Source organism: Ranitomeya variabilis, chromosome 7, assembly GCF_051348905.1.
Source record: "Ranitomeya variabilis isolate aRanVar5 chromosome 7, aRanVar5.hap1, whole genome shotgun sequence".
Taxonomy (NCBI): Eukaryota; Metazoa; Chordata; class Amphibia; order Anura; family Dendrobatidae; genus Ranitomeya; species Ranitomeya variabilis.
In genome coordinates this window covers 191,439,646-191,962,915 of record NC_135238.1, presented here as the reverse complement: position 1 = coordinate 191,962,915, position 523,270 = coordinate 191,439,646, and the positions used below count along the sequence as shown (strand labels likewise).

At 42.7% G+C, this 523,270-nt stretch overlaps 2 protein-coding genes across 3 annotated transcripts; one reads left to right on the top strand and one right to left on the bottom strand.

Annotated features, from left to right (window-relative positions):
- The first annotated feature begins 5,488 nt into the window (after positions 1-5,488).
- Positions 5,489-85,152, top strand: PPP1R1C (protein phosphatase 1 regulatory inhibitor subunit 1C). Its single transcript, XM_077272587.1, has 6 exons — positions 5,489-5,935; positions 9,479-9,539; positions 70,986-71,023; positions 72,365-72,419; positions 76,300-76,431; positions 84,722-85,152. Exons 1-6 carry the CDS (start codon positions 5,855-5,857, stop codon positions 84,805-84,807), a joined length of 453 nt encoding a protein of 150 aa, XP_077128702.1. The 5' UTR covers positions 5,489-5,854; the 3' UTR covers positions 84,808-85,152.
- A 4,484-nt stretch (positions 85,153-89,636) lies between these two features.
- On the bottom strand, positions 89,637-425,698 carry PDE1A (phosphodiesterase 1A). Of its 2 annotated transcripts, none has more exons than XM_077272585.1 (14): positions 425,345-425,698; positions 160,834-160,947; positions 157,909-158,091; positions 155,883-155,949; positions 155,588-155,704; positions 150,718-150,858; positions 118,402-118,502; positions 117,834-117,959; positions 117,391-117,492; positions 116,724-116,844; positions 112,443-112,524; positions 111,509-111,629; positions 109,711-109,898; positions 89,637-90,116 (listed from the first exon to the last, which is right to left on the bottom strand). In XM_077272585.1, the coding sequence occupies exons 1-14, from the start codon at positions 425,443-425,445 to the stop codon at positions 90,064-90,066; spliced, it is 1,617 nt and encodes a 538-aa protein (XP_077128700.1). In that variant the 5' UTR covers positions 425,446-425,698; the 3' UTR covers positions 89,637-90,063. The 2 variants fall into 2 exon arrangements, with proteins under 2 accessions (XP_077128700.1, XP_077128701.1); XM_077272586.1 differs by lacking the exon at positions 425,345-425,698 and adding an exon at positions 284,634-284,829.
- Between the last annotated feature and the right edge of the window lie 97,572 nt (positions 425,699-523,270).

Genomic DNA, 523,270 nt, shown 5'->3' with positions numbered 1-523,270 from the left:
CCAGGAAGCACTTTTTTCGGGCCTCCCAGTCTCAGCCCTCCCAGGTTAAGGCTAAAGGGAAATCTGGTAGATGGAGCTATGCCAAGGAGAAACCCAAAAATATCCTTATTCCCCAGCAACCACAGCAAGAAAAACAATGACTCTGATCCGGTGGGGCGGGGAAGGCTTTCGAACTTTGTTCACAGTTGGCGGAATATCTCCAACAGCCCTTGGGTTGTAATTGTTATCCAGCAGGGTCTTATAGAGTTCGAGGTGCCTTCTCCCAGGATCCTAAGAGTCACCTCCCCGTTATCTCTGGAGACTCAAAAATTGATGTCAGGATTACAAGATCTGATGACCTCGAGAGCAATTTCTATGGTCCCAGTAAACGAACAGGGAAAGGGGCATTATTCACGTATATTCATGGTAAAAAAGCCTTCCGGACAAGCCCGGATCATAATAAATTTATAAGCTCTCAATCAATACATCACTTACCGCAATTTCAAAATGGAGTCAGTAAAATCAGCCATCTCTCTGATAGCTCCTCATTCATATATGGCAACAATAGATCTCAAGGATGCCTATTTTCATATCCCGATACATCATTGTCACAGGAAGTATCTGAGATTTGCAGTTCAGTTGAATCACAAGATTCTACATTTCCAGTACAATGTTCTTCCCTTCGGGATCTCCTCGGCCCCAAGGGTTTTCTCCAGAGTCATGGCGGAAGCTGGATCTCATATCAGAAACCAAGACGTCGCCATAGTACCTTACCTGTATGACCTTCTAATCATTGGTCCTTCTGCCGAAATTCTCAATCAGAGGGTTGCCAGAACTCTGAAACTCTTGGGTTGGATACCCAATCTAAAGAAGTCTCATCTGTTGCCATCAAAAGTGATAACAAATTTTGGGGGTCCTGTTGGACTCGGAAAATTAAAAAATCTTTCCTACCAGAAGATCACCGGAAGAACTTGACACCCAAAGTCCTAGACTTCAAAAAACAAAGGTCCCCTACTCTGCGGACAGCGATGTCTCTTCTGGGGTTGATGACGGCCTGCATACAGTCAGTCAAGTGGGCTCAGGCCCATTCCAGAGTTCTGCAGGCATACATTCTGGAAAACTGGAATGGAAATCCAAACTTCCTAAACAGAAGAGTATAACCGTCATGGACAAAAATTTTGAGAATGAGACAAATATTAATTTTTCCAAAGTCTACTGCTTCATTTTTTCTAATGGCAATTTGCATATACTCCTGAATGTCAGAGTGATCAGCTTAACAGCAATTACTGTACTTGCAAAGTCAATATTTGCCCAGAAAATGAACTTTAACCCCCAAAACACATTTCAACATCATTGCAGTCCTGCCTTAAAAGGAGCAGCTAACATCGTTTTAGTGATTGATCCATTAACACAGGTGTGGGTGTTGATGAGGACAGGGCTGGCGATCAATCAGTCATGATTAAGTAAGAATGACATCACTGGACACTTTAAAAGGAGGCTGGTGCTGGGTATCATTGTTTCTCTTCAGTTAACCATGGTTATCTCTAAAGAAACATGTGCAGCCATCATTGCACTGCACAAAAATGGCCTAACAGGGAAGAGTATCACAGCTACAAAGATTGCACCTCAGTCAACAATCTATCGCATCATCAAGAACTTCAAGGAGAGAGCTTCCATTGTTGTCAAAAAGGCTCCAGGGCGCCCAAGAAAGACCAGCAAGCACCAGGACCGTATCTTAAAACTGTTTCAGCTTCGGGATCGGACTACCAGCAGTGCTGAGCTTGCTCAGGAATGGCAGCAGGCTGGTGTGAGTGCTTCTGCACGCACTGTGAGGCGGAGACACTTTGAGCAAGGCCTGGTTTCAAGGAGGGCAGCAAAGAAGCCACTTCTCTCCAGAAAAAACATCAGGGACCGACTGATATTCTGCAACAGGTACAGGGAGTGGACTGCTGAGGACTGGGGCAAAGTCATTTTCTCTGATGAATCCCCTTTTCGATTGTTTGGGACATCTGGAAAACTGCTTATTCGGAGAAGAGGTGAGCGCTACCACCAGTCTTGTCTCATGCCAACTGTAAAGCATCCTGAAACCATTCATGTGTGGGGTTGCTTCTCAGCCAAGGGAATCGGCTCACTCACAGTCTTGCCTAAAAACACAGCCATGAATAAAGAATGGTACCAGAATGACCTCCAAGAGCAACTTCTCCCAACCGTCCAAGAGCAGTTTGGCGCCCAACAATGCCTTTTCCAGCATGATGGAGCACCTTGCCATAAAGCAAAGGTGATAACTAAATGGCCCATGGAACAAAACATAGAGATTTTGGGTCCATGGCCTGGAAACTCCCCAGATCTTAATCCCATTGAGAACTTGTGGTCAATCATCAAGAGACGGGTGGACAAACAAAAACCAACAAATTCTGGCAAAATGCAAGCATTGATTATGCAAGAATGGTCTTCTAGCAGTCAGGATTTGGTCCAGAAGTTGATTGAGAGCATGCCAGGGAGAATTGCAGAGGTCTTGAAGAAGGGTCAACACTGCAAATATTGACTTGCTGCATTAACTCATTCTGTCCATATAACCTATTGGTACTCATAATATGATTGCAATTATATTTCTGTATGTGACATAAACATCAGACAAACACTAATAAAAACCAGAGGGCAGCAGATCATGTGAAAATATAATTTTGATGTCATTCTCAAAACTTTTGGCCATGACTGTACACTCCAGGGAAGGTAAAAGCCTCCTTAACCTGGTGGGTGATCCAAACAAACCTTCTCAAAGGTGTGGACTGGATACAAAATCCACTGGTGACGGTAACAACAGATGCCAGTCGAAAAGGCTGGGGTGCTGTTGTATCGCAACTCCCATTTCAGGGTCACTGGAATCAGAAAGAAAGCTCCAATTCTTCCAACCTCAGAGAATTGATGGCAGTGGAGAAGGCCCTTCTAGCCGCCAACAGTCTAATCGTAGGTCAACATGTCAGAGTGTACTCGGACAATATAACGACTGTAGCGCATCTCAAACACCAAGGGAGTCCAAAATTCAACTACCTGAGAGTTGTATCAAGCAGAAGTTTTTGCTGGGCAGAGAAACATCTCTTATTATCAGCAATACACCTCAAAGGGTCAGTAAATGTTCAAGCAGATCTCCTAAGTCGTCACGACTTACAACCAGGAGAATGGAGCCTGAAGACGGACGTTTTCAGGATGTTGATGAACAGGTGGGGCCTTCCCGACATAGATCAGAATCAGTGATCTCCTCTTTACAAAAGTCCAGACAACCTGTCACTAACGCTACATATAGCAAAATTTGGAAAAGGTTCTCCTCGTGGTGTCACCCTTATAATCCTGACCCCTTCCACCCTAATATCTCACAAATATTAGACTTTTTACAAAAAGGGCTGGAATTGGGGTTAAAACAGAGTACATTAAAAGTTCAAGTATCGGCCTTGAGTTCTGTCTTTGACCAAGACCTGGCGGGTCATCGTTGGATAAAAAGGTTTATCATCTCAGCATCAAGACATCATCCAAAACAACAAATTTTTTGTGCCATCATGGGACTTGAACATAGTCCTAAAGGGCCTTACAGCTCCTCCATTTGAGCCGCTATCCTCCTGCTCCTCACAGCTGCTATCTTGCAAAACTGCCTTCTTAGTTGCCATGTCTACTGCAAGACAAGTAGGGGAAATACAAGCCCTTTCAATCAGGGAACCTTATCTCAGCATAAGGGACGATTCCATTGTGTTCCGACCTGATCCATGTTTTCTTCCAAAGGTGGTGTCAGAGTTTCAACGATCACATGATATAGTCCTTCCATCGCTCTGTCACAATCCTACAAATCCGGAAGAACATAGATTCCATACTTTGGATGTACGTCTTATAGTTTTACACTATTTAGAACAAACTAAATGTTTCAGAATTGACCAAAATCTCTTCGTTCATTTATCTGGGCGAAACAAAGGCAAGAAGGTAGCGAAGAGTACCATTGCCAACTGGATAAAAAAGGCCATAACTGAAGCATATCTAGCTCAGAATGTCGCGGTACCTACAGGCCTAAAGGCTCATTCCACCAGATCTACTTTCGTCTCCTGGGCTGAAAGGGCTGGTGCATCCATGGAGCAGATTTGCAGGACTGCAACATGGTCTTCTCTACACACATTCACTAAACATTATAGATTGGACTTCTGGTCCAACCGTGATCTAGTCTTTGACCGGAAAGTTCTCCAGGCTGTGGTCCCTCCCTAAATACAGAATTGGTTGGCATTCCTCCTGGGCTGTCGTGGAAGGCAACTAGAGAAAATAGAATTATTCTTACCGTTAATTCGGTTTCTAAGAGCCTTCCACGACAGCATTAATTCCCTCCCGACATTCTTGGATATTTTTCTGAGAACCTAAAAGGTAACCTGTGCTATGGGTTCAGTTATAAGTCACTGGTTAATGGGAGGTGGGAGGGGTTTTTAACCTCTTGTCCCCCATTAGGGTATGGAGACAACCTCCTGGGCTGTCGTGGAAGGCTCCTAGAAACCGAATTAACGGTAAGAATAATTCTATTTTTGCAAGTACGGATTTTTCAGAAAAGGGGGTCCCAATATTCAATTAAAAATGACAATGACATGATTTCCTATTTTGAAAACATTCATTTTACAAACACAACACAAAAAATTGGACCTAATTATAAAAATTATAAAATCTTAGTTGCTAGAAACTAAAGATTAGGCGTCCCAAAAAAAAGACATTGATAGATAATGGGTTTAAAGGGTATTCCCATTTCCAAGATCCTGTCCCAAAATAGATTAGGTGTAATAGTAGTAATAATAATTGCAATTACCTCCAATTAGAAATGTATTGTTTTTCTGATTCTTTGTCTTGCCTTATGTGCAGGCATTGCAGGACCTGAGGTATCCATGGTTACGACTACTGATATAGTGACAGCTAGTCTCTAGTGGTCGTAACCATGGATACCTAAGGTCCTGCAATGCCTGAACATGAGGAAAGAGACATAATGAATCAGAAAAACTATACTACATTTCTAATTGAAGTTATTTACTATTATACCTACTACATATTGGGATAGGATCTTGGAAATGGGAATACCCATTCATGGGAGAGAAAAAAAGATGAAAGCCTAAAAACAGAAAATTGCTCTCGAAGGGGGTTAATCAATTTCAGATTTGCTTAAAATATAAAAGGAAAAAAAAAATTGGCCTAAACAGTTGTGGCTTTCTGCGACACCTCTAAATTGACCTTAACTAATTACTTGACTGACGTTCTGAATTTTCTCCTGACAATTAATATCAATTTGTTTGCCTTGTACAAAAGATGATAAACCTTTTTGTCTAAACATCGGGACATGCTAAAAGTGGTGGCCTGGATCCATGGCACTGCTGCCTTCCTCACGTTCTGATTTGTCACGATCAAATATTAATGGTCCATCAGCAATACGCGGAGGGAGCTTAGATTGCATTTCTGAGCAGACTGTTAGTAATGTACAGTGGATCTATCCACTTTTCCAAATCCCAGGGCTCTCGGCCGTTCAGGGCTAGCACTGCATTTTCAATTAAGCTCTGAGTGAATCCCTGGCATGTGCAGAAGCAGAACTGCCGCACAATTAGCTTATTGTTCCTTCATCTTTGTGTGGAGAGGATCTAAAGGACTGAAGGGGAAAAAAAAGCCAGCCAGTTACAAGAACGGCTATTGATGTGGAATAAGGGAGTTACTCTTTTCATGCAGCAGCACTTGATAAGACTGAAAATACAGCTATCTCCAAACTGCATTGAGAGTCATCTTAAAAGCGTCTGCCAGAGGCTACATACTTGGACTACTCGGCTTTATCGGGGGAGTCAATTTTTTTTCCATCATCCACCATCTGTACAAAATGGAACCCAACAGTCCTAAAAAGATACAGTTCGCTGTGCCGTTATTTCAGAGTCCATTGGATCCGGAAGCCTCAGAACAGGTAACATAATTATATTTAAAAAAAAATAATAATAAAAAAAATATATATTTATATTTATGCCTTTATTACCTTTTTGGGCATTTATTTTTTTAGCGATGCGTAAATAGTAAATTTATTCATTTAAATTATCAGGAACCGAGCATTCATGTGCATGGTGCTCCTATGTAAATTAGTAGTTCTTTTTAAATGCCATCAAACTAAGTATTTACTAAATAAGACCTTGTATACATGGACCTTTTTTTTTCCATTTCTGGGAGGGAAAAAAAGGGAAAGAATGAGATAGTGTAAAAATATTTTCCTTCCTATCCTTGCTAAGAACCAATCCCGTTTTGTTTTGTTTTTGTCTAAGATCATGGACCACCAATACAGCCATGTAGAGTAGCCTGTAGGACATCTTGTGGTCTAGTTATCGCAACATGGAAAATATTGTTTTCCATAGTGATGAGCGAACGTGCCTCGATAAGGTGTTATTCGGAGGTGCTCACAAACAGGCAATCCCTGCATGTGTTGCAACTGTCGACCAGCCATGAGACATGCAGGCGCGGAGACTTGAATATATATATGTTCGAGCAAGCTGAAGACTTGGCACCCGAGCATGCCGTAGAACATCTGATCTCAGCACGTCCGCTCATCACTAGTTTCCTAGAAAGACAAAAATATTGTGAATGGTGTGTAAAATCGGATTATAATACAACGTGGGGTAGTGGCATCAGTTTACCTAGAACACTGTGTTTATTAGAGCTCTCACAAATGGAAATTTCCATTAGCGCTAACCTAGTTCAATTGTCTGGTGGTGGTACGGACGCCCCCCGCTCTTCTCGTTTGCGCAAGTATGCTTACATTCCCAACAGTACAATACTTTCTCAGTTACCAAAAACCAATTCCCATGTCTTGTTCACTGCTTTTAAAATTTGTTTTCCCAAAAGCACAAACTATATTACACAGTTATGTTCAGTTTTCTACAAAAAAAAATTATATATAATGTAATCTGTTTATTTTTCTAATATTTTCTTTTTCTATAAATATATTTTTATATAGAAAATGTTGCGAAAATATAAAAAATTGGAAATATGTATTTTTTAAAACCTTTTTGTAATCTTTTTTCGAAAAGTAGACAAACAAAAATATGTTTTGAATAAAAAATGAGAAATTATTTATTCTAATTTGGTATAAAGAAAACAAATCTATAATTTCCTCTGCATATATTCATAAAGAATATATTTTGGTTTTTATTTTTTATATTCAGCTTTTATCTAAAAGATACAGTACATAAATATATATTTAGATAAATATGAAAAATATAATGAACAGAAAAATAAATATACATTTTTGTTTTCGCACTTCTTTTAGTAAATTTTTTAATATGCAGAATGTGAAAAATATGAAAAAAAGCTGAAACTATGTATACAGTATATAAATATATTTTTTTAGAAAACCAAACATAGCCTGTTTTTTTTTTGTTTTTTTTAATTTATTTAAAGAGTTGCTGTTTCAGAAAATAAAGCTACTTTGTGCATTTAAAAAAAAAAAATCTGCAGTTGCTTGCAGTTTTTAAAATCTGTGTAGTGGATTTTTTTTGGTCACCTGCCTCAGTCGCCTGACCTTTGTGTCAGTTATTTTGAAAGTTATTTTGTTTTGGTGTTCATTTATAGAAAAAAAAAATTAAAATCTCTTCTTGCTGTTATTATATAGTAAACAATCTGTCCTGATGGATGCAAAGTTACACATCCTTACAAGGCAGAACGTATTTTTGCAAATTGTTAAACTACACTGCTCAAAAAAAAAAATAAAGGGAACACTAAAATACCACATCCTAGATATCCCTGAATGAAATATTCCAGTTGTAAATCTTTATTCATTACATAGTGGAATGTGTTCAGAACCATAAAACATAACAGTTATCAATGTAAATCAAAATGAATATCATAGGGCGGTCTGGATTTGGAATGATACTCAAAATCAAAGTGGAAAATCAAATTACAGGCTGCTCAAACTTCAGTGGAAATGCCTCATGACAAGGAAAAGATGCTCAGTATTGTGTGTGGCCTCCACGAGCCTGTATGACCTCCCTACAACACCTGGGCATGCTCCTGATGAGACGGCGGATGGTCTCCTGAGGGATCTCCTCCTAGACCTGGACTAAAGCATCTGCCAACTCCTGGACAGTCTGTGGTGCAACGTGACATTGGTGGATGGTGCGAGACATGATGTCCCAGATGTGTTCAATTGGATTCTGGTCTGGGGAATGGGCGGGCCAGTCTATAGCTTCAATGCCTTCATCTTGCAGGAACTGCTGACACACCCCAGCCACATGAGGTCTGCCATTGTCCTGCATTAGGAGGAACCCAGGGCCAACTGCACCAGCATACGGTCTCACAAGGGGTCTGAGAATCTCATCTCGGTACCTAATGGCAATCAGGCTACCTCTGGTGAGCACATGGAGGGCTGTGCGGTCCTCCAAAGAAATGTCACCCTACACCATTACTGACCCACTGCCAAACCGGTCATGCTGAAGGATGTTTCAGGCAGCTGGTTGCTCTCCATGGCGTCTCCAGACTCTGTCACATGTGCTCAGTGTGAACCTGCTTTCATCTGTGAAGAGCACAGGGCGCCAGTGGCGAATTTGCCAATCCTGGTGTTCTGTGGCAAATGCCAAGCATCCTGCACGGTGTTGGGCTGTGAGCACAATGCCAGCTGTGGACGTTGGTCACTCAGACCATCCCCATGGAGTCGGTTTCTAACCGTTTGTGCAGACACATGCACATTTGTGGCCTGCTGGAGGTCATTTTGCAGGGCTCTGGCAGTGCTCCACCTGTTCTTCCTTGCACAAAGGCTGAGGGTGGTGGTCCTGCTGCTGGGTTGTTGCCCTCCTACTGCCCCCTCCACGTCTCCTGGTGTACTGGCCTGTCTCCTGGTAGCGCCTCTGGACACTACGCTGACAGACATAGCAAACCTTGCCACAGCTCGCATTGATGTGCCATCCTGGATGAGCTGCACTACCTGAGCAACTTGTGTGGGTTGTAGAGTCCGTCTCATGCTACCACGGGTGTGAAAGCACAGCCAACATTCAAAAGTGACCAAACCATCAGCCAGAAAGCATTGGTACTGAGATGTGGTCTGTGGTCCCCACCTGCAGAACCAATCCTTTATTGTGTCTTGATAATTGCCAATAATTTCCATCCGTTGTCTATTCCATTTGCACAACAGCATGTGAAATTGATTGTCAAACAGTGTTGCTTCCTAAGTGGACAGTTTGGTTTCACAGAAGTTTGATTTACTTGGAGTTATATTCTGTTGTTTCAGTGTTCCCTTTATTTTTTTGAGCAGTGTATATAGAAAAAATATACAAAATATTAGTAGTTTTAAGAAAACAATAACTTACCATGAAAACATTAATTATGATGTAACTTTAGACATCGGTAAGGGGTTAATTTAAAGGGGCCATCGTTTTGGTCGGTTATTTATGGTGATAGTTGATGGTCCAGGCGAAGGGCCGCACTTTTCTAGGACATTGCTCACATTCAGTGTCTATGTTTTAAACAGATCAGAAAAAGAAGACCGACACCAGCGTCTCTGGTTATTATAAATGAGCCATCACCGCCAGGTAAATGTCCTGTTGTGTATAACACAAGGAGTCTTCTAATTTGCGCAGATCTGATCGCTCCATCGGGGTCCGAGGATCCCTCTTCCCAATGCTGTCAGTTGGATTGAAATGGCGCTTAGGACGTGCATTTGCTTGTTGCTTATAATATGGAGGGTGTTTTAATTGTCTGATACTTGTGAAAAACAGATCTCGGATAATGAGAATGAAAGATTAGGTAACTGTCCGTCTCTGTGCATATGAGGCATACATAGCCAATGCTTATCTAAAATATTTGTCATATATCTTTCTGCTTATGCTGTTTTGATCTGATGAGGCTGGAGTACTTTGAAAATCCACTTAAAGGGGTTGTCCTGCACCTTTACATTGATGGCCTATCCTTATGATTAGGGATGAGCGGACCCATAGAAGTTCGGTTCGGACACCAGAACTGTACCCAAGCTTTGGAGCAGAAAAATATTTTCTCTCCTTTCCCAGATTTGCTCCGGAACTCTGAACATTTAAACGGACTTCCGGGACAAATTCGGAGTTTACCACCAGACACTATCTGCCGGAATGAACCCCAAACTTTTACGTTTGGGTTTGCTCATCTCTGCTTATGATAGGTCATCAATATCTTGTTGGTGTTGGTGCGACACCCTTCACTCCTGCTGATCGGCTGCTGCCGGTGCTGGGGGAGGCCAGAAGTGCTCAATTGTGGAGCTATATAGCACAGCGCCATCCTTGATATAGTGGCCACGGTCAGGTACTACACATCCGCCTCCTGTTAGAATCAACTGCAGCTGAGCACTCCCGCTGATTCGTGGAGGTGCCGGGTATCGCACCCCACCAAATCAGATTTTGATGACCCATCCGAAGGATAGGTCATCAATGTAAAAGTCACAGACAACCCTATTTAAATATTACCCCCCAAAAAACAAATTATCCTCTACTGACAATGAATGTTTAGCAGAGTCTCCTCCAGTACATCCAAGATGGGGGCTGCAGAGCACTGATTTCTAGATTACTGGGCACCCGGCAGCCAGACCCTCAGTGATCAGCAAATTGTGCAGTATACTTTAGACATAAGATAGCTAGGGTTTTTTATTTTTTAGAATAACCCTATAAGAATAGGTGTGTTATTCTATTTTAAAGTTGTCCTCCCAGCTAGTGAAACAGAGTCCAACTACAGCTAGATCTAGACTCAAAATTCTCATTTTAATATACGGATTAACCAGCCATATTTATATAGATTTTCAAAGTAAGTAAACCGGCCTCATCAGGTCTCTGAGATCTATTAAATTATGTATGTAGTTTGTATGGTGAAATCTGGAGACAGATTCACTTTTACAAGCAAGTTAGTTGCTGTTGACAGATCTTATCAATTTTAAGGTTTCATTCAGACATTGGCGATTTTTCTTGTACACCAATAAACAACTGATTTTTATCCATGCTTTGAATAGTATTTTCCTAAATGTTTGGTCATGGAGTTTTTTTGTTTTTTTTTACCCATTAGTGTTTCATTAGTGATTTTCTTGCATGCAAAAAGAAAAAATGGGGGAAAGCTGCTCCCAAAAAAACTGGCTTGCACACAGATGGCATCCATGTGCTGGTAATAATTTTCACAGACCCATAAAGTTGAATGGGAGATTTTGATCCGTCACTTGGATCAAAAATGGACCTCCAGAAAGCGCCTTATCTGAGCACGTTCACTCATCACTAGTCATTAATATAAGAAAGTCTATTCTGCATCGGTCACACATCAATGCACAATACATAAACTAGTTTTTCACATGTTAATGAGTCAGTTTGTCATAAATATTCACCTGGGAAAGCGTCTGACCACAGATGACATTATAGTGCTGAAAGGTTATTCTCAAGGTTTTTAATGGATACAATTGGAAAGTGCTGGCTGAAACATGCAGTTTTGCAATTTACTACTTTTTAAAGATCCTCTATTCTCAAGAACAGAGGAATGTTTTAATTAATTCACTATTAATTGCCTAGGTTACTGCCACCTCTGCCGTCTATCAGCAGTGGGCGATCTCCTAGCGCAGTGCTTACAAACTCTTTGCTATAGAGCTTGAAGATGGTGCTGATCTGGCCGGATTCTGTGCCCCTACACTCCCCTGATGCTGCAGGGGCGTAACTATATTAGGTGTAGGGGTTGGAATAGCACCTGGGCCCTGGAGCCTAAGGGACCCAAAACATCCCTTTCTCCTATCCAAAAAGACCAATATTATTTAAGACTTTCAATAATTGAGGGCCCCATTGGAGTTTTTGCATTAGAGCCCATGAGCTTCATGCTACACCACTACACAGAGGTAAAACTTCCTGTGCTGCAGCTTTGTATAGAGCTCACAATTAGGACCAGTGCTGCAGCCAAGCCACTAGCCCAAATTGTCCGTCAGGAGCACATCGCCCCCTGACAAACATGAAACTGGGAGACGGGGAGCCGTGCAATCTTCACAACACATGATGATAATACCCCTTTAATGGGCACTCACAGTAGTAAATAGAAGCACAAAAATGCAATAATTAGGGTTGTTAATACAAATACTCTACTTGTTGACTGTTTTCAGGGAAAAACAAAATACCAATATACAAGTAGGCAGAAGAGTCATTCAGCATTGAGAACTCTTACGTCCTGTTAAAGTTGTAATTGTAGCAAAATAGGTTATCAGAAATAAAGGACATGAAGGGGTTAAAAGACTAATTATTGCTTTAATTTTTATTATAGAACTGAATATTATCCATGAAAATTATAATTTTATACCATATATCATCAGGGCAATCTCCTCCTGGACTGATTTTTCACGCTCTATTAATAAGTAAAATCCGTATGCAGTGAAGTCAAATTTTCCCATTTCCGAGATAGAAGATGGCAGTTAGTGCTCATAAAGTTCAATGGAGGAGAAGGGGCATAAGGCAGTAACAACTCATAGAACTTCATGAGCACCAACTGTCATCTCCTATCTCAGTAATGGGAAAATCTGTAATCACTGAAGACAGATTTTACCTATGAATTGAGAATGAAAGATGAGTTCAGAAGGATAAAGAGGCAAAGATATATATACCAAGCCTTATTTCCATGGGAACGACTGATTTATATACACATACAATCTATATATATAATTGTCTAAGGGTTTTTCTGTCTGTCTGTCCTGGAAATCCCGCGTCTCTGATTGGTCGAGGCCGCCAGGCCTCGACCAATCAGCGACGGGCACAGCATGGCGACGATGATGTCATAAAGGTTGCCTAGACCAATCAGCGACGGGCACAGTCTGCCGCGAATTCGCCTCGACCAATCAGCGACAGGCACAGTATCGACGTACATGTCATAATGGTTGCCATGGCAACGATGATGTCATAAAGGTTGCCTCAACCAATCAGCGACGGGCACAGTCTGCCGCGAATTCTGGAATCATCATTGTCCATATACTACGGGGACATGCATATTCTAGAATACCCGATGCGTTAGAATCGGGCCACAATCTAGTATATATATATATATATATATATATATATATATATATATATATATATATATATACAGTACAGACCAAAAGTTTGGACACACCTTCTCATTTAAAGATTTTTCTGTATTTTCATGACTATGAAAATTGTACATTCACACTGAAGGCATCAAAACTATGAATTAACACATGTGGAATTATATACTTAACAAAAAAGTGTGAAACAACTGAAATTATGTCTTATATTCTAGGTTCTTCAAAGTAGCCACCTTCTGCTTTGATGACTGCTTTGCACACTCTTGGCATTCTCTTGATGAGCTTCAAGAGGTAGTCACCGGGAATGGTTTTCACTTCACAGGTGTGCCCTGTCAGGTTTAATAAGTGGGATTTCTTGCCATATAAATGGTGTTGGGACCATCAGTTGTGTTGTGCAGAAGTCTGGTGGATACACAGCTGATAGTCCTACTGAATAGACCGTTAGAATTTGTATTATGGCAAGAAAAAAGCAGCTAAGTAAAGAAAAACAAGTGGCCATCATTACTTTAAGAAATGAAGGTCAGTCAGTCTGAAAAATTGGGAAAACTTTGAAAGTGTCCCCAAGTGCAATGGCAAAAACCATCAAGCGCTACAAAGAAACTGGCTCACATGAGGACCGCCCCAGGAAAGGAAGACCAAGAGTCACCTCTGCTTCTGAGGATAAGTTTATCCGAGTCACCAGCCTCAGAAATCGCAGGTTAACATTAGCTCAGATTAGAGACCAGGTCAATGCCACACAGAGTTCTAGCAGCAGACACATCTCTACAACAACTGTTAAGAGAAGACTTTGTGCAGCAGGCTTTCATGGTAAAATAGCTGCTAGGAAACCACTGCTAAGGACAGGCAACAAGCAGAAGAGACTTTTTTGGGCTAAAGAACACAAGGAATGGACATTAGACCAGTGGGAATCTGTGCTTTGGTCTGATGAGTCCAAATTTGAGATTTTTGGTTCCAACCACCGTGTCTTTGTGTGACGCAGAAAAAGTGAACGGATGGACTCTACATGCCTGGTTCCCACCGTGAAGCATGGAGGAGGAGGTGTGATGGTGTGGGGGGCTTTGCTGGTGACACTGTTGGGGATTTATTCAAAATTGAAGGCATACTGAACCAGCATGGCTACAACAGCATCTTGCAGCGGCATGCTATTCCATCCGGTTTGCGTTTAGTTGGACCATCATTTGTTTTTCAACAGGACAATGACCCCAAACACACCTCCAGGCTGTGTAAGGGCTATTTGACCAAGAAGGAGAGTGATGGGGTGCTATGCCAGATGACCTGGCCTCCACAGTCACCAGACCTGAACCCAATCGAGATGGTTTGGGGTGAGCTGGACCGCAGAGTGAAGGCAAAAGGGCCAACAAGTGCTAAGCATCTCTGGGAACTCCTTCAAGATTGCTGCAAGACCATTCCCGGTGACTACCTCTTGAAGCTCATCAAGAGAATGCCAAGAGTGTGCAAAGCAGTCATCAAAGCAAAAGGTGGCTAATTTGAAGAACCTAGAATATGACATATTTTCAGTTGTTTCACACTTTTTTGTTAAGAATATAATTCCACATGTGTTAATTCATAGTTTTGATGCATTCAGTGTGAATTTACAATTTTCATAGTCATGAAGATACAGAAAAATAATTAAATGAGAAGGTGTGTCCAAACTTTTGGTCTGCACTATATATATATATATATATATATATATATATATATATATATATATATATATATATATATATATATATATATATATATATATATATATATATATATATATATTACACATTAAAGAGTAACCATTTTTTTCTTACTGTTTATATAATTACCATAGTTGGAAATGGCATAAATCTGCCTATCAGAAAAACGGACTGATATTTAGAATAAGGAAAAAACAATAATTAATCCCAGTTTATCAATATTAAACCAGACAGGCCCAGTGTAATGTATTCATATTTACCTAAACATTATTTAATATATTCTTAGGCAAAAATCAGCTAACACAATCAGTGGTGGTAAACTGCATGCTCAACTTGTTACCTTATAAGACATGTTTCAACCCCCATTGCTGACTGAAACGATGGACTTAAAGCGAGTCTGTTAGCACAGAATGACTGTTCAAACCACGCTCGGTGCATCATGGCGGGGCCAATCACATACACATACACCTTCCCACCTGCTTGTTTTCCATGTCTCTCTGCCTTTCACTGGCCCTATAAAGCCAGAACTATTAATCTTATTAGAGGGGGATGGACATAAATGGAAAACAAGCCGGTGGGAAGGTGTATGTAAATGATTGGCCCCGCCGTGGTGCTCCCAAGTGCCTGTACTTGGTTTGAACAGTCATTCTGAGCTGACTTTAAAGGGTTATTCCCATCTCAGCCTTTCAAGGCTAAAACATGTCGCTCCATCCAGTCCTGACCACTGGGGTTGCAGCACAACTATCCAAACCAATTCCATCAACTACATGGCTTCAAGAGGTGACACCAAACTCCAGCATCCTAAAGATTGATCCCAGCCAATCAGGGTCGAGAAGCCTAAATTGATGGATTTCCCTCCAGGACTATGAATATTATATACTAGATTGTGGCCCGATTCTAACGCATCGGGTATTCTAGAATATGCATGTCCCCGTAGTATATGGACAATGATGATTCCAGAATTCGCGGCAGACTGTGCCCGTCGCTGATTGGTCGAGGCAACCTTTATGACATCATCGTCGCCATGGCAACCATTATGACATCTACGTCGATACTGTGCCCGTCGCTGATTGGTCGAGGCGAATTCGCGGCAGACTGTGCCCGGCGCTGATTGGTCGAGGCAACCTTTATGACATCATCGTCGCCATGCTGTGCCCGTCGCTGATTGGTCGAGGCCTGGCGGCCTCGACCAATCAGAGACGCGGGATTTCCAGGACAGACAGACAGACAGACAGAAAAACCCTTAGACAATTATATATATAGATGTTCTTAACTCCGGTGCTGAGTCATGTGTTATCTGTGATAGACCAGCGTAAGCATGACATGGCAAATCACATTGCAGTGATACCCGGAGACGATGATGTTGTAATGTGTTTTAATCTCCTACGCTGTCATGTTTAGTAATTTCACTGACTCTTCGTATCCATAAGGTGTTTTGTAGCCTGTTCACACAGTCTGGAAAAGTCTGCTCAGAATAATGAACATGGTGCAGATTTGAAAATCCATGGCATGTTCAGTGTTTTTATACTTTTACTTTTAAAAAAGCCACAGATTAGCTCTATTCCAATGGCATCAAGCCAATAAGAGTCTGGATTCTCTGACCACAGAATTGTTTTCCAAGTTTTGAAAATCCATCTAACTGGAACATATATCATAAGGGGATATAGATGTCTTTCTTTGCCTCTAGACCTTTTCTAGTAAATGTGTCCTCTAAACATAAACCGATCGATTGATATCTATTGAAATTCATTACCAAATTTCACAAAGATTCCTGATCCACCGTGTATCGTGCCACACGTGAGATCTACTCTGTGCCAGAAGATCCGAAGACCAGATGGGGCGAGTGGAGGACTGGGTTGGCTGTTTAATTATTTTTTTTAATCTCTTCCAATCCCTCCTTTTATTATACGCTTGGTCTGGAGAGACGTCAGAACATAATAAAGCTTTTTTTTTTTTTCTTTTTTTTTTGAGAGCTGGGGGGTGAGTTTTGATTCAAACTAAATTGAATTTTCTAACAGATCCAAGAGACTCTAGCTGAAATAGATTTTGTGACATCCATTGATCTCTAGTGCCAATTCTTTTCTCATTACAAGGAATAATGACACATTCTGTTTTAGACATATTTTTAGTTTTTCATCTCAGCAAGGAGATGTGATTTAAGATGCAACAAATTTGCTCCAAAGCAGCCTGCATATAGTAAATGCCTTCAGCTTGTGGCTAAGAAATGTTTAGTATAATTGGTACACCTGCAAGATGGCTTCCAGCCAATTGCCGGGCGTCAACCTGTATATAAGACTCCCTTTCCCTTAGGGAGTCGCCAAGCAACAAGTTGAGTCATTAGGTCAGTGATGGGCAACCTTTTGAGCTCGGTGTGTCAAAATTCGCCAAAAAACCGAGCATAACTTGGGTGGTGTGTCACCTTGATAAAAAAACATAATTTTGCGACATGTATAGTTTAAATAACAAATATGTATAATTAGAATTAACTTACCTGCTTAGTGACTTCTTTGTTCATCTGTCAGTTGGTTTCTTTTGTTGGTCTTGCTATTATTTAACTTGTGTGGGGTGCCGTGAACTAAGATAAGTGAGGGGGAGGGGGAATTCTTCCAGTGATGGCGAACCTGTGGCACTCCAGCTGTTGCAAAACTACAATTCCCATCATGTCTTCACAGCCAAAGCCTTTGCTTTGAATGGCCAGCCATGATGGGAATTGTAGTTTTGCAACAGCTGGACTGCCACAGGTTCGCCATCACTGATGCCTCCCTCTCACTTATCTCAGTAATGGCCAATGACACCCCACAGTTCACTGGATGATGGTTGCTGTAGTAGTCACAGGGCCTCCAGACAGCAATCACAGGGCCTCCAGACAGCAATCACAGGGCCTCCAGACAGCTATCACAGGGCCTCCAGACAGCTATCTCCTCAGGCCTCAGAAGTGCAGCCTGGGACTTCTGGTCGGTGCAGCCTGGGACTTCTGGTCGGCGCAGCAGCGAGCAGCGCAATGTCGCCCAAACAACACAGATCCGACGCAGAGGCCTGGGACTTCCGGGAGCTGCGCCTGGCCTACCGGAAGTCCCAGGCCTAGACGCTCTGCACCGGAGCTCTGTTGTTTGGACCCACAGACCTCCTGCATGGCATCCGATCCGATAAAAAATCGGATCGGATGCCATTGTTTAGCATTCCGATACCGCAAGTATCGGGTATCGGCCGATATTTGCTGTATCGGAATTCCGATACCGAGATCCGATACTTTTGTGGTATCGGGTATCGGTATCGAAACAACATTAATGTGTAAAATAAAGAATTAAAATAAAAAATATAGCTATACTCACCTCTCCGACGCAGCCTGGACCTCACCGAGGGAACCGGCAGCGTTGTTTGCTTAAAAATCGCGCTTTTCCTTCCTTACGTGAAGTCCCGGCTTGTGATTGGTCGCTTGCCGCCCATGTGGCCGCGACGCGACCAATCACAGCAAGCCGTGACGTAATTTTAGGTCCTTCAGGATTTTAAAATCACGTTCTGGCTTGTGATTGGTCGCGTCGCGGTCACATGGGCGACGCGACCAATCACAAGCCGGGACGTCACGGGAGGCAGGACAAGCGCGCATTTTAAAATGCGCGCGTGTCCAGCCTCCGGTGACGTCACGGCTTGTGATTGGTCGCGTCGCCCATGTGACCGCGACGCGACCAATCACAAGCCAGAACGTGATTTTAAAATCCTGAAGGACCTAAAATTACGTCACGGCTTGCTGTGATTGGTCGCGTCGCGGCCACATGGGCGGCAAGCGACCAATCACAAGCCGGGACTTCACGTAAGGAAGGAAAAGCGCGATTTTTAAGCAAACAACGCTGCCGGTTCCCTCGGTGAGGTCCAGGCTGCGTCGGAGAGGTGAGTATAGCTATATTTTTTATTTTAATTCTTTATTTTACACATTAATATGGTTCCCAGGGCCTGAAGGAGAGTTTCCTCTTCTTCAGACCCTGGGAAAGAAGCAATTTCTATGGGGCCGCGGCCGGCGTGTCACTGAAAATGACTACGCGTGTCAGCACTGACACGCGTGTCATAGGTTCGCCATCACTGCATTAGGTAGTTGGTGCTCTATGAGTGAGGTTCCCTGGTCGCGATACGACCTGCATCATGAACCCAAATCCCTGGTCCCAGTGCAACTAGTGTCCTGAACCCAAATGCCTGGTCCCGATGCGGCCAGTGCATGAACGTTGTCCCCTGGTCCTGGTGCGGCCAGTCCTGTTCCCAAAGTCCCCTGATCTCGGTGCTGCCAGTTCTGTTCCCAAAGTCCCCTGTTCCCAATGCCTGAGCATTGTCCCCTGGTCTGTGTGAGGCCAGTCTCTGATCCAGTATATTAGTCTGGTGTGTCTGAACATAGCTTAGTCCATGTCAGTGAACCTGAGCACTGATGTCAGCAGCTGCATTACTGGGATTTGCCTAATAATGGTACCTGGTGGCTAACTGCAGTCCAGTCTGTCTCCACCATCAGGAGCTTCAGTGAACACCTGGTAGCCACTTACCTACGCCTCTTCCTAGGCAGGCCTGGTCCTGTGGCACCCTAGGTCCACAAATCCACATGCGCCACCATTAGCCGTAACCATCACAAACCTTGGATGTGATTGACGGCTTCTCTAGTGTCCGCATAATCTCATAACCACTGTAAGTTCCATTTTTAGATACAGCAATAGGTTTCTGGAGCACAATAGTGGCATAAGGCCCCTCCACCAACTGTATCCGCATCCTGCTCATGTAATGTAACCTAAATGTTTGTGTGATTTTTACAATGTTAGCATTTGGGGCCCCACTTTACATTTTTGCCTAGGGCCCCACTTTGTCTAAAACCGGCCCTGCCTGTCAGTGTGTTCTTACCATTGATAATAACGTAATTCCTGAAACGTGATCTGTATCATGAGACTTGATAGTCAGAGTAGCAAGATTTTATGACCTTTTTTCTTTTAATATGAAAACTTTATGGCAACACTGAAATATCCGCTATTAGTTATTCTGACTCTATATGAAACTACTCTAGAAAGTAGGCATATTTTATACTCTAAGAACAGTCAGTCTCCTTTTCAATAGCTCTTTTGTTAACAATCAAACACAAAAACTGTTCTGCATAATGTAGGCAGATGGATAAATATGTCTTAGAGTATGTGTCATGTACTGTGGGTGCACAGCCTCCAATGTATGTGAAGATAAATGTTTTCTGAATAATAATCTTTGGTCTATAAAGACTCGAGGTCTGTTTATTAAGATCAAACGACCTGCTGCACGCTATGATCGCCGATCAGTAAACTTTTACCGATTTTGCAATCATTTGAGTGCCTGCTTGAACAAATAGACCAAAGCAAATGAAGCTCACTGAACCATCTGTACTACATTGCTCAGTGTGCATTGGCTGCCATTGTTCTCGGCAGTGAGAGTCCTGTTTACACCCGACGATGACCCATCGGGAACGATGATCTCTTATGCTGCAAAAAAAATTATTTCACTCTATGGACAAGCATGCTCGTTTATCTGGCGATAGGAAGTCTGTTTAGATTACAATATACCGGTAAAACTAATGTTTTTTAGTAAGGCTTGTTCATGGTTATCTTGCAGTGTAAATGCCCCTGAAATCACTAGATAAAAATATGCATTGCAATTAGAAGATTATCTTCTTTATACAAACCCAACAATAAGTCAAAGGTTGTCTTGTCGGGAAGATTGAATGTTTTACTTCAAAAACTTAACTTTCCGTTCCAAGCATACTGCAATAGTAAATGTACAACAGACTTCCTTTGCAGTATTGTAGCTTCAGGGTGTTATGGTATCATACAATATGTGTGATGTCATTCTGAGATTAGCTGAAGACGGGCACTACTTCTTTAGATATAAGGATGACATGAAGCCATGGTTGGATTTCACTCGTTCATGACTTTAAAAAATATATATATTCTACTTCTACGAAAACTACACTTATGTTACATTCTTGGCAGAATACAGACTTGTCTGGTGCAGTTGTTCAGTCCACCACTAAAGATGTGCATCTGTTTAAATTATTTCTTAGGACCCACTCAAGGTATATGTGGCATTTAGACAACAGGATGACTGTCGGACCCATGCCGTCATGAATTTAACAGCACCCCCTAAATCCAAGTCAAAGGCCCTTTCAATCATATACATACAAGTGCTCCTCACAAAATTAGAATATCATCAAAAAGTTAATTTATTTCAGTTCTTCAATACAAAAAAAGTGAAGCTCATATATTATATAGTCATAACAGAGTGATCTATTTCAAGTGTTTATATCTGTTAATGTTGATGATTATGGCTTACAGCCAATGAAAACCCAAAGTCAATATCTCAGTAAATTAGAATAATTAACAAAAAACACCTGCGAAGGCATCTTAAGCGTTTAAAAAGGTCCCTTTGTCTGTTTCAGTAGCTCCACAATCATGGGGAAGACTGCTGACTTGACAGATGTCCAGAAGGCAGTCATTGGCACACTCCATAAGGACGGTAAGCCACAAAAGGTCATTGATAAAGAAGCTGGCTGTTCAGAGTGCTGTATCCAAGCATATTAATGGAAAGTTGAGTGGAAGGAAAAAGTGTGGTAGAAAAAGGTGCAAAAGCAACCGGGATAACCGCAGCTTTAAAGGATTAAGAAAAGGCCATTCAAAAATTTGGTTGAGATTCAGAAGGAGTGGACTGCTGCTGGATTCATTGCTTCAAGAGCCACCAAACACAGACGTATCCAAGACATGGGCTACAAGTGTCACATTCCTTGTGTCAAGCCACTCCTGACCAATAGACAATGCCAGAAGCATCTTACCTGGGCCAAGAAGAAAAAGAACTGGACTGTTGCTCAATGGTCCAAGGTGTTGTTTTTAGATGAAAGTAAATTTTGCATTTCATTTGGAAATCAAGGTCCCAGAGTCTGGAGGAAGAGTGGAGAGGCCACAATCCAAGCAGCTTGAGGTCTAGTGTGAAGTTTGCACAATTAGTGATGGTTTGGGAAGCCATATCATCTGAGAATCTATGGGGTATTGTCAAGAGGAAGGTAAAAGACACCAGACCCAATAAGGCAGATGAGCTGAAAGCTGCTATCAAAGCAACCTGGGCTTCCATAACACCTTAGCAGTGCCACAGGCTGATTGCCTCCATGCCACGCCGCATTGATGCAGTAATTGATGCAAAAGGAGCCCCGACCAAGTATTGAGTGCATTTACAGAACATACATTTCAGTAGGCCAACATCTCTGATTTTAAAATCATTTTTCAAGCTGGTGTTATAAAGTATTCTAATTTACTGAGATAATGACGTTTGGGTTTTCATTGGCTGTAAGCCATAATCATCAACATTAACACAAACACTTGAAATAGAATATCATCAAAAAGTTAAATTATTTCAGTTCTTCAATACAGAAAGTGAAACTCATATTTTATAGAGTCATTACAGAGTGATCTAATTTTGTGAGAAGCACCTGTACGTGATGCGTCAACACACTGCGAATAATAAATTCATGAACTCCAATATTGCTGTAAACGTTAAACTAAAGGTACTTAGCATTTTGTTTTTTGATCAAACAGCATAAATGCCATACAACTACGTCAAGGTGTACCTAAATATGGATGTTCCCTAAACACTAATGTCCTACTTCTCCATGTGCCAAACCCTTCAATTAAAAACTTGTACTCAACACACCTATTGACACATCTTTTCAACACAAGATTTTATTTCTGAGCTATGCCTGGTCTACTTTCACTCCTCATTCGGATGGGACTGGTTTGGCACATGGGGAGTTCAGACAGTAGTGCTAGGGATCATCCATATTTAGGTACACCTTGACGTGGATGGATGGCTTTTGGGCTGTTTGATGAAAAACACTAAGCATCTCATGTTTTTAACGTTTTTAGCAGTATTGGAGTCCATGTACTCATTAGTCGCAGTGTGCTGAAGCACTGTGTATGTATGTCTGTATATTGGCCATATAACGTATTAGTGCACCAGTACATTAACCCCTTAGTGACAGAGCCAATTTGGTACTTAATGAGCGAGCCAATTTTTACAATTCTGACCACTGTCACTTTATGAGGTTATAACTCTGGAACGCTTTAACGGATCCTGCTGATTCTGAGATTGTTTTTTCGTGACATGTTGTACTTCATGCTAGTGATAACATTTCTTCGATATTACTTGCGATTATTTATGAAAAAAATGGAAATATGGTGAAAATTTTTAAAATTTTGCAATTTTCAAATTTTGTATTTTTATGCCCTTAAATCAGAGAGATATGTCACACAAAATAGTTAATAAATAACATTTCCGACATGTCTACTTTACATCAGCACAATTTTGGAAACAAAATTTTTTTTGTTAGGGAGTTATAAGGGTTAAAATTTGACCAGCAATTTCTCATTTTTACAACACCATTTTTTTTTAGGGACCACATCACATTTGAAGTCATTTTGAGGGGTCTATATGATAGAAAATAACCAAGTGTGACACCATTCTAAAAACTGCATCCCTCAAGGTACTTAAAACCACATTCAAGAAGTTTATTAACCCTTTATGTGCTTCACAGGAACTCAAACAATGTGGTAGGAAAAAATGAACATTTAACTTTTTTTGCAAACACTTTAATTCAGAACCATATTTTTTTATTTTCACAAGTGTAAAAACAGGAATTTAACCATACATTTTGTTGTGCAATTTCTCCTGAATACGCTGATACCCCATATGTGGGGATAAACCACTGTTTGGGCGCACCGCAGAGCTTGGAAGAGAAGGAGCGCCGTTTGACTTTTTCAATGCAGAATTGGCTGGAATTGAGATCGGATGCCATGTCACGTTTGGAGAGCCCCTGATGTGCCTAAACAGTGGAAACGCTCCACAAGTGACACCATTTTGGAAACTAGACCCCTTAAGGAACTTAACTAGATGTGTGGTGAGCACTTTGAGCCCCCAAGTGCTTCACAGAAGTTTATAACGTAGAGCCGTGAAAATAAAAAATCGCATTTGTTTACACAAAAATGATATTTTCACCCACAAATTCTTATTTTCACAAGGATAACAGGAGAAATTAGACCACAAAAGTTGTTGTGCAATTTCTCCTGAGTACGTCGATACCCCATATGTGGGGGTAAACCACTGTTTGGGCGCACCGCAGAGCTTGGAAGAGAAGGAGTGCCGTTTTACTTTTTCAATGTAGAATTGGCTGGAATTGAGATCGGATGCCATGTCGCGTTTGGAGAGCCCCTGATGTGCCTAAACAGTGGAAACCCCCCACAAGTGACACCATTTTGGAAACTAGACCCCATAAGGAACTTAACTAGATGTGTGGTGAGCACTTTGATCCCCCAGGTGCTTCACTGAAGTTTATAACGTAGAGCCGTGAAAATAAAAAATCACATTTTTTCTACAAAAAATGATATTTTGGCCCCAAAATTTTTATTTTCCCAAGGGTAACAGGAGAAATTAGACCACAAAAGTTGTTGTGCAATTTCTCCTGAGTACGTTGATACCCCATATGTGGGGGTAAACCACTGTTTGGGCTCACTGCAGAGCTTGGAAGAGAAGGAGCGCCGTTTTACTTTTTCAATGTAGAATTAGCTGGAATTGAGATCGGATGCCATGTCGCATTTGGAGAGCCACTGATGTGCCTAAACAGTTTAAACCCCCCACAAATGACACCATTTTGGAAACTAGACCCCTTAAGGAACTTATCTAGATGTGTGGTGAGCACTTTAAACCCCCAGGTGCTTCCCGGAAGTTTATAACGTAGAGCCGTGAAAATAAAAAAGTCACATTTTTTCTACAAAAATTATCTTTTTGCCCCCAAATTTTTATTTTCACAAGGGTAACAGGAGAAATTAGACAACAAATGTTGTTGTGCAACCTCTCCTGAGTACGTCGATACCCCATATGTGGGGGTAAACCACTGTTTGGGCGCACTGCAGAGCTTGGAAGAGAAGGAGTGCCGTTTTACTTTTTCAATGTAGAATTGGCTGGAATTGAGATCGGATGCCATGTTGCGTTTGGAGAGCCCCTGATGTGCCTGAACAGTGGAAACCCCCCACAAATGACACCATTTTGGAAACTAGACCCCTTAAGGAACTTATCTAGATGTGTGGTGAGTAGGGTTGAGCGAAACGGATCGTTCATTTTCATAAGTCGCCGACTTTTGGCAAAGTCGGCGTCTCATGAAACCGAGCCGATCCCTGTGTGGGGTCTGCCATGCGGTACGAGACTTTCGCGCCAAAGTCGCGTTTCAATGACGCTAAAAGCGCCATTTCTCAGCCAATGAAGGTGGATGCAGAGTGTGGGCAGCGTGATGACATAGATCTCAGTCCCCACCATCTTAGAGAAGGGCATTGCAGTGATTGGCTTGCTTTCTGCGGCGTCACAGGGGCTATAAAGGGGCATTCCCGCCGACCGCCATCTTACTGCTGCTGATCTGAGCGTAGGGAGAGGTTGCTGCCGCTTCTTCAGAAGCAGGGATAGTGATAGGCAGGGGACATAAAGCAACAAACCGCTTGTGCTGTAGCGATTTCCACTGTCCAAGACCACCTTTTGATTGCAGGGACAGAGGAAGCTACATTTTTTTTTCCTCAGCGCTGTCGCTCATTGGGCTGCCCTAGAAGGCTCCCTGACCCTGATAGCTGCGTTGCTGTGCCTGTGTGTGTACGCCGCTGTGCAAACCAACTGCTTTTTTCAAAGCACAAATCCTGTTTTTCCTTCCTTTCTGCACAGCTATCTTGTGTGTTTATCCACACTTTTGTGTGCAGCAGTCCTTTTTATAGCTGCCTGCCATACTTTTCTGAGATAACTGCAAGGAGATAAATATTGGCAAGTCTGCCTCTGTGCCAGTGCTGTGTGTGGCATCTGTCTCTCATTGTGTGGCACCGAAAACACTGTGTAATACTTGGCCATTTTTTTTTTTTTGGGGGGGTACATTCTCCCTTTTCCCAAAAAAAAATTAGTGGGAGATAAATATTGGCAAGTCTGCCTCCGTGCCATTGCTGTGTGTGGCATCTGTCTCTCATTGTGTGGCACCGAAAACACTGTGTAATACTTGGCCATTTTTTGGGGGGGGGGTACATTCTCCCTTTTCAAAAAAAAAAGTTAGTGGGAGATAAATATTGGCAAGTCTGCCTCCGTGCCAGTCCTGTGTGTGGCATCTGTCTCTCATTGTGTGCCACCGAAAACACTGTGTAATACTTGGCCATTTTTTTTGGGGGGGTACATTCTCCCTTTTCAAAAAAAAAAGTTAGTGGGAGATAAATATTGGCAAGTCTGCCTCCGTGCCATTGCTGTGTGTGGCATCTGTCTCTCATTGTGTCCCACCGAAAACACTGTGTAATACTTGGCCATTTTTTTTTTTTTTTTGGGGTACATTCTCCCTTTTCCAAAAAAAAAAATTAGTGGGAGATAAATATTGGCAAGTCTGCCTCCGTGCCATTGCTGTGTGTGGCATCTGTCTCTCATTGTGTGGCACCGAAAACGCTGTGTAATACTTGGCCATTTTTTTTTTTTTGGGTACATTCTCCCTTTTCAAAAAAAAAACAGTTAGTGGGAGATAAATATTGGCAAGTCTGCCTCCGTGCCATTGCTGTGTGTGGCATCTGTCTCTCATTGTGTGCCACCGAAAACACTGTGTAATACTTGGCCATTTTTTTTGGGGGGGTACATTCTCCCTTTTCAAAAAAAAAAGTTAGTGGGAGATAAATATTGGCAAGTCTGCCTCCGTGCCATTGCTGTGTGTGGCATCTGTCTCTCATTGTGTGCCACCGAAAACACTGTGTAATACTTGGCTATTTTTTTTGGGGGGGGTACATTCTCCCTTTTCAAAAAAAAAAAGTTAGTGGGAGATAAATATTGGCAAGTCTGCATCCGTGCCATTGCTGTGTATGGCATCTGTCTCTCATTGTGTGCCACCGAAAACACTGTGTAATACTTGGCCATTTTTTTTTGGGGGGGTACATTCTCCCTTTTCAAAAAAAAAAGTTAGTGGGAGATAAATATTGGCAAGTCTGCCTCCGTGCCATTGCTGTGTGTGGCATCTGTCTCTCATTGTGTGGCACAGAAAACACTAAATTGAAACTTATAAAGCTAGTCACCATGGTAACACATAATAAAACGACCATCCGTACCAAGAAGTGACAAATGACCTTTAGGGCCTATCATCAAATACATATACCAAAAGAGAAAACGATGAAATAACGGTCCAACTCAAAATAGACACAAATAGAAATTTTTATTAATGCTTAATATGACCAAAGTGCAAGGAGGGAAAAAAATTGACACTAACAGAAAAACACTGGAAACAGCAGGAGGCGCGTACCCAGGACCATGTCTACAAAGTAAGAATTTACCTAAAACATAGGTCCTTGCTACAAAAAACCAAGCAGAAGGTACAAAATAAGTGATAAAAAATTATGAAAAAATAACGCAAAAACCAAGTACTTATTGGTGCATATATATTGCGGCAATGAGGCCAATAATCTACAACAATGAATAGGCCATTATTGCCACAGCGATACACAGAAACGGCTAGGATTAGTATGGTCATTACAAAATAATAAAGAAATCACTGAGGGTGATAAGAAAATGACACAACCTAAGCTCATAGACAGTGCTAAATCAAACAGTCATTGCTTTCAACATGCCAACTACTGGGATCGCTGTAATAACTCACCGCACAAATGAGACAATGGTGCCTGGGGCCGCGCCTCCGCCCCAACGCGCGTTTCGGTGGGAACACCTTCGTCAGGGGGTCAGTATTAAACACTGTGTAATACTTGGCCATTTTTTTTTTTGGGGGGGGTACATTCTCCCTTTAAAAAAAAAAAAATAATAGTGGGAGATTAAGATTGGCATTTCTGCTTGAGTGCTGGTCCTGTGTGTGCCATCTGTCTCAAATTATTGGGCCACAGAAAACCTAGTGTGTAACATTGGGCCTGATTTTCATTTCAGTGTCAGGCACCTATAAAGGTATATATAAATCCTACAGAAGTTTGAGTTCACCTTATAAGTTGTTTTACAGTAACAAATAGCGTTACTTTGGTTACGTTTTGCAAACAATGAGGAAGTCTAGTGGAAGAGGTCGTGGCCGTGGGCGGTCATTGTCAGCTGGTAATGATGGTAGTGGTGGTGGAGCATCAGGTGGTCGTGGTAAAAGCAGTACAGCACCTAAGTCTCGAGTTGTTGAGCCAGGTTCGTTGTCTGGCTACACAAGGCCTCGAACGCTCTCTTTTCTGGGAGTAGGAAAACCACTTTTGAAGCCGGAGCAGGAGGAACAAGTATTGGCTTTCATTGCTGACTCTGCCTCTAGCTCTTTCGCAGTGCATCGTCAGTGGATGCTCCCGGTCAGGAACAAGTCGCTTCCTTGTGTCCTTCACTAAAAACAACAGTTAAGGATGCGTCAGTCGACACAACAGGTTACTCCATGGAGCTCTTTACACATACCGTTCCTGGGTTAGACAGTGAAACAGTTAACAGGCCATGCCCATTAGAAGTTGAATCGGACATGGAGTGCACAGATGCACAGCCACAGCCAGATTACTATGCTGTTCCTTTGACTCAGACCAGAACATTGCCCTCGCAGTGTACTGAGGCAGAATCAAACCCAGCGGAGACTATGGTGCCCTGTCACGAACGCTATACCACCGGCTTACACAGTGACACAGACGAAATTGCACACGACATAGAAGAGGAGGTCATAGATGACCCAGTTGTGGACCCCGATTGGCAGCCATTGGGGGAACAGGGTGCAGGCGGCAGTAGTTCTGAAGCGGAGGAGGAGGAGCCGCAGCAGGCATCACCATCACAACAGGTTCCATCTACCGGGCCCGTATCTGGCCAAAAACGCGTGGCAAAAACAAAACCAGTTGGAGGACAGCGTGGCCATCCGGTTAAAGAAGCTCAGTCTGCAATGCCTGAAAAGGTATCCGATAGTAGAAAGAGTGCAGTCTGGCATTTTTTTAAACAACATCCAAATGATCAGCGCAAAGTCATCTGTCAAAAATGTTCAACAACCTTAAGCAGAGGTCAGAATCTTAAAAGTCTAAATAGAAGTTGCATGCATAGACATTTCTCCACCATGCATTTGCAAGCCTGGACTAACTACCAAATGTCCCTAAAGGTTGCAGCACCCTCGGCCAATGAAGCTAGTCAGCAACGCTACATCCCTTCCCTCCCTGTAAGCCGACCATTTCCCACACCACCTGCAGTATCTGTGCAGCTTTCGTCGCCAGGCCAAAGCAGTCAGGGAATCACCAGGTTAGTAGTAGGAAACACTGCATGTAGGGCACCGGCAGGAATACCATCTCCAACCCTCTCTCAGTCACCCATGTCCACCGGCACCACCGCTAGTTCCACGATCTCCAGCTCTCCAGTCCAGCTCACCCTACATGAGACTCTTGTTAGGAAAAGGAAGTACTCATCCTCGCATCCGAGTACACAGGGTTTGAACGCCCACATTGCTAGACTAATCTCATTAGAGATGATGCCCTACCGGTTAGTTGAAAGCGAAGCTTTCAAAGCGCTGATGGACTATGCTGTACCACGCTACGAGCTACCCAGTCGACACTTCTTTTCTAGAAAAGCCATCCCAGCCCTCCAACAGCATGTTAAAGACCGCATCGTCCATGCACTCAGGCAGTCTGTGACTACAAAGGTGCACCTGACAACAGATGTATGGACCAGTAGGCATGGCCAGGGACGTTACGTGTCCATCACGGCACACTGGGTGAATGTGGTGGATGCAGGGTCCACAGGGGACAGCAATATTGGGACAGTTCTGCCTAGCCCACGGTCAAGGAAAGAGTTGGCTGTAGGCGTTCGCCCCCCCTCCTCCTCTTCCTCCTCCTCATGCAGAAGCGAGAGCTCATCCACAGACCGCAGTCGCACATCCACTCCATCCGCAGCTGCCACTGTTGCACACCAGGTGTGCCATTATGGGACAGCTAGTGGCAAGCGTCAGCAGGCTGTATTGGCAATGAAGTGTTTGGGTGACAACAGACACACCGCGGAAGTTCTGTCCGAGTTCTTGCAGAATGAAACTCAGTCATGGCTGGGCACTGTACATCTTGAGGCAGGCAAGGTAGGGAGTGATAACGGAAGGAATTTCATGGCTGTCATAGCCCTTTCCCAACTGAAACACATTCCTTGCCTGGCTCACACCTTAAACCTGGTGGTGCAGTGCTTCCTGAAAAGTTACCCGGGGCTACCCGACCTGCTCCTCAAAGTGCGCAGACTTTGCTCGCATATCCGCCCGTACACTCCAGCCGTATGCAGAACTATCAGCGGTCTTTGAACCTTCCCCAGCATCGCCTAATCATCGACGTTGCAACAAGGTGGAACTCCACACTGCACATGCTTCAGAGACTGTGCGAACAGAGGCGTGCTGTTATGTTTTTGTGGGAGGATACACATACACGGGCAGGCAGTTGGATGGCAGACATGGAGTTGTCAGGTGTGCAGTGGTCGAAGCTACAAGACCTGTGTCAAGTCCTTCAGTGTTTTGAGGAATGCACACGGCTGGTTAGTGCAGACAACGCCATAATAAGCATGAGCATCCCCCTAATGCGTCTGCTGATGCAAAGTTTGACGCACATAAAGGAGCAGGCGTCTGCAGCCGAGGAAGAGGAAAGCCTTGATGACAGTCAGCCATTGTCTGGTCAGAGCCGTGTAGAGGACGCTGTAGCGGGCGAAGAGAAGGAGGAGGACGAGGAGGATGATGGGGATGAGTACTTTTTGAATGAGGAAGCTTCTCCTGGGCCAACAGAAATTAGTGGCGTTGCAAGGCCGGGTTCTGTTTTTTTAAGGGAGACAAGTGACGTAGATTTGCCTGTAACTGCCCCTCCAACAAGCACAACCGCAGATTTGACAACTGGAACTTTGGCCCACATGGCGGATTATGCCTTACGTATCCTCAAAAGGGACACACGCATTATTAAAATGATGAGCGATGACGATTACTGGTTGGCCTGCATCCTTGACCCTCGCTATAAAGGCAAATTGCAAAATATTATGCCACATGAGAACCTCGAACAAATCTTAGCAACCAAACAAGCTACTCTTGTAGACCGTTTGATTCAGGCATTCCCATCACACAGCGCCGGTGATGGTTCTCACACAAGCTGCAGGGGGCTACATGGCAGAGGTGTTAGAGGTGCACAGATCAGAAGTGGCGTTGGACAGAGGGGTTTTCTGACCAGGTTGTGGAGTGATTTCGCAATGACCGCAGACAGGACAGGTACTGCAGCATCTATTCAAAGTGACAGGAGACAACATTTGTCCAGTATGGTTACTAACTATTTTTCAGCCCTTATTGATGTTCTCCCTCAACCGTCATTCCCATTTGATTACTGGGCATCCAAATTAGACACCTGGCCTGAATTGGCAGAATATGCGTTGCAGGAGCTTGCTTGCCCAGCAGCTAGTGTGCTATCAGAAAGAGTGTTCAGTGCTGCTGGTTCAATATTAACCGAAAAAAGGACTCGTCTGGCTACCCAAAATGTGGATGATCTCACCTTCATTAAAATGAACCACTCCTGGATTTCAAATTATTTTGCCCCACCTTTCCCGGCTGACACCTAGCTTTCCTATAAAAAGGTCTTGCTTGTGGAGTGGTCTTACTGAGTGTTCAAATCTCTTAATTTGCAGCAGCTGTTTGAACAGCATACGACATGTTTACACATCCCCCAATGGGAAAACTCCCCCCACGGGGCCGTTGTCTCACTCTCGACACTTGGCGCAAGCACCCGTTAGTTACAGTGCTGTTTATCAGAAGAGGTGGGTGTGTTCGCTTTTGGTCGACGGCACTGCCACTGGGTCCCTCATAGTACAATGTAGTGTCTCTGGCGGTGGTGGTGCGCACCCAACGTCAGACACACCATTGTAACATGAGGGGCCCTGGGGCGGTACCGCCGGCCACAAGAGAGTTCCCCCCCCAGCTCAAACTGTGCTCTACCACGTGCAAAATTATCTCGCACAGCTCCACCAATGTTTAGTCTATGCGCTGACATCATTCAATGCCTGGCACTGACAAACAATAACAATTTGTTGACATCTATGATGCTAGTTAAAGTAGTCTGGGTCAGTGTCCTATATTGACACCAGTGAATACTAATTTACTGCCAAATTACTTTGTCATAAACTCTGCAAATGAGCCCACCCCTGTACCTAAGCATGCCACCCTTTTTTTATGTATAGTTGTTTTGCGAGACATTAACATCTATTTATTTTTTGGGAGTACTAACTGTGTCAGACACTTCTTGCAATACTCCTCCACTGACCACAATGCTGCCTGCCTGTGTATCCATGTAACCGATGTAAAACTGCCATGAGCCTATTGTTTGTTATTTTAGGCCTTTGATAGCCTGTCTGCGGCCCCTACTTGCAATACTCCTCCACTGACCACACTGCTGCCTGGAGTGCCTGCCTGTGTATCCATGTAACCGATTTAAAACTGCCATGAGCCTATTGTTTGTTATTTTAGGCCTTTGATAGCCTGTCTGCGGCCCCTACTTGCAATACTCCTCCACTGACCACACTGCTGCCTGGAGTGCCTGCCTGTGTATCCATGTAACCGATTTAAAACTGCCATGAGCCTATTGTTTGTTATTTTAGGCCTTTGATACTTGCAATACTCCTCCACTGACCACACTGCTGCCTGGAGTGCCTGCCTGTGTATCCATGTAACTGATTTAAAACTGCCATGAGCCTATTGTTTGTTATTTTAGGCCCTTGATAGCCTGTCTGCGGCCCCTACTTGCAATACTCCTCCACTGACCACACCAATGCTGCCTGTGTACCCCTGGAACCTATTTAAAAGTTCATAGAGCCTAGTTATATATTTTATTTACTATTAATAAGGCCATGATGGACTACGCTGTACCATGCTACAAGCTAACCAGTCGACACTTCTTTTGCGAGAAAAGCCATCCCAACCCTCCACCAGCATGTAAAAGACCGCATTGTCCATGCACTCTGGCAATCTGTGAGTACAAAGGTGCACCTGACAACAGACGCATGGACCTGTAGGCATGGCCACGGAAGATTACGTGTCCATTACGGCGCAATGGGTTAATGTGGTGGATGCATGGTCCACAGGGGACAGCCTACTAAGTCTGTCTGCAGTCCCTAATTCAAATTGTCCTCCACTGTCTAAATCGGAGCTTCAACCTTCTGGCTTTCGGCCTATAGTATCAGAAATTAAACTGCATTTGGCCTTCAACTTTGGTTACGGCCTACTAACGGTGTCTGCCGCTCCCTGGTGTTTGTCCTCAACTGAATAAAGCTGAGCTTCAACCTTCTGGCTCTCATTAAGTGCTGTTTTTTAAAAAACTTGGTGGTTACAGCCTACTAACGGTGTCTGCCCCTCCCTGGTGTTTGCCCTCAACTGAATAAAGCTGAGCTTCCACCTTCTGGCTTTCAGCCTATAGTATCAGATATTAAACTGCATTTGGCCTTCAACTTTGGTTACGGCCTACTAACGGTGTCTGCCCCTCCCTGGTGTTTGTCCTCAACTGAATAAAGCTGAGCTTCAACCTTCTGGCTCTCATTAAGTGCTGTTTTTTAAAAAACTTGGTGGTTACAGCCTACTAACGGTGTCTGCCCCTCCCTGGTGTTTGCCCTCAACTGAATAAAGCTGAGCTTCCACCTTCTGGCTTTCGGCCTATAGTATCAGATATTAAACTGCATTTGGCCTTCAACTTTGGTTACGGCCTACTAACGGTGTCTGCCCCTCCCTGGTGTTGTCCTCCACTGTATAAAGCTGAGCTTCAGTCTTTAGGCTTTTGGCCTAAAGTATCAGATATTAAACTGCATTTGGCCTATTAGTGTGTTTGGGCCCTTAAAACAGTGTCTGCTGCTCCTGGGTTTGCTACTCCACTGAACAAAGCAATGCCGCCTGTTTAGTCCTGTTACCAATTTTGAACTGCATTTAGCCTACTTTATTCTTTGGCCCTATATCTGTTTCCTCCTCATCCTGCCCATTGCCCAGCCACTGCTAGATGAGTCTGCTGGTACATTGACCTAGACCACTACATTCCCCTTGCACTCTACACAGCCAGAATCTGACCCTGCTGAAAGTAAGGTTCCCCTTCCCGCATGTTATACCACCTTACACAGGGACAAAGAGGAAGGTGCAGATGAAAGTGCAGGTTCCTTCATCAGGTGGGGGGGGCATACTCGTTGGCGACGTCACTGGCACAGGGCCCCTCAGAGTATGCAAAAGTGTCGCTGCTGGTGGGAGGCGCCCCCGCCGTGCAAACACACCGCTGTACTTTGAGGGGTCCTGTGCCAGTGCCAATGCGAACGAGTGGGCCCCCCCTGCTTGCTCAGGATCACAGCACTTGCAACGTTGAAATACTTACCTCTCCCTGCTCCACCACCGTGACGTAGTCCACGATTCCTGGGCCCACTAAAACCTTGAACCAGCCCTACCCCCCACAACTTTTGCCAAATGACCCCCAAGTTCCAATGAACAACTATTATTATAAAGTTAATTAAGATTGACAAGCTTCAGAAACAAGAATGGATGTTTTTGGCATTAAAGTGGGCACTGTAGGTGTTTTCCTGGCCTCCACTCACTGCCGACTATGCTTCCCCATTGACTTGCATTGGGTTTCGTGTTTCGGTCGATCCCCGACTTTTAGCGATAATCGGCCGACTGCCCTCGACTCGACTCTGGACAAAGTCGGGTTTCACAAAACCCGACTCGATCTTTAAAAAATGAAAGTCGCTCAACCCTAGTGGTGAGCACTTTAAACCCCCAGGTGCTTCCCGGAAGTTTATAACGTAGAGCCGTGAAAATAAAAAATCCTTTTTTTTCACTCAAAAATGATTTTTTAGCCTGCAATTTTTTATTTTATCAAGGGTAACAGGAGACATTGGACCACAAAATCTGTTGACCAGTTTGTCCTGAGTACGCTGATACCCCATATGTGGGGGGAGGGCACTGTTTGGGCACCCATCAGGGCTCGGAAGGGAAGGAGCGCCGCTTGGAATGCAGACTTTGATGGGATGGTCTGCAGGTGTCATGTTGCATTTGCAGAGATCCTGATGTACCTAAACAGTAGAAACCCCCCACAAGTGACTCCATTTTGGAAACTAGACCCCCCAAAGAGCTTATCTAGATGTGTGGTGAGCACTAGGAACCCCCAACTGCTTCACAGAAGTTTATAATGTAGAGCCATGAAAATAAAAAAAATCATATTTTTTCCACAAAAATGATCTTTTCACCCCCAAATTTTTACTTTCACAAGGGTAACAGGAGAAATTGGACCCCAAAATGTATTGTGCAATTTATGCTGAGTAGGCTGATACCCCAATGTGGGGGATAAACCACTGTTTGGGTGCATGGCAGAGCTTGGAAGGGAAGGAGCGCTGTTTTGGAATGCAGACTTTGATAGAATGGTCTGCAGGCATTATGTTGCGTTTGCAGAGCCCCCGATGTACCTAAACAGTAGAAACCCCCCACAAGTGACCTCATTTTGGAAACTAGACCCCCCAAGGAACTTATCTAGATGTGTTGTGAGAACTTTGAATGCCCAAGTGCTTCACAGAAGTTTATAATGCAGAGTCGTGAAAACAAAAAAAAATATTTTTTTCACAAAAAAGATTTTTTTAGCCCCCCAATTTTTATTTTCACAAAGGTAACAAGAGAAATTGGACCCCAAAAGTTGTTGTCCAATTTGTCCTGAGTACACTGATACCCCATGTGTGGGGGGAACCACTGTTTAGGTGCATGGCTGAGCTCGGAAGGGAAGGAGTGCCGTTTTGGAATGCAGACTTTGATAGAATGGTCTGCGGGCGTTATGTTGCATTTGCAGAGCCCCAGATATACCTAAACAGTAGAGACCGCCCAGAAGTGACCCCATTTTGGAAACTAGACCCCCCAAGGAACTTATCTAGATGTGTGGTGAGAACTTTGAATGCCCAAGTGCTTCACACAAGTTTATAATGCAGAGTCGTGAAAATAAAAAATATTTTTTTTTCCACAAAAAAAGATTTTTTAGCCCCCAAGTTTTTATTTTCACAAGGGTATCAGGAGAAATTGGACCCCAAAAGTTGTCCAATTTATCCCGAGTACGCTGATGCCCCATATGTGGGGGTAAACCACTGTTTGGGCGCACGGCAGAGCTCAGAAGGTAGGGAGCACCATTTTACTTTTTGAGCACAAAATTGGCTGTGGCGTTTAGAGACCCCCTGATGTACCTAAACAGTGGAAACCCCCCAATTCTAACTCCAACCCTAACCCCAACACACCCCTAAACCTAATCCCAACCCGATCCATAATCCTAATCACAACCCTAACCCCCAAAACACCCCTAACCCTAATCCCAAAGCTAACCATAACCCTAATCAAAACCCTAAACCCAACACCCCCCTAATCCTAATCTCAACCCTAACCTCAAAACCTAACCCAAATCCCAATACACCCCTATCCTTAATCCCAACCCTAGCCTTAACCCTAATCCCAAACCTAACCCTAATCCCAAATGTAACCCTAATGCCAACCCTAATCCAAATCTTAATCCCAACTCTAACCCTAACTTTAGCCCCAACCCTAGCCCTAACCCTAACTTTAGCCCAAACCCTAACTTTAGCCCTAAACCTAGCCCCAACCCTAACCCTAACTTTAGCCCCAACCCTATCCCTAACCCTAGCTCTAACCCTAATCCTAGCTCTAACCCAAGCCCTAACCCTAACCCTAAGGCTATGTGCACATGTTGCGGATTTTGCTGCGGATCCGCAACATTTCCGCAGCTGTGGGTCCGCAGCAGTTTCCCATGAGTTTACAGTACAATGTAAACCTATGGGAAACATAAAACGCTGTGCCCATGCTGCGGAAAAAACCACACGGAAACGCAGCGGTTTACATTCCGCAGCATGTCAATTCTTTCTGCTGATTCCGCAGCGGTTTTACACCTGCTCCATAATAGAAAACCGCAGGTGTAAAACCGCAGTGGAATACGCACAAAAACCGCGGTACATCCGCGATAAATCCGCAGGAAAAACGTAGCGTTTTGGTCCTGCGGATTTATCAAATCCGCTGCGGAAAAATCCGCAGAGAACCATTCTATGTGTGCACATATCCTAACCCTACCCCTAACCCTAACCCTACCCCTAACCCTACCCCTAACCCAAGCCCTAACCCTAACCCTACCCCTAACCCTACCCCTAACCCTACCCCTAACCCTAACCCTATTTGGAAAATAGAAATTCATACATTTTTTTTATTTTATTATTTTTTTCTTACTAAGGGGGTGATAAAGGGGGGGGTTATTTACTATTTTTTTATTTTGATCACTGTGATAGGATCTCACAGTGACCAAAAGAAAAAAAGAGGAAGAATTTTCTTCTGCCGGCCGGCAGATCTTAGCGGGCGCACTGCGCATGCGCCCGCCATTTTCTTACCGGAGCAAGAAGCCGGCGGCCAGCAGAAGAAGCAGGAGGACCCAGGGACACCGGTAAGTATAACAGGGTCCCCGAATCCCCCTATTTCTCTGTCCTCTGATGTGCGATCACATCAGAGGACAGAGAATGACATCGCTTTTTTTTTTTTTTTTTGCGGTCGCCGGTAAACAGTTAATTACCGGCGATCGCAAAACAGGGGTTGGTAAAAACCGACCCCGATCATGTTCTTTGGGGTCTCGGCTACCCCCGGCAGCCGAGACCCCAAAGAACATCCGGGTGCCGGGCGGCGGGCGTACTGCGCATGCGCCCGCCATTATTTCCCCGGAAAAAGATGGCGGCGCCCATCGGGAGCCACGAGGAGCACCGGGGGAGGTAGGTGAGTATTGGGGGGCTATCGGGGACCACATTTCTCTGTCCTCAGAGAAATTAAATGGCAAATCTCGTTTTTTTTTTTTTTTTTGTTGCGACCGCCGGTAAACGGTTAATTACCGGCGATCGCAACTCGGGGGTCGGTAAAAACCCCCAGAATCATGTTCTCTGGGGTCTTGGCTACCCCCGGCAACCGAGACCCCAGAGAAAATCCGACTCTGGGGGGCGCTATTCACTTTTTCCACAGCGCTGTTAATTAACGGCGCTGTGGTTTAAGTACCCTTAGCGGCCACCGTTAAAAGGCGTATCGGCGGTCGTTAAGGGGTTAATTTGATGCTAAAGGTGTGTGGGTCCTATGTTTTCTTCTTTTTTTTAATGGCCTCTCAATCAGTCGTTTAACCAGTATCCTGCTTTGCACTGGTGAGTCGAACATCCCGAGGCAGCTGTCTTAAGATGGGTACTCCTTTCTTTTTGTAGGAGTCTCTGGTTTGGCTGATATCCTTACATATGCTGCATGACTTGTCAAAGGGTTATTCCATTGACCCATTGGATAGGGGATAACTTACTGATCACTGGGGGGTCCGACTGCTTAGACCCCACCCCCCCCAGCAATCCCAAGAATGAGGCTCTGGAACAAGCATGATTTTCCTTTAAGAATGTTAATAGAACTGTAAAATGGACATTATAGCCAGCTATTTATTGTTACCATCATCTAGGATACATTTTAGTAGCACTGGAGATTTATAAGAATGGAAAATGTGGTGAGCCAGTTGTTTTCCAGTTAAGGCCACATGCGTCCCGACATAATGTTTCCATTGGAATATCACTATGTTCCACCAATATATAATGCAGAACACTACAAAATTATTTTTTGCTGATTTACAGAAAGCTGAAGTCAAGTTAAGTTTAGCGATATTTTACAGTATGAGAATAAAATAACCTTAAACCTCGCAGTCAATGTTAGCATGCTCCCTGAAGACCATGGTCGAGCCTTTTATTGTGTGAATTGGCCATGTGCCAATCTCTGAGCTTTTATCCTTGGTGTTCTGCTTCCTCTTAATATTTTATGGCTGACAGTCGATTCTGATATCTTACTGTAACTCAAAGGAAGTTGACTTCTTAGAAGCAGATGAAAAAAATACAGCTCTCTACATGTTTTGTTTTGCTATTTTCCCCACTTTTAATTCTTCAGTTGTTTAAGTTTAGCATTTATAGATATTTTTCTTCTTAGCATCTCCCAACTTGGTTTTTTACATTTCAAAAGTATTATATTTTGAGTGTTTTTTGAGATATTTCTATTTTATTTACCCTGTTTTGGCAGCCATCTGCTGATCTGTAGCTGTGTCCACCCTTCTTATGCTTTATACTTGTAGATTTGGAAGTAGTGATGAGCGAACGTGTTGGGATAAGGAGTTATCTGTGTAAGCTCGGGTGCTAATCGAATGACTTTGGCATGCTCGAATAATATAATTGAGCCCCCATGCCTGCATGTTTCGCGGCTCTTCGACACCCACAACACATGCAGAGATTGCCTACTCTACATGTGTTGTGGATGTCGAACTGCTGTGAGACATGCATCCGCGGGGACTTGAACATATTTTTCGAGCATGCTCGGATAACGTTCGCTCATCACTATTTGAAAGCTAACATTGTAGACCACAAATTAATTTCCATTAGTGTCCAGTCTGACACTGGAATTATTCTTGACCGTGGCTAAATTAAAATGAATTCCCGCTAAAATAGCTCAATATCAATCTACCGATGCCAATTTTTTTGTGAGCTCCTTTTAATGGTGTAAAAAAAAAGTCCTTGTTCCCCCATAATTTCTATTCACTTCTTTTGATTGGTACCCCTTAACCAACTATGAATATAGACTACCCATAACTTTATTGTACTTTCTTTAAGCCGCTACAAAGGAAAGTGCCAAGGATGCGTCATTCATACCGGGTAAAAACTCTTTCATGTCGGAATTATTTTAGTGAAGGGACTTTGGTGCCTTGATTGTTAAAGATGGCTTATATTCTGAAAAAACACAACTATTAATTAATTTACCTAACTGGTACAGCTATGTGTGAGCATGGAAATGTCATAAAAGGTGGCAGAAATTTCTAACTGAATAGTACATACCTTCATTTAGTGATCAATAAAATTATTGATTACCAAATCTCACTGACCAAATTTTGCCAGCAGTGGCCCAAGTGTTTGGTCCATGGCTCGTATAGTATTGAGGGAGATGTTTTGATTTGCTTGTTTTTCAGGACAACCTCAAGTATGGTAGATGTAAAAAGTCTACACACCCATGTCCGGCCTGGCAATCTGTCCTACCTTCCAGATACCTGCTGGACTACTAGTACGCTGGGCCACTTGGGCTGTTCATGTATAGACCAAGTATAGTCCCACGGGCTGAATACAACTCGACAAGGGGTCTACTGTGGCCCACAGAGCTGTCCACGAGATGAGATTCCTTCTTCCTTTATTCAAATGTATTTTCATCTTTCAGACACAAGTACATTTAAACACTGTGGCACCAGGAGGGCGCATCAGCTCTTATCAGCATCTGCCCCCACATGCAGCATTGTGATGATGCTAGAGGCAGTGTGTGTGTGGAATGGAATTTTGCAGAAGGGCAGTGTGTGTGTGTGTGTGTGTGTGTGTGTGTGTAGGATATTTTTCAGAGGGACAGTGTATGTGTGTGTGGGGATATTTTGCAGAGGGGCAGAGTGTGTGTGGGGGGGATATTTTGCAGAGGGACAATGTGTGGGGAGATATCTTGCAGAGAGGCAGTGTGTGTTTGGAGGAATATTTTGCTGAGGGGCTGTGTAGGGGGAATATTTTGTGCCGGTGGCACAGCAATTCTTTATTCAGGGGAGCAGCATGGGATATATTTATATTTATTGGGCAGTATAATGTTTTTATTTTTAAGAGCACCGTGTCAGGATGTGCTGCTGAAGACTGAGAAGAGGGCAGCTGGCGGGACAAGCTCTGGGCATGAAATCTCAATTTGGCGTCTGTGCCATATGAAGATAAAAGTGATGGGAATGACTTCAGTCAGAGAAGATGTTACTTATAAAGTACCTGGATGTAAATGTTTGTGTGATCCTGCCTGAATCTGATCAGTACTGTGGTTCCTGTATGGTCTGCAGTCTGATGATGACTGGTAACAGGAACTCAAAGCATCTCTGTACCATTATTAAAGACATGTTCGGCGTTGTAGGTTGATGTGATGCAATTGTACAATTGCAATTGATGGCTGGGCTAAGCTTGGCGATTTATTCATGTACTTATAGTGAATCTGATGCTGCATTCATCTACTGACAGTGGTTTAGGAGCTGCATTCAAGTATTGACGGTGGTTCAGGCATTGCATTTATCTGCTGATGGTGGGTCTGTTGCATTCATGTACTGATGGAGGGTCTGTCTCCACATTCATACACTCATGGTGGGTCTGTCTCCACATTCATACACTCTTGGTGGGTCTGTCTCCACATTCATACACTCATGGTGGGTCTGTCTCCACATTCATGTACTGACAGTGTTTCTGGCATTGCATTCATGTGCTGATGGTGGTTCTGGCACTGCATTCATGTGCTGATGATGTTTCTGATATTGTACACATGTAGCAATCCAAAATGTGCTTAATGGCTATGTTAAAATTAAAAAATCCTCGAAACTTAGTTTTCACATCATTGTTGTGGCAAAAATGAACTGTGTTGCCACGATTTTCAAAAATGGCAGCACAAAACAGTGCAATGTGTGAACACAGACTATAAAGGTTGCTCAATTCTGCATCAAGAGTAGTGTTGAGCGATACTTTCCGATATCGGAAAGTATCGGTATCGGAAAGTATCGGCCGATACCGTCACAGTATCGGAATCCAATCCGATACCGATACCCGATCCCAATGCAAGTCAATGGGACGAAAATATCGGAATTAAAATAAACCCTTTATACACTTGTAGGTTCATTCTACATGAAGGAAAACAACTAAAAATATTGTAGGATGTATTGGGGGACGTGGCGGAGATATTAAAGGGACAGAGGTTTAGCCCAATGTAATAGAATAGCAGGATTTTTTTTTTTTTTTTATGAAGTTCGGCGTTAGAAAGAATTTGACTATGTTTTTTTTTTTTTTTTTATGTCAGATATTGATGTTTCACTACTTCCACGCCCTTCACCTTCTTTTTTACTTCTCCCACGCTTTCTTCTTAATTATCCTCATCATCAGCTTCTTTGACATCAACTTCTTCACCTTATTCATCTTCTTCTTCATCTTCTACCTATTATTTTTTGGGTTACATTGTTCATATTCTTTTTATTTTACTATTATCTTCATCATATTCTACTTCTTCATCATATTCTTATTTGTGACAGGCATTCCCGTAGTTGTTATCTATAAAAGTTTGAAGATTACACCTTCCGTTCTGCCTGTCACAAAACAGTTACATTTGTCCGCGTTCAGTTTGGCCTGCAGCATCAGGCTTTATCCAGGGGCACCACGAGGAGGAACGGACTCACCCCCATACACTGCTTAGTCTTCTTCTGCTTATAATTTACATAATATTTTTTGCTCTGATATTTTGTGTTATGCTTAATGTCCTTCTGCTCTTTGTTCTGCAGCCTCTTGTTCTTCTGCTTCTCGGTCTTCCAGGTCGTCGTCGTCTCCAGGGTCGTCGTCTCCGGGGTCGTCGTCATCGGGGTGGTCTTCAGGGTCGTCGTCTCCAGGGTCGTCGTCATCGGGGTGGTCTTCGGGGTCATCGTCTCCAGGGTCGTCGTCATCACGGTGGTTGTCGTCTCTGGTGTCGTCGTCATCTTAGGGGTGGTCTTCTGGGTCATTGTGTTTAGTCTCTTGAACTTGGAAATGTAGCAGAAGGTACAAGAAGGCTGAGAAAATGCCGAGAACCAGCTGATGGAACTGGAACTCGGATGGCTACCCGAAGGTCCAAGAGCCAATGGAACTACCGAGGACCAGCTGACGTTACTGGAACCCGGTTACTAAGCAGGAGGTACCTGTGCTGAAAGCACTACCAAGGACCACCTGACGTTGGTGGAACTCGGATACCCAGAGGGAGGCACCTAAGCCAAAGGCTCTGCCCGGAACCAGCTGACGGTACTGGAACCAGGATGGGGAGCAGAAGGTACAAGAGCAAAAGACACTGCCGAGAACCAGCTGACGGTGCTGGAACCCGGATGGGTAGCCGAAGGTCCAAGAGCCAATGGAACTACCGAGGACCAGCTGACGTTACTGGAACCCGGTTACTAAGCAGGAGGTACCCGTGCCTGAAAGCACTACCAAGGACCACCTGACGTTGGTGGAACTCGGATACCAAAGGGAGGCACCTAAGCCAAAGGCTCTGCCCGGAACCAGCTGACGGTACTGGAACCAGGATGGGGAGCAGAAGGTACAAGAGCAAGTGTCTGCGTGGCTTTTGCAGGACACGATGCCGGCTGCACAGCAGGGGAACAGCTGGCGGTGCTGGACCCCACTGACACATTGGCGAGGTGTTTTTCTCTGTGCAGCTAGCACATCTGGGCCCCAACTGGCGGTGTGTTAGAGCCCAGGGTCAGCAGGAGGAGGAGCAGGAGGAGGAGGAGCAGGGGGAGGGGAGTGTAGGCCGAAGCCTGCACTGGCGGCAGCTTTGGGTCTGTTGTGTCTGCGTGGCTTTTGCAGGACACGTTGCCGGCTACACAGCAGGGGAACAGCTGGCGGTGCTGGACCCCACTGACACATTGGCGAGGTGTTTGGCTCTGTGCAGCCAGCACTTCCGGACAGCAACTAGCGTTGTTGGAGCCCGGGCTCTGCAGGTGGAGCAGAGTGTAGGCCGAAGCCTAATTGAACCGATTTCAAAAGTCACCTTTAACCCCCCCTCAGGGGTTACAAAGTAGAAGAGCCACAGCTTATGCAGCAGCAGTGCTGCGCAAGTCAAAGGTTGCTCTTGTAATTTTTCTCCTTGCACACGCTGAATGGAACACGTATAACATTCAGCCCTTTATACAGTCAAACTGTGTAATGGAGGCGCGAGTTCCCTTTGTAATGAGACGCAGCACAGGTGTCAAGAATCCCACCTTGGTGCTGGGTGCAGCCTCCCGAGCGTTGTTATTTGCTGTACAGGAGTCTGCGCTGTCGTGTTATCCCCTGGCCTAGCGCCGTTAGCGCTGCCCATCTTCTGGCATCATGTAATGTCGGCCGGTGCGGTTCGCGATGACCATGAATCCCAGCCCCGCAGTGTCTTAACATTGTTAAAACACTGCGGGGCTGGGATTCAGGGCCTGGCGCAGCACATATGTTGGCCTCTCACACTCGGGTCCTTACACCCGCTTCAGACTGTGCGGCGTCATCTGATCCCTTATCGCATGCCACGGCCATGAAGCCGCACAGTCCGAAGAAGGCGGAAGGAGAGGAGGGACAGGCGAACTGATGCACTGATCCTGCCCATGAATCACACCCTCGCAGTCCCAATAAATAAGACACCGAGGGGCGTTGTGTGGGTCAGGGCGGCCGCAGAGGCGCAGCCAGCCAAACAATGATGCCAGAAGACGGGCAGCGCTACCAAGGGGGTTGCAGCGTGTCATTACAAAGGAAAGTCACACCACCGGGACGGTTAACTGGTCACACAGAGGACACATTTCAGACGTGTTTTCAGTTCCACATGTGCGAGGAGAATACGTTTCTGAGCCACCTTGCACACATGCAGCATTACCGCTGTACAAGGTGGCTGGATAACGTAAAAACGCCTGGGGGAGGGGGGACAGGTTCCCTTCAATTTCAGTTCTTGTGTCTGCGTGGCTTTTGCAGGACACGTTGCCGGCTGCACAGCAGGGGAACAGCTGGCGGTGCTGGACCCCACTGACACATTGGCGAGGTGTTTTTCTCTGTGCAGCTAGCACATCTGGGCCCCAACTGGCGGTGTGTTAGAGCCCAGGGACAGCAGGAGGAGGAGCAGGAGGAGGAGGAGCAGGGGGAGGGGAGTGTAGGCCGAAGCCTGCACTGGCGGCAGCTTTGGGTCTGTTGTGTCTGCGTGGCTTTTGCAGGACACGTTGCCGGCTACACAGCAGGGGAACAGCTGGCGGTGCTGGACCCCACTGACACATTGGCGAGGTGTTTTTCTCTGTGCAGCTAGCACATCTGGGCCCCAACTGGCGGTGTGTTAGAGCCCAGGGACAGCAGGAGGAGCAGGGGGAGCGGAGTGTAGGCCGAAGCCTGCACTGGAGCAAGTTGAAAGGAAACCTTTAACCCCCCCCCCCAGGCGTTTGTAGCTGGAAGAGCCATCGTGTACAGCACTAATGCTGGAAAAGGTAAACTTAGCTCTTTTAATTATGGTCCTTGCAGATGCTGAACCTAACACTTATGAAATGTGTCCCCTCACAGCGTTCAACCGTCCGGTCGGTGGAACTTTCCTTTGTCATGTGACGCAGCACAGCCGTCATTTTTACCCCCTTGTCGCCGTGCGCCGCCTCCTCAGCGTTGTTTGAATCTGTCCCGGAGCCTGCGCTGTTAGGTTACCCCTTGGCCATGCACACATTTTGCGCTGCCCGTCTTCTGACATCATTTGCTGTCAGGCTGGCTGCGCCTGTGCGGGTGCGCTGTCCGAGATTCAGCCTCGCGGTGTCGTCTAATGTAATCCCACCGCGGGCCTGGGATCCGTGTCCATGCGCAGTGCATATCCTCGCCTCTCACTCCCCTCCCTACGGCTTCTAAAGACTGTGCGGTGTCACGGCCGTGGCATGCTATTAGGGACCAGCTGACACCGAACAGTCATTAGAAGCCGTAGGGAGGGGAGTGAGAGGCGAGGATATGCACTGCGCATGGACACGGATCCCAGGCCCGCGGTGGGATTACATTAGACGACACCGCGAGGCTGAATCTCGGACAGCGCACCCGCACAGGCGCAGCCAGCCTGACAGCAAATGATGTCAGAAGACGGGCAGCGCAAAATGTGTGCATGGCCAAGGGGTAACCTAACAGCGCAGGCTCCGGGACAGATTCAAACAACGCTGAGGAGGCGGCGCACGGCGACAAGGGGGTAAAAATGACGGCTGTGCTGCGTCACATGACAAAGGAAAGTTCCACCTACCGGACGGTTGAACGCTGTGAGGGGACACATTTCATAAGTGTTAGGTTCAGCATATGCAAGGAGCACCACGAAAAGAGGCACTTTTTCCCTTTGCATCATTACTGCTGCACAAGGTGGCTCCTTCAGTAACAAACGCATGGGGGGGGGGGGACAGGTTCCCTTAAATTTAACTTGTTGTGCCTGCGTGGTGGTCGCAGTACACGTTGCCGTATACACAGCAGGGGAACAGCTGGCGGTGCTGAACCCCACTAACACATAGGCGAGGTGTTTGGCTCTGTGCGTACAGCACTTCTGGACGGCAACTGGCGGTGTTGGAGCCCAGGGACAGGTGGAGGAGGAGGAGGTTGGAGGAGGTAGGAGGGATTGCCACACACACAGCAGGGGAACAGCTGACGTTACTGAACCCCAATAACAGAGGAGGGACTGTTGACTGTGCGTACAGCACTTCTGGACGGCAACTGGCGGTGTTGGAGCCCAGGGACAGGTGGAGGAGGAGGAGGTTGGAGGAGGTTGGAGGAGGTAGGAGGGATTGCCACACACACAGCAGGGGAACAGCTGACGTTACTGAACCCCAATAACAGAGGAGGGACTGTTGACTGTGCGTACAGCACTTCTGGACGGCAACTGGCGGTGTTGGAGCCCAGGGACAGGTGGAGGAGGAGGTGGTTGGAGGAGGTTGGAGGAGGTAGGAGGGATTGCCACACACACAGCAGGGGAACAGCTGACGTTACTGAACCCCAATAACAGAGGAGGGACTGTTGACTGTGCGTACAGCACTTCTGGACGGCAACTGGCGGTGTTGGAGCCCAGGGACAGGTGGAGGAGGAGGAGGTTGGAGGAGGTTGGAGGAGGTAGGAGGGATTGCCACACACACAGCAGGGGAACAGCTGACGTTACTGAACCCCAATAACAGAGGAGGGACTGTTGACTGTGCGTACAGCACTTCTGGACGGCAACTGGCGGTGTTGGAGCCCAGGGACAGGTGGAGGAGGAGGAGGTTGGAGGAGGTTGGAGGAGGTAGGAGGGATTGCCACACACACAGCAGGGGAACAGCTGACGTTACTGAACCCCAATAACAGAGGAGGGACTGTTGACTGTGCGTACAGCACTTCTGGACGGCAACTGGCGGTGTTGGAGCCCAGGGACAGGTGGAGGAGGAGGAGGTTGGAGGAGGTTGGAGGAGGTAGGAGGGATTGCCACACACACAGCAGGGGAACAGCTGACGTTACTGAACCCCAATAACAGAGGAGGGACTGTTGACTGTGCGTACAGCACTTCTGGACGGCAACTGGCGGTGTTGGAGCCCAGGGACAGGTGGAGGAGGAGGAGGTTGGAGGAGGTTGGAGGGATTGCCACACACACAGCAGGGGAACAGCTGACGTTACTGAACCCCAATAACAGAGGAGGGACTGTTGACTGTGCGTACAGCACTTCTGGACGGCAACTGGCGGTGTTGGAGCCCAGGGACAGGTGGAGGAGGAGGAGGTTGGAGGAGGTTGGAGGGATTGCCACACACACAGCAGGGGAACAGCTGACGTTACTGAACCCCAATAACAGAGGAGGGACTGTTGACTGTGCGTACAGCACTTCTGGACGGCAACTGGCGGTGTTGGAGCCCAGGGACAGGTGGAGGAGGAGGAGGTTGGAGGAGGTTGGAGGAGGTAGGAGGGATTTCCACACACACAGCAGGGGAACAGCTGACGTTACTGAACCCCAATAACAGAGGAGGGACTGTTGACTGTGCGTACAGCACTTCTGGACGGCAACTGGCGGTGTTGGAGCCCAGGGACAGGTGGAGGAGGAGGAGGTTGGAGGAGGTAGGAGGGATTGCCACACACACAGCAGGGGAACAGCTGACGTTACTGAACCCCAATAACAGAGGAGGGACTGTTGACTGTGCGTACAGCACTTCTGGACGGCAACTGGCGGTGTTGGAGCCCAGGGACAGGTGGAGGAGGAGGAGGTTGGAGGAGGTTGGAGGAGGTAGGAGGGATTGCCACACACACAGCAGGGGAACAGCTGACGTTACTGAACCCCAATAACAGAGGAGGGACTGTTGACTGTGCGTACAGCACTTCTGGACGGCAACTGGCGGTGTTGGAGCCCAGGGACAGGTGGAGGTTGGAGGAGGTTGGAGGAGGTAGGAGGGATTGCCACACACACAGCAGGGGAACAGCTGACGTTACTGAACCCCAATAACAGAGGAGGGACTGTTGACTGTGCGTACAGCACTTCTGGACGGCAACTGGCGGTGTTGGAGCCCAGGGACAGGTGGAGGAGGAGGAGGTTGGAGGAGGTAGGAGGGATTGCCACACACACAGCAGGGGAACAGCTGACGTTACTGAACCCCAATAACAGAGGAGCGACTGTTGACTGTGCGTACAGCACTTCTGGACGGCAACTAGCGGTGTTGGAGCCCAGGGGCAGGTGGAAAAGCAGAGGAACACAATGTAGGCCGAAGCCTGAGAAAGTCGAAAGGGAACCTTTAACCCCCCCCAAGGCGTTTGTAGCTGAAAGAGCCAGCTTGTGCAGCACAAAAGATGCAAAAGGAAAAGGTGGCTCTTTTCATCATGCTCCTTGCAAACACAGAACTAAACACTTATAAAATGTGTCCCCTGAAGCCGTGAAACCGTCCCGGAGGTGGGACTTTCCTTCGTAATATGACGCAGCACAGCCATCATTACTACCCCCCCGCCGCCGTGCCCCGGCTCCTCAGCGTTGTTTGATTCCGTCCCGGAGCCTGCGCTGTTATGTTATCCCGTGGCCAGGCACACTTAGCGCTGCCCATCTTCTGACATCATTTGGTGTCAGGCTGGCTGCGCCTGTGCGGCCGCGCTGGCCGAGAGCCCGCCTCGCAGTGTCTTCTGATGTAATCCCACTGGGGGCCTGGGATCCATGGCCATGCGCAGTGCATATCCTCGCCTCTCACTCCCCTCCCTACGGCTTCTTTTTCAGACTGTGCGGTGTCACGGCCGTGGCATGCTATTAGGGACCAGCTGACACCGAACAGTCTGAAGAAGCCATAGGGAGATGAGTGAGAGGTGGAGGTTCAGATATGCACTGCGCATGTCCATAGATCCCAGGCCCCCAGTGGGATTAAATCAGAAGACACTGCGAGGCGGGCTCTCGGCCAGCGTGGCCGCACAGGCGCAGCCAGCCTGACACCAAATGATGCCAGAAGACGGGCAGCGCTAAGTGTGCCTGGCCACGGGATAACATAACAGCGCAGGCTCCGGGACGGAATCAAACAACGCTGAGGAGCCGGGGCGCGGCGCCGGGGGGGTAGGAATGACGGCTGTGCTGCGTCCTATTACGAAGGAAAGTCCCACCTCCGGGACGGTTTTACGGTATCAGTGGACACATTTTATAAGTGTTAAGTTTTGCGTGTGCAAGGAGCAAAACCAAAATAGCTACCTTTTTCCTTGTGCAGCATTACTGCTGCACAAGGTGGCTCTTTCAGTAACAAACGCCTTGGGGGGGGGGGGGACAGATTCCCTTACATTTCAGTTGTTGTGTCAGCGTGGCGGTCGCATGACACATTGCCGGCTACACAGCTGGGGATCAGCTGACGTTACTGAAACCCAATAACACTGGGTCGTATGTTTTGACTGTGCAGACGGCACGTCTGAGCCTCAACTGGCGGTGTTGGAGCCCAGGAATTTAAGTTCAGGTGGTAGAAAGATGAACACAACAGGAGACCTGGATAACGTATACAGTGACCTAATTATTTAATCAGGAGGAGGAGTGGCAAATTCCTGCGAGATCCAGGCCTTGTTCATTTTCAGAAAAGTAAGCCGGTCAACGTTATCGGAGGATAGTCGCATGCGACGGTCAGTTAGTACACCACCTGCAGCACTAAAGACACGTTCCGATAATACACTGGCCGCAGGGCAAGACAGCACCTCCAATGCATACTGGCTTAGCTCTGGCCATGTATCCAGCTTTGAGACCCAAAACTTGAAAGGGGAAGAGCCGTCTGGGAGTACAGCAAGAGGGCAAGACATGTAGTCTGTCACCATCTGACGGAACCGTTGCCTCCTGCTGACTGGAGCCGTCTGTGATGGTGTAGACTTTTGTGGGGGGCACACAAAACTGTGCCACAGTTGGGCCATACTGGTCTTGCCTTGGGCAGAGGCACTGCTTCTGCTCCCTCTTTGTGCAGAGCCTCCACCACTGCCTGGACGCACTGAGCTGCTTTGGAATGCAGTAGCAGCACTTCTCTCAGTTGGAATGGAGAAGATGATGGAACTGACCAGTGTGTCTTGGTACTCCCGCATTTTTCGCTCCCGGTTCAACGGTGTGATGAGGCTTTCTACGTTGTCCCGGTAGCGAGGATCGAGGAGGGTGAACACCCAATAATCAGACATGTTGAGAATGTGGGCGATGCGGCGGTCGTTTCTCAGGCACTGCAGCATGTAATCCACCATGTGCTGCAGACTGCCAACTGCCCAAGAAACGCTGTCCCCAGCTGGAGGCGTGATCTCTGCCCGCTCGTCATCACCCCACCCTCGCTGTACACACTGAGTACTGGACAATTGTGTAACTCCCTCCTCTGGACGGATGTCTTCCTCCTCCATTGACTCCTCCTCATCCTCCTCACAAACTGTCCCCTGCCTACGCGTTTGTGAGGAACTACGTGGCGCTGACTGTCCAGAAGATGATGGAAGTGGTGAATCCTCATCCTCCACCTCTTCCACAACATCATCCCTTAGCGCTTGCAGTGATTTTTCAAGCAGGCAGATAAGGGGGACAGTCATGCTGACTAGTGCATCATCTGCACTCGCCATCCGCGTGGAATAATCAAAGGGACGCAAAACCTGGCAGACATCCTTCATAGTGGCCCACTCTGTGGTTGTGAAGTCTGTACGGCGCTGACTGCGACTTTTTTGCGCCTGATACAGCTGGTACTCCATTACAGCTTGCTGCTGCTCACACAACCGCTCCAACATATGTAACGTGGAATTCCACCTGGTAGGTAGGTCACATATGATGCGATGTTCCGGCAGGCGGTGTCGGCGCTGCAGAGCCGCAATGCGCGCTTTTGCCGTGCTGGAACGCCGCAAGTGAGCACACTCTAGGCGGACCTTGTGCAGCAGTGCATCAAGATCCGGATAGTCCCTCAAAAAACTCTGCACGACCAAATTGAGCACATGTGCCAGACATGGGATGTGAGTGAGGTTGCCGAGGCCCAGGGCTGCCACCAGATTTCGGCCATTATCACACACTACCATGCCTGGCTGGAGATTCGCTGGCTCAAACCACACATCGCTCTCCTGCTTGATGGCATTCCAGAGCTCCTGCGCTGTGTGGCTACGATTCCCCAAAAAAATTAATTTCAAGACGGCCTGTTGACGTTTGGCCACGGCTGTGCTCATGTCGGTCGTAACAGGTACACGTTCATCACGGGTCCATGTGGAGGTGGACTGTGACGGCTCCTGCAGCGATGATTCTGAGGAACTGGTGTAAGAGGAGGAGTCAATGCGTACAGAATGGATTCCTGCAATCCTTGGAGTGGGCAGGACACGTCCTGCGCCACTCGCACGGTCTGTACCCGGCTCAACTACATTAACCCAATGGGCAGTGAGGGAAAGGTATCGCCCCTGTCCATGTTGACTGGTCCACGCATCGGTGGTGAGGTGGACCTTGCTACTGACGGCGTTCAGTAGCGCGTGTTTTATGTGTCCCTCCACATGCTTGTGCAGGGCAGGGACGGCTTGCCTGCTGAAGTAAAAGCGGCTGGGCACATTGTACTGTGGGACTGCCAATGACATCAAGTCACGGAAGCTGTCAGTCTCCACCAGCCTGAATGACAGCATTTCCAGTGACAGAAGTTTGGCAATGCCTGCAGTCAGAGCCTGTGCTCGTGGGTGGTTTGACGAGAAAGGCCGCCTTTTCTCCCATGCCTCTACTACCGATGGCTGTAGACTGGGCTGGGAGTGTGTGGATGACTGGGAAAGTGGTGCTGCGGGTGGAATGACAGCGGGTCTCTGGACAACAGGGCCAGAGGTTCTTCCACGGCGATCCTGGGAGGAAGCCGAACCAGCTGCGTGTGAGCTAGAGGAAGAGGCAACACGAGCTGAAGAGGTGGTAGCTGCCGCTGTTGGTTGGCCTAGCTCTTCAGTGTGTTTGTCTAACTCCGCCGGGTGCCTGTTGCGCACATGTTTCCACATGTTGGAGGTATTGAGGTTGGCGACTTTTTGACCTCTTTTGATTTTTTGATGACACACCTTGCATCTGACATAGCAAATGTCATCTGCAACTGGGTCAAAAAAGGACCAGGCACTGCAAGTCTTGGGAGCCCCCCTTTTGACTTTTGGAAGAGACATGCTCCTTACGGGTGCCAAAGCGGAGGCTGCAGGATCCGCAGTCTTCCCCCTCCCTCTCCCTCTTTGGGCCGTACGGGGAATCTCTTCCTCAGAGCTGCTCCCACCACCTTCCTGTCCCTGACGCCAAGATGGGTCAAGGACCTCATCATCTACACTACCCTCTGCCCCCAACTGCTCCTCCTGGGTAGTCTCAGCAGCAGAGCACGCACCAGTAAGTGGCACCTGAGTGTCATCATCAGCTGATGCGGCCTGCGAGGTGGTGACCGGAGCCACTGGCCCACCCGCCTCTTCAGAGGAAGACAGAAAAAGCGGTTGGGCATCACTGCACCCTGCCTCTTCTTCCATTTCTCCAATGCTGCTTGGCTGGCCCCCTGTTTCCAAGCCAAGAGATGATTCAGAGAACAGAAGTAGAGACTGCTCCTGTCCTGGGATCTCTGTCTGCCTGGGCAATTTTGCAGGTGGTGAAGAGACAGATGGCTGCTCTCCAGTGCTCTGTGTCTGAGAGGATGTGGCACTAATGGAAGTTGATGCATTAGCTGCCATCCATCCCACAACGGCTTCAATTTGGTCTTGACGCAGCAGCGGTGTACGGCGCTCGGCGACAAAGCTGCGCATGAACGACTGTTCCCTTGTGAAAGTGGGTGCTGATGACTCACCGGTGCCCGCAGCAGGCACAGAATCCCCACGTCCCCTCCCTGCTCCGCGCCCACGCCCACGCCCACGTGCCTTACTCACTGCCTTCTTCATCTTGGTTGACTGATAAAGATAAGCAGAAAAGTACTAACGGCTTTGTGTGCTTATTCCTGAGCAACTCCTCCTAACAGGTATAAGACACACTAATTTTCTAAAGTGTGGACTAGACTTGAATATGAGCTAATGTGGCCTACACAAATGTAAAGTGGTGTAACTGGTGTGTTTGGTGAACTTTATTATTTATTTTTTTGGGGCTGAACTGACAACGGATAGAGCTGCAGTCACACGGAGACCGTGCAGACAGACGTAAACGGCGCTGCAAGGCCCAAAAACCCTCCTCTACTTTATCCTATGTAGTGTTTTTCCACAAATTAGCTGGAGACGGGTAGAAAGACACTAATAGGATTTTTTTAAATTAATTAGCAGCAGACTACACTACTTGAAAACAAAATGAAAATTGATTTGGCGGTATGACGCAGTGAACAACCCTGAGCTGGAGACAACCAAGCTACGGCTGCTCACAGACTACAGGGCGAGCTGCAGTCACACGGAGACCGTGCAGACAGCCGTAAACGGCGCTGCAAGGCCCAAAAACCCTCCTCTACTTTATCCTATGTAGTGTTTTTCCACAAATTAGCTGGAGACGGGTGGAAAGACACTAATAGGATTTTTTTAAATTAATTAGCAGCAGACTACACTACTTGAAAACAAAATGAAAATTGATTTGGCGGTATGACGCAGTGAACAACCCTGAGCTGGAGACAACCAAGCTACGGCTGCTCACAGACTACAGGGCGAGCTGCAGTCACACGGAGACCGTGCAGACAGCCGTAAACGGCGCTGCAAGGCCCAAAAACCCTCCTCTACTTTATCCTATGTAGTGTTTTTCCACAAATTAGCTGGAGACGGGTGGAAAGACACTAATAGGAATTTTTGGAAAAAATGTGCAGCAGCCTGCACTACTTCAAAAAAAAAAAAAAAAAAAGAACAGTATGAGGCAATGAACCACCCTCCCTGAACTGAATACAACCAGCTATGGATGGCCTATGTGGCTGCACTCAGACTAGAGAGTGGGCTGCACTCACACACACACACACAGAGAGACCTTGCAGATCGCTGTGAAAACAGCGCTACAAGGCAAAAGGAAGGTGAATAGTAGGTGAACACAGCGGTTGCTAAATTAGCCTTTGGAAAGCACAAAGAAGCAAATCGCTATCTCTAAACTGTCCCTCAGTCAGCAAACAGCGTCCTGTCACTAACTGAATTCACAGCAGAGTGATCGCAAAATGGCGCCAGCGACTTTTAAACTGCATCATGACATCATTTCAGCAGCCAATCACAGCCTTGCCAGTAGTTTCATGCCCTCCATGCTGAACAGGATGTGCCCACACTTGAAATCATTCTCATTGGCTGAATTTCTGCATTTTGAATCTGGGAACTTCCGATTCCGGTATCCGATACGCGGCAAGTATCGGAATCCCGGTATCGGAATTCCGATACCGCTAGTATCGGCCGATACCCGATACTTGCGGTATCGGAATGCTCAACACTAATCAAGAGGTGAAAAGTGCTGGTAATGTCATGTTTGCATATACCTACAATGACACATGAACAGGCATGTCCTATTTTGAGGAAAAGGACAGGTAAACTATACCTTGCGAATGTGTACACTTCCTAAAAGGTATTAGTGCTGCTTACCTTCCATTTCAGAACTGATTGACAACCCCTTTAGGAGATTGGTGGGGCAAACAAACATTATGCCATGGGAATGTTGCACTTTATTTTTGGGATAAGGAAAAGGCTACATTGTATGTGGACTGGTGAGGCCGATGTGGCAGGGTTGTTTTTTAGTTCCAGTCTGGCCCTGTATACACCCCTGTTAAAATGACATGTTTGTCGTGTAAAAAAGTCACACCAAGAAGAATAATTTCAGAATGTTTTCCACCTTTAATGTTCCCCATCATCTGTAAAATTCAACTGAAAAATAAATTGAGTCCTTTTTGGGTAGAAAAAAGAAAAATAAAGAACTAAAATAATGTAGTTGCATAAATATGCACAGCCTTAAGCTAATAAATACTTTGTTGAAGTAACCTTATATTATGGCATCATTCAGACTTTTTGGGTATGAGTCTATCAGCATGGCATATCTAGAATTGACAATCTGGGCTCACTCTTTGCAATAGTGCTCCAAATCTGTTAGATTGCGATGGCTTCTCCTGTGTACAGTGCCCTGTTCAGGTCAACTACAAATTTTCAATTTTTGTTCAGGGTTGGGCCATTTCAAAAATTTGACAATCATCTGGCAAAACCATTCTTTTATTTATTTGGAGTTATGCTAGGGTCGTTGTCATGCTGAAATGTGAAATTCAGCTTTTTAGCAAAGGCATGAGGATGTTGTTGCAAAATTGACTGATATTTGGAATTGTTCTTAATTTCCTCCAGTTTGACTAAAGCTCCAGTCCCAGCTGCCAAAAACAGCCCCAAAGCATAATGCTGCCCCCACTATGCTTCACCGTGAGTATGGTGTTCTTTTGGTGATGTACAGTGTTGGCTTTGTGCCAAATATACCTTTTTGAAATGATGGCTAAAAAAAAGTTCAATATTTGTCTCATCAAACATAACCCGTTTTCCCTCGTGCTTTTGGCACACTTGAGGTAGGTTTTGGCAAAACATAGCCAGGTTTAATGTTTTTCTTTGTAAGAAAAGGCTTCTGTCCTGCCACCCTACCCTACAGGCCAGACATATGAAGCATAAGGGAGGTTGTCGTCACATATAGTACATAACCAGTGTTTTCTAGAAATTCTTGCAGCTTCTTTAATGTTGCTGGGACATTCAGGTTTAGTTAATGTCACTATTGGGCCAGTGTTCCATAGTGTATGTGTGTGTGTGTGTGTGTATATATATATACAGTGTATATATATATATATATATATATATAAATTTTTGTACCCTTCTCCTAATAACTTTCACCAATGAGATCCCTTTGATGTGTTGTAAGTAGTGTTGAGCATTCCGATACCTCAAGTATCGGGTATTGGCCGATATTTGCGGTATCGGAATTCCGATACCGAGTTCCGATATTTTTGCGATACCGGGAATCGGGATCGGGATGCATATTCATGTGTAAAATAATGAATGAGCGAGAAGGACCTGCGATGACGTCGTGGTCTTGTGATTGGTCGCGTAACCGCTCACGTGACCGCTCACGTGACTGCGACGTCATCGAAGGTCCTTCTCGCTCATTCTTAGGAACGGAGGCTGCCGGTTGCAGCGGTTACAACCAGGGCCCGTCCGAGGGTGAGTATATCCCTATTTTTTATTTTTATTCTTTATTTTACACATGAATATGGATCCCAGGGCCTGAAGGAGAGTTTCCTCTCCTTCAGACCCTGGGAACCATCCAGTATCACTTCCGATATTTGTGTCCCATTGCCTTGTATTGGTATCGGGTATCGGTATCGGCGATATCCGATATTTTTCGGATATCGGCCGATACAATCCGATACCGATACTTTCAAATATCGGAAGGTATCGCTCAACACTAGTTGTAAGGTGTTTATGGACCATGGCTTTGATATAAAATGCAACAAGGAAAATGTCAGGAAAATCCTACTAGACCAGATAAACTTTATATGACTTTAACTTTAATCAAAATCACTTTACATGATGGAAGCCATGTACTTAGTGGTATTTAACATGAGTTTAAATGTGATTGGCTAATTCTGAACACAACCACAGTCCCAATGATACGCAACCACATTATTTTAGTTTTATTTTATATTTTCATTATGATTTCAGTTTGTTTCTCAATTTATTTGTGCAGATTATGGATGGCATTAAAGGTTGAAAAAGTTCTGAAATGATTGTTCTTGTTATGATTTTTTTTACATGACAAAAGCCTGGCATTTTAACAACAATGTGTACACTTTAGATATACACTTCAGATGTGGAAATAACCTGATGGAACTAGATCTGTTTCAGGACTAGCAGTAGATATACAATCTATCAAAAGTTGCTTTTAACTGAATCCATTAGTTCTGAGATTATATAATGTAGTCTCTTGGGGTTAATAAAAATGGTTACTCCTTCCATTTACACGGTGGTTGGCAATGACTGAGCTAATTTGTAAATGGGTATCGGTTATCCGTCTAGTCATTCCATTGCAATTTGAAATCTTGGTCTAAATACAAAGTGTTGCTTTTCCCGACGCAAAATTTCCAACAGGGCACCCTATTATCACAGATCTTTGATAATGTTAGTCTTCTGTTATGGCTGAAATGGACCTTTTGGGCCCTCCAAGTTCCAAAGCCTGAGCAAGACAGCAACCCCTCCAGCTACTATAGTTTTACCCCTGTTGTTCCCCTATATCGAGACATATTCTTGACTAAATTATCATGAATCATAATATTGTACCATGTATGATTAACTTGAGTGTTAGGGTACTGTCACACTCTGCAACTTTCCAACGATCACGACCAGCGATACGACCTGGCCGTGATCGTTGGAAAGTCGTTGTGTGGTCGCTGGAGAGCTGTCACACAGACAGCTCTCCAGCGACCAATGATGCCGAAGGCCCCGGGTAACCAGGGTAAACATCGGGTTACTAAGTGCAGGGCCGCGCTTAGTAACCCGATGTTTACCCTGGTTACCATCGTAAAAGTAAAAAAAAAAAAAACGTACATACTCACATTCCGGTGTCCGTCAGGTCCCTCGCAGTCTGCTTCCCGCTCTGACTGAGTGCCGCCGTAAAGTGAAAGCACAGCACAGCGGTGATGTCACCGCTGTGCTCTGCTCTTACATTCCGGCCGGCAGTCAGTCAGTGCGGGAAGCAGACTGCGAGGGACCTGACGGACACCGGAATGTGAGTATGTACTGTTTGTTTTTTTTTACTTTTACGATGGTAACCAGGGTAAACATCGGGTTACTAAGCGCGGCCCTGCGCTTAGTAACCCGATGTTTACCCTGGTTACAAGCGAACGCATCTTTGGATCGGTGTCACACACACCGATCCAACGATGACAGCGGGAGATCCAGCGACGAAAGAAAGTTCCAAACGATCTGCTATGACGTACGATTCTCAGCAGGGTCCCTGATCGCTGCTGCGTGTCAGACACAGCGATATCGTATGGATATCGCTGGAACGTCACGGATCGTACCGTCGTAGCGACAAAAGTGCCACTGTGAGACAGTACCCTTACATGTTTATGCTATCAATTCTAAACTGAAATTTAACAAATTTAATGGTTTCTAGGGTAAAGCCCCCGCCATACCCGTTAAATAGATGTGCTATAAATGCCCGAGTTCTCCATACACAGAGATGTTCGTCTGTCAGTGAATTATCTGGCAGCTATCTGGAATCCTCTGGCAGCGAATTATCTTCCAGAGAACAAAAGGATGAGATTTTGGAAATCTGATGCCCCAGTTCCTTCCTCCCCACCAAAATTACTATCAATCTGACACGTCATCTGAAATGCTGAAAAAATGTAATCTGATTATCAACATATGTAGAATTTGATATTTAAATAAAACATGTCAGATCCCCCATCCCTTTTTAAACTGCTCCCTTTTAGTCCTTTATCTGGGAATTTCAGTAACGTTTTATTTTCTAGCCCCGAATACATTTGGATAAAATGGACTTATATGCATATATACAAATCTGTATTTATTTGACAGGAGTATTATAGTTTCAGCAAAACATCTTCATTGTATAATAAAAATCTACTGGTATATAATTTTCCAATACAGTTTCGGTATCATGATTTTTAAGATCTGCTTGTTGTCATTCAGTAAAAAGCTTCATTATTAACTCAGCTCCACCTTCTTATTTACTGATCATATGTGTGATCTTCGCAGAACAGATTTTTATCCTCCAAAATCTGTCCTGTGATGATCACACAGTCCACAATGAATGCCACTATTGACTGAGAGCAGAGATCTTAAGAACTATGAAAAATGACAAAAAAAGTGAATAAGCTTTACTTGTGTCCACCATTAAAGTTGGTTTTCTCAAGTTATGAAATTGCTTCAATTAGTTAGACAACATGGAAATAAGCAAGTTTGAATTTGACTTTTTCTATCTCCTGACTTTCTTCTGCAACAAGAGGCTTTATCTTTCATAATGTACAGCTTATTTCCATGGAGTTCAGCCTGGCCAGTACCTGCTCAGACTGGCCGAGTGTGCGTAATAGTTACATTCCAGGAGATGGGCTAACACCTAATATCCCAGCCATCTCTCTCCAGCCCATTGTTTTCCATACAACAGTTAGCTGCCCACTAGTGTTGAGCATTCCGATACCGCAAGTATCGGGTATCGGCCGATACTTGCGGGTATCGGAATTCCGATACCGAGATCCGATACTTTTGTGGTATCGGGAATCGGTATCGGGATTAATATCAATGTGTAAAAGAAAGAATTAAAATAAAAAATAGGGATATACTCACCTCTCCGACGCAGCCTGGACTTTACCGCCGTAACCGGGAGCCGTTGTACCTAAGAATGCGCGCTTGAAGGGCCTTAGATGACGTCACGGCGCTCTGATTGGTCCGTAGCGGTCGCATGACCGCTACGCGGCCAATCACAAAGCAGTGACGTCACCTAAGGTCTTTCAAGCGCTTGAAAGACCTTAGGTGACGTCACTGCTTTGTGATTGGTCGCGTAGCAGTCACGCGACCGCTACGCGACCAATCAGAAGCTGCGGACGTCTTCTAAGGTATTTCAAGCGCTTGAAAGACCTTAGGTGACGTCACTGCTTTGTGATTGGTCACGTAGCGGTCACGCGACCGCTACGGACCAATCAGAGCGCCGTGACGTCATCTAAGGCCCTTCAAGCGCGCATTCTTAGGTACAACGGCTCCCGGTTACGGCGGTAAAGTCCAGGCTGCGTCGGAGAGGTGAGTATATCCCTATTTTTTATTTTAATTCTTTCTTTTACACATTGATATGGATCCCAGGGCCTGAAGGAGAGTTTCCTCTCCTTCAGACCCTGGGAACCATACAGGATACCGTCCGATACTTGGTGTCCCATTGACTTGTATTGGTATCGGGTATCGGTATCGGATTAGATCCGATACTTTGCCGGTATCGGCCGATACTTTCCGATACCGATACTTTCAAGTATCGGACGGTATCGCTCAACACTACTGCCCACCTCTCTCTCAGCTCCTGGCAAGCTGCTTTTATAAAACAGAGGGAGACATTATATTGTATGGTTCAATTTATCAAACAGGTGTCCAAATTCCAACAGGCAATGACACTTCACATCAATATGTAATCCACGAACCACATTATAAATAAACAGGGGGAGGGGGGATAAAGAGATCCATTAGAATAAAAATTAACTTTTATTAATGACTTAAAAGAACAAAATACATGAGGAAAAATAAAAACTAGATTGTCTCTTACCAAAGAGACGGCCCAGACTTCCAACAGATGACAATCTATAATTATGAAAATATATGTAACAGTGATAGGCACTATACCATTCTCAAAACAAATGAGGTCACGCAATAGAGAAATGTGCCTGGATTTGAAGTATAACCAGTAACAAAGAGTAACTTGAGGTAAGTCAATGAATATCTACCTATCAGCACCAAGAAATGAATAAAGTGCCTAGTGCTTATAAAATTTAAATGTCCTGAATCAATGTATTACTATCATACTCTAAAAGTTATCCCTTGAAAGGGAGGGTATAAGTACCTAGTGAATCCGAAACTCAAAATGTATATCAATAGATCATGGTAGCAGGTCTAAGTAACCCTATAGCGCAGTGTTTCTCAACTCCAGTCCTTGAGACCCACCACCAGGTCAAGTTTTCAAGATTTCCTTAGTATTGCACAGGTGATAATTTCATCACCTGCTCAAGCATTAATTCCATCTCCTATGCAATACTAAAGAAAGCCTGAAAACATGACCTTTTGGTGGGTCTTGAGGACTGGAGTTGAGAAACACTGCTATAGCGTATAAGATGATACCTAATGGTGAGGGAAACAATTGGCCATAGACCATGGAAAGTACAGTGCCCGCAAAGTAAAGGAAATGGATTCACCTTGGACAGTGCGGAGTAACGTCTTCTCACCCCGACACGCGTTTTGCTTTTTTAGTAGAGAGTTGCAATAGTCCAGTCGGGAATGAATTGGAGTAACAGTAAGAGTTTTGGCTTCCAAAGTTGTTTTTCAGGTGCAAGTGACAACAGCAAGCAAGTGATTGTATGTAGGGAGGGGGAAAAAAATCTCAATCAAGTTTAATCCTAAGACATCAAGCATGTTGCTTGGGAGTCATGGTAGAACTACACACGGAAATGGCAATACTGGGTTTAGGAAGGTTAGTAGAGGGAGGAAACTCAGACAGTTCAGTTTTTGACAGATTCAGTTTTATATTGAGGGAGGACATGAGACAGCGGACAGACAATCACTGGTATTTTGAAGTAATACAGGGTTGATTTTAGGAGATGATGTGTACAATTGGGTGTCATCAGCATAAAGATGGTACTGAAAACCAAATCTACTGATTGTTTGTCCAATAGAGACAGTGTATAGAGAGAAGAGGAGGGAACCTATGACTGAACCCTGGGAAAGGGGAAGAGAGGAGGAGTAGCCAGCTAAAGAAACAGAGAACTAAGGGAGAGCAGTATCCTAGAGACCGATACAGCAGAGCATGTTGATGATGAGCTAGTGATCCACAGTGCTGAAAGCTGCAGAGATATCCATGACAATCAACAGGGGGCAGAGGCCAATAGATTTAGCTTTTAGTAATCATTAAAGATTTTAGTAAGGGCAGTTTCAGTATAATGTAAGGAGTGGAAACTAGATTGTAAAGGGTCAAGAAGAGCATTATCTGTGAGATAGCTGATTAGATGAGAGTAGACCAAATGGTCCAGAAGTTTAAAGATGAAGGAGAGTTAGAGACAAGTCTGTTAGCAGTACAGTTTTAGTCAAGGGATGATTTTTTAGGTAATGGGTGTATGCTGGCATGTTTGAAGGAATAGAGGAAGATACTAGATAAGAGAGGTGAAATATTTTAGTTAGATGAGCAGGGAGAGGTACTGAAGGATATTTGAGGGAATATTATCAGTGGGACAGTTAGTAGAGCGAGAAGATAAAAGAAACCTAACATCTTCTTCCGTGATCAGTTCAAAGACATAAAGTGAGCTAGATGAAATGCGGGAGGGAAGAGAATGTATGATATAAGGGGATTGGGCTGATATTGGTGGTTGTGGTCTGCACTCTTGGACTGAGGAGGGAATGAAAAGTGTCATAGAGCCAATTAGGATTGTTGGATTATGAGATGATGAGGATGTTACAGTAATCTTGTATAGAGAGGTGATGAGTAGAATTGCATGTTTTAGGGATAAACTTATAATGGATGAAATCTTTGGCGCCAAAAGGAATTTTCTCCACAGAGGATAGGTTCCCCACACACCGCAGTGAAAGAAGTGTTTGCAACGTGTGCCAGGTTTGCCGCCATCTGTACTGTTGTTCTATGTGTAGGAGGTGCAGCTTCTTCCAGTGTTTCATTATAATGTTTCAGAGCAGAGTCAGGACATGAAAGGGAGGAGATGACTGCAAATTCTTCATTCTTCTGGGTATTAATGGCACATATTTTTCTATAAGTGTGGTAAGTTGGGGTGGCCTGAGCACGGTGACAATTCACAGCACTATAAGTGTGGTAAGTTGGGGTGGCCTGAGCAGGGTAACAATTTGCGATTGAGAATGAAAGAAGGTAGTAGTCAGAGAGGAGAGTTAAGGTACCGTCACACTCAGCAACTTTACAACGAGAACGACAACAATCCGTGATGTTGCAGCGTCCTGGTTAGCGATCTCGTTGTGTTTGACACGCAGCAGCGATCTGGATCCCGCTGTGCCATCGCTGGTCGGAGCTAGAAGTCCAGAACTTTATTTCGTCGCCAGGTCGGCGTGTATTATCATGTTTGACATCAAAAGCAACGACGCCAGCAATGTTTGACATGGAGCTAACAGCCAGCGAGAACGAGAAGTGAGTCGCCGGTACATCACTGAATCGCTCCTGCATCGTTCTGGAGTTGCTGTGTTTGACGTCTCTACAGCGACCTAAACAGCGACGCTCCAGCGATCTAGTTTAGGTCGGCTCGTTGTCTATATCGCCGCAGCGTCGCTGAGTGTGACGGTACCTTTAGTAAAATCCTGCACTGATCAGAGCCAGGATAAGATCAGGTTCAGTATTCCCATCTTCTTGTTAAGGAGAGTAAGGGTACCGTCTCACATAACGATTTACCAACGATCACGACCAGCGATACGACCTGGCCGTGATCGTTGGTAAGTCGTTGTGTGGTCGCTGGGGAGCTGTCACACAGACAGCTCTCCAGCGACCAACGATGCCGGAGGCCCCGGGTAACCAGGGTAAACATCGGGTTACTAAGCGCAGGGCCGCGCTTAGTAACCCGATGTTTACCGTGGTTACCAGCGTAAAAGTAAAAAAAAAAAAACGTACATACTCACCATCTGATGTCCGTCAGGTCCCTTGCCGTCTGCTTCCCGCTCTGACTGACTGCCGGCCGGAAAGTGAGAGCAGATCACAGCGGTGACGTCACCGCTGTGATCTGCTCTCACTGTACGGCAGCACTCAGTCAGAGCAGGAAGCAGACGGCAAGGGACCTGACGGACATCAGATGGTGAGTATGTACGGTTTGTTTTTTTTTACTTTTACGCTGGTAACCACGGTAAACATCGGGTTACTAAGCGCGGCCCTGCGCTTAGTAACCCGATGTTTACCCTGGTTACCAGCGAACCTCGGCATCGTTGGTCGCTGGAGAGCGGTCTGTGTGACAGCTCCCCAGTGACCACACAACGACTTACCAACGATCACGGCCAGGTCGTATCGCTGGTCGTGATCGTTGGTAAATCGTATAGTGAGACGGTACCCTAAGTTAGTTGTGCTGAGAGAGGAAATTAGAGATAACAATGAGTGGCAGATGGGGAGAGGAGATCAATAGGGATGATAAAGTCCCCCATGATGACAGTGAGGTTGTCACAGGATTTAAAATGTGGAAGCCAGGTGGTAAATTGATCAAGGAACTGATGGAAGAGGCATGGAGGTTGATATACAACTGCCACTTACAGGAAGAAAGGTCAGAAAAGGTTGTCAGTGTGCACCTCAAAAGAAAGGAAGATAAGTGTCCTGGGGGATAACCTGATAACCTGAAAAGCACATTTTCATGAAAGGAGCAGATAAACACCTCCACCTAGTCTGTTCTCTGGTCTTGGGGGATGAAAAAATGTAGGCCACCAAATAAGAGAGCAGCCGGGATGGTGGTGTCCATGTGCTGGATCCAGGTTTCATTAAGAGCCAGAAGGCTAAGGGAATTTGAACTAAAAAAGTCACGGATGTGGGAGAGTTTGTTACACGCTGACCGTGTGTTCCAGAAGGCCCAATTAAAGGAGACAGGAGAAGGCATGCAAAAAATATTAATGAGATTAGCAGGGTTTCTGAGTGTAGCAGCAAAGAAGGAGTTAAACATACTATCACAAGAAGGGCCTGGGTTAAGTGAGATATCTCCTCCGACTAGGAGAAGAATAGAGAGAGTGTGCAAACGTTCAGTGACTTTTTAGAGCGTTTTATGTTGTATGATGAGAGTGAATGGATCTGTGTGGTTTAAGATTGTGGAAAGTGCATGAGAGCTGTACATAGGAGAGGGGAGTAGAGAGAGACTGATATGGATGGCGTGCACAGAGTGTGTGAAAGGACAGTAGATATGAGTGATTTGGAAACAAGTTTGTTTGAATGTGTTGCATGTCTTGCCTGTCTCCTGACCTGTCAACTACAGAATTTTTGCTTTCTTGGCCTTTTTTCAGAGAATGTGAATGGTAACACCAAAACTTTTTCCTCCACTCACGGTTAGTGGTTGGGTGAAGCCATTTATTGTCAAACTACTGTGTTTTCTCTTTTTAATCTCTTTTCAGGATTTCCTTAGTATTGCATAGGCGATGGAATTAATGCTTGAGCAGGTGATGAAATAATCACCAATGCAATACTAAGGAAATCCTGAAAACATGACCTGTTGTGGGGTCTTGAGGACTGGAGTTGAGAAACACTGTTTTAAATCATAATGACAACCCAAAACATCCAAATGAACTTGATCATAGCAAAATGTTGCCATAAGTTTTTACATTCAGGATTATAAATTCCAAAAAGATATTTCGGAATCCTCATTCTCAATTTACTAGTAAGACATTCACTTTGTAAGCCTTTAGTAACACCCAAGTCAAGGTCCAAGGCTAAAGAAGAATGAATTATATGAGAATCTATCAGTGAGCTTGGTCTGATGGGAGAGTTTGTCTTTTATCTGATTCTAATGGCTTGATTTATGACCAAAGACCACATCAATGTGCAGGGAAATAAAGAACATTTAAAAGCAAAATGATGCAACATTTTTAATGAATCCCAATTGCAAATATGATTTTTACCTCAAGTACATGCATTTAAGTAAAATAAAACAAAATATTACCCCAAAAGTGGACCTTTAATCTTAAGTTTGCCAGTAAGATTAAATGATAAGGTATAAAAGTATTTGCTTTCTTATGAAGTTCCATTACTTCTTTTAGTTTTGTTCTGGTTTGTACAAGATTTGATTAGTGACTGGTGACACAAATTGGACTTTTGTGATTTTTTTAGGTCATGTTATTCTGGGATGCTTGTTCTGATCTGACTTTGTAGAGTGGCCCAACAGGGAATATTATATTTAGGTAGATAGGTGGCAGGTTGCCAGCAGCTGTACATGAAATTGAGCCTTAGTAGCCAAAAATTGTCTGCAATTAGGAGATGAAATTATATCCAAATGAACGTCAAGGACGTCTTTTAAGATGATTGTCTCATTCCATAAAGTTCGATAAAGGATTGTAAAAGTGCAATCTCTATATAGAGAGGAAACTGACATGAAAACTTTACAGCGACAGTACACCGTGTTCCAAATTATTATGCAAATTGGATTTAAATGTCATAAAGATTTATTTGTTTTGTTTTTCAAATATAGTCATGCATGGTATTGTCTCAGGGCTCAATGGATCACTGAAATCAATCTTAAACACATGTGATAATTAGTTTTCCAGGTGATTCTAATTAAAGGAAAACTACTTAAAAATTATGTTCCACATTATTAGGCAGGCCACAGGTTTCAAGTAACATGAGAAAGAAAAAGGATCTCTCTGCTGCCGAAAAGCGTTAAATAGTGCAATGCCTTGGTGAAGGGATGAAAACATTAGATATTTCCCGAAAACTTAAGTGTGATCATCTTACTGTTAAGAGAGTTGTGGCTGAATCTGCGCACAGACGTGTTCATGCTGATAAAGGCATAATGAGGAAGGTTTCTGCCAGGCAAGTTCATCGGATTAAGAGAGCAGCTGCTAAAAAGCCATTACAAACCAGCAAACAGATATATGAAGCTGCTGGTGCCTCTGGAGTCCCTCGAACCTCAAGGGGCAGGATCCTTCAAAGGCTTGCTTTGGTTCATAAACCTACTATTTGGCCACCCCTAAACATAAACAGTGTTCTCAAGCAGAAACGATTGCAGTGGGCCCAGACATGCATGAAGACTAATTTTCAAACAGTCTTGTTTACTGATGAGTGTTGAGCAACCCTGGATGGTCCAGATGGATGGAGTAGTGGATGGTTGGTGGATGGCCACCATGTCCCAACAAGGCTGCGATGTCAGCAAGGGGGTGGAGGAGTCATGTTTTGAGCCGAAATCATGGGGAATCAGCTGGTAGGGCCCTTTGAGGTTCCTGAAGGTGTGAAAATTACCTCTGCAAAGTAAATAGAGTTTCTGACTGACAACTTTCTTCCATGGTATAAAAAGCAGAAACGTGCCTTCAGGAGCAAAATCATCTTCATGCATGACAATGCACCACCTCATGCTGCAAAGAAAACCTCTGAGTCATTGGCTGCTATGGGCATAAAAGGAGATAAACTCATGGTGTGGCCACCATCTTCCCCTGACCTCAACCCTATAGAGAACCTTTGGAGTATCATCAAGCAAAAGATCTATGAGGGTGGGAGGCAGCTCACATCAAAACGGCAGCTCTGGGGGGCTATTCTGACTTCATGCAAAGAAATACAAGCAGAAACTCTCCAAAAACTCACAAGTTCAATGGATGCAGGAACTGTGAAGGGGATATCAAAGAAGGGTTCCTATGTTACCATGTAACTTCGCCCGTTAGGATGTTTTGGAGTTAAATAGCTTTTTTGTTCAGTGAATGTGACCTCCTAATGCTGCAAATTCCACAAATGAGCATTTTCAGTTCTTTAAAACATATCAAATGTTTAGAAATTCTACTGTGCCTAATAATTTGGAACAGTGCATTTTGAGTTTTTATTCATTTTGGAGAGTATACTATTATCATTGGGAGGTTTCTTCAATAAAATTCGGTGTATAATCTAATGAGTGATGACTTTTATTAGACTGACTGTCATTTGCACCAACCATTTAGGAAAATCCAAGAAAAATATCATTTGCATAATAGTTTGGAACATGGTGTATATGGATATCCTGATATGTCCATTCTAATATGCAGGGCATTATTTTTAAATAGAGAAATTAATGTAACCCAATCCCACGGAAACATGGTCATTTGGTATAACTGCCATTCCTCTGTGCCCAGCATATCGGGTATATTTGTAAACTAGAGAAAAACTCATCCAGCAAGACCTTTAGGAATTCATCACTTAGCAGATATGAATCCTTTTTTAATTTGATTTTAAGTTTTGATGTAGGATCCAAAAAGGAACATTACTTTGACAAATTATGGCATAGTTAAGGATTTCATCTAATGTAAAGTGTACACCTGAACACCATAGATTTTAGATGTCAAACTGAGCCCCAAAGGCCAAATCTGGCCTGCAGTGTACCGGTAATTAAACTTGGCACGTGAGAAAATACCAAATGTCTACTAGAGCTGGCCCGCTGGTAGACCGCGCATGCACCGTTATACTACAATTCCCATGTTTCCGGTCTGAAAGGCTTCCTTGTTACTCCAAAGCTGTTTACAACACACCCTGGAGTAACGTGCTGCCCAGCTATAACGCCCTTCCTGCCTGCAGTTCCCTCCTCTTCTTCTCTTGTGCTCTCCCACACATCTCAGCCCACATAGCACCTACTGCCCTCTATTTCCTCCACAAGCTGAGCACAGGTATGCTATTGAGCCAGTGCACTCATGCCTTGATTTATTTTATTGCTCTATTTAGCCTTGTATTCTCCATCTTGTCTCTTCTGTATCGCTATCCTTTCTCTACCAACTTGACTCTGTGAATATTATTGTTTTAGTGCTGTTTATGTTCTTCTGATGTTCTCTACTTCCCTATATGTCCTTCATTTAAGATTCCCCCAACACCCTTTTCACTCCCCTGTATACTACCATCTACCATCCGCACAACCCTAACTTCTCCAGCAGTATTGGGGTTCTCCCTACTCTAGACAGATGCCCCCAACCCATTTCCCCCCTCCCTCATCCCCTTTTTTCCTCAATTCTGAACATGTTTTCAATAAATATCAAGGTTGGCCCGTGCCTTTCTCCAAATTTTTAATATTGGCCCTCTGTATATTTGAGTTTGACATCCCTGCATAGACTTAGCAGGACACAATTTAACCCTTTCATGACCTTTAGTGTATATTTACATCAAAGGTCATGTCCCTGCCTTTGATGTGGGCTTGCACATGGCGAGCCTACCTCTTTTCTTGCAAATGATGACTGATTTGACTGAAAATCAATTAAAAAAAATCGCTGAAAGAGAAAGCAGCCATACTGTCTGGACATGGTGTTGCATATTTGGCTGCTTTTTCTCTCTTTCAGTGATGCTTTTTTTATTGATTTTTAGTCTTTTTTTCATTGAATTGTTTTTAAATTTAGTGTAGGTACTTTCAAGATAATGAGGACCCTTGACGTGGGTTGTGAGCTTCTGTCTTTTGGCCAAAATATGAACCAATACCTCATGTATTATATGCATTTTTTTTGCATGTTTTTTTCTCAGGTTGCAGTTTGGGTCCCTCCAGTGGGTAATGTGGGGTGTCTGGCCTGTGGGTGCACATATGGTATTGGCAGCCATGTAATAGGGAGCGCTGGTAATAGGCTGCTATACGGATAGAGATGAATCTCACATAATGGCGTGAATGCCACCCTGTGCCGCCTGTGCGCAGTTAGAATACTAGGCAGACACCCCACAGATATTTGGGTTAGTAAGTGGTTGCTGTCAGTATTTTGCACCTGTGCTGGCCCCCCCTTTATCATGGGGTCCTGCTGCATCCTGGTTGCGCATTTGTGGCTGGACATGGTATTGCAAGTATGGCTTCTTTTTATCTCTGTCAGTGATTTTTTTTTTTTTTAAAGTAAAACTGACCACTTTTTATCTGGAGTGGTAACTGGTCCTGTTAATCCCCTCACAACATCCGCCGTACATGTATGGAGTGAAACATGATCCGCACAAAGACACGGATACGTGAACAACAACATAGACTATAACGTGACCATGTTTTGTCCATGACAAACACCAATAGAACATGTACAAGGAAAAAGGCTTGTCTGAATGAGGCCTCTCTCAATGGAGAGAGCATAAAAGACCCCTTAATTTTTCTCATGTGCGATTGGACTTGTTGGACATGTTGGACGTGATCATGCCTGATTCTCCTTTTTGCTTGCATCACCTATGGGAGAAATATACAACAAAGCACATAGTGAGGCAAAAACTGAAGCTCCTGTTCCCAAAATGTTACATTTATAACAGCCCCCTAACCTACTGTGTGCCATTTGGCAGAGATACCTTTGAGCTCAGACATATCGGGGTCCTGGAGTGACCTCTGCCTTTGCACCCTCTATAGCTGTGCCCTTACATCTTACATATTAGATCATTGCCACCACCACAGCCAGACAGTGGACAGGTTTCTTTCTTTCCGAATTATGGATAAAAGCGCATGTAATTTCGTCCATGTCAGATATATTGAAAATAGGATTAGTTAATATGAGGTACAAGTCTATTTTCAACTGTTTACAGCAATTATTGTTTTTAGTCTGTGCATCTCGTACATCCTTGTAAAGTCCACTTCTGGGATTAGTACTTATCTTACTTTTATAAGGATGATATAAAGAATGAAAAAACAGAGTTGTAACTATTTTGCATTGTATAAAACAATGAGATGCCAGATAAAAAGGTTAACGGCGCCTTTGTTTGCTTTTTATATGTCACTCACTGTTACTACATTGCAGGCTCATATTGTTCTTCAGAGCAAACTTTTCACAAGTCTTCGATGGTAGGAGAGGTTTTCTATAAACTCGCCATTTACCACTTTTTTTGTGAGATTTCGGTTCATATTTGATAAATGCATACCTAAAGTGATATGAGAAAAGATTGATTTGGGGTCTCAGAATCAATGTCCCTTCGACACTTCTGTAGTTTTGTATTTGGGCTATGGTAAAGTTCCAACGTAGCGGACAGGCGGCAACACTGTTATTCAGGGAAAAATCATTATTGGGCCTCATGTACATGCCCTTTTTTTGAGTATACACCATCTGTCATTCATATCTGCAATTTTTTGCGACCTCTCAGTGTGCATAAAATCGCAGAGATATGTCTGACTTTGAGCCAAGTGTTTGATTATAATCGGCAATGCAAGTCTATGGGTCCATGAAAAAATGGATCTGCACTAGGATGACTGTTAGACAGGAGCAAAGTTGAGAAACTTTTTTTTTCTGCACATGCAAGAAAAACTGATGACATTCAGATCACACTCTGATGAAACTCTAATGAAACTTTGTCATATGTGAAAAAACTGGTGAATGAAGTCTCAGGAGCAGCTCTATTGGCTATTTCCTTTAGATATGACCTTGCCATACATAGGACATGCTTGATCCTTTTGTCCCCAGACATCATCTGTTGGGGGAGTACTGGGGGCCCACATTAACATTAGACTGTCGTCTGAACCTGTTGATATCTGAAGGTTGAGACAACATTTCTCTGATCTGTATGGTGGCCTTAAGTCCAATGTGGAGTTTTTAGGTCAAACTTTTGACTCCTCTTTTTCAAATCTACGACGTCAACCCCAACTCCTCCTAAATAAATGTCTCATGTATATTAATTAGTAATAACCAATAAGCTGTAATTTGCATGGCTTATCGCCGTCACCATCCGCATCATTCCTAAACTGCCATGACAATAAATATATGCAACAAGCTAGGCATTTAATAAAATTATATATTTCATATCGTGGTTTTTATTCCAATACATTTCTTTCAACTCTACAGCATTGGCTCTAAGTAGAAAATAAAGACGTTCTATTGAAGTTCTGTCATCAATTTTCAAATGATGTCACCAGGTTGAACTATTGTGAATTGTTTCTGCAAATAAAGCATGCATTATCTATAATATTGTTTTTATTATCCAGAAATCAATGACAACAGGACAAGCAGTACGCACGAAGAGGTGAGATGTCGGTTGTATATGTATTCGAGATTAAGGTTAATAATGGGCCTAATCTATCCAAACTGTCTAAAGAAGATTTGGCCACAGCAGCTTTCATTCTTTTCCAGAGCAGTTTAAAAAATGAAAGCCGAGCTCTCATTGGTTGTCAGTTGCAACAAAGGTAATTTTACAATTAGAAATCTTAGATAAATAGCTCCAATAGAAAGCTTTTTCACCAGTGTACAGGGACTTTTCATCGATGTTACAACCTCCACTAATCAATCTTCAGAGTGGTGCATAGACAAGAGACTATTGATGATCACAGTAACAAATAATGAAGAAAGTCAGCACTCACCCTTCTTTTTGAAGATAATTCAGTCCTTTCTAATTTTCATTTAATGTTGAGTAGTTGACAACAAGTGCAAAAGTGCTAGCACCGTGGCAGCGGGTGCAGGGATTTCAAAAAGAGAGACATAACGGACCGTCATGAATTAGACAAACGGTAGCAACACACTCCAGCTGTGGCCTACCACTCTGCATCTCCACCCATTTTGGGTTTGAAAACCCAGAAGTCACAAAAATTAGGTGCAGCTCAGAGTTGCTCCCACACTTTGTGACTTTTCAGAAGCTTTTACATCAGAATTGTGACATGAAAGCTTTGAAGAATCGGGCCAATGTCTTGCTATGGAAGTCCAACACTTTTGTGGATTACACAGACAGCCCTATAATTTCAGTCTGACTGTGCAATGCCTTAGTTCCCTTGTGGTGGCACTGCAGCGGAAATGAAAACTTGATGTCAGACTCGCACATCTTTTTTTTAAACATGATTAAAAAATTAAGCAAGACTTGATGTGTTTGAAGCTGAAAAATAAATAAAAAAGTGTAATGATCTGAGCAACTATGTCAAGGGACAAACTGAGATGGACGAATGACTTGGTCAAATCATCTTCAAAATGACAAGTGTTGTTAAGTGTTCCTAATATGTTCACTGGTTGGTACCCACCAAAAGTGGCCCAAAGAAGGACCACTAGTGAATCAGAAAAAGGTCCATGGGTCTTCAAAGGCTGAAATAATCAGTGCTTTCAGGCATAGAAAGGTATCAGAATACACAGTGTTTTGCAGCTAACTGTACATGGCAGTGCGCTCTCCTTGACCCTGGTCCTACATGTGAGCATCAGAACTGGACCGTTCAGAACTGGAAGAAGGTTGATTACCCTACAGTATGTGAGTTCAGCATCTAAATTCAAGTCCACTTTTAACGCTCTTAATGCTAATGTGATATGCAAAACTGCATGAAATCTACTTTGTAATTCTGATGACGCAATGTGAACAAGTTTTTTATTTCTTATATCTCATACCTAGAATGTTTCACCCAAACAGAGGAAGCAAAGTGTCTACTCGGCCCCTGCCATGAAAGGTACTGTTCAGGTACTGTTCCATGTTCTGATATATTAACTCTGTTCTAACTAAATGTGATTTATATCTAAATTAATCTGTGTGTTTCTTGTTTTTCAGCCGATAACAAGTATTAGGAGTACGTTCACATTTGTGGGTAGCTTGTCCAACAAACAATAATTTGAAGTGCTCTTCAAGGGATAGGTAATAACTTGTAGATCAGGGGGTATCAAACACTGGAACCCCTCCGACTGCCAAAACAGAGCACTTTTATCCCCACTAGAATGGAGTGACAGTGCGATAAATAAATACATAGATACACAGATAGCCAAATAGGTATGAGAGATGACAGACATATGCATATAAGGTAGATAGGAGTTGTTTTATACGTTTGCACTTCATATATATATATATATATATATATATATATATATATATATATATACATATATATATATATATATACATATATATATATATATATACATATATATATATATATATATATATATATACACATATATATATATATATATATATATATATATATATACATACAGTCCTGCTCATTGTTATTGGCACCCATGAAATTTAAGTACATATTGTGGAACATCCCCTGAAAAAAATAAATCAAGTGAAACAGTTTTTTTTAAATAGATCACTCATGTTCAATACAAAAGAGCTAATGATAAACAATAAATTAAAGCAAAAAACAATGGGAGGGAAAAATAGAAAAGCCTAAAACTTGTTGTGTCACTGATATTGGCACCCTTTACATTTAATTAGTATGGAAACTCATTTTGGCTCACCTGTGGTGAATCAAAGATGGGTATCACCTTTGATTAATTGTCAGTGCCCATGTGACATGAATTAGCCAATGAATGATAACTTCAGTGTTTTAAAAAGCCACATGGTAGGCCTGGTTCCTTTGTCACAATGGTGAAGACATAGGAGCTGTCTGAGGACATCAGAACTGCTATTATTAACAAACACAAGACTTCCAAAGGGTATAAGGCCATCTCCAAAGACCTTGGTATCCCAGTTCCAACAGTGCGCAATGTTATTAAGAAGTTTGCCAAGCATGGAACCATCAAGAACCTCCCTGGACATGGGGGAAAGAGGAAAATTAACAAGAGGTGTCTTCAAAGTTTGGTGCGAATGGTGGAAAAACACCAAGTCAAACATCAAAAGACCTGAAGGCCAACTTGGAACAGTCTGGTGTCATGGTTGCAACAAGTACCATTCACCATACACTAAACCAATCAGAGCTTTATGGGCAAAGGCCAAGGAATAAAGCATTGCTGAAGAAAAGATATAAAAAGGAATAACTGATGTCCTACGCAGTGTAAGAAAACTTGGTTTACGTCGAAGATCATGGGTCCTCCAGCAAGACAATGACCCAAAACACACACCCAAAACTACACATGAATGGCTGAAAAAGAAAAAATGGACTGTTTTAAAATGGCCATCATTGAGTCCTGATCTCAATCCTTTTGAAAATTTTTGTAGTGAGCTCAAATCTGCCAATGGGAAAAAGAACCCTGCAAACATTCAAGAGTTTCAACAAATGGCAAAGGAATAGTGGGGGAAAATACTAGCTGAGAAGTGCAAGAAGCTTATAGATGGCTGCAAGAAAAGTTTGGAGGCTGTCATCAATGACAAAGGGTGTGCAACCAAGTAGTTAGTAGTAGTAATTAGAGGTGCCTTTCTTGCTACAAATGCTGTTTATTCTATTTTTTCTTCGAAATTGCAACATGTAAGTTGAAAAATAATGTTTTATTGTTGTATTACTTTGGACCACTAATTAAAAAATCCTGAGGGTATAACTTTGGTACATTTCCATTTATTTCTGAAAATATTGTACAGTGTATGAAAAAAATGAAGGGGTGCCAATACTGATGAGCAGGACTGTATAGTTTAAGATTGCTTAATGTCTCTCTAACCTCTTAACCCCTTATCTCACTCCTTCCTTCTAATTCCCCCATCAGTTTACCACATATCCCCGATCCAGCAACTTATATTTATACATCCATAAACCCATTTTTTTTAATAAATCTAAAGGTTAATGTCTTTAGTTTTATGAACACATACAAGGAGACCCTATAGTAAGAATAACCCCTCCAGTATAAAAAAAAACATATCACCAAAACCCCCAAAATACTGAAAAATTCAAAAATAAAAAATAAAATCTTTATTGAAAAAAATATATAAAATATGATAAAATACATTGAAATTGTCAAATGGCGAAAGCAAGGAAAAGGAAATAAGACAAGAATCTGCACTTGAAAAGAGGTTAACCTCAAGCATTAGTTCATCTGTATGTAACAGGAGGGGTGATACCCGTGGCTGAGGATCACTCACATTCGTAACCTGCCACGCTACAGGAAAATGGTAGTTTTGGCTGGCTGTGTGGACTGCTGTTACCTTGTCGATGCGCCTGTGAAGACTGTATGCTACCGCATTGACATGGCAGGTCATGACTAGATGAGGTAGAGATGAATGAGGGAGACCAGAATCCATAAATAAACTTTTCTTTACTGAACAACTTGTTGAGAAGTATTTACATCTTCTGCACAATCCTGAGGTAGGAACTTCATGGTAGATGTGGAGGCGCATTACTTCTTTTACATGTTACGTTAGACCAGGAAGCCACTCTGGGAGTTGTCATCTTCCCTTCATGTGAGGACTTCACCGGCTGAGGTGCATCGCTATGACTCCTCACCACTATTCTCGAAGTCCATCTGATGAGGGCCACATGATCCTTCCTGTGCCACTGCATCTTCAGGTCCCTGTAGGAGAACACGTGTCCCAGCCTGGCTATCTTCTCCTCTATGACCCTCAGGTCTGACTCCACTTTCACTTCTAAGAATATATTCACTTGTCAAGTATTCATCCTTTAGAATGGATCCATTGGCAAAACAGTTGGATAGACACAACTTTTTTGTCCATTTTTAAAAAAAACTTTCATCTGGATCCGTTCTTTAACAGTTAAGTCGATGAGTAAGGGATCCGTTAATTAGCCATCCATTTTCTTCCATTTGAAACTGATCCAGTGAGCTGTACTTCTGATGGTCATGTTTACAAATCAGGACCACAACAAAGAGAGAAATGGCAAACTCTCCGTAATAATACAATAACCAAACTGTGCTGTTTGCTCTAACTTTCTAATTTATGGCCTACGTTATGTTTGGGATTGGCAATGCTTTTTAACAACTGGAATTTTGTGCGCAAAAATCAAACTAAATTAATCTTATATGTAAAGATTTCCTCGTCTAATTGGGAGTGCAGCATACATCACAAGGTATTTTATATGGTTTATTAAGCAGCCATGTTTTTATCTAATGCTGAACATCCATCAAATTATTTCGAGCAATAACAAACATCTTTGTACCTAAAGTCACATCTAGGGCTTGTTTACACCACCGTATTTTTGGTTTGAGTCCTGTCCATCGCAAAAAGACCGAACCAATGTTATTCAATGGGGAAGTGCAGATGATCAGTTTTTTTCCCTGACCAAGTCTGCGTGTGAAAAAATTCACAGCCTGCGCTAGTTTCTTCCATAAATTGGATGAGACTCCTCCATTCAAATCTATAGGTCATCCTCAAATCTGATTTCATACAGAGCCATGGTATAGGATCCGATTTTCATTTCTGTAACTTAGGAAACTGTACATGGTCCTGTAAATGGTTAATAGCTGCTGAGTCAAAAACAGATTGCACACGAATGAGAAGTGAGACAAAAAAATGTCTGTGCTGTCTGGATGAAACTCTGAACGATTTTTTAATACGTTTGTATTTCAAAGATTAATTATTTTGCTTTTATAGAAAACTCAGATTAGGTTGGATCTTTTATTTGCTGTGTTATGCTTTTTATGTTTTAATTTGCTTTATTGCATGTGCAGGAATCAATGAGCAGTCTAAATCTTTAATTTATACTGATGACAAACAGCAAACAGTTAATGAGAGAACTGAACTGCTTAAGAAACCAAGACGAAAAGACACTCCATACCATCTTGACTTGCCATTATTTCCAGGTAGGGGCTATAAACTAGTAAGAAATTAGATGCCCACTGTCATTTCAACAAACTTTGCATAAATCAATCGTACATTCGAATATAATGAACTTATTTTTATATATATAATCTTATCAGAGAGATGTTTCTTTCTCCACTTCTGAGCCATTTTTTTTCCTTCCTACTGACTTTTGAACTCATCATTCACTTAAAAAAAATCATTTGAAAAAGTACTAAAATATATCTGTCAAAACAGGACAGATTGCAGCTGCCTATTGAGGAACAGAAGAAGAGCAGCAACTCAGGCGCAAACTCTGGTTTAGTTTGTAGCGTTTCTCACCCCAGAGCTGGAGTCACAGATACATTGCTCAGTACTGCTGCTGCTTCTTATCATGTGCTAAATAAGACCGTAGAAAATAAAACAAAACAAAATGAGCGTATACCCTGTAATAAGTAAATAAGTGAATAGTAATAGTACATGTAAATAACATGAGCAGCAGTTCTATACTTTTTGGGGGTTGAGGAAACACTCACAATTGCCAAGCTTTTATTTAGTAGCAACCGCTTTAATGAAAATAATGTTTATTTTTAACTGTCTCTCCTAAATCACCTCATAGGAATATAATTTTCTTTGAAGATCATCTTCACAAGTGACAGAATAGTTACATAGATTTCTGAAGTTACATGTCCATTTCAGATACAGTTGAAACGAAAGATGGAACGGTGAGCCGTTAGTAGCAGGTCCCCATAGCGGCCACATAGCCTGCTGCTATTAGTGATAGGCCATTTAGTATTTTAGTGATAGGCCATTTAGTGTACAAAGTGCACTATCCTCTTCTTATTGAAACCTTAGATCGTTGTCTTTTGCATAGCCTGCCTCCCACTCCTGTTTTTCACTTGTTCAGTGGGGTATTTCAGCCCCTTATGTATCACTCACCGACATGGGGAGGAGAAGGAAACTCTTTCATGGCGGACAAAAGCATAAATGATGAAATGATGCAGTAGGGACTGGCGCTGACAGCGAGATATTGGTGGGGCTTAGTAAATTATATACAGTGGGGAAAAAAGTATTTAGTCAGCAACCAATTGTGCAAGTTCTCCCACTTAAAAAGAGAGAGGCCTGTAATGGACATCATAGGTAGACCACAACTATGAGAGTCAAACTGAGAAAACAAATCCAGAAAATCACCTTGTCTGATTTGGCAACATTTATTTAGAAAATCATGGTGGAAAATAAGCATTTTGTCATTAGCAAAAGTTCATCTCAATATTTTGTTATATATCCTTTGTTGGCAATGACAGTGGTCAAACGTTTTCTGTAAGTCTTCACAAGGTGGGCTCACACTTTTGGTGGTATGTTGGCCCATTCCTCCATGCAAATCTCCTCTAGAACAGTGATGTTTTGAGCCTCTCAATGGGCAACACGGACTTTCAACTTCCTCCAAAGGTTTTCTATGGAGTTGAGATCTGGAGACTGGCTTGGCCACTCCAGGACTTTCATATGGTTCTTATGAAGCCACTCATTCGTTGCCCTGGCGGTGTGCTTGGGATCATTGTCATGCTGAAAGACCCATCCATGTTTCATCTTCAATGCCCTTGCTGATGGAAGGAGGTTTGCACTCTAAATCTCACGATACATGGCCCAATTCATTCTTTCATGCACACGGATCAGTTGTAGTGATGAGCGAATATACTCGTTACTCGAGATTCCTCCGAGTATTTGTAAGTGCTCCGAGACTTAATTTTCCTTGCAGCAGCTGAATTATTTACATCTGTTAGACAGCTTGATTACATGTGGGAATTCCATAGCAACCAGGCAACCCCCACATGTACTTATGCTGGCTAGTAGCTGTAAATCTTTCAGCTGCGGCGATGAAAACTAAGTCTCCGAGCACTTACAAATACTCGGAGGACACCCGAGCATGCTCTGGAAATCTCGAGTAACGAGTATATTCGCTCATCACTAATCAGTTGTCCTTGTCCCTTTGCAGAGGAACAGCCCCAAAACATGATGTTGCCACCCCCGTGCTTCGCAGTAGGTATGGCGTTCTTCAGATGCAACTCAGCATTCTGTCTCCTCCAAACACGACAAGTTTTGTTCGTGTTTGGTCATTATGCAGGTCATTCACTAGGTTTCCCCGTGTGGTTCTTGGATTTCTAGCTCACCGTTCTTGTGATAATTTTGACCCCACGGGGTGAGATCTTGCGTGGAGCCCCAGATCGAGGGAGATTATCAGTGGTCTTGTATGTCTTCCATTTTCTTATTATTGCTCCCACAGTTGATTTCATCACACCAAGCTGCTTGCCTATTGCAGATTCAGTCTTCCCAGCTTGGTGCAGGGCCACAATTCTGTTTCTGGTGTCCTTCGACGGCTCTTTGGTCTTCACCATAGTAAGGTTTGAAGTGTGATTGTTTGAGGTTGTGGACAGGTGTCTTTTATACTGATAACTAGTGATGAGTGAGTATACTCGTTACTCGGGTTTTCTCGAGCATGCTCGGGTGGACTCCGAGTATTATGGCATGCTTGGAGATTTCGTTTTCGTCGCCGCATCTACATGATTTGTGACTGCTAGACAGCCTGAACACATGTGGGGGTTACCTGTTAGGGAATTTGAGGCTCCCCGTATCCGGTCTGCTTGCCCGCACTCCTCTGTCATGACGTCCCAAGGTATCAGTTTTGAGCCAGTTCTGGCTTAATATCTATTACTTTATCGTAGACTATTGTACTGTATTTTTACTATCTAGTACCTAGGGTGTCAAATGTTACTGAGTGTCAGCTTATTCACCTATGACCACATAGGAGCTGTGTATTGCGGTGTCACTATTTATGGCACCTATGCATTAGGTGCTGCGGGCTTTGCAGCAGTGATACTTGTGTTATCTTGCAGCGCATCTCATACCATCTGATGCGCCCACCTTTTAGCTGTCATTTTTCACTTGTCGCTGCTGTCTCTTATGTCTATTGAAATTATATATTTTTCTAAATAAAAGATTGGATGTTTAAACTCTCCCCAGTCTGGTATGGATTCTGTGTACTGCCTCTTTAATATATTATGATGTTTCATTTATTATGCTGATCCAGTACCTTATGCTAATGTTTCTTTGCTTGGTTTATGTATTCAGCCTGTCTAGCAGCCGCAAATCATGCAGCTGTGGCGACGAAAATTAAATCTCCGAGCACGCCAAAATACTCTGAGACCACCCGAGCATGCTCGGGGAAACCCGAGTAACAAGTATACTCGCTCATCACTACTGATAGCAAGTTTAAACAGGTTTACTACAGGTAATAAGTGCAGGACAGAGGAGCCTCTTAAAAAAGAAGTTACAGGTTTGTGAGAGCCAGAAATCTTCCATGTTTTTAGGTGACCAAATACTAATTTTCCACCATATCTTGCAAAATAAATCTTGCCAAATCAGACAAGGTGATTTTCTGGATTTGTTTTCTCCTTTTGACTCTCATAGTTGTGGTCTAACTATGATGTCAATTACAGGCCTCTCTCATCGTTTTAGGAGGGAGAACTTGCACAATTGGTTGCTGACTAAATACTTTTTTCCCCACTGTACATTTTTTAAAATTCTGAACACATGTAAAGCACCTATACCATCCTGGATATCCCTTTTATTAGTTTGGTTTGTTTCTTATTTAAAAAGTCTAATGAAAACAAAATGGGAAAACATTTTATTGAATCTTGCAGAACAAAGAAAATGTAATATTTATATAATAGAAAAGAATTGCCTGGTGACAAGAGCTCTAGATAATTAGGAACAATGGAAGTTTCACAATACGTATAAAATAAGTCAGAACAGTCATGCGGCATGCCAAAAATACTCTAGAATCAGAGAGCAGCAATAGTCACGCATATATAAAATCTGACAGATCTTACAGGACAGGGTGACCCCTTCTTCTTGCCAATAACATTCAGTAAATGCAAAATGTGGAATACACAAATAGTACAAACAATAAAAGGACTTTGTAAGATGCATTGTAACATCGAGGCTCACAGTAATAGAGGATTGTTTACGGGAAAACGATGGACACTTTTCATGATAAAATCTCACAATGTCATTCAAAAGATTATATTAGATGCTGCAACAATATTTGAATGATAAATTTAGACTTCTGCTGATCCAGCGATGTGATAGATTAGAGGACCATGGATTAGCAAAAAAATTCCAACTACCGTACTCTGGATGGCATTCCGGCGATCAGAGCAGTGTTCAATCCTCTGCCCGGCATCCCTGGCTCCCCTGCCGCTTACTAGGTCGTGCAATGTCATGATATTACTAGGGTCTAGTAAGCGGCAGATGATTGCCAATGTAGAAGTGATATCTTCCTTGGCCCAGCTCCTTTGGAAGACTAAATTGTATGCTGGACCGGGGCAGTGTAAGTCTTTTTGCCCTTCTCTAAAACTGATCTCTAGATAACCAAGAATGCTGAAGTTAATTCCTTCGCCAACCTAGACCACCAGGAATATTCCCATTAATCTCTTTACTAACATAAATCGCTGACCATGTTGTGTTGACATCAAGGATTTTTTTTTTTTTGCAAAGGCCACAATGAAAAACAGAATTTGATTGCTCCTCAAAGATACATTCAGCCATCAAATCCTATTTTTCCTGTAATTACCAGTGTGCTTTACATGTTCCCATGCACTATTTATGCACCTTGTATATCTTCTTCACCTATATTTTATATGGAGGAGATGCCAGGAGCACTTACCTTGTTTCCCTGAAAATTAGACAGGGTATTATTTTTTGCTCCAAAAGATGGCTTAGTGATCATTTTTATGGGATGTCTTATTTTTTCCATGAACAACAATCCTGATTTATTCTTGAAAATAAAAACCTGCATTTATTCAAATATAATCATGTTATCACACATAGACACTGCGCGCGCACACACACACACACACACACACACACACACACACACACACACACACACACACACACACACACACACACACACGTATATAGACACACACTGCACATACATACATACACTGCACATACATACACATACTGCACATGTGATACATACCACCAGCCTGTCTCCTCTTCAGCTCTTCTAGACTCCCATAGTTAAAGGACCTTTGGTGACATTATTGTCACAACACCGTGATGTCACCAAAGGCCCTTAAGTCTTAAGTTCAGAATAGAAGCGTTGGAGGCCCATAATAGAGTGGGGGCCCGGTTTGCCCCCCCTAACACTGGTCCTGACTGTAGCTACTGGCTACTTCTAGAGTAGTGCTTACATTTTATGCATACTCCCTAAATCCTGTAGTATAATGCTAGGGCTTATTTTCGGGGTAGGTCATATTCTCGGGGAAACACGGTATCTGCAGACTTGTGTTTGGTCAGTTGGATGTTGAGATCTTATATGACTGATAAGATGTAGGTTGCTCTTGTGCCAGAAATAATAGTCAGGATGGTGGAGTAGCCAGTGGCTGAGAAATGCCACACACTGTTACTGTACATACTGTACATGTTCTCAGTTTGGACTAGTGGAAGACTTACAGAAATGAAAACACAGTTTCATAGTTTTTAATGTTGAAGGTAGACCTAGGTCCATCAAATTCATCCTATAGACTAATATGTTGATCCAAAGGAAGGTAAAACCCCATGGTGCAGATGCTAATAGCTCCATATTAGGGGAAAAATTCTTCCACAACTCCACATCTGGCTATCAGACTAGTTCCACGGATTATCGTCCCATCACTGAATCTAGTGCCCATAACCTGTAATATGCACATGAAAAAAAGAGAGACAAAGGATCCATATGGCTGTATAGATTAAAATGTCCTAATCTTTATTTCACACGATTCTCTTTTAATAAGAACATTTTAATCTATACAGCCATATGGAACCTTTGTCTCTCTTTTTTCTTCTGAAATGTCCGGTGGCCAGCGGACTTGGATTCACACAGTACCAATGAGGAGCAGCCATTTGTGCATTTCACGGTGAGGTTTGTTTCTACCTTTTTGTGTGTTTTTTTTCTAACCTGTAATATTATATTTTTCAAGAAAGACATCCAGGCTATTCTTGCACTTTTCTAGTGAATCAATGATCACAGCATCATGTGTCAGAGTTCCATAGTCTTGCTGCTCTTACAGTAAAGAATCAGCGTCTGTGATTACTTTCTTGTGTTTACTTTCCATCCTTACCCAATTTGGGGCTACATTATTATACTCTATGACTCACAGCAGAAACCTTAGCATTTACGCAGAAACCATCAGTAACCACTTAATTAATTGCTGATTGCATCGCGTCAGCCAGGTACGTGGTAGAATTGCACAGCACACAAAACTAATTTACTCATCACTGAAAAAGTAAAACTTATTGGAATAGCTCCTAAATGTGAATATAACCCACTACTGAGCATCCTCCTGCTTGCCCTATGCCAACAACAACAGCGTGTAAGATACCCATCACCTCTAATTGTGGATCAGACTTTTCTTCAATTTGTGGAGTTTTCGCTAGTTTGGTCTTTTTCCATTATCCCTTATTGCTGTGTTGTAGCTAGTGCGCATTTTATGCAGGATGTGCCTAGTCATTCCACTAGGAGACTCATAATGAGGCACTTATTATAAGGAAACGTCTGTAATTCATAGTATCTGTGAGATAATGAGTGTCCTGCTGTAAAGTAGACTTTCATTAGCAGACCTATGGTAGTTCTCCATTTCTCGGTTGACTCATAGTACTTAAGCAGCATCCCTCTGATACAAGTTGCCTTCTGTATCGTCACATCATTCCTCTCATACCTTCTTAACTTAGTTCCATAATAAAAGATGTTAACAGTATTAATATATTGACAATAAAATAGACATTTTCCAAAATCCTGGCCATAAATGTCACAGATATTTTTAGCAAGATATTATAAGGTCAGGGTCATTGGTTCACATTTACACCTTTTTTTTCATAAAATGCCCCCAACTACAGTATGAAGCAAATAGGGATGCTCTACAGTTACTAATATCCCCTTTAGAGGGGCCAATCCAGGCAACACATCAACCAACAATTGCACATTCCACTCTATCAACTACGGCAGTGGTTGGTGGCTACTGCATGAGAGAAGAAGTACCATCTCTTATCTGGTAGTATCTCCTTTTGATCAGCCGGTGTGGAATCAATCATCACGCCAGGCTGGCTAATCAAAACTAGAGCCATGGCTATCGTTAGGTAAGAGGTGGCATCGCCTCTTCCATTCATTGGCCACAGACTACTGCTGTGGTTGATGGAATGGGATGTGCACATGAATTCACACCAACTTTAGCAATCACCTATATTCACGAGCTGAGGAACATGTGCACCATGTGCACAGAATAATCTTTCATATGATCATTCTGTGCCCATAGAATATCATGTTGTTGGCAGCACATCACAGTTTACTCAGGGTGATATGATCATTCTGTGCCCATAGAATATCATGTTGTCGGCAGCACATCACAGTTTACTCAGGGTGATGTGCTGCCGATAGCCATGATTTTTACACCGTCTTAAATATCATCGCACCCAAAGAATGAGTATTTTGATGGGTATTTGCCGGCTTGGTTAGACAGGATTGGTAGTCAAGAACAACAATTCCTATGAACATTCAGTCACTGATTATTAACTTGTCTAAATGGACCTTATGCTGGTAAATGCTGGTTATTCTAGGTAGCTTCGTAGTTTTTAAGGTTTAAGGTAGACTTATGTCCATCAAGGTCAACCATAACCTAACATGTTGACCCAGAAGAAGGCAACCTGTCAAGCTATATGTAGAGGACTAAGATGCAGGATTTACAGCTAGACACACATCACATCTATATCACTAAGACTTTCTGATATTTACTAAGATAGTGGTAGCTTTAGTTGACCCCTATGTGATGCCTATAGTGACACTTCCAGGTATACTGTGCCATTGTGCATTATACTTGAAAGGTTGGGAACGGTTAGATTAATACCCACTAAATACTAGACAGTTCCCTCTATGGAGTAGGTATCGGAAGACTGGTGGTGCTGTTGACCATTGTCTCCTCGCTCACTCATCGTTAGACCACCAGGTCATGGAGACCTTTTACTTAGTTTGAGAAGTACTTTTTATGTATTGTTTTCTATCATACATGCTAAGTATAGGATTGAAAACCCAATGATTTATATTTTTCAGCTCTTTTGTATTCATATTGAGAAACCTCCTGTAGTATTTTATTTCTTTAATTTGTGAGGGTCAGATTGACTTTACAAGGAAACCATTGATTTATATAAGACAGGACCGACAGTCAGTCTGCTTGTAAAGACAATTTAATGTGATCTATATCTGTTCATTTACAGGGGTTACACAGATGAAAAAACAGGAGGAATCTGCTTTTCTCGAGGAAGAAGAAGATGACGCTGAGGATGAAGAGTGTGACCACTGAATACATATGCGGCCATTTTTTTATTAGAACTGCAAACTATTTTGTCATCTGATAACATATTGGGAGGTATTTGTCTCTCAGAATTATAGCGGGTGGTTTTTTTTTTTATAAGAGTGATTTCTTCCATGAACTGTTGAGCATTGATACACCACTTCATCATAATCAGATCCACAATGAGCTCATACACGATGTCACATTCTCCAGATTATTTGTATTACTAGATTCATTTTATTTATTTTATTATTCCTACTAAGCGGCTAACAAATGTGTGCAGTGAGAAGACAATCATCTGTAAATAGGATAAAATAATAACCAATGTATAAATAAAGATTTAGAGAAAAATAATATTAATTGCTTTTATGATTGGACGCACAGATCTCAGTTTTTACGGAGGTCCACACCCAAATTCTTTGTTGTAGAGAGCGAATTTGATCTACTGAGGCTTTTCCCCTAATACAGCTACATTATAAAGTTTCGAACACCACTACGAGGAACATACTGAATAGTGATTTCTTATTGGGCTACATAAATCCATGCAAGAGAGCTCCTCCTAGTGGTGGCTGCAGACTGGCAAAATCTTACTTTTTTATTGTTGTATTAGAGGGGTTGTCTACTACTCATATAACCCCTCCTCAGTCACCATATTTCCCCCATGTAAAATAGTAACAGATATACTCACCTCTGGTGCTGGCACTATTCCAGCAATGATGGCACCACCTCTACCAGGGCTCACTTGACATTATGTAACGTGAGCCCTGCAGCCATTCAGCTGCCGTTTCACTCTCACTTCCTTCAGACGGAGCTGTCACCTGGAAGAAGTGAGAGTTGTTGCTTCCTTCTTACTTCTTCCGAATGTCAGTTACATCTGAAGGAAGTATCTCGCGAGCACTGGGAGACCCGGCGCCAACACTGCTGGAATTGAGATTAACTGTTTTAGGGGAGCAGAATATCTGAAAAACATGATCAGCCCTATAATGGTGTAATATAAAATGAATCGGCACAAAATTTAGAATATAAAAATTAAGACATTTTAAGATAAAATGTGTAATTATGTTTGGGGGTTTTGTTTTTTTATATAAATCAACTGAACATCTGATGTCAAATGTCAATTGATATGTTTGCTACCTTTTGTTACCACCTTGGACAGGAGTTAGTTACACCTGTGCAGATGAAAAGTATGTAAGTAAAGAACGTGTGTGGATTGTGTAGTTTAGAAAGCTGAAATGCTGTGCCTTGTTAGGGAAACCTTTATCAATTATCTAGAGAGGAGTATAACAACAAAGTGCTGTTGCTCTGAAGGGTCCCACTCCCAACACATTCATGCATTACATGGACAGAAAATGTATTTATTTTATTTATTTTGTTATAATTGTAATTTTTTCAAAGATTTTCATTTTTAACAAGAAATAGACTTGAATAAAATGAATATAAATTTAATTTCAACGAAAATTGAATGAACCAGTTTTGTGATGAAAATGCGTCAGAATATAGTAATATTCAAATTTCTTATATATATAAAAAAAAACATAAAAAAGAGAGCATCCATGAGACATACAAATAGACAAAAGTGGGAAGGGATGAGTAAAGGTGCTAGAGGTTGAAGAGGGAGAGAAAATACAGTTGTGCTCAAAAGTTTACATACCCCGGCAGAAATTTTGCTTTCTTGGCTTTTTTTCGGAGAGTATGAATGATAACACCAAAACACTTTTCTCCACTCGTGGTTAGTGGTTGGGTGAAGCCATTTATTGTCAAACTACTGTGTTTTCTCTTTTTAAATCATAATGACAACCCAAAACATCCAAATGAAACTATGCACTCCTCTAAAGTCTGTACTTTGTAGAGCCTCCTTTAGCAGCAATTACAGCTGCAAATTTCTTCTGATAAGTCTCTGTGCTTTCCACATCTTGCTACTGGGATTTTTGCCCATTCGTCCATTCCTTCAAACAAATGCAGGATGCAGCAGACCCATGTAGTTAAGATGGTGGCAACACAGATTCAAAATACTAATGAGACAACCACTCACAGCCTACCAGGGGGGTAGGGGGTGATTGCTTAGTATGTGATTGCACAAAAGAGGCTGGTATAGGGCGCTGTTCACATACAGGTGATGCACAGTGTCTGGTTTACAGCCTATTAGTGACGCCCATACTATTAGATCAGGCAGGCTGCCCAGTGCTATCTAAATGCCTCCCATGTGAACAGACACCCGTTTACAAGACAAAAAAATAATGAGCTCGGTTGCACCCTGAAAAATAAAGTGCAGAAAATACATATGAAAATATGTGAGGTATTAGTCGATATTTTGGCGAAGATATGCAAGCTAGCAACCCACGTCAAGGGTCCTCACTAAACTGAACAGCAAAGTCACAAAAAGAGGACTTAAAATCCTCAAAATCCAACAACATAACCTTACACCGAAGTGATAAATCAGATAAAATTTAGCTTTTAATTCGTATCTCTAAAACAGACACAAACATATAAAAACAATCACGATGCAGCCAACCATGCCGGCTACTTGCAGCATGCACAGCAAATCCTATTACAATGCCTATCTACCAGCGGAGGTTGGCACCCTAGACACAAAAAAACAAGAAATGGTGCCCCCGCTCCTCGGGGGCTCTCCCTGAGTCTCCTAGTTGGCCCTGTGCTGGTGAGTCACATATTCATCCAATTATACACACAGGAAAGAGGAGTAACAAGAAGATTACCAGTTAGAGGATTAATAACAAGAAGCAGACAATGATGACGATGGCAATGTGCAATAGGGTGAATAGTACCACAATAACAAAGTGATAAGTGCAATTAGTACCTCCCTATGCTGTTCCCGCTGATGTACAACCTGCCTGACAGCGGAGGTAGGCACCCTTACTTGTCAGCGGATATGGCGCCCCCACTCCACAACGACTGTCCCCAAGAGTCCCTAATTATTGTCTTGTTGGTCCAGATGATAAATACATCGGGTAGTCTTATATTCAAAAAAAGGCAGTCAAAAAGCACACACTGTCAAATGTAGAACAGATAAAGGTTCGATGACACATAGTGATAGGTAACTAGATAACTCTGGTAACAGCTAGCAAAAGGAGGTACTTATGGTTTCAGATGCTCTCAATGACCTCTACGTATTTCACCATATCGGATCATCAGGAGGTTCCGATGTAAGGATGCTGCAATCTTCTTGTTACTCCTCTTTCCTGTGTGTACAATTGGATAAATATGTGACTCACAAGCACAGGGCCATCTAGGAGACTCAGGGAGAGCCGCCGAGTAGTGATGAGCGAATATACTCACTACTTGAGATTTCCCGAGCATGCACGGAGGTCCTCCGAGTATTTTTTACTGCTCGGAGATTTAGTTTTCCTCACCGCAGCTGAATGATTTACATCTGTTAGCCATCTTGATTACATGTGGGGATTCCCTGGCAACCAGACAACCCCCACATGTACTTATGCTGGCTAACAGATGTAAAACTAAATCTCCGAGCACTAAAAAATACTCGGAGGACACCCGAAATCTGGAGTAACGAGTATATTCGCTCATCGCTACTGCCGTGGAGCGGGGGCGCCATTTCTCGTTTTTTGTGTCTAGGGTGCCATCCTCCGCTGGTAGGTAGGCATTGTAATAGGATTTGCTATGCAGGGTGCAAGTAGCCAGCACGGTTGGCTGTATGGTGATTGTTTTTATATGTGGTATTTGTTTTAGAAATACGAATTAAAAGTTAAATTTTGTCTGATTTATCACTTTGGTATAAGGTTATGTTGTTGGATTTTTTTGATTTCTTGACCTTATTGGTACATCTTTTAATGTTTGGCAGACTTAAAATCCTCCAAAAACTCACGTCTTGTAAACTGGGGTGTCTATTCACATGGGAGGCATTTAGTGCTGGGCAGGCTGCCTGATCTAATAGTGTGGGCATCAATAATAGGTTGTAAACCAGATGCTGTGCATCACCTGTATGTGAACAGCACCCTATACCAGCCTCTTTTGTGCAATCACATACCAAACAATCATCCTCTCCATGGATTGGTAGTTTGTGAATGGTTGTCTCATCAGTATTTTGCACCTGTGTTGCCGCCATCTTAACAACATAGGTTTGCTGCATCCTGACAGTGCATTTGTTTGAAGACCTGGGCAGGTAAACATCGCTGCCTTTTTTCTGCTTTATTAATTCTTAAATTATTGGAGGATTTCATGTCCTCTTTTTGTGGCTTTGCTGTTCGGGTCGGTGCTTAACGATAGATGGTTTTCTCTGGTGATGGCGAACAGCAATCTTCAAGTCTGATCACAGATTCTCAGTTGGATGAAGGTCTGGGCTTTGGGTCACTCCAAAACGTTTAAATGCTCTATCTGTGACTTGCACTCCTTTATGGATGGGTTTGATCTAATAGCAGCAGCAAGGAGCTCAATACAAGGGATGAAGAGCAGTGGAGCTGATCGGCACTCCTGTCTAGTACCGTTTTTTATTGTGTATGGTTTGGGTGAACAATGAGGAAGTCTAATTGTTGCTGAAGATTTGGAATAAAGACCTTCAATAGCCTTTATAAAGGGACATTTTATACCGTTTGCCTCAAGAGGTTTAAGCATAAATGGCCAACCGAGGCGGTCAAACGCCTTTTCAACATCTAAAATTAAAAGGAGGGTGGGTTCTTTGGATATTTTTTTACTATATCTATAAGAGGTTAGATAAAGGTTCATACAAACGGTAAGTGGTTGCTAGAAGAGCACACAAATTTATGTGGGGTCAGGGGTTTCATTAGTTAAACTAGTAAAGGCCAGTCTGGTATTTTTGTGCTATTTTTTGCCAACAGAAAACTTTCATCAATACACATAAATCAAAATGAACAAAGTTTTATTAACAGTCTGAAAAAGTGATGATGTCCACAGGGAACAACCAAGAAAAACAAACAGATTTTCCTAGTGTCAAAGTTTTTGGAAAAATTATAAAGGAAATGAGTGCATAGGTCAACAAACTATTTACATGCCCCTGATATTTACATGATTTTGTGTATATGTGATATCCATAAATTATGATCTACTACAGAAATCCCACCAAACCACTGCATTCACTGTGTTTGGATTTGTGTCTTTTCCTAGTTTTCTAATCCTGGGTAATGAATTCTGAAGATAAATGTATGGTGTACAATGGTTCATTTCTCCAGTGTAACTGTAGCTGGGCCGCACGTTCTTGTTCTTCTCCTTCTTGTCCTTCCTCTTGGAATCTTCCTCCAGTTATCATTGATTATGATTTTCCTCCAGATTTCACAGTTCTCTCTCGCTTTCTTCATTGTTGTTTATGGATTTCAAATTTCTTTCTACAATGAAAAAGTGAAAATATTTCAGAAAAATCAAGACTTTTCCTTGCATTTTTATGACACCTTTGGGGGCCATTCATCGAGTCATGGAGTAAGATGTGTGTTCCTCGCACTGAACCTTCTGCATCTCTCAGCTGCTGTGTACCAGTATGCAACATGCACTCCAATCATTTACTGGAGTACATTTCTGTTGTAATTTACCCTATTCTTGTGGCTTAAATTGTGATCAATTTTCTGCTGTGTTCGGTCCTCGCTAAGCTCTACTCACTTCAAAAAGCAAAAGAAGCCGACGTAAACATGACAAGACTTTCAAAATGTTTGCTTAACTATGAGTTGCTCGACAATTTTGCAACATTTCAAACCGTTTTACTGAAGAATTCTTCCTCAAATTGCTAATTCTGCACCTTAAAGGGGTTGTCGGATCTAAATCGATAAGTCTACAGCCACTCTGTGTGACTGCAGACTTATGAATTTGCCCAGCACATGCACTGTGCACTGCTGGGATTCACCGGTTTCTGTGCCACCACCGGAGAGTTTGTATGCCTTATACATATGTGACACCCCAGGAATCTGGATGTCACAGTGGTATTGCCATCCTCACGGGGAGGGTGATGCAATGCTTGGAACCGAGGAAGGATCCTTTTAACAGGTATTCAGCACATGCAACACTGTTCTGACTCCAGGCCAGAAGATGGAGCTCTAATCCAGTTTGTGGGTGGCTTCTCTAGATATATATATATATATTCTGGCTTGGAGGAGAAATTAGTTAGTCTGTCAGATGGACAGAGGAGTGAGGAGAAGAGTCTGAGAGCTGGAGCCGTGCAGCCACATAAGGTGCTGCAACTCCTGGGAAAGGAAAGAGGAAGGCAGAGCAGTCTGTAGGAGACCTAAAGGGAAGAGAAGCAAAAGGCGAAGAAAAGAGCTGGAGGGAAGCTGCAGCTGAGGTTGTGTGGTAATTGTATGCCCCACAGCAGAAACCGGCGGGCAGGAGATTCCAAGTCTCCTGGCCACAATTACACCTGAAGGCACAGTAGCAGATTAGAGCCCGGAGTCACCACGAGAAAGGGACACCTGTAAAAAGGCTCAAGCTGCCTGCCATGATGGTAGTGTCTACCAAAAGGACAGATTTAGAGAGGACCTTGTGTGAAGCCTCCAGGCAAGCCAGACTCAATCCGTCATCTGTAATTGGTACCCCAGATTGCGTCTACTTTCAAGTAAAAGAAACCCCAAAACAGATGGACACTAGAGCTAAGTAAACATAATATAATTTTTTATTATGAATATTTAAAAACAGAATAAAAAATTATTATAATGTATAGACGCAATTGAAAAAGTGACAGACGACAGACTGGGACCACATGTAGGAAACACGCCCCCCCCTTCCCCCCCAAGGAAGTAAGTGTGCAAAACGCGCATTGGGGTTCTTCCTTCCACATCCAGGTATAGATTGGCTCACTATATCTCTATCATATCTCTTCATCACTTAGTATATATGCTTTACTTTTCCTTAGTCCTATTATTTATTGCGCAGTGTGATCTGTATACATCTTATTATTACCCTAATAGATATTACTTGCTGTGCTCTTCCCAATCAGTGATTTTTCTAATAGCACTAGCTACTATGGCCAATTTTGGGCCATACTATTTATTACTTATTGCACCTTGGCACTTTGCACTTTGATGAAATGATTAGTTAGATATTTTGAGCCATAACCACTTTTAGGCCATATTAATTATTGCATTTTGGCACTTGGCACTTTTTGATGAATTGATTTGTTAGATTTTTTTAGTCTATACATATATGTCTATAATCCAGTCATAGGTCTATTATACAGGCCATATTGAGAAATTTCAGGATAGAGCTTTATGATTTTCTGTACAGTCAATTTTCATTATCAAGTGGTTGACTTGAATTGCAATACCTGTTTCCTACATGTGGATCTAATCTGTCTGTCACTTTTTCAATTGTGTCTATACATTATAATAATTTTTTATTCTGTTTTTAAATATTCATAATAAAAATGTATATTATGCTTACTTAGCTCTAGTGTCCATCTGTTTTTGGGTTTCTATATATTCTACATGGCAGAGCATCGGTACTTTATGCCCCGTTTGTTGGTTTACTTTCAAGTAAAAGGTAAAGAAAACTGCACGTCTCTGTGTCCTTCACTTATTGTCTGCACCCCCAATTTTCACCACGATCTGAACAATCAAATATATTTGCCCTGGGGCCCTGCTCTACCCTTGGGGAGCTGAACCATCTTTGCTGCGTCACTATCAGCCCCAATGGACCTAAACCGCAGCGTCGGCCACCCACTGCCGAACACCACGGGTGGCGTCACAACCAAACACCACATAATTATCCTCCATTTTATGACATGGCCAGGGCCACGGAAACAGATCACGGCCCCGTGACCTCTCCCATAGAACTGTCCGTTCCGATTCCCTAGCGGGCGCGTCACATACTCCAGGCCAGGGCTCGTCTAGTGGATGCAGCCTCGCTCCATACTCTTGCATGGAATGAGGCGGCACCTTCTAGTCAGCAATGTCCACTGGATGGCCGCGTCACTTGTCAATGCGCGTCCTCGCTCAATATAAGTGTATGAAGCAATGTCATGCCCACTAGACGGGCTCTGGCCAGGAGTATGTGTAACGCATGCACACCCTCCAGTCCTGGCTCAGAAACCAGCAAATCCCCAAAGTGCACAGTGTGTGCTGGAAGGGGATTCATAAGTCTGCAGTCACACAGAGTGACTGCAAACTTATCGATTTACACCGAACAACCCCTTTAATTTTTCTTTTTCTCTGGACAAAAATATTGCAGGCAGATGCATTCTGTTGTAGGAACATGATAATTAAGCGGGCCCCACAATAATATCAGGGGGAGCACGCTGCATAGTAGAAAAATATGGAATAAGAAATGAGAAAAAGGACAAACTGTGGCGAAAAGGAAGAAAAAAAATCATATATCCAGTATATATAATCCTAAAATCTGGACTGACAAGATCTAGAGATTTTGAGTTACTTTTGTACCCTATTCCACTATTTTAGGACGTTTCTAAGAAATTTTAGGTCCAAAATTAGGCCCAGCAGGAACACATATCCTGCTCATCTCAAGACTTTTCTATTCCTGGGAAGTTTTCTTTAACCAAGAAAACAACTTTAACATCTCATTTTAAGTCAGCATTTAAATTCAACAAAATCATTTCAGAATGATCCTATTTTCAGTAAGCCAGGACTAAAAGCGGCGATGACATCAATGATTTTCCATCTTGGCCTCGGCATTGTTGGAGTAAAATATATTTCCATTTGATTCAGCAACCCGCGGTAGTTTGCTCACAGAAGGTAAGAGGTAACCTGACTCCTTATCAATCATATCAATGTGTATTCTTCAGCACTAATGGACTGCAGATGGCTTTTTGTCTCCTTGATAATTGCAACTGAGCACATTACCCTATAGTTGTAAATGCCAGAGAGCCTCTTTGGAGAGATTTGCACTTTTCCAGACCAGCCATGAAGCATTGATGGTTTCTTCTTTCAGTCTCTCCTTCTGCCTGAAGTCTAGGCTCTACAAGTCTGAGCAGACTAATTATAGAGCCATATGTCACTTTTATAGCTCCTTCTGTTTGAGAGGAAATTTATATTTCTAATCCAGGTTTTATGACCCTGTGTCAAGACGGGAATCTGATCGATTGCTCGGTCATCGCTTTACTCCTCATCATGTCGCAATAATGTGCTATTAAGGGTGACTGGTAATTGTCTTCATTAGAGTCAAGTCTTGATTACTACAAGCCTACCTATAATAATGGCTGTACTCCTAGGACACCTCTTTGACGTTACTGAACGGTTTGGTCACATGGTCCTCAATGTGAAAGTAGGAATTAATTAAAACTGGAGTTTCACACTCTTATGCTTAAGTACATAAGTACATGTAGTAAAATGGTCCCAAACTATTAAAAGGGACATGCCACTTAACCCATCTGCCTTACATATACAGCAGAAGTCTGGATGAGAAGTATGGAGAGGGCTCAGGGGTCCATCCCGCTCCGTAGACTACAGGTAACAGGTGCAATAATCCCTTAGATGCTGCGGTTAATAGCAACTGCGGAATCTAAGTAGTTTAACTGAAGGAAGCTTTGTCTCTCCGTTGCCCCAACACTCGTGATGAGGTAAAAGCGTACAAATTATGCTGTGATGGCAGTCGGGGGCCTGAAGCATACCCCCCATGTCGGCCATATTGGTACTCCATTAAAGCTCTTCCCCTAACAAAGTTTTATAAGTAATAGAAATGAGCGAACGTGCTGGGTTAAGGTGTTATCCGAGCTGCTTGTGTGCTAGCCGAGTGTCTTCAGCGTGCTCGAAAAATATGTTTATGTCTCTGCGGATAAATGTCTCATGGTCTGTTTGACAGCCGCAACACATGCGGGAATTTCCTAACAAACAGGCATGTGTTGCAGCTGTCTATAAGCCGCGAGACATGCAGGTGCAGGTACCCGAAACATATTTCTCGAGCACGCTGAAGCCACTCTGTTAGCACACGAGCATTCTCTGATAACGCCTCATCCGAGCACATTCGTTCATCACTGATAAGTAACATTACGATAAAATCTTAAAGTGAATTGAGACAGAAATCTCTTGTAAAAGTCTCTTACGAAAAATAATTTTTCAAAAATATAAAACCCTATAGCTGGCTTTTTCCGGAAGTCCTATAGAAAATTATTACAGCAGAAATGAAGCAGTCGCATCTCCACTGCAATCAGGACGGGACTGTAGAGCCCTATTCTAGGGGTCCCAGAGTCCCTATGTCAGGACCACTGCGGTTGGACGCCCAGTGATCAGTAACTTCTCCCCTATCCGTTGTAACGTATAGGTACCCCAATACTTTTTTCCATATAGTATTTAGTACATTTCATCCCATTTGAATTCTACGTACTGGAATATTCTGTTATTGAAGATTCTGCATGTTCTACACTGGTGGTCCGCATCACTTTACTTTGCCAATGTGACTAATCCTTCACCAGAGTATTAATTCATTGCTGAGCTCGGATGCCGGGCAACCATGCAGTCATCACAATGGCCTATAGGAAATGTTCATAGACGTAGCAGACATTATATTGATTTTTCTCATGCACAGTCTCAGCTGTCATCACATCCTGCAGTTTATGTAGCCCATGACGTTGCCCCTTTCTGATTTTTATTACAGTCATATAGTTTATTGCTGTAGTTATTGTTTGTGTTGATAAAAGTCACTTATAATAGTAATTATTTATAGCGCAGACAGGGTCCTCGTAATTTTATTTACACGGAAAAGGGTCATACGACATTTCATGTAATGATGATTTTTATGGATCCGGTTAGTTACATTTCATTGTTCTATTATGCTGACAAATGCAAAATATCCTAATATCTCCGGCTGTTATATTGTATCATTAGTAAAGGCCTTATTCATACTTGTACTTGTTCTATAATAAAATCCTACAATTTCTATATTTTTTTTTAAATTCCCAAATCCTAACCAATCCCTCGCTGTCAGCTGTCAGTGAATGGAAGCAGGTTGTTTTTTCTCCATCCTATGCTCTAATAGTAAATTACACAAGACAACCCTGGGACTCATAGGGTGTTTCCATGATGCTGTAAGTGGCAATGAGGCTGCCAAGAATGGCGATCACTGTAACATGAGCGTGTGCTGCGCTGGCGGGATAACTGCTGGGATCAGAGGGGTTTTTTCAGATCCCCACAATTGCAGCAGGAACAGACTGTGTGTAACAGATGGGCTTTAGCTGCTTATCTTGTGGGTTCATGGTCAGTAACCACGAGATCATAATGACTGATATATTAGACACAGAGGGGAAACCAGCACTCACCAGTGGTGAATACATATTCCACAGGTTGGAAAGGTATTAAAGGAACCTAATATGTCATTATAATTGTTTAACCAGTCTGGTCTTTCCACCGCAAAGGATACCAGTGAGATTGGAGCAAAGCAAAGTTCAAAAAAGCCATCCAACACAGCAAAAACAGATAATATACAACTTTCCCGCATCAACGATGTTTCAAGCAGAATCCACATTATCTAGAACCCTCCCACTTTGTTAGACTGCCAGTATTATGGCTCATACCCATCAGTGTCAATAAAACAGGTCCAATGTTGATCCTGAAAAGTTGGACGAGTGTCATGGAAGTGGCATGCGATTTTCATGGGAGTACAATGCGATTTTTCTCACCAGCATCGGTCTGACATCCAAATGACACGTGTATGCAACACGATTTTAACATTCACTTTTACATAGAGTAATTTTTTGCAATTTAAATATAGTTTTCAAAGTAAATATAGTAGAAATACACGAGTGAGATATATAATTAGTACAGTGTGTGTATAGCTTACGGTACAAGTATTTAATTAATAAATCCTTAAATTACAGAAAAAAATTGGCACAGGATCCCCCCAAATGTTAATAAACCAGCTGAGGGAAAGCTAACAGCTGAAGGATGTTTCTAGCCTGGGAATGGGGTAATACACATAGAGCTTCACAGGCTTTTAATATCAGCTCACAGCTGTATATTTAGCCTTTATTGGTTTTTAAAAGGGTGACCCCCCCAAAAAAAAATGATGTGGGACTTCACTATATTTAAAAACCAGCAAAGGCTAGGCAAACAGCTGCGGGCTGATATTAATAGCATAGGAAGGGGCCATCGATATTGACCCCTCCCCGACTAAAAACATAATCTCTCAGCTATCCCAGAAATGGCACATCCAAAATATGGCGCTTAGCCTCCACCCCGGAGTAATGGCAAGTGGGGAAATGGTATTGGGTTTGATGTCAGCTTTGTATTGTCAGGTGACATCAAGCCCAGAGCTTAGTAATGGAGAGACGTCAATAAGATGCCCCCATAGACAAATTGTTTTTTGAGGGTCAAGTTGTATGTACTTTTTAACGACACCATAGATTTACCACATTGGGTTCTGGAAAACGAGAATAAAAAAATCAAAGTGCGGTGAAATTGCAATAAAAAGTGCAATTCTACAATTTTTTTTTTTTGACCATGTTCACTAAATGCTAAAACTGACCTACTATTATGATTTATCAGGTTATTACGAATTCGTAGATATGAAACATGCATAGGTTCTTTAATAATAATTAAGTGGTGAAAAAAAATCCAAAGTTAAAAAAAAAAAAAGTCGCAATTGTACAAGGCCCGTAGCGTCTCCCTTTTTCAGGATTTGGGGCGGGTTAGGGCTTAACTTTTGGGCACCGAGCTGAAGTTTTTATCGATATCATTTTGGCATAGATACAATGTTTTTATCGCCTGTTATTGCATTTTATTATAATGTTGCGGTGACAAAAAAATGTAATTGTGGAGTTTTGATTTTTTTTTTCTCGTTACTTCAAATATGTACATTTTTTTACATATATTTTTTAATTGTTTTATTTTGAATGGGGGGGGGGGGTTGATTTGAACTTTTTTTTATTTTTTAAATTTTGCTTTTTAATTTTTTTTTCCTTTTCACATGCAGTAGTCTATGTGGGAGACTAGAAACTGTGCTACAGCCCTGCTGTGTGTAGCTAAAATGATCACCTGCTATGAGTGCCGAATGACTCTATATACTGTATATACTCGTGTATAAACCAAGATTTTCAGCACTTTTTTTTGCTGAAAACGCCCCCCTCGGCCTATACACGAGTCATTGTCCCGAAAGTCGATGGGGGAGGGGGAGCGGTGGAGCATACGCAGGATCATCATGCTCACCCTCCTCACGCCATCCCTGCATCTCCGTCCTGGTGCCGGCAGCTCTTCCTGTGCTGAGCAGTCACATGGTATCGCTCATTAAGGTAATGAGTATGCATGCGTCTCCACTCCCATAGGTGTGGAGCACATACTCATTACCTTATTGAGCGGTACCATGTGACCGCTCAGAAGAAGAGAGCTGCGGCGCCGGGACAACAGAGATGCAGCGACGGCGCAAGGAGGGTGAGGACGGGGGTCTGTGAGCGATGGGACGGGTGGTGAGCCATGTGGCACCGGGGGAGCCATGCATACAGCAGGTGGAGCCACACATACCAGCACAGGACGGGGGGAGCCACACATACCAGGACAGGATGGGGGAGCCACACATACAGTACAGACCAAAAGTTTGGACACACCTTCTCATTTAAAGATTTTTCTGTATTTTCATGACTATGAAAACTGTAAATTCACGCTGAAGGCATCAAAACTATGAATTAACACATGTGGAATTATATACTTAACAAAAAAGTGTGAAACAACTGAAATTATGTCTTATATTCTAGGTTCTTCAAAGTAGCCACCTTTTGCTTTGATGACTGCTTTGCACACTCTTGCATTCTCTTGATGAGCTTCAAGAGGTAGTCACCGGGAATGGTTTTCACTTCACAGGTGTGCCCTGTCAGGTTTAATAATTGGGATTTCTTGCCTTATAAATGGGGTTGGGACCATCAGTTGTGTTGTGCAGAAGTCTGGTGGATACAAAGCTGATAGTCCTACTGAATAGACTGTTAGAATTTGTATTCTGGCAAGAAAAAAGCAGCTAAGTAAAGAAAAACGAGTGGCCATCATTACTTTAAGAAACTGGCTCACATGAGGACCGCCCCAGGGAAGGAAGACCAAGAGTCACCTCTGCTTCTGAGGATAAGTTTATCCAAGTCACCAGCCTCAGAAATCACAGGTTAACAGCAGCTCAGATTAGAGACCAGGTCAATGCCACACAGAGTTCTAGCAGCAGACACATCTCTACAACAACTGCTAAGAGGAGACTTTGTGCAGCAGGCCTTCATGGTAAAATAGCTGCTAGGAAACCACTGCTAAGGACAGGCAACAAGCAGAAGAGACTTTTTTGGGCTAAAGAACACAAGGAATGGACATTAGACCAGTGGAAATCTGTGCTTTGGTCTGATGAGTCCAAATTTGAGATCTTTGGTTCCAACCACCGTGTCTTTGTGCAACGCAGAAAAGGTGATGGACTCTACATGTCTGGTTCCCACCGTGAAGCATGGAGGAGGAGGTGTAATGGTGTGGGGGTGCTTTGCTGGTGACACTGTTGGGGATTTATTCAAACTTGAATTCATACTGAACCAGCATGGCTACCACAGCATCTTGCAGCGGCATGCTATTCCATCCGGTTTGCGTTTAGATGGACCATCATTTATTTTTCAACAGGACAATGACCCCAAACACACCTCCAGGCTGTGTAAGGGCTATTTGACCAAGAAGGAGAGTTATCGGGTGCTACGCCAGATGACCTGGCCTCCACAGTCACCAGACCTGAACCCAATCAAGATGGTTTGGGGTGAGCTGGACCGCAGAGTGAAGGCAAAAGGGCCAACAAGTGCTAAGTATCTCTGGGAACTCCTTCAAGATTGTTGGAAGACCATTCCCGGTGACTACCTCTTGAAACTCATCAAGAGAATGCCAAGAGTGTGCAAAGCAGTCATCAAAGCAAAAGGCTGCTTTGAAGGACCTAGAATATAAGACATAATTTCAGTAGTTTCACACATTTTTGTTCCACATGTGTTAACCCCTTCCCGACCTTTGACGCATACGCTGCGTCATGAAAGTCGGTGCCAATCCGACCTGTGACGCACCGTATGCGTCATGGAGGGATCGCGTCCCTGCAGATCGGGTGAAAGGGTTAACTCCAATTTCACCCGATCTGCAGGGACAGGGGGAGTGGTACTTTAGCCCAGGGGGTGGCTTTGCCCCCACGTGGCTACGATCGCTCTGATTGGCTGTTGAAAGTGCAACAGCCAATCAGCAATTTGCAATATTTCACCTATGAAAATGGTGAAATATTGCAATCCAGTCATGGCCGATGCTGCAATATCATCGGCCATGGCTGGAAATCCTGATCTGCCCCCCCCCACTGCCACCGATCTGCTCCCCGGTCCTCCGTTCAGTCCGGTACTCCCCTGTTGTGAACTCTATTTTTGGGCTCCCTCTAGTGGTCACAAGCGGTACTGTGTAGTGTTGTCTTTCTGCAGGTTGGCTTCATCACCTGGTTCGTTATCCTTGGTGGGTTTCCTATTTAGCTCACCTGGATACTCAGTTCCTTGCCTGCTATCAATGTATTCAGTGCTCTTCAGATTCCTGGTGACTACCTTGCTCCCAGTCTCTCCAAGACAAGCTAAGTTTTTGTTTGTTCAGTTTCTGATTATCAGCGTTCATCATGTTTTTTGTCCAGCTTGTTAAAATGTGATTTCTTACTTGCTGGTTGCTCTAGGGGACTGAGTTTCTCCCCTCACACCGTTAGTTGGTGTGGGGGTTCTTGAAATCTCAGTGTGGATATTTTGTAAGGGTTTTTTACTGACCGCAACATCCTGCCCTTGAGAGACCCCTTTTCTATTTTCTGCTATCTAGAATTAGTGGGCCTCTTTTGCTGAATCTGCTTTCACCCCTGTGTATGTGCCTTCCTCTTACCTCACCGTTATTATCTGTTGGGGGCTTCTATATCTTTTGGGGATTATTTCTCTGGAGGCAAGAGAGGTCTTTCTTTCTCTCTAGGGGTAGTTAGTTCCTCAGGCTGGCTCGAGACGTCTAGGATTTTAGACACGTTCACCGGCTGCCTCTAGTGTGGTTGGATAGGTTCAGTTTTGCGGTCAGTCCAGTTTTTCACCTCCCTAGAGCTTGTCCTATGTTTAGTCACCTTGCTGGAGTAATTTGTGATCCTCAACCACTAAGGATCATAACACTCCCCTGCGTCCGCCTGTCTGCTCCCCCGTCCTAGTGTCCGCTCCCCCCTGTGCTCCGATCCACCCCCCTGTGCACCGATTCACCCCCCACCACCCCTTCATACTTACCGATCCTCCCGGAGTCGGTCTGTCTTCTCCCTGGGCGCCGCCATCTTCCAAAATGGCGGGCACATGCGCAGTGCGCCCCCCGAATCTGCCGGCTGGCAGATTCGTTCAATGTACATTTTGATCACTGTGATATAACCGATCACAGTGATCAAAATAAAAAAAATAGTAAATGAACCCCCCCTTTATCACCCCTATAGGTAGGGACAATAATAAAATAAAGAAAATATTTTTATTTTTTTTTCCACTAGGGTTAGGGTTAGGGGTAGGGGTAGGGTTAGGGTTAGGGTAGGGGTAGGGTTAGGGGTAGGGTTAGGGGTAGGGTTAGGGGTAGGGTTAGGGGTAGGGTTAGGGCTAGGGTAAGGCTATGTGCACACGTATTCTGGTACTCTGCGGATTTTTCCGCAGTGGATTTGATAAATCCGCAGTGCAAAACCGCTGCGGATTTACCATGGTTTTTCTGCGGTTTTTCTGCAGATTTCACTGCAGTTTTACAACTGCGTTTTCTATTGGAACAGTTGTAAAACCGCTGCGGAATCTGCAGAAAGAAGTGACATGCTGCGGAATGTAAACCGCTGCGTTTCCACGCAGTTTTTTCCGCAGCATGTGCACAGCGTTTTTTGTTTCCCATAGCTTTACATTCAACTGTAAACTCATTGGAAACTGCTGCGGACCCGCAGCTGCGGACACGCTGCTGCGGACCTGCAGCTGTGGAAACGCTGCTGCAGATCCGCAGCATTTTCCGCAGCGTTTTCCGCAGCGTGTGCACATACCCTTAGAATTAGGCTATGTGCACATGGTGCGGATTTGGCTGCAGATCCGCATCGGATTGGCCACTGCAGATTCGTAGCAGTGTTCCATCAGGTTTACAGTACCATGTAAACCTATGGAAAACCAAATCCGCTGTGCCCATGGTGCAGAAAATACCACGCAGAAATGCTGCGTTGTATTTTCCGGAGCATGTCAATTCTTTGTGTGGATTCCGCAGCGTTTTACACCTGTTCCTCAATAGCAATCCGCAGGTGTAATCCGCACAAAAAACACTGGAAATCTGCGGTAAATCTGCATGTAAAACGCAGTGCCTTTTACCTGCGGATTTTTCAAAAATGGTGCGAAAAAAATCTCTCACGAATCCGCAACGTGGGCACATAGCCTTAGGGTTAGGGTTGGAATTAGAGTTAAGGTTGGAATTAGGGCTAGGGTTGGAAATAGGGTGAATATTAGGCTTGTGGTTAGGGTTATGGTTAGGGTTAGGGGTGTGTTGGGGTTAGGGTTGTGGTTAGGGTTAGGATTAGCGTTAGGGTTGGGATTAGGGTTAGGGGTGTGTTGGGGTTAGGGTTGTGGTTAGGGGTGTGTTGGGGTTATGGTTGTGATTAGGGTTATGGCTAGAGTTGGCATTAGGGTTAGGGGTGTGTTGGGGTTAGAATTGAGGGGTTTCCACTGTTTAGGCACATCAGGGGTCTCCAAACGCAACATGGTGCCACCATTGATTCCAGCCAATCTTGCGTTCAAAAAGTCAAATGGTGCTCCCTCCCTTCCGGGCCCTGACGTGCGCCAAAACAGTGGTTTACCCCCACATATGGGGTACTAGCATACTCAGGACAAACTGGGCAACAACTATTGGGGTCCAATTTCTCCTGTTACCCTTGTGAAAATAAAAAATTGCGGGCTAAAATATCATTTTTGAGGAAAGAAAAATGATTTTTTATTTTCACAGCTCTGCGTTGTAAACTTCTGTGAAGCACTTGGGGGTTCAAAGTGCTCACCACATATCTAGATAAGTTCCTTGGGGGGTCTAGTTTCCAAAATGGGGTCACTTGTGGGGGGTTTCTACTGTTTAGGCACATCAGGGGCTCTGCAAACGTAACATGATGCCCGCAGGCCATTCCATCACAGTCTGCAATACAAAGCGTCACTACTTCCCTTCCGAGCCCCGGCATGTGCCCAAACAGTGGTTTTCCCCCACATATGGGGTATCAGCGTACTCAGGAGAAACTGGACAACAACTTTTAGGGTCAAATTTCTCCTGTTACACTTGGGAAAATAAAAAATTGAGGGCTAAAAAATCATTTTTGAGAAAAGAAAAATTATTTTTTATTTTCATGGCTCTGCGTTATAAATTTCTGTGAAGCACTTGGGGGTTCAAAGTGCTCACCACACATCTAGATTAGTTCCTTGGGAGGTCTAGTTTCCAAAATGGGGTCACTTGTCGGGGAGCTCCAATGTTTACGCACACAGGGGCTCTCCAAACGCGACATGGTGTCCGCTAATGATTGGAGCTAATTTTCCATTCAAAAAACCAAATGGCATGCCTTCCCTTCCGAGCTCTGCCGTGCGCCCAAACAGTGGTTTACCCACACATATGGGGTATCATCGTACTCAGGACAAACTGGACAACAACATTTGGGGTCCAATTTCTCCTGTTACCCTTGGGAAAATAAAAAATTCCGGGCTAAAAATCATTTTTGAGGAAAGAAAAATTATTTTTTATTTTCACGGCTCTGCGGTATAAACTTCGGTAAAGCACCTGGGGGTTTAAAGTGCTCACTATGCATCTAGATAAGTTCCTTGGGGGGGTCTAGTTTCTAAAATGGGGTCACTTGTAGGGGAGCTCCAATATTTAGGCACACAGGGGCTCTCCAAACGCGACATGGTGTCCGCTAACGATTGGAGCTAATTTTCCATTCAAAAAGTCAAATGGCGCGCCTTCCCTTCCGAGCCTTGCCGTGCACCCATACAATGGTTTACCCCCACATATGAGGTATTGGTGTACTCAGGAGAAATTGCCCAACAAATTTTATGATCCATTTTCTCCTGTTGCCCATGTGAAAATGAAAAAATTGAGGCTAAAAGAAATTTTGTGTGAAAAAAAAGTACTTTTTCATTTTTATGGATCAATTTGTGAAGCACCTGAGGGTTTAAAGTGCTCACTATGCTTCTAGATAAGTTCCTTGGGGGGTCTAGTTTCCAAAATGGGCTCACTTGTGGGGGAGCTCCAATGTTTAGGCACACAGGGGCTTTCCAAACGTGACATGGTGTCCGCTAACGATGGAGATAATTTTTCATTCAAAAATTCAAATGGCGCTCCTTCCCTTCCGAGCCTTACCATGTGCCCAAACAGTGGTTTACCCCCACATGTGAGGTATTGGTGTACTCAGGAGAAATTGCCCAACAAATTTTAGGATCCATTTTATCCTGTTGCCCATGTGAAAATGAAAAAATTGAGGCTAAAATAATTTTGTGTGAAAAAAAAGTACTTTTTCATTTTTACAGATCAAGTTGTGAAGCACCTGGGGGTTTAAAGTGCTCACTATGCCTCTAGATAAGTTCCTTGTGGGGTCTAGTTTCCAAAATGGGGTCACTTGTGGGGGAGCTCCAATGTTTAGGCACACGGGGGCTCTCCAAACGCGACATGGTGTCCGCTAAAGATTGGAGCCAATTTTTCCTTCAAAAAGTCAAATGGCGCTCCTTCCCTTCCGAGCCCTGCCGTGAGCCCAAACAGTGGTTTACCCCCACATATGAGGTATCAGCGTACTCAGGACAAATTGGACAACAACCTTCGTGGTCCAGTTTCTCCTTTTACCCTTGGGAAAATAAAAAAATTGTTTCTAAAAGATCATTTTTGTGACTAAAAATTTAAATGTTCATTTTTTCCTTCCATGTTGCTTCTGCTGCTGTGAAGCACCTGAAGGGTTAATAAACTTCTTGAATGTGGTTTTGAGCACGTTGAGGGGTGCAGTTTTTAGAATGGTGTCACTTTTGGGTATTTTCAGCCATATAGAACCCTCAAACTGACTTCAAATGTGAGGTGGTCCCTAAAAAAAATGGTTTTGTAAATTTTGTTGTAAAAATGAGAAATCACTGGTCAAATTTTAACCCTTATAACTTCCTAGCAAAAAAAAAAATTTGTTTCCAAAATTGTGCTGATGTAAAGTAGACATGTGGGAAATGTTATTTATTAACTATTTTGTGTCACATAACTCTCTGGTTTAACAGGATAAAAATTCAAAATGTGAAAATTGCGAAATTTTCAAAATTTTTGCCAAATTTCCATTTTTTTCACAAATAAACTCAGAAATTATCGACCTAAATTTACCACTAACATGAAGCCCAATATGTCATGAAAAAACAATCTCAGAACCGCTAGGATCCGTTGAAGCGTTCCTAAGTTATTACCTCATAAAGGGACACTGGTCAGAATTGCAAAAAACGGCCAGGTCATTAAGGTCAAAATAGGCTGGGTCATGAAGGGGTTAATTCATAGTTTTGATGCCTTCAGTGTGAATTTACAATTTTCATAGTCATGAAAATACAGAAAAATCTTTAAATGAGAAGGTGTGTCCAAACTTTTGGTCTGTACTGTAGCAGGACAGGATGGGGGAGTCACACATACCAGGAAAGGATGGGGGAACCACACATACCAGGACGGGGGGAGCCACACATAGCAGGACAGGATGGGGGAGCCACACATACCAGGACGGGGGGAGCCACACATAGCAGGACAGGATGGGGGAGCCACACATAGCAGGACAGGATGGGGGAGTCACACATACCAGGACAGGACAGGGGAGCCACACATACCAGGACGGGGGAGAGCCACACATAGCAAGACAGGATGGGGAAGTCACACATAGCAGGACAGGACGGGGGAACCACACATAGCAGGACAGGATGGGGGAGCCACACATAGCAGGACAGGATGGGGGAGCCACACATAGCAGGACAGGATGGGGAGGGGTCCACACATACCAGGACAGGAAGGGGAAGCCACCCATACCAGGACAGGATGGGGGAGCCACACATAGCAGGACAGGATGGGGGAGTCACACATACCAGGACAGGACAGGGGAGCCACACATACCAGGACGGGGGAGAGCCACACATAGCAAGACAGGATGGGGAAGTCACACATAGCAGGACAGGACAGGGGAGTCACCCATACCAGGACAGGATGGGGGAGCCACACATAGCAGGACAGGATGGGGGAGTCACACATACCAGGACAGGACAGGGGAGCCACCCATACCAGGACAGGACAGGGGAGCCACCCATACCAGGACAGGATGGGGGAGCCACACATAGCAGGACAGGATGGGGGAGTCACACATAGCAGGACAGGATGGGGGAGTCACACATACCAGGACAGGACAGGGGAGCCACCCATACCAGGACAGGATGGGGGAGCCACACATAGCAGGACAGGATGGGGGAGTCACACATAGCAGGACAGGATGGGGGAGTCACACATACCAGGACAGGATGGGGGAGCCACACATAGCAGGACAGGATGGGGGAGTCACACATACCAGGACAGGATGGTGGAGCCACACATAGCAGGACAGGATGGGGGAGTCACACATACCAGGACAGGACGGGGGAGCCACACATAGCAGGACAGGATGGGGAGGGGACCACAATATACCAGGACAGGAAGGGGGAGCCACATACCAGGACTGGAAGAGGGAGCCACATACCAGGACAGCGACAGTGGAGCCATGCATACATGCATAGCAGGACAGGGATGAAGGGACAAGGCATACCCGGCTTATACTCGAGTCAATAAGCTTACCCAGTTTTCCATGGCAAAATTAGGTGCCTCAGCTTTTACTCGGGTCGGCTTATACTCGAGTATATACGGTAAAATATGAGTTCCACTTTTTGTATTGAAGAACTGAAATAAATTAACTTTTTGATGATATTCTAATTTTCTGAAAAGCACCTGTATCTAATCTATCTATGCAGTTCTGACGGGTCACGCTGTGAATTTACTTTACTTGACTGATGAAATGTCGTGTTTTCTAGGAGATGGATGCATAAAAAAATCGGACGGCACTCTCACGGTCCGAGTGCCATGTGATTTTTCTTTCTTGCACCCATTAACTTGCATTGACAAGTCTCATCCAATACACGCGGCCAATCGCAGCATGCTGCGATTTTTTTTTTTCTCAGTCTGACTTGAGCTGAGAAACAAAATTGCAGGGAATCACAGAATAACATTAGTCAGCGTGCAACCTGATTTTTAGCTGATTGCAGTCGTCCGTTTTTAAGGCAGATGAGTATGAGCCCTTAGTGCAGTGGTCCCCAACCTTTCTGACCTTGAGAGCTACATTCAGCTTAGAGAGAGGGTCGGGAGCCACATTCAGCACTGAGAGAGGGTCGCGAGCCACATCCAGCTCCCACCCCCTTCAAAGTAGTGTCAACCAAAGCCCCCATTACAGGTATAATGATAACCAAAGCTTTTCCACAGAAATCACTCCAGAGCAGTACACTGAGATCCAGGGGTTCCCACAATACCCCCATTCAGTATTCTCCCAGCAAGGACTCCCAACACACTGTCACATCCAGCTTTCAGCACCTCCTCTAACAGGTAGTACAAACTTCCAGCGTACCATACCTAAAACATCTCTAAACCCCTAAGACCAGTAAATGTGCATCCAGATCTGCAATTCTGTGCAGGGCTACTCACAAAATTCACCACTTTGAGATGTGCTCGTCATACCTGTTTGCTAGACCTGGACCTAATGCATCAAGCTGGCAGACAGTCGCGAGCCACAATTCATGGGGCCGCGAGCCACATGTTGCTCCCGAGCTACAGGTTGGGGAGCCCTGCCTTAGTGTATTCATCAACGATGTTGCTCTAAGTCCTGCTGAGATCAGTAGCTTCACAAGTGATCATCACCAATAATAGTATGATGAACAGATGGACATAGAGCAGCAGTACTGGATCAATAGCTTCCAACTGTTCATTTTTTGTTTTCTAATATTACTATACTAACACGAATAAATGCGTTAGAAACACACATAAACAGTAAGTCACACACGCAGCATGCCAGCTACTCCCCAACCCTGGGTTTCATCGGTCGTCTTCTTCCTGGGACAAGATCAAGCATGTGCTACTGTTGGCAAGATGCTTGTAACACTATTGTTCTCAGTAGGACAAATAGGAACATCAATGGATGAGTATACACATACTGGAAGTGTGACAAAGAGGGAGGATTACAGATGATGTGGATTCTGTTCTAAAAATCATTGATACAAGAACTATTTTATTTATTAAAGTGAACATGTCAGCAGGATTTTGCTAAGTAAACTACAGGCATTGTCAGGTAGGTGCTGTTATACTGATTACAATGATACCTGGGGTGAAGAAATCTGTCTTGTGGTTCTTGTGTAGCCAGCTTTAGAAGTTTTACGTTAATAAGATGCTCATATTCCAGGGCAGGACTGTAGGCAGAGTCTTATCTTGGTGCTCTAGGCCAGAGAAACCAAGAAAAGACCAGACCACATGGTGCCCCAATGCACAAACAGTCTGTCTCTATGATGAGGAACATTTTTGTGTTTCAAGACTTTCCGTTGACTTCTCCACACCTGCCTAATTAGACTGAAAGGTGTCTTCCTATGTGTGTATATAGGGACTGAGCGGGCAGGGAGAAGCCGGCAGAGACCTATCTCTGTGAATAGTCCTCTCATGCCCAGCTGATCTTTCAAAGATGGTTTTCTCCCAAACACTGCAGCGTTTCAGAAAACATAGAAGTCTGCAATGCAGGCGATGGTCTCTAATTCATGCTGCCATACTGATTTGAGATAGAAATATATGTATTAACAGTTGGCAGAGATTGATCACTATTGTGGATCACAGTTAGAAGGGAAAGGATGTGTTCACACCGAGGTTATTTGCTGAGTTTTCAGAGCAAAAACTCTCCAATTCTCCATTTAAAAGTCGTGGTTTCTGAACTCCTCGTGATCTTTGGGGAGTTTCTGCTCCAATAGCTCAGTAAAAAAAAATCAGTGTGAATACACCCTTAGCGTAGATCCATATAGGAAGAGAAACTGCTGTGGATTTTACCTGCATCTAAAACCTGTAGCAGAGCACAGTACCAGGTAAATGGATGACGCTTTACAAATCTCTGGGGCAGCACGGTGGCTCAGTGGTTAGCAGCACTGTTGCCTTGCAGCGCTGGAGTCCTGGGTTCAAATCCCACCAAGGACAACATCTGCAAGGAGTTTGTATGTTGTCTCCGTGTTTGCGTGGGTTTCCTCCCACATTCCAAAGACGTACTGATAGGGAATTTAGATTGTGAGGCCCATTGGGGACAGCGATGATAATGTGCAAAACTGTAAAGCGCTGTGGAATACGTTAGCGCTATATAAAAATAAAGATTAGGTTATTTAAATCTCATCCAAACGCTGCACTATTTGTTTTTAATCCACAGCATGTCACTTTCTGACACATTGGCAACACATGTGCTGAAGATTTTCCTTATGAACTTTGAGGAAGTAACATTCTGCAATAAATCCAAAATAAAATATATTCTTTCAGTTTTTGCCATGTTAATACCTGTGAATCTGCAAAAAGAAAAAAAAAGAACATATAATTTTTAAAATAATTGTTTTTTTTTCCCTTTGTCAGGGTATGTGGAAATGGCGTCCTTTTTTTTTTTAGGAGAATTACGCCTAGAACTTGTTCTAATAAAACCAAAAAGCATGAACATACGCACAGTAGCATCAAAACTACTTGTTTCGGATATGTTCTGTCTTTTTTAACTGCTTTTAACCACTTCAGGCTTTGAAAGCTGTGAAGCAACTAAAACAAGTGACCTAAATAAACATTTTTCAGTATGTATTTGTAGTGTTGGAGAATATAGAGGAAACTCACGCAAACACGGGGAGAACATACAAATTCCCTGCAGATGTTCTCCTTGGTGGGAATTGAACCCCGGACCCCTGAGCCCAGATCCATGTGGCCCTAACCGTAATGATGCATCCATACTGATTAGTAATACCTTGTACTGCCAGTTCTTTCCATCGCTCTTTGTTTTGCTGAATAATTTCAACCAAATTCTTTTTGAAATGTTCTAAATCTACTGTTGCCAAAGAGTAATCCATTGTAGGGCTTCCATCAGCTGGCGGTGTGCGAACACTGGGCTTCCTCTGTATGTCAGTACCACGTCCAAAATCAGAATTATTCAGGCTGCAAAAGAAAATAATGCGATTTTGTCACGTGGTCACCAATTTATTACTAGAATTTTAAAGGTTGATTACATACAGAAAAAATGCTCAACATTGAAATGGCAATGCCAAGAAGTAAAAGTCATATAATTATGGAAATCACAGGATGGATAGACAAGTACATGATATGAAAATGATGAAAAATAGAAGCAACATTTTCAGAATCACGACGACCCAGATATGTTGGAGGGGAGACAATTCTGGAGACGCCGCAGACCATTGTGGCGCATATAGGCCATGCAGGCTGTGCATAGGAGCATAAGCAATTTAAAAAAAAATGTTTTTTGGGATATTTTGGAGAAATTTCCAGCTACAGGCGTTCCATTGACCTCTATCATGGTGCAGAGCAAGGGAGCAATAGAGGCCATAATGGAAGTCTCTCTTTTTCAGCGAAGAGTCCATGATACCCTCGGATTGGTCTGAAGACCACACGGGCAACATCATGACGAGACCTTCACAAGGGAACTTACTCCACGGATTATAGCGTGGTGACATAATGTATGGTAACTGGACTCCTCTGGTTTTCATTCCGTGCACACTAACATCCTGATGTTACATTGATTTAGTTGTGGAATGGGTGGTACGGTAAATTCTCATCAATTTCCAACACGACAACACCAGACCACATGTTGCTCGTGCTATAGTATGGCCTAAACATGTTACCACAACCTACAGTGTCTCCGGTCTCGCATTGAGCACATCTAGGATGTCATTGGTCAGATGTTACAAAGGAGCTGCCAGCAGCGGATCTTGATGATTAACTCAAGTGCATTCAGCGAAGGAGAACACTCCTCAGACAACCATTAATAACCTGATTAATATCTATCAAGGTGTGTAGTGTTTGTATATCTGTGAGTAACATGTCATGATATCTGGGGAACATATGTATCCTTTTCTTTTTTTCCTTTGTTTTGGATACTTTCCACTATAACTGGGGCATCTATAGGAAGCCTATTTATAATGAAACCAGCCAGCGAGTGAGAAGTAAGTGGTGGAGCAGATGTGGGTCTACTAGGACCCAGCAGCTTTGTCATGCCAGGCAGACCCACAGTGATTAAGTACACCACGTCTGTAGATGAACATGTGAATGTCACAGGGACATGTTCTTCTTTCAATGTGGTGTACTTAATTTTATGCACTAAATATCATACAGGGGTCTCTGTGTTGGAGAAACAGGACAGAATCTGAAAATAAGGATGAGGTCTCACTGCCACACAAATATATATAAAAAAAGACCCATCTACAGTCGTGTGTAAAAGCACCCTTCCTGATTATTCTTTTGCATGATTTTCACACTTAAATTTTTCAGATCATCAAATAAATTTAGATATTAGACAAAGATAACACAAGTAAACAAAAAATATAATTTTTAAATGAAGGTATTTAATATTAAGGGAAAAAGAAATCCAAACCTACAGGGCCAAAACTTTTTTCTTTTTGAATAATTTTTAAAACACATGCACTACATACAAGCACCACTTGGTGGCAGTATTGTAAAGGAAATTAATTGGAAGAAAAACGACTTACTGTAACCTGAAATCTTAACAATGTCATAAAAGTAAAGTGACAAACCTGGATTTATGGTAGACAGAATGATCAGCTTTTGTAGCTTCCTCTATAAGAGGCATAACAATTTTCTCAGTTGAATCCGTAAGAAGCGTGAATGTTGGCTCCACTATGAAGTCTATAAAACCTAAAAGTTATAATACAATAAACGACAAGATTAGAATCATCCGTACATGACAAAGAGAACTAGAAATAAATTGTGTTCCGAAAAGTGGTCAGAATGCAACTGTGTGCGCAGCGGCCATGGTTAGTGCAGTTTATTCTGTAGGACAGACTTTTATCACCGTAAAATGATGGCAATAATCATGGGGCTGCACAGTCTCCCGTCAGTGTGTGCACAAAAAAACGGATCAAATACTGGTCACCCTCCATTTATGATTCGTTTTTCATGGATCTATTTCCAGTTATTCACATAGGAAACTTTATTTGTCCTTTTATTATTTATTAAATTGTAAATGTAAAAAACGGATGTACAAAAGAGACATAAGGATTGTATACATCCGAATTAAAAATTGTTTTTCCTAGATGAAAAATGGACGATTTTGCATACACTCATCTTATCCCGGTCACACTCACAGAATATCTAATTATAAAAGTAGGCTAATTACCAAAACGACTGTTTTCCCCAGCTAACTAAATGCACTTCAGTGCTCATCTGACATACTTGCCTTGTAATAAGTACATTAACAAAACAAAAAAAAAAAGCAAAAAAAGGCAAATTCAAATTTATTAGTACTGAGATTAATCATTTATTTTCTAGATTTTTTTTTCAATAAATTCTTTTCCAGCTTGATGCTGGGTTGCAGCTGGAGTCCTCTGTCGCTCCCGTTCTCAGGAGGTGTTAGATGTCCCAAATATTGCAGAGAGTACATTATACCGGGCCGGGGGACCTATAACTTTAGAAAGTGAAAATAAAGAAGTAGAGGAAAGCAGCCATTACCTATCTGTGACTGTGCCACCAGGGTTGACTTCCGGTCGCAGAGTGGTGAGAACGGAAGCCCTAATTCAGACTCTTTGTCCCCCTGTAATTATACATTGTTACTGTTAATATTAAGAGAAATCATTACAGTCCTGAAAACTCTGCACTGCCGCATTGTGCCCTTGTTTAATTGCTGCAATCTCCTTAAAATAAAACATGTAGAATCTTTGCTAGTGAAGAGCGCACATGCTCGGCTATCGTCTTATACTGTTATCTGAATGTTTGATGGACTGAAAGTCTTCCTTCAACCTTAATAACTATGTTACTCTTTTGGGCGTACTCGTATATTATGTTCAAGTCCCCGCAGCTGCATGATTTGTGGCTGTTAGACAGCCAGAATACATATGGGGATTACCTAACAAACAGACAATCCCCCTCCATCTGTTCAGGCTGTCTAACAGCCGCAAATCATGCAGCTGCGGGGACTCAAACATAATATACGAGCACGCCCAAAATACTCAGAGATCACCCGAGCATGCTCGAATAAGACGATATCCGAGCACATTCGCTCATCATCACTAGAAAATACTAAAAACATTTTGTGTATACAGCTCAAATGCAGATCTATGTGTGTCCATGGCTATACTCTGCAGGTCTACCCTGATCCTCCTTCCTCTGCACAGTCCTTATCCACAGACATATTTGACACAATTCAAGCTTGATAAGAAGTAGACATTGACATTGATAATAAATGAAGTAAGCTTGACTGGTCCTGCGGTGATGACCTCAGCCATTTGTAGCGTACATGCTGGCATTACCGCTGAGGCCAGTGATTAGCAGCAGCGGTCACATGTGCATGTCCGGCATGTTATCCTTACAGAACAGTTAAAGGCTCTCAAGACCACCAGACTGGTGGTACTGGAGGAGTGAGGGATTTACCAGGGAGGTAATAGTTATTAACAGCTAAAACTTGACCAACCCCTTTAAATCAAAGCCTGGCTTTTGATTGCAGGTTGGTGCGTTAGATAAAATATAGTTAAAAGATCTGGTCGAAGACCAAAGCTGGAGTCAAGACTAGTCCGCTGCCATCGGCTGGCTTCTCCCACAGCTGCTCAAGGTGAATGACAAGTTTCTCCCATAGTGAGAGACCTGTCAGTCACCTGGAGCGACACTGGGAGCGGCACCGGAGTGGTCTTGTCTTTGGCTATGGTCTTCTGACGGATTTTCAAGCTATATTTCCTCTGAAACGCTAGAGCATTTCTGAGATTCATCCATCCGCGGTTTGGGAGCATGGATCACTTGGCAGGTTCCCTTTAATTCTAAGAGCATGTCCGGGGTCTGATTCATTTCGGCTGAATGGTCTGAGGTCTGATTAACTTTAGGGTGTAGTCTGAGACGTAATTATTTTAGTAGCAAGGCATAGGGTCAGAATCAACTTTGGGGGTCTGTTTCCAGGTCTGAATTAACTTGAAGAATTGTAAAAATGTGGGCGTATAAATTAATTTAAGGGTCTTGTCTAAGGTCCAAATAAATTTTAAGGGTGTACGTTGGAGTACGAATGAGTTGAGGGGTCTGATATGTCTTGAGGGGGTTTGGGATTGTGTCTGAAATAATTTTGAGACCTGGTCTGCTTTGCTCGCTAAAAAAATAATGGACCCTCTTGGGCCTTCCACCGACCGCTGACTCCTGCCAGGACACCTTTGTGTGATTGGGGACGTTAGACCCTCCCGGAGCTCCACAGATCAATATTCATGTAACGAAGAAACATGAACATTCACAGGAAACAATATAAAATTGTTCCTTGATTTAGGTAGAATTCAGTCACCCCAGCATTTTGTGGGCTCCAACTTCTGGGACACTCATGAACAACAAAATGGAGCTGAAGAGTGATGCCGTGTGTGGTTCTGCTGTGATGGGGCCTTCAGTTCCTTAGAATATGGTCACATACAGCAGTTTTGTAGGAAAAATTTCTGCAACTCTTAACTTACTCAGCGGGATTTATAATTTTGCAATTGTAGTTTCTGCAAACAAATCTGCAATTTACATTTGTGCCAAAACTTGCACCATTTCCATCCATCAAACATAACTCCACATTCTGGCCTAAGCTAGAACTAAATACTAAACCTTCCCTATATCATGCGGCAGTATATATATACAGCGCCTTGCGAAAGTATTCGGCCCGATGAAACTTTTCAACCTTTTCCTACATATCATGCTTCAAACATAAAGATGCCAAATGTAATTTTTTGGTAAAGAATCAACAACAAGTGGAACACAATTGTGAAGTTGAACGAAATTTATTGGTTATTTAAAATTTTTGTGGAAATTCAAAAACTGAAAAGTGGGGCGTGCAATATTATTCGGCCCCTTTACTTTCAGTGCATCAAACTCACTCCAGAAGTTCATTGTGGATCTCTGAATGATCCAATGTTGTCCTAAATGCCTAATGATGATAAATATAATCCACCTATGTGTAATCAAGTCTCTGTATAAATGCACCTGCTCTGTGATAGTCTCAGGGTTCTGTTTGAAGCACAGAGAGCATCATGAAGACCAAGGAACACAACAGGCAGGTCCGTGATACTGTTGTGGAGTTTAAAGCCGGATTTGGGTACAAAATGATTTCCAAAACTTTAAACATCCCAAGGAGCACTGTGCAAGTGATCATATTAAAATGGAAGGAGTATCATACCACTGCTAATCTACCAAGACCCGGCCATCCCTCTAAACTTTCATCTCAAACAAGAATACTGATCAGAGATGCAGCCAAGAGGCCCATGATCACTCTGGATGAACTGCAGAGATCTGCAGCTGAGGTGGGACAGTCTGTCCATAGGACAACAATCAGTCGTACACTGCACAAATCTGGCCTTTATGGAAGAGTGGCAAGAAGAAAGCCATTTCTCAAAGATATCCATAAAAAGTGTCATTTAAAGTTTAAAATAAATAATATTCACTGCGCTACTGTACCAATTGGTCTAAAAGGACAAAAAAGTAGAGTGTTCTTACTCTTGTGGTGGAGAAGGTTAGCAATTTCTCTTGGTGACGTGAGAGGATGTAATGTCCAAAAATGTAAACCCGACGACAGGCAAGGATCGAAGAAAAAAAAACAAAAACAAAAACTGGTCTGCTGGTGTGAATATATGCTGAATATTTTATATTCCTCTTGGTTTAATGCACTAACAGGGTCAGACACAGCACCTGTTATTCATCAGCAGCAACTGTACACCTTTTTGTCCTCCCCTAGTGGGCAGTGCCAGTGTCTAGTAGTGTCATTTAAAGTTTGCAACAAGCCACCTGGGAGACACACCAAACATGTGGAAGAAGGTGCTCTGGTCAGATGAAACCAAAATCGAACTTTTTGGCAACAATGCCAAACGATATGTTTGGCGTAAAGGCCACACAACTCATCACCCTGAACACACCATCCCCACTGTCAAACATGATGGTGGCAGCATCATGGTTTGGGCCTGCTTTTTTTCAGCAGGGACAGGGAAGATGGTTAAAATTGATGGGAAGATGGATGGAGCCAAATACAGGGCCATTCTTGAAGAAAACCTGTTGGAGTCTGCAAAAGACCTGAGACTGGGACGGAGATTTGTCTTCCAACAAGACAATGATCCCTAACATAAAGCAAAATCTACAATGGAATGGTTCACAAATAAACATATCCAGGTGTTAGAATGGCCAAGTCAAAGTCCAGACCTCAATCCAATCGAGAATCTGTGGAAAGAGCTGAAAACTGCTGTTCACAAATGATCTCCATCAAACTTCACTGATCTCAAGCTGTTTGCCAAGGAAGAATGGGCAAGAATTTCAGTCTCTCGATGTACAAAACTGTTAGAGACATACCCCAAGCGACTTGCAGCTGTAATCGCAGCAAAAGGTGGCGCAACAAAGTATTAAGTTAAAGGGGCCAAATAATATTGCACGCCCCACTTTTCAGTTTTTGAATTTCCACAAAAATTTAAAATAACCAATAAATTTCGTTCAACTTCACAATTGTGTTCCACTTGTTGTTGATTCTTCACCAAAAATTTACATTTGGTATCTTTATGTTTGAAGCACGATATGTGGGAAAAGGTTGAAAAGTTCCAGGGGGCCGATGACTTTCGCATGGTACTGTATATAACCTTAAAATTATTTAAATTAATTTATCAGTTATAGGACATTCTAAAAAGTTTCTAAAAAAATAAATAAATAAATAAACCACAAGTGGATGACGCAGCTGTATTATAAATGTGAATATTAGAATTTCAGGCTGGATATTATAAGATCATGAATGGAATATTGAACTAGCACCTGTCTAAAAAACTCCTCCATCAGTAAGTCCGTCCACCGCTGATGCATATCCCATGGTTTCGCAGGATGGCTGATATCAGCAGCGTGGAGAATCAAGGACATGGCTTTTGATTTGTCTATTCTGTGAAATAAAGAAAACAATTCAATTGTGTCCTGAAATGAGGCTGCGGCGTTGAAAGGAAGAAGCATTCAGTATTTCTCATCAAGGTCGCTCTGATTTATGGATTAATAGCTGTAGAGGAGAACTCATTATAAACCCTAATGCATATTGGATGTTCATATTTATATGGGCGGATATAATACTATTAGATAGGATTGATAATACTGGAGATTACACCCAGAGATCTTAGGCTCCAGAAGACTAAGATATATGCACTGTATAATGTCTAATAATTGGAGGCATACAAAGGAACAGTACAGTATGGCCACCGGAATACTAATTTATACATCACAGATCTATAGTTTATTCATGGGCATGAGGCTTTGTCTGGGTTTTCAGATATAGTCAAGTGCTATGAAAAGGGGGCATAGGACGGTCTCGTACTTACTTCTGACACAATCCCCCCTTCCCATACTCAGGCGTCATTATACTGTACATTGTATTAAACATTTCTCTTGTAGGAAGGAGGATACAGTTTTATCCATATGACATCACAGGATTCTTTACCCTTCTGGCTGCTGTAACGTATTTCTCATGGTCTTTATCTGTTGGAAGTGACCCGACATATCTGTAGATAGAACCATCTCAATCACCAGTGTCCTCAAGTCTCTGCAAACAAAGCGTGAAGTAATTATCTGTTAGAGGGTGAGTCGGTATCGTGGCTGACGGGTCTTTATAAAATATTCATACTTATCTGATTACATAAGAATCTACAGGAATTATCTGAGTGTTTGAAAAAGAAATGAAAAAGAGGAACCACAAATGCACCCCGTTACGCCCCTATAGTCAGCTGCTCGGTGATCCTTCTCTCTACCACTTCTCCGGGAAAGGGGGAATAAGTAGGTTATAGAAAAAGAGACCCCGTTTTATACAGATTTAACGTTAATCAATTATTACTGAAATAAGAAAATGTTATACAGGAAAGCTGTTTAGTAAATGTGGAATTTTACCTCCAGTCATCTTTGGACAAATTTGCCAAAACATTCATGTCATCCTCTTGCATAATGCGATAGGCAGCACTTACATGATGATTTTCAAGGACAGAACGGTCATTGTACAGTATTGCAGCATCAGACCTAACAGGAAAAACAAAAACACATTTTTTAAACGAAAAAAAAAAATGATTTTGGTGTTTCCGAAATTTTTGAAATGATCAGGATATCAGGATATTTGCCTGATCATCTTCGAAAATAGATCAGTTCATAAATCCATGCATTTCCTTAAAACCTCATTCAAATGTCTGTGAATCGGATAGATGATATAGATAGTCTACGGTGCTATTTACATGTCCGTATTTTGTTGCAGACTGTGTGTCTACAAAAAAATCACAGCAGCATGTCCGTATTTGATCCAAGCCAAGCTACTGGATATGTAGGTCCACTGGCACTTATCAAATTAGGCAGATGCATTGAGAAAAAAATAGAACACCATGTGGCATAGAAATAATGTTACCTCACCATAAATGGCCCAATTATTATTAATTGCCTGGATATATGCAAGATAAAAAATGGATCTTACCTCGTCTGTATGTGGAAGTTGTTTGTGGTCCCTGTGTGCTCATAGTCATGGATAGCAGCAGCTAAGATCATCGCCAAAATTTCCAGTTCTGTGAGCCAGTGCTGAAAGAGTCCGATATTATACATCGTCAATGTACAGTAGGCGTAATGGGACCTGAGGTGGGTCCTCTATCTTGTTTTATGGTAGGAAGTCAAAATTTTACCTAGCATCCTGTACTAATCACAGTTCAACCTGCTACAGTGGAGATGCGACGCGACCCAAATCCAACTTCTGTTCTATGCAACATAGAAACAATTTTTCACGCTGATGGCAAATGAAATTCGCAGACTGGAGTGACCTAACAATCATCAAAGTAACCTCATGACTTTGAAACACTTATACATCCTACCAATATCAATATCAATATACCTCGACTCTGCCCTCTCTTTCAAGCCACATATACAAGCCCTTGCCTCCTCCTGCCGACTAAAACTCAAAAATATTTCCCGGATCTGTGCATTCCTTGACCATGAAACCACAAAAACATTAGTGCACGCCCTTATCATCTCCCACCTTGACTACTGTGACCTCCTACTCTCTGGGCTCCCCTCTAGCACTCTGGCACCTCTCCAATCCATCCTACCTCTGCTGCCCGACTAATCCACAGCCTCCCCTCTCTGCCAAGCTCTTCACTGGCTTCCTATTGTCCAGAGGCTCCAGTTCAAAACCCTAACTATGACATACAAAGCCATCCACAACCTGTCTCCTCCATACATCTGTGACATGGTCTCCCGGAACTTACCCACATGCAACCTTCGATCCTCTCAATATCTCCTTCTCTACTCCCCTCTTATCTCTTCTTCCCACAACCACATGCAAGACTTCTCCCGTGCTTCCCCCATACTCTGGAACGCTCAACCCCAACACATCAGACTCTCGCCTACCACGGAAACCTTCAAAAAGAACCTGAAGACCCACCTCTTCCGACAAGCCTACAACCTGCAGTGATCCTTAGTCTGCTGAACCGCTGCACAACCAGCTCTACCCTCTCCTAGTGTATCCTCACCCATCCCCTCCAGACTGTGAGCCCTCGCCGGCAGGGTCCTCTCTCCCTCTGTACTTGTGTGTGCCTTGGTTTGCTCATGTTTATTGTATTGTCTATGATTGTCCCTTCCACGTGTAAAGCGCTATGGAATATATGGCACTATAAAAATGAATATTAATAATAATATCAGTATCCGATATGAGTATCATATTCTTATAGTAATAGTTTGATCACCAACACGAAAAAGGTATTTTTGGCAGTGCAAGATTCTTCCTTTTCCATTTTTTCTCTAAAACCTATTTAAGATCCACAAAACCACTCACACCACATTCCACCCCCCTTTAATTCATTTACAAATATACATGGGCAGAACAATTTGCAGGATCATTACCCTCCCTCTTTACTTGAAGCATTCCACTAAACTGATGGCTAAAATTTGCTGAGAATCACAAGTACTACAAAGACTCAGACCTCGGAGTATTCCACAGCTCATTTCAGGCTCCCTAATGCAAACACAGCCTTAATAATGTGTATGTGGTATAACCTTAATAAGGTCAACTGCTGCACTGTCACACACTGTCATTTTCATTCAGTGTTGGCTTTCCCTCTCAATCTTTGATTTCTACCACTGTGACCTGTGATGTCTTCTCACTATCCAGATTCCCCACAAAATGGCTGCTGCATTCCCTGCTTCTAATTTTATAGAGGCTACGATAGTCCCTCCTGATTGGCAGTATTATACAATGTGATATTTACAAGACATTATGAGGAAGCCTGGCAGGCCGCATCCAAGGTCATGTAAGGTTTCTATGGCTGATGCAATTTCATGCAATGCATAAAACAGCAGTGACCATTTTAAACAATTAACATGAATAGAAATAAAATGTTAGAATTCGAGTTACAGCACATTTTTTTCTCATGCCCATTAATGCACCTTTTGAAGTATTCAGTTTTTGCTTTCTTACATCAGGCATGACTGCACTTTATTCTAATGTTCCCCAAAACTTGCGCAGAGATGCTGTCCGCTATTTGCATGCACAGAATACATTTATGGTTTCAGCTCACAGGTAAGTATTTATTGGATTATATTTCATTTATAATCCCCCATGATTCCAGCACCAGCGTAACAGTGACCTTAGCTTGTCTTTGTTTATTGTGCTGCATCGGTTCCGTCACATAAATCCACTTGACTGCTGCAGCCAATCATTTCCCTCAGTCATTCTTATATGTATTACACAGAACTGCGGCGGTCAGTAATTGGCTGCAGTGATCAAGTGGATGTATATTACATTGTTGCAGCAGCAAAATACTGCAGTGATGGGTTCCCTGGGGTAATAAAGCTTCAGCCGCAGGGTACTTAGCAGGTGACAATTAATTTATTTCTATATTTTATATCATTTCCTGCTTTTTTTTAAACCCTGGAATGACAATGCAGAAACATACTGTATTTACACATAAACAGTCATACACTACTGTATATATACTACTGTATATGTGCTATGCAAAAGTTGTAGACAGGTGTAGAAAAAGTGCTACAAAGTAAGAATGCATTCAAATATAGAGGTGTTCATAGTTTATTTTTATCAGCTAACAAAATGCGAAGAAAATTAACAAAATGGAAATTAAATTAAATTAATATTTGGGGTGATGGCCCTTTACCTCCAAAACATCATCAACTTCTAGGTACATTCCAACACCGTTTTTGAAGGAAGTTGGCAGGTTATCTAAAAATACTGAAGCTGTAAACTTTGTAAAAACCAAAACTTGTCAGTCTCAAAACTATTGACCAAGACTGTACACAAATGTAGATTTACTTAAAGAATGCCAGTATGAAGAATAAGATACACTACGCACTGTGCCCATATATTCAACACTGGACATATAAATTACTCAAATCCTTCTCACTGATCCGTTGCATGTACTTGTTATTATTGCTAGGTTCATCAAGCCTGGATCCCGAGCAGTGGGATAGGACTTCAGAGGAATGGAGGTGGGAGCTCTTGAGGGATAGGTATAACCTGGGACAGATGCCCCAGACATCATCACCAGACCTCAGGAGATAGCCATGTTATCAGCACACACAACTAGCATATCACTGAACACAAGTAGAGATGTCAGCCCAGTCAGAGGTATCTCATTGTCACCCCAATCAGAGGTATCTCATACAGCCAAATCAAATCTCCTGCTTTGCACTGAGGAGGGGCAACATCCTGAAACACGTTTCTGCAAATTGAGATTGAGCTGCGGTTTCTATCTTATGTCATGTGATGAGGCTCGTTAAAGGGTTGTTATTGACTTTTTACATTGCTACTAGGTAGCAGTGTAGTTAAAGTCCTCTTCCTTTCTGAAGAGGCTATATGCATATTTAATTTCCCAGAGGAGCATTGTACAGCTTATAAGTCTCCTTACATTGGCATATCAGGCATGTCACTTTCCACAAGGAGAGACATTACCCCATAGACCATCAGCACACACAACTGGCATATCACTGAGCACAAGTAGAGATGTTACCCCAGTCAGAGGCCTCTCATACAGCCAAATCAGATCTCATGCTTTGCCCTAAGGAGGGGCACCACCCTGAAACACGTTTCTGCAAATTGAGATTCATTAAATAAATTACTCAAGGCAACGGATATGCAAAACTCCACATGTACATAGATGGTCAATATTTATATGTGCGCATATACCTAAAATAATGGACGTGGTACTAGACAACTCGGAGAATACATGAATAAACATGAAGAACAAAAACCGAACTATTGTCCATATAGTAATTAATTTTATTAAAGAACAAAATAAAAATAAAAAAGATGGTACTACATGAATTGGTAGGGGCGAGAAAGAGACCAAAAAATATGGCACAAAGAGGATACAGCAGTATGGAGTACTCAGTCAAAATTTATAACAATACTGTATGAATCAATAAATAGATAAATAAATAAATAAATAAATAAAGATGTACATATCATACAGAAAAGACTGGATAAGATTTACAGTGTCAGTCTGTTTTATATATGTATACACATATATATACACATACCCATGGGCAAAGTGCAGAAACTAGTACAAAAATAGTAATAATAAAGTGCATGGTGCAAAAATTACCATTGTTAGAGTGCACTGCTCAGGTAACAACTGACTGCAGGTTACTGCCATCTAAATATACGGGCACAGATCCAAATTTGGCTTCCATTATTCCCCATGAGTGATTGTAATGTTCACAACTGTGATAATCATAATACAAGGAAACAAAGAAAAAAAGGGGAAGGGAAAGAAGGAAAAAGTGCCCTGGGCAAATCTATACCTGCAATGCCGCTGTGTCCAGGATGTGCCAGTCCCCGACGCGCGTTTCGGCGCTAGCCTTCGTCAGGGGGTGGCAACATCCAGCAGGGAGGAGGATTATAAAGAAAGGGCGTCCAATAGGCGGCGGACACGAATGTGGGGCGACGCACAGAGCAGCTGGATGGAATCCCGGCACGCACACCGCCGCCGGACCATGTGGACCCCAGCGTCGCGTACCAGTGACGCAGCGCCGGGGGACATGAGACCGGAAGGCGGGGATGCCAGGACTCCAGCCACAATGCGCGTACCATCCGGTCCGCCGTCATTGGTTGGCCGGGAACACGTGACTTAAGGTCCTGGAGGGGTAAAGAGGACAGAACAAGACATGTGACCACAGGTCCTAGAAGGGTAAAATGAAAAATAGGAGAAACAACGGAACACTATGGCAATGGGAACCTGGTAATAATATATGCATAGAGAAAGGAACTGAAAAAGATTTGTAATGGACAGTTTGAATGCACATTTAACTGAATAAATATATAAATATATATATGTATATGTGGGCGAGTTAAATAACTCTATATATACCAGATATCTAACCAAAAATTAACGGAAATAATAAAAGAAAAATGATTGAATAAATATAAAATACTAAATGAAATAAACACAGGCTAAATAATGGAAACTAAAAAATAAAAAATAAAAAATAAATAAAAAATAATAAATGAAAAATAAAATAAATATATGGGTGAGTATATTATATGAAAAGAATAAGTGTAAATGTGTATATGAATAAATAAAAAGAGAAGGTGAAAGTGTATATATATATATATATATATATATATATATATATATATATATATATATATATGAGCATATTACGAAATAAAATGAATAAGTGAATGGATGAATAGTATAAAATGTAAAAAATGTGTAAAAGAAGTGTAGAAAAATATATACATACAAAAGTGAGGTGACACATATGTAAACGTACAATATTGATACCAACAATAAAAAACCATAATGGTAGAGTGAAAATTATAAACTTGTGCATACAAATATAAAACCATCATACAAATGTGCAAGAAAAACAAAAAATAATAAATTTAATAATGAAAATTAAATTATTATTAATTAATAAAAAATTAATAATAAATAAATAATGAAAATGAATAAATATAAACTAATAATAAAAAATACATAAATAAATAATAAATTAATAAAAAATAAAAAATAAAAAATAAAATATGAAAATAAAAAATAAATAATAATAAAAAAATATATAAATAATTAATAATGAATTAATAATGAATAATGAATAATTAAATAATAAGTTGATAATGATGATAATAAATCAAGAATAGACATGTAAAATAAAAACAAAGAAAATGAATAATAAATATAAAAATAAAAATAAATAAAAAAAAAAAAAAAAAAAAAAAAAAAAAAAGCAAAAATAATAAATAGAAATAAAAAAATGAAAAAATAATAATGATAATAATAATCCATGCAATATAATACAATAATTCAATTGTTCCAAATGTCCATTATTTATTCCTTTCTATCTATATCTCTCTTTTTCTCCAAGGCTCTTCATTGCAGAAATCTTTAGCTAGATGTCCATTGATCTGATGCAGCAATCAAAGGGTGAAAGACGACAGTGCGCCCCAAGCAACAAAGACACAAAGCAAAACGAAATCTCCATCGGTAAAACACCAAGTAAGTAACAACTGAGGATAGAGAACAAAGAATGAATAAAATGAAATAAAAACCATGACAAAAACAATAACCATAGGACCCACGGATACAAAGTGCATATAACCATATATATAGCTCTAAAATTGATCAAATGTATGTATACACATGTGAGAAGAGTATATGCTCGTATACACAGCAGAAAACAAACAAAACGATACCCCCCCACAGACCAATTAAAACAAATTTTTTAATGAAAAATAGTAGCTAAAACCAAGAATAAAAACATGTACCAAGATGCAATATACAAAACCTCACTACTGAATAACAAGGTGGAACAGGGTAATTAAAAAATAATAAATAATAAATATAAAACACTATATCTATAAAAATGGAACAAAGCTAATGTTTTCATTTAAACCGCGGGGTTGTATTGTATTCAAAGACCAGATCCATCTAGATTCCATTTGTGCCAATTTTTGGCTTATGTTACCTCCGCGGATCGATGGATTAATTTTATCAATGCCTCTGACCTTAAGACATGAGGGGTCACAATTATGGAACAATCTAAAATGTTTCGGAATCGTTTTAAGGGTACTCACATCAATTTCTTCACCTTGCGCGGCAACTATGCCATTGACATGTTCGCGCACCCGTACCTTAAACTGACGGGTGGTGAGGCCAACATAAATTTTGGGGCAAGGGCATGTGGCGTAATAAATAACCGCCTTGGTCTCACAATTGATAAAATGTTTAATAGTGAATTGTTTGGCCCCATTGGAATCACAAAATGTATTAGTACGTTCGATATTGGGGCATGCCTTGCAATGGCCACACTGAAAAGATCCCTTCTTCTGTTGGGTCTGGGACAAAAAGGTTTTAGGACAATTCTCATAATGACTTTTTACCAGCATATCTCGAATATTCCTCGATCTACGGAATGTAATGCTAGGTTGTTCATTCAGGTATTTAGAAAGAGTCTCATCTGCGAGCAGAATAGGCCATGCTTTCTCGAGCACATGTCTCATTTTCCGATTTTGCGAATGATAGTCCGTGATGAACCGCACCTTCATTGTATCGGATGATGTAGGAACTGAATACAGTAAATCATTCCTTAAGGAATGTCTGGCTCTATTATATGCCCGTTTCAGGCAGCGATGGCTGTAGCCCCGATTTAGGAATCTTGATTTCAATTCCTGTGCACGTAATTCAAAATCTTCGTCGGTGGAACATAAACGCCTTAGTCTTAAAAATTGACCTACCGGAATAGATTTGATTAAAGATTTAGGGTGCGCAGAAGAGGCATGCAACACTGAATTGGTTGCGGTCTTTTTCCGGAATATATCAGTTTGCAAAATATTATTACTGTCGCGTTTGACAATGACATCCAAAAATTCGATTTTGGACCTATGATGGTGGTATGTCAGTATTTTATAAAAATATTTTATTTTTTATTTTTTATTTTTTATTAATTTATTATTTATTTATGTATTTTTTATTATTAGTTTATATTTATTCATTTTCATTATTTATTTATTATTAATTTTTTATTAATTAATAATAATTTAATTTTCATTATTAAATTTATTATTTTTTGTTTTTCTTGCACATTTGTATGATGGTTTTATATTTGTATGCACAAGTTTATAATTTTCACTCTACCATTATGGTTTTTTATTGTTGGTATCAATATTGTACGTTTACATATGTGTCACCTCACTTTTGTATGTATATATTTTTCTACACTTCTTTTACACATTTTTTACATTTTATACTATTCATCCATTCACTTATTCATTTTATTTCGTAATATGCTCATATATATATATATATATATATATATATATATATATATATATATATATATATACACTTTCACCTTCTCTTTTTATTTATTCATATACACATTTACACTTATTCTTTTCATATAATATACTCACCCATATATTTATTTTATTTTTCATTTATTATTTTTTATTTATTTTTTATTTTTTATTTTTTAGTTTCCATTATTTAGCCTGTGTTTATTTCATTTAGTATTTTATATTTATTCAATCATTTTTCTTTTATTATTTCCGTTAATTTTTGGTTAGATATCTGGTATATATAGAGTTATTTAACTCGCCCACATATACATATATATATTTATATATTTATTCAGTTAAATGTGCATTCAAACTGTCCATTACAAATCTTTTTCAGTTCCTTTCTCTATGCATATATTATTACCAGGTTCCCATTGCCATAGTGTTCCGTTGTTTCTCCTATTTTTCATTTTACCCTTCTAGGACCTGTGGTCACATGTCTTGTTCTGTCCTCTTTACCCCTCCAGGACCTTAAGTCACGTGTTCCCGGCCAACCAATGACGGCGGACCGGATGGTACGCGCATTGTGGCTGGAGTCCTGGCATCCCCGCCTTCCGGTCTCATGTCCCCCGGCGCTGCGTCACTGGTACGCGACGCTGGGGTCCACATGGTCCGGCGGCGGTGTGCGTGCCGGGATTCCATCCAGCTGCTCTGTGCGTCGCCCCACATTCGTGTCCGCCGCCTATTGGACGCCCTTTCTTTATAATCCTCCTCCCTGCTGGATGTTGCCACCCCCTGACGAAGGCTAGCGCCGAAACGCGCGTCGGGGACTGGCACATCCTGGACACAGCGGCATTGCAGGTATAGATTTGCCCAGGGCACTTTTTCCTTCTTTCCCTTCCCCTTTTTTTCTTTGTTTCCTTGTATTATGATTATCACAGTTGTGAACATTACAATCACTCATGGGGAATAATGGAAGCCAAATTTGGATCTGTGCCCGTATATTTAGATGGCAGTAACCTGCAGTCAGTTGTTACCTGAGCAGTGCACTCTAACAATGGTAATTTTTGCACCATGCACTTTATTATTACTATTTTTGTACTAGTTTCTGCACTTTGCCCATGGGTATGTGTATATATATGTGTATACATATATAAAACAGACTGACACTGTAAATCTTATCCAGTCTTTTCTGTATGATATGTACATCTTTATTTATTTATTTATTTATTTATCTATTTATTGATTCATACAGTATTGTTATAAATTTTGACTGAGTACTCCATACTGCTGTATCCTCTTTGTGCCATATTTTTTGGTCTCTTTCTCGCCCCTACCAATTCATGTAGTACCATCTTTTTTATTTTTATTTTGTTCTTTAATAAAATTAATTACTATATGGACAATAGTTCGGTTTTTGTTCTTCATGTTTATAAATTGAGATTCATGTTTGGTTTCTATCTTTTGTCGTGTGACGAGGCTCAATAAAGGGTTGTAATTGACTTTTTTGGATTGCTAGTAGGTAGCAGTGTAGATAAAGTCCTCTTCCTTCCTAAAGAGGCTATATGCATATTTAAATTTCCCAGAAGAGCATTGCACAGCTTATAAGTCTCCTTACACTGGCATATCAGGCATGTCACTCTCCACAAGGAGAGATGTTACCCCGTAGACCAATAGCGCACACACACACAGATGTGTGCTGATCAATTACTCTACTGCTGAACTTTGTTCAGACTGAGACAGGTGTGGGATCTGGCATCAGAAATGATCTGCACCTCACTGGCCAGAGCTACTGACCTAACAGCTAATAGGAGCCCCCTGGTCAGGTACCCTCCTGTGCAACAGACAGTTTTCTGCCAAGTCCCCATCCCTTCCTTCCCTGCTACTTCTAGATATGCATTTATCTTGCTGCAGCACTTACTTCAATGATAAATTCAAAAATGTATTTCTCTGTAAAGTGCCGCCCCCTCCTTCATACCGCCCGAGGCACATGTCCCTCTATGTCTTGTAATAAATACTGCCCTAGCTTTGGTTATAACTATTCACCTTTAAACAGAGATGTGCCTGTTATAAGAACATTTCTATTATTCGAGTTGATTATCTGGCACCTTAGGCCTCTTTTAGACATCCGTTATTCAAATACGTGTTCTATGCATGTTTCTCATGGACCGTACACGTACCCATTATAGTCTGTGCTCACGTTTGTGTGTTTTGCAGACAGTGTCTCTGCATAAAAAATCATGGAGAAATGTCTGTACTTGATCTGAGTCATGGATGATCAAAATCACCCATACAAGCTTAAGGGTACAATTAAAATCCCACCATACAAGTGCAATCCATGTGCTGTCCGATTTTTAACATTGCAATGGGTAGGAGAAGGTTAACACATTGTTTTTTATTTTACATATCAGGAAATCACTGCTGAAACACTGATGATAAAAACTGACTCACTGACCGTAATGATGAAAGTTAAGCGTGAAAATGAGGCCTCACTCTACATAAAAAGCGATTTGTTCCTTATTTTCTGCTATAGCGTTTCCAAGATAAACAAATTATGGGAAAAATGATGCAAATTTCCAATACTTTCAAAAATAAAAAAAGGAAGCAAAAGACAGACATATCATTATGCTGACAATGTTCGGAGACGCAGACAAGTAATGATAGTTTAGTAGTAATGTTCTTTGAAGATTTTCAGACTACATTGAATATGTATACATTCCCACATGTCATGTATCATTCACATTAATCATAATGTTTGCCTCTGAGATGTTTGCTCATAGTAGTTATGACTAAGGTGAAGGAAAGAAAATCATTTGGAAATAGCAGATAATGCTTTTTACGTTTTACATTTTTTGCATTAAATTGCTTTGTTGACTTTTGATGTATTTTGCTTTCTATTTCCTGCCTTTGCTACAGAAAGCTTAATAGCTATAATTCTACATAAGCTACATATGTTATGATGGGTGCAAAGTACCATGGTGTAAGTGAAGGTGCTGCCCACACCCCTTGAAGATATACTGTATGCTGTGATATAATACGGCTGTGAATGTGATTTTGTCACTTTGGTAAGTTGCATGCACTTAGTTGGGGAATAGATAGAGTTATTAGTTGGGACTAGCCCATGATGGGAGGGGCTATGTGGGAAGCTAGACGACAACTTCCTGATAGTGAGTCAGTCAGAGCCCAGTGTTCAGCAAAGACAGACCTAAGGTCTCACAGTTGGCAGACTGACATGTTATAGTGTGTTGTGCAAGAACAGGGAAGACCACAGGACATCAGATAATACGTCCTATGGACCAAGGAAATGTGATGGAAAGATTTGACGGAGACATTTGACAGATTATAACCCAGGCCAGGGAGGCCCCCTAAGCGGTACAGAACTTAACCCAGGGGAAGTGGAAGGCTCACTTAAAGGGGATTGAAGGAGGAGAGATTGTATCAGCAGGACTTTTGCAAGCAGTTGTCTACTGTGAAAGGAAACTCAATTGTGTGCATTGAAAGGAAAAATATAGTTCTTACCGATAACGGTATTTCTCTGAGCCCATGACGGCACCACGGAGAGAGGGGATCCGCCCACCAAGGACAGGAAACCTACGGATAAAAAGGCGGTACCACTCTCCTGCATCAGTTGTTTTACATAGAGAATGATGGGAGACTACTAAAACATTTGTTAGCTTTAACTGTTTAGCATAACGAGATACCGCGTGATTTTAAAACTATGAATAAACTATGAATAAACTATGAACAAACTATGAACAAACTATGGCACTATTTAATGTGAGCACCCATAAGTGAAGGGAGGGAATGTACGGGTGCCGTCATGGGCTCAGAGAAATACCGTTATCGGTAAGAACTATATTTTTCTCTGATCGCCCATGACGGCACCACGGAGAGAATTGCATAGATAGTACATTCAGGGAGGGACCATCGCTTCCAGAACCCTTTTACCGAAGGTAAGGTCCGAAGAGGAGTTTAGGTCCAATCGATAGTGCCTATAGAATGTAGATGGTGAGGACCAGGTAGCAGCTCTACATATCGGGTCTATGGGAACTCCAGCCTTCTCCGCCCAGGAAGATGCCACTGCCCTTGTCGAGTGAGCCTTAACCTCCCTGGGAACGGACATCCCACTTGCCGAGTATGAAAGACTGATGGCATCCGTAATCCATCTTGCTATGGTGGCTTTCGATGCTTTTTTCCCCTTCCGGGGACCCTGGAAACACACAAACAGAGAGGCATCCTCCCTACTCTCCTTAGTGACTTCTAGGTAGCGTAAGAGACATCTTCGAACATCTAGTGTATGTAATGTTTGTTCCTTCTTGTTTACAGGGTTGGGACAGAAGGAAGGGAGAGAAATCTCTTGAGACCTGTGAAACTTTGATGCCACTTTCGGGAGATATGCTGGGTCTGTTTTTAAAATGACCCTATCCTCTAGAAATTGTGTGTAAGGAGGGTTAGCCGAAAGAGCCTGTAAGTCGCTGACCCTACGGGCAGAAGTGAGGGCGACTAACAGAGCGGTTTTGAGAGACAGGTTTTTTATTGAAGCTTCGTGTAATGGTTCGAATGGTGGACTGGTCAGGGCTTTAAGGACTAAGTTTAAGTCTCATTGAGGAACGATTTTTACCGGAAGAGGCCTTGATCTTCCTGCTGCTCTTATGAATCTAGCGACCCACCTATTTGAAGCTAAATCAAAATTGAATAGGGCTCCCAATGCTGCCACGTGAACTTTCAGGGTACTAGTAGCCAGCCCCATCTCCAACCCATTTTGTAGGAACTCTAATATGGAATTAAGGGGAATTTCTTTCCCTACTTTTGCCCCTGATGAAGATAGAAACTTTTTCCATATCTTGCCATATTGTTTCGTTGTGACTGGCTTCCTACTTTGTAACAAGGTTGAGATTAACCCTGGGGAGAACCCCCTGTCTTTTAGCAGCTTCCTTTCAAGAGCCAGGCTGTGAAGTGCAAGTTCTTGACCCGTGGATGACAGACTGGGCCCTGCGACAATAGATCCTGAAGGTCTGGTAATACCCAGGGGTCGGATATTGACATCTTCCTCATCCATGAGAACCAAGGTCTCTTCGGCCAGAACGGGGCAATTAAGATAACCAGCGCCCCGTCCTCCCGAATCTTCCTCAGCACTGCTGGAATCAGAATGAGAGGAGGAAAGGCATAGAGCAGATGATGACCCCAAGACATCAGGAAAGCATCCACAACTACTGGGTTCCCCAGAGATGATAGGGAGCAAAAGGAGGCTACTTTTTTGTTTAGATGGCTCGCAAAGAGATCTATTTTGGGAACCCCCCATTTCTCTGTGATCTGGGTAAATATTGCCTGATTCAGTTCCCATTCTCCCTGTTTTAGGCTGGACCGACTGAGGAAGTCCGCTTTGTAGTTGTCTACCCCTTTTATGTGTAGGCTTGTTAGGGATAGGAGGTTGCTCTCGGCTATTTGCAGGATTGAGTTGGTCACTTCCATTAGATTTTTGGAACGGGTGCCCCCCTGGTGATTTAGGTAAGATACTACCACCCGGTTGTCCGACATCACTCTTACGTGATGAGAGTGAAGGACTTCCAAGAATTCCTGAAGGGCAAATTTGACCGCAAGAAGTTCCTTCATATTGGAGGATTTGTCTGCTAGGGACGGAGACCAGGTGCCCTGGGCTACCAGATCACCCAGATGAGCTCCCCACCCTGAGGGGCTTGCGTCCGTAGTTAGGACTTTTGATATCTGAATTACCCACGGGACCCCCTGGGAAAGATTTTTCTGCGACTTCCACCATGTCAGATAGTGGCTGGTACGAGGAGATAGAATTAACCGCCCGTCTAAATGCCCTCCTAGATGGGTTTGTTCTGACAATATCTGCCATTGGAGGTCTCTCGAATGTAATTGGGCCCACTGGACTGCGGGGATGCAAGAGGACATGGAGCCTAGGAGGGACATACCCTGACGGAGTGTTATGGAGGGGAGAGATTGAACCCTTGATACCAAATTTTTTAGTTTTTGTATTTTGCTCTCCGGGAGCCGACATTCCATTTTTATGGAGTCTAGGGTGAGACCTAGGTACTCCTGAACTTGAGAAGGTATTAGTCTGGATTTTTCTATGTTTATTAGCCAGCCCAGTTCTTTTAGGGAATGAATCACAATTGCCAGTTGATTCTCGCAATGCTGCGGGGAGGAGCCTATTACCAAAAAATCGTCCAGATATGGTACAATCAAGGTATTTTCTTCCCTGAGGTGAGCCATTACCTCCGCAATCAGTTTTGTGAAAATCCTCGGGGCTATGGCTAGACCAAAAGGCAGAGCTGAGAACTGGAAGTGACTTAGGACTCCTCTGATGTGAACCGCCATCCTGAGGAATCTTTGGTGATCTTTGTGTATTGGGACGTGATAATATGCGTCCTTTAGGTCTAGGACCACCATGAAGCATTGAGGAAACAGCATTTTGATAGATGATTTTATCGTTTCCATTTTGAATGCCTGAACCTCTAAGTAGTTGTTTAGACTTTTCAGATTTATGATGGTTCTGAAAGACCCGTCTGGTTTTCTTCTCAGAAACAGAGGGGAATAGTATCCTTGTCCTCTTTCTTGAGGGGGAACCTCCAGGAGAACTCTCTTTTCTACTAACCCGATGACTTCTTTTTCTAGTGCCAGCTGCTCTTCTGCCGAAGATCTTGTAGATGTCATCGTAAAAGAGGGACGAGGGTATCTTTTGAATGTTAACCTCAGTCCTGATTCTATGATGTTCAGTATCCATTGACTGGAGGTAATCTTTTCCCAGGCTGGGAGAAAGAGAGACAGCCTCCCTCCCACCTGGGGCGAACCTTCATTGCGGAGGTTTCTTGTTATCATTGGGGTTTTTATTAAAGATAAACCCCTTGTTTTTGTTCCTCTTATCCTCCCATTTCCCTTGGCCTCTCCCCGGGTTTTTGCGGAAAAACCTCTTGTTCCGAAAGGGCTTCCGGTAAGAGGGGAAACCCAGAGGAGGAAAGGACTTTTTCTTGTCCCCAGCTTTTTCTAAAATATCGTCTAAAGTGGAACCAAACAAGAATTCTCCTTCACAGGGGATGGTACACAGTCTTGTTTTAGTTTGGAGGTCGCCTGGCCAGTTCTTAAGCCAGAGGGCGCGCCTGGCCGCATTAGCCAGTGCTGCTTACCTAGCGGCTAATCTGATTGAGTCGGCCGAGGCGTCAGCCAGGAAAGCCGCAGCTCCCCTCATTACTGGTAAAGTATTCAGTATCGAGTCTCGGGAAGTCTTCTCTTTTAATTGACCCTCTAGTTGATTTAGCCAAATCATTAGGGAGCGAGATGTACACGCCGCTGCTACTGCAGGTTTTAAGCCCCCCCCCTGCTGCCTCCCAAGAGCCTTTGAGGAAGGCGTCCGCCTTCTTGTCCATAGGGTCTTTTAGTATCCCCATGTCTTCAAACGGGAGTGCGAATTTTTTTGATGCTTTAGCTATTGCCACATCTAATTTGGGGGCTTTTTCCCAAAAGGAGCAGGATTCATCATCAAAAGGGTATTTCCTTTTGGGAGTTAAGAGAGACTTTTTCATGGGCTTTTTCCATTCTTTTTTAATTAACGCTGCGATTGTATCATTAAGTGGAAAAGCTCTCCTCTTTTTTTGTTCTAGGCCCCCGAACATGATGTCTTCTACCGATTTTTTGGGGTGGGAGTCTACTAACCCCATAGTACTTCTCACCGCCTTTATGAGGCCATCGGTGTCCTCTATTGGGAAACAGTTGTGCCCCCCCGAGGAAGAAGTGGATGATGCAGATGAGGAGGAGGAGGAGTCGGAGGATACTGAGCTCGCACTGTCGCTGTCAGATTTTGAGACCGGAGACGGAGACCTATCCCTGGTCTTTCTCCGTTTTTTCCCCTTCTTTAGGGATCTAAGGGTGTCTTCTACTTGCTCCTTAATCAGGTTTTTTAAGTTGGTTGCAAACCCTGGCAGACTTTCAGATACTGTCTGCTGTATAAAAGTGTTACACAGCGTCTTCTCCCAGGCAGGTGGAAGATCTTCTCTACAGATGGCACAAATTTTATGCTTTGTTTTGCCTACGCTCTTCCTCCCCTAAAAGAGACAAATAATAACCTTACTGTCTCTGACTTTCACGAAGATCCACTTACCACCTCCAGGACCCATAAATACCGGTTGGGGATTCTCCGCCTCTGGCTTTTTCTCCGACGCCGTACTGGACCCCTTACTGTGTTGGGACCTCTGGCGTTCCTTGCTGGTGTCCTGGCGCTGCTGTCACCTTTTTTGCTGCTGCTGCTGCTGTGGCGATGCTATAGGTGGAGGTGATTCTGGCAAGGGAGATGTCGGGTCGCTCATATTGCTGCTGGTCTGCGGTTACTGCTTTGACAGCACTCTGGTGTAGTCGCAAGTAGCTTTTTTTGAGGCTCCTGCTGATATATTGCAGAGCCGCTAGGAGGAAGTAACTTTCCTTATTTAAAGCCTTCGCGCCGCTTTTTTTTTTTTTTTTTTTATATCCGCGCCTGTGCAGTAGCGCCCAGCTGATGGCGAGGAGCGCCAAACGCCGGCGCCTGCGCAGTCGGGCTTAAGCGGCGCCTGCGTGTATCCGTACGAGCGCCTCGCCGGCGCCTCGCGAGACCAGCTTAATCCCGGGCATGCGCCGAACTTGCAAGATGGCGCCGGGAGTGCATATATGGCGCTGCTGACCGGCGCCCCCGGTCCTATGCAGTCCCTACTGCGCAGCTCTGCACGCCCGATGGCGGTGCAGTGTGCAGACTGACGCATGTTTTTTGGGGAGGGCCGCGCCACACCTCCCGCAACCGCAGAGGGACCCCCCTGGATGTTGCCTGCTGCATCTTACCTGGGGAGGTGACCGCGAACTCCTTGTCACCTCCCCCGCACACCCTAGAGGCCCACTAGCCCCCCGCGGTGGCTCTTCGGGTCACCACCTCAGCAGAGGCAGAGGGACCCCAGCTGCCTGAACCGGACTGGATGGGCCCGGAATTCCCACGTCGATTCGGTAAGTCCGTAGGTCTCCCATCAAGGACAGGAAACCAACTGATGCAGGAGAGTGGTACCGCCTTTTTATCCGTAGGTTTCCTGTCCTTGGTGGGCGGATCCCCTCTCTCCGTGGTGCCGTCATGGGCGATCAGAGAAACAATCATCACCATATTGGCACCTAAACTCTCCTATGGAGAACAGCAGATTTTAAAGGTTCTAGTGAGGAGTCGTACTGACATATCTCAAGCAAAAGGGTCCTCATTAGTCAGTTGGGAGCTGAGAGTAGCAGGCAGCGGCCGTAGCATTACACCTCGACCTGTATGGCCCTCTTAGGGGAAGACAAAGTCTTCCATAATCGTTTGCTGGATTGTCCTAATATGCAAGTGTTAAAAGCAAGAGAATTATATTTATTTATTATGTGTTGCTTATAAAGTGCTATCATATTCAGTAGTGCTTTACAGACATTATCATTGCTGTCCCCATTGGGGCTCACAATCTAAATCCCCTATCAGTATGTCTTTGGAATGTGGGAGGAAACCGGAGAACCAGGAGGAAACCCACGTAAACATGGGGAGAACATACAAACTCCTTGTATTTGTTGTCCTTGGTGGAATTTGAACCCAGGACCCCAGCGCTGCAATGATAATCACTGAGCCACCGTGCTGCCCAATGAAATGAAGTGTTATTAAATGTAACTGAGAAGTGCCCATCCTTGCTTAAAGCAAGAGAAACCTTTGAGGAGAAATGTGACTATGATGTACATAGTTTTTTGAGCATGAACTTGATAAAAACTAAGTTAAAGGTTTGACTTTGGTCTCCATCAATTCGTTCCCTAACATGTAGACCTGGCCTGCCCTATCAAGTGATACCATGCAGTCTGCAGAGGCATATTGCCTGGTTAACAAGAGCACACATACAGCCAGGACCACCATTTTCATGTAGCATGCCGGGGAGTGAAATACGAGTACCTCGCCCACGGCTGCCGCCCCACGTCACGTTACATAAGTCAGCAGATTTCTCAAGTTTGGATGCCACGACTCTACAGTGGGCTGTTGTGAATCTTAACCTCTGCAGAAATAACCACTAGATCGAGATGTGACAAAAAGACATTATGGCAATATCCTGCCACTGTGGGTTTCTGAGGGTACAACTTCTCCCTCAGCCGGCCCCACACATACACCACTGATGGGGATGCTCAAGTAATTTTAAGGGAATCATTCTGTGCCTCCATGAGCTATCCTGGCTGAGACACCACTACTTCTCTTTGACCTTCAACCTGCCATGGGCATAAGATCCACTGCATTACATCCAGATTACCATCTATTCCTAACTCAAAAATATTTCCAGAATCTGCCCTTTCCTCAACCCTAAATCTACTAAAATGTTAGCGCCTTCATCATCTGTTGTCTTGACTACTGCAATATCTTCCTCTGTGGCCTCCCAGCTAACACTCTTGAACCTCTCCAGTCCATCCTTTACTCTGCTACATGACTAATCCACCTATTTCCTTACTAATTCTCTGTTTCTCCCTTCTGCAAATCCCTTCATTGGTTCCCAATTGCCTAACATATCCAGTTCAAACTACTGACACTAAGAAATCCAAATGGTGATCGGAACCCCAGTTCTTGTGGTGCACGTGGAAGTAGGTTAAATGAAGTGAAGAATGCTGGGCTTCTCCCTCTCTGTTTGGCCATGACACTAATTTGCTGCTGCCTGCGAAACTTATAACTTATAAAAGTAAACAAAAACAAGCAAACACAGGGGGGTATAAAAAAGTATTTTTTTTGTAATGAAAATTGGTGTAGACAAAAATTGGAATCATCGCCCAAAGCAGCCAATCAGATCAGTGATCTAATTTTAAAATCCTACAATTATACTCCATCCCCTAAATGAATGTTAGCAACTCATCTCTGGTTAACGAAGGGGGTCCCGAGCAGGGCAGCCCTCTCTATCACATCTGAAAGCCCTAATAGACAAATGTTTTAAGCTGTGGAGCCACCCGGGGAGTGATAAGATACATTTTACTAGAACATTTGCAATGACCACTTAAAACGAGATCTCAGCAGAAAGAAACAGAAAAAGCTGTTCCCAAGCCTTCCTCTTTCCTCTACTCACAACCAATCCTATTTTTGGCAAATGAAGTTCTGACGTGAACCCGCACCTCAAATACCGTCACATAATCAAGATTATAGATCGGTCTCAAGTCTCAAAGCCAGCAAGTTCAAGAGCCAAGAAGGCTTTTTCTTATTAAGCGACAGACCTAAATACCTCTATGGTAATACACAAAGTCATGTTCCCTGTGAAAGTCAGTGTCTACTGTGCATCACTGAGAGGGTTAATAAAAATCCGATAATTAGAAATAACAAAAACAGCTGCGACAATTACAACATGCGCTAATCTGGAGTAGTCGGAGATTACCATGAAGAGGATGCAACGTGACAATTTACGGCCGGAGCAGATGTGGATTCTGTGATCAGCCCCACTAGAAATAATTATACTCTAATATTCAGGATAAACATTTGTCAAGGGTGCGGCTGCATCACGCCTTGTAGAGGATCGGTGTCAGAGTAATAATTCATACATAGAAAAAGATACTCAGAATCTTAGAAAAGCTTATAGGGGTTTTCTGGGATCACAATATTCATCATGTCCTATCCTTAGAAATCTTAAATTGATTTTATATCCTAAGGATCAGATACTCGCACCCTCGCCCGCCCTCAGCTGATTGACAGCATTCTCTCCATACTGTACATAGGAAGAGGACTGTCAATCAGCAGAAGATGGGCGGGTGAACCCATAAGTAGAGATACACCATGTTCAGCTCACGCCAACACGGACATATATAGGGATTTTATTTTTATGAAAATTTTGAAAAATGATCCACCACTGGAAGCAGGGGGTCCCTGTCACTACTTTATGCTATGCTCAGATATGGCAGGCTAAACCTGGCGTCAGAGTCTCTTTAAAATGTCAATATGTCTCTATAGCTTCCGCTGTGCCCTAACGAGACAGGATATGTCATTAAAAGAAGTACAGGAAATAAAACATAATAAAATACAGAACAGGTTCAGTCTATTTACTTTGGGAAAAGACATGTATATTAATGGGAAATATGTAAAGGACAATGCGGAGCTCTGTTTCACAAAGCTTTTATATTAAAAATAGCACAAATCATGTGTGGAAATAAGGTGGAGAAATAATTCCAGCCAACACGTTAATGTCAATGGTGTGGGTATAACAAATGTGGTTATGGATATCTAGTGCTAAGACATATCCAACTGTAAATGCCCTTGTTAGGGTTCACTCACATCTGCATATATGAAATTGCTCAGATTCTCAAGCAGAAAATTTGGTGAGTGTCATTCCATACGTCATTCCATATGTCATGCGAGTACGCATTTTTTCTCACCTAGCATCCTTATGACGTCCGCATGCTATGCATTTTTAACATAATCTTTTACATCCTAGTCCATGTCATTAAGTATTTAAATCTAGCTGTCATAAATAATAAACCAATCTTATATTAACATATAGATAGATGATAGAAAGAAAGAAATGATATATATATAATAAATAGATAGTTAATAGATATATAGATAGATATAAGACAGATAGGGGTCCCCCTATTTTGATAACCAGTAAAGGTAAAGAAGACAGCTTAGAGCTAATATTATCAGACTGGGAAGGTCTATGGTTATTGGGCCCTTCCCAACCTAAAAACACCAGCCTGCATCTGCTCCAGAAGTAGCGCATCATATTAAATGCACCAATTCTGGTGCTTTGCTTGGCTCTTCCCTGGTATGTAATCAGGAAGCACAATACTGTACTTAGGCTACGTTCACATTTGCGGCCAGCGCCGCAGCGTCGGGCGCCGCAGCGGCGCCGCATGCGTCATGCGCCCCTATATTTAACATGGGGGCGCATGGACATGCGGCGCACTTGCGTTTTGCGCCGCATGCGTCGCTGCGGCGCCCGCGTCGGGGCGCAGAGGACGCAGCAAGTTGCATTTTTGCTGCGTCCAAATTCAATGAAAAAAACGACGCATGCGGCGCAAAACGCAGCGTTGTGCATGCGTTTTGCTGCGTTTTTGTTTGCGTTGTGCGCTGCGGCGCCGACGCTGCGGCGCACAACGCAAATGTGAACGTAGCCTTAATGTTACCATACAGCGCACATTTATATATGCACCATACTGTATTAATATATTAAGCAATGCTATGATACAGCACATGCACAAGCATTACAACACTAATAAAGTGCTGGCCACATGCAAGATTATACAAAGATAATATCTATCCAGGACAAAGCATTGACAAACAACAACATATGACACAAATACATATATACTTTATTTAAACAACAAGGAAAAAACTATGTGCTTAAAATTACAAATAAACGGCAGTGATTCAAAGATTAAGTCCACTCAACAAAACTCGGTGAGGCATTATGGACCCCTGGACGTAAAATTATAATTTATATATCAAAATACAGCACCCCTAAAAGTACAGAATATTTTAACACAACAAAGGCCCCGCAGTTAGGCTTGTGTAAGTAAAGACGTATGATCAATAATGGTATTGGTAAGAAATGTAGTAAAAACAAAAAAAAAAAGGATCTAGAATTGATAATGCAGAAAGAAGTCAGCCAGCGGGCAAGAGAAGTAGGAAGAAAGTATTGTTACCAAGTGATAAAGATAAGTGCAGGCTATCCAAACGCCCAGCAGACCTGTCGCGAGTTTCACACAATATGCTTCCTCAGGGGTGAAGAAATGCGAGATTTTTAATGCTCAATCTTCTAGTTTTCTCACTATATTTATTACTATTATCATTATTGATGGTACTTATACAAGTCTGCCTGGGGGATATTTGAACAGAAATGTATGCTGCTTTTGCATGTCGTGTTCTTTTAAGCATAATGTATTTTGACATATAAACTTTAAATTAATACCTAATACTTCCACGCAGCACACAGAAACACACGCTGCCATACTGTGCTAACATAATACCTAATGCTCCATACAGCACACAGAAACACATGCTGCCATACTGTGCTAACATAATACCTAATGCTCCATACAGCACACAGAAACACACGCTGCCATACTGTGCTAACATAATACCTAATACTCCATACAGCACACAGAAACACATGCTGCCATACTGTGCTAACATAATACCTAATGCTCCATACAGCACACAGAAACACATGCTGCCATACTGTGCTAACATAATACCTAATACTCCATACAGCACACAGAAACACATGCTGCCATACTGTGCTAACATAATACCTAATGCTCCATACAGCACACAGAAACACACGCTGCCATACTGTGCTAACATAATACCTAATGCTCCATACAGCACACAGAAACACACGCTGCCATACTGTGCTCTCATAATACCTAATGCTTCCATACAGCACACAGAAACACACGCTGCCATACTGTGCTAACATAATACCTAATGCTCCATACAGCACACAGAAACACATGCTGCCATACTGTGCTAACATAATACCTAATGCTTCCATACAGCACACAGAAACACACGCTGCCATACTGTGCTAACATAATACCTAATGCTCCATACAGCACACAGAAACACACGCTGCCATACTGTGCTAACATAATACCTAATACTTCCATACAGCACACAGAAACACACGCTGCCATACTGTGCTAACATAATACCTAATGCTCCATACAGCACACAGAAACACACGCTGCCATACTGTGCTAACATAATACCTAATGCTCCATACAGCACACAGAAACACATGCTGCCATACTGTGCTAACATAATACCTAATGCTCCATACAGCACACAGAAACACACGCTGCCATACTGTGCTAACATAATACCTAATACCCCATACAGCACACAGAAACACACGCTGCCATACTGTGCTAACATACCGTAATACCTAATGCTCCATACAGCACACAGAAACACATGCTGCCATACTGTGCTAACATAATACCTAATGCTCCATACAGCACACAGAAACACACGCTGCCATACTGTGCTCTCATAATACCTAATGCTTCCATACAGCACACAGAAACACACGCTGCCATACTGTGCTAACATAATACCTAATGCTCCATACAGCACACAGAAACACACGCTGCCATACTGTGCTAACATAATACCTAATGCTTCATACAGCACACAGAAACACATGCTGCCATACTGTGCTAACATAATACCTAATGCTCCATACAGCACACAGAAACACATGCTGCCATACTGTGCTAACATAATACCAAATGCTTCCATACAGCACACAGAAACACACGCTGCCATACTGTGCTAACATAATACCTAATGCTCCATACAGCACACAGAAACACATGCTGCCATACTGTGCTAACATAATACATAATTGTTATGACCCCAATGGCGAGGGTCTCAGAGGAACGTGGAAGTCTGCAGAATACAAAAAACCAGCTCATAGGGCAGTGGTAACTGGGTTGACCATATATCTACTCCTAACGCCAACACTAGAAGTAGCCGGGGATCATTCCTACGATGATTCTAGATGACACGCTCCAGCCGGAGAATCTAACTACCCCTAGTAGAGGAAAAACAAAGACCTTTCTTGCCTCCAGAGAAGGGGACCCCAAAGCTGGATAGAAGCCCCCCACAAATAATAACGGTGAGGTAAGAGGAAATGACAAACACAGAAATGAACCAGGTTTAGCACAGAGAGGCCCGCTTACTGATAGCAGAATAAAGAAAGGTAACTTATATGGTCAACAAAAACCCTATCAAAATCCACACTGGAAATTCAAGAACCCCCGAACCGTCTAACGGTCCGGGGGGAGAACACCAGCCCCCTAAGAGCTTCCAGCAAAGATCAGGATATAGATTTGGAACAAGCTGGACAAAAATACAAAACCAAAACAAATAGCAAAAAGCAAAAAGGCAGACTTAGCTGATATAACTGGAACCAGGATCAGTAGACAAGAGCACAGCAGACTAGCTCTGATAACTACGTTGCCAGGCATTGAACTGAGGTCCAGGGAGCTTATATAGCAACACCCCTAACTAACGACCCAGGTGCGGATAAAAGGAATGACAGAAAAACCAGAGTCAAAAAACTAGTAACCACTAGAGGGAGCAAAAAGCGAATTCACAACAGTACCCCCCCCTTAGTGAGGGGTCACCGAACCCTCACCACGACCACCCGGGCGATCAGGATGAGCGGCATGAAAGGCACGAACTAAATCGGCCGCATGAACATCAGAGGCGACCACCCAGGAATTATCCTCCTGACCATAGCCCTTCCACTTGACCAGGTACTGAAGCCTCCGCCTGGAGAGGCGAGAATCCAAGATCTTCTCCACCACGTACTCCAACTCGCCCTCAACCAACACCGGAGCAGGAGGCTCAGCAGAAGGAACTACAGGCACAATGTACCGCCGCAACAAGGACCTATGAAATACATTGTGAATAGCAAACGACACAGGAAGATCCAGACGAAAAGATACAGGATTAAGGATTTCCAATATCTTGTAAGGCCCAATAAAACGAGGTTTAAATTTGGGAGAGGAGACCTTCATAGGAACAAAGCGGGAAGAAAGCCATACCAAATCCCCAACGCGTAGTCGGGGACCCACACCGCGGCGGCGGTTGGCAAAGCGCTGAGCCCTCTCCTGTGACAACTTCAAGTTGTCCACCACATGATTCCAGATCCGCTGCAACCTATCCACCACAGAATCCACCCCAGGACAGTCAGAAGGCTCCACATGACCTGAAGAAAAGCGAGGATGGAAACCAGAGTTGCAGAAAAAAGGCGAAACCAAGGTGGCGGAACTAGCCCGATTATTAAGGGCAAACTCAGCCAACGGCAAGAATGTCACCCAATCGTCCTGATCAGCAGAGACAAAACACCTCAAATAAGCCTCCAAAGTCTGATTGGTTCGCTCCGTCTGTCCATTAGTCTGAGGATGGAAAGCAGACGAAAACGACAAATCAATGCCCATCCTACTACAAAAGGATCGCCAGAACCTGGAAACGAACTGGGATCCTCTGTCTGACACAATATTCTCAGGGATGCCGTGCAAACGAACCACGTTCTGGAAAAACACAGGAACCAGATCGGAAGAGGAAGGCAGCTTAGGCAAAGGAACCAAATGGACCATCTTGGAGAAGCGATCACATATCACCCAGATAACGGACATGCCCTGAGATAGCGGAAGATCAGAAATGAAATCCATGGAGATATGTGTCCAAGGTCTCTTCGGGACAGGCAAGGGCAAGAGCAAACCGCTGGCACGAGAACAGCAAGGCTTAGCTCGAGCACAAGTCCCACAGGACTGCACAAATGACCGCACATCCCTTGACAAAGAAGGCCACCAAAAGGACCTGGCCACCAGATCTCTGGTGCCAAAAATTCCCGGGTGACCTGCCAACACCGAGGAATGAACCTCGGAAATGACTCTGCTGGTCCACTTATCCGGGACAAACAGTCTGTCAGGTGGACAAGACTCAGGCCTATCCGCCTGAAATCTCTGCAACACACGTCGCAGATCCGGAGAAATAGCTGACAAGATAACTCCATCTTTAAGAATACCAACAGGATCAGCGACTTCAGGAGCATCAGGCACAAAGCTCCTAGAAAGAGCATCGGCCTTCACATTCTTTGAACCTGGTAAATACGAGACAACAAAATCAAAGCGGGAGAAAAACAATGACCAGCGGGCCTGTCTCGGATTAAGGCGTTTAGCAGACTCGAGATACATCAGATTTTTGTGATCAGTCAAGACCACCACACGATGCTTAGCACCCTCGAGCCAATGACGCCACTCCTCAAATGCCCATTTCATGGCCAACAACTCCCGATTGCCCACATCATAATTTCGCTCGGCAGGCGAAAACTTCCTAGAGAAAAAGGCACAAGGTTTCATAACAGAGCAACCAGGGCCTCTCTGCGACAAAACGGCCCCCGCTCCAATCTCTGAAGCATCCACCTCAACCTGAAAGGGAAGTGAGACATCGGGCTGGCACAAAACAGGCGCCGAAGTAAACCGGCGTTTCAACTCCTGGAAAGCCTCCACGGCAGCAGGAGCCCAGTTGGCTACATCGGAGCCCTTCTTGGTCATATCCGTCAAAGGTTTCACAATGCTAGAAAAATTAGCGATAAAACGACGGTAGAAGTTAGCGAAACCCAAGAATTTCTGAAGACTCTTAACTGACGAGGGCTGAGTCCAATCAAGAATGGCTCGGACCTTGACTGGGTCCATCTCCACAGCAGAAGGGGAAAAAATGAACCCCAAAAAGGGAACCTTCTGTACACCAAAGAGACACTTTGAGCCCTTGACAAACAAAGAATTTTCACGCAAAATTTTAAAGACCAACCTGACCTGCTCCACATGTGAATCCCAATTATCAGAAAAAACCAAAATATCATCCAGATAAACAATCAAAAATTTATCCAGATACTTCCGGAAGATGTCATGCATAAAGGACTGAAAAACTGAAGGCCCATTGGAGAGCCCAAAAGGCATCACCAAGTACTCAAAATGACCTTCGGGCGTATTGAATGCGGTTTTCCATTCATCACCTTGCTTAATGCGCACAAGGTTGTACGCACCACGAAGGTCTATCTTGGTGAACCACTTGGCACCCTTAATCCGGGCAAACAAGTCAGACAACAGCGGTAAAGGATACTGAAATTTGACAGTGATCTTATTTAAAAGCCGATAATCAATACAAGGCCTCAAAGATCCGTCCTTTTTTGCCACAAAAAAGAATCCCGCACCAAGAGGGGAAGAAGACGGACGAATATGTCCTTTCTCCAGAGACTCCTTGATATATGAACGCATAGCGGTATGTTCGGGTACCGACAGATTAAACAGTCTTCCCTTAGGAAATTTACTGCCAGGGATCAAATCTATAGCACAGTCACAGTCCCTATGAGGAGGCAGTGCACTGGACTCAGACTCACTGAAGACATCCTGATAATCAGACAAATACTCAGGAACTTCCGAAGGCGTAGAAGAAGCAATAGACACAGGCAGGGAATCCCCATGAATACCACGACAGCCCCAACTTGAGACTGACATAGCCTTCCAGTCCAGGGCTGGATTATGGGTCTGTAACCATGGCAGCCCTAAAACAACCAAATCATGCATTTTATGTAAAACCAGGAAACGTATCACCTCGCGGTGTTCAGGAGTCATGCATATGGTAACCTGTGTCCAATACTGCGGTTTATTTGCTGCCAATGGTGTAGCATCAATACCCCTAAGAGGAATAGGATTTTCCAATGGTTCAAGAGTAAAACCACAGCGCTTAGCAAATGACAGATCCATAAGACTCAGGGCAGCACCTGAATCTACAAACGCCATGACAGGATAAGACGACAGTGAGCAAATCAAAGTTACAGACAGAATAAATTTAGGTTGCAAATTACCAACGGTGACAGGACTAACAACCTTAGCTATACGTTTAGAGCATGCTGAGATAACATGTGTAGAATCACCACAGTAGTAGCACAAGCCATTCCGGCGTCTATGAATTTTCCGCTCATTTCTAGTCAGGATTCTATCACATTGCATTAAATCAGGTGTCTGTTCAGACAACACCATGAGGGAATTTGCGGTTTTTCTATCACATTGCACCGAATTAGGTGTCTGTTCAGACAACACCATGAGGGAATTTGCGGTTTTGCGCTCCCGCAACCGCCGGTCAATTTGAATAGCCAGTGCCATAGTATCATTCAGACCTGTGGGAATGGGAAAACCCACCATAACATTCTTAATGGCTTCAGAAAGGCCATTTCTAAAATTAGCGGCCAGAGCACACTCGTTCCAATGTGTCAGCACGGACCATTTCCGAAATTTTTGACAATACACTTCAGCCTCGTCCTGTCCCTGAGACATAGCCAGCAAGGCCTTTTCTGCCTGAATCTCAAGATTGGGTTCCTCATAAAGTAAACCGAGCGCCAGAAAAAACGCATCAAGATCAGCCAATGCCGGATCTCCTGGCGCCAGCGAAAAAGCCCAATCCTGAGGGTCGCCCCGTAAGAACGAAATAATAATTTTTACTTGCTGAGCAAAGTCTCCAGATGAACAGGGTCTCAGGGACAAAAACAATTTACAATTATTCACGAAATTCCTAAACTTAAACCTGTCTCCGGAAAACAGTTCAGGAATCGGTATTTTAGGTTCTGACCTAGGATTTCTGATAACATAGTCTTGTATGCCCTGCACACGAGTAGCCAGCTGATCCACACTTGTAATCAAGGTCTGGACATTCATGTCTGCAGCAAGCATAGCCACTCTGAGGTAAAGGGGAAGAAGGAAAAAAAAAAAAAAAAAAAAAAAACTCAGAATCTTCTTTCTTATAATCCCTCTTCTGCAATGCATTAAACATTTAATACTGGCCTGGCAAACTGTTATGACCCCAATGGCGAGGGTCTCAGAGGAACGTGGAAGTCTGCAGAATACAAAAAACCAGCTCATAGGGCAGTGGTAACTGGGTTGACCATATATCTACTCCTAACGCCAACACTAGAAGTAGCCGGGGATCATTCCTACGATGATTCTAGATGACACGCTCCAGCCGGAGAATCTAACTACCCCTAGTAGAGGAAAAACAAAGACCTTTCTTGCCTCCAGAGAAGGGGACCCCAAAGCTGGATAGAAGCCCCCCACAAATAATAACGGTGAGGTAAGAGGAAATGACAAACACAGAAATGAACCAGGTTTAGCACAGAGAGGCCCGCTTACTGATAGCAGAATAAAGAAAGGTAACTTATATGGTCAACAAAAACCCTATCAAAATCCACACTGGAAATTCAAGAACCCCCGAACCGTCTAACGGTCCGGGGGGAGAACACCAGCCCCCTAAGAGCTTCCAGCAAAGATCAGGATATAGATTTGGAACAAGCTGGACAAAAATACAAAACCAAAACAAATAGCAAAAAGCAAAAAGGCAGACTTAGCTGATATAACTGGAACCAGGATCAGTAGACAAGAGCACAGCAGACTAGCTCTGATAACTACGTTGCCAGGCATTGAACTGAAGGTCCAGGGAGCTTATATAGCAACACCCCTAACTAACGACCCAGGTGCGGATAAAAGGAATGACAGAAAAACCAGAGTCAAAAAACTAGTAACCACTAGAGGGAGCAAAAAGCGAATTCACAACACATAATGCTCCATACAGCACACAGAAACACATGCTGCCATACTGTGCTAACATAATACCTAATGCTTCCATACAGCACACAGAAACACACGCTGCCATACTGTGCTCTCATAATGCCTAATGCTTCCATACAGCACACAGAAACACATGCTGCCATACTGTGCTAACATAATACCTAATGCTCCATACAGCACACAGAAACACACGCTGCCATACTGTGCTAACATAATACCTAATGCTCCATACAGCACACAGAAACACATGCTGCCATACTGTGCTAACATAATACCTAATGCTCCATACAACACACAGAAACACATGCTGCCATACTGTGCTAACATAATACCTAATGCTCCATACAGCACACAGAAACACACGCTGCCATACTGTGCTAACATAATACCTAATACTTCCATACAGCACACAGAAACACATGCTGCCATACTGTGCTAACATAATACCTAATGCTCCATACAGCACACAGAAACACACGCTGCCATACTGTGCTAACATAATACCTAATGCTCCATACAGCACACAGAAACACACGCTGCCATACTGTGCTAACATAATACCTAATGCTCCATACAGCACACAGAAACACACGCTGCCATACTGTGCTAACATAATACCTAATGCTCCATACAGCACACAGAAACACATGCTGCCATACTGTGCTAACATAATACCTAATGCTCCATACAGCACACAGAAACACACGCTGCCATACTGTGCTAACATAATACCTAATACCCCATACAGCACACAGAAACACACGCTGCCATACTGTGCTAACATACCGTAATACCTAATGCTCCATACAGCACACAGAAACACATGCTGCCATACTGTGCTAACATAATACCTAATGCTCCATACAGCACACAGAAACACACGCTGCCATACTGTGCTCTCATAATACCTAATGCTTCCATACAGCACACAGAAACACACGCTGCCATACTGTGCTAACATAATACCTAATGCTCCATACAGCACACAGAAACACACGCTGCCATACTGTGCTAACATAATACCTAATGCTTCATACAGCACACAGAAACACATGCTGCCATACTGTGCTAACATAATACCTAATGCTCCATACAGCACACAGAAACACATGCTGCCATACTGTGCTAACATAATACCAAATGCTTCCATACAGCACACAGAAACACACGCTGCCATACTGTGCTAACATAATACCTAATGCTCCATACAGCACACAGAAACACATGCTGCCATACTGTGCTAACATAATACCTAATGCTTCCATACAGCACACAGAAACACACGCTGCCATACTGTGCTCTCATAATGCCTAATGCTTCCATACAGCACACAGAAACACATGCTGCCATACTGTGCTAACATAATACCTAATGCTCCATACAGCACACAGAAACACACGCTGCCATACTGTGCTAACATAATACCTAATACTTCCATACAGCACACAGAAACACACGCTGCCATACTGTGCTAACATAATACCTAATGCTCCATACAACACACAGAAACACATGCTGCCATACTGTGCTAACATAATACCTAATGCTCCATACAGCACACAGAAACACACGCTGCCATACTGTGCTAACATAATACCTAATACTTCCATACAGCACACAGAAACACATGCTGCCATACTGTGCTAACATAATACCTAATGCTCCATACAGCACACAGAAACACACGCTGCCATACTGTGCTAACATAATACCTAATACTTCCATACAGCACACAGAAACACACGCTGCCATACTGTGCTATCATAATACCTAATGCTCCATACAGCACACAGAAACACACGCTGCCATACTGTGCTAACATAATACCTAATGCTCCATACAGCACACAGAAACACACGCTGCCATACTGTGCTATCATAATACCTAATACTTCCATACAGCACACAGAAACACACGCTGCCATACTGTGCTAACATAATACCTAATGCTCCATACAGCACACAGAAACACACGCTGCCATACTGTGCTAACATAATACCTAATGCTCCATACAGCACACAGAAACACACGCTGCCATACTGTGCTAATATAATACCTAATGCTCCATACAGCACACAGAAACACATGCTGCCATACTGTGCTAACATAATACCAAATGCTTCCATACAGCACACAGAAACACACGCTGCCATACTGTGCTAACATAATACCTAATGCTCCATACAGCACACAGAAACACACGCTGCCATACTGTGCTAACATAATACCTAATGCTCCATACAGCACACAGAAACACACGCTGCCATACTGTGCTAACATAATACCTAATGCTCCATACAGCACACAGAAACACACGCTGCCATACTGTGCTAACATAATACCTAATGCTCCATACAGCACACAGAAACACACGCTGCCATACTGTGCTAACATAATACCTAATGCTCCATACAGCACACAGAAACACACGCTGCCATACTGTGCTAACATAATACCTAATGCTCCATACAGCACACAGAAACACATGCTGCCATACTGTGCTATCATAATACCTATTGCAACCATACAGGAGGATAGCTAGAAGACCCCCAATTGCAATGCCATCAAGATGCCTACATAACCAGTAGATTACCCCTCATATTTCCAGCAGACTACCCCTCTAACCAATAGTGCCGGCAGACGCCCTCTGTAATAATTTTTAATATAATTAGATATAGTTATGATAACATACAATACACATATACACTGATTCCTATGCGTAGGGCAGATTTTTCCTTCCTCTGTGTGAATACGCTTGCTCTTTACATGAGGGTAAACACTTCATGCATCCATAAAACACAAACTGTTCTCAGACCACAATACCCCACCCACCCGCGGGGTCTCCTGACCACATATAGCCTACAAGGTCTGGTGGAGTTTTGCGATCTGAGCATAATCTGTGTATATTGGATGAGTGAAACTGGCTTCATATGACTTATCTCATTGAACGTCACTAATAAAACCCTCTGTTAATTAACTCAAGGTTTTGAATAACACATTTGCCTTTTCACGTATATACGGTAAATATTCCAATCTTGCTTAAAGGGTTTTTCCAGTCTAAGAAGAAAAGTCTGCGGTCACTTTTTGTGAATTGTGACAGTGCGCTATGTATTCCCCCCGTGCAAATGGGCGGTCACATCTGTGCAATTTGCATGGTTGTAATCACATGCCAGCTTGTCCCAATTCTCTTCTATTGCATACACATGTGGTCAAGTGGCTGCCGAACCGCACAGAGAATACGGGGTAATGGTGATAATGTGCACATTGCGCACTGTCACGATCTGGCAGCCTGCAGTCACATAGAATTACTGCAGTGTTTTCTTCCTAGACCAAAAAACCCATTTAACAAGCTATAATTAAATTGCTCACCATGATACCCGTATGAAGCATTATGTAGTGCACAGTTTGGGTAACGTCAGCTGCATGAATCAGGTTGTGGTAGGGATTTTTGTATTTGCTGTAACCACCTTCCAGAGCTTCCACAAATGCTACGAGACAAGCAACAGGGATCTAGAAGAGATTAGAAAAGTCACATCAAAAGCAGCTTCATCATACCGGTCAATGTGATGGGGCTAATGCAATCCTTACAAGAAGAGAAAATAGCCAGTGCGGCCTCATCATCTGCCTATGTTACTGGTCCATAATGTGGTGCCATCTATAGGTCCACACGATTTCTGGGTGCCTCTGAGGTTATAACGAGGCTTTCCCACAGATGCAAAAGAAATCCAGTTTGCACATTACACCTCAATTTAGAGTTATTATTATTATTTATTATAACGCCATTTATTCCATGGTGCTTTACATGTGAGGAGGGGTATACATAATAAAAACAAGTACAATAATCTTGAACAATACAAGTCACAACTGGTACTGGAGGAGAGAGGACCCTGCCCGCGAGGCTCACAATCTACAAGAACTGAAATAAAATGAACTGACGGATCAGTGCACAGTCCTGGCCGAAAGTGCTGGCACCCTTGAATTTGTTCCAGAAAATGAAGTATTTCTCCCAGAAAACTATTGCAATTACACATGTTTTGTGATACACATTTATTTCCTTTGTGTTTTTTGTGTTTTTCTAATACACACAGAGGAGAAAAAAAAGACACACTTTTACATAATTTCACGTAAAACCCCAGAAATGGCCAGGAGAAAATTGTTGGCACCCTTAACTTATTTGGTCGTGCGCCCTTTGGAATAAATAACTGCAATCAATCATTTCCTATAACCATCAACCAGCGTCTTACATCTCTCGGTTGGAATTTTGGACCACGCTTCTTTTGCAAACTGCTCCAGGCCTCTCATATTTGAAGGCGCCTTGTCCCAACAGCAATGTTAAAATCTCTCCACAGGTGTTCAATGGGATTTAGATCTGGACACATTGCTGGCCACTTCAGGGGCCAAGTTGCTCCATCTACTTGTAGTGGCCACCACAGGGTACTACACATCCGTCTCCTATTGATTTTTTGGTAATTCTTCATTACTGAATAAGCTGTCATGCTGGATATATTTAGTGCCTGTATTTTATGCTTATTATTACAATGAGATAACAATTATATAAAAAACGTTGACAAATATGTTAGAACCTCCACCATATTTGTCTGTAGGTATTGTGTTCTTTTCTTTGTAGGACTCATTCTGTTTTCGATGCAGTTCAGAATAATGTGCTTTACCAAAAAGCTCTATCTTGGTCTTATCTGTCCACAAGATGCTTTCCCAGAAGTATTTTGACTTAGTCATGTCCATCTTGGCAAACTGCAGTCTATCTTTTTTATATCACTGTGTCAGCAGTGGGGTCCTCCTGGGTCTTCTATGTCGATGGATAGTTTGCGCAGACACCAATGCACCCTGAGCCTGCAGGACAGCTTGAATTTCTTTAGAACTTGATTATAGCTGCTTATTCACCTTCTAAACCAGTGTTTCCCAAACTCCAGTCCTCACGGACCCCACAGGTCATGTTTTCAGGATTTCCTTAGTATTGCACAAGTAGTGGAAGTATCATCAAGGCATCAGGAATTGTCTCACCTGTGCAACACTATGGAAATCCTGAAAACATGACCCGTGGGGTCCGTGAGGACTGGAGTTTGGGAAATACTGATCTAAACTATCCTGTGCTGCAATCTTTCATCAATTTTTCTCTGCCATGCACATCCAGGGAGATTAGCTACAGTGCCCTGGGTTGTAAAGTTCTTGATTATTAAATGTTCATATACATGGGCTAGGAACCAATTACTGCAGCTTACATGTGTCTGTTGAACCAACACCTCATAAACCTTCTCAGGATCTTTTCTGGGCGGTACATTCGCGTAGAATAATTATAATTAAATCACAAGAAATGAAAGAATTGGAGCATTCACCTGATCCTTAGTGATGTATAACTTTAATCCACAATTAGGATGACATGAAAAACATCCTTAATCTGCGCGAAATGGCCATAGTCTGTCAGGCTCTTTCAACTGCTAAGCTCCCTTGTTACCTGCACACCACACTTAAAAAAACTTCTTAATGTCATCCTAATTGTGGATTAAAGTTATGTACTTTAAAGTGATGTCAAGTGATGTAGTAAAGATCGGGTGAGTGCTCCAATTCTTTAATTTCTTGTGATCTAACTTCTTGATTATGTTGTGTACCGTTGGCAAAGGAACATCAAGATCTCTGGACTTCTAACCTTGAAATTGCTGATAGTTTTCAACAATTTTGGTTGTCAGGGCCTCAGACAGTTCTCTTCTCTTTCTGTTCTCCATGCTTAGTGTGGCACACACAGACAAACAATGCAAACCTTTTTATCTTGTTTCAGGTGTGATGTTCATGTTGCCCAAACCTGTTACTTGCCACAAGTGAAATTGAACGAGCATCACATGCTTGAAACAAAGTTGTTTACCCACAATTTTGGAAAGGGGCCAACAATTTTGTCCGACCCATTTTTGGGTTTAGTGTGAAATGATGTCCAATTTACCGTTTTTCCTCAGTTTTTTGTGATGTACCAATACACACAAAGGAAATAAACATGTGTATAAAAAATGAGTAATTGCAATAATTTTGAGAGAGAGAAATTTCATTTTCTGGAACAAGTTCAATGGTGCCATGACTGTATGTGTGAACTTGAAGTTAATCCATGTGGTGTCTTGTTATATGTTATTTGCCATGGAAAAAGACAGAAGAGGACCCCTGTGCAAGAGCAATGTATGGGCATTGTGGACTATGAGAAATCGCCGCTTTCTGAGCCGGGACTGGCGGTGATGTATGTGTTTTGTGCATACTCCTTAGAAGAACCCGCCTTGCGAGCGCCACCTCGCTACATTCACTTGCATTGAACAAGGTCGCACTCACTACCGTAGACACCCAAGGCTACAAGAAGGACTTTCCCACTGGACATCCACGTCACTAGACAGGGAGCGGCCTTGCTCAATACAAGTGTTTGGCACAAGGCTGCACCCACAAGACCGGGTTCTGCCTGGGAGTGTGCATAACGCATACATCACCACCGTTCCAGACTCAGAAGTCTACCAATCCTCACAGCGCACAATGCATGTGCTGGGGGGGGGGGATCATAAATCTGCAGTCATGCAGAGAGTAACCGCAGACTTATTAATTTAGACCAGACAACCCCTTTAAGCTTTTGTGCCATTGTTGCAAAATAATTTAGAGCTGTCTATTCAGTAGCCAGTGTTCCACAACAGTTGCTTAACCCTTTTCTGACCTCGGACGGGATAGTACGTCCAAGGTCAGATCCCCCTCTTTGATGCAGGGCTCCGGTGGCGAGCCCGCATCAAAGCCGGGACATGTCAGCTGTTTTGTACAGCTGACATGTGCCCGCAATAGCGGCGGGTGAAATCGCGATTCACCCGCCGCTATTAACTAGTTAAATGCTGCTGTCAAACGCTGACAGCGGAATTTAACCGGTGCTTCCGGTCATCCGGCCTGAAATGAGCGCATCGCTGACCCCCGTCACATGATCAGGGGTCAGCGATGCATCAGAATGGTAACCATAGAGGTCCATTCGGTGGTTACCCTGTGGTCGGCGCTCATAGCAAACCTGTTATTAAGCTACCTGATGATCGCTGCTATGTAGCAGAGTCGATCTCGTTGTGCCAGCTTCTAGCCTCCCATGGAGGCTATTGAAGCATGGCAAAAGTAAAAAAAAGGTAAAAAAAAAATGTGAAAAAAATAAAAAAAAATAAAAGTTTAAATCACCCCCCTTTTCGCCCCATTCGAAATAAATTAAAAAAAACCTCAAACCTACACATAGTTGGTATCGCCGCGTTCAGAATTGCCCGATCTATCAATAAAAAAAGGATTAACCTGATCGCTAAACGGCGTAGCGAGAAAAAAATTTGAAACGCCAGAATAACATTTTTTGGTCGCCGCGATATTGCATTAAAATGCAATAACGGGCGGACAAAAGAACGTATCTGCACCAAAATGGTATCATTAAAAACATCAGCTCGGCACGCAAAAAATAGGCCCCCATGAAAAATGGAGATGCTACGGGTATCGGAAAATTGCGCATTTTTTAAAAAAATAATTTTTTAGCAAAGTTTGGAATTTTTTTTCACCACTTAGATAAAAGAGTACCTAGACATGTTTGGTGTCTATGAACTCGTAATGACCTGGAGAATCATAAATGCAGGTCAGTTTTAGCATTTAGTGAACCTAGCAAAAAAGCCAAACAAAAAACAGTGTAGGATTGCACTTTTTTTGCAATTTCACCACACTTGGAATTTTGTTCCCATTTTCTAGTAAACAACATGCTAAAACCAATGATATCGTTCAAAAGTACAACTTGTTTCACAAAAAATAAGCCCTCACATGGCCATATTGACGGAAAAATAAGAAAGCTATGGCTTTGGGAAGGAGGGGAGCGAAAAACAAACACGGAAAAATGGAAAATCCCAAGGTTGTGAAGGGGTTAAAGGAGATCTCTCAAACCACCGATAACATGCATGAGGCCAGAAAAAAATGTCCCTCCCAAGATCAAAAACACGGGACTAAATACAAGTTTGTCATTTACGTAAGTTGTTAAAATTCCTTACATCACCCACAGAGGTTGTCACTCAAACTCCTGAATACAAATTTGCCCAGTCATGCAGTGATACATTTCCTGTTCCAATATTGGTTCAAAATTAGACAAATTTGTCTATTTTGCTTAGAGCTGTAGGAAAGATGAGTGACAACCTGATTGTGTTATTATAAGCTACGGTGAATAGAAATGACTACTGCAGCACAGGATGAGTGATCGTACCTTAAAGCGATTGATAAGGTCATATCTGGTAAACAATTCATAGACCATGAATTTTAGTGCATGTTCTCCACTAGCCTCATTCAAAGAAAATACATTAAATGACCACTGATCCACCTCCTGTGGGTAAAAGACAGCAAAACAAAGTAATATTTGTTACATTTCTCATTTAAAACACCGGCAACGCAATGAATATGATAAGAGATCTCAGGGATAAGCCCACATTGTGCAGATTTGCAGATTTAAGTTCACAAAATAGGGCATCCCATAAATCAACACCATTAACATATTTAATTACCTTTAAACATGTGATGACAGCAGATGGGTAGGTGAGCCCGGCCATATTGGAGGATCGCCTATACATCCTACAGACAGATAAAAAGTTGTAATTGTTGAGCTACTTATGGAATCTGACCAAACAGACATTTATAGGAGTTAGAGGACAATGGACTGGGAACCGTTCAACTCTCTTGAAGACGTTCATCATAAAGCGGCTTCCACCCCAGTTCCTTGTAAATCTGGAGGCTGAATTACCCTTAGGCTGGGTTCACATTGCGTTATGGCAGTAAGTTAACGCTGCCATTAACCCCTATTATCGGGCGCATCGCCAACACATGCCATAATGGGCATGCGCTAGAGATGTGCCGTCATTCTGTGATGGACCCTCGGACGCGGGCAGCAGCGTTTCCGGGTCCATCACCGCTAGCGCAGATAGAACATCTGTGCTAGCGCTATCGCATAACTCGATCTTTTTCGGCACTTGTGTTAACGCAGTCCGTTTAACGCATGCGTTGAACGGACTGCAGTAACACAATGTGAACCCAGCCTTAAGACTAGAGCCACAAGAGCGTTCTCCTTTCTTCCAAGAGAAAATCGGGCCAATTATGCTAATTACACTCTGATCAGAGTTGGATCAGAGTGTGATCTCATTTTCTAGGATGAGGACAATGAAATTCGACTGCACTCAGATATCATCCGAATGTGGTCAGATTTTTTCCAAGGACTGAAAATTGGATGCAACTCAGTCCAAGGAAAAAAACTAGACACGTGCACAGCCCCATAGAATTACATGGGGACAAGTGCTATCCATCAAATGACAGATTGCACTCATCTTTTTTCTTTACAGTCATGTGCACGAGCCTTAATGGTATAAATACAAGGGTCTCCTCTTACCCGCTTCTTAGGTATAACATCTGGACAGGGAGAGAAACATGGAGGGGTCAGGAAGGGAGATGATGTTTCGTGATTGCAAAAATTAATCATTGTATTTTCAAGAAAAAGGAGCCCTGTTATTCCAGATTATTTGTTGGCGGATTGTGGAGTTTAATTGGATTTTCAGAAATTATATATTGATGAACTAACCTTAGGATCAGCCATTAATATCAGATATGTAGGGGTCTGACACTTGGCACCCCGACAATCAGCTGTAAGAAGATCCCCCGGTGGGTGCATGAACAAAGTGTACAAAGCTAGGTCATCTAAGCTCCTGTAATCTGTCCAGCAGCTCAGCTCCCATTGACTTCAATAGGAGCTTTGCTATTTGGGTTTGTACACTCGGTATTTCTCACCACAGTAGTAGCTGCAAACAGCTGATCATGGGATTTCTGGGTTTCAGGCCCTCACCGATCTTATATTGATGACCCATTCTAAGCGTAGGTCATCAAAGGGATGAGAGGACCCCTGGAAGTTTGGGTTCTCTACCATACCTGAACTTTATTCCAAAGTTTGGTTCTGGTACCAAAACTTTGCCCAAACTTGAAACAGAACCTGAATCACATTGAAGACAATGAGGACCCAAACTTTTTAGCTGGAAAATTCTCTTTCTCTCTTTTGCCGAAATTCCAAACATTGCAATGGACTTTCGGGAGAAGTCAGTGTTCGGTGTTTAGCACTGGACTCTAACCTTTTCAGTTCAGGTTCTCTCATCTCTATTCATCAATAATTAAGTCTTGGAAAATCAGTTAAAGAACACTTGATAAAAAAGATTTAGATGCAATTCCTGTTATCCTATCTGTAGAACCATCACCTGATTGTGGTTGTATTTATTGCATATGAAGCTGGTAAATATCACTGTCCTTGGACTATCCAGCGAAAAAAGTTTATGCAAACTACCAGCAACCATTTATTTTAATTGGAAAATCAATATCATGCTAATCATACTCATAAGAACAGTGAATAGGACCTGTCTTCATGCCACCAACACAAATTTGGATTACATGGGAACAGTGAATAGGACCTGTCTACATGCCACCAACACAAATTTGGATTACATGGGAACAGTGAATAGGACCTGTCTACATGCCACCAACACAAATTTGGATTACCTTTCCACAAATATACCCGCTTGGACTGCATGCACAATACTACGAAATTTTGGTTTTTCTTCTGGGCGCCTTCTTCTCATTCCCATTTTTCTCGTGAAAGTGGATGCCAACCAGTCTCGTACTTCCAATGGCACGGCGTCCGTGTGGATATCAGAGAGCTCATCCTCAGTATCCAATAGTTTCCTACATATTTGATATAAAAAGAACATAAGAAAATTACAATTATAAAAAAAATTATGAAAAAGTCACAAAATCTGCCAAAAACCAGTCATCTGTAGGAAAAGAATGTTTTAAATGTATCCATGTCAAAGTGTAAAAAAATATATATTTTTGGTAGGCTTCCTAGTATTATTATGTAAGTATAATGATCTTTATTATTTAAGTGCATTTTAGTGAAACGCAGGGACAAATATTAAAAGCAACTTTGCAGATTTTATATTTGGTGCGCCAATTGGATAAAAAGTCTCATGAGTCCAAGAATAAACAATCTCCACCTACCCAAACTGACAGCTGCAGCTTGTACTGAGAAGAATGGGACTGCAACTGCAGCAGGGAGGAAGTCTATTGAGGAGCTGTCAATCAGCCTGAGTGGGCGGAAACTGAGTTAAATGTTTACACAGCCATTATGCAGCCATTCTGATATGAATTTTCAAAGCAAATACACGAGTTCAAAGTGCAAATTCAAGATTTTGGCTACGATTCGATGGTGCACTTTGGTGATGGTAAAATAAAAAGATACGGAGACGCTCACACAACATTCCCATGAATTATGGAGCATGTGATTCATATATTTAGAGCAGAATTAATAAAAAAAGGGGATTTTTACCTGTCTTGAACTGCTTTTACAACTTTTGGTGCACCAAAACTCGCAATTTGATGCAAAAAATTTGCTGAAAATACTGGTGTACTCAAAAATACACCGGGGCAGGACTGGAGTGAAATTGCTCCAAATGTTGCAACTTTTTAAAAATATGCAATTGATCAATCAGGCCAAAACATCTGGAACAGCTGAACTCCAGTCACAAAGTGTTAGGGTTGGCGGAACGCACCGAATATATTTATTAGATGGAATAGGTGCGTTAGCAACCCGGATCCAACGTGCAGGAGAGAACCTGCTGCTAAGTAAGGCGGCGGAGCAAATTAGAATAAACGAACTCTGTTACTTCACAGAGCCCATAATAAAGAAAACCCTGTGCCCTGTTTAGCTCACAGGGGACACAGCTATTGTGTAGAGCCGACAGTGGTCATGCAGTCCAACCAACACGCAGCTCCTCTCCGGTGGAGCCGGAATTCAATCGGCTATTAGCCAGCCCTGAATTCACACATAAACTCCTCACCGGAGGTGCCAGCATTCTAGGGGCTTATTTCAGCCGGGTCCCTGACTGCAGACACAAAACTCCTCACCGGAGGTGCCAGCATTCTAGGGGCTTATTTCAGCCGGGTCCCTGACCACACACACGACCACACTGGCGCTGAGCTCGTACATATTTGACACTAGCGCATGGCCATGCGGTCATGAGAACCTTATATAGCTGCAGCACCTACAGCACCTTCGAAGAAGGGCCAGTGGAAGGCTGCCACAGAACTTGATCAGGTACAGGACCTTCCTGGAGGACCAATGGAAGTTGCTGCAGTACCTGAGCATGTGACCCTTGATCTCCACTGAGAGATCTTACCCTGGGCATGCTCAGTGTGTGCAAAGCAGGACTTAGTCCCAGAAAAGCCTGCTCGCCGTAGATCAGTGCAGGGTACAATAGCAGAGCCTGGAGAGACAGCAGTAACCCTATGCACAGTATCAGACTCAGTGAGACACTGGGACCAACATCTCCGCTGAGCAGCCTCCACTGCGGCTGATGCAGAATGGGAGACCACAGCAGACACGGTTCAAGATTCCCCCTGTGCAGCAGCAGGAACTCAACTTCTAACACAAAGCAGAAAAAACAAAGAAAAAACCCAGCACATATAAAATAAACTTTAAAAAAGGCTCAAATAAAAAAACACAAAAAAGGCACAACATACACAAAACTAGACAAAAAAAAACAAGTGCAAATGAAATGATGAATCGGGGCCGAAGTCTATTTCAGGTAGATTCCATCCGGTACACACCTAAAAAATACTCGAAAGCTGCAATTTGTTACCATCTTTTCAGTTAGCCATTAAAAGGTATCAACCACTGAGGACTCTCAATTCGAAATATTTTTCTAAAAAGCAATGAACGTTTTCACAGCAATGTCAAAACGACTTGCTGTGCACATGCTTCATCTTTACGAGCTTCTTTAAACTTCTTCAGGCTTTGATAGAAGTGAGGTGGCTAAGAGAAGTTACCGGTCCATTCTTGTGAGGAGAAAGCCATTGTAAGTCTGTCTGCCCCAGTGGTCGTAGAATTTGTATTTTAATGGAATAAAAGCTTAAACGGATTATTACTGTGGACCTGTCTATTCTCCGGCTTTATACTACATTCATTCATTCTCTATTCACTTATTGGCATTCAATGGATACATGCAAAGACCTTATATAATGTTCTATCAGGACTTCTAGGAGAAAAGCGAAAAGCCATTGGGCCTACTAAAAATTTTGAGCAATGTCTACATAAATATAGAAAGTATACATGATTGTAAATTAAATTACGCAACAATAAATGTTTGCAATATGGCCCCATTGGGAGCGGAGTTTGGAGTCTATAGGGATTATCGATATATGTTCACTAAGGTTTTCGAGGCACATAAAAGGATAGTAGTCGATTTTTTTTTATAAATAGAGTATGGGTCCTAAAAATATTTTTTTCTGGTTGGCCCAAGAAACCTTAGATCTGATTTGCTGGTACTGCTGCCATCTTCAGTTTTGATAGATGAAGCCTATTTAGCTTTAGCCCACCATGAGCTAAATCTGATCAAAAATCAGGATATTAACGTTAGATCTACATACCTGGTCTCATCGATGTAAACGGCTTCCAATACTGATGCTGCATATTCAATATTATTCTTCAGGTCAGACACATTAATATCTCCTTTCTCAAGCTGCTTCACCAAACATCTTAATCTGAAAAAAAGAAGGTAGCAAATACAGGCTGTTACTAAATATTATCCTTTATGATTAAGTGATACATATTTAAGACATAGAGCTGAAGGGGGGAAAAGCAAACATAATAATTAGCCCTCAATCATGTTCTGTTTTACATTACCTCACTTGTGATTAAACGGATTGCCCACTACTCAGACAACCCCTTCTCAATGCCTAAGTTCCCCTTTGTAAAATAATTCCTTTATTCACCTTTGGTGGAGGCACCATTCCAACCATCTCAACACGGGCTCCCGGGGATTGCATGACATTGTTATGTCACTCAATCCCTGTGGCTAATCAGTGGCCGCTTCACTCTCGGGCAAATCACATACATCTGGAGGAAGTGAGAGAGCAGCAGCTATTCAACTACTGACGAGACATTTGGTGCCAGTGGTGGCAACGGTTATAGGATGTTTCACCCCCAGCAGTTCGTCCCCAGCATTTGGCCCCCAGGATGATACTTAGCAGTCGCAGCAGCAGCTCCTTGGGTTACAGAGTGCAGTCTAGCGGTTCCCCGATGGAAACAGTTGATTTAAAATGTCACCAAAGTGCAGCACTCTGTACAGTATTTTTGTAACATGTGGATTGATGACGGATGGGAATTCCATCCGGGGGCGAACTGCTGGGGGCGAAACATCCAAATCCCAGTGGCAACGATGCTTCTTTTGCTGCTAGTGGCTCCCAAAGTTTTACCCATGGTATGTTTTTTCTTTCTCTTACACCATCTTGTCCATTGCCACTTTTTCTTTTCCCCTAAATTCTATACAACATTATAATTAACTTCTGCTAATTTTATAAACTTGATTATTCAAAAAGGACAGAATAAGAAATGTTAGGTAGGGTGATACATCTAGAGAAAGCAAAACTTGGCAGCAGCCACAGTACAGGTATGAAGTGCATGGTTGTCAAATTTTATTATTAAAACAGGTGTGCAAAAACAGACATACAAAGTCAAATATCTACATTTTTTTTCTTTTCTTTTTTTAACAAAATTTAACCATCATCACAAAAGTGCTAAAACAAGAATTGGTAGTTAGGTACACATCCTAAGAACTGGCAGTAGGACTCTGTATGAGTGTGGTGTGTGCAGATGTAAAATTTGACAAGGAAAACACATGCGCAAAACAAAATTGTTTGCAACATGCACAACTTGTGATATTAACAGTCACAGTTAAAGGGAACCTGTCACCCCCAAATTGGAAAATGAGCTAAGCCCACCGGCATCAGGGGCTTATCTACAGCATTCTGTAATGCTGTAGATAAGCCCCCAATGTAACCTGAAAGATGAGAAAAAGAGGTTAGATTATACTCACCCAGGGACGTTCCCGCTGCGGTCCGGTCCGATGGGCGTCACAGTCCTGTCCGGGGCCTCCCATCTTCAAAGGATGATATCCTTTTCTTGTCTTCACACTGCGGCTCCGGCGCAGGCGTACTTTGTGTGTCCTGTTGAGGGCAGAGCAAAGTACTGCAGTGCGCAGGGAAAGGTCAGAGAGACCCGGCGGCTGCGCACTGCGCCGGAGCCGCATCGTGAAGACAAGAAAAGGACGTCATTGTAAGAAGATGGGAGGCCCCGGACCGCGACGCCCATCGGATCGGACTGCAGCAGGACCGCCCCTGGGTGAGTATAATATAACCTCTTTACAGAATGCTGTAGATAAGCCCCTGATGCCGGTGGACTTAGCTCATCTTCCATTTTGGGGGTGACAGGTTCCCTTTAAATGTTTGGATTTTGAGGAATTTTATTTTGTATTTTTAAATGACGATTATTACCCTCCCTCACAAAAACAATTGAATGAGAAATGCAAAAAATCAATACAGTTGCTTGACTGACACTGATTTCAGATTTTTTTTTTCTATAAACACTATTTTGCTGGCTTCTTACTTTTTGGCGCATTAAGAATGAAGAAGAAAAGATAATTGTAATTCATATGCAGCAAGATAGATGCCATCTACACAATATCACTGCTCAATTACATAAACTCTGGCACTGCTGATGGCACCTCTCCTATCTCTCTCTTCCCCTATCATTTCAATTTTCCATATATACTATTCACAGACTACTACTGTACACTCACCTGCTTCCCTGCTGCAGTTGGAAGTATTTCTCTAATGCTTTAGGGCTTTCTTTTCCTATCTCTATTGCTGAATTGTGAGCTCTGACGCACTCTCACTATTGTAAATCACACTAGAACGTTGCTGAATTCCCTCCCTCGGCTTTTACAGGCTATGATAGTCCCTACTGAACAGCTGTACTAAACCATGTAAAGTGATGGCTGCAAGGCATTCTTGGAAAGTCCATGTGGTCACATTTGAGATCAGGTGAGCCATCTGTAGCTGAAACAGTCTTCTGCAATGTGTAAAATGTTTGGGGCAATTTTTTTGATGATTTGTTCTAAACAAATCGCAAAATGCTTGAGTTTACCAAAACATGCAAATTTCATTTGAAATTCGGTACAAATTTTATTTGCATTGTATACATTAATTCATATTCAATATCTAGTACCATATCCTGGGGGATCCTTTAAGCCAATGTCTAATCTTATAATTGCCCTTGCAAGACATAAGCCAAAATAGTCCCTACTAAGGGTACCAAACACTCTGCACATCTTAACGAATGATCACTATTTAGTTTCGAATAAACTATATGTTCAATTTTCAGGCTGCAATCTTCATTCCATAATTCATTATCAGACAGAGATTTTCATCATTCAAAATTTACAGTTTACAGCCTGATACAAGTTGTGTATTTTTCTCTTGTGGGAGTGTCTCTCCAAATAATATAGACTTGATGTGAGGTCTGTGTGTATCCAGGATGCTACTTTCTTCACTTGTTTTCATTAATCAGCACAGCTTCTATACTGCACCTGTCTCCTATTCATATGTTTTCTCCTTTTCTACAGTCTGCTTTCGCTTCCATCCCTGAGACTGTACATGCTTCTCTGTCCTGTTCATATTGTGGAGATCTGTGCACAACCTCCTCCCTGCTGTTATCTCTAACACTGAAAAGAGGGAGCAACACTCACACTCTGCAACAGCAAAATAGCCTAAAGTTGTTGTTTTTTTTTAAATTAAAACTACTTAGAAATTTGCTTAACTGCTTTTAGAAAACAAATGAACAATAAAAAAAGATATGAGACATATATAGCCTTCAATCTATTCTTGTAATCTGAAGTACTGACTTTCATTCCTGCTGTGTGTGGTCCCCTGATGTCAATGCAGCATTCTTATCCACATCAGCCGATTCATTCATACATTACTCGGTGGTGTTCTCCTGCCAGTTTCCGTGCCCATCACAGGACACGTACAACCGACATCTAAAGCATATATTTATGCTCTTTAGCAGGGGATTCATTTATACTGCTGACAGCTTGGTGGACATTCAGCCGTCTGTTATGTCACCTGATCAATTGCTGAAGACTGCTCCCTGCCCTTTTTAAACTGACTTATCGGCTCTTTTTCTTTCCAGACACCGCTAAGCTGAGTTGTGTATCATTAATAAAAATAATACAGAATCAATTTACAACTGATGGTCCCAACCCCATTTATAAGGCAAGAAATCCCACTTATTAAACCTGACAGGGCACACCTGTGAAGTGAAAACCATTCCCGGTGACTACCTCTTGAAGCTCATCAAGAGAATGCCAAGAGTGTGCAAAGCAGTCATCAAAGCAAAAGGTGGCTACTTTGAAGAACCTAGAATATAAGACATAATGTCAGTTGTTTCACACTTTTTTGTTAAGTATATAATTCCACATGTGTTAATTCATAGTTTTGATGCCTTCAGTGTGAATGTACAATTTTCATAGTCATGAAAATAGAGAAAAATCTTTAAATGAGAAGGTGTGTCCAAACTTTTGGTCTGTACTGTACATACTGTACATACATAATACATAGTACATACATACAAAATACATACATAATATATACTACATACATACATACATATATACATAACATATACCTACATAATACATACTACATACATAGTACATACATACTACATACATATATTCATCCAAACACAGCATTGAAGCATAGAATCACAGAAGTAAATATACAAAATATCTTTTATTATATCTTAATAACAATGTACACATAAAAACAGTGCCAAGTAGATATCATGACATTCAATAATAGAGTTTACACAACCAGAGTAAATTTGAATAAGGAGCAAAGATGCACCCACTAAAATGTGCAGCACTATGGGAACGGCATGGGTATATTAATGGAGGGTACAGGGTAGGTAACAACCACTGAAAAAGTACTAAGGTGCTAGTGCATACAATACCAAAATGGTTGCCTACCACTCACTTGTCTAATGCATATATGCAATAGCAATCACAGCCCATCAGGCTCAGTCAGCAGGAGAGCCATGCAATGTCCCACAAAAACAGTGTTCCCATCAGGTCATCTTACCCATGCTGCTAACCACGTGCAAACACACGTGCCCCAACGCGCGTTTCGCCCTCGGCTTACTAGGGGGGCAGCATCACATTGTACTATTTAGAGTAGCTTTACGGGTTTTCCCATAGACTACTATGTTATCGGTTCCTGAGATTTTGTATTTGATACATATATTCAGTGGGTACGGAAAGTATTCAGACCCCTTTAAATTTTTCACTCTTTGTTTCTTTGCAGCCATTTGGTAAATTCAAAAAAAGTCATTTTTTTCTCACTAATGTACACTCTGCACCCCATCTTGACTGAAAAAAAAACAGAAATTCATATTTATTAAAAAAGAAAAACTGAAATATCACATGGTCATAAGTATTCAGACCCTTTGCTCAGACACTCATATTTAAGTCACATGCTGTCCATTTCCTTGTCATCCTCCTTGAGATGGTTCTACTCCTGCATTGGAGTCCAGTTGTGTTTAATTAAACTGATAGGACTTGATTTGGAAAGGCACACACCTGTCTATATAAGACCTCACAGCTCACAGTGCATGTCAGACCAAATGAGAATCATGAGGTCAAAGGAACTGGCCAAGGAGTTCAGAGACAGATTTGTGGCAAGGCACAGATCTGGCCAGGGTTACAAAAGAATTTCTGTAGTACTCAAGGTTCCTAAGAGCACAGTGGCCTCCATAATCATTAAATGGAAGAAGTTTGGGACCTCCAGAAGTCTTCCTAGACCTGGCCGTCCAGCCAAACTGAGCAATCGTTGGAGAAGAGCCTTGGTGAGAGAGGTAAAGAAGAACCCCAAGGTCACTGTGGCTGAGCTCCAGAGATGCAGTAGGGAGATGGGAGAAAGTTCCACAAAGTCAACTATCATTGCAGCCCTCCACCAGTCAGGCCTTTATGGCAGAATGGCCTGAAGGAAGCCTCTGCTCAGTGCAAGACATACAGTATGAAAGCCCGAATAGAGTTTGCTAAAAAACACATGAAGGACTCCCAGACTATGAGATATAAGATTCTCTGGTCCGATGAGACGAAGAGTGACCTTTTTGATGATAATTCTAAGCTGTATGTGTGGAGAAAACCAGGCACTGCTTATCACCTGCCCAATACAATCCCAACAGTGAAACATGGTGGTGGCAGCATCATGTTATGGGATGTTTTTCAGCTGCAGGGACAGGATGACTGGTTGCCATTGAATGAAACATGAATGCGGCCAAGTATAGAGATATCCTGGATGAAAACTTCTTCCAGAGTGCTCTGGACCTCAGACTTGGCCGAAGGTTCAATTTCCAGCAAGACAATGACCCTAAGCACACAGCTAAAAAAACAAAGGAATGGCTTCAGGACAACTCTGTGACCATTCTTGACTGGCCAGAGCCCTGACCTAAACCCAATTGAGCATCTCTGGAGAGACTTGAAAATGGCTGTCCACCAACGTTCACCATCCAATCTGACGGAACTGGAGAGGATCTGCAAGGAAGAATGGCAGAGGATCCCCAAATCCAGGTGTGAAAAACTTGTTGCATCATTCCCAAGAAGACTCATGGCTGTACTAGCTCAAAAGGTGCTTCTACTCAATATTGAGCAAAGGGTCTGAAGAATACTTATGACCATGTGATATTTCAATTTTTCTTTTTTAATAAATTTGCAAAAATTTCTACATTTTTTTTTTTTTTTCAGTCAAATGGGGTGCAGAGTGTACATTAATGAGAAAAAACATGAACTTTTTTGAATTTACCAAATGGCTGCAATGAAACAAAGAGTGACAAATTTAACCCCTTCGTGACATGCGCCGTACTAGTACTGCGCTGCCGGCACTGCATTTGTGCCAGCCGCAGTACTAGTACGGCGCACCGATCACCGCGGTCTTGCGCTGAGCGCCGCGGTGATCGGGTGTGGGTGTCAGCTGTATATGACAGCTGAAACCCCGCAGCAAGCGCTAGCGCCGATCGCGGTCATTTAACTCCCTGCGCTCTACCACCGGAGCAACGCGATGAGATCCAAGATGGCCGCGGGACTCCTTCCGGGTCATGAAATGACCTGGCTAGCCGGCGCCTGCTGAGAGTTGCTGATAGCAGGCGCCGGAAAGCCTCCTGAACTTGCCTGTCAGATCGCTGATCTGACAGAGTGCTATGCACACTGTCAGATCAACGATCTGATCTAATACAGTGATGTCCCACCCTGGGACAATGGTAGAAAGTAAAAAATATATATATATAATGTATAAAAAAAAAATAAATCCCCAAATAAAGAAAAAAAAAACATTTCCCAGTAAATCCATTTATTTATGTAAATTAAAAAAACAATAAAAGTACACATATTTGGTATTGCCGCATCTGTAACGACCCGCTCTATAAAGCTATCCCACTAGTTAACCCCTTCAGTGAACATCGCAAAAAAAAAAAAAACAAGGCAAAAAACAACGCTTTATTATCATACAGGTGAACAAAAAGAGGAATAACACGCGATCAAAAAGACGGATATAAATAACCATGGTACCACTGAAAACGTCATCTTGTCCCACAAAAAAAAAAAGCTGCCATACAGCATCATCAGCAGAAAAATAAAAAAGTTATAGCTCTCAGAATAAAGCGATGCAAAAACAATTATTTTTTTTATATAAAATAGTTTTTATTGTGTAAAAGCGCCAAAACATAAAAAAATTACATAAATGAGGTATCGCTGTAATCGTACTGACCTGAAGAATAAAGCTGCTTTATCAATTTTACCACACGTGGAACGGTATAAACGCCCCCCCTAAAAGAATTTCAGGAATTGCTGGTTTTTGTTCATTCTGCCTCCCAAAAATCAGAATAAAAAAGCGATCAAAAAATGTCATGTGCCCGAAAATGGTACCAATAAAAACGTCAACTCGTCCCGCAAAAAACTCTGTGGGCCAAAATGTGGATAAATTATAGCTCTCAAAATGTGGTGATGCAAAAACTATTTTTTGCAATAAAAAGCGTCTTTTAGTGGGTGATGGCTGCCAACCATAAAAATCCGCCAAAAAAACGCTATAAAAGTAAATCAAACCCCCCTTCATCACCCCCTTAGTTAGGGAAAAATAATAAAATTTTAAAAAATGTATTTATTTACATTTTCCCATTAGGGCTAGGGTTAGGGCTGGGGTTAGGGTTGGGGTTAGGATTTCAGTTACAATTGGGGGGTTTCCACTGTTTAGGCACATCAGGGGCTCTCCAAACGCGACATGGCGTCCGATCTCCATTCCAGCCAATTCTGCTTTGAAAAACTAAAACAGTGCTCCTTCCCTTCCGAGTTCTCCTGTGCGCCCAAATAGTGGTTCCCCCCAACATATGGGGTATCAGCGTTCTCAGGACAAGTTGGACAACAACTTTTGGGGTCCAATTTGTCCTGTTACCCTTGGGAAAATAAAAACGTGGGGGCTAAAATATTTTCGTGGAAAAATTTTTTTTTTTATTTTCACGGCTCTGCATTATAAACTGTAGTGAAACACTTGTTGGTTCAAAGTTCTCACAACACATCTAGATAAGTTCCTTGGGGGTCTAGTTTCCAATATGGGGTCACTTGTGGGGGGTTTCTACTGTTTAGGTACATCAGGGGCTCTGCAAATGCAATATGACACCTGCAGACCAATCTGTTGTGAACTCCGTTTTCAGGCTCCCTCTTGTGGTCACAGATGGTATTGTGTGACTTTGGTTTTTTGGCTCCCCCTGGTGGTTTGGTTTATTATCCTGCGGTTCTGGCTGGATCAGCTGCCTCGTTATTCACCAGGGAGGCTCCTAGTTAGCTCTGCTTCACTTCCACTTGTTGCCGGCTGTCAATGTATTCAGTGCTATTCTGATTACTCCTGATTATCTCGTTTTCTGCCTCTTCAGGATAAGCTAAGTTCTGTTTGAATATTTTTTGCTCATCTGCCTGCAATATGATTTCTGTGTATGATGAGTCTAGTCCAGCTTGCTAATATGTGATTTCTTTTTGCTGGTAAGCTCTGGGGTACGGAGTTGCTTCCCCCGCACCGTTAGTTGGTGCGGGGGCTCGAGCAATCTCTGCGTGGATATTTTGAATAGGGTTTTTTTATTGACCGCACAGTTCCCTTCCTATTTTCTGCTATCTAGTATTAGCGGGCCTCATTTGCTAAATCTGATTTCATCTCTGCGTTTGTGCTTTCCCCTTAACTCACCGTTAATATTTGTGGGGGGCTATTCTATATCTTTGGGGTCATTCCACTGAGGCAAGAGAGGACTTTCTTTCCCTCCAGGAATAGTCAGTTTCTCAGGCCGTGAAGAGACGTCTAGGATTTTTAGGTAACGTTCCACGGCTGCCTATAGTTGTTTGCGGATAGGATCAGGTTGCGGTCAATCTAGTTACCACTTCCCCAGAGCTAGTAGTCTGTTCAGTTACTTAGCTAGAACGACCTGCGATCCTTGCCACTAGGATCATAACAGTACAGCCGGCCTATAAAGTGTTAATTGCATGGCAGAAGCAGGAGAAAAGAAGCTTGGAGATTTTTTTTTTTTTTTTTTGCTGCCGTGTGTCTAGCGGCTGTGTGTCTGGCTTCTCTCCTCCTCTTAATCTTGGTGTGGCTCTGAGTTCAGCTGCTGATATGGATATCCAGAGTTTAGCCTCCAGTGTAGATCATCTTGCTGCAAGGGTACAAAGTATTCAGGATTTTGTTGTGCACAGTCCTATGTCAGAGCCTAGAATACCTATTCCGGAGTTGTTTTCTGGAGATAGATCTAGGTTCCTGAATTTTAAGAACAATTGCAAGTTGTTTCTTTCTTTGAAACCTCGTTCCTCTGGGGATTCTGTTCAGCAAGTTAAGATTATTATTTCTTTCTTGCGTGGCGATCCTCAAGATTGGGCTTTTGCATTGGCTCCAGGGGATCCTGCATTGCTCAGTGTGGATGCGTTTTTTCTGGCCCTTGGATTGCTCTATGAGGAACCTAATCTTGAGAACCAGGCTGAAAAAGCGTTGTTGGCCCTCTCTCAGGGGCAAGATGATGCAGAGGTGTACTGCCAGAAATTTCGGAAATGGTCGGTGCTTACTCAATGGAATGAGTGTGCCCTGGCTGCAAATTTCAGAAAAGGTCTTTCTGAAGCCATTAAGATTATGGTGGGGTTCCCTACGCCTGCAGGTCTGAATGAGTCAATGACTCTGGCCATTCAGATTGATCGGCGTTTGCGGGAGCGCAAACCTGCGCACCATTTGGCGGTGTCTTCTGAACAGACACCTGAGTCTATGCAATGTGATAGAATTCTGACCAGAAGTGAACGGCAAAATTATAGACGGCAAAATGGGTTGTGCTTTTACTGTGGTGACTCCGCTCATGTTATCTCAGCATGCTCTAAGCGCACAAAAAAGATTGATAAATCTGTCACCATCGGTACTTTACAGCCTAAGTTTATTTTGTCTGTTACCCTGATTTGTTCCCTGTCATCTTACCCGGTTATGGCTTTTGTGGATTCAGGTGCTGCCCTGAGTCTGATGGATTTGTCATTTGCCAGGCGCTGTGGTTTTGTTTTGGAGCCTTTAAAATTCCTTATTCCACTAAGGGCAGGGGTGGGATTCAGCCGGTACGACCCGGTACGGGGCAGCCGTTTACTAAAATTTCTATCTGCCAGCGTTCGGGTAATTGAAAATGCCCCCCCCACCCCCGTCGCCGCTTATGCCTCCTGCTCCCTGTCCCATACTCACCTCACCTGCTTCAGCGGTGCCGGCTGGTCTGCTCTCAGCGACTGCACGACTGCAGCTCGCCCTGTGTGAGCGGTCACATGGTGCCGCCTCATTAAGGTGATGAATATTCATGAATATTCATCATCTTAAATGACCGTTACCACCTGACCGCGGCGCTCACACAGGACGAGGAGGACGGTGCAGTGCTGCGCAGGGACAGAGCGAGGTGGAGGATTCCGTTCCTCTGCTACGCGGTGTGTGAGCCTGTGAGGTGACTCAGGTGAGTATGAATCATTCCAGCCAGGGAGGACGGGGGAGCCGGCGGGGAGGAGGAGGTCTGCGGTGGACGGCCAGGACGGGGAGCCATGCCCATGACTGATACAAGATGGGACTGGGAGCGTCGGGGAGCCGGCGATGAGCCACGCATGGGGGGGGGGCGGCGGGATGAATCATGAATCATTCCAGGCAGCCAGGGAGGATGAAGGGAGCCGGCGGCGAGCATGTAGGAGGTCCGCGGTGGACGGGGAGCCATGATACAAGATGGGACTGGGGAGCCGGCGATGAGCCACGCATACGGGGGGGGGGGGGGAGATGAGCCACGCATACGCCAGGGGGGGGAGATGAGCCAGTGCGTGGCTCATCCCCCCCTGTATGCGTGGCTCATCTCCCCCTCCTGTATGCATAGGTGGGTCAGGCACTGGCTCATCTCCCATCCCCCCCCTGTATGCGTGGCCCACGCATACGGGGGGGGGATGGGAGATGAGCCAGTGCCTGAGCCACCCATGCATACAGGGAGGGGGAGATGAGCCACACATACAGGGGGGATGGGAGATGAGCCAGTGCCTGAGCCACCCATGCATACAGGGAGGGGGAAATGAGCCACGCATACGGGGGGGGGATGAGTTACCTATGCATATAGGGAGGGGGAGATGAGCCATGCATACATGATGGGAGGGGGGGCCATTATACAGTATGCATGGAGCATCATATGTGGCCTTTATACAGTATGGAGCATCATGTGTGGCCATTGTACAGTATGGAGCATCATGTGTGGCCATTATACAGTATGGAGCATAATGTGTGGCCGTTATACAGTATGGAGCATCATGTGTGGCCGTTATACAGTATGGAGCATCATGTGTGGCCGTTATACAGTATGCAGCATCATGTGTGGCCGTTATACAGTATGGTCCGCCCCTGCCCCATTGTCGGCCATGTCACAACGTATTCTTGTCATTAAGGGAGACAAACTGCTTCCAAAAATATGAATCGTGCCACTGGGCGTGGCTTATTAGTATGGGCGGGGTTATTGAAAATGGGCGTGGCCAAAATTACGGCCGCCGCGACTTAGAGGACCTGTTGTTAAAAATTTGAATCCCACCCCTGACTAAGGGGAATTGATGCTACACCATTGGCTACGAATAAACCTCAGTACTGGACACAAGTGACCATGTGCATGACTCCTGTTCATCAGGAGGTGATTCGCTTTCTTGTATTGCATAATTTGCATGATGTTGTCGTGTTGGACCTGCCATGGTTGCAGACTCATAATCCAGTCCTGGATTGGAAAGCAATGTCTGTGTCAAGTTGGGGTTGTCAGGGAATTCATGGCGACGCTCCTGTGGTGTCAATTGCTTCATCCACTCCTTCTGAGGTCCCTGCGTTTTTGTCAGATTACCAGGATGTATTTGATGAGCCCAAACTCAGTTCTCTACCTCCTCATAGGGATTGTGATTGTGCTATAAATTTGATTCCTGGTAGTAAGTTTCCTAAGGGACGACTTTTCAATTTGTCAGTGCCGGAGCATGCTGCTATGCGAGTTATATAAAGGAGTCTTTGGAGAAAGGACTTATTCGCCCCTCCTCCTCCCCTCTTGGTGCGGGGTTCTTTTTTGTGGCTAAGAAGAATGGTTCCTTGAGACCTTGTATTGATTATCGCCTTCTAAACAAAATCACGGTCAAATTTCAGTATCCTTTGCCATTGTTATCTGATCTGTTTGCTCGCATTAGGGGGTCTAGTTGGTTCACCAAGATAGATCTTCGTGGTGCGTATAATCTTGTGCATATTAAGCAGGGTGATGAATGGAAAACTGCATTTAATACGCCCGAAGGCCATTTTGAGTACTTGGTGATGCCTTTTGGACTTTCTAACGCTCCTTCTGTCTTTCAGTCCTTTATGCACGACATCTTCCGCGAATATCTGGATAAATTTATGATTGTGTATCTGGATGATATTCTGTTTTTTTCGGATGATTGGGAGTCCCATGTTAAGCAGGTCAGGATAGTGTTTCAGGTCCTGCGTGCCAATGCTTTATTTGTGAAGGGCTCAAAATGTCTTTTTGGAGTCCAAAAGGTCTCTTTTTTGGGTTTCATTTTTTCTCCTTCTGCTATTGAGATGGACCCAGTCAAGGTTCAGGCTATTCATGACTGGATTCAGCCTACATCTGTTAAGAGTCTTCAGAAGTTCTTGGGTTTTGCTAATTTTTACCGTCGCTTCATTGCTAATTTTTCTGGTGTTGTTAAGCCATTGACGGATTTGACCAAGAAGGGTTCTGATGTTACTAATTGGTCTCCTGCGGCTGTGGAGGCCTTTCGGGAGCTGAAGCGCCGGTTTTCTTGGGCTCCGGTCTTATGTCAGCCAGACGTCTCCCTTCCTTTCCAGGTCGAGGTTGATGCTTCTGAGATTGGAGCGGGGGCTGTTTTGTCGCAGAGAAGCTCTGATGGCTCTGTGATGAAGCCATGTGCTTTCTTTTCAAGAAAGTTTTCGCCTGCCGAGCGGAATTATGATGTTGGTAATCAGGAGTTGTTGGCTATGAAGTGGGCATTTGAGGAGTGGCGACATTGGCTCGAGGGAGCTAAGCATCGTGTGGTGGTCTTGACTGATCACAAGAATTTGATTTATCTCGAGTCAGCCAAGCGGCTGAATCCTAGACAGGCTCGTTGGTCGTTGTTTTTCTCTCGTTTTGATTTCGTGGTCTCATACCTGCCTGGTTCGAAGAATGTGAAGGCTGATGCTCTTTCTAGGAGTTTTGTGCCTGACTCTCCTGGTGATTCAGAGCCAGCTGGTATCCTCAGAGAAGGGGTGATTTTGTCTGCCATCTCCCCAGATTTGCGACGAGTGCTGCAGGAGTTTCAGGCGGATAGACCTGACCGTTGTCCACCGGAGAGACTGTTTGTCCCGGATAGATGGACCAGCAGAGTTATTTCCGAGGTTCATTCTTCAGTGTTGGCAGGCCATCCTGGGATTTTTGGTACCAGAGATTTGGTGGCTAGGTCCTTCTGGTGGCCTTCCTTGTCGCGGGATGTGCATTCCTTTGTGCAGTCTTGTGGAATTTGTGCTCGGGCTAAGCCTTGCTGTTCTCGTGCCAGTGGCTTGTTGTTGCCTTTGCCTGTCCCGAAGAGGCCTTGGATGCACATTTCCATGGATTTTATTTCAGATCTCCCTGTCTCTCAGAGAATGTTGGTCATTTGGGTGGTGTGTAATCGTTTTTCTAAAATGGTCCATTTGGTGCCCTTGCCTAAGTTGCCTTCCTCCTCCGAGTTGGTTCCTCTGTTTTTTCAAAATGTGGTTCGTTTGCACGGGATCCCTGAAAATATTGTTTCCGACAGAGGATCCCAGTTTGTGTCTAGATTTTGGCGGACCTTTTGTGCTAAGATGGGCATTAATTTGTCTTTTTCGTTGGCCTTCCATCCTCAGACGAATGGCCAAACCGAGTGCACTAATCAGACTTTGGAAACCTATTTAAGATGTTTTGTTTCTGCTGATCAGGACGACTGGGTGACTTTTTTGCCATTGGCCGAGTTTGCCCTTAATAATCGGGCTAGTTCTGCTACTTTGGTTTTGCCTTTTTTTTGTAATTCAGGGTTTCATCCTCGTTTTTCCTCGGGTCAGGTGGAGTCTTCTGACTGTCCTGGAGTGGATGTTGTGGTGGATAGGTTGCATCAGATTTGGAATCATGTGGTGGACAATTTGAAGCTGTCACAAGAGAAGGCTCAGCGCTTTGCCAACCGCCGTCGCTGTGTGGGTCCCCGACTTCGCGTTAGGGATTTGGTGTGGTTGTCTTCTCGCTTTGTTCCTATGAAGGTCTCCTCTCCTAAGTTTAAGCCTCAGTTTATCGGTCCTTATAAGATTTTGGAAGTCCTTAACCCTGTGTCATTTCGTTTGGACCTCCCGGCATCGTTTGCTATTCATAATGTGTTCCATCGGTCGTTGTTGCGGAGGTATGTGGTGCCTGTGGTTCCTTCGGTTGAGCCTCCTGCCCCTGTGCTGGTTGAGGGAGAATTGGAATACGTGGTGGAGAAGATCTTGGATTCTCGTATTTCTAGACAGAGGCTTCAGTATTTGGTTAAGTGGAAAGGCTATGGTCAGGAGGATAAATCCTGGGTTGTCGCCTCTGATGTTCATGCGGCCGATTTGGTTTGTGCCTTCCATGTGGCTCACCCTGATCGCCCTGGGGGTTTTGATGAGGGTTCGGTGACCCCTCCTCAAGGGGGGGTACTGTTGTGAACTCCGTTTTCAGGCTCCCTCTTGTGGTCACAGATGGTATTGTGTGACTTTGGTTTTTTGGCTCCCCCTGGTGGTTTGGTTTATTATCCTGTGGTTCTGGCTGGATCAGCTGCCTCGTTATTCACCAGGGAGGCTCCTAGTTAGCTCTGCTTCACTTCCACTTGTTGCCGGCTGTCAATGTATTCAGTGCTATTCTGATTACTCCTGATTATCTCGTTTTCTGCCTCTTCAGGATAAGCTAAGTTCTGTTTGAATATTTTTTGCTCATCTGCCTGCAATATGATTTCTGTGTATGATGAGTCTAGTCCAGCTTGCTAATATGTGATTTCTTTTTGCTGGTAAGCTCTGGGGTACGGAGTTGCTTCCCCCGCACCGTTAGTTGGTGCGGGGGCTCGAGCAATCTCTGCGTGGATATTTTGAATAGGGTTTTTTTATTGACCGCACAGTTCCCTTCCTATTTTCTGCTATCTAGTATTAGCGGGCCTCATTTGCTAAATCTGATTTCATCTCTGCGTTTGTGCTTTCCCCTTAACTCACCGTTAATATTTGTGGGGGGCTATTCTATATCTTTGGCGTCATTCCACTGAGGCAAGAGAGGACTTTCTTTCCCTCCAGGAATAGTCAGTTTCTCAGGCCGTGAAGAGACGTCTAGGATTTTTAGGTAACGTTCCACGGCTGCCTATAGTTGTTTGCGGATAGGATCAGGTTGCGGTCAATCTAGTTACCACTTCCCCAGAGCTAGTAGTCTGTTCAGTTACTTAGCTAGACCGACCTGCGATCCTTGCCACTAGGATCATAATACCAATCCATCTAAGTCTGCATTTCAAACGGCACTCCTTCCCTTCCGAGCTCTGCCGTGCGCCCAAACAGTGGTTCCCCCCCATATATGGGGTATCAGCGTACTCAGGACAAATTGGACAACAACTTTTGTGGTCCAATTTCTCCTGTTACCCTTGGGAAAGTAAAAACGTGGGGGCTAAAATATCATTTTGTGGAAAGAAAAAAAGATTTTTTAATTTTCACAGCGCTACATTCTAAACTTTAGTGAAACAATTGGGGGTTAAAAGTGCTCACCACACATCTAGATAAGTTCCTTAGGGGGTCTTCTTTCCAAAATGTGGTCACTTGTGGAGGGTTTCCACTGTTTAGGCACGTCAGGGGCTCTCCAAACGCGACATGGGTTCCGATCTCAATTCCAGCCAATTTTGCATTGAAAAGTCAAAGGGCGCTCCTTCCCTTCCGAGCTCTGCCATGCGCTCAAACAGTGGTTTATCTCCATATATGAAGTATCAGCGTACTCAGGACAAATTGCACAACAACTTTTGGTGTCCAATTTATCCTGTTACCCTTGGGAAAATAAAAAATTTGGGGCAAAATATCATTTTTTGTGAAAATTAATATGAATTTTTTTTACGGCTCTACATTATAAACTTCTGTGAAGCACTTGGAGGTTCAAAGTGCTCACCACACATCTAGATTAGTTCCTTAGAGGGTCTACTTTCCAAAATGGTGTCACTTGTGGGGGTTTCCACTGTTTAGGCACGTCAGGGGCTCTCCAATCGCGACATGGGTTCCTATCTCAATTCCAGCAAATCTTGCATTGAAAAGTCAAATGGTGCTCCTTCCTTTCCAAGCTCTGCCATGTGCCCAATCAATGGTTTACCCCAACATGTGGGGTATCGGCGTACTCAGGACAAATTGTACAACGACTTTTGTGGTCCAATTTCTCCTGCTACCCTTGGTAAAATAAAACAAATTGGATCTGAAGTAAAAATTTTGTGAAAAAAAAGTTAAATGTTCAATTTGTTTGTTTGTTTTAGCACCTGAAGGGTTAATAAACTTTTTGAATGTGGTTTTGAGTACCTTGAGGGGTGCAGTTTTTAGAATGGTGTCACTTTTGGGCATTTTCTGTAATATAGACCCCTCAAAGTCACTTCAAGTGTGAGGTGGTCCGTAAAAAAGTGGTTTTGCAAATTTTGTTGCAAAAAATGAGAAATCGCTGGTCAACTTTTAACCCTTATAACTCCCTAACAAAAAAAAAATTATGTTTCCAAAATTGTGCTGATGTAAAGCAGACATGTGTGAAATGTTGTTTATTAAGTATATTATGTAATATATCTCTCTAATTTAAGGGCATAAAAACTAAAAGTTTGAAAATTGCTAAATTTTCATAATTTTCGACAAATTTTTGGTTTTTTCACAAATAAATGCAAGTCATATTGAAGAAGTTTTACCACTATCATGAAGTACAATATGTCACGAGAAAACAATATCAGAATCACCAGGATCCGTTGAAGTGTTTCAGAGTTATGACCTCATAAAGTGACAGTGGTCAGAATTGTAAAAATTGGCCCTGTCACTTGGGTGAAAACAGGCTTCGGGGTGAAGGGGTTAAAGGGGTCTGAATACTTTACGTACCCACTGTACATAAGACATACATACATAATGCACACTACATACATACTACATACATACATACATACATACATATATACATAACACATACATACTACATACTGTATATACTAATACTACAAACATACACATATATATAAGACATGCATACATAATACATACATACATAATACACACAATATATACAATTTACAAACCACGTATTTTAAAGGTGTGGTAGGAGAATAAAAGGTCTATATTTTATCCAAACCCCATCGCTCTTATCCATGGTATGTGTCTAGTACTACAGTTCCAGTTGCCCCTTTCACATGTAAAGCACCATGGAATAAATAGCGCTATATAAATGTATAATAATAATAATAATAATAATAAGTGTGACTTTACCATCAATCTCACTAGATATGTACCACTTACAGATAAGTGAATGCAGCCCGAGACCTGATTCCTGTGATGCATTTGAACATCTGTAAACCTTTAGTTCTATTACACCAAACACAGATCATCATAAACCTCATAAACCTCTCTAGTGATTTATGTTTAATAAGACCTTAAAATGTGACTGCCTTGTGAAATAGATGGTTTTGTGCTATCTATACATAACTTGATTTTGGAAGGTCAGGCTATCTTCCTTAAAGTGGTTGTCCCATCTCCAAGATCCTATCCCAATATGTTGTAGTTATAATAATAATATTAGCAAATACCTCTAATTAGAACTATAGTATGGTTTTTCTAATTTGCTATGTCTCTTTCCTCATGTGCAGGCATTGCAGGACCTTAGGTATCCATGGTTACAACAATTGATATAGTGACAGTTAGCTAGTTGCTATATTTATTCTTTTTTTGATCAAAAACAGTATTACGGTACTAATAACTCTGTTATTTAAATGCACTTGTTTTTTACTTATTTAGTTACAGCAGGGTTTTTGCTCATTTTGCTTCTTGTAGGTTTTGTATGTTTTATGGCCAATGTGAACATGCGTTTATGTGTTGCATGTATACCAACTTAAACCAAGCTCAATTTTTGTGTTTATATATACACCGTATACACATATATACACACATATATATGTATATATATCAGCTAGCTAGTGGAAGACAAGTACAGTATGTTTTTGAGGAAACAGAGAAATGATGCTCTATGCTCAAGATCTCTTTTAGCGCTTTTTATTGTTCCTCTTCTTATTTCAAGAAACATAACTTTTTTTATTTCTCCATTGACATACCCATATTAGGGATTGTTTTTTGTGACACAAGTTGCAGTTTTGAACAATACAATTTTTTAAAACATGTTATGTACTGGAAAATCAGGAAAAAGTTCAAAGTGCGGCACATTGATGAAGAAAGCACAATTCAGACATTGTTTTTGGTTTTTTGGGGGTTTTGTTTTAATGGCACACAGCATGCAGTAAAAATTACCTGGCATCAGGTCAGGACAATTACAGCGATACCAAATTTGTATATTGTATGTCATCAATATTGTAGCCATGGAAAACCCCATTAAAGGAGCTGTCTGAGACTTTAACATTGATGGCCAATCCTTAGGACAGGTCACCAATGTCTGATTGGTGGGGGTGCGACAATCGGCACCCCCTCCAATCAGCTGCTTCCGGTGTGGGTGGTAGCCGGAACTGCTCGGTTACAGAGCTGCACAACTCTGACAATTGTATAGTTGCCAGGGCAGAATACTGCACAGCCACTGACTATTCAAATCAATAGATGGTGGATGTGTAGGGAGGAGAACCAAGTTGATGGTCTCTACTGCATATCTGGACCAGAACCATCGGGGCTGTCACCAGTGTTGCAGGGAGAAGAGATTACTGACCGGAGCAGTTCAGGGCACCTGACTAATGGAGGCAGGTCCGATATAAATAGCAGTTTGAGCGGGAAGACAGGACACTTGGCAGGGACCGAGCTTGTGAGTAGTATCTCCCTCTTCACGGACCTACGGCCGCTAGCTGTGCCTATACCCCCAGCTAGCCAGACTGCCAATGCTTCCTACCCTCAGCCCAGAGAGACTTCCTCAATGGGTAGTGACCAGGATAAAGAACAGACCTTCGCTCCGCTCACCACCATGGAGTCACCGCTTAGTCCCATCCTTGCGGTGCCTGCTGAGGACCGGCCCGTGCCTGTGGCTGTGTCCGTTGGACTGTGTGCTCCTAATGCGGCCTTGCTCACTGAACTCTCTGCTTCCTCTTCTGTGCCGTCAATCATCACCTCTGCCTCACCGTGTGCATGGATCAGGAGATCGCGTGCCGAAGAACCCGGAGGATTCGTCGTCGCAAGGAGAAATTGCATCACTCACCTGTGGGACCGGATCGGAGACATCTCACGCCATCTGAGATGCCGCTGTGGGATCTTCCAGCCGCCTTCCTCCAGCGCATATAGATTGATAAGTTAAACTGTTGCATTCTATTGCATTTGACTTTCCCACTATCCTCCAATCACATTCCTTACCCCTCTGCTTGTCCCATTACTGTTCTTATACCTAAAGCACCTGTTAACCCTTATTCTGCCTCCTGTGTGTCACTGCATCCTATGCACCTGCTAGCATCCTTCAAGTGGCTTAGTCGGCAGGATGCAGTCCAATAGCATGCAGGCGACAGACCAAGCAGTTGGGGGTGGCCCCAGGACTAGCCTTTCCTTGGGGGCCATGTTGAGTAATTTGCCCAAGTTAACAGGGAGCAACACACTTGCTTTGGAGCTGGACTGAGCGCCTTAGAGGCATGATGAGAATGCACTCCATGACCCCCGCGCTGGAGGCTGAGGTGGCCATTATGGCCCTGAACAGGGAAGCAAGGGATTCAGTAATGTTATGGACCCCACGAGACAGGGATACCTTTAATAAGGTACTACATAGATGTAGGGGAACTGAGGACACAACATTTTAGTAGGATGCAAAAGGAGGAGGAGACCGTGACCCAATATATGAACGTCTTGCAAGAGCTACACATCGCAATTATTAGGAAAGATGGTAGGGGAGTAGGACCCACAGACATAATGCTACGAGACCTCCTAGTGACAGGCTTGAGAGACATGCTAACAAAACAAGCACTGTGAGAAGATATACAAGTAGAGAGTGAGGCACGCATGCGTGAACAAGAACAGGAGGTGACAGTCCCGGTGGGGAAAGTCCAGAGCGTGGGGGTGTCTGTAAATGCTATTACTGAACCCCAGTGGGTAGAAGAACTGAGAAGAGAACTTCTGAGTGTGAAAGTAGAACTGGCTGACATTAAAAGAAAAATGGAGGCTATCAGTAACCCTTCAGAGGGCAGGGAGGGCCTGGAGCCCCGGCATGACTCCAGAATACTTTGCCAGCCGAGGCTTATCACGTGTTACAACTGCGGAGAGAGCGGACACATTGCATGGGAGTGCAGTCACCACGGAAGAGTGACGTCTCATTGCCTGTTAAACTAGAGGGCTCCGAGCCGAGGGAACGCTGCCTGGAGCCAAAACAAGTAAGGAAGAGTAGTGGAAGTCCCGCATGTTTAGTGTCAACATGCCTCCTGATATGGGCAGAAATGGACAGATGTGCAGTGCGATGCCTGGTGGACACGGTCTCGCAGGTGACAACGATGCCAGAGGCTTATTACTGGAAACTTTTTCCCAGGGCAAACCGACCCGAATGGGGCTCTGAGATAAAGTTAATGGCAGCCAACCAACTACCCAACCCAGTCGCAGGGGTGGTATGGATGCAGGTATCCATCTGTGGAAAAGACCTGGATGGAAAGGCTTTGTACTGACACAGGGAGAGGTGAACTATGGACCTGTCATCACCTTGGGGATGATTGTGCTGAAGAAGTTTGGAAGCCTTCTCCTCAGAGACCCCTCTAATGGACTTTGAAACAATGGGGCCCACACACACCACAGAGAATTTTCCAGCAACTGACATGAGTGGCACAAGCACAGGAGTCTAAAGGTACCTTCACACGAAACAACTTTGTAACGATATCGCTAGCGATCCGTGACGTTGCAGCGTCCTGGCTAGCGATATCGTTTAGTTTGACACGCAGCAGCGATCAGGATCCTGCTGTGATGTCGCTGGTCGCTGAATAAAGTCCAGAACTTTATTTGGTCGTCCGATCGCCGTGTATCGTTGTGTTTGACAGCAAAAGCAACGATACCAGCGATGTTTTACACTGGTAACCAGGGTAAACATCGGGTTACCAAGCGCAGGGCCGCGCTTAGTAACCCGATGTTTACCCTGGTTACCAGCGTAAAAGTAAAAAAACAAACAGTACATACTCACCTGCGCGTCCCCCAGCGTCTGCTTCCTGACACTTACTGAGCGCCGGCCCTAAAGTGAAAGTGAAAGCACAGCGGTGACATCACCGCTGTGCTGTTAGGGCCGGAGCTCAGTCAGTGTCAGGAAGCAGACGCTGGGGGACGCGCAGGTGAGTATGTAGTGTTTGTTTTTTTTACTTTTACGCTGGTAACCAGGGTAAACATCGGGTTACTAAGTGCGGCCCTGCGCTTAGTAACCCGATGTTTACCCTGGTTACCCGGGGACCTCGGCATCGTTGGTCGCTGGAGAGCGGTCTGTGTGACAGCTCTCCAGCGACCAAACAGTGACGCTGCAGCGATCGGCATCGTTGTCGCTATCGCTGCAGCGTCGCTTCGTGTGAAGGTACCTTAACTGTGAGGGGGGAGTGTTAGGGAAAGTAATTGTTCCGGCCTCCACCAAGATTGTACTTCCACCAGGACAAACAGTGATGTCCATGCCCGTTCCTGCTTGTGTCCACCTGGAGGGGGTTGAAGTCCAAATCGAACCATCCTCTTCTGAACAACTACCCACGGGACTCCTGGTGGCGTGTACATTGGCCATTGTAAGGGAAGGAACTCTTCCGGTGCAGTGCATTAACTTAGAAGATCAGGACATTACTGTAATTCCCAGAAGTGTGGTGGCCCGAATTATGAACCTACCGGAAGAAGTAATACCCCCCAAACAGTTCAATTGGAGGTATAAACTGGAGACCCCTGGGCTGTGTCAGTGAACTCCATATCAGTGTCAGAACCTCATTACATCAAGGAAGGCCTGCCCATATTTGAACAAATGCAGGATGAACTGGCCAAACTCGAACCCGCTCAGGTACGACAGGTCTGCTGGGGAAGTATAAGGAAGTCTTCACCCTCCACAAAGATGATTTTGGCTGCACCGTGGCCATTGAGCACGAAATACCAAATGGAAGTGCCGTGCCCATACGAGAACATTACTGACAGATTCCCCCACAGTTGTACCAGGAAGTGAAAAACATGCTGAATCAGATGTTGCAGGCCAGTGTGATCCGAGAGAGCCAGAGTCTGTGGGCTGTCCCAGTTGTGTTGGTGCGAAAGAAAGATGGCACCTTGTGGTTTTGTGTGGACTACCGAAAACTTAACGCCTGTACGGTGAGGGACTTGTACCCGCTGCCCCGGATTGAAGAGTCCCTGTCTGCTCTGGGGAAAGCCAAGTTCTTCTCTACACTTGACCTGGCCAGCGGCTACTGGCAAGTCTCCATGTCTGAACAAGATCGAACAAAGACTGCCTTCATTCTTCCCATGGGTCTATATGAGTTCAACCGCATGCCATTTGGCTCTCAGAACTTTCCAACATCTCATGGAGATATGCCTGGGGGACTTGAACTTTGAGTCGACACTCATCTATCTGGATGACATTATAGTCTTCGCAGCTTTTTGAGGAACATCTGCAATGCCTGGAACAAGTGTTGGCCCGCCTTCAGAAGCACGAACTAAAGATGAAGCCCCAGAAGTGTCATTTGTTCCACACACAGATTGAATAGCTGGGTCACCGTGTGCATGGATCAGGAGATCGCGTGCCAAAGAACCCGGAGGATTCGTCATCACAAGGAGAAAGTGCATCGCTCATCTGCGGGACCGGATTGGAGACATCTCGTACCGTCTGAGGCGCCCCTGTGGGATCTTCCAGCCGCCTTCCTCCAGTGCACAGAGACTGATAAGTTAAGCTGTTACATTCTATTGCATTTGACTTTCCCCCTATCTTCCAATCACATTCCTTACCCCCTGCTTGTACCATTACTGTTCTTATACATAAAGCACCTGTTACCCCTTGATCTGCCTCTTGTGTGTCACTGCATCCTATGCACCTGCTAGAATCCTACAGATGTGTAGCACCCATCCGCGGTCACTATTGTGTTGACACAGATGTGTTGTGCATCTCCGTAACTGAGCTGTTCCGGCATCCAATGACACTGGGAACAGCTAATCGGTGGGGTTCCAGGTTTCGCACTCCAAATGATCAAACATTGATGACCTATCCTAAGAATAGTCCATCAATGTTCAAGTCCCAGACAACCCCTTTAACCCCTTTCTGTCTTTGGACGTACTATTCCGTCTACGTGGGGTGGGCCCTACTTCCCAAGGACGGAATAGTATGTCCAGCGTGATCGGCCGTGCTCACGGGGGTAGCGCGGCCGATCACGGCTGGATGTCAGCTGACTATCGCAGCTGACATCCTGCACTATGTGCCAGGAGCGGTCACGGACCGCCCCGGGCACATTAATCCCTGACACACTGCGATCAAACATGATCGCAGTGTTCCGGCGGTACAGGGAAGCATAGCGCAGGGAGGGGGCTCCCTGCGTGCTTCCCTGAGACGATTGGTACAAGGCGATGTGCTCACCTTGTACCGAGCGTCTCCTCCCTGCATGCCCCGGATCCAAAATGGCCACGGGGCTGCATCCGGGTCCTGCAGAGAGGTGCCTTCACAGCGCCTGCTCAGAGCAGGCACCGGGAAGCCTCCAGCAGTGCACGTCAGATCGCCGATCTGACACAGTGCACAGCAAAGTGTCAGATCGGCGATCTGTCACTTTACTGTGATGTCCCCCCCTGGGGCAAAGTAAAAATGTAAAAAAAAAAAAATTACATGTGTAAAAAAAAAAAATAAAATTGTTACAATAAATACATTCCTTTAGCTAAATAAAAATAAAAAACAATAAAGTACACATATTTAGTATTGCCACGTCCGTAACGACCCGACTTATAAAACTGTCCCACTAGTTAACCCCTTCAGTGAATACCGTAAAAGAAAAAAAACGAGGCAAAAAACAACGCTTTATTATCATACCGCCGAACAAAAAGTGGAATAACATGCAATCAAAAAGACGGAAATAAATGACCATGGTACCGCTGAAAACGTCATCTTGTCCTGCAAAAAATGAGCCATGATACAGCATCATCAGCGAAAAAATAAAAAATTTATAGTCCTCAGAATAAAGCGATGCAAAAATAATTATTTTTTCTATAAAATAGTTTTTATCGTATAAAAGCGCCAAAACATAAAAAAATGATGTAAATGAGGTATCGCTGTAATCGTACTGACCCGAAGAATAAAACTGCTTTATCCATTTTACCAAACGCGGAACGGTATAAACGCCCCCCCCCCCAAAAGAAATTCATGAATAGCTGGTTTTTGGTCATTCTGCCTCACAAAAATCGGAATAAAAAGCGATCAAAAAATGTCACATGCCCGAAAATGTTACCAATAAAAATGACAACTCGTCCCGCAAAAAACAAGACCTCACATGACTCTGTGGACCAAAATATGGAAAAATTATAGCACTCAAAATGTGGTAACGCAAAAAACATTTTCTGCAATAAAAAGCGTCTTTTAGTGTGTGACGGCTGCCAATCATAAAAATCCGCTAGAAAACCCGCTATAAATAGTAAATCAAACCCCCCCTTCATCACCCCCTTAGTTACGAAAAATTAAAAAATTAAGAAAATGTATTTATTTCCATTTCCCCATTAGGGTTAGGGTTAGGGCTAGGGTTAGGTTTAGGGCTAGGGTTAGGGTTAGGGTTAGGGTTGGGTCTAGGGTTAGGGCTACATTTAGGGTTAGGGTTGGGGCTAAAGTTAGGGTTAGGGCTAAAGTTAGGGTTAGGGTTTGGATTACATTTACGGTTGGGAATAGGGTTGGGATTAGGGTTAGGGGTGTGTCAGAGTTAGGGGTGTGGTTAGGGTTACAGTTGAGATTAGGGTTAGGGGTGTGTTTGGATTAGGGTTTCAGTTATAATTGGGGAGTTTCCACTGTTTAGGCACATCAGGGGCTCTCCAAATGCGACATTGCGTCCGATCTCAATTCCAGCCAATTCTGCGTTGAAAAAGTAAAACAGTGCTCCTTCCCTTTCGAGCTCTCATGTGCGCCCAAACAGGGGTTTACCCCAACATATGGGGTATCAGCGTACTCAGGACAAATTGTACAACAACTTTTGGAGTCCAATTTCTTCACTTACCCTTGGGAAAATAAAAAATTGGGTGTGGAAAGATCATTTTTGTGAAAAAATATGATTTTTTATTTTTACGGCTCTGCATTATAAACTTCTGTGAATCACTTAATGGGTCAAAGTGCTCACCACACATATAGATAAGTTTCTTAGGGGGTCTACTTTCCAAAATGGTGTCACTTGTGGGGGGTTTCAATGTTTAGGCACATCAGGGGCTCTCCAAACACAACATGGCGTCCCATCTGAATTCCAGTCAATCAGTCAATTTTGCATTGAAAAGTCAAATGGCGCTCCTTCGCTTCCGGGCTCTGCCATGCGCCCAAACAGTGGTTTACCCCCACATATGGGGTATCGGCGTACTCAGGACAAATTGTACAACAAATTTTGGGGTCTATTTTCTCCTGTTACCCTTGGTAAAATAGAACAAATTGGAGCTGAAGTAAATTTTTTGTGTAAAAAAGTTAAATGTTCATTTTTATTTAAATATTCCAAAAATTCCTGTGAAGCACCTGAAGGGTTAATAAACTTCTTGAATGTGGTTTTGAGCACCTTGAGGGGTGCAGTTTTTAGAATGGTATCACACGGGTATTTTCCATCATATAGACCCCTCAAAATGACTTCAAATGAAATGTGGTCCCAAAAAAAGAATGGTGTTGTAAAAATGAGAAATTGCTGGTCAACTTTTAACCCTTATAACTCCCTAACAAAAAAATTTTGGTTCCAAAATTGTGCTGATGTAAAGTAGACATGTGGGAAATGTTACTTATTAAGTATTTTGTGTGACATATCTCTGTGATTTAATTGTATAAAAATTCAAAGTTGGAAAATTGCAAAATTTTCAAAATTTTCGCCAAATTTCCATTTTTTTCACAAATAAACGCAGGTAATATCAAAGAAATGTTACCACTATAATGAAGTACAATATGTCACGAGAAAACATTGTCAGAATCATTGGGATCCGTTGAAGCGTTCCAGAGTTATAACCTCATAAAGTGACAGTGGTCAGAATTGTAAAAATTGGCCTGGTCATTAACGTGCAAACCACCCATGGGGGTAAAGGGGTTAAGCACTGTTACTGATATTTATTTGTTTGGCTTCTATTATTCAGTTATAGAAAATATTGAGATATTTATTGGCATATTTTCCAACATGACTATTCATTCAATTCAATCTGTTACTTTTCACTTAGGCTAACATAAACATGAGAATAAACAAAGTTTACATTGTAATAATGGTTATTTTTTAAAGCATATCCTGCTACCATTATTAATAAGACAATGTCTCATCTCATTCAACAGATACTTAAATACTTTTCATAATTTATAAGTAATATTTTCACTAAATTGATCCCTGCTAGGAATTAGCGCACAGCAAGAGATCAAGTCCCTTGAAGTATCGGCCTGGAAATTAACCTTTTGATACCTTTGCCAACAAATACAAAAGTGCTATTAAATATTTTAGAAAATGTTCATAATTTATTTATGAATTCCACTTTTATTCTTTATCAGTACTTATTAAATTATTTGCTGGTGCTTTCAGCTACAATTTCTGATTGCACCTCTTGTACAATATTTCTTTTCTACTGCTCTCCATATCCAATTGGTTAACCGATTGGCCAAGTTCACTTACAATAGCCAAAAATGCTAATTATTAGATAATAGATATATATTTTAGTTTCAAGAATATTATTTAGAGATGAGCAATGTGCGCTGAATGATTAGATCTTGATAGTATTGTCCAATGACATAAAATGTTCTTGAGTAGTTTGAAATGGAAATTAATGAATCTTGCTAATATTGTTTCATTTTTTCAATTTCACCATTGGCCATATTTCATACCAAATGGCATTGTCCCAGAAGTATGACTTGACACAATATTCTAATCCAGCTTCCTTTTCTTCGGTGTGTCAGTGACATGATGAAGGGACTGACTTTCTGGTTCAGTTCATTAGCTAAGTCAACCCAGACTTTGTCTATGTAGATACAGAAGGGGTCTGGCTCAGCTAATGAACTAATCAAGAAAGCCAACTCCCTCCATACACGTCACTAACACAGGGAAAGGGAAGGAAACTCACTGTCAGAAAGGTATGACACAGTGTCCTGTATCCAAGACCATGCAATAAGATCTGAAAGAAGGCCACTTGTTATGTTCAGAAAACTAAAGTTCATTTATTTATTTTTCTTATATAGCGCCAATAATTCCACAGCGCTTTACATACATTATCATCACTGTCCCCATTGGGCCTCACAATCTAGATTCCCTATCAGTATGTATTTGAAGTGAGGAAGAAAACAGGTGAACTTCGAGGAAACCCACGCAAACACGGGGAGAACATATAAACTCCATGCAGATGTTGTCCTTGGTGGGATTTGAACCCAGGACTCCAAAGTAACAGAGCTAACCACTGTGTAATTAAATTTAAATAATTTACATGTGCAAATGACTTAATCATTTTTGTTGTCAGCAGCTTAGCTAAACTCACAAAATGTAATGAGACAGTTCATGTCAATTACTGTATAAAGATCTGATTCAGGAAAATCTAAAGAAAAAAAATGAAAAAGATTTATGGGCGCTGCCAAGTTCAGAGGAGACAGGGTGACCAGGTGATTAGAAAGAGGGGAAATTTATTGAAAACACATTTCGGAGTTGTTCTATCTCCTAAAAGCATTGTCAATAAAATCCTCTTCTTTCCAATCTCCTGGCCACCCTGTCTCCTCTGGACTTGGCAGCACCCACAAACATTGCGTTTTTCATTTTCTTTTTCCTCAGTTTCCGTGACTGACTTTGTCAGGTTCAGCGGGTGGAGCAGAAGGCACGTCCCACCATTCCTCAAGCCCTATGCAGAGGTGTACTTGCAATTTGCACATCCTTACCAAGTGAATGGCTTCTTGATTCTCTCTTTCTCCGTTTTATCCCATTGATTTCATACACAGATTAAAATTAATTGGTCTAGTCTAACTGTATATGCATAAGGCATCGCTAAGATACCAATGGAACGGTTGAGTTTTCAAATGCCGGGGGTCATTTTCATGAAGCCTCTTCACCGGTGTCTTTTCAGTTGTTTTTGCAGCGTCTTTCTTTATACTTTCACGTACATAGAGTGAGCAAAAGCGCCTGGAGAATTAACATGTTATTTCTTTTAATGTCATTTTGACATTGCTGCTCATTTTTGCAGGTCATTTTGAAGTGTATTCCTTGCTTCAAGCCAGACATTTTGCTCCAAAATGTTAGCATAGTTTTGCCACACTGCATAGTTATTTAGATCACACCACCCCTTTATGTGAATCCATAGGGTTCTTATCAGATGAACCAAAAGTAGCATCTAAAACCACATACAAAATGTGGTACAAAGAATGTAAGATGTTTTTTAGACTCAGCATAGTAAGTCTCAGCCCACTGGGTGGAATTTAGCAAGATTTGCATTTCATATGCCAGTCTTGAACCTATAACACGCACCTGTTAATAAATTTGGCACTTTTTGGGTTGTCCATGCTGAAAAATGCAAAATCTATTTCAGCCATGAACATGGCATAAGTTTTAGCTACAATGTAGACCAGATGCTTTCAACTGTAAATTTGTTCCGCTGAGCTAGGTCATGCCCTCCTTGCTAAATTTTACCCACTTTTTAGAAAAGTGCAAGGGATGGCAGAGAAAAAGGGAAAAACAAGAAAAAATTTGCTCAAAAAACATTCGAGACAAATGTTGTGACTTTTGCCACAAAAAACTAATGAAGATGGGATGATAAATCCCCTCCTTATTGTTTACGTGCAGGACTAAGCATGTGATAAACATGGAGAAAGTGGCAAGAAGAAGCCATGCTAAGGTCACATGTATAGACACCAAGTCCTAGTGATAATTTCTGCAATTTGACCGTTTCATCTCAGGAAAAAACCCAAATAATCAACATTTGCCCAGATGGCTGTAATAATTGATACCAGGGAGACAAATAATTTTTTATTAAAAGACCTGGAAACATTTTTCCATTTCAGAGTGTTTAGATCTTCATTGTGTTTTACCTTGATGCCCTCTGGCCTTCTGATAAATTTTGACTCTTGAATGTAGTAAATAGCCAAAAAACTTATATTCAGCACATACTGTATCCAAGGCCTGGAGTTTATACAGGAAGTTTCAAACTAAATGAATAAAGTCTGTATAAATTGTGAAATGGGAATGATTTATGTTCGTTGTAGTAAAGAAAATTGTGCCAAAAAATTTCAATTTTTTTTTAATGGACAATAGATCAGGGATTGAAGAGGAAACATGAAGCGACAAGCGTTTATGTTAAACTGACCTAACATGATATTCAAGGCAGCAATTTAATAATGATAGATATGTGTCTGAGATTTGCCATTACTCGTTACTCAGAATCTGGACGCTGTTTTTATTAATATTTATTACAGTTCTCATAAAATTATAAAAGTGACCCCATGTACGACCCGCCCGGCTGCAGAGTGAATAGCTGCAAGATAATGGCACTCTTAAAAATGGGCAGAATTTCTATATAGCCTTGATTTAGAATTTAATTTAAAAAATAAGTTGGTTTTATGTTCGTCTTTTCTGAGTATGGATCAAAAAGACTTGTGTGAAAATGAAAAACACAAACTCTGCTCATATTTAAAAAAAAGTTTGAAGAATACCCCTGGCAAAACTGATGGGGCTATAATAGGCATGACATAAGGATTCGAAGAACACAAAGGGTAAAATCTTTGTCATGTACCTTCTGCATATTAATACCATCCTTATTCCCAGCTCTCAGAGGCTCCTGTATTGGTTATCATACTCTCTATACATAGTAAAAGCTACAAAACATGTGGTCGTAAATAGTTGAAAAATTTGAGGCTTTAATATATAAAAACACCAATAAACTATGGATTGGCCCCATGCTGACAAGTGAAACTTTGGTAAATTGAATTCTATAACAGTAACCAAAAGTTACATTTTCATTTTTTCTCACTTTCAATTTTTTTGTATTTTAAATTGCAGGGGTTATGCCAATTTTGGAAGCTTAGGATAGGGGATAACTTTCCGTATTGTATTGGAATCCCACACCACTCCTGAAAATCCATGCTTGCTTGGAATGGATTTTCCACCCAGTCACTTGATATAGTAGGAGAAACAGATTGGATGAAAAATGGCCTTATTTTAAGGCAAAATTTAGTAAAAGTAAAACACCAAATACATGACTTTATTTTTTTTTTAATTTTATGTAAAAAGTTAAAGGAGTTTTCCTAATGAACAAAGTTAATTTTAAAGTTGATTTTAATCAATAGATCTTAGAATAATAATAATTTTCACAATTGATGTGTTTAAAAACTGTTCCTGTGCTGAGATAATCTTATAAATTTGTCCCTGCTGTATACTGTGTAATGGCTGTGTCTCACTGTACAGGATCATGGTCTGATCATACCACACCTCCTGGGCACAGGGAGAAAGCAGAATGATGACAGATCCCGCAAGTCATGTAATCATGCCCACAGGGGCATGATAATGTAAGGGGTATATCGGGACCGTGTGATACTCTACTCCCTCCCTCTATGTGAATGTTACTCTTTATGTTTGAACTGTGTATATATATAAATATGTTCTGCTGACAGGTTATGTTAAACATAGGGAAAGCGTAGTTTACTAATAGGTCCACTAGAGGGAGCACCTTGTATTCATAGTCAGCACACTGTACATAGTTAATGTAGGAGGGGCCACTGTGGGTTAAGACAGAGAGCTTCCTGTTTTTGAGTTTAGTGTAGCCTGGGAGCTGAACAGCTCCGGAGGGCCTGAGTGCCCTGACAGTCTAGATGGGCTTAATGCCCAAGACAACACAGTGGACTCCATAACATTCAAGGAAGATAGCCCAGCCATCCAGGACCTTTAGTGAGTAACATAGACAGCAGCAAAGACAACAGCAGTGACATCAGTAGTGGGATTGGAGCTGAAAGGAATAACACGGCAGTACAGACGGGCAGATCGCTCACCATGTGGCAGCTTATAGCATGGGCAGATGCCCTCAGATCCGGTGCAAAACGGCTGAGGGAACTACCAAGAAAAGTAAGTCTGGACAGAGAGGACGCTGAGGAACCATATGATACAGTCCATCCCAGGCATTTGTTATGCGACAGGGAGAAGAGTGAAGGGAAAGTGGAAGACGTGTACTGCTTGAAACATGGTATTAATGCTGTGACGGCAATGGATGTGCTGTGTCCTGAAGTCAGTAAAGTTGTTCAGTTAAAAGTTGCAATGGACTGTGTCTCAATTCATGCAAAACCGATTACAGAAAGGTTTCCAGCAATGCAGAGAAGACCTTGATGGCGCAGTGAGAAGACACAGGTATGCTGAGTAATGGGACTGTATTCGTGTGATGGGAGACCAGGGCACGACTACACATATGCTCTTGGCCATGACTATGGCCCTGGCCCACCCTCACAATAACATGGAAAGAGGGCTGCAGAGTCTGGGGCAACTAACGACCCATCGACTAGTCAAAGTCCTAATTAGCATAGAAAATGAGAACAATATAAATGCTTTTTTAAACCTAATTATTACCTAAAAACATTATACAGGGCTGATTAGGCAGGGAATTTACTGGTACATAAGTGAATGTTGCTGGGTTGGAGGGCATGGGCGAACCTGATAAGTTCCCTTTAAGAAGTCAAGAAAGACAGAATTAATGCCTCTGAAGTTACAAAAAATAGCTTTTTTTCACTGTTTGGGTTGTAGAAACAAAGAAAGAGAGACTACTATAACCAGTTTTGCTAAAATATTTATAACTATTCAAAAAATGAATTGTCCTTTTACTCTGTGAATAAATCCATATAAGACAAACCACTGGTGGACACAGACAGAAGAAGGCCCATGTGCAAGAGAAATATACATGTATGGGCCAGTTGCAGTCCAGTAGCTCATCATAATGCACAATTCCTCGTGTTTTGGAGGTGTAAATGGGCCCCCTTTCTTCTTGGACCTTTGCTAGGATGCACACCTTGTACCGATGATATGTCCGCCCCTAAGATAAACCGTAATCATATAGTTGTGAAGCTCAGTGAATTGCTCACAAGTAGAATTTTTAGAGTGAAAAAACCTGGCATGTTTTCACACTAGAATCAGCAGCAGAATTGACAAGCTGGCCCATCTGCGGGTTTGCAGGCTGATTAGCCCTTTCAATGTTATGTATCTCTCTAAAGCAGTTTTCAAATCCACCACACTGATATCAATTTTTACAAGGATTTATGTGTGGAATACACATCAAACATGAGTGAGGAAAACTCAGTGTAAACATAATAGAAAACTAATTTCAAGAAACCAAGGACTTGCCACCAGATCACCATAAGTGACACCACAGGACCTCCGGGGGCATGATTCCAAAACTCCAGGAATACCACAGACAAGTTACTGCATGACTAGTCATCGGGGACCAGATGCTTGCCCACTCTTTTAAGCCATAATGCACTAGCTGTCATGTTATCATTTCCCAGCAGAGACGGTTACAGACAAGTAATGTCAGTCATTATTCGCATATTTATCATTGGTTCTTGTAGACATAAGAGAGTTTATTACTAGTAACAACTTGCATGTAACAAATATTTTTTCTTATTATATTTCAATTTTGGAAAATAAATTGCTTCTAATCATGAATTCTTCATTCAACGTCTTCGCTACTTTAGGAGGAAAATGTGACTTGTTTTTCTAATAAATATGGATTTTATGCTTAGTTTATTGAAATCAAATGCAGCTTGAAAAACACTGAATAACAAAAGGCACACCCATTAGCAATGGAAATAGTGAATATTTGGTAATTCAGTAAAAACTATGGTGATTTCATTTACAGTGCATCAGTGCAGAGTCGGCTCTCATTCAGTGCTGGCTGTCAGTCAGTGCTGACTGTCAGTCAGTTCCGCAGTCACCACTCAAAGTGCTGATTGGTGACTGTAGCCCCTCCGTTTCTCTAGGGAGTCTCTCTTTTAGTAGCTCCTGGGCACCATTCTAACTAGTTATGGTACTCATGAATTATGTTTTTGATGAAAAACGGCTACCTCATCCTGGTTTCTATGGGTGAGGGCAAAGTTTGTGCAGGTTGCATCTAGTTTCTCATAGGTGTTGGCAATATGGGCCAGTGGTTACATGGTTCTTCAAACTTATTAATTGGAGTGTTGATTGTGCATAGATTCATTTCAAGGTAGTATCTTTGTCCATAGAGTGAGATGTTATCTTATACAGTCAGGAGATCAGCAGTGTGGCCTTTCATGACACTGATGTTAGAAGGACTTTCACATTGGTCCAAAAAATTGTTTGCCATCTGTTGAGATCTACTGCACTAAACAAGGCCTAAAACATTATTCTCAAAATTATACATTATCTCCTATCGATGAGACAGGTTAACTTACTGATCACTGGGGATCTAATTGTTGGAACCCCCCACTGATCCTGAGAATTTAGCTTTCAATTCCAGGAACTGCCCTATGCAGTCCCATCTTTAATGAAACAGAGGTGCGCTTGCCTGAATGGCGCTCCATTTATTGCCTTTGGGACAGCTGGAGAAAGCCCAATACAGAGTTCAACAATAACAATTTGGGGAATTACCCTTTGAAAACTACCTAGTTTAGTATAATGCCAATAAAAAGACTCCCTCAACAATATTACTCTGTTTCCTACACAAACTTTTTTCACACAGTAATTCCAGCAATAGGGTGATATTTCAGTGATCTATAACACCTGGCAAAGAGGGGACAGTTCCTTATTAGGGATAAATAGAGAGGGAAAATTTGCCCTGATGGTTAATTTGCATTACAGAACTCCCTCCCATTTTTTGAAGCATAAAGGACTATCCTATAGTCTAAGGCAGTGTTCCCAAACTCCGGTCCTCAAGAGCCACCAACAGGTCAAGTATTCAGGATTTCCTTAGTATTGCACAGGTGATGGAATTCTTGCCTTTCCAGGTAATGCAATAATCGCCTGGGCAATACTAAGGAAATCTTAGTTGGGGAACACTGGTCTAAGGGCTATAAAAAAGTTTAAAAAAATCCTTATACCCAATTCATTTGTCACCTCTCTGGCCTCGCCGCTCCTCACCATCACCTGTCTGGTCTTCGACAAATCCTCAGATCACCACCGATCGTGCTGAAATTCCTGCACATAAAGCCACAACGCAGGACGTCATGTCTGTTTTTGAGCATAACTCTCAGAACTGGAAGTCCAGGCCTATCGTGAAAGGCGCTGGAATTACAGTGTGAGCAGTGGTGATCGGGTGAGGTGGAGGCCTGGAGGGTATGTAGAGATGAGCGGAAAGCGTAAGGATTTTTTAAATATTTTTACATCGTACAATTATTATTGCACTAGGGTCTGGAGAGATGTGACCATAGCCAAAGGTGAAAATGTGGGAGGCAGCATAAATAAATGCAGGATTTGAAAAAAAAATTAAATAAAAATGGACCTTGTTATCAATCTATTGCTACTAATCAGAGTTTAGCTTGGTAGCTTGAAATCAAAAATTGCCATTTTGACAATACAATCAATTCCTTACAGACTTGTAAATTGCCTTTTCAGACAAGAGGACTTGAACTCGAGTGCCAACTATTGGAAGTAGCAATTCTAAAAGTCAATATCGACCCTTTAACGAGTCTGTCTAGAACAGGTAATTTGCATACTTGATTTCCCAAACGAGCAGTGCATGCCTCATAAGCCTCCTTACACTGGCATGCCAGGCATGTCACCCTCCACAAGGAGAAACGTTAACCCTTAGATTAGAGGCTCTCAAGATTTATTTTCTTATATGTTAAGAAGGTCAGGGGTGCTTCTTTCATTCCAAACTCTGTGTGTAACACACAATTCTATTTTTATTAGGACGTCTGTAAACAAATAAGGCTCAGACATCACATTCCTGCTGTGTTTGTACTTTCCTCATCGAGGAACGATCGCTGCTCAATTTCTGAGAATAAATTGAATCAATAAATATATCAGTTAATTTGATATCTCCATTATTAATAAATATTACTGTAATACATGGGGCCATAAATTATACACTGCAATATGTAAAATAGATACCTTTCGATACAGGAAAGCTGGAAGATGCAGCCTCATGTTTTATAATAGGGAAATGAAAAATGGAAGTATTATTTCAACTGCAAATCTTGTGTCTTCCTTCCTGACCTGTTTTATGTCTTGTGTCACACAGCTGTAATATCTGAGCAGAAGCTTTGTCTTCTACACTACGTGGTATAAACACAAGACTGGACTCTTATTGCTAGAGTTTTATATAATCATGTGACATTTCATCGCAAGGACTCGGCGCTATGAACTGATAGATGAGGCAACCAGATGTTACCCTGAAACTATTCATCAGACTAATTCTTATAGTTTCATGTTGTTATCATAGATTTATTCCTCATAGTCCGATATATTGTCGTAAAAGATGCTGGTGCTATCCATAAATAATAGTAATGTATTATTAAGGCTGACATTTAGAAGGTATTATCCGTAGTTTTACATAGGACTGCAGGTAAACCTACTGATTTATGCTAAGCCAGAAAAAGTATACATAAAAAAGCAAAATATCTAAAATAAAAGGAATAACTGAATTAAGCAATTGACGAATTGATATGTTACAATTAAACTCTCGGCAAAAATGTAAGCCACAAACTCCTCCAATGTTTTGAATGCTTTTTTGTTTTTTTCCAAAATGTCTAAAATGGAAAATGAAGCAACTTTGCAAAGAGTCTTGATGAAAAATCAATCTGCTTTTGCTTTGTGTCTACGATTCCATTGCAGACCTACGTGGCCACAGACCACAAACACTTTGCAGTCTTACAATGCATGTGAATGGAGCAGATCTGCAGGAAACGACCATTACTTTCTAAAGTGGGAAAAGCGCTGAAAATTCAGGTTCATTTATACCAGGATTCTGTGCGGAGCCGTTTATTTTGTGAAGCTACAATGTGTAAGGAGACACGAAGCCAATGATTGTAACTAAAGCAATGGAAAAGGAAAGAAGTAATAGAATGATTCCAAAGATACCTGGTGCCAAGGGTAGAAGCAGAATGTTCCACATTGACTCAGAGAGAGTTCATTTTTAAGGACAAGCAAAGTATTTTTTTTTTTATATTTTCATAAATATTGCAGGACATTTTGTTTTATGACTATTATGATCACATTGAAGGTTACATAAGGAGTTAGGATAAGGACAATTCCACTGTTTTTAAGAGGATATTTATTTTCATCATATTCGTATGCAAAACAAAATATACCATTTACTCATTTGACAAACCAGGGGATCTATAATGTGAGTAACACAAGAAACGTCATGTTATCCAACATGTAATGAAAGCCCCCCGTAGCACACTATAGGGGGGGGTCGCATGGGAACACATACCCTATTCACCATTTATATTTCTCTGCTGTTTTTCTGGGTCAAAGGTTATCTTTATCTGTATGTCACTTTTCTTGTTATTTCTGTTTTTATCTGTTTTTTCTTGGCGCTTTTTTGCTGCATGCTGATTGGCAGTTAAGAAAAAGCGGGAGGATTTTTATCTATAAATTTGCCTGTTTTTCCTTAGTTTGCCCATACAGCCTTCTGTGAAGAAAGAAGATCCCGCCCTCCCTCCCTAATTTTATGTGTCATTTCCTTGTCGTGGTCGTTTATTGTGGGTAAAATCGCCCAGTATATGGGCAGATTGGTTTGATTAAACTTTATATGGTGTTGGTTTACTATTTATTTAAGTTCTTCATGTAACCCTGAATAAACACCACGGCCATTGATTTCCAACTTGGGTGTCTGAGTTTTTATTCCTATGGGTTCTGTGTTACCATGAATTTGGTCATTGGTTAGAGGTTGTGGACAAGATTAGTTACTTTTTTTGTGTTAAAGCTCCTACTGTCACCAAAACCAATACCCATGGGTAGTGATGAGCAAACGTGCTCTGATAAGGTGTTATTCAGCATGCTCGGGTCTTATCCGAATATCTTGGGCATGCTCGGATAATATGTACTAGTCCCTGCGGCTGCTAAAAATGCCTAGCAAACAGGCAATCGCCGCATGTGTCTAACAGCCGCAAAACATGCAGCCGCCGGGACTCGAACATATCCACGCACGCCCAAGGTACTCAGGTACCCTTCAAACATGCTCAGATAACACCTTATCGAAGCACGTTTGCTCACGACTAGTCCCGATTCATCAAGCAGTGCTCCCAGAATACTGGTTCTGGAGAATTTATAGTTGTGCAAAAATGTTATGATTTTTAGGCCTTGACTCAAAAAATTCTGGAAAAATTGTTTTGAAAAGTTGCAAAAATTTTGGTGCAAGTCAGAATTGCATCAAAATGTTGTGACTTTTGACGTTTTCATGTCAGTCTCTCATAGCTCCGCCACAAATGGGCAGATGTTGGGCAATAATTCATGATGAGCTGTGGAGTTCCCTATTTCAGAAACCTTTCTCCAGTCGGGTACTGGAGTAATATTTGTGGCGAGGTGCACCTCTTTATGAATCAGCAGCATCTGATCCCACCATGCTCCCGAAACCAGCGAGAAAATAGCTGGTTTTGAAGTATTGGGTCCTTAGTGTTTTTGTGCAAGTCTTGGTTAACTCTGCCAACCTTTGAAAAAATACGTGCAGTTTGAAAAGGAAGAGGCATGGCTGAGTGCGTCCGGCAAGTTAATCATAATTTCTGCCACAAAAAATTAGAAATGTTATCTAGTCCCTGGCTGATGTACATTTCCTGCAATGGTGCATAACAGCTAAACGATGCAAACGTTCATTAACAGAAGCATGCCTCATGAATTTGATGCATCTTATGCCTGCAGACCTTTCACCAAGATTGGCACACAAAACACCAGTCTTGATTAATTGAAGCCTTGGTTTCATTTCCACAAAAGTTGCTGACCATTTCTACAGTTTTAAACTTTATGAAGTGTACCATCTCTTTTACTTACCAACACCTCAATGAATGTGATAATCAGCACAGTTTTCCATCAAAAAGGATCCATTAGATGAGAAGATGACGATTGACTTTTTGCCAGTGCATGCCTTTGCCTTTCTGTTTCTATTCTTTGGTTTTCATCAATATATTTGTATGTTGTAGTATACACTTGGAGGTGGTGACTGACTCCATATTTGGCTGAGGAACTTCTCCCATAAACCTAAGGCTGTTGTTAATTAGTGCTGGATCTTACCTGCTCTTGAAATTTGTCCGCTTTTAGCCCGGGAGAGGCATGCTTGATAAATATTAGGTTAGGGTCCCATCAAAGAAAGGGCGCCTTTTCATGGCTGTTGGGTTCTCATGAATTGGCCAACTTATGCCGTAAATAACTTCATTTTTATAAGTATATTCTATATAGCAGTAACGCGGTCCGAATTTCATATATTCAATGCTTGCATACATATGACGTGAGTCACGTGCACCATGCCATAAATCAGGGACTACAATGAGATTTCTGGCATAGGGAATGTAACAGCTTGTCATGTATTAATCAAGCTATGACATCAAGCCCCCAATGAACCCCATCCCGCTCCAGCCCCAGCAAAACTGGAGAAAGAAGCATAAAAAAGGCAGAAGTTGCAAAAAACTGGGGCAACTCCAAGTTGCGGCAAAATTTGTACAGCTTATATGCCACTTTTTGCTATAAAAGCTTTGATGAATCAGGGACATAGTCTTCAAAAATACACAGATATATGACTTGCACCGTAGACTTTAGTGGGTATGTGTTCTATTAGTGAAAATCATGGAGAGAACAAGTATGTGATTCATGGATGTGTGAATGAGGCCTTAGGAAAATACTTATTTGCTGCATTACACATGTACATGGTAAATGGACTTATTACTATATACTTGCCCTTGCTACAAGTTAATCAATCCCAGTTGTTACTAGTGATGCCACAGAAGTTGCACTGGGATGTGCAAAAGAAAAGGGTTTTCTCATAAAGTAATGTATCGAAAGATTTTGCCTTTGGTTTAGGAAAAATTTGATTGCCATTCGACTGTTAGTTTCGCAAGAGTTACAGAAACTTTTACATAAACTTTTACATAATTGATTGTGCTGATTCTTCAGAATGGGATTCACTCATTGTTCTAACTTAAAAAAAAAAACGGTAACATTCATCTTTGTGTGTTACATAATGCTGGCTCAATGGGTTAGGTAGATCATCTAAGCCCAAGGTCCAAATGGGCACACAGGCCCCAGACATCGGTACAGTGGGCGGGTGCATCCTGGAAGCTGCAGGCAAACTAAAAGTCTTAATAAAGTTCTGGAAGCTGCAAGTACATAGCAAACTTCCTGGAAGTTGCTGGCAGACATGTAAAAGGGATACTAGAAGCCGCAGACAGACAGGTGAAGTACTGGAGACCACTGACAAGAACTGTGCACAAACAAACTAAAAACTATACTAGAATGTTTTAAAACCAAGACCCAGGTGTGTGTCTTGGGAGGCCTTATATAGGCCTAGGAAATACAACACTTGGGAGCACGCCGAGCTACTTGCAAAGCCCAACGTGGAGCATAAGAAAGTCTAGAAGACCCAGGTGAGGGAAGCAAAACACGGATTTGGGACAGATGTGTAACATTGTGTAGATCTGAGAGAGTGTGATTGGCAGGTGTGATTGGCAGTCATCCACTATCACACATAGAAGAAGTGTTTGCTGAACAAACTTTTTCTACACTGAATTTCAAGAGTAAATATTGCCATGTACTATTACATGAAGATATTACACATGATCGACTACCATCAGCACCCAGGTGTTTCCATCTCTTGATGTTATTTGCTAAAAATAAAATCAGGAGCACATTACTATCTGGTTGATATGATCATTTTTGGAAATACCGAAGAAATACATGATGCACATGGCCGGGTGGCACTAGATTGAGTTGACTTTGCAGAACTAAAAATGATCATAACTAAATGCCACGTCTGACAAACCGAGCTGTTCTTTCTGTTACGTGTTATTACACAAAAAGAAGTGACACTAGATCCAGAGCATGTTGGTGCTATCACCAAATCATCTAATCCCAACTGACTTGCAGGTACTATGCTTTTTGGGCGGATTTACCTCCCGGTATCAAAGTTCATTCCCAATTATGCCACAGTTGTGGAACCTCTCAGAGCAATGCTCGAGATGCCACAGATTCATCCCGGACACCTGCAGAAGGTCTTACTGCAACCAGCACTGCACTTGCATTGTTTAATTCTGCTTTACCTCCTGTTGTTACTATTGATACTTTAGATTATGGCCTTGGCATGGCGCTTACTAGTCAGCGGCGCACAGACATTGAATTTATTATGAATTTGTTTAAAGAACATGAACATGCACCGAAAGAAAGTATTCAGCAGTGGAGAAAAAGTCACTAGCATGCGTGTGGGCATCTGAAAAGAGGAAAACCTATCTTCGGGGATAGAAATTCACTTTCCGCATAGAAAATAGACCTTTAACATCTTTACTAACCACAAAAAGGATTTGATTGAGCTGGAATGAGCCAGTTGGTCTGCAAAGCTTTTGTCATTTAATTACGATATTAAGTGCACACCAGGATCAGAAGATATTGCTGCAGGTTGTGTGTCTCGCCTGCCTGAACCAGTATCAGATCCTAATTTAGATGAGGATGTAGAAGTGGTTGCATTAACCACAGCACACCTTTCTGCTGGTTCAAAGCCGATTGCCGTAAGTGCCCCATCCAAACCAAATTCCCAAACCCAACGACAGTTTTTAACAACAAGATAGTCTCACTCTGCTAAATCTCAGGATTAGGCATAATTCAGTGCACTAAATGATCTCTCTTCAAGATGGACGTGTTGCTGGCTGTACACATCGGTTGATTGTTCCTGCTTATCATACAGCCGGCATATGACACACACCATAGGATTGTAAAAATAAAGCAAAATGGCCGATACCTGCTGAAGTAGAAGCCACTATTAGGTTTTGTGTCACTTGTCAGATGCACAATAGGAGCAGTTACATATACACCACCATTGCAGCCAATTCGTTTCCTTAAAAGCTCGCTCAGACGACTGTATTATACAGATGTGTGCTGTCAGAGTAAAAATCAGATAGCACACTAATAACTATAAATCAATAGAGCTGCACAAATGACAGTATTTTTCACATTGACCAAGTATCCGGGTGATAAATATAACTGCATGTACTATTCTCTTTTATATCTCGGATGAGACTTGTCCATTCAAGTCTTTGGGTTAGCCCATCATTAAATGTGGATGTATAAATATGGATGCTATGCAGATGCTGCATGGATGTAAAATACGAACACATGGATGACAATACATATGTCATCTGGGTTTTCTGGATGAAAATCAGATGATTTTTAATACACTTGTCTGTTCCTGGTCCACCACTGCATGGGGACAGCTGGCTATTAAAATAGTGGGACCACTGCAGAATTCCTCCCAGATTGCTTCTATGCCAGGGCTTGGCAAAGTGCGGCCCGTGGTCCATATCCAGCCCTCTGGCTGTTCCAGTGTGACTCACAGACCAAGACAACCGAAGGGCTGAAAACAGTGGCTCACATGCCACACCATGCCATCCGCTGCCTGCGTCCATATATCACTGCTATAGATAGCAGTGAATACATTGGTGGAAGACGGAGCAACTGGCCCCTTTTTCCATCAATCAGTATGTGCGACTGAGACAGCAAACATGATGACGTCACTACATTGCATCTGTTGTAGGGAGAGTCAGTGAACCAGAGTCAGGAGAAGAGAGCCGGGAGAAAGGAAACAAGGTGAATACTTGTTGTTTTTTATTTATTCATATACAGTATATATATATATATATATATATATATATATATATATATATATATATATATATATATATATATATATATATATACAGTGGGGCAAAAAAGTATTTAGTCAGTCAGCAATAGTGCAAGTTCCACCACTTAAAAAGATGAGAGGCGTCTGTAATTTACATCATAGGTAGACCTCAACTATGGGAGACAAACTGAGAAAAAAAAATCCAGAAAATCACATTGTCTGTTTTTTTATCATTTTATTTGCATATTATGGTGGAAAATAAGTATTTGGTCAGAAACAAAATTTCATCTCAATACTTTGTAATATATCCTTTGTTGGCAATGACAGAGGTCAAACGTTTTCTGTAAGTCTTCACAAGGTTGCCACACACTGTTGTTGGTATGTTGGCCCATTCCTCCATACAGATCTCCTCTAGAGCAGTGATGTTTTTGGCTTTTCGCTTGGCAACACGGACTTTCAACTCCCTCCGAAGGTTTTCTATAGGGTTGAGATCTGGAGACTGGCTTGGCCACTCCAGGACCTTGAAATGCTTCTTACGAAGCCACTCCTTCGTTGCCCTGGCGGTGTGCTTTGGATCATTGTCATGTTGAAAGACCCAGCCATGTTTCATCTTCAATGCCCTTGCAGATGGAAAGAGGTTTGCACTCAAAATCTCACGATACATGGCCCCATTCATTCTTTCTTGTAACCGGATCAGTCGTCCTGGCCCCTTTGCAGAGAAACAGCCCCAAAGCATGATGTTTCCACCACCATGCTTTACAGTAGGTATGGTGTTTGATGGATGCAACTCAGTATTCTTTTTCCTCCAAACACGACAAGTTGTGTTTCTACCAAACAGTTCCAGTTTGGTTTCATCAGACCATAGGACATTCTCCCAAAACTCCTCTGGATCATCCAAATGCTCTCTAGCAAACTTCAGACGGCCCCGGACATGTACTGGCTTAAGCAGTGGGACACGTCTGGCACTGCAGGATCTGAGTCCATGGTGGCGTAGTGTGTTACTTATGGTAGGCCTTGTTACATTGGTCCCAGGTCTCTGCAGTTCATTCACTAGGTCCCCCCGCATGGTTCTGGGATTTTTGCTCACCGTTCTTGTGATCATTCTGACCCCACGGGGTGGGATTTTGCGTGGAGCCCCAGATCGAGGGAGATTATCAGTGGTCTTGTATGTCTTCCATTTTCTAATTATTGCTCCAACTGTTGATTTCTTCACTCCAAGCTGGTTGGCTATTGCAGATTCAGTCTTCCCAGCCTGGTGCGGGGCTACAATTTTGTTTCTGGTGTCCTTTGACAGCTCTTTGGTCTTCACCATAGTGGAGTTTGGAGTCAGACTGTTTGAGGGTGTGCACAGGTGTCTTTTTATACTGATAACAAGTTTAAACAGGTGCCATTACTACAGGTAATGAGTGGAGGAAAGAGGAGACTCTTAAAGAAGAAGTTACAGGTCTGTGAGAGCCAGAAATCTTGATTGTTTGTTTCTGACCAAATACTTATTTTCCACCATAATATGCAAATAAAATGATAAAAAAACAGACAATGTGATTTTCTGGATTTTTTTTTCTCAGTTTGTCTCCCATAGTTGAGGTCTACCTATGATGTAAATTACAGACGCCTCTCATCTTTTTAAGTGGTGGAACTTGCACTATTGCTGACTGACTAAATACTTTTTTGCCCCACTGTATATATATATATATATATATATATATATATATATATATATCTATATATACATATATATATATATATATACCATATATACTCAAGTATAGGCCGACCCGAGTATATAATTAGACCCCTAATTTTGCCACAAAAAACTGGGAAAACTTAATGACTCGAGTATAAACCTAGGGTGGAAAGTGCAGCAGGTACTGGTAAATTTAAAAAATAAAAACAGATACCAATAAAAGTAAAACTAAATTGAGACATCAGTAGGTTAAGTGTTTTTGAATATCCATATTGAATCAGGAGCCCCATATAATGCTCCATACAGTTCATGATGGGCCCATATAATGCTCCATACAAAATATACCCCATATAACGCTCCGTACAGTTTATGATGGGCCCCATAAGATGCTCCATATTAAAATATGCCCCATATAATGCTGTACAAAGGTTAATAATGGCCCCATAAGATGCTCCATACAAACATTTGCCCCATACAATGCTGTATAAATGTTGATTATGGCCCCATAAGATGCTCCATAGTTATGCCCCATACAATGCTGTATAAAGTTTGATGGCCCCATAAAATGCTCCATAGATTATGCCCCATAAAATGCTCCATAGATTATGCCTCATAAAATGCTCCATAGATTATGCCCCATAAAATGCTCCATAGATTATGTCACATAAGATGCTCCATAGAATATTCCCCATAAGATGCTCCATAGATTATGCCCCATAAAATGCTCCATAGATTATGTCCCATAAGATGCTCCATAGAAGATGCTCCATAGATTTTGCCCCATAAAATGCTCCATAGATTTTGCCCCATAAACTGCTCCATAGATTATGCCCCATAAGATGCTCCATAGATTATGCCCCATACAATGCTGTATAAAGGTTGATGGCCCCATAAAATGCTCCATAGATTATGCCCCATAAAATGCTCCATAAATTATGCCCCATAAGATGCTGCATAGATTTTGCCCCATAAGATGCTCCATAGATTTTGCCCTATAAGATGCTCCACAGATTATGCCCCATAAAATGCTCCATAGATTATGCCCCATAAGATGCTCCATAGATTTTGCCCCATAAAATGCTCCATAGATTATGCCCCATAAAATGCTCCATAGATTATGCCCCATATGCTGTTGCTGCGATTAAAATAAAAAAATCACATACTCATCTCTTGTCACTCAGGCCCCCGACACTTGCGATAGTCACCTTCCCCGTTTCACCGCTGCGCGCCGCTCTGTCTTCCGGCTCTCTGACTGTTCAGAGGGCATCGCACACTAACTACGTCATCACGCCCTCTGACCTGAACAGTCACAGGCAGAGGACGCGGAAGATGGAGTGATGCCCGGGGGTGGAATGGGGAGAGGTGAATATCGCGCAATGCTCACCCTCCCCGTTATACTCACCTGCTCCCGGCGCGGTCCCTGGCAGCTTCTCACTGTCAGATGGTCTTCGGGTGCCGTCAGCTTCTTCCTATGTTCAGCGGTCACGTAACACTCATTAAAGTAATGAATATGCGTCCATATTCATTACTTTAATGAGCGGTACCACAAGACCGCTGAACACAGGAAGAAGCTGCCCGGAGACCATCAGACATGCAGGGACCACGCCAGGAGTAGGTGAGTATGTGACAGCTGCCGCTCCCCTCCCCCGCCGACCCCCCTGCCGCCGACAATGACTCGAGTATAAGCCGAGAGGGGCACTTTCAGCATAAAAAATGGGCTTATACTCGAGTATATATGGTATATATATATATAGGACTCAAAACTATGTGAGGGCTCATGCTTCATATAGGGGACTATAAGGGGGCTCACACTGTATAGAAGAGGCTATGTGGTGGCTCATGCTGTATATAGGGGACTATGAGGGGGCTCACACTGTATATATAGGGTGTTATGTTGGGAGCTCACTATATATATGTGGCTAAGTGGGTTCTCATACTGTATATAGGGGTATTGTGTGGAGGTTCATACTGTATATAGGGGCTATGTGGGCACTCATACTTTACAAAGGAGGACTGCGTGGGGGCCGTGGGGGCTCATACTGTATGTATAGGGGTTGTATGGGGACTCATTCTATATATAGGAGGGCAGTGTGCAGGCTCATACAGTATATAGGGGAGTGTCAGCATACTTAATTCTGCTCAATATTAAGTTATTCAATTAATATTATTATAAAATAATTCTAATGAATTTGAAATATTAATATTATTATTGTACATTTTTATAGCGGGATTTATTTCATGGTGCTTTACATGTGAAAAGGGGCGCAAATATAGACAAATACAACTAAACATCAGCAAAAAACAAGGCACACAGGCACATAAGCAGAACTAATTTCAGCCTATTGGTTCGGCCCTCCACAACAGTCACAGTCTCTCGAGTGGCCCATCGAGAATACTAATTGCCCACTCCTGTTCTATGCTATAAGATTAATTGGTTACCACTACAGTAAATGGGCAAAGGTTACTTTCCCTGCACATGTCATAACTGCTACTGTTGTTACATTTTTCCCTATAGTTTTCAGCAGAAGGTAATACTAAGGAGTTGATCTCCGATGATGAATATCAATTTACATAATGTGACACCAGGCACTTCTCATGGCCAAGCCGTGAGTAAGGATAGTCAAGGAGTCCAAGTTCAGAAGCCAGGAGGGTATGTCATAAACAGAAGGAAGAGACAAAAGTGTAGTCTGGTAATGCTCCGAGGACAGAATACCAGGAGGATAGCGGATCAGAACAGAAGGGGTTAAACAGACGGATGGTCAGAAGGTCAGGCAATGAAAGATTAACATACCGAATGCAAGGTACAGAGAGAACAAACCACACTTAGCCGAATGTACGTCTGGCAGAGGTCTGGGAGAAACAGCTCAGTTAAGTAGCCTGGCAATCAACTGGGAAAATGAACACTTGGAGACAGCCAACGCCTCCCAGTCTCAGATTGGAAAGCCAGCTCAGCATGCCCCAGTACCATACTGGTGACTGAGCTGTCAATCAAAGCACTGACAGCTTCAGTACACCCCTGTACCAGATTGGATGGCAGAGCTATCAGAAATACCATCCCAGACACACTGAGGGTTGGAACCAAGACACATACTTTATAAGAGAGTAATATTACTCACAGAAAATTTTCTATATAAGATCTTCACTATATACATAAATCACTATGTACAGACAGAGGTAGCATCTTACTCATTTAACAATCTACCCAGTTCATTGTTATATAAATTTGTGAATGAGGATAATGTCACATTTTCATGTAGCTGAAAAGTGAGGCCCTGGAGTTGGTTACAGGTGGGCCTTTGGCACCCCAGTCTGACACTGTGTACATGGATAATCATCACAGAGCGCATAATGTGATTTTGACTCTGGAGAAGAAAGGTCCGCACTAGAGATGGTTGAATCGTTTGAAATTTGAAAAATTTGATTTTCCAAAAATAAATTTGCCACAAAGTTTAGGTACTCCAATTGCCCTGAAAAGATGGATGAGATTTGGTAAAATTTCAAGCACTTTGCTACAACTATATTCCACTGTATATGTTGAACTCGGAAATTCAGATAAATTATCCTCAACATTTCTGCTACATGTGAACATACGCTAAAAGGTGGATGCGTTTTTTGATGTTTATTTGTCCTATATAGAATATGCTGTGTTCGGTGTGCTGCTGCTTGCTATGTACTCTAGAGAGAATAATTCTGAGACATTAGATCAGAGCAGCAGAAAATGACCTAGATTGATTATATTTCATCTCTTGTTTTTGCCGGGTTAGGCTAAAGCCGCTTCAACAATCAAAGCCATTAGAAAAATAAAACAAGCCATCTGCCAACAAAACTTCAGGACAAGTGCTTGATTAGAGAACACTGCAAACAAGTTTGGAAAAACAATCCTGCAAAAATATAATCACTAGGCAAAGTCAAGTCAAATATACATACACGACTGTATATACTAAGCAATGTCAGCGAGAGCAAACACAAACATCTGGTGCCAACTTCGCTCGAGGTTTAATGTACGCAGACTGACGTTATATCCTACTATGAATCACAGTGAACATTAAACTTGTAGACACAGTTACACGTCACTAAATTGGAAGTTCTATCAGTTAAAGGATATCAGACTCAGTGAAGGAACGCAGAAATGCTGCTAGCTCAAAAATCATAATAAATCATCGCAAGGTTTTTGTAAACCAAGAGCAGCATTTCCTGTCTGGCATGTTCTCCTTTTGAAATGCACGTTCAGTATACTAAAGTCTCGGAATCATGACTTTAATATTATCCACTGCACTAAAAAAGCATACAAAGCAGAAAGAATTGTAGATATAACAGTTACATTTCCATGGCTATGCATTATATTGCACATACAGTACAGACCAAAAGTTTGGACACACCTTCTCGTTGAAAGATTTTTCTTTATTTTCATGACTATGAAAATTGTACATTCACACTGAAGGCATCAAAACTATGAATTAACACATGTGGAATTATATACATAACAAAAAAGTGTGAAACAACTGAAATTATGTCTTATATTCTAGGTTCTTCAAAGTATCCACCTTTTGCTTTGATGACTGCTTTGCACACTCTTGGCATTCTCTTGATGAGTTTCAAGAGGTAGTCACCGAGAATGGTCTTCCCACAATCTTGAAGGAGTTCCCAGAGATGCTTAGCACTTGTTGGCCCTTTTGCCTTCACTCTGTGGTCCAGCTCAACCCCAAACCATCTCGATTGGGTTCAGGTCTGGTGACTGTGGAGGCCAGGTCATCTGGCGCAGCACCCCATCACTCTCCTTCTTGGTCAAATAGCCCTTACACAGCCTGGAGGTGTGTTTGGGGTCATTGTCCTGTTGAAAAATAAATGATGGCCAACTAAACGCAAACCAGATGGAATAGCATGCCGCTGCAAGATGCTGTGGAGGCCATGCTGGTTCAGTATGCCTTCAATTCTGAACAAATCCCCAACAGTGTCACCAGCAAAGCACCCCCACACCATCACACCTCCTCCTCCATGCTTCACGGTGGGAACCAGGCATGTAGAGTCCATCCGTTCACCTTTTCTGCATTGCACAAAGACACAGTGGTTGGAATCAAAGATCTCAATTTTGGACTCATCAGACCAAAGCACAGATCTCCACTGGTCTAATGTCCATTCCTTGTGTTCTTTAGCCCAAACAAGTCTCTTCTGCTTGTTGCCTGTCCTTAGCAGTGGTTTCCTAGCAGCTATTTTACCATGAAGGCCTGCTGCACAAAGTCTCCTCTTAACTATTGTAGAGATGTGTCTGCTGCTAGACCTCTGTGTGGCATTGACCTGGTCTCTAATCTAAGCTGCTGTTAACCTGCGATTTCTGAGGCTGGTGACTCGGATAAACTTATCCTCAGAAGCAGAGGTGACTCTTGGTCTTCCTTTCCTGGGGCGGTCCTCATGTGAGTCAGTTTCTTTGTAGCACTTGATGGCTTTTGCCACTGCACTTGGGGACACTTTCAAAGTTTTCCCAATTTTTCGGACTGACTGACCTTTATTTTTAAAGTAATGATGGCCACTCGTTTTTCTTTACTTAGCTGCTTTTTTCTTGCCATAATACAAATTCTAACAGTCTATTCAGTAGGACTATCAGCTGTGTATCCACCAGACGTCTGCACAATACAACTGATGGTCCCAACACCATTTATAAGGCAAGAGAGCCCATTTATTAAACCTGACAGGGCACACCTGTGAAGTGAAAACCATTCCCGGTGACTACCTCTTGAAGCTCTTCAAGAGAATGCCAAGAGTGTGCAAAGCAGTCATCAAAGCAAAAGGTGGCTACTTTGAACAACCTAGAATATAAGACATACTTTCAGTTGTTTCACACTTTTTTGTTAAGTATATAATTCCACATGTGTTAATTCATAGATTTGATGCCTTCAGTGTAAATGTACAATTTTCATAGTCATGAAAATACAGAAAAATCTTTGAATGAGAAGGTGTGTCCAAGCTTTTGGTCTGTACTATACCTCCCAACTTACAAAGCTAAGAAGGAGGAATATTCATACCCACAATATTCCCACACAGTCATGGCCCCCACATTGCCCACTATACACAGTATATTACTCCGCATACCCCACACACAGTACAACCCACTTGTGTAGCCCGCTTACATGTAAATGTGAAATTAATATTCTCCGTTTCTACCACCCATAATGCCGCCCACCCCTCTGCACTAGCGTCACTGATTGGTTGCAGTCAGTCTGCCATATTACTCGCCCGATGACCGCATCACAATCCTCGGACTGGCCGTCTGCTCTCCTGACCTGAGAATGACAGCATGTATTTCTATCCAGCAGTCACGCTCAGGTCAGTAAAGCAGATGGCCATTCCGAGCATTGCGATGTGATCCTTGGGCAGATGGCATTCAGATTGAATCATTGACGCCATCACAGAGGGGTGGGAAAGGGAAGGGGTGAATATTAATTTGGCATTAACATTCTTTGACTATGCCAGAGCGTGACTATAAAGTTTCAGGGTCTGACAGCAACACAACAGGGTACCGTACATCAATTAAATTTACATATCCTGAAAGGGCTGCCCAAGCCCTATTTCAGGATACTATTAGTACGGTAGGCAAAAATGACTTGACAGATTCCATTTAAAGTGAACCTGTCAGCAGGATTTTGCTAAGTAAACTACAGGCATTTTCATATCATACAGACACAGAACGATGTGGAACATGTTTGTGCTTTTCTTGGTTCCTCTCACCTAAAGCACCAAGATAAGATCTTGCCTATAGTCCCGCTCCGGATCACGGGCATATCCTTAACTGAAAACTTTTAACACTGATTACACAAGAACCACAAGACGAATTTCTTCACCCCAAGTATCATTTTAATAACAGCGCCAACATGACAATGCCTATAGAATACTTGGCAAAATCCTGCTGACAGATTCTCTTTAAGCTTGATGAATGTAAGACTTTATCTGTGACTTGATTACACAATGTATAGTACATTCCCTGGGGTTAATCTATACTATATATATTGCTACGTTATTAATAATAATAATAATAATCTTTATTTATATAGCGCCAACATATTCCGCAGCTCTTTACAGTTTAACAGTTTAAAATACAACAGTCATAAGTAACAACGTTAGCAATACAATAATTAAAGCAAATTAAGACGACCCTGCTCGTGAGAGCTTACAATCTACAATGAGGTGGGGGAGATACAAAGTACAGGTGTGTATTTACAATGATGGATTTACAATGATGGTCCAGCCATCTTCAGGGAGTGGGGGATAGATGGAGATAGTGAATGGGCTACACACACACAAACATAAAATGACTTTGATTAGGGAACGTGATAGGCCGCTCTGAACAAATGTGTTTTGAGGGAGCGCCTAAAACTATGCAAATTGTGGATGGTCCTAATATCTTGGGGTAGAGCATTCTAGAGGATTGGCGCAGCATGGGAGAAGTCTTGGAGTTGGGAGTGGGAGTGGGAGGTTCGGATTAGTGCAGAGGTTAGTAGAAAGTCGTTTGCAGAGCGCAGTGGTTGGCTAGGCCGATAGACAGAAATGAGGGAGGAGATGTAAGGGGGTGCCGCACTGTTGAGAGCTTTGTGGGTGAGAACAAGTACTTTGAATTGGATTCTATAATGAATGGGCAGCGAGTGTAACGACTGGTGAAGAGTGGACACACATGAATACCGATTAGCTAGTTGGACTACCCTGGCTGCTGCATTAAGGATAGACTGGAGAGGGGAAAGTTGAGTAAGGGGGAAGCCAATTAATAGACCATTGCAGTAGTCCAGGTGGGCGTGGATCAGGGAGACAGTGAGGGTTTTTCTTGTTTCCATGTTGAGAAAAGGGTGGATTCTAGAGATGTTCTTTAGGTGTAAGCGGCAAGAGTGGGCAAGAGATTGTATATGGGATGTGAAGGAGAGATCGGAGTCAAACATAACACCCTGACAGTGCACCTGCTGCTGGGGTGTTATTATGGTGCCACCCATGGAGAGGGAAATGTAAGATTTAGGGAGGTAAGTAGATGGTGGGAGCAGAAAAAGTTCAGTTTTGGAGAGGTTGAGTTTCAGATACAGAGCGGACATGATGTTGGGGACTGCGGACAGACAGTCACTGGCGTTCTGTAGTAGAGCAGGGGTAAAGTCTGGGGATGACGTGTATAGTTGTGTGTCATCAGCTTAAAGATGGTACTGAAAGCCAAATCTGCTGATGGTCTGTCCAATTGGGGCCGTGTAGACAGAAAAGAGAAGGAGCCAAGGACTGAGCCCTGAGGTACCACGACAGCGAGAGGAAGAGGAGATGAAGTGGAGCCAGCAAACAAAACACTGAAGGAGCGATCAGAAAGGTAGGAAGAGAACCAGGAGAGAGCAGTGTCCTTAATGCCTAGTGACTGGAACCTAGAGAGTAGGAGATGGTGGTCAACAGTGTTGAAAGCTGCAGAAAGGTCAAGAAGAATGAGCAGAGTGGTCACCATTACATTTTGCTGTCAGAAGGTCATTGGTCACTTTGATGAGTGCAGTTTCTGTCAAATGTAGGGGGCAGAAGCCGGACTGTGAAGGGTCTAGGAGGGAGTGAGTGGAGAGGTTATGGGTAAGGCGAGCCTAGACTAGGCGCTCCAAGAGTTTAGAGATGAAGGAGAGATTGGAGACTGGTCTGTAGTTATTTGTGCAAGATGGATCGAAAGAGGGTTTCTTTAATAATGAAGTAATGATAGAGTGTTTGAAGGAGGATGGGAAAATGCCTGAGGAGAGAGAGAGATTAAAGATTGTAGTTAGTTGAGTTGTGACGACTGGAGAGAGAGACTGGAGCAGATGAGAGGGAATTGGGGTCAGTAGTGCATGTAGTCGGACGAGAAGAAGAGAGGAGCCTGAAGACGTCTTCTATGATGGAATCAAATGTGGAGAGTGAGCCAGGGGAGATGCAGGGAGGGATGGGAGTCATTGAACTTGGTGGTTGGGAGTGGATTTTCTGACAGATGTTATCTATTTTCTCTATAAAGTGGGAGGCCAGGTCATCAGCACAAATGTCTGTGATAGGGGCTTGTGCTTTTGGCCTGAGGAGGGAATCAAAGGTGTCAAAAAGTTTCTTGGGGTTGCTGGATAGTGAGGAGATCAAGGTGGTGTAGTAGGTCTGTTTGGCGAGATGAAGGGCAGAGTTATAGGTTTTTAACATACGGTAAATTTGAAGTGGATGAAGTCTTCTGGTGTGCGAGTTTTCCTCAATAAGATCTGTAATCATTTATTTTTCTATATTTTTAAGTACGTCGTATTTTTAAAAATCTCTTATAAGATGCTATTCTCTTTTTATTGTGTTCATAGAAGCCCATTACATCTTCCCAGATATATGTCTTACATTTTCTTTCCTTCTTCTTTAGTTGCAGGGATCATCCTACGAGCAGCATCAAATTTTATCTTTCCCTATTTCAGCACCAATAAGGATAATTAGTAGCTGGAAATTGTATCCGAGTTGCCATCTAACAGAAAGAAGAGGCATTATGGCTGCAATTGAAATTTGATATTTAAATTATATGTTCTTCCAAGCACGTAACAAAAGCTGTAATATCTGTCTTGTACAATAAAGCACAAAAGGATATGGGAAATTACCTTGGTTACTAGCTCAGATAGGTCTAGCCTCGTGTAGAATATCTCTTCTGCCATGGTAGAACTGAATCGGTAAGTTGATGTATTTGAAACATTTATTCAAGACATGAAAGCTACGACTCTCATGAATATCACCCATCAAATGATTATATAGGTGCCGCAAGTCCAAGCACCGGTAATACTGTCATTTTACTTTGCTAATTTTATTGAATTAATTTATACAAATCAATTTTTACAACAGAGTCCTGCTTATTCTTGGATTATGGCAAGGTACAATAGAAATAAATATTTGATCCCGCTGGCAAACAAGACTTAATACTAGGTCGCAAAACCCTTGTTGGCAAGCACAGCAGTCAGACTTTTTTGTAGTTGATGATGAGGTATGCACACATGTCAGGAGGAATTTTGGTCCACTCCTCTTTGCAGATCATCTCTAAATCATGAAGATTTTGAGGCTGTCGCTTGGCAACTCAGAGCTTCAACTCCCTCCATAAGTTTTCTATGGGATTAAAGTCTGGAGACTGGCTAGGCCATTCCATGACCTTAATGTGCTTCTTTCTGAGCCACTTCTTTGCTGCTTTGATTGTATGTTTTGGGTCATTGTCTTGCTACAAGACCAAGCCATGACCCATTTTTAATGTCCTGGCGGAGGGAAGGAGGTTGTCACTCAGGATTTTACAGTGCATTGCTCCATCCATTCTCCCATTGATGCAGTGAAGTAGTTCTGTGTTCTTAGCAGAGAAACACCCCCAAGACATAATGTTTCCACCTCCATGTTTGACAGTGAGGATGGTGTTCTTTGGGTCATAGGCAGCATTTCTCTTCCTCCAAACACGGCGAGTTGAGTTAATGACAAAGAGCTCAATTTTTGTCTCATCTGACTCACCTGAGCACAGCACCTTCTCCCAATCACTCACAGAATCATCCAGGTGTTCACTGGCAAACTTCTGCGTGCTCGCGCTGATGTCACATAGGTGAAGTGAGTTAATTGGCTGTGAACTCCCGGGACCTGTCTGATGGCACCGAGAGCAGGAGAACTATCTCAAGCTCGCAATGCCATCAGATAGGTAATAGGAGTTCACAGAAACACACTGAGCACATGGTGGTCAGTGTCTGTGGATAACAGGCTGTATGGTGGCATCATGCAACCATGCATCCTGCTATCTAGATGTAGCAGAGCTAGACCCATCGTGGGACAAATGGATTAGCAGCATCTCTGCGGAAAGGTGAGGAATATTGTTGTTTGTTTGTTTTTTAACTCTTTTGCAGATGTTGAGGGCGATGGTGGAATAAGCAAGGTCATAAGTATGGTTTAATTAAGTTTATTAAAGAAGTCTGTGTTATTCTTTCAATAAAAGGACTTTTTTCTGGTTGTCTGTGTTTTCATACAATGTGACTATGGGGTTAGTAATGGGGGCATCTTATTGATGTCTCTCCAATACTAACCTTGGGGCTTCATGTCACCTGACAATACAGGTGTCAACCCCCCCAACTATCACTCCACTTGCCACTGCTACAGGACAAGTGGGAAGAGCAAGGATAAGTGCCAGAATTGATGCATCTTAAAGATGTGCCTTTTCAGGGGCAGCTAAGAGCTGTTGATTTTAGCCTGGGGGGGAGAGTATCCATGGCTCCTTCATAGACTATTAATATCAGCCCACATCTGTCTGCCTAGTCTATGCTGGTTATTAATTTTAAGAGCAAGTAAAGGCTAATTATACAGCTGAGAGCTCATATTAATAGCCTGGGAAGCTCCATAGGTATTACCCCCTTCCCAGGCTATAAACATCTGCCCCCAGCTGTCAGCTTCCCCTCTGCTTGTTAACAAAATTACAAGGGAGTGCACACCATTTTTTTCAGAAAAAAATATCTTTTATTAATAAAATACATGTACAGTAAGCTGCACACACTGTACTGATTGTATTTGTCACCTACATCTATATACAGTACAGACCAAAAGTTTGGACACCTTCTCATTTAAAGATTTTTCTGTATTTTCATGTCTATGAAAATTGTACATTCACGCTGAAGGGATCAAAACTATGAATTAACACAAGTGGAATTATATACTTAACAAAAAAGTGTGAAATAACTGAAATTATGTCTTATATTCTAGGTTGTTCAAAGTAGCCACCTTTTGCTTTGATGACTGCTTTTCACACTCTTGGCATTCTCTTTATGAGCTTCAAGAGGTAGTCACCGGGAAGGGTTTTCACTTCACAGGTGTGCCCTGTCAGGTTTAATAAGTGGGATTTCTTGCCTTATAAATGGTGCTGGGACCATCAGTTGTGTTGTGCAGAAGTCTGGTGGATACACAGCTGATAGTCCTACTGAATAGACTGTTAGAATTTGTATTATGGCAAGAAAAAAGCAGCTAAGTAAAGAAAAACGAGTCGCCATCATTACTTTAAGAAATGAAGGTCAGTCAGTCCGAAAAATTGGGAAAACTTTGAAAGTGTCCCCAAGTGCAGTGGCAAAAGCCATCAAGCGCTACAAAGAAACTGGCTCACATGAGGACCGCCCCAGGAAAGGAAGACCAAGAGTCACCTCTGCTTCTGAGGATAAGTTTATCTAAGTCACCAGCCTCAGAAATCGCAGGTTAGCAGCAGCTCAGATTAGAGACCAGGTCAATGCCACACAGAGTTCTAGCAGCAGACACATCTCTACAACAACTGTTAAGAGGAGACTTTGTGCACCAGGCCTTCATGGTAAAATAACTGCTAGGAAACCACTGCTAAGGACACGCAACAAGCAGAAGAGACTTGTTTGGGCTAAAGAACACAAGGAATGAACATTAGACAAGTGGAAATCTGTGCTTTGGTTTGATGAGTCCAAATTTGAGATCTTTGGTTCCAACCACAGTGTCTTTGTGCGACACAGAAAAGGTGAACGGATGGACTCTACATGCCTGGTTCCCACCGTGAAGCATGGAGGAAGAGGCGTGATGGTGTGGGGGTGCTTTGCTGGTGACACTGTTGGGGATGTATTCAAAATTGAAGGCATACTGAACCAGCATGGTTACCACAGCATCTTGCAGCGGCATGCTATTCCATCCGGTTTGCGTTTAGTTGGACTATCATTTATTTTTCAACAGTACAATGACCCCAAACACACCTCCAGGCTGTGTAAGGGCTATTTGACCAAGAAGGAGAGTGATGGGGTGCTACGCCAGATGACCTGGCCTCCACATTCACCAGACCTGAACTCAATCGAGATGGTTTGGGGTGAGCTAGACCGCAGAGTGAAGGCAAAAGGGCCAACAAATGCTAAGCATCTCTGGGAACTCCTTCAAGATTGTTGGAAGACCATTCCCAGTGACTATCTCTTGAAGCTCATCAAGAGAATGCCAAGAGTGTGCAAAGCAGTCATCAAAGCAAAAGGTGGTTACTTTGAAAAACCTAGAATATAAGACATATTTTCAGTTGTTTCACACTTTTTTATTAAGTAAATAATTCCACATGTGTTAATTTATAGTTTTGATGCCTTCAGTTTTCATAGTCATGAAAATACAGAAAAATCTTTAAATGGGAAGGTGTGTCCAAACTTTTGGTCTGTACTGTATATACAGTCATATGAAAAAGTTTGGGCACCCTTATTAATCTTAAGCTTAATGTTTTATAAAAATAGTTTTTTTTGCAACAGCTATTTCAGTTTCATCATGGGCTCCTCAAAACAACTGTCAAATGATCTGAAAACAAAGATTATTCAACATAGTTGTTCAGGGGAAGGATACAAAAAGCTGTCTCAGAGATTTAACCTGTCAATTTCCACTGTGAAGAACATAGTAAGGAAATGGAAGAACACAGGTACAGTTCTTGTTAAGGCCAGAGGTGGCAGGCCAAGAAAAACATCAGAAAGGCAGAGAAGAAGACTGGTGAGATCAGTCAAGGACAATCCTCAGACCACCTCCAGAGATCAGCAGCATCAACTTGCTGCAGATGGTGTCACTGTGCATCGGTCAACTATACAATGCACTTTGCACAAGGAGAAGCTGTATGGGAGAGTGATGTGAAAGAAGCCATTTCTGCAAGCACGCCACAAACAGAGTCGGCTGAGGTATGCAAAAGCACATTTGGAGAAGCCAATTTCTTTTTGGAAGAAGGTCCTGTGGACTGATGAAACAAAGATTGAGTTGTTTGGTCATACAAAAAGGCGTTATGTATGGTGGCAAAAAAACACAATGCGTTGTATAGTTGACCGATGCACAGTGACACCATCTGCAGCAAGTTGATGCTGCAGCTCTCTGGAGGTGGTCTGAGGAATGTCCTTGACTGATCTCACCAGTCTTCTTCTCTGCCTTTCTGATGTTTTTCTTGGCCTGCCACTTCTGGCCTTAACAAGAACTGTACCTGTGTTCTTCCATTTCCTTACTATGTTCCTCACAGTGGAAATTGACAGGTTAAATCTCTGAGACAGCTTTTTGTATCCTTCCCCTGAACAACTATGTTGAATAATCTTTGTTTTCAGATCATTTGACAGTTGTTTTGAGGAGCCCATGATGCCACTCTTCAGAGGAGATTCAAACAGGAGAACAACTTGCAAGTGGACACTTTAAGTAGCTATTCTCATGATTGCATACACCTGGCTATGAAGTTCAAAGCTCAATGAGGTTACAAAACCAAAAAAAGTGCTTTAGTAAGTCAGTAAAACGTAGGTAGGAGCATTTAAAACAAGAAAATAAGGGTGCCCATACTTATGCACCTGTCAAATTTTGTTTGAATGCAGATTACACATTTTCTGTTAGTACAATAAACCTCATTTCAAGACCGAAACATTACTGTGTCCAACAGTTATTAGATATATGAAACTGAAATAGCTGTTGCCAAAAAAAACAATTTTTATAAAACATTAAGCTTAAGATTAATAGGGGTGCCCAAACTTTTTCATATGACTGTATATATATATATATATGTGTGTGTGTGTGTGTGTGTCACACTGACATCTATATACCCATGTATTCTAGGTCTATATATTCTATCTATTCTATTCTAACCTGTCAGTGTGATTTTACTGTACGCGGCACATGACTTATCAAATGCGATCAGTGTGTAACAATTGGACATCACTCGCATGGTCTGAGTGCTGTGTGATTTTTTTTCTCGCACCCATTGACTTCTATTGCGGGATGCGACTCGATTTCAGATTACAATGGCAGCATGCTGCGACTTTTTTCCAGTCTGATCGTAATTCAATCTGAGCTGGAAAAAAAATGCAGATGAACACACAATCATAGAATAACATTGGTCCGAATGCAATCCAATATTTTATCGGATTGCATTCGTCCGATTTCATCATAAGTGGGAAGGAGCCCTTACGGGGGCTGAAGAGGTAAGGGGGCCACTACCACCTTGATAGCAGTAGGGATGATGCGTTATGATGAGCTATTGGGCTGCAAAGGGCCCATATCTTGTTCTGGCACAGGACCCTCTTCTGTGTGTGTGCGCCACCAACACTTACAAATTTTGGAGCCAGTCATGTTCTGTTTTTCACTTGTTTACTTCTCCCAAAAGGAAAACTAATTTATCATTAACAGTAAGTCAAAACCAAGGTCAAAACATATTTTCTAATAGTAATAAGACATAAATTGTACAAGAGCCAAAGTAACTAATGAGGAAATACAACAAGTGTTTGCAAAATAAAAATCTGTTCCGTGAGAATTTAGATAGATAAAAGGAATTATGATTTCCTGTAGTTTCCAAGCAGGTTCTGCACTTGAAAAAAAAAATCTAGTCGTTGGTGGGTGTAAAACAGAATAGCGAGTACACTGGGTCACATCATGTCAGGATTAGTACATAATGGTCTATGTGAGTGTTTAATTGTGCACACACTAACAATCTTCCACTGCCTAATGACTAAGCCTCGGCCTGATGTTAAATGCTTGTAATTTGTTCTGTACGGTTTAAAATAGCATTTGTTTCGCACCAGCACGGAGTTCACCATTCTTCTTTTATGCATGCAGAGTTTAAATAGATCCTTTCTGTGGCTGAGCTGCCCATAGTGCATGGGATAACATGCACACAGTGCGGCATTGTACTCTATAGTGAAATAACCCAGAAACTTTTAGACTGGAAATAAAAAACTGGATGGATAGAACCAATTAGAACATATTGTAACATAATTAAAGGTAACTTTTTCACAGGCGGTATAATATAAATGCCTTATAAATGTTCACGGATCTGACTCAAGGCTCATTCAGACATCAGTTTGTTTGTTGTTGTTTTTTGTATGCAAAAAACAGACCGATTTTCATGATTGTTTTAGATCAGATTCCGCCAGTATTTGGTCAATGTTCCTTTTTTTGCATACGAGAAGATTTCCTAAGCTATACTTATCAAACAAACATGAAAATCGGGCAGCATGCCGATTGCAAACGGATGGTATCCGAGCTCTCTCCAATTTGTCCCATTGGCACGTTTGATCTGTGACTCAGATAAAAATCAGACCAGGCTCCGTGTTCCACTTGGGCAGCTATAAAACATGGACATGTGAACAGTCCCATAGACTATAATGGGTACAAGTTCTATCTGTGTAAATCATATGTAAACTAACAGATTTAAAACTCAGTGTCAATAAATTTGCTCAAACAGCCCGACATGTTAGATTGACATCGACAGACAAAATGCACTGCAATAAAGAAGCAGTGCAGTGTATTATATGATTAAATAAGTTGTCCCCTACTTGGACCACCCCTTCTTGTACCCCACGCTTGGCTCTAATAAAATAAAAAAGCCTATACTCACCTCCTGTGCAGGCGCCGTTCCAGCGGTGTCAGCAGTAGAATTCCCGTGTCATGACATGTGAGCCTGACGCCCAATCAGCGCTGGCGTCACTATCTCCGCCTTCGTACGAATCAAACATCAAGAGGAAGTCAGGGATGCGACTGCTCTCTCACTTCCTCTTGAGGTTCAATTCATCTGAAGATGGAGACAGTGATGCCAGCGCTGATTGGGCGCCAGGCTCACGTGTCATCACAACCGCACGAGAGCCTCGAGGACACGAGTGCTGACACCAATGGAATGGCACCGGCACGGGAGGTGAGTATAAGCTTTTTTATTTTATCGGGCCATTTCAATCAAGAAGGGGTTGATCTAGTAGTGGACAACCCCTTAATGAAAGGATCACATGTTGAAGTCCCCTAAAACAAATCCAAACCCGTTCCTTTGCAAGAAGAGTGAAAAAGATGAAGACATACCTAATGGGTATCCTCCATCTCTAATTCATCATGCAATAAAGTAAAAGCATTACTTTTCCCATAGAGTTAACTGTTAAAAATGTTTGTTTTGTGTTTTTTTTTAATGCCAAACTTGCTGTTTTTTTGTTCATTCCAATCATTGATCAAAAAGTTGTACACACAGCAAAATGCAACCTCTGAGTTCTATAAGGTCTCCATGGATGGATAAGTAAAATGATAAAAGTTTACGCCAAAAACAACTTATTAAAAATATATATTTTCTTCGTAGGATTTTTTTAAAGTCAACATTTGATAAATTTACCTAATCTTTAGACATAATACCCCTGCAGACGAGTATATGAGAAATCGTCCGAGTGTCATCCAGAAAACTCGGACGATTTATTTTCTAAATTTTAGACAATTTTCATCCATGTGTCTATTTTTGGGTCATCCGTGGGGTATATACATATACACAAAAAAAAAATTTCACAACCAAATTCCGTTTCCTAGGTTTATAATAGAAATGTATCCATAAAAATCAGATGTCACTTGGATAGTCTGTGTGGGATCTAATTTTTTTCTCGCACCGTTAGGCTTGAATGGGTGAGTCTCACCCGAGACTCGGAATAAAGTAGTGCAAACTAGAACTTTTTTTCACATGTCCAGTCGGACCAAGAGAAAAATCGTTCATCCAAACAGCCCTACTAGGGTTGAGCGAAACGGGTCGGCAATTTTCAGAAGTCGCCGACTTTTGGCAAAGTCGGGTTTCATGAAACCCGACCCAACCCCTGTGTGGGGTCGGCCATGAGGTCGGCGATCTTCTGAATCTGGAATCGGAATTCCGATACCGATTCCCGATATGTTTAAGATATCGGGAATTGGTATCGGAATTCAGATTTAAGTGTAAAATAAAGAATTAAAATAAAAAATATCGCCATACTTACCCTCTGACGGGCCCTGGTACTAACCGGGAACCTTCCTTCCTTAGAATCAGCCTTCCAGGACCTTGCGGTGACGTCGCGGTAACGTCGCGGCTTGTGATTGGTCGCGCGGCCCCCATGTGACCGCTCGCGCGACCAATCACAAGCCGCGACGTCACCGTGACGTCACCAAAGGCCCTGGAAGGGCTGATTCTTAGGAAGGAAGGCTGTCGGAAAGAAGCAGGGCGTGTCCGAGGGTGAGTATATACCTAATAGGAATATACTCACCCTCGGCTTCGTTCCGGCAGCCTTCCTTCCTAAGAATCAGCCCTTCCAGGGCCTTCGGTGACGTCACGGTGACGTCGCGGCTTGTGATTGGTCGCGCGAGCGGTCACATGGGGGCCGCGCGACCAATCACAAGCCGCGACGTCACCGCGACGTCACCGCAAGGTCTTGGAAGGCTGATTCTAAGGAAGGAAGGTTCCCGGTTAGTACCAGGGCCCGTCAGAGTGTAAGTATAGCGATATTTTTTATTTTAATTCTTTATTTTACACTTAAATATGGATCCCAGGGCCTGAAGGAGAGTTTCCGCTCCTTCAGACCCTGGGAACCATTGGAAACCCAATGCACTGCATTGGGTTTCGAGTTTCGGCCGACCCCGACCCCGACTTTTTTATAGGATCGGCCGATTTCACTCGACCCGACTTTTGAAAAAGTCGGGTTTCGTGAAACCCGACCCGATCCTATAAAAGTAAAGGTCGCTCAACCCTAAGCCCTACTGAATGACAAGGGTCAGTGTGCCGTCTGTGTGCCATCTGATCAAAAATCATACAGAACACTTCCAATTTATACGCTCGTCTCCATGAGCTCTAAAGCTGATTTCCCACTTCTACTGGCACTTCACTCTCTGAAATTGGTTCGTGACTTTTTATGCTACTGTTTCAAAAAGTCTCAAAATCATAAATCTGGTTTAGAACTGGGTTTGCGACAAAGTTTATGACTTTTTTTATGACAAAAAGCTGGTGCCAAACCCTTCAAAAATTCCCCCCAAAGTGTATTTATTTTGCAACTAGAAAAACATTAAAATGCTGAATAAATATTGTATTGCTTAAATCATAATAACCTGCATAATATAGTTGTCATGTAATGTACATAGCATAATAATGATTAAAAAAATCTACGGCTATTGAGATGGGGAGATGAAAATAATAATCACAGTGCGTCATTAATTGGTTACTGTGGAAATCCCCTTGAATTTTAAAATGTATACATGCTACATATCACAATGATTGCACATTGCCGAGGGTCTCTTTCCCTGAACCCTGACTGTTTACATAACTAAAGCCGATCCTGGGACTTCTCTAAGTGCTGAGATCCTTTTGTTGCTCTTCAACTTTATTTTTTTTTTGCTGGAAAAAGTCACACAGAGTCTGAAAAAATTCACTGAATCAAAGAATCTTCTTACATTAGACAAATATTCAAGGTCCTTTCAAGATATGCTTTCATAATAATTAGCAAGTCACAAAACTAACTATGGTTGAATGTCTCACAAAAAAATGGAGAAATTGATTTCAGTAGTATGGTTCCTACCTGTCTGGTCCATCAGTTGTTTGCCCGTTTGGAGGCCTGATCCAAACATTTCATGAAACTTATGATATTGTGATCTAGCCCCAGACAGCACCTGGTAGTAATCAGCAGTCTGATTATTAATTATGCATTTTTACATTAGTTGACATCCCGCATAGTTGCATCAGGCTAATGACCTTATTATAATCACACTTTTTGAAAAGAGCGTAAAACAGCAAGGTAGGGAAATATCCAGATGTCCTCATACTGTTCTCTTCGCCTCTTTCTGTTCTCCATGCTTAGTGTGGCACACACAGACAAAATGTAAAGATTGAGCCAACTTCTCCCCTTTTTATCTGGTTTCAGGTGTGATTTTCATAGTATCCAAACCTGTTACTTTCCACAGGTGAATTTGAACGAACATCACATGCTTGAAACAAAGGTGCTAATCTTCAATTTCAGAAAGGTGCCAACAATTTTGTCAGACCTATTTTGGAGAGTTTGTGTGAAATTATGTCCAATTTGCCTTTTTTCTCTGTTTTTTGTGTTGTTTCAATACACACAAAGGAAATAAACATATGAATAACAAAATATGTGTTATCGCAATAATTTTCTGGGAGAAATACTTCATTTTTCAAAAATTCATCTTTCAAAAACTTTCAGGGTGCCAACACTTTCGGCCATGACTGTAGTTGTTATCAGAGACAAGTATTTTGTTTAACCCCTGCCAGACATGCACCGTATGTATACGGAATTGTGGGAGCTGCGTTCCAGCAAATTGAAATATATGTAGTGATGATTGTGCAAACTCACTCTGAGCACCGTCTTGATCAAACGCGGGTGTCATCTCTATATGAGAACTGACACCCTGTAGCAATGCCCACGATCAGTGCTGGCACTCATCGCGGGCAGTTAACCCCTCTTGCTGTGCATCACAGAGTGAGGAAGCTCCCATCGGCACAACTAGTTTTTGCTATAAAAAGTGTTTTTTAGTGTGTGACAGCAGCCAAATAGAAAAAAAGCCATAAACCTGGTATCTATGGAATTGCACCGACCCGAAGAATAAAGTTGTCTAATCCCTAATACCGCAACAGCAATGGTGTAAAAAATAAATAGAATAATTTCTTCACCTGCTGTTGATTTTTTTAATCTACCTCCCAACAATCGCAGTAAGGCTCAGCTCACATTTATCCTGCACTGTACGCTGAGCACTTACGTCGGAGTTTCCATGTAAATCTCTGATAAGGCTCGTTAAAGGGTCGACATTGACTAAAGGGTCGACATTGACTGTTAGGATTGCTACTTCCAATAGGTGGCACTAGAGTTCTAGTCCTCTTCCTCTCTGAAAAGACAATTTGCATATTTCCCAGAGGACCATTTCAGCTTTAAGTCTCCTCATCTCGACATGCTTAACATGTCACTCTCCGCAAGGAGAAACGATACTTCTTGGATCCCATGTAAATCTCTGAAATATGTGATTCGACTGATTTCCCGGTGGAAGATTCCCTATAATGAAGCAGATGGAAGCACCGTGGACGCTGTCTGACCTGTGACCGTCTTTTTAGGTGTACAGTACATAAAAGTGCGGCCCGCCCCAGTTTTGTGCACTTCTGAAAAGATGGACACCACTGAGCATAGGCCAGACGGAGTTCAAAGTAACTCTGCTGCCTCATTATAGTGAGTGCATCCCTCAGGGCTTTCATATGAATCACGTCACTTGGAGATTTAGATGTAAATCCCGTTGTATGTGCTCATGGGCTCAATGTAGATGTGATTTTTTTTTGTTTTCACAGCTCAACATTATAAACTTCTGTGAAGCACCTGGAGATTCAAGGTGCTCACCACACATCTATATAAGTTTCCTGAGGGGTCTAGTTTCTAAAATGGTGTCACTTGTGAGAGGTTTTCATTGTTTAGGCACATCAGAAATGTTATATTCAAGAAATCAAATCTTCCCTTTCCAGGACTGCCGTGTGACCAAAACAGTGCTTTCCCCCACTTATGGAGTATGGGCAGTAAATTATTTCCTTTCACATGCAATTAATTCCTGTAAAGTGTGAGATGGGTTAATTGTCTTCTTGAATGTGGTTTTGAGCACCTTGAGGGGTGCAGTTTTTAGAATGGTGTCATTTTTGGGTATTTTCTGCCATATAGGCCCCTTAAAGTCACTTCAAATGTGATGTGGTCCCTAAAAAAATGGTTTTGTACATTTTGTTGTAAAAATGAGAAATTGCTGGTCAACTTTTAACTAGTGTTGAGCGATACCGTCCAATACTCTTGAAAGTATCGGTATCGGAAAGTATCGGCCGATACCGGCAAAGTATCGGAACTAATCCGTACCGATACCCGATACCCGATACCAATACAAGTCAATGGGACTCAAGTATCGGACGGTATTCCTGATGGTTCCCAGGGTCTGAAGGAGAGGAAACTCTCCTTCAGGCCCTGGGATCCATATTAATGTGTAAAATAAAGAATTAAAATAAAAAATATTGCTATACTCACCTCTCCGACGCAGCCTGGACCTCACCGAGGGAACCGGCAGCGTTGTTTGCTTAAAATGCGCGCTTTTACTTCCTTCCGAGATGTCACGGCTTGTGATTGGTCGCGTGCCGCCCATGTGACCGCGACGCGACCAATCACAGCAAGCCGTGACGTAATTTCAGGTCCTGATGCCTATTTCTGCATTCAGGACCTGAAATTACGTCACGGCTTGCTGTGATTGGTCGCGTCGCGGTCACATGGGCGGCACGCAACCAATCACAAGCCGTGACGTAATTTTAAAAATGCGCGCGTCTCCTGCCTCCCGTGATGTCACGGCTTGTGATTGGTCGCGTCGCCCATGTGACCGCGACGCGACCAATCACAAGCCGGAACGTAATTTTAAAATCATGAATGCCTAGAATTAGGCATTGAGGACCTGAAAATTACGTCACGGCTTGCTGTGATTGGTCGCGTCGCGGCCACATGGGCGGCATGCGACCAATCACAAGCCGTGACGTCACGGAAGGAAGTAAAAGCGCGCATTTTAAGCAAACAACGCTGCCGATTCCCTCGGTGAGGTCCAGGCTGCGTCGGAGAGGTGAGTATAGCAATATTTTTTATTTTAATTCTTTATTTTACACATTAATGTTGTTTCGATACCGATACCCGATACCACAAAAGTATCGGATCTCGGTATCGGAATTCCGATACCCGCAAGTATCGGCCGATACCCGATACTTGCGGTATCGGAATGCTCAACACTACTTTTAACCCTTATAACGTCCTAACAAAAAAATTATGTTTCAAAAATTGTACTGATAGCAGTGTGAGAAATGTTATCTATAAACTATTTTGTGTGACATAACTCTCTGATTTAAGGGCATAAGAATGTAATTTTTGCAAAATTTCCAATATTTTCACTAATAAAAGCAAGTCATATCAAACAAATTTTGCCACTATCATGAAGTGTCACGAGAAAACAATCTCAGAATCAGTGGGATTCGTTAATGCATTCCACAGTTATTACCACATAAATTGATACTGGTCAGAATTGTCAAATTTGGCCTGGTCAGGAAGATGAAAACAGGCTTCAGGGTGAAGGGTTAAAGAAGCACTCCTCCTTCTCCCATCACAGTTTGTATCCTCTTAATATATTGCAGTCATATTACATAGCACTGTGTACTTACAATTGCTCATTTTGCCTTTCTACCCAGCTAATTCTTCTCTTTTCCATTAGGTCTATGACATCACGTGATTAATAACTGTCTAGCTGAATTTTTCTAAGCTACTGCTAAAGTCCCTGGCAGGGGAGGAGCAGAGCAGCTGAAGAGGGGAATGATAAATGCAGGGAAGAGAGACATTCTGTTTCTTCAAAGAGCAGATAAATTAGAAGAATTAGCTGGGTAGAAAGGCAAAATAAGCAATTGTAAGTACACAGTGTAATATAATATGATTGCAATATAGTAAGAGGATAACAACTTTGATGGGAGGAGGAATGCTTCTTTAAATAGTATACCATTATTAATAATTATTAATTTATGTTATGTACTATGTTATAATAGTTGAATATATACATGATAATAAGAATTTCAGTGGCACAACAAATCTAAATACTCTCCAAGGAAGTCGTGATGGAGTCTATTTATAGGCTAATAAATTCTTCTTCTGCCTGGGAAATATTATAAATAGATTGCCGGATAATCATAAAACATTTACTTTCTTCCAATTCACCATTTCCAAAGGAACTCAATTTTGTAATGGAAAGTGCATGATGGAAATGAGCCATTATTTGGCATATAACTAGTTATTGCTATAGCTTTTATATTGGTATTGGTCTCATTTTCTTTGTGCACTGTGTGGTGTCTCAGTGTATCTTTTCTATATTTTTTCCCATATTGCTGATACCAACAGAGATGTGAAGTCTGATGTGTGATATCTTTTTGCACACACAGTTGACTTTTACGTGGAGAATATAGCCACCCGCGAGATCACGGTGCTTGGACTGCAGAATGTTAAGAAAAAGTCACTGGTCGAATTTTTCTTGCAAGCAAAATATTGGACCCATTTTCATCATTGTGCAGGATCAGACTTTCATATGTTTTTGGTCCACGTGTCCGTTTTTACCATTCGCGTGTCATCTGTTTTTCTTATATGAGATAAAAATCTATTGGAGGTTTTCCAAACTTCTAAACATTAGCTGTTGTAAAAACTACAGCGCATGGGTGCAGCTCAGATTGCTTCCATTTGACGTCGTTTTGATTTTTTTTTCAGATTTATTCACTTGAATGGTCAAGTTTAGTCTGCAAGACCATAAGCTGAAATGTAGAGATGAGTGAGTCTCTTTAAATCAAAACACACAAACAAAAATGTTGGATGTTGCCAGAGTCCAGATCCCAAAATTTTACAATTCGATCCTTCCAAAACCACCAAAGTGTCTGATTGATGACTTTTTTGTGAAATTAAATGAGCCAGGAAAATGTAGGAAAAAAAATTAAATATTGTGGCTTCACCTGTCTGTTTCTATTCTGAAATGGGTTAAGTCTTTACTGGGCCATCTCCAGCATCTTCAGGCGTTCTTCATCTTTGGTGTCTTCTTCGCTGACTAGGCCGTGATATCCTAAGTCTGTTTAGTCAGCATAGGAAACGTTGAAGAAGCCGGGCGCCAAGTGAAGACCACATCAGTGACCAAACCAAAGAAGACAATTATACTGGAGTGAGGCTGCCCAGATAGTGTCATAGCCACACAAAAAAATTGATAGATACAAATTTTGAATTGGGCCCCAGGATCTTCAAGTTATGACTTTACTACAAAAAGTACAAAAACAATAATGAACATCATGATCAATTCTACTTCGTAAATTGGGGACAGTAAAAAATTAGGGTCACTTTCTTAAAAGAAACACAGCTACAGATGTCCATGTAATCACAGTGCCGGATTTGGAGAATTACACAAGGGCAAAGCTGTCTTTAGAGCTGTGTCTATATGGCAATGTGTTTTCTGGCAGACCCAGCAGCTTACGGTTCTCCATGACAGCTTAGGACGTGCTAAACACCAGTGTGTAAGGATTTCCACTGCATTGTATTATTACTTAATAAGTCTGGAAAAATACAGACTTGCAGCATTATGTAATAAATGACTATTATACTAGCAGCCAGTACCTGGTATGTGCACATAGGGTAAAATCACAAATCCCTGACTAAGATAGTAAAACACTATGAGAACAGCTTGATGGATTTACGGGCTATTAGATGGTTTTACTTGCAAACATTAAGCAGGATATTACATATAAATGCCAATCCTAGCTGATGTCTTCTTATAGTTCCCTCCAAAAGAGGCGATAGAAGACCTGTCCTTGGCATAAATATATCATTTTCAACCCCGGCTGTTTTCCTGAATTTGGTGTTGTTTTTTTTTTTTTATCCCTGCTCTTCTCTATTCCTGAGGTATCCACCTTTCTCTCATTTTATACCCTGTATGTAAATCTAGTCTTGATAGTCTATTGGGCGTGATCCTCAAGAGGACTCTCATAGGCTCCCTTACCTTAGTTGCCTGTGTTGCTCATTTGCAGACTGGGGATCCCATGCATGCAAAGGCACTCTTCCTGATTCCGCAGGCAAATATAGTTTCTGAACATGGTAGGTTTAAATACAACAGGTAGCCCACTCACACCTCCATTGTCATCCCATTGATTGAAAACACCAGACTCTACGGGTGCTTTCAAATTGCATTTAGGCACCATTCCGTGGCCCTGCAAAACAAGATTCGGAAGTATGCGCCAACGGGGCCATAAACTATAATGGTGCCAACCGAGCGAACGTGCGCTCTGCCATGCATCATTTTAGGGCGTATAAACGCCTATTGGAGGCTGGCATCCAGACGCAGCCAACTATCTCAAATTCACCCTCAAATTATGTTCATCTTAAAGGGAATTTTAACACCCTGTCTCCACACATAGTCATCGCCATGTACACATGGTTCCTAGAGATAACTGTGCAGAGAGGAAGTGGGGAGAGCATCTTATCAGCACGCACGCCGGAAGTCACTGGAGCGGAAGTCGCCGGCGCCTGCACAGAAAATCCCTGAATGCAGTGCCCATAGAAGGGAGGAAGAGGTATGGATTTTTGAGGAATTGCAGGGCGCAGTCGCGGGATTCCAGGGCCATAACTGATGCTGATGGGAGGGAAGTATTATTATAATGAAGACAGGAGGCAGAGATTTCTTTCAGATACCATATGTTCTGATGTTCCGGAGCCTGGAAGAAATCATTAGCATAAAGAAAGAATATAACATTTCTCAACAAGACCATTATTATGTGGCATACAGGTAGAACTAGGTTAACATATTAACATATTAACCCCTTCACCCCCAAGGGTGGTTTGCACGTTAATGACCGGGCCAATTTTTACAATTCTGACCACTGTCCCTTTATGAGGTTATAACTCTGGAACGCTTCAACGGATCTTGGCGATTCTGACATTGTTTTCTCGTGACATATTGTACTTCATGATAGTGGTAAAATTTCTTCGATATAACTTGCGTTTATTTGTGAAAAAAACGAATATTTGGCGAAAATTTTGAAAATTTCGCAATTTTCCAACTTTGAATTTTTATGCCCTTAAATCACAGACATATGTCACGCAAAATACTTAATAAGTAACATTTCCCACATGTCTACTTTACATCAGCACAATTTTGGAACCCAAATTTTTTTTTGTGACGGAGTTATAAGGGTTAAAAGTTGACCAGCAATTTCTCATTTTTACAACACCATTTTTTTTTAGGGACCACATCTCATTTGAAGTCATTTTGAGGGGTCTATATGATAGAAAATACCCAAGTGTGACACCATTCTAAAAACTGCACCCCTCAAGGTACTCAAAACCACTTTCAAGAAGTTTATTAACCCTTCAGGTGTTTCACAGGAATTTTTGGAATGTTTAAATAAAAATAAACATTTAACTTTTTTTCACTCAAAATTTGTTTCAGCTCCAATTTGTTTTATTTTACCAAGGGTAACAGGAGAAAATAGACCCCAAAATTTGTTGTACAATTCGTCCTGAGTACGCTGATACCCCGTATGTGGGTGTAAACCATTGTTTGGGTGCAGGGCAGAGCTCGGAAGGAAAGGAGCGCCATTTGACTTTTCAATGCAAAATTGACTGGAATTGAGATGGGACGCCATGTTGCATTTGGAGAGCCCCTGATGTGCGTAAACATTGAAACCCCCCACAAGTGACACCATTTTGGAAAGTAGACCCCCTAAGGATCTTATCTAGATGTGTGTTGAGCACTTTGACCCAACAAGTGCTTCACAGAAGTTTATAATGCAGAGCCGTAAAAATAAAAATCATATTTTTTCACAAAAATGATCATTTCGCCCCCATTTTTTTATTTCCCCAAGGGTAAGAGAAGAAATTAGACCACAAAAGTTGTTGTGCAATTTGTCCTGAGTACGACGATACCCCATATGTGGGGATAAACCACTGTTTGGGCGCATAGCAGAGCTCGGAAGGGAAGGAGCGCTATTTTACTTTTCAATGCAAAATTGACTGGAATTAAGATGGGATGCCATGTTGCGTTTGGAGAGCCCCTGATGTGCCTAAACATTAAAAAACCCCACAAGTGACACCATTTTGGAAAGTAGACCCCCTAAGGAACTTATCTAGATGTGTGGTGAGCACTTTGACCCAACAAGTGCTTCACAGAAGTTTATAATGCAGAGCCGTAAAAATAAAAAATCATATTTTTTCACAAAAATGATCTTTTCGCCCCCAATTTTTTATTTTCCCAAGGGTAAGAGAAGAAATTGGACCCCAAAAATTGTTGTGCAATTTGTCCTGAGTACGCTGATACCCCATATGTGGGTGTAAACCATTGTTTGGGCGCAGGGCAGAGCTCGGAAGGGAAGGAGCGCCATTTGACTTTTCAATGCAAAATTGACTGGAATTGAGATGGGACGACATGTTGCGTTTGGAGAGCCCCTGATGTGCCTAAACATTGAAACCCCCCACAAGTGACACCATTTTGGAAAGTGAACCCCTTAAGGAACTTATCTAGATGTGTGTTGAGCACTTTGACCCAACAAGTGCTTCACAGAAGTTTATAATGCAGAGCCGTAAAAAAAAAAATCATATTTTTTCACAAAAATGATCTTTTCGCCCCCATTTTTTTATTTCCCCAAGGGTAAGAGAAGAAATTAGACCACAAAAGTTGTTGTGCAATTTGTCCTGAGTACGCTTATACCCCATATGTGGGGGTAAACCACTGTTTGGGCGCATAGCAGAGCTCGGAAGGGAAGGAGCGCTATTTTACTTTTCAATGCAAAATTGACTGGAATTAAGATGGGATGCCATGTTGCGTTTGGAGAGCCCCTGATGTGCCTAAACATTAAAAACCCCCACAAGTGACACCATTTTGGAAAGTAGACCCCCTAAGGAACTTATCTAGATGTGTTTTGATAGCTTTGAACCCCCAAGTGTTTCACTACAGTTTATAACGCAGAGCCGTGAAAATAAAAATTCCTTTTTTTTTTCACAAAAATGATTTTTAGCCCCCAGTTTTGTATTTTCACAAGGGTATCAGGATAAATTGGACCCCAAACTTTGTTGTCCAATTTGTCCTGAGTACGTTGATACCCCATATGTGGGGGGGAACCACTGTTTGGGTGCATGACAGAGCTCGGAAGGGAAGGAGCGTCATTTGGAATGCAGACTTAAATGGATTGGTCTGCAGGCGTCACGTTGCATTTGCAGAGCCCCTGATGTACCCAAACAGTACAAACCCCCCACAAGTGACACCATATTGGAAACTAGACCCCCCAAGGAACTTATCTAGATGTGTTGTGAGAACTTTGAACCCCCAAGTGTTTCACTACAGTTTATAACGCAGAGCCGTGAAAATAAAAATTCTTTTTTTTTTTCACAAAAATGATTTTTTAGCCCCCAGTTTTGTATTTTAACAAGGGTATCAGGATAAATTGGACCCCAAAAGTTGTTGATCAATTTGTCCTGAGTACGCTGATACCCCATATGTGGGGGGGAACCACTGTTTGGGTGCATGACAGAGCTCGGAAGGGAAGGAGCGCCATTTGGAATGCAGACTTAAATGGATTGGTCTGCAGGCGTCACGTTGCATTTGCAGAGCCCCTGATGTACCCAAACAGTACAAACCCCCCACAAGTGACCCCATATTGGAAACTAGACCCCCCAAGGAACTTATCTAGATGTGTTGTGAGAACTTTGAACCCCAAAGTGTTTCACTACAGTTTATAACGCAGAGCCGTGAAAATAAAAATTCCTTTTTTTTTCACAAAAATGATTTTTTAGCCCCCAGTTTTGTATTTTCACAAGGGTATCAGGATAAATTGGGCTCCAAAAGTTGTTGTCCAATTTGTCCTGAGTACGTTGATACCCCATATGTTGGGGGGAACCACTGTTTGGGTGCATGACAGAGCTCGGAAGGGAAGGAGCGTCATTTGGAATGCAGACTTAAATGGATTGGTCTGCAGGCGTCACGTTGCATTTGCAGAGCCCCTGATGTACCCAAACAGTACAAACCCCCCACAAGTGACACCATATTGGAAACTAGACCCCCCAAGGAACTTATCTAGATGTGTTGTGAGAACTTTGAACCCCCAAGTGTTTCACTACAGTTTATAATGCAGAGCCATGAAAATAAAAATTCTTTTTTTTTTTCACAAAAATGATTTTTTAGCCCCCAGTTTTGTATTTTAACAAGGGTATCAGGATAAATTGGACCCCAAAAGTTGTTGATCAATTTGTCCTGAGTACGCTGATACCCCATATGTGGGGGGGAACCACTGTTTGGGTGCATGACAGAGCTCGGAAGGGAAGGAGCGCCATTTGGAATGCAGACTTAAATGGATTGGTCTGCAGGCGTCACGTTGCATTTGCAGAGCCCCTGATGTACCCAAACAGTACAAACCCCCCACAAGTGACCCCATATCGGAAACTAGACCCCCCAAGGAACTTATCTAGATGTGTTGTGAGAACTTTGAACCTCCAAGTGTTTCACTACAGTTTACAACGCAGAGCCGTGAAAATAAAAAATCTTTTTTTCCCACAAAACTTATGTTTTGGCCCCCAGTTTTGTATTTTCCCAAGGGTAGCAGGAGAAATTGGACCCCAAAAGATGATGTCCAATTTGTCCTGAGTACGCTGATACCCCATATGTTGGGGTAAACCCCTGTTTGGGCACACGGGAGAGCTCTGAAGGGAAGGAGCACTGTTTTCCTTTTTCAACGCAGAATTGGCTGGAATTCAGATCGGATGCCATGTCCCGTTTGGAGAGCCCCTGATGTGCCTAAACAGTGGAAACCCCCCAATTATAACTGAAACCCTAATCCAAACACATCCCTAACCCTAATCCCAACGGTAACCCTAACCACTCCTCTAACCCAGACACACCCAACCCTATTCCCAACCGTAAATGTAATCCAAACCCTAACCCTATCTTTAGCCCCAACCCTAACTGTAGCTCCAACCCTAGCCCCAACCCTAACCCTAACCCTAGCCCTAACCCTAGCAATAACCCTAGCCCTATCACTAGCCCTAACACTAGCCGTAACACTAGCCCTAACCCTAGCCCTAACCCCAGCCCTAACCCTATCCCCAACCCTAGCCCTAACCCTAGCCCTAACCCTATCCCCAACCCTAGCCCTAACCCTAGCCCTAACCCTAGCCCCAACCCTAGCCCTAACCCTAGTCCTAACCCTTGCCCTAACCCTAACCCTAGCCCTAACTCTAGTCCTAACTCTAGCCCTAACCCTAGCCCCAACCCTAGCCCTAACCCTAACCCTAGCCCTAACCCTTGCCCTAACCCTAACCCTAGCCCTAACTCTAGTCCTAACTCTAGCCCTAACCCTAACCCTAATGGGAAAATGGAAATAAATACATTTTTTTTTTTTTTCCCTAACTAAGGGGGTGATGAAGGGGGGTTTGATTTACTTTTATAGCGGGTTATTTAGCGGATTTTTATGATTGGCAGCTGTCACACACTGAAAGACGCTTTTCATTGCAAAAAATATTTTTTGCGTTACCACATTTTGAGAGCTGTAATTTTTCCATATTTGAGTCCACAGAGTTATGTGAGATCTTGTTTTTTGCGGGACGCGTTGACGTTTTTATTGGTATCATTTTCGGACACGTGACATTTTTTGATCGCTTTTTATTCCGATTTTTGTGAGGCAGAGTGATCAAAAACCAGCTATTCATGAATTTCTTTTGGGGGAGGCGTTTATACCGTTCCGCGTTTGGTAAAATTGATAAAGCAGTTTTATTCGTCGGGTCAGTACGATTACAGCGATATCTCATTTATATCATTTTTTTATGTTTTGGCGCTTTTATACGATAAAAACTATTTTATAGAAAAAATAATTATTTTGGTATCGCTTTATTCTCAGGACTATAACTTTTTTATTTTTTTGCTGATGATGCTGTGTGGCAGCTCGTTTTTTGCGGGACAAGATGACGTTTTCAGCGGTACCATGGTTATTTATATCAGTCTTTTTGATCGCGTGTTATTCCACTTTTTGTTCGGCGGTATGGTAATAAAGCGTTGTTTTTTGCCTCGTTTTTTTTTTTTCTTACGGTGTTTACTGAAGGGGTTAACTAGTGGGGCAGTTTTATAGGTTGGGTCGTTACGGACGCGGCGATACTAAATATGTGTACTTTTATTGTTTTTTTTATTTTATTTAGCTAAAGAAATGTATTTATGGGAATAATTTTTTTTTTTTTTCTTTATTTAGGATATTTTTTTTATTTTTTTTTACACACATGTGGGGAATTTTTTTTTTACTTTTTTACTTTGTCCCAGGGGGGGACATCACAGATCATTGATCTGGCAGTGTGCACAGCACTCTGTCAGATCGACAATCTGCTGTGCAGGGCTGCAGGCTTACCAAGTGTCTGCTCTGAGCAGACACTCGGTAAGCCACCTCCCTCCCTGCAGGACCCGGATGCCGCGGCCATCTTGGATCCGGGACCTGCGGTGAGGAGGGAGGTAGGAGACCCTCAGAGCAACGCGATCACATCGCGTTGCTCCGGGGGTCTCAGGGAAGCACGCAGGGAGCCCCCTCCCTGTGCGATGCTTCCCTATACCGCCGGTACACCGCGATCATGTTTGATCGCGGTGTGCCGGGGGTTAATGTGCCGGGAGCGGTCCGTGACCGCTCCTGGCACATAGTGCCGGATGTCAGCTGCGATATGCAGCTGACACCCGGCCGCGATCGGCCGCGCTCCCCCCGTGAGCGCGGCCGATCGGCTATGACGTACTATCCCGTCGAGGGTCAGATAGGCCCAGGTCACCTCGACGGGATAGTACGTCTAAGGTCACAGAGGGGTTAAAGGGAACCTGTCACCAGGTTTGGCTGATAAGAGATATGGCCATCACCTTTCAGGGCTGATATACCACATTCTATATTGCTGTATATCTGCCCCCAACCCGACCTGCAAGAGAAAAAAAACTTTTATTATACTCACCTGCGGGACGGTCCAGTCCGATGTACGTTGTTCTTCTTGGTTCGGCACCTCCCTTCTTCTTGCGATGCTGCCCTCCTGCGTGCTTCGTGTGGATAACGTGTTTCCTCGGCACCGGGCTCCTGGGCAGGCATACTTCTCTGCCCTGTTGAGGGCAGAGCAAAGTACTGCAGTGCGCAGGTGTCGGGAAAGGTCAAAGAGCCCCTGCGCATGTGCACTGCAGTACTTTGCTCTGTATTCGACGGGGCAGAGAAATACACCTGCGCAGAAGCGCTGTGCGAGGAGTCTGTGTGGATGACGAAGTCCACACGAAGCAAGAAGGACAGCGATCATAAGATGGAAGGCACCGGACTAAGACCAGCGACCACCATCGGACAGGACCGCCCCCAGGTGAGTATAATAAAAGTTATTTTTCTTCTCTTGCAGGTTTTGTTGAGGGCAGATAAACAGCATTATAGAACTATGTATATCAGCCCTGAAAGACTATTATAGGCCCAACCTGGTGACAGGTTCACTTTAATAGGTCATATATATCCCGGGGGGTGACAGATTCCCTTTAAAGGTTCACATATTTTTGCCACTTCCAGCTGTGATATAGGATAATTTTTCTCAATAGAAAAATGTCAAAGTCTAATTTTTTTTACTTATTTGTTTGATTTGTTCTTTTTTTTATCTTGGTTTAAGAGTTGCGTGAAAATCTGATGTACTTTTAGGTCAAATTTTTAACTAAAATCAAGAAAATTCTATAAGTTCAAAACCTTTCAAGTACCACTGTAATTGATGAGCTGAGCTTCTACTAAATTATGTAACAATGCATCCAAGTTTATTAAGGTGTTTAAGCTCACTGCTCCACAAAGCTTAATAGTCAAGGATCTCCAAAAACACATAAAAATGTTCCGTAAACATTAGCTACTAATGAAATTTCCATTCGTTGTTTCCAACTATCATTTTTTGTAGCTATAATATTTATTCGTGTCCCCACAGTGCTTTTCTAGAGCAGATGGTACTTCAAAGGAGAGAAAATCAGGCAATCTAAAAAAAATCAAAGTACACCAATCAACAATTATAAAATATTAGTTCTGTGAAACTCCGAGTTGCAGAGATGAAGCAGTAGAGGAGTTGCTTCAATACTTTTCTATTGTTTATACATTAAAGGAATATAAAAATAATGTGTTCAACAATTTGTGCATGTCAGTGTATGATATGTATGATTTGGAGGAGACTAATCATCGCTTGAAAGCTCTGGTCTTGGTGGTGGTGATGGTTGCGGTAAGTCCTATGCTTGGTCATCTCAGGCATGGGAATTCTTTTTTTGTGTTGCCAGAGGAATAATCTATTGTGGTGTGCCGGCTCTATAGCCACAAAATAATCTGTGAACGTGTAGGATGCTAGCAGGTGCGTAGGATGCAGTGACACACAGGAGGCAGAGCAAGGGTTAATAGGTTCTTTATATATAACAATGATGGTATAAGCAGGGGGGGGTAACGGTTATGAATTTGCGGATGGGGGAAAGACAAATACAGAAGCTAATGACAGGTTAACTTATCAGTCTCTGTGTGGTGGAGGAAGGTGGCTCAAAGATCCCTCGGTGGCGCCGCATGCAGTGCCAGAAGTCTCCGATCCAGTCTTACAGAGGGGCAATCCACTGTCTCCTTGTGATGACGAATCCTCTGGGTTCTTCGGCACGTGATCTCCTGATTCGTGCACATGGTGCGGTAGAGGTGATGGTCGGCGGCACAGTGGAAGAAGCAGAAAGTTCAGTAGGCAAGGCCACAGTAGAAGCACACAGTCCAGCGGACACAGCCACAGGCACGGGCCAGTCCTTTGCAGGCACTTCAAGGATGGGACAAAGCAGTGCCTCCACGGTGGCGAGCGGAGCCAAGGTATGAACTCTATCCTGGTCACTACCCGGTGTGGATGTCTCTCTGGGCTGAGGGTAGAATGTGTCGGCAGTCTTGCTATCCAGGAAGGCACAGCTAGCAGGCGTGGGTCTGTCGAGAGGGAGTCAACCGTCTCACTGCTCACAAGCTCGTTCCCTGCCAAGTGTCCCGTCTTCCCGCGCAGACTGCTATTTATGTCGGACTCGCCCCCATCAGTCCGCTGTCCTGATGTACTCCGGTCAGAAATCTCTTCCCCTTGAAACAATGGTGACAGCCCCGACGTTTCCGGCCCAGACACTCAAGAGAGACCGTTAGCTTGGCTCTCCTCCCTACAGACGTCCCACCACATATCGACTTGGAACTACATCTTCCCATCAGCAAACGAAGCAGCATCACCTGCTCACATGGGAACACCAAACAGGCGAGCAAGATGAGCAAAGATCAAGCTTTCCTCTCCTCTTCTTTCTTCTTCCGCCGCAAGGAGTTTGTATGTTCTCCCCGTGTTTGCATGGCTTTCCTCTGAGTTCTCTGGTTTCCTCCCACACTCAAAGACGTAATAAGGAATCTAGATTGTGAGCCCCAATGGGGACAGTGATTGTGTCTGTAAAGTGCTGTGGAATATGATGGTGCTATATAAGCAAAGCACAATAAATAAATAATAATAGCCAGGTGGAATCCTCAAGAAGTGCCTAGATGTTGTCACCATCACCCTCAACCTCACCTACTGCTTTCCGTACTCTTTTTTCTATTCCTTCCCTGCTTTCCTAGTTATCCGTAAGTATGCCCAAGAAACATCAATATGTGGCCAGTCGTTTGTGTGGAAACTCAACTCCAATGTGTCCAAGTTCAACACAGTCGTTGCAGTACAACTGCCTTTTATGAAATTATGCTGTGTTAAGGCTCAAAGGAAGATACTTATCCCCCATTATTTAAAGGGAATAAATCTGCAAGTTTTTGCTATGTCATCTGAGAGCAGACTGATGTAGGGGCTGGGACCCTGATTTCATATATGCGTCACTTACTGGGATACTTGATGCAGTTTTCATAAAATCCCAGTTTTCTATGCTGTAGATGTAGCAGTGCTATGAATGCTGAGCTGTGTATAACCCCGCCCACACCAATGATTAGCAGCTTCCTGTGTACACTATTTATGGCCAGCAGCTGCCAATCAGTGATGATCGCCTGGTTACACAGATTAGCTGGACTGGATTGCACGTGAGACCTTGTTAGGAAGTAATAATATCATGGTGATAAAACACTGATTGTATTGAAACTATACCAATACAGTCTAATAAGTGGCACATCACTGGAATCAGGTTTTCTTCTCCTACATTGTGCTGCTCTGAGATTAAATAGCAAAAACCTGCTGAATTATCATTATGGTCCTCTGAGTCAATGTTTTGAGTGACGGTGATGTGCTACTGAAAGCCGGCCAGGTGGTGACTGGTGACCCCTCCACACCAGGCACATGCATCTCCTTTATGGACAGCTCCAAGTCCCTAAAGCAACAGGGCAAATGTAGTATCAAATGTGACGCTTTATGTCTGCCCTACAACTGGGCAACTTAGTATCTGCTTGAACAAAGTGATTCTCATTGACAAGACAATAAGTAAGGACTTTAACTGTTTTTACAAGGTAAAAAATAACCTCAAGAATTTGCATCGAGGAGCAGTAGGGCCGAGCCCCGTCTGATTTATGACATTGCAACATTCTGAAATTCAAAGCTGCATGTGTTGGAGCGTCTGTACGAGCAACGACTGGTGATGCCTATATCATGCAGCAGAGAAACTGTGGTTGGTTTCACCTTGAGATCCACCATTGGTAAGCATTGAGCGATGCACGGTGCTTACTGAGGCCCTTCGAAGAGGCTACAAAATTTGTTGATGGGGCAACTATGGCATCAGCACTGTCATTCGCCTTTTAATTATATTTGAAAAAATGCTGACAAGGATAGAGAACGAATGGCTACTGGAATTCCAAACTTATCACCTTATCCCACCGCTTTGGATCTGTGGAGACTACATTTTGCTTCTCGTTGCTTTTTTTCACGACTGTAGCATATGGACCTACCCCTGTTGCTTCACATTGTCTTATAAACATTTTTAATACCTCCTTGGGGTTTTCTTTGGGGGGCAGTGGGCAAGAAAATGAAACATTTTTAGGTTGTTTTTTTTTTTTTTTTTGCTCTACTGCAAAAAAAAATTGTTTTTTTTCCACAGGTTAAAATAAGCCATTGCTTCCATTATTGACTACAGTATTTACCATCTTTATTATTGGTTAAAAGTGAGGATTGGTAGATCCCTGCCCAGGATTGGATCGGTGGGCTGCTGCTATTCCATATTCTTAGACACCAGGTGTGGGATCAGGATTCAAGCTCTATCTCCTCCAACAAATGAGATCAGTGGCGCCCCCTTCAGGAGTGACAGGTGATCTGCACAGCTCACACATCTCTATGACCAGCCCAGGAAATTAGCAGTATTTATTTGGCCTCCTATATTAGCATATACTGTATCACAAGAGGATTTTCCCCGGTTCTTACATTCTGCACACAGAATAAAAAAGACATTTCATTTTATTTTATTTGCCAGATAATTCCATAATCTTGGGAATGAAGGCCCTGTGTTGATTCAGAATCAGCGGAACAGGTGAAGGATACCTTTTCAGTATGCAGGGATCCCGGTAATGAAAGGTCACACCACACAGTTCCTTTGTAAATGTCAACTTCTTATTATGCAAGTGTCTATCATAAGCACATTAACATTTACAGCTTCCCAGATATTGGATAGCAATGCAAAAAAAATCTTTACATTGCTTGTGCTGTCTGCTATTTCTTTTTATTTATATGTTGTTTAGGGGGCGAATCAGTTTAATTATATTTATGTTTATGAAACTGTATGGAAAATTTACAGTATCGAAACCGTTATTTTCAGAATTTATCAAAAAACGTTTGTTATATTATTTAGCTGTGATATTGCAAACAATCCTATATTTATTTGTCTTTATCTATCTATCTATCTATCTATCTATCTATCTATCTATCTATCTATCTACAAAGAATACAGCAGCGCTCTGTAAGCACTAAGATGGTCACAGACATTGAATATATGAAATGTGTATTACATTACTGCTATGTACAATATATTTATAAAAATGAAGTTACTTAGAGCATAAATTGATGAGAGCCCATCAGCCATGACAAGGTGACCTTTCTTGATGGGACCCTAACCTAATATTTATCAAACATGCCTCTCCTGGGCATCAGTGTGTCATCATAGTGTCCGTTTTTACCATCAGTGTGACATCAGTGTTTTTTTGGATGCATAAGGAAATAAATAAATTATAAAGCTTCTCCTATACTTTACATTATTAAACAAGTACAGTGCATGGATGGCACATGGAAGCCATCCGTGTGCTGTATGAGGTTTTCATTTGTATCGGTCATCCGTGCTACCGCAAAAACCAGACATGTTTCTGTGTATTTTGCATGGACACCCGTTGCGTGGAAAAACACGGACATGAGAATAGCACGTGTGGTATCTGTGAAAAAAACCCAGATACCACATGTACTGGAAACACTATGTCTGATTGAGGCCTTAGGCTGATGGGAAGAGAGCACAGTTAGAAAAAGGAGGCAGTCAAAATCTTCAATACTATACTGCCCAAACCAAAAAACTGACCAGCACCTCCAAGAAGAATAACACGTGTGACCATGTGCAAGCTGCTAGGATTGCACAATATACAAACAGAAGAATATAGCAGCACTCCCAACTTATGCGTTAAGTACCTTCATTTTTACTTTATGTTCTATATAGCAGTAATGCAGAACAAATTTCATATATTCAATGTTTGCATAAATCTTAGCACTTACAGTGTGCTGCTCTACTCTTTGTATTGTAAGAATCCATCTTAAAATCACACTATTTTATATGTATCTATCTATGATACAAACCATCTTTTATTATCTACAGATGTAGCAAGACAAGATTCGTAAGTAAGACAAATACCCAGCTTGCAGAGACCAGCACCGTCCTTGCAAGTATTCTTACAAAACACAGTGACAGTGCTCTCTGCTGCCATTTTGTTACTACTGATATGAGCCGGCAAGAAAGCGCACTGTCATTGTGCATATCACACAGTGACAGACAGGGATTAGCCAAAGCCTCTGACATGAGCATTACTGATGACACTTCATTTCAGGGAGGGGGCAGGGGCTGTAACAGTGACAGCAGCCTCTGCCCCTGATGACCATTTGTTTGAGTATCCCGGCAAGCACTGGGATTCCCAAACAGGCGTCGTCAAAAATGAAGTAAAGAAAAAAAAAATTGAAAAAAAGCAGTTGGTTAGTGTAGTTAGGGAAGGATATGGATTTTTTAAATTAAAGCCATAATCTAGTGCCTAAGCTTTTGTCAGCAGCATAGATGTATATGCTTTGTCACATGGACAATACACAGCAACGTTTCGGCTCTGTCTCATTGACTTCTATAGAACTGTTTTGTGGGCGTGCTGGGTGATCTGTGCAAAGGTCATTGTGCAGAGAGAGGGATATGGTAAGCTGTGACTGTCATCTTGTGTGAATGGTCGATACTGTGTTATCTTTCCCTGGAGTATAGGATTTGTAAAATTCATGAGATATCTAGGATTTATTTCGGCAAGATAGGTAGTGCTTTTTTTACATCGTTTGTGGTAGGGAATTTGAAAAAAAACCTCAGATTACACATTTGTTTTTGACTACAAGGAACTAAAAAACATTTTAAATTGTGCTGACCTTTCTGTATAAATTATTTTTACATATAGTATATATTTTTTATGAGGGCAGAGCTAGACACAGTGATTAGGACTGAAAGTGACTTTTGTTTATTTGTTTATTTCTTTTTATTATTTAATTATATTTAAACTTATTTCACATATTGTGCCCCCTTTAATGCTCCTGCTCTCTCTCTACACTCAGTAATCACATGATCAATGGGTTCAGGGGAGGAAGCACTATCAGTGGCCCTGGTTCAGCCCCCCTGTGGGGAGTCTGGCTGTATCTGATAGCCGGCTTCCCGACCCAACAGTTGCACGATCTCCTGAAAGCTACTTACTCTGCATTGATGTAAGACAACAATGAAGAGTAAAGTCAATCGCCAGGATGTTTATAATTTCTGGCCAGTCTAGATGGAGTTAAGGTGATTATCGTTTCAGGGACTACCACCTATTAGCCAGGTTGGAGAGTCTTTGAAAACAGCTGCTCCTACTCTGATGGTCTTAGCACAACCATATATTACATTGTTGCCCAGTTATTTCTATTGGTTCCATGTAACACCAAATTTCACATGTAGTGGCCAACATCTTCATACAGCAACAGCAACTGATCGTCAAGGGATTTAGCTTCCAGACCTTTAGTGATCAACTGATCATCAAGGCTTTTAGCTTCTAGACCTTTAATGATCAACGGATCATGAAGGGTTATAGCTTCCAAATCTTTAGTGATCAGCTGATCACCTGAGGGTCCTCATTTTGGGAAGGGATGGACTGGTTGGACCATACGGCTAATGTTTATTGGAGGTAAAACTTGACTAGATCAAGATGTGACAGTTCTTTGACATGTAAGAGCATCGTGATGAGAGCACAACCTGCACATGTGGTATAAAGACCTCTGCTGACCCTTCGAGCTTAACTTAACATTCAATCTTTCTGAAACTTTACAATAATTATGTTTCCCCTGTAAAAGATATATCAAAAGTTGAGCCTCCATTGAAGTATGTTACATATTTCCAGAAAATGCAATCACGCTTTAATCCCTACTTGTACGTCACAGGAATAGGCTTCAAAATGACAGAACCCAGGCTCTTCTCAATGGAAAAGTTTACGCTAGTTAAAGTCACATATTTTAATCTTAAAGGATCATCATTTTTATGAGAACTAAAATTTAGCCAAAGTGAACAAAACACATATGCTCACATCACAGACGTTAATCATTACAGTTGTTACACAGAAGCAGCAGCTCATTTTTCAGTCTTTTGTATTTGTAACACATAATAGTCATTGGAATTAGTTACAGTCGGTGACGGCAGTAAGTGCGAGATAGCACATCAGTGCTTGCAACATGTAAGAACGCCGCAGAGACCACCAGAGCATCTTCACTGGATTAGCAAGTGACTGAAGAGATGAGTTTTTCCTGTTTGTTTCTGTTTTGTTTTTTGTTATTTTATTTGCAATTTTTCTTTTCTACATTTTTAAACTGTATGACTAGGGATGAGCGGGTTCATGGAAGTTCGGGTTCTGTTACCTGACCAAATTTTTTTTTTTTCCAAAGTTCGGTTTGGGAACCAGAACTGTACCTGAACTTGAACCAGAACCCAAACCCCATTGAAAACAAGGGGGATCCAAATTTTTGAGCTGGAAAATGTTCTTTCTCCTACCGGACTTACCCCGGAATGCCAAACAATACAATGGGCTTCCAGGAGAACGGTACGAATCACAAACTTTTAAGTTCGGGTTCACTCATCTTAAGACAAGACAAGTGTTTTTTCCACTAATTACTTTTCACATGGAAAAAGAAGCAACATGTTAATTCCTTAATCTTGAGTTATTTCTGCTTGAAACAATAAACAATTCAAATGTGACTATTGTGTCAAAGAAGCAGAAAGAAACACAACAGGCACAAATACCACGTCAAAAAACATGCCAAGAACTGCTCCAAAAAATTTAGTTTTTTTAATGTGGTGTTTGGAGATGGATTTTTCAGTCAGAAAAATCAACATAGAAAAACTCCATATGAATGAACCTTAGCAGGGTTTTCTCATAATTGCAATTTATTCCCTACAGTGGCATAGCATGGGTTGCCAGCACCCAGGGAAAGGCAAGTATTTTACGCACCCCAACCAACTAAATGTTAGACATAAAAGTAAAAAAATAAAGTAATGTGATATTACGGTATGTTTTTATTTTATATTTTTTTTATTACATTTTTCAGTTTTTTATGCAACTGTGTTATTTTCCTAACCATAAACGTATCTCTAAATAGCAATATAACTAAACGTAGTCCTAACCCTAAACCTAGTCCTACCCTTAACCCTAATCCTCATCCTTACCCAATTATCTCCATAACTTGAGTCCTAGCCCTAACCTTAGACATAAAAGTAAAAAAAATAAAGTAATGTGTTGTTGTTATATTTTTATTTTATATTTTTTATTATATTTTTCAGTTTTTTATGCAACTGTGTTATTTTCCTAACCATAAATGTATCTCTAAATAGCAATATAACTAAACGTAGTCCTAACCCTAAACCTAGTCCTACCCTTAACCCTAACCCTCATCCTTACCCAATTATCTCCATAACTTGAGTCCTAGCCCTAACCTTAAAGGGATCCTGTCAGCAGGATTGTGCTCAATAACCTACAATCAGTGTCAGGTTGTTGTCGTTATACTGATTAAAATGATACCTTGGTTGATGAAATCTGTCTTGTGGTTGTTGTTTAATCTTTATTTTTAGTTTTGAGTTAATGATATGCTCGTGCTACGGGACGGCCTGTGGGGTCTTCATGTGGTGCTCTAATTAGGTATGTATTCATAATGCAGCCTGCTGACAGGTCACTGATCCCTCACTGACCTGCCCCCTAGTTTACATAATGAATATCTGTAAATACTGAAGAAAAAAAAAAACCTTATGCAGGCAGCTTCTGTTGCGCATGCGCCAGTGGCGCCATCTTACTGGAGACGTAAGAAAAAAATTCCCCCTCCAAGATGGCGCCGCCCGCTTCTGCGCAGTAGTAGTTATCACCAATCTCCCTGTCCAAATATTTCTGGACCAAATTATATGTTTGGGGCTCTATTTGGAGCATCTGTTGCTGTTTCCTACAAAACTATCAGTATATATATATTTTTTCCAATAAAATGCCAAACACCATGCCGGAAACAAGCAGTAGTAACGGGAGCGTTCAAGTCACAAAGTATCGCCTCTGTGACCAAACATTTATGCAAACCTCTGTTTCCTAATCAATGTTTTATCTTGAAGAGAACATAATGTAGTGAAGACATTTTTCTGATTCCACCGTGTATACTACTATCTATATCTGTCAGTAGTGATTAAGTTCTCCAATGTACGGGGTCATTGTCAAAGTAATCACCTCATTTAGAAGCAGGGCGTGTATGTCTAGCAACGTGTCTTAGCCAAGTTACACAGAACACGTCAATGATTACAGGAGTAACACTTTATCATTCATATCCTCCATCAGTAATCTATCTATTAAATTATACTTTTTCCCTAAAATCATTTTTCAGGTTTAAGTGGATCTATCATCATGAGTATATCTGCCATTTCACTATATATTTAACTTTTGTGGTGTTTTATGATATTTATGATATTATATTGTAGATCACTACTAAGATGTAAAGTACAAGAATGTTCAAAAGACACGTTATAAATCCAGGTTGGGAACAAAATGTATATAGTCCACCCTAAATAAACATTCTGAGTAAATGGTGGAGTACTCCCGTGATATTAATATACCAAAATACCAAGCCAAAATGGATTAAGCAAAGACCACCAACCAAGGGAATGAATAAAAACACGATTTATTAACTATATACTGCATTATAAAATTTGCCACGATCAAGGATATACAAATAGGTCTAATAAGGAGAAAATGGTGAGATGAGCATCAAAATCCTAAGCCAAGAGTAGGAAAAATATCAGCTAGCACCATAGTAATCAACCCCTATAGAAACAATTAGGGATAGATAAGATTAAAATGGCAGGGAAGTGACATATGCTAATCAGTATACTTTGTAGTGCTTACCCATGGTAAGGGGGGATCTGATGAGCCCACCAAGCTGCTCTGACATGGCAGGTGCCCCTTGAGTAGACATCACATAAAACACGGGTCGGTGCAGCTGAGCGTGGACATGTACTGAGATGCCGGGTCTGGAACTGAAAGGGGTGCATCCTCTGTTCCCGGGGGGAAGCCTGAGTGGGGCGGACCTTCCCCTGCTGCCTGGGGGAAGCCCGAGGGAGACGGAGCTTCCTGCTGTCCCAGGAGGTCAGAGAGAGCCAAAAAACGTGCGCAGTAGTGTGTATAAAGGGGAAAAGCATGCACTGCAGGGGGTCTCTGGCACCAGTGCAGAGCAGCGCGCGGTGAGATGAGCGCTGCGCCACGTCCCTCCAGACAGTACCGATGCTGTGACTGGCCCTATTACTTGCAGAGAGGCCGCAGTAGAGAATAGGGCCAGACGTACAGAGCAGAGTTGTGCATGCAGAGCAGAGCCAAGTCAGGTGCTGCAGCAGACACAGAAAGGAGTGCTCCGTCCAGGGAGCACCTATGCCACACAGACCAGCGATCGCCGTCGCCCGCCGCCAATAGCGGGGACAAGAGAAAAGGAGACGTACAGTGCATGCCTGGTTACCCCCATAAAGTCAGGTGCCAGACTCTCCAGGAAAGTGACTGCCACACGCATGCTGCTTGAAAGGGACCGGTAGTCGTGGTGGTCAGTGACACCCTGACTGTTTTAGTCAATAGCGGCCCAGACACACATGACCTGAATTCTCCAGGGGTTATAGTTTGAGAGCCCCTGGGCCTCAATACTAAGGACTTGCATACACCGCAGAGCGAAGTCTCATTCCGGCGGTTCCCCACACTGGGCTCAGAACCATGCTAGACACCTGTAAGCATGGGAAATCTACCCGCCTCCCAGAGACTTCATTGAGACGCCACGCGCTGCTGTTGTCGGTGCCACCGTTGGACTCCCACCTGCTCCAGACTTCACCGAGGCGTCACATGCCGCTGCTGTCGGTGCCACCGTTGGAACCCTAGACGCTGCACACTTGAAGACTACAGTCTGATAAGTTTTCACCTCTTTAATTCTGAACTATAGTTCGCCCTTCACCTACCCTGCCACTCTCACCTGTTCTGCCCCATTTCCTACCATCACCCTGCAACCCTTTACTCCCTGCGAGGAGCGCATTTATTGAGAAATATACTGTACCTGTTAACTCTTGATCTGCCTCCTGTCCGTGACGACATCCCGCGCTCTCTACAGACACACAGGTACTGTGAGCCACTGCATTTATTGCTGTCTTTCCTTAGGTACCACATCTTTTATCCATTTGGCTACCATTTTTTGAGATTTTGATGGTACCTCTGGTTCTATAATTTTCTGCCAACATTACAGTGCTGCCATTCCACCTGCCTGCCTCTGTTTGGTAATGGACTGCCTATGTCCATATGATCTGTCTGACATCATATCACTTGGTTAAATACGCAGGGTTATTTACAATGATACATTTTATTTTTCATATGTCATAATGCCAGGACATAGCTCCTTTCCCTATGAATCCCATGTACACTTATACATGTATATGCGTTCTATGTCTTTTCCCTGCCTGTGTATTACATTTGTTAAATAAAGATTTGATATTTCTTATTCTACATGGGACTTTTTGATCGTTCTTTTTTCCCCGCCCCTGTTGACAAAACTACAGTAAGTAGCCAAGTAAGAGACACATCACTTGAATCAGGGTCTCTGCTCCTACATCATGCAGATCTCAGATGGGGTAGCAAAAACTTGGCGACACTTCCCCTTTAAGTACATGACAATTCAAAGTTACAAAGTATGAAACAACAACAAAGTTCGAAAACTCGGTTCCTGTATTCTTCTCCACAGGTCACACTTGATTATAAATTACACTTTATTCATTTGTTCTGCTCTGCCGCCAATACTTTTTATTACTACGCCAATGGGTGGAATATTATCACATCTGTTTTTATTAAAGTAACCATGTGATTTCCATAAACAGAAAAAAAACACTGCAATTTCCCTTTGAGTCAAATGTACCATCATACAAAGTAGAATTATGTGTTCCCTATATACCCAAAGCACCAAAGTAGAACATAATCGTGTCTAATCAAAAACTACACTTGGAGCTGGACATGTGTAAGCGGAAAATTGGGGATGGATGCCAGAAATACCGAAACATCTGCTTGTTTTGAGTTTAGGGCTCTTGAAGATCAGGGGACAAGTTGCTTGTAATCCACCGCTGATCAGGATTAAACATCCGAGATAAAAACAGATTCCGCAGCCATTAGCATCAAAATCTGTTATTCATTGTATAGGGGTTTTAGCGAGATTTAGTGCATCAGAATATCTGAAATATCCACCATTATTACAGTGCAATGACATACAGGCTCCATCATACAATACAGCAATACACCACTACCTGATCAACAATTACAAGCACCAGCGCCAGTTATTGAGAAATACCAGAAACAGCAATACAAGTAAGTGCAACAGTAGTAACAAAAATAAGTAATAGCTGTACTAGTACATGACATGTAAAAATATAAGTATTGAGCCCATAATGTCTGAAATGGGCAGACATGACTTATGTGCACCTTAAATGAGTCATCATAAAGGGGTATTGCAGTATAAAAAATTTTAACTAACCTATACTTTAGGCCAGGATCCCTGTTCCATCTCTGGCTGCTCCACTGCTGGTTTACACCCCATGATCGATAGTGAACAGTGTTCCTGTGTCGACATGTGACTAGAGCTTTATATGAAGGGCATCTACTTAAAGAAGCACTCCCGTCAAAATTGTTATCCTCTTAATATATTACAGTCACCATATTATATATCCCTGTGTACTTACAATTGCTCACTTTTGCTTTCTACCCAGCTAATTCTTCTCTTTTCTATTAGGTCTATAATATCAAGTGATTAAAAACTGACTAACTGAATCTTTCTAAGCTCTATGTAGGAACAGGAGGTCAATTTTCCCTGTAGGACTTATCAGTCACTGCAAAAGTCAATGGCAGGGGGAGGAGGAGCAGCTGGGTCAGGAGTTGAGGAAGGGAATGATAAATGTAGGGACAAGAGACTTCCTGTTTCTACATAAAGCAGAGAAAAGAGAAGAATTATTTGGGTAGAAAGGCAAAATGAGAAATTGTAAGTGCTATCTAATATGATGATTTAAGAGAAGCACTTTTTGATGTGATTTAAGCTCAGTGCATTGTTTTTCAAATCTCTGTCGCTCCTGGTTGGAAAATAGTATAATGTTATATGTATTGAATACAATAATTTTGGAAGCAATCGACTGCTGTGGCCACCTATCCATGTACATGTCGGCATATAGCCAAAATGAAGAAATAGGCCTCTATTCATCATTTGTGGGGGTTATATGTCACTTTTCTTTTTTGCCTTGTGGTATTCATTGCCGTTTTCTGCTCCAAATACATCAAAATGGCGCGCGTAGTTCATGAATTCATTTTTGTCTTTCTTTTTTTTTTTCACCGTTTTAGAACAAAAAGTCACATGTTCTACAACATGTCTTAAAATCTGCATAAATGTTTCTGGCATACAAACAATTCACTCCAGGGGAGGATTAGAGTAATTTATGTGAAAATGTTGTGACTTTTTGTTTTTTTTTAAGTTGCATTTAGAGAATAAGTTTAAAATATCTGGAAAAGTCATGTTGACGTAAAATTCATATATTTAACTAAACTACAAAAAAAAAAAAAAAACTTTAAACAGGTGCAAATCCTTTGATGAATTTGTCAAAAAAATCAAAAAGTCATTAATTGAGAGTTATTCATGCCAAAAAAAGTGGCAAAAATGTAATTATGAATCAAGCTCAGGGCAGGTGTAGACCACCGTATGTTCTCCATTCAAGAAAATTGGTCCGATTATGCTATTCACACTGTGATCAGATTTTGATCAGAGTGTGATCCAATTTTCTCGGAAGTGGAGAGAAAAAAGCAAGTGCAGTCCGATTTTTTCCAGAGACATGGGCGAGTGCCAGCCGATTATCGTAGGCAAATCTTGCATGCTGCGATGTCAGCAATGGTCGCCCAGGTTAGAGGACCATCGCTGACATCATAATCACATGGTGATGTCCTGCTGCACTCTCAAATTCGGAAACTACACTGATAAGGCAGAATTGCTATTATTAATGCAGAGGGCCCCTAAGGGAGTGGGGACTCTGGTCAATTGCCTAATTTCCTCCCCCCCAACACCAGTGTTATGCGGTTTGCACTTATCTTGAAAACAGGGCCCCATTGCGCCATCAGCAATAGAGTTGGCTCTTTATGTATGGCTTTGACTATTAATTTCTATGGAAGCTCTGAAAATTGCCGAGTATGCATGTTTGTCATTTTTTTGAGGTTCCATATAAATTAGTAGAGAGAACTGTGCATGAGCAGTCACCGTGACCTCTGTTCTGGTAGCACCACACAATGGGGTCTCATATCCAAGAATAGATGTGGGCCTCTGAGATGGGACATGTATCTATTGGTCATTTATGGCATATCATGTACATTGTAATAATTCATAAATGAAAGACTGAACAACTCCCTTTAATGATGTTGCTAAATCAGAGAATGCTGTAAAAAAACAGAAGGATCTCATGTAATATGAACATTTTATATATTTTAACTCCAGTCAAAATGTCCCCTTGAGCAGCTTTGCACCAATAACTGCTTGGCCTCCTCAGTACTTAGGAACTCCTCACAGTTTCAGAAGCTCTGATTTTATTGTATATCACCCCTTACGTGGAATTGAAGATGTTAAGAAAAACAATTCTTCTACATTTGCTCCTTTTGAGGTTGTTATATAATATGCACATTCTCCATACAAAAAGTAAATAGAAATCCAACACTTTCACAATGTTCTTTAAAGTCCATCAAAACAGAAATGGACTTGACTGAAAGTAAACTCTCAGAGGAATGCTGTAAGCACAGTTAGCCAAGTTCAGTTGCTTCTGGCCTATTTTCAGGCTCTTACCCCTCCTAATCTTGCAATTTAAGTGATCTCTTAACAATAAAAGAGAGCTTTATGGAGCTACCATGGATGATTGCAAGGGTCACGTCTGACTTGTGCACCACATCAGTTTAGCTCTCCTTGTGATTGTGTTCTATGTAGTTTCATAGAATTCATGAAAACGTAAAGATGGGAAAAAGTTACAACTGTAAAGCTGCAGGTCTGCGACAACTAGGAGCATCATTATTGGAAATAAGAAACCTTTACTTATAGTAGTTGTCTAAGACCAAGATTTCGCTGATCTATCTTCAGCATAGGTCATCAAGATCAGATTGGTGGGGGGCTCCTTTGCTGATATTTGAACCTTTGGAAGCTGAAAATTCACAGCTCCGTACACTGTTACATAGTTGATATGTTGAGAAAAGACAAATGTCAGGTTTAACCCAAGAAATGAGAACGGACAAAGGTAAGAGGCACCTGCCCAACCACAATGCATAGTCTAGTTTTCTCCTGAAGATCTAAACTTTCTCTCCTGATCCTAATATTCGATCCACTGGACCAAATATTCAGAAAACACCTTTACACATTTACATAACAATTTATATATTTTTCCCCTAAAAAATGCATCTAAGCTATTTTTTTTTTTTTTTAAATCGAGGGTTCCACTGATTAATACTTCTTATGGTACAGAAGGTGTTTCCTCTGGAGATTGAACCTTTCTTTTTCTCTAGAAGATAGAAGTGCTCCATTGTCTTTAGAGGGATTTACATTAAACAGCTGTTGACCATTCCTTTTGTATGGGCCCTTTATGTATTTGAACAAGTTAATCATGTCCTTCCTCCTTAGATGTCTTTTCCCCAAATTAGGTAAATTATTTTATTATTTCCTCATAACTAAGATCCTCTATACCCCTCATCATGTTTGTGTCTCTTCTTTGTACCTTTTCTATGTCCTGCACATCATTTCTATGAATGGTGCTCAGAACTGAACTGTAAATTCCAGATGAAGTTGCACTACTGCTTTGTAAAGTGGCAGTATTACGCTCTTGGCCTGCGAGTTCGTTCCTCTTTTAATGCTTGGACTATAGTGGTCATTTTTGGAAAATGCAGCTCAGCTCCTATTGAAGTCCCCGTAAATAGCTATTTTCTGTCTGAGGCTGAGATAGTAATAATCTTGAGAAATTATATAATAGACAGACAGACAAATATTTCAGTCAAGAGTTGCACCCAAAATGACTGTTGGCTTTTGCCCATCCAACAGTGCCCATCGTACCGGCCGTGCGGCACGTTGCCCAGTACCACAACACTTGCCATCACATCTGTGTTGGACCACTGGGCCTGCACTGACTCTTACAACTGCAATGGTGACTCTGTCTCCTGGTGAATAAAAGTTTCTTGAGAACACACAATTTATTTCACAAAATATGAAGTTTAACTCCCTAACATACACATACATATAGATCTAGCATTCCATAGATGAGTTTGAGTTTGGTGAATCCAAGGAGAACTTTATAAGATTGTCTGCATTGTTCCAACTGTAAACTTTGGGTGTAGGAAGAATAATGCTTTGGGGCTGTTTTTCAGTGGTTGAGGTAGGCTCTTTAGTTCCAGTGAAGTGAAATCTTAATGCTTGAGCATGCCAAAATTTATTGGACAAATGTAACTTCCAGCTTAGTGGGGAAAGCTGGGGAAAGCCCTTTTCTGTTCCATCATGACTGTGCCCCAGTGCACAAATCAAGGTCCATAAAGGCATGGTTGGGGATTATGATGTGAAAAATTCAACTGGTCTGCACAGAGCCTTGACCTCAATTCCATTCAACACGTTTAAGGTTCACCAGAACCAAGATTGTCCCAGAAGCAGTGGCGTACCGTCAATGGTGGCAGGCCACGCCACTGCTAGGGGGCTCGGTGTCAGAACCAGCACCAAACCCCCTCTCTGCCCATCAGAGCCCACACTGGGCAGCCCATCACCACCTGCACAGATTGATGGGGGTGGAAATATCTGCTGATGCTCCCTCATCCATCACCATTGCTCGTGCTGACGGCCGGAGGTGGGCTTCCCCCATCATTCTTCCTCAGCATCTGACGTGTTAGAGCAGCATTATACTATGTGGAAGATTATGTGGGGCCATTATAATATTTGAAGGGCTATGTGGAGGGCCATTATACTGTATACAAGAAATTATACAGTGTTAATGTTTGTGTGGGGTCCATCATACAATGTAGAGGGCTGTGTGGGGGCCATTATACTATTTGGAGGGCTAGTGCAGGCCATTATACAGTGTGGGGCTATTATACTGTAATTAGACCTATTAACTGCATGGAGGGCTGTGTGGGAGTCACTCTTGCAGGATCATACTGTGCTGGGGTCACCATACTTTGCCTTGGGAGTTGAGTTGGGGTACAGTAGGGTCATTATACTGTGCATTTAGAGGTTAATGTGGGGGACTTCACCATAGGGGTATCATACTGTTTGGGGGCCACGTTTGTTGGCATCATACTTTATGAGGGCAATGAAAGAGGAATCTAAGACTTTAGCAGGAGGAAAATTATACTATTTAAAGGCTGGAAAGTTCTGAGATATGCTATTCTGTGACTTCGGGAATTATTTAATTTTTTTTTGGGGGGGTGGGAATTAGAATCTCTGCTATGGGGCCCCATGATTTCTATGTACGCCCCTGCCCAGAGAGTGACCAACTCCAAATTAACGCCTCTAGATATAGAATGGGGTGTCATAAAGTCTCCTGTCGGTGTAATGTGTACCTGTCCCAATACTTTTGTCCATACAGTGTACATAGTCTACTCTGCAATATGGCTAGCCATGCAATATAACAAAAAAATAAGAAAAGAACAAAAGAAAAATTAGGCTGTTTTATAAATGCTTTGAATAAGAGTATAATTACATATTCCTAGCCTTAGCTGTAAGCCCCTTAATTCTAATATCAGCCTTTATAACAGTATCACTACTCCATTATTACAGAGAATGAAGGTGCTACATTCTGTTATTATAAGGTATACTGAGATTTCACTTGCTTTGGACCACACAAAATGTATTGTAAGATTTACAGTAACCTGTTATTTAGTTTTCACCTATATAGTTATTCCTCGTGCTATTGTATGTTACAATCTCCCATTTTCAATACTTAATGTATCTATCCAAACCCAGCTATAAATATTCATGTAGCAGTCATAAATGTTAACTTGAGTGTTCTAGAAACTGGAACAAAACCGCATTAAAGCAGCTCAGTCCTTGTAGGCTAATACCTGTACAACATGTTTTACAATCACCTGACTGATGTGACACAATCCACTTTTTTCTAGAACTAAATGCAGCTAATGATGATATGGTTTTACATTAACTAGCGTAAAGTAATGTATTTCTGAATAGAAATGACACCCACAGCGTCATTATTGGTTAATGTATTCATAAGCAGCCTTTACCAAAGGAAACACTGAAGAAAACAGAAGAATGTACAAACGTCAATATATTCAGTGAGTGTTGGTGCCTTTAGAGCGGTGGATTTGCTTTTCCCACTAAAATGGAGGGACAATTAAAAAAATGTTGTCAGATGAAAGTGGCATATGGTATGAAATTAAATAGGATTAAAGGGAACCTGTCAGGTTCGATAACAGTATTAATCTGCAGATACAGGGTTAATCAGGTGCGATGCCACTGTACTGAAAGTGCAGTGGAGAAAAAGGACTTTACTTTAACAGGGAGCCGCCGGCTTTCAGTCATACAGATGTGCCACCATGGCTATAGTCACCGCTCACAGCACTGAAAGCGGCGGTTGTGAGCATGCTGCGGCACTGACTGACAGCCAGCTCTGCACTCATCTAAGGGTGTGACAGAGACTGTCGCGTTTCCTAGGCACCTTACACTGATGCACTCAAAAGCTGGTTCTAAGTGCCAGGTTGTGCTCTCAGCAGCTGTTCTCAGTGCTGTGAGTGGTGACTGTAACTGTGTAGGTATGCCTGTATCACTGAAAGCTGGGAACTACCGGTAGGAATAAAGTTAATTTTCACCCGGGTGCCACACTTTGAGTATCACAACCAAGCACCTTCCCAAAGCTATTAACTTACTGACTAAACCTACTGTATATCTACTGGTTCATTGAGTTATCCGACCTGATGAGGTTCCCTTTAATATCATTGTGAACAAATGAAATATTGTCTAAAATTATGGCTAAAATAGCTTATCGAAAAGCAACAATTCCTGCTCAATATGGAATATCATAGTTTAGACTATGAAAAATAACCAGAAACGTGAACTTTGGAGGACAAGTCTTGTCCCAATGTTGAATTTGGCACCATTAGGATACTATACTTTGATGTCTTAGAGGAGGGACCCCTGACTTATTACTGTTATGTAATACTGCATTTCTCCCGGCGCTAGACTACATTACAGCCAAACTAAAATCCAATCTCTGCTGTAAAACTTGTTGACAGTGCAATATCACCGAGAGATTAAAAACAGCCATACTTGCCATACCATGTCCAGACACATGCACAAACAGGATGCAGCGGGTCCCCAAGATTTGGTGGGTTAGTAAGTGGCTTGTTTTCAGTATTTTGCACCTGCTTTTATCTTGGGGGACCCGCTGCATCCTGTTTGGACATGGTATGGCAAGTATGGCTGTTTTTTCTCTCTCGGTGAGATTGTTAATTTTATTTTCCTCTTTCAGTGAATCTGTTGACAGTGCTGCAAAATTTATCTGTAAAATCAAAAGAGTAGTAAAATTTCATTTTCTTGGGTAAAACTAGCTTTTACTACGAAATGATCTAATTTTATTCAGTAATTTGCATACCATTCTTCAGAGAAGACATTAATGAGGAACCAAAGCAACGTTACAACATTCCACTAGTATAATATATCACTCCACAAAACAAGAATGACTTTTTATTTTTATTGCTTATTTCTGTATTCTGGAATTTAGATTTTTTTGTTATTGCAATAAAATTATATTTGGAATGAATTATTTGAGAATGCTTGAAACAGAAAAGTATTCTGCACGCTCTCATGATCGTCCCCGCAGCGTGAGTTGTCAGTGCGATCTCACATCTGTGATTGATTACATTCACCTAATATAACAAACATGCTTTCCACATGCTCTTGGCCCAAAGCAAAACTGCTGCAAAATCCAAAAGCAGGGCACATATGTGGGCAAATATACAGAGAGGTCTTGTCAACAACAACAACTTTTTGAACATTTTAGGTCTTCCATTTAGTTATTTTACTACAACATTGTTTTTACTTAATAAACACACTTTTACCAATCTTTGTATTTACGAACTCGGTAATGACCTTGAACTTCTCGAGAAATGACACTGCCGTGCAGGGGGTTCAAATGTCATGTATGTTTTACATGACCAGATGTGAAATATACACAGTGTCCACAATCAGCTGATTTGTATAACTTTTCCTTTGTTTTTCCACTTTACAAGCTGATTGTCAGCCAGCTGCCAAGAAAGGAAAAACTTTTGCAATACTTTAGTAGTATAATAAAAGTCACTGGAAGTGTCTGTAAGTCCGTGTAGTTCAGTCTATGATCTTAAAGTCTTGGTCCAAATGAAAGCAAAACAAATTTGTTAAGTTAAAGCTAAGTTCACATGACCATGTCAAAATGTATCAAATTTTCATTCAGAAAAAAATAAGTATTTTTTCATCACTATTTCCATTTGTATGTGTTTCATGCAGCATACTTTTTTATACATCAGCGGTTAATAAAATTTACAAGATGAATTTCAGTTTCCTATGTTAATAATTGCAAAAATCTAATGCTATATGGTTGATCCGCGTGGGACCTGATTTTTTTTTTACACACTAATAGAGTGGAATAGAACAGTCTCATACGAAACACGGAGAATACTAGTGCATACTGTGTTTTTGTGGGTAAGAACCATCAATGGATCAGTCCATCTGAATACTACTGGTTGGAATATTGATAACTATGGTATTCAAAATCGGGGGCTGTTTTGGACATTTTATTGGGGGGCTGTGGCGACCATACTGTATTGGGGCTGTTGGGGACATTATTCTGGGGGTTGTGGTGACCATACTGTATAGGGGGCTGTGATGACTATCATACTGTGTAGTGGGACAGTGTGAGAAGGGGGCACAGTGTTGAGAAAGCAACACAGTATGAGGGCATCATGTGAAGAAGAGGCACAGTATGAATATGGAGAGGGGGAGGCCTAAAATTGAGGCACAGTATGGAAAGAAGTTTTCATGGTGGGTTGAAAGGGTGGAGATATAGAGAGCGTAAGGCAAAACGGTGGGGAGGAGACAGCCATGGTGTAGGGCATGGTTCAAAAGGGTGGACGGTGTGGTGGTTATAGCTGACAGTGTGGTGATTATAGCTTATTAAGGCAGATAGTGTAGTGGGTGTAGTTCATAAGGGCAGACAGTGTGGAGGCCATTTACCATTGGAAGCTTACATATGGCACAGTATGAATGGAAATGTTTATGCAGAGAGCACTATAATAGCACTCTTCTTTTTAGGGCACGATGTTGGGTTGTGTTGCAGAAGACCAGAGAAGATGGAAGTCTACAGCGACACGCTGTGGATGTCAAAAGTCAGCATGTTGTCTGAACAAGAAGGAGATGAAAAGAGAATGACTCCAATCAGAGAAGATGTCACCTATAAGGTACCTGGATGTAAATGTTTATTTGTGGTACTACCTGCATCTCATCAGTACTGTTTGTGGTACCTGTATGGTGTATGGTCTGCAGGCTGATAATGGCTGGTAACAACAACTCCCAAAACCTCTTTACTATTGTTAAAGCCATACAGTTAGTTGTAGGTTCATGCAATACAATTATATGTAGGGCTGACCTGACATCACAATTTATTGCTATAGTCAAGTACTTATAGTGTTTCTAGTGATGCATTTATTTACTGATGATGATTTTAGTGTCATATTCATTGACTGATGAAGACTTTTGTGTTGTATTCATGTACTGGTGATGGTTTTGGTGATGATAATTACAGAAATACATAACCAGAACCACTATCAGTACAGGAATACATCAGCAGAACCACCAACAGTACATGAATACATCACCAGAGCCTTCGGTAGTACATGAATACATCACCAGAACAACCATCTCTACAGGAATACATCACCAGAACCATCATCACTACATAAGTCTCCAGAATCACCATCAATACAGAAATACTGCACAAGAACCACTATCAGTTTTGTTGCAAAATGTATCTGTCACATGATGGACGCAAACACCATGAGACATATCCCTTTATTTATAGTGTAGTCTGTTTTGTTTCCATTACGGTATCCACCAAATGCTGCACACCATAATTGAAACCAAATGGCCCCCAGTATAGTTAAGCAATATTAGTTTCCATGACTATCCTTGGGTTTGACATTTAAAATATAGAATGTCAGAGATGAATATCGCTATTTCTCCCTATAATTGTGTAATTGGTCCACAAACAATGAGCGATTCCTTTATCTAACTATGAAATTGCACCCCCTGTTAAGTCTCACTCCTAAAATACACAACTCTTTTTCCTTTTGCTGGCATTTTTTGGTTAAGAAAAGGTAAGATCTCTAGTTAAAGTGGTCTTCAGAGCTTGCTACCTAACCCATTGGAGTGAATGGCGGGTGCCAGTGGTATTGTTACCTAAGTCTTTGACCCATTCTTTTGTTTGGGGCGGGGGTTGCCATTGGCTTCATTTGACTAGGAAACCAAAATGCTTTGTCCCAACCCTGGTTTACAGTATGGACTAACTAATTTTATATTTTGAAAGATTGACTGCTCTGTACATAAAGACCCTATGTAGTAAGCATTATTGCCTCCTATGTCGAGAAGGGATAAACTATTCAGTCAGAGGTAATATGTAATGTTGTTACTTTCAGGAAAGACATCTAGACTCTATCCAATGAATGAGCCTGACAGCTTTACACATGAAGATACTTCCACTGCTCTTAGAGTAAGGGTAGGTTCACATGAGTACAAAAAAAGAACGAAGTCTCATCAAGAAAACTTGGGCGATTTTTTTCTCACTTGTCATCTATGTGCAATCCATTTTTTTACAGCAGCTGCTAATAATTTACAAAATCATTAACACTTTCCTATGTTACAGAATTGCAATGTATCCATAGAAAACACATGTTATACTGTGGCTCCATATGGCGCCCATAGATTTGAGTGGCTGGAGAGGTGAGCGTTGAGGTGAGTATAAGGATTTTATGCAATGTTTACATATTTTGTTTATTATGCTATGGGGTCTAGACAGACCCCAGAGTATAACAAGAGACATAAAATTTGCAGAAGATAAGTTCTCTTCAAATCGAATTCCCAGGAAAATTTATACCAACAGGTGAATTCCAATCTTGTCTGATCCACTCATCTCTAAAAAGATAATTCTACAAGTCAGAACTACTAGGAATTTTTAAAATGGTAGATCTGTGTCTCGTCGTGTGTTCTTATCAATGTTTTGATGCATCCCGTGACCATATTTGCATTGGCAGCCTGGCATTGGTTCAGTTTGACAAAGTTGATAAAGAACGCTCCCATTTCATTCTGTGCCATCAATCTTGTTTTTCCTAATATTATTTCTCCATCTTTCTTAACCTGCACGCTAAAATGTTCTTACATTGTTTGCGAAGGGAATGGAATTCGCCAAACTATAACAGATCAGATGTCAGAGGCGATAAATACATTTTCCACCCATAACTATAATCTGGGGTTCCATTATTACAATTCCTGACCTAAAGCTGAAATCTAAACCTCATTTATAGCTTCCAACAACAACACTTTATAAATCACACGGCAAATTTTGAAAAGAACTATCAATTTCCCAATAACATTTACATCTCTTAACCTTCTGGTGAACTCATTGTGAAATAATGGTTAAGGGTTCTTACGCCAGATTACACTTTTGTTTTGCATGAATGAATACGATTGCCAAGAAACAATATTCATAAGTGCCTACGACTTAAAAACAAGTCGAGATTTCGGTATAGCGAGCATCGAGCGCACCATGTGAATCTTGCTATAATTGGCATGCTTGTTTTGTTACGTTAAGTACAGCTCTAAACATCTGCCCATAAAAGTTAATGATGGAGCAGAAATTACATAGCAGAACAGGTCCCCACTGCATCTTCCTGCAATTACCGCTCTCAAAAGTAAAGATAATATTTTCTTTAATCCTGTAAACTACTGAATTTGTCCGCATTGCTGTGTGGAGGATTTTTAAGGAAAATGAAGGGTTTTTTTTGTGATAAACACGTATTGATAACACTGTAAAAAATGTTCTAGAACCACTTTTTATATTGTTTTTCTTCTTGTTTTTATATAGCCATTGTTAAGAAGTAAAAAGCTACTGTTTCTGCCAGGAACATCCAGAAAAGAAAATACTAAAATTCTGCATCCTTTCAAGACCATATTTACCCATAGACAAAATAGGTTTCTGCCTAAAGGTGACTCTGGGGGGAGGGAGAATTATTTAGGAATACTTACTGTATATAAATATATATAGTTCAATTTTCTGTGGGAACGAAAGGAGGACCCCTATCAAGAGACAAAGGGAAAGCTGCTTGGAATAAGATGTTGTAAGTAGTGCACTCCAATATCTTGTTTTATTTTAGCAGACATTATAATGCCACTTGTCAAAGTTACCAACTTTTGATGATGCACATCCAAGAAAAGAATAAGTGTGGTACGCATTTCCGAATGCATTTTTCAAGCCACACAGCCTCCAAGTGTTTTTCACACTATGTCTATATCTCGTTTCTTTTTTCCCTGCAGGCTCGGACTGGCCCACAGGAGAGCAGGTGAATTCCCCGGTGGGCCCCTATGCAGGAGTAAGCCATTTATCCCCCCAACATGAGTGGTAGTTGGACCAATAAATTTTGATTCACTATGTACATACAAAAGCAACATCTCATCATTCATTCAACAAACTACTTAGTATATTATTATTTAGACACACAGATATGTTTGTGAATAAGGGTAATGTAATATTGCATGTAGCTGAGCAGCGAGTCATCGGAGTCAGAGTTACTGGTGGACCCCAGCTGATCCAGTCTGACACTGCCCCCTGAAAATATGTTTGGACATCGGGGCTCCATCTCCCCATTTCCAATCCTCTTTAAGGTGGGCTCAGGGGCAAGAAACGCAACTGATGAATTTGGTGAACATAAAGGAACTGGACATCATTCTAGCAGTAGACCCCTATAATTGCCTTACAAATAAAGGGAGTTAGAGGGGTTATCCAGGCTTGGGGCTCAAGTCTGCAGTCACTCTATGGAACTGCAGACTTGTGAATTCCCACAGTGCACGCTGCGATGTGGTCGTGTGACTGCAAGTATGTGATTTGCAAACTTCTGACTACATTTCAAGCAAACATGTCTCACCTCATTCAATTCACTTTTATGAGCCATACAGCGCAAGTCTAGTCAGCAAGTGTCCACAAGTATGTGCAAATCGCATACTTGTATTCATGCGCTAGCTCTCTCTAGGAGCCTGAGAATCCTGACAGGGTGCACACTGCACACTGCAAGGACTCACAAGTCTGCAGTCGCTTTGCAACATTGAGTTTCAGCTCCTCCTAAATATTTTCTATTGGGTTCAGGACTGGAGACTGGCTAGGCCACTCCAGGACCTTGAAATGCTGGCTCTGTGATTCAATCCATCTTCAATGCCCTTCCTGAGGAAGTAGTTGGCCAAAATCTTCCGATACATGACGCCATCCATCTTCCTTTCAATACGTTGCAGTCATCCTGTCCCCATTGCAGAAAAGCACCCCCAAAGTATGAGGTTTCCCCCACCATGCTTCACAGTTGGGTTGGTGTTAGTGAAGTTGTACTCATACTTCTTCTTTCTCCAAACACGACAAATGGAGTTAATTCCAAAAAGTTCTATTTTGGTCTCATCTGACCACATAACCTTCTCCCATGCCTCATGTGGATCATCCAGATGGTCATTAGTGAACTTTGCGGGCCCTGCAGGATTTTAATTCATGACAGCGTAGTAGGTTTCTTCCATTTTCTAATAATTGTGCTAACAGTTATTGCTTTCTCACCAAGCTTCCTGCTTATTGACCTGTAGCACATTCCAGCCTTGTGCAGGTCTACAATTTTGTCCCTGGTGTCCTTAGACAGTTCTTTGGTCTTGGCCATGGTGGAGAGGTTGGGGTGTGATTGATTGAGTGCATGCACAGGTGTCTTTTATACCAGCAATGAGTTCAAAAAGGTGCAATTAATACAGGTAATGAGTGGAAAGAAGGAGAATTTCTTAGAGAAAAACTAACAGGTCTGTGAGTGCAAGAATTCTTGCTGGTTGGTAGGTGATCAATTACTCATTTCATGCAGCAAAAGTAAAAACAATGAAAATGGTTGTACCAGAAAGGGTTTAATACTAAAAATCTATCACCAATCTCATTGTGTGTTTCTACTTTGTATGTCTGTAAGCCTTATATCCTCATAGAACTGTCCTGCTTAAAATTGTTTCATAGAAATCAACATCAGGTCATGCACGATGTGCTTATGTGTAAAAAGAACAGTTCATTTCTTGGGATAGGGTAAGGCACATACTGAGAAATAAACCCTCTTACATCCCCAAAGATTAACTGTTTCTTAATTTGAAAAAAACACTTGGAGTAGTAACTGGAACGTGTGGATTTCATTCAAGCATTTGAAGTTCATCAAGGAAGGAGATCTTCGTGCAATCGGATTTGTTGCTTCCATTTATATGAAACCCAGATGTTTGCGTGGCTGCTATATTAATCGGCTTTCCTTCTCAGCAATGCCTCACATCCTTAAAGAAGATTTTCACACACAGTATATTTATACAGGCCTGGAAATATTAGTACAGTATAAGACCCAGATTTATCAAAGTGTTTAACGCTATAAAAAGCAATAAATGTTTTGCGCAACACGGAGTTGCTCAAAATTTATGTGAATATTGGAGTTTTCATGCAAGTTTTGGGCAGCTCCAACAAATGGGACATAACCGAGGCATCGCATTCGCAACGCATCAAATTCATCAATAGTGGTGCCAACCAGAAATCTCCCTGGATGGAGTAACATTGCTGGTGAGGGGCACATGAATGATTAAATGTGCCAAATTCATTAAGTGATCTCTTAAGGAATTCAGTGTATCCTACTCTAAAACGCCCCCTTATTAAGGTTCTAAGGAAGGATCGTGATACAATACAACAAAGTTTCCCTCCCCATATACTTCTGGGCAAGGAGGAAAGGGACAGGCCTATATTGTTCAGCGCAGTTATCCAAATTTGCCTCTAAACGATCATTACCCGGTGCACACATGATGTTGTATGGCCCAATCTGTACTTGTACAGAAATGAAAAGTGAGAGTTGAGTTAGCATCATAATTTATTAGGTAATTCTATCCAGTGAAAACCTCTAGTTGAGGAAACAATTTTGTGAGTAAACTATATTGTAAAACATCTAACAGCAAGTTATTAGATTGTAAAGATCTCATCTCACAGCAGTCAGTGTGGGGGGAGTGTAAGAACTGACAGCACTGTGAGGTGAGATTGGAAGTATTTGTAATGTATCATTACTAATGATACATGACTCATCTCTGCTGTATCTCTACACAGTAGCTGCAGAGTTATGTATCAGTACAAACACTTCCAGATCTAATCTAACAGTGCTGGCAGCCCTCAAACTCCCCCATACTGACTGCCATTAGATGAGATCTGGAAGGGTTTGTAAATCCAGCCAAGCTCTTAAAAGCCATCCCTTTAAATTATAGACTGTTCATGTCTTTGTCATTGGGAAAATTTACAAAATCAGCAAGGGATCAAATACTTATTTCCCCCACTGTATATCCCTGTCTTTTGACATCATATCAGTAATATATATTTTGTGTACATCAGGTGATGTGCTTCTGAGAACAATGATTTCTGTTTCAACATAACTTCTCCAATCAATCAATAAACTAGCATTTCGCTCATTCATTTCTGTGATTGCCAACATGATTACACCTACTCACGCTTACCTGCGCTGCTTCTATAAGAAAGATGTTACACACACTGTGTGTTAGACACATACTTCATGTTAAACACATACAGCATACTTCACACACATTAGATGCTACATACCATAGCAAAGTCAGGTAGGTTAGAGTTAAATCATAGCTCTACAGGTTCTGATTACATACACCTGGCTAGCTTTGTCTAAGAACCAGGAAATAGGATAACCTTGTGTCAGTCTGATGGATGTTAAGCACAGTGGAGAGTGTTAAAGCTGATGAGTGACCAGAAAAATGTTAGCTGTAGCTGGGAGCGAGACAAGCTATGATTTCTCTCTAAACAGAGACTGCATGGGTTATAGTAACATAGTAACATAGTTATTAAGGTTGAAGGAAGACTTTAAGTCCATCTAGTTCAACCCATAGCCTAACCTAACATGCCCTAACATGTTAATCCAGAGGAAGGCAAAAAAAAAACATGTGGCAAAGAGTAAGCTCCACATTGGGGAAAAAAATTCCTTCCCGACTCCACATACGGCAATCAGACTAGTTCCCTGGATCAACACCTTATCAAGGAATCTAGTGTATATACACTGTAACATTATACTTTTCCAGAAAGGTATCCAGTCCCCTCTTAAATTTAAGTAACGAATCACTCATTGCAAAATCATACGGCAGAGAGTTCCATAGTCTCACTGCTCTTACAGTAAAGAATCCGCGTCTGTTATTATGCTTAAACCTTCTTTCCTCCAGACGTAGAGGATGCCCCCTTGTCCCTGTCTCAGGTCTATGATTAAAAAGATCATCAGAAAGGTCTTTGTACTGTCCCCTCATATATTTATACATTAACATAAGATCACCCCTTAGCCTTAATTTTTCCAAACTAAACAGCCCCAAGTGTAATAACCTATCATGGTATTGCAGACCCCCCAGTCCTCTAATAACCTTGGTCGCTCTTCTCTGCACCCACTCCAGTTCAGCTATGTCTTTCTTATACACCGGAGACCAGAACTGTGCACAGTATTCTAAGTGTGGTCGAACTAGTGACTTGTATAGAGGTAAAATTATGTTCTCCTCATGAGCATCTATGCCTCTTTTAATGCATCCCATTATTTTATTTGCCTTTGTAGCAGCTGTCTGACACTGGCCACTAAATGTGAGTTTGTCATCCACCCAGCTAGGAAAGGTGAGCAGTCTGTGTGTTGAAGCTACAGAGTAATATGTGGAAGCTGCAGCCTCTTCAGTGTGTACTGTGCATGGAGTTGAACGCTTCAGTTTGGCAATGGAAGCTGCTGGAACTAGGGCTGAAGAGGAGACTGAGACTGGTAGAACCGTACCTCTCCTCTGTGTAAAATTTGCTCTGGGAGAAAGGACTGTAATCTGTTCTGGTGAGCCTGCATTGACATATATATGCATGTTGAATTCGCTGTTGCTTGTCATTATACCTTTGTGCCCAGAAGAACCTGTTTTTGGTTTGAGTCTCTTGGAGTTTTATGAAAGCAGTAAAACTGCACTTTTGGGCAAAGGCGCATTGCCTGTGTGAACGCTACCTATTGCCTATCTGAGAGCGTGAATCCCTACAATGCACACTGCATGTTACACACACACACAAGGCATGTTATACACACACACTGTGTGCGATAAGCATTACATGTTTCACACATAAACTCAGTGTACACATGTACTGCATCTAAGGCTTCTTTCACACTTCCGTCGGTACGAGGCCGTCACAAAGCGTTGGCGCAACGTACCGACTGACAGTTGTGATTTTTTGCAAAATGTGGGCAGCGGACGCAGTGTTTCAACGCGTCCGCTGCCCATTGTGAAGTCCCAGGGAGGAGGGAGTGTGTTGTGAATTCCGTTCTCGGGCTCCCTCCTGTGGTCATGAGCGGTATTGTGTGAGTTTGTTCTGGGGCTCCCTATGGTGGCCTTTAGCGATATGGCTGGTCTTGGCTGGGCTCAGCTTCTTCATTTCCTGCTATGCTGAGGCCTATTTAATTCACCTGGCCCTTCATTTGTTGCCTGCTGTCGGTGTATTCAGTCCTGTTTCTGAGAGCTCCTGAATATTCCTTGCGACCAGTCTCCTGCTGGAGAAGTTAAGTTGTTTGTTCTTTTTGCTCATTATTTCCTTGAAAACGTTTCTCTGTACATGATGAGTTCAGTCCAGCTTGCTTATATGTGATTTTTCGCTTGCTGGTTAGTTCTGGGGTGCAGAGTGCGCCCCTCACATCGTGAGTCGGTGTGGGGGTTCTTGTATTCTCTGCGTGGTTTATTTTTGATAGTTTTTGTACTGACCGCACAGACTCCTATCTATTTTCAGTCTATCTAGTGTTAGCGGGCCTCATTTGCTTTACCTGTTTCATTTCTACGTTTGTCTATTCCCCTTAACTCACCGTTATTATTTGTGGGGGGCTGACTAAATCTTTGGGGTTATTTCTCTGAGGCAAGTGAGGTCTTTGCTTTCTCTCTAGGGGTAGTCAGTTTCTCAGGCTGTGAACGTGGCATCTAGGATTTTAGGAACGCTCCACGGCTGCCTTTAGTGTTTGTGGATAGGATCAGGATTGCGGTCAGTATAGCTTCCACCTCCCCAGAACTGGTCCTATATTCTGGTCACATGTGTCAGGTCAGTTTTGAGATCCTACCACCGGATCATAACAGTACAGCAGGCCATGAAGTGTTAATGCAGCAGAAGAGGGAGAAGAGAAATCCTGAAGTCATTTTTTTTTTCCTCTGCACTGTGTTTAGCCTCTCCCCTCCCCTTAATCTCTGGGTGGTTCTGAATTCAGTTGCAGATATGGACATTCAGAGTCTGTCTTCTAGTGTGGATCATCTCACTGCAAGGGTGCAGGGCATTCAGGATTATGTAGTCCGCAGTCCTATGTCAGAGTCTAAAATACCAATTCCTGAACTGTTCTCCGGAGATAGATCTAGGTTTTTGAACTTTAAGAATAATTGTAAGTTATTCCTTTCTCTGAGACCTCGCTCCTCAGGTGACTCTGTTCAGCAAGTTAAAATTATTATTTCTTTGTTACGTGGTGACCCTCAAGATTGGGCATTCTCTCTGGCGCCAGGAGATCCTGCACTGCTAAATGTGGATGCGTTTTTTCTGGCGCTTGGAGTGCTTTATGAGGAACCAAATCTGGTAGACCAAGCAGAGAAGGTTTTGCTGGCTCTCTCTCAGGGTCAAGATGAAGCAGAGGTTTACTGTCAGAAGTTTAGGAAGTGGTCTGTGCTCACTCAATGGAATGAGTGCGCCCTGGCGGCGATTTTCAGAAAGGGTCTTTCTGAAGCCCTTAAAGATGTTATGGTGGGGTTCCCCACACCTGCGGGTCTGAATGAGTCAATGTCTTTGGCCATTCAGATTGATCGGCGTTTGCGGGAACGCAAACCTGTGCACCATCTGGCGGTATTTTCTGAGCAGAAACCTGAGCCTATGCAATGCGACAGGACTCTGACCAGAGTTGAACGGCAAAACCACAGACATCAGAATGGGTTGTGCTTTTACTGTGGTGATTCTACTCATGTTATCTCAGCATGCTCTAAACGCACAAAAAGGTTCACCAAGTCTGTCACCATTGGTACTGTACAACCTAAATTCATTTTGTCTGTTACTTTGATTTGCTCTCTGTCATCCTACTCAGTTATGGCTTTTGTGGATTCAGGTGCCGCCCTGAATTTGATGGATTTGTCATTTGCCAGGCGCTGTGGTTTTATCTTGGAGCCTTTACAATTCCCTATTCCACTAAGGGGAATTGATGCTACACCATTGGCCAAGAATAAACCTCAGTACTGGACTCAAGTGACTATGTGCATGGCTCCTGCACATCAGGAGGTGATTCGCTTTCTTGTGCTACATAATTTGCATGATGTTGTCGTGTTGGGTCTGCCATGGCTGCAAGCTCATAATCCAGTCCTGGATTGGAAAGAAATGTCTGTGTCAAGTTAGGGTTGCCAGGGAATTCATGGCGATGCCCCTTTGGTGTCAATTGCTTCTTCTACTCCTTCTGAAGTCCCTGAATTTTTGTCGGACTACCAGGATGTATTTGATGAGCCCAAATCCAGTGCCCTACCTCCTCATAGGGATTGTGATTGTGCCATAAATCTGATTCCTGGTAGTAAGTTCCCTAAGGGACGACTTTTTAATTTATCTGTACCAGAACATGCCGCTATGCAGAGTTATATAAAGGAGTCCTTGGAGAAGGGGCATATTCGCCCGTCCTCGTCCCCTTTGGGTGCGGGGTTCTTTTTTGTGGCCAAGAAGGATGGTTCTCTGAGACCCTGTATAGATTATCGCCTTCTAAATAACATCATGGTCAAATTTCAGTACCCCTTACCACTGTTGTCTGATCTGTTTGCCCGGATTAGGGGGGCCAGTTGGTTCACCAAGATAGATCTTCGAGGAGCGTATAATCTTGTGCGCATAAAGCAGGGCGATGAATGGAAAACAGCATTTAATATGCCCGAAGGCCATTTTGAGTACTTGGTGATGCCTTTTGGGCTTTCTAATGCCCCCTCTGTGTTTCAGTCCTTCATGCACGACATCTTCCGAGAGTATCTGGATACATTTATGATTGTGTACCTGGATGATATTTTGGTCTTTTCTGATGATTGGGAGTCTCATGTGAAGCAGGTCAGGATGGTATTTCAGGTCCTGCGTGCCAATGCCTTGTTTGTGAAGGGCTCTAAATGTCTCTTTGGAGTCCAGAAAATTTCCTTTTTGGGCTTTATTTTTTCTCCTTCTACTATTGAGATGGATCCAGTTAAGGTCCAGGCTATTCATGACTGGACTCAACCTACATCTGTGAAGAGTCTTCAGAAGTTCTTGGGTTTTGCTAATTTTTACCGTCGCTTCATCGCTAATTTTTCTGGCGTGGTTAAGCCTTTGACGGATTTGACCAAGAAGGGTTCTGATGTGACGAATTGGTCTCCTGCGGCCGTGGAGGCCTTTCAGGAGCTGAAACGTCGGTTTTCTTCGGCTCCTGTCTTGCGCCAGCCCGATGTCTCTCTTTCCTTTCAGGTCGAGGTTGATGCTTCTGAGATTGGAGCAGGGGCTGTCTTGTCGCAGAGAAGCTCCGATGGCTCTGTGATGAGAGCATGTGCTTTCTCCCGGACAGATGGACCAGTAGAGTTATTTCCGAAGTTCATTCTTCGGTATTGGCAGGTCATCCTGGGATTTTTGGTACCAGGGATTTGGTGGCGAGGTCCTTCTGGTGGCCTTCCTTGTCGCGGGATGTGCGTTCCTTTTTGCAGTCTTGTGGGATTTGTGCTCGGGCCAAGCCTTGCTGTTCTCGTGCAAGGGGATTGCTTTTGCCTTTGCCTGTCCTGAAGAGGCCTTGGACGCATATTTCCATGGATTTTATTTCGGATCTTCCTGTCTCTCAGAGGATGTCTGTCATCTGGGTGGTTTGTGATCGTTTTTCTAAAATGGTCCATTTAGTACCCTTGCCTAAGCTGCCTTCTTCCTCCGATTTGGTGCCACTGTTTTTTCAGAATGTGGTTCGTTTACATGGTATTCCTGAGAACATTGTGTCTGACAGAGGATCCCAGTTTGTGTCCAGATTTTGGCGGTCCTTTTGTGCTAAGATGGGCATTGAATTGTCTTTTTCGTCGGCCTTCCACTCTCAGACGAATGGCCAAACCGAACAAACTAATCAGACCTTGGAAACTTATTTGAGATGTTTTGTTTCTGCTGATCAGGATGATTGGGTGACTTTTCTGCCATTGGCTGAGTTCGCCCTTAATAATCTGCTACCTTGGTTTCACCGTTCTTTTGCAATTCTGGTTTTTATCCTCGGTTTTCCTCGGGTCAGGTTGAGTCCTCTGACTGTCCTGGGGTGGATTCTGTGGTGGATAGGTTGCAGCAGATTTGGAACCATGTGGTGGACAATTTGACGTTGTCCCAGGAGAAGGCTCAGCGCTTTGCTAACCGCCGTCGCTGTGTGGGTCCCCGACTTCGTGTGGGGGATTTGGTATGGTTGTCTTCTCGTTATGTCCCGATGAAGGTTTCCTCTCCTAAGTTCAAGCCTCGTTTCATCGGTCCTTATAAGATTTTGGAAATCCTCAACCCTGTGTCATTTCGTTTGGACCTCCCAACATCGTTTGCCATTCATAATGTGTTCCATAGGTCATTGTTGCGGAGATACGTGGTGCCTGTGGTCCCTTCTGTTGATCCTCCTGCTCCGGTCTTGGTCGAGGGGGAGTTGGAGTATGTGGTGGAGAAGATCTTGGATTCTCGTATTTCGAGACGGAAGCTTCAGTACTTAGTTAAATGGAAGGGCTATGGTCAGGAGGATAATTCCTGGGTTGTCGCCTCCGATGTCCATGCGGCCGATTTGGTTCGTGCCTTTCATTCGGCTCGTCCTGATCGGCCTGGGAGCTCTGGTGAGGGTTCGGTGACCCCTTCTCAAGGGGGGGGTACTGTTGTGAATTCCGTTCTCGGGCTCCCTCCTGTGGTCATGAGCGGTATTGTGTGAGTTTGTTCTGGGGCTCCCTCTGGTGGCCTTTAGCGATATGGCTGGTCTTGGCTGGGCTCAGCTTCTTCATTTCCTGCTATGCTGAGGCCTATTTAATTCACCTGGCCCTTCATTTGTTGCCTTCTGTCGGTGTATTCAGTCCTGTTTCTGAGAGCTCCTGAATATTCCTTGTGACCAGTCTCCTGCTGGAGAAGTTAAGTTGTTTGTTCTTTTTGCTCATTATTTCCTTGAAAACGTTTCTCTGTACATGATGAGTTCAGTCCAGCTTGCTTATATGTGAACTTGCGCTTGCTGGTTAGTTCTGGGGTGCAGAGTGCGCCCCTCACATCGTGAGTCAGTGTGGGGGATCTTGTATTCTTTGCGTGGTTTATTTTTGATAGTTTTTGTACTGACCGCACAGACTCCTATCTATTTTCAGTCTATCTAGTGTTAGCGGGCCTCATTTGCTTTACCTGTTTCATTTCTACGTTTGTCTATTCCCCTTAACTCACCGTTATTATTTGTGGGGGGCTGACTAAATCTTTGGGGTTATTTCTCTGAGGCAAGTGAGGTCTTTGCTTTCTCTCTAGGGGTAGTCAGTTTCTCAGGCTGTGAACGTGGCATCTAGGATTTTAGGAACGCTCCACGGCTGCCTTTAGTGTTTGTGGATAGGATCAGGATTGCGGTCAGTATAGCTTCCACCTCCCCAGAACTGGTCCTATATTCTGGTCACATGTGTCAGGTCAGTTTTGAGATCCTACCACCGGATCATAACAGGAGTGGAGTTCCAGTCGTGCCTGCACAGTTCAAAATGCAGGACCCGATGTACAAAAAATGTTCCCTTGAACGGTTTTTCGCTACGACAGTCCACCAAATACCGACGCATCCAATGCACGACGTATGGAACGTGTGTCCATACGTCGCGATGCGTCAGTAATACCAGTCTATGGAGAAAAAACGCATCCTGCGGGCAACTTTGCAGGATGCGTTTTGTCACCAAAACACACATTGCATGTTACGCACACAGTAAAGGACAGAGCAGGATTCCTCCCCCTCTTTAGTTACTTCAAACACTTCTATGATCAAAGACTTTTGAGTCCATGACCATGATGTCTACAATGGTCCTTATTCACTTCCAATCTCTTAGGGTACTGTCACACAGTGGCACTTTGGTTGCTACGACGGTACGATCCATGACGTTCCAGCGATATCCATACGATATCGCTGTGTCTGACACGCAGCAGCGATCAGGGACCCTGCTGAGAATCGTACGTCATAGCAGATCGTTTGGAACTTTATTTCGTCGCTGGATCTCCCGCTGTCATCGCTGGATCGTTGTGTGTGACAGCGATCCAGCTATGCGTTCGCTTGTAACCAGGGTAAACATCGGGTTACTAAGCGCAGGGCCGCGCTTAGTAACCCGATGTTTACCCTGGTTACCAGCGTAAAAGTAAAAAAAAAAAAAACGTACATACTCACATTCTGGTGTCCTTCAGGTCCCTTGCCGTCTGCTTCCCGCTCTGACTGACTGCCGGCCGGAAAGTAAGCAGAGCATAGCGGTGACGTCACCGCTGTGATCTGCTTTCACTTTACGGCGGCACTCAGTCAGAGCGGGAAGCAGACGGCGAGGGACCTGACGGGCACCGAAATGTGAGTATGTACTGTTTTTTTTTTTTTACTTTTACGCTGGTAACCAGGGTAAACATTGGGTTACTAAGCGCGGCCCTGCGCTTAGTAACCCGATGTTTACCCTGGTTACCCGGGACCTCGGCATCGTTGGTCGCTGGAGAGCGGTCTGTGTGACAGCTCTCCAGCGACCACACAACGACTTTCCAACGATCACGGCCAGGTCGTATCGCTGGTCGTGATCGTTGGAAAGTTGCAGAGTGTGACAGTACCCTTAGACACTGCTGTGATAACGCATGGCTGTCGTTATCAGAGCAGCTTCTGGCTTGTGAAGGCTGGAGGAGACACTTTTGAGCATAAGGGCCCTGGTTAATTGACAAGTGAGCCCCTCTTTTCCACAATGCCGGCTTTAATCCATTTAGTGGGCAACCCCTTTAAATGAGAGTGTCAAAGATCAGCAGAATGCAGATCTCAGCTCGGCAATGCCATTAAGACAAAGGCACTTAAGTGCCAGAGAACTACCTTAATGTTAATGGGGCTCTCAGAGATTCCATGTTGTGAGCATTGTAGCATCTTTCTACATATAAATAATCATTTGTACGACAGATGTGTCTCACATTCATCATCCATACATAATGGGTCATACAAAATAACAAACAAAGAAATCGCAAGGGTGTGACGTGACCATTTGTCGATTGAAGCTGAGCAGTAATATAGATCTCTCCAGCCCACATAAAGCTTGTATATCTGGCAGGGTTCTACAAGTCAAACTGTAACCTAGACTACAACTGTTAGTGATGGCGTGTGAAGAGATGTGTTTAGATAAAGGCCACATTGAATGTATAACTTGGTGAATGTACAATACTATTAATAATTTGGATCACTCATCGCTTTATAAACTAACTTAGCAGTTCTAGCAGCCGAGCACAATGCTGGTGTATTGAATGCCATAAATAGAGTATATATTGATTTATAATATTCACATTGGGACAGAGAAAAAAAATTATACTAAACACAAACATAAAAAAGTTTGTAAAACTTAAAGGGAATAAGTCATAAAAAAATACTCTCATCAGCCGCTCCTGCTTTCACTGTTATTAGCGGCAGCTGATGGGAGCAGTAGTCCCATCAGCCGACACCAATGACTGGAGGCGAACTTTACACCTCCGATCATTGCTGCGGGCGCACGCTGTCATTTGACAGTGTGGGAACCATGGCTGTCTGATCGGCGGTGATGATTTTACTGCCAATCAGAAGTGGTGTTTGCTGGGCTTTCATGCACATGACAGCGCGATAAACGCCCTGTGTCCGGGGGTCCGAACCTGGTGAAGTCCGTGTTCAGTGTCCATGCCTGAACAGAAGGTGTTCCGTACAGACGCCGAACTTTACTGATGAGAAAAAGGAGATGTGTTCCAGATCCGGTTTGATAAAGGACGCCTTGGTCGTTTGAAACTATGTGAACATTGCCATGGTTGCTTTAAGAAGTAATTTCTAATAAATTTTTGCATTCAAAGAAGCCGGAACACATCTCCTTTTTCTCATCAGTGCTGCACATGTGACCGCACAAGTTTTGTGCTTCAGCAAGCCGTATGTCGCTGTGGGTGAGCTGGCTCATTCTTTTCTCTTTGCCGAACTTTACTGTTCGGGTTCGCCCATCTCTAATGTTCAACAAATTATAAAACTGACCTGTCAATATGATTTTCCAGGTCATTACAAGTTCACAGATACCATACATTTGTAGGTTATTTTTTATTTAAGTGGTGAAAAAAAATTCAAAAGTTTGTAAAAAAAAGTCGGCATCTTCAGAGACGCATAGCGGCTCCATTTTTGATCTGGAGCTGGGTGAGGGCTAATTTTTTGCGTGTCGAGCTGATATTTTTATTGCTATCATTTTGGTGTAGATATAATATTTTGATCTCCTGTTATTACATTTTAATGCATTTTGATTTTTGATTTTTTTTTTTATCGTTACGCCGTTTACAGATAAATTCTTTTTAGATCTTGATAGATTGGGCATTTCTAAATGCGGCAATACTAAATATGTGTATTTTATTTCACATTTTTTTGAATGAGGGGTGATTTAAACTTTCACTTTTTTACTTGTTTTTATATTTTTAAAAACTTTTTAACTTGCTTCAATAGTCTCCATGGGAGACTATAAGCTGCAATCTTCTGATCGATTGTGCTACACATAGCAGGGTTCAGCTTCAAATGCTTATCAGCTATGAGCGCTGGCCACTGGCAACCACAGGGTTCTCCTGCAGACTCCAGGTTGTCATGCCAACCTATGAGCAACCTGCGGTCATGTGACATGGGCACCAATAGGCGGGGTTTGTGACACACTTCCAACACAGGCAGGTTAAATGCCACTGTCAGAGAATGACAGCGGCATTTAACATGTTAACAGCCGAAGGTGGATCGCGATTCCACCTGCGGCTCTTAGGGGCACATGTCAGCTGATGAAATGAGCTGGCATGTGTTGGAAAAGTTGCAGGCTCATCGTCAGAGTCTACAGCAAACAAGGGGAGGCATCATTGGATGTACCTATACAGGTTCCTTTTTTTTTTTTTGTGCACCTATAAACTTGAATGGGCGAGTCTCATTTGAAATACAGACCGAAAATACGGTTGTGTGAATGTAGCCAAAGAGAAGAAAACAAACACTTTTTGTAACTTAATGACTGAAAGACTCCCTCAATTCCTAGGCTACATTCCCACAATGAGCCTTTGATTAGTTTTTGATGCTGCGGATTTTCTGCACCTATTAACCCCTTCATGACCGAAGCTTTTTTCGGTTTTGCGTTTTCGTTTTTCGCTCCCCTCGTTGGCTGTCGCGGCTTCCTGTCCTGCCTTCCTGCCTTCTACTGTATGCGGTCACGTGGGGCCGCCGATTAGAGTCATGAATATGTGGCTCCACCTCCCATAGGGGTGGAGCCGCCTATTCATGACTGTAAATGAGCGGCCCCACGTGACCGCATACAGTAGAAGGCAGAAAGGCAGGACAGAAAGCCGCGACAGCCAACGAGGGAAGCGGGTGAGTATTTTCAGAACAGCGGGGGGGGCGCACAGGGGGTGGGGGGGTGCACAGGGGGTGGGAGGGCGGCGGACAGATAGATCTTTCTTTTAAACACTATTATTCATATCTTCTATGCAGCAAACGCTGCTGCACAGAAGATATGAATCGCGGCTTCAGCACGATGCAGGGGACAGCGCTAAACTTTAGCGCTGTCTCCTGCACGCTCCGTGTGGTACCCACTCGGCACACGGGCGGCACACGTGTGCCGCACGTATGGCCTATGTGAGCTCACGGGCACACGGACACGGATAACTCCGGTACCGATTTTTTCCGGTACCGGAATTATCTGGACGTGTGGGACAGCCCTAAGTGATGAGAAAAAAAATTCCCAAATTTGCTAAAAAAATTGTACAATTTTCCGATACCCATAGCGTTCCCATTTTTCGTGATCTGGGGTTGGGTGAGGGCTTGATTTTTTGCGCACCGAGCTGACGTTTTTAATGATATGACATTTGTATAGATACGATCTTTTGATCACCCATTATTGAAATGTCATGGCAACCAAAACAATGTAATACTGGCGTTTCGATTCTTTTTCTAGCTACACCGTTTAGTGATCAGGCTAATCCTTTTTTACTTATAGATCGGGCGATTCTGAACGCGGCGATACAAAATATGTGTAGGTTTGATTTTATTTTTATTGTTTTATTTTGAATGGGGCAAAAGGGGGTGATTTGAACTTTTATGGTTTTATTTTTTTTCATATTTTTAAACACGTTTTTTTTTCTACTTTTGGCATGCTTCAATAGCCTCCATGGGAGACTAGAAGCTGCCATACCTTGATCGCGTATGCTATATAGAGGCGATGCTCAGATCACCACTATGTAGTAGAATTACAGCATTGCTATAAGTGCCGACCACAGGGTGGCGCTCATAGCAATCTGGCATAAATAACCATAGAGGTCTCAAGGAGACCTCTGTTTGTCATGCCGATGCACCGCTGACCCCCGATCACATGACGGGGTCAGGGGTGCGCGTATTTCCGGCCCGATAGCCAGAAACGCACGTTAAATGCTGCTGTCAGAGTTTGACTAGTTAATAGGCGCGGATGGATCGCGATTCCACACTCGCCTATTGCGGGCACATGTCAGCTGTTGAAAACAGCTGACATGTCGCGGCTTTGAGGTGGGCTCACCGCCGGAGCCCACCTCAAAGCGGAGTTTCTGACGTCGGATGTACTTTTCCATCTGACGTCAGAAAGGGGTTAAGTAAAGTAGATCACTTGCATTTTTTGAGTGTATTTTTTTACACAAGTTTTTAGCGCATTTTTGATGCTGCGGTTTTTGTCTTACTGGTGTGTCACGTTTTACATAAAGCTGTTTTGTTTTTGATACTTCTTGATATTTGGCTTCATGTGCGAATTACATGAGTTTTTAGTGTGTTAAAATTGCGGAAACACTAAATACGTATGTGCATTTTAATCTGCAGATTTTCTGGATCTAATACAATTTTAGGCTACGTTCTCTCAATGAGTATTTGGTGAGTTTTTGATGTTGCAGATTTTGTTCACCATTTCTGCACTTATTAAGTAAATTATGGTACTTGTAATATTTCATTGCATTTTTGGGTGCAGTTTTTACATGTGTTTTTATCACGTTTTTGACGCTGCGTTTTTTTTCTTGTTGGTATGTTATGTTTTAAACAAAGCTGCTTTGTTTTTGATTCTTCCTGGTATTTGGCTTGGACAAAAATTCATTTCTTTCCACTACAGAAACGTACTAAAAACACACGTGTGCTTTTTTACCTGCGGCTTTTTCACATGTAATTAAATTTTATGGATAAAGTCTGCACATAAAACTCAGCACCCGAAAGAGAAATTGACATTTTGCGGATTTGAAACACGCACCGCAGGTCAGAAACCCTGAGTAAAATAAAAGCATAGTGGACATGAGATTTCTATAAATCCCATCCATGTTGCTGGAACTGTAGGCACTGTGTTTTTGACAACAGCAAAAATACTCACCATCAAAAACTAATAGTGGGAGCATAGCCTAATACTTAAGAATGCCATAATAGAGAACTTTCCAAAAAAACATATACCGGTTATCCATATAATGGCCAACAAATGTTTTTTACTTTTTTTGTCATACAAATGATGACAGCAAAGGCAGAAGAAAAATGAATGTGAACCATGTAGTTCAGAGGACGATGACAATTTGTGTAGTCTGTTCTCACTGTACATTATGATTATATTTAAAGACTTTTCATGGTAGTTCAGTATAAACAGTTACCTTATTGGTGACCTTGGAAGAACTTATTTTCTAAGCCTCTGAGAAACGCATATCATCTACGCCAGAAAAGCCATTACAAGTCCATGAACTGTTTAGTTTAAAATAAAAGTGGAATTGGCTGTACTGCAACTTTAAATACTCGTAAGGTTAAAGGCATATTTGGATGAAATGCTCATAAAACTTTTCATAGTCAGGTCAGTGGGGGTTAAACAGCAATGAGAAACCTCAACAATTAGCAAGATCAAGATGGTCTTGTTTCTCATTTTTAATGACTAGGTGGCCATGCCTGATCCATGAGAGAATTTGGAGGTTTTTGCTGTGTCCATTATTTCTAATTGGCATCTGTTCACTTTGAATAGAAAACTATAGTCCTTCACCCTTCCAGTTCCTTTAGGGTTACCAACGTTCAAACTTCTTCAGATAATGATATGACCTTTTGATTGATAGATCATACTATTTATGATCAATTAAAGGGCTTGTGTGGAGACACAAGGGTCAGTGGCTGCTCTCGTCCAGAGGCCCGGCTGCCTTCAGAAAGACCGCATGGACCAGGGCTCATCCCAATGAATGCCCGCTCTTCTTTCCCGTGGGCAGAATACTACTCATACAACACAGGGTGAGGGTAAAAGAGTGTGGCAATACTTTATTGAACCACTAACAGACAATTACATATAGAACAGTCCCAGCAAGTGCATAAGATGGTGCAAATTACAGATTGTCACCCTTCCTGTTATGATCCGGTGACCTTGGAGCCGCATGAGAGACTTTCTCAGGAGTAGGTGGTACCTGTACTGACCGCAAACCCTAAACTAACACCGCAACTAGAAGTAGCCGTGGGATGTACCTAACACGTCCTAGACACCTCGACACAGCCGGAGGACTAAATACCCCTATAGATGGAAATAGGAATTCTATCTTGCCTCAGAGCAGAACCCCAAAGGATAGGCAGCCCCCCACAAATATTGACTGTGAGTATAAGAGGAAAGACACACGCAGGCAGAAAAACAGGATTTAGCAAAAGAGGCACTTCTAGCTAAATAGAAAAGGAAAGGACAGAATTCTAAGCGGTCAGTATGAAAATCCTAAAAATATCCACACCAGATAATACAAATATTCTACATCTAACTAAAGACATAGAAAGTATATCTGCATCTCCTGAGAATCCAGCATGACTGAAAAATCCAAACAAAGTCTAAGCTGGACAAAAACACAATGAATTGCACTGAATTGCAAAGCACACTGCATGTGTGCACAGAGACAAAAAAACAGACACTTATCTTAGCTGAATTGGCAGCAGGGCATGAGGAACCAGAGAGAGATGCAATCCCTCCAAGAACAATGGACAACTGGCAAGGACTCATGGATCCTGCAAACCTAAATACCTAGTAGAGCTGCAATCAGCAAAAACACCGGCCCTGGATTACAACCCCAAGACAACTGCACTACCACCAACAACCACCGGAGGGAGCCCAAGAGCAGAATTCACAACACCTTCCGTCTGATCACCAGGATTAGAGCAGCTGCGACTTTGGGGCTTCCAGTGCCAATTAACTCACTAGAGGCACCCCACTTTTAGCGGGCACCCACAGAGAGAAAGTAATGACAAGCTTAGGAAGCTGACAGTCCATTGAGGGATGTGGCCAGGTGACCTGATTGTCCCAAGGTGGCTTCTCCAAATGTTTATATTGGTCCAGGTGACCATATGGTCCCAACCTGGCTTCTCCAAACATCTCCATGGAGCCAGGTGACCAGATGGTCTCAACCTAGCTTCTCCGAATGTCTCTATGGGGCCAGGTGACCAGATGGTCCCACCTTGACTTCTCTGAATGTCTATATGGGTTCAGTGATGGTCAATGGATCAGATCTGCATTCCTCTAGCTAGGGCTGTGGTCCCTTAATCTGACTTCCTGTAGAGTGCCTCAAATCTGTATCCCTCTGGATGAAGTCCTGGCTGCTGTTCTGTAGAGCTGTGGTCCCTTAATCTAACTTCCTGTAGAGTGCCTCAAATCTGAACCCTCTGGTTGAAGTCCTGGCTGTGGTTCTGTAGAGTCCCATTGCAGAAGGGTAAAGGTCCTTTTTATTTCCACATCTGTCCTTAAGGCCATCATCCACAGGTCATGGCGAAGGTGCGATGAGGTCAACTTTCATTGTTTGAGTATGTAATCAATCTGCATAGTTTGCCCTTCACTGTTTAAAGGTCAACAAACGACATGGACTTATACAATAGGTAAATAGCATATCAGCAAACATTGATTGTTTGGTGACCCTGCACCCCTGTCCTCCAAGGAGAGCAACACAATAATCAATTCAAGAGTCTACATTTAGGCTCATATGAACAATGGCCTATGTCTCTTGACCAACCAAAGAAAAATATGTCTGGTTTAATTAAGAATAAAGGCTATGTCATCACAGCTTGTCTTATGAAGATAGACCCTTTTTGGATTACAGTTTCTCCCATCCTAAGCAAACAGCTGATATTGTTAGAGGAAGATGCTGCTGGCTGTACATTTCTCCTGAAGGGAAAATCTGACTAAGGATGTTCAAAGAGCGGGAGCAGAAGGATGTGAAAAAAAAAACAGATCAAGGAAAGGGAAAAGGGAAAAATATATCAGCTCACCAATTGTAATTGTAGAAACTGCCTCAATAAGGGTGCGGTGCACAGAGACTCCAGACCAGCTTCTGGGCAACAACAGTCGTAAAGAGGAAAAATCCACCAACCGCAAAGTGTGAATTAGAGTTTTTAAAGCATGACTTTTATTGTGACATTAAAACAAAGAATAATAAAAAGCTATATAGCACAAAAAGAGGAAGAGGAAAATGGGGACCAGAGAAACTGGGAGCACAGGTCTACGAGTTTAGAGCTTGTATGCTGTTAGTCCTGAAAAAGGTTTTGTGACAGTAGGGAATATGAAAAAATAAAAATGTAACTGTTACTCACCTGTTTAATCCTCCACCACTCCAGTGGTTCTGGATAAACTTTAATTACTTTGCTACAGTGATCACATGCTATACATCCACATGACTTCGGCAGCCGGTGATGCCCCCATGTATGGCCTTAGCAGTCTTTTGCCTAAAGGTACCTTCACACGAAACGACATCGCTAGCGATCCGTGACGTTGCAGCGTCCTGGCTAGCGATATCGTTTCGTTTGACACGCAGCAGCGATCAGGATCCTGCTGTGATGTCGCTGGTCGCTGAATAAAGTCCAGAACTTTATTTGGTCGTCCGATCGCTGTGTATCGTTGTGTTTGAAAGCAAAAGCAACGATACCCAGCGATGTTTTACACTGGTAACCAGGGTAAACATCGGGTTACCAAGCGCAGGGCCGCGCTTAGTAACCCGATGTTTACCCTGGTTACCAGCATAAAAGTAAAAAAAACAAACAGCACATACTTACATGCGTCCCCCAGCGTCCGCTTCCTGACACTTACTGAGCGCCGGCACCTAAAGTGAAAGTGAAAGCACAGCGGTGACGTCACCGCTCTGCTGTTAGGGCCGGAGCTCAGTCAGTGTCAGGAAGCAGACGCTGGGGGACGCATGTAAGTATGAGCTGTTTGTTTTTTTTACTTTTACGCTGGTAACCAGGGTAAACATCGGGTTACTAAGCGCGGCCCTGCGCTTAGCAACCCGATGTTTACCCTGGTTACCCGGGGACCTCGGCATCGTTGGTCGCTGGAGAGCGGTCTGTGTGACAGCTCTCCAGCGATCAAACAGCGACGCTGCAGCGATCGGCATCGTTGTCGCTATCGCTGCAGCGTCGCTTCGTGTGAAGGTACCTTTACAGGCAGGCATTACTGCTGAGGCTGTGATTGGCTTTATCGGTCGTGTAGCTGTATGGACTGTAAACGTTGCGCAAAGTAAACATCGACCAGTAGGGACCACCGAAGCAGTAGCACTGGATTGACAGGGAACTAACAGGTGACTAAAAGTTGCAGTAAAACAAGTATTCAAAAGTCCTGGACTACACTTTTAAGAAATTACTCCAAAGTGTTTGGAACCTTTCAGATAAAATGTAAGGTTTGCTTTTTTCTTTGTGGTTCTTTACACTTACAAGAAAGTTTACTTAAAGGGAACCTGTCACCTGAATTTGGCTGGTCCTTTTTTGGGTCATATGGGAGGTGTTTTCGGGTCTTTTATTAACCCCTTTTTTTCCCGCTGGCCGCACGCTGGTCGCGAAATTGACTTGACGTTGATTCGCTTTCCTCCCTAGTTAACGCGTGCGCAAAGCAATCTTGCAGTATGCTTTGCCCGACTGCGGGCAAAGCCGAAAACCGTTAGTGTGCATGCGCCGGCGCACTATGTCCTGGAACACAGCGAAATACTTCCGGGACATAGTGCGCTGGCGCATGCGCACTAATGGTTTTCGGCTTTGCCCGCAGTTGGGCAAAGCATACTGCGCGTGCGCAAGGCAAAATTGCTTTGCGCACGTGTTAACTAGGGAGGAAAGTGAATCAACGTCAAGTTAATTTCGCGACCAGCGTGCGGCCAGCGGGAAAGAAAGGGGTTAATAAAAGACCCGAAAACACCGCCCATATGACCCAAAAAGGGACCCGCCAAATTCAGGTGACAGGTTCCCTTTAACTTTCTTATGACCACCCAATAACTGGAGCAGCCACTAATATTGCAGTCACTTTGACAAAATGTCACTTATGGCAACTACGTACTTCATATTTCAGCTCAATCTTGAAAATCTAGACTTGGACAAGGTATAATATTAGGTTTAGAAATCCAGCTTCCTCCCATGACATTTTAACAAAAAAAATTGCAATAATTTGTATCTAAAAATCAATCATCAACCATCTAGTGCTAGATTAATATTTTTGCAAATATTTTTGTTTGAACCACATAAAGGATGTTTTCAAATCCTAAAATTATGACCTAGTTCTGTACTTCCCTTTTCACTAACGCGAGAGGTCCAATTACAGCTAATACCATATGCAACATCCACACCCCAAATACCAAACATTTGTAATAAAGCTACATGGTTTCATAGGAAAAACGTGTAAACGAAAAAGCTGCATTATATAAGAGAAAGCTGAATTGATTTTGTGCATATTAATTTAATCGTATATTCGCAAATGAATTATGGAGTTGAGATGTGACCTTATCTATATGTGTACAAACTAATAAGGACACCATCAATCCATCTATAACAAAACCGGTGCAATCCTTTGATGCTGACTTAGGACATCTCAGAAATTGGTTTTTTTTTTAATATGAAAATGGCTGCAGCAGAGAAGTCGCAATATCGCGTATTTATCAAGTTATGATAGTTATATTGCCAGACCTGGTGCACAGATGTCCTTCTAGATCAAACTGCATCAAATTAAGTTATTGCGAAAAATATTACATGTATACCCGCGAACAAGGAGAATACGGTAAATGTGTCATATAAAGTGTATGCGCCCCAGCAGGTCTTCAGTAAAGACAGAAAACGTTATAATAATAGCCACAATAAATATAATGCAGAACTGGAGCTGAGCTATTCTCTGATGTGTGCCGAGCATCTGAAAACTTTTAGTATAACCCTGCATTCTGCATCCACTTCTGGAAATGCATTATTAAAAGACACAGGAGATGCCAAAAACACAGTTTAGTAACAAAAGCATCCAAGATCAAAGAGCCATGAATTAAAAAAAAAAAACCCTGGGAGACCTTCTTCATGTCACGCTCCTCATAGGAGCAGAAGTAAATCAAGGATTTAAGCAGAGAAAACCTTATCTCGCTGTCAAAGTTCCCAATTAACCCATTATGAGCCTAAGTTTGCTCTATAATAAACAACAACAAAGTTTGAATAACTATAACCCAAACTAGTAAGCAAAAGTAAACTTACCGAAATATCGGCTTTTGAAGATGCTTTTTCTTAACTGTAATGGCGTCACCCATTTAAATCTTAGGAAATGTATAATTTTGTTTTCCAGAGAATTAAGAAAAAAAAAGTTAGACTAAAAGTTAAAAAAAAGTCCAACAAGGAAAAAAAAAAGTAATATTGACCTTCAGCTATTGTGCTACAGTCACTTTCCAAAGTAGGTTGTGCGTTGTGTGTTTTCTTTCTTTAACTGCTGTGCGAAAACAATCCATTGAGGCCACGGGAGTTTGCACACAACCGGAGAGAGCGGACGGGACCAAAGCACATGTTTAAAGTTGACTGAGAAAAGGAGAAGGGCCACAGTCACAGACGACTCAAGTCTGCAAGGAAAAGTGAAACTCAGCCAAGAGCATTTCAAACTTCAGGAGAAAAAAAAAAAAAAGTGCTCAGCAAGTTCTCATACTACAGCTATGAGAATAAGTGCTGCTCGTATCCGTCATAGCTCCTAAAACATATGGGCAATCCAGAGCGTCCCAACCACTGCTGAAAGACAAACTGATTTTTTTTTTTTTTTTTCAGAATAAAAGTTTTGGGGCTGTCCTTAAGTTTTCCATGTAAACGTCTTTAGAAAGTTTGTTCAGTTAGAAGAACTGCGCACAGATTAATGAAGACGGATCGTCTGTGTGGCTGGCCGCCTTTCAAGAGATTATAATTACTTTACAATCTGGCTTTTATTCACTCCTGGATGATGTTGAGATATAACAACATACAAATTAAAGACTTATTCTGTGTTATGGCACTTCTTTTTTTTTTTTTTTCGGCCTCATAAGGAATTCCAGAATGTGGCATTTAGAAAACATATAATCCGTCATTGTGATGTTATATAATGGTGGCATATGTGCGTGTGACACATGAATGTGCCAATGGAATAAACTGAAATGTTGTTCTTGTAAAATATAAGAAAATATAAACATTTTTCGGATTACCCCACGATTTTTTTTAAGGCTGCGTAGCTATTTAAAAATGTTTATTTTTTTTATGACACAAGTTTCTTAGGTGTCATTTTGGGTAAATATTTGGTAGCACTTAATTACATTTTCGTAATATGCACAAATGCATCAAAAGCAATTCCACTGTTAGCTTCTTATTTTTCAATGTTAAAATTAAAGGGAGTCTGTCAGTAGGTTTTTTTTCTATGTAATCTGAGAACACCATGAGTTAGGGACTGAGACACAGATTTCAGGGATGTGTCACTTATTAGGCTGTGTGCTGCTGTTTTCTTGCAAGCAGGACCCTCACTCCTTTTAGTATCTGTTGAGATATGTGTTATTCTATAAGTTGTTTATTGCCTGTACAAGTCCTTCCTAAAATTGTTAAGTGCTATGGAATATGTTGTGCTTTATCAGCAAGAGATTATCACTGCTGGACTGGTGTCCTCGTGCCACCTGGTCCAACCGCCCCCAGCACTGATTAGTAGCTTACTGTCAATAGATAATAGGCAGAGAAAATGGTGGTGGAGGTGGGGACAGCTTTCTGAGATCTGCTGCATGCTGCCTCTAAAAACTCTGATTGTGCCACAACTCCTGCACTTAATAATAATAATCTTTATTTTTATATAGTGCTAACATATGCCGCAGCGCTTTCCAGTTTGCTCACATTATCATCACTGTCCCCGATGGGGCTCACAATCTAAATTCCCTATCAGTATGTCTTTGGAATGTGGGAGGAAACCGGAGCACCCGGAGGAAACCCATGCAAACACAGGAAGAACATACAAACTCTTTGTAGATGTTGTCCTTGGAGAGATTTGAACCCAGGAGTCCAGCGCTGCAAGGCTGCAGTGCTAACCACTGAGCCACCGTGCTGCCCTGTGACTTAACCTCATAACTTCCCCAGGACCCCGCAATTGTCCAGTCAGTCCTTACGATTGCTGCTGACATCAACAAAGGAAAGGGAGCCCTCTGTGCTGTGATAGCATAGATTGGGGTCCTTCCTGAGAGAGCTGCAGGGCAGCTATCAATAACCTTAATGTACACGTACAACAGCCTGCTGGAGAAGAGACACTCTCCTATGATGTAAATTTTCTGTATGATCACATGGGAAAGGGTTAAATAGGTGGTGCCCTGACCACCCATGATTGTGGTCCATAGCTCACAGTGGTGGGTAGAGAGCATGACAAGCATATAGCGAAATTACAGCAACCATGCATGGAAGGATGGATGTATTATTATGGAGTAGTGCTATTGCCACATATTTAGCCCAAATTGACAGCAATTGTCACTGGTTTATCACGACAGACAGTAGTCAGAAGTCCGCAGCATCTGAATTCTCCTACTTCTGCGCTGAATAGAAGCACTTCACCTATTTATTAAACGGTATAAATTTCTTTGGGCAGTGCAGGGGTTAATCTGCTTTGTTGGGAGCTCCTGGAGCTAAGGCTCACAGCTGTGCACTGTTAGCCACTCCTATCCCCTATATAATCTGGGTCCTGACTGACACACATTGTCAGAGCTAGCTTATGCTGCATGGCTAGCAGGACAGCTGTGGTGGTTATTTGAGTAGTTGGTTGGTGGATTTATCTATGACAGCTGCTTGGTTTTGTGAGTGTGATTAATTTTGTTCTCCTACTCTGGTTTAACCTCATCCTCCACTCCCCGGTGCATACCTCTGTTATATGTGAGTGTATATTTGTATGTTTGGTATTTTCTGTTACCCCTGTTCATATTACCCTGTTAGTCTGGTTGGTGTACTATGGTGTACTACTACTCCCTTCTCCCCTGAGTGGGGGAAGGGTACAGACTGAGGGCGGATTCAGGAGACAAGGCAAGGTATGTGGCCCTGGCATCTTCACCTTTACAAGTAACTCAGGGAACAGGGCGTGCTAGAGCACCCCCTAGCATTAGGGACAGGGAAGGAGCCCCTGGTCCCGGGACACCCGATAACAGAGTTGTGAGAGCAATTTTCTACTTTCATTGTTGTGAAGCCCTAAACCTTGTGTGTTTCAAATTGTCAAAATTTTATACGCTTTTCATGAACGAATAGTAGAAGCAAGTATGATTAAAAAACTTAATATTATCAGTGAATTCTACTTCTTTCTCATCTTGTGAGCCACATATTCTTCTCTCTCCTGAACTCACCAGACACTCTGACAAACAGCTAAAATCTGTCCTATGAACCGCCAGCACAGCGATGTGTCAGGGTTCATCATCACCTATTATACTCTATGGTGAAGGAAAAGGGGAAGAAGGACTGGGGGGTGGAGTGAGAAAACTATCGTAGGGAAATAAGACAGGAAGAGTGTGCTGAAGTGAATGAGTGATTTAGCTGATGTCAGATCTGGATTCACAGCCACAAAGCTCAGCACCGCTGTGTAATCTCTTCCATGGTGCTACTTCTGAACGTGCTCAACAGACAAAGAAGAGCAGGAATGCCTCTGCTTCTGCAGTGTAGGAGATATCATAGTAGCTAATCTTCTCACACTGATTCATAGAAAACTGAAAACTACAGATAAAGCCTGCCGGTGAGAAAACTTTTGAAAAATGCAGGATGCAAGTCATATAATGACCATTAATCTTGTTATTTCTCAAATAGCAGACACAACAGCATTTTCAGAAAAGATATCTTGAGTAATAGGTACACTTTCATTTCCTAAATCATCTCTTCTGCTTCTATAAACTTCCATTTAATCACAAGAAAATGAGTTCCTGATGTGAAAAGTTGGTAGATATCATCCCTTTCTCAGAACTTACACACCTCGTAGAAGCCTTTCTCTTTGTTGAAGAAAATAAGTAGAATCATTTCATCTCAGCAGTTTTCCAAAAACAACATGCCATACTGTTCTTCAAAAGTATTCAGATTATCTGAGGCCACTTGTGTGGTGTGTTAGATTCTGTCATCTGTATGAGGCCTCTGCTACAGGTAAATGTGTCATGTGCCATTCTTGACTGCAATTTTGCCATCATTTTCACCCACCTGATCACTATTTTACCAAACCGTCACACTAACATCTACTATCACACAGCCTTATGGGGCTTTCAGTAATTTTCCGTTACCCATGTTTAAGTCTATATTTAAAGAGAATCTGTCAGCACAATTGAGTACCACACATCACAATGCTTTGCTTACTGGATCCCTAGAAAACGTTTTTTGAGAAAATCTTATTTATGGCACATAGCTAAGCAATGCCCCGATAACAATACAGTGGCATGTAAAAGTTTGGCACCCCTGGTCAAAATGACTGTTATTGTGAACAGTTAAGCAAGTGGAAGATGAAATTATCTCTAAAAGGCCTAAGGTTAAAGATGACACATTTCCTTTGTATTTTAGGCAAAAAATATAAATTTTTTCATCTTTTACATTTTAAAAATTACAAAAGGGAAAATGGACTGATGCAAAAGTTTGGACACCCTTGAATGTTTGTGTGCTCAGGTAACTTTGACCAAGGTTTCAGATCTTAATTAGCCTGTTAGGGCTATGGATTGTTCACTATCATCATTAGGAAAGGTCAGGTGATGCAGATTTCCCAGCTTTATAAAATCCCAGCCTCCAATAACCTTGTGCCAAAAAACAGCAGCCATGGGTTCTTCTAAGCAGCTGTCTAGCACTCTGAAAATGGTGGAGGCCCACAAAGCAGGAGGTTATATTAAGATAGCAAAGTTTTTTCAAGTCACCCTTTGCTCAGTTTGGAATGTAAGATAAGAAATGCCAGTTGACAGGATCAGTGGAGATCAAGATAAGGTCTAGGAGACCAAGCAAAATGTCAGTGAGAGCTGCTTGTAGTATTGCTAGAGAAGTAAATCAAAACCCCCAATTGACTGCAAAAAACCTTGAGAAAGATTTAGCAGATTCTGGAGTTGTGGTACATTGTTCTACTGTTCAGAGACACCTGAACAGATATGGCCTTCATGCAAGAGTCATCAGAAGAAAACTTCTCCTGCGTTCACCATAAAATTCAGCGTCAGAAGTATGCAAAAGAACATCAAAACAAGCCTGATGCATGTTGGAAGCAAGTCCTGTTGACCGATGAGTTTAAAATAAAACTCTGAGTCAAATTAGTGATAGATCTAAGAACAAACCTCCTATATATTCAGACAGCGCTTTGAGGAAGCATTTATGTAGGGGACACTTATGCACATTGTATGCCAGTGCCTGGCAGTTAAATATGGCAGTTAGACAGGACAGGAGACAGGTAGGACATTCAAAGAAACCTACTTCCAGAACATTTGGATTGCAAAAATTATTCACCATACATATTTGTACAATTTATTTTTCTGGCTGCTGCATTCACTCACATCTGCCGTCCTTGCACAAACTCTTTGCACTCCATCCTCTCCTATGTACAGCACTCATGCTCTTTACACAATCCTAAACTGCACAGATCCATTCACTCCCACCATACAGCATAACAGACTCTCTCACAAATCAATTAACCATCTGCTCACTCTCTTTACCCCTTTTCTCCTAGTCACTGGGGACATCTCTCCCAATCCCAGCACTTCTTGTAATACTAAATTGAAATCCTCCCCTACTATACTCAGAGACCCTGCGAATCTCATTAATATTACCTGCTGTCTCTTTTAACTGGACCCTCTGGAATTCATGATCAGCGTGTTATAAACTATCCAACATCTATTACTTTTTCCTTTCAAATTTCCATAACCTAGATCAAGCAGTCAGACACCACCGCCGCTGCTGCTCTTTCATATGGTGGCCTACATATTTCACCTTCCTCCACACATGAGCGCAGACAAGATGAGGTGTTGGTCTGCCTCTATCAATCAAATGAACTTTTCAGGTTATCCCCCTGTACCCTCACTTATCTTCCATTTTTTTTAGGCCCACACTGTCAGAGTTTACTGACCCTTCTCCCTAAGAGTGGCAGTTGTGTATCACCCTCCGGGCCTCTCCCATCAGTTCTTGGATCACTTTTCCACCTAACTTCCACATTTTCTATACTGTGACATCCCCACCCTCATTATGAGGGACTGTAACATCCCCATTGGTCATCGCCTCTCCCCATCTGCCACTCACCTTTTATCTGTAATCTGCTCCTTCATCTTTTCACAGCTTACTAAGTCTCCTACACATGAAGACGTAAAAACGCTGGACCTGATCTTCTCCCGACCCTGTTCAGTGCATGATGTCACTTTCACCCACAAAGCATTCCACGCTTCAGCATCACCCTACATCTCCTTCCTCGTCTCAGTCTATCACCCTACCTGTGCCCTCCGTTCTGCTAATGACCTAAGATTAACATCATCAATAATCCAAACCTCCTATTACGGTCTCCAAGACTTCACATGAGCTATGTCAATTCTTTGGAATGCATTGCCCAGAACACTTTGATTAATCCCCAATACCCACAGTTTTAAGGGTGCCCTAAAAATGCATTTCTTTTGTCTGGCCTATCACCTCAACATACTTATCTAACTATACCTGTTTTGTGCATAGAAACTTTTCTTCAAAAGCAGGACCCTCATATCATCTGTTCACACACCCTCCATGCACTTAATAGCCCTCTGTGTCCGTACACATACTGGTTGGTAACCGATTCATACAGCATTGCGTGAACACCATTTATTATATTGATGGCTGGATCGTACAATACAAGCAATGGTTACAATTACACCTTTTGTGTTTACCCTATTTCCTCAAAGATTGTAAGCTTGCGAGCAGGGATCTCACTCTTCTGGGTATCTGATTTATGTGATTATTGTTATTCTGCAATGCATTTTTATTGTCTGTACAAGCCCCCTATGAAATGTAAAGTGATGCGGAATATGTTGGCGCTATAGGAATAAAATTATTATTATTATTTATTAACTCTTTGGCCACAATGATCAAAAGTATGTGTGGAGAAAAAATGGCACAGTTTTTCAGAAAAAGAATATGTCATGACTCTGGATGGGCTGGTTCTGACTCCTTCCTGGTCAGGTCAGGGTTAAATTAGTCCGCCTATCTTTCGTTCTGGGGTGACTATTTAATGCTGGTAGTTCTTGGGTTCTGAGTCGGTTGTACTTCCGTCTACTCGGTTTGAGGTAGCTGACCCAGGTTACTGTTCTGTAATCCTTGTGCCTCTGTGCGTGTGTGCCTTGCTGTGTATGACCCGGTGTGTCCCCTGACTACTGCCCCTGTTTTCTGCTTGGTACTTCTCTGTCTGTCTTGGCTTTCTGACTTCTTGGCTTGTCTCTGGCTAATCTGCTGTTTTGCCCCTTGTCCTGCGCTTTTTGGTAGACCCTCTGTTCTCGTGTGGTAGCTCCGCCCCATCGTCCCTGCAGTGATCACGTGACCTGCCTAGTTCAGGTCCTGTGTGCCTCATTCCTCCCTCTCCCTGCACTCCCGCTAGCGCCCCCTTAGGCTGCCCTAGGTCTCGCAAGACCGCTAAGACATCTGGGTAATTTCACAATGCATCCTGGGAACGGAAGATGGCGGCAGCCGTGCGCGCATCGCCAGAGCTTCGTTGGATCCCGCCGGGTGAGTATATAACTATTTTTTATTTTAATTATTATTTATTTATTTTTTTTAACAGGGATATGGTGCCCACACTGCTATATACAATGTGGGCTGTGTTATATACCGCGTGGCTGATATATACTACATGGCTGCTATATACTACGTGGGCAGTGTTGTATACTATGTGGGCTGTGTTATATACCGCATGGCTGCTATATACTACCTGGCCAGTGTTAGATACTATGTGGGCTGTGTTATGTACCGCGTGGCCTGTGCTATATACTACGTTGCCTGTGTTATATACTACATGGCTGCTATATAGTGCATGGGCTGTGTTATATAGTACGTGGGCTGTGTTATATACTGCGTGGGCTGTATTATATCGTACGTGGGCTGTGCTATATACTGCGTGGCCTGTGTTATATACTACGTCGCCTGTGTTACAGTATATACTGCGTGGCTGCTATATACTGCGTGGGCTGTGTTATATAGTACATGGGCTGTGTTATATACTGTTTGGGCTGTGTTATATATTGCGTGGCCTGTATTAACGCATCGGGTATTCTACAATATGTATATATGTATGTATATAGCAGCCACATAGTATACAGCACAGGCCACGTACTATTTGTCTGCTATATACTACAGTACATGGCTCCTATATACTACGTGGTCTGGGCTATATACTATGTGGCTGCTATATACATGCATACATTCATATTCTAGAATACCCGATGCGTTAGAATTGGGCCACCATCTAATCATATATCAATACAATGCATATATATCGTCATCTCTTGTCATCTGAGAGTTGACACTTATTGACAGTGTGCACATACATCGCATGTGGACGTATGACTTTCACGTATGGAGTGTTGATAACATCACTGCTGTGTACGGCTAAACTTGTATAATAGTCTGTACTGTAAATTACCAAAACGCTGTGGTTAGGCCATGGTGAACACATCACTGGCATGAATTGCTGTTTCTTTAAGTGTAACGGACTACAGCTGCTGTAAATTGGAGTCTTTGACATGAAACTCCCCATTTGGGACTCGGCTGTCACAGTGCCAGTGTCTCCAGCATGAAGAACATTTTTTTATTTTTTATCACTGGTTCATGCAGAAACCCTGGCAATCTTGTTCTTAAATATGATGCAAATAAACTTAGCAGCAGATTTGTCATTATATGCACTCTAAAGATTCTGCTTAAATCTCAGAAAAAGGATTAAGTCTTATTCATGAATATTATTTATTATGGTTACTTCCATGTTTTCCAGCTCTTTTGCAGTGTTTTATAAATACAGATTCATGGATGATAGGAAACCTGATTATCAAACTTTGCCTATATAGCAACCAATCAGAGCCCAAATTTCAATGTTTAGCCCCTTCCCTGCCTATGACATACTATCACATCATAGGCAGATGGGATTTAGCATAAACTGCCGTACTATTAAGGCTTCAGGAGTAGAGAAGAGCGGACCGGATCAGGCATAATTCAAATTCGCCTGTTCATGCGTTTTTACCCAGGAAATTCAATTTGGAGAAAAGTAATTCTCCACAAATATAAAGTCCTTTATTCTGCTCTGGAGTCACACAACCTTCCTGGGCAACAACAGTGCTGGACGCCAAAGGTTTCCATTGCAAATGGCAGGGATCATACAATGTGATGAGGAGTGGACTGGTGGTGGGTGAGTAATGGAGGGACCGGAAAGGTAAGCAATGATTATTTTTATTTTTTACATATTACGTTTATTGTGCTCTGGGGTCTAGAGAGACAGGTGACAGGTTCCCTTTAATTGCTCATATAATAATCTGCAATATGAGTATAACACTAACAGGCGTGCTACTAGACCAAGCATAGGGCTGGGTCTAATAAGTTGACTTAGATGGCCACCATGGAGGCCACTGTTAGCCCCTATTGCCTTTCTGTAACCACTTAGATGCAGCTGTTACTACTGACGGCGGCATCTAAAGGTTTACATTTCAGAAATTGATGTTCTCACCATTCACAGCAGTTTTAGTAGGAGCCGAGCTCTGTATGATCATGTGGGTGGACGGCAGTAACCCTCGATCAGCCTGACCCATATATCTATCATGACGCATGTATTTGTCAGATCTCCAAAGGGATAGACATCATGGAGCATAAAGAAATTAAAACTAAAATAGTGTCTTTGTTCTTGGCACGTGACGTCATATGTTACACAATGTACACATACTATCATCACTATGCACAGTGGGAATCAATCGATTAATTTTGGGGGTAAATCTTATTAATTGAAAAACTACCATACAACAGAGCTGAAATATTACAAAAAATCAGTATTATTTCCCATTTCTGACTATTTTTCCTAAAATAAGAACTACAAAAGTAATACAATTGAAATGCCCACCAGGGCCGTGGGGTACTCTGTACCGGGTCCGGTCGGCTCAAAGGGTGATGTCACGATGGCGGCGACCCGGTCCGTGGCCCTGGGCACCCATGTTAAAGGGATGGTCTCTAAAGGGACTTTTGAAATAAAGAAAGTTCGTTCGTGACGCCACCTGTGGTATTCGGTCAGTGGGGACCGACGCTGCTTAAAGGGGTCCTCTGGGGTGATGTTATGGCAGCCAGATGTATAACTTCCCACAGGTAAAGTAGGTCCCCATGGCTTCCGATGAATAGATGGAGGATGGTGAGTGGTGCAGTAAAGAACGAAGGACACAGTTGTGCAGTCTGTTTACCTGGTTTACTGATGGTAGCAGGCAGCCACAGTCCAGGGCACCAGATCACAGGTACATGCAGGGTCCGGCCGGCTTGGAAGCAAGTTCACAGTCCCCTTTACCAGGTAGAGTTAAAAGCCTTCCTACTAGCGCGGTGGTATTGTAGTCCCTTACTGCCTAAGGCTTCTGGCAAGGTCCTCTTAGTTCTCTGTGTACCCCTTTAGGTAGGACTCATACCCATATGACAGGTGACTCGAGCCTTTTTACAGGGTCCCTATCATGACCTGGGCTCTATGTGTCACTGTGTCTCCTGGGCATTATGGCGGACAGGTTACATGTAGTCTAGCTGTCCTACCGGTTTCTGCTGTGCCTCCTAGAGTATGACACAACCTCGGTCTTCCAGTTACCGGTATCTGCACTCTATCAGGGAGGTAGCCCAGTCACTGCTATTCTCCCTTGTTGTCACTCTCCTGTGGTTCGCTCTCTGGCACATTCGCTACAAGCTGTTCTTCCTTCTGTATCTTGCTATCTAGGAGCTGCAGCACCTCAGGCTGTCCGGAACCTCACTCGTCCTTCTGCCTCAAACTGCTCCAGTCTGCTGTCCGGCACTAACTGTCTAACTCTTCCCAACTGCCTAGCAACTGCCTAGCAACTGACTCCTCCTCCCGACCAGAGAGAGAGCAGCTCCCCTTAAAGTCGGGTGTAGAGCTCCCCCTTCTGGTCTGGATTCAGAATGGTGTTGTATGTGCTGATTACCTGTCAAAAGGAATCCTTCATCGCTTCCAAGTGTGACATCACTCTCCCCGTGAGGAAAGCAATGCCACCCTGGGGCGTCACACAATATCCGCTCCAACTTTGAATAGTAAGAAAGCCTATATATCGCACACAACAACAAAAAGGAACAAAAAAATGTTGGCTAGAAAAAGAGAATTATAAAAAAAAAATCATCACCTTTGTGGCTCCAATATTAACCCCTTAAGCCCCGAGGGTGGTTTGCACGTTAATGACCAGGCCAATTTTTACAATTCTGACCACTGTCCCTTTATGAGGTTATAACTCTGGAACGCTTCAACGGATCTTGGCGATTCTGACATTGTTTTCTCGTGACATATTGTACTTCATGTTAGTGGTAAAATTTGTTCGATATAACTTGCGTTTATTTGTGAAAAAAACGAATATTTGGCGAAAATTTGGAAAATTTCGCAATTTTCCAACTTTGAATTTTTATGCCCTTAAATCACAGACATATGTCACACAAAATACTTAATAAATAACATTTTCCACATGTCTACTTTACATCAGCACAATTTTGGAACCAAAATTTTTTTTTGTGACGGAGTTATAAGGGTTAAAAGTTGACCAGCAATTTCTCATTTTTACAACACCATTTTTTTTTAGGGACCACATCTCATTTGAAGTCATTTTGACGGGTCTATATGATAGAAAATACCCAAGTGTGACACCATTCTAAAAACTGCACCCCTCAAGGTACTCAAAACCACTTTCAAGAAGTTTATTAACCCTTCAGGTGTTTCACAGGAATTTTTGGAATGTTTAAATAAAAATGAACATTTAACTTTTTTTCACACAAAATTTATTTCAGCTCCAATTTGTTTTATTTTACCAAGGGTAACAGGAGAAAATAGACCCCAAAAGTTGTTGTACAATTTGTCCTGAGTACGCTGATACCCCATATGTGGGGGTAAACCACAGTTTGGGCGCATGGCAGAGCTTGGAAGCAAAGGAGCGCCATTTGACTTTTCAATGCAAAATTGACTGGAATTGAGATGGGACGCCATGTTGCATTTGGAGAGCCCCTGATGTGCCTAAACATTGAAACCCCTAACAAGTGACACCATTTTGGAAAGTAGACCCCCTAAGGAACTTATCTAGATGTGTGGTGAGCACTTTGACCCAACAAGTGCTTTACAGAAGTTTATAATGCAAAGCCGTAAAAATAAAAAATCATATTTTTTCACAAAAATGATCTTTTCACCCCCAATTTTTTATTTTCCCAAGGGTGAGAGAAGAAATTGGACCCCAAAAATTGTTGTGCAATTTGTCCTGAGTACGCTGATACCCCATATGTGGGTGTAAACCATTGTTTGGGCGCAGGGCAGAGCTCGGAAGGGAAGGAGCGCCATTTGACTTTTCAATGCAAAATTGACTGGAATTGAGATGGGACGCCATGTTGCATTTAGAGAGCCCTTGATGTGCCTAAACATTGAAACCCCTAACAAGTGACACCATTTTGGAAAGTAGACCCCCTAAGGAACTTATCTAGATGTGTGGTGAGCATTTTGACCCAACAAGTGCTTTACAGAAGTTTATAATGCAGAGCCGTAAAAATAAAAAATCATATTTTTTCACAAAAATGATCTTTTCACCCCCAATTTTTTATTTTCCCAAGGGTAAGAGAAGAAATTGGACCCCAAAAATTGTTGTGCAATTTGTCCTGAGTACACTGATACCCCATATGTGGGTGTAAACCATTGTTTGGGCGCAGGGCAGAGCTCAGAAGGGAAGGAGCGCCATTTGACTTTTCAATGCAAAATTGACTGGAATTGAGATGGGACGCCATGTTGCGTTTGGAGAGCCCCTAATGTGCCTAAACATTGAAACCCCCCACGAGTGACACCATTTTGGAAAGTAGACCCCTTAAGGAACTTATCTAGATGTGTGTTGAGCACTTTGATCCAACAAGTGCTTCACAGAAGTTTATAATGCAGAGCCGTAAAAATAAAAAATCATATTTTTTCACAAAAATGATCTTTTCACCCCCATTTTTTTATTTCCCCAAGGGTAAGAGAAGAAATTAGACCACAAAAGTTGTTGTGCAATTTGTCCTGAGTACGACGATACCCCATATGTGGGTGTAAACCATTGTTTGGGTGCATAGCAGAGCTCAGAAGGGAAGAAGCGCTATTTTACTTTTCAATGCAAAATTGACTGGAATTAAGATGGGATGCCATGTTGCGTTTGGAGAGCCCCTGATGTGCCTAAACATTAAACCCCCCCACAAGTGACACCATTTTGGAAAGTAGACCCCCTAAGGAACTTATCTAGATGTGTTTTGAGAGCTTTGAACCCCCAAGTGTTTCACTACAGTTTATAACGCAGAGCCGTGAAAATAAAAATATTTTTTTTTTTTCACAAAAATGATTTTTTAGCCCCCAAGTTTTGTATTTTCACAAGGGTATCAGGATAAATTGGACCATAAAAGTTGTTGTCCAATTTGTCCTGAGTACGCTGATACCCCCTATGTGGGGGGGAACCACTGTTTGGGCGCATGACAGAGCTCGGAAGTGAAGGAGCGCCATTTGGAATGCAGACTTAAATGGATTGGTCTGCAGGCGTCACGTTGCATTTGCAGAGCCCCTGATGTACCCAAACAGTACAAACCCCCCACAAGTGACCCCATATTGGAAACTAGACCCCCCAAGGAACTTATCTAGATGTGTTGTGAGAACTTTGAACCCCCAAGTGTTTCACTACAGTTTATAACGCAGAGCCGTGAAAATATTATTTTTTTTTTTTTTTCACAAAAATGAAATTTAGCCCCCAGTTTTGTATTTTCACAAGGGTATCAGGATAAATTGGACCCTAAAAGTTGTTGTCCAATTTGTCCTGAGTACGCTGATACCCCCTATGTGGGGGGGAACCACTGTTTGGGCGCATGACAGAGCTCGGAAGGGAAGGAGCGCCATTTGGAATGCAGACTTAAATGGATTGGTCTGCAGGCGTCACGTTGCATTTGCAGAGCCCCTGATGTACCCAAACAGTACAAACCCCCCACAAGTGACCCCATATTGGAAACTAGACCTCCCAAGGAACTTATCTAGATGTGTTGTGAGAACTTTGAACCCCCAAGTGTTTCACTACAGTTTATAACGCAGAGCCGTGAAAATATTATTATTTTTTTTTTTTTTCACAAAAATGAAATTTAGCCCCCAGTTTTGTATTTTCACAAGGGTATCAGGATAAATTGGACCCTAAAAGTTGTTGTCCAATTTGTCCTGAGTACGCTGATACCCCCTATGTGGGGGGGAACCACTGTTTGGGCGCATGACAGAGCTCGGAAGGGAAGGAGCGCCATTTGGAATGCAGACTTAAATGGATTGGTCTGCAGGCGTCACGTTGCATTTGCAGAGCCCCTGATGTACCCAAACAGTACAAACCCCCCACAAGTGACCCCATATTGGAAACTAGACCTCCCAAGGAACTTATCTAGATGTATTGTGAGAACTTTGAACCCCCAAGTGTTTCACTACAGTTTACAACGCAGAGCCGTGAAAATAAAACATATTTTTTTTCCCACAAAAATGATTTTTAGCCCCCCAAATTTTTATTTTCCCAAGGATAACAAGAGAACTTGGACCCCAGAAGTTGTTGTTCAATTTGTCCCTAGTACGCTGATACCCCATATGTTGGGGTAAACCCCTTTTTGGACGCACGGGAGAGCTCGGAAGGGAAGGAGCACTGTTTTACTTTTTCAACGCAGAATTGGCTGGAATTGAGATTGGACGCCATGTCGCGTTTGGAGAGCCCCTGATGTGCCTGAACAGTGGAAGCTCCCCAATTCTACCTGAAACCTCACCCCTAACCGTTTACTGAACATTTTCTGACAGTCATAAGTGCCACGTATATAAGTGCCACGTATTTAAGAGCCACGTATTTAAGTGCCACGTATTTCAGTGCCACGTATTTCAGTGCCACGTATTTCAGTGCCACGATATTTCAGTGCCACGTATTTCAGTGCCACGTATTTCAGTGCCACGTATTTCAGGCACTGAAAAATACGTGGCACGTAAATACTTCAGTGCCACGATATTTCAGTGCCACGATATTTCAGTGCCACGAATTTCAGTGCCACGAATTTCAGTGCCACGTATTTCAGTGCCACGTATTTCAGGCACTGAAAAATACGTGGCACGTAAATACGTGGCACTGAAATACGTGGCACGTAAATACGTGGCACTGAAATACGTGGCACTGAAATACGTGGCACTGAAATACGTGGCACTGAAATACGTGGCACTGAAATAAGTGGCACTGAAATACGTGGCACTGAAATACGTGGCACTGAAATACGTGGCACTTAAATACGTGGCACTTATATACGTGGCCACTGAAATATCGTGGCACTTATATACGTATATACGTATATAAACGTATATTTCAGTGCCACGTATTTCAGTGCCACGTATTTCAGGTTAGGGGTAGGGTTAGGGGTAGGGTTAGGGTTTTTTGTTTTTTTCTTGTTTTCTTGTGTTTTTCTATAAAAACGCATGCGTTTTACCGCGTTTACATGCATTTTTTCACACATGCGGTTTTTTTAAAAAACGCATGCAGATAAAAACGCAAGTGTGAAACCAGACTAAAAGACGCTTTTTATAGCAAAAAAGTTTTTGCGTCTCCACATTTTGAGACCTATAATTTTTCCACATTTTGGTCCACAGAGTCATGTGAGGTCTTGTTTTTTGCGGGACGAGTTGACGTTTTTATTGGTAACATTTTCGGACACGTGACAGTTTTTGATCGCTTTTTATTCCGATTTTTGTGAGGCAGAAAGACCAAAAACCAGCTATTCATGAATTTCTTTTGGGGGAGGCGTTTATACCGTTCCGCGTTTGGTAAAATTGATAAAGCAGTTTTATTCGTCGGGTCAGTACGATTACAGTGATATCTCATTTATATCATTTTTTTATGTTTTGACGCTTTTATACGATAAAAACTATTTTATAGAAAAAATAATTATTTTGGCATCGCTTTATTCTGAGGACTATAACTTTTTTATTTTTTTGCTGATGATGCTGTATGGCGGCTCGTTTTTTGCGGGACAATATGACGTTTTCAGTGGTACCATGGTTATTTATATCAGTCTTTTTGATCGCGTGTTATTCCACTTTTTGTTCGGCGGTATGGTAATAAAGCGTTGTTTTTTGCCTCGTTTTTTTTTTTTTTTTTCTTACGGTGTTTACTGAAGGGGTTAACTAGTGGGCCAGTTTTATAGGTTGGGTCGTTACGGACGCGGCGATACTAAATATGTGTACTTTTATTGTTTTTGTTTGTTTTTTTTAGATAAAGAAATGTATTTATGGGAATAATATTTTTTTTTTTATTATTATTTATTTAGGAATTTTTTTTTTATTTTTTTTTTACACATGTGGAAATTTTTTTTTTTACTTTTTTACTTTGTCCCAGGGGGGGACATCACAGATCGCTGATCTCACAGTGTGCACAGCACTCTGTGAGATCTCCGATCTCACTTACAGCCGTGCAGGCTGCAGCTTTCATCTGCAGCCTGCTCCGACCCGGAAGTGCTCCCTGCAGGACCCGGATACAGCCCCTCGGCCATTTTGGATCCGGGGCCTGCAGGGAGAAGACGTTCGGTACGAGGTGAGTACATCACCTTGTACCGATCGTCTCAGGGAAGCCCGCAGGGAGCCCCCTCCCTGCGCGATGCTTCCCTGTACCGCCGGTACACCGCGATCATGTTTGATCGCGGTGTGCCGGGGGTTAATGTGCCGGGGGCGGTCCGTGACCGCTCCTGGCACATAGTGCCGGATGTCAGCTGCGATATGCAGCCGACACCCGGCCGCGATCGGCCGCGCTCCCCCCGTGAGCGCGGCCGATCGCGTATGACGTACTATCCCGTCACCGGGAATTAAGGCCCACCCCACCTCGACGGGATAGTACGTCATACGGGCTTAAGGGGTTAAGATTATGCGCATCCACACAAGTCTATGGGTGCGTGTAAAACATCGGACTGCACTTGGATGTCATCCGAATGCAGACCGATATACGCTCACAGAGACAATGCAGAAGATGGAAAAATTATGTTCTCCATCTTCTCTGCACCTGTACTGCTTCTACTACGATTCTCTCATGCGAGAATTGGATCACACTCAGATGACACTCAAACTATGACAAAGTTTGAGCCAAGTGTCATTACCATAATCGTCCCCATTCTCTTGCATGAGAAAACATACGTCTGTGTGAGAGAACCCTTAAAATGCAAAATTCCAAAAGGCAAAAGATTTATCTGGGCGTGAAAGCTCAAAAGAATACCAGTCAGGAGAGTGTTAATACAAGATGCACAAACTACAGATGATTTCTGCTATTTGCTTTTTACTGGGAGAATAGTAAAATGTTGGAGATTTCCATACAGCTGATTTCATATTAATAAAAGCATTAGCTCTATCTTTACTTTCTCCTCTCTAAAAGCTTTTCTGCCGTAGAGTCCATTGAAATGTTTAGATATATCTTTTGTGGTTATAAACACGAAGCTGATACAATCAACGTACGTAGCAGAGATCAAGTCAAGTAAGGCAACGAGTGCAGAAAAGAAGAGTCACTTTGACTGTAGGAAAGGAGCCAAATACGGGGGAAAATTAGATGTTAGATGTTCATTCTCTATGATATTAAATATCTGTAAGCTGAACTGATGAGCCTTAGGCTACAGTGCCTTGCAAAAGTATTCAGCCCCCTGGAACTTTTCAACCTTTTCCCACATATCATGCTTCAAACATAAGATACCAAATGTAAATTTTTGGTGAAGAATCAACAACAAGTGGAACACTATTGTGAAGTTGAACGAAATTTATTGCTTATTTTAAATTTTTGTGGAAATTCAAAAACTGAAAAGTGGGGCGTGCAATATTATTTGGCCACTTTACTATCAGTGCAGCAAACTCACTCCAGAAGTTCATTGTGGATCTCTGAATGATCCAATGCTGTCCTAAATGCCTAATGATGATAAATATAATCCACCTGTGTGTAATCAAGTCTCCGTATACATGCACCTGCTCTGTGATAGTCTCAGGGTTCTGTTTGAAGCACAGAGAACATCATGAAGACCAAGGAACACAACAGGCAGGTCTGAGATTCTGTTGTGGAGAAGTTTAAAGCTTCCAGCTAAGTGCCGGAATAGATGCATCTTACAGATGCACCTTTTCTGGGGTGGCTGGGGGCAGATCTTTTTAGTCTCCATCTTCTCCATTGTGTCAGCTTGTGGAAATCGTACTGCACTCAGATGTTTTCCTCGCACTACATAAAGTGCACTTTTGTAAATCATATATTGATAAATTACAGAATTAAGAGACATTATAGGAAATGTATAATTCTGGGATGATGTATGGGTTATATAATTTATACATAAGCTAAGGGGAATGGAGTTGCTATGTTTTTAGTCAGTGTGTATTTTTATGTGTCCTTCTTATTCTGGATAATATTTTGTGGTTCATGAGGATATGAGTTACAAGAGTGCACTTTGTGTAGTTATTTAGTTGTCGTCTTATTAATATTATACAATAAAAGCGGAGTTTTATAGGAATGGTTCATTATTCAGTGAAGCTTTTAATAATAGGGTTTATCATAATTATGATGCAACAGTAAATTGAGGAGTAAATATGCTTCACCTTCATATGATTGCGCCAATGTCTGTGATTCTACTTTTATGTCACATCAGGTTCAAAAGACAAATGAAAAACATTAGTATAAATCTTCAATATTGCCATAGGGCTCAGTCATTGGTGAGGCCAAAGTATCTACCATGGCCTGACTGATGAGCATTGGAGAAAAGCTGGAAATGACTAAACAGTAGAGATGATGATGGGGGAACTACAATACCCAGAGAGATTAGCAAAATTAGGATTATTTAGTCTAGAAAAAAAGACGACTGAGCGGTGATCTAATACCCATGTATAAGTATATACAAATATCTCTCAGAGGATCCATTTATACCAAGGAAGGTGACGGTCACAAGGGGCATTCTCTGCATCTGGAGGAGAGAAGGTTTTTCCACCAACATAGAAGAGGATTCTTTACTGTTAGGGCAGTGAGAATCTGGAATTCCTTGCCTGAGGAGGTGGTGATGGTGAACTCAGTCGAGGGGTTCAAGAGAGGCCTGGATGTCTTCCTGGAGCAGAACAATATTGTATCTTACAGTTATTAGGTTCTTTAGAAGGACGTAGATCTGGGGATTTATTCTGATGGAATATAGGCTGCACTGGATGGTTTAATGTCTTTTTTCGGCCTTGCTAACTATATTACTATGTTACTATGAACAGACCTTTTAAAATTCTAATTTGACAAATTTTCCCTAAAATTTTGATTTCCGGATATTAAATTTGCTTGAATCTTAATAATGGAAAGCACATGGGGGAGCAAAGAAAGAGTGAGGTCCTCTCTGACCGTAAGAGCTTATAGTGTGCAGGAGAATGAAGATCCTGCTGACCATAGGAGCTTACACTCTACAGAAGTGAGAAAGTTACCTAGTGACTGGAGATAGAAAACTACTCTGCCATACAAACCGCTGATCTGTGATGGCGCCAGGCACTGATCACCACTGTACAAGGTATGATAATCCGCTAGATGTCATAGCTGCTGAACATTATGGATAAGCCCACACGGGAATGCAAAACGACGTAAAACCCACCCTCTGGTGCTACAGCAGGGTGAGTAATGGTGCCTGGCAAGTGTTTTTATTTTTTTATTTTGCAAATCTCAAAATGTTCAATTTCAAGAGAAACTTCCGCAGAGGATCGATTCACTAACCTCTACTGGATATGTAAGTTTTAGAAAATGTCTAAATAGTTGAATTTAGATTGTACATGGCACATGATTTGAATTTATGTCTTCCATTGCCAATACATGTTGCCTTTGGTGAATTTCTAAATCAATGTGTCCTCTAGAACCTTACTTTATTCAATAGTATCTAGTAATCTTTTCGTCCAAATAGAACTCTTAAGGCATGGATAACGTCTTTTAAGATGACCAAACACATCCATTTTCTAGTGGAAGACACTTTAGGAACCTCTCCTTTTTTTCTGACATTTTGTAAACCTGAAGCTTCATTTCTTAACATTTTTTTTAGTCATGTCCTGAGCACTTTTCCAAAGTTTTTCACTGATGGTGGCTAAGTGGATAGCATTGCAGGGCTGGAGTCCTGGGTTCTATTCCCACCTTGGACAACATCTACAAGGAGTTTGTATGTTCTCCCCGTGTTTGTGTGGGTTTCCTCCGGGTACTCCGGTTTCCTCCCACGTTCCAAAGACATACTGATAGGGAATTTAGATTGTGAGCCCCATCGGGGACAGTGATGATAATGTGTGCAAAACTGTAAAGCACTGCGGAATATGTTAGCGCTATATAAAAAAAATAAAGAAGAAGAAAGATTCTTTCCACCATTTTGGGGATATCATTTATACTGGCATTTTCCAGACTTTTGTTTTTTAAAGTCCAATCAACAATATAGAAACTGCCAGTGGTTTAGGAAGGAGATCTGCTAACAATGCACTCAGAAAAAGGCATATGCGTCTTCTCGGCGAATGGGCTTCTGGGCTGTCAGATCACTTCTTTTATCCACCTGGCATTTTTGGACACATCAAATGGATAAAAGATGACATCAAAAGCCTGAACATGTGCCCAGCCAGTTATTTACCCTAAAAATGTCTATGTTCAGTCTTTGAGAACTTTTTTAGTGCTTTTTTTTAGGAATCGTTTACGTGAGAGATAAATCGGACGAGTGCAATCCGATGAATTCTATGGAGCAGTGGACTTCTGCAATTATTTTCTTGTGCCAATTCAGCATGTGAAAACAATCGCAGCATGATGCGAATGGCTGCGAGAATCGGATCGCACACACCCATGCAAGTCTACAGGTGCGTGTGAAACATTGCACTGCACTCGGATATCATCGCAGAGGCTGGCAATCTAGGAGAAGGAGAAATTAATTTCTCCATCTCCTCCGCACCTGTGCTCCGATTCTCTCATGTGAGAGGATTGGAGCACAGAGTACTGACACTCGGGTCACGCTCGCAGCAGAGCTGGAGGCGAGGGTCATTACCATATCGCATCTGATTTGCTCACATCAGATGCCATACGGTAGGAGGGTTTTGGAGCAAGACGTTCCCCAAAGCCACCTGAAAAAAAATCTTGTAAACAATCATAAACCATTAATTATGTCAGTTTGCAAAGATTCCATGTGCAGATAAAAGGATATTTTGCCCAATTTGCCAGTTTACAAAAACCTGACAATATGCAAATTTTATCCAAGGAAACTTGAATCATGCTAAAACAAGTGTTCATCGCTGGTTCCATGCTACCATCTCTTTCTAGTGAGAATCTAAATAGAAATCACAAGGAACGGTAGAATTCTTGTTCTACTTGCCTAACACCCGTAGGCCCAGATTCATCAAGAACGTTGATAGTCACGCCGGTCTCTTAATGAATTTTGTCTGTCTGACAAGTGTAGTAACATTTTTAACATAAAAAACACCAACATTCATCATGAATGAGACAAGATGTGGTCTTACGCTCCCGCCCTAATCTGATTTTGAGGAACTCGGAGAAACTGAAGCCAAAAGACGCAATCTTTTTGCACAACTACAAATTGCACAAAAACTTTTAAACTTTTCAAAGCAATTTACTTAAGAATTTTGGCAAACTTGCCTTGGGGAATATGGATGGTATGAACATGAATTATAAGTTAACTGTGTACTTAGTACCTGTGGGTGATACATTTAAAATAGGTATACCACTCTCCAATAACCCCTCGATGACCAGACAATTTTCCATTTTTGTGTTTTTGTTTTTTCTTCCCCCCTGGAGCCAGTACTTTTTTAATTTTCCGTCAGCTAAGCCACACAAGAACTTTGTTCTTTGTTCTTTGTAATACAAGTTGTAGTTTTGACTTGTACCATTTAGTTTACAAACAGGTAAAAATTCCAAGTGGGGTTAAATAATTAAGGAGGGAGAAATTAGAATTACTTTGTCTAAATTGTACATTTCAAATTAATCATAAAAAACCCAACTTGAGACTTTCTAAAAATTGTAATTGAAAATTCAAAATGTCATCTTTTTATTTGCAGTGCGGTTACAGGGTTTGGTTTAGTCTTTATTTATCTCCTGCATTTGGTGATCAGGAACAAAAGTGTTCTTTCTGTGATATTTACCTTGAGGATTATTGTATGGTAACATAGCCTCCAGACAGGCACGCCTCGCTCCGAACAGTCAAGCTTATCCTCAAGTGTCTGTTGTCTAAACTAATGATTCTTCCATAGTAACCACAACCTTCATTGCCCGCAGGACAAAATGAAAAAGAACACAATGTATTTTTCATTTCTATAAAAACGTGTGTGGTTTGTATTATATTTATTTAGTAATTAATATTTTTTTCCAGGATTTCATGGAGCAATTATCAAATTGCATTATACGTGCTTTACATAACATGCTCAGTTACCCATGAATGATTTCTAAATGTTAGGTATTCTCATTCTGTAAAATAAATCCAAAAATGAAAAAAAAAAAATACAATCCAAGCTAAATAAGAATGTAAAAGGATATCTGTAATTTCAGAAAAAAAATTGCATACAGTTATGAGATACATCAGAAGCTTCGATGCTTGGAGTCTACGTACCCTATTCATTATTGCATTTGCGCCTGTTTTTTTCCTTTTGTTGAGTTTTTGGTATTTTTTACCCTTTTTTGTTGCATTAAATTCAAGTTGACATTTGTGCCTTCTTTGAAGTCTATTTTATACGTATTCGCTTGTCTGTTGTTTTTTTTTAGTTTGCCACTGTGGCCGCGGATTACGGTTTATGGATATTTTTAGGGTACGTGAAAAATCAGGGATGTCGGAATGAGGCCTAACCAGGTAGATCCTCTTTCTAGAGATAGATGGAAAAACAGAAAAAAACAACGATCACCGTTCCCAGATAGTGAGAAAATACAAAATCTTTTCATAGATAGAAAAATTAGGGTGGGTAAAGGAGGAGACCAACATGCGATGGTAGAAAGACAAGGTAGAAAGACAAGGACGCACAGCACAGGTGCAGGAACGAGATACATACAATGTATAACAACATGAAAGATGATGGTAATAGATATAATTCGTAATACCTCATACCCCCTCATAACTCATATAGTTCTGCACCCTGACGATGGCTTGTCTGAAACGCGCGTTGGGGTGGTTGCACATGCTCTCATGAACCCCTGTATACACCGATGCCCCCATTAGGTAATACACTGCTTACTTTTGCAGTATCTCATGCAACTTTGCTTATATAATTACTAGTGCCAATTAGATTGCTTGACACCTGTTTTTTCTGCTGAGTTACAGTGTATGTGATTACGAATTTTATCTAATACCATCATCTTTCATGTTGTTATACATTGTTTGTATCTTGTTCATGCTCCTGTGCTGTGTGTCCTTGTCTTTCTATCATCACATGTTGTCTTGCCCCCTTTCCTCACCCGCATTTTTCTATCAATAAAAACATTTTGTATTTTTTCACCATCTGGGCGATTGTCATTTTTTCTGTTTTTCCATGCATCCCTTCATGGCAATTTGTCCCTATCCATTACAAGTCCGATCATAGGTATAGCATGCCTAATATGTTTTAAGAATTATTTAATTTACATTGTATATATTTTCATGCCAGACATGTTTTTTTTTCCATGAGTAATTTCTTTCTAGAAATAGGTGTACACATATCAGACATTAACTGCAGACAGTTTGGAGCGCCCCCACACCGCCGCAGGGCCGAGGGGTACCCGGAGCCGGGCCTCTGGGTCTCAGTCCTGGGGTTGTCACGGTGGCTAGACCCGGTCCGTGGCCCTGTCTGTCAGTGGGGGACGTCCAGTGCAATAAGTGGTGTTGTAACGGTGCAGTTGTGGGGTGCAGGTCGCGGTAAATAATGAGGACACCAGGTTGCAGTCTCTTTACCTCTTTACTGAAGATCTCTGAGTCCTCAGTCCAGAATACGGTTCACCAGGCTGCGCAAGTCCGGCCGGTCCAATGGCACTTCCAGAGTTCTCTTCACAGGAGGAAATCTGTGCCTTCCCCCTAGCGCTATGTGTTGTAGTCCTTCCCTGCTGTGCTTACGGAAAGTACCCCACAACTGTTGTGTCTGTTTCTGATGTTCCCTCACAACTCGACTAGATGATGTTCTGCTAATCTTCCATCCCTCCCTGAGGTTCGGGTAGGAACGGCACCCGTTTGACGGGTAGGCCTGGAGTTCTTCCGGGACCCTAGAGACGCCCCTCTCCCACAATTGCCTCCCAAGACTTCATAGGTGATTTGAGTTAGACAGCCCGCCTGAGACTGACTGCCCTGCCGCTGTTTGGAGTATTGCTTGAAGCTGAATGTTATTCTACTCCCTCGGCGTTCCGGCCACCGGTAGTGCGCCTCAGTAGGATGTTGCTTCGGTCTTACAGCACGACTCCTACTGGTATTTCTCCTTTGCGTGATCCCGTTTCTCACTCAGCACAATCTATCTCTCTTCTAATCCTTTCTTGGGCACCGCCGCTACCCGGAGCAGGCACTGTCCCGTTACGTTCGTTCTCGTTGCCAAGCCTCTGTCAGGATCCCACCCCTGACAGAGACCCTACTGTATCTTCCTCTACAACACCCTCTGCCACAAGGTGTTGCCTGGTTCCAACCCAGTCAGCTTCTGACTAACTTCCTGCCTGACCCCCAGTTTACCCACTATGGTGGGGAGTGGCCTAATGAATAGCACCCTTAGCTCCCCCCGGAGGCCCGGCTGTGAAATGTATTGGTGTCTGTGATACCTGATCAGATGAACTCCTTCAGTGCCATCGGACGCACCATAGCTCCCCATAGTGGCGGAGCCACAGTACTGCAACGACCAGGACTCTGGGGCGCTGCACTCCCCCCTGGTTAAACACAGTACTCCGGGACTGGGAAGAAAAACAACAATACAAGTTAGCAAAAAGACATACAGTTTTGTTTGAGTGCAATAACAGTAAGTATACTTGAACAGGCTTCCCTTTATGGGAGGTGAGGACACTTAAACGTTACAAACATGGTTCAATAACATAGCAACATGCTATGAATAATTCTTCTTACCCAACCGGGTATTCTACTAAGTGCAAAAATTGTTTAACAGTACTTTAACGTTGCCTTTAAGGACATACACTCTGTATCCACTAAAGACCTTCCTATAATCACATTGTAAGGTAAATTAACTTTTTCATTCTCCTTCTTTAAATCTGCAGGACCGCCTGTCCTATCGGCACCAGACCTACTGCCTCTCCTTTCTGTTACAGGACCGCCCCGTTCAGCCAGGGCCTACTGCCTTTTCAACTTCTATACACAGTATAGATCATAACATTACTTTCAGTTTTAGAAGCACTGAGCCATCTACGTATAGCTCCTAGGAGGACTCACTACCTAACCCCTACGGGTTCACTTTCTGTCTTCTGTAACACATTATTAACTCTTTCTTTACAACAACTGACTTACTATGGAGGACTCAGGGTTTACCTTCTATCCCCAGTTTCTATCAACATTATCAACATTCTCTTTAGAGCATTAACTTTCTGTTTTAACTTCTTTGCTAACAACTATGCAGGACACCATGTCCGCCCCTACGGGTCCACTGCATCTTTCTTTCTGAAAACATCATCTGCTTTTCTTTTACAATTTAACTAATCAAATACATATAACTTTTACATGTAAACATTATCATTTTCTCTTTAAGCATTGTCATCACATTACTGTTCTAAAACAGTATCACTCATAAGTATACTTTTGGCATCCCCTTTAAGAGGGGATCAAGTCTTTCTGAGGTAGCATGTCTTCTCAGACTACCAGTCCATACTCAGCAAGGCTCCGGTGCGGTATCTTCGCAAAGAGTCTTTAAGTAAAACCAGTAGGAAGCGCCTTTAATAAGGTGCAACTATTTACAAGGAAAAGTTTGTATCATGCACGGTCCATGATTACTGCAGTTCTTAAGACTTGTGCAAAAACTTAGAAAAAATAACCAAAACAACAAGGATCCCGGGTCAACAAAGGTATCCATGAGGAGTTAACCCTGGACGGGTTTAGCAGCAACAGTAAACAAACAGTTAAACGGAGAACTATTTACATTTTCTTAAAGCATTCATGCTTACTCTTTTGGCGCAGCAGGTGGTTTCCTTCCGGGCCTCACCAGGCCAACGGGCCGCGCTGCCTCACCAGGAAGTGGCTCTGGTCCCTGCAACGACAAGATCCCTCGCCGTGATGCTCTTCTCACCGAGGATCCTGCATGCCCCCAAGGCACATGGTGGGTCCGGGTTTTCTGCTGTTCTGCCGGGTCAGGTTCTTTGGCCTTTTCGGCGGAAGGTTCATCGTCGGATGTTTCAGCGGTGGCCTGGAGCGCAACGCACCGCTGGACGCCCCGTGCCACCCAGCCAGCTTCGCCTGTTGCTCTCCTCCACCGGGTGTAAGTCACGGCATCACCGGGCTCCAGGTCGCGAGCAAACCTTCCTCCGCAGTGCTCGACCTCCTCCCGGTCCACGTGGACTTGTAGCGGCTCCCCGATCTCCTGGATAACCCCTCTTCCATATCAGGGGTTGAAGGAGACCACCACACCCCAGTGGGACGATGGGACCTCCGCGACAGTGGTTAAATCAATCTGGGCTGCCGGTTGCGGTCGGTTCCACCATGCAGCCATCAAGCGCCGCAGGTGCTCGGCCTCCGGCAGGATCTTCATGCCCTGTGCCTGCAGCGTACCTTCAGCCGCGGCCGGGTGGGAAGGAGCAGGGGACACCGGAGATAGGTGGACTTCCGTGGGCCGACCTAGCCGAGCAAGCACGCGAGCATCGGCCTCCACGCGTCGCGCTATCTGGCGAGCTTCGGCTGCAGCTACACACTCCTCTGATGGTGGCAAGGGGGGTCGGCCCATCGGTAGCTCCGTGAGGGTCAGTCCCCGCAACGCTGGTGCATCTGGGGCTGTGTCAAGCGGTGCAGCCTCAGGCTGGATCGGGTCAGTCCCCCGCGGGATTCTCGGTGTCGCCATCTTTGCTCCTTCTTCGGTGTCTTCTTCCCGCGGCCTCTTTCGTGGGCGGCCTCGTCTCCATGGTCTCCACCCTCCAAACAGGATCAAGAGGCGGACCTCGGCTGTTGACGGACACGTCCTCAGGACCAAAAAATGTTTAGACTGGGCGGCCATTGTTCTTCGCGCTCTCTAGCTCGTCCACGCCCACTCCACGCCCCTCTTCTCTTCCGGCGCTCTCCTCAGCGCTGCAATGGCGGCGGATTTTGGCGGCAAGCGGCGCAGCACACAGTCTTTGCAATAAAGTACAGTCCAAGCACAACAAATCACAGTTCCAAGGCACACATGACCTGATTCTTCAGGCTTAAGTAGATCCTGTTCGTGACGCCAAGGTTTGGAGCGCCCCCACACCGCCGCAGGGCCGAGGGTTACCCGGAGCCGGGCCTCTGGGTCTCAGTCCTGGGGTTGTCACGGTGGCTAGACCCGGTCCGTGGCCCTGTCTGTCAGTGGGGGACGTCCAGTGCAATAAGTGGTGTTGTAACGGTGCAGTTGTGGGGTGCAGGTCGCGGTAAATAATGAGGACACCAGGTTGCAGTCTCTTTACCTCTTTACTGAAGATCTCTGAGTCCTCAGTCCAGAATACGGTTCACCAGGCTGCGCAAGTCCGGCCGGTCCAATGGCACTTCCAGAGTTCTCTTCACAGGAGGAAATCTGTGCCTTCCCCCTAGCGCTATGTGTTGTAGTCCTTCCCTGCTGTGCTTACGGAAAGTACCCCACAACTGTTGTGTCTGTTTCTGATGTTCCCTCACAACTCGACTAGAAGATGTTCTGTGTCATGATCTCTGCAGGCAGAGATCATAGCAAGCCTATAGAGGGACAAGCTCTCGGAAGATGGAACTATACTGACCATGAACTAAACCTGCCGCGCAACTAGAAATAGCCAGGTAGCATTTCCTATTTATCGCTAGATGCCCAGCTCTGGCCTAAGACCTAAATAGCTAGCAGAGGGAAATATAAGACCTGGCTCACCTCTAGAGAAATATTCCAAAGAAGACAGTAGCCCCCCACATATAATGACGGTGAGTTCAGATGAAACAACAAACGCAGCAGGAAAATAGTCTTAGCAAATTTGAGGTCCGCTTACTAGATAGCAGAAGACAGATAGTATACTTTCATGGTCAGCAGAAAAACACTAACAAAACACCATCCAGAGATTACCTTAAACTCTGGCATTAACTCATAACGCCAGAGTAGCAATCCCTGATCAACGAGAGCTTTCCAGACACAGTAACAAAACTTCAGCTGTGAACTGGAACAAATAGGCAAAACGAAACATGGACAAAAGTCCAACTTATCTAGTAGTTGTCTAGAAGCAGGAACAAGCACTGAGAGGCATCAGATAACATTGTTGACCGGCAAGAAACCACCAGAGAAATGAGCTTAAATAGCGACACCCACTACTGATGGAACCAGGTGAAACAGGAAAGAGGATGACAAGTCCAATTCCACAAGCGGCCACCGGGGGAGCCCAGAATCCAAATTCACAACAGTACCCCCCCCTCAAGGAGGGGGCACCGAACCCTCACCAGATCCACCAGGGCGACCAGGATGAGCCCTATGGAAGGCACGAACAAGATCAGAAGCATGAACATCAGATGCATTGACCCAAGAATTATCCTCCTGGCCGTAACCCTTCCAGTTGACCAGATACTGGAGTCTCCGTCTGGAAACACGAGAGTCCAAAATTTTCTCCACAACGTACTCCAACTCACCCTCAACCAACACCGGAGCAGGAGGCTCAACTGAAGGTACAACAGGTACCTCATACCTGCGCAATAACGACCGATGAAAAACGTTATGAATGGAAAAGGACGCAGGGAGGTCCAAACGGAAAGAAACAGGATTAAGAATCTCCAATATTCTATAAGGGCCGATGAACCGAGGTTTAAACTTAGGAGAAGAGACCCTCATAGGGACAAAACGAGAAGACAACCACACCAAATCTCCAACACAAAGCCGAGAACCAACACGACGATGACGGTTGGCAAAACGCTGAGTCTTCTCCTGGGACAACTTCAAATTGTCCATAACCTGCCCCCAGATGTGATGCAATCTCTCCACCACCGCATCCACTCCAGGACAATCCGAGGATTCCACCTGACCGGAGGAAAATCGAGGGTGAAACCCCGAATTACAGAAAAACGGGGACACCAAGGTGGAAGAGCTGGCCCGATTATTGAGGGCGAACTCTGCCAATGGCAAAAAAGCAACCCAATCATCCTGGTCAGCAGAGACAAAACACCTCAGATATGTCTCCAGGGTCTGATTAGTCCGCTCGGTCTGGCCATTAGTCTGAGGGTGAAAAGCAGATGAAAAAGACAAATCTATGCCCATCCTAGCACAGAATGCCCGCCAAAATCTAGACACAAATTGGGTACCTCTGTCAGAAACAATATTCTCAGGAATACCGTGCAATCGGACAACATTCTGAAAAAACAGAGGAACCAACTCAGAAGAAGAAGGCAACTTGGGCAGAGGAACCAAATGGACCATTTTAGAGAAACGGTCACAGACCACCCAGATGACAGACATCTTCTGGGAAACAGGCAGATCTGAAATAAAATCCATCGAGATGTGTGTCCAAGGCCTCTTAGGAATAGGCAAGGGCAACAGCAGTCCGCTAGCCCGAGAACTACAAGACTTGGCCCGAGCACAAACGTCACATGACTGCACAAAGACTCGCACATCTCGTGACAGGGAAGGCCACCAGAAGGATCTTGCCACCAAATCCCTGGTACCAAAAATTCCGGGATGACCTGCCAATGCAGAAGAATGTACCTCAGAGATGACTCTGCTGGTCCAATCATCCGGAACAAACAGTCTATCAGGCGGACAACGATCCGGTCTATCCGCCTGAAACTCTTGCAAGGACCGCCGCAGATCAGGAGAAACGGCCGACAAAATTACTCCCTCCCTAAGGATACCTGTGGGTTCAGAATTACCAGGAGAGTCCGGGTCAAAACTCCTAGAAAGGGCATCTGCCTTAACATTCTTAGAACCCGGTATCAAATCTATGGCACAATCGCACTCACGGTGCGGAGGTAACGACCCAAGCTTGGGTTCGTCAAAGACGTCTTGATAATCAGAGAGGAACTCAGGGACTTCAGAGGGAATGGACGACGAAATAGAAACCAAAGGTAAGTCCCCATGAATACCCTTACATCCCCAGCTCAACACAGACATTGCTCTCCAGTCCAAGACTGGGTTGTGAGACTGCAACCATGGCAATCCCAGTACCAAATCGTCATGTAAATTATACAGCACCAGGAAACGAATAATCTCCTGGTGATCCGGATTGATACGCATGGTTACTTGTGTCCAGTATTGTGGTTTATTATTAGCCAATGGGGTGGAGTCAATCCCCTTCAGAGGAATAAGAGTCTCCAAAGGCTCTAAATCAAAACCACAACGATTGGCAAAGGACCAATCCATAAGACTCAGAGCGGCGCCAGAGTCAACATAGGCGTCCGTGGCAATGGATGACAAAGAGCAAATCAGGGTTACAGACAAAATAAACTTAGACTGAATGGTGCCAATGGAAACAGACTTATCAAGCTTCTTTGTACGCCTAGAGCATGCTGATATAACATGAGTAGAATCCCCACAATAGAAACACAATCCATTCTTCCGTCTAAAATTCTGTCGCTCGCTCCTGGACAGAATTCTATCACACTGCATACTTTCTGGCGTCTTTTCCATAGACACCGCCAGATGGTGCACCGGTTTGCGCTCCCGCAGACGCCTATCAATCTGAATAGCCATTGTCATGGACTCATTCAGACCTGCAGGCACAGGGAACCCCACCATAACATCCTTAACGGCATCAGAGAGACCTTCTCTGAAAGTTGCCGCCAAGGCGCTCTCATTCCACTGAGTAAGCACAGACCATTTACGGAATTTTTGGCAGAAAACTTCAGCTTCGTCTTGCCCCTGAGATAGTGCCATCAAAGTTTTTTCTGCCTGAAGTTCCAAATGAGGTTCCTCATAAAGCAAGCCCAAGGCCAGAAAAAACGCATCCACATCGCGTAACGCAGGATCCCCTGCTGGCAATGAGAAGGCCCAATCTTGAGGGTCACCCCTGAGCAAGGAAATCACAATCCTAACCTGCTGAGCAGGGTCTCCAGCTGAACGAGACTTCAGGGACAAATAAAGCTTACAATTATTTCGGAAATTCTGGAAGCTAGCTCTATTCCCTGTGAAGAACTCCGGCAAAGGAATTCTCGGGTCAGATACCGGAGCATGTACCACAAAATCTTGTAAATTTTGTACTTTCGTGATGAGATTATTCAAACCCGCAGTTACACTCTGGAGATCCATTATTGTCAGGTGCACACAGAGCCATACAGAGATTAGGAGGAGAGAGAGAAAAAAGACTGCAGCAAGGCAGACTGGAGGGAAAAAAAAAAAAAAAAAAAAAAAAAAAAAAATATCCAGCAGACTTCTTATAACTCTCCTTTCTAAACCTGGGTCTTTAACACTTTACTGGCCGGTCAAACTGTCATGATCTCTGCAGGCAGAGATCATAGCAAGCCTATAGAGGGACAAGCTCTCGGAAGATGGAACTATACTGACCATGAACTAAACCTGCCGCGCAACTAGAAATAGCCAGGTAGCATTTCCTATTTATCGCTAGATGCCCAGCTCTGGCCTAAGACCTAAATAGCTAGCAGAGGGAAATATAAGACCTGGCTCACCTCTAGAGAAATATTCCAAAGAAGACAGTAGCCCCCCACATATAATGACGGTGAGTTCAGATGAAACAACAAACGCAGCAGGAAAATAGTCTTAGCAAATTTGAGGTCCGCTTACTAGATAGCAGAAGACAGATAGTATACTTTCATGGTCAGCAGAAAAACACTAACAAAACACCATCCAGAGATTACCTTAAACTCTGGCATTAACTCATAACGCCAGAGTAGCAATCCCTGATCAACGAGAGCTTTCCAGACACAGTAACAAAACTTCAGCTGTGAACTGGAACAAATAGGCAAAACGAAACATGGACAAAAGTCCAACTTATCTAGTAGTTGTCTAGAAGCAGGAACAAGCACTGAGAGGCATCAGATAACATTGTTGACCGGCAAGAAACCACCAGAGAAATGAGCTTAAATAGCGACACCCACTACTGATGGAACCAGGTGAAACAGGAAAGAGGATGACAAGTCCAATTCCACAAGCGGCCACCGGGGGAGCCCAGAATCCAAATTCACAACAGTTCTGCTAATCTTCCGTCCCTCCCTGAGGTTCGGGTAGGAACGGCACCCGTTTGACGGGTAGGCCTGGAGTTCTTCCGGGACCCTAGAGACGCCCCTCTCCCACAATTGCCTCCCAAGACTTCATAGGTGATTTGAGTTAGACAGCCCGCCTGAGACTGACTGCCCTGCCGCTGTTTGGAGTATTGCTTGAAGCTGAATGTTATTCTACTCCCTCGGCGTTCCGGCCACCGGTAGTGCGCCTCAGTAGGATGTTGCTTCGGTCTTACAGCACGACTCCTACTGGTATTTCTCCTTTGCGTGATCCCGTTTCTCACTCAGCACAATCTATCTCTCTTCTAATCCTTTCTTGGGCACCGCCGCTACCCGGAGCAGGCACGGTCCCGTTACGTTCGTTCTCGTTGCCAAGCCTCTGTCAGGATCCCACCCCTGACAGAGACCCTACTGTATCTTCCCCTACAACACCCTCTGCCACAAGGTGTTGCCTGGTTCCAACCCAGTCAGCTTCTGACTAACTTCCTGCCTGACCCCCAGTTTACCCACTATGGTGGGGAGTGGCCTAATGAATAGCACCCTTAGCTCCCCCCGGAGGCCCGGCTGTGAAATGTATTGGTGTCTGTGATACCTGATCAGATGAACTCCTTCAGTGCCATCGGACGCACCATAGCTCCCCATAGTGGCGGAGCCACAGTACTGCAACGACCAGGACTCTGGGGCGCTGCACATGTGCTTGGCTTTGTTGCTTTGCTGCGCTGGGGTCCTGGGATCAAATTCCATCAAGAACAACATCTGCAAGGAGTTTGTATGTCCTCCCCATGTTTGGGAGGGTTTCCTCCGGGTTCTCCGGTTTCCTCCCGCACTCCAAAGACATACTGATAGGGAATGTAGCATGTGAGCCCCAATGGGGACAGTGATGATGATGTCTGTAAAGCGCTGTGGAATTAATAGCTCTATATAAGTGAGTAAAATAAATAAACAAATGTGGATAAGATAGGAATACCCCTATAACTCATTTTTAAATTATAGGGCCCCATTCAGACATCTGATTTCCACATATGACTGCTATCTGTGTTTTTCATGGATAGCACTTGTACCTGTGATAATCTATGAGGCCATTCACATGTCCAATATTTTCTTGGACTGAGTGGTCTGTGGAAAGTAACAGAGACATGTCCAATTTTGATCTGAGGGTAGGTAAATAAAATCAGCACTGCAGTCCGATTTTCATGGACTGTCAGAAAGGTGAAGGTGAAGAAACTTTATTTTATTTTTATTTCTCCACATATGAGAACATCAGATGACACTCATACCACACTCTGATCTGAGTTTGATCTGATCAGAATAATAGTTCCGTTTTTCTCAAACTTGGGAAATTCAGATGTGTGAATGAGACCTAACTTAATATAGAATTTATTGGATGCAAGTCACCCAGAGCCAAAGGAAAAATCGGCATTAAATATTTTACAATATAGGGAAAAAATTGTTGGAATGGTCGAAAATCTTTAAAATCTATGGTCCTGATTCATAATTTTCTGGGTTTTTTTGTGTCACGTTTTTTGTCTTAGGCGGCTTTCAAATTGCATCTAGAGTCAAGTTTGCTGGACCTGACAGGACATACATCCGAACTACCAGTAAAACAGGGCCTGGAAGCATGCGCTGATGGGGCCATAGACTGTAATGGTGATGGGAGAGCAAACGTGGGCTCTTTCTTACATCATTTTCGGGAGTGTACGCCTACAGGAGGTGGATACTCAGACACAGTATACTACGTCTGAGTGTTCGCCTCCAGTAGGTGTACACTCCCGAAAATGTTGCACTGCAGAGAGCACGTTCGCACTGTCATCAACATTACAGTCTATGACCCGGTCGACGTATACTTCTGGACCCCTTTTTGTGGGGGGAGAGGGCGTTGGACGTACAGTATGCCCTGACGGGGCCATTAAACACGATATCCCTTATGGTATTCATTCACTTTTTTTGCACCAAATTCTTCAGAAAGGCACAAGGGTTAAAAAAATTGAAAAGAATTCATAAATTTTGTGACCTTTTTAGCTGAAAAACCAGTATGTTCCGGGAAATTAAGTAGGCTTTGCGCCACAATTTTAAGCGTAGATAAAATCGCTCTAAAGAAATACATTTGCACACAAAAAATCGTGGGCTTTTTAAAATGTTGCACTTGATGAATCAACTGAAACCATTTGGAAACCCCAAACTACACCAACAATGACGAACATAAAAAACCCCACAGGCAAACATATATAATTTCGAATGGTACAAATTAGAAGCAGAATAAGGCTCAAGTGAAAAACGGCCTAAAACAGTGCAAACACAATAATGAATTAAGCCCTATATGTCTATAGCCATTTTCAAAGAAAACTCCAAAAGTCAATCTTCATAATTACTTAGTATGAAGCCCTTCAGATTCTATAACAAATTATTCCAAAAATCCAAAAATTATTAGGCTGATGCTGCACAGGGACTTTTGGTTGTGCATAGATGGGAAACAGGTACGGACTGGGGCTGAATTTTAGCCCTGGCATTTGAAATCACACAGGCCCATGCTGTCCCTTTCCCCGAGCACCAGATGGGATATATTACCAATATTACCCTGGATGGAGGAAAGCAAGCTTTCCTACAAGACCAATATTCCTAATGATACCCATGGCTGCTAGGGTAAGTGACTGAGTCAGCGACTTTGTGCTCTGTCACAACTCTTAACAGTATGGGTATCTTGAAAATACCAATTCTGCTAACAACGTAGCAGACAATGCAGCCCACGACCAGACAGGCCCTTCTGGCATTTGCCAGTATTGCCAGATGGCCAGTCTGGCCCTGATGGGAAAACAACCTCAATGTCAGCCAAAGTTTCACCAAACTCTCTTTTTGGTACCAGTAGAGATAAACATGGATGCAGTTGAATTGCTGCCTTTTACCTTACTAATCCTGACAGATCCCAACATTAGTAACTTCCTGTAATCTGTGATTATTTATGCACAGACAGACCTAAGTAAAATGAGCAAGTGGAAATAAAGGGCTGAGTAGAAGATTGTCTTTTAGGTGCACCCATTGGCCTGTGAGACAGAGCTCCAGGATTTATCCACAAGATAAGTTAAATCATGTCCCCTATGCGTTGTAATCTGGTAATCCATCAAAAAAAGAAAACGTTGAGGAAAAAGTCTATGTGAGTTATGGAAACAGTCTGAAATTCACAACTCCCAACACTCTGCTATTTCTGGCAGTGCCATAGACAGTGAATGCAGTGAATGAAGTTAAGGTTGAGCATGTGCACCTCCGATCCATTCAAGACAGGGCTTTCCTCGGGTACTCGGGTTTCAGAACCTTAGGAAGGTTCACCACTATTCAAGCTTTCTCCATTACTGAGTAATGGTTCTCTGTGGATCCCCCAAGGTGCTTAACAGTGGCATTTTGACCCTTATCAGACTGGTACATTGTAAGGTATATGGTTTCTTGAATCTATCTAGAACATGGTCCAGCCAGTAACCATGGCTTGGTGTGTCTGGTGAAATTAAACCAAATTGTCATTTATTTAATCGGCTGATAGAGATGGCGCAAATCAATTCCCAGTAGCGGGACCAGTGGCCAAATCTGTTATCTGTGGCTGCTGGATGGGAGCCCTGTGAACCACCTCTTAGCTGATGGTACCCCCGGCTACTATTTTTTATTAGCCAGCCTGGCACAACGTCATCATTGCATTGGATGTGACATCACTCCAATCAAAAGAAGAGCCGAGGATGCTGGCGGGTAGGAGGTAGTTCAGATGTTTACCATCCAACGGCCATAGATTAATGAGGTGGCCGCTGGACTGGATCCTGCAAATCAATTCACGCCACCTGGATTGGCTTATATAGGCATTACTTTTCAGCACTGGACCAAGTTGGGCTGAACAGCATTTTTCCTCCAAATGTATGAAATCATTATGTAAAACAGCATTTTGTGATACATATTGATTCTAATGGTTGCTATTGTTAATATTTTCATTGTCTTTAAAAAATAAAGAAGACAGCACTTTTTGTTTACGTGGGGAATTTTTTGTCTAATACTAAAATTAGTTTTAAGATCTGACAGATTCAAGTGCGATAAATTTGCAAAACTACAGTATAAGAAATTGTGAGAGGGGCAAATACTATTTCATTGAAGTATTTGTATATAGAAATCTTTAAGAAATGTGGAGTTAAATGAAGGTAACAATGGCATATTTCCTCCTGGTCCTCCTTTTCAAGTTCAAGTTAAAAAAATGTATTCTGCACTCTTCCTCCTATTATTTGTAGAGTGATATGTCGTAGAGTGTTTACTTTCGTTGTTCTGGGGTACGATACTCATTTTGTATCCTCTACATGTTATTTACCTAGGACTAGAAAGAATTTTAATGTCATAGCCGAAGGCAAAAAAAGAAACAAATGTCTGTTGACATACATTCCCAGCTACATATCATTAACCTGCAGTAAAAGCTGTAGGACAGCACGTACACATCAGTACACTGAAATCATTAGTAGGTGGATAGACAGGCTGGATTAAAGCACACTCATTTAGAGGTCCATGGTTCATGAACATGTTGTATTCATGGTTTATGGACCCTTTATAGTCTATGAGGCTGTTAACATATCTGTGTTTTTTGTTGACTGAGTGACCACAAAAAACCTAGAAACGTGTTCAATTTTGATCCAAAAGATGATCCAATTCAAATTTATGGGTCAGCAAAAAACTTGGACAGTACATGGATGCCATTTGTGTACATGGATGCCATTTACAGCTCTGTGACGTCTCTCCCACCCACTGCCGTCCTGCAGGCGGCCCATGTACCACCCCAGGGAATAAGTAGAAAACTAGAATGACAAAAGCACAATAGGGTCTTACTCGGTAAAACAGAGAATAGATTAAATCAGAGTATGCTCACCTGGAAGGGTTGCAACAGTCACAACCCCCTATATAAGGCTTGTAAAAGGCTGCTGCAGTAACGCCAAATAGATATGGCACAAATGCTGGGAGATGAGGTGTAAAGCCGCGCTGCTAGTGATACAATACACACTAGGAAACCAAATGGAGTGTAGACGCAGATTCAATATTCAACTAGTTTCAAGGTAATCCAACCTCTTAATCAGGTCAAACCACAAAGGGTTTGTGGTTTTTCCTGATGAAGAGGTAGGATTACCTTGAAACACATTGACAAACAAAAATGTATCTACACTCCATTTGGTTTTCCATTGTGTATTGTATCACTAGCAGCGCAGCTTTAAACCCATCTCATCTCCCAACATTTGTGTGACCGTTTGGGAATGACAGAGTGTGCAGAAAGTCTCCGGCAGGGAAGGCAAGTGATTCAGACAAGCAGGGCTGCCACTAGGAATTTCAGGGCCCCATGCTGGCAAAAATTTTGGGGCCCACTTGTGACTTCACCCAGGCTCCACCCCAGCCCCGCCTCCACCCCTCGAACTGTCCACAGTCAAAAGACTTTTTAAGCCACCACCATGACATGGTAGACTCTTTTGGCTGGGCCATACTCTACTCCATCCTATTAATCATTTGTTAAAATATCCAATACAATTTAGTTATATTTGTATTTTTCAATTTTTAAAATGACCAATATCATCACATACAGGGGTCAAATACCACCACATCATGACCAGACACCATATTACCACCACATAGTTATAGTTACCTATAATACCACAAACAAGGAACAAATACCACCACACCATGTCCAGACCACATATTACCACCACATTGACCGAATAATATCACATACAAGGGACAAATACCACCACACCGTGTCCAGACCACATATTACCACCACATGGTGACCAATAATACCACACACAAGGAACAAATATCACTGCACCATGTCCAGACCACATATTACCACCACATGGTGACCTATAATACCACATACAAGGAACAAATACCACCACACCATGACCAGACCACATATTACCACCACATAGTGACCAAATAATAGCACATAAAAGGAACAAATACTGCCACACCATGGCCGGACAACATATTACCGCCACATAGTGACTAAATACTAAAATACTGATCAGTAATAAAAAACACAATACTAATATCACCATAAGTGCCATTATACACAGGAGATCTGTACTTAGTATGCAGTGTCTGTGTACAGGTAAAACAGTGATCACTGGTGACATTATACACAGGAGCTTTGTATATTGTATGTAGTGTAAAGGTAATACAGTGATCACTGGTGACATTGTACGCATGACCACTGTATATAGTATACAGTGTATAGTGTCAGTGTACAGGTAACACACTGACTCACCAGTGATGTCTCTAGGTGAAGTCTTTCATCTTTGCTTTTCATCTTCATCCAGGACAGACCGCTGTCACTTCTACCAGCCAGGGCTCGTCTCTGCAGGAAATAACACAGTTATCTAGAGCTCCGCTTGCAGAAGACATTACTGTTTTTTCCAAAATTCTAAACTACACCAGATGAAGAAAAAAAGGCGACAGTGTTGCTTTGCACAGTAACAAGACCACCCCCCTTTTTAAAATACTATCTTCAAAAAATAAAATAAATACCTCACTGCATTAATAATATCCCCCATCCTGGCCCCCGCGTGTGTCTCATTCCTGGTTCCATGTGATGTCCCATTCTGACACCTTCTGTCCCATGATCCTGACCCATCTGTCCCATGATCCTGCCCCATCTGTCCCAAGATCCTGCCCCATGATTCCACCCCATCTGCCCCATGATCCTGCCCCATCTGCCCCATGATCCTGCCCCATCTATCTCCATTCTGCTCCATGATCCTGCACCATGTGTCTCCATCCTGCCCCATATTAATGCACCATGTGTCTCCATCCTGCCCCATGATCCTGCCCCATCTGTTTCCATCCTGCCCCATCTGTCTCCATCCTGCCCCATGATCCTGCACCATCTGTCTCCATCCTGCCCCATATTACTGCACCATGTATCTCCATCCTGCCCCATGATCCTGACCCATCTGTCTCCATTGTATCCATGCTACCCCATGATTCTGCACCATCTGTCTCGATCCTGCACCAAGCGTCCCCATCCTGCCCCATCTGTCTCCATCCTGCCCCATATTCCTGCACCATGTGTCTCCATCCTGCCCCATGATCCTGCACCATCTGTCTCCATCCTCACCCATATTCTTGCCCCATCTGTCTTCATCCTGCACCATGTCTCCATCCTGCCCTCTGTGTCTCCAATCCTGGCCCTTGCCTCTATTCTGCCCCCGTGTCTCCAATCCTGCCCCATGTCTCCATTCTGCTTCTTGTCTCTCATTCTGCCCCAGTGTCTCCCATCCTGCCCCCATGTCTCCAATCCTGCCCCCGTGTCTCCAATCCTGCCCCGTGTCTCCATTCTGCCCCGTGTCTCCATTCTGCCCCGTGTCTCCATTCTGCCCCTGTGTCTCCATTCTGTCCCGTGTCTTCATTCTGCTCCTGTGTCTCCAATCTGCTCTGTGTCTCCAATCCTTCCCCATGTCTCCAATCCTGCCCCTTGTCTCCATTCTGACCCCTTGTCTCTATTCTGCCCCCATGTCTCCAATCTGCCCCCTGTATCTCACATACTGCCCTGGGCTTGCCACATTCAATAAAAATAAAAAACCTTTCTCCTTACCTGGCCGCGGTCCAGCGCCGATGTCCATCCCAGGCAGTTCATTGCGGACTCACCAGCGATTGACAATGACGTCATACACCGGCGACATGCACGCTGATGTCAGCTGCCAGCCTCCGATTGGCTGGTGGCTTTAACTATTGTCGTGCAGGCCCGCACGGGCCCGCAAGGCAATAGAGTAACTGAACCTGTGTCTCGGACTCCTCTGGCCACCGGGCCCCATATGCCAGTCAGGGCAGTAATGCCCTGATGGTGGCCCTGCAGACAAGAGTGACCTGTTATTCAGTGACCAGAGGATGGCGATGGGCAGAGAAAGAGAGAGATTTTTGAGCCACTTCTTTACCACTTCCTGAACTCACCATCCACTTTGAAAAACAGCTCAAATCCATGTTGGTCAATGCAAAACAGGCTGACAGCCCATCGTATTGTCTGGTTACCCAGCACGCTGAAGTCTATAGAGAGGGAAGGGAGGTGGCAGAGTGAGGAGGACTCAGCAGTGAGACACCAGGCAGACACATGCAGATCATGCTGCAGCTTTTTGAAAATGTATTTTACTTCAGTGCTGGATTCACAGCTGTACAGCTCGGTAATGCTGTATAATGACGTCCATGCTGCTGCTGCTGATGATGATTCTGTCAGAATCTCTCAAGTCTATATGCTGTGTATGGGAGACATCATAACAGCTAGTCTTCACTCACTAGCTTGGAGACAACTGAAAATTTAGCAGAAAAGCCTGCAGAAATAAAACTGGGGAAAATACAGTAATTTTTGGTCAAAGTAGTGACATTCCACAAGGCAGCTTATTCTGTTATATTACACGAAATGACTGATAATACCATATGCTCCTGCTTAACTTACAGCCTTTATGCTGCCAACAAAGTATCCATCACTGCAAAATGTTAGCAAGAAGGTGGAGACACTATGCTCACCGTCCCTGACAGATCAGTGGCTCCACTGTCTGTCCCGACACCTACATCTGTATAAACTGTCACCAGTGTAGAAAATCACAGGCTGTGGTGGTGCAATGAGACGAGACGTCCTCACATAAAGCTGAGTTATAGGGTATGTGTCCACGTTCAGGATTGCATCAGGATTTGGTCAGGATTTTCCATCAGTATTTGTAAGCCAAAACCAGGAGTGGGTGATAAATACAGAAGTGGTGCATATGTTTCTTTTATACTTTTCCTCTAATTGTTCCACTCCTGGTTTTGGCTTACAAATACTGATGGAAAATCCTGACCAAATCCTGATGCAATCCTGAACGTGGACACATACCCATACAGAGACCGGCAGAAGAAAAGGAAAAGGAGCCATTGAAACACCTGGAGATGTCTATAGTTTTCTTTTTAGTTTACACAATCTGCAGCAGAAATCTATGCAGAAATCTACACAATTCGGCAGAGATTTGCAGCTGCTTCTGTCAGAATTGCTACAGAAAATTCCCTAATATTTGTTGCATGTAATAAAATGTGCAGACGTCACTATAGGGCATACTGCAATTCTTTTACTTTCTTTACTAATAAGTATATACGGTATTTACTTATGTCCAAAAACTCTTACAGAACATTAGGATATGAGCCAAATAACTCCTCCCTAAATATGCAGGGTCTCGCCTCTTATTCAAACATCAGGTAAGTTAAAGAAAAAAAGCTTCAAATTGGTAACATATTAAAGTAGCTAACAAAAAATAGACTATCCGCACTTTCATAGAGATATCCTTATTGCTCATACTGTACACTGTATTTGCTGTTAAAAGTTGGAATCTCACTGGGGCAGATTTATCAATACTGTCTAATTTTTAAGTGGGAACTTAAGCTAGACAGTTTTAAAATGAGCCAAGTTTATCAAAGTGGTTCATGCTGTTTGATAAATTAGGTGCATCTTTAGATTACCTAGCCTAAGTCTATACCCCCATTTGGATTATTTTGTGCCAGAAATTTGCTACAAAATTCTGGCTCATTTTTTGGCACACGTCATGGTCACCCCGAGATCTCCTTTTCCACTAGACCACGCACCTTTCCAGAAAGGTGGCACTCCCTTATCAGGCAAAGCAGAGAAAGTGTCTAAAACACAATAAGTGTGGTAGTTTTAAAAAAGGTATTTGGTGCAAATTGTGCCAAAATTCTGGCATACAGTAGTGGCTCACAAAAGGACAAATTCCAAAAACTAAAAAACCTGTTAGTTTAAAAGCACTTTTCTTTCCCTTTGCATTTAATGCCATGTAAAACGTATTTGCATAATGTAATGCAACTGCAAAGCAGTTGCACTCAACCGCCACCATGGGGCGCAGGTAAGGGGAAACAGGTAGCACTTTCTGTGTAGCACCACAGTGCAAGGCGCAGAGCGCCACTAGGAGGCGGCAGAGTAGTCAGTCAGGCCGGTCAGCAACAAACAGGAAGATGAAGTACCAGAGGTCACAGCAGTGGGCATGGTCAGAGACAAGCCAGAAATCGGTACCAGATGGGAGTGTGGGATCCAAAACGTGAGACCGAAGATGTAGTCGGGGTACGAGCCAAAGAGTCAAAGCCAGACGGGATACGTAGCAGCAGAGACGGAAAGCAGGAGGCAGGGTTCAGAATTCAAGCCGAGTCATACTCTGAGGGAACCACCAAACACACACTAAGGCTGCGTGTCCACGTTCAGGATGGCCGGCGGTATCGCTGGAGCGGCAAAGCCGCTCAGCGCTAAGCCCCGCCCCCTTTTTGGACGCGATGATGCCGGATGTGTTAACTGTACACATCTGGGATCATCGCCCCCCTCCCATAGGGCCCTGTGTTATTTCTTGCGGGGACGCTGCATCCCCGCAAGGTGTACGGACATGCTGCGATCTGAAAAGACGCGCAGCATGTCCGGAGTCGCAGGCCCGCCGCGTGCGGGTTTCTACGCATAGGGGACACGGGATTTCAAAAAATCCCCTCCACTATGCTGGAACATCTGGACGCTGCGTGTTTGACGCATACCCTAAGGCTACAGTCACACTATCAGGATGTGGTCAGTATTTTACATCAGTATTTGTAAGCCAAAACCAGGAGTGGAACCAGGGCCGGCGTTAGGGGCAGGCAGGCCAGGCAGCTGCCTGGGGCCCCCATTCCCCCAGGGGCCCCCACTCCCCCAGGGGCCCCCAGCTAGCGGCAAATCACGCAGCCGCTATGGGGCCCCTGTGAGGCAGGGGGCCCGCCTGCCGCCAGCGCTGACTCCCCCGCCGCATTGAACTGTACCGGCGTCTGCCGGTACAGTTCAAAGCAATGATGGAGGAGAGAGCGTCACCTGACGCCCCCTCTCCCATCATTCCCCGCTCTGCCTCTGACACAGCGGGTGCGCGCGCACTCACTGTGTCCCAGGCAGAGCAGCTGCAGCCGCCGACACAGGAGCAGCGCGGGCACATGTGGAGAGGTGAGGAGCTTGTGTTTTTTTTTTTCTTTTTACTGGACGGGGAGAGGAGAGGGGGGGAGAGGAGAGGAGAGGAGAGGGGAGGAGAGGGGGGGATGTGAGCTGTGGTGTACACCACTGGGGGCTGTGCTGTATACTACTGGGGGCTCTGCTGTATACCCCTGGGGGCACTGCTGTACACCACTGGGGGCTGTGCTGTATACTACTGGGGGCTGTGCTGTATACCCCTGGGGGCTGTGCTGTATACCCCTGGGGGCACTGCTGTACACCACTGGGGGCTGTGCTGTATACTACTGGGGGCTGTGCTGTATACCCCTGGGGGCTCTGCTGTATACCCCTGGGGGCTCTGCTGTATACCCCTGGGGGCTCTGCTGTATACCCCTGGGGGCTCTGCTGTATACCTCTGGGGGCTCTGCTGTATATTACTGGGGGCTGTGCTGTATACCCCTGGGGGCTCTGCTGTATACCCCTGGGGGCTCTGCTGTATACCTCTGGGGGCTCTGCTGTATATTACTGGGGGCTGTGCTGTATACCCCTGGGGGCTCTGCTGTATACCCCTGGGGGCTCTGCTGTATACCCCTGGGGGCTCTGCTGTATACCACTGGGGGCTGTGCTGTATACTACTGGGGGCTCTGCTGTATACCCCTGTGGGCTCTGCTGTATACCCCTGTGGGCTCTGCTGTATACCACTGTGGGCTGTGCTGTATACTACTGGGGGCTCTGCTGTATACCCCTGGGGGCTCTGCTGTATACCCCTGGGGGCTCTGCTGTATACCACTGGGGGCTGTGCTGTATACCCCTGGGGGCTCTGCTGTATACCCCTGGGGGCTCTGCTGTATACCCCTGGGGGCTCTGCTGTATACCCCTGGGGGCTCTGCTGTATACCCCTGGGGGCTCTGCTGTATACCCCTGGGGGCTCTGCTGTATACCCCTGGGAGCTCTGCTGTATATCCCTGGGGGCTCTGCTGTATATTACTGGGGGCTCTGCTGTATACCCCTGGGGGCTCTGCTGTATACCCCTGGGGGCTCTGCTGTATACCACTGGGGGCTCTGCTGTATACTATATGGAGGACTATGGGGTGTGCATTTTACAATATGGAGGACTGTGGTGCACATTATAATATATGGAGGACTATGGGGTGTATTATACTAAACAAGCAAAATGCTGCATATTCATTGGGTGATTGGATTGTTTATGCCGGAATAAAAATCATTGTTCTCAGCAGCACATCGCCGGTGTAAACTGTAGATGTGCTGCTGATAACATGATACTGTATGGTGATCTGTTAGTGATCTATTAGTGATGGTTCTGTCCCATCATTCTTTCTCAGATGATGGAAAGAGGCCGGGAAACAAGCGTCCAACGACTTCAGTATTGTCGATCACACTCGTTTAGCGGCCTGAGATCAGCGCAGGTAAATACAACCGAAATGCTTCTGTGTGACGTGCAATATGTTAGCATTTGGGGCCCCATTTTAAACTTTGCCTAGGGCCCCACTTTGCCTAAAACCGGCCCTGAGTGGAACAAACAGAGGGGAAAGCTATAACAGAAACACGTCACCAAGTCTGTATTTTTGACCCACTCCTGGTTTTGGTTAACAAATACTGATGTGAAATACTGACCAAATACTGATAGTGTGACCGTAGCCTAAGTCAGGGATAGGGCACGGGTCAGGCACACATACGGGTAATCAGAGGCAGAAGGATCACTAGGGTATATGGGTCAGCTGCTCATGCCAGAGACTGGAACTATCACTGACAAATGCTACCAGAAATGGCATCAATAAATAGCCACCCATGAACCAAAGAGAGGCAGGAAACGTTAACCCCACGATAACCAGGCCGGGGAACACAGTATGTTGTATGTATTATATATGTACATGTTCAGATTTTGTTAACTTTGTATGCATGTATTTGAAATATGTTTCTTTGTATTAGTCACGACTTTGTAATTTGAGTTCTCCATTTTTTTCCCTTTTCCCTATGTCCTTGTTCTCCTTTGTTCCTTTTCCTGAATAAATATTTAATCTTTTCCCTATCCCTTCCTCCCATCTATTCCTTCCCCATTTAAAAAATGTTAAAAAATTCAGTCCAAATTATTGAAACATAAATTAAAAAAATATCACAGAGAAAGAAATAGCCTTACCAACTACAGAAAATAACAAAGACAGAGGCCATGTGCACACGTTCAGGATTTTTCGCGTTTTCTTCGCGTTTTTTTTCGCGTTTTTTCGCTATAAAAACGCGAAAAAAACGCTAACCTATGCCTCCTATTATTTACAGTGTATTCTGCATTTTTTGTGCAAATGTTGCGATTTTTTCCGCGAAAAAATCGCATCACGGAAAAAAAAGCAACATGTTCATTAAAAATGCGGAATTGCGGGGATTCCGCACACCTAGGAGTGCATTGATCTGCTTACTTCCCGCACGGGGCTGTGCACACCATGCGGGAAGTAAGCAGATTATGTGCGGTTGGTACCCAGGGTGGAGGAGAGGAGACTCTCCTCCACGGACTGGGCACCATATAATTGGTCAAAAAAAAGAATTAAAATAAAAAAATAGTGATATACTCACCTTCGATGTCTTCCCGCCTCTCAGGTGCATGCTGCCGCTTCGGTTCCTGTAGCTGGTGTGCGGTGAAGGACCTGCGATGACGTCACGGTCCTGTGATTGGTCGAGACCGGTCATGTGACCGCTCACGTGACCGCGACGTCATGGAAGGTCCTGCGCGCACACACCATCTATACGGAACGGACGCCGCTGAGGTCTGCAGGTGAGTATAAGCATTTTTTAAATTTTTTTAATCATTTTTAAACATTCTATCTTTTACTATAGATGCTGCATAAGCATGTATGTTTGACAAGTGTGACCAACCTGTCAGTCAGTTTTCCAAGCGATGCTACAGATCGCTTGGAAAACTTTAGCATTCTGCAAGCTAATTACGCTTGCAGAATGCTAAAAAAACCGTGAAAAAAACGGAAAAAAAAAGCAAAAAAAAAAATGCGGATTTCTTGCAGAAAATTTCCAGTTTTCTTCAGGAAATTTCTGCAAGAAATCCGGACGTGTGCACATACCCAGAAACACAATGATTAAATACCCTGCAGTAAGAAAATAAATAGCATTGTGCATGAAAATAATAAACAGTATTTAGTTAACATGTTTTTTGATTAAAAAATGTGAAAGCCATCCCACCTCGCCATGGCAACCATAATTGGGACAGTCCTAACTCTAATATTCAAAACCTTACCGTTTGTCAAGTGGCATGTGTGGCGCCCGTGTCTGTAGCGCCACAAAATGCCTGCTTGTGTAATAAAATGTATCTGTATTGCCAGCTATGGTGATGGCTAAGGTCTCTGCTGTTATAATTGCATCCATACATTTTATCCCTTACTAGGAAATTGTGCAACTTTTGCCTAAAACAGGAGGTGTGCACAATCCCTCAGAGGGGAGGAGGTGCTTCTGAGAGGTTGCCATGTGCAGGGCAGTAAAAATATAGGAAGAGGTAGCAAGATGGAGGTCCACAGACAGAGGAGAGGAGCGTGCCCTCTCTGCCAGGACAAGCTGCAGGAGGCAGGGTATCAGTCTCAAGAGCACAGACACTTTCAGGGTCCATGCTAAACTGAAAGACTGCTCGGTTTTCATATGATGAGCAATAGTACGCCTTTGCCCAGGAGCTCGGCAGTGCATAGAATCAGGGACACTGCTGCAAGAGAAAATGTTTCCAGTAACTGTTTACCTGGGACCCCTGGAGGTCCAAGGAATTGCTTACCAGAGGTATAATTAGCAGCAGGAAGGCTCCACAACGTCATAGCAGAGAAACTGAACTCTCACCATGCAGGCCTGGCCAAAACGCTGTATGTGAATTGTATGGAAGCTACTGGAACTGTTTGCAGAACTTCAGTGAAAGGTACCAACTGATCATTACCCTGTCTAATGCTCATTATTCTTTGCTGCATGGATGTAAACAACTCATTGACGAAAGGAGTTCGAAGAGGATGTCAAATATCGGTGTGACAAACAAGATGGTGCACAACCAAGCAAATTGTAGCAAGATACAATGAGAGCATTCCATCTGATGAGTGATGCACAACTCATTGTTCTTTAGGGCTGATGGGCGGTAACAGCAGATAGTAAGAGTACCAATACTATATCCAGTGGGCAAAGGAGTGCAAAAACTGGATCACTCAGCAGTAGAAGAACATTACCTGGTCAGATAAATCCACACATCTTTTGCGCCATGATGATGGGGAAATGATAATTTGGTGTTTTCAGCAAGAATCAATAAACTCTTTGCATCAGTTGTCATCAATTCAGGCTTGAATGGAGTGGGGAATGTTTTTATTGGCACACTCTGGGTCCTCCGATACCCATGGATTGACGTTTAGGCAATAGGCCTTTGTGGCCTAACAGGTTCAACCCTCAAGGCAGCAGTTTATCCTATAGAGGAAGGACGATTTCAGCAGCACTATGCTACACTAGGGATGTATAGTCGTGGATTGGTTCTAGGAATAAAGCAGCAAGTTTTCCTTGCTTTCCTGGCCTTTTCAGTATTGCGATTTATATCCTATGGGCTTGGTCACACTAACGAAATGGAGCCGTGCCTAACCACACCTTCAGATGCTCTAGTGAAGAGTCAGGTGTTCACCTAGTTATGACCCTCCAGGACCTCCTTGGTCCATGGCACAGTGGTGCCACTACCACGGATGTTACACATAGTGTGATCCAATACTCTTGGATGAGAAGAAGGTGGAAAAAAATGTCTCCATCTTCTCTATTCTGTGAGAGGGCGTAAATCAGACTGCACTCAGATGTCATCCGAGCAGGGCCAATGTTATGAGAAAGAAAACTGGGCAATCGCCCAGGGTCCCCATCCCCTTGGGGACCTCCAACGTCTATAGCAGGAGCTATACTGTTAATGGCGTTAAAATAATTAAAAAAAAAATACACATATTTGGTGTTGCTGCGTTCGCTTTACTTAGAAAGTGAGTTATTCCAATCAGTAAACGGCATAATGAGAAATAAAATAAAAATGCCAGAATTACGTTTTGTCGTTGCTGCAACATTGCAATAAAATGCAATAAGAGGTGATCAAAACATCGTATCTGCCACAAAATGGTAAAAATGTCAGTTCAGGATGCAAAAAATAAGATCTCACATTGCCTCATATCCGAAAAATAAAAAGTTATGGAACTTAGAAAATGGCGACACAAGACAAATTGTTTTTTTAATTTTTTTTTTACAAATTTCACGATTTTTTTCACCACTTAAATAAAAAAATATACATATTTGCTATCTGCGTCCACATACTGACCTGGAGAGTTATCTTGCCAGGTCAGTTTAACCATATAGTGAACACGGTAAATAAAAATTTCAAAAACCGTTGTGGAATTGCACTTTTTTTTGTAATTTCAATGCACTTGGAACTTTTTTCCTGTTCTCTAGGACACTACGTGATAGAACAAATGGTTTTATTCAAAAGTACAAAGCGCCCCAGAAAAAAACAAGCCCTCACATGGCTGTGTGGATGGAAAAATAAAAAAGTTATGGCTCTTGGAAGAAGGAAAGGAAAAAAAATAGGAAAAGCACCAGAGGATGAAGGGGTTAAAAGCCTTGTAATAGCCATATATTAGCAGCACCCTGCAGGCTTCATTCTTTGGATGTTCATAATGGGTTTACTAACAAAGTAAAAAAAATAATCATATCTATAAAATGTAATTAGGGTTAGGATTAGTAATGAGCGAATATACTCGTTACTCGAGATTTCCCCAGCATGCTCGGGTGTCCTCCGAGTATTTTTTAGTGCTCGGAGATTTCGTTTTTCTTGCTGCAGCTGAATGATTTTAATCTGTTACCCAGCATAAGTACATGTGGGGATTCCCTAGCAACCAGGCAACCCCCACATATACTTTACAGATGTAAATCATCCAGCTGCGGCAATAGAAACTAAATTTCCGAGCACTAAAAAAATACTCGGAGGACCCCAGAGCGTGCTCGAGAAATCTCGAGTAACGAGTATATTCGCTCATCACTAGTTAGGATACCTCCCTAATTCCTGAATGTGTAAACAGTTATCAGGCAGAACTTACAAGGCATTAAGTTTAATATTTCCGCCATTGACCCCATAACAGTACAAGACAGGAAGTGTTGTTACAGGGATTTTGGAACACCAGGATGGTGCTTAATAATTAAAATGTAACTTTTTTTTGTGTAAAATAGACTTTAGTATGAAATATATTGGAGCTCTCTGTTAAAAATTACAGTAAAGTAGATGATCCTATGAAAACATTCTTCTTACGGACTCTTCAGTTTGTAAAACCTATTTTATTAATCATTTTAAGTCATTCTTAATTAATATAAGGAATCCTGTGTTTAGAATCCCCATTTCTTGCTCAGAGTATAACTGGTTACAAACAGTGGAAAAAGCCTCACCGTGCAATAAGTAGTATGGCTGCTCTCATTAGTGTTGATCCAGTAATCATTGACCGCCGGTAATAAATATGGAAAAAGGATCCACTTAGAAAGTATCACACCGGAGTAAGGAAATGCCCAGTGTGTGGTGGGAAAGAAGGTAAAAGGGAGCCCTGCAAAAAGGGAAAGGGGAGAAGGGGCACGTCTAAACACTCACCTGAAACTGCACCCTGAGCTCCTATCGTCCCTATACAGGTCCTTTCCTCTGTGCGTGATCATGTACCTAAGCCCTGGATGGCCCTGACATAGCCCTAGCTAGTGAGTAGGGCAGCAAACACTAAACTCACTAGTAAGGTAAGGAGACACAAGGAGGGAGACAAACAGTAGAAATCAAACAGCAAGTGGAACTTCACAGCTTAAACTGAAACAACTTCTCCAGGAGGTCAGCATAGAAAACCTATAACCGGCACAGGACCAAGCAAAAAGCAGCAGCTGACATTAGAGCCATATGGAATCCCAGCAGGATCAAAAAGGAATTCTTAACCCCTTCCACACCAAGTAAAAATCAATATGCTCCACTCAAATTAATTGCTGAGCAGAATCAAAACAGGACCTGTGATTTGCCAATCACTGAGACCTTCTGATCCCAGATACCCCCAAAGGTCTCAGCAGAATGTGGCACAGTGTGACAGAAAGAATATACAATCCTAAATCTTTATTCTATCCAGTTAAAAAATAGGATATTCATAGCACACAACTAAAACCATGCTCATCTGTAGGCGTTTCTGGTCGAAGAACTTAGTCGTGGAGTATAACAGATTAACACAGCAAATGCTGTATAAAGGTTACACCCTAAGTGACATCACAGGATAATTAATTGCAAAGATTAGCATTAAAAAAAATTGGCAAATAACCAATACATGTTATATTAGCCTCAAAATAGAAGACATATTATAAGGACAATGTGACTCTAAATAACACTCAAAGAAATGTATATATATGATATACATATATGGTAAAGAGGTATAGGTGTGCCTAGTATTTTGCACTTATTAGCCCACTGCTGTTTTTCCCATACTATATGTACAGATAGAATTTCTTTGTCTGTTTCAGTGGTTCACTTACGCAGCAGTGTTCCTATGTGCATTATTGTTTTATATTGCAGTCCGTGCTTTTGTCATTGGTATACATCTTCCATTGCATTGCTATTTGCACCACCTGTGCCTGTATTTACTTCCCTCCCTTTGGAGGTTTTTTCAGCCCTGTTTTATAATTAGGTTTTTATTTTATATGTTGTAATAAAAATTATTTTTAATTATACTTTAGCCTATGTCACTCTTTATCCATGGCAATTGCATCTCATGGATATAATTGATTTAATATATGGTAAAGAGGTATAAATTCACACACAAAGACATAGATCCATTAATCAGCTAGAGACAGTTTTTATGCCAAATGAAAAGTAAGACCAGGAAGCGCAACCACCACGAAAAGGAGAAAATCGATCCTCCCATACAAACATGTGTCAATCAAAAGGTAAGGTGACATGTAAATTAATTTAATATTTAAGCATGGTATCTCATAATTCATGCTTTTTGGTTGTTTTGTATCCAATCGAACAATTCAAAAAGTCTCCCTGCGGAAAAGTTTCTTCTGCCAAACCCCTCCTCTAATCGGAGGATTAAACTTTTTGATGCCAAAAAAGAAAAAACTATTTAGATCACCATTCTATACATCAATTAAGTGATTTGCTGAGTCAGAATAAGTTCTATTTTTATTATTAATATTTTTAATATGTTCCACTATTCATTTCTTTAGTTTGAGGCTGGTACAACCAATATATTTAATATTACATATATCACAAGTAATACAATGAACCACACATCGTGTGTCACAATTGAGGAATGAGTTAATACCTAAGTGGTCATCAACTTTTTATGTGTTTTTTATCGTATTTACACATATTGCATTAATTTCCTGTGCATTTATAAAATCCTTTACTGACAGCCAAGTGGAGGTACTGGAAACAAACTAGGTGACAATATGTTGACTAAAGATCGTCCTCTTTTAGCTATTCATCTATGCCCCTTAGAGAACATTTGGATAAATCAATCATCCTTATATAACACAGGAATGTATGTATTTATTAATAATGCGCTTGATGTTATTGAATTGTAAGCTATAGGGAGTACTGAACGTGGCAATATTATTGTTGTGATTGATACTATTATTATTAATTTTGATTATATTTCTATTTATCTTAATAGGAAATAAAGTTTGTCGTCGAGTTACTTTCTCAATTTTTTTGACAGCGATTAATGACTTTCCTATTGTATCCTCTTGAGTGAAGCCTGCGTTCAATATTAATGCTTTCTTGGCGAAAGGTACTCTCGTCAGAACAAATCCTTTTTGCTCTGACAAATTTGCTATAAGAAATAAAGTCGATGCTGTGAGTAGGGTGGTAATTTTCTGCACGCAAGGTAGTATTGCCAGTGACAGGTTGTCGAAAAATAGAAGTGTGTACACACCCTAAACCAGAGTCACCTCGCAAAGTTAAATCCAAAAAATCTACTCTAACGTAAGGATAAGAAAAGGTACATGTTAAATTAGCATAATTATTATTTAAATAATAATTAAATAGAATGAACATGGTTTAATTCCTGTGCTATGAATCTCCTATATTCCTGGATAGAATAAAGATTTAGAATTTTGTATTCTTTCAATGCGGATCATTTTTCTTTATCCATTAGGACAGGTGCTGCGGTCCGGTTGCCTATATTATTAGGCCTCGGACAGGAAGACATCTCAGGTAGGACCACTGTGTGGTGAAGACCATGGGGAGGTCGGCTGCCTCGCGCTCTGCATCTGCAGATCCCAGCACCATCCCGGCCCCAGGGTGTCCACTCCCTGATGCAGGTTGTAATCTTATGATTCCTTCTCCCCTTCTTTTTTTTGGGGGGACAAGGAACCTGCATCAGGAGGCAAATCTAAAACTACCCGCAAATGCGCAGTTTGTATGAAAAAGCTGTCCTCTTTATACAAGAACGCATTGTGCAAAGAATGCACAGAGAAAATTATCAGGGAAGAGCAGCCATCTCTGATGGAGGAGATCAAGGGCTTAATCCAGCACGAGATTAAAACCTCTCTGGCCACCCTTTCCCAACCTACACCCTCTCCTAGTGCCTGTCCTGAAGCTAAGAAAAGAAAGCTTAATCCACAGGATGAAGGGCAGGAGGACTCTCAAGGGGAGACGTCGGACGAACCCCCAGAGGATGGTGAATTATCCCTGACTCAGAAACTTTCCAGCAAGAGAGATACTACTTCTCTTCAAGTGACATAGAAGAACTCCTCACAGCAGTAAGGAAGACTATGGAGATTGAGGAAGTGAAAACGGCTCAGTCAGTACAGGAAGAGATGTTCATGGGTCTTCATTTTAAGAAAACACAGGTGTTTCCCATTCACAAAAATATCCGTGATTTAGTTCTAGAAGAGTGGGAATCCCCAGAAAAAAGGCTGACCACCCCAGCGGAGATTAAGGACAGATTTCAGGTAGATGACGAAACAGCTTCATGCTGGTCGGAGATTCCAAAATTGGACGTCCAGATTGCTAGGGTAGCCAAAAAGACCACCCTACCATTCGAGGATGCCTCCCAATTGAGAGATCCTCTGGAATGTAAGATGGACAGACTACTTAGGAAGTCGTGGGACACGTCAACGTCCTTACTGAACATCAATTCCGTATCTACCTGTGTGGCTAGGTCAATGCATCGCTGGCTGGGACAACTAGGAGAGTATTTGTTCTCAGGTACTCCCAAAGAGGATATTCTAGCCTCCCTACCTACCTTCCAGAAAGCAACAGGCTTTCTAGCAGATGCCTCTGCAGAATCTGTGAGGGTGACAGCGAGATCATCTGCATTGTCAAACTCAGTGAGACGAGCACTCTGGCTAAGATCTTGGTCTGGTGATATGACTTCTAAGATGAGGCTGTGTTCTATTCCCTTCAAAGGAAAGTATATGTTTGGACCTGCCTTGGATGATCTTCTGGAGAAGGCCTCAGACAAAAAGAAGACTTTACCAGAACCTAGAAACCCTAGGAAAAGACCCTTCCGCGCTCAGCAAGAGCATACTCCTCAATACAGGGGTAAGGGCAAGTCGGGACGTTGGAGTTATCCAAAAGGGGGGGAAAGACAGGAATCTTTTTCTTCCCCAACCCCAAAATCAAAGAAAGCAATGACGCCATCAGAATGGGGGGTGTTATCTCGAACTTCCTCTCATACTGGCAAAAGATCTGCTCAGATCAGTGGACCTTAAGATTGGTCAGAGAGAGGATGAAGATAGAGTTTGTATCATATCCCCAAAAAAGGTTAAAGACAACAATTTTATCTTCACCAAAGCTACAATCCACATTGATAGCGGGAGTACAGGATCTCTTAGTCAGCAATGTGATCTCCACAGTCCCGGAGAACGAGAGGAACAGAGGTCATTATTCCAACTTATTCCTAATGAAAAAACCAAATGGAGCCCATCAGATAATAATCAACCTGAAACCCCTGAATCAATATGTAACCTACAGAAGATTCAAGATTAGTGTTGAGCATTCCGATACCGCAAGTATCGGGTATCGGCCGATACTTGCGGGTAGAGTTGAGCGACTTTCATTTTTTTAAGATCGAGTCGGGTTTTGTGAAACCCGATTTTGTCCAGAGTCGAGTCGAGTGCAGTCGGCCGATTATCGCTAAAAGTCGGGGATCGACCGAAACACGAAACCCAATGCAAGTCAATGGGGAAGCATAGTCGGCAGTGAGTGGAGGCCAGGAAAACACCTACAGTGCCCATTTTAATGCCAAAAACATCCATTCTTGTTTCTGAAGCTTGTCAATCTTAATTAACTTTATAATAATAGTTGGGCATAGGGAATTGGGGGTCATTTGGCAAATTTGTGGGGGGTAGGGCTGGTTCAAGGTTTTAGTGGGCCCAGGAAACGTGGAATACGTCACGGCGGTGGAGCAGGGAGAGGTAAGTATTTCAACGTTGCAAGTGCTGTGATCCTGAGCAAGCAGGGGGGGCCCACTCGTTCGCATTGGCACTGGCACAGGGCCCCTCAAAGTACGGCGGTGTGTTTGCATGGCGGGGGCGCCTCCCACCAGCAGCGACACTTTTGCGTACTCTGAGGGGCCCTGTGCCAGTGACGTCGCCAACGAGTATGCCCCCCCACCTGATGAAGGAACCTGCACTTTCATCTGCACCTTCCTCTCTGTCCCTGTGTAAGGTGGTATAACATGCGGGAAGGGGAACCTTACTTTCAGCAGGGTCAGATTCTGGCTGTGTAGAGTATAAGGGGAATGTAGTGGTCTAGGTCAATGTACCAGCAGACTCATCTAGCAGTGGCTGGGCAATGGGCAGGATGAGGAGGAAACAGATATAGGGCCAAAGAATAAAGTAGGCTAAATGCAGTTCAAAATTGGTAACAGGACTAAACAGGCGGCATTGCTTTGTTCAGTGGAGTAGCAAACCCAAGAGCAGCAGACACTGTTTCAAGGGCCTAACCACACTAGTAGGCCAAATGCAGTTTAATATCTGATAGTATAGGGCGAAAGCCAGAATGTGGAAGCTCAGCTTTGTTCAGTTGAGGACAACACCAGGCAGGGGCAGACATTCACCTTTAGTAGGCCGGAACAGCCAATTGCATTTTTAAAAATGGTAATTTGGAACTGAAGGTTGAAGCTCAGCTTTATTCAGTTGAGGACAACACCAGGCAGGGGCAGACAGACACCTTTAGTAGGCCGGAACAGCCAATGGCATTTTTAAAAATGGTAATTTGGAACAGAAGGTAGAAGCTCAGCTTTATTCAGTTGAGGACAACACCAGGCAGGGGCAGACAGATACCTTTAGTAGGCCGGAACAGCCAATTGCATTTTTAAAAATGGTAATTTGGAACTGAAGGTTGAAGCTCAGCTTTATTCAGTTGAGGACAACACCAGGCAGGGGCAGACAGACACCTTTAGTAGGCCGGAACAGCCAATGGCATTTTTAAAAATGGTAATTTGGAACAGAAGGTAGAAGCTCAGCTTTATTCAGTTGAGGACAACACCAGGCAGGGGCAGACATTCACCTTTAGTAGGCCGGAACAGCCAATTGCATTTTTAAAAATGGTAATTTGGAACTGAAGGTTGAAGCTCAGCTTTATTCAGTTGAGGACAACACCAGGCAGGGGCAGACAGACACCTTTAGTAGGCCGGAACAGCCAATGGCATTTTTAAAAATGGTAATTTGGAACAGAAGGTAGAAGCTCAGCTTTATTCAGTTGAGGACAACACCAGGCAGGGGCAGACATTCACCTTTAGTAGGCCGGAACAGCCAATTGCATTTTTAAAAATGGTAATTTGGAACTGAAGGTTGAAGCTCAGCTTTATTCAGTTGAGGACAACACCAGGCAGGGGCAGACAGACACCTTTAGTAGGCCGGAACAGCCAATTGCATTTTTAAAAATGGTAATTTGGAACTGAAGGTTGAAGCTCAGCTTTATTCAGTTGAGGACAACACCAGGCAGGGGCAGACAGACACCTTTAGTAGGCCGGAACAGCCAATTGCATTTTTAAAAATGGTAATTTGGAACAGAAGGTTGAAGCACAGCTTTGTTCAGTTGAGGACAACACCAGGCAGGGGCAGACAGACACCTTTAGTAGGCTGGAACAGCCAATTGCATTTTTAAAAATGGTAATTTGGAACAGAAGGTAGAAGCTCAGCTTTATTCAGTTGAGGACAACACCAGGCAGGGGCAGACAGACACCTTTAGTAGGCCGGAACAGCCAATGGCATTTTTAAAAATGGTAATTTGGAACTGAAGGTTGAAGCTCAGCTTTATTCAGTTGAGGACAACACCAGGCAGGGGCAGACAGACACCTTTAGTAGGCCGGAACAGCCAATGGCATTTTTAAAAATGGTAATTTGGAACAGAAGGTAGAAGCTCAGCTTTATTCAGTTGAGGACAACACCAGGCAGGGGCAGACATTCACCTTTAGTAGGCCGGAACAGCCAATTGCATTTTTAAAAATGGTAATTTGGAACTGAAGGTTGAAGCTCAGCTTTATTCAGTTGAGGACAACACCAGGCAGGGGCAGACAGACACCTTTAGTAGGCCGGAACAGCCAATGGCATTTTTAAAAATGGTAATTTGGAACAGAAGGTAGAAGCTCAGCTTTATTCAGTTGAGGACAACACCAGGCAGGGGCAGACATTCACCTTTAGTAGGCCGGAACAGCCAATTGCATTTTTAAAAATGGTAATTTGGAACTGAAGGTTGAAGCTCAGCTTTATTCAGTTGAGGACAACACCAGGCAGGGGCAGACAGACACCTTTAGTAGGCCGGAACAGCCAATGGCATTTTTAAAAATGGTAATTTGGAACAGAAGGTAGAAGCTCAGCTTTATTCAGTTGAGGACAACACCAGGCAGGGGCAGACATTCACCTTTAGTAGGCCGGAACAGCCAATTGCATTTTTAAAAATGGTAATTTGGAACTGAAGGTTGAAGCTCAGCTTTATTCAGTTGAGGACAACACCAGGCAGGGGCAGACAGACACCTTTAGTAGGCCGGAACAGCCAATGGCATTTTTAAAAATGGTAATTTGGAACAGAAGGTAGAAGCTCAGCTTTATTCAGTTGAGGACAACACCAGGCAGGGGCAGACATTCACCTTTAGTAGGCCGGAACAGCCAATTGCATTTTTAAAAATGGTAATTTGGAACAGAAGGTAGAAGCTCAGCTTTATTCAGTTGAGGACAACACCAGGCAGGGGCAGACATTCACCTTTAGTAGGCCGGAACAGCCAATTGCATTTTTAAAAATGGTAATTTGGAACTGAAGGTTGAAGCTCAGCTTTATTCAGTTGAGGACAACACCAGGCAGGGGCAGACAGACACCTTTAGTAGGCCGGAACAGCCAATGGCATTTTTAAAAATGGTAATTTGGAACAGAAGGTAGAAGCTCAGCTTTATTCAGTTGAGGACAACACCAGGCAGGGGCAGACAGACACCTTTAGTAGGCCGGAACAGCCAATGGCATTTTTAAAAATGGTAATTTGGAACAGAAGGTTGAAGCTCAGCTTTATTCAGTTGAGGACAACACCAGGCAGGGGCAGACATTCACCTTTAGTAGGCCGGAACAGCCAATTGCATTTTTAAAAATGGTAATTTGGAACTGAAGGTTGAAGCTCAGCTTTATTCAGTTGAGGACAACACCAGGCAGGGGCAGACATTCACCTTTAGTAGGCCGGAACAGCCAATGGCATTTTTAAAAATGGTAATTTGGAACAGAAGGTAGAAGCTCAGCTTTATTCAGTTGAGGACAACACCAGGCAGGGGCAGACATTCACCTTTAGTAGGCCGGAACAGCCAATGGCATTTTTAAAAATGGTAATTTGGAACAGAAGGTAGAAGCTCAGCTTTATTCAGTTGAGGACAACACCAGGCAGGGGCAGACATTCACCTTTAGTAGGCCGGAACAGCCAATTGCATTTTTAAAAATGGTAATTTGGAACTGAAGGTTGAAGCTCAGCTTTATTCAGTTGAGGACAACACCAGGCAGGGGCAGACAGACACCTTTAGTAGGCCGGAACAGCCAATGGCATTTTTAAAAATGGTAATTTGGAACAGAAGGTTGAAGCACAGCTTTATTCAGTTGCAGCTTCTTGGCAATAATATAAAGAAGACGCGACAGGACAACACTCGGTGGATGCCATATCTGTGTTTTCAATGGAAAAAAACCTTTCAGTTAACTACTTGCAGGAGAAAGTTTTTGTAGCTGGTGGACAATTTTTTTTAAAAAAAGCAGTTAATAAGAGGCAGAAGGTAGAAGCTCAGCTTTATTCAGTTGCAGCTTCTTGGCAATAATATAAAGAAGACGCGACAGGACAACACTCGGTGGATGCCATATCTGTGTTTTCAATGGAAAAAAACCTTTCAGTTAACTACTTGCAGGAGAAAGTTTTTGTAGCTGGTGGACAATTTTTTTTAAAAAAAGCAGTTAATAAGAGGCAGAAGGTAGAAGCTCAGCTTTATTCAGTTGCAGCTTCTTGGCAATAATATAAAGAAGACGCGACAGGACAACACTCGGTGGATGCCATATCTGTGTTTTCAATGGAAAAAAACCTTTCAGTTAACTACTTGCAGGAGAAAGTTTTTGTAGCTGGTGGACAATTTTTTTTAAAAAAAGCAGTTAATAAGAGGCAGAAGGTAGAAGCTCAGCTTTATTCAGTTGCAGCTTCTTGGCAATAATATAAAGAAGACGCGACAGGACAACACTCGGTGGATGCCATATCTGTGTTTTCAATGGAAAAAAACCTTTCAGTTAACTACTTGCAGGAGAAAGTTTTTGTAGCTGGTGGACAATTTTTGTACTGTACCAGTTTTTTGTTGTATGTGTTTTTGTTTTTAATGTTAAAATGTCTGCATTTGATATCTCTCCAGTATTTTCTTTTTTATAAGCAAAATACTGCAGTTTTACATCGGTTACATGGATACACGGGCAGGCAGCTTGGTGGTCAGTGGAGGAGTATTTAAAGTAGGGACCGCAGACAGGCTATCAAAGGCCTAAAATAACAAACAATAGGCTTATGGCAGTTTTACATCGGTTACATGGATACACGGGCAGGCAGCTTGATGGTCAGTGGAGGAGTATTTAAAGTAGGGACCGCAGACAGGCTATCAAAGGCCTAAAATAACAAACAATAGGCTTATGGCAGTTTTACATCGGTTACATGGATACACGGGCAGGCAGCTTGGTGGTCAGTGGAGGAGTATTTAAAGTAGGGACCGCAGACAGGCTATCAAAGGCCTAAAATAACAAACAATAGGCTCATGGCTGTTTTACATCAGTTACATGGATACACGGGCAGGCAGCTTGGTGGTCAGTGGAGGAGTATTTAAAGTAGGGACCGCAGACAGGCTATCAAAGGCCTAAAATAACAAACAATAGGCTTATGGCAGTTTTACATCGGTTACATGGATACACAGGCAGCTTGGTGGTCAGTGGAGGAGTATTTAAAGTAGGGACCGCAGACAGGCTATCAAAGGCCTAAAATAACAAACAATAGGCTCATGGCAGTTTTACATCGGTTACATGGATACACAGGCAGCTTGGTGGTCAGTGGAGGAGTATTTAAAGTAGGGACCGCAGACAAGCTATCAAAGGCCTAAAATAACAAACAATAGGCTCATGGCTGTTTTACATCGGTTACATGGATACACGGGCAGGCAGCTTGGTGGTCAGTGGAGGAGTATTTAAAGTAGGGACCGCAGACAGGCTATCAAAGGCCTAAAATAACAAACAATAGGCTCATGGCTGTTTTACATCGGTTACATGGATACACGGGCAGGCAGCTTGGTGGTCAGTGGAGGAGTATTTAAAGTAGGGACCGCAGACAGGCTATCAAAGGCCTAAAATAACAAACAATAGGCTCATGGCTGTTTTACATCGGTTACATGGATACACGGGCAGGCAGCTTGGTGGTCAGTGGAGGAGTATTTAAAGTAGGGACCGCAGACAGGCTATCAAAGGCCTAAAATAACAAACAATAGGCTTATGGCAGTTTTACAGCGGTTACATGGATACACGGGCAGGCAGCTTGGTGGTCAGTGGAGGAGTATTTAAAGTAGGGACCGCAGACAGGCTATCAAAGGCCTAAAATAAAAAACAATAGGCTTATGGCAGTTTTACATCGGTTACATGGATACACGGGCAGGCAGCTTGGTGGTCAGTGGAGGAGTATTTAAAGTAGGGACCGCAGACAGGCTATCAAAGGCCTAAAATAACAAACAATAGGCTTATGGCAGTTTTACATCGGTTACATGGATACACGGGCAGGCAGCTTGGTGGTCAGTGGAGGAGTATTTAAAGTAGGGACCGCAGACAGGCTATCAAAGGCCTAAAATAACAAACAATAGGCTTATGGCAGTTTTACATCGGTTACATGGATACACGGGCAGGCAGCTTGGTGGTGAGTGGAGGAGTATTTAAAGTAGGGACCGCAGACAGGCTATCAAAGGCCTAAAATAACAAACAATAGGCTCATGGCTGTTTTACATCGGTTACATGGATACACGGGCAGGCAGCTTGGTGGTCAGTGGAGGAGTATTTAAAGTAGGGACCGCAGACAGGCTATCAAAGGCCTAAAATAACAAACAATAGGCTCATGGCTGTTTTACATCGGTTACATGGATACACGGGCAGGCAGCTTGGTGGTCAGTGGAGGAGTATTTAAAGTAGGGACCGCAGACAGGCTATCAAAGGCCTAAAATAACAAACAATAGGCTTATGGCAGTTTTACATCGGTTACATGGATACACGGGCAGGCAGCTTGGTGGTCAGTGGAGGAGTATTTAAAGTAGGGACCGCAGACAGGCTATCAAAGGCCTAAAATAACAAACAATAGGCTCATGGCTCTTTTACATCGGTTACATGGATACACGGGCAGGCAGCTTGGTGGTCAGTGGAGGAGTATTTAAAGTAGGGACCGCAGACAGGCTATCAAAGGCCTAAAATAACAAACAATAGGCTTATGGCAGTTTTACATCGGTTACATGGATACACGGGCAGGCAGCTTGGTGGTCAGTGGAGGAGTATTTAAAGTAGGGACCGCAGACAGGCTATCAAAGGCCTAAAATAACAAACAATAGGCTTATGGCAGTTTTACATCGGTTACATGGATACACGGGCAGGCAGCTTGGTGGTCAGTGGAGGAGTATTTAAAGTAGGGACCGCAGACAGGCTATCAAAGGCCTAAAATAACAAACAATAGGCTTATGGCAGTTTTACATCGGTTACATGGATACACAGGCAGCTTGGTGGTCAGTGGAGGAGTATTTAAAGTAGGGACCGCAGACAGGCAATCAAAGGCCTAAAATAACAAACAATAGGCTCATGGCTGTTTTACATCGGTTACATGGATACACGGGCAGGCAGCTTGGTGGTCAGTGGAGGAGTATTTAAAGTAGGGACCGCAGACAGGCTATCAAAGGCCTAAAATAACAAACAATAGGCTTATGGCAGTTTTACATCGGTTACATGGATACACGGTCAGGCAGCTTGGTGGTCAGTGGAGGAGTATTTAAAGTAGGGACCGCAGACAGGCTATCAAAGGCCTAAAATAACAAACAATAGGCTCATGGCTGTTTTACATCGGTTACATGGATACACGGGCAGGCAGCTTGGTGGTCAGTGGAGGAGTATTTAAAGTAGGGACCGCAGACAGGCTATCAAAGGCCTAAAATAACAAACAATAGGCTTATGGCAGTTTTACATCGGTTACATGGATACACGGGCAGGCAGCTTGGTGGTCAGTGGAGGAGTATTTAAAGTAGGGACCGCAGACAGGCTATCAAAGGCCTAAAATAACAAACAATAGGCTCATGGCTGTTTTATATCGGCTACATGGATACACGGGCAGGCAGCTTGGTGGTCAGTGGAGGAGTATTGCAAGGAGTGTCTGTCCCAGTACTCCCAAAATATAAATAGATGTTAATGTCTCGCAAAACAACCAAAAAAAAAAAAAAAGGTGGCATACTTAGGTACAGGGGTGGGCTCATCTGCTGAGTTTCTGACATAGTAATTTGGCAGTAACTATTTAATGGTGCCAATATAGGACACAGACACAGACTACTTTAAGTTGCATCATAGATGTCTACAAATTTGTATTGTCAGTGCCAGACATTGAATGATGTCAGCGAATAGACTAAAGATTGGTGGAGCTGTGCGACATAATTTTGCACGTGGTAGAGCACAGTTTGAGCTGGGGGAGGGGGGAACTCTCTTGAGGCCGGCGGGACCGCCCCAGGGCCCCTCATGTTACAACGGTGTGTCTGACGTTGGGTGCGCACCACCACCGCCAGAGACACTACATTGTACTATGAGGGACCCAGTAGCAATGCCGTCAACCAAAAGCGAGCACACCCACCTCTTCAGACAAACAGCAGTCTCACGGGTGCTTGCGCCAAGTCGCGATACCACGGCCCCGTGTGGGGAGTTTGGCCATTTAGGGAGGTGTAAACATGTCGTTTGCTGTACAATCAGCTGCAGCAAATTAGACATTAGAAAAGTAATTCACAAGCAAGAGCTTTTCATAGGAAAGCTAGGTGTCGGCCGGGCAAGGTGGGGCAAAAGATTTCGAAATCCAGTTGTGGTTCATTTTAATGAATGTTAGATCGTCAACATTTTGGGTAGCCAGACGAGTCCTTTTTTCGGTTAATATTGAACCTGCAGCACTGAATACTCTTTCTGATAGGACACTTGCTGCCGGGCAAACAAGCTCCTGCAATGCATATTCTGCCAATTCTGGCCAGGTGTCTAATTTTGATGCCCAGTAATCAAATGGGAATGACGGTTGAGGGAGAACATCGATAAGGGATGAAAAATAGTTAGTAACCATACTGGACAAATGTTGTCTCCTGTCACTTTCAATTGATGCAGCAGTACCTGTCCTGTCTGCGGTCATAGCAAAATCACTCCACAACCTGGTCAGAAAACCCCTCTGTCCAACGCCACTTCTGATGTGTGCACCCCTAACACTCCTAGTCTGTTGCCCCCTTGAGCTCGTGTGAGAACGATCACGTGCGCTGTGTGCTGGGAATGCCTGAAGCAAACGGTCAACAAGAGTTGATTGTTTGGTTGCTAATATTAGTTCCAAGTTCTCATGTGGCATAATATTTTGCAATTTGCCTTTATAGCGTGGATCAAGGAGGCAGGCCAACCAGTAATCGTCATCGTTCATCATTTTCGTTATGCGTGTGTCCCTTTTTAGGATACGTAAGGCATAATCCGCCATGTGGGCCAAAGTTCCAGTTGTCAAATCTCCGGTTGTGATTGGGTGAGGGGCAGTTGCAGGCAAATCTATGTCACTTGTGTCCCTCAAAAAACCAGAACCCGGCCTTGACACGCAACCAATTTCCAGTGCCCCCGGGAAAGGTTCCGCATTAAAAATATACTCATCCCCATCATCCTCCTCGTCCTCCACCTCCTCTTCGCCCGCTATCTCGTCCTGTACACTGCCCTGACCAGACAATGGCTGACTGTCATCAAGGCTTTCCTCTTCCTCTGGTGCAGACGTCTGCTCCTTTATGTGCGTCAAACTTTGCATCAGCAGACGCATTAGGGGGATGCTCATGCTTATTACGGCGTTGTCTGCACTAACCAGCCGTGTGCATTCCTCAAAACACTGAAGGACTTGACACATGTCTTGTATCTTCGACCACTGCACACCTGACAACTCCATGTCTGCCATCCTACTGCCTGCCCGTGTATGTGTATCCTCCCACAAAAACATAACAGCCCGCCTCTGTTGGCACAGTCTCTGAAGCATGTGCAGTGTTGAGTTCCAACTTGTTGCAACGTCTATGATTAGGCGATGCTGGGGAAGGTTCAAAGACCGCTGATAGGTCTGCATACGGCTGGCGTGTACAGGCGAACGTCGGATATGTGAGCAAAGTCCACGCACTTTGAGGAGCAGGTCGGAGAACCCAGGATAAGTTTTCAATAAGCACTGCACCACCAGGTTTAAGGTGTGAGCCAGGCAAGGAATGTGTTTCAGTTGGGAAAGGGAGATGGCAGCCATGAAATTCCTTCCGTTATCACTAACTACCTTGCCTGCCTCAAGATCTACTGTGCCCAGCCACGACTGCGTTTCTTGTTGCAAGAACTCGGACAGAACTTCCGTGGTGTGTCTGTTGTCGCCCAAACACTTCATAGCCAATACAGCCTGCTGACGCTTGCCAGTAGCTGGCCCATAATGGGACAACTGGTGTGCAACAGTGTCATCTGCCGATGGAGTGGTTGGCCGACTGCGGTCTGTGGAAGAGCTGTAGCTTCTGCAGGAGGACGAGGAGGAGGAGGGGGTGCGAACGCCTACAGCCAACTGTTTCCTAGACCGTGGGCTAGGCACAACTGTCCCGAAATTGATGTCCCCTGTGGACCCTGCATCCACCACATTCACCCAGTGTGCCGTGATGGACACATAACGTCCCTGGCCATGCCTACTGGTCCATGCATCTGTAGTCAGGTGCACCTTTGTACTCACAGATTGCCTGAGTGCATGGACGATGCGCTGTTTAACATGCTGGTGCAGGGCTGGGATGGCTTTTCTGGAAAAAAAGTGTTGACTGGGTAGCTCGTATCGTGGTTCAGCGTACTCCATCAGGGCTTTGAAAGCTTCGCTTTCAACTAACCGGTAGGGCATCATCTCTAACGAGATTAGTCTAGCTATGTGGGCGTTAAAACCCTGTGTACGCGGATGCGAGGATAAGTACTTCCTTTTTCTAACCAGAGTCTCATGTAGTGTGAGCTGAACTGGAGAGATGGAGATCGTGGAACTTGCGGGTGTGCCGGTGGACATGGCAGACTGAGAAACGGTTGGAGACGGTATTGTTTCCGCCGGTGCCCTAGATGCAATATTTCCGCCTACAAAACTGGTGATTCCCTGACCCTGACTGCTTTTGGCTGGCAAAGAAACCTGCACAGATACTGCCGGTGGTGCGGAAAATGGTGGCCTTACAGTGACGGAAGGGATGTTGCGTTGATGACTAGCTTCATTGGCCGAGGGTGCTACAACCTTAAGGGACGTTTGGTAGTTAGTCCAGGCTTGAAAATGCATGGTGGTTAAGTGTCTATGCATGCAACTAGTATTGAGACTTTTCAGATTCTGACCTCTGCTTAAGCTAGTAGAACATTTTTGACAGATGACTTTGCGCTGATCAATTGGATGTTGTTTAAAAAAATGCCAGACTGCACTCTTCCTAGCATTGGATCCCTTTTCAGGGATTGCAGACTGAGCTTTAACCGGATGGCAACGCTGTGCTCCAACAGGTTTTGGCTTTGACACGCGTTTTGGGCCAGATAGGGGCCCGGCAGATGGAACCTGTTGCGATGTTGATGCCTGCTGCGGCCCCTCCTCCACCTCCGCTTCTGAACTACTGCTGCCTGCACCCTGTTCCCCCAATGGCTGCCAATCGGGGTCAACAACCGGGTCATCTATTACCTCCTCTTCGAGCTCGTGTGCAACTTCGTCTGTGTCACTGTGTCGGTCTGTGGTATAGCGTTCGTGGCGGGGCAACATAGTCTCATCAGGGTCTGATTGTGGATCTGTACCCTGAGAGGGCAATGTGGTGGTCTGAGTCAAAGGAGCAGCATAGTACTCTGGCTGTGGCTGTGCATCAGTGCACTCCATGTCAGAATCTACTTGTAATGGGCATGGCCTGTTAAGTGTTTCACTTTCTAAGCCAGGGACGGTATGTGTAAAGAGCTCCATGGAGTGACCCGTTGTGTCGCCTGCTGCATCCTTCTCTCTTGTTGTAGTTTTTGCTGAGGAGGACAAGGAAGCGACTTGTCCCTGACCGTGAACATCCACAAGCGACGCGCTGCTTTTACATTTACCAGTTTCAGAAGAGGAGGCAAAAGAGCTAGAGGCTGAGTCTGCAATGTAAGCCAAAACTTGCTGTTGCTGCTCCGGCTTTAAAAGCGTTTTTCCTACTCCCAGAAAAGAGAGCGTTCGAGGCCTTGTGTAGCCAGACGACGAAACTGGCTCCACAGCTCCAGACTTAGGTGGAATATTTTTATCCCCACGACCACCTGATGCTCCACTACCACTACCATCATTACCAGCTGACAATGAACGCCCACGGCCACGACCTCTTGCACCAGACTTCCTCATTGTTTTAAAAAATTAACCAAAGTAACTTTATTTGTTGCTGTCAAACAACTTACACGGTGAGCTGTAACTTCAGTATGATTTCTATATCCCTTAACAGGTTGGTGAGACCACAAGGAAAATCAGGCACAATGTTACACACTCTGTTTTCTGTGGCACAAAATCACAGAGATGACACACACGCAGGACTGTCACTCAAGCACTAATGTCAATATTATTCTCCCACCTAATTTTTTTTTTTTTTTTTTTCTCAGGGAGACTTTAGAAACCAAATAAGATAAAATGTTTTTTTCAGGGACAATTTAGAAACCAAATACTAATAAAAAAAAAAAAAAAAATAGCCTTTCTATGGCCCACAATTAGAGAGAGAGAGGTGGCACACCCAGGAGTCAAGACTGGCACACAAGCTGAAAGGGCAATATTACTCTCCCACTGTTTTTTTATGTATTTTTTTTTTCAGGGAGACTTTAGAAACCAAATAATATTAAACAAAGCAAAAAAATAAATAGGCTTTCTATGGCCCACAATTAGAGAGAGAGAGGTGGCACACCCAGGAGTCAAGACTGGCACACAAGCTGAAAGGGCAATATTACTCTCCCACTGTTTTTGTATGTATTTTTTTTTTCAGGGAGACTTTAGAAACCAAATAATATTTAAAAAAGCAAAAAAATAAATAGGCTTTCTATGGCCCACAATTAGAGAGAGAGAGGTGGCACACCCAGGAGTCAAGACTGGCACACAAGCTGAAAGGGCAATATTACTCTCCCACTGTTTTTTTATGTATTTTTTTTTTTCAGGGAGACTTTAGAAACCAAATAATATTAAACAAAGCAAAAAAATAAATAGGCTTTCTATGGCCCACAATTAGAGAGAGAGAGGTGGCACACCCAGGAGTCAAGACTGGCACACAAGCTGAAAGGGCAATATTACTCTCCCACTGTTTTTTTATGTTTTTTTTTTTTTCAGGGAGACTTTAGAAACCCAATAATATTAAAAAAAACAAAAAAATAAATAGGCTTTCTATGGCCCACAATTAGAGAGAGAGAGGTGGCACACCCAGGAGTCAAGACTGGCACACAAGCTGAAAGGGCAATATCCCTCTCCCACTGTTTTTTTATGTATTTTTTTTTTTCAGGGAGACTTTAGAAACCAAATAATATTAAAAAAAGCAAAAAAATAAATAGGCTTTCTATGGCCCACAATTAGAGAGAGAGAGGTGGCACACCCAGGAGTCAAGACTGGCACACAAGCTGAAAGGGCAATATTACTCTCCCACTGTTTTTTTATGTACTTTTTTTTTCAGGGAGACTTTAGAAACCAAATAATATTAAAAAAAGCAAAAAAATAAATAGGCTTTCTATGGCCCACAATTAGAGAGAGAGAGGTGGCACACCCAGGAGTCAAGACTGGCACACAAGCTGAAAGGGCAATATTACTCTCCCACTGTTTTTTTATGTATTATTTTTTTTTCAGGGAGACTTTAGAAACCAAATAATATTAAACAAAGCAAAAAAATAAATAGGCTTTCTATGGCCCACAATTAGAGAGAGAGAGGTGGCACACCCAGGAGTCAAGACTGGCACACAAGCTGAAAGGGCAATATTACTCTCCCACTGTTTTTTTATGTATTTTTTTTTTCAGGGAGACTTTAGAAACCAAATAATATTTAAAAAAGCAAAAAAATAAATAGGCTTTCTATGGCCCACAATTAGAGAGAGAGAGGTGGCACACCCAGGAGTCAAGACTGGCACACAAGCTGAAAGGGCAATATTACTCTCCCACTGTTTTTTTATGTTTTTTTTTTTTTCAGGGAGACTTTAGAAACCAAATAATATTAAAAAAAGCAAAAAAATAAATAGGCTTTCTATGGCCCACAATTAGAGAGAGAGAGGTGGCACACCCAGGAGTCAAGACTGGCACACAAGCTGAAAGGGCAATATTACTCTCCCACTGTTTTTTTATGTTTTTTTTTTTTTTCACGGAGACTTTAGAAACCCAATAATATTAAAAAAAACAAAAAAATAAATAGGCTTTGTATGGCCCACTGAATGAGAGATGGCACACACAGGAGTGGCACACAAGCCCTGACTGAGGCCAATATTTTTCTCCCACTGATTGATGTAGTGTTTTTGTGTTGAGGTAGATTTTAGAACACAAATCAAGGAAAAAAATAAATAGGCTTTCTATGGCCCACTCAGTGAGAGATGGCACACACAGGGATGGCACTGTAGCAGAAATGCCAATCTTAATCTTCCACAAAAAAAAAAAAAAAAAAAAACAGGGACTGTCCTACAATTACTATCTCCCTGCAGTAATGTAAGCCAGGTATGGCAGGCAGCAATAGGAGTGGACTGATGCACAAATTAAATAAAAAGTGTGGACAAACAAAAAAGATAGCTGTGCAGAAAGGAAGGAACAAGAGGATATGTGCTTTGAAAAAAGCAGTTGGTTTGCACAGTGGCGTACACACAGCAATACAGCTATCACGGAGCCTTCTAGGGCAGCCCAATGAGCTACAGCGCTGAGGGAAAAAAAAAAATGTAGCTTCCAGTGTCCCTGCACACCGAAGGTGGTGTTGGACAGTGGAAATCGCTACAGCACAAGCGGTTTGGTGGTTAGTGGACCCTGCCTAACGCTATCCCTGCTTCTGACGAAGCGGCAGCAACCTCTCCCTAAGCTCAGATCAGCAGCAGTAAGATGGCGGTCGGCGGGAACGCCCCTTTATAGCCCCTGTGACGCCGCAGACAGCAAGCCAATCACTGCAATGCCCTTCTCTAAGATGGTGGGGACCAGGACCTATGTCATCACGCTGCCCACACTCTGCGTTCACCTTCATTGGCTGAGAAATGGCGCTTTTCGCGTCATTGAAACGCGACTTTGGCACGAAAGTCGCGTACCGCATGGCCGACAAGCACAGGGGTCGGATCGGGTTTCATGAGACGCCGACTTAGCCAAAAGTCGGCGACTTTTGAAAATGAACGACCCGTTTCGCTCAACCCTACTTGCGGGTATCGGAATTCCGATACCGAGATCCGATACTTTTGTGATATCGGGAATCGGTATCGGGATTAATATCAATGTGTAAAAGAAAGAATTAAAATAAAAAATAGGGATATACTCACCTCTCCGACGCAGCCTGCACCTTACCGAGGGAACCGGCAGCCTTCTTTGCTTAAAATGCACGCGTTTACTGCCTTCCGTGACGGCACGGCTTCTGATTGGTCGCGTGCTGCCCATGTGACCGCGACGCAACCAATCACAACAAGCCGTGACGTAATTTCAGGTCCTGAATGCCTAATTCTAGGCATTCAGGATTTGAAAATTACGTCACAGCTTCTGATTGGTCGCGTGCCGCCCATGTGACCGCGACGCGACCAATCACAAGCCGTGACGTAATTTTCAAATCCTGAATGCCTAGAATTAGGCATTCAGGACCTGAAAATTACGTCACGGCTTGTTGTGATTGGTCGCGTCGCGGTCACATGGGCGGCTCGCGACCAATCACAAGCCGTGACGTAATTTTCAAATCCTGAATGCCTAGAATTAGGCATTCAGGACCTGAAATTGCGTCACGGCTTGTTGTGATTGGTCGCGTCGCGGTCACATGGGCGGCACGTGACCAATCAGAAGCCGTGACGTCACGGAAGGCAGTAAACGCGCGCATTTTAAGCAAAGAAGGCTGCCGGTTCCCTCGGTAAGGTGCAGGCTGCGTCGGAGAGGTGAGTATATCAATATTTTTTATTTTAATTCTTTATTTTACACAGTAATATGGATCCCAGGGCCTGAAGGAGAGTTTCCTCTCCTTCAGACCCTGGGAACCATCAGGGATACCGTCCGATACTTGAGTCCCATTGACTTGTATTGGTATCGGGTATCGGATTAGATCCGATACTTTGCCGGTATCGGCCGATACTTTCCGATACCGATACTTTCAAGTATCGGACGGTATCGCTCAACACTATTCAAGATGGAATCCCTCAGATCAACAGTACCCCTAATAGGACAAGATTTCGTCATGGCGACTATAGATTTACAGGATGCATATTATCACGTCCCAATCCATCCAACTTATCGAAAATTCCTAAGATTTGCAGTCGGCAGAGGGAAAGACATAGACCACTTTCAGTTCAATGTCCTCCCGTTTGGTCTATCCTCAGCCCCAAGGATCTTCACAAAGATCATGTCCGAAGTAATGGCCTACATCAGAGGTTGGCATATATGCATAGTCCCGTACCTCAACGATCTCTTGGTAGTGGCTCCCACAGTTCCATTTCTACAGGAGCATCTTCAAATGACAGTCCAGATCTTGTCTCTAGGCTGGGTAGTGAACCACAAAAAATCGGATATGGTTCCGTCAACAACAAAGATTTTTTTAGGATTCCTGCTAGACTCTCACAACCAAACATCTTTCTTGCCCGAACAAAAACGGACCTTGCTTACATCAAAGATAAGAATGTAGCAGGACAAAAAGATAGTATCTTTAAGATGGGCCATGTCGGTTCTGGGGACCATGACATCAACTCATATTCTGCCAAACTGGGATGGATCCCCAGATTCTCTAGACAAAAAGATCCAAATACCACCGCACGTAAAGTCCTCATTGACATGGTGGCTACAAAAGGAGAACTTAATCAGAGGAGTTCCCTGGTTGCAGGACTCAGCGGTGACTATAAGAGTAGATGCCAGCAAAAGAGGTTGGGGAGCTATGGTAGACCAGCACATATTTCAGGGATACTGGCTAACCGAGATAAGCCAACGATCCTTGAAGTTCAGAGAACTGAAAGCGGTAGAGGAGGTTCTCAAGGCAGCAGTAACTCTTGTTCAGAATTCCCATATCAAGATATACTCGGACAACATGACAACAGTTGCCCACCTTCGCCATCAGGGAAGTACAAGACACGAGGATCTAAAAACAATATCAGCCAGAATATTTTCGTGGGCCGAAGAACATGTTCTCTCACTATCTGCTCTACACATAAAAGTATAAATAAATATACAGGCCGACTTCCTGAGCAGGACAAAGATCCATCCAGGAGAATGGAGCCTAGACCCGCAAGTCTTTCAAATACTTGCCAGAAGGTGGGGACAGCCAGAGGTGGACCTGTTCGCAAATGGTCAGAACACAAAGGTGGACCAGTTTTTCTTGCTAGATCCAACCAATCCGGGGCTTGGTGTGGATGCATTGGCCCAACCATGGACATTCACACTGGCATATGCTTTCCCTCCATTACCAATTCTACCAAGAGTCCTACAAAAGATAAGGGCAGAAAAGGTCAGGTTGATCTTAGTGGCTCCATTTTGGCCCAAAAGAAGCTGGGTCGGGACCCTCATCAGCCTAAAAATAGATGGACCGATAACACTACCTCCGGTCAAGAACCTTCTCTACCAAGGGCCAATACTTCATCCAGATCCCGAGAGATTACACCTGAATGCCTGGCTTCTGTATTCTCAATTCTGAGGACCAGAGGGCTATCAAAGAACATCATTAAAACGCTACAAAAAAGCCAAAAGACAGTAACCAATTCAATCTACCAAATAATTTGGAAAACCTTTATCACATGGAGTGCTCCTGAATGGCCTAACCCAGACAGGCCGATCCTAGCCAGGATCTGGGATTTTTTACAGGATGGGCTAGAAAAAGGTCTCAGACCCAGCACCCTCAAGGTACAGGTGGCAGCCCTGAGCTCGTATTTTGACCAATCTTTAGCCGACCATAGATGGATAAGAAGATTTATTATGGCTGCATCCCGCATATCTCCAAGACCCATAAATATAGTCCCATCCTGGGTCCTCAATATAGTCCTGAAGAGACTTACACTTCCACCTTTTGAGCCCTTGTCATCAATAAGTATGGATAAACTCGCCTGGAAGACCACCTTCCTGGTAGCAATAACTACTGCCAGAAGAGTAGGTGAACTACAAGCCCTGTCAATCAATGAGCCCTACATGAAGATTCTACAAGACAGGCTTATCCTGCGATTGGATCCATCCTTTCTCCCAAAAGTCGTCTCTGATTTCCGCAAGTCGCAGGAGATAATTCTTCCCTCCTTCTATCAGGAACCAAAGAATGAGGAAGAAGAACAATTCCATACTTTGGATGTTCAGAGAATGGTACTTTATTATCTTCATGCTTCAGAGAAAATTAGAAAGGATCAGAATCTGTTTATTCATCTTCTCGGACAGAATAAAGGAAAGAAGACTTCCAAATCTACAATTGCGAACTGGATCAAGAGAGCAATCTTGGAGGCTTATCAGATTTAAGGCATTCCACTGCCAGAGAAATTCACAGCTCATTCTACCAGGACAACAGATGTCTCATGGGCGGAGAAAGCCAGTGCTTCCATTGAGCAAATATGCAGAGCTGCTACGTGGTCCTCGGTCCATACGTTTTCCAAACATTACAGGCTAGACCTGATGTCAAAAGAAGACTTAGCCTTTGGAGAAAAAGTCCTTAGAGCTATAGTCCCTCCCTAAATGTTACTCTTGGGTACTGCTCCAGGTGTGCTGTCGTGGGGGGTTACTAGAGAAAATAGAATTAGACTTACTGCTTATTCGGTTTCTAGTAACCCACCACGACAGCAGGAGTAATCCCTCCCTTTGCTTAATATACGTTCTGGAAAGAATAAATATACTTTGAAGCATTCCTTCTCCTGTGGTCCTTTATAATAACACTGAGGGGGAGGATGAGGGAGGGGTTATTTAACCTCTTTGTCATTTCCTGTCCCTAGTAGGAAAGGGGTAACATCCTCCAGGTGTGCTGTCATGGTGGGTTACTAGAAACCGAATTACCGGTACGTCTAATTCTACTTTTTTCTAAAAAAAAAATTGTCACTTACACTGTGACATTTGCTACACTAACTAGATAAACTAAAAGAAAAAGTCCTGATACTGATCAAAGCACTGTGGTCACGGGAAGAGCATGAATGCTCAGCGCAGGATGCCGAGCACACAAAAAAAGCACAAAAAAGTGTGCAAAGAATACCATTGGGAGTGGAGGGGGATTGGTGGGGAGCTGGGACAGGAATTGGGGAACTGCTGCTGTGATCACAGATCAGTTACACAGCAGCCAGCACACAGCACAGATCGCAGGAGACAGAGCACAGATCATAGGAGGAGGCAGATCACAGGAGGACCGTCTTGGCCACCAATGAAATTCTCTCAGGGTAACACAGGGGGGGTCTACAACCATTCTGCACATCAATTCTGAGGTAAAGTGGTGATTACTTTGTTAGATTAACCCCTTTGACACTGATAGGTCAGTAATGATTGTTCAGCCAATTAGTGCCAAAGGGGTTAATCAGGAGAGGTAACATCGCGATCACCCAATCCATGGTGACTGCAGTGACCGATGCGGTCTCAGACAACACCATTCACAGCAAGTCACATGGTTTTGTTTTTTTAACGTTATTGTGACTTCGCTGTGATTGGTTAGTCAGAACTGATCAGCCAATCACAGTGATTGCCGACGCAGGGGGGCAACGTGCAGGGAAGGCCTGCTGTCAGAGACAGTAGCCATCTTAACTCTGTCGCCGCGCAATGCAGCATGGTGATGGTAAATAACAGCGCCATATATATACTGCACTATGTTTTAATACAGCTCTCGCAGCACCGTATATATATACAGTCCATTTCATGAAGTGGTAAAGTCCATGGAGCTTTGCTTTGAGTCTTGTAGGCTTAGACCTGGAAAGCAGTTACTGCTCCACATAGTAGACAATATGTCTAATATATATGTGAGGCGGCAAAGCTGAACAGCAGTCATGTAGTCCAGAAGAGGAACGGAGCTGAGCTGGAAACCAGAGAAGATGCAAATTGGTAAGTATTTTAAAACACTTACACTACATCACAAATATACTGTATTTAGAAAGAAATAGGAAAAAATTGCAGGGAGTGCTCACTTAATAAGCACAAAAAATAGCACCTAACAGAATGGTCATATGTGGACATTTTAAATATACACTGACAAAGACATAATAAGCAGAAAACAAAAAAAAACCTAACTGAGGTTATGGTTTGCTTGGCCATCTGTCATCTTGGGAGACAGATGGGAAGTCAGTATAAATAGGATACAATCTAAAGCAAAACTCACTCCAAGGAACTTGCATTATTTAGAAAGCAGGTAAAGCCGCTGCTACATATAATGCAATATAAATTCTGAATTAAGTCCGGTTTACTCAAAATCATCACTGACAAAAAATGGTATGAGATGAACTAATGTAAGATGTCTAAGAATGTTATAAAACTGTATAAACATCTATAAGGAATAGCTATAGTCTTCAAAAACATAATCCCTTTTTATTGAAAGGGTCCAACCCCTTCAAAAAATAATAATTACAAGGTGTCCATATAAACCCCAAGTAATTAGCTGTCATCTGCAGGAGACCTTAGGGCAGTGTTTCTCAACTTCAATCCTCAAGACCCACCAACAGGTCATGGTTTCAGGATTTCCTTAGTATTGCCCAGGTGGTGGAATTAATGCTTGAGCAGGTAATGAAATTATCACCTATGCAGTACTAAGGAAATCCTGAAAACATGACCTGTTGGTGGGTCTTGAGGACTGGAGTTGAGAAACACTGCCTTAGGGACAGTTGTTCAACTCCCCTGCTGGGCATCCTCACAGGATCCAGACACAAACAACAGGGATCCAATCATCTGGCAAGGAGTGTTAAGAGCAGCTGCCTAATAAACCCTTTGCTACCAAGGGATAGGCTGGGGAAGGCAAACTCTGCAGGACACGGCAGGGTTAAATTCCTGCAGGATCTGGTCACACTTTGCTATGGCTGGGTGGAAACCCACTAGGAGAAGAGATGGCAGTGAGCACAAGGCAGCTTAGGGAGATGGTCTGACATTGGGTAAGCGGAGTGGTGAAAGCAGTGAGTAGGGAGGCGCTGAGAATGCTTGTGAGACGCCAATGTGACAGTTTCTTCTTCTCTATTGGAGATTTGCCGCTGCCAGAGCTTTATGGCAGCAGCTTTCTCCACTTTCCCCTTTGAAAAAACACAAATATATAACCATAGAGAAGGGAATCAAAAGAGATAGCTGCTGGCCAAACAATTGTTCAGTTGACAGCTCTCTAATAATGTGAGGTCTTTACTCACAACTAGGGATGAGCGAATTTGATCGGGTCAGGGCTTATTCGACAAGCTTACCGAATAAGTTGCAGAGGGAACCCGGATACATGGAGCGCTTCGGCTGATCAGCTGTTCGGCTCTGCAGCTGCATGTGTCGCGGCAGTGTGACAGTCACGACAAATGCATGGAGAGCCTGTTTGTTGGGCTCTTCATGCATGTGCCATGACTGTCACACAGCCGCAATACATGCAGCTGGGGAGCAGAACAGCTGATCAGCCGAAGCGCTCCATGTATCCAGGTTCCTTCTGCAGCTTCTTCGGTAAGCGCTATAGCTTGCCGAATAAGACCTGACAATATCAAATTCTCTTATCTCTAGTCCCAACCTTGTAAACTTGTGCAATTTGCTTGTTTGAGATTACTTGCATTCTTAATGGAGAGCATACAATAAGGCATTACCTGATAGAAGACGACTGAAGGGCGCTCTAATACCCATGTATAAGTATATAAGGGGACAATACAAATATCTCTCCGAGGATCTGGTTATACCAAGGAAGGTGACGGTCACAAGGGGGCATTCTCTACGTCTGGAGAAGAGAAGGTTTTTCCACTAACATAGAAGAGGATTCTTTACTGTTAGGGCAGTGAGAATCTGGAATTCCTTGCCTGAGAAGGTGGTGATGGCGAACTCAGTCGAGGGTTTCACGAGAGGCCTGGATTTCTTCCTGGAGCGTAACAATATTGTATCTTACAGCTATTAGGTTCTTTAGAAAGACGTAGATCTGGGGATTTATTCTGACAGAATATAGGCTGAACTGGATAGACAAATGTCTTTTTTCGGCCTTGCTAACTATGCTACTATGATACTTCTACCTGGGGCTTATCTCCTTTCAGTACAAAATAATGGGGTTGCTATTCAACAGGTCACCCTTAAACTCAACATTTGCCATGAGAGAGTTTGGAGACCTTCACACACATTAGAGCCAGCTGGTTATGCTGCTGTGACGCTGAGTCACTTCTCATGGACAAGCCATGAGTTGGGATAGTAAAGGAGTCTAAGGTCAAAAGCCAGGAGGGTATGTCTTAAACAGAGGAAAAAGACAAAGGTGTAGTCAGGTTAATAGTCTGAGGCCAAAATACCAGGAAGATAGAATAAAGGGGTTAACCAGATACCAGAACGATGTCCAAGGTCAGGCAGTAAAAGATCAACAAGCAGAACACAAAGCAGAGAGAGACAAGCCACACTTGGCTGAATGTATGTCTGACAAAGATCTGGGACTTAAGGTACCTTCACACTGAACAACTTTCCAACGAGAACGACAACGATCCGTGTGTGATATCGTTGGTCGGAGCTAGAAGGCCAGCACCTTATTTCTTCGTTGGATCACCCGCTGTCATCGCTGGATCGGTGTGTGTGACACCGATCCAGCGATGTGTTCGCTTGTAACCAGGGTAAACATCGGGTTACTAAGTGCAGGGCCGCACTTAGTAACCCAATGTTTACCCAGGTTATCATTGTAAATGTAAAAAAAAAACAGTACATACTTACATTCCGGTGTCTGTCACGTCTCTCGCCGTCAGCTTCCCGCACTGACTGTGAGCGCCGGCCGTAAAGTAAAAGCAGAGCACAGCGGTGACGTCACCGCTGTGCTGTGCTTTACGGCCGGCAGTGACACAGTCAGTGCGGGAAGCTGATGGCGAGGGACGTGACAGACACCGGAATGTAAGTATGTAGTGGGGTTTTTTTTTACATTTACAATGGTAACCAGGTTAAACATCGGGTTACTAAGCGCAGCCCTGTGCTTAGTAACCCGATGTTTACTCTGGTTACCCGGGGACTTCGGCATCGTTGGTCGCTGGAGAGCTGTCTGTGTGACAGCTCTCCAGCGACCACACAATGACTTACCAACGATCACGGCCAGGTCGTATCGCTGGTCGTGATCGTTGGTAAATCGTTTAGTGTAACGGTACCTTTACAGCTCAGCTAAGTAGCAGAGCAATGACCTGGGACAAAGAACACCTAGAGACAGCCAGCACCTCCCAGTCTTAGATTGGATGGCCAATGTTGTGAACTCTATTTCTGGGCTCCCTCTAGTGGTCACAAGCAGTACTGTGTAGTGTTGTCTTTCTGCAGGTTGGCAGCATCAGCTGGTTCGTTATCCTTGGTTGGTTTCCTATTTAGCTCACCTGGATACTCAGTTCCTTGCCTGCTCTCAATGTATTCAGTGCTCTTCAGATTCCTTGTGACTACCTTGCTCTCAGTCTCTCCAAGACAAGCTAAGTTTTTGTTTGTTTATTTTTTGATTATCAGCATTCATCATGTTTCTTGTCCAGCTTGCTAAAATGTGATTTCTTCGCTTGCTGGTTGCTCTAGGGGACTGAGTTTCTCCCCCCACACCGTTAGTTGGTGCGGGGGTTCTTGAAATCTCAGTGTGGATATTTTGTTAGGGTTTTTTACTGACCGCACAGACCCCTTTTCTATTTTCTGCTATCTAGTATTAGTGGGCCTCATTTGCTGAATCTGCTTTCACCCCTGTGTATGTGCCTTCCTCTTACCTCACCGTTATTATTTGTTGGGGGCTTCTATATCTTTGGGGATTATTTCTCTGCAGGCAAGTGAGGTCTTTCTTTCTCTCTAGGGGTAGTTAGTTCCTCAGGCTGGCTCGAGACGTCTAGGATTTTAGACACGTTCACCGGCTACCTTTAGTGTGTTGGATAGGTTCAGATTTGCGGTCAGTCCAGTTTGCCACCTCTCTAGAGCTTGTCCTATGTTTTGTTACTTAGCTGGAGTATTTTGTGATCCTCAACCACTAAGGATCATAACAGGCCAATCTGTCAATCAAAACACAGACAGCTCAACATGCTCCTGCACGAGACTTCACACTGAGCTGTCAAACTACTAACAGCTTTATCACACCCCTGTACCAGACTGAACAGCTGAGCCATCAGTAACTGCATCCCAAACACACTAAGGGGTAGAATCGTGAAAGCTGCCAGACACTTCTACCTGTGGCTCATCTCTCTTCAGAACAAAAATGATAGTGCCAATTGTTATTTAGCATGCCCAACCACCCTTAAACTCGACATTTGACATCAAAGAGTTTGAACACCCTCATACACATTACAGCCAGCTAGTCATGTTGCCCAACATTTCCACCTGTGACTCATCTCCCTTCAGAACAAAATGATGGGGCCTATTGTCATTCAACAAGCCCAATCACCCTTAAACTTCACATTTGCTACCAAAGAGTTTGGAGCCAGCTGGAGATTGGGATAATTTTCTATTGTATAATGCAAACTTTACTCCTCTCTCCTCTTTAAATAAAAATATTAATGTGGGAATCAGGTGAAAGAGTGGGATATCATAGCGATCTAATGTTAATGATATGCTTTAGTATAACTTCAATAATAACAGTAAGGACCTATATGAAATGCATATAATCTCCTTGTAAGATATAGTGATTTACTAAAACAATCTGATTGCTCTACATAATACTCAAAGTACAGTAGCAGATGGCACAGAAAAACATATAAATAAATAAATGGAAAGATAAATTGTGTGTTTAGCTTCAAAAGCGCAGTTCAGGAAGCCAAAAATACAGCTGTCAAGTACAGCCAAAGTTGAAACATATAATTCAATTGGTTGCTGCTTTAATGTTCCCTCTTGACAGATAATCCATGAAGATGCTTTCTGTCTTAAACATATAAAAACAATATGCGGATTTTTTACTGATTTGTTCTGCGTAAAGCACAATATATTATGGTATAAACATGTCAGGTAAGTTAGTGTGATATTCGCTGAATCCAGCATCCAGGAACGTTATAATGTATAAATCTTTCAAGGTTACATAAAACTAAGTTTTCTATAAAAAGTCTGAGAAAAAGAAAATAAATTCCGGAAAACATAGCAGACACTGAAACTGACCTGCAGGAAAAAAAACAATGTAAAACAAAAAAAAAAAAACAAAGTTAAAAAAGTTTGCTAAAGTTTGTCTAAGTATTTGTTAAATTTAGTAAATTTATTTGGAATTGCATTTTATGTAAACCAATTTGAATCTAGGGATTATTTTCTTAAGGGCACGAAGCAGCTCCAATCCGTGGCATTTTAGTATCCACATCACGGAAACAAGCTCTGGATTCCTGATGATTAAAGTCGACTGATGTTGGACCACAATTGAATCTTACGGTGATTTCGTAAATTGGAACTGTGAAGAATACAGGTCTTTTGGTCATTATATGGATGCTACAATGAGGCTGATTACAGCTGTCTCAATGTGGAATTATGTTAGCTAATTTCAATATTCTAAAAGGACTTCCCAAAAAATCTTACCATACTTCAGGATTCATTTCAAAGAACATAAATGTAAGTGGGTACAACTCCTTTCTTTCCCATTGTAAGCACATACAACTTCTACCATTCTTAGCAAGTCTTCTCTACTGTAAGGTACGGCAATAGGCAAATGTTAAAGGGGTTATCCAGGGACATAAAAACTTATTTTAGCATTTTGCTAATTTATTTTGATTGAACTTACTAATGCACTTTAATTATACAATTGGGCTGTAAGGTGCAAATTTTAGTTCTTCTCTTGCAGTCCTGGCAGCTCCACTTTAGTTCACTAAGCAAGCCACCCTTCATCACACGTAGAGTGTGAAAGTCCATTGAGTGGTTGGGTACAAACATGATTATTGTCTCATGTTGCTCCACTACTCCTTTATGTCTTGGAATTTTCAGGATATGGACAAGTTTGTAAAATTGAGCCAAATTTTTCTCTAAAAATCCAAATTTAATGTACATATATACCTCACAAAAAACACACACATTCCATATCTCAAAATTTACCGTAAGCTTTGAATTATTTACTCTGTTCTCACTGCATAATCATGATAAACATTGCTACTGCTGCTTCCATTTACACAACTCAAGGCCTTCTACCATATTCCACGGTCCAAATATTTAGGTGTCTTTTACTGCAGCTCTCCATGAATCTCCATATCCATGGGCTTCATCCCAATGTTTTTTTCTGTTTTTTGTATTTTGGCACATTTTCAACACACAAATTTCCAGACCTTTGAAAGCTATTTCACTCATCCTCCCTCTCCCAGTGCTATGATTGGTTGTAAAGGTGCGGAAGGAATCAAACTCTTGGTTAAACCCCACATATCATCCATCTTGCTATGGGCTCACATGCTGAGTAGGATTCGCTAAGCCGAAGAACAAGTTGAGCATCAAGGACCAAAGATGTTGATGCAGCAGACCTGTAGTCGTCGTATGGCACATGGTACAGCAAATACCTGTAGAGCTGGATATGCAGAATAACATTTGGATCAGCCTTGAAATGCTAGATTCAGCAGAACCAAGTGAACAGACATCACTTTAAATCCACATATATGAGTATACAGACAGGTACACTGATGCAGCAGAGTTGAGTGTGCAGACAACACCTTGAACAGCAGAGACTAGTACAGTGATGATCAAAACGGAAGCAATGTTTTGAACTTTTGACTTTCAGGTTCCATATCTCATCATCCAAGTTCTAACATGAGACTGCCATCATTTGATAGACAATCATCAAAATTTGATGTGCAACTATTTAGCATATGATTAGTTATGCAGATTGTTGTCATATTAATGCATTGTTACTGTTTTGCTCCTGCTGATGGAAAATTATTTTTCTTCTTGTATACTACAAAATACAACCTGTTCTCACATTCCCTAATAGCTCAGTGTGTTATTAGGTTAATTCCCAAGCAAAAGTTCACTGGTTCGAATGAAGGAGCAGCCATGACGATGGTTTCCCACGAAAAGAGAAACAGCATCATCCAGCTCATCGACAGCGGTCTCTCGGCCCAAAAAAATGCCAAACTGCCTCATGTGAGTGCCATGAAGTTGGGAAAATATGAAATAAAATCCATCCATCCATTCAAAAGGCAATAGGTAGAATTCCAGGCAAAATATCGGAGTCAACAATTCGGCTCATCACAAGGTCTATCAGTTCCGGTGTGACAAACACAGCAGTGGCTCGTATGCTTCATAATAGTGAGATCACAGATGTCCATGCAAGCACCGTGCAATGCACATTACACAAGTCTGGAATGGTGGCTTGAAAAAAAGGAAATAAGCCTCGACTTCAAAATCTTCATAAAAAGCGTTGGCTCAAGTTTACAAAAAAGTACAAAAAGTGGACAGAAAAAGATTGGAAACTGGTGACTTGGAGTGATGAAATGAAGGTCTATAGACTAGGCTCTGATGGGTGCAAATGGGTCTGGAAAACATTTGCGAAAAAGGGTCTAATGGATTGAGAAATTGAAGGAACTGTCAAGTTTGGTGGAGGAAACCTGATGATATGGGGTTGTTTCACAGCCAAAAGTGTTGGATACTTGACCAGCCAGGATTGATGGTGGTCTCAATGTTGAGCTATATGTGTGTATCCTACAAGATAAGTTACTCTGTACTATAGGTATGAAACGGACAACATAGAATTCCAGCAGGATAACGACCAGAAGCATACGCCGAGATTGGAGAAAAAAATGGTTCAATGACAATGAAATAGAGATGCTGGATTGGCTCCCACAGTCCCCAGACCTCAACCCAAACGAACATTTGTGGGTAGAGTTGAAGAAAAAACTATATACATACCCATGTGAGTAATCAGTGCACCAAGTTTACAAATGTGTAGAAGAGACTTGGGATCAGATTTTGGTCAAGACATGTGTGAATCTGATGGAGACTATGCCCAGAAGGATTCAGGCAGTGTTGAAGGCCAAAGGTGGATTTACAAAATACTAACAAAATGCTAAAAATGTAAATTTAAATTTTAAGGAGCAAAATAGTAACAATGTAGTGACATGGCAAAAATCTGCATAACTAATTAAATGCTAAATAGTTGCAAGTCAAATTTATGTATGAGATTGCCATCCTTTTATAGACAATCGTATTGGCTATCTCATGTTCGAAGCAGTAGTGGATGGTGCGATATGGAGCCTGAAAATCAAAAGTTCAAAACATTGTTACCCTTTTGTTTGTCACTGTATGTAGAAGGGTACTTTGATATCACAGAGCTGAGTTTGTGAACAGCACTTAGAATCAGCAGACAAAATTATGCAGACAGGCACCTTTGTTTAGCATAGCTGAGTGTGCAGACAGCTTCTTGAATAAACAGAAACTCGTGTTGAACCAGGAACCTCGTTACAGCAGAGTTGAGGGTGCAGGCAGTAACTTTTAATAGCTGGCAAGTACCTTGATGCAGCAGAGTTGAGGGTGAGGAAAGCACTTTGCAATAGCAGAGACAAGTAGACTTACAGGTACCTTGATGCAACCAAGTTGAAGGTATGAACAGCAACTTGGAAAAGATGGAACGAGTTGGTAGCCAGGCCTCTTGATATAGCAGCACGGGATGTGTATACAACTCAAAAATAGCAAAGTTGAGTTTGTAGTTGGGCACCTGGTTGCAGCAGACCGGGTGGGAAGTGAGGCAGTACTCATGTGTAGCACATTGTAGCAGTGTGCACTACTACCTGAATACTCAAGTGGTGCACAACTACCTGAGCAGCCTTTAAAAAAATGGTGTGCACTAAGATAGTATGGAAATCCAACCCACACCAGCACAGAGTGAGGCAGCTTCAGGGGAACAAGGAAGCAAAGCCAGATGTGAACCTGACAAAGATAAGTAACAGTGCCAGTGTGGTGCTCCTGGGATCCAGTCGCCACAGAGGTACTGCACCTCTCCCAGAGGTGTGGTATCCCACTCTCAGGTAAAGAGGGAGCACTACACAGGACTCTAACACTTACATCCAACACACACCAGTTCAGTCGGGGCACTTAGGCGTACCCTTAGCGAGGAAGGCCTCATCCCAGGCTGGATAGGAAAGGGTGTGGGAGTGGGTGGGGTAAGTAGAGTAGAGGAGGAGCTTAGAAGGTGGGAAGAACAGTGCAGAGAGTAGTTAGAGAGTGAAGTGGAGCTGAGCAGACGTGCGGGTCTGTAGCTCCTGAGAAACGTACAGAGAAGGAGCTCCCAGTCAGAGGGAGCTAGAAAGAGAGAGAACAGACTCAAAGAGAAAGAGATTGTAAAGAAGCTCCAGAGAGGAAGAAGGGGTCCAAGTGGCACAGGTAGTGCAGAAGCCACCCATGGGGCCCGTCTCCAGTCATGGAGGGACCAGGTCGCAGTGAGGGACCAGCCCTCTAACTAGTGGAGAAGCTAAGGACTCAGCTAGCTAACCGGAGGCTGTAGCATCTGCATGTGCTGCAGCCACATCCAACACATTCGCTGAAAAGGCAGCCACATAGGATCCAGGGGACCAACAGAGAGGGTCGCCCGACAAGATCTGAGGCTGCTGGATTGGGACACTGTGTGTGAAGGCGCGGGGCAGGAGGGTGGAAGCCAGCGTAGTGAGACGGCCAGAGAAAGGCATACGAAAGATGTCCTGGAAAGGTGCATCCCAATCTAACTGGGAGTTTGCTGGACCACTGACCTGGAGAACACAGCATCTGGCTAGCATTTGTGGACTGGAGAACTGTGAGTAAAAGTGGAAACTGCACCTTACTGTGTCCTTTGCATTATTTCTACAACACCTGCCCGGCCTACCACAACTACCATCATTACATCGCCTATTCATACAGTTGCCCTGGGGTTTAGCTCTGCCTGTGGAGAGCTGTACCAACTCTGCTGCATCACCATCAGCCCCAGCGGACTCTGAAGCAGCGTTGGCTAACACCTTTATTCCCGAGCACCACAGATGGCGTCACGAACATTTACAATTCCCCTTTTATTACATTAACTCTTTTACTGGACACCCAGGGCCACGGACCGGGTCACTGATGCCGTGACACATCCCCTTTAAGAACCATCCTGGTACCAAGTAATCCCACGGCCCTGGAGGGCGCTCCACCAGACTGATTATTAGGAAAGTAAACCTTGTTTTCTCTATAGGATTTCTACAAGACATTGTTTTAGAATCATGCAGAAAACCATGAATGCTATTGCTAACAAACACTTGGGCAATTATATCTTATCTTATATATTAGTCTTTTATTTTTTAAGTTTAGGGCTTCTTTAAAGGTACCGTCACACTCAGCGACGCTGCAGCGATATAGACAACGAGCCGATCGCTGCAGCGTCGCTGTTTAGGTCGCTGGGGAGCTGTCACACAGACCGCTCTCTCCAGCAACCAACGATCAGGGGAACGACTTCTGCATCGTTGAAACTGTCTTCAATGATGCCGAAGTCCCCCTGCAGCACCCGGGTAACCAGGGTAAACATCGGGTTACTAAGTGCAGGGCCGCGCTTAGTAACCCGATATTTACCCTGGATACCATTGTAAAATTTAAAAAAAAAAACACTACATACTCACCTTCTGATGTCTGTCAAGTCCCCCGGCGTCCACAGGGTTACGCGCTGCTGCTCAGAGCTTCCTGCACTGAATGTGTCAGCTCCGGCAGAGCACAGCGGTGATGTCACCGCTGTGCTCTGCTTTACGGCTGGCGCTGACACATTCAGTGCAGGAATCTCTGACCAGCAGCGCGTAACCCTGTGGACGCCGGGGGACGTGACAGACATCAGAAGGTGAGTTTGTAGTGTTTTTTTTTTAACTTTTACAATGGTAACCAGGGTAAATATCGGGTTACTAAGCGCGGCCCTGCACTTAGTAACCCGATGTTTACCCTGGTTACAAGTGAACACATCGCTGGATCGGTGTCACACACGCCGATCCAGCGATGGACAGCGGGTGATCAGCGATGAAATAAAGTTCTGGACTTCTAGCTCCGACCAGCGATATCACAGCGGGGTTCAGATCGCTGCTGCGTGTCAAACACAATGAGATCGCTATCCAGGACGCTGCAACGTCACGGATCGTCGTAGTTCTCGCTGCAAAGTCGCTTAGTGTGAAGGTACCTTAAGAGTATACCAAAAGCAAACAATGGACTGTGCCCTAAGTGTCAAGACACCCTGATTATACTTTATTACAGAAAGAAGTTTCAAAGAAAAGATATATATCTCAGACAAAAACAGCATTCTAATGAATGTACATATCTTTTCTTGAGATCTGTGGATCACTTCTTGCCTAACGTGTTGCACAAGTCTCTGCCAGATCTCCCAGCGCATTTCTTATGGTTAGACATCTGGATTTCATCAACTCTCAGATAAATGTTTAGGGGCTGCAATGTTTTATGAAAAGGAATTTTTCGAAAAACCCATCAATAACTTTTATCTTCTTACATCAGTGAAACTATCTAAAAATACTTAGATACTCCTTTCAAGTGTTTATGAAAATGACGACATTTTATAGACAGATAGTTGCCCTTCTGTTTTTTTCTCATGCCTTTTTTTGGCAGACAGAGATGGAAACCAGCCATCTAGAAAATGGATGTGTTTTTATGTACTACATGTTTGTATTAGAATTAAAACTTTTTTTTGGAAATCCTACGAGTTAGAAAAACAAATATCGGATCATTTTAATTAGAGATCGGTGTAATCTGATACTAACGGGACCCAACAAGGCAACCTACTATGTGCTATACTATGCACCTACCGTGCATCATTTATAATGGTTGCATCTCGTTTTGTGGCAGAAGGCCATTGGGCTTCCCTCAGACACAGAGGCACAGCTGTGGATTCAGCCAAGAGGGGCTAAACACCTCCCAGTGAGACCCTTACCTGCCTAACACTTGTTCAGTGGGCACCTCAATGTACCATAGAAAAATGGCCATTGGGGAAGATTCAGCTGAATTAAAACTAATCCGCCAGCAGGCTTTTGCTGTGTAATCTGAGAGCAGCATGATGTAGGGTCAGGAAGTCTGATTCAAATGATGCATCACTTACTGGGCGCTATAGTGCTGTTTGCTCTGCTGTAGATGTAGCAGTGCTATAAATGCTGAGCTGTGTATAACCCTGCCCATACTCCTGATTGGCAGCTTTCTGTGTACATTGTCAGCAAGCTGCCAATCAGTGATGGGGGTGGGGTTACACAGATTAGCTAGACTGCCTGGCACTAGACACCTAGTCTTCTAATAATAATCTCCTGATGATAAAACACAGATTGTATTGAAACTACAGCAAACTGTAAGTAAGAGCAAGTGACACATCCCTGGAATTAGTCTGTCTACCCCTATATTATGCTATTCTCAGAGTAAATAGCAAAAATCTGGTGACAGATTTCCTTTATTTATTTTTAACTTTTTTTTTAAATAAATTATCTTTGTCATACCAGTTGCTAGACTATCTATGCAGGGAGCAGCAGTTCAACAGACTTTTTCACTAACTGCTGAGGTCTGCATATTGGACACTTAGGATGTGTTGACAACACAATGAATATGTGACAATTGCCTTATGTGAACATATCCTAAGAATTGACATACTGCTTAAAAAATAAATAAATCCACAACGGGTCAAAAAAGCAAAAGAAAAAAATGCATCATGTGAATGAGATAAAGATTAGAAATCGTTTTGATGTGTTAGGCTAGATTCGACATGGATTCTGAGGCAGATTCACTTCAAAATCTACATCAAACTTTGCTTCAAATACTCTGAATATTCTGTCTAGGATTTCTTAAAATTGTATGCACTATGCTGGCACTGTAAATGAAGCGTGAATGTGATTTATGCCGTGATTCTCTAAAAACTTGATGATTTATAGCATTTTCAGAAAATTGTGGCAAAAAATGAACAAGACCTAGGAAGCATTCACAAGTTGTGCCTGCATTGTGATTTTTTTCCATGATAGTGGTACAAGCATATCATTGTTGCTACGACTTTGAAAAGCTATTTTATTGAATGCACTATTCTGTGTGATTTTAATAGGAATCTGTCAGTAAGATTTGCCCTAGGCAAGCAGAGTACTGCAGGCTAGGGCTGTGTAAAATCTTTCCAAGGATATCTTTTATGTCTCTATTTAACGCTTTCTTGATGTGAAAATTCTTCTTTTATTTATATGCAAAATGGCTTTTCAAATATGCATCTTCTTGCATTTATGTAAGGATTTTATCAAATGTCCATAAACGGTGAAGTGCATACCTCACAATAATCATGTCAAACCAACTTCCTCATTAAAATAAATGAAGAAAAACGAGGTTTTAAGCATTAATTAAAATATAATATTTATTGACCACAATTAAAATAATAAATACAACAAGAAAACCTCTCAATAAAAAAGAAGCTGGGGACAATGTCTCTGTGCAAGGAATGTGCCAGTAAGCTATGACTATAAGGCTAACTGTATCAATAAGCACTAAAACTGCACTTATACCAAGTAAATAAAGAACAAGGGGTGGGAAAATGTACAAGGACTAATGTGGAAATGAAAAAATCTCCTACATACTCCATGGCTATATAAGCCTATCGAAATTCCCATACCTAAATAAAGCAGGAAAGAAAGTGCATGGTGCTAATAAAAAACTGGACAGTGCCTCCAAAAAAGTCCCAAATAATGTTACTTACATAAGTGTAAACTTGCAGCAGAGAGTGTCCCACAGGGGGTCGCTGTGGGACACTCTCTGCTGCAAGTTTACACTTATGTAAGTAACATTATTTGGGACTTTTTTGGAGGCACTGTCCAGTTTTTTATTAGCACCATGCACTTTCTTTCCTGCTTTATTTAGGTATGGGAATTTCGATAGGCTTATATAGCCATGGAGTATGTAGGAGATTTTTTCATTTCCACATTAGTCCTTGTACATTTTCCCACCCCTTGTTCTTTATTTACTTGGTATAAGTGCAGTTTTAGTGCTTATTGATACAGTTAGCCTTATAGTCATAGCTTACTGGCACATTCCTTGCACAGAGACATTGTCCCCAGCTTCTTTTTTATTGAGAGGTTTTCTTGTTGTATTTATTATTTTAATTGTGGTCAATAAATATTATATTTTAATTAATGCTTAAAACCTCGTTTTTCTTCATTTATTTTAATGAGGAAGTTACTTATGTAAGGATATGGACATGCTGCCCACAATTCCCTTTTGAAGAAACAAGTTTATTATTATAAAATGTAATGTGGTACATTGTGAACTGTGATGTATAGTGTGATATTGGTGATACTGATAATGTGTGTAGTTTGACCGTAGGGGCAGTTTGATTTAATTTTTGAGACTAGCCCAGAGTGAGAGGGGTTGAGTTGCAGCAAAAGTGACAATTTCCTGCCAGAGAGTCAGATAGGGCCTGGAATCCACAGCAAGTCAACCTAAAGGTTCAAGGTGAGCAGTGCCGCATTCTTAGATGACCCTAAATGAGAGACCAAAGAAAAGGGATAGCGAGATCTGGAGTGGAAGGGACTTATGGAGGTGGGTCCGGGGAGAGAACGACTAGCCATATGACCCCAAATTTATAGTGCTTGAAGGTAACGGGCCTAAACAGGAAAGAGTACATAAGATGAGTAAAATGTGCCTGCCGGGAATTCCAGAGTGTCAGCATTACCGGCCTGACTAGCACCCTCGAGGGAAGAGAGGAGGAGGAACCACGGGACTAGTAAATGACTCTTGCTAAGCAGGATGGCAGTGTTAATGTTGAGTTATAGAGACATAGTAAGAAACAGTAAATATAGGGAATATTAGAGAAATGAAGGAAGGAAACTGTGTGGAAAATGCTTCGAGTTGTAAAGCAAATGTTCATAAAACTGTGTTTGTGATGTCTCCTGTATATTCCCCACCAAGTTTCTGTTCAGGAAAAAGTTTATCTTTATTCCTTTATCCCTCATCGAACGATGTAACATCTGGTCCTGGCCAACCAGCAACATTGATTACATGCAGCCTCACATCACAAGTCCACATGCCCGGCCAGGACCCCCACTTTCATGAAACGTGCAGGGGGGACAAGAGATGAGTGCCTCGCCCACAGCTACCACCCCGTGCCACGTTATACTTACACCCTATAGCTCTTCTCTTTGATTCTTCCCACCGGTACCAGCCCTGCTTATTGATTGACAATGGAGACAGAGGCTCTGCTGCATTACATCACCTCTGCTCTTCACCATCAACCATGAACGAGAGTGACGCCAATGGAGAGACCTTAATAGATATCATAGCCATATGCATGTGAATAAAAGATTTTCTCAACAAGGAAAAATCAAAGAGAGACAATAAAACGTATATTTGGGAAAAGTTTTATACAGTCCTTGCCTGCAGTGCCACTGCTTTCCTAGGGCAAACATATTAATAGATTCCCTTTAAACCACTAACTATGCAAAGTGCAGCAGTCAAGCCATCACCGGATGCACACTGAACACTGACTGAGCTCGGCTTTATCAATTCCACTGTTGCCTCTGCAGAAAGCAACTGATGGGTTTACTACTGAAGCAGACGAGCTGACTTTGTCCCTGGCTATTATGCTTTGTAGGTCTTGATGACGGGGCGTGCTGGAGTCAGACAATCCTGATTCATGAAGAGGTGCATACTTCTTCATGAATTTGGAGCATCTGACGAATGGCGTTAGCCTCCATGTGCTATGCCAGAAATCTCACTTCAGTCAGAGACTGGAGTGTGATTTCTAGAGAACTGAACTCCACAGCTCACCATGAATTAGACGAGCTGTGGTGTCCCACCTCCGCCACGTCCTCTCCAACCCCAGCTACACCCATTTTGGAGGATCTAGCAGAAACTGGCATGAAAATGCCAAAAGTACCAAAATGAAGGCGCAACTCTGAGTTGTTCCTAAATTATGCGACTTTGCAAAGGTTTTACACCAGAATTCTGGAGTGACAGCTTTGATGATTTGGGTCCTGAATGAATGGTTAGTTGAACATGTGCCATGCTTTCTCCATTGACTTACTCTATTGGAGTTCTGGAAATAGCTGAACCCCACCTACCAGTAATTAGCATATCGGGAGCATACAAAATAAATGTATTAGGGTAGGTATACTAACAGGTCTGTAGGGATTTCTGCAACAAATCCATTGCATTTAGTCACTTTTAATGGTTCCTGGGGTCTGATATTTGGGATTTACACTGATCCGGAGAATCGAGGGGCCACAGCACGGTGTCCCCATTTGCATGCACAACAGCTTAACTGTGCAGAAATCTACAGCCAGTCCCATTCAGATAAAGAAAGCCATGCTCCATGGTGGAGAACACCCCACTGTCTAGAAATAACTGTGAAGGGGACTATGGTTCCATCATTCATGGAATTGGTTGGTGTCCCAGAGATCAAATATCTAGTGACCATTCAGTGATAACATATCCTAACAATATGAGATATGAAAATACCTTCTAATCTTAGAACTTAGAACAGTTCTACATTAAAAGAAAGTAAAAACAAATTTTAAAAATGGTCCTATAATACTGTCTATAATGTTAAGGACATAAATTAAAGGTGATTTTTTAATAATGGCATCATAGCAGCCATTCTCTACTGCCTTCTCTTCATTGGCACACTGCAGCCATGGTAAGTGTATTCCATTCTGCTTACAATGGTAGGAATAGCAAACAATATTTAATTTCCAGACTTGCATTTTCATATGATATCAAATAAACGTTACTACATAAGTACAACTGGAAATACAATTTCGGAATATAACAGCACAGATTCACCAACTGCTTTTTTCAATATTTTAAAATTTCCTCTTAAAATTAATTTTATCATTTTATTTAACTGTTGTACAATTCCAATACAACTGTACTTTGTGCAAAGCCATGTGCATGGAGCCTGTAATGCAGGAAAGGGAGTTCAGTAATACTGACCCATAAGCATGGCGCCGTACCATAAGGATAGTCTCCTGGAGAAGCATAGCGCGTAAGAGACCATGAAAACTTAACCATACAGTAGCATAGTCTTACAGCTAAGTTATAAGATGTTTTCTATTTTCTGCTGAAAAAAAAATTAAAACTGTATTTATCATTAGTAAATCTCCATAATATGACCTAAAAAAGTTAAGAAGTTCAACAGAACTATAAGAGAATTGAAACTTTAAAGGGGTTGTCTATTACTAGGACAACCCCTTCTTGATCTAAATGTTTGTCCCCGATAAAATAAAAATGCCTATACTCGCCTCCTGAGCCGCTGCCGTTCCAGTGGTGTCGGCACTCGCGGTCCCAGGGCTCTAATGTAATCATTATGGCACATGCATCTGGCGCCCAATCAGCGCTGGCATCACTGTCCCCGTCTTTGAATTGAACATGAAGGAAGTCAGAGATCAGCTGCAGCCCGGACTTCCTCTTCATGGTGAATTCGTACGAAAGCAGGGACAGTGACGCCGGTGCTGATTGGGGGCCAGGCTCATGTGTCACTGTGAATACCATTATCATTATTAAAGCGATTTTTCATTTTCAGAAAATCCTTGTCCTCAGGTGCGAAAAAATAAACTGTTCTTTACTCACCCTCCCCGATCATTTCTCAGTCTTCCCCTGTGTTCCCGATGTCTGTTATTGTCTACGCCATGTCAACAGCACTGCAGCTACTCAGTGAGCTCTGCCTGGGTAGACAGTATGAGCCGCTCTGACCTGCTGAGATTAATGATTGGCTGCAGCGCTGTCAATCTGACGTCTGCACTACAGACAATAACAGACATGGGGAGTAGCGAAAGACTCTGCAATAGACCAGGGGAGGGTGAATAAGGCTACGTTCACATTTGCGTTGTGCGCCGCTGCGTCGGCGACGCAACGCACAACGCAAACAAAAACGCAACAAAACGCACGCTAAAACGCTGCATTTTGCGACGCATGCGTCCTTTTTCGCCGAAAGTTGGACGCAAAAAAAATGCAACTTGTTGCGTTCTCTGCGCCCAACGCTTGCGGCCAAAAGAACGCATGCGTCGCAAAATGCAGCACAACACATGTCCATGCGCCCCCATGTTAAATATAGGGGCGCATGACGCATGCGGCGACGCTGCGGCGCCCGACGCTGCGGCGACGAACGCTAATGTGAACGTAGATTTAGATGGAGTTTGGGTTTTTTTTAAAACAAAATGCATCTGGGGACAGGAGTTTTCTGAGACCAGAAAACCCTTTCAAGTCTAATTGTACAATTGCAATTAACATGATTAAACTCCAATTGCAAATTAAGTTTATTAGCAAGAACAACAAACTTTTTGCTGTTTATAATAAATCAATCAAATAAGAACAATGTAATTAGCTCAGCACAACTAATTAACTAACACAAAATGCAACTTTTAAAGACAACTGCAGTTTCAAAATTACTTAACCCCTTTACAACAAGTGTATTTAGCACTTATTAATAAAGCCCTGGCTGGTATAACCGGCTGCAATCAAACATATGCATTAATGCATTGCCAGACTCCAGCTTCTGGCAGCATTCTTAAGGAATCCTAGTCAATTCCCCAAGGGCAATGGTCTGCAGTTCACTAATAACTTCCATCAAACATTTTCTATGGTGCTCAAGTGACGGCCACTCCAGAATCTTCCAGGACTTCTTCTGAAACCAAGCCTTGGTGGACTTTGAGGGATGCTTGAGATGCTTGAGTCCTGTTGGAAATTCTAACGATGCCATAGCTTCAGCTTCCTCAGAGAAGATTTAAAGCTTTCTCCTATGACTTGACTTGGTTAACACCATCTTGCCTTCCAAAAGCTGCAGGTTTCAAGTGCAAGAGAAAAAAAAAATAATCTCCGGCATATCACGAGCCACTGCCATGCTTCACTGTAGGTATTCTTTTCAGCATATGCTTAAGTCTACCTCCTCCAGACATACCGCTGATCCATAGGTCTGAAAAGTTCTTGTTTGATTTTATTGTTCCACAGAAAGCAATGCCAAATCATCGGTGGTTTATTTATTTGGTTTTCAACATATTGAAGCCAAATTTTCTTGTGCTTTTTGGTTAGTTTAGGACTATATCTTAGAGTTCGGATGTGGTGACCTTCAGGTTTCATGATGCCTCTAAGGCTAGAGTCACACGATCATATTTCCTCTCCTTCAATAAAATCAGTCCGATTATTTTAATCACTCTCTGATCAAACTCTAGTCAGAGTTTGACCAGAGTATAATCATAGTGTGGTACAATTTTCTCGGATGATGAAAAGATGTTAAAAAAATTCTCTATTTTCTGCATTCTGTCAGTCCATGTAAATTGGACCACACTCGCATGTCATCTGAGTGCATTCTGATTTTTTTTCCACAAACTCATTGACTTTCATAGTCGAGAGTAATCCAGATGTCGGATGCAGATCATGCATGCTGCAATTATTAAAGAAAAAATCAGACATGTGCAAAGCCCCATAGAATTACTTTGGTCTGAGTGTGATCCTTGTTTTGTGGGATCGCACTTCCACCGAAAATATAGTCATCTGCACCTGCCCTTAGTGTGCAAACTGCCAGTTGCTGCTGTCAGCAAATCATGCTACACGTCTTTTGCAGTCACAAATTTTTGACCCTCTGTCTCCTCAAGGATCCGGTGACAGCTTTGTCTCTCTGCAACATCCAGGAAGCATAGCCCGTGTTTCTGTAACTTTCAAACTTGTGAATTCTGCTTTGAACGATATCACTAGGAATATTCAATGCCATTGTATCTACTTGTATCCCGTTCCATGTTTGTGCAGGGCAATGATCTCTTCTTTTAACTTTTTGACCACTCTCTTGACAACCCAAGAACATTAGTTACACGGAGACGATTGCCCGTAAAAAGTAGGCTAAGATGCCTAAGGATCGCTGCCAGAAGCTGATGTCTGGATTGCAGGACATAACAGGGAACGGAGCTCTACTGAGTATTAAAGATGCTTGTAATGAAGGGGTTGAATAATTCTGAGACTGCAGTAGTCAATAAAATTGAATTTTCCGTTGACTTAGAAAAAAATACTTCTTAGTTGTGCTGACACTCCCTTGAGAAAGCGTAACAGCGAAACGCATGTCGGATCCCTCAGATGGAACTTGAAAACCCACCTCTTTAGGAAAGCCTACAGCCTGCACTGACCCCGCTGCCTCCTCATCACTACTGAAGCTACCGCCTCACCAACACCGGAGCTCCTACAACCCTCAACCTATTGTCTCCTTCCCCACCATCCTGTAGAATGTAAGCCCGCAAGGGCAGGGTCCTCGCCCCTCAGTCTCAGTCTGTCATTGTTAGTTTGCTTACTGTAAGTGATGTCTGTAATTTGTATTTAACCCCTTCTCATCTACAGCACCATGGAATCAATGGTGCTATATAAATTAAATAACAATTAATATTCCCTGCTTTGTCTGATATAAACTACCTTGCTTGTGAAAACCCCCTCCTGAGGGAGGAGGACTTAAGAGGTTTTACTAAAAATTACATTGATAAGTGATAACCTATAAAAGGATGTGCTTTCCGATCAATAAACAGATTTGCTGCTAGTGACGGTCTTCAATCACGAGTGGTTTGTCTCCGTGTATACATTAATCTCTCCGAGAGATACAATTTGGCAACCAACAATTAAGATGATCACACTCATTTAGCTTGACCCTAACACCACCTTTATCTACTTGATTTTATCTCCTTTAGAATACTCTTACATGTCCCATTTACTTTCTGGTTCATGTCTTTTTTACATTTAATCCTTAATAAAAACAATTATATTTTATACTCTTTTCAGTGGTGTTATTCTGGGTACTTTGTACCCTGACTTTGGTTGTATATGTTAGTATATCCCACTAGTTATTGATCTTTATATGATGGGAAAACCCCTATAACTATGTTTATATGTCTTTTGGATATTTCTTTGGTTGTGTTGAGGTACATTATGCTTGTTTGATTGTTTTATTGCAAACAGCAGAAAGTTAATAAATTTTGCAAATAAACCTTATTTGCCATAACGGGTTGAATCATTTTCATTGTAACTGAATGTCCTAATAGATATTCCTTATTTATGCATTACAACTTCTACAATGTAAACTTCATACAATGCCATTGCTAGGATTGCATCCATAGCCCTTCCTTCAGCATCGCTTCCCGTAGTGCTCCCAGACACCCGCTGTGCAGGGAACGTTCCATAACAGTTTCAGTATGCCAAATATATTGTGTCAAATGTCAGTGTATTTAAGCACATTAGGGAATCCTTACTAAGAAAGTGTGCCAAAACTCTGTAGCAAAAAATGTGTTTTACGTAGCATCTGCACCAAATTTAATATCTGCTTGGACCTTTATTTTCAGGCTGCCATCCCCAAAAAGTCATAAATTCAATCAAATTAAAGATTTGCACCATATTTTGGGGAACGGTGCTGCTGTAGATGTATGCCATATGTGAGGTGTTGAAAAGAAAAATACCTAAAACATTTAGTGGTGTGACCCAAATGAACCTTGTCAAGTGCACCCATTTTCTTTCAAGGGATCTGTCAGCAGGCTATTAGATGTAATGGTTTGGCTGTATAAACATCTGTCCCCCAATAGAAATTATTTTTACAGACATCTGATGTGCCAGCCATGACAAATCTGTTGTAGAAGTAATATCCAAATCAGGCTGGAAGTGCACTGGGAGTGTGTCAATGCACTGGGAAGGAGCATCTAAGCACAGTAACACACCCCAGTGCACTTCTAGCATGATTTGCATATAGCATCTATACTCAATTTCTCATGATCTCTGTAGAAAAGGTATAATTTTCTATAAAGGGACAAGTGTCTTATACAGCCACACTATATTTAAGGCATGCACATTACATTAATGTCGGATGCACCCGCCGATATCGACGTACTGTATTCGGTCGACATTTTAATGTGAATGGTGGCATCGGCTGACAAATGATCTAGGGAGATGTTAATGGGGTATGTGTTGTGAACTCTGTTTTTGGGCTCCCTCTTGTGGTCACAAGTGGTACTGTGTGAGTGCTGTCTTTGGGCTCCCTCTGGTGGCTCTTTGTGTCATTCTGCAGGTCTGAGGCTGATCAGCTGTCTCGTTATCTGTTAGCTGGTTTCCTATTTAGCTCACCTGGACTTTCAGTGTTTGCCTGCTGTCGATGTATTCAGTGCTATTTTGATCTCTCCTGAATTCCTTCGCTATCAGTCTCTTCAAGAGAAGCTAAGTTTTCTGTTTGGTTATTTTTGCTCATCAGTGTTCAATATGTTTCTTGGTTATTTACTTGTCCTTGTCCAGCTTGCTAATATGTGATTTCCTTGCTTGCTGGTAGCTCTAGGGGGCTGAGTTTCTCCCCTCACACCGTTAGTTGGTGTTGGGGGTTCTTGAATTCTCAGCGTGGATATTTTGTATAGGGTTTTTTACTGACCGCACAGTTCCCTGCCTGTCTTCTGCTATCTAGTATTAGTGGGCCTCATTTGCTGAATCTGTTTTCATTTCTACGTTTTGTATTTTCCCCTTACCTCACCGTTAATATTTGTTGGGGGCTTCCTATATCTTTGGGGTCATTTCTCTGAGGCAAGTGAGGTCTTACTTTCTCTATAGGGGTAGCAAGTTTCTCAGGCTGCGTCGAGACGTCCAGGAATTTAGGCACGTTCACCGGCTACCTTCAGTTTGTTTGGTTAGGATCAGGTTTGCGGTCAGTCCAGTTACCACCTCCCTAGAGCTCGTTCTATGTTCAGTTACTTAGCTAGTTCATTCTGTGATCCTCAGCCACTAAGGATCATAACAGTACAGCAGGCCAAAAAGTGTTTAATGCATCGCAGAAGTGGGATAAGAGAAGTCCTGAGTACAATTTTTTTTTTTTCTCCCTTTGCTGCAGTCTGTCCAGCTTCTCTCATCCCCTTAATCTCTGGGTGGCTTTGAGTTCAGATGCAGACATGGATATTCAGAGTCTGACTTCTAGTGTGGATCATCTTGCTGCAAGGGTGCAAAGCATTCAGGATTTTGTTGTTCACAGTCCTATGTCTGAGCCAAAAGTACCTATTCCTGAGTTGTTTTCTGGAGATAGATCTAGGTTTCTGAATTTTAAGAATAATTGTAAATTATTTCTTTCTTTGAGACCTCGTTCCTCGGGTGATTCCACTCAGCAAGTTAGAATTGTTATCTCCCTGTTACGTGGCGACCCTCAAGATTGGGCTTTCTCCCTGGCGCCAGGAGATCCTGCATTGCTGAATGTGGATGCGTTTTTTCTGGCGCTTGGATTGCTTTATGAGGAACCTAATCTTGAGAACCAGGCAGAAAAGGCCTTGCTGGCTCTCTCTCAGGGCCAGGATGAAGCTGAGGTGTATTGTCAAAAATTTCGGAAATGGTCGGTGCTTACTCAATGGAATGAGTGTGCCCTGGCTGCAAATTTCAGAGAAGGTCTTTCTGAAGCCATTAAGAATGTTCCCCACGCCTGCAAGTCTGAATGACTCAATGGCTTTGGCCATTCAGATTGATCGGCGTTTGCGGGAGCGCAAATCTGCGCACCATCTGGCGGTGTTTTCTGAACAGAGACCTGAGTCTATGCAATGTGACCAAATTCTGACCAGAATTGAGCGGCAAAATCATAGACATCAAAATGGGTTGTGCTTTTACTGTGGTGATTCAACTCTTGTTATCTCAGCATGCTCTAAGCGCGTAAAAAAAATCGCTAAATCTGTCACCGTTGGTACTATACAGCCTAAATTCATTTTGTCTGTTACTTTAATTTGTTCTTTGTCATCCTACTCGGTTATGGCTTTTGTGGATTCAGGTGCTGCCCTGAACCTGATGGATTTGTCGTTTGCCAGGCGCTGTGGTTTTGTTCTGGAGCCTTTAGAATTCCCTATTCCACTGAGGGGAATTGATGCTACACCATTGGCTGAGAATAAGCCTCAGTATTGGACTCAAGTGACCATGTGCATGACTCCTGTACATCAGGAGGTGATTCGGTTTCTTGTGCTGCATAATTTGCATGATGTTGTCGTTTTGGGTCTGCCATGGCTGCAGGACCATAATCCAGTTCTGGATTGGAAAGCTATGTCTGTTTCAAGTTGGGGTTGCCAGGGGATTCATGGCGATGCTCCTTTGGTGTCAATTGCTTCTTCCACTCCTTCTGAGGTCCCTGAGTTTTTGTCGGACTAACAGGATGTATTTCATGAGCCCAGATCCGTGTTATGACCCCAATGGCGAGGGTCTCAGAGAAACAAGTAAGTCTGCGACGTACAAAAATCCAGCTCATAGGGCAGTGGTAACTGGGTTGACCATATATCTACTCCTAACGCCAACACTAGAAGTAGCCGGGGAACATGCCTACGTTGGTCGCTAGATGTCTCGCGCCAGCCGGAGGACTAACTACCCCTAGAAGAGGAAAACAAAGACCTCTCTTGCCTCCAGAGAATAGACCCCAAAAGTAGGATACAAGCCCCCCACAAATAATAACGGTGAGGTAAGAGGAAATGACAAACACAGAGATTAACTAGATTTAGCACAGAGAGGCCCACTTACTAATAGCAGAATGTAGTAAGATAACTTATATGGTCAACGAAAACCCTAACAAAAATCCACACTGGAGATTCAAGAACCCCCGAACCGTCTAACGGCCCGGGGGGAGAACTCCAGCCTCCCTAGAGCTTCCAGAAAGGTTAGGATACAGATTATGTGCAAGCTGGACAAAAATACAAACAAAAACAAATAGCAAAAAGCAAGAAAGCAGACTTAGCTTAATTTAGCAGGAACCAGGATCAGTAGGCAAGAGCACAACAGATTAGCTCTGATTACAACGTTGCCAGGCATTGAACTGAAGGTCCAGGGAGCTTATATAGCAACACCCCTGACCTAACGACCCAGGTGAGCATACAAGGGATGGCAGACATTCCCAGAGTCAAATCACTAGTAACCACTAGAGGGAGCCAAAAAGATAAATTCACAACAGTACCCCCCCCTTAGTGAGGGGTCACCGAACCCTCACCAAGACCACCAGGGCGATCAGGATGAGCGGTGTGAAAGGCACGAACCAAATCGGCCGCATGCACATCAGAGGCGACCACCCAGGAATTATCCTCCTGACCATAGCCCTTCCACTTGACCAGGTACTGAAGCCTCCGCCTGGAGAGACGAGAATCTAAGATCTTCTCCACCACGTACTCCAACTCGCCCTCAACCAACACCGGAGCAGGAGGCTCAGCAGAAGGAACCACAGGCACAACGTACCGCCGCAACAAGGACCTATGAAATACGTTGTGGATGGCAAACGACACCGGAAGATCCAGGCGAAAGGATACAGGATTAATGATTTCCAATATCTTGTAAGGACCAATGAAGCGAGGCTTAAATTTGGGAGAGGAGACCTTCATAGGAACAAATCGAGAAGACAGCCATACCAAATCCCCAACGCGAAGTCGGGGACCCACACCGCGGCGGCGGTTGGCAAAACACTGAGCCTTCTCCTGTGACAACTTCAAGTTGTCCACCACATGACTCCAGATCCGCTGCAACCTATCCACCACGGAATCCACCCCAGGACAGTCAGAAGGCTCCACATGTCCCGAGGAAAAACGAGGATGGAAACCAGAGTTGCAGAAAAATGGCGAAACCAAGGTGGCGGAACTAGCCCGATTATTAAGGGCGAATTCAGCCAACGGCAAGAAGGTCACCCAATCATCCTGATCAGAAGAGACAAAACACCTCAAATAAGCCTCCAGAGTCTGATTAGTTCGCTCCGTTTGTCCGTTAGTCTGGGGATGGAAAGCGGATGAAAACGACAACTCAATGCCCATCCTACCACAAAAGGATCGCCAGAACCTGGAAACAAACTGGGATCCTCTGTCCGACACAATATTCTCAGGAATGCCGTGCAAACGAACCACGTTCTGGAAGAACACAGGAACCAGATCAGAAGAGGAGGGCAGCTTAGGCAAAGGAACCAAATGGACCATCTTGGAGAAACGATCACATATCACCCAGATGACAGACATGCCCTGAGACACCGGAAGATCAGAAATGAAATCCATAGAGATGTGTGTCCAAGGTCTCTTCGGGACAGGCAAGGGCAAGAGCAACCCGCTGGCACGAGAGCAGCAAGGCTTAGCTCGAGCACAAGTACCACAGGACTGCACAAATGACCGCACATCCCTTGACAAGGAAGGCCACCAAAAGGACCTGGCCACCAGATCTCTGGTGCCAAAAATTCCCGGGTGCCCTGCCAACACCGAGGAATGAACCTCGGAAATGACTCTGCTGGTCCATCTAGCAGGCACAAACAATCTGTCAGGTGGACAAGAGTCAGGCCTACCAGCCTGAAATCTCTGCAACACACGTCGCAGATCTGGAGAAATAGCAGACACGATAACTCCTTCCTTAAGAATACCCACAGGTTCAGCGACTCCAGGAGCATCAGGCACAAAGCTCCTAGACAGAGCATCGGCCTTCACATTCTTAGAACCTGGTAAATACGAGACCACAAAGTCAAAACGGGAGAAAAACAATGACCAGCGGGCCTGTCTAGGATTCAGGCGTTTAGCAGACTCGAGATACATCAGATTTTTGTGATCAGTCAAGACCACCACACGATGCTTAGCACCCTCGAGCCAATGACGCCACTCCTCAAATGCCCACTTCATGGCCAACAACTCCCGATTGCCCACATCATAATTTCGCTCTGCCGGCGAAAACTTCCTAGAGAAAAAGGCACAAGGTCTCATAGTAGAGCAACCAGGGCCTCTCTGCGACAAAACGGCCCCTGCCCCAATCTCCGAAGCATCCACCTCAACCTGAAAGGGAAGTGAGACGTCAGGCTGGCACAAAACAGGCGCCGAAGTAAACCGGCGTTTCAACTCCTGGAAAGCCTCCACGGCAGCAGGAGCCCAGTTAGCTACATCAGAGCCTTTCTTGGTCATATCCGTCAGCGGTTTAACAACGCTAGAGAAATTTGCGATAAAACGACGGTAGAAGTTAGCAAAACCCAAGAACTTCTGAAGACTCTTAACTGACGAGGGTTGAGTCCAATCATGAATAGCTCGGACCTTGACTGGATCCATCTCCACAGCAGAAGGGGAAAAAATGAACCCCAAAAAGGGAACCTTCTGTACACCAAAGAGACACTTTGAGCCTTTTACAAACAAAGAATTTTCACGCAGAATCTCAAAAACCATCCTGACCTGCTCCACATGCGAGTCCCAATCATCAGAAAAAACCAGAATATCATCCAGATAAACAATCAAAAATTTATCCAGATACTTCCGGAAAATGTCATGCATGAAGGACTGAAAAACTGAAGGTGCATTAGAGAGCCCAAATGGCATCACCAAGTACTCAAAATGACCTTCGGGCGTATTGAATGCGGTTTTCCATTCATCGCCCTGCCTAATGCGCACAAGGTTGTACGCACCACGAAGGTCTATCTTGGTGAACCACTTGGCACCTTTAATCCGGGCAAACAAATCTGACAACAGCGGCAAAGGATACTGAAATTTGACAGTGATCTTATTTAAAAGCCGATAGTCAATACAAGGCCTCAAAGATCCGTCCTTTTTGGCCACAAAAAAGAATCCCGCACCAAGAGGGGAAGAAGAAGGACGGATATGCCCCTTCTCAAGAGACTCCTTGATATATGAACGCATCGCGGTATGTTCAGGTACCGACAGATTAAACAGTCTCCCCTTAGGAAACTTACTGCCAGGAATCAAATCTATTGCACAGTCACATTCCCTATGAGGAGGCAGTGCACTGGACTTAGACTCGCTGAAGACATCCTGATAATCAGACAAATACGCCGGAACTTCCGAAGGCGTAGAAGAAGCAATAGACAAGGGCCGGGAATCTCCATGAATTCCATGGCAGCCCCAACTTGACACTGACATAGCCTTCCAGTCCAAGACTGGATTATGGGTCTGTAACCATGGCAAACCCAAAACAACCAAATCATGCATTTTATGCAGAACAAGAAAACGTATTACCTCCCGATGTTCGGGAGTCATGCACATGGTAACCTGTGTCCAAAACTGTGGTTTATTTTTTGCCAATGGCGTAGAATCAATACCCCTAAGAGGGATAGGATTTTCCAATGGCTCAAGAACAAATCCGCAGCGCTTGGCCAATGACAGATCCATAAGGCTCAGGGCAGCACCCGAGTCCACAAACGCCATGACAGGATACGATGACAGTGAGCAAATCAAAGTTACAGATAGAATAAATTTAGGTTGCAAATTACCAATGGCGACCGGACTAACAACCTTAGTAAGACGTTTAGAGCATGCTGAGATAACATGTGTAGAATCACCACAGTAGTAACACAAGCCATTCTGGCGTCTATGAATTTTCCGCTCATTTCTAGTCAGGATTCTATCACATTGCATTAAATCAGGTGCCTGTTCAGACAACACCATGAGGGAATTTGCGGTTTTGCGCTCCCGCAACCGCCGGTCGATTTGAATAGCCAGGGCCATAGAATCATTCAGACCTGTGGGAATGGGAAAACCCACCATCACATTCTTAACGGCTTCAGAAAGGCCATTTCTAAAATTAGCAGCCAATGCACACTCGTTCCACTGGGTCAGCACGGACCATTTCCGAAATTTTTGGCAATATACTTCAGCCTCGTCCTGGCCCTGAGACATCGCCAGCAAGGCTTTTTCTGCCTGAATCTCAAGATTGGGTTCCTCATAAAGCAAACCGAGCGCCAGAAAAAACGCATCAATGTCAGCCAATGCCGGATCTCCTGGCGCCAGCGAGAAGGCCCAATCCTGAGGGTCGCCCCGTAAAAAAGAAATAACAATTTTTACTTGCTGAGCGGAGTCTCCAGATGAACAGGGTTTCAGGGACAAAAACAATTTACAATTATTCCTGAAATTTCTAAATTTAAATCGGTCTCCGGAAAACGGTTCAGGAATCGGTATCTTAGGTTCTGACATAGGACTTCTGATAACATAATCTTGTATGCCCTGCACACGAGCAGCAAGCTGGTCCACACTTGTAATCAAGGTCTGGACATTCATGTCTGCAGCAAACACAAGCCACTCAGAGGTAAAGGGGAAAAGAAAAAAAAATGAGAGAGAGAAAAAAAAACTCAGAACTTTCTTTCTTATAATCCCGCTTCTGCAATGCATTTAACATTTAATACTGGCCTGGCAAACTGTTATGACCCCAATGGCGAGGGTCTCAGAGAAACAAGTAAGTCTGCGACGTACAAAAATCCAGCTCATAGGGCAGTGGTAACTGGGTTGACCATATATCTACTCCTAACGCCAACACTAGAAGTAGCCGGGGAACATGCCTACGTTGGTTGCTAGATGTCTCGCGCCAGCCGGAGGACTAACTACCCCTAGAAGAGGAAAACAAAGACCTCTCTTGCCTCCAGAGAATAGACCCCAAAAGTAGGATACAAGCCCCCCACAAATAATAACGGTGAGGTAAGAGGAAATGACAAACACAGAGATGAACTAGATTTAGCACAGAGAGGCCCACTTACTAATAGCAGAATGTAGTAAGATAACTTATATGGTCAACGAAAACCCTAACAAAAATCCACACTGGAGATTCAAGAACCCCCGAACCGTCTAACGGCCCGGGGGGAGAACTCCAGCCTCCCTAGAGCTTCCAGCAAGGTTAGGATACAGATTATGTGCAAGCTGGACAAAAATACAAACAAAAACAAATAGCAAAAAGCAAGAAAGCAGACTTAGCTTAATTTAGCAGGAACCAGGATCAGTAGGCAAGAGCACAACAGATTAGCTCTGATTACAACGTTGCCAGGCATTGAACTGAAGGTCCAGGGAGCTTATATAGCAACACCCCTGACCTAACGACCCAGGTGAGCATACAAGGGATGGCAGACATTCCCAGAGTCAAATCACTAGTAACCACTAGAGGGAGCCAAAAAGATAAATTCACAACAGATCCGGTGCCCTGCCTCCTCACAGGGATTGTGATTGTGCTATAAATTTGATTCCTGGTAGTAAGTTCCCTAAGGGACGACTTTTTAATTTGTCTGTACCAGAACATGCCGCGATGCGGAGTTATATAAAGGAGTCTTTAGAGAAGGGACATATTCGCCCGTCCTCCTCCCCTCTTGGTGCAGGATTCTTTTTTGTGGCCAAAAAGGATGGTTATCTGAGACCTTGTATAGATTATCGTCTTCTAAATAAAATCACGGTCAAATTTCAGTATCCTTTGCCATTATAATCTGATCTGTTTGCTCGGATTAAGGGGTCCAGTTGGTTCACCAAGATAGATCTTCGTGGTGCGTATAACCTTGTGCGTATTAAGCAGGGGGATGAATGGAAAACAGCATTTAATACGCCCGAAGGCAATTTTGAGTACTTGGTGATGCCTTTTGGACTCTCTAATGCTCCTTCTGTGTTCCAGTCCTTCATGCATGACATCTTCCGAGAATATCTGGATAAATTTATGATTGTGTATCTGGATGACATTTTGGTCTTTTCTGAGGACTGGGAGTCCCATGTCAAGCAGGTCAGGATGGTATTTCAGGTCCTGCGTGCTAATGCCTTATTTGTGAAGGGCTCAAAATGTCTCTTCGGAGTACAGAAGGTTTCCTTTTTGGGTTTTATTTTTTCTCCTTCTACTATTGAGATGGACCCAGTCAAGGTCCAGGCTATTCATGACTGGACTCAGCCTACATCTGTTAAGAGTCTTCAGAAGTTCTTGGGTTTTGCTAATTTTTACCGTCGCTTCATTGCTAATTTTTCTGGCGTGGTTAAACCCTTGACGGATTTGACCAAGAAGGGTTCTGATGTGACTAATTGGTCTCCTGCGGCTGTGGAAGCCTTTCGGGAGCTGAAGCGCCGGTTTTCTTCGGCTCCAGTTTTGTGTCAGCCTGATGTCTCTCTTCCTTTTCAGGTCGAGGTTGATGCTTCTGAGATTGTAGCAGGGGCTGTTTTGTCGCAGAGAAGCTCTGATTGCTCTGTGATGAAACCTTGTGCTTTCTTTTCAAGAAAGTTTTCGCCTGCCGAGCGGAATTATGATGTTGGTAATCGGGAGTTGTTGGCTATGAGGTGGGCATTTGAGGAGTGGCGACATTGGCTCGAGGGAGCTAAGCATCGTGTGGTGGTCTTGACTGATCACAAAAATCTGATTTATCTTGAGCCTGCCAAGCGGCTGAATCCTAGACAGGCTCGTTGGTCGTTGTTTTTCTCCCGTTTCGATTTCGTGGTCTCGTACCTGCCTGGTTCGAAGAACGTGAAGGCTGATGCTCTTTCAAGGAGTTTTGTGCCTGACTCTCCGGGAGTTTCAGAGCCGGCTGGTATTCTCAGAGAGGGAGTGATTTTGTCTGCCATTTCCCCAGATTTGCGACGAGTGCTGCAGAAATTTCAGGCGGATAGACCTGACAGTTGCCCACCAGAGAGACTGTTTGTCCCAGATAGATGGACCAGCAGAGTTATTTCCGAGGTTCATTCTTCGGTGTTGGCAGGCCATCCTGGGATTTTTAGTACCAGAGGTTTGGTGGCTAGGTCCTTCTGGTGGCCTTCCTTGTCGCGGGATGTGCGTTCCTTTGTGCAGTCCTGTGGGATTTGTGCTCGGGCTAAGCCTTGCTGTTCTCATGCCAGCGGTTTGCTTTTGACTTTGCCTGTCCCGAAGAGGCCTTGGACGCACATTTCCATGGATTTTATTTCGGATCTTCCAGTCTCTCAGAGAATGTCTGTCATCTGGGTGGTGTGTGATCGTTTTTTCCAAAATGGTCCATTTGGTGCCCTTGCCTAAGTTGCCTTCCTCCTCCGATTTGGTTCCTCTATTTTTTCAGAATGTGGTTCGCTTGCACGGCATCCCTGAAAATATTGTGTCTGACAGAGGATCCCAGTTTGTGTCCAGATTTTGGCGGATCTTTTGTGCTAAGATGGGCATTGATTTGTCTTTTTCGTCGGCCTTCCATCCTCAGACGAATGGCCAATCCGAGCGAACTAATCAGACCTTGGAAACTTATTTAAGATGTTTTGTTTCTGCTGATCAGGATGATTGGGTGACTTTTTTGCCATTGGCCGAGTTTGCCCTTAATAATCGGGCTAGTTCTGCTACTTTGGTTTCGCCTTTGTTCTGCAATTCTGGTTTTCATCCTCGTTTTTCCTCGGGTCAGGTTGAGCCTTCTGACTGTCCTGGGGTGGATTCTGTGGTGGATAGGTTGCAGCAGATTTGGAACCATGTGGTGGACAATTTGAAGTTGTCACAGGAGAAGGCTCAGCGCTTTGCCAACCGCCGTCGCGGTGTGGGTCCCCGACTTCGTGTTGGGGATTTGGTATGGCTGTCTTCTCGGTATGTTCCTATGAAGGTCTCCTCTCCTAAATTCAAGCCTCGCTTCATCGGTCCTTATAAGGTTTTGGAAATCCTTAACCCGGTGTCATTTCGTTTGGACCTCTCAGCGTCGTTTGCCATTCATAACGTGTTCCATAGGTCTTTGTTGTGGAGGTATGTGGTGCCTGTGTTTCCTTCTGTTGAGCCCCCTGCCCCGGTGCTGGTTGAGGGCGAATTGGAGTACATGGTGGAGAAGATCTTGGATTCTCGTATTTCTAGATGGAGGCTTCAGTATTTGGTTAAGTGGAAAGGCTATGGTCAGGAGGATAATTCCTGGGTTGTCGCCTCTGATGTTCATGCGGCCGATTTCGTTCATGCCTTCCATGTGGCTCACCCTGATCGCCCTGGGGGTTTTGATGAGGGTTCGGTGACCCCTCCTCAAGGGGGGGGTACTGTTGTGAACTCTGTTTTTAGGCTCCCTCTTGTGGTCACAAGTGTTACTGTGTGAGTGCTGTCTTTGGGCTCCCTCTGGTGGCTCTTTGTGTCATTCTGCAGGTCTGAGGCTGATCAGCTGTCTCGTTATCTGTTAGCTGGTTTCCTATTTAGCTCACCTGGACTTTCAGTGTTTGCCTGCTGTCGATGTATTCAGTGCTATTTTGATCTCTCCTGAATTCCTTCGCTATCGGTCTCTTCAAGAGAAGCTAAGTTTTCTGTTTGGTTATTTTTGCTCATCAGTGTTCAATATGTTTCTTGGTTATTTACTTGTCCTTGTCCAGCTTGCTAATATGTGATTTCCTTGCTTGCTGGTAGCTCTAGGGGGCTGAGTTTCTCCCCTCACATAGTTAGTTGGTGTCGGGGTTCTTGAATTCTCAGCGTGGATATTTTGTATAGGGTTTTTTATTGACTGCACAGTTCCCTGCCTGTCTTCTGCTATCCAGTATTAGTGTTCCTCATTTGCTGAATCTGTTTTCATTTCTACGTTTTGTATTTTCCCCTTACCTCACCGTTAATATTTGTTGGGGGCTTCCTATATCTTTGGGGTCATTTCTCTGAGGCAAGTGAGGTCTTACTTTCTCTATAGGGGTAGCAAGTTTCTCAGGCTGCGTCGAGACGTCCAGGAATTTAGGCACGTTCACCGGCTACCTTCAGTGTGTTTGGTTAGGATCAGGTTTGCGGTCAGTCCAGTTACCACCTCCCTAGAGCTCGTTCTATGTTCAGTTACTTAGCTAGTTCATTCTGTGATCCTCAGCCACTAAGGATCTTAACAGGTATGCCTTATTTTGGATTATCTATTGCTTTGTTCTCCGGGAGATGAGCCGCTGACACAGAAGATTGTCGGCGGCTTTCTCATAGAGAACACAGGAGCGCTTGGCCAAGCTAGGGATCATGTGAATAGTAGAGTTGGACGAGATGCCTGTCGGCTGATCGTCCAAAGCATTTTTCACCCAGTAGCCATCTAATATGTATGGCCGGCTTTACATATGTAAAAGCAGACTGACGGGTTCCCTGTAGATAGTGCTTATGTGAGTGAGACCAGGGCCGTAGTCGTGGCTGACAAAGGTTGCTCATTCACGCCCTGGTCTCCCGCCACATGCACACAATGTCCCCCTTGTAGCGTACCTTTCGTTCCACTTTCTGACCAGTCAGGGTCTTCTCTGATCTGCTGAGGAGTTCTTCGTGACAGCGTCAAACAAAGAGAGACAGAGTCCAGTTCCAACTTAACATAAACGGTTTTACTTGGTTTCATTCTCAGTATGTCCAGCTCAGTTACAGCAACATCATAGGGAACATCACAGAACACATCCTTTTCTTGCCCTGCGCTTTCCCTCACTTCTTCTGGAATGTCCCAGGGATGCATTGATTCGTCCGGCACCGCAGCATTCCTTCTGGTCAGCTTGACTATCTTCAGGAGTTCCCCACAAAACATAAGGGCATCAGACCACGTAGTTAGCTGCCACATATTGGAGCTGCATTGCATTCCTTCACTGCTGTGACCTTCGGCCCACAGGCCCTGGATGACTGGGCCCCTACTTTAACGTTGCGTTGTCAACTGTTTTATCTGGGTTCTAAGGCCCTCTGCACTGTCCGGGCTCCCCGGCTACTAACTCAGATGTAGGAAATACTCTGCCTTACCCGCAGTTGGCCCCTCCTAGTTCTAACCAGTTCCTATATTATCACTATTTGGTCCCAATGTACCCCCTCTAGTGGGCCAATCATATTACTACGCTTTTCCTACAAATTAGTATACATTTATTAGCATTGTAGAACATCAAAATACATATATACAGTATAAAAGGCATACAAAGTATTACATTCAGAACCGGGACCTGTTTAGGGCATATGTCAGTCTCTGTAGCCCCCTTACACTTACACGCTGTAATACTAAGAGTCTAGTCCCTTTAATTACAATACGCTGCAGCATATTGAACATTAAATTGCTCAAAGTTGAACCAGATACATGTTCATTTCATACTTTTAGCCTTGACAGCATAGAAATGCACTTTCTTTTGTATAATTGATCAACATCAACATAATCAGCCATGAAAAGAAGATTAGCTGTCAAGTCATAATTGTTTCCTCCAGTTAGAACAATGCAAGCAACAATTTCCCACCTACATATATTTTTTATTTTAGTGCAGTATCAAAGTACATGGCAAATAACTATACTTTCTATTCAACAGGGGAGACAACATAAAATATAATAAAATGCAATTATTTTAAGAAGTATAGCCTTCCAAGGGGAGAACAGTAAGAAAATATCCTCCGCAGATCTTGTAATATTTCAGAATTCTTCATAGAAGCCTACTACACCCAGCGTGATCTATTCATCTGGGAAATCAGCAATATTTATGTGGATCACTGAAAAACCTACAATTTATGTTGATGTAGTGCTCACACACCGCATTCTCATGAACATTAATAATAGGGTGTTAGATTGCAGAGAACAGATACCCAATATTTACAACTGTCTACTAGTCAATTATGGATTTTCTTTTCTTGTAGTAATCATTTGGTTCTAAATAAAGAAATTGATAGACAGCACTCACCAGGAGTCGAACATGTGGGAAAAAAATTCCTTTATTGTTCTATGCACATATCAGAGGAACGTTTCGACTGTTCAAGTCTTTCTCAAGCTTATACTATATGTGCACTAGTGTCAGGATTCTCTGGTGCCGTGAATGAGTAAGCATGTGACTGCAAGTATGAGATTTGCATAGATATGGTCACTTACAGACTAGACATGTGCGGCCTCGTTTATACAAGTGAATTAACTAAGGCTGGACACGTCTAGTCGTAATGTGGCTGGAAGTAAACAAATCATATACTTACAGTCAAATAACCGCCCACTACCGGCAACGGAGAATCCTGACAGCACGCACTGTGCCTGCTCTAGAATTCACAAGTCTGCAGTTACTCCTTAACAAAAGTTAACTCATTAGGTGCCAGAGACTTTGATTGCTAAAATCTTTGTAGCTGAAAGGCGAGAAAAAAAAAAGTTGTATTCCGTTCTGCAGCCAGTACTGCATTTTGTGTACAGTTCAGCATAAAAAAATGTGTGAAAAGTTCACTTTAAATCTTCCACATAAGTTACTGGAACTTACAGCAAATTTCCAAGGCCATGTCATGAATCAAAGGCCCTAATTCATTATTTTGGGGGGAAAGCGGGTTAAGTCACTTTCCTTTGTGTTAGATTCAGTGTTCGGTGCCAAATTCATCAAGAATTTATTACAAAGTCAAAATTTGGATTATTTTCTTGTCTTCAACTGCTTTGTTTGACACACTCGAAAAATACACCAAGGGATGTACTGGATTAAAGATGTATGAACTTGATTCAAGTACGACTTTTTGAAGATATGCAAAATTTAACACGATTCACTTCAGTCCCTCCCCCCCCCCCCCAAATCCGGTTTATTTTCAAGTATGACAACATTTTGGTGCAAATAGAGACTTTTAGTGCCAAAAGTAACAAAATCAGTTAAGAAAGGCTCATTTGTATTATGGGCCAAATTCATGAAGCACATGGGCCATTTTTATGAACTTGGCGACAAAAAAATGCAAAAAGATAAAAACAAAAAGAAGAAACTCACAAGAGGAAAAAGAAAAATGATTTGAATAAACCCACAAATTATGAATTGAAGCGAAAATTAAAGCTCTGGTTGAGATGCAGATGATTACCTGTCCATGGTCCTGGGAACAACTTTAGTATCTGGCGGGTGATTATAGGCCAGGGGTAGGGAAGGAACAAGTATGTATGGTGAGTATAGGCTGGTTTTTCATCAGGGTATCAAATAAGCAGTTTAAATAGTAAGCGTCTTTTACATTTTTATTTCATAAATCAATAGTACCCATGAAACTAAGCAACTTTGTAATGTAGCTTAAGAAAAAAAATCTATTTTTTCTCTTCCTGGAATGATCATTCACTCTATATTTATGGATAAAATCTGTGAGATCTGTATTCCGTGAGGACATATTTTCCCATTACTGAGATAGGAGACAGTTGGTGCCTTTAAAATTTTATGTAAAGGGGAGGCAGGAAGAGGATGGAGGAACTTACAGTTCTCCATAGAACCTTATTGGCAGCAACTGACACCTACTATCTTAGTAATGTGATCAGTGCAGGAGGAGAAAGAAGCAGATTTCTCTAATAAGATACATTACAAAGTTGCTTATTTTCATGTGTAATTTTGACTTAGTTCACTGAAGTGTCATGTTCCATCTCCTAGTAAACGCTATGAAAGGAAGTGGAGGAAGGAGAAGTGAGGAGCACGCAGCACAATGAGAGGAAAGGCAGATCCAGGCAAAGAGATGGGCAGACTATGCTGCAGCTTCTAGAAACATTATTCACTTCAGTGCTGGATTCCCAGCCACACAGCTTAGTGAAGTTGTATCATTTCCTCCTTACTGCTGCTGCTTCTTCCTGTATGCTCAGAGCAGGAAACCATCTCTCTGTGTGTGTACTGTGCATGGCAGACATCATAGCAACAAGTCTCCACCCACAAGGACCGACAACTGAAAATTATGAAAAATGGAACAAAAAAATCATTAAAAAATTACAATGCAAGTGGTAAAAGCAGACAAATGTGTTTTATATCTCTGATCTCATGACAGCACATAACTCCAGTCATGCTGTCAGCATAGAATGAGTAATGTATTTTGGAGAATATTAATGATATCTATGGTGACAACAATGAAGGATAATTTCAAGTAAATCCTCATTTTCTATTGGTTTACAAATGCAATCATTGTTGGAAAAAGCGCTGAATCCATGTAGTGTGCAGACAATATGAGTGGTCAGCTATTAGTTGTGACACTTGGCTTTATAATGATTCCAGTTAATCAGCTATTATCCAGAATACAGTATGAGCTGGTTGTCTTGGTAACTTTACTATATGGAGTTGGTCTTTTCTTGGCAGTTAAACAATTTTCCTGTCCAAACTTTCCAATCTTATGATATATAATTATACCCAGCATGTTTAATATTTTTCATGAACAGAATTTAAAAGAATAATTACGGTAGGTTATTTCTTCCTTCTATTTCATGATGTTTATAAGCAAGTGTTAGTAGAAGCATTAGAAATACTGTACTTGTATATATTTTTCTCTACAAGTAGTCATAGAATAAATTTATACTCTCAAATTCCACATTGAGTAAACATCTGACCTTTTAAAATTATAATAATATAAAAAAAAATAGCTGTGTATGGTTCTCTAGAATTTCCATGCGATAATAAGCCTCCTCTGCCATTATTAAGGCTCCCAAAGACAGAGGTTGGCCACAACTTTTCATTAATAGCCTATCCATGACTGAGCTTTCGTGTTGCAGCAGCATATATAATGTCCCAAGGGTCCAGGTTTATACGAATGTACAGTATTGAGTCCCATAACTAATGGAAGGTGAGAAAAAGGATATTGTGGTAAAAAAAGGTATACGTGCTCCTTATTGGTCTAGGTCGGTGACATGGAACATATTCTCCTTGACAGCTAGAAGTGCCGTGAAGCAGATATAACGTGCCTACAAAGACAATGCTGTGATAGTGTTCTGGTACAGCGTGACTGTATCCCTTGAGACATTATATATGCTGCTGCAACCACCTTTATGTTGCTGCTAGTCGTGTTATCATATATCCTTCGGACATAATTGTACCATTATATATGTTTCTTGCACGTCGTAATTATTTTACACACCTCTAGATATTATTTACTTTTTGTTTCCTTTGCTTAAAAAATTGTATTTGTTTTGTACTAGATAAATTCACTTGCTCTGAAGAAGGTCCATGTAAGACCGAAAACGTTTAGCAACTGATTTGTTTATCTGGGTGTGAAATAAATAACCTTCATCTTTCTTCAAAAACGAGTGCCAAGTTTTTCTACATATTTGACTGAACGGGCTGGAGACCCAACTTGAGCACCTATACCCGGTTTTTTAGAGAGTGCCGTGTATTTTCATATACTTTTGTGTTGCGGCTGCATTTGACAACTTCTGGCCACCAGCGCTAACAACTGATAAGAGTGGGTGGTGTAGAGCAGAGGTGTCAAACTGCATTCCTCGAGGGCCGCCAACAGGTCATGTTTTCAGAATTTCCTTAGCATTCCACAAGGTGCTGGAATCATTCTGTGCAGGTGATTAAATTATCACCTGTGCAATACAAGGAAATCCTGAAAACATGACCTGTTGGCGGCCCTCAAGGATTGCAGTTTGACACCTCTGGTGTAGGGCATCACACTCCCACCGATCAGATATTGACCATCAGTAAAAAAGTAGTTTCCAACCCTTATTTGTACACAATCTGTCTGAGCGTGGATTGGTAGAGTTCAAACTCATTAGATATGGTTTCGTAACCTTTTCCAGTAAATAGATCTTCTCATCGCCTCAAAAATCTAATTTACTTGTGCCATGAGACACTTCTATAAACACGTGTTGGGACTGTTTGGAGGTGGATTCAATAAACCGCAAGCAAAATTGGACATATATACTCAGATCATTGGAACGGCAGGCTGGAAGTAAAAAAGAATAATGTGAAATAGTAGGAACGAGACAACTGATTATGCTGGACTGCAGACAAACAGAACCATGAGTGCAGATGAGGAAGATAATGGCAGGTCTGAAGCAGAACACATATGTATGTGGCAGAGTCACTTAACGTGAACAGTCTCTAATAGCGGTTTGTGATACTCACAGCAAACAATGAGTTAATCTGCAGAGAGCTAACAGAGGGTTAATCACAGGTCTGAGTGTTTGTAGAAATCACAGGAGAATTCCATGATAAATGCAGCAATGCAGCATAGTGATGCCAAATGTCTGTAAATGTCAGTTTGTAGTGCTTATTGCAAATGATGAGTTAACCAGCTGGTCTGGTGGAGCTGAACGTGCTTTATGCAGAAACACAGAAGACTGAGGAGATAGTAGCAAGAAGAAAAACTAGTCTTAGAAATAGCAGCTGACCACAGTACTGTTTTAAAACTCAGACACAAGGGTGTGTCCAAATGAGCCTTAAGAGGCTTAGGGAGATGATGTCAAAGAGACACGCGGGTCAACATGTAAAGTCCAAGGTGGAGAACAACAAAAGGCAGCGGCCGTAGGGGAAGGGAGGTGAGCCCGACCCAGCTGAGACAGGAGCATAACTAATCATATGCTAAATAGTTTCAAGTCAAATTTATGTATTAGATAGCCAAGATGATTGTCTATAAAATGATGGTTGTCTCACATTCGATGCAGTAGTGGATGGTGAGATATGGAACCTGAAAGGCTAAAGTTTGAAATATTGATACCCTTTTGCTCATCAGTGTATATATATTAAAGTAACAATGCTTTCTATAGAAAAAAATAAAAAATAGTTTTATTCAAAGTCTCACCCCCTATAATTGTTACACGTAAGGATCTGTGATATCCTTTAAAAAAAATTTTTGGGTTGTGTTTAAACAGTCGCTCAATGACAGACCTTGAACATTTAATAGCCGTTAAAATAGGATTTGGGTAGTTTTAATATAGAGCAGCAATAAGTTCCCACCGGTCCTTGAAACTCTCTCTTTATCCAATTTACTTATTTGTAAAAGAATATTTAGTATTATTAATATTAATTTAAATTTCCTGTTTCAAAGTAAACTTTCCAGATTACAGACAACATTCAGCATATTTCACTCTTTTAAGTAAGTTTCATCTCTAACTATTTACACGCATCCTACACCACTTCCATGTGTCTTTTACTATTTAATTAAATTTTTGCCTGAATTTCACTTACTTTAATTTATAATAATAATCTGAAAGTGTTGATTACCGATATTATGGTGATAGAAACTAGAGATGAGTGAATCCCTGTGTATTCGGCCATACTCGGCCGCTCTCCAGCCTGCACTGGAAGTGAATGGAGCGGAGGTCGAGCATGCGCAGTAGCGCACACTCATGTTCCATTCATTGTCCCGGCTTCCGTCTTGGACAATAAAGTTTGTTGAAAGGCTGAGTGCGAGGCAGTCAATCAACAAACTTTGTGGATGTGGCCCTTCCATCAGTCATCAGCATAGGTTGCTAATGGTGAAGGAAAAGGTGCACAGCCAAATACACAGGGATTCGCTCATCCCTAGCAGCAACATATCAAACTTTAATGAAATTTAGTTTTGCAATTTAGGCCTCCCACAGGTTTAGTCACTGTTGTCAAATAAAATGGCATCTTCAAATTGCAGTGTTGGAGAAATGTGGTTAATTGTAGGGACAGCAGGCAGTGTTACCGCTTCTAAGCTGCTGTCGAATCGGCAGGTGTTGGCCAGGTTTTACCTCCTGTACTGTGCAGAATCGCAACCAATATGTACCAGTGCTATAGTCGCAACCAACAAAATATTTTGGTTCTGGGAAAAAGCAAGAAGATCAAGTTTGTTTGATCAATGGTAGAGTCTCAAGAAGAATGCTAAACGGTAAACCAAAACACAAGAATCCAAGAAGAAGGAATTCTTTAATAAACTTGATGATTTGCTTGATGTCGCTCATGCTGATGCCATGAAACATAAAACTTCAAGAAGACAGTGACTTCTTGCTTGCTCAAAGAAGCATGGAACCATTAGACAGAATGCTGGCCAAGGTCGTGGAAAGAAGATTTATAAAAGAATTACAGGTGTAGAAACAAAGGAAAACTAAAACTGAGCAAGTACAGCAGTCAACAGCATCGGCTGAATTTTGCAGTAGTAGTATCAGTTGCAGCGACAACGACGATTCTGAAAATAATAGTGATGAGGGTGAAGGGCATTTTAGCCCAGGAAATGTAAGTCGGTAAGATCTGTCAACATCGTGACTCCGGAAGTTGCTGTAGAACTAATACCAGTGAAAGAAAAATGACCTCCCTGCTTTCTGCTGCTTGTCAGTCTCTTGGCCATGATCCAGACACTCTCATGTTAAATAGGGATTCTCTAAGACTTGGTCATCCCCAGCATTGAGAGATTGAAGGAAATGCTATCAAAGCTTCCTTCTATAGCAGTGGTCCACTGACTACACTGGGATGGGAAAAGGTTTGCAAGCCAGACCCGCAATGAAACTGCTGAGCGACTGGCAGTAAAAGTGTCAGGGGGAGGAACTGAGAAGCTGTAGTAGATTATGGTGGGTCTGGCTATTTTTTGACAGTGAGGTTCCAACTGCAGATAAGGGTTAGATGGTACTGGCTCTGCAGAAGGAAGGCAAAGATGTCTGCTCAATTCGCTTGCGGCTTGCCGAAGACCTTGTGTCACACAAGTGTCATGTCGGACGCTGTTCAGACCAGGTCGTTCGACAGACAGCGGTAATTCCGCTTTTGACCACTATGTGCTCATTGGCGTCGGCTAGATTTTATCTAGCTGGTCCGGGGTTAATTTACCTGGTGCTCAGATTGGAAGCTGGACCATGCCTACTGCCTTTAAATAGTTCTCCTGAACATTGGGCGTCGCCGATTATAGCTTCTGTCTTGTGCGTGGTTATCTTGGTCTGGAGTGGTGAGCAAGTAGTTGGAGTATTGTTGCTGGTGGTGTATTTTCCTTAGTCTTATTTACTCCTTCCTATATTTGTATTTGTTTTGCCCTTTGCACTTATAGTGTATTCCTGAGTGACTGCGGCGTGGTGCTTATTTTTCCGTTATCCTTGTCTGTGCTAACTGTGGGTATTGGAGTGTGGTCTCTTCACTGGGTGGTGGGTTGTGGTTTCAGCCTAGGGTTGAAACAGGAGATAGGGCGAGGGTGGAGGCCCAGACATGCACACCATCAGTGTAAACTCTGGGAGAGGGTCAGTCAGGGTTTCCCTAGTCTGAGGGAAATCGCAGGGGCCCGGGTTATTAGCTCTTTCCTACCTAGGTCTCCCGTGACAACAAGAAGCTTCATCACTTCATGTCCTCCAAAACAAAAAGACTGTTCATGGCACTATAAAATAAACCAAGACCTTCTTCATCCAAATCATTGTCTGTGGCACACTAATGCAAGTTACATCGATGCATCTTCAAAAGTCGCTAGATTGAAAATTGTGAATGATGCTTCCAAACGCTCCATTGCACTCATGAGTACATTAAATTCGGAATCGTCACTGAGCTCTCAAGAAGACCAGAAACAGTTTATTCTCCAGTGTCTGGAGAAGCATCACCATGACTAACCTGAACCAAATAAAGTGTTTTGTTAAAAAAAGTAAAACCGTGAAACAACTGTAACATTATACCTTTACTTTGCTGCAAGACATTTATTACAAATAATTGTTAGTTTTGTGATGATTGGGCCCCCAGTAAACAATGTTACAAAATTTTGTGTATGTTACAATCACACCAAAGGGAATAATTCCCAGGGGTGAAATCTAAAAATTTTCACAACATTTTTTTGGGTTGTCACCCTAATATATATTTTAAAATGGTATAAACCCAGTTAAGGCTGCACTGACCCTGTTAGGGAAGTTATGTGATGGCACAAAAGGTCCCATGAAGCGCTGTATCATCATACTTTAGGCATGAATCCTATCAGTGTATCTTGGTCTCACAGTAGCAAGACACACAAGTGACAAGCTTTTGAATGATGCCCTTTATACAGAACCTATTACCATTTTTATAATAATAGGTGTTAAGAAATAATAAATGATCCAAATATAAGTAATCATTCCATTTGAGGATGTTTCAAAATATTATAAAATATTGCAAAAAAGAAACATAACTTTAAATCATTCTCCTTTCCAAATATGAAAAAAGCTGAAAAAAAATCATTTTGTATAGCCGCATCTGTAAGAGTCCAATCTATCCGATACCCATACAAACACTTAAATCACTATTTTTCTGTACATTTTATGTGCTACAAAATGGTATGAGCTAAAACTACAGTTCACAAAAATGAAAAAACCTAAATAATAAAATAGTTATGAATCTCCGAAAATGGTGACAAATATAAAAAAAAAATTTAGAAACAGTTAAGAATTTTTTATAAGCAGAGAATTTTGAAAAAAAAAAAATTGCTGTATAAACTTGGTACCACTGTAATCCATTGGTGGAATTTTTTTTCAACATTTCAATCTACTTGGAAAATGTTACCCTACTTTTCAGTACATTATTTGGCACAGAGAATAGTGTAATTCAAAAGTACAGCTTGTCCTGTAAAATCTTTGGCCTCATATAGCTATGCAAATGGAAAAAATATGAACAATGAAAAGGAAGGAGCAAAAATGAAAAACGGTTGCATCCTTAGGGGGTTTAAATAATGCAAAAAAAATTAAGTTTATATGCCACTGAATACAAATGGAGATGGTAAAGAACCTTGGTGTGAGGAGAGTGTGGTCATGCCCCTGGTATCTTCCAATAATCCCCAGTGGCATATAGATCCTAAGCCACAAGATCTCACAGTTACATCAGATGGTTCTAACACTGATCCAGAGGTCTCAGTAGATGAGATCTGTATACATGTGGTCTCATACCGACTAGACATGTGCAGCCTCACTCAGTACAAATGAATCGAGTGTGGCCGAGCACGTCTAGTGGGAATGTGACCTGAAGTAGGAAAATCGCATAGTTGCGGTAATATGACCACCCGCTCCTGGCATCGGAAAATCCTGACAGCATGTACTGTGGGAATTCACAAGTCTGCAGTCACATAAAGTCTGGACTACTCCTTTAAGTAGCAAGATCTTGTGGCTCCATATGCTGCTAAGGATTATGGGAAAAGCAAAAAGTGTACCAGCTCACCGAGCATAGACAGGCTTAAAATAGGGCACGGACCATGCTCTTGTGTAGCATTCTAATGAAGATCCAAAAATGCACCTTTACCCCAGCCACATGGATGGAGCGTAAAATCTTCTTAATTGAATAACATCATAAAAGGAAGTACAGCACTTACGCCTTCCGAGCGGTTAACCTGCTCTTAATCATGGCATGATTATGGTAAAGTGCCAGTGGCATGATGGGATTCTACTTCCAGCGTTGAGTTCCGTTGAGTTTAATTACATATATTATTGGGTTTTCTTAAATGTTGCGAGGACCTCTTTATAAACTTTCAGATAGTATATTGAAGTGATGTGAAATTAATGTAATCTGTCAGCAAGTGTAGGAGTAAAACAGTTGGAAGTAGTGATTCTACACCTGTGCTTTATAGAAAGAATTCACAAACATGAATGTAAATCAATGATGAAGATATGTATCTAAATAAACCGAAGACACTCGGTAACAAGCCGCCACCTGGAAAAACACCAACTCTATTTATAACATTCGCAGCATTCATTTTCCAGTCCTGTTTTTCCCAATTCCTTTTGATTCATAAGTAAGCACTAGAGACAAGGCATTTCTTTTTACAGCTTAATAATCTTGGGAAATAATAAAGTGGATGCATTGTTAAAGTTCATTCAATGCATGGCGCATACAAAGAGGCATCCGCGTTTACAAGGCAGTATGACTAAGTGGAGATGCTCGATTCTAAATGTGTAAAACATCTAGGATTCATTATACACATTGACACAAATTACCACGGGGCACACAGTCATGTCGCATCAAAATCCCACAGAATGCGAGGCCTTTATCAAACTAATGTGCACCTGTGCGCAATTAATTACCGAACTGCGTAGGCTGAGCCAAGGAAGACCTCTTTAAACGACTGAAGTTGATTTGTAAAAGCACTTCAAGTAAATGTTGGGGAATAGTTGCAATCATCTGTTTAACAAGATTTGCATGACTTACAATTGGATTTCCGTCATTTTACTCTGCAGCGTATTAATGACGTCTATATGATCGGATCTAAATTCATTCAATGTAACATTTTGAATTAAAATTAGATTAATTTGAGATTGAGAACTTTCATCGGTCTACGGAGTTTTATAAAATCACCACTATTTACAAATTGCCATAGGCAAATAATATCAATTAGCTCAGGGCTGTAAATAAAACTGAACCTTTATTTATACCTATTAAAGGGAACCTGTCACCAGGTCTTTGCTATGTTATCGGAGAGCAGCATGATATAGGGGGGGACACTCATTCCAGCGATATGTCATTTGCTGGTCTGCATGCCGTAGTTTTGATGAAATCATTGTTTTCTCTGCTGCAGATCTAGCAGTTCTCTGAATGTTGAGCCCTGTATAACTCCGTCCCCTCCAATGATTGGCAGATTTATGTGTACACTGTGCGGCGGGCGGGGTTACACAAGACAGATGGACGAGGTGTCATGAGTCTCCAAGTATTCCAGTGATAATCTCCTGTAGATAATACACTGATTTTATTGAAACAACAATACACAGCCCAGTAAGTGGCACATCACTGGAATTAGGGTATCTGCTCCTACATCATGCTGCTTTAACATTACAAGAACCTGATGATAGATACTCTTTAATAGTCTAGTGTGATTTATATAATTTACATTACACAGCACAGGACTGATCTGCTATCGAAATGCTGCAAGCAATTGATACATTTTGTTTCGCTAACATGTAAGACCTTTCATAATTCATCAACTAGTAGCCATTTACATGTGCTGGCATTTTTTAGTAATTATATGTTAATATTCGTGTATACTGAAACAGCTGCAATAAATCTTAATTCATTTTAACAGCTGAAAGTCACTCAAATGTAATTTAGAAATCCCCCTTACAGCCTCTCCGACATATATTGCCTATTAAAGTAGGTTTTATCACTTGAAAAAGAAGCCAATGTGCATTTTTTAATTAAAAAATGCTAATTTATAATGTTGCATCAAGGATCTTCATTTTGCTTAGCGCAGAACAAAACCGTGAATTGTCTTTTCCTTCATGTTTCGCCTACCGGCATCATCAGGGGGATGAAACTAATCCCCTTGATATAGCCTAATCTTCCAGATGATGCTGGCGGGCAAAACATGTTGGGGAGGCTATGAACGGTGTTTTTACATTTTTCAATATCAGCACATGCGGATGGCTACTAGCGCTATTACAAGAAATTGTTATTTCAAACCTGTGAAGGGTCAGAATGAGTTGCACCAAATATTTGCAATATTTCAATAGCTGTAGTTGTGTAGTATATATTATATAAGATGACTAGACTATTAATAGGAATAAATAAGTTTTACCTACAGTCCTGAGATAAATTATATTATTTCCTATGGTAATTTGTAAATACAGGTTCCTTTACCAAAATTAGAATATCATCAAAAAGTTAAATTATTTCAGTTCTTCAATACAAAAAGTGAAACTCGTATATTAGATAGAGTCATTACAAACAGAGTGATCTATTTCAAGTGTTTATTTCTGTTAATGTTGATGATTATGGCTTATAGCCATATGTGATCCAATCACCAAACTCAGTCTTCAGGGTTTTGGTTTTTCAGAGAGCTGACTCAAGGACCTGGCATGTAGTCTCAGCGTGTGGGAGGTTAAGGTGATTATTTCTTCAAACAATGGAGAAAAATGTACAAAAAGATATGGGAACAATCACAATCGTTACTTTTTGTAATGTGTTCCGTTGTTCTATTGTTTAGTGTTCGTGGACTCAAGGTTCATACTAATCAGATGAGTACAACAGAGTTTCTCTCTAATGGATTCACTTGTTCAGGAAGAAAACAATAGAAATAGAAAACATTCTTTATCACATGCCATATTACAAAACTATTCTCCTTTAGAAACACTGTTTCAAGGAGAAAATACAGCATCTCATGGAGACACATGGAGCGCACACAAACCTGTAATATGCAACTATACAGGGTCCAAAAAGATGACAGATTAGTTAAAAAGTTGTTTACATAATGGCACATTTTCCTTTTATTGAGCTACTAATTTTGATGTAAAGCACAAGTAAGTGGAAAGGATGTCAAAGTTTTAGAATGCAAACCGGATTCAGATTCCACAACACAAACTGCATGCTTTCTTAACGAGATCTTTTAAACCTGATGAACTTACTTTGAAATTCTTTGTCAGAAAAGCATTATACTCATAATATTAAAATAAGCATTTTTATCATTCCAAATAAAAAGGGAAAAAGCTCTTAAGACAAAAAGTATTTTACCGTCCCTGATGTAATCAGCAACATAAAATGAATGAATAAATATCTCTTCTATAGTGACAGAAGGGCTATCTCACAAAGAGGAATGTTTAGAGACTAACTGGATATTAAAAACGTAACTGAGTGAGCAAGATAAATGTATGAAAACATCAGATCCTGGGTTAAAAGAACTTAAATTGGTGTCACTGATAGAATACCCTAGAGTCGTTGCTTTATATGACTGTCCACCTTCTTCATTCTGTACCGGGGGACATCAAAACTAGCCAGATGTAACTGTAACACACAAGGTTTTATCTACATAATTAAAACTCTTTAACCTAACTTGATACTGCGGAATGAGAGTTTGTTAGAATTCTCGCTCTATGATTGTTCGATGATTATCACCATGGGTAAACATACCGGTCATCGCTTCAAGAACGAGCAAAATCCCTCAGTGACCTGCCCTCTAGTTTACATAATGAATATTATTTTTATCTTGGGCAAAAAAAACCCTTCTGCAGGCAGGCGTCGGCAGTGCAGCCTGATTGCACATGTACTATGTATATAATTAATTTGTTCGCTGTTTTCCCGATATTCATTAAAAAAAAATCCATTTGTCGCTCCTGCGCAGTAACAGCTATCGGTGATCCAATAGCTGCTACTGCGCAAGCGCTATCGGCGCCATTTTCAAATGGATTTTTTTTTTAATGAAAAAAAATTCACATTCAGCAGACGGGCAACGGTGGTGCCTGCGCTGTAGCATGATCATGATCCGAGAGATGCTACTGCCCAGGTGCCGCCGGCGCCATCTTGGTGGAGACAATTTTTTTCCTCTAGCAAAATGGCACCGGCGGCACCTACGCAGTAGCATTTATCGGATCGCTGATAGATGTTACCACGCAGGCACCGCCGGCGCCATTTTGAGAGAGATTTATATCACCAAATAAAATAATATAAAATAATATTATAGATGCGAAAATGCTACAGTACAGGCACCGTCATTTTTTTTTTTTTTTGCACACAACATATTATCAGTATGTAAAATATGGGGCAGGTCACTGAGGGATCAATGACCTGTCATAAGCCATAGAAAGAAAACCACATGAAGACCCCCCTCCAGGCCCACCCCAGAGCACGAGCATATCATTAACACATAACTGAAAATAAAGAATACACAAGACGGATTTCATCAACCAAGGTATCATTATAATCAGTATAACGGCGCCGACCTGACACTGTGTCGGTTAGGCTACTTTCACACTAGCGTCGGGCTCGGCCCATCGCTGTGCGTCGGGCCGACGTTCCCGACGCTAGCGTTGTCTCCGCCGCACAACGGGGGCAGCGGATGCATTTTTTCAGCGCATCCGCTGCCCCATTGTGAGGTGCGGGGAAGTGCGGGGAGGTGGGGGCGGAGTTCCGGCCGCGCATGCGCGGTCGGAAAAAGCGGACCGTCGTGAGCAAAAAACGTTACATGTAGCGTTTTTTGCTCCCGACGGTCCGCCACTGCACGACGCATCCGTCGCACGATGGGTGCGACGTGTGGCAATCCGTCACAATGCGTCGCTTAATGTTAATCAATGGTGAAAAAACGCATCCTGCAAACACTTTTGCAGGATGCGTTTTTTTCGGCAAAACGACGCATTGTGACGGAATGCAGTTAACGCTAGTGTGAAAGTAGCCTTACTGTGCACAATTCTGCTGACAGGTTCCCTTTAAACTGTAAAATGATGATAATTACAGTCAAAATAATTTAAGTAAATTTTTTCAGCTTCAAAAAACTCATGGATGCCTTACATTTTTTACGTACAAGGCAAAAAAATGTCCTATTTTAAAAGACTTTCCTGGAATTTCTCAATGGTTGGCAACATTGGACGGTGTGTTTAAAGGGAACCTGTCACGTGAAAAAAATGCTTTTAACCTGCAGATATGGAGTAAATCTGCAGGTTAAAAGCGTTCTGAAACTGCTCAGCACCCGCACTTAATCCCCAGCTGCCCAGAGAAAATGAACTTTAATTCTCTCACAAACATTTGGGTTTCAGTCATAGGGGCGGCACCAGCGCAGGTTCAGTCACTGCTGTGTATAGAGAGTGGCAGCTATAACCAACCCCCCGGTGCTGACTGACAGCTTATTCATCATTAGAGCTGGCTGTCAGTCTGTACGGGAGGGCGCTGTGAATGCAACATTTAGCAGCTTTGCTAAAACCTTTTTCTCAAAAAAAAAAAATATTTTTGAAAGATTGCACATAGTACTCTATGTAAAAATCTGCTAAACAATGTATTGTATAACTGGTAGCTATGACAATGAACTGGCTGAATCAACTAGCTGAATTCTGAAAAGAAAAAAAACCTTAAAAGTTAATTTTATTTCCGCTCAGTAAGAATATATTTCCCAGACAATTCATTACCATGGATACACACAGCACATGAAATACCAAGCCAGACACTTTTCAGCAGACTAAGAATATTCTAATTAAATAAAAGGCCAGTACAAGTTTACTAAGCAGTGTATCCTACTCGTATGTGGACGGCATGGATTGTACTTCTACATCCCAACACAGGTACATGTGACCGCTGCAGTCAGTAATTGGCTGCAGAGGGCCTACTGCAACTGAAAGTCAAGACTACAGCGGGAAGTCAAGACTGGTCGGGGATCAAGCAAAGGTTGAACAGGGGCGGCAGAAAATCATTGAGGTAAGTATTACATTATGATTTTTGCCTACTTCCACCCTCCACCTCTAAAAAAAGTGAAAGTGTTTCACCCCTTAAATTAGCTTCTGAGAACTATAAAATCCATTAAATCCCAGTTACTGAAGTTGCTATAACACACATACCTCACTGAATTATTTATACAGACAAGAACCTAATAATGTACGCGCCTTTGATGTGGCAGCCCTCATGGAACTTTTAAAAAAGCAAAACACCGGCTTACTGCTCTTATTTTTCTGTTTTGTATAGAAGGAACATAAAAAATTAAGTGCATTTTCCTGTAAACATACAAAAAGTAAAAAAAAAAAAATTGTGTGCAATTAGTAGGCTAGGAAAGTAGTGTAGGAAAGCAAGGGTTAAATCCTAGCACTACAGGTCCTGATTAAGTGCACCTAGATAGCTATGACTAGAACCAGGCCATGTGTTCACTGGTCGGTCAGCTGGGGGAGCTGACCAGAGTGAGTTGTGTTGGAGCTGGAGAGACAAGCCAGAATCTCTGTGACAGGAGACTGCGCAGGCCATGTGCACCAAACTGCAAGTGTCACTGGTTGCTATGGACTACAGATGTTTTGTGAGACCGAAATGAGACTAACTCAGTTGTGCCTGAGTAGCCAGAGTCCTTATTGTTTAGTTAGCGCCTGGACAAGTCTAGGGATTTTGTGTTTATGGGTTTTTTTTGGTACTGTGCAACCAGTGGAAATAAAAAATATTCAATTTTTTTTATATAAAAACCCTTTGGCTTCATGTTCCAAGTGGCTTCTGTTATGACCTGGTGGTTACGGAGCGGTACTGAGATGACCTGGTGGGTAAAACCAATCATGGACAAGCTCAGAGGAGGTGGCAGCTCCACAGACAGAAATCACTGATATGACCTAGTGATTACGAAGCAGCACTGAAATGACCTGGTGGGTAAAACAAATAATGTACAAGCTCTGAGGAGGTGGTAGCTTTACTGACCGCAATCCCTACTCCTAACACCAACACTAGAAATAGCCGTGGAGCGTTCCTATCTCTGCCTAGATGCCTCTTCACAGCCTAAGAACTAGCTACCCCTGAAGATGGAAACGGAAAACTATCTCACCTCAGAGAAACCCCCAAAGGAAGATAGCCCCCCACAAATATTGACGGTGAGTGGAGAGGGAAATGACAAACTCAGAAATGAAACTAGATTTTAGCAAAGGAGGCCAATACTATCTAAATAGACAGAGATAGAAAAGGCTACTGTGCGGTCAGTATAAAAACTAAATGTCCACACAGAGTTTACAAAAATAACCTCCACACCGACTCACGGTGTGGAGGGGCAAATCTGCGACCCCAGAGCTTCCAACTAGCCGGAATATTTCATAATGACAAGCTGGACAAAAGAGACATAACTTAAACTGAACAGAAGGTCATAAGCAGGGAAACACCCAAAAACTAGCAGAACTTATCTTAAGCTGAAATGAACTGGCCAACAGAGAACTTCCAGGAAAGAACTGAATCCACAGGAAAAACATTGACAGCTGGCATCAACTACAGCCAAAAGCCCAGTTAAATAACAAGGCCAGGGAACCGATTAGTGAAAGCAGCTGCTAAGTTCCACTCGAAACCACCAGAGGGAGCCCAAGAGCAGAACTCCCAAAAATACCATTCGTAACCACAGGATGGAGCCCAAGAACGGAATTCACAACAGTACCCCCCCCCCTTGAGGAGGGGTCACCGAACCCTCACCAGAGCCCCCAGGCCGATCGGGACGAGCCAAATGAAAAGCACGTACCAAATCGGCAGCATGGACATCGGAGGCAAAAACCCAAGAGTTATCCTCCTGGCCATAACCCTTCCACTTGACCAGATACTGAAGTTTCCGCCTTGAAAGACGAGAATCCAAAATCTTCACCACATATTCCAGCTCCCCCTCAACCAACACCGGAGCAGGAGGGTCAACGGAGGGAACCATGGGCACCACATATCTCCGCAACAAAGATCTATGGAACACATTATGAATGGAAAAGGAAGCTGGAAGGGCCAAACGAAAAGACACCGGATTGATAATTTCCGAAATCCTATAAGAACCAATAAAACGAGGTTTGAACTTAGGGGAAGAGACCTTCATAGGAACATGACGAGAAGACAACCAGACCAAATACCCAACCCGAAGCCGGGGACCAACGCACCGACGGCGGTTAGCAAAACGTTGAGCCTTTTCCTGAGACAATGTTAAATTGTCCACCACATGAGTCCAAATCTGCTGCAACCTGTCCACCACAGAATCTACCCCAGGACAGTCCGAAGGCTCAACCTGTCCTGAAGAAAAGCGAGGATGAAAACCGAAGTTACAAAAAAAAGGCGAAACCAAAGTAGCCGAACTAGCCCGATTATTAAGGGCAAACTCGGCCAACGGCAAGAAGGTAACCCAATCATCCTGATCAGCAGACACAAAGCATCTCAAATAGGTTTCCAAGGTCTGATTGGTTCGCTCCGTCTGTCCATTTGTCTGAGGGTGAAACGCCGAAGAAAAAGACAAATTAATGCCCATTCTAACACAAAAGGACCGCCAAAACCTAGAAACAAAGTGGGTACCTCTGTCAGACACAATATTCTCCGGAATACCATGCAAACGAACCACATGCTGGAAAAACAAAGGAACCAAATCAGAGGAGGAAGGCAACTTAGGCAAAGGTACCAAATGGACCATTTTAGAAAACCGGTCACAAACCACCCAGATGACAGACATCTTCTGAGAAACAGGAAGATCAGAAATAAAATTCATGGAAATATGCGTCGAGGGCCTCTCAGGGATAGGCAAAGGCAAAAGCAACCCACTAGCACGAGAACAGCAGGGCTTAGCCCGGGCACAGATCCCACAGGACTGCACGAAGGAACGCACATCCCGTGACAAAGAAGGCCACCAAAAGGACCTGGCAACCAAATCTCTGGTACCAAAGATCCCAGGATGACCAGCCAACACCGAACAATGAATCTCAGAAATCACCTTACTAGTCCATCTATCAGGAACAAACAATTTCCCCACAGGACAGCGATCGGGTCTATCAGCCTGAAACTCCTGAAGCACCCGCCGCAAATCAGGGGAGATAGCAGAAAGAATCACCCCCTCCTTGAGAATACCAGCCGGCTCACAGACTCCCGGAGAGTCAGGCAAAAAACTCCTAGACAGGGCATCAGCCTTCACATTCTTAGATCCCGGAAGATACGAGACCACAAAATCAAAACGGGAGAAAAATAAAGACCACCGAGCCTGTCTAGGATTCAACCGCTTGGCCGACTCAAGGTAAATCAAATTCTTATGATCGGTCAAGACCACAACACGATGCTTGGCTCCCTCAAGCCAATGTCGCCACTCCTCGAATGCCCACTTCATAGCCAACAACTCCCGATTGCCGACATCATAATTACGCTCAGCAGGCGAAAACTTTCTAGAGAAGAAAGCACACGGCTTCAACACAGAGCCATCAGAACTTCTCTGAGACAGAACAGCTCCTGCCCCAATCTCAGAAGCGTCAACCTCAACCTGAAAAGGGAGAGAAACATCTGGCTGACGCAACACAGGGGCAGAAGTAAAACGACACTTAAGCTCCTGAAAGGCCTCCACAGTCGCAGAGGACCAATTCACCATATCTGCACCTTTCTTGGTCAAATCGGTCAGAGGTTTAACCACAGTAGAAAAATTAGCAATGAAGCGGCGATAAAAATTAGCAAAGCCCAAAAATTTCTGAAGGCTCTTCACAGATGTGGGTTGAGTCTAATCATAAATAGCCTGGACCTTAACAGGGCCCATTTCAATAGCCGAGGGAGAAAAAATGAACCCCAGAAAAGAAACCTTCTGAACTCCAAAAAGGCACTTAGACCGCTTCACAAACAGAGTATTAGCACGAAGAATCTGAAATACCATCCTGACCTGCTTCACATGAGACTCCCAATCATCGGAAAAAAACAAAATATCATCCAAATATACAATCATAAATTTATCCAGATACTCCCGGAAAATATCATGCATAAAGGACTGAAACACAGATGGAGCATTTGAGAGCCCGAAAGGCATCACAAGATATTCAAAATGGCCTTCGGGCGTATTAAATGCTGTTTTCCATTCATCACCCTGTTTGATGCGGACCAGATTATACGCCCTTCGAAGGTCAATCTTGGTAAACCAGCTAGCCCCTTTAATCTGAGCAAACAAATCAGAGAGCAAAGGCAAAGGGTACTGGAATTTGACCGTGATCTTATTGAGAAGGCGATAATCTATACAGGGCCTCAAGGAGCCATCCTTCTTGGCAACAAAAAAGAACCCCGCTCCCAACGGTGACGAAGACGGGTGAATATGCCCCTTCTCCAAGGACTCCTTTACATAAGTCCGCATAGCGGCATGCTCTGGCACTGACAGATTGAAAAGTCGACCCTTAGGGAACTTACAGCCAGGAATCAAATTAATAGCGCAATCACAGTCCCTATGAGGAGGCAGAGGACTGGATTTAGGCTCCTCAAATATATCCTGGAAATCCGACAAAAACTCAGGAACTTCAGAAGAAGGGGACGAGGAAATTGACATCAGAGGAATGTCACTATGTATCCCCTGACAACCCCAACTAGTCACAGACATAGATTTCCAATCCAGCACTGGATTATGTACCTGTAACCATGGAAACCCCAGCACAACCACATCATGCAAATTATGCAACACCAAAAAGCGAATATTTTCCTGATGTACTGGAGCCATGTTCATGGCTAACTGTGTCCAGTACTGAGGTTTATTCTTGGCCAATGGTGTAGCATCAATCCCCCTCAAGGGAATCGGACTCTGCAAAGGCTCCAAGGAAAAACCACAGCGCTTGGCAAATTCTAAGTCCATTAAGTTCAGGGCAGCGCCAGAATCCACAAATGCCATTACAGAAAAGGACGACAATGAGCAAATCAGGGTAATAGACAAGAGAAATTTAGGCTGTACAGTACTGATGGTAACCGACCTAGCAACCCTCTTAGTTACCTTCGGGCAGTCAGAGATAGCATGAGTAGCGTCACCACAGTAAAAACACAGCCCATTCTGACGTCTGAACTCCTGCCGTTCTGCTCTCGTCAAAATTCTATCACATTGCATAGGCTCAGAACTCTGCCCAGAGGACACCGCCATATGGTGCACTACCTTACGTTCACGTAGGCGCCGATCAATCTGAATGGCCAGAGACATTGATTCGTTCAAACCAGCAGGCGTGGGAAACCCAATCATAACATCTTTAAGGGCTTCAGAAAGACCCTTTCTGAAAATAGCCGCCAGGGCATCCTCATTCCATTTTGTAAGCACAGACCACTTTCTAAATTTCTGGCAATATATCTCTGCCGCTTCCTGACCCTGACACAGAGCCAGCAAAATTTTTTCTGCCTGATCCACAGAATTGGGTTCGTCATAAAGCAATCCAAGTGCTTGAAAAAATGAATCTACATTGAGCAATGCAGGATTCCCTGGCTCAAGGGAGAATGCCCAATCCTGCGGGTCGCCACGCAGCAGAGAAATAACAATCTTCACCTGCTGAATGGGGTCACCAGAGGAACGGGGTCTCAGAGCAAAAAACAATCTGCAATTATTTTTAAAGTTCAAGAACTTAGATCTATCCCCAGAAAACAAATCAGGGATAGGAATTCTAGGCTCAGAAACAGGAGTTTGAACAACATAGTCTTGGATACTCTGTACCCTTGCAGCGAGATGATCAACACGCACAGACAGACCCTGAACCTCCATATCAGCACCAAGCTCCTGCACCATCCAAAAATCAAGGGGAAGAAAAAAGACGAAACAAGCAACAAGAAAAAAAAACAATGACTCAGAACTTTCTCTTCCCTCTTTTGAGATGCATTTAACACATTGTGGGCCAGCTGTAGTGTTATGACCTGGTGGTTACGGAGCGGTACTGAGATGACCTGGTGGGTAAAACCAATCATGGACAAGCTCAGAGGAGGTGGCAGCTCCACAGACAGAAATCACTGATATGACCTAGTGATTACGAAGCAGCACTGAAATGACCTGGTGGGTAAAACAAATAATGTACAAGCTCTGAGGAGGTGGTAGCTTTACTGACCGCAATCCCTACTCCTAACACCAACACTAGAAATAGCCGTGGAGCGTTCCTATCTCTGCCTAGATGCCTCTTCACAGCCTAAGAACTAGCTACCCCTGAAGATGGAAACGGAAAACTATCTCGCCTCAGAGAAACCCCCAAAGGAAGATAGCCCCCCACAAATATTGACGGTGAGTGGAGAGGGAAATGACAAACTCAGAAATGAAACTAGATTTTAGCAAAGGAGGCCAATACTATCTAAATAGACAGAGATAGAAAAGGCTACTGTGCGGTCAGTATAAAAACTAAATTTCCATGCAGAGTTTACAAAAATAACCTCCACACCGACTCACGGTGTGGAGGGGCAAATCTGCGACCCCAGAGCTTCCAACTAGCCGGAATATTTCATAATGACAAGCTGGGCAAAAGAGACATAACTTAAACTGAACAGAAGGTCATAAGCAGGGAAACACCCAAAAACTAGCAGAACTTATCTTAAGCTGAAATGAACTGGCCAACAGAGAACTTCCAGGAAAGAACTGAATCCACAGGAAAAACATTGACAGCTGGCATCAACTACAGCCAAAAGCCCAGTTAAATAACAAGGCCAGGGAACCGATTAGTGAAAGCAGCTGCTAAGTTCCACTCAAAACCACCAGAGGGAGCCCAAGAGCAGAACTCCCAAAAATACCATTCGTAACCACAGGATGGAGCCCAAGAACGGAATTCACAACAGGCTTCCCAAGAGAGTGAACCTCTACAGTAGATGAAATAAATAAATCCATGCTAAAATAAAGGTGCCTTTTGGTTTTCGGCTGTCTGGAAGATTATCCAGTCATATAATAATCATACAGTTGTGCTCAAAAGTTTACATACCCTGGCAGAATTTTTGCTTTCTTGGTCTTTTTTTCACAGAATATGAATGATAGCACCAAAACTTTTTCTCCACAATAAGTGAAAACAAGGTAATGTTTCGACCCTGTCTGGGTCTTTGTCAAACTTCAGTTAAGAGAGGGGGGGAATCAAACACAAATTGGTCCAAGTAGAAAGAAAACAGAGGTCAGTCCCCTCTGGGGCTCCTCCACGGTTTGTGTGAAGTATGGGTGCCCTGTCGCCGTCTGTGGTGAAGATAGACTTGACACTAGTTCAAGACTAAACACCTGCTATGAAGAAAAAACTCTGCTAGCCAACAAGAATTTTTATTTTGATATGCACAATAGTAAGAGCACATATCGAGTTTGTAGAACAGGTTTTTTTTTTACAGAACAGAGTGAAGAAAGTGTTTAAGAAAAATTACATATTGTGCAAACCTGTTGAAACATTATGTTCATATGATTTATTGCATTGTTTTATAAAAACAAATTGTGTTTTACACTTTAAAACAAAAACATTAATACATAAAGACAAAAATTGTACAAAAACAGTGAACTAAAAATCATCCCAAATTGATCTTTCACTGTTTGTGCAGTTTTTCTTTAAGACAGTGGGACTGAGCCACTGCGGCTCTTAATAATAATAATAATAATAATAATCTTTATTTATATAGCGCCGACATATTCCGCAGCGCTTTACAGTTTAACAGTTTCAAACAACAATCATAGGTAACAATGTTAGCAATACAATAATAAAGCAAAATAAGACGACCCTGCTCGTGAGAGCTTACAATCTACAATGAGGTGGGGAAGATACAAAGTACAGGTGTGTATTTACAATGATGTATTTACAGTGATGGTCCAGCCATCTTCAGGGGGTGGGGGATAGATGGAGATAGTGAAAGGGCTACACACACACACAACACAAACATAAAATGACCTTGATTAGTTAATGTGGTAGGCAGCTCTGAACAAATGTGTTTTGAGGGAGCACCTAAAACTATGCAAGTTGTGGATGGTCCTAATATATTGTGGTAGAGCATTCCAGTGGATTGGCACAGCACGGGAGAAGTCTTGGAGTCGGGAGTGGGAGGTATGGATTAATGCCGAGGTTAGTCGAAAGTCATTTGCAGAGCGCAGAGGTCGGTTAGGCCGATAGACCGAAATGAGGGAGGAGATGTAAGGGGGTGCCGCACTGTGGAGAGCTTTGTGGGTGAGAACAAGTACTTTGAATTGTATCCTGCAATGAATGGGCAGCCAGTGTAATGACTGGCGAAGAGCGGATGCATCTGAGTAACGATTAGCCAGATGGACGACCCTGGCTGCTGCATTAAGGATGGACTGGAGAGTGGAAAGTCGAGTGAGGGGGAGGCCAATTAATAGAGCATTGCAGTAGTCCAGGCGGGAGTGGATCAGGGCGACAGTGAGGGTTTTTGTTGTTTCCATGGTAAGAAAAGGGCGGATTCTAGAGATGTTCTTTAGGTGTAAGCGGCACGAGCGGGCAAGAGATTGTATATGGGATGTGAAGGAGAGATCGGAGTCAAACAAAACACCCAGACAGCGTGCCTGCTGCCGGGGTGTTATTATGGTGCCACCCACGGAGAGGGAAATGTCAGATTTAGGGAGGTTAGTAGATGGCGGGAGCAGAAGAAGTTCAGTTTTGGAGAGGTTGAGTTTCAGATAGAGAGCGGACATGATGTTGGAGACTGCGGACAGACAGTCAGTGGCGTTCTGTAGTACAGCGGGGGTAAGGTCTGTAGTACAGTGGGGGTAAGGTCAGGTGATGACGGGTATAGTTGTGTGTCATCAGCATAAAGATGGTACTGAAAGCCAAATCTGCTGATGGTCTGTCCAATTGGGGCTGTGTAGAGGGAGAAGAGAAGGGGGCCAAGGACTGAGCCCTGGGGTACCCCGACAGTGAGAGGAAGAGGAGATGAAGTGGAACCAGAGAACAGAACACTGAAGGAGCGGTCAGAAAGATAGGAGGAGAACCAGGAGAGAGAAGTGTCCTTAATGCCTAGTGACTGGAGCCTAGAGAGTAGGAGAGGGTGGTCAACAGTTTCAAAAGCTGCAGAAAGGTCGAGAAGGATGAGCAGAGAGTGGTCACTGTTACATTTTGCTGTCAGAAGGTCATTGGTCACCTTGATGAGAGCAGTTTCTGTCGAATGTAGGGGGCGGAAACCGGACTGTGAAGGGTCTAGAAGGGAATGAGTGGAGAGGTAACGGGTAAGGCGGGAGTAGATCAGGCGCTCCAAGAGTTTAGAGATGAAGGGGAGATTGGAGACCGGTCTGTAGTTGTTTGTGCAGGATGGGTCGAGGGTGGGTTTTTTAGTAATGGAGTAATGATAGAGTGTTTGAAGGAGGAGGGGAAAATGCCAGAGGAGAGGGAGAGATTAAAGATTGTGGTTAGGTGAGTTGTGACAACTGGAGAGAGAGACTGGAGGAGGTGTGAGGGAATGGGGTCGGTAGTGCATGTAGTCGGACGAGAAGAGGAGAGGAGCTTGGAGACTTCTTCTGTGATGGGATCGAATGTGGAGAGTGAGCCAGGGGAAATGCAGGGAGGGATGGGAGTCATTGCACTTGGTGTCTGGGAGCGGATTTCCTGACAGATATTGTCTATTTTCTCTATAAAGTGGGAGGCCAGGTCATCAGCACAAATGTCTGTGATAGGATCTTGTGCTTTTGGCCTGAGGAGGGAGTGAAAGGTGTTAAAAAGTTTCTTGGGGTTGCTGGATAGTGAGGAGATCAGGGTGGTGTAGTAGGTCTGTTTGGTGAGGTGAAGGGCAGAGTTATAGGTTCTTAACATAAATTTGAAGTGTGTGAAGTCTTCTGGTGTGCGTGTTTTCCTCCATAAGCGTTCAGCACTCCTAGAGCATCGCTGGAGAAATCGGGTTTGCGATGTGAGCCAGGGCTGTTTCACTCTGTGTTTGGAGGTTCTGAGGGTGAGGGGAGCTACTTGTTCAAGGGTGCTTCTAAGAGTGTCGTTGTAGTGATGTACAGCCAGATCAGGACATGAAAAAGAAGAGATTGGGGACAATGATGAGTGTAGGGAGTCTGAAAGTGTATGAGGGTTAATGGCATGTAGATTTCTGAATGTGTTGTAGGTAGGAGAGTGCTGGGGTGGGGGAGGAATTGTGAGTGTGAAGGATAGAATGTTGTGGTCAGAGAGGGGAAGCGGTGAGTTATCTAGGTAGGAGATTGAACAGAGCCGGACAAAGACCAGGTCCAGGGTATTACCGTCTTTGTGTGTTTCAGAGGTTGAGAGCCGTGAGAGGCCTAGAGAAGTGGTTAATGATAGAAGCTGGGATGTAGATGTGGAAGTGGGGCTGTTAATGGGGAAGTTGAAGTCTCCCAGGATAAGGGTTGGAAGTTCTGAGGACATGAAGTGCGGCAGCCAGGCTGAGAAGTGGTCCAGGGAGTGGGTGAGCCTGGGGGCTGGTATATGACCGCTACTCTGAGGGAGAGGGGACAAAAGAGCCTGATGCTGTGGACCTCAAAAGAAGGGAATGAGAGTGATGGAACTGGGGGGATGACCTGGAATGTGCATTGTGGGGACAGGAGTATGCCGACTCCACCACCAGGTCTGTTTGTGGGTCTCGGGGAATGGGAGAATTGTAAGCCACCATGAGAAATGGCAGCGGGGAGACAGTGTCAGAGTCCTGGATCCAGGTTTCAGTGAGGGCCAACAGATTTAGAGAGTTGTTCAGAAAGTAGTTGTTCAGGAAAGGAAGCTTGTTACATACAGACCGTGGATTCCAAAGGGCACAATTAAAAGAGAGAGGTGAGGGAGTGCAAGTAATATTAATAAGGTTAGTATGGTTTTGATATGAGGTAGGGTAGTGGTTGAAGTTGGGGGATGGGGGACCGGGGTTGAGTGAGATGTCCCCCAAAATCAGTAGGAGTAAGAAGATATAAAGCAAGTAGTTTTTGGAAGTGTATGAAGTTTTTTTGTGCGGTGTGTTTGGGCAAGATGGGCTGAGGTTTTCCAGGAAGGTGAGAAGTGCAGCTGTACATGGGAGAGGGAAGGAGAGAGGAGCTGATGTGTATGAGTCGTGGTGGAGGGGGGATTGGGCGGTGAATGTGTATTGCAAGGGAGCATAGCAGGATAGGAATAAAGCACATGGATAGAAGGGAGAGCAGAGAGTGGGTTACCTGACTCCTGCCCTGACTAACTGCCATGGAATAACTGCTGTATCACGAGACTTATCTTCGTGATGCTTTCCCTCTGGGACGCTTGCGTGCACCCCCACTTGCATGCACCCCTAAGGATGGTTGTTTATATATAGTCCAGACTGCTGGGTCAGGAGAGATGGATTGTGGGACCAGGGTGGGGATAATTTGGCAGCTGGGGCCAGCACACCAGGGGGCGGTTAAATGATCAAACACATTGTGGCTGGCAACATGCTATAACACCTTCACCTGATAGTATCTAGAGTGGCCACAGTAATGGATATACTGTACATCAAACAGTGAGTAAATCGTTCAATACAACAAATGAAGTATAACAATCTTTAAGCAGGCATATTAAAATATGTTGCTAGATGGTAGAGTGGCAGATGACAGACAGCAGACAGAAATCAGATGAAGTGTATACCATTAGAGTCTATAGCAGCAGATGAGACAGCAATCAGAGGTAGGAAGTTGCACCATTTGAATATGTTGCAGGAGACAGCAAGCAGAGGGACTTTATACCATTAGAGTCTATAGCAGCAGATGAGACAGCAATCATGACCTTCTTCTTCAAGAATCAATTAATTTAGTAGAGAAACAATTGTTTCACCCACAAAACCATGTGGCTGTTACAATCAATTTAACGTTTTGATGGTAATAGTAACACAACTGTCATTCTGAAAAAATTAAGTACGATAATTTTAAATATGCAGTATAATAATCACAGAGGCTCAGGCCCTCTGGAGTTTTTGGCCATGAGCTTATCCATTGCAATTGTAATCGCAGTCTAAGATAATGAACATTTCTGATTTGCATTCACCCAGCATATTGAAATATGGCACAGCTTGAAAATTTTTTCTCAAAAGGTCACATTTTCTCCCGGTTCTAGTAACAGTTTACATTACAATTTAAGTAAGTGTGCTATAATCTCTCCCTGCCACATTGATTGACAGCCTGAACTGCAGCATGTGCCTACAGAGCAGGTTGTCAATCAATCTGCAAAGGACTGATTGTAGCCAAGCTCACTGTATAGTGAGCTAGTAACCAGTGACTATAACTGCCAACGGTACCATCCCGATGAGAGGAAACTAGTGGCAACAGGGAGGATATAACTTCATTTTCTACCTGTCGTCGCTTCTCCTGTAAGGCTACTTTCACACATCAGGTTTTCGCCATCAGGCTAAATCCGGCCAATTTTGAAAAAAACCGGATCTGTCGCAAATTGTGAAAAACTGATGCAACGGATCCGTTTTCTTGCCTGATATGACTAGCTGATATGCGGTGACAAGCTGATCCGGCAAAAGAGAGAGAGAATACCAGAATGGAAACTGCAACTATGGGGCATGCTCAATGTAAAAAAAACGGAATCGATCGCCTGATTCAGTCATTTGACGAATACGGCTTCCATTATCGCAAAAGCCGCATGGTGCCGGATCCGTCGCTGCCCGTTTTTTAGACGGACACAAAAAACATTCCTCTGTGCGTTCTCTCCGGCCGCCGGATCGACAATTTTGGACGGATCCAGCAAAAACGGATGAAACTTGAGATCATCCGTCGCAATTCGGCGCTAATACAAGTCTATGAGAAAAAACAGATCCGGTGGCAACTTTTGCCAGATCCGTTTTTTTCAAAATTTGCCGTGTTGTGCCTGATGGCAAAAACCTGATGTGTGAAAGTAGCCTAAACTGGCCAGCCAGGATTTTAACGCTATCTAAATGAAGATTAACCATATAAATGCGGGTAAATATAATTTTTAGGCATGTGTATACTATATGTGTGGTCTGAAGCAGCAGTTTTATACCCTTCTTCACTCCTCGTAGATAATCTATAGCAATATTCCCCAAATTCCAGTCATCACTGCCACCAACAGGTCAAGATTTCCTTAGTATTTTTCAGGATTTCCTTAGTTTTGCACAGGTGGTGGAAGTATCATCAAGGCACCAGGAATTTTCTCACCTGTGCAACACTATGGAAATCCTGAAAATATGACCTGTTGGGAGCAGTGAGGACTGGAGTTTTGTAAACATTGATCTATAGTATAACAAAAAATAGGGGACAGGCAGAATTGGGCACGACAGCGTGGTCAGTTCACATAGCTTGTTAGTAGTCTATAACCATGGGAACTAGGATATTATAATGGCGCAGTCACCCAAAGGTAAGGTTTTTTTGCAATAATGCAATAGGATGTATAGGACAGAGTCTACTACTCTTACTTTGTGCGAAATTTGGAAAATGATGGAGTGGAAAGAGAGCAGAAAGTTCCCATCAATCCATTTTGGGGCAGGGTCTGGCAGGGTTTGGGCTGCATAATGAGTCTTATTAGGTAGCAGCAGAAAAAGGCCCTCAAGCTGGTGAGGTTTACCCATAGGGCTTCCATGAATATTGGTTTTGACTAATATCTCTGTAGGGCTGGCAGGCAGCAGGACTTTAATCTATACAGCTAGGGAAGCTAATATGTCTGTTAGCAATCAGAAGTCCTAGAATTTTGTCTTTGCTCAGCTCATGTGATTTACTTTGTTTGGATGAGAAGATGAGGATAAGAGCGGTTTTAGATGTACTTGTTAAAATGGGGCCAGTCATGCCTGCAAATCGCCCTGTGTGTTCCATGTGTGGCTCTATGTGCTCATTTCGAATTAAACTGAAAGGGAGAAGGTACAGTTTAGATATTCGAAAAAACTTTTTGACAGTGAGAGTGATCAATGAGTGGAACAAGCTGCCACAAGAGGTGGTGAGTTCTCCTTCGATGGAAGTCTTCAAACAGAGGCTGGATAGATATCTGCCTGAGATGGTTTAGTGAATCCTGCATTGAGCAGGGGGTTGGACATGATGACCCCTGAGGTCCTTTCCAACTCTAACATTCTAGGATTCTATTATCTGCATCACAAATGGCTGCGGGAGCTGCCTTCTATAAAATGCTCTAGTCTAGGCTGTAAGATTGTAGCATGGACCAGAATAGTGCTGGCTGTGATGTTATTCCACAAACACCATAAGTCTGTATAGAAAATTGCTCCAGGTCATTGGCACATAGGCTAATATTGGTCAGTGCGCGGTCCATGTGCACAACGAGTAGTAATCAGCATACCAGAGAACGATTCTCCACATGGACAACTGTCAATAAGTCGGCTAACACCAGTTTAAAACGATATCCATTTGGATTGAAGTGATCTTTTTTGTATCCTGCATGCCAATCTATCCTTATTTCTTTTTTAATTTTGATGAAATGAAGCAATAAAAAATCTTGAGTGCAATGATAGACATAAATGTATAACGTGTAAATTAATAGCCGAACATGTGAAAATGGCCTTCAAACCAAGGAATTAAAGGGTCATTATTTATTATCTTATCAACAATCTTATGAAAAGTGCATAATAAAGAAAAAATTGCAAAAAGTTATTTGTTTGGCAAAGACCCATTTACACACACAAATAGTGGATTGCAAAACTGAAATTCAAGAATATGATGGTCAAACAAACAAAACATTTCCAGCAATGCCTTATGTACAAGTAGATGGCTTGAAAACAATCGTGATGAAATAGAAACATGGCTGACGTCTTTCCAAAAAGGTTGTATGTGGTATCGAATCTAAGCCCCATTTTACCTAAATTGACCTGAGCAGCAATAATGGACACATTCCATGCACAGATGTGGCAGGTATTTGGAAGGAAGTGGCCATATTTTTCTATCCTTTACAACCTCTTCCCAAGACTTGATACCATACAACTATAAAATTAAATGGAGTAAACGCTTGTTAGAATTATTAGTCCCAATAGAAGGCACTCAATGAAATAAAATGTAGGTTGAACACAATGCATCCAGGTTTGACAAAAAACAAGCATCTTTCCATGGCTAAATGTTGTGCTCATGTGGCCATTGGGGTAGACTGTGTTGGCAACATTTTAAGTAAAAAAAAAGACATATCAAATCTGTAGACCTAACCATGGTTGGCAGAAAAAGGACCACATGGTCAAAACAAGTCTGATTATTTTTACCAGTAGGATTTCTGAAATGTTCACTACAATGGTCCATGTTTCTATAGTGAAAATACTCTTCCATTTTATAGCTCAAAACAATTTCATCCAATATTGAAAATAAGCCTCAAAATTCTCAATCAAAAGTATCATATTTTTTTTGTTTCTACAGATTCCACGTGGACCTATGTGTCTCTGGTTAGAGGCTACAAGCTCTATAGTTTGATCCTGCAGTCCTTGTTGATGTGTAATTCTTCTAGCTAGTGTGCATTTGATATGTTTGAAACAGTAGGTGATAATGGCAGAAAGTTTGACTACATGGTAAGTTTGTAGTCTGTTACCAAGGAGTCACATGGGTCTTCATAGGAGATCTCAACTGTTAAAATAAGTTTAACTTAATCTGATTGAAGAGTTGTTTCTATTTTTTCTTTGGTGCTCCAGAAACGATATTAAAGGTGTAAATACCTTTACATTTTTTTTTTTTTTTTTGAACCGCGACGCTTTACCCTTTACATTTAAATTTATTCTAATTCTGTAAAAAGCCACTTGTTTGCATGTAAATCTCATAAAAATTATATCCTGGAAATATGTTTGTTTTGCAAACAATTGGTTCTGTGGTTCAGACATTCTTTGTTCATTTTCCAGGTCCTCTTATCAAAGCTATTATCAGGGATTCTACATGGAAACCCTCTAATTAGCTGTTATCTGCCAAGAATCCAAAGAATAAATGGTCCTTTTTTTGCATGAAACACTGAGAACTACAAAGCACTCAGCGAAAAGAAATGTATAATTATTGTTTCTATATATTTTTCCTTTTTAACTTTACATATAAGCTATAGAGAATCAAATCCAAAATAAAGCAAACAACCTCCCTTCAGGGGGTCCCATATGCTTATATAAATATTGCTCGTAAAACTGAATTTTGAGATCAATGTCCAAACTGCCTCTATATACTTGCAAAACAAAAACATTTCCATCCCCATTAGTTACCACGATCATAAAGCATAATAAAGTTATAACATCTGAGTGTATGAGAGATAGTTATCAAACAAACAGAACTCTTTGAAATAGAGCAAGACTGCAACAAAGCATCATCTCAACAAGAACACTCCTTAAAGAAAACTGAGTCATTTGGAAGCACTTCTTATACAAGTGGGTCATCTCTATTGCACACTAGTAATAATGCTAAGCACATCACATACAATCATTAATAGTATGGTCTAGGATACTCACATTCCTTGCAAACGTTGGACCATTTTGTCATTTGATTCCTTTTTTTTAATTTTGGAAGAAGTATACCGATTCTCCAGGGATTCAGACGCTGTAGAATCCATTGTATGTGCCTTAAGGTGCAACACTTACATTGACAGTAAGTCCCACCAAGCAAAAGCATTCCTTAGTCCATTGTATGTCAGTAAACCAAGTCATGTAAGAAGAAGCGATTCTAGAACCTAGTCCATGAATGAAAAGAAGGGGTTTAAAAGGGTTACGAAAAAACCTTTTCTTCCCAACAGATATTAACTTAATGGATAATCCCACTATTTTGTCTCCCGTGAAATTGTGCAGTTGAAACTATCCTCCTGCTCTGATAAGTATGAGCAGCGTAAGATGGTAAGAATACCCTGCCTGCCAGTACGCTCAAGCACTTCCCACATGCAGTTCAGTTTTACAGTTGTGCTCACTGAAGCACAAAAGCACTTTGCAATATCCAAGGATTCATTGTCATTTAGAATAAAGGAGGATTACTTAAGCCCTCCACGAGAGACAGATTTGTGGTGGGGAAAATAAAAATACTAAAGGAGGAATACGAAAAAAAAAAGGAAAAGGAAAAAATAGCCAAAAGTATCAAACATCCGGGACAAGACCCACTTTTGTATGTCTTATATGCAGATGGGAAACAAAGTGTTAATGGATGGATTTGCGCTATTACAATGATCTATTGCTAACCTCGGTGGACAGACGCGCTTGCATCAGCTGGTCATGAAATCACTATATGATTATTCATCTTTTCTTAGCATCACCACGCAGTAGGTAAATGTCACTCACACCAATAATCACTGTTGCAGCTGCCACATACTGTACACCACTCATCCACTAAATCCTTTAGGTCATGCAGCGAAAAAGAGAATAGCAAGTAGTTCAAGCTAAAAAAAAAGTCTGTATGAGTCAGAAGGGCTTTGAAATTACATATTAATGTTGCCAAAACTTTGCATTTGTTTTCCACCTGATGCGTCGAGCATAGAAAGAAGTGTTGGCAGAGTCATTAAAGGAATAACACACATTATGCTGAATGAAATCACCTGCACAATAGTGAAGGCCACTGGTATAAATCTAGATGCATCTGTAGCTAAAACGGTGTATAAGAAAAATAAACCTAAAAAGTGAAGTAGTAAACACAATAAAGCAATCAGGATGGGCATATCTTTTTTTTCTCCAGCTCAAAGTTTTGTTCAGAGCTATGGAATCGAAGTAAATGAAAGACACTTCGTAGGCAAGTTATGTCCATCTTGATTGACAGTTTAAGGTAATGCTTGGCACACTTGGTGCCTACTAATTTAACTCTTTATGCATTCAACTTTTTAGGTCCATTTTTGTAGGATTTTTTTTGGTAAACCATTTCATTGTTAATTTGCCAAGAGAAAAAAACGAATGGCCTACACTATCATCCTGCATCATCACAAACTTATGGGTCCTCTGGCCTCGTAAATGTCTAAGTTGTACCTTGATTTCTTCGCTGGCCTATCCAACTCACTCAGTGATGAACTTTCTGGTAGGCATTTGCCATCTTCACTTGATAATTTAATTTCTCTTCCCACTCTGGTAGTCTTACATTTTAAAGAAAGGTCAAGAAAAAAGCTCAAGATTACCATGTCCTACCTACCAGAACATCTTCAAAATCTCCTCTCAAACAGGCCACACTGGAACTCATTCAAATTGATAAGAATAAATTGTCACAGCCCCAAAGATCCTGTCACTTAACTGAAGGACTTTGTCTATATGGCATTTAAAAGACTGAAAACTCCTTTGGTTTTATTTGTGGATCAGTCTGAAGCTAAATCTCTATGAATGGCTCCACAATTCCTGGTAGTCATATCCAACATCAGACTGAGAATGTAACTCTTTAGATTTCAAAGTTATACCTAAAAGACTTTTTTTTAGAGTTGCCACTTTCTCACGCATCAGTGTTCCTGGGACTTTCGGGACTGAGGCTCAAACTCCGGTCATTGATTGGTCGCCGTCCAGATCTCCCATTATGGATCATTTTGCTTTCATAATTGCCTCAACTTCTCTGAAACTTTGCTCTGCCTCCAGTTTACCAGCTAATTACCATGACATTGCAGATGCTTTTTCTAAATAGGAAACCAAGAGACTACCTTCATATCAGCTGTTTGACTGCTCCATTTCCCTTCTTCCACATGCTGAACCACCCAGAGGGAGAATTTATCATCCATTTCTTCCTGAGACTGATAAAATATCAACATACATTGAAGAGAATCTGGAGAGGGGGTGCAACACCATACAGCTCATTCATTCATGGAAATCAAGGCACAACTTAGACAGTTATCCAAAAATCTTCAAATCAGGCCAGTGCTTGCTTATTTTTCCTAAAAAAGAAAGATAGGTCTCCAAGACCGAGCATAAACTTTTAGGCTCTGAATATAATCATGTTTAAAGATTGGTATCCATTGCCCGATATCAATTAATTACTTGACAAGAATAAAGGTTCTACCATCTTCACCAAGTAAGACTTGCATGCAGCCAATAATCTAATCTGCATTAAAGAAGGTGACGAATGGAAGAATGTGATAAACACCCATGATGGGTGATGATCACTATTTATTTTTTTACTCACTTATATACCTCCATTAATTTCCACAGTGATTTACAGACATCATCATTCTCACTGTCCCAGCTGGGGATCACAATCTAAACTCCCTATCAGTATGTCTTTGATGTATGGGAAGAAACTGGAGTATCCAGAGGAAATCCATGCAAACATAGGGAGAACATACAAACTCTTTAATCCTTCCAGGAACTTAAATATTGTATTCCGCTACTTGTGTCCTACATTATCCTGATGTCAACAGGTCATTTTTCTTTGAAGTGATTGCCTCTGCAATTGGCATGAGAGCATTTCTATAGGAATAAGTCCACTGGATCAAGAAATCATCCCTGTAGATTCTCATCCAAGAAATTTTCTTCAACAGAACGGAATTATTCCACTGGTGTCCTTGAGTTCTTAGCTATAAAGTTAGCTCTTGAGGAATGATGACATCTACTTCAAGGAGCTTAGTTTCATCTATACTGATCATAAAAATCTGTAATAACTTCAGTTAGCTCATAGGTTGAAACTCTGCCAAGCTTGTTGTTCACTATTCTTCCTACGGTTTCACTTCATCCTCACCTGACGAGAAAAAACACAGGTCTGATGCCCTATCCTGGCCCTTTGATCCTTGTAATGACTCTGAAGATGCACCATCACTTCTAATTGAATCTCGACTTATCATAGCTACAGTACCATCTCTCCTTTTTCCAGTTCTCTACCTGAATTACATTCTCTAGTCTCAAAAGCACTCTGCCAGAAAGTCTTATCTTGGACCATTCTCTTCTCTCTGCTCAATCAAACTACTGAACTCCTTTCTCGTTTCTACTGAATGTGTAGCATCTTGGCTTAAGTGTGCAGTTCAAACCCTGATGTCAAGTGCCTCTTGGTCCTTTTTGGCCTAAAGAGCACAAGAGCCCTGGACTGAGATTTCTATAGACCTTGTTACAGATCTGCCTAAAGTGCAAGGGTTCACTCCTACCTGGGTTGAAGTGGACCTTTTCTCCAAGATTACTCATTTTGCTTCATCATCAAGATTTCCATCTGCTCCACTGTAAGTCCAAGTATTTCTCAAACAAATTTTCAAGGTCAATGGTCTCCCAGCTTGCATAGTCTCTGACCATGGTATAAAATTTTTCTAAGTTCTGGAGTGTACTCTGCAAAAAATCTCCTTAGACTTTTTCACAGTTTATCACCCACAAAGAAATGGTAATACTGAGTCAATCAATCCATTGAACAATATCTACAAATTTTCTCCACCTCCCATCAGCATACAGCAATTGGCTTGATTTGCTTCCTTGGGCCGAATTTGCCCACACTAATTCAGTTTCAGAGTCTTCTGGGAAATCTCGGTTTATTACAGTCTATAGGCAAAAGCTTTCTCTTCCTCTATCAAATGCACATAAAATTCTACCCTCTGGAGTGAAAATTTGGAATGAAACACAATCCAATTTGTCTGCAGGCGTGACTAAAGCAAAGAAGGCTGCTTAAAGATATTGTCAAACTGTCCCCAACATCTCTCCAGGAGACCAATTTGGGCTTTTCACCTAAAACATACATTTTAAGTCTTGTTGCAAAAAATTGGTTTCTACATTCACCGGCATTACAAATAGTACAGCAAATTAATAAGATCACTTTCTGTCTGAAGCTACCTTGCACATTAAAAATTCCTAATGCTTTTCATATCTCCCTACTACTACATCCTCTGGTCCTCTACACATCTCCTATAGATCAAAGAAAAAGAAAAAAAATCCACACCGCTGCTGTGCTGACCCTGTTGTACCTCTGTCTCTATTACCATCCACTGCTGCTAGTGCTTATATGCTTCCAAAAATGCGGGATATAGGGTGCAACACCTGTAGTGACATGCAAAGTTCAAACAGTAGAAAAAATGGTGTGCACTCACCTTCCCGATAAAAAGTTTCTTTATTGAGACATTAGCAGTTCAGACAGGGAGAACGTGTAGTGAAGTAGGATGACAGCTGTTTCGCGCAAAGAGCGCTTCCACAGATCCTGTGCCATACATCTCACACAATGAGAAGCCTGCTCTGCGCTATGGTGGGGCATGTTCAACTTTCCTTTCAGTGTTGCTTCCTGATGTTGATTGGTCAGAATCATATAGGGGAAAAAGTACACGCCTCCAGCGATAACTGTCTTATAACACCAACTTGGGCAAAATTCAATTCATTAGGAGTCAAATTCTTTGATTGCTAATATCTCTGCAACAGAGAATTGAAAAAGGAAAAAAAAATGTATTACACTCTGCAGCCCCAATTCCTTCATGTGCATGGTCCAAATGAAAAATTTGGTAAAAAGTCCTCTTTAAGGATATATACATTGTCATCTGATAGAATGGATATGTGTCCAGTCACATGCTCTATATCTACTCTTGGTGATTTCTTTGAATAATACACATTTTGACAACAGCAGAATATTAGTGCTCTGTTCAAGAATACTTTAGTTCAGCTTTTGCAAGGAGCATATATTCCAATCAACATGTTTTTGAACACATTTTTACATGCCATTGTTAATATTTTTAAACCCTTGAATAACAAATCTGCCTAGTTATGAAACAATTTGGGTTGTATCCTATTCCCTACACAAATGGGAAGATTTGCCCTTCTGGAGTGTTAGAAAATGGATTGCAGTCCTACAGTATGTCCTATTTGTTTTCACTACTTTTAAAAGTATTTTAAGAATAATTTAATAGAAAATTAAAGGACTTAAAATAAAAATTCTTACTTGTCAAAATAACAGAACTTTTGATTGACAAAGTATTTTAGTGTTTTAGACTCCAAGATCACCAAAACACAAGGGGCAGAATCCTTTGACTGGAACGCTGTGCCACTTAGACTCTGATCAGCTTTTCATGGGAGAGGGGGTGACCGTGTTGCAATGTACTTTTTTGCACCTTCATTCTAGAAATCAGTGGTAGTTTCAGCACCTCAATACCCATTAATCACATCACATGACATAGCAGCTGACTTTAAAATAAAATAGGTACACTTTAAAGATTTAGTGCACTTGGAATGTTTGTCCTGTTATCCAATACAGTTCACGATAAAAATGGATGGTGTATTTAAAAAGTACAATTGGTCCCACAAAAAAAACAAGATCTCATACAACTATGTCAGTGATAAAAAAAAAAGTTATGGCTCTCGGAAGAAGTGGAGGAAAAGTGGAAAAACAAAAAGTACGGGGTTAAAAATAGGTCATCAATATCATATTCTGGACAACTCTTAAGAAAAAATAAATATCTATTATGTTTGCTTTATACTTATCACTAAACACAAAACAGTCTAACCCTGATCTTCATGTTGGTGCCATCTGTATATACTGTATTTATAAGTCAAGCTGCTATTTTTCTACAAAGGCTTCTGTTTTTTCAGCATGAAAATCTGCTAAGCCATTTCAATTTATGATAAATCCTTGTGCTACAGAGTGTTATTATGGATTTTAGTAACTTTAGAATAGCAACCTATTTTTTTATGTTAGGATAGCATGCCAATGCCAATGGCAATGGTCGGCACATAAAATGTTTTAAAGTGAATCTTATTGTGGGCAGTGGAAAACGAAGATTTTTATTTGATAGGATGACTTTACACATAAGCTTTCTTCTGTTTTTATTGTAGAGTGACCTAGATTTACCAGAGTCCATTAATGCCAAGTTGATGTTGCAGTCAGTTAAAATAAATGTACATTATGCTGAAAGCTTTTACCAGATTATGATGGAATATCTCATTGATGTATTGTAGAAAAAAACCTGTTCTTTTTATGGGCCAATGAATACTTGAATGCGAATGTCTATGTGTGTAATATATGTGTGCATTCTATTTATGCATGTGTGTAATATATGTGTGCATTCTAGGTATACATGTGTACATTCCATTTACATAAATAGAAAAAAGAGCCGGACTCAGGTTTTGGATTTTTGAATGCATAACAAGAGCAAAAGTTTATTCAAGTCACCACAATATTAAGACAATTTAAAGAAGGTCTCCGTAGTAGGTTTAAAGTAGGTAACGTTTCGACCCTGTGATGGGTCTTTAAAACCTCACTAAAAAACAAGTATACACATAATTAGGGATGGAGCAAAAGGAGTGAACAATACTAAAAAACAGAGAGATAGCTTTGCCAAACAACAGACATGTGAAAAAATACAAGAGAATATCTAATTTGTGGTTGTGGCATATATACAAAATATATATACAAAAATATATACAAGAACTATATACAGTAAAAACCAAAAATTTGGACACACCTTCTCATTTAAAGATTTTTCTGCATTTTCATGACTATGAAAATTGTACATTCACACTGAAGGCATCAAAACTATGAATTAGCACTTGTGGAATTACTGTATATACTTAACCAAAAAGTGTAAAACAACTGAAATTATGTCTTATATTCTAGGTTCTTCAAAGTAGCCACCTTTTGCTTTGATGACTGCTTTGCACACTCTTGGCATTCTCATGATGAGCTTCAAGAGGTAGTCACCGGGAATGGTTTTCACTTCACAGGTGTGCCCTGTCAGGTTTAATAAGTGGTATTTCTTGCCTTATAAATGGGGTTGGGACCACCAGTTGTGTTGTGCAGAAGTCTGGTGGATACACAGCTGATAGTCCTACTGAATAGACTGTTAGAATTTGTATTATGGCAAGAAAAAGCAGCTACGTAAAGAAAAACGAGTGGCCATCATTCCTGTAAGAAATGAAGGTCAGTCAGTCCAAAAAATTGGGAAATATTGAAAGTGTCCCCAAGTGCAGTGGCAAAAACCATCAAGCACTACAAAGAAACTGACTCATATTAGGACCGCCCAAAGAAAGGAAGACCAAGAGTCACCTCTGCTTCAGGGGATAAGTTTATCCGAGTCACCAGCCTCAAAAATCTCAGGTTAACAGCAGCTCAGATTAGAGACCAGGTCAATGCCACACAGAGTTCTAGCAGCAGACACATCTTTACAACAACTGTTAAGAGGACACTTTGTGCAGCAGGCCTTCATGGTAAAAAAGCTGCTAGGAAACCACTGCTAAGGACAGGCAACAAGCAGAAGAGACTTGTTTGGGCTAAAGAACACAAGGAATGGACATTAGACGAGTGGAAATCTGTGCTTTGGTCTGATGAGTCCAAATTTGAGATCTTTGGTTCCAACCATCGTGTCTTTGTGCGACGCAGAAAAGGTGAACGGATGGACTCTACATGCCTGGTCCCCACCGTGAAGCATGGAGGAGGAGGTGTGATGGTGTGAGGGTGCTTTTCTGGTGACACTGTTAGGGATTTATTCAAAATTGAAGGCATACTGAACCAGCATGGCTACCACAGCAAGCATCTTGCAGCGGCATGCTATTCCATCCGGTTTGCGTTTAGTTGGACCATCATTTATTTTTCAACAGGACAATGACCCCAAACATACCTCCAGGCTGTGTAAGGGCGATTTGACCAAGAAGGAGTCACCAGACCTGAACCCAATCGAGATGGTTTGGGGTGACTGGACCGCAGAATGAAGGCAAAAGGGCCAACAATTGCTAAGCATCTCTGGGAACTCCTTCAAGATTGTTGGAAGACCATTCCCGGTGACTACCTCTTGAAGCTCGTCAAGAGAATACGAAGAGTGTGCAAAGCAGTCATCAAAGCAAAAGGTGGCTACTTTGAGGAACCTAGAATATAAGACATAATTTCAGTTGTTTCACACTTTTTTGTTAAGTATATAATTCCACATGTGTTAATTCATAGTTTTGATGCCTTCAGTGTGAATGTACAATTTTCATAGTCATAAAAATACAGACGACTGTGGACAATAGAAATAAAATTAAAGATTAAGTAGCAAATAAAGAAAAAATGCAAATAAAGAAAAAATGAGAAAATGAATCATATATAGAGAATAATAGATGTAGATTTCAAAAAATGAAACCAGGGATGTAAAAACATGAAAATCAAGATAACGATAAAAATAATAATAAAAATAAAAATATAATAAAAAACTAAATAGAAATAAAAATAAAATAAAATAAAAATAAGAATAAAACTAAAAATAAGCTAGAAAAAATGACATATATCGGAGTGGTCATTGGAAGGAGTGAATGTTGATGGGGAAAAAAAATAAAAATAAAAGGAACAATGAAAAAATGATGAAATGAAAAAATGGAAAAGAGATGGAAGCAAATAAAATATAGAGAACAAAAGATAAAATAAATATAAAAATAAAAATAAAGTAAAATAAAAAAGTACTCTAGACTGGAGGAGTTATCAAGCTGGGAGGAATATAGGCATCACGTGTACTTGAAAACTTGGAGGCCTTGGAAAATCTTCCAAGAAGAACTATAATGTCTGATCCTGCTATATAATTTCACTCTCACCTTGGGCAATCCACTGTGCTGGATATTTGCCCTCTTAAATGAACATGTGTGTACCCTTATTTTTGTTTTTTTATGGTTATTCTAAAGGTACCGTCACATTAAGCGACGCTGCAGCGATAGCGACAGCGATGCCGATCGCTGCAGCGTCGCTGTTTGGTCGCTGGAGAGCTGTCACACAGACCGCTCTCCAGCGACCAACGATGCCGAGGTCCCCGGGTAACCAGGGTAAGCATCGGGTTGCTAAGCGCAGGGCCGCGCTTAGTAACCCGATGTTTACCCTGGTTACCAGCGTAAAAGTTAAAAAAACAAACAGCACATACTCACCAGCGCGTCCCCCAGCCTCTGCTTCCTGACACTGACTGAGCTCCGGCCCTAACAGCACAGCGGTGACGTCACCGCTGTGCTTTCACTTTCAGTTTAGGGCCGGCGCTCAGTCAGTGTCAGGAAGCAGAGGCTGGGGGACGCGCTGGTGAGTATGTGCTGTTTGTTTTTTTAACTTTTACGCTGGTAACCAGGGTAAACATCGGGTTACTAAGCGCGGCCCTGCGCTTAGTAACCCGATGTTTACCCTGGTTACCAGTGTAAAATATCGCTGGTATCCTTGCTTTTGCTGTCAAACACGGCGATACACGGCGACCTAGCGACCAAATAAAGTGCAGACCTTCTAGCAGCGACCAGCAATTTCACAGCGGGATCCAGATCGCTGCTGCGTGTCAAATACAGCGATATCGCTATCCAGGTCGCTGCAACGTCACAGATCGCTGGCGATATCGCCTAGTGTGACGGTACCTTTACCGTTCCTTCTCCCTCATCCTTAATCCCCTACACCTACCCATCTCTCCTCCCCCTTTATATCTTCAACCCCCTCTGATCTTCCCCCTCCCCTTCCCCTTTCCCCTTTCCCCCACTTTGAAAGATGTTTATCTGGTTTAATTTTTCAATACCAATTCTTTAATGCATTCATACTGCATATATTTCATTGTTGTTTATGTAAAACTTATTTCCAAAATAAAGAATTTACAAAAAAAAAAAAAAAGTTAAGGTAAAAATAGTAAAAATACAAATGAAAAAACTGGAAAAAATGAAAAAATAAAAATTAGGAAATAAAACTTGAGTAAAAATTGAATGCTTACCCCTGGTGGGTATAGCAGATAGTGAAGGTCAGAGTGCCTAAAAGTACAGAACAGATTAGTACATGAAAGACAACAAGAAGGTCAGAATGTTATACACGAGTCCACCGGTATTAGAATATATACATTGCAAATATCTAACATAGTAGACAATGTTTTGGACACACCTGAAAATAGGAACATATTAGCAAAAATATATAGAAGCAGACGAATCACGGAACACCAGACGAGCAGGAGACATGGGTCCCCATGAACCATCAGTTGAATACCAAGTCGAGTTCCCTATTTAGGCCCTTAGGTGCAAGGGTCTGTAGGGAATAGATCCAAAGAGATTCCCTTTCCTTTAAGCGTTTAATGTAATTCCCGCCACGTCTTGGTCTATCAACCTGTTCAAGAAGCTGGAAGCGTAGTTGGGACACTGAGTGGTTTGCAGATACAAAATGATGAGGAAGAGGCAGCCAAGTTATTTTACAGCGTATAGTAGATTTGTGACTTGATATTATGTCACGAATATGTTGAGTTGTTTCGCCCACATAAAGTAGGCCACAAGGGCATTTAATCACGTAGATAACGTTATTAGAATCACATGTGAAAAAGTCTTTAATTTGGTACTGTTTACCAGAGTGTGAATGGGTGATCACGCTAGATTTGATAACGTTGGAGCAGCATGCACAGCCCAAGCACGGGAATGTGCCGCATCGTTCTGTGGCAAGGAAGGTTTGCCTTGGTATTCTGGATGAACTGCCTAAATCAGCTTTAACTACTTTGTCCCTGATATTATTGGGTCTACGTTTACACATTAATGGAAATGTTTTGAAGGCCTCGATGTGTGGGTAGGACCGTGTGAGTAGTAGCCAATGCTTGCGGATCACAGTGCAGATTTTGAGCATGATGGGATGATGAGTGTGGATGAAGGGAACACGTTCCGGTTTAGGCTCAGTGATTAACTTGGGGGATGGGCTGAGTGTCAACATTTTTTCTCTATCTAGTAGATTTTTGGGATAATGTCTAGCTGTGAATTTGAGAGACATGTCGTCTAAACATCCTGGTAGCAGACCAGGGTTGGACATTATACGTGCCACCCGCTTGAACTGGGAGCGGGGTAAACTGTGTTTCGTAGAGGAAGGGTGGCAGCTATGAAAGTGGAGAAGGCTATTGGAATTGGTGGGTTTGGAAAAAAGGTCAGTAGCGAGATGTCCATTAGGTTCTCCGGTGTCAAGGAATGCAATATTGGTTTGGCTACAGTTTAATGTGAACTGAAGTTCAGGACGGATTGAATTAAGGTGTTCAGTAAAGGTAACCAGAGTGTCATGGGGGCCTGTCCATAGGCAAAAGATGTCGTCAATGTAGCGAAGCCAACAAGAGTTGTACAGTGTGAAGAGAGTGTTCTGGTAGACATGGGCGTGTTCAAAAGCATCCATGTAAATATTAGCATATGCCGGCGCTACGTTGGCACCCATGGCAGTGCCCTGGGTCTGCAAATAGAACTGATCACCAAATAAGAAATAGTTTTGATGTAAAACCAAGGATAATAGGTCAAGGCACAAGAGATGGGAGTTACTCGGAAAAGCAATGAGTGTAGGAGTACATGAAATCAGAAGCTCCGATGTTCTAGCCCATCTCTGTCTCAGTAAACTCGTGACAGTACCCCCCTTCTAAGAGAGACTTCAAGGCAGGGTCTATCAGGGTAACCTTTCCAGTGTACCAGATACTGAAGAGTCCGACAAACCAATCGAGAATGCATGATCTTGGCTATTTGAAACTCCAAATTCCCATCAACAATGAGCAGAGATGGGGATGTGGTGGTGATGGTTCAGAGGACGCAACGTATTTCTGGGCAGAGACCAGTAAAACACATTATGAATCCTAAAATTAGGTGGCAAAGCAAGACGAAATGCTATAGGATTGACGACTGCCACAATCTTATAAGAACAGATCAATCTCTGACCCTATTTCCAAGAAGAGACCTTTAACTTAATGTTCCTCGGGGACAACCACACGAAATCACAACACACAGGTCCAGGGATGCACCAAACGTCTCCTATCAGCCACACTCTTATATTCTTATATTTGAACCCTTCTTCAAATTATTAAGAACCCCTTGCCACACAGACGTAATAGATGATGAAAACCGTTCCTCTTCAGGTATTCCAAAGTAATTCTTATTAAAAGAGATAAACTGAGGATGAAACCTGTAGGCCCCGAAGAACAGGGACTTACCAGAACACTCATGACAACAGTTATTCACCACAAATGCAGCTAAAAGTAAGTAAGTAACCCAATCCTCCCAATTCTCAGACACAAAACATCTAAGATATGTCTCAAAATTCTGGTTAATGTGTTCAGTTTGCCCATTAGACTGTGGATGAAAGGCTGAGGAAAACAACAGATGGATGCAAAACTGAGCGCAAAATGCTTTCCAAAATTTGGAAATAAATTGCACCCCTCGGTCAAAAACAATATCAGAAGGAATCCCATGTAATTTAATGATGTTTTGATGAAAATTTGCCCCAAGGACTTGGTTTTGGGTAAGGCGAACAGTGCAATGAAGTGAGACATTTTGCTGAACCTGTCCACTACCACTACCACCAAAATAACTGTATTACCTGCAGGTACGGGTAAATCAATAATGAAATCTATTGACAAATGAGTCCATAGTCTATGGGGAATCGCCAGTTGTTGGAGAGACCTAGACAGACGAGTATGAGGGGTCTTAGAATGCACAAAAACACTAAAGGCAGCTACATACTCCCGAACATCCTGATGCACCCCAGATCACAAAAAACGCAGGGTAAGGAGATCTGTGGTGGCTTTACTACCAGGGTGTCCAGCCAAGACAGAAACATGAGGTTCACTTATAACTTTAAGTCAGTGACTCACAGGTACGAACAGTTTACATAAAGGACAAGCAGTAGGGGCGTCCCCTGAGCCTCTACAATCTCTTTATCAAGGTCAGAACTTATAACAGCAACAACTACCCCATTCTGTAGTATAGGAATTGGTTCACACTTATCTCCACCCCCAAGAAAACAATATGATCAGGCATCTGCCTTAATATCCTTATTCCGTGGCCTATATGTCACAAAAAGGTTGAATCTGGTGAAGGATAAAGACCACCTGGGCTGTTTAGACATCAGACGCTTAGCAGATTCTAAATATAAAAGATATTTACAATCAGTGATAACTATGACCGGATGAACTGCCTCTTCCAGAAAGTGATGCTACTTTTCAAAAGCCAACTTAATTGCCAAGAGTGCCCTGTTACCAATGTTATAGTGTTTCTCAGCAGACTATAATTTCTTAATAAAATATGCACACAGATGCTATATACTAGGAGATGCACCCTGTGATAATACATCCTCACTTCTGACGCATCAACTTCTACAATAAATGGCTGAGTGACGTCAGTCTGTATAAGGATTGGTGCTGTTCCAAAACATCTTTTCAAGGTATTAAAAGCCTCCCACGCCATACTGGACCATTTGGAAAAGTCAGTCCCTTTCCTGGTCATATCTGTCAGGGGATAGGAAGCTACCGAAAAGTTTTTTATGAACTTTCGGTAGTAGTTAGCGAAACCCAAAAACCTTTAGGGCCTCAGGACGATTACAATCCAGTACCACCCAGACTTTCGCCGGATCCATGCAAAAAACAGTGGATGATAAAAAGTAACCCAGAAAAGGGATCTCCTGAAATAAAAACATATATTTCTCTGGTATGACAAATCATTTACTGTCTCTGAGTATCTGAAGGAGCTACCTGACATGTACCTGATGTGACTCGAGGTCAGGCGAATAAATGAAATGTCATCAAGGTAGATCACAACCAACCTACCTGCCAGGTGACTAAAAATGTCATTAAGTGTTGAAAGCGGGAGCATTAGTCAACCCAAATGGCATCATAAGGTTTTCATAGTGTTCCTCAGGCATTTTGAAGGCTGTCTTTCACTCTTAGCCCTCCTTGACGCAAAGGAGATTATAAGCCCCCTGAGATGCAGTTTTGATAACCATTTGGCTCCCAGAATTTGACTAAAGAGGTCTGGGATAAGACTGAGAGTGTATGGATCCCGGACTGTGATCTGACTGAAATTGCGAAAGTTTAGGCAAGGACGTAATCCCATCTTTTTTCTTGACTAAGAAAAACCCTTAAGCAACAGCAGATGATGAAGGTCTGATATGACCCTATGCCAGACTTTCAGCGACATAATACTTTATGGCCTGCCTCTCTGGACCAAAGATATTGTATAACCTGCTCTTTGACATCTTGGCCTCAGGAATTAGATTAATGGCGCGATCATAAGGATGATGACGGCGGTCCACATGGATGGCCAGAGACATGGCCACCTCAAGGGAGACGGGAGTCTCATGGAGGGCCAATTCATCCTTTACTCTTACAGATTACCCTTGATAGAACTGGCTACGGAGTGCGGGGTCATTCCACTTAGTAATGGTGGACCATCTTTAAAACTCTGAGAAATACTTCTCTGTCGGCCGGTCTCCATGCCGAAGCTGATGTTGCGTAGACTCAGCCAGGGAGACAGGGAGACACGGTTGTGGTCATCATGTATGTGACCCAGGGCTTGAAAAAAATCCTCAACCGTCCACAGTGACAGAGTCGTCTGGAAGAGAAAATGCCCAGACTTGAGGATCACCAGATGGAGCGAAATTACAATCCCCACCCATTGGCTCCTCAGTTCTAGAGTAGTGAGAACCTATCAGGCAAAGCAATCTTGAGTTCCACCTGGGGTTGCCTGGGAGTAGTTGTCCCCAGTGCAGCTGTGTTTGAGTGTTGTGTAACAACAGAGTGAAGATCTTCCACCTCCAGGCTGCGCTGCTGCAGTTGCCCAGCCAGAGCAGTAATAGGATCTCTGATGGATCAAAAATTAGTATGGGTCAGTTTTAGTGCCACAACTATGTTGTCAGAATACCTGGAACCAGGGGCTCTTTCCCTGTTCCTAACACTAGGGGAGCCCTAGCTATCCCTGCAACCCCGGATTGCTTCTGGTGGTGAAGAGTGAAGACACAGTGGCTACGTACCTTGTTGAACTCCTGAATCAGCCCTATATCTGTTTCCCACCCAGGGAAGTGGGGAGTGATAGTGTATGTATATACACAAACCACACTAAAAAGGGGGGACATACAGGGATAAATGAAAATACCAAACATACAAATATGCACTCAAAGACAATAGAGAGGAACACCATGAAGAAAAGGAAGGAAAAGCAAATAGGAGAGGATAAGGATTTGCACACAACCGAAAAACACTAAACAACAGTAACAGATCAACACTCTATATGCCTCTACCAACAACCAAAACCTCCACTCCACACAAGGCAGTACAAGACAAAACCTGGCATTCCAAATTGCCAGAGGCAAGCATATATAAGAGAGGGGAGTGGCCAATACTGAACAGCAAAAGATCATCCCAGCAGGAAAGCTTCAGAGACTCTAAGCTGAACAGTTTAACCCCCTGCACTGCTAACAGAAGTGGAGCGCCCCCGTGAATTCTTTATAATAATTTAATATTGGTTCATATTGGAAGGTGACCCTATATTCTCAGGTCACATCCCTACCCACCCCAGAATAATTTATAGGCGGAATCGCACACTCCGCAACCTAGTTGCACCCAGCAATACAGTTATTAGCACCAGTGCCATATCCATGACCCAGCTAACAAAAAATCCCGGCTGTTTTGCTTGCAGATCTGCAAAATGTCTATATTGTAACTCCATCAGAAATGGTGTTAAAGAATTCACATCCAATACTACTAATATTAATTACAGAATCAACTACCATGTTAACTGTCAATCTTCATTTGTAGTATATCTAATAGAGTGCGGATGTGGGCTCCAATACATTGGACGGACTATACAGACCATGCATGCAAGACTGAACAAGCATCGCCATAATATGTGGTTCAACACTAAAATCCTTGTTTTGGTCTCATTTCCAGCGCTCCTAGGACCGTTATTACTATTTTTTACTGCATATATAAGGGAAAGGTCTTTAAAGGGATAAAGTTTATGTTCATGACGCCACCTGTGGTATTCGGTCAGGGTGACCGACGCAGCTTTAAGGGGTCCACTGGGGTGATGTTATGGCAGCTAGATGGTATACTTTCCCACAGGTGAAATGTATCCCCAGGGCTTCCCGGTGTATAGATGGTGAATGGTGAGTGGTGCAGAGAAGAACGAGGACACAGGGTTGCAGTCTCTTTACCTTTACTGAAGGCTTCAGCATCCACAGTCCAGAACACCAGACCACAGGGCAGGCAGAGTCCGGCCGGTCTGGAGGCAAGTCCAGAGTCCCCTTGTCCAGGTGAAGAATAAAAGCCTTTCCTCTAGCACCCTGGTGGTGTAGTCCCATACCGCTAAGCTTCTCATAAGGTCCTCACAGATGTTATCTCTCTCTGTCCCCCGGATTGGAAAGGACATACCCGTGTGACTGGTGACTTGAGGCGGTTTATAGGGACTCTAGCACGCCCCAGCTTCTAAGGTTGTCACCGTGCCTCCTGGGTTTTAGGTCGGACAGGTAACATAGAGTTCAGCTGTCCTGCCGGTCTCTGATGAAAGTCATAGAGGTCCTTACAACCTCGGTGTTCTCGCTACCGGTCTCTGCGCCTCAGCAGGAGGCAGCCTGCTCGGGGCTGGTCCCCTTCTGATATCCTCTCCTGTGCTTCCTCTCCTGCACGCTCGCTGCAAACAATTCGGCATTCAAATGTCTCTTTCTGGGAGCATCAGCTCTGTGGGCATGCACAGCTCCATGAACCCTCTCCTCTGTCCTCTGACAGGAATTCGCTCCTGCCAGGAACAGCTTCCCTGAAGGGCTGACTAACTTTCCCTACAGACTACCAGTTATATATATGTGGGGAGTCACCTAGTAAATAGGATAGAAGCTCCCCCTGGTGGCCTGGAGTGTGAAGTGTTGCATGTTGTGGTACCTGGATGCAGTTATCCTTCCTTGCCTCCAAACGTAGCATCACTCTCCCCGGGAGGAAAGCAATACCACTGTGATGACCAGGACCCTGGGGTGCAACAGAAGCCTTCACCATTTAATATAACAAAGTGCTTCTAATCAGTCTAGGAGTACGTGAAATCAGATGCTGCCATCTTCTGGCCCCTCTCTGTCGTGGTACATGCATGACACTATAGGTGGATCTGGACTTCTAAAAAAGGGAACCCTGGGTTGTGTCCATGGATAAGGATAGTCAAGGATAATCAAAATAACTAGGTCAGTAACAAGTAGCAAGTGCCACAAGTTGGTGAAGAACAGGATAAGTACAACAGAACTATAGCAATAGACTACAGGGAGTAAACCTAGCACAATAAATGACAACTGCAGGGAGTTGAAGTAAGGTGTGTTACTGCCCTATTAACCACAGTAGAGAGCTGATTACTCCTGTTGGGCCGCTGGACAGGACACCTCCATTCTGTATGGCTGGATGGCAAAAAGAGCAGAAGATCACAGTAATGGTGTAAAAATTAATCTAAAGTGGGAAATCACTCACAGTGAAACGTCAGATCTCTGGCTCCTGGTTGGCGTCCTCCTTGATTTCCCACTTTGGATCAATTATTTTACACCATTACTGTGATCTTCTGCTGTATTTACTTCACACTTATCTTATGCTACTACTTGCTATTCTGATCACTACTTGTTATGCACTCACACTTTTTGATCCTAGTATTTTAGCAAAACATGTGTTGCACATTTTTGCTCCTTTTTTTGACCACTATATGATATATACTTATACTCATGGTTTCTATGCCAGGGTAACACTTTTTGTTATACTGCACCAGCGCTTTCAATCATGTATTTGTTTGATCAATAATTTTAAGGATTTTGCTCAGTGATTCTTGTGTGTATATACGATATGTTCTTTTGACCCATATACCGCATATATCTGTGTGTTACCTTTTACCCATCTCTATTTTTACCCCTGGGTGTGCGTCCCTTCAGTATAATTGTACACCTTTTTGCATTGCGGTCTGTACTATTATTTTTTAACTGAATTTGTTCTTATCCGAATTATGTAATAATAAAATTATTGTGTTTTTGGACTGTATGGTCGGTTTCGGTGCTCTTTTCTTCTGTGTTAGGTATTATGGTAAATGCTGATTTCTATTTATTATCTGCCATCTCCACCCTAAGCCTTTTTTCATAAAGGTTGTTGATGGAACCTATCAATCATATTCTATAAATGTTTTAGTATTTTGAGATCAAATATGATGGGGTGGATTTTTCTTAGTTTGTTCAAACATAGTTCGATGATACAAAAGTGAAGCCTAATTCATTATTTAACCTTTTCACCACCGTCGACGTATATTTACATCAACGGTCTTTTATGTGGCCTTGCATGCCAAGCCTACATCGTTGCCCGCACATGATGACTGATTTAATCAATCATCATGTGCCTTTAACAGCCATGGGGGGGAACGGTGCTCTGTCTGCGGTTGTTAACCAGTTAAATCCCACTGTGAATCACTGACAGGGGGATTTAATAGGCACCGACATCTACTGTGTCACACATCCTGCCCATCGGTGTCCCTTTCACATGATCACAAGGCGCCGATGGGTTTTCATGACAGTCAGAGGTCTGCTGATGACCCCCGTGCCTGTTATTACAGTCTTCCTGTGAACACCGGCAGTGGCCGGCGTTCATAAGTGATCAGGATTTCTTCTATCCATAGCAGTGCTGAAGCACCCCTATCTATAGCACAGGTGAAAGGATGATCACAGCTACAAATGTCTTCAGGGGACTATTGAAATCAGTAAAATGTAAAAAAAAGATATTTTGTAAGTAAATAAAACAATTGAAAAAAATACATATATTTGGTATTGCTGAATTCGTAAAAGTCCAATTTAACAAAATATAAAATAAATTAATCCGATCGGTAAACAGCGTGACAAGAAAAAAATCAAAACACCAGAATTATGGGTTTTTTTGCCACACTGCAAAAAAAATGCAATAAGAGACAATAAAAACATTGTATCCACACCAAAATGGCATCAATAAAAACATCAGCTCAGGGTGCCAAAAAATAATCACTCACACAGCCTCAGATCCCGAAAAATGAAAATGTTACTGGTCTCGGAAAATAGCGACACTAGCAATCTTTTGTTTGCTACCAATTTAAAAAAAATATTCTCACTATTTAAATTTAAAAAAAGCTATAAATATTTGGTATCTGCATACTCGTACTGACCTGGAGAATCATATTGCCAAATCAGGTTTACCAAATAGTGAACATGGGAAATAAAAAACCCAACAAAAAATTGTGGAATTGCACTTTTTTGCAATTTCAACGCAGTTGGAACTTTTTTCCTGCTTTCCAGTGGACTATGTGATAATGTGAATGATGTCATTCAAAAGTACAACTCATACCGCAAAAAACAATATGACTACATTGATGTTAAAATAAAAACGTTATGGCTCTTGGAAGAGGGGGAGGAAAAAACGAAAGCACAAAAACGGAAAATCGCAAGGTCATGAATGTATTAAAGCAACATGCCAGGGTTTCTTTTTATTTCAATGATGGAGCTAACGTTAGGTCCCTGACCCTAGACTTATACTTACCAGCCTCCGTTTTCAGCTGTTCCAGGTGCCGCTGCAGTCCTGATCTGCCATCTTGTGACCACAACATCTGACTGACGGGAAGTCAAAGGTAATGGTCACAAGCTCTCAGCGTAAGTCTATGAGAGCCTTGTTCTTGCCTTATTCTGGCTCTCATAAACTTACATTGAGTTGTGACTTCTGGATCACCCAGCAATCATTGCAGAGATCCGGCAGCTCACAAACTGCCGGAGACTGACTGGAGCAGCGCTGAGAACAGATGAAGATGGCAGCAGGTAAGTATGATACTTGGGGCAGGGAACCAAAATTGCTTGCACCACTCCAGCTCTGCAATTAAAAAACTCTTTAATTGGCTATAAGGTAACACAAAAAGTCGATTATCCTACTGTGTCCCATCTAACAATAGAGACTAATATCTTCTCCTATGTATCCTTAATGGAAATTACATTTCTGAGACCTGGTTCTTAATGACATAATTTACATGTAGTTGGGAACGTGGGAAAAGAGTTACCGGTACCAGTGGAAAAGGTAAAGAAAACTGAACATCCCAATTCCTAGCAAAAAGCATCCAAATTTGATTCCATCTTAAAAATTTTTTTTAAAGTATCTCATTATTGTGTATATTCCATAGAAGACAATTGACACATTTCTGGTGTGTAGCCACCCTTAGTCATCGTTATCGCGATGAATGGACCAGAGGAAAAACATAAATTTGACTTTAGTGCACTTCTTATACCGCTAACAAAACTTTATACATATTTGCCAATAACAAAAAATACTTGACAAAAAAACAAAGTAGATAAGAGCCCTAGTTAAGATTCCTCTACTGTTTCCTGCCTAGCGATGGTGGCTGAATATGGACAGTGTGTACAAACGTTCTGGGGCTTAACTTGCAAGCCCTACACTGGAGTTAGGTTCCTGATCCTGGCCAGCTTCAGTCCTGCTGTGCTTCCAAGCATAGTTTCTTTATATAGTACCATCAGAGCGCACGCAGTAGAGGATAGAAGCTCGAATGTCTCTGGTCTGAACTGTCAGTCCAACAGAAGAACTTGCCTCAAGCAATCAGTTGGTTGTCTGGGGGAACGTTACGTTCCTGAAGAGACAACATTGCACATCACCCGGCTTTATTTGTATATTAAGTTCTGATTCTTTTGATGTTGGATCATTCCAACTAGCAGATGATCCCATTTGTTGGAAGATTTGGAGATATTTTTCTCTACTCAACACCTGTTTTCAGTTTCAATAAATAAATCCTCTATTTCAGACTTTTTTTTAAACAATTTTTGTCAGATCTCCGCTAAGGTCTGCTCTATAGACATAAAATTATCGGAAGTACGTGAGAGCTCCAGACATATTTTCAAGAGTATTTATTCCCTAACTCCGCGCGGACACAGAACTTGTTATCCAAGCTCATTTCTGTTCAATTTTTTATGATTTCATGGTGAAGTAATACTTTATTGTTCGGCATTTACTAAACACATTTGGACAGCATTACTAATGAAAATGTCTTTCCCAATAGAGACTGATCATTAGAGCATAGCAGTGGCGCATAATTGTCTACTTTTAAACATTAATTGCTAGAATGCCACAATATTTCTCATTCCCAAATGAGCACCAGTCAGCTTCAGCACATAAAGTGAGCAGTTTAGTAAATCGGAGTTAATTAACGGTTTGGTGCAATTGTGCATTACAATCTACTTCAGGATGACACTGGGTTTATTTATTTCAGGTTACAGAGTACGTATTAATTTAGAGAGTATGATTTTACCTGCAAAATGTCAAATTAACTAAATTAGTCAAATCTTGGAATACAAATAATAAAAAAATAAAAGTAAGTTCACAGACTTTAAATTGCTCTTTAGCATCTTTTCTACTTACTAACATAATACAGGGGTTCTCAACTCAATGCATGTTCCTATTAGCTGAAAACTTTCTTCAACAAAGTACAAAAAAAGTGCCGTGTGCCACACTGAGAACAAGGCTTTCCCGTGTCTGAACGATATACAGAAAATAGGGGAAGGGCCTAATTTCAAGGGGAAGAGGGAGGGTATATAAGAGAATTAGTTTGAACACCTAATAAGCACGAAGAAGGGTTTAATCACGAAACGCATTGTTTTACTTGATCATTTGTTTTTTGTTAATAAATGTATCCTTTTTTGATCACTTATGTGTGATCTATTGGAGGCAGTGGAACCTTTCAGCCACACTGAGAAGGGAGATCCAGTGTGAGATGCAAGCCGACTGAGTTGGAAGGTGTATGCCCATGGGACCACAGAAGCAACATACCACAATCAAGGACTACCTGATTCTCCATGATTAGGGGGGTATAGGCAGGCTCTATTCCTCCCTCCGAGGTATAAGTGGCTATAGTTGATCGTCTTGTTGTTGTTGAAATATACATAATGTTGGTTTTAGTTGGCACTTTCTTTTTTATTTTTAGCTGTTTTTTTATTACTACGTACACTGTCTAAGGCAACCGTTGTGGAAGCTGCAAGTTGACCCAGGATCACAAGGTCTTTACAGGTGAGTGGCCTGGGAGCCACTCACAAAATGTAAGTGTTTTGTGAGATTTTTGTGCAGACATCCATTATGCATATCTGATTGGAGGTGCTGTGATTTAGAACTCTTTTCTGTTAGTTTCCAATCGATAAGGGTCAGGAATAAGTGGCCTCTCCATGTGAAAGCTTAAGTGACAGCCTGGCTTCACATGGGCTGCAACCGTAGTATCCATTAAAAGTTTGAGTCAAGGTTTATTCCCCCAATGAAGCTGGGAAAAAAAGACTTGTATAGTGGAACCAAGGCATACCACTAGCAAATGGTGTATAGAAGGGAGAAGGTGGTATTGGTTATCATTGAAGACATATAGCAAAACTAGACAACAATCTGTAGAAAGCGTTGTGGCACTTGCCCCTAATCAAAACAAAGGAGGGTACTGGACCTTTCATAAAGCTTAGGGGGTAATTTTTCTCACTAAAGAGATCAAGCTTTATGGAAACTTTGCACAGACAATGATACATGGATTCTGGAATAACTTTTTTGCGCGGTATACCAACAAGGTGCAAGAACCTGGAAACAGCTTTCTACAGACGGATGTCTAATAATATTTTCTTCCTCTTAAAAGAGAGATAATTTATAGATATCAATAACTTTCAATTATTTACTATATATATTAAAGTAATAAATATATTAAATATTTAATGTATTAAAGTAGTATATTAAGAGATTAGTTCAAATCTTCTTGTTCCAAATCTTGTGTGGATTCTTGCGAACAATTCAATAAATGCATATTATTAACAGCATTGTTTCCTAAATTTACTGCAGCATTACAAGCAAATACATTGTCTTTATCTTTATCTCCCTTTATCTTTATCTTTTTACCCTTTATCTCCAAGCATGTTTTCACCATCATGACCAGGCCAAATTTTACAATTCTGGCTTCAACGGATCCCAGTGATTCTGAGACTGTTTTTTCGTGACATATTGTACTTCAAGACAATGGTAACATTTATTCAGAATGACTTGCGTTCAATTGTGAAAAAAAACAGAAATTTGGAAAAAATTTTTTATAATTTTTCTATTTTTATGCCCTTAAAGGTCTCCTCATTTTGGCGGGATATTAAAATGAGTTGTTACTGGTCAGATGGGCGGCGTATCCTCGTAATTTCTCCACCCCATCCGTCCCTTTTTTCTGCAATAGTTTAGTGCATAAGAGTATGCGTGCGCCATAGTTGGCGTGTGCGCTTGCAGTCTTCGGTGGCGCACGCGCAGTATGCTTTGCCCTACTGCGGGCAAAGCCCAAAACATTACTGCGCATGCGCCCACGTACTATGTCCCGGAACACAGCAAAATACTTCCGGAACATAGTGCACGGGCGCATGCACAGTAATGCTTTTCAGCTTTGGGACAGGGGAGCCATGCATACAAGATGGGACGGGGAGCCATGCATACAAGATGGGACAGGGGAGCCATGCATACAAGATGGGACAGGTGAGCCAGGCATACAAGATGGGATGGAGGAGCCATGCATACAACAGGGGGAGCCACACAGAGCAGGACAGGACAGGGGGAACCACACATACCGGGATAGGCATGAGGGGACAATACATACCCGCCTTATACTCAAGTCAATAAGCTTACCCTGTTTTCCGTGGCAAAATTATTTGCCTTGGCTTATACTCGGGTCGGCTGATACTCTAGTATATATGGTACCTACTTTACATCAGCACAATTTTGTAAACAATTTTTTTTCTAGGAAGTTATAAGGGTTAAAACTTGACCAGCCATTTCTCATTTTTACAAAAAAAATTACAAAATAATTTTTTTAGGGACCACTTTACATCTGCAAGGAAGAATGTCAGATGATCCCCAAATCCAGGTGTGAAAAACTTGTTGCATCATTACCAAGAAGACTCATGGCTCTACTAGCTCAAAAAGTGCTTCTACTCAGTACTGAGCAAAGGGTCTGAATACCATGTGATATTTCAGTTTTTCTTTCTTATTAAATTTGCAAAAATATTTACATTTCTGCTTTTTTCAGTCAAGATGGGGGGCAGAGTGTACATTAATGAAAAAAAAAATGAACTTTTCTGAATTTACCAAATGGTTGCAATGAAACAAAGAGTGAAAAATTTAAAGGGATCTGAATACTTTCCGGACCCACTGTATAAAGAGTTTGGGTAGGGTGAAATTTAGCTGACAGATTTCCTTTAAAGGGGTGTCTGAAATCCAACTTAATTTTCATCCTAAATCCCTATCTATTTAATGCCATAATCTAAACCATTCTATAATATATTTGAATTAGAAATTTCCTATATCTCCCTAACTACACTATCCAACTGCTATTCGACTTTTTCCCGACTTCCTTTCTGATGACGCTTCACAGTGCATGCTGGGATTGTCAAACAAAGCGTCATCAAAGAGAAAGGTGTAAAGAAAAAGCAATTACATAGTTTAGTTATGGAAGGACAGGGAATTTTTAATTCAAGTATATTAAAAAATGGTTTACATTATGTCATTAAATAGATAGGGATTTAGGATGAAAATTAAGTTGGATTTCGGACCACCCCATTAAGCCTTCCATTCACAGTAGGTGGCAGTATGTTGAACGATCGTTTAGACAGTCATCTCACTCAATTCTCCAATGCACAGAAGGACTTGTTCTGATGAGCACTCCTGTGTTCTCTATGAGAGGGCCTCTGCAAGACTCCTTTAACGAATGCTTATCTCTTAAAGAGCAAATGCATCTGCAGTCTGAAATTGAACATGCTGGAGCTTTATCTCCAGTTACAATCGTCAATCAGAGGAAACTATATACACTAGACCGTCCACCAAACCAGTCAATATTGGCAGGTAAGGACAACATTACTAGTTAAGGACCCAAACACATTGGACTATTTATAAGATATGTGCACATTAAGTCTTCTAGAGATTTGCAAACCCAGCCAGTTCATATCAGGGAGAATAAACGGATCATCAGTCAGAAATAGGATGTGTTGGATTCTTAATTCCCCTGATTCACCTCTTGACTTGAATTTTTATGCTTTCTTTGAAATGTTAAAAATGTTATAAAACCACTGCCTAGTCTTCACAGGAGCACCAATATGTCAGGAAAGGGAGCCTTCATAAGGCCGCCATGACAAACCAACGGCACTACGAGATTGCATTAAAGGGAGGTGGAACATGCAAGCATCTGAAAAGTCACCCCAGAGTCATTTAAGTGGTTACAGAAATAAGGTCATGCTGTCTTAAACCTGTGCCTATTAGCTGTCCATAATAAAAGGAAAAAACATAAAATATAAATTTGTAGTTATTGAAAATAAAGAGAATCAATGGCTTCAAAATTAAATGAGGTGCTGGAGAAGGATGCTATCAATACCTTAGATGGCAAGAAGATGAAACAAATTTTGTAACAAATCATACCAGACAGGTCAATCAAAGCAAAGATCACCAAGCTACGACTTGCCTACTTTGGACACGTCATTCGAAGAGATCAATCATGGGAGAAGGAAATCATGGTCGGAAGAATAGAAGGAACAAGACGAAGAGGAAGACAAGCAACCCGATGGCTTGATACAATCAAGACAATGGTGCAGAAGACCCTGGTGGACCTATCTAGGCTGCACAAGATCTATCTTCCTACAGATTATTGTGACGAAAAAGGAAGCTGAGTTTCTGACCACTCCATCACCTATCATTCCGACCCTCTACGCACTTCCAAAAGTGCACAAATCTCTCACCGAACCACCAAGTAGGCCCATAGTCTCTGGGATCGGGAGCCTCTTCGAACGTCCGTGTATCTATGTCGATCACTTTTTACAACCACTGGTCCTTTCCCTGGATTCCTATATCAGAGATTCGTCACACCTTATGCAGCTCCTTGAGGGTACACACTTGCCACCCAAGACTTACATCGTTAGCATGGATGTGGAATCACTCTATACTAATATCTCACACAATTTGGGCATACAAGCCGTCAGATACTTCCTTGACAAAAACACCAACAGAGATGTTGCACATGATGGCTTCCTTTTGGAACTGTTATACTTTATTCTGGATAAGAACTACTTTGTCTTTGACAGGAAGTACTATAGACAAACATCTGGTATAGCGATGGGGGCCCACTGTGCACCATCATACGCTAACCTATTTCTTGGATGGTGGGAGGAGCTAACAGTCTTTAAGCATCCGGCATTTACAACAGACGGCAATTTGGCAACGTTATATCGACGACATCATCTTTTTTTGGACAGGGACACTTGAGGAATGTAGGGATTTTGTTGGTGATCTGAGCTGTAATACATTTAACATCAAACTTACATCTGTCATTTCAGACACAGCGATAGACTTTTTGGACCTTAAATTGTCTACGGACAACTCTCGTGTCGTGTGTAGCTTATTCCGGAAGACAACAGACTACCACACTACATTAGCTTCCACCCAAAGCATCAAAAGAATGGGATCCCGAGGGGTCAATTTCTCCATCTGAAGAGAAACTGCAGTTCTAATTTGGACTTTGAGATACAGGCAAGAGACTTATCAACTCGCATTAGGAACAGGAGTTATCCTCGTAAAATCATTTCTCCAGCATACCCGTGGTACAGAGAGACAGAGCTTATTGACCAAGAAGGTACGTGAACCTCTTTCCGCTTTACCTCTGATTACTACATACAATAATCAGTGGTCTGATGTTCGGGACATTTTATCGAATAATTGGGCTTTACTTACAAATGACAAGAAGATTCTTCCTCTTATCTCCACCTCTCCAAATATGGTAGCAAGAAGAGCTAAAAATTTAAGGGACAATCTATGTCGGAACCATTACCAGCGACCAACTATCAAACTCAATCGGGGGCTGAAAACATATGGCTTATACCCTTGTGGCCGTTGCAATATCTGTCAGTTCATGATAGCACGGGATAGCTACTCAATTCCATTTTTATCGTTTCAGATCTGCCCTAAGGAATTCTTTACATGCAGATCACGGAATGTCGTCTATGCAATTTTTTGCGGCTGCCCAAAAATCTACGTTGGACAAACAACCCAGGAACTAAGGAGGAGGATGCAGCAGCACCTATCTAATATCTCAACGGCATCTAAAGACCGTGAAAAGAATAAAACACTTTCTTCGGTAGCCTCCCATTTCCTGGACGTACATGGAGGAAGGACGACTGTTTTTCAAGTGACGGGACTAGAGAGTGTCCATACAAACATCAGGGGTGGCAATGTCTCCCAGGCCCTTCTCCGGTGTGAATCCAAATGGATATACGAACGTCAGAGTCAATCTCCTCGTGGTCTGAACGAGGATTTATTATTTACAGGCTTCTATAAAAAGTTTTGATTCCCCTTGTGTATTTTTCAATATACAATACAAACATTGAATATTTATATAATTTTTTTTTTTTTTTGCACCTGGTAAGGGACCATCATTTTCATGCCCACAGGACCTAATAGGAGGGGGACTGTTTTAGGCTGTTAACAGGTTTTCCTCTGCCTTGTTTTGTAGTAGATATCCAATATGTATTCATGTCTGGGGCTCACCCTTTTAGTCACTTTTGTTGCCCTTTCTTTCTCCCTTTGCCTGGCAGGGCACTTTTCAACATCAGTCATCTGGGGATATGTGCGGGAGCACATTCTTGTCAAATGTGGTTATCAATAGCATTACAGCTGGTTATGACCTTTGTTTGTGAGGATTGGGGGAGTGTGAGTCCCATGAGGATTGTGGGAGTATGATCCCTATATTGTGACTGTGACATTTGTCTTTTTTGTACAAATATGAGACTCATCTGGCTAAAGTACACCTCTGTGTAGACCGGGTGTTCTTGTTAATACTTGCAGATCTTTTTATATGCCTTTGGTGAGTTTTCCCCAGAGTGATTTGATCTCTCTGCATTTCTTGCTTGCACAATTTTTGGTTATGACTCTGTGTACTCTTTCCCTTTTGGGTGCATATATAATGATATTTTGCCCACCTTTTTGCTCTCTTGCGTACTAATTAGGGCCCTGCACTCTTTACCTGTGCCTTTAGTTCCGGCTACTATGGCATTGGCTGCACACAATATAGTTTGTATTTCTTTGCGCCGTCATATTGTATTCAATCTCTCCGGCGCCTGCGCATGATATGCCTATACTTTCAGGCTTAGCCTTATTGCCCACATAAGTGCGGGCCGTGTATTCGGTGCTTGCGCGCCGCAGCCCCTGTATTCAGGCCGGCGCATGCGCATATGCTGTTATGGTGATTCCGCGTCATCCACCCAGCACGTGCGCTCTGGTGCCGCATGTTTTCTTGTTTATCATACAATCGGCGCCTGCGCGCTATGGTCTTCAGCGGACACGACCAGTTCACTTTTCTTCTGGTTATTCGGGCGCGCTCACAGCTGTTACAAATTTTCTGGTTCCGGTAGGTGTATATATAGTTATTTGAGCGGTGCTTCAGACCTACTTTCTCTGCCCCTGACGAAGCCACCGCAAGTGGCGACACGCGTTGGGCTACGGCCCTCCCCTTGGTTTTGGACCTTTGTCTGGCTCTTGTGACTTCCAATATGACTGCTTACATCCTCCTTCAGCTTACCTGCTATTCGCCCTAATGTATCTACATTCTTTTTCTGTGTATCTGTGCCTGGGTTGGTCACGTTCAATGATCAGTATTTGTAATGCTTTAATATGTGCTTGAATTACTTATGTCCCTTGCAGATTAGGCTATTTAGCACACTTTAGCCGCACCTTGCACTTTAATTAGCATTATTATTATTTCAGGTGTTTCATAGTTGAACCTTCCAACTTATATCTACTTTTTTTAGGTATTTTTTGGTGATCCAGCTTTCGCTAGCCCTTTTTGATACAGCTGTTATAGCATCAATTTGCCCTACCAGGTGTCAGGATTAGTTATTGTGCTTGTTTTTGATAGCCATTTGGGGTCACATATACTAGTTTTGTATATATTGTTGGAACGAGCCTTTACTTTTGTCATTTGTGTCCTTTTTGTGGGGGGTCCATGTCAATCTGAAATTTTTTTTAAGTGTTTTTTTAAATGTTTTTATAGTAATGTTGGTCTGTGTGCACACTTCAATAAAGTTTTTCATGGTTTACTATTCCGGTGATCTCCTTATTAGCATGTTCATCTTTTCCTGTGTACAACTTTATACCCAACTCTAGAATTCACATAAATAGTGTTCTCTTTATTGTAATGGAGAATATTTCAATGCTAATCCGTGTTTCCGATTCATTGAATAACACGCTCTATGTGGATTAAATCAGCCACAACTGTCTGCTAAGTATAGTCTCCAGACTTCTTATTTTGTCAGTGTTATGTTCTGTCTAATGGAGTGGATGAATAATGTACAGTATACTCCTACATCCCGTAGTGTATACTTTCCTTGTGTCAGGTGAATCACTCATATGATTATATAGATCACATATAAGGAATGATGTCCCCATTCTGTAAATTATAACAATAAAAAATATCAGCAGTCACAGAGGACTTTCCTAACTATAAAAGCTCAAGTGCACAAGTCCATGTGTACATGTTATAGCGGTGGCTCCTAATATTACTAATGGTGTATAATATGTTTAATACTACTTATTATAATGCAAAACTCAGCTCCTGCATAAGCTCTATTTGAAGATGAAAGGGAATCTGTCATCAGGATTTCACTTCACAGAACAATTATATTTACAAGTTCAGCAATACATGTACCAGTCCATTCCTTCGTAACTGAGAAATCAGAATTGCAATTTGATAGGGTAGATCTGAAGTCTCTGTCACTCCAGCTCTATTCCCCACCTAGCACCGCCTTCTCCTGCCTGAATGACAGCTCCTTTACCTGCAGTCACACAAGACAGAGGCTGTCAGTCAAGCAGGAAGAGGAGGCACTGGAATGGTAATAGAGCTGGAGTGACAGAGGCTCCAGATCTCTCGTAACACTTCAGCTTCATTGCTGATTTCTAAGTAATGAAACAACAGACTGGCCATGTAAATGTATTGCAGGTCTATAAAAGAGCTATATGCGAGTATAAATACTTTGGGTGGTGAAATTCTGCTGACAGATTCAATTTAAGAGAAAATTTCCCGTCCCCTATTTAGATAACTCAATTGACACCCCCCCCCCCCACATCTCACCTTTTGAAGAAAAAAAAATATGTCAAGTATAGATTACAGACCAAAAGTTTGGAAACACCTTCTCATTTAAAGATTTTTCCTGTATTTTTATGACTATGAAAATTGTAAATTCGCACTGAAGGCATCAAAACTATGAATTAACACATGTGGAATTATATACTTAACAAAAAAGTGTGAAACAACTGAAATTATGTCTTATATTCTAGGTTCTTCAAAGTAGCCACCTTTTGCTTTGATGACTGCTTCTTGGCATTCTCTTGATAAGCTGCAAGAGGTAGTCACCGGGAATGGTTTTCACTTCACAGGTGTGCCCTGTCAGGTTTAATAAGTGGGATTTATTGCCTTATAAATGGGGTTGGGACCATCAGTTGTGTTGTGCAGAAGTCTGGTGGATACACAGCTGATAGTCCTACTGAATAGACTGTTAGAATTTGTATTATGGCAAGAAAAAAGCAGCTAAGTAAAGAAAAACGAGCGTCCATCATTACTTTAAGAAATGAAGGTCAGTCAGTCTGAAAAATTGGGACAACTTTGAAAGTGTCCCCAAGTGCGGTCCTAATGTGAGCCAGTTTCTTTGTAGCACTTGATGGTTTTTGCCACTGCACTTGGGGACACTTTCAAAGTTTTCCCAATTTTTCGGACTGACTGACCTTAATTTCTTAAAGTAATGATGGCCACTCGCTTTTCTTTACTTAGCTGCTTTTTTTCTTGCCATAAAACAAATTCTGCTGCCTTTCCAGGCTCAGCCATTGTAGCCAGTACTGCTCAGCAGCGAGCAGATGTCTCTGGGACTAAGTCCTAATTTTCCCCTTCTGAGCATGCCTAGGGTAAGACCTCTCATTGGAGGTCGAGGGTCACATTCTCAGGTACTGCAGCAGCTCCCAATGGTCCTCTAGGAAGGTCCTGAAGTTGCTGCAGCAATAAAAGGTTCACATGACCGCACGGCCATGCGCTAGTATTAACCTAAGTTATGAGTTCAGCGCCAGTGTGGTCATGCTTGCATGTGGTCAGAGTTTGGCTGAAATAAGCCCCTAGAATACCGGCACCTCCGGTGAGGAGTTTGTGTATGTGGATTCAGGGTTTGGCTGAAATAAGCCCCTAGAATACCGGCACCTCCGGTGAGGAGTTTTGTGTGTGCTATGCTGACTGCATGACCACTGTCGGCTCTATTTGGTAGCTGTTCCCCTGTGAGGTTAACAGGTCACAGCGTTCTCTTTCTCAAGAGAATCTGTGAAGTAACAGAGTTCGCTTATACCGCCATATAGTACTGTCTTTTACTAGCAGCAAGTTCTCTCCTGCACGGTGGACCCCGGGTTGCGAACGCACCTACTACTCAACATATATATATACTCAGTGCGTTCCGCCAACCCTAACAGAAGGTGTGTCCAAACTTTTGGTCTGTACTGTATATTTTATTTTCTGCAACTTCTTGGCATACAATATTATAAATAAAAATACTGAAAAACCTCTTTTTAGGCCTTTTTCAGACAGGCAGATCACAGGCGGATTTGTAGGCCTGTATTCTGGATGTAGATTCCAGCCCCACGGTCATTCTAAGGCTAAAAACACACTTTATGGCCACTGTTAGGTGCATACGCTCAGGAAGTAGGACCTGACAGTGGCCAGAGTTACGATGGATTCCTAGTCATTCGTCCACCATTTCTATACATTCCTCCATCGGCACTGGCAAATGTGGATTAATAAAACAAAAAAATGTATTACAAAAGTGAACCGCTTTTTTCACCAAGTCATATAAATCTGTCATTCACAAAACAATGTAAAGGCACAGGGATGGGGTAAATCCCACCCAAAAATCCACCCACTATGACGTGGTTGGACATGAGAATGCCATGTCGTATATACAAATCTATCGACATTTGAACATAATGAATACATAGACTCATCAGTGTTAGAACAATTGCTTAAAAATATTACTTTTCCAAACATGCATTTCTTACAGCGTTTATACCTATTGTATAAAAAAAAAAACTCCATTTGAGATCTCACGTTGTTTTTATGAACCCGATATGGGTTAGCATGAGCATATAAAATAAGGATGCAAACTTCATAAAATGTGTATAAAAAAATTGCAGTGTTCTAAAAACACACCCATTAAAAGGGCAACGATAGTTGATATCCAGAACCAAAACTATTAAAATTCAATACTTTATTGGATCAACTGCAAAGGGAAACTGTCAGCAGGTTTTTGCTATGTAATCTGAAGACAGCAGGAGATAGAGGCTGAAACATAGAATTCAGTGATGTCACTTGCCAAAGTGCGCGCTGTTTACTAACCGTGAAGGATTTATCACTAAGGCTACTTTCACACTTGCGTTGTTTGACGTACGTCGCAATGCGTCGTTTTGGAGAAAAGACGCATCCTGCAAAGTTGCCCGCAGGATGCGTTTTTTCACCATAGACTTGCATTAGCGACGCATTGGACATATGTCCACACGTCGCATCCGTCGTGCGACGGATGCGTCGTGTTTTGGTGGACCATCGGCACAAAAAATGTTACATGTAACTTTTTTTGTGCGTCGTGTCCGCCTTTTCCGACCGTGCATGCGCGGCCGAAACTCCGCCCCCTCCTCCCCGGACATTACAATGGGGCAACGGAGGCGTTGAAAAACTGCATCCGCTGCCCCCGTTGTTCATAACGTGCATTGGTGCGTCAGGCCGACGCTAGTGTGAAAGGAGCCTAAGAGATTAATATTGTCGGACTACACTAGTCCGGCAACACCCCCTTCTGTGATAACTATCTCGCTGTCTATGGACTTTATACACAGAAAGCCTGGTGTGGGTGGTGTTAGCTTTCTCAACTTTGCTTCATTCTAAATCTAAAAGCTCTGATTGTGTGAGATTTGCTGTACCCAGTAATCTAAGTGATACGTGGTTGGATACAGCTCCTCTTTGCCTACATTACGCTGCTCTCAGATGAGGTAGCAAAAACCTGCTGACAGATTCCCTTTAATAAACAACTAGATGGTGGCCCGATGCAAATGCATCGGGTATTGTAGAGTATGCATGTCCACGTAGTATATTGCCCATTTACGTAGTATATTGCCCAGCCACGTAATATATTGCCCTGCCACGTAGTATATTGCCCTGCCACGTAGTGTATTGCCCAGCTACATAGTATACAGCACAGCGACGTAAGATATTGCGCAGCTACATAGTATATTGCACAGAGCCACATAGTATATTGCACAGCTTTGTAGTATATTGCCCAGCCTTGTAGTATATTGTCCAGCCACGTAGTATATTGCCCAGCCTTGTAGTATACAGCAGAGCCACGTAGGATATTGCCCAGTGACGTAGTATATTACTGAGGCACGTTTTTCACAAGTCCAAAAAATAAAAAATAAACATACTCACCTAACGATCCGAGGGCCCCTTGTAGTCTATCATACTCACCATTCTTGTCGCTGCTCCTCTGCGTCCCGCCTCTCCTCTTCCTGGGATCCTGTGCAGATGGTAGTGCTCGGCTTCAGGAAAATGGCCGCGGGATGCCACGCGTGCGCAGATCGAGATCGCGGCAGCCATTTTCCTGAAGCCGAGTTCCATTGCAAGTGCCAGGGCTGGTGGGAGCAGGACCTATGAAGACGTCGCGGTCACATGACCGTGACATCACAGCAGGTCCTTGCCGCACACCAGCCCTGGGACAGGACCTCACCGCAAGCTGATTCTTGTAATGGAGCGGTCCGGGGAGAGTGGCGAGGAGCGAGAAAGGCGGCGGAGGGTAAGTATAGCAGGTTTTTTTTTATTATTATTATTTTTAATATACATATTTTTACTATTGATGCTGCATAGGCAGCATCAATAGTAAATAGTTGGGGGACACACAGGGTTAATAGCAGCGGTAACGGAGCCCGTTACACCGCGGGCCGTTACCGCTGCCATTAACCCTGTGTGAGGGAGATTACGGAGCGGGTGCCGGGCAGTGAGTGCAGGGAAGTAGGGGAGGGACTAATCGGACTGTGGCCGTCGCTGATTGGTTGCGGCAGCCATGACAGGCAGCTGCCGAGACCAATCAGCGAACGAATAACGGTGACAGAAGGACAGAAAGACGGAAGTACCCCTTAGACAATTATATATAGATTAAACGTGCCATGGAGAACATGAAGCACTGATGCGTTTTGAATAGCGATGTCCTTAATACCTATAAGTACATCACTGTCCAAAATGGATCAGGAGTTTTAAATCTCCCCATTGCGTATTTTATTGTTTTTTTTAACGTTGATCCAATAAATTGAATTTTAATAGTTTCAGTGCAGCATCTCAACTACCGTCCTTTACCCTTTTCTACTTGCTCGGGGATGCCGGCATCATGGACTCATGCATTGGATGATTCCTGAATCCATAAACAATTCAAAATCACTAGATTTGGTGACCTGATGGCACTTTTTTTTTTATTTACTGTCCTGCAAAAGGCTACATGGCACTCATTACCTACAAAGTGCCCACAAGGGTCTTTTAAATATTTTATTTGGGCACCTATGATTTCTTTTTATTTAATTGATCTACAAAATGTAAACAATGAAAAAGATACAAAACTCTCCAGAGGTCCACAGACCCTACAAAGAAGTGATTTGGTATGCTAACAGTTGGACTCTTAACAATCTAACAATGTTGGACTATTCTAAGAATATGGCAAAAACTTTAAAGTCTTAGATAACCCCTTTAATTAAAGGTTCTTACACTATGTGATGCCAGGAATACACAACCCAAAAGGATAATACATATATAGCTAGCTGTAGTATAGAAGGAAAGTCCGTAAAGCTATGGTGGGGGAAATAAGTATTTGATCCCTTGCTGATTTTGTAAGTTTGCCCACTGACAAAGACATGAACAGTCTATAATTTTAAGGCTAGGTTATTTTTAATATTGAGAGATAGAATATCAAAAATAAAATCCAGAAAATCGCATTGTATAAATTATATAATTTTATTTGCATTTTGCAGTGAGAAATAATTATTTGATTGCTCTGGCGAACAAGACTTAATACTTGGTGGCAAAACCCTTGTTGGCAAGCACAGCCGTCAGATATTTTTTGTAATTGTTGCTCCACTCATCTTTGCTGATCATCTCTAAATCATTAAAATTTTGAGGCTGTCGCTTGGCAACTCGGAGCTTCAACTCCCTCCATAAGTTTTCTATGGGATTAAGGTCTGGAGACTGGCTAGGCCACTCCATGACCTTAATGTGCTTCTTTTTGAGCCACGCCGTTGTTGCCTTGGCTGTATGTTTTGGGTCATTGTCTTACTGGAAGACCCAATCATGACCCATTTTTAATGTCCTGGCAGTGGGAAGGAGGTTATCACTCAGGACATTACGGTATATGACTCCATCCATTCTCCCATTGATGCGGTGAAGTAGTCCTGTGCCGTTAGCAGAGAAACACCCCTAAAAGATAATGTTTCTACCTCCATGTTTGACAGTGGGGATGGTGTTCTTTGGGTCATAGGCAGCATTTCTCTTCCTCCAAACACGGCGAGTTGAGTTAATGCCAAAGTGCTCAATATTTGTCTCATTTGACCACAGCAACTTCTCCCAATCACACACAGAATAAACCAGGTGTTCACTGACAAACTTCAGACAGACCTGCACATGTGACTTCTTGAGCAGGGGGACCTTGCGGGCACTGCAGGATTTTAAACCTTTACAGTGTAATGTGTTACCAATGGTTTTCTTGGTGACTGTGGTCCCAGCTGCCTTGAGATCATTAACAAGTTCCCCCTGTGCAGTTTTAGGCTGGTCTCTCACCTTCCTCATCATCAAAGATACCCCACGAGGTGAGATTTTGCATGGTGTCTGTTATGACCCCAATGGCGAGGGTCCCAGAGATATCAGCAAGTCTGCGAAGTACAAAAATCCAGCTCATAGGGCAGTGGTAACTGGGTTGACCATATATCTACTCCTAACGCCAACCCTAGAAGTAGCCGGGGAACATGCCTACGTTGGTCGCTAGATGTCTCGCGCCAGCCGGAGAGCTAACTACCCCTAGAAGAGGAAAAGAAAGACCTCTCTTGCCTCCAGAGAAAAGACCCCAAAAGTAGGAAACAAGCCCCCCACAAATAATAACGGTGAGGTAAGAGGAAATGACAAACACAGAGATGAACTAGGTTTAGCAAAGAGAGGCCCACTTACTAATAGCAGAATATAGTAAGATAACTTATATGGTCAACAAAAACCCTATCAAAAAATCCACGCTGGAGATTCAAGAACCCCCGAACCGTCTAACGGCCCGGGGGGAGAACACCAGCCGCCCTAGAGCTTCCAGCAAGGTCAGGATACAGATTATATACAAGCTGGACAAAAATGCAAACAAAAACGAATAGCAAAAAGCAAAAAAAGCAGACTTAGCTTAATCAAGCAGGAACAGGATCAGTAGACAAGAGCACTACAGATTAGCTCTGATATCAACGTTGCCAGGCATAGAACTGAAGGTCCAGGGAGCTTATATAGCAACATCCCTGACCTAACGACCCAGGTGAGCATAAAAGGAATGACTGACATACCCAGAGTCAAATCACTAGTAGCCACTAGAGGGAGCCAAAAAGCAAATTCACAACAGTACCCCCCCCCCTTAGTGAGGGGTCACCGAACCCTCACCAAGACCACCAGGGCGATCAGGATGAGCGGCGTGAAAGGCACGAACTAAATCGGCCGCATGCACATCAGAGGCGACCACCCAGGAATTATCCTCCTGACCATAGCCCTTCCACTTGACCAGGTACTGAAGCCTCCGCCGGGAGAGACGAGAATCTAAGATCTTCTCCACCACGTACTCCAACTCGCCCTCAACCAACACCGGAGCAGGAGGCTCAGCAGAAGGAACCACAGGCACAACGTACCGCCGCAACAAGGACCTATGAAATACGTTGTGAATGGCAAACGACACCGGAAGATCCAGGCGAAAGGATACAGGATTAAGGATCTCCAATATCTTGTAAGGACCAATGAATCGAGGCTTAAATTTGGGAGAGGAGACCTTCATAGGAACAAATCGAGAAGACAGCCATACCAAATCCCCAACGCGAAGTCGGGGACCCACACCGCGGCGGCGGTTGGCAAAACGCTGAGCCTTCTCCTGTGACAACTTCAAGTTGTCCACCACATGATTCCAGATCCGCTGCAACCTATCCACCACAGAATCCACCCCAGGACAGTCAGAAGGCTCCACATGTCCCGAGGAAAAACGAGGGTGGAAACCAGAGTTGCAGAAAAATGGCGAAACCAAGGTGGCAGAACTAGCCCGATTATTAAGGGCAAATTCAGCCAACGGCAAGAAGGTCACCCAATCATCCTGATCAGAAGAGACAAAACACCTCAAATACGCCTCCAGAGTCTGATTAGTTCGTTCCGTTTGTCCGTTAGTCTGTGGATGAAAAGCGGACGAAAACGACAATTCAATGCCCATCCTACCACAAAAGGATCGCCAGAACCTGGAAACAAACTGGGATCCTCTGTCCGACACAATATTCTCAGGAATGCCGTGCAAACGAACCACATTCTGGAAGAACACAGGAACCAGATCAGAAGAGGAAGGCAGCTTAGGCAAAGGAACCAGATGGACCATCTTGGAGAAACGATCACATATCACCCAGATGACAGACATGCCCTGAGACACCGGAAGATCTGAAATGAAATCCATAGAGATGTGTGTCCAAGGTCTCTTCGGGACAGGCAAGGGCAAGAGCAACCCGCTGGCACGAGAACAGCAAGGCTTAGCTCGAGCACAAGTACCACAGGACTGCACAAATGACCGCACATCCCTTGACAAGGAAGGCCACCAAAAGGACCTGGCCACCAGATCTCTGGTGCCAAAAATTCCCGGGTGCCCTGCTAACACTGAGGAATGAACCTCGGAAATGACTCTGCTGGTCCATTTAGCAGGCACAAACAATCTGTCAGGTGGACAAGAGTCAGGCCTACCAGCCTGAAATCTCTGCAACACACGTCGCAGATCTGGAGAAATAGCTGACAAGATAACTCCTTCCTTAAGAATACCCACAGGTTCAGCGACTCCAGGAGCATCAGGCACAAAGCTCCTAGACAGAGCATCGGCCTTCACATTCTTAGAACCTGGCAAATACGAGACCACAAAGTCAAAACGGGAGAAAAACAATGACCAGCGGGCCTGTCTAGGATTCAGGCGTTTAGCAGACTCGAGGTACATCAGATTTTTGTGATCAGTCAAGACCACTACACGATGCTTAGCACCCTCGAGCCAATGACGCCACTCCTCAAATGCCCACTTCATGGCCAACAACTCCCGATTGCCCACATCATAATTTCGCTCTGCCGGCGAAAACTTCCTAGAGAAAAAGGCACAAGGTCTCATAGTAGAGCAACCAGGGCCTCTCTGCGACAAAACGGCCCCTGCCCCAATCTCCGAAGCATCCACTTCAACCTGAAAGGGAAGTGAGACATCAGGCTGGCACAAAACAGGCGCCGAAGTAAACCGGCGCTTCAACTCCTGGAAAGCCTCCACGGCAGCAGGAGCCCAGTTAGCCACATCAGAGCCTTTCTTGGTCATATCCGTCAACGGTTTAACAACGCTAGAAAAATTAGCGATAAAACGACGGTAGAAGTTAGCAAAACCCAAGAACTTCTGAAGACTCTTAACTGACGAGGGTTGAGTCCAATCATGAATAGCTCGAACCTTGACTGGGTCCATCTCCACAGCAGAAGGAGAAAAAATGAACCCTAAAAAGGGAACCTTCTGTACACCAAAGAGACACTTTGAGCCTTTAACAAACAAAGAATTTTCACGCAAAATCTTGAAAACCATCCTGACCTGCTCCACATGCGAGTCCCAATCATCAGAAAAAAACAGAATATCATCCAGATAAACGATCAGAAATTTATCCAGATACTTCCGGAAAATGTCATGCATAAAGGACTGAAAAACTGAAGGTGCATTAGAGAGCCCAAATGGCATCACCAAGTACTCAAAGTGACCTTCGGGCGTATTGAATGCGGTTTTCCATTCATCTCCTTGCTTAATGCGCACAAGGTTGTACGCACCGCGAAGGTCTATCTTGGTGAACCACTTGGCACCTTTAATCCGGGCAAACAAGTCTGACAACAACGGCAAAGGATACTGAAATTTGACAGTGATCTTATTTAAAAGCCGATAGTCAATACAAGGCCTCAAAGATCCGTCCTTTTTGGCCACAAAAAAGAATCCCGCACCAAGGGGAGAAGAAGAAGGACGGATATGCCCCTTCTCCAAAGACTCCTTGATATATGAACGCATGGCAGTATGTTCAGGTACCGACAGATTAAACAGTCTTCCCTTAGGAAACTTACTGCCTGGAATCAAATCTATTGCACAGTCACATTCCCTATGAGGAGGCAATGCACTTGACCTAGACTCGCTGAAGACATCCTGATGGCCAACAGTGAAAATGTTTCTGAAATGAAAATAGCTGGTTTGTAATAATTTTAGCATCCTAAAAACGAATATGTTACTTAAAAATCATTATTAGCTCTTGTTGCTGAGATACAGGTCATTTAAGATTATTATGCAGGAAAATAGGGAAATTTTGAATTTTCAACAAATGTGTATTGGTAAACCTGATTACAGACCTGTTGAACCAATGTCAGCCATTTTATAAATTGTGTCTGCATAGTTTGTACTAATTGAAGTCTCTTTCTCTTGTTGCAGTAATTTTGTGGAGAGAATTTACACTTTGAAAATGCCTCGTAAATGTGCAAATATTGTTAACAATTTTTGTTACGTGTGTGGTTATGTGACATTTGCCAACCAAAGAAGACCAATTACTCCACTTGTGAAGACTGCTTACCATCATTACTTTGCTTATACGTGGCACTTAAATACGTGGCACTTATACGTGGCACTTAAATACGTGGCACTTATATACGTGGCATTTTGAGACCTATAATTTTTCCACATTTTGGTCCACAGAGTCATGTGAGGTCTTGTTTTTTGCGGGACGAGTTGACGTTTTTATTGGTAACATTTTCGGACACGTGACCATTTTTTATCACTTTTTATTCCGTTTTTTGTGAGGCAGAATAACCAAAAACCAGCTATTCATGAATTTCTTTATACCGTTCTGCGTTTGGTAAAATTGATAAAGCAGTTTTATTCGTTGGGTCAGTACGATTACAGCGATACCTCATTTATATCATTTTTTAATGTTTTGGCGCTTTTATACGATAAAAACTATTTTATAGAAAAAATAATTATTTTGGCATCGCTTTATTCTGAGGACTATAACTTTTTTATTTTTTTGCTGATGATGCTGTATGGCGGCTTGTTTTTTGCGGGACAAGATGACGTTTTCAGCGGTACCATGGTTATTTATATCCATCTTTTTGATCGCGTGTTATTCCACTTTTTGTTCGGCGGTATGGTAATAAAGCGTTGTTTTTTGCCTCGTTTTTTTTTTTTTTTTCTTACGGTGTTTACTGAAGGGGTTAACTAGTGGGACAGTTTTATAGGTTGGGTCGTTACGGACGCGGCGATACTAAATATGTGTACTGTACTGTGCAATTTATACTCTTGTAATGAATTCTTCTCGCTACCTACAGCACATACTTCCATGGCGTGTATCTAAAAAACGAGAGCTAATTAAACAATTCTGTGGGTATATTTGAGTTTCTCGACCCAAAATTAGTAATATTTGCCTATTTTCATCAAAGAAACATAAAAAAAGTTGTTTTTTGTTGGCCTGTGTAATCAGACAAATACGCCGGAACTTCCGAAGGCGTAGAAGTAGCAATAGACACGGGCAGGGAATCTCCATGAATTCCATGACAGCCCCAACTTAACACTGACATTGCCTTCCAGTCCAAGATTGGATTATGGGTCTGCAACCATGGCAAACCCAAAACAACCAAATCATGCATCTTATGCAGAACCAGAAAACGTATCACCTCCCGATGTTCAGGAGTCATGCACATGGTAACCTGTGTCCAAAACTGCGGTTTATTTTCTGCCAATGGCGTAGCGTCAATACCCCTAAGAGGGATAGGATTTTCTAATGGCTCAAGAACAAAACCGCAGCGCTTGGCAAATGACAGATCCATAAGACTCAGGGCAGCACCTGAATCTACAAACGCCATGACAGGATACGATGACAGTGAGCAAATCAAAGTTACAGATAAAATAAACTTAGGTTGCAAATTACCAATGGCGACAGGACTAACAACCTTAGTAAGACGCTTAGAGCATGCTGAGATAACATGTGCAGAATCACCACAGTAGTAACACAAGCCATTCTGGCGTCTATGAATTTTCCGCTCATTTCTAGTAAGGATTCTATCACATTGCATTAAATCAGGTGCCTGTTCAGATAACACCATGAGGGAATTTGCGGTTTTGCGCTCCCGCAACCGCCGGTCAATTTGAATTGCCAGGGCCATGGAATCATTCAGACCTGTGGGAATGGGAAAACCCACCATCACATTCTTAATGGCTTCAGAAAGGCCATTTCTAAAATTTGCAGCCAATGCACACTCGTTCCACTGGGTCAGCACGGACCACTTCCGAAATTTTTGGCAATACACTTCCACCTCGTCCTGGCCTTGAGACATAGCCAGCAAGGCTTTTTCTGCCTGAATCTCAAGATTGGGTTCCTCATAAAGCAAACCGAGCGCCAGAAAAAACGCATCAATATCAGCCAATGCCGGATCTCCTGGCGCCAGCGAGAAAGCCCAATCCTGAGGGTCGCCCCGTAAAAAAGAAATAACAATTTTCACTTGCTGAGTGGAGTCTCCAGAGGAACGGGGTCTCAGGGACAAAAACAATTTACAATTATTCCTGAAATTTCTAAACTTAAATCGGTCTCCGGAAAACAGTTCAGGAATCGGTATCTTAGGTTCTGACATAGGATTTCTGGTAACATAATCTTGTATGCCCTGCACACGAGCAGCAAGCTGGTCCACACTTGTAATCAAGGTCTGGACATTCATGTCTGCAGCAATCACAAGCCACTCAGAGGTAAAGGGGAAAGGAAAAAAAAAATGAGAGAAAAAAAAAAAACAAAAAAAAAAAACTCAGAACTTTCTTTCCTATAATCCCGCTTCTGCAATGCATTTAACATTTAATACTGGCCTGGCAAACTGTTATGACCCCAATGGCGAGGGTCCCAGAGATATCAGCAAGTCTGCGAAGTACAAAAATCCAGCTCATAGGGCAGTGGTAACTGGGTTGACCATATATCTACTCCTAACGCCAACCCTAGAAGTAGCCGGGGAACATGCCTACGTTGGTCGCTAGATGTCTCGCGCCAGCCGGAGAGCTAACTACCCCTAGAAGAGGAAAACAAAGACCTCTCTTGCCTCCAGAGAAAAGACCCCAAAAGTAGGAAACAAGCCCCCCACAAATAATAACGGTGAGGTAAGAGGAAATGACAAACACAGAGATGAACTAGGTTTAGCAAAGAGAGGCCCACTTACTAATAGCAGAATATAGTAAGATAACTTATATGGTCAACAAAAACCCTATCAAAAAATCCACGCTGGAGATTCAAGAACCCCCGAACCGTCTAACGGCCCGGGGGGAGAACACCAGCCGCCCTAGAGCTTCCAGCAAGGTCAGGATACAGATTATATACAAGCTGGACAAAAATGCAAACAAAAACGAATAGCAAAAAGCAAAAAAAGCAGACTTAGCTTAATCAAGCAGGAACAGGATCAGTAGACAAGAGCACTACAGATTAGCTCTGATATCAACGTTGCCAGGCATAGAACTGAAGGTCCAGGGAGCTTATATAGCAACACCCCTGACCTAACGACCCAGGTGAGCATAAAAGGAATGACTGACATACCCAGAGTCAAATCACTAGTAGCCACTAGAGGGAGCCAAAAAGCAAATTCACAACAGGTGTCCCAGATTGAATCCGATTGACACTCATCTTGTATTTCTTCCATTTTCTTACGATTGCACCAACAGTTGTCTCCTTCTCATCCAGCGCCTTACTTATGGTTTTGTAGCCCATCCCAGCTTTGTACAGGCCTATGATCTTGTCCCTGACATCCTTATAAAGCTTTTTGGTCTTGCCCATGTTGTAGAGGTTAGATTCTGACTGATTAATTGAGTCTGTGGACAGGAGTCTTTTATAAAGGTGGATATGTAAGACAGCTGTCTTTAATGCAGGTAACAAGTTGATTAGGAGTGTCTAACTGGTTTGTAGGAGCCAGAACTCTTAATGGTTGGTAAGGGATAAAATACTTATTTCTCACTGCAAAATGCAAATAAATTTATATAATTTATACAATGTGATTTTATGGATTTTATTTTGGATATTCTATCTCTCAATGTTAAAATTAACCTAACCTTAAAATTATAGACTGTTCATGTCTTTGTCAGTGGGCAAACTTACAAAATCAGCAAGGGATCAAATACTTATTTCCTGCACTGTATACCTGGTGAGAGTGAAAATGTTGCATTATTCTTGCAAACTTACTGTATTTAAAGGGAATCTGTCAGCAGATTTTTGCTATTTGAGAGCAGAATAATATAGGGGTAGAGAGACTAATTCTAGGGTTGTGTCACTTGCTCAGCAGCTTCCTATACTTTCAAATCAATCAGTGTTTTATTAGCAGGGTATTATCCCTAGAAGACTAGGTGTCCTGTGTAAGGTAGTCAATCTCTGTAGCCCCGCCTCCACCACTGATTGGCCACTTGGTGACAATGTACACAAGAAGCTGCCAATCAGGGGTGTGGGTAGGGTTCTACACAGCTCAGTATTCTGACCAGTGCTACATCTACAGCAGAGAACACAGGGATTCTAGCAAAACTACAGCAAGCAGCCCAGTAAGGCTACTTTCACACTAGCGTTAACTGCAAACCGTCTCAAAACGTCTTTTTTGCCGAAAAAACGGATGCGTCAAAAAAGTGAAAAACGTGTGCAACGCATACAGCATTTCGACGGATCCGTCGCAAATCCGCTAAACGTTTCCGTCAAAAATACTGGATGCGTTGCATACGTTGCATCCGTTTTACCATCCGTTGCATCCGTTTTTATGATGGATCCGTTTTTAAAATGGGAGGCTCCCAAATTTGATTGGCTACTGGAAAATATGGAAAACTATATAGTTACTGTTTTTACAGCCCATCTTTGTGGGTTTTAGTTTTGTGACAGCGATGGAAGGTGTTCTTGTGAGGATTGCGAGTTTGGTATGACGTAATATTTGAGACGAATCGCCTGGATATCATAGTGATAGGATAGGATAGGATATGATAGGATAGGATCCTAGGATAGGATAGGATCCTATAGCATAGGATATCATAGCCCAGGCCAGGTTTATATAGATTTGGGGGTGTCTGGCCAATTGGCAACAAAATCCAGCTTCTGAGCATGCTCAGTGTAAAAAAACGTATTGCAGCGCTGCATTGCGTCGTACGACGTGTCCCGACGCATCCGTCGCTCATAGGCTTCCATTGTAGCCAACGACGCATGCCGTAGGATGCGTCGCAACACGTTTTTTAGGCGGAGACAAAAAACGGTACAATCAACGTTTTTTGCCGACGACGTGTCGCCAAATTTCGACGCATCCGTCGTACGACGTACACGACATATGCCAATCCGTCACAATGCGTCGCCAATACAAGTCTATGGGGAAAAAACGCATCCTGCAAACACTTTTGCAGGATGCGTTGTTTCTGAAAAAAGACGTTTTGAGACGGTTTGCAGTTAACGCTAGTGTGAAAGTAGCCTAAGTGATATATTCCTGGAATCAGGCTCTCCCCCTCTACATCATGCTGCTCTTTGATTCCATAGCAAAAACCTGCTGACAAATTTCCTTTAACAATACGCCACAATAATTTACTGTGGAATACATATATTAAATTAAAAAGATCCTCTAAAATTGTTACGGTAGATGATCATCAGGAGTGAAATCAGCATGTATCTTTAAAAAAATCCATGAGTCGTTGAATAGTAGGTCACAGTATTTTATTCTTAAAGTTTTAATCTTCTTGTCTTTTCTACTTTACAGATTAGAAGTGATTATAAATTAGATTTACATCAGATCGCTTCATATAATCGTTTTATTTTGCCAAAGACTATTACATAAAAGAAAATATTTAATCACTTTATATCGCAACCTTGAATTTTAGTTTGGAAATTAATTTTTTTTTGTACCAGCAAAGTGTTTTAATGTTCATGTATTTATAGAATTATTTAATAATTGTATTGCATATTGCATTTTTATGAGACGTATTTATGTATTTCCAGAACACAAATTTTCTGAAAACCACAAATTAATCCTGGTTAATTGCTTATCATGGTGCAATTTCTCCACCCCTGCAGCTGGAATTTACGTTTAATAGGAACAGCCAATGTGACAATAAATGGAAAATACTCATGTGTAACATCTGGAGGGAGGAAGTCAAAATTAAAACAGACATTTTAATCCTCAAGACAGCATTTCCGTGACATGGAAATAAATACATGGCTTATATTGATACAGTTGGGTTATAGTTTGTAATCATTAGATAAACTTCATCGCTTGAACTGATTTAATTATAATGCAAAAATAAGAACCATATATCTGCCTATTTTGTCGTGGTCAAAGTTATACGATCTGTGCAACAAGACTGGAAAAACAATTTTATAAAAAGAATTATACTGAATGATGATGAAGTATGTCATTTTCTCTTGAAGTTAAAGACTTTGCGCCAACTTTGCAACTTATCCCTCTTCTCAATAGCTGGGGGTCTGACTGCTGGAAATTAGAGATACTGCACAAGAGAGAGGCAAACTGGTGAAAAATGAAAGTTATAACATATATAATGGACAGAAAACGTGTTATTTCTCACGTTCACACACAACAGCTTATTATCTGAAGTTTAAAAACAGTGATCTTACAAAAACATGGTGCTATATCCCACCACAAGACAGAAATCTAGTCAATGTCAAGTAGCGCAGTCACACTCAGGTAAGAGACTAGGAAATGGCACATTTAGGATGGATCAAGATGCTTCAAACTGATTGCCCCCTCTTTTTCAATGGCCCTGAGCCTTCATAATAATGACTGGCATCCACAATTACATACTGGTTGCGCTAGCTCCACAGCCATGCTTTTTACATTATCTGCTGCTACCCCCAACTGTCCTGATTTTGGTAAGTGTATGAGACATACAGGTCACACACAAGTACCTATAAGATTTGCTAATAAATATCTTGCTAAAAAGGTGGCAACAGTTAAACTTATAGGATATTCTCATCTTAATCATAAAATGCCATAAATAAAATAAATGGAGTCTGACTAATAGTACCTGCACCAATCTTGAGAATGGGGGTCCACTGATACCCTGACCTTGATCTTTCCGAAACCGTGCCTGCTATGAGCAGAGACGTGGGTTAGCCTGCATAGCCTAAACATGCTACCATAGCCTGAAGCGTTTCTTGACTTCTCTCCAAGTCTTGATCGTCAATTGCAAAGGAAGCTGCCAGCAGCGGATCTTGATGATTTTCATGCACAAGTGCATTCAGCGCGGCAGAATATTTGTCATGGTTAGGACATGACCATCGTCAAGGTGGTCTCATTAATCTGATGGGTCCCTGACCTCCCAGTCCAAATGTGAACACTAACCGAAGGCCAATGTCTGTATGCATGGGTGAATGTGGACACCTCAGATTAATGAGACCACCTTGACGATGGTTGATGGGCTCACACTATTTGGCCAAATTCTGTGCAAAGCGTCTCACAAATATTTTTCCTAATGTTCAAAAAGCCATTTTTCTATTCATATTTCATGTATTTCATATTCGACACGCTTTGGCACGATAGAGTGCAACCTTTTTTTGTATATTGTATATGGAAGTAGCTTCTCCTGGTATGCACCTATTCACACTAGTTTGGATGTGCCAGTCTTTTTTTTTTCGGCAAATAAGCCTCCTTACCTTGACAAGCCAGAGATGGTATGTCACTCTCCATAAGGAGAAACGATACCCCTTAGACCCCAGTCCAGAGCCTCTCACCTAGCCAAATCAGTTCTCATGCTTCGCACTGACGAGGGCCAACAGCCCGAAACACCATGTCTGCGAATTGAGATACTGATTTGGCTTTTATCCTAAGTCATATTGCACGACTCGTTAAAGGGTTGATTGTGACTTGTAGGATCGCTACTTCCAACAGGTGGCGCTATAGAGTTAAGTCCTCTTTTTCTCAGAAGAGGCAATTTGCATAGTCTTTTTTCTGTCATTTCTATGTTAGCTTACTGACTGAGCACTCCTCCTTTCACCATGTGGTTTTTAATTACATCTAATCACACTTGGTTCCGGCCAACCCATATGTAGGCTTTACTGAGAGAGGTGTCCACATTCACCCAGGCATACAGACATTGGCCTTCGGTATTTGTTCACATTTGGACAGGGAAGTCAGGGACCCATCAGATTAATGAGACCACCTTGGCGATGGTTGATGAGTAGTGTTGAGCGATACCGTCCGATACTTGAAAGTATCGGTATCGGAAAGTATCGGCCGATACCGGCAAAATATCGGATCCAATCCGATACCGATACCCGATACCAATACAAGTCAATGGGACTCAAGTATCGGACGGTATTCCTGATGGTTCCCAGGGTATGAAGGAGAGGAAACTCTCCTTCAGGCCCTGGGAACCATATAAATGTGTAAAAGAAAGAATTAAAATAAAAAATATCGCTATACTCACCTGTCCGACGCAGCCGGGACTTCAGCGAGGGAACCGGCAGCGTTGTTTGTTTAAAAATCGCGCTATTACTTGGTTACGTGAATTCCCGGCTTGTGATTGGTCAGGTCGGCCATGTTGCCGGGACGCGGACCAATCACAGCAAGCCGTGACGAAATTACGTCACGGCTTGCTGTGATTGGTCCGCGTCCCGGCAATATGGCCGCCCTGACCAATCACAAGCCGGGACGTCACGGGAGGCTGGACACGCGCTCATTTTAAAATGGGCGCGTGTCCAGCCTCCCGTGACGTCACGGCTTGTGATTGGTTGCGCCGCGATTGTTTGTTCTCCTGGATTTCTGACCACTGGCTTCACTTTTGACAATCCCCTGTCTCACCCCTTTGATACTTCGTGATCTCCTGGCTCCGATCTTAGCTTGTTCAACTACTCTCTTGTGTTTATCCTTTCTCTGTTCTCTGGCGTCTGGCTCTGCCCCCAATCACTTCCCACTCTGTCACATGGTTCAGGTCCTGGTTGTACCTGGTTAATAACCCGGCGCTTTTGCTCAGCTCCCTTGCTGCTGTGTTTCCCACAGCAGTATTACCCAGGAAACGTGACAACATTCCTCATACAACCAATAATGACCTCCTTAATAGCAGCCAAGGACTGTTAATGTGTATATTGACGTGCAAGGTGCTTATACTTCATACTTATTAAATTGAAAAATTTAGAAAATGTTGTTTCCATTTTTTTCGTAATCTACATATCAATAACATTGCCTATTGAGCCACTAATTTTCATAATTCCACAATTATTTTTCTTGGTGTTGCAGTTTTAAGGTTAAAGAGTGTTTTTACACTGGTGCAAAAACCTGAGCTTCTAATTCCACTGTATGTAAGGACACTACACCATATAGAATCTATAAATCTCATAAAAGTATCAGTTCATATAACAAAGGTTGTGGGTCTACACTCTGACCTCATATTTTATGCAGCAGGAGATCTTAGGACCCCAAAAATAAGACACTACACAGTCCACATACCTATTCCACTGTACGACCTCAAGACTGGGAGTGATCATCAATTTTGATGGTATGAAAGGACAAAAAAAGCTGCACTTACGTTGGCACACATCTCCCAAAAATTGTGCGGCTCATCAATGGCGTATCATAAATATTTCAACCAATTGTTTCGTGTCACAAAAAGCATTCCCGAAATCTCCTCAAACGTAACGTACAATTTTAAAGTGCAATTAAAGCCCACTTCTTCCAAGCGTTCTCTCAGCAAGTAAAACATGGCATCCGGCCAAACAGGTGCTTTTCCGACACAACAATTTTCCAGAATTTTTATGTAATCAAGGATGTATTTGTTTGAGAAAAAAGCAGAAAAAGGTTCTTAACAAAAAAAGGGTTATTTGGTGATTGATGCTTCAGACATTACAACAAGGGAATTGTTATTTCAGAGCCTGTACTTATGTAAGCTTTAACATTTACTGCAGATTGTTGAGCAATAAAAACAGGATTATAATTTCAGCGGAGTGTGCTGGAATCAATGCAGTAATTCTCTTACAGAATAAGCAAACATTCCCTTTTCCCAATGTTCAAAGCAAAATATCACTTTCACATATGGTCAAAAAGTAGCATTTACACTAACTTCAGACGAAAACTAATATTTATCATCTCTGGTGCGTCTCACATCAGGATGGAAAAAAAGCAGTAGAGCGATGTCTTTAAGCTAAATAATTAACAAAATGCACTTGAGCCTTTGCACCAAAAATATCATTATTTATAACCTATTTTAATGGGTTATCTTGTTAAAAGGAATCTGTCACCAGGGTTTGGCCACCTAATCTGAGACCATCATAATGTAAGTGCAGAGACCATGCGATGTGTCACTTACTGGGCTGTTTGCTATAGTTTTGATAAAATCACAGTTTTATCAGCAGGAGATTATCACTATAAAATTAGTATACCTGCTGCTATGTAGTCCTCCATATGCATGAGCTCAGTGTAACCCACCCCAGCACTGATTGGCAGTTTTCTGTGTACACTGCACATGAGCAGAAAGCAGCCAATCAGTGGTGTGGGTGGGGTCATACAGAGCTCAGCATTTACAGCACTGCTAGATCTGCTACAGAGAAAATACTGATTTTATCTAAATAACAGCAAGTAGCTCAGTAAGTTGTAAGGAGGTGAAGATAAGACATGAACGGACATCTGCAAACGAACACCGCCGTCTGCTGGTCAATGACTATATGGGAAGGGAATAAAGAGAATTGTGTCAGCAGGAACGATAGAGCCCAGTATGTGTATGTGTTGCTGGTAGGAAGGGATTAGAAGAGACACCAGGTCATGTGGCCACAATTAGGAATTATAAACCGAGTTACCGAAACCGGGTGACCAGAGCTGAGGGACCAGAACCAGAAGCAAGTAAGCAGAACTGAGTGACCAGGACTGAGGGAACAGAGCCAGAGACGAGCGAATGGGGCCTAAAACAAGTGTGATACCTAGAACCATAGGAGCGGATAGCAAGAAAGGGACATTCGTGTGAACTGTAACTCAGGGTGTGGATTTACAGTACAGAGGGGACAAAGAGCTAGCTTCTGAGAATGGAGGAAATGAGTGCAAGTGGTGATCGGGACAACTCATGGTTCAGGGACTTGCAGCCTAACTGTGTAAGGTCCCCGACTCCCATTAGGGCCTGTACAACGATCAGAATTGTAGAAAGAATGAGAAAGTGACAAGGTGATGACGGCGACGGGATCGAGATCAACTGAGCCTAAGATACTAGGACCAAGACACCATTGACTATAATATTTGTTTATTCGTAGTAGGAAAGTAAAAGTGTGTGATTAGAATTGTGGCAATATCCTGTATAGCCGAATCGCCATATTTCCATTGTAAAATAACTTACTGTCTTCCCATTGTTTACAATATCCATTCTTCATTGTGCCCTAGGCACCACATCCGTTTATGTAATTGAATAAATTCTTATTATTTCAGGTTATCACTGAGTTTACATTCTCTGCGCTGTTGCATCCATATACCTGTTTACAAAGTGACGTGACACATTCCTAAATCAGGGTCTCTGCCCCTGTATTATGCTGCTTGCAGATGTAATAGCAAATTCCCTTTTAAAAAATACCTTTCCATATGCCCTTTAAAAATGTTTCTCTGGCCCTTATGGCCTATCCTTACATTGAGGTCTGATTCCATTGAAGGGAGTCTGACTCTTTTGGGGTGATGGCACTGAGATCCAGTACTAGGAGTACGGACAAGTCTCTATGCCTGTGTTATCAAAGTATATCTATGATGCTCACAAAATTAAGGGAAACTGTTATGTAAAAAAGCGCTATTCACCTGCAGCTATGGGGTCAATCTGCAGGTTCTGAAGCTACCCAGTGCCCACGCTGAGAGCCCCTCTATCAGGAAGAAATTAACCTATTCCACTGAGCAGCCTCCGACTTCCATTCATAAGGGTGGGCTGGCGTAGAATCAGTCACCTCTCAATGCATAGCGAGCGGCAGCTGTATCTGCGCCTACAGCACTGACTGACAGCTGGCTTTAATGCTGAGCTGGCTGTCAGTCACGGCCACTCCATGGTTACAGTCGCTGCTCATCCAATTCACATGTGTAATTTTCTAATACAGATATTAATATAGTTGGGTGCTTTTTTATCAAGTACTAATACATGAATCCAGAACAGGGACATTTCCACTATATAGACTTTTAAATATCGTCACATGCCATAAAATATATTTACGGTGATAAATTTCCCAGGTTTTCCTATATAGTAAAAAAAATTGATGAAACTCAGAGAAATTTGATTAAATGAAAAAGAGATAATTCTATGATATTGATTCTATAATATCATAAGAGAAATTATGAAGGGCCAGCTTTTCATCGGTAAAAATATATACAGCTCTGGCAAAAATTAAGAGACCACTGCAAAATGTTCAGTTTGTCTGATTTTTCTTTTTATAGGTATATTTTTGAGTAACATGTAAATTGTTCTTTTATTGTATAAACTTCTGACAACGTCTCCGAATTTCCAAGCAATAAATGTTGTATTTTTTTTCTGACAAAGAAAAATGGTAAAAAACAAACAAACAAACAAACAAACAAACAAACAGTGCTTTCAGACCTCAAATAATGCAAAGAAAACAAGTTCATAATCATTTAGAAACAACAATACTAATGTTATATCTCAGGAAGAGTTCAGAAATCAATATTTTGTGGAATAAGGGTATGTTTCCACGGTCAGGATTGCATCAGGATTTGACGCAGGTAAAATCTGCACCAAATCTGCACCTGAGGTCACTGGCAGGTCACTTGCGTTTTTGATGCGGTTTTTTTCATGCGGATTTGTGTGTGTTTTGGTAAGCTAAATAAAGATATACAAAAAAAAGAATTGTGATGTCATTTCTTGTCCAACCTCTTCATTTACATACTCCATTGAAGAATAATGTTTAGACACACAGATAGATAGATGATAGATAACAGATAGATTATAGATACGATTAGATAGAGTGTATCTATCTATCTATAGCTCTATCTATCTATCCATCTATTATCTATCTATCTATCTATCTATCTATCTATCTATCTATCTATCTATCTATTGTATCTATAATCTATCATTATTATCATTATTATTATTTATTTATATAGCACCATTAATTCCATGGTGCTATACATGAGAAAGAGGTTACGTACAGAGTTATAGATATCATTTACAGTAAAGAAATTTACAATGACAGACTGGTGCAGAGGGGAAAGGACCGATATCTGCTCTCCTTCACCCCTGAGATTTGTTTAACCCCTTAACGACCGCCGATACGCCTTTTAACGGCGGCCGCTAAGGGTACTTAAACCACAGCGCCGTTAATTAACGGCGCTGTGGAAAAAGTGAATAGCGCCCCCCAGAGTCGGATTTTCTCTGGGGTCTCGGTTGCCGAGGGTAGCCGAGACCCCAGAGAACATGATTCGGGGTTTTTTTACCGACCCCCGAGTTGCGATCGCCGGTAATTAACCGTTTACCGGCGGTCGCAACAAAAAAAACAAAACGCGATGTGCCGTTTAATTTCTCTCTCCTCCGATGTGATCGCACATCGGAGGACAGAGAAATAGGGTCCCCGATGGCCCCCAATAGCCCCCCGATACTTACCTACCTCCCCCGGTGCTCCTCGTGGGTCCCCATGGGCGCCGCCATCTTTTTTCCGGGAAAAAATGGCGGGCGCACGCGCAGTACGCCCGCCGCCCGGCACCCGGAAGATCTTTGGGGTCTCGGCTGCCGGGGGTAGCCGAGACCCCAAAGAACATGATCGGGGTCGGTTTGCACCGACCCCTGTTTTGCGATCGCCGGTAATTAACAGTTTACCGGCGACCGCAAAAAAAAAAAAAAAAAAAAAGCGATCTGTATTTCTCTGTCCTCTGATGTGATCACACATCAGAGGACAGAGAAATAGGGAGATTCGGGGACCCTATGATACTCACCCGGTGTCCCTGGGTCCTCTTCTGTCTTCTCCTGCCAGCCGGCTTTTTCCTTATGGCGGGCGCATGCGCAGTGCGCCCGCCATCTGCTGCCATCTGCCGGCCGGCAGGAGAAGACGAGTTGGGGCTAAAATTAGGGTTAGGGTTAGAGTTAGGGTTAGGGTTAGGGCTAGAGTTAGGGTTAGGCTTAGGGTTAGGGTTGGGGCTAAATTTAGGGTTAGGGCTAGGGTTAGGGTTAGGCTACTTTCACACTAGCGTTTTTTGGCTTCCGTCGCAATGCGTCGGAGAAAAAACGCATCCTGCAAAAGTGCTTGCAGGATGCGTTTTTTCTCCATTGGTTTGCATTAGCGACGCATTGCGACGGATTGCCACATGTCGCATCCGTCGTGCGACGGATGCGTCGTGCTTTGGCGGACCGTCGGCACAAAAAAAGCTACATGTAACTTTTTTGTGTGACGTGTCCGCCATTTCCGACCGCGCATGCGCGGCCGGAACTCCGCCCCCGCCTCCCCTCACAATGGGGCAGCGGATGCGTTGAAAAAACAGCATCCGCTGCACCCGTTGTGCGGCGCTTACAACGCTAGCGTCGGTACGTCGGCCCGGCACACTGCGATGGGCCGAATACGACGCTAGTGTGAAAGTAGCCTTAGGCTTCTATCACACTTGCGTCGGTACGGGGCGGTCGCAATGCGTCGGCCCGACGTACCGACGCACGTTGTGAAAATTGTGCACAACGTGGGCAGCGGATGCAGTTTTTCAACGCATCTGCTGCCCAGTCTATGTCCTGGGGAGGAGGGGGCAGAGTTACGGCCACGCATGCGCGGAAATGGCGGACGCGACGTACAAAAAAAAGGTTACATTGAACTTTTTTTGTGACGACGGGGCTAAAGTTAGGGTTAGGGTTGGGGCTAAAGTTAGGGTTAGAGTTGGGATTAGGGTTTGGATTAGGGTTGGGATTAGGGTTACGTTTGGGATTAGGGTTAGGGGTGTGTTGGATTTAGGGTTTTGATTAGGGTTATGGTTAGGGTTGAGATTAGGGCTGTTTTGGGGTTAGGGTTGTGATTATCGTTAGGGTTGTGATTAGGATTATGGATCGGGTTAAGATTAGGGTTAGGGGTGTGTTGGAGTTAGGGTTGGAGTTATAATTTGGGGGTTTCCACTGTTTAGGTACATCAGGGGGGTCTCCAAACACGACAGCCAATTTTGCGCTAAAAAAGTCAAATGGTGCTCCCTCCCTTCTGAGCTCTGCCGTGCGCCCAAACAGTGGTTTACCCCCACATATGGGGCATCAGCGTACTCGGGATAAATTGGACAACAACTTTTGGGGTCCAATTTCTCCTGTTACCCTTGTGAAAATAAAAACTTGGGGGCTAAAATTCTTTTTTGTGGGAAAAAAAAATATTTTTTTATTTTCACTACTCTGCATTATAAACTTCTGTGAAGCACTTGAGCATTCAAAGTTCTCACCACATATCTAGATAAGTTCCTTAGGGGGTCTAGTTTCCAAAATTTGGTCACTTGTGGGGGGTTTCTACTGTTTAGGTACATCAGGGGCTCTGCAAACGCAACATAACACCCACAGACAATTCTATCAAAGTCTGAATTCCAAAATGGCGCTCCTCTTCCGAGCTCTGCCGTGCGCCCAAACAGTGGTTTACCCCCACATATTGGGTACCAGCATACTCAGGACAAATTGGACAACAACTTTTGGGGTCCAATTTCTCCTGTTACCCTTGTGAAAATAAAAATTTGGGGGCTAAAAAAATCTTTTTTGTGGGAAAAAAAAATCTTTTTTATTTTCACTACTATGCATTATAAACTTCTGTGAAGCACTTGGGCATTCAAAGTTCTCACCACATATCTAGATAAGTTCCTTGGGGGGTCTATTTTCCAAAATGGGGTCACTTGTTGGGAGTTTCTACTGTTTAGGTACATTAGGGGTCTGCAAACGCAACATAATGCCCGCAGACAATTCTATCAAAGTCTGCATTCCAAAATGGCGCTCCTTCCCTTCCGAGCTCTGCCGTGCGCCCAAGCAGTGGTTTACCCCCACATATGGGGTACCAGCATACTCAGGACAAATTGGACAACAACTTTTGGGGTCCAATTTCTCTTGTTACCCTTGTGAAAATAAAAACTTGGGGGCTAAAAAATCTTTATTGTTAAAAATAAATATTTTTTATTTTCACGACTCTGCATTATAAACTTCTGTGATGCACTTGGGCATTCAAAGTTCTCACTACACATCTAGATAAGTTCCATGGGGGGTCTAGTTTCCAAAATGGGGTCACTTTTGGGGGGTTTCTACTGTTTAGGCACATCAGGGGCTCTCCAAACGCGACATGGCGTCCGATCTCAATTCCAGTCAATTTTGCATTGAAAAGTCAAATGGCGCTCCTTTGCTTCCGAGCTCAGCCATGCACCCAAACAGTGGTTTACCCCCACATACGGGGTGTCGGCGTACTCAAGACAAATTGTACAACAACTTCTGGTGTCCATTTTCTCCTGTTACCCTTGGTAAAATAAAAATTTGGAGGCAAAAAGATCATTTTTGTAGAAAAAATGTGATTTTTTTATTTTCACGGCTCTACGTTATAAACTTCTGTGAAGCACCTGGGGGTTTAAAGTGCTCACCACACATCTAGATAAGTTCCTTAAGGGGTCTAGTTTCCAAAATGGTGTCATTTGTGGGGGGTCTCCACTGTTTAGGCACATCAGCGGCTCTCCAAACGTGACATGGCGTCCGATCTCAATTCCAGCCAATTCTACATTGAAAAAGTAAAACGACACTCCTTCTCTTCCAAGCTCTGCGGTGCGCCCAAACAGTGGTTTACCCCCACATATGGAGTATTGACGTACTCAGGAGAAATTGCACAACAACTTTTGTGGTCTAATTTCTCCTGTTACCCTTGTGAAAATAAAAATTTGGGGGCAAAAAGATCATTTTTGTAGAAAAAATGCGATTTTTTATTTTCACGGCTTTACGTTATAAACTTCTGTGAAGCACTTGGGGGTTCAAAGTGCTCACCGAATATCTAGATAAGTTCCTTAAGGGGTCTAGTTTCCAAAATGGTATCACTTGTGGGGGGTTTCCACTGTTTAGGCACATCAGGGGCTCTCCAAACGCGACATGGCATCCGATCTCAATTCCAGCCAATTCTGCATTGAAAAAGTCAAACGGTGCTCCTTCACTTCCAAGCTCTGCGGTGCGCCCAAACAGTGGTTTACCCCCACATATGGGGTATTGACGTACTCAGGAGAAATTGCACAACAACTTTTGTGGTCTAATTTCTCCTGTTACCCTTGTGAAAATAAGAATTTGTGGGCGAAAAAATCATTTTTGTGAAAAATTGCACAACAAAATTTGTGGTTAAATTTCTGTTTTTACACTTGTGAAAATTAAAAAAAATGGTTCTGAAGTAAAATGTTTGCAAAAAAAAAGTTAAATGTTCATTTTTTTCTTCCACATTGTTTCAGTTCCTGTGAAGTACGTAAAGGGTTAATAAACTTCTTGAATGTGGTTTTGAGCAGCTTGAGGGGTGCAGTTTTTAGAATGGTGTCACACTTGGTTATTTTCTATCATATAGACCCCTCAAAATGACTTCAAATGAGATGTGGTCCCTAAAAAAAAATGGTGTTGTAAAAATGAGAAATTGCTGGTCAACTTTTAACCCTTATAACTCCCTAACAAAAAAAAAAATTGTTTCCAAAATTGTGCTAATGTAAAGTAGACATGTGGGAAATGTTATTTATTAACTATTTTTTGTGACATATCTCTCTGATTTAAGGGCATAAAAATACAAAGTTTGAAAATTGCAAAATTTTAAAAATTTTCGCCATATTTCCATTTTTTTCATAAATAATCGCAAGTAATATCGAAGAAATGTTACCACTAACTTGAAGTACAATATGTCACGAAAAAACAATCTCAGAATCAGTGGGATCCGATAAAGCGTTCCAGAGTTATAACCTCTTAAAGTGACACTGGTCAGAATTGTAAAAATTGGCTCGGTCATTAAGTACCAAATTGGCTCTGTCACTAAGGGGATAAATTACTGTAAAAACAAAACAAAACATGGCAACTCTCTGAATTCAATATCCATGAATTGCAATGGAGAAACTCACTAAAGTCAAAGGCTGTAGTCACAGGAAAAAATAAATAAATATATATATATATATATATATATATATATATATATATATATATACTAGCTGAAGAGCCCGGCGTTGCCTGGGCATAGTAAATACCTGTGGTAAGTTATAGCACCTCACTTCTCTTATTTTCCCATCACGCCTCTCATTTTTCCCCTCACATCTCTCATTTTCTCCCTTACACCTCTCATTTTCCCCCTCACTCCTCTTATTTTCCCCCTCACTCCTCTCATTCCCCCTAACACTTGTCATTTCGACCTCACATCTGTCATTTTCCGATCACTCCACTATTTTCCCTCACTCCTCTCATTTTGCACTCAGACCTTTTCATTTTCACCTCACACCCCTCATTTTCACCTCATACCTCTCATTTTCCCCTCAGTATATTCATGTTTGTCATCTCCCTTATATATAGTATACACCTGTATGTCATCTCCTGTATATAGTATATACCTGTATGTCATCTCCCCTGTAAATAGTATATACCTGCTGTATGTCATCTCCTCCTGTATATTGTATATACCTATGTCATCTCCTCCTGTATATAGTATATACCTGTATGTCATCTTCTGTATATACTATATACCTGTATGTCATCTCCTCCTATATATAGTATACACCTGTATGTCATCTCCTGTATATAGTATATACCTGTATGTCATCTCCCCTGTATATAGTATATACCTGCTGTATGTCATCTCCTCCTTTATATACCTATGTGTCATCTCCTCTGTTATATAGTATATACCTGTATGTCATCTCCTCCTGTATATAGTATGTGTGTCATCTCCTCCTGTATATAGTATATACCTGTGTGTCATCTGCTCCTGTATATAGTATATACCTGTGTGTCATCTCCTCCTGTATATAGTATGTACCTGTATGTCATCTCCTCCTGTATATAGTATATACCTGTGTGTCATCTTCTCCTGTATATAGTATATACCTGTGTCATCTCCCCTGTATATAGTATATACAGTATGTGTGCGTCATCGCCTCCTGTATATAGTATATACCTGTGTGTCATCTCCCCTGTATATAGTATATACCTGTGTGTCATCTCTCCTGTATATAGTATATACCTGTGTGTCATCTCCCCTGTATATAGTAAATACCTGTGTGTCATCTCTCCTGTATATAGTATATACCTGTATGTCATCTCCTCCTATATATAGTATATACCTGTGTGTCATCTGCTCCTGTATATAGTATATATCTGTGTGTCATCTCCTCCTGTATATAGTATATAAGTGTGTCATCGCCCTGTATAAAGTATATACCTGTGTGTCATCTCCTCCTGTATATAGTATATATCTGTGTGTAATCTACCCTGTATATAGTATGTACCTGTATATCATCTCTGTTGTGAAATTGGATTCTGGGCTCCCCCGGTGGCCACTTGTGGAATTGTACTTGTGTGCATCATCCCCTCTGTTCACCTGTTCCTATCAGGATGTGGGAGTCGCTATATAACCTTGCTCCTCTGTCAGTTTCATGCCGGTCAACAATGTAATCAGAAGCCTTTCTGTGCATGTTCCTGCTACTAGACAACTCCCAGCTAAGTTGGACTTTTGTCCTTGTGTGTTTTTGCATTTTGTTCCTGTTCACAGCTGCTGTTTCGTTACTGTGTCTGGAAAGCTCTTGTGAGCGGAAATTGCCACTCTGGTGTTATGAGTTAATGCTAGAGTCTTAAAGTAATTTCTGGATGGTGTTTTGATAGGGTTTTCTGCTGACCATGAAAGTGCCCTTTCTGTCTTCTTGCTATCTAGTAAGCGGACCTCGATTTTTGCTAAACCTATTTTCATACTACGTTTGTCATTTCATCTAAAATCACCGCCAATATATGTGGGGGCCTCTGTCTGCCTTTTGGGAAAATTTCTCTAGAGGTGAGCCAGGACTGTCTTTTCCTCTGCTAGGATTAGGTAGTTCTCCGGCTGGCGCTGGGCATCTAGGGATAAAAAAAAACGTAGGCATGCTACCCGGCCACTTCTAGTTGTGCGGCAGGTTTAGTTCATGGTCAGTATAGTTTCCATCTTCCAAGAGCTAGTTCTCATATATGCTGGGCTATGTTCTCTCGCCATTGAGAATCATGACAGTTTGACCGGACTAAAAAAAAGGGTTAAATTACTGGCTGAGAAAGGAGAGAAAAAAGAAGTCTGCTACAATTTTTTTTTTTTTTTTTTCCCTCTAGTTCTGAGTGTGCTCTTAATTGAATCACTTGCTAGTCTGCCTATACTGCAGCCTTCCTCTCTTTCTCTCCTTCTTATCCTTGAATGGCTCTGTGTTCACCTGTTTCAAATGGATCTTCAGAGTGTAGCTACAGGTTTGAATAATCTCGCCACAAAGGTACAAAATTTGCAAGATTTTGTTGTTCATGCACCTATGTCTGAGCCTAGAATTCCTTTGCCTGAATTCTTCTCGGGGAATAGATCTCACTTTCAAAATTTTAAAAATAATTGCAAATTGTTTTTGTCCCTGAAGTCTCGCTCTGCCGGAGACCCTGCACAGCAGGTCAGGATTGTAATTTCCTTGCTCCGGGGCGACCCTCAAGACTGGGCTTTTGCATTGGCACCAGGGGATCCTGCGTTGCTCAATGTGGATGCGTTTTTTCTGGCCTTGGGGTTGCTTTATGAGGAACCTCATTTACAGCTTCAGGCGGAAAAGGCCTTGATGTCCTTGTCTCAGGGGCAAGATGAAGCTGAAATATACTGCCAAAAATTCCGCAAATGGTCTGTGCTTACTCAGTGGAATGAGTGCGCCCTGGCGGCGATTTTCAGAGAAGGTCTCTCTGATGCCATTAAGGATGTTATGGTGGGGTTCCCTGTGCCTGCGAGTCTGAATGAGTCCATGACGATGGCTATTCAGATCGATAGGCGTCTGCGGGAGCGCAAACCTGTGCACCATTTGGCGGTGTCTACTGAGAAAACGCCAGAAAATATGCAATGTGATAGAATTCTGTCCAGAAGCGAGCGGCAGAATTTTAGACGAAAAAATGGGTTGTGCTTCTATTGTGGTGATTCAACTCATGTTATATCAGCATGCTTTAAGCGTACTAAGAAGCCTGACAAGTCTGTTTCAATTAGCACTTTGCAGTCTAAGTTTATTCTATCTGTGACCCTGATTTGTTCTTTGTCATCTATTACCGCGGACGCCTATGTCGACTCTGGCGCTGCTTTGAGTCTTATGGATTGGTCCTTTGCCAAACGCTGTGGGTATGATTTGGAGCCATTGGAGGCTCCGATACCTCTGAAAGGGATTGACTCCACCCCATTGGCTAGTAATAAACCACAATACTGGACACAAGTGACTATGCGTGTTAATCCGGATCACCAGGAGGTTATTCGCTTTCTGGTGCTGTATAATCTACATGATGTTTTGGTGCTGGGATTGCCATGGCTGCAATCTCATAACCCAGTCCTCGACTGGAGAGCTATGTCTGTGTTAAGCTGGGGATGTAAAGGAACTCATGGGGACGTACCTTTGGTTTCCATTTCATCATCTATTCCCTCTGAGATTCCTGAATTCTTGTCTGACTTTCGTGACGTTTTTGAAGAACCCAAGGTTGGTTCACTACCTCCGCACCGGGAGTGCGATTGTGCCATAGACTTGATCCCGGGTAGTAAATACCCTAAGGGTCGTTTATTTAATCTGTCTGTGCCTGAACACGCGGCTATGCGAGAATATATAAAGGAGTCCTTGGAAAAGGGACATATTCGTCCTTCGTCATCTCCCTTAGGAGCCGGTTTTTTCTTTGTGTCTAAGAAAGACGGCTCTTTGAGGCCGTGTATTGATTATCAACTTTTGAATAAAATCACGGTTAAATATCAATATCCGTTACCACTGCTTACTGATTTGTTTGCTCGTATAAAGGGGGCCAAGTGGTTCTCTAAGATTGATCTCCGTGGGGCGTATAATTTGGTGCGAATCAAGCAGGGGGATGAGTGGAAAACCGCATTTAATACGCCCGAGGGCCATTTTGAGTATTTGGTGATGCCTTTTGGTCTTTCAAATGCCCCTTCAGTCTTCCAGTCCTTTATGCATGACATTTTCCGCGATTATTTGGACAAATTTATGATTGTGTATCTGGATGATATTCTGATTTTTTCGGATGACTGGGACTCTCATGTCCAGCAGGTCAGGAGGGTTTTTCAGGTTTTGCGGTCTAATTCCTTGTGTGTGAAGGGTTCTAAGTGTGTTTTTGGGGTTCAAAAGATTTCCTTCTTGGGATACATTTTTTCCCCCTCTTCCATCGAGATGGATCCTGTCAAGGTTCAGGCTATTGGTGATTGGACGCAACCCTCTTCTCTTAAGAGTCTTCAGAAATTTTTGGGCTTTGCTAACTTTTATCGTCGATTTATTGCTGGTTTTTCTGATGTTGTAAAACCATTGACTGATTTGACTAAGAAGGGTGCTGATGTTGCTGATTGGTCCCCTGATGCTGTGGAGGCCTTTCGGGAGCTCAAGCGCCGCTTTTCTTCCGCCCCAGTGTTGCGTCAGCCTGATGTTGCTCTTCCTTTTCAGGTTGAGGTCGACGCTTCTGAAATCGGAGCTGGGGCGGTGTTGTCGCAGAGAAGTTCCGACTGCTCCGTGATGAGACCTTGTGCTTTTTTTTCCCGTAAATTTTCGCCCGCCGAGCGGAATTATGATATTGGGAATCGGGAGCTTTTGGCCATGAAGTGGGCTTTTGAGGAGTGGCGTCACTGGCTTGAGGGGGCCAGACATCAGGTGGTGGTATTGACTGACCACAAAAATTTAATTTACCTTGAGTCTGCCAGGCGCCTGAATCCTAGACAGGCGCGCTGGTCGTTGTTTTTCTCTCGGTTTAATTTTGTGGTGTCTTACCTACCGGGTTCTAAGAATGTTAAGGCGGATGCCCTTTCTAGGAGTTTTGAGCCTGACTCCCCTGGTAATTCTGAGCCCACAGGTATCCTTAAAGATGGAGTGATATTGTCTGCCGTTTCTCCAGACCTGCGGCGGGCCTTGCAGGAGTTTCAGGCGGATAGACCTGATCGTTGCCCACCTGGTAGACTGTTTGTTCCTGATGATTGGACCAGTAGAGTCATCTCTGAGGTTCATTCTTCTGCGTTGGCAGGTCATCCTGGAATCTTTGGTACCAGGGATTTGGTGGCAAGGTCCTTCTGGTGGCCTTCCCTGTCACGAGATGTGCGAGGCTTTGTGCAGTCTTGTGACGTTTGTGCTCGGGCCAAGCCTTGTTGTTCTCGGGCTAGTGGATTGTTGTTACCCTTGCCTATCCCGAAGAGGCCTTGGACGCACATCTCGATGGATTTTATTTCGGATCTGCCTGTTTCTCATAAGATGTCTGTCATCTGGGTGGTGTGTGACCGTTTCTCTAAGATGGTCCATCTGGTTCCCTTGCCTAAGTTGCCTTCTTCTTCCGAGTTGGTTCCTCTGTTTTTTCAAAATGTTGTTCGTTTGCATGGTATTCCGGAGAATATCGTTTCTGACAGAGGGACCCAATTCGTGTCTAGATTTTGGCGGGCATTCTGTGCTAGGATGGGCATGGATTTGTCTTTTTCGTCTGCTTTCCATCCTCAGACTAATGGCCAGACCGAGCGGACTAATCAGACCTTGGAGACATATTTGAGGTGTTTTGTGTCTGCGGATCAGGATGATTGGGTTGCTTTTTTGCCTTTGGCGGAGTTCGCCCTCAATAATCGGGCCAGCTCTGCCACCTTGGTGTCCCCGTTTTTCTTTAATTCGGGGTTTCATCCTCGATTTTCCTCCGGTCAAGTGGAATCTTCGGATTGTCCTGGAGTGGATGCTGTGGTGGAGAGGTTGCATCAGATTTGGGGGCAGGTGGTGGACAATTTGAAGTTGTCCCAGGAGAAGACTCAGCTTTTTGCCAACCGCCGTCGTCGTGTTGGTCCTCGGCTTTGTGTTGGGGACTTGGTGTGGTTGTCTTCTCGTTTTGTCCCTATGAGGGTTTCTTCTCCTAAGTTTAAGCCTCGGTTCATCGGCCCGTACAAGATATTGGAGATTCTTAACCCTGTGTCCTTCCGTTTGGACCTCCCTGCATCCTTTTCGATTCATAATGTTTTTCATCGGTCATTGTTGCGCAGGTATGAGGTACCGGCTGTGCCTTCCGTTGAGCCTCCTGCTCCGGTGTTGGTTGAGGGTGAGTTGGAGTACGTTGTGGAAAAGATCTTGGACTCTCGTGTTTCCAGACGGAAACTCCAGTATCTGGTCAAATGGAAGGGATACGGTCAGGAGGATAATTCTTGGGTCACTGCCTCTGATGTTCATGCCTCCGATCTTGTCCGTGCCTTTCATAGGGCTCATCCTGATCGCCCTGGTGGTTCTGGTGAGGGTTCGGTGCCCCCTCCTTGAGGGGGGGGTACTGTTGTGAAATTGGATTCTGGGCTCCCCCGGTGGCCACTTGTGGAATTGTACTTGTGTGCATCATCCCCTCTGTTCACCTGTTCCTATCAGGATGTGGGAGTCGCTATATAACCTTGCTCCTCTGTCAGTTTCATGCCGGTCAACAATGTAATCAGAAGCCTTTCTGTGCATGTTCCTGCTACTAGACAACTCCCAGCTAAGTTGGACTTTTGTCCTTGTGTGTTTTTGCATTTTGTTCCTGTTCACAGCTGCTGTTTCGTTACTGTGTCTGGAAAGCTCTTGTGAGCGGAAATTGCCACTCTGGTGTTATGAGTTAATGCTAGAGTCTTAAAGTAATTTCTGGATGGTGTTTTGATAGGGTTTTCTGCTGACCATGAAAGTGCCCTTTCTGTCTTCTTGCTATCTAGTAAGCGGACCTCGATTTTTGCTAAACCTATTTTCATACTACGTTTGTCATTTCATCTAAAATCACCGCCAATATATGTGGGGGCCTCTGTCTGCCTTTTGGGAAAATTTCTCTAGAGGTGAGCCAGGACTGTCTTTTCCTCTGCTAGGATTAGGTAGTTCTCCGGCTGGCGCTGGGCATCTAGGGATAAAAAAAAACGTAGGCATGCTACCCGGCCACTTCTAGTTGTGCGGCAGGTTTAGTTCATGGTCAGTATAGTTTCCATCTTCCAAGAGCTAGTTCTCATATATGCTGGGCTATGTTCTCTCGCCATTGAGAATCATGACACATCTCCTCCTGTATATAGTATGTACCTGTATGTCATCTCCTCCTGTATATAGTATATACCTGTGTGTCATCTTCTCCTGTATATAGTATATACCTGTGTCATCTCCCCTGTATATAGTATATACAGTATGTGTGCGTCATCTCCTCCTGTATATAGTATATACCTGTATGTCATCTCTTCCTGTATATAGTATATACATGTGTGTCATCTCCCCTGTATATAGTATATACCTGTGTGTCATCTCTCCTGTATATAGTATATACCTGTGTGTCATCTCCCCTGTATATAGTAAATACCTGTGTGTCATCTCTCCTGTATATAGTATATACCTGTGTGTCATCTCCCCTGTAAATAGTATATACCTGTGTGTAGTCTCCTCCTGTATATAGTATATACCTGTGTGTCATCTGCTCCTGTATATAGTATATACCTGTGTGTCATCTCCCCTGTAAATAGTATATATCTGTATGTCATCTCCTCCTGTATTAGACCTCGTTCACACGTTATTTGGTCAGTATTTTTACCTCAGTATTTGTAAGCTAAATTGGCAGCCTGATAAATCCCCAGCCAACAGGAAGCCCTCCCCCCTGGCAGTATATATTAGCTCACACATACACATAATAGACAGGTCATGTGACTGACAGCTGCCGGATTCCTATATGGTACATTTGTTGATCTTGTAGTTTGTCTGCTTATTAATCAGATTTTTGTTTTTGAAGGATAATACCAGACTTGTGTGTGTTTTAGGGCGAGTTTCATATGTCAAGTTGTGTGTGTTGAGTTGCGTGTGGCGACATGCATGTAGCGAGTTTTGTGAGATGAGTTTTGTGTGGCGACATGCGTGTAGCAAATTTTTGTGTGTCGAGTTGCATGTGACAGGTTAGTGTAGCAAGTTGTGTGCAGCAAGTTTTGCGCATGGCGAGTTTTGCGCGTGGCGAGTTTTATGTGTGGTGCGTTTTGAGTATGTGCAAGTTTTGTGTGAGGCAACTTTTGCATGTGTTGCAACTTTTGTGCATGTTGCAATTTTTCCGCGTGTGAAAGTTTGGCGTGTGGCGAGTTTTCCATGAGGTGAGTTTTGCACATGTGGCGAGTTTTGCGTGAGCCTATTTTTGCATGTGGCGAATTTTGCGCGTGGCAAGTTTTGAGTGGCGACTTTTGTGTTTTGACTTTTATGTGGCGAGGTTGGTGTGTGTGTGGTGAAATGTGTGCTGAGGGTCGTATATGTGTTCGAGCACGTGGTAGTGTGTGGCGCATTTTGTGTGTGTGTTCATATCCCCGTGGTGGTGTGGTGATTATCCCATGTCGGGGCCCCACCTTAGCAACTGTACGGTATATACTCTTTGGCGCCATCGCTCTCATTCTTTAAGTCCCCCTTGTTCACATCTGGCAGCTGTCAATTTGCCTCCAACACTTTTCCTTTCACTTTTTCCCCATTATGTAGATAGGGGCAAAATTGTTTTGTGAATTGGAACGCGCGGGGTTAAAATTTCGCCTCACAACATAGCCTATGACGCTCTCGGGGTCCAGACGTGTGACTGTGCAAAATTTTGTGGCTGTAGTTGCGACGGTGCAGATGCCAATCCTGACATACACACATACACATTCAGCTTTATATATTAGATATATATATATGCTGTATATAAAACAAAAAACAGGCATTGAAAAGGGTAAGACCTCTTTGTGTCAAGAAAGCTTCACTTTCATAATCCTGTGTGCAAATAACATGAATATACAACCCCTGGCAAAAATCACGAAATCACCGGCCTTGGAGGATGCCCATCCAGCTGTCCAATCCTGTACAAAAAAAAAACAGATCACAAACATGGCACAAAACTAAAGTCACTCCAAACGGCAACCCCCTTGCTCCAAGAAATACCAAAAGAAATCAAGAACAAAAAATGTGGGAGCCAGCAATGGCCACCCCTTCCAACCAAGCATAGGGGAAAAAACCATGGAATCACCGAATTCCGAGGAAAAAAACATGGAATCATGAAAAACAAACAAAAAAAACACTCCAACACATCACTAGTATTTTGTTGCACCACCTCTGGCTTTTATAACAGCTTGCAGTCTCTGAGGCATGGACTTAATGAGTGTCAAACAGTACTCTATCATCTATCTATTATCTATCTATCCATCTATTATCTATCGTATCTATCTATTGTATCTAGCTATCTATCTATTGAATGTATCTATCTATTATCTATCTATTGTATCTATCTATTATCTATCTATCATATCTATCTATTGTATCTATCTATCTCTCTATCCATCTATTATCTATCTATTGTATCTATCTATTGCTTCTATTTATCTATTATCTATCTATTAGCTATATATTCTATCTATCTATCTATCTATCTATCTATCTATCTATCTATCTATCTATGTATCTATCTATCTATCGATTAATTTTTTCCAGAGCTGTATATTCATACCCTTGTGCTGCAAAGGCTGCCTGCCACTGACAGTCCACACACTGCTACCTCAGAGAAAATCCTTTTTGTTTATATTTTTAAAGAAATGTTTTTATATAATTTTCAATAAAATATTGTATTTTATTAAATTGATGCTTATGCCACCTTATCCCGATTCTTGACACATTTAACTGGGAGTTTTGTTCATCCTTATATTTATGAGGTTGCTCTAAAACTATATATGGACTTTTGACTTACATAGACTATATGGTGCATTATACTGTATGCACTATGGGGTGGATTATACTGTATGGATTATGGGGTGCATTAAACTGTATAAGGGACTAAGGGGTGCATTATACTGTATGGGGGACTAAGGGGTGCATGCTACCGTACATAGGACTACGGGGTGCATTATACTGTATGAACTATGAAGTGCATTATGATGTATTGACTATGGTCTGCATTATTTTATACAGAGGAATATAGGATGCATTAAACTGTATGGACTATGGGGTGCATTATAATGTATGGACTACGGGGAGTGCAGCATACTGTATGGAGGACTATGGGGTGCATTATACTATATGGAGGACTATGAGGTGCATTATATTATATGGAGGACTATGAGGTGCATTATACTATATAAAAGACTATGGGGAGTAAATTATACTATATGGACTATGGGTGTATTATACTGTATAGAGGATTATCAGGTGCATTATACTGTATGTAAACAATTGTACAGTGTGAAGGTTTGTGAGGGGTTCGTCATTTTGTGTGGGGACCATTATACAGTGTTGAGAAGTGTGTGGAGAATATATGTAGATCCATTATACTGCATTTAGAGCTGTGTGGGCGTCACAGTTGAGGGATCATCCTATGTTGGGGTTACCATACTTTTCCAGAGGAATTGAAGGGTTGGGGTACAGTAGGGTGATAACATTGTGTGTGGAGGGTACTGTGGAGGAATTCACTTTGGAGGTATCTTACAGTGTTTGCGGGGCACTTTGCTGACATCATGCTTTATGAGTGCAATGAAAGGGGGATCTGGGGCTCCAGTAGGATCAAAATTAGAGGGCACACAGTACCACACAGTAGGTGCAGTAATAGGGACACATGGCAGCAACAGCTCAGTATAGGGGTATCAGCAGGATAAGGAATTTGTGTAGGTTGGGAAAAGTGAAGGACTCCACCAGAAAGAACGTCAGCTATAATTCACAATCTATAACTGTAATGTAATCTTTTATATGTTCTGCTGGACTGGTATCTACCACTATATTGTCACCATATGGCGGTAATATCAGTGTTGGTCTTTGTATTGAGATTTTTTTAGTAACAGCGCGGTGATCTGCTGAGTTCTCCTACATCCACTATTCGGGTGTGTCACCAGATTTGTAATCAGGGTTACTTGGTTAGGGGTGTACACTCAGAAGTTTTGTCCTCCCCTGAAACAAACCCCCAGTTACGCCTCTGCCTTGAGCCTATGTTTTGTGGTCGGCTTTTCAGTCCGCCAAGCCAGAACCGACACACCTTTTCTCCGGGTTTTTAGGTTCTGTTATTCTGGCTGCAGTCTGTTTAGCATTACAAATGTGTTTTCATTTGACTATGAAAAAATAAAAATATTCAGCTCCCCCAGTTAGGTGGTAGGTATGGAGTTCCTACTGGGGCCCCGCACGGATCCAGTCAGAGCAGTTGTATGAGGACAAGTAGAATGGCAGAGGCAAACCAGGGAAGAAAAAAAGCTCCCAATGAGGTAAGTACATCCATAAAACATAGCGTTTATTGTTTCATTAAAAGCGGAACTCCCATCAGCATATGGCAATAGATTATAAGAAAATACTAATAGTCAGACCTACGCGTTTCAACATGTGTCTTTCTCATGGTCTTTTCTTCACTGGATTGCCTGTGCAACTCTTGTTTTCATTTGTCTGACCTATCACTTTTTGGATGCAGCTATTTATTCTGTCCCCTGCTGACATTTCCTGCTGGTAATAGTTTTTTGTGGATATTCAGCCATTCTGCTGTAGCTTAAAGCCAGTCATTGACATTTCAGCTAGGGTTTCTCTCTTTGCTGTTTCTTTTCTTTATTCTTCACCTACCTTCTGTTTCTTTTCAGGAAGTAGAAGGCATATTTTCTAACAGTATGTACTTTATACTTTATTTTGAATTTCATGGTTTACTTTACTCACTCTGGGATCGTTTCCTTTTTTCAGCACACTTTCCCTTTTTTAGGAAATTCACACTCTGCACTTTCCTCCAGTTCTTTAGGAGGACCGTGAAGCGCTTGATCGCCTTTCATGCAGCATAAGTTCGAGTTGCCATCTTCTTAGCTGGAACTGTGGTGACCTCATCACTGGCTTTTTCCCATGGTGCTGAGGTCAACGCAGCTCAGCACTGCTCAATGATGTCTCCATGGGTCAATGATGCTCCTCATTCACCAGTGGTTCTCAGCCTGGACAGTCGCATTTTAGCACCGTCCAGGTTGAAAACTGTTTATCCCCCAGGCATGGATTATGGCGTGGCACAGAACGATGAAGAGGTGAAGGATGTTGTTGTTTTTTATTTTTGCATTATTACAGAAGACAAGAGCTTTGGAGGAATTAGGCGTTAGGTGAGTATAACTGTGTTTATTTTTAAATAAAAATGGAAAACTGTGTTTTGTTTAATTTCTAATAAAATACTTTATTCTGGCTGTGTGTTTACTTACCATACAACTATAGGATTAGTTATGGATAGGTGTCTTATAGACGCTTCTCCATTACTAAGCCGTGGGCTTGATGTCACCTGACAATACAAAGGTGACATCAACCCCACAAATATGAACCCCACATGCCACCACTACTGAGAAGAGTCGGGCAAAGCACCAGAATTGGTGCATCTAATAGATGTGTCTTCTCTGGGCAGCTGTGGGCTACTGTTTTTAGGCTGGGGGCCTATATCAATGGCCCCTTACCAGCCTGAGAATACCAAACCCCAGCTGTCAGCTTTAGCAAGGCTGGTTGTCAAAAATGAGGGGGACCCTACGCCGTTATTTAAAATTATTTACTTAAATATTTTAAAAACAGCGTGGGGACCCCTCTATTATTGATAACAAGCTTTGCTGATGCTGACAGCTGAGGGTTTCAACCCCCAGCTGTGAGTTTTGCTTGGTTGGTTATATAAAATACAGGGGAACCCAGAACAGATTTCTTTTTTAATTTATTTATAGTGCAGAAGGTGGGTGATGAATACTCCCATCATCCGCTCCTGTTGTTACTTTTATTAGCGGCAGCAAGTGTAGGTTGATGGGAGTAATAGTCGAAAAAGCCCCCACCTGCTGTCATTGTTCTCACTTGAATATAATGCTCATCATTCTCCCCTGCTTGCGCGGATCAATGGCAGAGCCGTCTTCAGCACCCGCCTCTGGGAAATAGCGCTTACTTTAGCGCTTCTTCCCAGGTGCCCGTCCGTGTGGTACCGATGTGGCACACGGGCGGGACACTGTTGCCACTTGTGCGTTTTGCAAGTATTACACACACAGACACTGTCATCTCATACCAGAACGTGTGAAACCAGCCTAAGTTGGATGGTATTTGTCAGACATCCTGCATACCCCCATCATGTGAAAATCAGGTAGCCAGGTCATTTTTTTTCCCACAAAATGAACTATGTAAAAGCATATTTCAATTAAAAAAATGGCAAAATGGTGTTTTTTTTTTCTCAATTCACCGCACTTAGAATTTTTTTTTTCTGTTTTCCAGTACATTCTATGATAACATAAATGCTGTTCTACAAACCAACTCATACCCTAAAAAAAAAAAACTTTCATATGTCAACAGAAAAATAAAAAAATTATGAATCTTGAAATAAGAGGAAACAAAAACAGAAATGCAAAAAGGGAAAAAAAGACCAGTCATAAAGGGATTAAAATGTGTTATACTCTAATTTGGAAACATTGTCGTTTTTAAATTGTAGCAATTTTGTTAAACATATTTAATTACACAGACTTACAATGCTAAGTTAATTACATCAGTAATAATCTGTGTATAACAACCTGATCCTGTGGGTTTCTGAGTTTCACGTAATGTAAACTGTAAAACACTGAATATAAACAACGGTTACTCTACATCAACAATACTTTAGACAGCAACAAATAACATTTAAGAAGGGAGAAAGCAGCAAACTAAGTAATGATGTAAAGAGAGCGCCATCTAGTGTTCTTCCGGGAACACACAGTCAGTTATGTTCATGTGTCTTTTATTGCACGGTATTTAGACCACATCTGCCTTTTTCTCTAGGTCTGGAGGTCTTACAGTACATGTTGCAATTCTGTCACATACAATTGCATAAGAATAAACCTTTTTCCTTTATTAGCTGTTATAAATGTCATGAGCATAGTACTTCTAAGGCCGGTTTCACATTTGCGGTTGTGTCCGCAGCGTTTCTTCCGCAATTATCCGCATGCGTTGTGTATTCCTATATTTAACATTAGGGACGCATGTGTCTGCGATAGGTTGCGTTTTGCCGCATTTGACAACGCATGCGTCGTTTCGTCGTCTGAAGTTTGGTGCGGTAAACGCAACATGTAGTAATTTTAGAAGCGTCAATTTGCTGCCTAGAAACGTATGCGGTTGTTAGCGCAAGGAATGCGGTAAAAAAAACGCATTACTGTCTATGGGAACGCATGCGTACGCATGTCTTTGCGTTTGATGCACTTGCGTACTTCGGACTGCGCATGTCCAGGAACTGATTTAGACATGCCCATTAAAGACACCCTCCTGGAAATATCAAGCGCATGCGCATAAAAAGCGCAAACACATGTAAAAACGCATGCAAACACTGCGTTTTTTTACCATCATGTGTAAGCTGATGCGGATAAAAAACGCTGCGTTATCAGACGTTTGCATGCGTTTTTGCATGCGTTTGCGGATGATACGCTGCGGACTTAACCGCAAATGTGAAACTAGCCTAAGCCTTAAAGGATCATTAAGGATAGTTTCACATTTGCGTTCGAATCCACAGCATTTAATCCGCATCCGCAAGTGCAGGAAAAAACGCATAGAAACACATACAAACGCAGTGTTTTTTAGACGCATGCGGGAACGTTTTTTAGACGCATGCGGGAACGCATGCGGTTAATAAAATGCCGCCTTTTCACGCTTTTCCATGCGTTTTGTCATGCGTGTGCTTTTTCTGTGCGCATGGTGGAAAATTTTACAGGAGAAAAATCTAGATAACCAGACACCGCCAATGTGACTACAGAGGGCATATATTATGGGATATCTATATGTAGACACTAGGACGGCTGAAATCTTAACAGTGTGCTACTGTATCCTGTGTCATGATGGATCTTCGCATGGAGAGCTTTTATTTCAACCTGGATTTAAGCATCAAGCTGTTTCTTGCCTGTGCGTTTGCTTGGGAGCAACACAGAAATCGCGAAAGATGCAGAAGGACACGGCGTCGGCGTTTTTGGCGACACCCCATTATCGAACTACGTGAGAGCCGTGGAGCCTATCACATGCTATATGGCGAGCTTAATGCCAACCCGGAGAAATTCCATGAATATACAAGGATGTCGCAAGACTCATTCCGGGATTTGCTTGCTCGTGTCCAAGGAGCCATCCAGAGACAGGACACCCAGCTCCGTAGAGCGATTCCACCAGTGGAACGTCTGCTGGTTACATTAAGGTACGTAACAATTCTAAACAAATGCCAGTGCTAATTTTGGTTGGTCAAACATGTATTTTTTGTATTTTCCCTTATGTTTTTAGCAGAACAACACCATAAATAGAATTGATTGTAAATTATTTTTTATTTATTTTCTTCCAGATTTCTGGCAACCGGAGAGAGTTTATCATCCCTCCACTTCCAATACCGGCTTGGAATTTCCACCCTGTCCGGAATAGTTGCGGACACCTGCCGGGCTTTGTGGAATGTTCTCCAGGATGAGTTTATACCCCTACCCACCGCGGACATGTGGATTGAAATTGCTGAAAAATTCTGGAGTGTGTGATTTCCCCAACTGTTTGGGAGCGGTGGATGGAAAGCACATCCGCATTATCAATGTCGCTTCATCGCCGTGGACATAGGAGCTTTTGGCCGTGGCAACGATTCCCAGACTTTCAAGAACTAGGATATGGGGCGTCGTGTGTATGGCAAAAATTTTAATTTTCTACGGCCACGACCTCTCCCCAACACTCAAGGTCCACCGATGCCATTTATTATGGTTGGGGATGAGGCCTTTCAGATGTGTGAAAACCTACTGAAGCCATATTCAAGTCGGGACTTGAACCACACTAAAAGGATCTTTAACTACAGACTGACCAGGGCCCAATGAACAGTACCTTTGGGATTCTAGTCTCAAAATGGCGCATTCTTGCAACAGCCATTAATCTAAAAATAGAGACAGTCGATGAGGTGGTCAAAGCCTGTGTGGTTCTCCACAATTACATTATGGCTAAGGAGCGACCCAACATTGAACTGGATAAACCAGTTGCACACCCATTGCCAGATTACCAGTTTCACCCGCTGCGGTCAACTGCTGAAGTTGGCCACATGCGGGACCAATTTGCTGCCTTTTTTGATTCTGACATTGGACGTGTGTCATGGCAGGACAATGTTGTGTAAATGTCCTGTTGGGATTTGGTCTGTACCAGTTATTTTTTTAAATGTTACTAATATTTCTGGTTAATAAACTTTATTTTTTGGTATCTTGACTGTGTCTCCTATGTAATTCCTCTACAAACCAAGGCTGCCATCACACTAGCAGTATTTGGTTAGTATTTTACATCAGTATTTGTAAGCCAAAACCAGGAGTGGGTGATAAATCCAGAAGTGGTAAATATGTTTATATTATAATTTTACTCTAATTGTTCCACTCCTGGTTTTGGCTTACAAATAATTATGTAAAATACTGACCACATACTGCTAGTGTGACGGCAGCCATGTTGTTTTAGTCGTAAGGTTGTTGACTGTTGTGAATTCTGTTGTGGGTTCTGCTCTTGGGCTCCCTCCGGTGGTTATAAGTGGTAGTGCTGCTGTTTGTCCTTCACAGCAGTCATCAGGTGCGTCCACTTCGGACGGGGCTATTTAGTCTGGCTTCACCCTTTAGTGAGTGCCAGTTGTTCATTGTTTCTGGAGGATTCACATCCCTTCCTGGTCGCTCCTGCTTGCAGTTCATTTCTACAAGATAAGTTCTGCTTGTTTTTCTGCCCACATGTTGTGGGCCTCATTGTTCAGTGCATTGCATGTTTTTTCTTGTCCAGCTTTATCTGTGTAAGGATTTATGCAGCCAAGCTGGAATCTCTGGAGAGGCAGATTTACCCTCCATGTCTTTAGTTAGATGTGGAGTTTTTGTATTATCTGTGGTGGACATTTCATAGTATTTTAATACTGACCGCATAGTTCTCTGTCCTATCTTTCCTATTTTAGCTAGATTGGCCTCCTTTGCTAAATTCTGTTTTCAGCCTGTGTATGTTTTTTCCTCTCTTCTCACAGTCAATATTTGTGGGGGGCTGCCTATCCTTTGGGAATTTTCTCTGAGGCAAGATAGTTTTCCCTTTTCTATCTATAGGGTTAATTAGTCCTCCGGCTGTGTCGAGGTGTCTAGGATTGGTAGGTACATCCCACGGCTACTTCTAGTTGCGGTGTTAAGTCCAGGGTCTGCGGTCAGTACAGTTACCACATTCTCCAGAGTACGTCTCATGCCGCTCCTAGGCCACCAGATCATAACAGTTGACGCCATTGCGTCCTGATTCCGTTCTGCAGTATTCATTGGACGCAGACTGAAGAGATGATGGCTGTTTAATACAAAACAGATCTATACTCATCAAGTCAGGTGTCAGAAATAATGAATTCATGATGCACATATAACAGCCTCATGAATTCACTACTTCTGACACATGTCCAGGTGAGCATAGATATGCCTTGTATGACCAACATCGTTCCTTCACTTTGTGTGAAATAGATTATGTACACAGAAGAGAAAATGGAGGTTATACAAGGCAGTTCTCTACTCACCAGGTCAGGTGTCCTAACTAATTAGTTTTTGGATACATGACCTGTTGAGTATAGTTCTGCATTGTATTGCCACCATTTTCTCTTCAGTCTGCAACACTAGTCACAGACTAAGCAGAAAGAAGAGATTATGGAGAAAATACAAGTATACATTTTTTGGCCCACCTCATATCTCTATACCAAAAACACACAAAGCTGCAGTGTTGTACTTGCTAACTACTGGAGCTATGATGTGGCCAAAAAATAAAGTGTGCGGCGCAGTGTTTTATTTGACGCACGGTGTATGTTGCCGGCGGCGAAATACACAATTAACCACACATAATTGGGGGCAAAAAACAATAGTATTTATTTTTTAACAACCAAAATATTTATTTAACTGCGCCTGCTTGGGGTAGAGTGATGGAAATGGGGGTGTGTGTAGCTGTGAGGCCTGGCTAAGTGTGGACGATGCAGGGGTGGCAGGAGAAGGGGCAATTAAACTAGTGGGGTCTGGTAGTTCGGGGATGGGGCTTGACACATGAGAGGCCTGAGACGCACTGGAAGGGTGAGACAAAGCTGACATTACAGACACACTGGGAGGTGAGGGGGGAGGAATACTGATAGTACGCAGTTTTTAATTTTTCTTTACTTTCTGGGATCTATGTGTTCTGGGAAGCCTCGGTGGGCTCATTTGTCGTGGCATGGTCGTGGTGAGTGACCTGTCAGGGTCCGGTTGCACTGTGCTTGTAGAGCGTGCAGCCATGCCAGAGTCCATAGTGCTCGTAGAGCGGAAGGCCATGCCAGGGTCCATTGTGCTCATAGAGCGGGCAGCCATATCAGAGTCCATAGTGCTCGTAGAGCGGAAGGCCATGCCAGGGTCCATTGTGCTCATAGAGCAGAAGGCCAAGCCTGGGTCCTGCTGCATTGTGGTGGTGGTAGAGCGGAAGGCCATGCCTGGGTCCTGCTGCATCGTGGTGTTGATGGAGCGGAAGGCCATGCCTGGGTCTTGCTGCATCGTGGTGGTGGTGGAGTGGAAGGCCATGCCAGGGTCCTGCTGCTGCATGGTGGTGGCAGTGGAGGAAGTCCAAGCAGGAGCAGCAGTTGTCATGGTGGTGGCGGTGGGCTGTCCAACAGCACTCGGCATGGTGGTGGTGCTGTAGTGGTGTCCGGCAGTGCTAGGAATGGAGGTGGCCATGCAGTGGTAAGCAGCAGAGGTCGGCATTGAGGTAAAGCGTGACAGTGTAGGCACAGGCGGATATGCCGCCATTGTCTGCTGAAAATACCGACTCTGCTGCATAGCCTGCACGTAAGCAGCATTGCAGGCCTGCATGACACTAAGCTGGAGATCAGGAGTAAGGTGTTCCGACATGCCCTGTTCAATTTGGTTAAAAAAATTATGTGCTGGCCTCTGGAGGTCGGCTTTTACTTGGTCAAGGCTTTTGGTGACCTCCTGGATACGTGTATTCATAAGGCTAATGGCAGTATCCAGTCGGTCAACCAAAGCCTTGAGTCCATCGTGAAAAACCGAGCTCAAGTGCAAAAACTTTGGCATGAGTGACCTGTCCGATGCCATCTGCTGCTGCCGGGAGGAGCCCAAAAGAAAAGGGGCAGAGGACTGGGAAAGGGGAACACCTGATGGACCAGCTTCCTGGTCTCCAGTTAGTGTGGCAGGCCCACTTACTGCAGCACTGCTGGATGGCTGGGACGGGTCCGTGGCTGTCTGATGAAAGACTGCTTCAGAACCTGGGTCAACAGTGCTGCTCCATGTGCTGTGAAAAAAGGAAAAAAATTTATACCAAAAACTAAAAAAACGCCAACTCCTGTTGAATAGAAACATACAGATTATGGCAATACAGCACAACCTAATACACCGGAAAAATACTTACGTTCTCTGGGCAAGGACCGGTCTTAAAAATGCCAGAATGCGGTGGTATTTATACTTTCTGATCCTTGCTCCAGAACCACTGGGAACACGGCTTGACGCAGGTCCTTGTTGAAGCGGTCCTTCATCGAACGCCAACGTGTTTTGACTTTGAGCACTGTTGAAAAAACAAAAAATAATGGTTAGACAATGGACTTTTGGCCATGCTCAGACAACTGTGTGTGATGAGAGAAACTCCTGAGAGTTTCTGTCATCACACACAGTTGTATTAGCACGGCCAAGGTCTCTGCTGCTTCACACTGCATTGCAATACTTACAAAATGCATTTCGGACCCGAGTCGGGGATTTGTCCCAGCCATGCCACATCGCTTTGGCCACCTCATTCCATAGCCGTCGGATCGTCACTTTGTCCGAGTGCTGTGGAACCCGGGTGTCCCACAACGGGACTCGCTCATGGACAAGGGAGATGAGGATATCGTTGTCAATGAGGTCCTCATCCCGTTCTAAAACCTAAAAAATAAATTAAGACATTAATGTTGGATACATTAACATAAGGAAAAGAAAGAAAACAGAGGCTGAGAAATGGCATGAATAATGAAAGTCAAGATAAAAAAGGAGTCCAGAAGAAAAATGTAAAGAAAGAGGAAAGTAAAGAAAGGAAGATTCAAGAATACTAAAGTGAGGATACAGTAAACAGTCAGCCAGGTATACTTACACTCTGCCGCCTTGCCACCCGACCGTCACCCCGCTGCTCCTGCTCACCCTCTGCCGAAGTGGAAGAAGTGCTCTAAAAAAAGGGGAAAAAAATTGTCACATGTGTAGATGTGACAGTGAATACTTACCAATCTAAGGAGTTGAGTACTCATTTCACTGACATGTTCGGCTTGAGAAGGCCCATGACGTTGCTCCTCATCAGAAGAAGATGACATTCTGATGCATGCAGAAAGAAAGAAATGGCCGAAATAGAAAATAAAGGCATTGGCTAGGATATACTTACATTGTTCTGAGTGTAGATTCCTTCCTGTGTATGCTCTGCTGCGTCTGGAAAGCTTCTCTGTCTGCTGAGTAGTGACCTGCAAATGTCCACTCCCTCCCTTTATCACCTTGTATGTGGGGGGTGGCTAATCAGCGTCTAGACATGTTTTTCTGTGGTGCAACGCATGAGTTCACAAACGCAAGCTAACGCATTTGCTTGCGGCCGCATGCGTTCACATAGACAGCAATGCATTTTTTTGCCGCATTCCATCAGCTAACAACCGCATACGTTTCTAGGCGGCAAATTGACGCCTCTAAAATTACTACATGTAGCGTTTACAGCGCCAAACCGCAGACGACAAAATGACGCATGCGTCGTCAAATGTGGCAAAATGCAACCGAACGCAGACACATGCGTCCCTAATGTTAAATATAGGAATACACAACGCATGTGGATAACTGCGGAAGAAACGCTGCGGACACAACCGCAAATGTGAAACCGGCCTTAGATGAAAAATACACACCAGTAGCCTAAAAATGAAGATAATTTACTGCCTATTAGCCAGTTATCATGAGTGAACTGTTATGGTACCAGGCATCTCCTAATAGGGCTTTAATAAACAATCTTAGCACTATCCACACCTTCTACCAGATGCCAGGTGCTGCCTTGGCCTCCACCTTTTAACCATTGTACAGGGATCTGGATAAACACAGGGGCTCCTGGGTTGGGGCCATGGAGTAAGTCTGGCCAGTAGAGAAAGGTGGTGGAAGGAAAGGTAGTTACATGGGGTCATTACCAGAAGATCAAACTCAAAGACAGAACCGACAAGATAGTGAGTGGTCAGAATTCGAACTGAGGTCAGAAAACAGAATAATCAAAATAGCTCCAGAGGAGCAGAGATGTGGACCAGATAAGTTGAACTTAATAACTGGCAGTATGGAACATGAGCCACAAAGAAATCAAGGATCCGTATAGCTAAATTCCTAATTGGGCACCCCTCCTACGAAAAAAAAATGGAATAGGCGGCGTCACAGAAGGGCACACCTCCTAACTTTTAACCCCTTTACGACCTTGAGATTTTCCAATTTTGCGTTTCTGTTTTTTGCTCCCCTTCTTCCTGGAGCCATAACTTTTTTATTTTTCTATCAATATGACCGAGTGAGGGCTTTTGAACGACACCATTAATTTTACCTTATAGTGTGCTGAAAAATGGGAAAAAATTACAAATGCAGTGAAATTGCAAAAAAAAAGTGCAATTTCACAATTGTTTTTTTACCATGTTTACTAAATGCTAAAACAGACCTGCCAAAAAAAGGCGTAATTTTCCAAGATCTGTAGCGTCTCCACTTTTCGGGATGTGGGGCTGGGTGAGGGCTTATTTTTTGTGCGCCGAGCTGAAGTTCGTTTTTTTTATACTATATTTGAGTAGATACCATGTTTTGATTGCCTGTTATTGGATTTTATTGTAATGTTGTGGTGACCAAAAATAATTACTGTAGCTTTGTGGTCTGCCAGTATTAGCAGTACACCGCTGGTGTGGAACAAGGACACAGGAACTTAAATAACAGCAACCCCACCTAGGGTTAATCAGAGGGAGCAAACACAAAGCAAAGACAGAAGTAACGCTAAGGGTGCAGACAGACGGCCATATAACACTGAAGACGATCGCATCGCAAAGCTCAGAGTGGCTGTCGGCTGTCCTGACCTGAGCATGACAGCTGCACAGAAATAGCACTGCGATGTGATTGTCGTCCATGTTATACGGCCGTCTATCTGACTGTGCCCTTAAACCAGTGACTTGTCTCCAACTTGCACAAAACAATCAGAGTGGGAGCATGTCACAGACAAGCTGCTGAGAACTGCTGTAGCACAACACGTCGCTGGATTGCCCTTAGCCTTAAGCTTATGTTATGTCATCATTTCTCAAAAACTTAACGTCTGTGAATACCTATTATGAAGGAAGGAATCCGCAAACTAATTAATAGTGCAAAAGGACTGCCATCTAGTGTTCACTTCGTACACAGTCAGGTGTTCTGTATGTACGCTCATGGCCGAAAGTGTTGGCATCCTTGAAATTGATCCAGAAAATGAAGTATTTCTCCCAGAAAATTATTGCAATTACATGCTTTGTTATACACATTTTTATTTCCTTTGTGTGTATTTGAACAACAGAAAAAAAAATGTGAAAAAAGGCAAATTGGACATAATTTCACGCAAAACCCCCAAAATGGTCTGGACAAAATAGTTGGCACCTTTCCAAAATTGTGGGTAAAGGAAAAGATCTATCAGTGTTAAAAACAAACAGGACTTTACTTACCATCATTGGGTAGAGCGAAGTGTCACCATCACTGCCCTGGTCTATGTTGTTAGTCTCATCAAAAGAGCTGCAGCCAATCACTGAGCTCAGTGGAAAACAACGGAGTAAAGAGTTGGAGGCTGCATACCACTCCATTCATTGGCATTTGGGTATTGTCTAATGGCTGGCACGGACAACACATTTACAACCCAAACAATTAGTAAGTCATCAATGTATAATCTGTACCAACCCAAACGCAGAAGGAATGGATTTATCACTGAATATATATGTACAGCTCCTCCAATGACGCCATGTATAAAATAGATATAGTGGGGAAGAAACAGGCACCCATAGGACAGTCACAAATTTGCAATTAAAGCTCAAGGGTGTCCCAATGTTGAAGAGTTTCAACATCCTTTCTGTCAGGACTCTGAACATTTTTTACCTTTTGTGCATTACTGCCCTTTTTCAAGATGGCGTCTTTGGTCTCATGTGCACTGTGTCTTCCTGCTAAAAAACTCCACCCCAGCCTTCAGTCTGTGCTAGAGTATTCTGCCTTGCATCCAGCTCCTGACCTCTGGTGACTCCCTGGCTATATACCTGCTCCTGTGAACCTGTGTGGTGATCCTGCTACTCTGCTCTGAGTTCCTGCTGCATACACCAGTTCCAGTAATCCTCCTTCATCTGCTGCTCGTGTTTATGCAGCGCCCCCACTGCCGCAGGGCCGAGGGGTACCCGGTACCAGGCCTCTGAGTCTCTGCTCTGGGGTTGTCACGGTGGCTAGACCCGGTCCGTGACCCTGCTGAGGGGCGCCCAATGAAAGGTGTGGATGGTGGTGGTAGTGCGGTGCAGTGCTGGTCACAGTAAATAACGAGGACACCAGGTTGCAGTCTCTTTACCTCTTTACTGAAGGCTTCAGGATCCTCAGTCCGGAATACGGTTAACCAGGCTGCGCAAGTCCGGCCGGTCCGATGGCACCTCCAGAGTTCCCTTTGCAGGTGGAAATCTGTGCCTACCTTCTAGCGCTTGTGTGTTGCGGTCCTCCCCTGCTGTGCTTACGGGATAGTCCCCACAACTGTTGTGTCTGTTTCTCGTGTTCCCTCACAACTGGATTCTGATGTTCTTCTTCGTCCCCCAGATGATATGGCTAGGACGCACCCGTATGACGGGTAGGCTCGGAGCTCTTCCTGGACCCTAGTGTCGCCCTTCTCCTAGTGTGCCCCCCATGTCTTCGTAGGTGATTGGTGTGAGACAGCCCGCCTATAGCTGACTGTCCTGCCGTAGGTTTGAAGTATTGCTTGGAGCCTAATACCTCCTCGGCGTTCCGGCCACCGGCTACGCGCCTCAGTAGGATGTTGCCTCGATCTTACAGCACGACTCCTACTGGTGTTTCTTCTTGTTGCGTTGATCTCGTTTCTCACTCAGCACAATATACCTCGCTTCTTGTCCTTTCTTAGGGCACCGCCGCGATCAAGTGCAGGTGCGGTCCCGTAACGTTCTCTCTGTTCGCTAGGCCTCTGTCAGGATCCCACCCCTGACAGGGACCCCTCTGAGTCTCTCCCCGCAACACCCTCTGCCACAGGGTGTTGCCTGTTCGATTCCCAGTCAGCTTCTCTTTCTAACTTCCTATCCAACCCCCAGTTTTACCAGATTGTGAGTAGTGGCCTAATACATAGCACCCTTAGCTCCCCCTGGAGGCCAGACTGTGAAGTGTATTGTTGTCTGTGATACCTGGTCAGGTGAACTCCTTCAGTGCCATCAGACATACCATAGCCCCCCTTAGCGGCGGAGCATCAGTACTGCAACGACCATGACTCTGGGGCGCTGCACTTACTTCCATCTGCATTTGCTGGACATGTAAGCTGATTCTGCTCTGCAAAAACCTGAGACTATTAACCAGGCCTCCCTGGTTGAGCTAAGATATGATTTGAACTGCCTTATAAGCATATCTATCTGTGTTTGGACTAAGACAAGGATTTATTCGTGTCAAGTATCCTCATAAATAACTGTGTTTCATAGACTTTCTGCTTGATTGCATTTTCCTCTGAAGTTTCCTATAGACTGCTAAGCTGCGTTTAATATTTACACAAAGTGTTGTGGACTTGAGTTTCTCTCTGCACCTGTTTGAATCACCGTGTGATAATATAGACTTTACAACTTATAAAACTGTGTCCTGTAGTTGTCTTGTTCCACGCAAAGAGTCTCCTGAGTTATCCCCTATAATTATTACACTTTCCTCCCCTGCTTTAGACAACCGAATAATCTAAAGGATAAACTGGTCAGAGCAGATAAAGGTTCAACAATTAAACAACTCACCCAACAGTTTTTGATGTCATGGAAAAAGGAAAGCATGTCTCCAATGTAACAACAATCTTAAAAAGGATACAATCATCGTCCACATACAGGGGAAGGCATTCCAATTAAAGAATACATCACAGGTGAATCATCCTTTCTTGTATATGCTATATAATGTCTGTAAAAAAAACAAAGAGAAACATAATGATTGAATACCCTGCAGTAAATAAACAGCAATAATGCATGAAAATAATATAGGGTACATGTTTTTTCATGCATGTCACTTGACACATGGTAAGGTTTTTAATATTAGAGTTAGGACTGTCCCAATTAGGGTCACTGTGAAGTTTATTTACCATTTCATACCTTTTGTTTTTTTCAGTCTGTTAGCACCATGTGCAGACAAAGGTGCAGCCTGCCTTTCCTTGAGCTGGGCATTATATTGATGTGGTTTCCCATGGCTGTGTGCCCACTACCATCATGTAAATGCCCCCTCCCTTCCTGACTACGTCAGAGCACGCCAGAGCTAATCACACCCGGCGGGTGCAGAGATAAATATACTGTACATGAAGGACAGCCTCTCTGGACTCTGTCTGGCCCTTGTCTGCGTGGTGTCCCATCACTTTATGTATCTTTTTAGGGCATAAAAGTGTGGTCCACCACAGATGGGTGCATTCCTAAAAAGATGGGAAACCACCGAAACAGAGGCCAGAATAAGTACAAAGTGGCTCTGTCTCATTATAGTGTGTTTCATCTGAATCACATTTCTTGGGAGTTTACAGGGAAACCCTGACACACACACATTGTCACAGTAGAAAGAATAAATGTGATCCCAAACTTATACTGAAAGCAGTCAAAAAATGTTATTTACCCTCTAATGTTATCAATAAAAAACATAACTTATACCACAATAAACAAGTCCCCACTTAGGTCTGTCATTGGACCTGGACATATGTTAGGTCTGATTACATTTCCACCCGTTAGGCTTCTTTCACACTTCAGTTTTTTGGCGTCAGTCACTTCCGACATAATGACGGATCGACGGATCCGTCACAATAGTTGAAAAAACGGATGTAATGGATCCGTTTTTTTAACGATCCGTTACTCGGGGGTTGTATATACTTTTTGGAGCATGCGCAATTGAAAAAAATTGAAAAAAACGGATTGGGGCAACGGATCCGCCGAAATGACGGTCGCGACGGATCCGTCGCCCATAGGTGGCCATTCTATGAAATGACGGACGCGACGGATCTGTCGCGATCCGCCATTTCAATGCAGACAAAAAACGTTGCAATGACCGTCAATGTCTAGATGACGTCCGCCAAATTTTGACGGATCCGTCGCATGACGGATGGAACGGACGACAATCCGTCGCTAATGCAAGTCTATGGGGAAAAAAACGGATCCGTCGAAAAAAAAACGGATCCGTTTTTTGAGGAAAATGGCGGATTTAGACTGACGCCAAACAACTGAAGTGTGAAAGAGGCCTTACTGATTATTCTAACACTAGATGGAGGCCCAATGCTATCGCATCGGGAGGGCGGTAATGTCACGATGGGGGCAGGCTTTGCAGCATTGAGAATCTCTCCCCCATGTGTTCACCCACCTATCCACTCTCTCTTTCCCCATGTGCCGACTTCTCCCGTCTGTGCTCTCTTCTGCGACCTGTCTACCCCATGTGCTATCCCCCCTGTCTGCTGTCTCTCTCCGTCCTGTGCTGTGTTCTCCCGTCAAAGACAATACTGACATTACAGCAGGAGATCGCAGAGGATACATTTTGTGAGGTAAAATATTGTTTTAAAACAGTCAGTGAAATATTTTAGCTCACAAAATGAATCCTCTGTGATCCCCTGCTGTAATGTAAGTATTGTCTTTTGCTTCCTCCCCTGCCCAGGAGATGTGGTATGTTCTGTACACGGTCAGACACAGACAATTTTTAAAATGAACTTTCGCTCATAGGAAAACCCCTTTAATGTGACCGGCTTCCTCTGCCTGTAGACACGTCGCACATCTGCTGCCGGGATCAGCCGAATGATTCACTGCGCCTGGGCGGAATTCGCACAGGCGTAGTAAATCAGACCGCCGCAGTCTTTGTGCAGACAGATAGCGATGGTCACATTAAAACTGTGCATGTGCTCCTCCTGTACAAAGATGGCCGTGGTCAGTGAATCATTCGGTTGATCCTGGCGGTGGCGTGTTCGCGACGGTGTTCCGCTGGTGGTACCACGCAAGAGGCTGCGTACGGCGTATACAGTGTGTGTGTATGTGGTGCGTACAGCGTATAGTGTGTGTGTGTGTGGTGCGATGGTGTTCCACTGGTGGTACCGCGCAAGAGGCTGGTACCACCAGCAGTTTCCATATTGAGACACCCATCACTTAGGTGTCCTAATATGGAGGTCGGTGAACTTCTGCTGCTTGGAATTCTGGGATCTGGACACATCTGGACGGAACAGGATGTGAAGACATTACAAGGTAAGTATATATTAAGATCAGTTATCTTTTATATAAATACCCTTGCTACATCAAGATGAAGTTTTAGTCAAAATATTATCTAAATGTATTGATTTTATGACCGAAAGAGCAACTAGTATGGACAATTTGTTATCTCCAAGTTTACACATCATTGGAGAAAATCACAATTATGCATTGGTCACCTCTAAAGGCTCGTACAGATGTGGAGGCAACAGATGCAATCTTTGCAAATTCATCACTAGAATTAAAACTTTCTTGAGTAATGGCAGCACCATCTATTCCGTCAAGTCTTATATCAATTGCAATACTACACATGAAGTTCTTTTTAATACTTCATGTAATGAAGGTATTGGTTTCAGTCTGTGACGTACTTACTTGGCAGTTTAACAATATTAATTGCTGTGAATTTAATCCTTAGTGTTCCTATGATTAAGGACTCACGAGAGTTCTAAATGCGTAAGGTGGCCATATGTGTCTCTAGTTCACACATGATTTTTTTTTAATTGAGGTTGAAATAAAATAACAATTTTAATGTATTTCAACTAGTGTTGGATTGCAACTTTCTTTCCTAAGCAAAGGCAACCTCATGAAAGAAAATTTTAACGTCTTTTTCCATGTTGTCATATTTCAGGTCTAGTCTGCCTACCTATATTTGTCTGCCCCTAAGGCTATTGTGTTGTTTTTTTTAGCTAAAACTCCATTCTTTCACCCTTATTGGAATCCTGTTCAACAGGAATAATTTTAACTATTAAGATTCCAGATGTGAACCCAATGGACTTCTCTTGGTCTAAACATAAGGCAAAGCTATGCTGGCATGCTGGAAATCGACATACTCCAGCGTACAATGTGGACATCAGTTGTTTTTGTATTCAGAATACTTATGCTGCAGTAGAAGTGAAGCTCACTTTATGGATCACTCTGGAAAGAAAATGCAGTGTATAAAAAAAAATCAACCATATATATCAATTTAGGTTAAAGTGGTTATCTACTACTGGACAACCCCTGCTTTATCTTGGAACCCAATTAAGATAGAAACATTGGATCCTTACCGATAACTTTGGCGCTATACTTGTGATGAAGGCGCCGCTATTCCCAGGTGGTGAAATGACATTGTTGTGTCACGTGAGCGCTGCAGCCAAGTTAATATTCCATCAGCGCAGACGTCAGCGCTGATGGAATAGTAAAGGCGTGCAGCCAAACAGCACTACTAATTAGCTGTTGAATTCACGTGACACAACGTCTCGTCACCCATCCGGTATACCAGTGCCAAATTCTGAGGAATGGCGCTGCAGTGTGTGGGATTCTTTTATTTCAAGTGGGGTACTGAATTGATTAATACAAAAATTATTCCTTGGAAATTCGGAGACGTTGTCAGAAGTTTATAGAATAAAAGAACAATTTACATTTTACTCAAAAATATACCTATAAAGAGAACAATCAGACAAACTGAACGTTTTGTAGTGGTCTTTTAATTTTTGCCCGAGCAGTAAATAGGAAAAATATCGAGGCTTAAAATATTGCGCAGGACCGTCAATACCAGGAATTCTCTCAGCTGTGCCAAAAGAGTTTGAGACCTTTCATCTTGTAAGTCAGTAGTGGTCCAAAGTCTCAGACTTCACCAAAGTGATCATGTTATGTTTCTCCACACATTTCAGATGATCATTTTCACTGGCTTTGGTGCACCCCAGGCCTCAGTATTCAGTGCAGTGGAAGAAGTTCTGCTCTACAGTCGTAAATGAGAAGTAAATACAGTTTCAATTATGTCCCTTAAACACTACAAAGTATGGGGAAATTCTCCACCATGCGATCTAATAGCCCCACTGTCCTGAGTGGCAAACACACCAAGCTCTGATCATAACAGGTCTGGGCCTTACTTATCTTTTTTACATTCTCCAATCTTAGCAGCAAGGCCACATTTACCATTCTTTCCTTACTCAGCTGTGGAAGAAAATTGCCTTGAATTTTGTTATCCTCGGCAATGTTACGCGATCCCTGGGAGAGCCAGTGTACATACCACTGGAATGGTGCCGGCAACAGAGGTGAGCAGAAGGGCATAGTCAGAAGGCCATATATCATGGACAATGATCGCATCACAATGTTCGGACTAGCCGTTGGCTTTCCTGACCCGAGCATGACAGCTGTATTGAAAAACACGCTGTCACGCTCAGGTCACGAGAGTCAATGGTTGGTCTGAGCACTGCAATGCGATCGTTGTCCATGTTATACGGCTGTCTGACTGCATCCTGTTATTTAACTTGGGGCAATCATACGGATTGAGAAGGGGTTGTTCGAGTAGTGAACAACCTATTTAACAATAGTTATGCAGAAACGGTGCTGTGTAAAAAAAAATAAATAATGCCCTTTAATAAGGGGTTGGCCAGTATTGGACAATCTTTTTAAAGTAACGTGTTACAGTGTAAGATGGAAATTACACTATAATTTTACATTTTGTCTTTAGCCATTTAATAACGGAGCCTATACCCAGGCTCGGACTGGCCCACAGGGTAAGGGTAAGTTCACACAGGGCGTTTTTGTTGCTTTTTTTTTCTGCAGCAAAACCTGATCTTCTTGGCAGGAAAGAAGCTGCGTCAAAAACGCAGGTTTAGGTGCGTTTGTTTGGTGCGTATTTGGTGCTTTTTTTTTTTCTGAAAGAAGTGACATGCTTTATATCCAAAAAACGCAGCAAAGCACAAAATACTGATCAAACAAAAAACCAATGTGTGTGCATGAGATTTCTGAAATCTCATAGGCTTTGCTGGTAATGTAAAAAGCAGCTGAAAATTAGAATAAAAAAACTGCCAAAAAAGCAGCAAAAACGCCCTGTGTGAACTTACCCTAACGGGAATCCCCGGTGGGCCCCTGTGTAGATCTGGGCCCCAAACCCACTGTATGGGCAGTAATTGGCATAATTCACTTGATTCACTCTGTACATAAAAAAGCAACATCACATCATTCATTGACCATGATACCCAGTTTATTATCATGTAGAGATATAAATAAATTTGTTAACAAAGGTAGTATAATATTTATATGCAGGTGAAAAGTGGGCCCCCCCAAAGTCAATGTTATTGGTGGGCCCTTGTCACCCCAGTCCGACACTGCCTATACCCACAGTGTTGAGCCTTGCCAAAGCCACAAGTGAGACAGATGTAAATGTCCCCAAAAGCCAGACATCCCATACTATGGATACTTCTCAGCATCTTGACCTCAGAGTTATCTGCTCTGATGTCAATCTCTGCTCTAGTCAAAAGAGATTGTACCACATAAAAATCACTTGAAAATTTAGATGGATCTCTAAAAGTAAAGATGCCATGGTAACAGAGTGAAATAAAACAATCACAAAAGATACACTCCTTGTTACAATTGTTTTATTTTATCCCGTTGCTACAGTGTTGGTACATCACTGATACTTTCATGAAAACCAAAACATGATGAAAGACATGATTAGAGAATTTTAATACTGCAAGGTTATCACTACAGAATGCAGCTCTGCAGGTAAACATCCTCATAGTGTCCAAAATTTACATAGTGCAGTTTTAACGAATTAAGAGGAATTACTTCTACACCACAACCTATACCTTATAAAGGTAAAAATAATACCTTATCACATATTTGTTGGAAATAATAGAACAATATTGAATCAGCATCAATCACATTGCAACCTATGCATAAGATAATTATTTGAATAATAAAATAGACAATGCTGTTAAGGATCTATTTGCCCTGATGAAGAACACAGAGCACAGCACTCAGCTAATTTTGGTAGTCCCAAACTATGAATGGAGCAGAGGGTGAATATGTGCACCTTTGCTCCATTTAAGGGGAGGCTCTGCAGAGCCTGTGTCACAACTTTTTTGTCGGGTGTCCCAGGACCAGGGGCTCCTTCCCTGTCCCTGCTAGGGGCGCCCTAGCTCACCCTGTTCCCCAGATTACTTCTGAAGGTGAAGATGCCGGGGCCAAGTAACTTGTCTTAGATCCTGAATGGATACGTGGAACAAAACTTTGGAATGTGTGGGCACAGAAAAAAAAAGAAAACTGTTCCCAAATCAACAGAACTGTGGCATCTAGAGGAGGCACCCAGTTTAAAATAAAAACTCCAATAAAAGGTCATCTGTAAAGGGAATGTGTTATCAGAAAATTACTTATTGCTCCAATACATTCTTATTTTTACATATTAAAAAGGCACCTTTTTTTGCATGTCAAGATCTGTATTAGAAAAAAAATCTTGCAATTTTGGGGCTTATTAATCCTCATGCTTCCTGTCCTTTTGGGAAGAGTTTCAGCTATCTCACTGTCAAAACAGGCAGGATTACAATGACAAGTAACTTCTCTATACATAGCTGATAACAAAGTATCCACTAATCACAATTAGAGTTGAGCAAATCTGTTCGGATTTGGTCACTGAAGCTGAATTTGCTATATTTGTGCCATATTGGTACCTTATTTGTGCCGAATGTATGTTTGATGATCGGTTCCAACCATATTCGGTAATTTCTACTCCCATTGACTCTAATGATGTTCGGCTGTGTTCGACGAATATTGCAAAAACAATGTTCGCTTCTGATCGTATTCAGAGCTGAATCCGAACAAATTCACTCAACTCTAATCACAATACATGTCACAAAATTCCCCTTGCTCCCCCTCGCTTCACAGTCACCTTCTGGCATGCTCATTAGATGCTTCAATACTAAAGAAAGGTTTTGGTGCTAATGTACATGTGAAATTCCTGAAAAAATTAAAAGTGTGAATCTAAAAGAGTCCCAGTGACAAGTGTTATTGGTGCATCTGGTGAGGTGGACTCTATAAGCCGCAGAACAGGGTGGACAACATGGACCGAAGGTGATGGTACAACAGGCAAAACTTGTCGGATGGCTTGTGGAACAGCAAGGACCAAGATATGCTGGACCGTAGGCAAACAAGTGGAGCAGAGAACACTGGGAGATACAGAGCCAGAAATTATACACACAACTGAAACTGTATAAATCATATGTATGATGTCTGACGTACGTATGATGTATAATCAAATCAAGACTTGCAGCAGTGCTACTAGTGCGAACAGCTCAAGCGAAAAGCTTGTTATACTTACAGCAAAGAGTTAATCAGAAAAAAAAGAAAGCTGCTGGCATCATTGGTGAATAGGCAAACATGTTTATGGAGATGATACAATCTGATGCAGCACTGCTGTAGTGGGAACAACTCCAAAACCCAAGGTACTTAGCTACTTATTTCTCAGAAACACGAGTGTCCAAGTCGTTATTAAAGTTCAGTGAAACCTGACGTGGCGCTCAAGAAAAGGGCGACAGTCACAGAGAAGAGAGCAGAGACTGACCCTAGAGCCAAGACAGGTGCATAACAGCAATTGTGAAAATTGCAAGATTTGAACAATTAATTTTTAATACAGGTTGTTATATGGAAAAAAAAACATTGTTCATGTACTGTATATCGTGTGGGATCTTCTGGGTGGTAGACGCTGGTTCACACAAGGGACTTAGTTCATTGATTCAAAACAAACAGGCGCTTTATTTAAAGTTCATAAACCGTCAGGGTTACCAAAAATAAGACGGCCTTTTCCAGGTAAACAAAAGGTATAACAGAACAAAACAGAAAATAAGTCCTTATAACACACAGGCTCACCCATTTAAATGTGAATCTTTTCCTCTCAGACTCCAGCAGGGTCTGAGCAGCACACATAAGGCCTCTCTTCATCTTTCAAAACACACAAAGTGAGACAGCCCCAACTGCCTTAAATCAGACAATCCAAGACCTGGACCAGAGGTAAGGGAGCAGCCGATCCCAGCCAGCATTTTCAGCTGCTCACAATACAAGAAGTGAAGGACAACTCTCCTCAGGACTACATACAGTCTAGTCCATAAAGACATCCTTCGGTTAGAAAGAGCCGTGCATGATACCAGGAACCCTGAATGCCAAGTCTCTCTATGATCGTCGAGATCTGCTACCACCATAGAAGATACGACAACCTGGACTTCTTTCTCATGGTTAGTGGATAGCAGAGACCTGAAGGCTTCCACAATGATGTCTTAGTCAACCGGCCACTTGGAAACTGATGGCACCCTCACAGGATTCATCTTCCATCCAGTATCCAGAAAAAAACATCCTACAAGCGGGGAGGTTCCTGGGAACTGATCATTGGTACAGTCATTGGAGATGTGAAGAAATTATCACCGCTTCCCCTTCTTCGGAGACGTCAGCACACCATGACTCGACGACTAGCAGACCAGTAACAACCCGACTGTCCACGGCTACAGTCAAGGTCACAGGTGGAGAAGGAATAAACTTGCCAAGGGTAGCCTCTCCTACAGACTCAAGGTTTTACAGTACTTCTGGCTCCTTAGCACATAGACAGGTGCAATGTTATATATAAACGCTGCAATTGCTTAATCCCTTGGTACGTCAAAGCTCAGACTGCTGCTCATCCAGCAAAACCAGGTTGACTTACTTGGTTTCAGAGCAGATGGCCATTCCAGGAAGCTGGGGAACAAGCAGTCTTTGGAAAGACAGAACTAGGCGTGACAGTTTCCTTACACACATCACTGCTTTGGCCCACTCCAGGAAAATGGGAAAGGAAGATGTAGTGGGAGACTTGCGACTTGGCTCATCAAAGACCCCTCAGAAGTCTACCAGGTACACCAGTAGGTCTGATGTGACAGCATCCCTTGTCTCCCTCAAGGTGTTGAGCCTAGCTAGGGTATCTCCTGCTAAGTAGGACATAAGGAATTCTACTTTAGCTCGATCAGGCCTGGGTATACAGCCTCCAGGGTGCAGGAACAGGAAAGGACCTAATAACTCAGCAGTTGCACAAACACACTGAAACAGAATGTTGCTCAGGCAGCTTCCAACAGGTGGAGGTGCCTTAAGTACCAAGTGCCTCTGAGCAATAGGCTGAGGACACATTAGAAGCGCACACAATGCTGACTTAAGAATCAGGAAGTTCCCGCGCATGCGCCCAATGCCTGCAGCCAGGAAACGTGTACAGCCAGCAGAGGAAACAGAGTTAACAGCACACACTAAGCAGAGACAAAGTGCTCACTGCATGGCCTAGGGTGGTGAGTACGTTGGTGTACCGGTGGGGGACGGGATGCCATGCAGAGACGCAGGCAGTGGTGTTACAGAAAGCAATCATCCTGTATATAAAAATTATAATATTTTAAAATAAAAATGTTTATTAAGAGGACTGAAACTCGATATCAGTGAGTATATGAGCATAGTTTGAGGGTAATCCCTTCATGTGCTCCAAGCGTGCGACATAGTATAGTGAGTGAATACCATAAAGGTATGGATTCAAATATGGAAAACGGGTTCAAGGCCACAAGAGGATCCCTATGGCTTACAAAAAGGATTTAAGTCAAGGACTAAAATAACAAGAAGAAAATAAAGTGAGTCAGAAGGTGATGAAAGGAAAAAAGTTAATTATATGCATGAAATGAAAAGATAAACTTGAAGGATTAAAGTAAGGGGAGAAAAAAATTAAAACAAGAGGGTATAGAAACAGAAAAGGCTCACTACACTATGAAGAGATGGTGGAAAATCTCTTTGAAACATGTAAGGATCTTGGCTGCAACGTGCTTACATTTGCATCTAGACTTTCTACCACCAAACTGCAGAGCAGTGAGCAATGAGCACGGTAAGAAGATATTTCAGTTATGGAGAAAACATATCAAGGAGAATGGAATCCATCAATTTTTGCAGATTACTGTTCGACAATTGTAAGAGATGATATGATGCAGGAGTACAAGAGACAAGCAAAAAATTGTCACTGAATGGGACCACATTTTTTTGTGCAATTTCTGTAACTATAGTGTCACAATACGGACAAGGTGGACCACGCTCAGGGGTGCGTGCTGCGTGGTGCTGGGCGGCAAGAAGCGGATGTTTAAATCCGAAGGGTTTTACCTCAGTTACCACTATACATATAGAACCTGTATGAGTGCTGTAAATGATATTTGAAATAATGTCATAAATGTGTATGCCTGTGCCGGCTATACAGAGAGGTGCTTACCTAGCTGCGCTTGTTGTTCCACCCCAGCTCCCAAAGTGTAGCCCGGACTGGCGACCGCTGTATGGTCAGATGCGGCGTCCGTGGGGAGTAGAAGAGCGGGGGGAAACCAGAGGACTCTGCAGCTGACGCGGTACCTGGGGGCCCCGGCCGAAGGCGTCCCTGGTAACCGCGAGGAAAAAGATGGCCGCTAGCGCCGGCTCGCTGGTGCCTAAACAGTGACGTCACTAAGGTACGGAGCGGCGTTGGAGCCAAAAAAGAAACGACTAACCAACGCGTTTCGAAGGTGCTCCACGCAGCACGCACCACTGAGCGCGGACCACCTTGTCCGTATTGTGACACTATAGTTTTTTTTTTTTTTTCCCAGGATAGGCACAGATCCTGCGTGGTCCCAGCAGCTAGGGGTGTTCAGTCTATTGCCCACTCTTCTTGTCATCACCTTTTGCCCTCCTCCCTTTTGTGGTGAGCGCCATAGTGTGCGTCGTTTTTTCTTTCAATTTCTGTAACTGTTTATAAATCGCAAAAGTGTTTAGACATGTTTTAGTTATTTGCATTGTTGCTAAGTTTCCTCTAAATAAATATCAGAAAATTGACATAACAAAATATACTGCATCTTTATATTTGCTAAAATAACAAAGTTTCAAAGTACTGATACTTTTATGCATTAATTATATGTATAAGAAAAAGGAAAATGTTTTGATATAGAAACAAGAGCCAACGAAAAATTCATTTAATTGTTGTTGTCATTGTCGAATTCACATGGTCAAAATCATTAAGAAATCACTAATTTCAGAACTGATCCTGACAACTTTTGAAAATGTGGAAAAGTGTTATCCATGGAATAGGTGATAACTGTGAACGCTGGGGGTCTGACAGTCCCAAATCCAACCAATAACAAGATTGAGATTCTCCACATCCTTTGTGTGAATTGAGCATTAGAGCACGCATTGGATTGAACAAAGAAGTGCTGTGCTTGGCTCCATCAGTTCCATAAACAAAGAATTGAGTCACGATTATGAAAAAAATCGTTTAATCAGACCTCTTTATCAATAAAGCACCATGTAAAAGCACTTGGAAAATGTTAATTGTGATATACAGTTGAAACCAGTTTACATACACTGAATAAAAAGACAAATGCATGTTTTTCTCAATATCTGACCATGAAATCCGAATAAACCTTTCCCGTTTTAGGTCAATTAGGATTACCATAATTATTATTATTTGCCAAATGCCAGAATGAGATAGAGAATGTTTTAAGGCATTTTTATTACTTATTGCAAGGTCAAAAGTTTACATACATTTCATTAGTATTTGGTACCATTGACCTTAAACTGAATGACTTGGGTCAAACGTTTGGGATATCTTTCCACAAGCTTCTCACAATAGTGGGTCGGAATTTAGGCCCATTCCTCCTGACAAAACTGGTGTAACTGATCCAGGTTTGTAGGTCGCCTTGCTCGCACCGGCCTTTTCAGCTTTGCCCATAAATTTTTAATAGGATTGAGATCAGGGCTTTGTGATGGCCACTCCAAAACCTTGACTTTGTTATCCTTAAGCCACATTGTTACCATTTTGGCAGTATGCTTCGGGTCATTGTCCATTTGGAAGACCCATTGCTGCCCAAGCTTTAACTTCTTGGCTGATGTCTTGAGATGTTGCTTCAGTATTGCCACATAATTCTCTTTTCTCATGCTGCCATCTATTTTGTGAAGTGCACCAATCCCTCCTAAAACAAAACAACCCCACAACATGATGCTGCCACCCCAGTGTTTCACAGTTGGGATGGTGTTCATAGGCATCCAAGCTTCTCCCTTTTTCCTTCAAATGTAACGATGGTCATTATGCCCAAAAAGTTCAATTTTAGTTTCATCAGACCACAGGACATGTCTCCAAAAATTAAGGTCTTTGTTCCTGTGTGCATTTGCAAACATTAATCTGGCTTCTTTATGCTTCTTTTGGAGTAATGGCTTCTTCCTGGCAAAGTGGCCCATGTTGATGCAGCACTCGCTTCACTGTGGATATTGACACAATCTTACCAGCTTCCGCCATCATCTTCATAAGGTCTTTTGGTTTTGTCCTTGGGTTGATATGCACATGTCAGACCCAAGCACGTTCATCCCTGGGACACCGAACCTGTCTCCTTCCTGAGCAGTATGATGACTGGACATTTCCATCTTGTTTGTACTTGCGTATATTTGTTTGTACAGATGAATGAGGCACCTTCAGGTAGCTCGAAATTATACCCAAGGATGAGCCAGACTTCTGCAAGTCCACAACTCTCTGATATCTTGGCAAATTTCTTTAGACTTTCCCATGTTGCTACACAAAGAAGCAGTGTGTTTTAGGTGTGCAGTAAAATACATCCACAGGTGTGTCTCTAATTAACTCAAATGTTGCCAAAAAACAGAAGCTTCCAAACACATGACACCATCATATGGGCAGTCCAGAATTGTTTAGACATAGTAATCTTTGTGTATGTTAACCTTTGACTTTGCAGTAAGTAATAAAAATGCATTAAACATTCTCTCTCTCTCATTATTCTGGCATTTGGAAATATTAATAATTATGGTAATCCTAATTGACATAAAACAGGAAAGGTTTATTCTGATTTTGTGTCAGATATTGAGAAAAACATGCATATGTGTCTTTTTATATAGTGTATATAAATTTCTGATTTCAGCTATACAATCTGGTCTGTAGCTGTGTACACAAAAGATGTGTTTCTGTCATAGTTGTCAAAGTTTTGCTGTAGTTAAAATAAGCAGGTGAACATCACGTTAGTCAGCACTTATTGAAACTCCAGATATACTATAATATTCTGACTTGTCTGTGTACCGGACTTACTGCACAGGAGATATCCTGCAAAGCCACGTCAGCTACAAGCACAATGACACAAAGGGAAAAAAAAGCATTTTGTTTGAGAAAGGTGGTTCCTTGGCATTAACTGTCAGCTACTCGGTATTTTCTGATGCATTAATGTAGAACTCTTTCAAAATGCTGCAGATAAGCCTTATATTAAAAATATCTACAAAAATATAATACACAAATAAAATTAGCTTTATTACAATATTTGGTCTTACCTGCAGAATAATCACATCTCGCTGCACTCCAATTAGCATTTTAATGCTGCACTGGTAGCTTATGCTATATCTGGAAGCAATACATTTATGGACATCAATGTATAGACAAGCATACTTCCAGCTATAGCCACTCACATTCATTTTAAGGAACTTATTTAATAGAGGATGGAACATAATAAAAACAGGTCGCAGCATACTGTAACCACAGGCTAAAGCACATTTGAAACAAAGTGCACAGTATATATATAAAAAAAAAACCACAATGTATTATAAACAAGGAGCGTCATATATTCATGCAATATGCACTGCACAAAAAATATTAAAATAATTGAGCATTACAGTAAAACCTCAAGTCAATTAAAATTCAGAATTAATCTGTCCAGTTAGGAAGCATTAGGGATTGACAATTCACTCATCTGCTTTGGGGTAAATACTTTCATGACAAATGTATTTATTGGCTAACTAGAAAAAAATAATTTGCTAGCATTGAGAGCTCAAATAATTCATTCAATACTTTTTGTACAAAAAAGTAGCTACATATTTTTTCTGGCTAATTCACCACAATATGACTTTTATTCTTATTAATTTATTAATAATTTATGTAAGCTTGCGAGCAGCAGGGCCCTCATTCCTCCTGGTATCTGTTTTGAACTGTGATTTCTGTTATGCTGTAATGTCTGTTGTCTGTATAAGTCCCCTCTATAAGTTGTAAAGCGCTGCGGAATATGTTGGCGCTATATAAATAAAATTATTATTATTATTATTCTTCCTGCCTTGGTGTGATAAGGGCAGGAGCAGACAAGCGGATTTGCTGTCAGGCCTGTTTCACACGTCAGTGGCTCCGGTACGTGTGGTGACAGTTTCCTCACGTACCGGAGACACTGACTCACGTAGACCCATAAAAATCAATGCATCTGTTCAGAGGTCATTGATTTTTTGCGGACCGTGTCTCCGTGTGCCAAACACGGAGACATGTCAGTGTTCGTGGGAGCGCATGTATTACACGGACCCAATAGAGTCAATGGGTCCGTGTAAAACACGGACCTCACACGGACATTCTCCGTCTGGGGTCCGTGTGCGTGCAGGAGACAGCGCTACAGTAAGCGCTGTCCCACCCACATGGTGCTGAAGCCGCGATTCATATGTTCCCTGCAGCAGCGTTTGCTGCAGAGAAAATATGAATAATAGTGTTTAAAATAAAGATCTATGTGTCCGCCGCCCCCCCACCCCCTGTGCGCCCCCCCGCTGGTCAGAAAATACTTACCCGGGTCCCCCGTCGGCTGTAGCTCCTTCCTGGTCTGGCCGCGGCTTACAGTATGCGGTCACGTGGGGCCGCTCATTTACAATCATGAATAGTCGGCTCCGCCCCTATTGGAGGTGGAGCCACATATTCATGAGTGTAATCGACCGCATACAGTAGAGAAGCCGCGGCCAGACCAGGAAGGAGCGACAGCCGACGGGGGACCCGGGTAAGTATTTTCTGACCAGCGGGGGGGCGCACAGGGGGTGGGGGGGCGGCGGACACATAGATCTTTATTTTAAACACTATTATTCATATTTTCTCTGCAGCAAACGCTGCTGCAGGGAACATATGAATCGCGGCTTCAGCACGATGCAGAGTGGGTACCACACGCTCCGTGTGGTACCCACTCGCTATACGGGCGGCACACGTGTGCCGCACGTATGGCCTACGTGAGTTCCCAGGCACACGGACACGGATAACTCCGGCACCGATTTATTCCGGTACCGGAATTATCTGGACGTGTGGGACAGCCCTCAAATCAATGTGTCTCTGCAGATGTCAGTGATTTTTTGAGGACCGTGTGTCTGTGTGCAAAACACGGAGACATGTCCACTTTCTCCGGCAGCACGGTCCGCAAAGC

Coding starts and splice junctions, on each gene's coding strand:
- PPP1R1C (XM_077272587.1), top strand. CDS start 5,855: ATGGAACCCAACAGTCCTAAAAAGATACAGTTCGCTGTGCCGTTATTT. Junction 71,024..72,364: donor CAAGCAGTACGCACGAAGAG/GTGAGATGTCGG, acceptor TCTCATACCTAG/AATGTTTCACCCAAACAGAG. Junction 76,432..84,721: donor TGACTTGCCATTATTTCCAG/GTAGGGGCTATA, acceptor GTTCATTTACAG/GGGTTACACAGATGAAAAAA.
- PDE1A (XM_077272585.1), bottom strand. CDS start 425,445: ATGGATTCTACAGCGTCTGAATCCCTGGAGAATCGGTATACTTCTTCC. Junction 155,705..155,882: donor CTGTCATCACATGTTTAAAG/GTAATTAAATAT, acceptor TTTTACCCACAG/GAGGTGGATCAGTGGTCATT. Junction 150,859..155,587: donor ACCTTATCAATCGCTTTAAG/GTACGATCACTC, acceptor AATCTCTTCTAG/ATCCCTGTTGCTTGTCTCGT.